Source organism: Peromyscus maniculatus, chromosome 13 (assembly GCF_049852395.1).
Source record: "Peromyscus maniculatus bairdii isolate BWxNUB_F1_BW_parent chromosome 13, HU_Pman_BW_mat_3.1, whole genome shotgun sequence".
Classification (NCBI taxonomy): Eukaryota; Metazoa; Chordata; class Mammalia; order Rodentia; family Cricetidae; genus Peromyscus; species Peromyscus maniculatus.
The window spans coordinates 22,657,915-23,234,630 of NC_134864.1; the positions used below are offsets into that span (position 1 = coordinate 22,657,915).

General features: G+C 41.4%; 4 protein-coding genes, 1 long non-coding RNA gene, 1 other non-coding gene and 4 pseudogenes across 9 annotated transcripts in view; 2 read left to right on the top strand and 8 right to left on the bottom strand.

Moving 5' to 3' along the window:
• The window catches only part of LOC107403049 (uncharacterized), a 12,810-nt gene extending 7,331 nt beyond the window's left edge, over positions 1-5,479 (bottom strand). Inside the window, exon 1 of the long non-coding RNA XR_013044207.1 lies at positions 5,359-5,479. This is a non-coding gene — a long non-coding RNA (uncharacterized LOC107403049). The remainder of the gene's footprint in view (positions 1-5,358) is intronic.
• A 24,959-nt stretch (positions 5,480-30,438) lies between these two features.
• Positions 30,439-45,122, top strand: LOC121822132 (alpha-enolase-like; annotated as a pseudogene).
• Positions 45,123-49,046: 3,924 nt separating this feature from the next.
• Tmem232 (transmembrane protein 232) lies at positions 49,047-329,222 on the bottom strand. 2 transcript variants are annotated; one of them, XM_016010076.3, is made up of 14 exons: positions 329,056-329,222; positions 297,517-297,652; positions 274,211-274,322; positions 273,551-273,656; positions 272,124-272,281; positions 267,493-267,592; positions 265,233-265,390; positions 257,022-257,176; positions 245,326-245,449; positions 241,065-241,317; positions 207,118-207,296; positions 170,250-170,497; positions 63,182-63,275; positions 49,047-49,634 (listed from the first exon to the last, which is right to left on the bottom strand). In XM_016010076.3, the coding sequence occupies exons 2-14, from the start codon at positions 297,633-297,635 to the stop codon at positions 49,386-49,388; spliced, it is 2,055 nt and encodes a 684-aa protein (XP_015865562.1). In that variant the 5' UTR covers positions 297,636-297,652; positions 329,056-329,222; the 3' UTR covers positions 49,047-49,385. The 2 variants fall into 2 exon arrangements, with proteins under 2 accessions (XP_015865562.1, XP_042115640.1); XM_042259706.2 differs by having other exon boundaries at positions 328,855-329,080.
• LOC102928550 (ribosome biogenesis protein WDR12 pseudogene) lies at positions 152,723-154,093 on the bottom strand (annotated as a pseudogene).
• On the bottom strand, positions 197,916-206,968 carry LOC102928264 (hypoxanthine-guanine phosphoribosyltransferase pseudogene; annotated as a pseudogene).
• Trnak-cuu (transfer RNA lysine (anticodon CUU)) lies at positions 204,079-204,151 on the top strand. The gene has a single exon. It is a non-coding gene; the product is annotated as a tRNA-Lys (tRNA).
• Positions 207,747-207,924, bottom strand: LOC121822155 (U1 spliceosomal RNA; annotated as a pseudogene).
• Positions 329,223-376,357: 47,135 nt separating the features above from the next.
• Vapa (VAMP associated protein A) lies at positions 376,358-411,336 on the bottom strand. Of its 3 annotated transcripts, none has more exons than XM_076549762.1 (7): positions 410,973-411,336; positions 392,111-392,263; positions 390,472-390,575; positions 389,763-389,843; positions 382,281-382,394; positions 378,319-378,492; positions 376,358-377,120 (listed from the first exon to the last, which is right to left on the bottom strand). In XM_076549762.1, exons 1-7 carry the CDS (start codon positions 411,049-411,051, stop codon positions 376,962-376,964), a joined length of 864 nt encoding a protein of 287 aa, XP_076405877.1. In that variant the 5' UTR covers positions 411,052-411,336; the 3' UTR covers positions 376,358-376,961. The 3 variants fall into 3 exon arrangements, with proteins under 3 accessions (XP_076405877.1, XP_076405876.1, XP_076405878.1); XM_076549761.1 differs by having other exon boundaries at positions 382,272-382,394; positions 410,973-411,324; XM_076549763.1 differs by lacking the exon at positions 382,281-382,394 and having other exon boundaries at positions 410,973-411,333.
• Positions 411,337-437,299: 25,963 nt separating this feature from the next.
• Txndc2 (thioredoxin domain containing 2) lies at positions 437,300-439,696 on the bottom strand. Its single transcript, XM_042260449.2, is given in 3 exon segments — positions 437,300-439,127; positions 439,412-439,526; positions 439,529-439,696. Coding segments are annotated over 3 exon segments (1,989 nt in total). The 5' UTR covers positions 439,652-439,696; the 3' UTR covers positions 437,300-437,376.
• Positions 439,697-461,474: 21,778 nt separating this feature from the next.
• Positions 461,475-576,716, bottom strand: part of Rab31 (RAB31, member RAS oncogene family) — a 131,239-nt gene continuing 15,997 nt past the window's right edge. Inside the window, exons 2-7 of the mRNA XM_006991847.4 lie at positions 544,445-544,524; positions 537,997-538,078; positions 508,755-508,826; positions 507,195-507,301; positions 478,761-478,870; positions 461,475-464,281 (exon numbers count right to left, since the gene is read on the bottom strand). Coding sequence (XP_006991909.1) covers positions 464,184-464,281; positions 478,761-478,870; positions 507,195-507,301; positions 508,755-508,826; positions 537,997-538,078; positions 544,445-544,524 — 549 coding nt within the window. The 3' untranslated portion in view covers positions 461,475-464,183. The remainder of the gene's footprint in view (positions 464,282-478,760; positions 478,871-507,194; positions 507,302-508,754; positions 508,827-537,996; positions 538,079-544,444; positions 544,525-576,716) is intronic.

Below are 576,716 nucleotides of genomic sequence, written 5' to 3' on the forward strand. Positions count from 1 at the left end.
TAAGGCAGGAAGAGACAGGAGCTCAGTCCCTTTCTGGCTGAGGATTCTATAAAAGTAAGAAGTGTCTCTAATGGCTGGCTGCTTTGCTTCTCTGATCTTCCAGCATTTACCCTGATATCTGGCTCTGGGTTTTTATTATTAAGACCAAATAGGATTTGTGCTACATCTGGCACCCAATTTTAAGGCATGAATTCACAAAAAAAAAAAAAAAAAAAAAAAAAAAAAAAAAAAAAAAAAAAAAAAAGTGCCTGCCTGTGGCTTTGCAGCCACCAGCGCAGGCTGGAGCTGTGCAAGGTTGGAGTCACAACCATGCTGGCTAAGTTTCTGTTGCAGCCTATCTGCAGCAAACTCCATAGGCCTTTAGGCTCCAAAAAATGCAGGAGTTAACTGCTTTTACATGTTCCCCTGTGCATACAGCTGGCTCTTTGTCTTCTTCTCTCCTGGTGGGTTGTAGGCTCTCCCTGGATACCCTCCTTGGGCTGCTACCATACTAGGTAGTTGCCTTGAAACCTGCTTGGGCTTCTACTGTTCTTCACAGAAGTAGTCAGCCTCACATCTGAATCATCAGCAGCAGCAGATTTGGTGAAACAATTGGGAATTCTGGGAGGAAGTAGTTAAATGAGATAGTTTTTCCCACATTAAAAAATGGGAAACACTATTATAATGGAGAGTTAGGTGTCTGTATGATTACACAATACATGGTTTGACAATGGAACAATTAGATGAGAGGATAATTAACTTAGAGGGGATTTACATAATGTAAATTATAAGTATTATCTGCTTTATAATTTTTGTTTTATCATTAAAAAATTGGTTAATATGAGTGCCAAGATAAAAGTTTTAGAAAAACTTACTAAAATAGATCATAGAGATATCCAGACCCAAGCCGAGGAATTTGAAGGAGAACCAACCTCAGCGTTGTGTTACAAGGTTAGAGAGGAACTGCCTAAGGTTTTCAAACAGCCAACCTTAATTTATCCAGTACCTTACAGGAACTGCCAAATGATAGATATCCCTGAGGCTGTGTAAGAGCTAAATGGAGTTCTGTGGAAAAACATAGATTTGAGGAGATTCAAGGAAGCCATAGTGTATATGGCATGCATTCACCTTTTGTGAAGCAGATGCTAAAATTGTGATCAATTTGTAATAGAATTATCTCTCAAAACTGGAGAGACTTGGTTACAGCAGTCTTGGAGCCTGGTCCTTAGTTACAGTAGAGGACCTGGTGGAAAGATGAGGCTAAGACCATTGAAAAATAAAGTAGGGCTACAGGTATGGAAATCTTCCAAGATCAACTTCTTGGAGAGGAAGATTATGCTAATGCAGAAAGGCAATCTCTATATGATGTCCGCACTCTGGTTTTATGCTGCTCAGCAGCCTTGAATGCTTGGAACAGAATTGAAGAAGTAGGAAAGAAAAGTGAGTCATTTACTAAAGTTTTACAGGGCCCAAAAGAAACCTTCACTGATTTCTTACAAAGATTGACCTCAGCAGTAAAGAGAATGGTACCAAATATTTAGAAGCTAGACAAATAATAATTGTATCTTTGGCTTTTGAAAATGCTAATTCACAATGCAAAAGGGTAATTAGGCCTTTAAAGGCAAGAACAGCACCCATAGAAGAATGGATCCAAGATAGTCAATATTGAATCTCATAACCATGATGATGCTTGGATAGGAGAGGTGATTTCCAGAGATTTGGAGAAAAATCAAAATGTCACATGTTTCAATCGTGGTAAACAAGTTCACCTAAAAAGGGGTTGTAAATAGGGTGTTCCTAGAAACAATGTTTTTTCTAAGAACAATCCCAATAGAATTCCTGTCTCTTCTGGATTATGTGGAAGATGTGGCAAAGGCAGGCATTGGACTAATAAATGTAGATCAACAAGAGACAGATAAGGTAACCCTTTCCTGTCAGGAAATGCCTTGGAGGGCCTTTCACAACTGCACATGTCAAATACAGTTCAGTTGTTTCCTGTCATCATGGACAAAACACCTTCCCAGAGCAATTAAAGAATCTAATGCCTATTGTAAAAAAAAAAAAAAAAAAAAAAAAAAAAAAAAAAAAAAAAAAAAAAAAAAACATATTGCTCTGGATGATAAAACAGCTTTAGAAAATAAAACAAAAATTTTAGGAAAAACCATAAATCAAAATTGATAAAGATTAAATTTGAACATGAGAGAGCTCTTAATTAGAAGAGATGATAGTTCATCAAACAGATGGTCCTTCAATCTAAACTAACTTTAAGACTAACAAATGCTTTTTTTTTTTTTTGGTTTTTTCGAGACAGGGTTTCTCTATGTAGCTTTGCGCCTCTCCTGGAACTGACTTGGTAGCCCAGGCTGGCCTCGAACTCACAGAGATCTGCCTGGCTCTGCCTCCCGAGTGCTGGGATTAAAGGCGTGTGCCACCACCGCCCGGCACAAATGCTTTTCTTTTGATCAGATGTAACTTGCCAAAAAGGAACCTCCCCAAAATTAGGGTTGGGGAAGAGTTTTATTTTGTTTTTTCAGGAGAATGAAGGCATACAGCTAAGGAATCTGAGGACCGCTGGACAAATGAGATATGAAGTAAAAGTACAAATCATCTAGAAAAAAATGTCCCAAGAAAAAGAGTAAATTAGCCTACTGGTATATCACAGCTTCAACAGGATAAAATTTCATAAATCATCCCAAATATTTGTTTCTGCTGTTCTCTGCAGAAACATAATGCAAGTGGTCTCTTTGTAGTCCCAGTCCAATTAAAAATTAAAGCTGGCTTTGGAGTTAGAGTGTGACTCTTTCCTTCTCTAAACCCAAGCATGCTTGTTAAAGTAAAATCCAAAATCTTTGTCTCATGTCAGAAGAGCCACTTGATATAGGAAAGAAGAAAAACAAAGATTAAGGGACTATTTTATTGCCACTAATTTCATAATCATTTGGTTTTATTTTAACTCTTTAGAGTTTTTCTTAAAGTATAAATATTATTCCAAAACTTATAAGATTAATATATATGTATATATTTTAAACTTTTTGTCATGATATTAATGGTCATATGGAGTACTAATTCTAGAAAAAGGCTTTTTCTAGCTTCTTGTACATGATTTCAAGTTTTAGTCTCTATCAGGAAACTAGGAATTAAGTTTTTGTATTCTGGATGTACATAAAAATATTGATCCTTTAACCCCTTTGAGATCTGTTGCATATGACATTTAAAATGTTTAAGTTTTCTGCAATGAACCATGACCACATCTAACAACGACCTTTGAAGTCTCCAAAAGGATGATAAGGCCCCACAATGATGCTTCCAAATGGACTATCATAATGCCACTAATCTGACAAATACAACCTAAAGATCAGCTTTGGACTACAAACTGCTCAGGACAATATTGAGGTGACTAGCTGAGATGATTCAGCCTCACAGACTGTTCTAGCCAGTACTTGAGACAAGCCCTCCACTTCCCCATTACACAGAGACTGGACAACAAATGATAGAGCTTCCTCTCCCAGGACTTAATAACTAACCCAAAATTTTCTTTTCAGGACCCCCTAAGGATGCCATCACCCCCAAACAGCAGGAAGTGAATTTAAGAACAGGATGCCCACATTCCCAAGAGATAGGTGGTTCTTGGTCTTTCATTGGGTTTTAGATATTTGTCATTGTTTAGGGGTGTTGGTTGCAAGTTGTTATTGGTAATGGTCAGGAAAAATCTGAATAAAGGAGATGAGATTCAGGGTTCTTGTTTTAAAAAGAAAAAAGGAAGATATAGAAATGATAGGATAAAGGGTAGATTATTGAATCTACTCTGAAAAGAAAAAAGGGGGATATAGATATAGCATAAAAGGGTAGTTAATTGAATCTACTTTTAAGAAGCAACTACTTGTTTTAAATATTTTATATTGATATGGATTTTTGTATGTTGATTAAAGGTTGAGATTATTTTTTGTAACAAAGTATTATCATGACAGATCTGATCATGTTTTTTTCTTTTTATCTTTATTTTTGTAAGATTGTGGGAAGCATTTGGAACTTTGGGCTGGGAAATCCATTGAGTGTTCAGAGCTTAATGAGTTGTTGTAGGAACTTGGAAAATCATGCTGAGAACAGTGCAGAGGATAGAAGTCTGGCTTGTGAAGTTTCAGAGGGAAATCAAAGACTATGTCAGGGCTATTCATGTGATAGTGTGAGTTAAAAATCTGCCATTTTGGGCAACTGGGGCAAGTACTACCCACAGTTGGCTGTGTCCTTTTATATCACTTATCAATCAAGACAGTTCTTCCAGATATGCCCACCGGCCCATATAATCTAAGCAATCCCTCCGTTGAGTTCCTTCTCAGATGATTCTAGGCTATGTCAATTTGACAATTAAAAATAATAGGACAGTACCCCCATTCATATGTAGAAAGTGTGAAAACCTGTGATTCCCTAATCCAAGAGGTAGGCCTTTCCCAGTCATCTAGCTCCTCAATCTTGGGCTCCTCAGCTCCCACAATAAATTTCTGTTGTTAATAAGCCACCTGGTTTATGATATTTTGTTACAGATATGCATATGGTGAAAGAGAGTTTAACCTTTTGTTTACCAAGAAGAAATTTCCTTGACTCCAAGAAAAAAGAGGAAAGTGTCAGAAACATTTTCACTAGACTATGAGGACCAAAGTCAGTCTTTACATACTAATATAGACTATCATCTTTAATTATGACTTGGAGAAGCTGAATTCTGCTGTCTTCGTTCTTTTAAAATGCGCACTTATGATCAAAGGGCTACCTTCCTTAAATAATTTAAATTGATATTCATTTTAAATAATGTAGATATTCAATATTAGGCATGAAAATGGCTTTTCGCTTTCATCTTTAGGGTTGCTGGTTGCTACTTAAATAAAAGGGTTTCTAAACAGAAATAACATCTGGCATGGTCCTTCTTTGGGAATGAGGATCAAGCATACGCTCAACTGGGAGCCTCCTGTGATCTCCATACTTCCCTGGAATGGAGCAGGTGGGAGGCACAGGGCTCTGCAGCTGCCTGGAGGGTCACTCTGCAAATCCTTCCAGCTGCTGGAGGACAAAGCAATCTGTTTCTGCTCTCCTGGAAAAGGGCAAGTGCCCTCCCTGACCCACCACAAGAATGGTTTGTAATGCAGCAAAACATTTAATGAATCATTAGACAAATACTCAAGAGTTCCTTTTAAAATATCTGCAGAAAAGATAAAGGATTCAACCTCTTTAAAGAGATGGGTGGGTCCACATGTCCTATTATAAGTAGCAAGCTTGCCTGCCTTGACTTTTAAAATTGGGTAAAAGGCTCAGAATACAAGCTTGACAAAGAAGTAGTAGGCTGCAAGGGTTCAGTTAACTACCCAAATTCTAGTTGTTTTCTCTTACTGTCCATATCTTTGTAGCACTCCTCTCTCCTCCAGCTATCCAATTCTTCTTCTTCTTCTTCTTCTTCTTCTTCTTCTTCTTCTTCTTCTTCTTCTTCTTCTTCTTCTTCTTCTTCTTCTTCTTCTTCTTCTTCTCCTCCTCCTCCTCCTCCTCCTCCTCCTCCTCCTCCTCCTCCTCCTCCTCCTCCTCCTCCTCCTTCTTCCTCCTGTCCAGGGGAATAGAATACAGCAGCTGTCATCAGAAAATCAACACACAATCACATGCAAAGGAAAATTAAAATAAAAAAATAAAGAATTGTCAACAGGAGCCTAGATAGTCTAGATAAAATTTCATTTGGGGGATGCTTTTTCATTGCCGTATGCCTATAGGCTTCATCTTAGAATTCGGGGGGGGGGGCGGGAGACATCTTTATTTTCTTACTCATTTGCTTTCAAAATATGTTTATAGATTATTCTTAAACCTGCCAGTCCATGTTTATTTTAGTTCTCTGACATTCCATTTGAGTGCAAAGAACAGACTACTACTGCCACTCAATTTAGAGATGGATTTCATTAATTGGTTAACATTATCCATAGATAATTTGCACTCCTAGCAACAGTGCTCGGGGGTCCCATTCCTACATCCCTGTCAGCATTTGTTGGCTGAATCTTAGTCATTCCAACTGAGCTAAGATAAGCTATCAAAGTAATTTTAATTTGCATTTCTCTGATGATTAAGTATTGTGAACAGACTCTTTTGTGGCTCCCCACTGACCTACATAACCTCTCTCCACCAGGAGTCCATGGCCATCATACTTGGCTGGGTCTCAGGTAACCTCTTTCCTTCCTCCAGTCTGGTCTCTCCAGGCAGCTCTTAGAACTTCAGTTGCCTGCCTACCCCAGCCCCTTCTCTAAGTCCACCACCATCCCCTTGAGACTTGGCCTTGGAGTGTAGACCCAAGGTACCCCTAACTCTTCCCTGCTGCCCCTTTCAACCATTCTCTCTAGCTCACCTCAATTCCTTTGTGATTGCCCCTGTGAGCGCCACTTATTGCCCTTTTGTGGATATCTTGTCATTCTGGTCATTGTCGTGACTCATAGACATTTCAGCTGGGTAGAAATGTTTAATTGCTTCCCTATCTTTGCAACTTGCATAATATTTTCTGCTGCCATGGGGACTAGACCACAGGAAAGTGGCTTTCAGGTCAGATCCAGCTCAAGTCCTCTGAGTCTTTTGTCCTGCATATGCAGTGTCTCCATAGTAGGGGCAGACCCAAGGTCTCCACTGGTAGTCTCTATTATCTTAGCGATCACTTGGACTACCTTGATCAACCATTGGAAAGAAGGTTTCCTGTGCCTAGTACTAAGGGTTTTGTTAGTCTATGGCTTTGTGGGGAGCATGTCAGCCTAAGTGGCCTAAAGTGTTTGTTCAGTAGATGGTAGAGGCAGATCTGGGTGAAATTGAAAGGAGGAGTTGGGGGTGAATATTATGAAAATACATTGTACAAAATTAATTCTCACAGACTTAATAAAATTGTTTTTAAAATATCCACTGATAAGCATAACATGAATCCATAAAAATCCCCTTCTTGATATCTGTAAAACCTCGGCTGCACATTGTGCCTGCCCCCCATCTTGTGTAAATGCTCAGTGAGTTACCATAGCTGAATTAGATTTTCTCCTTAAACCTTGTATGACCACTGGCTGCCCAACATCGTGGCTTTAGGTATCCAGCTCTTTTTCTATGATTAATATTTAAGTATCCATCACCAACTCAACTCTTAGAAACTTCTCTGAGGAAGGTCTTTAGTAGCTATTCCCTCATTTCATACACTATAGGGAGAGATGAGCCAGTGTATCCTTTAATCAGTTTCCAAATCCAAGCAATATTCTTTGCTTCCTATGTGGCCTTTTCTTCACTAATGGAGGTTCCCATACCAAGAAGGTTGAGGCTGTGCAAGTGACAGTTTTGTGAAAAGAAAATGTATAAGTACTAAGGCTCTGAGTTGAGGCAGTGCATGGAGAGAATGGATGGAAACAGCAGAGATCTTGATTTGGTACAGATCAATATGCTATCTTGACATCAACAATGATTTATGGTGTTAATGTCACATTAAGTGAGTCAGATAGGTGTGAGTCTAATCATCATGGAGCAGAGGAGAAAGATGATAGGAGCTACCACAAGTAGAAGACAGTGCTCACTGTTAGAAAGATCCAGAAGTTTGTCTCAAGGGGTGGGTGCAGTTCTAGACAGATAGATTTGTACTTATATGTACTTTTTCCTGACACTGGAAAAAAACAAATCTGTGTGTGGCTATCCATTGCCAACCGCTCTTTAGCTACAGATGGGACTCTGTGATCATATCTCCTCCCCATGCTGGTGTTTTGTCTGGCTTGAGCCTGCACAGGTCTTGTGCAATGTTGTCTCAACTGCCATGAATTCATATGTGAAACTGAGGAAGAAGTCAAACTATCCCTATTTGCAGGTAGTGTGATTCTATACACAGAAGACCTAAATCTTCCCTTAGTAATCTCCTACATTGAAAAAGACTCTCAGCAGAGTAGCAGGATATAAATTAACATGAACATTAGTAGACTCCCTACACACAAATGACAAGAATACTGAGAATGAAATTGATGAAAATTCAATTCACAATAACCTCAAAAAAAATCTTAGGGTAAATCTAACCAAGGAAGTAGAAGATGTGCACAATGAAAACCTTAACAACCAAAAAAGGAAATCTGAGAAGATACTAAAAGATGGAAAGACATTAATCCTGATCATGGATTGGCAGTATTAACATTGTGAAAATGCCCATCCTACAAAAGCAAGTCACAGATTCAACACATCCCTCACCAAAATCCCAGCACAATTCCTCACATAAATTGAAAAAAAACTTAAATTTCATGTTGAAACACAGAAGACCCAGGATACAAAAGGACACAGAGGTATCACCATCCCTAATTTTAAGTTATGCCTCAGAGATATAATAATAAAAACAGCATAGCACTGGAATTAAAAAAAAACAGGCACATTGATCAATGCATTAGAATTGAGGACTATATGTAAATCCACACTTGTAGTTGATTTTTGGCAAAAAGGCCAACAATACACATTAGAGAAAAGATAGCATCTTCAACAACTGATGGAGGTCAAGTGGATAGCTGCACATAGAAAAATGAAACTAGATCCACATCTCTCACCCTGCACAAACTTCAACTGGAAATGGATACAAGACCTTAATATAAGACTTGAAACCTCAAATTGGATCAAAGAGAAAAATGGGAATATGCTCAAGTTCATTTGCATAGAAAATAACTTTTTGAATAGGACTCTGATAGGGTAAGCTTTAAGACCAACAATTCATCAATGGGACCTATTCATCAATGGAAGCTAAAAAGCTTCTGTACAGCAAAGGATACCACCACTCAAGTGAAGAGGTAGCCTACAGAATGGCAAAAAATATTTACTAGCCATATGTCTGACAGGTTATTATCTATAACATACAAAGAACTCAAAAAACCTACACATCAATAAAACAATCAAATTTAAAAGTGAGGCATGTGACTAAATAGTGAGTTCTCAAAGAATGAAATACAAATGGCTGAGAAACATTTAAAAAAACATCCCAGGCCTAGGCATGAGAAACTTTCTTCAGCATCATTAGTCAGGGAAGTTCAGAGACTCCCAAATCAATATCAGCTATGGCTACAGTCCTTAGTTGCCTTTTAGAAGATGAAGGTACGTCCCTATTTATAAGCACATCATGTGCTTTGGACATAAGACTCAGAAGAATTAAGATGGACCTGTCATCAAAGCTGCCTCCCTGAGGAGAGATTTCATACCAATCAATCAAAAGAGAAATACAATGAATACTTCTGCCCAGCTGTATAATAATTCTACTACAGTAATGACCAGTACAGCAAGATATCCCTAAAGGTACAATAGCAACTCTAAAATCTTTTCAACCTGTGGGTTGTAACCCCTTTAGGAGTGTAGTGACCCTTTCTCCGGGGTCGCCTAAGACCATCAGGAAATACTGATATTTACATTATAATTCCTAACAAATTACATTACAATTCCTAGCAAAATTTCAGTTATGAAGTGGCAACAAAAAATAATTTTATGGTTGGAGGTCACCACAATATGAAGAACTGTATTAAAGGGTCAAAGCATTAGGAAGATTTAAAATCACTGTACTGGCTGGACTTAATGTCTGCTAAACAGGAGGGAAATCAATCATGCCTAGTACTGGAAAACTAGCTAACTACCAGGGGCTAGTAAAGTCATGTAACTTACAGGGGAAATCACTACTGCCACTTTATTAGACCAACATAATTCCTAACTGTATTCTCAATACTTATCCTATACCCACAGGTAAGTGTGGCTCCCACCCTTCACCAAAGAAATTTTTCTTTGCAGCCTACTGAGACCATTACAGAAAACTACAACTGGCCAAAATATAAAGAACAACTGTCATGGAGTTGTGGGAAACAGTGGATACACATACAACTTCTATTCAACTTCTGCGCTTTTCGGGGAACTTTGAAGGAAAGGTGGAAAGATTGTAAGAGCCAGAAGACCAGGAATCCTGTTATGAGGTTTGTCTCAGAAATCACAAGGAAGCATCACCCATGAAACCACAACAACATGGCTGCCTACCCATGACTTAAAAAAGTGACACCAATACACATGCTAGTATGGAATGGGGAAATATCAAGAGGCCTCACCCCTAGACAAAGAACAAGGCAAGTAATGGCTGCTGAGAGAGGGAGAATTAGTCTTCTCAGGGGATGAGAACCCTAATTGGTTACCCAATACCAAGTAATCAGCTCTTAAATCATATACATACAAACAAGCACTACAAAGACTCAGGAGGTGGTGTGTGTGTGTGTGTGTGTGTGTGTGTGTGTGTGTGTGTGTGTATGTATGTGTGTAAATGTTACATGTATTGTTCATATATACCAACAATAGTCAAATTAAAAAGGTCATAAATTTGAAAAGTAGTGGGAGACATAAGGTTTGGAAAGAGGAAAGGGGGAAATGATGCAATTATGTTTTATTTTTTAAAATATCAGTGAAATGCAAATTAAAACTATTTTTGAGGTTTCATCTTACCCTAATTAGAATGGCTAAGAAAACATATGACAAAAAAAAATGTTGGCAAGGATGTGGAGAAAGAGGAACACTTATATGCTACTGGTTGGGAGTTCAAAAAAGTATGTTTCCCTTAAAATAATATTTTATTCATTCTTCAAATGTCTCATATATGTATACAATGCATTATGATCACATATATCCCTGCTTCCATCATTCCAATTTGCTTCAGCTCTCCTCCAAACACCCAACACATCTCCTTCTCAATTCCACTTTTTATTTGTTTATTTGTTTATTATGTATTGCTATAACCCACTGATTTCAGTCAATGCTGCCCATGGGACCATAGATGTGGGACTATCCACAGTCAAAAGTAAAGCTTTATAAAGAAGCCTTATGAAAAGTCACTCATTTATATTATATATATATATACATATATACACAAATATATATATACATATATACACAAATATATATATGATCATAAATATCTACATGTTTGAGCAAAGTTGCTCCGAGAATACATGGGTTATTAAATGAAAATTTCCATGCTAGTCAAGGGGGACTCAGAGAAGCACCCAAACAACCCAGGCTATTGCCAACACTCTTTATTATCCACTGTAACTAGATCCTATAGCTGAAAACATTACACACTTTTGCTATGAGACATAAAGAAATAATCTTGAACTGACTAGAAATCTCTCTCTCTCTCTCTCTCTCTCTCTCTCTCTCTCTCTCTCTCTCTCTCTCTCTCCCTCTCTCTCTCTCTCTCTCTCTTTCCCTTTCCCTCTCTCTCTCTCTCTCCTGGCTATCTTTCCTGTGTGGGAGATGCTACACAAGCTGTGGGGGCTGGGGCTGGGGTGATACATATATCAATGGTCTTCAGTTCCAGACCTTTCCTGCTAAAAGCACATTATTTTAAATATTATATTTTAGTAATAATTGCTCTGTGATGATACTAGCATGGATAGAGGAAAAAGCCGTGTCCACAATTAAAACAAATCATTTCTATACTGGGAATGTACATCTTCAATAGATTCATCTACTATTTTCATGTTGAAAATTCCAAATCCTAGTGATTATTTCTTCCCAATAACATCACAACACACACCCTCCAGACACCGATTGCCTCTGACAGGAGTGAGGACCAGTAGTTAATTCAAGGGACTACTGTCATGATGATGTCATAGTTCAGATCTTTGATTTGTGCGTTGCCCTGTGTACGCGCAGCACAAGATATTCACTTTTCTTTATTCTCCCTGTCTTGAACTGACACAGCAGGGATGGCCTTTTGCTGTATTGCTTATAAGTTTGCCCTGCAGCTAGTAAGCATGGCGTATCTGATGAGCACAAGGAGATAATTGTGTCAAATCTCATCTTGCTTGAGAAATGCTGGTACAGATCAATTAGTTACAAATTCTAAAGGTCTTCTAAGAATATGTGTGCATGTGTGTGCGAGCACATGAATGTGTGTGTGTGGGGGGGGTGTGGGCACATGAATGTTATGTGAGCAGGAGTGTGTATGAGCACATGAGTGTGTGTGTGAACACATGAATATGTGTGTGCATGAGCACATGAGTGTATATGTGTGCAAATGAGCACATGAGTGTGTGTGAGCACATGAGTGTATTTATGAGCACGAGTGTGTGTGTGATCAGCACATGAGTGTATGTGTGAGTACATGAGTGTGTGTGTAAGAACAAGAATGTGTGTGTAAGAACAAGAATGTGTGTGTGTGTGTGTGTGTGTGTGTGTGTGTGTGTGTGTGTAAGAGAGGGGGGCTAACCATTGGTTTATTCATTCACTCATTGAGCAAACACTTAAGCTAATAGCACAGGTGCTGAGGATAAAATGAGCAAAATAAATATTCAGAAGAAAGGTGTTTTTTTCAAATAATCAGAAAACAAGAAATCATGCAGTGTTGATTGGACAGGAAAATAGAAACAGTGTTCTGGAATATGCTCAGGTTTTAGGCTAAATAATAAGAATTAAATGAACTTAGTCAAAGGTTGGGGAGAGAAATGTTATAATTACGTGCTCTAGAGTACTTAGGAACATTGTACCTATTATATGTTCTTGCTAAAATTATGTCTATTGATCCAATAAAATTAAATTTAATTGCTCTTGTCAGAGGAATAACATGTCTTGATCATCCAGATATTTAGAGACTAAATCAAGATAAAAGTGTACAAACAGCACTGCACTTGTACCCACACGAGAAGGAAAATTACTGAGGTGAGCTATACAGACGTTTGGGCAGGACAGGGTAATAAATCAAATGCTGAAAGGGTTGGTTTGTGGAGGAAAGGAACACGCAGAGCTTGCTTGCCTAATGATCTATTGAGCTTGGTGCCCACCATTGTGTCTCCTGCCGATGTATCATATGCGCCATTAGTGGACCCAGGGAAGTAGAAACAAGCTCATATTGCCCTCACTAGTCCATCAGTTATTTCTGTTTTTCTAGAATCGTGTGTGTGTGTGTGTGTGTGTGTGTGTGTGTGTGTGTGTGTGTGTGTGTGTTACATCTGTGTGTGCAGGTGAGTGTGGAGGTCAGTGGACAATCCTTAGGTGCCATTTAACGTTCTCTTATTTATTTACTTACCTATTTGTTTGTTTATTTTCCACTCACAGCCTTTCAGTGGACTAGAAGTGGCCAAGCAGGTTAAGCTGGCTGGCCAGTGAGCTCTGGGGATACATCTGTCTTTCTTCCCCAGTGATGGGATTACAAGTGCACACCATCACATCTGGCTTTATTTATTTCCTAGAGTTTGGGGTTTGAACTTGGTCTTCATGCTTGCGAGGCAAACATTTTACCCACTGAGCATATAGATTAGGAAGGAGAGATCTTGATAAAGGGAAATGTTAAGCAGAATGAGAGAACAACTTTAGCAAGTCCTCTAACAGGATAAACAAATATATGTGGTTTAATGAACTGAAAGTGGGGGGGTAGAAGTTGTAGCTCCATCCAGTTTAGTAATATGCATGGCTTCATTGGTATGAGGTTGCCTCATACCACATCATCATATTGGAGAGGTAAGGTTTCCACATATGAATTGGAGAGGCCACAAACATTCTACCAATACAGACTGAATTAAATATTCATTCCAATGGTCTAACATGGAGTCACTCTCTTAGCCATTAATTTTTATAACTAATATTTAATTTTATTTATTTGTGTGTGCATGTGTGTGTGTTCTTGCCATAGTGTGCATGTGTGAAGGTCAAAGAATAACTTGTGGGATTTCATTCTCTCCTTTCACCATGCAGGCTTGGGGCTTCAAACACCAAACTTAGGTTGGCAGACTTGCCAAGTATCTGAACTCATGGAGACATCTTGCTGGCCCCTGTTAGCCATTGTTAGGGGGATGACTGAATTTAGAAGTGACTGCTTTTTGTGTAATATTTCATTTTTGCTTTATTAGAAATAACATATTACCTTGTATTTAAAAGAAGCTGTTTGCTTTTCACACTTAGTGATTTTAATTTTTTTCCTTTTTTTTTTTTTTTGACTGAGCATAAGTGTTCTAGTTTCATGAAATCCCATGGTGCCAGTTGGTCTCTCTAGCAGATTCTATTTTAATTGTAATTGTCTATGGACATAATTTCAATTACTTAAATGTGTTGGTGTTTGATTTACTGTACATTGTATAGTTTATGTGGGGTGATGTTTCTTACACACTTGGAATGTATATAAGCTCTGTTACCATTTGGTGGATGTACAAGAAATACCAGCTAAGTTTGTAGGACACAATTTTATGAAAATATCTCTAGCATTCAAAGAGACTAGACTGGACCTCACAGTCATGTTAACAATACACCTTCAGATCTTTTAAGACTATATAATCATTCTGCTATTCTACTCTGTACTTAAGTTTAACCTGCCTTAAAAAAAAACAATTTAATGCCTTAATTTCTCATGTAATCAACTTTTACATCATAAGCTAAGTGTATAGCTTTACTCTTGTTATATGCCATGGTCCCTGACCCAGGGAAATGTATGTATGCTTGTGTGAATGCTGTAGTAATCATTTGCTGATAAAAACCTGACAGGTCAAAATCAATATTAAAACAAATACCTACCATAAATGTTGGAAGCAACATGGGTATAGCTTGATAACATGCTGGCAGTTGCTTTTCCAAGAGCTATGGGGCCAATAAAAGTTCTTCCCTTGTAAAACTTGGCTAACAATTTCAATGAAGAGTTTTGTGTTCCTTTCCCATGCTGTGCTGTCTGTTCTGTCCAATAAATGAAGAGCACAGCCCAGTGTTAGAGATAGATGGAAGAAAAAGAGTGAGAAGTGAAGAGTTCAAGCTTGGGTTCACTCTTGGTCAATCAATCTGAATTAGCCTGAGATTTCATTACTTAATGCGACACCAACACATTTTGGTGCCTTCTGAGGTATCATTGATGTGTTTAACTGACACAAAGGTAAAATTATTTGAGAGAATTGTTCAAGTGTTTTGTATCTTTATTCTAGATATTATATTAAATATTCTAGAATCATTTATTCCTTTCATATTTTATCAGATTTGCTCACATATTTTGTAGCTTTGTTACTTAGGTGCATTGATGTTCAATTCTACTTGAAGAATTTGTCACTTTATCATCCTATAAAATACTTAGGTATCCTGGTTGATGTTTTTCCATGGTGATATGAGCATAGCTGCTTTAACTATCTTTCAGTTAACATTTACACGGTGTGCTGGCTGATTTTATGTCAACTTCACACAAACTAGAGTCATTGGAGAGGAGGGAGCCTCAATTAAGATAATGACTCCAGGGGAAAGAGTGTAAGAGCCAGAGGGGATAAAGAACACCAAGAAAACAAGGCCCTCTAAATCAACAGGATCAGAGCAGAGATGAATTCACAGAGACTGAGGCGGCATGCACAGGTCTGCAAGGGTCTGCACCAGATGGGTCCAAGAGCTGAAAAGAGAGGTGGACACAAGCCCCCATCCCTAACCTAAAAGCAATCTCCAATTGATAACCACTTCTAAATGAAAATTTGGTTTCCTCCAAGGGAGTCTCACTGGGGAAACAAACTATTCTTAAAGGTAGGCTTCATGTCCAGCAGTAGATGGCCAACAGAAAATGAACTTAACAGCATCTTTGGAGGTTCCTGGTCTCGGTTCCTGTTTCTTGAGCCTTCTCTTAGGCTCTTTCTTCTCCTTTGTCCTATTCTGATGTGTTAGTTATTGTTTTATCATATTATATATTATATGAATTATATTTACTATGTTATATTAATATCCCTTAGAAGTCTGTTTTTAATGAGAGTCAGAAAGGGGGTAGATCTAGATGAGAGGGAAGGGGAGGAGGAACTGGGAGGAGTTGAGGGAGGGGAAACCATAATCAGGATATACTGTGTGAGAAAAAAATCTATTTTCAATAGAAGGACCAAAAATTAAAAAAGAAAGAAAGAAAGAAAGAAAGAAAGAAAGAAAGAAAGAAAGAAAGAAAGAAAGAAAGAAAGAAAGAAAGAAAGAAAGAAAGGAAAGAAAGAAAGAAAGGAAAATGATTTCATAAGATCATGCTGTAGGCAAGCCTATTAGGCATTTTCTTAATTAATGATTGATGGGTGAGGGCCCAGCCCAGTGTGGGTGGGGCCATCCCGGGTGGTGGTCCTGGGTTCTATAAGAAAGCAGGCTGAGCAAGCCATGAAGAGTAAGTCAGTGAGCAGCACCCCTCCATGGCCTCTGCACTAGCTCCTGCCTCCAGGATCTGGCCTGGTTTGAGTTCCTGCCTTGACTTCCCTCAATGAACTGTGACTTGGAATATGCAAACCAAATCAAATCAACCCTTTCCTCCTCAAGTTGTTTTGGTCACAGTGTTTCATTACAGCAATAGTCACCCTGACTAGGACACATGGTATAGTTTTTACTAGTCCTTTAGTTTTAGTTTATCGAGATTTTTAAAACTCAAATTTATTCTATGTAAATAGCATAATATTAAAACTCATTTTTAAATTAAATTTAATCCTCTGTCTTATAAAAAGTATTTTGGATTATTTATATATAATATAATTATCAATATGTTTAGATTTCTATCTCTTTCTTCAGCTAATTTCTATTTAATGTCATCTATTTCTACCTTCACATTATTATTTTCATTATTCCATTAAACTTATTGCTTATAGCACTTAAATATTTTAGTCATAGCTTAAGTATTTAAAATAGGTATCAAATAACAAGTTACCACTTCACAGTAGTCTAAGGACCTTACAATAATATATTCCTAATTTCTCCCTCCCATTTTCTATTCTAATATTATCATATACATCATATATGTTATTTCACATATCTAAAAATGCAGAACATATTCCTATAGTTTTGCTCAGTCATTTGTGTATCAAAATCAATTTTGAAAATAATAAATGTGAATTTTAGACTTAGCTGTATTTAATATGCTTCCCATGCTTTCTTTTATTTGTGTGTATTCAAGTTTTTCTAGCTACAGTATTGTTTTGGTCTGAAGACCTTCTTTAACATTTCTTTTATAGTTCATCTTGCCATGAATTTTCTTGTGTATTTTGGTTTGTGCCAAAGATCCTTTATTTCTCCTTTGCTTTGGAAAGATATTTAAACTAGTTATAAAATATTGAGTCGAAAGATTTTTTTCCCTCTTACTACTTTATATAACTTCTTGTCTTATAGTTTGTTTGGTTTTTTTTTTTTTTGAGTCTATAATACTTAATAATTTTCCTAAACTCTTAATAATGATCATTTCCCAAGGTATTTTTCTGTACCTTGGTTTGTAGATGAAATTCTAAACAGTCTTATTAAATAAGAAACACAAAGCCAAATAAGGAGTTAAAAGCCCAAGAGATCTGAGCACTAGTGAAGAGCCAAGATCACCTTGTCTTACCACTCACTGTCATCCTTCCCCTGAGAGAGAGACCTTCTTTCTGTGTGTCTTGAGTTTTATTGCTTTACTATTCTGCCTTCTCATTGGCTCTAAGCCCAGTCACATGACTTCCTCGTCACTGCCTGTCTATACAGACCTCCTGGTCTCTATGGCTGATACTGGGATTAAAAGACTCAAGGGTCACCACACTTGGCTGTGTCCTTGACCACACAGACACTCTGCCTGCCATGTGATTGGATTAAGGGTGTGGGCTACCATCACCTGACTTCTATTCCTGGCCCTCTGCTAATGACCTCTGATCTCCAGGCAAACTTTATTTATTAACATACAAATAAAATCACATTTCAGCACAATTAAAATATCACCACATTGGTATCTATCCATTTGAATACACCATGATTGTGTGTTTGCCTTTTTTGCTTTCTTGCTCACCTTGGATCTTCTAGTGGCTGTGCCTCCAAAGGGTCTACCCAGCACTCTTGCTCCTCTTTCAGGAAGCAGACCACTGTCGAGTCAAGTGTTGACTATTGCTCATCACTTCTTGGTTTGGTTTGGAGACAGAGTCACTTGTGTAGCCTAGGCTGCTTCTGAAATCATTATGTAGCTGAGGATGACTTTGAATTTCACATCTTTCTGCCTGTATTTCCCAAACTGCAGGGCTTCTCAGGCAGGAACGCTGACAACTAAGTTACATTCCACAGCAAATGTTACTCAATGCTTAGTGTGTTGGGAAAAGAACGGGGCGTTGGGGTACCCTCTGTTGTTTCCAGTCTAAGTCACCAGTGAGCATTGATTCCTTGAGTCCCAGCAAAACTTTCTCATTGATCATGTCTCAATTCCAGTTTAGGATGAGTCCATCAGGATACTTTAATCCTTTGTCAGTAATCAAAGACTTTGTTGTTGGTGTTTTCTTGTTATTTATTGTTTTGCCCAGTATCAATAAGTTTTAATCAATGTCCTAATAACACCATGTCTTGTTGCTCTTTCTCCAATATAGCACTTTTGAGTCACAGAAAAGAAGGGGAAAGATGATTCAGGCTTTCCGCAGATGCCTGTATTCCAGGCCTGCCTTGCCGGGAACATGCTAAAAGGGCTCTTGCTGATATTTCCTGTGATCATTTGATTCTTAGCAAAAACAAAAACTGATATTGCTGAAATTCTCCCTCCAGAGATTGCCATAAAACCTATACTGGGACTTTATCAATGAATTTAAGCATTAAGCCAATAATTATTTCTTCCCTCTAACAGAACCTATTTCAGGTGATCAGATGTTCACATATCAGTTCTGTCTTCTATGGTGTCTGTCCATGTCTTTCCTTACATTTCAGATCAGTTAGTAGTCATAAGCTTTGTGCTAAGTTCAAGAACAGCCACAGAATTTCAGAGGGTTTGGGGTTGCTGCTGTGGTGGTTGTTGCTATAACAACAGGAATGATGATGCTCTTTATAGCATTCTGCATTCTGAGCAAAAACTGGAAGTCCTAGCATATACAATATTTAACTGGGAATATAGCCAGCTGGAATCAAAACTCCATTTCCCGGTCCCTCGTGACTACATCTTCAATTATATGTGCACGGAAGTTGTGCAACTTCCAACAGATGTCCTTAAAAGGAACATGGGTGCTTTTCCTTTCCTTTTTTTTTTTTTCCTTCCCTTGCCCTGCTGACTCAGCAGCCGATGAGCGATTTGAAGCTCATGTCAGCACTTTACAATGGGAAGTGGATCTAAGAACAGAGCGCATGCCCGGAAGTAGGGAACTAGGAGAAACGCCCCCAGCCGCTGTGCTACCTGAGAGTGAAACCATTCACTTGGCTAGTTTGTGTCATTTGGGATATTCTCTTTTCTGTCAATTAAATCTTCATTGATAAACTTATAACATGTTGTGTTGAGCCTTTGGCATTGAGATGAGAACACTTGGAGGCACCAGGCTGCTAGTTAGCCTTTCCACTATCGTAAGCTTTCTTCTCCTGCACCTAGCTTCAGCACCCAGCCCCTGGCCCAGAGCTCGCGATCAGCGGCGTTCCACAAATATTCAATATTCTAATGTCTACACTTAGCACACAACTAAGACTTTTTCAGACTATAAACTTAAACTGCTACTTTATTTTATTATATTATTTTATATACTGTTTTCTATATCAGGACCTCGTGATACAGAAAAGGTACCTTTAAGCTGCCCTTTTGTCAGAAACAATTAAGATGAATTATTTTTCTCTTCTGTTGATACTTTCCACTCTTTTGAGATGTAAAGAGAGTTGCAAAAAGAAAAGCATACTTCCAGAACAGAGACAGACAGACAGAGACACAGAGAGTAGAGAAGTCAAGGTCTGAAAACTGGTAACTAAAAATGATACCCTCTCCAAACTGAGCGCCAGCTCCAGGCCATCACTGCAGACAACTCTTTCCCCTCTTTGGTTTCTGACTGAAAGTCGGGTCATGGTAGTATTCTTGGAAGAACTATTTCATTTTCTTTCCCAGGAAGACAGCATCTTCCAGTTATTTGTGTCACATGCTGGAGAGGATAACACTGAGAGTGTGGTCTCCAATCTGTCACTGGGCCACAGAGAAAATGTTAACACTGAAGCCAAGAACGCCTGGGCCACCTCAGTTAAACTGTCTATTCTTCACGATTAGAGTCTCTGCCATCCATTTCAGTTCCAAATGTCATGCTGCGAAAAATATAATATGTAAGATGTTTTTCACACCTACAACAGCTGTTACTACAAAAACATCAAAAGCCAGTAACTTGAAGGATTTAATTGGAGATAAAGGAGGCTTTATAAAAAAATATCCTTTCCCTGTGTAAAAGGCTAAACAAATGCATGCATCTATTCTCTCCGTGTTCTAAGGCTTATCTGACTCCCTTAGCACATCAGCCCTTGAAGGATAATTGCCTTGCGTCATATGCTAGCCACAGAGAAGGTAAGATTAATAAAGAACATTTGTTATAACTTTGCAACCAATTTATGTAATGGATTCATAATAAATAACCACACTTAACACAAGCATTCATCAAAACCAATTTGCACATCAATTTCTTCCCCGTGTGTTAAACCAGCCATTTGTACGAATAAGTTGGTTTCTTTCTATGTCTTCTATTCTCGCTGTTAAAGTAGAAATTATTGTTAGATATGGTAATTTTTTGGCTTTCATAGTGGCAGTATTGATAGTGATGTATGTTGACTTCTCAGCTGCTGCTACATGATGTATAATTTTGCACAGCATGTTGCTTCAATCTGAAGTAAAAGGAAATTATTGTTTCAAAAATATGAAACTGTTATTGATAGTCTGTTCTTCACTCAGTAACTTGTCACCCCAGGTATATACAGTTCACCCCAGGGGAGGCTGTGGGTTTCTATAGACACTCTACTCTTAATTTTTCATAGGGAAATGGACATGTGTAGCACAGTAAATGAAATTCACACATCACAAGTATTTTATTTAAGCCATTTCTGTTTGGGTGTGGTGGTGCATGTCCACAACCCCAGTACTCTGGAGACTGACACTGGATTGAGAGTTCAGAGGCAAAGTGAGCAACAGAGTGAGAACCTATTTCCAAGGCAAAACAAGGCAAACAAACCCAAATATACACAGAAATTATTTATTACCATATTCCAAAGATTTCACCAGTATTATCCTTCAACTATTATAGGAGTAAGACAGATTTTCTTAGTATGTCCTAGGATAGCCTGATAAATGTTCATGTATATGTATAAGTAAAATGGATTCACAGTATTCTGCTGACACAGAAAAAAATCTGAAGTCAGCATTATTGTTTATGCTTGCAGAGAATAAACTCTTCTGCAGAGGACCTACATTTCTGATGTTTGGGGAGCCGTGTAGTGTCTACATTATGCTCATCCTTTAAAAGATCCATACCTAATTTCAGAAACCTATGAATATGTTACCCAGTATGGCAAATGTTCTAGACTATTGTCTTATAATTATTGGTCCTGACATAGGAAGAATGTTCTCATTTACCCAGAAAGTACTAAGGCAGTCCTATTATCCTCATAAGAATATCCTCATAAGAAGGAGACAGGCAGGTCAGCGTTAGAAAGATGAGTATAGCCAGAGAGGTGAGTTGCTGCCCTAGGAACAGAGGCAGCCTCCAGGAGGCAGAACATACCTAGTGTTGCTGTAACATGATGCTATAGCTTGGCTAATTTGTGAATGACAGAAATTTAGTTTTTACTGTTCTTGACACTGAGGAATCTAAGATCAAGATGTCTATACTTATATCTCATGCTGTCTCTCTGCAACAGACACAGTGTAGAATTGTGTCATTGTGTCCCCACAGAGTAAAAAGTAGAAAAAGCAAGATAACACTCCCTTCAATGCCAGTCCTTTCATGTGGGAGCTACTCCAACTCATTAGGGGACCACCTTTGCCTTTATCAGCCCCTAAAGGCCACAACTCTTCATAATTTCTATTGGAATTAGTGTTGGTGTGAATGTTTGGGTAGAAACCATCATTCTAACCAGGAAGCAGGCTTCCCTAAGGCATACTTCCTGCCACCCATTTGATTAAAGAATTCTGGCATCTCTCTTCTGATAGTCTCGATGATCTATGAGCTCCCTTCCTTGTGCCCTTTGATTCTTAGTTTTAGAAAGTATTTCTTCCACGGTGCCCAGGCCTAAATGTTCAACCACTCATTTCTCAATGAATCTGCTTTGGAAAATGCTATCCTACGTGACTGTGTTAGTCATTTTTAAAGTGAATACAGCTCATTTTATTCTAACTTGCCATCTGAATCTTACATATTATTTCAGTATATTTTGCTTGGCTGACATCACTCTAGCTCAGATAGAATGATCTTCGGTTTATTCGGTGTATCCTTTGCCAATTGTCTTATGCATGTTATTTTTATTTCCCTAAGAAGGAAAAAAGATCCTTAATTTTATGAGCCATGTCTATTTGAGACCTTCAAAAACTACAAGCAGTTAATGATAGACAATATTTATTTGTATGGATGGTGTCTCTGTGTGTACATGTTCATGTATGTGGGTGCACATGTGTATGTAGGTACCCAGGCATGTAATGCACATGTCTGTGGAGTTCAGACGTTAAATATCATAGACCTTCCTTAGTCATTCTCCAACTTTATTTCCAGGACAAGGTCTCTCTTTGAATCTAGAGCTCACCAATTACATGTCACTCGCTGGCCAGGGAGCCCCAGGGGGCCGCCAGTCTCTCCTTCCCCTGGGCTGGGATTAGAAGCATATGCAGCTCTGCCCAGCATTTCTCATGGGTACAAAGGATCCAAATTCAAGTCCTCCTGCTTATCCAACCAGCACTCTCCTGACTGAGTCATCCTCCACCCCCAGGGCTTAGACACCAGCCTTCTCAATCAACCTTCATCCTGATATTTATATTAAGTATCTGGCATGAATGACATCGTTGGGATTGTATTTCACATAGGTTCTTTTTATTTTGGATTTATGCTAATTACTTTTTTCCTTTTATACCTCAAGATAATGACTCCATTCTATTGAATGATTCCTAATTCTCCCATTACCTCCTACGCACTTTTGAAATGAATGGGCATGCACTGTTAATATGTTCAAGCCTCTCACTGCTGCTGTGCACAGAAATGGTGTGTTGATTTCTAGGCCCCTCTTCTAGACAACGGGTCCTGAGTCAGATTCCAAGTCCATGAATGGGTGCCTTCAGATTGTGCAGACGTGGGAAAGAGCCTGAGAGGGAGATGTGGCTGTGGGCACAGCCATGCGTTCCCTGCTTCTCCTCCAGGCAGAAGGCACAGGCCTTATAATCCATGAGGCTTGGTACTGCACACTATTTACTCTGATTTAGTGCAGTCATTGGCTGTGTGTTCATGAAGGTTGTATAGGAGATGAGAGGATCCTAAACACACAGATGGTGCTGAAAAGATCCAACCTGTCCCGACTCCAGCTGCTTAATCAAAGTGATGGAGAATGATTCCTCAGTCTTCCTCGGCTCTCAGACATCGTTCACATCGCAGACATTCTTCATGGAACAGTAGCAATGATTACTGGGGTCATGATGGGAGGTGACAGCAAAAACTGTCACTGCCTAGTTTGCTAACTAAAAGTAAATAAGAAGGTGATGAAAATAACAGCAAAGGAATTCCTCTGGACAGCTCTGGAGCTGACATCCTATGTGTCACAAGCGGCAGGACCCCGGTGACCTGTTTGTTACCCATGGGGACAGTGTTGCTGAAGTTCAGACTACCTCTTCCCACACCATCGGAGGATGGATATCACGCACTCTTTGATCCCTTTACTCTTTTGCTTTCGGGTTCCGTGGGCCGCCACAAAGAACTCCAAAAGAATATTCATCCCATCTAACCTAGGCGAGGGAACAGCTTACATGGCACAAAAAAAAGGGGGGGGGCAGACAGCTCAGGAAGAAAACTGTTTTGACATTCGGCTTTCTTCTGAGCACAGCCATTAATCCTGCTGTCAGGAGGACTAAAGACACTTCCAGAAGAAGGTGTGAAGAACCGAGCTGGGTACCCAGCCACAACTGCATATAAATGCCAGTAAGCCTTCCGAGCCTCCCGCCCCTGCTTCCTCGCGCTCCGCAACAGACCCGTGTCAAATCTTTGGTAAAATAAACCCTTTTTCTTTAGACCCAGAAATAAGATGCTTAATCTCCTTGGGAGACAACGAGTCTGCAGGAAAGCTGAGATATTTTTATTTATTGATTTCTGTTTTCATGTTTGAAGGGAATGAGGATTATATAAAGATGAGGGGAGAAGAGAGAGGGGGAGGGGGAACTGAATCGAATTAATCTTTAAACACCTAATCTAGCTAACCATTACTACAAAGAAAAGCCGTACCGCAAGGTCATTTCTATAGTTGAGTCTTACCCGTTTCTGACAGGCTCACACATTGCTGAACACTCCGGTTATCTCTGCTCAGGGTACCCAGGCACTGGTAACCGCAATGACCCTTGTGGGATGGGCCACTCAGGGCAGTCCCCAAGTGGCTTATTTACCATTGCTCAGCAGCATGGTCTGTTGCTGTTGCTCTTCTACTCCAGCCCAGAAAGAGTCCAGCTGTGTGTTTGGGCCTTGTTAAGCCCTGTCTTTCCCTCACGTGATTTCCTTATTCATTGACAGTCTGTAGTCTTTCCTCATCCTCCAAAAGCCCCTCCCGGCTCCCATTCCTCTCTGAGACATGCTGACTCCTCTCTATTGATGTCCGAGGCCACATTAAAACAAGGTGGTCCCTCTAGGTGGCAAAAAATGCAGAGGCTATGATAAAGTTTAAAGTTCTGACTGCTCCACCTGCAAAACACAGGACATTACGCCAATTTAAAATAATATTTGCATCTCAGTTTTCTGTAAAACAAAAAAATAAATAACCAGTATCCACAATTTAGCTAGTATTTTGATGTGATTAAAATTGAAGCTATATAAGGGTCATAATTTCTTTATTATCATTATGTACTCAAATAAATAACTTATATAAGTTCAACATTGATAAGCCAGATTTATTTTAATAGAAACAGTATATTTTTCCCCAACAGTAGAAGCCTGAACACACAAGAACAACCTAGATTAACACACATGTCAGACTTCATATGCATATTATACCACTTGAGTCTGTCTATGAAAGGTAAAAATCAAATAATCATATTCTTTCACTTCCAGCTTGTGTATTTCCAGAATCCAGATTATTTTGTTTGTATTTAAAGTTTATTTTTAACTGATAACACAAAACCATAATGTTTGCCTCTGTTTGTGGGGTACTGGGTATTATTTTAATACACAAATCTATTATATACCATTTGAACAAATTGATACACATCTAGAGCCTCAAATACTTTTCATTTACTTACAGTAAAGACACTGAAGTCCATTCCTCTAGTGTGAGACACAGTGCAGGCTATTGTCATCCACAGGCTCTCTACTGCCAGATCACACCCTAACTTTTCCTATCCAGTTCTAACAGTGCCCATGGGTCAGCCCCTTCCCACCCTTTCCTTCCTCCTGCTTAGGTTCATTAGAGAATTCATGAATAGCATGCTCATGTTTATTGAAACAGTGATTTCCGTGAACAAGCGGACAGACGTTTCTGCTTTCACAGACACACTTGGACCTCTCCATCCTGTGTTTTGAGACTGTCATTGTTGTAACCCTTGGTAATTTTGTGCTGTAGTCTCTCGTTTCCATGATTATTTTAATCTTGTTCCTAAGGCGATTGAGTTCTTTCTTCTGTATAAGCATTAGGAAATAGAGGTTCACTCTGGTTTCCCTATTTCTAGTCCTTACTAAAAGCAATGTGTGTCAGAAATCACCTGCTGCCTGTATTTGGGACTCTTGTGTCACAGAGAAAAACAATGCCACTTTTTAATATAGATAGACAGATGGATGGATGGATGGATGGATGGATGGATGGATGGATAGATAGATAGATAGATAGATAGATAGATAGATAGATAGATAGATAGATAGATAGATAGATAGATTTACCATATATATTTGCTATATATTTCTACAATGTGTGTGTGTGTGTGTGTGTGTGTGTGTGTGTGTGTGTGTGTGTGGTGTAAATGAGGCTGACGTATTTTGGAAACTGCCTGTCTGAAACCACTATAGTTTGCCTAATGCATCCAGACAGTGGTGCCAATCTTATTCTCCTCTAAGCTTGAAGCCCCTCCATGACAAGACAGTGGGTTGCTTTCCTCAGGAATTCAGCAGTGAACCATAGTAGCCCCAAAGTAAAGTGACATGGGCACATCATTCATTGCTAAGCTCTGAGGATTTGAGACCTGAAAAGAGCAAGCTTCATAAACTTGTATCAACAACGAATGTCCCTGAATCTGTCCCTACACGTCACAGAGTGACTGAATACACAATCGCACAGAGTGATTCACCTTTCCAACCAAGTAAGGTACACCAGGCTCCTAAGATACCAGCAACAGAAGAGTTTTCACACTGTCCCCATGTGTCCTCCAGCACAGTTAGGCCCTCAAGGACCTTGAGTGGTATCTGGTGGTATGCATTCACAACTCAGGTATCCTTTTAGGGTTTACAAGTATGATGTGTTAAAAACAAATTGAAATACTATGCTCCCAAGAGTTTTAAATGCCTCAAATTTGTATCAAATATAATTGCTTTGTTTCTCTGTAGCCTAAGAGCAAAAGGTGTGTTGGTTTCCTTGGAATGATGACTGAATTTATTTCTTAAATCAATTTTAATATATAATAAAGATATTATACATTTAATAAAAACATCATTTTTTCTAATGACTTTTGATGATATCAGAAGATAGAGCAATATTGAATAAATCTTCCTGCCAGAAGTAGCTGGTTAGAACTGAGGGATGCTGCCTCATTTAAAGGGGGTTGTTCCGTTTGAATACCTGTGACTCCCGTGGCTTCCCTGAGAACAGGGCTGAGTTTCAGCCACCTTCGTCCTTACACGGGCATTGTTATTTTCCTGGGAGTGAACAATCTTTTTCTAAACATTTCTTTCCCCCAGCAGAGGAAGCCAAGAGGAGAAGCGGAAGAGGAAAGCCAGGCCAGAGTATAACTCCTCCCGGAAGTAGAAAGCACTGGCTATGACTCACCCCTCTACATCACGTGCTCCCCACAGAGGCTTCTCTGTGCAGTTCAGTTCTAAACCTTGTTGGCCCCGGGGACAGCTGAACCACTGTCCTGTTGCTCTGCTAAACAAAGATGAAGGTTCTTGCCATTAAGACTGTGTTCTGACTAAAACGGTTACAACTTCCCTCAGAGCTCCGACTTACGCTTCAATAGCTCCTTCAGAATTCTGCTCTAAATATTAAAATAAATATTTGTGTGGCAAAGAATCAAAATTAGAGGTAGATTATAGAGTAAGTAATTACTGTTAGGATTGCCTATAATCTAGACAATTTTATGAGTCATATTTCTATATAAATAATACAAGAAAGTCCTGGGCAATTTAACAAAAAAAATCATTAGGATTTAGGAAGGTTCCACAACCGGTGATGGCCCTGGAGAGGGTGCTGCTCAGTGAGGTGGGAACAGCTCAGCTCAGGGAAGCTGAGTGACAGTTTTCTTAACATGTTTCTGATGACAGGCAACATTGCCAAAGAGGCTTAGTTTGGTTTTTTGTTTTGTTTTTGTTTGCTTGGTTTTTTTTTTGTTTGTTTTCTTTCTTAGTCTTCCATCTATTAACTTCAGACTCAAAGCCCACACATCTAGAATCCCCAGAGGAAATGACATTTTCCCCAAAAAGAAGTCAGTGTGCCTTGACTGACAACCTCACCAAGAGAAAGAGAAATAATTTTCAAAAGAAAAAAAATCAGATATTTAGGACCAGATCAGAAGTGGAAGGATGCTAAACCAGAGCCAATGCCATTTTCCTTTGTTGGTTAGAGTCTAGCGGGAGATTTCAAATGTCTTTACATTCTGCAAAGATGTGATGGAATGAACATGGGATGCCTTACTCTGCACTCTGCTACAGTTTGCCTCCCATGGATGGAGGGTGATGTGTTGACAGCCTGAACCCCCTGTAAAATAAATACCCAAGGTCCCCACATAATTGGAAGTGTCTCCATCTCAGCATTTCAACTCTAGAGGAAAATTTAAATAATAAAACCCTCAGAGAGCAGAACTAGAAAAAGTATAACTGCACTTAAGCTGTACTTAAGACAGAAGAATAGATCTAAGTGCTAAACACGATTTGCGTTTTCTCTAACAAGAATAGCCCTCATTAACCACCATTCTCAGCTAGATAAAGTTAATCCATGGTGCCTCAGGGTAGAACTCAACTTTCCCTCCAGATTTGTTAGAAAAACAAAGGATACCCTATTCTTATTTTGGTCTCCTCAGCTTTGTTTATCCATAGATTTTTCAGGTTGAGACAAAGGCATGGTTGAGACAAAGGCTGAGAGTTACCAAGGAGAAGTCAGAGCTCAGGAGATTTAGCCAGAATATCACAAAATATGTAGAGCTTGTGACACTGTAGACATGCTGCAAAGATTCATGGGAAGAAGAGGGATTATTAATGCCAGAGGGAAGAATCACAATGGGAACATGTGGGGATCTGAGTTGATGAATTCAGAACTGAGGTGGATTTAGTCTTTGTTTGTTAATCTAATCCAACAGCCTTTGAAATCCAGCAGGCTGAAAATGGTCAGTAGGCAGTGTGGACCTGTCAGCAAGCTCTCTGAAATTACTTCAGTTAACTTCAGTTAACAACGGGGAAAGACGTGGAGTGTGGATGAGGAAGTGTGGAAGGAAGGCACTATTTGAGCAAGAGCTGGATGTAATGTTTGCAAGTCTTCTAAGTGGGGGAATAGAACAGGCAAAGAAGAATTAGTTAAAAGGTCCAACAGCGAGTTGTGTTAAGGGTTAGGACTATTTTGTAGCTTATTTGTATTTTTTTTAACCATTAGGAAAAAGCAAATTAAAACTACTTGGAAGCTTTAGCATAACCTAGTCAAGATGGTTAAGATCAAAAAGAAGAAAAAATTACAGTAAATGCTGGCACGGAAGTGGCAGAAGAGAAACACTTACTCACTGCTGGTGGGAGTACAAAGTGGTGTAGTCACTATGGAAACCAGTGTGGAGGCTCTCTCCTAGAAGTCGATCTACCACATGATCCAGCTCTACCGCCCAAATGTCTCTATAGCCTAATATATAAATACGCGATCATCTCTACTCTATTTATGATAGCCAGGAAGTGGAAACAGCCCAGATGTCCATCAGCTGATAAATGGGTGATGTAAATGTGTATAACTATCTACTCAATGAAGATAGAATGCAGTAGCATAAAGGCTTAATAGGGGATAATGGAACAGAAAGGGTTAAACTGAGGTAGGGAATGGAGGGAGGGTAGAGGAGGTAACATGAGGAGAGATTACTAATGCCAGAGGGTAAGACTGTAGAGGTTTCTTTCTCATCTCACCTCCTTAGCACAGCCTTACATTAATCAATACTAACCAACTCACTGAGATGGGGTACCTATACCCTTCTCCAACAGTCCTACTTTGGTATATTAAAAATAGTACAGAAAAGCCATATATGAACATAATTTTGCCATCTACCCTCTCTCATCTCAAATGCAGGCAATCTGGAAAGTCCGTGGTGATTCAGGCAATCGGAGTAGGGCTAATCACATGGTGCTCAGTGCTGTGACACAGCAAAGCTGAACTTCATTATGAGCACTCCAAACCATGCTATGATCGTCATACAGCCAAAGAAGGGCTTAGAATTCTGTTCCTGGACAAAAGAGCAGAATTCATGAAAAATTTTATATCATAATTTATACACAATATCTAAAATATGACAGGACATCTGAAGAAGTGAAAAAAAAAACAGAAAAAATATTTTCCATTACCAAGAGGAAAATGGGCCAATGTAAGTGGAAGTACAAATGACTGGATATTGTATTTAACAGATCCAAACTTAACTATGCCTGTATAGATGTTATTGATAGTAAAAGATAGTTTAAAACAAATAAAGGATGAACTATGTGGATAGTAACAACAGTCATAATATGAAAAATCATCAATCATAATTCTAATGATACTAAAACTTGACAAATAGGATTGTGTAACATTTAAAAGCTGCAGTACAGTACAGAATAATGAAACATATTTGCCTGCTATTCTTGTGACAGTAGATTAATATCTAGAATATAAAATAAACTAGAAGAGTAAAACACACACACACACACACACACACACACACACACACACACACACACGATCCAAAGCATCTAATAAACAAATTGAGAGGTTAATTGAATTGACAGATAGCGAAAGGAGAAACATAAATGTCAATAACGATGTGGGGGAGGTATGAATAGCCTTAGTCATCAGGGAAGTGCAAACCAAGTCTGCCGTTAGATTCTCACTCACCCTGGCATATTGGCTATCATCAAGACAAGAAAGAATGAAAGCTGGTCAGGATGCAGGGAACAAGGGTCTCTCATACATTGCTGGGAGACATGTCACCAGCGCAGTCACTATACACATTAGTATAGAGGTGTCTCACAAAATAAAAGAGAACTACCGTGTTTGTGCTGGGCACTTCTGGGTCTATACCTGAATGAATCTATATCAGTATACTACAAACACAACTGTACATGCATGTTTATTTACTTAAGTTTCTTTTCCTTTTCACATTTTTTTTGAGATGGGGCACAAGGACATGACATGTGGAAGCCAGAGGCCAATTCGAAGGCGTCAGTTCTCTCCTTCAACGTTGTAGATTCTGGTGGTGTCAAACTCAGTTCGTTAAGCATGGCAGCAAGTGCCTTTCCTCACCGAGCCGTCTTCCTCACCCTACAGTACATTTATTATGACACTATTCACAACAGCCAAACCGTAAAACCAGCCTATATGTCTATCAACACAGGAATCGATAAAGAAACTACAGTGTGTGTACACAGCAAACTTTTATTTCAAGCATAAAGAAGAACAAAATCCTATTATTTGTGGAAAAAAAATGGATGGAACTAGAGATCATCATGTTAAGTGAAATTAGCCAAACCAAGAAAACAAATGTTGCATCTTTTCTCTCAGATGCAGAATAAAATTTTAAGTATATATTTAATTAAATATAAATATATAATGTGTGTATTTATAATGAAAGTATAAGGGAGAGCACTTAGAAGAAGAAAAATGCGTGAGATGGCTGAAGGGGATGAGAAGACAATGAAAGTGTCAGGATGAACAAAATACATGCCATAATGTGTGGAAATGCTGCGATAACACCCACTATTCTATACACTAAAAACAATTAAAACCCTAATAAGGAGGAGACATAGAAGCATGTCTGTAGCCCCAGTTACTTTGGGGGCTGAGACCAAAAAAAAAAAAAATCACTTATGGCTAGAGAGACAGCCTGGGCAATGTAGCAATGCCTGCTTTTCAACCGCCCCCCCCCCAAAAAAAAATTCCTACTGCTGAAAATTATAGGCCAGAGAAATAGTTCAATGCATAAAGGTCCTTGCTGTCACCAAGCCTGACAACTTAAATTCAACCCTCAGGACTCATCTCACATGGAAGAAAGAGAGTGACTTCCATAAGCTTTCCCTAGACCTCCACATGGGCACCTCTCTGCAAGTCAGAGCAAGCCCTGATTAAATGTCTATAAAAATGGGAAACCAGTTGGTGATATTGTAGAGTGAGTAGAACCCTCATACGTTTATGGGGTACTGTAACATAATACACAAATTACAGGAAATACTTTAATTTTGCTTATATAGTTTGGCTTTCATACACCTACAACTTAGATGCTGTGTTTTCCTTATCTATCTGGAAAAAATGAAACTATTTTTTACAAAACATATCACGTCAGAATTTTTATTGCCAAAACTGGAAGCAGCAATCAACAGGAGAATGCACAAAGTCCTCAGTGAGCTCATGCCACAGAATAAACTTTAAGAAATCAAAGAATAAAGCTGCACTAACACTGTGAAAGAACCTTAAAAGCTCCACTGGGCTAAAGTTCCCAAGCGAAAGAACACGTACAACATGAATCCCTTTACATGAATTTCTGTGGGTCAGGTGTGCTGGCACACACATGTTTGTGATCCAGCAGTCAGCAGGCTGAAGCAGAAGGGTCAAGAGTTCAAGGCCAGCCTGGGCTACATAACAATACTATGTATCAACATGCACAAACACACAGGAACAAACATATACATGAGGGGGAAGAAGGAGAGAATAAAATGAAGAACATAGGAAAAAGAAAAGTTGTGCAATAGGCAAAAGCAATCAATGATTATAGAAGTGACAATTATCTTTTCCTCTTTGGAAGGGGATTGATGGTCGGCTCAGAAATGGAGACACCAGAGCTTTAAGAGTACTGCAAATGTTTTATACAATCTATACCTTGATTTCACTCTGTATACTTTAATACACATCTAACAGTACCCACCAAAATAAAACTTCTATTCAGTACAGAAATTATTCTTCAATTAAATCAAGACCTACAAGGAAGGTAAAAGAACACAATGGGGAATTTTATGACAAATTCTTGAAAATTAGACAAAATGATGAAATTTTTAATCAAATACTAACTTCCAAATGAGCGTAAGAACCTGAATGCTATGGCAACTATAAAAATCACTTGACTTACAGTTCAGGTAACATTGCAAAAGAGAGAACAGAAAGATGTCAGACCCAGAGGATCAGGGAGATTGCTGTGAGACTGTGTCTCCTAGGCATGTCAGAAGCTGCACCTACAAAGTCTCACCAACATGACCGCCTAAACATGAGATGAACAAGAACATCAATAGACATGCCAAATGGATGGAGAAAGACCATGTGGCCTCAACCCTATAAAATGAACTATAGGCAGCTGAGGAATGCTGAGAGGAGCCAAATGGTCTTCCCAGGGAAGAGCACATCAATTAATTATTAGATTTCAAATGGTCATCCCCGAAAATATACATACAAGTAACATTATACAGACTGAGCACGTTGTATTTAGGAATATTTATGTACGCAACATGCATGCATGAAACAATGATTAATTAAAAAAGAAGCCATGAACTGGAAAAAGAGTAATGAGGAGTATGAGAGAGGGCTTGGAGGGAGGAAAGAAAAGGGGAAAGTGATGTAATTATAATCTCAAAAATAAGGAAGTAGTAAAAGAAAAACATTTGAAACTATGACAAAAGAGTATCTCCAATACTTGTCTGCCTATCTCCTCTCCACCTCTGCCTTATCCTGGGTTAGAATCCTAAGTTTTGCTCTTGGACCTGAATCTACTGCTGATGGTCCTCAAAAGAATAGCAGAGAAGAGACACAGCAATGAGAAAAGAAGAGCATGTAAAGATGGAGACAGAGATGGGACATTTGTAGTCACAGGCTAGAAGCTGCCTAGAAGATGACCTAGGTGAGGTACAGCCCTCTGCTGGAGCCTTTGATGGAGAGCAGCCTTCCCACACCTTTGTTTCTTACTTTTGACCCCAGAACTGGGAGAATGCACTTTTCTTATTTGGGCTACAAATCTATGATCTTGTTTGTGACTGCTTCAAGATATGAATCCAGAGCTTTCTGGGAAGGAATAAAATAGTTATTTACAGAATGTATAGTTTCCATGGGTATCTGGAAAAGGGTGATATGTATCCATACTCACAGAGAAGAAACTTTACTCACATGGTGCTCATATACACAAAATGAAAATAGACCTATAATACTTTATATCTTTATTCAGTAACAACCATGTTACTCAGTAAATGAAAGAACAAATTAATAATCAGCATTTGGAAGTTGAGAAAAGAGGATTAAAAGCTCAAGGCTGGGACACCTACTGAGATCCTATGTCAAAAGATAAAAAGAAAACCTCTTACATTCAACAATTGCAGCATCGCTGTTCATTTATAGCTTGTTTCTTTTGAGTGGCTTCACATAAATATTCAGCTCTTTAGCTTTCTAATTCCTCTGTTAATAATCAAGACCATGGCTGAATAAATAGAGAAAGACTTGTGGTAGAAATAAAAAGATGAGTCTGAATTGTCAGGATGTTCTTCATCTTTAACAAATGTCTGTATTTAGACAGCTTGTTTGGGTTGTACTGGATATAATAGCTTGTGGCCAGATATTTGGCCACTGTCCTTACAACTTCACTTGCGCAAATAAAAAAAAAATACCCCTTCTACACTTTCCATAAACCATGATGAACTTCTGGACTCTTTCTACTGTTTCTGGGCATGGTGAGTCAGGGTATTTGTCTTAGAATTCTCTTGCCTAGGTATACCCCTTTACTTATGCCAAGTATCTGAGAATTTCATACATAAACACGGTGTATTAAGATCATATCAAGTACCATCTCCTCCCTTTAATTGCTTCCAGATCTCCCAATATGTGTACCTGAGTGCATGCCTTCTTTTTTTCATTCATTCTTTTTGTATTCAATCATAAAAAAGAGAAAAACATGCTCCTCTAGCCTGTGGGCCCTAGGAGGTGTCTAGGAACCATGTTAATGGAGACCTGAGAAGTCAAGCCACCTAGATACTGTTTGCCTTGACCAGATGCTTTCATGATTGTAGACCAATTGCTTTAAACCTAGGAATTTATGAGTGGGGTTATGCAATGTTATTGTATCAATAGATAATCAATAAACTAAGCAAGAAAGTATCTAAGACTTCACCTCTTTATGGGCACCCATATTTTAAATTTCATTGGTTGCTACTTTGAAGGCAAATATAAAGTTGCAATATTCTAACAATAAGCATTTATTTCTCTAACATTCAATTTCTGCCTACTGTTTCTGTCTTCTTGCACAGCACTAACTTGCTTCACTGCCAATTCACAACATAATCCTTTTGGAGACATTTTAAGTAGACATTTGACAATTCGGGAAGAGCCAACAAGGCACACAGCCCTTGTGACATCAGGTTAGCTGTAAACAGCTGTGATCAAATTCATGCATGTGTGGGCACTAACAGCCTTGTCACGGCTGCCACTTGTGTGACAGCCGTTGTAAAGTATCATCAATTAGAAAGCCATCCTCTCTCAAAAGGTTGAAATGTAAGATAAGTGTGCTCCTTGGAATCAGTCTAAAAAAAAGGAATTCCTTGGACACTGCGTTCACAGCTTGAATTGTTATTGTTGAAATTTGGATTCTCTCTATGGAGGAATTTTAGGTTAAACTCCATGACCTTTCATTGCCAATGCCAGCATCCTTTGACCTGATGAAAGGAAGAATAGAGCCACAAGCTTGCCTTCTAAAGTCACCAGGTTCCAACATGGAACATCATGTTAACTCTAAAATCTAGTCTAGCCTTCATGAAAGCATGGTTTTCAAAGTAAAAGGATAGATTGATTCAACAGTTTATCAGCTTGATGTCTATCTTTTAAATATCTATGCATTTGGTAACTGAGCTCTGCTAATCTCTAGACCCAGATGTCACTCATGTTAGGTACAAGCAAACAGCTTAGGAATTTGGGAGGATCCTAGAAAATGGGATGAGAAATTTGCTTCCATGCATTTGTACAAAAAAAAATGGTTATAGAATAATTGCTCTGTTTTTCCTGTTCTATATTCAATGTAGTAGGAGAAGGCTTAGGCTTCTCATTTGAAGTTGACCATTATTTTCTACAAGCAATATTGGGAAATTCATGTTTGCTAATTCTCATAGTTCTTTTCAATGATAATAAAAAATAATGGCACATTTTGAGGATTGAGCGCCAAGTACTGAAGTAGGATTTTTCATGGGCAAAATAAAGTCATTTCATCCATGAGCTACAAAATGAGATTTTTCTATTTCATATTAGTATCTCTTTATTTTCTTTCACCCGATTGAGATGGGAATTGTGCCGAGTATAGACTCTTAGACTGAGCTACCCCCGCCCCCATCCTAGACAAGTTTTATTATGGGCACATTTAAAAAGTAAACTTCAGGAATGGGTAATGAGTCAGTTTGCTCAGTGTTACAAGCCTTGAAGTTGAAGGAGTCAGGAATGAATCTCAGACAGATGAGCCTTGGAGATCACAATGTTTTCAATGCTGCTGTCCTGCTTCTCCCAGATGGTGACTCCTCTTTCCCCTAGACCCTGGCAACTGCCACTCTGCTTTCTGTTTCCAAGCATTCGACCACTTTAGATATCTCATGTAAGTAGAATCATGCAATATTTGCCCTCTTGTCTTACTTTCCACAGAATGAGATCCTTGGGCTTTGCCCATGCTACTCCATGCATTTAAATGTATTTAATTTTTAAAGCTGAACACATGGTATATGTATGTTCCATTCTGTCTACCCATTCACCTGTCAATGGACACATGTGTTGCTCCCCCTTTCAAGTTACTGTGAATCATGCTACTGTGTGCTCCCCCTTTTCTTTGAGAAATACAGTTGTTTTATTTTTGAGGCAGAGACTCACTCTGTAGCCCTTTCAGGCTTTGAATTCGCTGTATGGATAACAGTGGCCTCAAACTGGTAACAATGACACTGGCCTCAAACTGGTAACAATCCTCCTGCCTCAGCCTCTCATATCTGGAATTACAGGCATGAGCCACTGCATCTGGCTGGATAAGGTGACATTTAATGATGTTGGGAGACTATAATTTATGGGAAGAGGAATAAAATGTGTAATGTATTAATTAAATGTTTTCACAGTATAATTTCTGCTATATCCTGCATTATGTTTCTTTAGACTTTTGATCTCAGAGACACAGAAACAAGCAGCCAAACAAATACACTCATTCACTTCTCTAGAACAGCACCTGCTCTGTCTTCCTCCAAAGGGAATATGATTTTCACATTAGAAATAAGTCAATATAAAAGCTAATTGCATTGGATACTGAAGACGTTGTTTTATCTTGCTTCTTACAGCAGGAAATAATTGGGAATTCAACCTTGAACAAGCCCGTCTTTCACAAATTCTGTTAGTGGAAAGCAACTGCCAAATGCAATCAAATCTATTTTCCTTTCATTGATATGACAGGTACCCAGTGAATGAGAACACAGGAACACCTGCATGTCCTCACCGAGAGCATCAGCCTGTCTTCCCTTCAATCGCTACCTCTCTGGCTCACATTGAAACAATCATGACCATTGATTTATCAAGTACGTGGTGTTTCTGAGGGAAAAAATTAAAGAGATCGCATCAAAGGAGCTCCATCTCCTTTTCCAACAACAACAATGCCAGGAAGAATAAACCCACACAGCATCAAGGTGTGTATCTATTTACTTGTGACGTACCTTTTCCCAACAAAACTCAAGACATCTGACAAAAATTCAGTGTTCAGACTTGTGTGTCTTTATCTTTAGCAAGTTAGTATTTAGTGTTTCAAAAATTTCAAGATGTTTCAAGAAGAAAGATATTTAGATTCTCCCTTGTTTTGCCTGATAACTTATACCAAAAAAAATGGAAGTTGAAACTTTAAGTTGGAAATTTAAGTTCAAATCTGTCATTTAAAATTTTTAAAGTTAATTTGTTCAATTTTTAGAAAAATATATGAAGAGGTAGGCATGTTAGATACTCATTTCAGGGAATAAGGATGTGGCTCATGGGTAGTGTGTTTATCTGGTATGCCCAGGGTCCTGGATTTGGATCCCAGCATATCAAAAGAAAAAAAATACAAATTTCAAATTAAAAAAAAATCATCACACTTTTCAACATAAAATTCAAAGCATTGCAGATTAGGCAAACATTATTTACCTGGTGGACTAGCTTCATGGTCCCCAAATAGAATTTCCCAGCACTCAGAAAACAATCCCTATGAGAAAGCCCAGCCTTTATGGTTATGTAATATGCACCAAATGCACTTCTTGGGTTTGACATCATTCCAATTGTCTGGGGCCAGCTCTGCAGTATTCTTTGCTTTTCTTTAAGCATACTAAATTCAAAGAAACCTCATCATGCTAGGCGGAGCTGTTCTATAGTAATATAACTCCTAAAAAAAAAAGAAGAAGAAGAAAAGAAAAGAAAGAAAGAAGAAATCTCAGGCTCTTAGAGTAGAAGACTTTGTCTTTTCAAGTCTGTCATTTTTTATTAAGGGAGCTAAGAGAAAGGATCATTATTTTGAAAATTATTAGTCTGGACAGGGGTGAAAAGTTTGTAAATTCTCAATCCAACATGTAAGTGCCTTAGCTCAAAGTGACACTTACCACTTCCATTCACAAACATCAGAATGAGTCACATGACCCACTACAACACAATAGAGACACAAAAATAAAATACTATTGTGTTTATCAAAGTAAGAAGAATGACAATATTTCATAAGAAGCAGAGATTGTAATCCTACATCCTCCCCTTTTTGTGTGTAGTCTCTATGTGTGTTCATGTGGAGGGTTATATGAAAGTTGGGCGTCATCAAGTGTCTTTCTCGACCACTCTCCTTGTTTTCTGAGACAGAGCCTCCTGTCATTGAATCTAGAGCACAAATGACTCATTGAGGCTGGCTACGCCCCGAACTCTTCAGTGCCTTTTGCTTCTGTCTCCACGTTGCTGGAATTACAGGCTTGCACTGTCCTGCCTGGCTTACTATGCAACTTCTGGAGTCCTGAACTCAGCCGCTCCACCTTGCCCAACAAGTACTCTACACCAACTGAGTCATCTTCCCAGTGCTATTTTAGGGTGTTTTAATTCTTTATCTTCCTTTTTCAAATGCTGGGCTTTAGACGACTCACATTGCCACAATGTTCTGAGCTTTGTCCAAATCCTTAATAGGGGTCACTCCCGCTGGCCCTATCCAAAACAAACCTGCCTGTCCTTTTCACTCATTACCCGGCTTCATCTGCTCCTCACCCACGATGATGTGAAATACTATTTTACTTGTTACTTGTTTGACACACACATTAAATTTAAATACATAGAATGCTGTGTTTTCTGCAATATACATTAATCACTGGTATATCTCCATTGACTAACAGAGTATCTAGAATTCAGCAATTAACGTTTTTTGAATTAGAATTAACACTTTCTGAATAAACAAATGAATGCAACAAATCAATGTTAAGATGTTTAGAGACAGACCTCTATCTATTCATGTATGTATGTGTCAAAATGTCAATTTCATTGCAAGTAAACAAATTTAATTTCATATTTCATTTTAAGTATCAAAAGAAAACCTGTAGTCTTTGAAGTGTTATGAGAACACTCTGATTTTCCTCCCGAGGTTCCCTTTGCTGGTGGTATTCCTGGAACAGGGCAAAAATTAGGCTCAGGAGCTCAAATTAACCAAACCTAGGAAATGAAGAGACTCTTTAAATAGTAATTTGTTTTCTTTGGAAAATTGATTTACCCCTTCATCCCTTTCCCATTATTATCTTTTCCAAGATCATGTTTGAATGCATAGGGTGGGACAGAGTCTGGGTCCCGAAATGTTCCCTGTGTTCTCTGGCTCCTCCCTGATCTTCACCACACAGTGAATAAACTGAGAGCTTTCTTTACTGACGTGCCCTGAGGTGAACTAATTCTCTCTGGCTATTTGTATTTCATGTGCTGAAAGACAAAGTGCTGTTTGCTGTCATTTGCTACTCACTTCCCCTTAAAAGTTGTATCCTAGGAAATGGCTGTGTTCAATATCTGTCCTGGTGACTCACCGGTCGTCAGCAGTGCAGGGGTTGATGATTTCAACCTGCTAGTCCTTGACTGACTGGATGCTTCTAAACAGTGTCTCCCTCACATCCTGCCTGCTTCCCTTAGGTAAAGGAAGTGGTAGCCAGGACCCTTAAATCTACCTTTACTTGACATTCTACAAGTTCTCATCTCATAATGAGTCGGAAGAAACTTTGCTTTCTTTTTCTTATTCATTATTTTGAGTATGAAACTTTTTATTTGGAAGACAAGAGAAAGTAAGTTCTAGAGACAAACAGATTGCCTTCACCAAATTTTCTTTATTTATTTTTTCATGATTTGTAACATTGTTGAAAACATTACTGTGTCATGGGCATCTGGATATTAAAATTACACTGAATCCTGAGATGCACGACCTTTATCTTAGTTCATAAAAGAGGATTTCTTTTCCCCAGTGGACTCAGTTTGGGACATTAGGTTGAAAACCTGATTGCCAGAATGTCCACCACCAAGGAACCACCTTAGGATACATTTCTTTGTGTTCATTTTCAGCTTCCCAATGAAGCAGTTCAAAGAAACAAGGCATTAAGTAGCATGGAAATACGTCCCTTAGCTAAAATGACTGTAGGAGAGAATGAGCTTGGATAACATTAGAGCCTAATTACCCTTGAAATCTGCGTCACCATGAAAAATTCATGTAGCCCAGAAGCAACCAAATCATCAACAGAACTTTCAAAACTGCACAAACCTATGAATTTTATTTTATACAAGATAATAATTTAAAATGCATTTTGCCCTGGTTGCATACACATTCTGTGCCAGAGGAAATAGATAGACTTAGTACAAGAAAACACAAAAGCCCAGGCCTCCAGAAGTCAACCTGAAGGCTGAGCAGGTCAGTTTGCTTACTGTTGGGCAGTGGCACCACACTGTTATGATTCCTGTCTTCCTTTGCATTTAGCTCACAGAGGTGTTATAAAGGGCACTTATTAATTAAATATAAAACAACAACAAATCGGTGGAGTGTTTAAAATATAGAATCAGACTCCACCAGAAAATCCCAGAGCTAACAATGAACACTTTCAGCAAAGTAGCAGGAAACTTAATTAACATTCAAAAAGCGATGCCCTTCCTATATACCATTGGTAGACTGAGAAACAAATAAACAGCCCCATTCACAACAGCCTTAAGAAAAATTAAAACCTCACAACAAATCAAAACAAGGAAATGAAAGAGCTCTAGAATTAAGATAGTTAAAACCCTGAAGAAAAAAAATGAGTAGGACACTGGTAAAAGACATCCTATACTCATGGATAGGAAGAATATGAACATGTCCATCCGACCAAAAGCAATTTACAGACTCAATCCAATCTCAATCAAAATGACAACTCAATTCTTCATAAAATTAGATTCATATGGGAATGCAAAGGACCTTGGATACCCAGAGCAATCCTGAACAACAACAACAACAACAAAACTGTTGGAGATATTGGTATATCTGATGGCAAATTATATGATGGGGTCACAGTAATACACAGCACAATGGAGGAACTGCAGAAGTTGGGCAGCCGCATCTCTCTCCTGAATGTTCTCCTCACATCTGCAAGACTCTCTGCTGCCTGCTCAGCAAGAGCCATCAGAAACAGCTCGTGTCTTTTCTCAAAATCTACACTAGAGAGATCTTTGACAGTTGCGGAAATCCCACTATTGTGATTGACCTCTGAAACTCAAAAGGTCTATTCCAGGCTGCCATACCCAGTCACACATCATCTGGAATCTATGAGGCCCTGGATCTTTGAGACAGTGGTAAAATCTGCTACATAGGAAAGGTTTCCCCAGTGGCTGTTAAGTATATATATACTCATGTAGGCAACAATTTGGCCATACAAGAATGTATGATACTTCTTGTAGGTACATTTAAGCATTCAGCTTCTAGAAAGCCATGAACATTGGAGAGGAAGTCTACCACAACCTGAAGAATGTCATCAAGGAGAGATTCATGGAAGAGGCCACCAACAGTGTTCAGGGAGTAGGTTTGCACTTAACAACCTAGGGAACTGCTGAAGAGACTGCTGAAGAACACAATTGGGAAGACCTGCTATACTGACCAGGTCATCACTGGCATGGAATGGCTGCCTCTGAGTTCTTCAGGTATGGAAAATACCACCTTGGCTTCAATTCTTCTGATGGTACCAGGAGGTACATCATACCTGACCAGCTGGATGACCTGCATATTGTTTAGGTGGAAGCCCTAACGGAGACATATACCCAATGAGATTAGGTAGGTAGAAGCCTCACCTTGGCTCCACCTCTCTCTCCCCAGATCCCACTCCAGAGAAAGCCCACCAAGCAGCAGCTCTACCCCCAAGGGTATTTAAAGTCCAGCTCACAGACTTCCCCCTCATGGTTCCCCTCATGGCTTCTTCTCTCTCCTGGGACCACCCAGGAATGTTTTGTTCAGATTAAACCTGGATTTACTAATTTGGCCTGATCCGATTCACTGCATCAGCAGAGAGGCTCACTACTGAGGTACAAAAACTTTTCACATATGACCTTTATCCTAGATTATCCAGTGATGTCCATTGGAGACTCCTTTGACCAGGACGACTGGGAAGCATGTCAGCTATTCACAGCTAGTTACAGGCATCCAGGTGGATAGGGGTGATCCCACATTGACCAACCCTAAGAGGATAGCCAAGGCTGTTGGGGATAAGTCCTGCAACTGCCTCCTGCTCAAAGTGAAGCACACTGACTCTGACAAAGTCTTTGTAAGTGTGCAAGTTTCCCAGATCAATGACATGTCATGTTGATCTGAGTGACTAGCCAAGTACAATTAGATCCTCAGAATCAAGGAGGAACTGGACCCAAGGCCTAGATCCTTCAAAAACCCTTGGCAAAGTAAACTGGGGGTTGACAACTTGGAGTCAGCTGTCACCACAAGCTGCTTAGACGCCTATCCCTGATGTCATCCAGCAGCCCTGGGCTGGCCCAGTGTTTGACTGGCCTCTGTAGTTAACACCCTCTCCTGTCACTGGCCCACAGCTTTGCCTGACCACCTAGAGCTAGACATCCCAGCTCTGTAATCATATGATTAGTTCAAATTATTGTTTCTGTCATTTCACTTCCCACCTAGCATCTGGAGCCTTCTTCATACCTCCAGTGTTACCTCCAGTGTGTCCACAGGCCTAATTCCTTGTAGTTCTATTAGCAAAATAAAAACCACAGAACCCACCCTCATAAAAGCCAGCATGGTTCTGACACAAAACCAGACATGTACATCAATACAACAGAGCAGAGGACACAGAGATCAGCCCATGCAATGACAGCCACCTGATTTTTTTTTTTTCTCAAGAAGGACAAAAATACAGTGGAGGAAAAATATAACATTTTAAACAAATTGTGTGTAAATAACCTATAGATAGATGATAGATAGATAGATAGATAGATAGATAGATAGATAGATAGATAGATAGATAGATAGATAGATGATAGATAGATAGATGATAGATATAGATAGATAGATAAAACTTGATCCTTGTCTCTCATCCTGCATATAAATCAAATTACAGATGGATTAAAGACCTCAACATAAGATCTGAAACTCTAAGATTGCTAGAGGAATAATTACGGAGTACTCTACACAATATACTCTATACAATATAGGCACAGATAAAAACATTCTCAATGGGCCTTTGGTTGTTTGGAAACTAAAGCCAATAATTTGTCAAATGGGACCTCATGGGATTCAAAGGTCTCTGTACAGTAAAGGAAACTATAAAGTTAGTGAAGACACAGAAAGTCTATGTTAGCTATACACATCTGACATAAGATTAGTGGATGGATTACACAAAGAACTAAGCATAAAAAAACTAAAATCCACTCAACCAAAAACAAGAAAATATCTATGGAACTGAATGGAGAATTATCAAAGAAATACAAATGACTAATAAATACTTTTAAAGGTATTCAAAGTTATCATCCTTTGGGAATGCAAGTTAAAGCTACTTTGAGATTCTATCTCACTCCAGTCAGAACAGCCATCATCAATAATATAAATGTCAACAAATGCTGGCAAAGATGTGACCAAAGGGAATTGAATTGGTGGGAATACAAACTGGTGGCTGCTACTATAGAAATTAGTCTGGATATGTCTCAAAAACATAAGAATAGAACTTCCATATGATTCAGATACACCACTCCTGGGAATACACCCAATATACTCTATATCCTACAACAGAGATACCTGCTCATCCATATTCATTGCTGCTCTCTCTAATGACTAGATTTAGGAAATGGAATCAGACTAGACATCCTTCAGCTGAAGAATGGATAATGAAAATGTGGTATGTATATACAATGGGATTTTATTCAGCACTTAAGAAAAATGAAACTATGAAATTTGCAAGAAAATGGATTGGACTGGAAAATATCAAGCTCAGGAAAGTAGCCCAGGCCCAGAAAGAAAAACGCCATCTGCTCTCTCTTTTTATGAAGATCCTAGCTTTGAATTTTTATATTTTTATTGTCAAGCTTGTGTGAATGTCTATAGTGGCCAGGAAGCAAAAAGTGATTTGGGGGTGAGCTTCAGCTGGGGGAGGGGGGCAGTAAAGCTCATGTGACATGAAAGAAGGGAAGACACTAGATCTGAAAAGGTTTGTGTGAGAACAGGATAGGGAAAAGCGTGCGGGGAGAGGGCTAGCCAGAATAAAGGTGCACGGCAAGTCCACATAGAAACCTACTACTAAATAATACAATTAAATAATAATGTAACTTTTAAAAGAGTCTGAACTGAGGTTCTCAGTTTTTAAATAAAATCCCAATGCCAAGTACAGGAGACCTCCCTATGAGTTTTTCTCCAGGGAAGGCTGGGAGGTTCCCAAACAATACAGGCTATTGCCATTGCTCAGTTGCCCATCAAAACTAGATTATAATACCTTATTGCCAAAGATACATCTTGGATATGGTATGCAAAGAAGTCAAGCTGGGACCTATCTGGAAGCTCTTGCCCTACTGACTAGTGTTCATAGTGTTGTAAGGAGCTGTTTTGGCTGCTGGAGGGGTAAAGACAATATTTTAACCAGCTGTGGTCCCTTCTCACTACAATTCCAACCTACCAGCCAAGTAACCCCCATTGGAGCAGTAGCATGCCTGGGGGTGGGGAGTGGCTAACTTCTTTCTGATTAGATTTGAGACTCATTCCACAGGAAAATAAAATAGATGTATTATAAACCTGGTCAAAGCCAAATGCCCTAGGGTGTGCCTTATTACTGTTCTTCTGATAACTGGACATGTTGTCAAAGTGTCTTCTAAAATATTTATGTTTATACACACAGCCTGGTGCTCGGCCTGCAGCAGGTGAAAAGTAAGGCAGACTCAGAACTGGTCAAACTCCTGAGAGTGACTGTTTAGTACTTAGTTCTAAGTGGGACCTCTATACAACCCCTGTCGAGATTCAGGCGACATCACAGAAGGCATCCAGAAAGGTTGTAAGAACCTGGAGTTGGGGAGGAATGCTATGAAACACTGTCTTCTCAATTCGGCATCATTATTACAATAATGGTTATTAAACAACAGCTATGGATACCTGCATAAAATCTGCATAAGACTTAGTCCTTCAGCTTTTCATCATGGAAGGGGGCGGGGCTCATGAGGCCCCAGCCCTTCCTATGGAGTCATTGGGGCAGTACCTGTGCCTGGGGCAGGTTGCTATTTTTTTGTAGGAGTACAGCCACTGCCCATACTTCAGTAACTTTCTATCCATGCTCATAGAAGCAATCCTAGCTAAACTCAGCGTGTCCAAGGAAAAAGAAGAAAAGGACACGAGGCGGGAGGGACTAGCTGGCAAGAAGAAGCCAGCGGCATAGGAAGGGGATAAAAGAACATAATTGGAGGTGAGTAAAACCACAAGACATTGTATATGTGTGTGCAATAGTTAAAACGTTAAAGAAAGCTGCCTTTTCGAAGCTCGGATATTATCATTCATGTTCCTACTTCAGCAAAGGGAGAGATGAGGAGGTATTCATGAGATCCAATCTGGTCTTTCTCTCCCAGGAGCAGATGGATAATTTCCAAAGGACCTTTGATTGTCACAGCTGGAAACAGGGTGTTTGAGAGGGCAGGGTGGGGCGTGACTGGCCTCTACTGCAAGGAAATAAAAAGTGCAGTTCAGCAGCTCAGAGACACAGAAAATCCCCCAGATTGAATAATTGCCCATCCATAACAGCAGGTAAAAATCTCCCATAACACTATGAATGTGAACATAATAATTTAATTATGGTGGCACGCTGGAGGACAGGAATCTGCCCACTTCTTTATGAGTCCTAAGCAATATGGTCTAAGAATTTATGGATGACATATCAAAACTTCCTTTAAATTTGTTGATAATGATAAAGTTAAAAGTATGAGAAAGAGCACTCACCCTTACCTAACTAGAAAATAGTTAGAGTGTTACTGGTAGAGAGAGAATCAGTTATTAGCGACCATATATTCCCATGGAGTTTCTAGATTACTGATGTCAATTAGCAGATTACCTCTAACACCACTCTTCCATAAGTAACTGCTTAGCCAAGACTGGGATGATGTATTTTCGGTGGTCATTTCTTCTTTAAACTTATCTCTTGAGTTCTTCCAAGCCTTCGCAGGTCAACTGTACTTTTATCATTAGAACAGGAGAAATACTCATTTTATGCTGTGATTTAGAATAAACTATTGTTTCCTCTTTCTCTTTCCTCAACAATGCGCGCTGTTTAGTTAGTCCTCCAGGGAAACTAACCCAGAGTCTTGAGTGTATCTCGTTCTCAACCACATGAAAGGCTATGAGTTAGTTTGTGTGAAGACTATATTCTTGTATTTTGATGATTACTAGGGGAAATCTACAGAAAATCCATAACCAGTGAATTCCAGAAAGTCTTGACTCATCTTTCAAACTAGAAGCAAGCATAGAAGGTAAATTACACTAGAAATACATTTTAGCAAAATAAAAGAAGGGACAGTTCCTTACACTGTATAGTCTAGAACATTCTAGGCATTGTGCTATACATTTTTCCTAGTCATTTAGTAATGTCAGTTCTCGCTCCTTTTTTGTGATGCTGGGAAACAACAATTGGAGGATAATTGAGAGGAAGAAAAGATCTGAATGTTTCTGGATTTTGCTTTTCCCAGCAGCATGGTCAGCTCGTTCTTCTTTTGATGATTTCTTTGTCTGTGCTCCCTAAATTGTACTGTGTCCCTCAGAGGCACCAGCAGCAGAAGGGTGGTCTCCTCAACAAATGTCCTAGTCTTCCCATGTGGTGTCTCCTTTCATCTCTAGACTGCCCTAGGGTTTTGAGTCCATGGATCTAAAGGGTGAGCATTCTCCTGCAATTCTGAGTTATTTCTGTATTCCCCCATCATTAATTTCAGTTCTAAAACATCTTTTTAAAACAATTTCTTGGGGCTGGAGAGATGACTCATCAGTTAAGAGCACTTACTGCTCTTGGAAAGAACCTGACTTCAATTCCCAGGATTCATTCCATGGCTCACACCTGCTTATAACTCTAATTCCAAAAGATCCAAGAACACCTGCATGAATATGGTGCCGATGAGTTTGTTCAGGGACACACCCTCACTCATACACACATAAAAATTTTAAAATCAATTCTTTATATTGAATTCCCTCTGTTAAAATTATTGACAACCTTGTTTTTCTAATTAGATTTGTCTATGACAACCTTTACCTGATTATGTCAACCTTAGAAGTAATGAATTTATGTACAAGGGGTTTATTAACTTGTCTACTATTTCAGGGCAACCACAAATCAAAACTAGAATATGGCTCCAGATCTCTAAGCATAAAGTTGCTAATATTTCAGGAGGAACCAGAAACAGAGAAAGACAACTATAAGATATGTGTGTTTTCCTATTTTAAAATGTAATTTAAGAAGAAAGGTATAAGAATTATAATCATCTCCCTCTCTTCTCATATTTCCCTGTATCATTGTTGACCTATTAATAGATGGATCCTATTTCTGCTTCCTTGCAAGTCATGGCTACAATACCAAAAGGGTTATAAAAACAAAGATACAAATGTGCAATGATAAGAGACAATAGCACATCGGAAATATTGAGAAAATTACAGAACTGTGGGGGAAGTTGAATAAGATGAATCAAGGCCAGGTTGTGGTGGCACATGCCTTTAATCTCAGCACTAGGGAGGCAGAGCCAGGTGGATCTCTGTGAGTTTGAGGCCATCCTGGTCTACAGAGTGAGCTCCAGGACAGGCTCCAAAGCTACATGGAGAAACCCTGTCTTGAAAAACAAACAAACAAAAGATGGATCAAGATTAACTATAACTGCCGGGCGGGCGTTGGTGGCACACGCCTTTAATCCCAGCACTCAGGAGGCAGAGGCAGGTGGATCTCTGTGAGTTCGAGGCCAGCCTGGGCTACCAAGTGAGCTCCAGGAAAGGCACAAAGCTACACAGAGAAACCCTGTCTCGAAAAACAAAACAAAACAAAACAAAAAAAAAAGATTAACTATAACTGAGAAAGATAAACAAAAGTCTCCAAGGGGGACCAGAACAGACCTCAGATGGCAGAAAGATTAAGAAATGGAGGGACCAATTTCTTTCTACAAGGTGATATAGAAACAAAGGGATTAATTGGAGTTCTTATACACAGCAGTTAAACTATATCCCTTTCCTACATTTTATAGTTCAGTGGTGACATTTCCCAGTAAACCAGTAAATGACATTAAAGGACAGCCAGAATTTGGTAAAGTTCACCTCAACGGCGGCCTTAATGAGTCTGTGGTGTGAGTAGAGGGATGGGAGGGAATCTGGACTTGCAGGGGTAGAGTGTGGGGAAGAGTCTTAGGATGTGCTCAGTAGCTCCTAAGCCATAGAATTAACTGGTCTTCTGGGATAGTGCGTCATCCTGCATGTGAATACAAAGCAAAGATGATGTAGATCCATGGGGAGGATGCATTGTGCAATTTTCTATAGGAGAGAGGGGGCTGAGCAAAGAGTTGGAAGAAGAAACGTGACTGTGAACCAGCTAAATGAGGGATGAGAACCGAAACCTGCCCACAACATTTTTCTACCCTTGGTTACTCTTATCCTGAACAATAACAATACCAAAAAAAAATGATAGCTCAAAATCACATTATACAGACCACAAAGTGTGGCCCATTGTCAAACTGCCAGCTCTGTGAAGCAATAGCTTGCATTTAAAGAAAGAAACCTTATTGGAAGCCTTCTTGAAAGACTAAAAGAACCACAGTGAGATCCTTGCACTGTGGCAAAGCGGTGCACACTTCTCTAGATGGAGTGGATATTCCCTAGCCCCCTTGCTTATTTGGGTACCACCTGATCTGTGTCAGGATTTGACATCCCTAGTAAAGTACTTGCCTCTTGAGTACCACCAAACCACATGTGTGAAATTGAAAAATATGTTATCTATCTTTTCAAAGAGAGAACTATTAGGCACCACAGGAACCCCATCCTGTTACTCTTGCCCATAGGCTGAGTCTCAGATGAAGTGAAATACCATTTATAAAATAATTCCTAATTGGATGAATGCTTCCAGTAGTTGGTACCAAACTTTCTGGGCTCCTTCAAATCCATTCTCATAAACTCAGGCAGCAAATTAAAACCACTGTCACTCAGGGGTCTCTTTGGCCATCCATTAACTATCAAACTGATCTTGGGAGAGCGCCCTTTCCAGACTTGCTTCCGCTCAGTAATTTATCAAATTCTAGTCGCTAGCATGGGGTTTCATTCTTTAAAAATTGATGAAATGCACATCCTAGAGTCATTGTAACATTTTTTATTGGAATAAAAGCGATTAAAGGGGTTCAAGCCTATGTTCACTCACGCTTTCAAGAATAATTCTCATCCCGCCGCCCTTATACCCTGCCTCATTGGTCACTCTTCAGTTCACGTTCTTCTCACAGGACAGTGGGTATCAACACAGTGTAACAAAGAGCTACACAAGAACAAGGGGACACACAGGGACAGCTGGAGAAACCACCTCCCTGGAGTGTGATGAAGAGTCGACTATTAACCTAAGACTACACCATGACTACTAACTGCTACCAAGATAACAAGTCCTTTTTCAAAACGGCCTCAAGTTAACTTTAGGAATGCTTTCCTACCACTTCACACACTTTGCTAGGTTTGCTGGTGCTGTTTCCAGCCCACGGAGCCCGCTCTCCTTTCGTGGGTCATCTTTTTTTTGTAATGAAATGACTTCATAGGGTTTGGTTTTCTTGTTCAGTTTCTTTTCTCTTTGCTTCATAATTTCTTGAAAGCGAATTCTCTCCTTTTCCTCCTTATCCTTCTGTTTTTGGGCCTCACATGCTTCTTCTTCTTGCCTTCGGGTATCCATGTCTCTTTGCCACTGTGACAGAAATAATAATTCATTTACATATTGTTTACCATGAAAATCCACACGTCAAAATAGCTTTTCAAATCTGGTCATTATATGCCATTTTTCGTTCACCATTTTGCAGAGGCATGCCTCGGGTTTCTTATACTCAAGTAATTTTGAAAACTGCACAAACATGTACATGCCCCATGGAAATAGAATTTCCTCCTAAAAGTAGGATTTGTTTCTACATCCCAGAGTATTTTGCTGTCTTATTCAATACTATTATTTCTATGACAGCATGCATTATACAATGAAAGATACAGCTGAAGCAAAATAAACAAACACAAAAGGATAGAAAATATATATTAAAGAGAACAATCTTATATTATTCCTAATAGGCTGAAAGTGAAATTAATAGTCATGAAACTTCTTCACCGTGGCGGACCATGGCAGAGTTAAGAGGGTGTAAGCAGTGTTGGAACTAATGAAGAACAAACACCTTGAGGAACTGATTCTCTTCTAACACAGGTGCCAGAGGAAATGGTTAAAGGGAGGAGGAAGTCCTCTTCAGCCCGAGTGAGCAGAGTGGAGTCACTCCTGGCAGGATATGCTAGAAACCCCTAAGAATCCTGCCTACCCCCTCAGCTCAACCCACAGCGTGCTATTCAGCCCTACTGGCAATAATACAGTCTTGCAAAATGTTATAATACTCATATGAGTAAACTTTAAATCTAAAGCATAATACTTATATATTTATAGTGTATAAATGTTTAAATTTTAGTGATACAAGGAATAAGTTACAATATGTTTCTTGAGGTGTTATCTTCACAACATTATTACATATTTAGTTTCTTCCAAAATAATTTTTTTGATGAAATACACAGAAAATTGTGGCAAAAACATCCATAATATTCAAGCACAGCCTGAAATTTATTTAGTTTAAAAATCTGTGATATTCAATAGCAACAGATACTTTTTCTCATATGCAAAATCTCATACTTTCTATTTGGCCTTTTAAATTTTTTATTGTTTGCCTGTCTCATAAAATTATACCATTCATTGTTACATGCATCCCATTCCTGTCTCATCCCTTTGCTTCTCCAGAGGGAACCCTTCTTATCACCAAGTCTCTAGTGTCTACTTTTTTGTGTGTGACCCACTGAGTTTGGACAGTTTCCTGCCCAAATGTGGGTCGGAGCTTATTTACTAGAGCAAGGGCAATTTATTAGAGGCTGTCCCACTGGATAAAAAGACAGCCCAGCCTCAGTGACTGTCAATGGCCAATAGTCCCTCAAAGATATGTGAGGACTCATATATAATGAAATGTGGAGGTGCCCAGTCTTGTGTAAATCTTGTGCAAGTAACCATGGTGACATGAGTTCAATGGCTACGATGTGACCAGAAGACCTCTTTCTGCTGTGCAGCTCTTGAGCCTCTAGGACACACACACACACACACACACACACACACACACACACACACACACACAAGTTTAGTTCTTATATTATTTTAAGTAAAGAGAATTACATCACTTGCCCCCTCCAGCCCGAACCAGCCACCCTCCCTCAAATCCCTCCCATGTCTCCATCCCACTCTCAAGTTGATAGCCTCTTTTTCTTTGATTACTGTATACATACATGTTTGTGTACGTGTATGCAAAAACATATAATGACAAGATGCTGAGCTCATTTTCGTTGTTTGTAAATATATGGTTTCAAGCTGAACCACTTTGCCTTGGTGGCAAATGGATGAGGCTGACTCCCCTTCCTAGCAGTTGCCTGTAGTTATTTATCTAAGGGTGGAGAAACCCACATTTTTTTTGCCTTTCATGTTAAGATTTCCATTGATATTGCCATTGTTCTGGTGCTGTTTATGCCGCCATTTTTAGGAGAGACTGTTTGACAGACATCCTGGCATTCTGGCTCATACAGTCTCTCTGCCTTCTCTTCTGCAACCTTCTCTGAGCCAAAGATATGGGAGCTGTGATATAGATGTATCTCTTGGGGCTGAGCTCCTCAAATCTGCGTCGTGTCCAATTTCTTCTACAGTGTTTCTTGAACCTTGAAGGGGTGATATAGTTGTTCCATTTGTGGTTGAACACTCTACTACCTATTCTTGGCAATTTGGCCAGTTATGGATTACTGTATTGTGGGAGCTCACAAAGGTTTTCTAGTGAGATCTGAGCTTGCTTTACCCAGCAAGGCTGCATTATGGGATAGCTTGACCATGTGCATGGTTACCAGGTGACTGAGTCTTCACTTGGCTGTGCTAGGAGGAGCTCTTTTGCCCCATCCCTTGGCTTTCAGCTGGAGGATTATCCATTGACAGAGAGTACCTCTATTCAGTCTCAGTCTCTCTCTCTCTCTCTCTCTCTCTCTCTCTCTCTCTCTCTCTCTCTCTCTCTCTCTCTCTCTCTCTCTCTCTCGGATTATCTGCTTTAAGAAGCATTATATAGTATATTTCCATATTGGTTTTTCATATATCTCTCCCCTCTCCCCTGTATTCCTCCTCTCCTTGCTAAGACCTTTTTATTCCCAGTATTGCCCCTTTCTACTTTCATATTCAATGTGTTCTACTGTTTCCTCCTCCCTTGAGGCCTCCTCCTACCTTCCTTCAAATGGCACCTCTCTTTCTGGGCCTTGTGGACACTAAAACTTAAGCACACACTCTAAAAATCCATAGCTAGGATCTGCACCTAAGGGAGAATATGAGGTATGTCTTTTTATGGCCTGTATCACCTTATTCAGTCTAACATTTTCTAGATCTACTAATTTTCCTGAAAATTTCATAAGTCTATTCTTCTTTACCACTGAACAAAATTCTTGTTCATATATGCCAGTGTGGAAGTGCAGGGATGTCTGTTGTAGGGTTTGGAGTCCTTTAGGCATATGTCTAAGAGTGATAGAGCTGAGCTATACAGCAGCATTAATTTGAGTTTTCTGAGGAACATGAACTGTGATCATCATAGGGGCTGCACCAGTTTACACTGCCCAGCAACAGTGACAAAAGGGTCTCATTTTTGTTCATCCTCACAATTCATAGTCACTTATTTCTTTAATAATAGTCATTCTGACTGGCGTATGCTAAAATATCAAACTACTTTAAATTTGCAATTTTCTGGTGGCTAAGGATGGTGAACATTTGTAAAAAGTATTGATTATCTTTTTTGTTTCTTTGGTGAACTCCACCTTCAGTTCCTTGGACTAGTTTTAAATGGATTATTTGTTGTCTTGATATTCAGACTTTAAGCTCTTCCTATATTCTAGAGTCTAACTTTCTGTCATGTGTAGCTTCTCCCAATCTGTAGGCTTCCTTTGCAGTGCAGACACTTTCTAATCACGAGTTTCCACTTGTTGTTTGGAAGCCTTATTTGACAGCTGGAGTCATATTTGAAAGGCCTGCCTATGTCTTTAAGACTTGCATACATTATCCTCTAGTAATTTCAGAATTTCAGGTCTAATGTTGAGGTCTTTGGTCCTTTTAGAGATGATTGATCCAAGTACTATATTGAACAAGCATGAAAAAAAAAAATGAGCACCTTTGCCTTCTCTCTGGTATTAGTGAGGAGGCTTCAAGTTTTTCTCCATTTAAGCATGATATTGGCTACAGATGTGCCAAATGTAGCCATTGCATAGTTGACATGTGCCCCTCCCGCAGCCCTAGTCCCTCCAGAGCTTTTATGATGAATGAATTTTTGTCAAAGACCTTTTCTATGTCTATTAAGATGATTGTGTGATTTCTGTCTTTGATACTGTGTGATGAATTAAATTGATTTATTTTCATAAGCTGAAACATACCTGCATGTCTGAAGTGAAGTCAACTTGACCAAGGTAAAAGACTTTTTTTTTCATGTTCTTGAATTTAGTTTGCGGGTATTTTATTAAGAATTTCTGGGTCTGTGGTCATCAGAGAGATTTGGTCTGTAATTTTTTTTTCTGAGTATGTCTTTGTCTAGTTTTAGGGTTAGGATGATACTGATTCTGTAAAAAGAGTTTGGAAGTGTTTTTTCATTTTCTATTTTACAGAATAAGCTGAGAAATAGTGCTCCTAGTTCTTCTTTGAATATTTTATTGAACTAAAGCTATTCAGACCTCATTGTGTTTTAAAGTTGGGATATTTTTAATGACTGCTTCCATTTTTTGTATTTGTTGAAGATCTGTTTGTATTATTTATTTCACCTTGGTTTAACTTTGAAAAGTCATATGTATCTATAAATTCATATATATTTTTCCAGTTCAGTGGAATATAAAATTTTAAGGTATTTCTTCATGATTTTTTGACATTGGTATCTCTCATAATGTTTTGCTTTCATCTCTAATTTTTCTAGTCTGGGTCCTTTCTCTCTTTATTTTGGTTGATTTAGCTGAGTTTTTCCAACTTACTTATCTTCTCAAAGAACACAACATTCTGTTTTAGTGATTCTTTGGGTTTTTTTTTTATTTGGATTGGTTTGGTTTTCACTTCTATTTCACTATGATATTAGTTATTTCTCCCCATACAGTGATTTGGATTTGATTTGCTCCTGTTTTTCCAGCCTTATGTTACAACATTAGGTCACTGATTTGTGAACTAACTCTCCCCCCTGAGCTCTAGGTGAGTCTTGCTTAGCACTGAATTCATATGTATTATTATTATTACATCCTCATTTTTATAAAATTCCAGAATTTTTACACTTTACTTTTCATTTCTTCATAATTCAGTGGTGTAGTTAATCTCCATGAATCTGTGTATATTCCAAGGTTTCTCTAGCTGATTTATACACTTATTACACTGTGATCACATGGAATATAAGGAATTATTTCAATTTTCCTGGGGTTTTTTTGAGATTTGTTTTGTGTCCTAATACACAACATATTTTAAGTTCCTTGTGTGTGCTACTGAGGAGAATGTGTATTTTGTAGAGTTTTAGTATAAGGTTCTGTAGATGTCTGCTAGGTCCTTTTGATCTATAGTGTCATTTAATTTCAGTCTGCCTCTGCTGAACTGTCTAGTAGTGAGAGTAGAGTATTAAAGTCCCTGAATATTACTATGTTGTGATTAATGCCTCTTAGGTCTACTTGATCTATAGTTTCATTTAATGCCAGTGTTTGTCTGTTGAACTTCCTAATGGAGAGGTAGGGGGAGCAAAATCACTGACCACCTGTTTTATGATTAATATTTGAGTGTAGATCTAGTTGCATTGTTTTATAAAATTAGTTGAGCCTGTCTTTAGTGTGTATATATTTAGAACTGTAATTTCCTCTTAATTGATTTGCCCACAGTTATCAGCGACTACCTCGTCTGACTAGACTTGGGTTGAAGTCTATTTTCTCAAATACTAGAATAGTGATGTCTATTTTCTTCTTGGTTCCTGTTGCCTGGAAAATCTTTGTTCATCTTTTCACCCTAAGGCAGTGTCCATCTTTGATGACAAAGTATACTTCATGAAAGCAGCGAGAGAAAGTAACCTGTTTCTTATCCGGTCTACTAGGCTATGTTATTTGATAGGAGAATTAATACTATTCTGAGTTTTAAATAATATGTGTGTGTTGATCTTGTCACTTTGTGGTCTTTGTAGTTTTTGTTGTTTTATTTTTTTTAAATAAAGATGAGGCTTTAAAAAGCATTCAGTGAGTTTCCTCTCAGAATCAAATTACAGAAGTACCTAGGCTTTCAGCAATAGGTAAAGGTTTGACAACGTCAATGCATTTCATTGGATTTCTAAGGTGGAATGAGGCATAAATCCAACACAATGGTAACCATTTAAATGCTTTCTCTGTAATATTAATTTTCTAATATACAACAAGTTTGGAAGAATGGTTTCAGCACATTATATGACAGACGTTTCCGGGGGAGAGGTAACATGCACATATATCTACTCACACTAAAAAGGAAACTGACAGCGGACCAAAGTATAGATGCCAATGAAGTCCAACTTGGTAAACCAATGAGCTGTTTGACGGCCACTTACAGGAATATGGGTAAGGCGTGGCATACAGGAGCAGACTCAAAGACAGCTGCATCATAATAGCCCACCCCAGCATGGGACTCAGCTCATGAATGCCTGAAACCTGGAGCACACTGCCCATCTGCAGGCATCACAAGAGACTGGAGAGTGGCCTTTATCGGTGACTGTTGGTGTCAGCCTTGGTCTGAGTGGCCTCTAGGGAATTAGTCTGGTTGCTTCTTTCTGGCAGCTGTACTTGTCTGAGAGTGACTCTCCACATTTTCTGTTGGTATACTCTTCAGGAAGGAAGGGCCTGCTGAATTTGTTCAGGTTCAGGGACCTCCTGGAGCTTTTTTTAAGGTGCTTATTTGCTATCAGCTTCCCCTCATGATGGAATATTTCAGTCTCCAGGAAATTGCTACATAACAGAATGTTCTTCAGGCTTCCATTTTGTCTTCAAAATGAATTTTTTGAGGTTGAAAAGTAAAATGTTTTAATGCAAGATTTTTCTCACATTTTCAGGGTTTTTTTTTCCAGTATAAACTCTTGATGTTTTCTAAGATTTAAAATTTTCTGAAAGCCTTCCACAGGTTTCTCATGTTCACAATGAGTCTCCAGTGTGTAGCCCACAGTAGTCTGTAAGAAAAGAACTCTGGATAAATCATATGCCACATCATTTACTATGGAAACTTTTCTCTCCAATGTGTTTTTCTGATATTTCTTAAGACTGGGTGTTGTGTCACATTCACTGCAAGGGTAAGGTTTTGCTCCTGTATGAGTTCTCTGGTGTGCACTGTTTTGAGGCTATTGTACAGCATTTGTCACAATCATAACATTTGTAAAGTTCTTCTCCTGGGTGAATCCTCTGATGTACATCGAGATCTGAGGACCTGGTCAAGCATTCATCACATTCACTACATTTGTAAGATCTGTCTACAGTCCGGGCTCTGTAACAGTCTTCAACTCCAGACAACTGAGAGAAGCCCTTGCTGCCTTCTTTGCCTTTGTAGGGTTTCTCTCCTGTAGGACTTCTCTGCTCCACTGGTAAATGATAGGTCCCATTCACCTCATCTGTAAGGTCTCTCGTCAGTATGGGTTCTCTAAGCAATGGTTCTTAAGGTCTGACAAATAATGAAATGACTTATCCCATTCTTTACATGTACAATGTTTCTCTACAGTATCCATTTCCTAATGTAAAGCATTTGTCACATTCCTGGCATTCCTAAGATTTTCTTCCAGTGTGGATTCTGAAATGGACTTTAAAGTATGACAATGTACCATAGATGTTGCCACGTTCTTTGCATTTCCAGGTTTTTTCTACACTATGAGTTATCTGATGTTTGCATGTAAAGTCAATTTTTTTGTCATGTTCTTTACATTTATTTCCAGGGTAGATTCTCAGACTTTGACTAATGCTGGAATACAAATGTTTCCACAGTCTTCACATTTTGCAAAGTTCTTCTCTGGTGTGCCCACTTTTCTGCCTGTTTTGGTTTGATGATACAACAGAGGCATCACTGTGGTTACTAAATGTACAGCTGTTGCCCTTTTCTGTAATATCACCTGTGTTATAAGGTGCATGTGGGAAGGATCCATGAATCATTTTGCTGAGCTCATTACATGGATGACTTCTCTTAGATAGTCATTGGCTAATGGACAATTTGTTTTGAGCCTAGATCTAAGACCTTATGTTTACCACACATTGTATAATGGTTCTCTGGTAGTCATCCTCTGGAGAAGCAGCCATTCTCCCTGTTTCTCTTCTCTGGGATTCTGTCTCAGGAACAATTACTGAACCTCTGCAATATAAATGTGAGGGCAGTGTTCTCATGAGCAGCAACAAAGAAACTGATCACATTCCAGTCCTGTTCCTGGTGCCTGTTTATCAGGCACACTGTTCCTCTTACCTGGGAGATTCCATAGCCACTGAGGGGCAGGTCTGACACTGTAGTTTCTTTCCCAAATCCCACCACCACCACCACATGGTTCCTGGAGGTACCTCAGAAAAATGGCCTTTTGTTAATTTCTTAGTTGTTTTTTTCTTTAATGACTGTCTTAGTATTTGTTGTAGCATTCCTTGGATATGTTTATCTTCCTCTTTATTCTTAAATACTCCTATTATTCTTTATAGAACTTTCATGGTGATCATAAATTCCTTTACTCTCTCCTGGCCATCAAAAGTTTTTGTTTCTCCTTCAATTTTAATGGTTTTGTCTTGTATATTAGGTTGAGTTGACAGTTGTAATTTTACAGGATTTGAAATGCATCTTCCAGTACATTTTGACTGTTAAGGCTTCTAGTGAATAGCCAGCAGTTAATCTAATGGACTTCCCTTTAAGCATTACTTCGTATTTCTCTTGAGAGGCTTTCAAAATACATTTGTTCTGTATATTTAGTGCTATGACTATGATATGACATGGGGAGTTCTTTTTCTGTTTCTATCCATTTAGTGTTCTGTGAGCCTTTTGTCTCTGGATGGGCATCTTCTAGATTTGAGATATTTTCTTCTATGATTTTGTTCAAAGTATTTTCTATTCTTTTTGTATGAAGTTATTCTCCTTTTATGATGATAATACATAGATTTTGCCTTTTTATGGTAGCCCAAATATCTTGTAAGTCACATTTACACACTTTAAAATACTTATCATTGATGTTGACAGAGTGATCTGATCTCTCTGGCTTGTGTTTGAGCACTGAAATTCTGTCCTCCACAAGATTCATTCTGTCACTGAGACTTCCCAGTAATTGTTTTAATTTACTTATTCATTTCCATCATTATTTTCATTTGGCTCATCTTCAGTGGTCGTATCTCTTTACTGAGTTGTATTTTTCTCTATTGAATTGACTTATTTAATCCAGCTGTTTGTGATCTCTTGAAATACTTTTGCATCCTCTTCAAGTTGTTTTTAAAAAGATATTTATAACTGTTATTTCTTAAGTGTTTGGAATTTTATCTGGGTTGTCTTCATGCAGGGCCATTACTATGGGATTGGTATGTGTTGAAGATAAGTTGTCCTGCTCTCTCTCTCTCTCTCTCTCTCTCTCTCTCTCTCTCTCTCTCTCTTTTGCTGGGACCTACCCATCTGGAGTTAGATCAGTGGGTAACATTTTCATTTAAAGTACACAATAAGAGAGAGGTAAAGTTATGTACTCAGTGTAGAATAGTCTATTTCTCAGAAGATTGGATCAAAGATGTTGTAAACTAGGTAAGCCTGTGTTCTTTGGGTGATATAAAAGAATGATAGATCTAGAGGAAAACAAAGGTATGAAGAATAAGGGACACAGGTGACCTGCAGAGGCTGACCTTGGGCAATAATGAAGAGCCTAGAAGGGAGTAAGAGCTGAGTGGAGACTTGGTATGGGGTTTGATTCTCAACTGACTTCCTGACACACTAGGCAGACCTTGGGGTTGGAGTGGATATATAGGCAGGCTCCCTAATCATAAATGGCAAACCAAAGTTGAGGCCAAAGTAAAGGCAGGTTTTGTAACTTCAAAACTGGTAATTACCTCATCTTTTTTATTTATTTCATTTAAAACAATTTATTAAAAGTCTGCTTTTTATTATAATATAAAGGACAGCATTTCTTCTTTCCCCTTTCTCCCTCTAAACATGTACCCCTCCCTGCTTTCCTGCAAACTAATGGCCTCTTTTTTACTAATTTTTATCATATACAAGTTATGTACGTACATATTTGTATATATATTCCTAAATATAACCTGCTCAGTTCATATGATGTAACTTGTATGTATATGTTCAAGGCTGACCATTTGGCAAACAATCAGTGCATCTCTCTCACTCCTAGCTTTCCACAGTTGCCTGAAGCTCTTTGCGTACGATGGAGACCTCATGAGTTTTTCTCCATTCGGTCTGCCATGTGCATTAGTGTCATCCTTGTTCAGCTCACATTTAGACAGTCATATTGATGAGGCTTTATGGACATAGCTTCTGACGTGACCAGAAGACATGATCTCACAGAGAAATCCCTGGTTCTCTGGCTCTTACAACCCTTCTGCCCCTGCTTTCAAACTACTCCATGAGCCAAAGGAGCACAAGTATTTATCCAATAGATTTATCAGTTGGGACAGGGCTCCACAATTCTGCATTTTGATTGGCTGGGGTTTTCTATTGTGGTCTCTGTCTGTTGCAAAAAGAAGTTTCCTTGAGGAGGGGTGAAGACTACCCTTCTCTGTGGGTGTAAGGACAAATGTTTATAGACTGTTGTTAGGGATTATGCTGGGTTAGTAAAGTAGAAGTTGTAGATTCTTCTCCCATAACCATGACTTCACTGGCATTGAGTAGTTAGGTGGTTTTCTAGGACCAAACATGGTCTCCCTCTTCTTAAGCAGGTCTTAAGTCCATTAGAGAGCTGTTGGCTACTACCAAAGTATGCATGCCACTACTGCATCCTTAACATTATTTTATCATGCTGGTTGTTCTCATAGCTGTGTAGGAATGTTGGTGGCCTCCCTCTGGAAGCTTGTATAATATTTTCTGATATCATGAAAGCTAGTCTTGGAAGAGGGGGAGTTCAGGTCAGTTCCAGGCCAGAATATCTCTGGGCTCTATTTCTGAAGCACATCGTGTCTTCAGCAACAGGGCCTGACCGTCCAGCTCTTGTGTGTGGTGGTGGTGGTGGTGGGGGGAACAAAGAGGACAGCAACAGACTGTGTGTTTGAGGAGTCTCTGTGACAGTCTTAGCTAACTCAAAAGAAAGCTAGCTGTTCATGGGTTTTTTGTTAGATGGTCTTTGGCACTTGGAGGGAGCATTGTCAACCCATATAAGAAAAGTTTATTAAAATTCTGTATGTATAATTATGCACAGAATTACATGTATTGTAGGGTTTTAAATGTAATTAGTTAATAGCATGATTCCTTGTGGCCTTTTCAGACATCCTTATTATTATTTGACAACCTCTTTCCTTCTCCCATATTTACCTCCCTCCCCTTCCCTAAAGAGTCCCCCTTTTTGCATTTCCTCTGTGTGATGAGTAAATCTTAAGATTTGCTAGTAAAATAAGACTTTTTAAAATCCCTCAAATAGCATGTATAAATATATCAACATGTTTGAAAACAGTAAATAGGTTTTATCATATCTTTATTGTCCAGAAGATAGATTTTCTTCTTTTTCACATTCTTCAAACTTGACATGGTCACAATCCAGAATACCAATTCCTTCTTTTTATTGGCCTCCATAAATACAATGCCAGTTTGTTCTAGCTACCCATGATTATTTCAATTTAGATGACATGGTGTAATGTTTTGACTCTTACCTGCCATTATTATTTTCACTGTGCTACCTTGAAGTTGATGGGAAATGGAAACACCACTTACAACTTAATTCACTGCATGCACTCAACAATGTAGTCATCATGCTATGGATTACTGCAATATACAAAGTAACTCAATTTGTTTTGAGTAATAACTAACTCCCCTCTTCCTTGCATGTTATGGCCATTCAACAAAATAAGTTGATTTGGAAAGAAAATGGTGCCTGTAAGCTACAAGTATATATTTTTGTTTCTTCTCAGCATTACAAGTCCTACAATCTGACAATTCTTCTTAGTGACTATAATCCAAGCACTAAAATCAGCTGCATGAGCAAGAGATCTGGAAATTTCATTTTGTGCACACACTCAATGATTTACTTACTTTAAAACTTAGGGAGAGTACTTGAATTCAATCCATACTCCATTGTTGCTGTTGGTAAATGTTTAACAGGGCTGCTGTAATGACTGAATTTACTAATGTCAGAGCGGGTTTCAGAGTGTGAAGGATAAGGATGGACAAACAGCTATTGTCTTGTTCATTTCAAAGAAAATTTTATATGAAAAGAAAGCTTTAATGATATAATATCCCAAAGCACATCCAAAACCATTCCCAAATTAAAAACTACAAACATTAGTAGTTTTATTAGGCAATATATCAAGCAATTTGGATTTAATAATTTCTCTAACTTTTTTTCAGAGAGGATTGTTTCATACTTATTCCACTACAACACAAGCAGGCCCACAGCAGTGCTTCTTAGACGATGCTTATAGCTTTGGAAAAAGCAAAGGATGGTGGCTCATGGATGCTGTCTCACTTCTTTTCTCTGTCATTCAGACTATTATCTTCCACCTTGTTAGCCTTAAGGATCCCAAATCCACTTGAATACACACACATATGTGTGTGTGTGTTATATAACAAAATGGTATGTGTGTGTGTATATGTGTGTGTGTACATTATGTATAATGTTGGCAAGTTATCTAATGTAATGTATCTCAGATCATTTTGATGAAATGATTAAGAAAATACAAATTTTGAAATTTGTGGATCGTTAGGTTTTAAGAAGACTGACATATAATTTAGTGATTGGCCAACAAAATCTTTGTTAGTCTATAACAGAATAGAAGCATACGTCTGATTTTGTGATGCAAAGACTATCAATCAGTCCCTGAAACCCAATGCTTATAGCTATTAGAAGAGTTGCTTAAATAGTATGTGATAACTGACCATTCAATGTGATCAGTAATTGAAATAATGCCTTATATACTTTTAAGAAATCACTGATTTAGTAGAATGAAATGTAATCTAGAATATAACCAAATCTGATATATCATATTGAACTACTAGCAATAAAGTGATGAAAATAATTTAAACATATACTATATGCTATGGCTTTCATGTAGTATTTGATAAGAAAATAGAAAATAATATCTTTCCTACTTCAGCTCCATTGCTTTAAAAATGTAGGCATAAAATGATGCTTGTAAGGTAAGAGAGCATCAGCAAAATGGATTAAAGTGTTTTTTGTGAATCTCCTTATATTGCCATTGCTTGTTTAGGTCTACTATGTACAAAGCAATTATAGATCCTTCTTATGTGTTAAGGGTAAGGTCATAGAATAAAACATTTTTTGTTCTATTTTAGAACCAGTTACTGCAGAAGTAACTGGTATCCACTACCTAATAACAGATTTTTGTTGTGAGATATCAGAACTAATTCAGGAAACAGGATTAAGTTAGTATCTCACGAAGTACCATGCCTCAGTTAAGACATTAAGGTATGACATCCCACTATGTAAGCACCATGGTGCTTCACAGTGAAGCTTGGCAATGGACAATCATGAATCAGCTCTTAAACATCACCCATGAATGCCTTAGTATCAGAAATATATTACATAAGTCAGTTTGTTTTTGAAGAATAAGAGTTTTTATGCTAGTTTAAGGAAGACATGTCCTAGAAATGTCAGAGAAGCTATGCCCATGAAGTCTCACCAGCAAGGCTGCCTGAACAAGACCTGAACATGGATGTCACCACTACACATGCCAACATGAAAGGGGGAAATGTCATAGGGCTTCAACACTAGACAAGACAAAAACCCTACAGGTAATTAAAAAATGCTAAGATTGGGAGAGATAGACTTCCCCAGGGACGAGGCCCCAAATTGTTAACCCAATACCAAGTGTTTAGCCCTGAGATCATGTATATACACTTAATATTATACAGACAGAGCAAGTTGTATTTAGGAATATAAATATATATGAACAATTAAACACATACAAGCTATGGATTCAAAGGAGAGTATGGGAAGGGTTGAATGGAAGTAAGGAAGGGTCAAAATAATGTAATTCTATTTAATTTTTTAACAAAAAAAAAGTCAGTCTTACATGATGGTCGATGATTTCTGCCAATTTCTTATCTGCCTTGGTGAAGAAATCTGGATACGGAAACATGGAAATATCTAATACAGAAGTATGATCCCTTAAAAAGAACACAAAAAAGACATGTCTAGCATTAGGTTTAGGTACAATACTTTATGTTTAAGTTTTAAATTAAGTTTAAATTACATTTAAGTTGCAGTTTACTATTAAGCATCTTAATGCCACTTTATTAAACTAAAGTGCTTACTCTAACTAGATTTCTGGTATGTTAGTTTTTAGTTTGTCAAAGTCATTTTGGATTACCAAAACTAACATTTTGGGGATAAGATATGACATATAGAGTGAAAAACTAAAAAATAATAATTTTTTTAAAAAGATAATTCTCTTGTGCCAGATGCAAACTCAACTGCTGGCTGATACATAGCAAATGAGATGTAAGGGCACAAAGGGTAGAGTTAGGATATTGGAATATCATTCTACTCAGTGGGGAGGTGAACATGCCCATCTTTTTCTGATGCAACCCTGCCACCTTGAAAGCTCTAAGTGAGGCCTAAGCCTCCAAGTTTGACCTAAGAAATGATGAAAACATGATGTGATTCTCATATTTCTTTAAGTTAGTCATATTGCTTTGATACTTTAGCAAGAGCTTGTAAATTTGCTGTTATCATAAAGCTGGTCCCCCAACTAAGGCAGATTTAGAGCCAAATTGTCCACATAATAATTCTACTACAGATACTATGAAAAAATAGTGCATAGTGAAATATATGTAAAGAAATGAAATGGTGGGAAAGTGGGGAGGGTTGAGAGAGAAAACAGAGTTTTAAAAAGAAAGGCTTAGGGAAGAAGATGTGAGAAAACAAGTAATATCATGAAGCCACATGGCAAACACAGATTAATAGGAATGGGTTGAGTTAAGTTGTAAGAGCTAGCTAGCAAGAAGCCTGAGCCATAGGCCATACAGTTTGTAGTTAACATAAGCCTCTGTGTGTTTACTTGAGACCGAGTGGCTGTGGGACCAGGCAGGACACAGAGAAACTTCTGTCTACAGTAACCAACCAATGTCTGATTTGACTATAAGGCCCATTCCACAAAATGGAACCCATAGCTGATACTGCTTGGGCGACCAAGAAACAGAGACTAGATAGCCCAGAGACCAAGGATAAAAACAAATACCACTGGTCTTAAAAAACAAAAGTAGCAATAAAAAGGCTTGAACTGATATTCCCTTATGCTCATGGATCAGTGCCTTGTTCAAACATTATTATGTATGAATTCAAGTTTTATTCAGACTATTCAGATCACTACTGTCAGAGAATCTTCCTCCTGCAGATGGAAATAAACATGGAGACACTCAGTCAAATATTACACACAGAGAGGAAGACCTTGAAACACACAGCTCTAAAAGAGATGTCTCCATGAAATCCCTCCTCTCAGAGCTCAGAGAACCCTAGGAAGAGGAGGAAGAAAGAGTCAGGAGGGATGGAGGATACCAGGAGTATGAGGCCCTATAAATCAACTGAGTAAAGCTCATATGAACTCACAAAGACTAAAGCAGCAAGCACGGGCCTGCACACATCTGCACAAGGTCCTCTGTAATATATTATAGCTTTCAGTTTAGTATTTTTGTGGGACTCCTGGGTGTATGAATGATGGGCCTCTGATTCTTGAGTCTGTTCTTGGGGCTCTTTTCCTTCTGTTAGTGTTTGCCTTGTCCAACTTCAATGGGATGGATTTTGTTTTATTTTATTAATTTGTTATGTCTTGTTATATTCTTTTCTGATGAAACAGAAAGGGGATAAATCTGGATGGGAGGGGAGGGGAGCATGAACTTGGGTGAGTAGAGGGAGAGGAAACTGTAATCAGGATATATTGTATGAGAAAAGAATCTGTTTTCGGTAAAAGAGGAAAAATATGCAAGCTCTCGGGTAATGGTGGCTATGGACTTGCCCTCTGAAGCTGTAAGACACAATGAACTCTTTCCTCTATAGGTTTCCTTGGTCATGGTGTCTCATCACAACAGTAGAAAAGTAACTACGACAGGAGTTGATACCAGAGACTGAGATAGTGCTGTGATGGGCCTGATCATACTACTTTTTTGGGAAAAAATGTGGAAGACATTGGGACTTTGGACTAGAAAAACAGCTGAAGACTATAAACAGGGCTTAATGAACCATCCTAGCAGGAACTTGGAAAACAGCTAAGGGCAATATAATCTATGGAGGCCCAGCTCGAGAGGTTTCAGAGGGTAACAAAATTAGCCACTGGCTAGAGTCATTTTTGTGATATTTTAGCAAATCGTGTGACTCTTTTTGACCTTGTCCTAGGAATATATCTAAAGCTAAAGTGAAAAGTTTTGGACTAATTTTGTTGGCAGAAGAGATTTCAAGACAGCCTGATATTGACTCTGTTGCTTTGTTATTAGTGATTACTCTTACACAGATCTATAATGAAAAAGAGCAAGCAAAGCAAAAAAAAATGTACAGTTTGAAGAGAAAAAGAGCAAGAAGAAATTTAATGCTAGAGCCAAGTCCGATGCTCAAAAGGATGAGAAGTTTAAAGAAAGGCCTGATGGTGAATGGAACAAAGGGAGTGGTATCCTCAGAGCAAGATCCCATCCAGATAAACTTCCAACTTGTAAGAAGGAAATGGGAAAAAAAAAAAAAAAAACTTCTCTTCCTAAATAGAGGCAAGCTTGTTCAGTAAAAGAAAGCAACAGATCAAAGCTTATGCAAATGTAATTCAAGGGGAAAGACCAGATTCCATCCCAAGCAGGCAGGAGAAGTAGGCAGCATTAACCACATTAACCATGTGGTTCTGGCTTTAGAGTCATGCAGGACACAGCAGTAAAGGGGTTGTGGAATCTTCCTCCATGGTTAAGGAAAGCTGCTGAGGGCAGGTGTGTGGAGGGGAGTTCCCTATGTGGAGGCTCTGAGAGGACATTGTGTGAAGCTGTGAAGGTGAAGCCTGTATTGTGTTGGAGAACTCAAAATGTTGGAGACGTCAGAGCCATGAGATACCTGGCAGAAGACCTGAAGATAGGGAATGGAACCAGCCCAAGAAAGAGAAATGTGTTGCACTTAGAAAAGCTGGAAGAGAAGAGCTACCTCAGCCCTTTGATACCTGACATAGAAGTACAGGATTTGGAGTTTTCCCTGCTGGGTTTCAGCCTTGGTCCAGGATGTGGTCACAGTTCTCCCATTCTTCCTTTTGGAATGGCAATATATATTCTGTGACATTATGTTGGAAGTATGTAGTTTGCTTTTTTTTGTTTGTTTGTTTTTTGTTTGTTTGTTTGAGAAGGTTACAATTAAGAAGTTGTCTTGATTTGGACTTTCTACCTGTTAACTATCTCCCCATAACTACCATTACGGAATCCTGACATATATTACGTATTTGTGAAAGTAGTTTCCTAATATGATTCCCAGTTGTCTTATTTCTCTACCTCATAAGTTCACTTGCAGTCGCTTCATCATCCTTGCCCCCCTCACTGTTGTTAGTTCGCATATGTTCTCAATTGTTTTCCTAGTCTCTTCTCCTCTTCTTCTTCCATGCTGATTAGGTTAATACTTTAGACTCAAGCCCAGTGTCATAGTATTTGATCCTTCAGGGACCTTTTCTTGGTTACACTTATCTCAGCTGTAACTTTACATTTATCATGAGCCTGTGTGAATTTAATGTTTTCCCAAGTAGCTGCCTGACCAAGAAGGTTTTTATAATTTTTTTTTTTTTTTTTTTTTTTTTTTTTTTTTTTTTTTTTTTGGTTTTTCGAGACAGGGTTTCTCTGTGTAGCTTTGCGCCTTTCCTGGAGCTCACTTGGTAGCCCAGGCTGGCCTCGAACTCACAGAGATCCGCCTGGCTCTGCCTCCCGAGTGCTGGGATTAAAGGCGTGCGCCACCAACGCCCGGCAGTTGTTTTTTTTTTTTTTTTTTTTTTTTTTTTTTTTTTTTGGTTTTATAAGTTTTCTTATCAGTCTCTAGTGCCCAAGATGGTGTCAGTAAACACCCCATGATGTTTTCGTGTTTCCTGGATGAACAAGTGAAAATTTTAATGTGCTTTAACCCTCTATATTTTCTAAGCCAGTACTAGAAGCCCAGCCCATAAATACTCAGAGGAGTGGTACCCAATGATGCAAGAGGATCACAATCAGGAGACAGGCTTCAGAGTGAAGCAGATACTTGGTTCAAAGGAAGCAACATGCCACCAGGGAATATGGAGTGCCCCCTCCAACCCCGTAATATTGAGAAGCAGTGTGGGCAGAAGAGCATTGCACTCTCCTCTCACTGCTCTGTTAAAACATTAAAGAGAAAGGTGTCTCAGCTGGGAGTTGGAGGACAGGCAGGGGCCAACACTTGGGTTAACTATATTCAGCCCACAAAAGCTAGGCATTTCCAATTCAAAGAATTATGCTAAGTACTGTGAGGAGTAAGATAGAATCTTAAAAATTATTTAAAGGTTAAAAGCATTGAAGTAAGTTGTCTCAAATTCCTTCTTAAATAATAAATAAATTTTAAGTGCAAATTATATAATGCTAAAAGGAAATTTTAAAAGGAAAACTTAAATGAATCTGCTTATATATTTGTGGTTTCTAGTTATACCTGTTGATTCATTCACACCAAAAAAATGCATGTATAACAATGACTATAAGACAATATAAGAGTGAAGGAAGCATTCAGTGAAATAATGAAAATCATGTTAAGCATATGATTTTGCTTCCATTGTATAGCTTTACTGTATTTTTAATTTGGAAAAATAATACTTCTCACCTCAAGGAGGTAAAGTATGCATCAAACACTGTACAAGTACCAGCTGTAACATTATCAACATAATGTAAAGGAGGCTTTTAGCTCATACTATCAATTATAGCACAAGGAAATGAATAAAAGAAAGCAATTTTGATGAGTCTTGAATGAGATGAGGTATTTTGGTGTTTTATAGTGAGAAGTAGAGAAACAGTTTTCCTGCAATTCATTGTTTCATAGTTCTGGAATGTTAGTAGTTAGTTCCTCCAGCAGTTCCAATGGGTGTGTGATGTTGGGGGAGAGGGGGGGGGCATGCTTCTGGCTTCTCTCTTAGCTTCTGGGGGGATTGGCTATCCTCGCCATCCCCTAGCTGGGGAAATACATTATCCTCATGTATCTCTCTTCCCAAGGGCACTTTCTTCTATGCCTCCATGTGTCTTCTTTTCTGGTTTACAATGGCAGCTTTTTTGAGAGTTTAGGGATACTGTCATCAGATTTAAGATCCACATGACCAAAATAGCTCTAATGTTGTCCCAGTCTAACTAAGCTGTAGGTGGGTATCTTTTAGGCTACAGGCTCCTAGCATCTCCCTAGTTTTATAACCCAGGATATTTTTTTCATGGACCTAGAGCCATTTCTTTAACTATAACCATCAATGAAGTTAACCACCATTCATCAGTTTCTGTGGGAAGGCTGGGAGCCTTGGATAAGTTACAATTAACTAACACATACAGTGAATCACTTTCTTCTCTGCACTTTCCCACCAGCTTACAAACCCTCCTGTTTTTGCTTCAGGTAAGCTGAAGTTCCTGTTCTTCCTCCTGATGAGCGTTCTCGAGTAAAACCCTATCTGCCTGCTTACTGTACCCAGTACAATATTTCCTTGGTGCACCTAACCAAGCATGATCTTATCTTCAGATCCTCATATCCATTACATTTGGAAAGACTTCTTTTGTTTCCCAGTAAAGACACATCCAAAGGCACTGAGAGTTGGGGGCTGGGTGGCATCTTTGGGAGAACTCAGGTTGACGCACTACAGACTATACAATATAAGTGACAGAAGAGTGGGAGGTACTACAGAAGGTTGACATGGGGAGAAGTGTGAAGACCAGGTGTGGCTGGGGCCCAAAATGCAGTGAGGATGAAGTGCCTCCCTCCCTCCCTTAGTCACTAACCCAGCACTCATTGCAAAGAGGATGTTGTCCTAAGCATTGACAAAATGGCAAGAGAAAGAAAAGTGTTAGATACTGCCATCCAAAGCTTCTGTGTTCTCATAAAAACACATGCAGACATCTACAGGACCCTGGAAAACTGTTGCAAAATGGTGGAATACAGTTTTTGAGTTACAAAGTGGTAAAATATCTTCCTGAATGAATTCTGTGTGGCTGTTACAATATAACTGTTGAGCTAGACGAAAAGTCACACTTGTGACCTCCTCAGTTTCTTTCCTATATCGAGGATGAGGAATACACATGGATTCTTTCCAAAAGGTGTGACTGATGATAGGATTCTTTATGCAGTGTTGTTCCTGAGTGAGAGTTCTGTCAGGCAGGACATGGGGGGCAGGTGGCATACACAGATCAAGGCCTCTATGACCCAGGAAACGGAAGACACTGTATCAATGAAGCAGACCACAGGAACTCGTTCTTATTTTAACAAATGAATGGGCAGGCTTTGAATTCACATAAAGCACAGTTTTACACACCTTGACATAGATTCAAAAACCATTGTGATGTTTGTCTGTCACTCTGGAACTGGGGCTTAAAGCAGACCAATGCCTGTATAGACAAAAGTCAGAGATCATTTAATGAAATTGCTTTAAAAGCATTAATGACCCACAGAAGCAGTCAGAATAAGAATTGCCAAAACCTCAGAGAAATGAATCATTGAACATAAGTCATGCACCTCCATAGGGGCTTTACACGGTTGTTTCATGAAGGAAAAGGGGGAAAAAACTTAAGGAAAGGAGTTTTGAGTAGAAAGAAGTTAACAGAGATTTTGGAAACCTCACAGGATTGGTGGCACAAAATTAGATGCAAAGCAATCAACAATCCAAAACTGAGGAAAAGAGCATTAAAAAAGTAAGCGCCACATCACAGCAAAGTTTACCCTCACTGGAGTTGCTTAGCACTTGGAGAAAGTTGAAAGGCCTACCAAGAGTCACTGACTAGTATGTGTTTTCAGAACTTTCAAAGGAGCACAGAATACAAACTTGGAAGTCCTGAATCTGCAAATTAGGAGAGACTTTTCATAAATGTCTCAGTCTCTTGTTTGGGTCTCATGAAAATCTATAATTTTGGATTATATATGAATCATATATAGATTTAAACTAATAGTTAGATTCCCCTTGAGTCAGATCAGCCATCGGTTAGACAAACACCCTCCCAATAATCAAGTTACAAAACAGATGAAGGTAATTGTTTTTGGATGCACTAAGTATCCACCAGATTTATATATTCTTTAAAAAAAATCTATCTTTATTTAATATGTATGGGTGTTTTGCCTGTATGTATGTGTGAGCAGTGCTGAGGCCAGACAAGGGCTTTGGATTCTCTAGAATTGGAATTTCAGACAATGGCCAGCAATGTAGGTCCTGAGAATTGAACCTGGGTCCTCTGTAAGAACAACACATACTCTAAAATGCTGATCCATCTTTCCAACCCCACTGATTTCTAATTTTTCATAAACATATCTCACCATTCATTAAAAATCGACAAAACAGAAAAAAATTGAAAACTCATATGGAAATTGTAAACATGGGCTTCTAAATAACTATGACGGCCAGGCTGAGGGTGGCCACAGCAGAAGAGCCGTTTGTCTGGTGGGCGTAAGGTGCCAGGTTCGTTCGCCCTCCACCATTCCAAAAGGAAAAGAAAAGAAAATGGTAAGAACATTCAAATAAAATTGTGAAAAACGGAGAATTTTTATATCAGAATGATATAACCACAGGCAGAAAAGAAGATTGGCAAGTGAGAAGATGTTTTTAAAAAGTAGGAATGAAAAAATAAATAAAAGTAGAAATGTCTGTGCTCAAGTAAGGACAAAAGAGCAAGGGAAGAGAAGAGATGGCCATGTGAATGTTCAACATCACATTCTTACCATAATGGAAAGCTGGAAATAGCCCAGGTTTTACCCGAAAGTACGTGGTGGTTTTTTTTTTTTTTTAATTTTAAGTATAACAAATGAATGAACCACATAAAAAAGATTAAACAAAAGATATAAGAAAATATATAGCATAATTTTACTTATAAATATTAAAACCAAATAAAAATAAATATTAACAGTTTTAAGAATGCACAGAGTTGAAGAAAATAATTTTTAAAAAAAACAGAATGACATAAAATTTATAATAGTTCTACTTTTTCTAATGAAGAGGAAGAAAATCAGCTGAAGAGAGCTATACAGAGAGTTTCCCTCACCACAGTTTGCAGAAAATAGGACCAGAAATCAGAATTCAAACTGATCCCAACTTTCTCAAGGCCCTGAAAGTCCCTGTGTATGCCTACAAGGCCTTCCCTACAATCCAGTCCTGAAGGTCAGCTAGCCTTAAGAAAAGAAGATCTGAATATTTCTCTTCATTTTTCTTAAGAATCATGCTTAGAAACTAAATATTTCAAATCTTTTGGGGCATATTCAACTATAATTTTCAAACTTAATAGCCCACCTGTCAGATTTAATTTTTCATACATTTCTCAAAAAGGAGGTTTAAAATTAGGTGATTTTCTGAGCGCTTGAGGCAAAGATCTTGATCCCAGTTAATTTTTTTTTTATTTTCTATTTGGGATGGCTGAGTGATGCAAATTGTAAATCATGTCTAATCATACTTTGAATATTACTTTTATTTTCTTTGCCTTAATTGACTCACCCAAGCACAGTCTTAAGTTTATATGCCGCTGCTTAGAAAGGATAAGATTTAAGGTACTCTACAGGAAACAGCGTTTAAAGAAAATACAGAAACACTACCATCAAAGACAAACTAACACCAAGCCAGTTTTCTTGGCTACTTCTAAAAGGTAGATGTGTAAGTAAAGGTTTATTCTCAACTGGCTATGGTTTATACCACCACCTGTGCCCACACTTATAATCTCTAGTAACAATTGAACAGAGACTTTGTGCTGTTCTCTAGATTTTTTAAGCTGTAGGTAGGGCCGGTCTACCCAACAAGAGCAACCATGCTCTGCTCTCTCTCCCCTCCAACTGTGGTAGACTGAACAAAGTTCTCATAACTACTTAATGTAGAAAACAGTCAGAGGGAGACTCTGGGGTCACTGGACCTCTGACATTCCCAATAAAGCTGTCTCAGGAGCTCTGTCTAAGTCACTGGCGTCTACAATTTCAGTCCCAATATTCCCTGCCAGCCAGACTTGATCTAATGGTTTCCATATAAATTTCTGCGGGAGAGATTCAAGCACCTTTACCATGTTGAATAGAGCCTACATAAGCAACAAAGTAACACATAATAAACGATTTTTAACATTTTTTTCAACTGATGGTCAAAATACCCTGTATACATGCTCTGTAGAAGCAATTCTTTCTATAATTCTAGACATAAAATGCTCCAGTTTGGAGCCAAGCAAAATCTGCTGATACCCTTACATTGCCCACTCACTAAATGCCTTCCTGCAGTTTGTCGACAATCTCCTAAATCAATTTATAGATCAGAGTCTGGGGCCTTTTCATTACTTGAAGTGTAGACACTAATCTATGTGATTTTCACAACAGGGTTGGAATGTGCTTGATGTAAAAAGAATTTTTTTTTAATGTCAGAAGATCCAGTCAGGTGGACATATGCAAAGTGGTTTCACAGAGCGGGTGACGTGCTCCTTCAAGAAGTGTGGCTGCAACAGCACCTCTGAAGCAAATCAGGAGAATGAGGAGTTAGTAGAGAGGTTGCTGTGGGATGGCCTGTATGCTGTGAATATATGTTGCTATAACTGATTGATAAATAAAATGCTGATTGACCAGTAGCCAGAAGGAAGGGTAGTGTAGGCGGGACAAGCAGAGAGGAGAATGCTGGGTAAAAGAAGGTTGAGTCAGGGAGATGCTGCCAGCTGCCACGGGGAGAAGCATGATGTAAGATAATGAACCACGTGGCAAGGTATATAGATTTATAGAAACAAGTTAATTTAAGATATAAGAACAGATAGCAAGCAGCCTGCCATAGCCATACAGTTTATAAGTGATATAAGTCTCTGTGTGTTTACTTGGGGGATGCGAGTGGGAGAGATTTGTCCTGGCTGTGGGCCAAGCTGGACCAGGAAAACTAACTAACCAAATATTACCAGCCAAATATATCCTGGGACAGTTACAGTTCTAGATTTGGTATAATTAGTTTTCAATACCCTGAAGTAATTGTTTCACTGTCTCCTTGCTTCTAGTGCATGATAGCATCATCATCATTTCAAGAAAATGATGTTAACCAAGACACTGCCTCCATTTTCTTCATGGACCCCTTGTCAAGTCTTTGTGTTTATGAACAAAATAATACAAAGACAGTTGGAAGCTCTGGTTGGGTTGCTGGGTGAAAAATGATTCTTGTTATGGAGTGATTGCATAGTGATTATAATAGTTATATAATGCTACATAACAAATTACCCCCAAATTAGCAGGCTAAAACAACAGACATTTATCTTCTCCATTTTCCTGGGTCAGGAATTTGGGCAGTGCCCAACGTAGAAAGGCACTGTCACCAAGTACCTCAGACATTCAAAGCTCAGTCAAGTGAGCAGCCACTTATGACTTTACTCACGTGACTTTGGCAGGCCTCATGACCTTATCATGAGGCCTGCCAAAGACTCATCAATATCTTGCTACTTCAGTCTGTCCTGAGAGCAGCTCAAAATGTGGCAATTGATTTTCTTCAGGCCAAGTGCCTCCAAGACAAAAGTCACATTTTGCTACCTAACCTTGGAAGTGGCTTCTCATCACAAATGGCCCACTCTATTCCTTAGAAGTTAAGAATTAAGTTCATACCACATCCAGTGAAACCTATTAGACATCGACATGTATACTTGGGAGTCAAGGATTACGGGGGATCATTGTGGAGCTGCCCTCTCTGGAGTCAAACCCTTTTCTTAGAAAAATCCCAGGAAGCCAGCATGTGTGGGCCTTTTCTCCTGCACTCAGAAAAGGGCATCAGATAGCGTGTGCCTGGGTGTGTCATTCCGAGTCATAAGGTGAGGAGGAAAGGGAGTTACAGACAAAGCAAGGGCTACAAATCCAACCACAATTTTAGATGACGTCTTTATCTTTATTTGGGACTACAGCCTTGTAGTCTTTGAGCTTCTAAGCAGGAAAACTGTATGATCAGAATTCTGATTCAAAATCACTGCTCTGACGATTGTGCAGATTGAACAAGAAATACTTGGCGATGTGGGACCATTTCTGAACCAATTGAAGTAGAATGGCGGCAGTAATTATGAAAGATTGGAAGGGTGATCTTAGCAGAAGAGCAATTGATTGCCATAGCAACTATACAGATTTGGAGGAAGAAATAGAAGGATGGAAAGGGTATGCGTTCCCCTCTCTTTCCTGCCTCTGAGTGACTTCCTTGCTGCTGAATAACATACTTAACAGTATGCAACTTTCAGTTTCAGACTCAACTACGAGGGATGCCAAACTTGAGTGTCCCATGACTGTTTTATTCTAGAAGCTTTCAATTATGATGTATTGGTTTATGGGAGCATGTTCCTATAATTATGAGATACACTGACATTATTAGTAATAGTAACTAGCACCAAGTCTGGCAATTATCCCTTCTTATTTTCAGGGTTGTAGGTTGACACCAGGGCTTCATGCACGCCATGCAAACACTCTTCCACTGAGTGACATCCATGGTTCCAAATTATTATTTTTAAGTAGAATATCCTGGGCTTGGCTTCTCCCTCTCATTCATTGCAGTATGGCTCTTGAATAGAATCTGATTAGTGGAGCCAGCATGCTGAAAACTGAGCACAACCTGGAAGCTATATTTTCTACAAGGCAATACAATGATCGAGGAGTCATTGGAGCTATGCTTAAAATGAGAACTATTTCAATGGAAGTGGAGAAAGTGCTTTTCAGATTCCCGAATCTAAAAGCAGACACAACCATTTGGTTTTAAGACAGCACAGGTCCAAGCATCATAAGGTGTCTGACACTGTAGCACCAAGGAGACACTTTCACCCTCCCCACATCTCATCACTTATACTTATAATTAGACTCTATAAAAGTAATTTAAAAGAAAATAGAAGAAAACTGAGGGGTAGAGATTGTAGTATATTCTACAAAAAAGACATCATGAATAAAAGTCTTCTGAGGAGGAAAAGAAGAAAGCTGGGGTGGGGTGGGAGGACTAGAAAGGCCTGAGTTTTCAGATAGAGTAAGAGTTATCATCACTGGAATATCTGAGATCCAGGAAGGACAGATAGGGGAATGTCACATCCAATTCTCATGAGCTATTCCTTCTGTTTTACATGACAGTGGCCATCTTGAATCAGAGCTGCTGAGCTGTGGTGACCACCCTCAGGGGACATTCATGAGGTCAGGCCTACTAACTCTTCCTGGGGATACAGGTGGATGCTCATGAGAATCTTGGACCCAAAGGGATTCTAGGGCTCATGGGGCTCATGAGGATCCCAAGGTTCAAGAACACTTATGAGCCTCCACACTTCCCTGAAACTATGTAAAGGTGAAATAATTCACTTTGGTGGAATAGGTGCCCATACTAGCCAGGAGGCTCTTCAATGCACAGATTTTCACAAGCCATTTACATGGTGGATGAGTGGAACTCTTCTGGTACATACTAGTAACCAAGGATACTTCCTGTGCTGTAGATGCCTTTCAGTCATACATGTTCCTGTAAGCAACCCCAATAAAATTGATGATTCACCCAGCTGGACTTGGATGAAATTTGATCTACAAGTTTCCTCTCTATATGGGCCAATGGGTGTTTTATTTTGTTTACATCTCTGAAAAATCTATATGACACCAACACAGTTAGAGTGCATATATGCCTTCTAGAGCTCAGGAACAGGCTCGGCATTTTGATTATCACCATGCCACATAGATGTAGATCTAAATGGTCTCTCATTGTCATATAAATATGAAGGCAGGGACACAAAGACAAATTATAAATATGCCTACTGGCAAATGTCAGTCCTGTGTAGAGTTCACTTTCACACATAGCAAGTAGAAGAACATTGTCAAAAGTCTCAGAATCATTGCAAGGAAAGAGTATTGATTCGTCATTTCATAGATGAAGAAGAATATATAATTCTAAAAATGATTTTCTATAAGAACAGGGGGAAGGGAACGAAACTGGTACTTGATGCCTTTGGCAAAATGTAAGATGTAATATCTATAAAATAGGAGACACTTAGAAAAATGGAACAAAGAAAAACACTGTGGAAGGAAAAAGGATGGCGTGGAAACAAAACGTGTCCCAGTGAAGATTAACACAGCGACAGTCATCGGCAAAACAGAAAAGCTACTGTGACAATAAATCTATGGTATGGGGCAGCCACTTGAGACGTCTAAGTCCAGAGGAAAATATGAACTAAAAATAGAGAAGATAAACTAGATATAGCAGCCCATGGCTGTAACCTCTGCATCAGGTATTTGAGGAAGAAGGATTATGGAAATGAGACCAGCCTTTATTACATAGTGTGTCTGAGGTCCTATCCTTTTTGGAATTTTTTTTTTAAACCTTGGAAATTTTCTTATTCTCTGCAAATATCTACAGTTTTTACTCACCTCTTAAACTGTTACAAGTTCTGTCTTGTAAAGATAGCCCTCACTCTATGATGCCATCCACAAAAGCAGGTCAAGCAAGAAATTTAGTCTCGGTGCTTGACAATTAAATGACATGAGCACCGGCTGATCAGAATGGGTGACATAAAGGTTCTGACAAACTGATATTAGATGCCAACAACCAAATGCTGCTGTTCTGGTGCCCTGTGTCATTCTTTGAATATAGGCACTCCGGTCCACAGACGTGACCTTCAGGAAACAACTGCAATGCGTACATCAGAACCTTTAGTGAGCTTGTCTCATGCATTCAGCTGGACCACATTTACAGCTCTACCGGTTCCAGCAATAGCGTATAACTCCAGCCTTCCTGCCTGCGTCAGTTAAAAACACATGCCTCTCTGGGTTATCCTTATCCATGGAAATGGCATGGTGGACCCAGGGAAGAATGGAGCCATAAAATCAAAGAGTCTGTTACTGCATGGCCACAGGTTAGACTAACAGACAAGGCATGCCACACTTGACTGTAATAGGATAAAAATACATGTTTACTGTACTGAACCATTGTTAATTTAGGATCTGTTTCTGGAGCTAGCTTTGTTTAGGTAGGTTGTTGGCCCTTCAATTTTTTAGACCCTGTTCTCTTAGGGGAGAAATAAGTTTATGGTTCACATACTTTTGTTTGAACATTTATCTTTAAGCTGAAAATGCCCAGACAATAATTTTATTTCCAGAAGTGTGTGTGTGTGTGTGTGTGTGTGTGTGTGTGTGTGTGTACACTTCCTGAAACACACTTTTTAGATAATCACATTTACAAATGAGAACTGTGTTTTCTGCTATATTTCAACAGCTCTGGGTCTTTGCTGGCCCCGCACCATCTTCAGAGGAAAGCCCAAAGTCTCATGGGGCTTGCAAGGGTCACTGTTCTGCTCTTCAGGCACAGCCTGGAGTGTTTTCCCTCACCATTCACTTCTTCTTCATTTAGTCATTTAATCCTCTTGCTACTATTTTCAATAAACTCTCATAATCCTTTGACTTAATGGTTTTTTTTTTTTTAATATTGTTCCCTCCACCTAGGATAGCTCTCCTCCTTCCATGCCCTAAGTTGCTTCTCCTTCAAGGCTTAGCTCACTCAATTGCCTACCAACTCAACATTTCCTCATCTCTTTCACTGCGTTTCCTTTCAGGAACCCTCCTAACCCATCATCTTCCTCGTGATTTTTATTATTTATAATTAGAATAGCTATTTACAAAAATATTAAATATGTAATAGGTATTTTTAAATCTCAGTGAATATAGTATATTTCCAGGTATAACATCCTTTTTGTAAGTACAGTAAGTAATATAATTTTATTTTTTATAGTTCAGCAGTTTATTTAAAGACAAATTTACTGCCGGGCGGTGGTGGTGCACGCCTTTAATCCCAGCACTTGGGAGGCAGAGGCAGGCGGATCTCTGTGAATTCGAGGCCAGCCTGGGCTACCAAGTGAGTTCCAGGAAAGGTGCAAAGCTACACAGAGAAACCCTGTCTCGAAAAAAAAAAGACAAATTTATTCATAAAGAAATGCTAAAATGCTCAAAGATGCCTCAGTTACTGTTTCTGTTCACTGGTTAAATGAGCCATGGTCATTTTGGGTCACTTCTTTACAAGTCCCTTCTAAGGAAAGGTGGCTACAGTATCTTGGCTAGAAGAAGTAACCCTATGACTATAGTAAAATAAAAATGTTTCTGTGCCAAAAATTTGATACATATGCTCAAAGAAATACAATAGAAGACAGTATTAATTAATTATATAGAATTCATTTCAGTTACTAAATAAAATGTTAGTAACATATTAAGTAGGAAAATGTGCTGGTCAAATATTGCCTAGCTGCTTGGTTAGTATCTTACAGCATTTTAGTTTTTTATTTAGACTCTCCTCTCAATTTTGAACAAAGCAACAGAGTGCACTTGTATCTGAAGAACTCATCCAGATCGTTTTAATTTCCTTGGGATTGATTTTGCAACCTCTGAGGTACAGGAAGTGTTTTGTTTTGTGTGCATACGGACAAACCCTGAGTGATTTCAAACGAGCCAGGTCAGTGCAGATCAATTTAGGCCATGGTGACCCACAAGGAGATGCAAATTAGGATTCTGCAACTGGCACCAAAAATAGACTGCGTCAAACATTCTCTGTGCAGACTCTGTAAATCATGTTAGGAAGGAGAGCCATGAAAACCCCCAATTATACTACGACAGTATGAGCAAGAGACAATGAAAAACCAAACAAATGAGAGATATCCGAACAAAAGAATGTGCCAGGATGCAGTCTCTGTTTTCATACTGCCTTTACCAGTTTAGGAGCAAAGGCCCATAGCAGGGACAACTGAATGAAAACCCACTAAAGACTCCACACGAATTGTGTGTGCCACCGACCATTTCTCTTTACTAGCCGGGAACAGACAGTCGTCTATCCCCAGTGCCGCATGCAGACACTGCACACGTAGGCACACAAACACTCTTCAGCGTGTGAGTTGCTTAACAGGTGACGCACCATGAAAACAAAAAGATATGAACTATTCAGTGAAGTATCTGCACCTGAAAGGAAAACATGCTTTATCAGAATCACATTATTGAATGAAGATCGCTTCTGTGTCTGCTCAATGGTTCATTTATTAATTTCCTGTAAGTGACCTTATAGCTTCTTTTGTTCCAGTTCTCCAGAGCACAGTGAGGCCTTCCTCGGATCTGTTAGCGGAGTTGTGGACTCCTTGTGCTGAGAGCCTCTGGTAACAGCCGCTGATTTCAATGTCTACCATACACCCTAGCCCTAAGCTTTAGAACTCAGTAACAAGTACTCGGAAAAAAAAAAAAAATCTATAAACACCTCTCACATCTGGCAGGACTCCAGATCACACGGTGTGAGGACTTTAGCTCTGCCTCTGTCGCTAGCTAGCTGGGTACCTCACCTTGTAGAGTTCTAACTCATCCTCTGAACATCTCCTCTGAGCCGTTATCTCCCTGTCCGCACTCTCTGGGCCTTGGTTGCTGTTTTTGTCTTTGTTTTTTGAGTTTTCCATCTCGGCTGCTCTGTTTGCTTCTTCTACTATTTACTTTTTAATCAGCAAAGGCTCAGTTTTCAGTTTCATGTGAAAGAAATAAAAATTCAGTGGTCACCACTATAAATCGTAATCACTTTAGTCGGCATCATTTGGATAAGGAATATTGCCAGACTAGAAACAATATTACAAAATGATGAGAAAAACACCAACTAAGAGTAAAGAACAATCCTAAATGTATCTGAGTCTAAAATCCGTGTCTAAGGATATAAAAAGTGAGAATAATGGAATTAAAACCAGACAAGTCCATAATTATACTTGAGTATTTCAGCAATTCTCTCTCAATAATTAATATAGACTGTAGAAAGTAAATCAATAAAGATATAGGAGACTGAAATAACCATGATAAATGACTTTATGTATTAATTAACATTAATAGAACAGAACTAACAGCAGAATATAAAGGATTTTTAAGTGCACAAGAAACACTCACAAAATTAGATAATATTCAGGATCATAAATCAAATCACAACCAATACAAGAGAATAAAAAGTCATCTGAACAGGGGGCCATAGGAACTATACATGATGGAATCAGAGGGCCATGCAGAGCCAGCCCCACCCCCACCCTTCCCTGGCACAGGCCCTCCCTGGACACTGTAGCAAGAGAGCTAGTATTGACCCTTCTGGGCGAACTCTCCCCACCCTACTCCCAATGCTCAGAGAGATGGCCCACCCATCATCATGGAGAGAGTTGACCATGATGGCATGGGCGTAAGGGAGCTGGTCTCACCCTTCACCAGAGGTGGGCAGCCCAGATGGCCTGGACTGACGAGCTCAACTACTACCCAGGCCCACAGCTGGGCCTGGGGTTGGTCCACCATAACATCTACCCCATCTAGGACCTGCTGGAGCTCAGGAAGGAACTGGTCCTTTGAAACGATACCCACAGGAGCTCCATGACTCAGGGTGGCCAAAGGATATTCTAGAGGAGTTCTGGTGAGGACCCAGTGATGATGGTGTATCAGAAACCAGAGGTCTTGAACCAAACCAATGACTCATGGCAATGAACATTTGCAAGGCAGGCTAATTGGGCAAAATGGTACACTGTGTGACAAACTGAGGCTCCCAATTTGACCAGGACAAATGAAGAAGTTTTGGAGAAGCAGGAAAGATGGAGGAGCAAAGAGGGGTGCTTCAGGGGGAGGATTTTTTTGGTTATTTTTTTTGTTGTTTGTTTTGTTTTTTATTTCTTTTTGGTTTTGTTTCGTTGGTTGGTTGCCTGTTTTGATTTGGATTGACTTGATTTTTTTTTTAATTTTCTTTTTTGGGGGCACTGCAGAGGAGAGGGGAGGCTATGGAAAAGAATCTAGGGCATCTCCAAGTACTCAGAATCACACTGTGTATTTCTAGATGTTCCATGACTCAAAGACAAAGTCACATAAAGATTATGAAGTGTTTTACTAAAAGGGATACATGGATCACCCTGGGAAGGAGAAATAGATGAGATATCCTGGGTAAACTGGGGGTGGGGGTGTGGAGGGGTGAGGATGGGGGATGGGAACATGAGGGATCGGGAGTTGGGGCAGGAAGGGGCAGAGATGGAGAGCAATGAAAGAGATATGTTGCTAGAGTTTTCCTGCCTTGCCCACAGTCAGGACAAATCTTTGTCACCCGCCAGTCCCACAGCCGCTCAGACCCAACCAAGTAAACACAGAGACTTATATTGTATACAAACTGTATGGCCGTGGCAGGCTTCTTGCTAACTGTTCTTACAGTTTAAATTAATCCATTTCCATAAATCTATACCTTGCCACGTGGCTGGTGGCTTACCGGCATCTTCACATGCTGCTGGTCATGGCGGCGGCTGCAGTGTCTCTCTGCCTCCGCCTTCCGCTTCCCAGAATTCTCCTCTCTCCTTGTCCCACCTACTTCCTGCCTGGCCACTGGCCATTCAGTGTTTTATTTATTGACCAATCAGAGCAATTTGACATACAGACCATTCCACAGCAGAGATATCTTGAAAGAGGGGGCCATTATGGGGTTAGGGAGAAACCTGATCCCAGGTAAACTCCCAGGAATCCACAAGGATGACCCCAGCTAAGACTCCTAGCAATAGTGGAGAGGGTGTCTGAACTGGCCTCCTGTAATCAGATTGGTAACTATCCTAATTATTATAGAACCTTCATCCAGTAACTGGTGAAAACAGATGCAGAGATCCACAGCCAAGCACTGGGCTGAGCTCCGTGAGTCCAGTGGAAGAGAAGGAGGAGGGATTATTTAAGCAAGGCTGGGGACGAGATCATGATGGGGAAACCCACAGAGACAGCTGACCAGAGCTCGTGCGAGCTCACAGACTCAAGACCAACAGCTAGGGAACCTGCATGGGACTGATCTAGGCCCTCTGCATGTGGGTGACAGTTGTGTAGCTTGGTCTGTTGTGGGGCCCTGTCAGTGGGACCAACATCTGTCCCTGGTACAGAACTGGTTTTTTGGAACCTATTCCCTATGGTGGGATGCATCACTCAGCCTTGATGCAGGGAGGAGGAGCTTGGTCCTGCCTCAACTTGATATGCCATGCTTTGTTGACCTCCCGTGGGAGGTCTTACCCTTTCTGAGGAGTGGATGGGGGGAGGGGGCAGGAGGAGGGATAGAAAGAAGGTGGAGGAAGGAAATGGGAGGAGAGGAGGTAGGGGAAACAGTGGTTGGTATGTAAAATAAATAAATAAACAAGTAAATAAATAAACAGAAGTGTTTTAAACAGAAAGAAGCTGAAAACTACAACATGCTGAATGCAGCTGAAACAGTCCTTAGAAGGAAATGCATACCAGAAGACACAGGATGCTCATCATGTTAGGAAATGTTACAAACTCTTAAAGCCATGATCTTTAAATAATAAAGGAAAAAATTATACCCTCAGAAATAAAGGGAAGCATTGCAAATACAGTAAGATTAACAAATGAAACTGAATGTGGAAAGCAAGCAAGTCAATCTCTGCTCCCTGTAAATATGAATTTTATAAAGGGAGACTACAAAAAAATGGTCAAAATTAGAGTAGGAGTAGAAATCTCATTTTAAAAACTCAGACAGTTAAAAAATATAATACTACAAACACATTAATTCTCATCATTTCAACAAGAGGGACCCAGGGGGCAAATGTCCTCCAAGGCATGAACTAGAGAAGATATTTGTTCTAGAAGAAGTGAATGTAACATGACTATGCAGTACATTAAGAAGCTGAGCTCAGAGTTAAAATGCTTCCATGAGAAAGAACACTATGCTGTGTCCATTGACCATCATGAAGCTTTCAGGAAAAAACAATGTCAACTCAGGGGACATTAAAGCCCCAATTCAATTAAAACCACAATTCCCACGACATTTCTTAAGGCCAGTGCTATCCTGACCCTAAAACCATAAAAAGATGCTACCAACAAATACTAGTGATAATATTTCCAATGAACACAGGTATAGACACTTAAGTAATCAAACAGAATGGGAACAAAAACTCAAGTGATACCTAAAAAGAGGTAACAAGAGATACACACAGAGGAGTTACCTCAGGAATGAAAGACTGTTTTACCATTGAAAAACCAAACAGTGTAATTACCTATAATCATTAGACTCGAAATGGAAAATCTTCAAAAGTTTACCTCCACAAATAACATAAAACCTTGTAGCCAAATTCAATATAATGTTATTCACTCCTTGAAAACCTTAAGAATACAAAGGAACTCCTCCAATCTGATAAAGAATGTGACAGCCTGTGCCCTTTTCCACCTGATGATGACAGCTGAATGCTGTATTGCCCAAGTCAGAAGCAAAGTAAGACATTTTCTCATATGGCTTCTCTTCAACAGTGAGCTGCTGTCCAAACTAGCTTTAACTGTCAACTTGACACAGTCTAGAGCCACCTGAGAAAGGAATTTCAGCTGAGGAATTGCCCAGGTCAGATTGGCCTATGGGCATGCCTACAGAGATCATCTTGATTGTTAATTGATGTAAGAAGGCCCAGGCCACCATGGGCATCATCATCCCACAGGACCTGAGCAAAATAGGAACACTCGATAAGCATAGTCCCGCAGGCCAGCCAGCAAGCACTCCATCTCTATGGTTTCTGCTTCATACTCTAGCTTGATTTCCTGTCCTCAAAGACAGACTGTGACTTGGAAGTATAAGACAAATAATTTCTTTCCTACTGTAAGGTACCTTTGGTCAAAGTGTTTTATTCTAGTTACCTAGTATAGGGTGGTAACTAGAAATTTTAATGTTTTTAAAGAAATAAGAAACGAGTCATTAAATTTATAACTGAGTTTAATAAAGTTATATGACGAGATTAATAGACATAAAAACACTGATTTTTACATATAGAAGACTAATTAGAACTTACAGTAAAAAAAAAATCTGTAATGGCATCAAAAATGAAATAGCTGGATATAAATTTGAAAAAATATGTGTAGGATCCATGTACTACAAATTTTAGAACACCGGTTAAAACAACACCCAAATTTACGTAGATGAAACCAAATAGTACTGTTCTGGCAAAGGAACATAGCAATCAAGTGACTGCTAGTGACGTTCTCATACTCGTACATTTATCTGCTGTGGGATGGTCTGTATGTCAAATCTGTTGCTCTGATTGGTCAATAAATAAAACACTGATTGGCCAGTGGCCAGGCAGGAGGAAGTATAGGCGGGACAAGGAGGAGAAGAATTCTGGGAAGTGGAAGGTTGAGTGAGAGTCACTGCCAGCTGCCACCATGACAAGCACTATGTGAAGACTCCGGTAAGCCACAAGCCACATGGCAAGGTATAGATTTATAGAAATGGATTAATTTAAGCTATAAGAACAGTTAGCAAGAAGCCTGCCACGGCCATACAGTTTGTAAGCAATATAAGTCTCTGTGTTTACTTGGTTGGGTCTGAGAGGCTGTGTGACTGGTGGATGACAAAAATTTGTCCTGACTGTGGGCAAGGCAGGAAAACTCTAGCTACATTTATCTTTCTCGGCCATCACCAGAGAAGCTTCCTCCTGCACTAGGTGGAAACAAACACAGAGACCCACAGCTGAAAAATGTGCAGGGAGTGAGAGACCTTGGAAGACTCAGTCCTAAATGAGAATGTCTCCGTGAAATCCCTTCCTTCGGGACTCAGGGAACTCAGCAGAGGGGGAGGCAGTGAGATTAGAAGAGCCAGAGGGGATGGAGGACACCCAGACAAAAAGACCTTCCAAACACAGCAGAAGGGATGCACATGTGAACTCAGAGACTGGCAGCATGCACAGAGTCAGCACAGCCTGCTGGGGTCCCAGCACTAAGGTAGAAGTGGCCACAAGTCCACATTCCTAACTGGAAGCTCTCTCCAATTGATAACCACACCCAAATGAGCAATCAGTTTTCCTCTCACTGGGAAGCAAACTGCCCTAACAGGGGGCCTCCATGCCCAGCAGTAGTTGCCAAACCAAAACAAGCTCAATCCCATTTTTGGAGGTTCTTTTCCTCCTGGTGCTTTGTCAAGACTCCTTTTTTTTTTTTTTTTTTTTTTTCTTACAGGTTCTTTGTGTATTATGATTTCCAGTTTTCTGTTTTTCCGGGGTTTCTTTGTGTGAGAGCGTGTGTGTCTCCATGTCTATAGCGGTTCTTGGGCTTTCTCTTCGGCTCCTTTTCTTCTGTTTGTTTGTTCTTTGTTTGGTCCTATTCTGGCCTGTTTGTTTGTTTTTAATCTTGTTTTATTGTTTTGTAAATGCCTATTTGTACTCTAATGAGAAAGAAAAAGGAAAGATACAGGTTAGTTGGGAGTAGTGGGGAGGAGCTGGGAGAAGCTGGGGTGGGGAAGCCATAGTCAGAATATATTGTATGAAAAAGCTACTTTCGATAAAGTAAAATGAACTGTTTTCCACTGGATTGGGGGAGAGGGAGGGAGGGAGGGAGGGAGGGAGGGAGGGAGGGAGGGAGGGAGGGAGGGAGGGAGGGAAATACACAGTGTTTGCAAGCTAGGGTAGCAGACACTGAAGTGACTCCATTTTACAATTGACCTAGAAGTAGAATATAATCTCACTGAAAATTCTTGAAAGATTTTAAGCAGCCATAGACAGACTTCAGAACTTACATGAAATGGCAAATTTTAAAACCCTGAAATAATGAAAATGGTACTGAAAAATGAGAATGCCACCTGGTTTCAAGACCTAAAGAGCTGCACATGAATGAGAAGGTATGGCTTTGATATTAAAATTGATAAATGTATTTTTGCAATAAAAATATTTAAGAAGTATATTCCTATACTCACAGCCGACTGTTTTTTTTATGAAGGAGAAACTGCAATTGCAATAGGGAAAGCGATCTGGGAAGCAAAGGGTGCTGGGTAAGTTGGACTCCCACGTGTGATAAAAGTAATATTTACTTGTATCGTCCATGATACAAAAGTGGAATCAAAGTAGACCATAAACTTAATATAAGTAACAAATAAGAAACTGTTACAATAAAAAAAGATAAATGAGAAAGCTTTTATAAATTAGATGAGACTTCTTGGTTTCTGTTCCAAAACTATGACCAACTAAAACTTAAAGATTTCATCACAATTTTTAAGTATTTCCCTCTTATGTAGAACACCAAGAATTAAAAATAAGCAACAGACAAGGACAAAATCTTTGCTAAATAACTGTGTGACAAAACATCTACACTATGGAAAAACACTGGTAAATTTCATTAACTGGTAACAATGAAAGTGGACAAATGGTTTTACGAAAGATGATACAGGATAAAGGGTGGGGTACGGATGCCTAACTGGGACCCAAAATTCACTGTACATAATGAATCATTCAGCAAAGGCAGGTTGAAGCCACAGCAGGCCCATGAGAACAACTACGAGCAATAAACAGACAACCGAGGCACTAATAACAAGTGCTGCCAACGGGAACTCCCATAAATTCCTGATGAGAAGACAGAGTGGAAACTGTGTCTCTAGACACCACCATGTCTGTCTTATCAAAGTGCTAGGCAAGCATTTACCGCACAACTCAGAACTCCACCTGCAGAGATTTAAACAGGTTAAAGAACATAAAAATATATTGATTTAAACGGTGGGATATTTATGGTCACCAAAAAAATTCTGGGACCCGAATCCCTTGAAATGGTACAGAAATCAACACTCGGCACAGATACACAATTAAATGCTCGGCAGGGCATCAGAGCAGCTACTCCTACACACAGCACAAAGGCATGGGAAGATCACAAAGGCATCACGGTAGAAGTCATTTAGGAGAGATTGTAGGTAATTTGGGTTAAAGTAGTAAGAATGCCTCGCGGAAATAACGGTACATATTAGAAAAACGACTCTAAACTGCCAATGTTAGAAAAATGACTCCAATAAAATGTAACTGAAAATTGGATAATTATAAAAGATATGTATTAGAATTCTAATAAAATTATAAGGTAACAAAATACTTATATATCTATATGAGTAAATACATAATGTTTTATTATGTTTAAGGATTAGAAATTTTGTCTCCTCTCAATGTTTAATCTTATAAATCAGGCGTTTTCCCATCAACTACATCGTCCGTGTCTTAGACATGTTTATTACAAACCTTTAAAAATGATTTTCTGTTATTTCAACTTGAATGAAAGCACGTTTCAAATCTCGATTGGTTTGCTTTATTCACTTTTGTTATGCAATGGTGAGAATTTGGGCTACAGGTTCTGGTTTTGCTTTTAAGTACTAACAGCACTTAATGGAGATGGAGATGTTAGGGGTGTCGGGTTGCAAGGCATCTGTGACCCGCACTCCCTAGCCTCTCATTCTCCCTTAACTGATTTCTCCATGTATTAAATGTCCGTAACATCTACACCGCAGGTTGATGATCAGCGGAGAGATTCAAAATGCTTGTCACTGTTCCAAAATTGCTGGGCATTTGAATCAGTTTTTATAAAGTTCATCTTTTGCAGGCTTTGTTGTTGTTGTTTTTCTCTTTGACAGTTTTTTTTTTTTTTTGTGTGTGTGTGTGTGTGTGTGTGTGTGTGTGTGTGTAGTGATTTTTAGTCATTTTCACCTCAATTATGCTCTCTCCTGCCTACTCCTCACACTGAATCTCCTCTTCTCTCCAACCCATCTCTGCCCTGTATTCCTGTCTGTTGTGTGTGTAACACACTGAGTGTAGTCAAGGTTGCTTTCATGAGCACAGATGGGAGTTCAGTATTTAGGATGAACAGCTTATCAGTGGATACATCACAGATAAGAAATGACCCCCTTTTCTCCAGCTACAATCAACTGTTAATAGTCCCTCTGAGAATCACGGGGCCTAATTAACTCTTCCCGCTTCCTTGGTGAAATGTTGATAGGCCTAAACTAATGTAGATGTGTACTGCTAACCCCACTGCTATAAGTTTACGTGTGTGCAATGGCCAAGTCACATCCAGAAGATGTCTTTGTTCAACGAACTTCCCTAACCGCCAGCTCTTCTGTTCTTTCTGTTCCTTCTTCTGCAAGGCTACAGGTTATTTTTAAACATTTTGTCTTCTCTCTCATTTCCTCCACCTTTCACTTGCTATTTTCCTCTTCATCTCTTTCCCCATGTCTTAGTTTTATAATTTTATCATTTCCCCCTACAAGGTGGCTCATTGTTTTGGGGGGAAAAAAAACTAAAACTAAAACAAAGGTGATGCATGGGCTTTATAGAGCTCCTGACTTTGAGCAACAGAAAGATGATGCAGGTCACTGAGCCATCTAGAGACTAAGCTCAGTCCCCTCTTCAGGAGTTGTATCTCTTAATTTCCAGGGTCATAGCCTATGTAAGGCCCAAGAAAGGCAGCAGGACATATATTCAATACCCTTCCCAGGAGAGATGGAGCCAACTGAACTCAGCAATGAGCCTGACTACCACCTTCCTCTCTCTGTGGGGCACACCATTCCCAAGCCCATGCCTAGCACATGAATTCGTGAGTTCATGCCCACTATCTTCAGCTCCTTTTTTACTTTTTTTAATGATTAGTTTTCCTTTTTTTCTTCTAGTTCTGTGGATGTTCTATTTAAAGAAGATTTTTATATCCCCTTGTGTGTTTGGAGCAGTCACAGGAGATGGGATATTGGAGAGTTAAACATGAGTCTGTCATAAGCTTGGTTAGAGGCTCCGGTGTAGAAAATACTCCAAATAAATATTGGCTAAATGAACTTGTTTAAAATGACATCTAAGGTAAAACAATATACCTATATTCTACTAAATTCCTTTTTTGGGTTGTTACTTTCAATCTACTAGAGCACATGAAATTAAAATGAATGCTTCCGTGGTAACAAAAATTAGCCCCTTAGGATGTGTGATCTTGGGCATCTTTGAGGAGACAAGGGTATTCCTAAATATATTTACCAGCCTTTTCCACATTCATTTTGTTTATATCCTTCCTGCACAAACATATATATCAAAGGTTACATTTTATGCTACTGCATTAGAAACACCAAATTTCTGCTATTTTCATCCATCCTGGCAGCCATCCCTGACCCCTGATGATAGGTAGGCATGATAGAAATATCTCTAGACCATGTGGACCAACTCTTCTTTTTATTGAAGGTTTTATTCTTTGATGTACCAGCAGGTTGGTGTCTCTCAGTGTCAAAAGGCTCACAAAGCTTCAAAGACACAGAACACAAAGACTGATCTTGAAAATACAAAATCAAAGGTTCATTTTTTTAATCATATGAGTAAGCCTGACCTTTTTACTTTACACTAGTGAATTCAAAACTTTACCAAAGCATTTATACTCCCCATTGAAATTCAAAAATAGAAATAGTTGATTGCAAAGGTCATTAATTAAAAATTGAAAAGCTATTCCAGGAAAATGCTAACTCATAACTACAGTTAAAATTACAATTATGGAAGAAAAAAGTCATATTTTTTCAACTTTATAGCAATCCAACAAATGTTAGCCAAAAAACATGACTATTAAAATCTAGTGGGTAAAAACATAATAATGAACAGGATATTTAATAATAACAAAATGTTTCCCTACAAATTTGTTAATTAGAAAAGGAATGGAAAGTAGCTTTTCAGTGCAAGAATCTATTGGACACCCCTTAACCAAGTAACAAAATTGAAAGTAACCAATAAAAGAACCAGCTATTATACCCTAGATACAATGCACCCACAAGGACATGTTATTTCTCTACTATTCATGCTGAAGATGGATAACCTGAAACCAGCCATGAAAAATAGTCAGGTAAGCTTCAGTCCAAAAGGCAATCTCCTGTGGTCCCTAGAAATTTAAGATCAAGAAACACAAAGAAGTTTGGAGAATGCTTCAAATAAAGAGAGAACGGAAAAGCAGCAACTGAACACAATGTGCAGTCTTGCACCAGAGGCTGGCCCTGGAGGAACAAGAACTACAGGAGACCGTAAGAGGGGTGGAAATAACAGGTCATGACCGATTTCATGATAGCATTGGATTAGTTTCTATTTCCTGGTTTTGATCATTGCTGTGTGTTTATATAAGAGAATGGTCTTCTTTTTCTATGTTTGATACTATCAGGAAAAGGGGGTGATGGGTACAAAAATGCTTACAGCAGAATGCCAAATATTTACTTAATACAAAACATTGCAAGACATTTGTCACATTTCCTGAATCAGTTGGTGGAGCATTTTTTAAAAATTATCTTTCAGGAAATCATGCTACTTCATACACACACACACACACACACACACACACACACACACACACACACACATCATACTGTGTATATCATTTGGGTATTTACTAGCTATGATTAAGCTTTACATGATCCAACCATTAAATCTACTAATTGCATTCATTCAGTCTTGCCTTTCCCCTGCCTGTGTAAGCCATTCTTCATTATATTTTTATAATATTCTCTCTGCTGCAGAGTTCAAACATATGGAAGTTATTCCTGTGCTTTTTGCCAACCTTTTCCATGGCTCAAGTTATTACATTCATAAGTTTTGTTAGTCCTACATTCTTTCAAACCACTCTTTAACTCCATTACTCCTTCCCTAGTCCAAGTCCACTAGTGTGTCTTACCAATACCACACTAGCATTCCTGCCTGGTCACATGTGTTCTTCAGTCACACCAGCCTTTCCGCTGCCCCCTAGTAAGCTACACTGAGCGATTCCCACCTTGGGGCCTTCGTGATTGCTCTCTGAAATCCTGATACTCCAGGGTTTCCGGGTTGTCTCGTTTGTAACATGTAGACCTTAGCTCCATTGTCACCTGCTCAGGGAAGCCTGTCCTATCGACATTTTATAAAGGAGCCACGCTCAAATTCTCCATGCCATTACTTGAACATTTTTTGTGGCAATTTGCACACACTAACCTGTTGTGGAATATTATTTTAATTGGGCAAAGATAGGTTACATTTGTTTATGCTGTGGAATATTACTTTAACTGTGTAAAGGTGTGTTAAGTTGTTTATGCAGCATTTGTTGAATTATGTAAAGGTGTGTGGCATTTGTTCCACCTTGCCTGCCTAAAGCACCTGATTGGTCTAATAAAGAGCTAAATGGTTAACAGCTAGTCAGAGAAAGGACAGGCAAGGCTGGCAGGCAGAGAGAATAAATAGGAAAAATCTAGGCTCAGGAGAGAAGAATGAGAGAAGAAAAAGGAGAAGAGAATGAGGGAGAAAAAGAGGGACATGCTCAGGGCCAGAAACCAGGCATCCACCAGCCAGCCAGACACAGAGGAAGCAGGTAACTAGGACATATAGAATGAAAGAAAGGTAAAAAGCCCGAGTCAGAATGTAGATAAAGAGAAACAGGTTATTAAGTTAAAAGAGCTAGCCAGAAACAAGCCTAAGCTAAGCCAAGCATTCATAACTAATAATAGTCTCCATGTCATGATTTGGGAGCTGGTTCTGGCCCAAAAGAAAAAGCCTGGTACCCTGATCTTAATATTCTAGTTATTTGTCTTCTCCATTAGAAGGGCCTTAAGAGAAAAGAGCTTGCCTTCCCTATTAATCCCTATTGGCTGAAGAAATTGTATATGATTAATAAATTGCTATCAGTGAGTCAAAATGAACAAATTATTCATCAAATGAATGGAAACTAAGTACCTTGTAATATTTCTACGAAACAACATCTCACTGTGCATTGTTCTAGTCAGCAATTTGAGACCATGTTGGCTTTGTGTAAACAGTGAAGTTGCTGAGAAAAGGAAAGCAACAACATCTCTCTTCAAGTCTAGACAAGTCATTCTTGGAGACAAATTAAGCCTTGAATCTAGACCTATGGATGCTGAAAGTTTGAAAGAATACCATTAATTGCTAAGTGTTTGCAACTGGAAGACTGCCATAAATATAAATGGAAACCTGGGATCTCTGCCTTGCTACATATGGTGTGCCCTTTGAGTTCAAATTTATTCAGACAACTCTCATATTTTAAAAGCATCATCTTTTTGTAATAAGAAAAATTTGACACATACTAAGCAGAAAAATTATTCTGTATTTTAAAACATACAGGAACAACTGACCATTTTTAACAAAAGAGAGTAGGGATAATATTAATATAGCACTTGGAAAGAACTATATACACAAAGAATCTTTTACCTGTTATGTATCATCTATCTATCTATCTATCTATCTATCTATCTATCTATCCATCTGTCTGTCTGTCTGTCTATCATTTACCTATCCATTTGTTCTATATCTACCATCAACCTCGATCATATTTATGTATTATATATACCATTTTTCATGAAGCAATTGCAAAATTCTATGCTTCTAACCACTAAGTTGCATGCATTTCAAAGGACCTGAATACAGCAACTCAGAAGAGAAGCATATGAATGTTTCCACTGCTAAATTCCCAGGGGAAGCCCACAAGAGCCTACAACTGGTTTCCTGGAGTTAGTACATCCTTATGAATTGACAGTGTCTTCCTAAAATAATAGAAGCAATCAGAAACCACACCGAGGAAGCACCATTGGAAGCTCAACACTGTGGAGAGAGAGGAGGAAACTGTCTTCACGTGTTGCTACTGCATTAGCACACTGTCAAACGAATATGCTGATAAATGACGACAGGAAGAATTGGGTCAAGGGGATCAGTCTTCTTGGAAAGCTGTCTCGGCAACATGCTATCAGTGAGACATCAAACTGGAAGTTTCTTAGAGCTATGGTCATGTCCAACGTTCTATTTGTCACTGAGACCTTTACCTGACATAAATGTCACACCAAACTCCTGAAGCCACTCCATCACTGTCATCTGTGACTGATGGCTAGCATCCTATGACAAGGCAGGATCCATGGAAGGGTAGCCACCATTCAGCCACTTTACTGGCCTTAAGTTAAATACTTTAACCTTTTAACTAGATCAAGACTCAGAATGACAGTCTGAATGCAACAAAATACTACTTTATTTTTATCTTCAGTGTCCAATTTATTTAATGAAGATTTTCATTTTCTATTTAGATGACCATGCCATCTCATTGTCATATATAAATAAAGATATTAAATGTGTGCTTTAACAACTTGATAATTCAAAAAATTATGCACATATGACTCCAGATTATTATTTGGGACTCATCACTAGTAAAACTGTAAAGGGACACATCTCTTAATGACAGAGGTGCATTCTGAAAAATGTGCCATTACATCATACAACTATCATGGACAATACCTACATTAACTTAGATGCAACTACACCAACTTGCTGCACATCTAGTCTATATGACATAAATGCTGGTAGACAAAGGCATGACATATATAATATAGAATAAAACATGTTTATTATGTTTGACAAATATATATATATATTACAAATTTTATATATATCCCATTCTTTGTTTCTAGGGCCATGATGAAGAAAACAGTATGAGATGAAATCAAGTACAAGAGAAAATGGCCCAATTCTGATATGGTAAAACTATATGAGGCTGATGATAGAATCACATAGTATGCTACTTGTAATAAACTTTCTTCTATATGAAAGTTTACACTAATAGTTATATATGATAGTATAGTAAATCTGTAAGCCAGTAACATAGTTATGTGTTATCATTAACTAGTGATATGTGACTGACAGTGTGGCATTGTTTACACCAACATTGCCATAAGCCAGCAGTAAACACATGACAAGACTGGTTAATACAATGTCACAGGAAATGGGAATGTTTTAGCTGCATCATAGTCCTGTGAGATCACCATTGTAGACAAGGATCATTGTTGACTGAAACATCATCATTATTCACATGACTTAATAAAATGTATGCACAGGTGTGTCTACAAGGCCACCATATCTGTATTACTCTTCTTCATAGTGGGGCTTGAACCAGAGAATTTTTGCATGCTAGGTAAGTTCATGTTCTACCACTGAACTACATTCACAGCATGTCTTTCCTTTTTATTTTGAAGTCAAATTTTCCCAAGTGGCCCAGGCTCCCCTTGAACTCTCCCTGTAGCTCACACAGGTCTTGAACAGAAGAATCTCCTGCCTCAGCTTCTTGAGTACCACCAAGTCTAGCAGCATTGTGGATGAAAATAACCAGTTTGAACATTTACTAAATTATGAGTGATACCAGAATTGACTGAAGTAGTCCCAGCACTTGCATGCAACATGGTACTAAGAACTCCTAATTTGTTAGAAAAAAATAGCAGTGTATTAATTCGTCCCTCGGTTATTTACTACCTAATCTACATTGGCTCCCTTCTGCTGTAGTAATGAGACAGGGCAATGCTCCTGCAAGAGAGATCCTGCTCTTGTGACATTCATTCTAAAGACATGTAATGAACTGGGAAACTATGTGCCTCATCCAGGCAACTAAAAACAGGAGATTTTAAAAAGATAAGTCTCAGAGATGTAAAACACATGAAATATATTCATGTATTCACCATGTGAGTGCTACTGTTGGAACAGACAAAAAAAGAGATGTGTGGAGAGATTGGATGTCACCAAAGAAAAGCCAGTCGCTACATTAACAGACTCCTCATATCCCATGACAGTGTAGAGCAGAGACAGCAACAGTCTATATCAACACAGAGAAATGGGAACAAACAACCTCCCAAAAAGATCTTTGAACAAAATTAGAAGGAAAAAAAGACACAGAATGTCAAGGTCATAATTCACAAAGAAAGCTTCTTCAGTGACATAATTTGGCCCCATAGGCTATTCCACATGACAAATCAACTATAAACAAACAATTTGCATGTTGAGAAAAAGACAGGAGAAAAAAATTTTGTTTTTTTCAATGTTTGGTTTTGTTGTCTCCTATAATCAAACATTCTCTCTTTAAGTAAGTATGATTCAATAAGTAACTTGAATGAATGGTGACTTTCATTCAAATGATAGATAGATAGATAGATAGATAGATAGATAGATAGATAGATAGATAGACAGATACATTGAGGAGAGATAGATGATAGGTAGATAGATAGAGATAAAAGAGATAGATGATAGATAGGTAGATGATAGATAGATAGATAGATAGATAGATAGATAGATAGATAGATAGATAGATAGATAGATAGATAAGTAGATAGACAGACAGACATTGTTTTCTCCCTTTTCCACTAAGGTAAATTCATTTCTAAATTTTAAAGATCATAGAACAATAAACCTATGCTTTTAAAATTATGAAAAAATCAAAACCAAAAGCACAGAAATGAGAATGGGAAATACAATGCACCAAGGCTCTCCAGAGGAGTAACTTTTTTTATAGTAACTAGGGCTTGATTTATTGGCTGTGCACAGGAGAGGAGAGGGTGGATTCCTAAGGCATACTACTTACAAATCCATCTCTTGGAATTCTAGTTTGAATTATGAATGCACACTTACACATTGAATGAAATAATGGGTTCATATTTATGCTTATCTGAAAAACACTATTTTAAAGGAAAATATATTTATCTCAGGCATGTTGCCCAGACTTACCTTGAGGTCATGATCCCCCTGCCTCAGCCCCACCCATACAGGTATTACAGGTGTAAGTCTTCCAAATTAGCTTTTTTCAAACCTTCTGAAACCTACAAAGCTAGAAATCATATACATTTAAATTATTAAATCAAACATCAAGAACAAAGAGAAAGATATTAAAAGTGACCAGAGGGAAAATATATGTGTGCACAAAAACAAAGATAAAGGGAATAGCAGATTTTTATGTGTATAGCTGGTACAAGATAGAAAATAACACAAGAAAGAAATGGTCAAACTATGTTTAAAGAAACAACACTCTCAACACAGAATTCATTCCCCATAAAATAGTCTCCCTCAGATACTAAGGTACAATAAGCAATTTTCAGATGGACTTAAAGAATCCATCTCCAGTGGGCTCATATGTTTTGTGCCATAAAAATATGTTTACAAAAGTCCTTCAGGCAAAAGGAAGATAGCATCCAGTAACTCTGGATTCTGCAAAGGAATGGTGACTAACAGAAGCAGTAACTATGTGAACACAGAGCGAGTTCCAGGCAGGGCTACATGGTGAGACCCTGTCTCGATAAAGAAGAAAATTTGTATATGCACAGATACGCAGTGGTATATTATTAAATCACAAAGAGGAAAAAATTCCTGTGATTTGGACAAAAAATGAGTGGAACCAGAGGACATCTGATTTACCTAAGAAATGTAAAGACCGAAGTATCATGTGTTTTATCTTATACACTGAAACAAAATGATAAATTTTTTAAATGAACTCTAAAAAGAAGGAGTGCTGGGGACTAGAAAGAGGCAGGAGTAAGACAGGAGACTGGTGTGATGAACATAGGGAACAGAATCAAAGCATGATAAGCTCATGGATGCATCAGCAAAACCATTGATCTGTACAATATGTGTTAATATTTCTAATAAAAAGTATTTTGTGTCTATAAAAATGCCCATTTGTAGGGAAAAGCCACAGAAAGGCTGCCAATGGTATATCACAATGCTCATGAGTGATCCTAAAGTCTAGGCAAAGACTTGTGTAAGGCCAGATAAATGGCAGATTCAATGCCATCATTAATCCTCTTCTGTTCATTATCCTGCTTCTGTGGCTGGAGCTATAGTGAGAAGCAAAGATGTAGCTGAGAACTGGGAACTGTGTTCACATCTGCTGTCCTGTGGAATGCTGGGGGACATGTTTATGCGGGGCCCCACCACTTGATTAAACAAGGAACTGGGCAGAAGCACCAAAGGCCCCTGTCTTCACAGCCATATATAGTCTGGAAGCACCTACTCCGGTTTCTGTGAGACACTCATGAAATGTAAGAGCATCCAGACCTTTCAGAAGTCCAGAACCTGCCCAGGAGGAAGTCTGCTGCAAGCTATTGCACTACTTAGAGCAAGGAGATAGGTTATTTTCATAGCTTTTATTATAAGTCATTTTGTGCCATTGATTGTTAGAATGACCTGGCTAGCAGGTCAAAGAATGCAAGAAAATAAGTTCTTCAACTCAAAGAAAAATGTGTTTGAATTAGAAACTATGCTTCAGAAACCCAACCTTCTATTATGTCGTTAAAGAAAAAATAAGATACTGCAATTACTAAAATGTCTCTTGAAATTATTTCTCCCCGCTCTGGAGATGGCGTTGAGTGTGTAAATAGTCACATGGGCACTGTTTACTCCTTGGACTGAGCCCACAAGGCAGACGCTGCTATTCCCCCTTCCACATAAGAAACAAGCTCCGAGGACTGACTGAACTATAACAAAGAACTGAAGTCTTCAGACAGCCCATACAGCCCGTACCATGTTCCCTCAGATATTTTTGGCTGATGAATTAAATCTAAACAACCAGCCCAGATGAAAATTATATCTAAAGGCATACTCTTCTTTGTTTGGAGGAGAATGAATGAAAAAAAATTCCACTTTGTTTAATATTGATTTTGATGTCAGAGCTGAGGTCTATATTTAGCTACCAAATTGACTGTTTTATTTTTCCTGACAAATTAACCTAATTGAGTTGCTTTGGTGTCATCCATTCCACTCAATCAAAAACCCTGGGTGAGTATTCCTCACTTTTGTAAAAAATAACAAGATTCACTGTTTCAAACACATTTGCTTTACCATGATAGGTTCCCTACTCTGAAAGTAGCACATTTCTTCAAATTATAATTACTTTTATCCTTAAAAGAGTCATTTAACTTAGTATTCCATTTCATCCTTTCCTGTTAATCAAATCGAATGTAGACTATCTGAGACACAATCAGAGATGAAAACAGAAACAAAAGACATCATCCTCTTACAGCATAGTCCAAGCATGTTAAGAGAATGATGGAGACTTGGATCCCCAGAAGTCTTCATGAACACTAAAGATAACCACTATGGCGGTCATTAGTGAGGAGAGGTGGTAAGGATCCCAGACCCTTTTTAACAGACTGATTCTTTGCATCCTCTTAGTGAACTGGAGTCCCGTCAGCAGCCCCTCGATTCCTCTACAAACAAAAGCTACACTCCCAAGTAAGACCTCACTGGGTGCAGTAAGGGGAAGTATTGGTCCAGTGGTAGAAAACATGAGGCTGAAGAGACTCAAAACACAAAGTAGAGACAACTCTTCCAGCTACTGTAGTTGTCAAGGTGAAAAATGAAGGCAGCTTGGCCTGGAGGAGCACAGTGCAGAGGGGGAGAGGGGACCCAAATGGGTTTTGTGGGGCGAGCTCAGTTGTAACTGAATCCAGGACAGTACTCAGGAGCCCTGGAGAGGAAAAGGGCGCGTTGAAATCTCATTTGAGAAACGCGAGCTTCACCACAAGGCTGACAGCAAAAGCCCACCTGTGTTTGTCTCCTTGCCTTTGTCTTTTCTCGCTTCCTAACTGAAGAGGAAAATGCTCCATTACCATTCACAATCCATACAGCCATGTTTAAAATTTCTTGTAACTAAGGAAGCCACAGAGAAAACAGTCGGGATTTTAACTTTTCTTTTTAAGTTATGGAGAGTAAAAAAGGGAAAAAAATTATCTACCCAATAACAACGATCAACAACAGCAGTTGAAAATAATCGAGTTGGGAGTATGGAGATGGCTCCGTGGGTCAGATGTGTACTCTGTGAGAGTGAGAACTGGAGCCTCATATTCAGTAGCCACGTAAGAAGCTGGGCGTGGTGGCTCACGTCTTTAACCCCATTGCTGGAGTGAGATCAGAGATAACAGGAGGAACCAAGGTTTGCTGGCCAGCCAGCCTAGTCAAAATGGCAACCATGGGTTCAGCCAGAAACCTTGTCTCAATAATTAAGGTGGAGAGCAAAGTTGATCTCTGGTCTCCACACACACATTCACAGGCAAGCACATCTGCATCATACACATACACACCCACATATACATACATGGGCAAGCACATCACACATGCATGGTATACACAAGCACACAACATACACACAATAAAACAAATTCATTAAGGAGTGCGAATAATATGGTTTTTAAAGATAATCAGGAGAAAAGGTTCACATTTTATTTTTCTAAAAAGGACATACAGGAGATTGTGAAAATAGAAAATAAAATATCCAAACAAGCTGCTTTTTGTGCATATTAAAATACTACAAAATATTGAGAAGTTGCTAAAGTGTAACAAAAAATGAAAATGCATGATATAGGACAGCACTGGCAGAACTAATAAAGATGAGTTCATATAAAAAGCCACTTCTTACTTTCTCTTCTAGCAGGTTCAGAGTAGCTGGATTTATGTTGAGGACCATGATCCACTTGGACTTAAGTTTTATGCATGGTGACAGATATGGATCTATTTGCAGCCTTCTACATGTTGATATCCAGTTATGCCAGCACCATTTGTTGAAGATGCTTTCTTTTTTCCATTGTACACTTTTGGCTTCTTTGTCAAAAATTATATGTTCATAGGTGTGTGGGTTAATGTCGGGGTCTTCAATTTGATTCCATTGGTCCACATGTCAGTTTTTATGCCAATACCAAGCTGTTTTTATTACTGTAGCTCTATAGTAGAGCTTGAAGTCAGGGATTGTGATGCCTCCAGATGTTGTTTTATTGTACAGGATTCTTTTGGCTATCCGGGTTTTTTGTTTTTCCATATGAAGTTGAGTATTATTCTTTCCAGGTCTGTGAAGAATTGTGTTGGTATTTTGATAGGGATTGCATTGAATCTGTAGATTGCTTTTGGTAAAATTGCCATTTTTACTATGTTGGTCCTGCCTATCCATGAGCATGGGAGATCTTTCCATTTTCTGACATCTTCTTCAATTTCTTTTTTCAGGGACTTAAAGTTCTTGTCATATAGGTCCTTCACTTGCTTGGTTAGTGTTACCCCAAGGTATTTTATGTCATTGAACGCATTGGCATAGGAGATCACTTCCTAAATATAACACCAGTAGCACAGGCACTGAGAGAAACAATCAATCAATGGGACCTCTTGAAACTGAGAAGCTTTTGTAGAGCAAAGGATACAGTCAACAAGGCAAAGCGACAGCCTACAGAATGGGAAAAGATCTTCATCAACCCCACATCTGACAGAGGACTGATATCCAGAATATATAAGGAACTCAAGAAATTAGACATCATAAAGACCAACAGTCCAATTAAGAAATGGGCTATAGAACTAAACAGAGAATTCTCAACAGAGGAAACTCAAATGGCTGAAAGACATTTAAGGAATTGCTCAACATCCCTAATCATCAGGGAAATGCAAATCAAAACAACTCTGAGATACCACCTTATGCCTGTCAGAATGGCTAAGATCAAAAACACTGAAGACACTTTATGCTGGAGAGGATGTGGAACTCGGGGAACTCTCCTCCACTGCTGGTGGGAATGCAAGCTTGTACAACCACTTTGGAAATCAATATGGTACTTTCTTAGAAAATTGGGAATCAATCTCCCCCAAGATCCAGCTATACCACTCTTAGGCATATACCCAAGAAATGCTCATTCATACCACAAGAACACTTGCTCAGCTATGTTTATATCAGCATTGTTTGTAATAGCCAAAACCTGGAAACAACCTAGATGCCCTTCAACTGAAGAATGGATAAATAAATTGTGGCACATATACACAATGGAATACTACTCAGCAGAGAAAAACAATGACATCATGAGGTTTGCAGGCAAATGGATGGATCTAGAAAAAATCATCCTCAGTGAGGTAACCCAGACTCAGAAAGACAAATATGGTATGTACTCAGTCATAGGAGGATACTAGATGTGGAACAAGGATGACTGGACTGCTACTCACATCACCAGTGAGGCTACCTGTAAAACAGGACCCCAAGGAAGACACGGGGATCACGCAATGACGGAGAAATGGATGAGATCTACATGAACAGCCTGGACATGAGTGGGAGCAATGAAGGGCGAGGGTCGAGGGAAAGAGAGCGGGAGATCCCACCTGGATCAAGAACAGAGAAGGAGAACAAGGAATAGGAGACCATGGTAAATGAAGACCACATGAGAAAAGGAAGAAACAAAGAGCTAAAGAGGCCCACAGAAATCCACAAAGATACCCCCACAAAAGACTGCTGGCAATGGCCGAGAGACAGCCGGGACTGACCTACTCTGGTGATGGGATGGCCAAACACCCTAATAATTGTGCCAGAAACCCCATCCAAGGACTGAGCAATCTGGATGCAGAGAACCACAGCTAGGCCCCCAGGTGGAGCACTGGGAGTCTAATTAGTGAGAAAGAGGAGGGTTTATATGAGCGAGAATTGTTGAAACCAAGGTTGGATAAAGCATAGGGACAAATAGCCAAACGAATGGAAACACATGAACTATGAACCAAAGGCTGAGGGGCCCCCAACTGGATCAGGCCCTCTGAATAGGTGAGACAGTTGATTGGCTTGATCTGTTTGGGAGGCATCTAGGCAGTGGTACCAGGTCCTGGGCTCACTGTATGAGATAGCTGTTTGAAACCTGGGACTTATGCAGGGACGCTTGGCTCAGTCTGGGAGGAGGGGACTGGACCTGCCTGGACTGAGTCTATCAGGTCGATCTCAGTCCTCGGGGGTGGCCTTGATCTGGAGGTGGTGGGAATGGGGGGTGGGCTGTGGGGAAGGGGAGGGGAGCAGGAAGGGGGAGAACAAGGGAATCTGTGGCTGTTATGTAGAACTGAATAGTATTGTAAAATAAAAGAAAAAAAATAAGAGAGGAGAAAAAAAGCCACTTCTTAAACAAAACATTAAATTGACAATGATAGAATTTTATGCCAACAAAATGTAAATTCCACAAAAAGACCTAAAGACCATCAGTGCTGCTTTCATATACATTTCAGAAACTTGCAAATGTAGAACATATTCCAGTATTTTAAGGAAAAATAAATCATTACCTAATACTGTGTTTAATAGTTGGGTAAAAATACTTCAATGTTTAAATATTATGAACATGATGTATCACAGCAACTAGTTAGAGGGGGGGAAATGTACTAAACAAGTGATAAGAACTGCTAAGACGCCAGCCGGTGGTGGCACAAGCCTTTAATCCCAGCACTTGGGAGGCAGATGCAGGAGGTTCTCTGTGAGTTCGAGGCCAGCCTGGTCTACAGAACAAGTTCCAGGACAGCCAGAGCTACGCAGAGAAACTCTATCTAGAAAACAAACAAACAAATAAAAAAGACCTGCTAAGTCCTGACAAGCACATGTTAAACTCCTAACCAGCCATGCCCAGGAAAACCTTCAATAGCAAGGAATCTGCCTTTCACAGGGTGACTCAAAGGTATTTACTAGCCAGCATATGTTTACAAGATTGCCTGGATACCCTAGTCTAGAAAAATTAAAGAAAGAAAATATGCTTATTACTATAGGTGGGAGGATATACAACATAGATAGACGGTTGAACATGAAAACTTCAAGACAAATGAGGGCATTCAAAGGTTTCGTTAAATATAATGACCATAAATCAATAGTCACAATATTGAGGAACCACTTTGAATTATATGGAGCAATGTAGATAATCTCATTTATAGATGAAACATCTAAGTGAAATGGAATTATTATTTCCCAATAATTCAAATTAAAATTCAAGTAAATTATTAAGTTTGATCTTTAAATCTACAGAGAAGTAAAGGATGATAGATATATAAGATCAAGTTACTCATGAGAACTGAAGAAGAGGATTGGCTCTGACATAAAGACTCATGGTAGAGCCATAATGGCTGAAGCTGCAAAGACTCTTAGCAATAGTGGAGAGGGTGCTGAACTGTCCGTCTAAGGTAACCAGATTGCTGACTACCCTAACTGTCATCATAGAACCTCCATCCAGGAACTGATGGAGGCAGATGCAGAAATCCACAGCCAAGCACTGGGCCGAGCTCTGGGAGTCCTGTTGAAGAGAGGGAGGAGGGATCATATGCACAAAGGAGGTCAAGATCATGACCGGGAAACCCACAGAGACAGCTGACCTGAGCTCGTGGGACCTCACAGACTCTGGACCAACTAGGGAGCCTGCATGGGACTGACCTAGACCCTCTGCATATGGGTGACAGTTGTGTAGCTTGGTCTGTTTGTAGGGCCCCTGGCACCCCTGGTGCATGAGCTGGCTTGGTCCTACCTCAACTTGATATGCCAGGCTTCACTAACTCCCCATGGGAGGCCTTACCCTTTCTGGAGAGTAGATGGGGGTTGGGGAGAGAGGTGAGAGGGAATAGGAGGCAGGGAGGGGGGTACTGTGGTTGGTATGCAAAATGAATAAAAAATTTAAAACAAGAAAAGAAAATATGAGGAAGTAAAACAAACAAACAAACAAACAAAAAGACAGGAGGCAGAGCCAGGTGGATCTCTAGGAGTTCGAGCCCAGCCTGGTCTACAAATCGAGATCCAGGACAGGCACCAAAACTACACAGAGAAACCCTGTCTCAGGAAAAAAAAAAAAAAAACACTGCAGTATTAGCACATAAACAGGCAGAACACAGGACTCAGAAGACACTGGGTGTGTATGGTATATGACAAGTGTAGCTGTACAAACCTTTTGCAAAAGAATTACATACATGGAATGCAAGGTAAATTGTACTGCATATGGGAAAACAATAAAATCAAATCACTACAAAGTGCTGCACACTACATATTTTAATATTATAAAATATTTCAGGCAGGTTAAACCCTTTAAGTGTGAGATCGAAACTGTGGTGGTCTGTTAAAAACCTGTCACCATATATTTAGGTAAGAAGAAAGGAAATATTTTTAAACAAGATACAAGCACTTAGAACACTTAGAGAATATAAGTAATTAAAAACAAAAACAAGAAAATAAATCCTAAGTAAAATGCACAGAAAATATGAACTTTGAGGGAATATGGTGTGAGGATTTTAATTTAACTTAAATTTGTGATCAAAAGAGTCAAACAAAGAATAGAAAACTTAGCACAAGAAATATGAATCAGAAATCCACTGAGGAATAGCCATTCAGCCTCTTGAAATATTACAGCCATGAGAGGAATAACAGGATGCAAATCAAAATATGTCACCAAGTGGTAAAAAAAAAAAAACCAAGGCTCTAAAATAAATTAGTGTCAAAATTCAGAATAAGAGGAATCCCCGTACACATTACCGTACAGATTTCACAGCCGCTGTGCAGAGAAGCCTCACCCCAGCCAGCAAGCTGCACATGCACTTGGACTTCCTGGACTCAGAACTTCTTCCAGGCCTGTCTCCCTAAATGCCTCACTTGTGTTCCCCAGGAAACATGAGCTAAAATACACACACAACATTGGTTGGCGTTTTGAGATCATATCATTTCTCCTTCCTTTCCCTCCCTCCAAACCCTCCCACATACCCTTCCTTGCTCTTTCAAATTCATGGCCTCTTCGTTCACTGATGGTTGTTACATGCATATATGTATATGTATATACATATATATTTCTAAATATGACCTACTCAATCTGTGTAACGTTGCTTATATATATGTTATCAGGGTTTACCATTTGTTATTGAATAACCAACTGATATGCTCTCTTGGAGAAGGCTATTCCTCCCAATCCCAGCTTACCTTCACTGCCTGTAGTTTTTGCAGGACTGAGGCCTTATGGGCTTTTTCTGGTCCACTTTGGCATGTCTACTGGCATCCTCCTTGTTTAGCTTATGTTTAGGCAGTCATGTTAAAATACCAGAACAAAGTAGATGGCTTATGGATACACTATTATCTAAAATAAGTATAGATCATTGTGTATGGATGAACTAATACCATCAGATTTCAGAGTAGTATTAATTTCCCAATTTGAGAGAGCAAAGGATAGTAATGTAAGAAAAAATGTGTGTGTGTGTGTGTGTGTGTGTGTGTGTGTGTGTGTGTGTGTGTTTTCAAATAATAGGAGAGGAATGAATCTGTGCAAGCTGAAATTCAAAACACCTTCACATCTTATGTGAGGTATATGAGTATGAATGTCCCTCATCCCTAGAGTCCATACTTTGTCTGTGAGAAGCATTTGGGCATTCTTTCAGCCTGACAACATTTCATTTAAGTGCATTTTCAAATGAGATGCTGCTCACTCCAACATCAAAGTCCAGGAAGGTGTGAGTAATAAATACCTGTCTTGTTTGCCTGGATGTGAGGGTGACTCCACTCTGAGAAGCAGGCACACCACACTGCAACATCCACCTCCAAAGCAATTTTTTCCCTTGAAGTCCCCCCCAAAATTAAAAGAACCTTTATGTGCAATGCATCTTTGTGCATGTTTGTTGGTTCCTGGTAACTAAACATCGTCTTTAGATGAGCTGTGAGATGTTTTGCATGGAGAAACTAATAGTATACGTTAGCATGTGCAAACCCTGGTACACGATAGTGTTGTATGTTCTTTGGAACTTCAGCTAAACCTGAGAGAGAAATAGCCTGATAACCACATCCATGTGGATTCAACAAGCACACACACTTAAGTGCACATATCTTTCGGGAATTTATTTAACAGATGCCAACAGTATTCATTTATGAGAAGTAGGTCGTGACATGCTCTTTTTTCTCTTCCATGTCTACATTGTCTATTTTTCCTCACAATATTCTTGTTTTACTCATATATTCTAAAGTTTTCTTGTTAAACTTAAAATGCAGAGGCCCTCTGAAAAGACTGAGGTCCAATTTGTACTCAAAGACAATGGAATACAAAGTCACTCACACAAATACAAATCCTAGCCTATCAGCTCAAGCTACCAAGGACTCAGTCTAGTTAAAAGTCTGTGTCAATTGTTCAATGGCATCTCTCTTGCATATGAAGTCCAGACAAGACATGTTTTATAATACTTTTAATTATGATACAATTACACCATTTCCCCCTTCCCTTTCCTCAATCCAACTCCCCATATGTATGCCCCTTGCACTCTCTCAAATGCATAGCCTCCTTTGTCTTTAATTGTTGTTATGTGCACGCATACACACATACACACACATTCCTAGATACACAAATACAACCTGCTCAATCTCCATAATATTACCTGTATGTACATATCTCAGGTGAGCATCGTTGCAGAAAACCATACCCAATCAAAATGCAGAGAACAAGAGAATGTATGGTGCCCAGTCCTAACTAATATATCTACAATATAATCCCTGCACCTGAGGCTCAAGAATCATTGACAAAGACATGGCAGAAAGATGAGCCAGAGGAACAGAAAGTTTGCTGTCTGATTGTGTCTCCTAGAGATGTCAGAGAAGCTATACCCACGAAGTCTTATGGCTGCCTAAAGACAACCTGAACAAGGACAACACCAGTGGACATGCTCACTTGGAATGAGGATAGCTAATGGGGTCTCAACCATAGACAAAGACTACAGCAACTAGAGAATTTGGGGAGTGGGAGAAATGACCATCCCCAAGGAAGCGCTCCCAGTTGGTATGCAATACAAAGAGATATGCATACAGGTAACAAGATGCAGACGATATTTAATGATATAACGAGGAAATATGTAGAAAATCCATCTGGATTCCAAGGGAGTATAATTTTATTTCCTTTCTAATTTTTGTTAAATGATTTGAGGTTGTAGCCATGTAACAAAGTCTTTCTTAAATCTGTTTCATGGTAATATATTTTAAAGTACATTTTTGTGTCCACTAAAGAATGGTGTTTTATGTCCTAACTGAGCTCAGATGAAATGTATCTAAATTGTAGTTATTTTGTTCACTTACGCAATCATCCATTAATTTTCAAAATGCATGTTTAGTACCCAAGATCTGTGCTATGTACAATATGAAAACATAGTCTCTTTTCTCAAGAAACTCATTTTTTATAGGAAAGAGATACCATACATGGAATCCCTTCTTCTCCTCAGGTCAGATGGAACCTAGTACACACAGACATGGTTTAACAGTGGGAGATGACATCACAGCTATCGTTTGAATTATGGTGAATAGTTGGTTAGAAAAAGAAAAGCAATGAAGGTCCTGTTAACAAAGATGCCATTTTTTAAATAGGTAATATATAATTCTGGCTTTGTTATTATTTTGTAGGTAATATTGGTCAACTTCTATATTCTCATCACCTTTTATAGGCAGATTACATTTCCACAGAAATCTTGCTTTCATCTATTATAGGATGAATTTTGTTGCCCACAAATTCATATGCTGAAGTTCTAAATCATAGCACCTTGGAATGTGACTCTATTTGGAAAAGGAGCCTTCAAAGGATGGTAACAGTAAAATGAGGTCATGCGCACGGGCCTACATACAACTTGTCTTGAGTTCTTATCCCAAAGGAAGCTTTAACACAAGGGCACATAACCAGGATTTGTGTACACAGACAAAAACAAAAGTAGGTGGAGGACACAACAAGAAGACAGACATCTTGCATAACAATGACAAAAGCTTTAAAAGAAGCCAAACTGCCCAATACTTTGATTTTGCATCTTGTGTATCAGAACCATGAGAAAATGAATTTCTGCTGCTGGCAAGGCAGGACATTCTATTTTGTCGTGGCATTCATAGAATGCTGATAAGGTACATCCATGCTCATTGAAAATGAGAACAGGTAATAAAATTTCTTTGAAATTAATATCAAAAGGCATTGTGAAGGTTCTAGATCTCAAGCTGAGCCAGAGCCAGCCCAGTGGCCAGCAGTATCTTAGGACTGTAAGCATTTCCCACATGGCATTCTTGCGCACTTTTGACAGTTTATTTCCCCTACATGCACAATGTGCTCGATGACCTGAATTTTTAAGAGAAAAAAAAAGGCTTTTTCAGTTACCTAGTTCTCTGGGTTTTTAAGTAAAGAGTTTAACTTTCAGGTTTGTTGGCAATGCACACAGGATAAAACATTTTTTTAAATAGATGGACTTTGGAATTATGAGAATCACTTATGTAAGGTCACCAACAAATATGATATAAGTATGTGGATTGGTTACTTTTCTATCACTGTGATAAAGCACTGTGACCAAGGTAATTTATGGAAGGAAGCAATTATCTGAGCTTACAGTTCTTGAGGGTGGAGAGGAGGCAGAGAGTTCACATCTTGAACCACAAGCAGGAAACAGAAAGCCAAGTTGGAATGGCTTCAGGCTTTGGACCTCAAAGCCCACCCAGAAAGGCCACACCTCCTGACCCTAACCTAAAGGGGCTCTGCAAACTGGGGGCCAAGTATGCCTACATCTGAGCCTAAGGCTCCCATTGAAACCACCATAGTATGTGAAATCAAACCTGCCTTTGAGAAGAAGAAATTAACTTTTCTAGTAGTTCCATTTTAAAAATATTAGGAGTTTCTTAAAACAAACCCAACACCCATTTAGGTGTTAACGAGTATTTCTAAATAGAAAATATTCTAACACATTGACTGAAAGCCCAATATTTTTGGCATTAATGTCATTTCCACGGGAGGAAAAGAGCGGCGACTTCTGTTTCATTGAAGCAAATCTTGCTTTGGATTAGACTGCTGAGCTTCCACAAGAATCCCTAAGACATCTTTCACAATGGACCCTTGCTGTATTATGCTAGTACTAGAAGTGGAAAATAATGTTCTTGGCTGATGATACCAACCATTATTCAGCAGTTGTTATTCAAAAGAACAAAGATAGTTTTGTAAATGTCTTAGTAAATCATTCTGAGAAGGAATCCAACTTTGTGTCATTGTGCACTTTGCTCAAGTAATTATATTTAATTATTATGTTTTGCCTGTCAGAAAGTTGAAAGGCAGAACTATAATATTAACAAGAACATTATATAAAGCATTCTGTGTGTGTCAATCACATGGGTCCTTGATTGTTATATTAACTATTGCTCTCTTAGACAAAACCAACCTACAACTATTCAGAAAACACCGTTCCCCAAGACCATCAACTACAGTTTTCTGAAATATCTATATTTCTTTTGATAAGCTGCCTATGAAAAGACAACAGTTTGAAATGATGATAAACTATTGTCAATTCACTATATCAGTATCCATCTGATGAACTAATTAAATCTACATGCTCATTTTGTGTAATGGAAATGCAATCGCTGCCATACAGCACTGTCGTGGGATCAACATCGTCTACTCTGGAAATGAAAGTCTTGCCTTTGGCTTAGCATTTTCTGAAGCAGCAGGAGACCATTATCTTGTGACAACATTTTATTTCATTGACATCTCAAATATATTCTTAATATCCTTTATATTTATGTTCGGCTTAGAATGAGAGGATTAGAATAGGTGTTATTAGAGTAGAAAGGCATTTATTATCCCATTCAGAGCAGCATTAGCATGTGACATGGCTCAGCCATAAGAATCTCATGGTTCACATTGCATTTTTTACTTTTGTGCAGTCCCAGCAAAGCTGGCTCGTCTACTAATTTTCCTTGTGTTAATCATCCACACTCACCCAATCTCACTGCTATATGCTTTCTACTTTATAAACTGTGAAAATCAATCTGCTCCCCAAAATGTTAGTAAGCTATTTTTTAGTTTTCTAACTTTAAGCCAAAATAATAATCGTCAATTTAAACTTTTACTTCAAAATAGATAATTTCTCCTTTCATTTGAAATCACTGTCCTCTTCATTGTTCCGCGCTCCAAGTGCTGAAGTTTGTGTATGTGTGTAAAATGGAGATGTGCAATAATTGTCTTTATAATTCAAACTGAAAGAAACAGAACTTTGTCTGAAATATCACTATAACTCGGGCCATTTGAGGGTGGGTTGAGATTACCCAGAAAAGAGCTCCAATTCTCCATCACATTTTTCATGTGTATATATAGAAACAGACATTGTAAATTGTTCAAAATAAAATTCAGGGTGCAAAACTTGAAATGGATGATAGAATAAAGAAACTATGAAAATTCTTCTGTAATCATAGATGTTAAAAGTCTGTATACAAGGCAAAAGGCACAATTTTCAAGCTGTTTCCATCATAAGGCAATGTTTTGAGTTTCCAGGGTTTTTAATGTACTAAGATTTGTGCTAGACCAGCGATGTAATTGCCTTTCGGCTGGCTGATGGAATCCTAGGCCCTGTTTGGTCTATTAGATGTTACAAAAGAAGTGTGTTGAATAGGAGCACATGGAGATATTGGGGCTTGGGGAGGGGAATCTCTCTTGGTGGATTAAGAGTAAGTCAGCCCTAAATCATATGCATGTGAGTGACACTAAATGGAGTCAGGAGGTTGTATTTATAGATTTATACCTATATATGTATAGGTATAATATAATATAGATATACCTATATATAATAATTTTAATGGAAGAAAAGAGGCCATGAATTTGAGGAGTGGGTGGAGGAGAGTATAGGAAGAGTTTGAGAGAGGGGTGGGATGGGGAGAAATGCAGATAAAGTATTCATATATGAAAAAACATTATCTCATTTAACTACCACACATGAATAAGGTAGCAAAAACTTCATGGATGGGTCCTTGGTTAGGACATACAATATTTAAACTGTCATTGTGTCTATGGGTTGATCAACATGTCCCTGGCAGACTTTGAAGTTCCTCAGAAAGCAGGTAGTTGGTTCCAACACTTCATAGTCAGTCTACAAGGTTTTATGACAATCATTTTCCCTGAAATACTCAAATAGAAATCACGAACAATGTCTCTCAGACCTCAGATATTAACTGGCTGCTTTTGCCTTTTTCTGGTTAATAGATGATGCAGTTTGCACACAGGTAAAGAAAAATTTTAAATCTTTTTACCCTTAGCTTTCTGTTTATAGACACAGCTGAGATACAGCATGAATATATAGATTTTAGTGCACAAGTATACAATTTGAATTACCACCAAGTCAGTGGATTTTGTTAAATAAAACCCAGGTCAAGAAATAAAAATAAATTACCCGAATAACCTAATGTCCTTCATGCTCCATCTCCAGTCATTAGCCATTCTCCAAATATGGCCTCTATGCAGCCTTAAAGCTCAAAGATTGTTTGTGATTTTTCAACCTGATAAAAATGGCATCATAAAGCACATATTTTATATCTTGTTTCTTGAGGTCATTATTAATTACATGAAAAAACAGCCTGTCTGTTCTCCTTTTATAATAGTTAATTAGCTTACCATAACTCATATCCTACCTTCAATGCACATTTTGCATTCTTGAAGTTATATATTTGATAGTCTGGTTTTTACTTTTTTGTGGCAGTTGTTAACTAAATGTATCATTTTCCAAGTAGAACTGTGCTAACATTTAGTAAGGCATTCACTCTTGAATGCAAATGATCTCCTCCAGTAGTCAGTTCTGTTCCCAAGTCCAGGAAGCCCATGGTAGACTCTTTAAAGAATTCACTTGAGTTCACATTCACATGTACAAGGCATATATTTACAGTTATCAAAAGTCATTATAAATTTTAATGCAATACTTTTTTCTGCTGAGAGAAAAATATATAATATTTTAAGTTATTCCCATCAATCATATCACTTAATAATATTTATATTAATTGATTTATATTAATTGCCTTTCATATGTCACTTCTTTCCTTTGGCTATTCATTTCTGCTTTAATGCCTTCAAATTTTAATAATATTTAAATCTTATTTCATATCTTACAAAAAAAGACAGAAGTTGGTGCTGAGTGGTCTCAGTGTCCCTTAGAAATGGCAGAGTAGAAAATCAACCCTGTGTTTTCTCTAGGAAACAAATGATTTGCACAAGTCAAGACCTGCCACTGAAGATTCTATTTCATTTCTCACTGGACTAGTAGTCTATGAGTGTGTTGGCTTTATAGCATTATTTGATATGCAAATGCAAGTCTTTAAGAAGCCACCATGCCCAGATAGAGAATTTCAAATGTTCTCCCAAGAAGCTGGAGAGAACATTAAAATGATGACAATTAGTGAGTTGAATTATTGGCCACTTCTAATTTTTTTTTTCATCTGGTTGTTTTTAAGATAACATGTGGGAAAATTGCTGCCAGCTTCATTCTCCACCCCATAGGGCCCATCACAAGTCTCTTGTGACCAAATTTCTTACTAACTTCTTTGATATTGATGGGGAACTGTTGCTGAACTGGCTCTGGGGAGTGTGGTGTGGAATAGAAAAACGGCAAAGACACACATACTATACAAAATAATGGGCTTCATTACGGCATTTCAATATACGCCTCTCATGTCTCCATTACATTTACTCAGTCTTCTACTGCTCCCCCCTCCCTTTCCCTTAGGTCTCCTCTTCCCAAATATTCTCCATTATAGTTTTTATAGCTTTAAAAATAAACACAACTGTAGGTTCTGCTTTTGAGCAAGAAATATTGTATTTTTATTTGAGTCTAATTTTGCAGAACACAGTGATCTTCTGTTCTTTCCATTTCCTGCAAACTATGTGACTGGTGTGTGTGTGCATGTGTGTGTGTGTGTGTGTGTGTGTGTGTCTGTGTCTGTGTATGTGACTCTGTGTGTCTATGTGTGTGTGACTCTGTGTGTGTGCATGTGTGTGTGACTCTGTTTGTGTGCATGTGTGTGTGACTCTGTATGTGTCTGTATGTGTGCATATGTATGTGTGTGACTCTGTGTGTGTGACTGTGTGTCTATGTGTGTATGAGACTCTGTGTGTGTCTGTGTGTGCATGTGTATGTGTGTGACTTTGCGTGTGACTCTGTGTGTCTATATGTGTGTGATTCTGTGTGTGTCTGTGTGAGTGTGCATGTGTATGTGTGTCTATGAGTCTGTGTCTTTGTGTATGTTGGCATCTATGTGTGTGTGACTCTGTATTGTGACTGTGTGTATCTGTCTGTGTGTGTGCATGTATGTGTCTGTGTCTTTGTGTCTATATGAGTGTCTATGTGTGTGTAACTTTGGGTGTGTGACTCTGTTCATGTCTGTCTATGTGTGTGTCTGTGTGTCAATGTGTTTGTAACTATGTGTGTATGTGTGTGTGTGTGTGATATTTTCTTTATCTATTCATCTGCTGATGGGTACTTAGGTGATGCTGATTCTGTAATTTTGCTGTTATGAAGAGGACCACTGAGCATATCACAGAAACACTTCCATACCCATGCTTATTGTGGCACTATTCACAGTAACCAAGGAGTTTCTATTCTATGCCATAGAATAGATATGGAGGAGGGAAAAAAGTCAGAAGCTCAGTTCATCATCCAATAAGGTAACACCAAGATAAATACTTCATAATTGTTTTGTGTAATAAAAAGCAATTCATTATTTTATAGGAGTATACGCACTAAAAAATATTTTTCCGCCAAACTGAAGACTAGCCAGTGTTTCTCATGTGAATGAAAAGAATGTTTTAGAACAAAATAATCATTACATTACTTTTTAGTTGCTTAATACATTCAATTAGAAGATTGGTGTACTTAATTTAACCTCATGTACCTAATCAATATGCATTTGCTATTTATTTATTAATCATCAATATTTGTAATTATTTGCTGAAGACATCTTTAACATGTACATGATAACTAAATGAATGCCATAATTCCATGCACTAATATTATATCCTCCATCATGTTACTTCATGGGCTGCTTTTTCTGTTATGCTATTTATTATCTCTTCCTGAAAATTTTTATTCATAAGATTTCAATGCTAAATTATGCAGTTATGTAGGTGGGTTACGAAATTACTTCTAAGACTGTAATTTTGTTTGAAAAGTTAAGTATAGGGAAGGAGAGATGGTTCAGTAGCTAATAGTATTTGCTGTTCCTTCAGGACCCCTGGGTTCTGTTCCCAGCACCAACCTGATGGCTCACAACCTCCAAGTCAAGTCACAGCCTCTAGTGGCCACCACAGGTACACACAACATATATATGGAGGCAAAACACACACATTAAAAAAATCAATAAATCTTTTATGAAAAGTAAGTGTGACCAGAAGACAGAAACAAAACTCAGGAAATCAAATGTTTATCACAGAACTGTTGATGAAGAGATGAAAAGTATACATGCAAAAACTTGTTTTGAGCTCTATTTTACACTTGAATTAGAGACAGTGACCAACATACTTTAGATTGAACAAACCCCCTCCTTTTTTCAGCTATACAACATCCTCCCTATGCTTCAACAGCAACAGAAACCCAATAAGGGAGCTGAAAGAGGCAGTTAAAAAGTGAGAAGACAAGGTCTTGACACATGCTAACTGGTAATATTTCCCCTTCTATCCCGAAAATAAGAAGAAGCAAGACAACTACATAGACCCAGCTTTACTGATAGGTTAAAAAGAACTTTTAAATGGAAAATCAAGCCTTTCAAAGCAAGAATCATTAACTATTTAAGTAAAAAGACCCCCCCATACCACAACAAATCACCATCACAGGGATTATAATTAGCAGAATAGAACACTGGAAGAGGGCACCCCATCTATAGAAGAGATACGGGCATTTATAACCAAGTTCCAGCCAGAGACTACCGCCACATAAGGAAAATTTGTTAGAACAGTTAAAATAGTCTTTTAATTAATGATGAGCGCAAATGATAGAAAGCAGGAGGCAGCAAATGGATTTAGCACAGTTAAGAAGGCTTTCATAATTAAATCCATAAATTTAAATGAGTAAAAGTAAATGAAACAAACATGTTGCTCTGTCATTTGTAAAGGAGTAGTGAAAGAAGTGGAAGCTGGTGCAGGATGCATTTCAAGTGCCGAAGCCAAATGGCACCAAACAAAAATTCTATGTACAGGAAAAAAATACTTTCCCTCAAGTATTGAGAATCTTCCCATAGACCACTGCCCAGAAGGAGATGTTAAAGCAATTTCTTACGATGGAAATGTGAGCCACACTGAACTAACTCAGATCTATATAAGAAACATAGTACACTGGTAAAAAGTAGTATCATAGGTAAATATCAAAGAAAGAATAAAAATATTTTTGCTTATGATTGAAGCCTCTTGTCTTCCATATTTTAAAATTACTTCAGAAAGCAGTAATTATAAATCTGTTAGTGGTACAATCTGTAAAGATAAATTTGTGCAACAATAAGTGGACAGAAAGAATAATATTCTTGAAGACCAGAATTCTATGTATTGTTGAAATTGAGTTGACACCAATGTGAACCAAGATTTAAATAGTAATGATCTTAATTCCAAATTGCAGGGGAAATATGAAAGAAATAACTTTTTAAAACAACAAAATAAAACTGAGCTAAAATATTTCATCAGAAGACAACTTTGTACAAGAGAAGATAGAAACGGAGAGAAAGTAATAAAAAGGTGTGACTTACGTAGAATGTTAAATAATGTCTGATATAACTCATGAGTAACTATATCAAGCATAAATGGGCCAAATACTTCAATGTAAGGTAGAAATTGGAAGGATGAGTTAAAACATAGTGCATACATATGCTACTAGTGAGAAATATACTTTTCCTTCAAAGACATAGGTGAGCTGACAGTTAAAAGACTTCAGAGATTTCTAATGCAATGCTAAAGGTAGAGTAGGACTGTCAATGCTTACATTAAACAAAGGGCTTAAAGACTAAAATTATAACAGAATAAAGGAGCTCAAATAATAACCAAAGATCAGCCTATCAAGAAGATCCATCTATTATAAAGGTAAATGACTGAATAAAAGCCTTAAAGTACATGAAGTAGGAACAGTGTGCAATGAAGGACTGATAGACAGTATAGCAACAGCGTGGAGTCTTCACTAGCTCACTGTCTATAAGACACAGTTAAAAAACACGGAGGAGCCAGACAACTTGAACAATGTTAAAAACTAAACAGGCAACAACACAAACATCCCACTAACAACTGAATAAACTTCTTTCACAAATGAAGCGGCCGTGTTGACTGTGACCACACAGTCAACATGTGGGCCCACAAACAGATCTCAATACATTTAAAAAAATTTAAATCATCTCATTGCGCAACAGGATAAAGTGAGAACTAAAACATGAAGTTTAATTATTTATACACATAAAATTAAACTATATTCCTAAATATTAATCAATTGAACTAACAAAATTGATAAAAAAAAAGAGGTTGGAAAATACTTTGAAATGGAATAAAACTAAAACACAACATATCAAAAAAAATTGAAAAAGAGGGACTCAAATAATTAACCTAACTTTCTACCTTCTATGAAACTAGAAAAAGCAGAGCAAACTCAAGCCAGAACTAAGAGTTGGAAAAAATAAGATTACAGTCCTAATACATGAAACATGACAGAAACACACTTGAGAAAATGAGAACCAGGCACTTTTCTTTGAAAGATCAACAGAAATGATAAGTTTTAGTTAGTGTGATCAAAGAGAGTGGGAGACTGATGGAAGACAGAGAAATACAGAAAGAGAACTTAAATTTCTAAAATCAGAGTGAAAGATGAGCTATTGTTATAAGTGTCTCAGAAATCAAATGGTTTTTCTTAAAAAATATTGTTCATATTACAATAGAATAGAAAACCTGAGCTGGGGTGATGGTTCAGCAGGAAAGCACTTGTGATACAGGCCTGGCAACCTTCATCCGAAAAAATTGATCTACCACAAAGTCCAGCAACACCACTCTTGGGCATATACCCAATGGCACTCTATGTCCTACTACAGATGTACTCGCTCATCATGTTCATTGCTGGTCTATTAAAATAGCAAGAAATTGGAAACAGCCTAGAAGTCCAACAGCTGATGACTAGATAAAATCTGCTACATTTACACAGTGGAATATTATCCCGCTGTTAAGAAAAATGAAATTCTGAAGTTTGCAGGCCAATGGATAGAGCTATAAACAATCATCACTATCACCCGGCTACAAACTCTGCAACCTAAACAGTGAACTGCCTGCAAGATATACTGGTTCAGTAGTAGCACAAACATTATCGGAGTAAATAATCAATTTCTTAGTTGATTTAAGGTCCCTTCCATGAGATGGAATTCATACCAGGCCAAGTGGCCAAGAACCTGAGACAAAACAGGTCATGGACCCTAAGAGAAATTCTACTACCATCGTTCTGTTAAAAGAACATGACAGTTAAATGACTCCTAACAACACAGTGCAACACCCATGGTTCTCCCCTCATCAGAGAAGCTTTTCCTTGCAGTAGATGGCAATCAACACAGAGACCCACAACTGGACAACATGCAGAGAATGAGAGACTTGGAACACTTAGTCATAAATGGGATGTCTTCATCAAATCCCTCCACTCAAGGTTCAGGGATCTTCGAAGAAGAGGAGGGAGAAAGATGGCAAGGGCCAGAGGCAGAGGATGGTTTCAAGGAAACAGCATCTGCCAGAACCGTAGGCATGATACACATATGAACTCACAGAGACTGTGACAACACACAAGACCTGCACAGATTCAAACCAAACTAACAAAATCCCAGCACTGAGCCCGTGAAGAGAACACAAAGTCCTACTCCTAACCAAGATGTTGTGGGTAATCAGTGCCTTCTGGGAGAAGGAAAACGAGAGGGTCACAGAGCACTTCAGAGCAGCTCTCAGCCCAGAAGGAGGTGGACAACACAAAATGGACTCCAGGTGTTTTTTGTGTGCTTTTTGTTTTGTTTTGTTTTTTTTGTTTTGTCTTAGTTGTTTTGATCTTCATTGGGGGTTGGGGTGAGTTGTTCTTTCCTTTCTGAGAAAGAGAGGAAGCAAAAGAGAGAGATAAGGGCCGGGCGGTGGTGGCGCACGCCTTTAATCCCAGCACTCGGGAGGCAGAGCCAGGTGGATCTCTGTGAGTTCGAGGCCAGCCTGGACTACCAAGTGAGTCCCAGGAAAGGCGCAAAGCTACACAGAGAAACCCTGTCTCGAAAAACCAAAAAAAAAAAAAAAAAAAAAAAAAAAAAAAAAAAAAAAAAAAAAAAAAAAAAAAAAGAGAGAGAGATAAGGTAGGGAGGATCTTGGAGGTGTCAGGGGAGGGGAAAAATAAGATCAAATTACATTGTATAAAAAATTTTAAAAACATATCTTTTAAAAAATAACTCCTCAAAATAAGGAAAAGAAGAATCTCCATAAAAACCAGATGCAATTGGGGGAGTCTGTAATCCTATCATGCTTTTACCAGAAGGTGGGAAGCAGAGACCAAGTATTGCTGGAAGCTCCTGGGCGAGCTAGCCAAGTTTATGCAGTGCAAAGAGACTGTATCTCAAACAAGGTAGAAAGGTAAACCCCATACTTAAAGGTTGTTCTCTGTCAGCTACACCATGTGAAGTCATGGCTGTACACACACACACACACACACACACTTAACATGATAAACTAGTTGAAATGAAAAAATACCAATAAACCAAACACAATTGAAAAAGATGTCACGCCGGGCAGTGGTGGCGCACGCCTTTAGTCCCAGCACTCGGGAGGCAGAGCCAGGCGGATCTCTGTGAGTTCGAGGCCAGCCTGGTCTACCAAGTGAGTTCCAGGAAAGGCGCAAAACTGCACAGAGAAACCCTGTCTCGAAAAACCAAAAAAAAAAAAAGAAAAAGATGTCACAAAAACAAATGTAAAACACCATTATACTTGTAACAAGTTAAGGGAATTAGATAGTAACATGAAAAATGTATCAAACAAGACTCCCACCCAAAAGTCAGCATTGGTAAATTCTATTCTATTTATAGACTTAACTGGTATGTCACATCTTCTCCACTGAAAGTCCATAACTTTCACCTCATTCTATGAAAACAGGTAAATAACAAAGGAAATCAATTAATAGCCTCTAACAACAAAAAAAGCACAAATCCTAGAAAACTAAATCTAGTAACATGTGAAAAAATTACACTCTGAAATTGGAGTGCTCATCGATATGAATATTTTTCTCCGAAGGAGAAAAAGTTATTTGAACATCTGGAAAGGTGCTGATGTGCTACCTAATTATCAACTTAATAATGAATAAAAATTACACAATCATCTCACCAGACACACACACACACACACACAAATATCTCACTAAAATGAAATGACACCAAATGGGTCACACTTCATATCAAACACAGTGAAGCGGGACCACGGTGCTCTTCAATCAGATGAAAGGCTGCCGTGTTGAGCCCGCAGATGAATCATGCTTGTGTTGGGGATGTGAAGAGATGTCCATTGTTGTCACACCTGTTCAGTACTGTACTGGATGTTCTAACATGGCCAAATATGTAAGGAAAGTAACAACACTCAGGTTGTGAGGAGAAAACAAAAGTTGTTGGCAAATGAGCTAATCTTGGGTGTTAAATACTATGAATACACAACACATACATGAACAAAAACAAAAATATAGTCACTAACAAATGAATTCGCTAAGGTTTAAAGAAATAAGGTCATTATCCCAAACTCAACTATTTTCCTACACACTAACAATGAAAATTCTGAAAAATCAGAAATTGAAAATAGTTTTCCAAAGCACCATAATCAATGCAAAACTGGGGTGATGTTAATAAGGGAGGGGATTTCTACATACTTCTGTATGTTTGAAGTTAAAAGCTATAAAACATGGGCCTAAAGAGGTGTTGTCCTGGTGGATAAGACTCCTGGCTGCTCTTCCAGGGAACCCTGGTCAATTCCCAGCACCCATATGGCAGTTCACAACTGTCTGTAACTGCAGTGCAAGGATGCTCACTCCTGACCATCGCAGGCAAAACACCCATACCATGTAAAATAAAATAAATACTTCTAAAGGGAGATTTAGTGCCAGATTATCTACATAATCATTCTACTATTACAGATACTATGAAAGAATAGATCATAGTAAGAAACAGGTAAGTCAGTAAGATAGTGGAAGTGGATGGCAAGGGAAAAAAAAGCAGTTGTAAAGATAAAGGCTTAGGGGAAGGAGCCAAAGAAAGAAAACTCTCGAGAAGTTCAAGCATCCAAAAATGAAGTCTGATCAATGTATTAATTTGGAGTGCTTCACATTAATTTTTTCATACTTGTTGCCTATGTCACTCTAACAAGCTCTACATTCTTGATTTCCACTGTCCTCTTATAGAACCACGTGTACTGTTCTATCCCTCAGTAAAGGTTTTTCAGATCTCCGTCTACCTCCACCACAATGCTCACTTTCCTAAAAACCATCTTTATCTCTCCTCTTAAGCCTCTTTGGAAGTTGTTACTCAGTATGCTGGTTTAAATGAGAATGGCTCCATAGGCTTATCTGGTTGAATGTTTGGTCCTCAGTTGGTAAAACTGTTCAATAAAGATTAGGAGGTATGCCCTTGTTGAGGAGTTATGTCACTGGAGGCGGGCTTTAAGTTTCCAAACACCCATGCCATTCCCAGTGAGTTCTTTCTCTGCATAGTGGTTGTGTCCCAAGCTTAAATAAATGATAGCCAAGCTACAATCAGTAGACCCAGAGAAGTTAGGTATAGAGGAAGGGACTGGGGGTGGGGGAAACACATGGATCTCTTTGGGAGGGGAAAATAGAATAGATTTTATGGATGGACTGGGGGGCAGGGGATAATGGAAGAGGAGGATCAGGTGGCGTGGTGGAGATGGGGTTGAGGAAGGCAATGCAAAGAGAAAACAGCTAGAATTGAGGGGCATTGGAGGGGTTGTATGGAGACCTAATACAGTGGAAAGTTCCTAAAATACATGAAGGCAGTCTTAATAAAGACTCCAAATAATGAGGGAGATTGTAGTTGGAAGTTTTTCTGTGTCCTGGCTGACTGGCAGTCAGGACAAATCTTTCCCACTCATGTCCCCCAAGTAAACACACAGAGGCTTATATTAATTATAACTGCTTGGCCATTAGCTCTTACACTTGAATTAACCCATAATTCTTATCTATGCTTAGCCATTGTGGCTTGGTACTGTTTCTCAGTTCTGCTTTGTCATCTTGCTTCCTCTGTGTCTGGCTGGTGACTCGTGACTCAGCTCTTCCTCTTCCCAGAATTCTCCTTGTCTGCTTGCCCTGCCTATACTTCCTGCCTGGCTACTGGCCAATCAGCATTTTATTAAACAAGTGTACAAAAGCATTATCCCACAGCATTTCCCCTTTTCTGTCTAAACAAAAAGGAAGGTTTTAATTTTAACATAGTAAAATTACATACAATAAAATAGTTATCAAGTAAGAATTACAGTTATAATATCTAGTCTATTTGTATTTGGCAAAATTTAAAAAATATTCTATCTATCCTATATTTGTGAGTTTAAAGTTTCATATCTAATTTACCTTTTATCATAACCAAGGAAAATTATAATTATAACTATTTAGTTTTCAACTACATCAAAGACCTCAGAAGGATATATTATCTAGGTAAACAGGAAGAGCATTGTAAGCAACTTTCAAAAATCTAGAATAATATAGCTGGGTCTTTAGGTAGATTGATTCCCAGTTTTCTGAGAAACCACCATACTGATTTCCAAAGTGGCTATACCAGTTTGCACTCCCACCAACAGTAAGGAGCATTCTCCTTGCTCCACATCCTCTCCAACATAAGCTGTCTGCGGGTGCTTTTGATTTTAACCATTCTGACAGGAATAAGATGGTATCTCAGAGTAGTTTTGATTTGCATCTCCCTGATAATTAAGGAGGCTGAGTAATTCCTTAAATGTCTTTTGGCCATTTGAAATTACTCCTTTGAGAATTCTCTGTTTAGCTCTATAGCCCATTTTTTAATTGGATTGTTTGTTATTTTGATGTTCAGTTTCTTGAATTCTTTATATATTTTGGAGATCAGCCCTCTGTCAGATGTGGCGTTGGTGAAAATCTTTTCCCATTTTGTAGGCTGTCATTTTGTCTTATTTATTGTGTCCTTTGTCTTACAGGAGTTTCTAAGTTTCAGGAGGTCCCATTTATTCATTGTTGTTCTCAGTGTCTTGTGCTACTGGTGTTATATTTAGAAAGTGGTCTCCTATGCCAATGCATTCAAGATTATTTCCTACTTTCTCTTCTATCAGGTTCAGTGTAACTGGCTTTATGTTGAGGTCTTTGATCCACTTTGACTTGAGTTTTGTGCGTGGTGATAGATATGGATCTATTTGCAATCTTCTGCATGTTGACATCCAGTTATGCCAGCACCATTTGTTGAAGATGCTTTCTTTTTTCCATTGTACAGTTTTGGCTTCTTTGTCACAAATCAGGTGTTCATAGGTGTGTGGGTTAATGTCGGGGTTTTCGTTTCTATTCCATTGGTCCACATGTCAGTTTTATGCCAGTATCAAGCTGTTTTTATTACTATAGCTCTATAATAGTGCTTGATGTCAGGGATGGTGATGCCTCCAGAGGTGGTTTTGTTGTACAGGATTCTTTTAGCTATCCTGGTTTTGTTTTTGTTTTTGTTTTTGTTTTTGTTTTTGCTTTTCCAAATGAAGTTGAGTATTGTTCTTTCCAGGTCTGTGAAGAATTGTGTTGGGATTTTGATTGGAATTTCATTGAATCTGTAGATTGCTTTTGGTAAGATTGCCATTTTTACTATGTTAATGTTTCTTATCCATGAGTATGGGAGATCTTTCCATTTTCTGAGATCTTCTTCAATTTCTCTTTTCAAAGACTTAAAGTTCTCATCATACAGGTCTTTCACTTGCTTAGTTAGAGTTACCCCCAAGGTATTTTATATTATTTGTGGCTATTGTAAATGGTGATGTTTCTAGCTTGATCTGCTTGGGAGGCCCCCTGGCAGCAGGATCAGAATCCATCTCTGGTGCATGAGTGAGCTTTGTGGAGCCCACTAACTATGATGGGACACTTCATACAGCCTGAGGCAGGGGAAGGGCTTGGACTTGCCTCTACTGAATGTGCCTCCACATGGGAGGCCTTGCCTTCTTGTGGGAGGGAATGGGGGATGCATTGGGAGGGGAGGCTGGGGAAGGGCAAGAGATAGGAAGAGGGGGATCTTTGATTGGTGTGTAAAATGAATGAAAAAATTCTTAATAATAAAAAAAAGAAAAAAATCTAGAATGACAGAGACATCTGGCTACCTGGACAGTTACCCACAGTTCCTCTGCAACGTTGGGGCATCCTTCTTTAGCCTATAGGCCTGGAGTCTCTCAGTTGCTTCTCTCTGTATCCTATAGAATGTTTGGAAGTCTACTCTAGAAAGCAGGAACCTGAAGAACCATTTCGCCTTACAAAGTTCAGTGGTCACCTTCCTATGGGTCCTGCTTGTCCAGTTTATACAACATATTATCAGCAGTCCAGGCAAAAGCAGTTTCTTGTCCAAATGGCTATTTTTGCCAAGAAGAAGATAAACTCCATATGGAGTGGCTTTGACACCCATCCTCCTCTTTAAAGTAATTGGTGAGGCTAGGAGTAGACATGTCTCATTGTCCAGAAAAGTCTAAGATCTTAAAACATTTTAATTGTCATATTCTGTAGGTCTTTGAACTATTTGAAGATTGCTTACCTAATTGAAATATATTTATGTATACCTAACAAACTTAACTAACATGACTATAAGTTTGATTTTCATTGATGACTAATTATATTAATTATATTAGATTAATTATTAATATAAATATTAATATAGATTAATTATACTAATCTATATTTCTCAACTATACACTACAATTTTAAAGGAGTTGCACAAACAAAATACTTTAAACAAGAGTAGAAATATACATATCATATAAGAAAACTTATTTTTGTATCAATAAACTAAAATCCACAGCAATGTAAAACAAGTTGTTCTTTAAAATTAGATTCAATAATCTAACCTTTTATTCTATCATATCTATATCCTATATTTCTATATCATATCCCCCTTTCTTCTTTTAGAAAGAGAATTGACTATGACCAATAATAATTTGTAACCAACAACCTAAACAAAGACAAACATTCATAATCTCTTTTTGGGGGGAATGTGGGCGTGGTGTTCTAGGTTACTTCCTGCTGATTGAGGGCACTGTATTCTTATGGGGATCTTAAGAAAATTATGAATTATGGTCAAGTCCTGACTGGAATAGTCTGTGATGCTGTATTCTCTGAGCCAGTTGCCTTGAAGCTGTTCTGGATATTGGATCATTTGAAGACCTCTCAGGGGGTCATATTAGCCTGGAAGCAATCCAGGGGTTCACATCTTCTGTGGAAACAAAAGAGAACCTCTTTTCTAAAGCAATATATCCTTAGACATAAATTTTGAAATCAAGATATCTTTAAAATATACATATTGGTATAACTCAGCAGCATTTATAACTAAATGTTTTTCTGCAGTTAGAAATCCCAAAGACAATATAATCCAGACTCTCTGTATAATTTCCATCTTTACATGGCTTATTTTTTATATTACTTTTATTTTCTCTTTGAAGACTGGTATATTACATATAAAATCTTATAAGTCTTCCTAAATGTTTGTTTCAGCTCTTCCCTACAGACACTTAACACAAATGGTCTTTATGTAGTCCTAGTTCAATTACAAATTAAAGCTGGCTTTGGAGTTAGAGAATGGCTTTCTCCTTCTCTAAACCCAAGCCCGTTTGTTAAAAGGAAAAGGCAAAATCTCTGTATCATGCCTGAAGAGCCATCTTGTATGAGACAGAAGAAAATCAAAATTAAGGGACTATTCTATTGCCACTAATTTCAATTCTTTGGATCTATTTTTGAGTCTTTAAACTTTTCTTAGATATAAATTTTATAGCAAAATTTATAAGATTTATATATATATATATATATATATATATATATTTTAAACTTTTTGTTATGATATTAATGGTCACATAGAGTACTAATTCTAGAAAAAAGACTTCATTTAGCTTCCTATACATGTTTTTGTGTTGGAGTCTCTATCAGTTTTCTGCAAGGAATCATGGCCATGCCTAACAGCAAATCTGGTCTCCAAAAGGATGATGGGGCCCCACAATGATGATTCTACATGGACAATAATAATATAACTAAGCTGAAAAACATCACCCAAAGATCAGCTTTGGACTACAAACTGCTCATGACAATTTTGAGATGGTAGCTGACACAGACTATTCAAGTGAGGACTTGAGATAAGCCCTGCACTTTGCATTATTCAGAGACTGGACAACAAATGATACAGCTAACTCTCCCAGGACTTGACAATTAACTCAAAATTTTTCTTTTTAAGATCCCCTAAAGATGCCTTCACCCCCAAACAGCAGGAAGCAATTTTAAGAACATGATGCCCACATTCTCAAGAGGTAGGGTGGGTGGTTTTTGGTCTTTCAATGGGTTTGGGGTTTGGGATAATTGTCATTGGTTAAGACAGTTGGTTACAAGTAGTTATTGTTAATGTTCAGGAAAAAAACTAAACAAAGGAGATTAGATTTAAGGTTCTTGTTTAAATAAAAGAAAAAGAAAAAAGAGGATATAGCTAAGAGGTAGATTATTGAATCTACTGTGAAAAAAATATAGAAATGATAGAATAAAGGGTAGATTATTGAATCTATTCTAAAAAGAAAAAAGAGAGGATATAGATATGATATAGATAAAAAGGTAGATTAGTGAATCTACTTTTTAAAGGCAACTACTAGCTTTAAATATTTTACATTGAATTGGATTTTTGTATATTGTATACAAATTATGGATATTGCTACAAATTTGAGATTGATTTATATAAATATGATAAGATAAAAAGGTAGATTATTGAATCTGCTTTTAGAAAGCAACTACTAGTTTTAAATACTTTACATTAGATTGGATTTTTATATATTGTATACAAATTACATATATTGAGATTGATATTGTTAGAAAATGCTGTATGTATATTTCTAATCTTGTTCAGGATGTTGTACCTCTACAGTTCATTTAACAATGTAATGCAATTTGTTAATCCTTGAATGTTATTATTACCAACTATTATGATATAAAGAAATGAAAGCTAGTAGTTATACATTACAATCGAACTTGTAGTCATATTAGGTATGTTTTCAAGGTCAAGGATATATTTTAGATAGACAGGTCATCTTAAAACCCTTCAGAGATATACAGAATATAGCATTTAAGATGTTTTAATAACATAGAATTTTTTTCTTTTTTTTAATGACTATGAGACATGTGTGCTCCTGGCAGCACCAATCTACTTCAGAGAAGATACGAGCATTGAAGAAACTGCATATTGAGTTAACTTTCACTGTGGCATAAGTTAGCCACTGGGCAAAAAGTGCCCTTGCATTGACTGCTGACAGTATGCTATGCAAAATGTACAAACAGGACATAAAACAAAGGACTACCAATCCTTGCCGAGACAAGTGTGGTTGCGGCTTTGGCAACAGGTGTCCTCTGAGGCCAGGGCAATATGGCACCATAGCTGAAGTGGCTTTGCAATCCTGAAAAGGTACAGTGCCCCTTCCTTCAAAGGCAGCTGAGCAGGCAGTGGCTTCTGGTGTGCAGTGGAACAGTACCTGAAACACTTGTTCCTGGAGGAGTAACTAGACTGACGGAGTCTAGCCTCTCAATGGTAGACTGGCATTTAATAAAGGAGATGAAGCCACCCACAAGCTGAGGAGAATAGGAATCCAACTTCCAAAAACACCAGCAATTTCCAGAATTTTAAATCCTGAATCATAACATGACACTGGTGGAATTCAAATTTATCTAGTTCATGGACTACTCACACTAAATGTGGAGTCAAGCTGTAGGCTTTGTGTACATCCTGTCTCACAAATGAGTCTGGCAGATATGGTAAGTCTGTAAGCCAAAGATGATGCCCCAATGTTGCAGAGAAACCTCGGGTGAGTGTCCAGGCTGTCATGATTCATTGTTTGGAAGTCTCTTGTTTGCACTTCCTGTTTTACTAGGTAATATTATTTCCTTCTTGGGTCTGAGGGAGTTGAAGATTAGATAGTTATAGTTTTCCATGTTAAGAAATTCAGAAAAGAAACTCACTGAGAGGTGCTAAGTGTGTAAGTTTGAAAGATATTTTGAGATAGTTTTCTGTTGGTAATACAAGTTAGGATAGAAAGTGAAGTAGGTACATTTTGGACTCACCAAAATAGGATAGATAATGGAATATTTTCTCTGAATTTGTCAAATGCAAATGGACTAGACATTGTTGATGTATTTATTGTATATAGTGTATATAGTTGTACTTATTGTATATAGTTTTTCTTATATTAGTTATAACTTTTTTATTTTTTTTATTAGACAAAAAGGGGGAATGTGGTGATATTTTATATGTGCTGAAATGTGTTGATATTTTATTTGTGCTTTAATAAATAAAGCTTGCCTGGAGATCAGAGGAAAAAGCCAGCCATTATAAGTAAACACAAAAGTCATGCAATGTTAGCACATGCCTTTAATCCTACCACTTGGGAGGCAGGGATCTGTCTGGATCTATGTGAGTTCAAGGCCACACTGGGAACAGAGCCAGGCATGGTGGCACATGCCTTAAATTCCAACACTAGTTAACCATGGAGGTCTGGAGGTCTGTACAGACAGACAGGAAATGACAGAGCTGGGCAGGAAGAGGAAGTAATGTAGCTGGACAGAGAAAGCAAATCAGATGACAGAACAGCAAAGCATATAGACATGGGTAGACAGGAAGTATCTCTCTTTTGGAAGCTACAGAGTTGGTGAGGTGAGGTTGACTGGTGGCTCTTCCTATTCCTCTGATCTCTCTCAGGCTTTAACCCCAATTTCTGGCTCCATGTTTTTTATTTAATAAGACCTTTTAAAAATTTGTCTACAGGAGAAGGTGTCCCACCTAGCCATCACTTGTCACTAAAATTTCCAGTGCCAGGACTGGGTTTCATCCAATTGATAAAAGGGGTTGGCCAAAGGGGTCCCATAGAAATCCCCAAACAACCCAGGCTATTGCTAAGACAATAAGTTGTTCTCCACAAAATGACAGCAAGGCCCCATTGCTGAAGACAACACCCATACAACTCACTGAACGTGGAGAGGTTGAGCTGGTGCCTACACAGAACTTTCACCACTACATTCTCCTCTCTTTCTATGGGAAGGTACTCTGCAGGCTGCCAAAAGAGAAATGTAAACACCAACCCAGCCACAAAACTGTTAATCTACAATGCTGTCCAGCTTGCCAAAAGGTAAATGGTAGCACGCAATTTGTGAGAGTAACCACCCAGTGTCTGCTTTATTTAAGGCCTACTCCACAAGATGGAATTTATACCTGCTACTTCTTGGGTGACCAAGAACCAGAGATGAGATAGCCCAGAGACCTAGGGGGGAAACAAATACTACTGTTAAGAAAAGGAAAGGAAAGGAAAGGAAAGGAAAGGAAAGGAAAGGAAAGGAAAGGAAAGGAAAGGAAAAAGGAAAAAGGAAAAAGGAAAAAGGAAAAAGGAAAAAGGAAGAAGGAAAAAGAAGGAAAAAGAAGGAAAAAGAAGGAAAAAGAAGGAAAAAGAAGGAAAAAGAAGGAAAAAGAAGGAAAAAGAAGGAAAAAGAAGGAAAAAGGAAAAAGAAGGAAAAAGAAGGAAAAAGAAGGAAAAAGAAGGAAAAAGGAAAAAGGAAAGGAAAAAGGAAAGGAAAGGCATGGTAAAATGACCCCTACAGATATTCTGCTCTACTCATAAGTCGGTGCCTTACCCAGTCATCATCAGAGAGGCTTCCTCTGGCAGCAGATGGGAGCAGAGACCCATAGCCAGACATTATGCAGAGATAGAGTCTAAATGGGAGGTTTCCATCAAATCCCTCAGAGCTCAGGAAATCGTGCATGAGAGGAGGCAGGAAGATTTAAAAGCCCGGGGTGAGGGGGTGGGGTGGGGGAAATGGGGATGGATGACACCAGGAGAGCAAGGCCCTCTAAATCAACTAAGCACGGCTCATATGAGCTCACAGAGGTTGAAGCAACAAGCATGAGGACTACAGGGGACTGCAACAGGTCCTCTGCATATTTATTACAGCTATTAGCTTAGTGTTTTTATGGGACTCCTGACCATGAGAATGAGTGGGACTCTGATTCTTGTACCTGCTCTTAGGACACTTTCCCTCCTGTTGGTTTGCCCTGTCCAACTTTGATATGAAAGGTTTTGCTTCATTTTATTATATTTTAATTTGTCATGTCTGGTTGTTATCTTTAGAAGCCAGTTCCTTTCTAATGAGAAACAATAAGGAAGTCAATCCAGAGAGGAGGGGAGGAACTATAATCCAGACAGAGGGAAAACTATAATCAGGATATATTATATGAGAAAAGGATCTATTTTCAATAAAAATAAAACTTGAAAGCCTCATTGAGAGGAATTACGTATAGAAATTAAACCAGTAACATCTGCAAAGCCACCCCATTTTCATGGATTGGACCATTCCAGTATTATTAAAATGTTAATAATTTTCTTTATATATATATATATATATATATATATATATATATATATATATATATATAAAATATCATAGTATTTAAAACCCAATTTTTTTTGCCAAAATTAACAACTCAATTCTAATATATGGAAATGTAGTGGAACAAAAACATCAAAACAACCTCATAAAATGATTGAAAATCTGGAAGCGTTCATGATTCCCTCATTTCCAACTGTAATACTGGTGGTGTGAGAATAAACACAGCATCAATAGAGCCAACTTGGAAGTCCACAAAATTGATTCGCAATGACTGTCCAGATAGTTCAAAGCAGCAAACAGTCTTTGGTGTAAATACTGTGGGGACAATGTGTTATCCACACACTGCAGAGTGAACTCAGACGTCTCCCAAGCCATATAAAGGAATTAGCTAAACTAGGTTGGAAGCTTTAACATAAGAGATAAATAGGTGGAACAAAACCGCTAGAAGAAAAATGTACAACTCCCTTACTGTGAACTCAATGATAGTGTCTTAGCTATGGCATCATACTCTAAAGCAGTAGACCCAGAAGGGGGAAACTGAACATCATAAAATATAATTAATGTAATATATTATGATTAATATTAAACTTTCCCAAAAGTAAAAACATATACAATGGGAAAAGGAATTTTTAAATCATAGATCTGACAAGAGATAAATTTTTAGAGTACATTGCACAATAACAAACAAGTAACAAGATCAAGAGGTGGGCAAGTGACTTATTCAAAGAATCCTTAAACACTAAAGACAGAGGCTGTCTAATAATGGGCACAGGTTTCATTTTAGATTGATTCAATTATTCTAGAATTAGATGTGTTAGTGATTACACGCTTACTAATATGAGAAAGTATTGAATTTGACAAGCCTAAAAGGTTCATTTTCTAGAATAGGAATTACATTTCAATTTAAGATAAAACTCCCCATTAGTCTAAATTAGATGGGTGCAGTAAACGTGAGAAGAATAATTTGGGAAATTTTTAAAAGGTAAGTATTATTTGGGTGATATTTCCAAAGTAAATAAACTTTGAAATATAAGAAATGCAAGCAGCATTAAAAAAAGAACAAAGTAACATTAAAATTATAGGGAAATATTATTTTGGTGATGACCTAGCAAAGTATTTTAAAATGTAAACAAAACAGACAAATTTTAAAACTTCAACAAGTCTAAAATATTATTTTAAATAAAATTAACCCAATACAATTTTAAAGATAATATAACATTCAACAAACTCGCAGAGCATTGTCATGTAAATCACGTGCTCAATCCACCAGAGGATAAATGACAGACTGTTGGATACTGAAGCAGATAACGTGACTAATGGAATATTCGATGCGGCAGTGAGGTAAGGGAAGAACGTGCCATGACCTTCCCAGACTTGAAGGATTATCAGTTACAAATTTCACTGAGAAAAAAGTGCAAAGACAATCATTAATGGGAGATTATTTTTTTTAAGCTGGACTGTATACAAATGTACTTTGATACTTTGGGAGGTGTAATGTTATTTGGAAAAAAAGTTGAGACCATAATTCATTACTTATAAAAAAAAAATTAGGTGATACCAGTGATGACCAGAAATAACCTGAATTTGATGAGCGGGTGGGTGTTAAGATAAGTAGAGCAAGGTCCACATGGTGTTAACTGCTGAAAGTGGGGTTTGTATAAAAGGGGGTAAATATAAAGGATCCTTTCTGCTTTTTTACATGCTTTAGAGTTTTCCTATAAAAAGGAACATTCATAAAAGCAAAACACTAAACAAAAGGCCACAATAAAATAAAAATAAGCTGAATTTTATATAAAAACTAGAGGTTTTGTGAAATCCAGAATTAATTGATAAGTTATGCCATGGTCATAAGGATTGTAAGAGTACCACTAAAAACTTAGCCCCCAAACTTATGGATATAAAATGACATAATCAAGCCGGGCGTTGGTGGCGCACGCCTTTAATCCCAGCACTCGGGAGGCAGAGCCAGGCGGATCTCTGTGAGTTCGAGGCCAGCCTGGGCTACCAAGTGAGCTCCAGGAAAAGGCGCAAAGCTACACAGAGAAATCCTGTCTCGAAAAACCAAAAAAAAAAAAAAAAAAAAAAAATGACATAATCATTCTAGTTCTCTTATTTCAATTAAATTTAATTTTACTGCTACATCCCAACATAAAACTTGAATACATTTGTGCAGTGACATGTGATTCTTTGAGACACATCAAGTTGTGCAGTGATTAAACTGGGTTCACCATTTTATCTCCCCAAATATTGGCCATTTCATTTTAGTACAAACCCTAAATCCTTCCCTCTATCTCTTTGAAGGCTATAAGTATGGCTGAGTCCTAAATAACTTAGTACCTGTTCATCAAATCCACCTTACCTTTTCTCGCCTTGATTTCCCACACTCCAGTAACTATAATTCTATTTTCAAGTGGTATGAAGTCAACTGCTTTAGAATGTGCATGTCACAGTGATTACACAGTCTATTACTGACTTATTTCACATAACAAATTATCATCAGTTCTCTTATAATTAGCATATGGTAGGATTCTTCTTATGACTGCATAGTATATCACTTTCTTATCTATTCATTATCAGATGAAAATCTAGATAATTTCTGTTTGTTGCTATTGTGACCAATGCTGTAACATGCACATGCAAGTACACACACACACACACACACACACACACACACACACACACACACACACACAGTAAGGCCAGTATTCCTTTAGCATGCTGATTCCACTTCCCTTGGCTATGTGCCCAGGACTTAGGTCATCAGGTCACATAGCAGTTGTAACTGCTATTTGGAGTCTACTCAACATTATTTTCTATTTTGGCTTTGCAAATATTATATAGTCCCAACAATGAGCAAATGTTCCCTTTTCACTTCTTTGTCAGTACATGTCATCTTTTGTCCTTGATTGTCTTTTGTCTGATAGAGTTTCTCACTTTGCAGGCTAGGATATCCTCAAACTCATGATCCTACTTCAGCACCTAGAATGCTGGGTTTGGAGAGGTGTGCCATGTCCTAGCTGCTTTTCCCCATTTTGATCATACTTATATCTCTCTCTCCTATGTTAATTAGATTCTTTTTTTAAATGTTGTTGATGAGATTTTTGAGATTTTTATATATTCTGCCAATCCCTTATGAAATTAACAGAACTACTTATTTTCAGTGTTTATAGTATTTCTTGTTATACTGTTTATTTGCTAGGGAAAAAAACTTTGTTATAGTCATATTTGTGTATTTTTTATTTTATTTCCTGTGCTTTGGGATGTCTTCCAGAAAATTGTGCCAAGCTAACATCAGGAAATATGTCTCCTATGTTTTGATTTAGTCTGCTGTCAGAAACACTAAATCAGTTGAAGGGAAGGACACTCTCAAGAGAAAGCTGGTAGCCCAAGTGTCAAGACCAACTCTGTGCTAACAAGGAGACAGCAAAATTACTTCCTCTGATCTCTACGTACATGCACTAAAATATCACAGAGAAATCTGTACACATACATATCATTAAACATTAATTGTTTAATTTTTCATGGAAATATGAATGTTCACTCTACTGGTTTAATTATTAAACATTATACACAGCTATAAAATTGTCACATAGTACCCTATAAATTTGTACAGTTAAAATAATAATTTATTATGAGTACTATAGGTACATGCTAGAGCAGCTATTCTTAACCTTTGGGTCATGACCCCTTTGGCAAACCTCTACTCCAAAAACATTTACATTACAATTCATAGCAGCAGCAAAAAAATCACATTTAGGAAGTAGAAATGAAAATAATCTTATGGTTGGAGGTCACCATAACACGAGGAGCTGTCTTAAAGGATCACAGCCTAGGAAGGCTGAGAACCACTGGAGGAGAATCTCAGCTAGGAGTCTAATACAGAAAAGCTTGGTCCCAGCAGTTTGAAGCCAACCAGGACAATAATATGAGACTCCCACCTCAGTAATAGTAATTATTATTATCTTAAATTTTTTGGCCTGCCTTTATCCTACCATTTCAGCATTCTCCTTCCATTTATTCCATTTTGTTCCAAACTTGGCTACACAATGGGTTTTCTAAACAATAACAATGTCTAGGTTCCATTTCCAGAAGATCTGATTTAATTTCACTATGCCTTGACTTCGGGATTCATAAAAATCCTATCAGGTGATTCTAATGTGCACCAAAGTACAATAACAACAGATCTATTCTAAAACAATAATCATGTTTCAGAGATCACCTCTTATAATGAACAGAACGAAAAGAAAATGTACTTGCTGATTAAATAAAACAAATGCTTACAGTGTCTGTCTTTACACTAAAGGTGTGCTGGCATGAAAACATAAGGCTTTCGAGATAGAAAATTTAAGATGTCATAACCCAAAGATGTAATGAGTCAAGAATACATACTAAGAACCCCGTGGTGGTAATCAGTATAAAATAAATTGGATACAATATTTTACTTCCTGACCCATTAGAAAAATGATAATATATATGCCATTAAGTTAGTACCACATTTATATCCTTTATCTTTACTGGAACCCAAATGACAGACAGCTTGTCTATTTTGACTCTATGACCAAATATTAATGGAAGGAAATAAATATTATGTAATGAAAAGAACAAATGCAGGCTTCCCTTATGTAGAAAAAGAAATAGCGTATCTTCAAATACCATTCTAGCCCAGTGATTATCTTTTTTCACTTATTTTTCAAGTACAATATAGTGATAGGAAATTCAACACCATGATTTCTTAGGAAACTTGCTATCAAATAACAGAATTACCAAGACTTCAATTCTCAATAATCAGGGGAAACCTAGAAATTTCGCTAAGAATTTAAAACTTATTTTGATAGTTTTATTATGTAGTATTTTTTTTCAGGAATCTTTTTCATATTTATGTGTTAAAACTAGTTACACTGAATTCACTTATACAATATCTAGGCTCTTTAATAATTTAAAATGATCATGAATGCAATTTTATTTCATAAAGTTGATGGTGAAGTTTTCATATTGGGCTCTGAGCAAAGAAGCTACAAACAACTTAGATGAGCTAAGATCCTGAGCAATATCACTCACTCAGACTTTCTAGGGTAGGAGCACATAATTTTTTTTTATCTGTAAAGACTTCTAGTTTTGTCTCAATATGGCATCTATAGAAATTTACCTAAGATGCCATCCTGTGGTGTAATCATGTTCCAAAGGTAAACACATGCCAGCAGAGAGTCTATCTCTACTATAGCAAGGCTGCAGTTTGGTTAATAAAATTCAGTTCTGCTAGAGACGTTAAGAGGTGGGACCAGGTTCTGATGAGTGAGCACATGCAGTCTGTCCTTCCACAACTGTAATTCCTTCCAGCCTGCAAGGATCAGAAGGGGAATTAGGTGTGTAAAATCAAACGCTGGAAAAACTGAGTTAGGCTGACTCACAACCTCTCCAATGTCAAATTAAAGTGAATGGACAAAGTATCAGACACTCCAAATTTTAAGAGTAAAATATTTTATCTATGACTTTGGCTGTAAAGAATCCAATCCCAGCAGCTGGAGAGATGGCTCAGAGGTTAAAAGCACTGGCTGCTCTTTCAGAGGACTGGAGTTCTATTCCACATGGTGGCACATAACCTGGCATATATCTGATGGGAATGGCAGAAGTCATAAAGCCAGCACAGCTGCTTGACAAAGATCCAGCAAAGCTGAGCCACATGATGGCTGCTGTGCCACCTTTGGTTTTCATCTCCACCTGTTGCAGACTTGGAGGACTTTAATGTGTGTACATTGGGGGTATTGGATTGATGGGAAACTCTTTTATGAATCTTTTATGCCTTCTCCCAGGAATACTGCTTCTAAGCACCCCCAGGAAAGTCCTGAACATATACCCCTCCCACTTTTAGAAAGATATCTTCATCTACTTGAAGGTCTTCCTTACACCTTGGAGGTTGTGGCACATAAAGAAGCCACAGATCTTATTATGAGGCTATGAGACATTTTTGAAACATCTGTCCCTGTACTTACACAGGAATAAGATATTCAAAACAAAGTAAACTCAAAAAGGTCAACAAGTTGGGTGGTGGTGGTACACACCTTTAATCCCAGCACTCGGGAGGCAGAAGCAGGTGGATCTCTGTGATTTTATGGCCAGCATGGGCTACAGAGTGAGTTCCAGGAAAGGCTCCAAGCTACACAGAGAAACCCTGTCTCAAAAAACAAACCCCCCCAAAAAAGGTCAACAAGATTCAGTGGGCTAGAGGAGTTGGCCACAGATCAGATTGCAAGCCTCCTCCCTTACATTACATGGCATATACAGCAACAAAGTCAGATTAACTGAAGTTACCTCAGCCCTACACAGAGACTTATATTGATGAGCAAAGAATGGAGTAAAAAGATGCTTTAAAAAATGAGATATCAGGACCTTTCTTTCTTAGAAAAGTTAGCATATACAGAGCCACTGTGATAACATATGACCAAGAAACAACAGAATGCCAAGATTAGGCATATAGACAAATTCTATAAAGATATAAAATATAAACACTATGTTAGGCCAGAATTTGAATAATAATGGTGGCAGTTTTAGCCTGAGGATTTTTCTTGGCACTCTGACCACTAAGAGTTAATAATACACTGCTTGAGACATGACAATATGACCAGACTGGCTTGAAGATTTTGTTTTGGTGTAATGTCCTTGTAGTCACAAAAGCTACTAGCCTGAGAACAGGCTGTCATATGCCTCTAGATTCTTAAAAATTGGGTTAAAGGGTTAATGAGTAAAAATGATAACTCTGTTCATCAATGATGTCAAAACTTGGAAATGATAACTCTGTTCTGTCATAGTTTATTAATGATGACTAAAAGATGAGCAAGAGGATGTGAAATACATGTCCAAAAACAAAAATGATATGGTCTATGTTTTGGAACAACATAAATGTATCTCTGCTTACTAAATTCTGTATAAAAAAGCACTCTGGCTGCTAGTCAGTCAGGCTGCAAGATTCTCCCCACCACCATGGCCTGGCTCACCTCTGTCCCCCACCAACACCTTTCATCCTCTGCTGGGACTAGTCCACCACTGGGAATGGCTCCCAGCAGTCGGGTTTGATCCCAACAACACATACATACACACACATACACACACACACACACACACACACACACACACACACTCACTCACTCACACTGCTCTTGGATTGTGTAACAGTATTTTGCTAAGGTTTTTGTTTCTTTATCTATGTTCAGCAAAGATGTTAGCTTGGTTTTGTTGTTACTGTTGTTTTAGTGTCTATGATTAGCATCTTTGATTTTGGTATTGGGGTAATGATGTTCTTATAGAATGAGTTGTAAAATATAAGTTCAGTTTTATTGGAAACTTGAGAATTGACATTGACTATTTAAAACACTTGTTGGAAATCAGTGATGAAACAGCAAGGACACAGGTTTTTGTTTGATGGAAACATTGGTAATATTCCCATCTCTTCACATTTATTATTCATTATTTTATTTGTGAGTATGTGAATGTGTGTGTGTGTGTGTGTGTGCATGCATGTGCATACAGAAGCCAGCACTTTTTACATGAGTCCTCAGAATCTGAACTTGGTCCACATACTTCTGAAGCAAGTCCTTTACCCACAGAGCCATCTTCCCACACCCCTCTCATTAATAATCTGTTCAGTTTTACTGTTTATTCATAAATCAGTCTTCATATATTGAATTGTCTAAGAATTTATTCACTCATCCAGATTTTCCTAGTTTAACACATAACTGTTGATAATAACATCTTATGCTGCTCTGCATTTCTGCTGTGTCATGTAACATCTCTGCTTTGCATTTCTGAATTCACATAATTTTTTTGCTCAGTCTATTTAACATTTTTAGGGAGTTTCATTTTCATTCCAAAAGCACAATTCTCTCTTTCTGCAATCCTTTGTAATGTTTTTCTCTATTTTATCTATTGCCGGTCTTATTTTTATTTAGTTTTTTCTAATTTGCTGTGAAATTAGGGGCAGGTGTTGAGACATGAGTCTCTTGCTCTTTGTCATGGATTTTAAGGCAGAAGAGAAATACAGGTTATCACAGAAGAAGCCAGGCTGGAGAAGATCACTGAAGCTGTTGCAAGACCCACGAGGCACTCACAGAACCAATGGCTCCCAGTATGAATTTCTAATCTGTTCCTTATGTTGGGGCATGAGCATCACCCTCCGGGGCCCACCCTCACTCTCGTCATCCTCCAGGGGCTCACCTTCAGGAACATCACCCTCTGCAGGCTCACACTCACTCACATCACCCTCACTCACGTCACACACACACACACACACACACACACACACACACACACACACACACACACACACGGCTCACCCCCGAGCATCAGCACCACTCTACTATGTTTCCAATCTTTGCTGTCTGAGACCCTCAAGCTGCAACACAAGGTCCTTTATTGGGTTCTTTCTCCTTCGTCTTTGATGGAGCACTCACTGCCATAAAGTGTCTCCTTGCAGCTGCCCTGACTGCGTACCAGTGGCTTTGGCGTGCTGCATTTTCATTGTCCTTTATCTCAAGAAAAATTTTAATTTCCTTTTCTTTCTTGACATAATAAATTAAAGTAAAACACTGGATTTTGTCATTTTCCAAATGACTAAGGGTCAGTGAGCTAACTTGGCTGATGAAAACCCTTGCTGTGCATGCCTGACGGCCTGACTGTATACCCCTAGAACCTCCCTTAGAAGGAGAAAACCAACTCCAGAAAGTTGTCCTTGGACTTGCCCAGGTGCATCAAGGCATGTACACAAACACACACAAAGATAAAATAAGACATGTTGAAAACATATTGAGTAAAGGGACAACAAAAGAGTTAGTAATTTCAATATCTCATACTTTAAATACATCCATTTCATGAATCGTAAGTTAAACACTCATGAAATATGCATGAGAAATTATGTAAAGTACATGTAAAATATGGCATCCTCAAATCTGGAAGTCTTTATACACACTAATATTATGACACAAACTTCAAATTAAAGCATGAAGAAAACATGTCTGCTTTATTGAAACTTTCTCATCGCAATATCATTTAATTCAACGTAAGAATAACAACCCTGGGAGCTCAGTGATGACTCAACAGTTAAGAATATGTACTGATCTTGCAGAAGACCCAATTCAGCTCACAGTATCCATGTCAGAGGGCTGGCATCCACCTGCAGATCTAGCTCCAGGAGCTCCTAAACCTCTTTCTGGCCCATGTAGGTGCCCACACACATCACACGTGATATGTGTGCATAAACAAGTAGTAAAATAATTAAAAAATAAGCTGATAATAAAATGGCTAAAAGATAAAAAGAAGATAACTACCTCCATAAAAGTGGCTGTGTGTCTCCCACAGAACTTGCTACGCCCTGCCTGGCTCTGGATCTTCCAGATAATTTTTTATAAGGGAGTCTTAACATTAAAAACTGAATGTGCCTCTATTTATTGTTCTTAGGATGACAGGTCAGCTTAGTTTGCACTAACTACCCTCTCTGGAACGTAAGTTCTAGATAAAACATGAAAACCAATTCTATAAAGCGCTAGAGAACAACCAAGGGTACATAGAAGTCGAAGGGAACTGAGGACGCACTGGGCGATGCAATCCTAAGTGAGACCTTCCGTAAAGAAACATACCAGTTTCCTATAAGCAGAATGGCTCAGAACACCAGCAAAAAGCTTCAGGTTCATCCCTTTAAGAGTCAGGAAAACTGGAGCCTTTTGGAATTGCTGGAAATACAGAGAATTCCATGCAGGATGAGTTCAGAGCATCTGATGTAAACCTCCTTAAAATGTTGCGTGATCTATGACCTTAGACATTGAGCCGAACACGCAACAGTTTTTTTTTTTTTCTGGATCTCACTCTGTAGACCAGGCTAGCCTCGAACTCACAGAGATCCTCCTGGCTCTGCCTCCCGAGTGCTGGGATTAAAGGTGTGTGCCACCACTGCCGGGCCCACAAAACAGTTTAAAATATGCTTATTGATAGATCCAAGGAGCTGAGAAAAAAATTGTTAGCTCACCATTAAAATTCAAAGAACCAGGCCTTAAAAGTAAAGAGTATTTTCTCAGACTAATGATTTCCCCCAAAACTAAAGACTAAACTAAACCACACTTTTATAATGAATGAAGAAGAAATTTCCACAAGTTCAAGTTTATCAACCAAGAATTAAATTGCTGGCTAATTAAAAAAAAACTCTTCATGGAAACTTATCAGAATCCAGAGGCCCTGCAATATGATTTTTATATTATATAAAGTGGTTTAGTAAGGATGATGATACTGTGATATGTTGTTAAAGGAACCCAGATATATGAAATAAAATAGATACAGTTTTTTAAGGCCAAAGATGCATGAAACAGAATAGTAAATGCTAATTGATGTGAAATGAGGAAGGAGGAGCAGCAGAAACACATGGAAAACAAGTGCGTAGTTTTGATTTTTACATTAATAAAAAAGTAACTATAGGAAAGAATAAAGAACTTTTTTCAATTAGAGAAATAAACATCAAGCTTAACTTTACAAACCTAATCAGGAGGTAGGCTGTATTCCCTTTCCCTCCTACCCTCCAGTCCTGACCCCCCAGTTTTACCCCCTGCCTTGCAGCACCTGCTGGGGCCCCCTCTCCCTCTGCCTCCATTCCCTGAGGACTCTGCAGATCTTCCTGGCAGACACAGCTTTTTTCTGTCCTGGGGGCTTTCTTTGCATGTGCCCCTCTACTAAGCCATCCCCATTCCTTCATGTCACCTCCCAATACCTAGAACAAGTTCTACCCAGGAACTCCACTAGCCACACCTGGCAGATATTCAGAAGCACTCCCTACCAGGCAACCCACAGCCACTGCATTCTTTTAAGATCCATGGAGGGCGACAGAAACCAAGAGACAGAACACCCACCCAACAAAGACAAGACAAGATATTAACACGTACAATCACAACCATCCCAAGCCCAGATGCCTAGATGTCTGGTTAAAAATACGTTAAAAACACAGTAATAGTCAGGCAATGTGTCTCCACAAGAACCCAGAGACCCTATGTCAGCAGGCCCTGAGAGATAGCTGTAATTTAGCTGTGATACAGCCGAAGCACAAACAAGGACTTCAAAATAGCTATCATGAATATGTCCAAGGACCTTAAAGAGGATGTAAATAAGCCCATTAATGAAGCCTATGAAAACACAAACAGTGGAATGAAATGAGTCAAAGAGTTCAAGATATGACCGTAAAAAAAGAATCCACTAAAGAAAACACAACTGAAATAAAACTGAAAACAAAACTGTAGAAAGTCCACCAAAACCTCAGAGGTAACCCTGACAACAGAATATGAAAAATGGAAGAAAGGGTCTCAGGGATTGAAGACAGACTGAAGGCATGGGTGGCTCAGTCACAGAAAATGCTAAGTCTAAAAAATCCCAGGCACAAAACATCCAGAAAATCGGGACACTATGAAAAGACCCAAAATAACATTAGTAAGAATACAGAAAAAAGAAACCCAAGTCAAAGGCACAGAATATATTTTCAACAAAATCATAAAGAAAATTCCCTAAGTTAAAGAAGAAGACACCTTTCAACATACAAGAATCATACACAACACCAAAGAGACTACCAGAAAATAAATTCTTTTTTGTTTTGTCTTGTTTATTTTTATCTAACTAATATGTTTGTTTTTTTTAAAGAACTTTGGGTTTATTTGGTTTGTGTGTATGTGTGTGTCGTCTTCTTCTTCTTCTTCTTCTTCTTCTTCTTCTTCTTCTTCTTCTTCTTCTTCTTCTTCTCCTTCTTCTCCTTCTCCTTCTCCTTCTCCTTCTCCTTCTCCTTCTCCTTCTCCTTCTCCTTCTTCTCCTTCTCCTTCTTCTTCTTCATCCTCTTCTTCTTTCTTCTTCTTCTTTTTGGTGTAGCCTTGGTTGTCCTGAAACTCACTCTGTAAGACCAGGCTGGCCTCAAACTCACAGAGTTCCACCTGCCTCTGCCTTCCAAGTGCTGGCATTAAAGGTATGCACCACCATCACCCAAAAAGAAATTCTTTATGACACATAATAATCAAAAAATAAAGTATACAGACTAAAGAAAGGATATTAAAAAGCTGCAGAGAAAAAAAGACCAACTAACATAAAAAGGCAGATCCACTAGAATATTACCTGACTTCTCAATGGAGACTCTAAAAGCCAGAAGGGCCTGGATGGATGTTCTACAGACTCTAAAAGGCCACAGATACCAGCCCACACTACTGTACTCAAAACGTTCAATAATAATGGATGCAGAGAGAAAAGCACTCCCCAATAAATCAAATGTAAGAAGTATCTAACTACAAATCCAACTCTACAGAAGGAAAACTTCAACCTAAAGAGGTTAATGACACCCAAGAAAACACAAATAATAAATAATCTCAGATCAGCCAATCAAAAGATAGGGAAAAAAGCCACACCACAATAACAAAATAGCAGGAGTCAACAAACACTGTTCATTAATAACTCTCAATGCCAATGATGTCAATTTGCCAATAAAAAGACACTAATAGGATGGATGCAAAAACAGGATCCATCCTTCTGCTGCCTCCAAGAAACACACTTAACACCAAGGCTAGACATCACCTCAGTATAAGAGGATTGAAAAAGATATTCCAAGCAAATGGGTCCAGGAAACAAGGTGGTGTTATATGACAAAATAGGCGTCAAACTAAACATACCAAAAAATAGGAAAGACACTACATACTCATCAAAGGAAAAATCCACCAAAAGGACTACCTTAGCTAGGGTTTCTATTGCTGTGAAGAGACACTATAACAACAACTCTTATAAAGGAAGACATTTAGTTGGGGCTGGCTTACAGTTTCAATGGTTTAGTCCAGTATCTTCATGACAAGAAGCATGGAGACATTCAGGCAGACATGGTGCTGGAGAAGGAGCTGAGAGTTCTTGATCCGGAGGCAGCAGAAGGAAAAACTGTGTGGCACACTGGGCATAGCTTGAGCATCTACTATCTCAAAGCCCGCCCCCACCGTGAATACTCTTCCTCCAGCAAGGCCACACCTACCTACATATGCATCTATGTAATATATTTAAGACATGTATATGTAAGGAAAAGATAAGCATTAAAAGTTGGTGCAGAGGTACTCATATGGAAGTGAAATTTCATGTAAGAGAGCTTTCCAGAAACAAAGAAGAATGCTTAACATTACAAGGATGGGTTCTTCAAAAATATTAATCTAATAAATGTACATATACTTAATAAGAGAGACTCCATAAGCAAGGAGCATACTCAGATGGAAGATGTAAATCTATATCTGTAGTTGGAGATTTTTATACCTTTTCCCCACTAATAAACGGAATCCAAGAGATTAGTAACTGAGAACTCACCAATTATATTCACCGGCTCTTTGCACTAGAGCACCACCCAGTGGTAGTGCATGGGTAGTTCCTGTGTCTAGAGCACAGCAAATAGTGGATCATAAAAATGCCCATTACACTTGTTAAACTTGATTCTGTTTTATATTTACTCTAATCAGAATGAAGCTAAATTTGATAAGAATATTATGACAATCATAAATTTTCTCAATATTTGACATTAATAATTCTAAATAACCATGGGCCAGATATATAATCACAAGGATATTAGGAAACTATTTTCACACTCAGTTCTTCTTAAAATACCAGATCTCAAATCCTCTGCTTGGAAGGGAATGTTTAGTTGAAAGAAATATTTGAGGAAATAATAAGAGTTTTTAAACTAAGGATCTAAGTTTCAGCTTTAAAATGCTAAAATTAAAGAACTAGACAATGTTTGCCCAAAGTACAAGGAAATAGGAAAATAAAGAATAGAAAATATTTTTAAAACACTACAAATAGGGGCTAATGAGACTAAATAATCGGTAATAATAATTCTGAGGTCCATGGGTTAGGCTAGTGTGTACTCTTCCTAAAGGTGAGGGCACCAAACTCATTAAAGCATCATGGAGCTAGAATGGCCAATTAGAAAGAAGAAATAACCAGATAATTGTAATAATTACAATCAATATAATAACTGAATTATGACATTGCAAGTTTCCATCTGGCCCTAGAAATAGTTCTTTCCTTGTACAAAGAACTTCCCACCACTTTCCTAAAATCCTCATGAACTGGTAAAAACGTAAGTCATAAGATGCTGTGCCTGTTTTTGCAAAGCACTCTACATTTTTTTAGGAGTGTTTATTTTACTTCGAAATGCATTTATCTAGGGTAGCTTGCTAAATTGCTTCCAATAGAGAAAGTGACATCCTTTCCATTCTTTTCAGGCTCTCGCAAAAACTAGTGATGTGAAAACACCTTCTCCATGCCCACACTGGAACAGAAATGGGAAATACCTGCTCTTTGTTGTCCTAATGGAAACACTGAAGGAGCACTCTAAGCGTGTAGCATAACCTAATGTACTGAGTCCCTTGAATACACAATATTGGCATCCCATCTACTAATTAGCTTCTCCTTCTAAAGGAACCATAAGAGTAAAGTAGAATATAAATGCTAACTAGTCTGATCATAATCGATCAGCATAGTTTGTCCTCAGAACCATGTCGTATAACCCTTCAGAGGGAGTTAAAATGACATTTTAAATATAATCAGGGATTAAAACTTTTTGAGTGCCCATATTCAAATGTGACAGTATAACTTTTCATGAGACAAATTTATTTCACAGAGGTATAGCTCAAGATTTCCATCTTAAGCAGTGTAGGTCATCTTTTTAAAGGTGCTTCTGTGAGTTATGATTTAGGGAAATGAGAAATGACTTAATTCCAAATAGCCCTAAATGAAGACTTTCCCCATTAAAAATCCATTCCATAGGTCAGTAGATAATGGACTACCAAGATCCTCTTTAAAAATTTAAGTAACTGCAAAAGAAAAATGTCAGGAAGATATTGTAAGTGGATGCTTCCAAACCATCAGTTGAATGTGGCAAAGTATGAGTGGACTTGTGGAAAACTATCACCCTTGGAGGAGAAACAGAAGAGCCAATGTCACGACTTTGCTTGAGTATATGGAGTCTGACAATACAGAGGGAAGAGGCGCCAGCTCAGTTCTATTGAGTTTTAACACAGTTCTATTGAATTATTCCACAAGTAGTAGAACCTGGGATACTCAAGTATAAGAAGTACATACAAATTAAAATACATTTGAGAGCCAAATCACTGTCAAAATAAACACTTTTCTAGTTTATCATTGGAAATTTTGTGATAAGAAAATACATAACTGCCACAGAAATAGATGAACTTATTATTGTTATTAAGATAGCAAATATAGCCGGGCGGTGGTGGCGCATGCCTTTAATCCCAGCACTCGGGAGGCAGAGGCAGGCGGATCTCTGTGAGTTCGAGGCCAGCCTGGGCTACCAAGTGAGTCCCAGGAAAGGCACAAAGCTACACAGAGAAACCCTGTCTCGAAAAACCAAAAAAAAAAAAAATAGCAAATATAATTACACAGACACTGATAATTATTAAGATGTAAAATATTTTGAGATTATTAATTGCTTTTGTGTACTTTGTTTCCACTATAAACTCTATTAACATGTACAGTGTAGTTTTTAAACAAAACAAATTAAGTGATACGAACACTCTTAGTAAATAAACTACCCAAAATTAAAGGCCACATTCAAAAGTCTGACCTTTTAGGATTATTATAAACTAAGAATAGTAATACTTTTTAAGTATTCACTATATTTCTCATTATTCCAATGACTTGGTCAAATGTTGCCCTCATCAGGCCAGAAGTGGTTTACCAGTGAATTTCAGCTGGCATGGGCTGAACTCATCACTCACTGGAAGTATAAGCTCTGGCAGAGAAAATTCTGTAGATAATTAGTATAAACCCAGGTCAACTCAAAGACTAGTTTTAATTTTGAAAGGGCAATGGAGTAAGAGAAATATTGGTTCAGCTCAGCTATCACCTTTAGGCCATAATTCTTGCTTTTACAGGTAAATTAGTGTTGTCAACCCCTGGTTAAAATCACTTCCCTCTGTCCTCTAAGTATAACTGAAGTGCTAGTTCAGATTTATGAACCCTGCCTAGCCTCAGCCAATGGCAGCATCACATACCTCTCTCTTTCATTGCTGGGCAGGCATACCAACCACCACATTCATGACTGCACACATGGCGATCTTTCTCCTTCTGGACCTTGCATGGGCCAATGCTTAGTCAACAGTCCCTCACACAGTCTACAAGGCAGGGCTGTTCTTCAGCAGGTCCCCACCTAATTGTCACCTCCTCAAAGAGATCTCTCCTGGATATCTGAAGTGGAATTTTGCATTTTCCATGTCATTGTCCTGTTAATTCCACTTTACGGGACTTAAAACAATCTCTACCTCCTTTGCTTACCGAGTTCTCTCTTGTGCATCTTAGATTATCATCGAGGTGAACCTGGGCAGTTAGTGCTAAACTCTGAAATTGCTGGCCACCCCTCTCTGGCACACAGCCCCATGCATGGTGCAGGTGGACTTCAATTCTCTTTTGTTTTCTCTTATTTTTACTGAGAGCCAAAGGATTACCAAGCATCATCTCGACTGCTGGTTTGTCTTAGCTGGCACGTCAGTTTATTTTCCTTATGAATCAGGTGGAAATGGACGGGAAAGTGACTGCATTTCAGAAACATCTGGAAACAAAGCCGGGGGAGCATCCTATAGACTGAGGATGGGATATAAACGAAATAGTGAAAGATCATTTCCAAACCCGTGGAATCGGAAACATGAGTTTCCTGACTGTTGAAAAAACAATGGGGATGAGTGGATGTGAGGGAGATGGAGGCATTTTCAGTTTTGTGTATACTAAATGTGAAGTATTGATATATTCATTTAATTGATGACAAAATGTTGGTGGTTTTGTAGCTGAGTATAAAGCTGGAGGCAAAACCAGGCCAGGGGACCACTGGGGTGTGAATTAAAATCACCGTTATTGTAAACCTTCCCCAAGGGTGACCTGAGTGATGTACTCCTCCTTTCATCTATTCCAGACACATACGCTTTCTGAGTTCAGATGCCAGTCCACTCGAGTGTGTGTAGAAATCCTATGCAATTCATTTGCTCAACATTTCTATTTCTCCTTCATTGTTTACCTTGGTTTTCATGTATCCACTATCCTAGCTCTGTAATAGAGAACAAACAGGCCCTAAATTTCACTCCTGAATTCACAGCAGCTATTTCTCCTTCACCTTACTTTTTAACTTTAAAGACATTAACCTATGTGTTTGCCAAATGACTGAGTGTTCAATGGAGCTGTGCAACTTCCTTAAAGTAAAGTGATGCCTTTGGCTTTTCTGTACCTATGGAGGAAACCCTTACGATCGCATTATGTCAGAAGATAATTGATGTTCTGCATGTTCCATTCTTGTTATCTTCCTCCTATTAGATGTTTGCAAGCCAAAGAACATGTTCCTTTTAGATATCTTAGCAATTTATTATCCTGAACCAATCAGGTCATTTGCAAACACAGCACAGCATGTCGGTGTTCAGCTATAAATGAAAAAAGTTGTCTAATTATAGACATAGCAGTTGTATTAGTACGATTTTAATTCATTACTGTGATTTCTGCACAATTTTCATCTCCCATGTGGTAGGAATTATGCAATCCTCTATTAAAACTATCTTTTAAGAGGTAGAGTTATAGAATACCAATTATAAAAAAAAAATATGGAGAAAACATTTTAACATAGTTACCTGAGCAGAGCAAAGGGGGTTCCTTGTAAATCTTGTTGAGCTTTCAAAGGGGGAAACTAATGCTGGGGCAGAAATGGGCCGAGCTGAAGCATTTACAACATTAACAAATCTAACTGTATCAGTCAGGGTTCTGCCCGGAGGGAGAAGAAAGCAAGGCTCTTGAGACGGTTAGGGAGGCTCACAAGACATGCAGTAAGCAAGAGGGAAATGCAGGGGAGATGCCGAATCTCTTGTTCTAATCCAAAGGACTAAGACCTACCATTTAAATCCCAGTCTGTAACTGTGAGGGGGGCTGTCAAAGTTCCAAGATAGGTGTATATTTCAAGTTCAGTTTGAATCAAGAAGCCTGACGGAACTGCTGTCCAAGTTCAAACAGTTGGGAAGCAGGATGTTCCTACTACACCAAGGCCAGTCTTTGTCCTAGGCAAGCCTTGAAATCACTGGGTTTGGACCTCGCACACAAGGAAGGCAATCCCTTCACCTCAGCTTCTCAATTAGAACTTTTACATCACCCAACAGCATTGCCACAGACACTTGAATAAAGAGAGTTTGATGAAATAGCCAGACATCAGTGGCTCAAACGAGACGATACATCAAACCAGCCATCTCATTGCCACATAATTATGATTACTTATTTATTTTTATTCAGATATGCCAAAGACTTTACTCAAAAGATTAACAAACATCATGTTAGTTCTTTTTCATGTATCCCATTGCTTTCTCTGAACACTCACTTCAAGCCTTAGAATGTTACTATAATTCTATAAAATTAAGAGAGTTTTCCCCAAATGAGACTGAGAAAAATCTTAGGTTCTGATTCCATGTCTACTTTCCTGCTTCTTATCTTAGCAAATTCAGTTAATGTTACAAAATTCTACTCCCCTTGAATACAAGAGGAACACTGGCCCAGCAACTCCTGGCGATGGCCTCTGAAACTGGAGACAGTTTTCTACGGCCCTGGCTGTTTGGATTCCTCATAAGTAGAGATGAGCTACCAGCTCTCAGTACAAGAGGAAGTCTTTTGTGGTGAATGTGGTGGTTAGCATGGCAGAAGAACCAGGCAAGTGTGACCAACCTAAACTGTTTAGTGGCCCAATGGAAAAGAAGAGTAGGTTTGTAATATCCATGATGTCCTCCAATAGGCACAGTCACATTCACATTTATGCAGAACTGTATCAATTCTGTCTTGTTTGGTTAGTTGATTGGTTTGGGGTTTTTTTTTTTTGTACCAATTCTTTTTAATCTAGTTTGGGCTTAGGGGAGGAAATATGAGAGGTGAAGGGAACTGAATAATTTAACAGTTCTTCCTGCCAGGATATCTAAACCAGACATAAGCATCTAATTCCTTCCAATTCTTTATGATTAATACATAGAAGGTTTATTGTTTTGAGCTAGTTTCACTATCACTGAATCCTTAATGCTTGCTGCTTTCAAGGCTATAATAGTTACAGCACCCCTCTGTGGTCCCAGTCACACAAGACCACTTCCTATCACATACTACAGATAAAAGCAAATATTAAATTGAATAATTTTCCTACCAACCTTGTATTATAGTTGCTAACTTTTAATACTTGTATGCGTATGCATTTGTATATATTTTATAATAAGTTACCCCAGGTTATTTTTTGCTTTTCTTTTTTTTTGTATGTGTGTAAACATGTATATGGTATACCTGCTTATATACATTTTGATGAAGGCATGCATGCACATAAAGATGCATGCATGTGAAAACCTGAGGTCGTTGCCAAGAATCTTCCTCAATGATTTTTTTCTATATAACTGTCTCTCAATCAAACCCAGCGCTCCTGAATATGGCTAGTAACACTACCCAGCTTGTTCTGGGGAAGCAACTGTCTCTGTCTTCCAAGACTGGAATTACAGACGGCCACCAATGCTCACCTAACATTTAAGCTTCTACATACAATGGCTAAGTCAACTTCTCAGCAATGCCATTTTATTGTTAAGTATAAAAATTTTTAAATAAAATTATATTTGAGTTTAGGGAGATAGTTCATAGTAGAAATGCACTAATACATTTAAGGTTAATTTTATCACTTATCAGCTAATTTCCTAATAAAATATAAATGTGTGTCCACTGCATAAGCAGTGTTACAGGTAGTTGTCACACTTTCATTTGAAAATATGACAATTATCCCACTGTAGCTATTAATGAAGATAGCCAGATAAGATCACTCAAGTCAGGAATCCGAATCTACGTTGATTAAATTAGCTGCCCCTCTTTTCCAATTCTCGTTCATCAGGTAATAACATGCAGCCACAATTAAAGGTGAGGGTTGTTGTATTTCACTGACAGTGAATCTGCTCAGCCACTGAACATGGGGACACTGAGCAAATTCCATTTCTGGTGATTGGAAGCCCTCTTGAGTCAGGTGAACTACAAGAATCTTAAACTATGGGAATGAAAAAGAATAAAATGCCTTGATCACTCTGTGTTCTTCCATTTATATAACTATATTCTTTCCTAAAATATAATGTTCTGTCTTTACATTCTTTTCAAAAAGTAATTGTACTTTTTCTATCATATCTTCCAGCCAAATGACCATCATCTTGGGCTTATTGATTTATCATCCTTCTGAACATATCATTCCAAGTAGTAAAACTGAACAGAGCCATTGTTACTGATTTCTGGGAGAGGACTGGATAAATTTATAGTAAGTCTATCTTGGCTTAGGTGTAATATTAACAGATTCCTAGTAAGCAGAACTTAAGAGGTTTTCACTGTTTTTACATTGGGCTGATCAATAGACAGTCCATAAAACTGAACAAGAGAAGTAAAAGGAAGCTTCAGAATTCATTCATGTGACTTTTTTTTTCCTGCATGTACTTGTAATCACCACCACCCTTCAGAGTCTTGGCTGAATTTGTGTTGACTGCTTGGCCAGCTGTGTTTAGAGTTCTGCATGACTGCAAGTGTGCTATGAAGACTGGAAACAGCAAAGATGGAGATTTTGGAAGTACTTCTAAAAGCAAATGGAGGGCTTTGCTAATAGATTTGGGAAACCCAGTTATTCAGCTGTTTCTGCTGCTTCTGCCCTTTCCAAGCCAAAACAAGGAAGGTCTTAAGCCTATGTAAAACAACTCACACTCAGCCAGAGTGTCTCAGGAGGCCACCTCACAGAATGCCAGTACAAAAAGTACGGAAGTAGGGTCTTGAGTTCTCAGAGAGAGGTCAGTTGTCCCACCAAGATCAATGGAGCATGTGACTTCACAGACTCAGCAATCTTGGTTCTCCAAGCCAAACAGAACTCTATTGTGGAAGTTGAGTGCAACTTGGGCCCCATCGTTTCAGTTCCTTTCCTCCTGGATTTTATAGAAGGTGAAGGTAGAAGGTGAACATTAATAGAATGAGACCAAAAGGCATTCTGTGAGGGAATAGCAGATCTATTTCCTAAATGCATGGCCTTTAGTAAGAAGTTCTTAACAGGTCCCCGCTGGCTGCATCCCAAGCTATTTCTAGGCCAGAAAGAAAAGACGCTAGAATAATCACCATGCGGCTGTTCCCTTGTGGTTCACTTAGCACTATCTCTCCATCCTAATGACGGTACGATAGTAGGTGGGTGATTTGTCACCCAGTTATGCTTTGAATGCTTACAATTGTGTCTGGCAACACTGGATTGCTTACATCAATAGTTTAAGAAAATTTCAATGCTTGAGGTAAGCTTTTTTTTCCTTTGAATACTTTTACATTAAAAAAAAAACAGAAAGAAAAACACTTGACATTAATTCTGACTCAACAAGACTCAGGTTAGCGAACTACTGTGGGTTGCCAAGAACTTCGTGACATATCACTTCAGAAATGATGGATGCTCAGCAATTACTGATCTCATACTGCACTGACAGTTCTGGCACTGAGAGTGGAAGCTGTTCAGAATGATAAATGGATCTGACAATTTATTAAAGATCAAAGGCACGATTAGCATTGGGTACAGATGCAACCATTTAGAAAGGATGTAGGAGAAGGAAAACAAAAACAAAGACAATTTAAAATGTAGAAATGTAAACTTAGAAATAAAAGGCATATCTGTAGTACCCATTAAATTTTTAAATGCAGAAATTGTAAAAAATTTAGCAGCAGTGTACCTTGGAGGTAAGGAAGGCATGTGTGAAACACAATTCTAATACCTTCATGACTTCATCTACCCATCTGACCAAGTCTCTCCTTTCTTCTCTTCTGGTCATTGGCATATGCTACCATGTAATAAGGCCTCTGGTTTGACTACAGTCCTTGCCATGATCTGGTTAATTTCAGTGCCCAGTTTCCCTCTCTCAAATGAAAATGGAAGACATGAATTACTAGAACTAAAAAAGCTATGGGACAGAGGCAATTCCCCCAACTATATGGCTCTGTGGCATTTCTGCTAAAATAATTAGAAGAGACACACTGATATTCTTAATGGCACATATAATTAACAAATGTTACATGCATACACTATGGAATACTATTAAACTGAAAAGAAAAATGAAGTCATGCCAGGGGTGGTGGAACATGCCTTTAATCCCAGCACTCAAGAGGCAGAGGTAGGTGGATCTCTATGAGTTCATGAACATCCTGGTCTACAAAGTTAGTTTAAGCACAGCCAGGGTTACATAGTGAGATATTGTATCAAATAAAAAGAAAGAAAGGAAAGAAGGAAGGGAGGGAGGGAGGGAGGGAGGGAGGGAGGGAGGGAGGGAGGGAGGGAGGGAGAGAGAAAGGGAGAGAGAGACCAAGGGAGGAAGGAAGGAAGGAAGGAAGGAAGGAAGGAAGGAAGGAAGGAAGGAAGGAAGGAAGGAAGGAAGGAAGGAAGGAAGAAAGAAAGAAAGAAAGAAAGAAAGAAAGAAAGAAAGAAAGAAAGAAAGAAAGAAAGGAAAGAAAGAAAGGAGCCTTGCAGATAAATGGATGGAACTAGAAAAGATCATATTGAATGAAGTAACCCCCACCCAGAAAGACAAATGTCACAATTCTGTCTCATCTGAGAGTCCTAGCTCCAAGCTTTGTATGTGAGAACACAGTCTGTACTAACTACAGAAACCAGCAAAGAGAAAGGGATCATCGAGGGCGGGAGAACAAGAGAGACAGGAATAACAGCACACAAGAGAGCCGAAGGGGGAAATGAGGAAAACGGGGGCTCTGGTTAGGAAATAAATACAGACTAAGAAGAGAGGAGGGTAAAATATCAGTAAAGATATCTGAAAAGGTCAAGAGAAATCATACTATTAACTATCTGCCTGAAAATGCCAAAAAATATGCATAGGTTTGTGTATAAATACACATATATACATTAAATGAAAAGTTCCCTTCTGGGCTGACTATGCTCTCCCCAAGACCCAAGGACAATCTAACAAGTCCCAACACTAGGTATGAAATCCCTCTTCTGAGTTGTAAGTCAGGGCTGTACAAGAGACTCCCAATATATTATAGGATGCTGCTGCTGCCCTTGGATGCCCCCAGAGTGGAAAGTCCCTGTTGCTGAAGACATCATGATGCACTTCAGACACAAGCCCCAGAGGCTCCTATGGTGGTTGGAACAGGGATGGCCCCCATGGGTTCGTATATTTGAATACTCGGTCATTGGGTCTACTTGAGAGGGATTAGGAGGTGTGACCTTGTTGGAGTGAGTATGACCTTGTTGGTGGAGGTATGTCACTAGGGGGTGGGCTTTGGGGTCGAGCCAGACCCAGTGTGGTAGTTTGAACGTAACTGGGCTCCCCTATAAGCTCATAGAAGTGGCACTATTGGGAGGTGTGGCCTTGTTGAAGGAAGTGTGTCACTGTGAGGGCAGGCTTTGAGGTCTCTTTTGCTTAAGCTTCACTCAGTGTCACAGTCCATTTATTGTTGCCTTCTGATCAAGATGCAGCCAGCACCATGTCTGCCTGTGTGCTGCCATGCTCCCCACCATGATAATAGACTAAATCGCTGAAACTGTACGCCATCCCCTCAATTAAATGTTTTCCTTTGTAAGAGCTGCCATGGTCAAGGTGTCTCTTCACAACAATAGAAACCCTAAGACACCCAGTCTCTCTCTCTCTCTCTCTCTCTCTCTCTCTCTCTCTCTCTCTCTCTCTCTCTCTCTCTCTCTCTCTCTCTCTCTCTCTCTCCTGCTCCCTACCAATCTGGATGTAGAACTGCCAGCTCCTTCTCCAGCACCATGTCTACCTGTCAGCCACCATGCTTTCTGCCATACTGATAATGGATGGACTAAATCCCCGAAACTGTAAGCCAACCCTAATTAAATGTTTTCCTTTATAAAGGTTTCCATGGTCATGATGTCCTCTTCACAACCCTACAACTTCTTGTATCCCACAGCTTGACAATGTTATCTAAAGAGCCTGAAATCAGCTGCTTTTTGTGGGTAGGAGACCCCTTCACTGATGTGACCCAGCCTGCGTATGAGGTGAGGGATAACGACCCAAAGAACGTTCTTTAACTCAGGGATCCCACAGTCTGATACGCCTATCTGTGCTTCCAGGTACCAAACTTTACAAAGGGAGTACAATTAAACACTTTATTTCCTATCAAAGTTGACTTAAGACCACCAGACTCAACATCCCACACTCTGTATGACCACAAGGTGCACTGCAGATTTCTTCAGCTTCTGACCAAAGTGCTGAGAGGGTCACCAAGGGAGTCCTTGTTAGCCCCAACTGCTCTGTCCTCTGTTTCTTTCTTGGTCCATTTGTGGACTCTTCCTTTTCATCTTCTTCATCTGTAGTGAGTGTGGACCAGACCTTTGGCATCTTATCCCAAGAGCCATTGCAAAACTTAGCTCCTGAGCTAGGGATGGCTGTAGAATCAACACTCCCAGCATGACTTCTACAGCAGTGTGGGGCTTGCCCTTTGTTCCTCACTACATCCCATTCTACAAGAGAACAGCCTGATCCACTGAGGCACTCAGTAGTAAGCAGGACAGCCCGTTTCCACCCAAGTCACATCTTCCACAACATTCATATGTCCTACAATTGTCATTATTGACTTTCCTTCCAAGGACCAGACCTGAAAGGTCTTGTCGTAAGAACCAAACAGGGTCTATTCTTCTGCCCCTTGAGTTGAGCTGATCCAGGCATCATGGAACATGAATTGCTCTGGCTGGAGTGCAATCCATTTTTCCATGGATTCCAGTTCAACAACCTCTTTTGATGAGATGCTTTCCAATTCCATGTGTTTGACCAAGGGCATTTGAAGAAACTGGCCCTTGATAAGGAAATTGAAGCTGAGATGTGTATGGAGCTCAAGTTTGGTCTCCAGCAATTTACTGATGACGTTATTAAGGTCAGCAACTTCAGAGAAGGTAGGGATTGAGAAAGGAACATCACCTACTGTGTATTTCTTGTTCCAGTGTAGAAACATGCCTGGAGTTGTGCCATGGTGGAAAGTACTCAAGAGTCTTCCCCATAAAAACGTATGAGTTGACACTCAAGTAGCTCTAGATTAGACAAGCATGAGGCTAGTGCAATGGAAGCTGGGCTTCTGCTCTCTTCCTCAGACCACACCACGAGGTTCCTTTCCACAGGTGCCAAGCCCACGCACATCAACTACCTCTGACTGCAAAGCAGAAATACAGAGCTTAGATTTGGTTTTTATCATGGAATGTCTTATTGTCTAGAAAGTTTTGCTGGTTATAGTAATCTGGGCTGGCATCTGTGGTCTCGCAGAGTTTATAGAGCATCTGTCCAGGACCTTCTGGCTTTTATAGTCTCCATTGAGAAATCAGGTGCTATTCTAATAGGTCTGCCCTTATATGTTGTGTGTATATGTGTGTATATATATGTATATACATATGTATTATTTCTTTGTTCTATGCATTTTGTGTTTTTATTATTATGTGTTGAGGAGACTTTCTTTAATGACCCAGTCTCTTTGGTATGCTGAATGCTTCTTGTACCTTGATAGGCATCTCCTTCTTTGAGTTAGGGAAATTTTCTTCTATGATTTTGTTTGAAAGTCTTTTCTGTACCTTTGAACTGGGTTTTTTCTCCATCCCATTTTCCTATTATTCTTAGATTTGGTCTTTTCATGCTGTCTGAGATTTTACAAATTTTTTATGCCTGGAGTTTTTTAGATTTAACATTTTCTATGACTGAGGTATCCATTTTTTCTATCATGTCTTCAATGCCTGAATTCCCTTTTCTATCTCTTGTATTCTGTTAGTGAGGCTGGCCCTCTGTGATTCCTGTTCGAGTTCCTAAATTTTTCACTTCCAATTTCCCCCAGCTCAGGTTTTCTTCACTGATTCTATTTTTACCTTCAGATCTTGAACTGTTTCATTCATCTCCTACTATTGTTCCTTGTGTTTTCATTTATTTCTTTGAGAGATTTATTGATTTCCTCTTTAAGGACCTCTATCATATTCACAAAGTCTATTTTAAGGTCCTTTTCTTGCACTTCAGCAGCATTGCAATACTCAGGGCCTACTCACCCCTTGTGGTTGCAGTACTCACCCTTTGTGGTGGGGTTGCTGGGCTCTGGTGGAATACTATCCTAGTTGTATTTTATGCTTGTTGTCTAGGCACCTGGGTTTGGGAAAATTGTAATTCTAGTCCTATCTTTGTTGGGTGGATGTTTTATTTTGTTCCTTGGTTTCTGTCGTCCTTTCTGGTTCTTAGGGCAGTTCTTGTGTCAGCTGTGTGGTGCCTGGTAGGAGATTCTTCTGGGATCATGATAGGTGTGGCCATTGGAAATTGCAGGTAAAATGTGTTTCTAGGTATTGGGAGCTGATAAGCAGGAGTGAGTTTGGTCTAGGGTATGGGTTGAGGGTGTCACAGGAGGGAGGAAAGCAGGGTGTGCCACCAGGATCTGCTTAGTCCCCTGGGAATGGGAGCAGAGAGTAAACAGAGGCCACAGTAGGTGGTCTGCTACAGAGCTGGGGATGAGACTGGGGGATTGGATTTAGAGATATGGATAAAGAGGTCAAGATCTGTATTTAGCCTACCTACTTCCCAGGCCAGAGTGGCATGTGGGTCCCAGGGAGTGCCTCTGGGGTTGCGAGCTGGGATGAGCTATGTGAGAGGAGAGGGAAGTTTGGAAAGGAAGATCTGTGTGGTCTACTGGACATGGGGGTGGGGGAGAAAGGTGGCCTCAGCAGGTGGCCTGATGCAAAGTTGCAGATGAGACTGGGAGATGGATTTGGAGGAGCTTAGGGAGTGGTGAAGATCTGCAATTAGTCTACCTGCTTCCCTCTGAATGTTTTCATTGTGTAAACCTTTTCATTAAGGAGACATGTGGCTTCATACGTACTTGCTATTTGAATGACTCCATGATGTCCCCTGCACTCACTGAGCCGAATGTGCTGCCCAGAGGTATTGAAAGTGGAGGATTCTGTCACTGCCTGCCTGGGCAGTCGCAGACAGTTTTTTTTTTTTTTTAAATCAGTACTATGGTTTAAGGTTATCAAGGGTTTCTATGCTTTTTTCCTCCAGATTTTTATGAATTTCCATAGATTTCTCTCCCAGTCCCTTAACATCTTTCTAAGCTGTGGTTTACCATTTTATATCACCCTCCTTCTTCCAGATGCTGAAAGGTGGCATTCCTCAAAATTCCACCCTAGCCCTGCTGTCCATCCTACTCAGTGCTCTTCGCCAAGGCAGCATTCCTTCCGCCCATGCCTTCCGTCACCACCTTCGTTCCAAGCCCACACTTCTTCCTGAGCTGCAGAACTGGGAAACTCACTGCCCACTTGACACATCTACTGAGAGAATGTAAAAAACGCCACCTTCACCTTCAGCATGTTCCAAAGCAAACTTTGGTCTTCTCCCTCCGCCCCAATCACACCTCGCTGTCTCTTTGACTGGAGCCCCTTTGGACTGGTTGATTCATTCTCTCTCTCTCTCTCCCTCTCTCTCTCTCTCTCTCTCTCTCTCTCTCACACACACACACACACACACACACACACACACACACACACACACACACCTGCTACTGAATCCTACTGCTTTTTCTTTAAATATAAAAATCTTTCTGCCTTCTTCCTCTGTTGTGACCAGTGTGATGTCTACACATTGTTTACAGATTAGATTACACTAGGATATACTCGCTAATAGAATAGTTTTGTACTTACACAATCCCAGATGTTAACATAATCACTTTTCTGTTATTAACATTTTCAATTTATCCATTGAACTGTATATATTACTGGGTCTCTCTGTGACATTTAAGTATACATGTATCCATATATAAATCATGTAAACAAATACATGTCTCCTAAAACAATTACCATTTTTAGTTAAAAATTTTCAAAACTCTCCTAGCTTTTTAAAAGCATATACATATATAGTATATTAGTGTTGTGTAGAGTTACTGAATTGTTCAATAACACATCCAAACTTTCTTCTCTTCACTGTAACTTGATACTCATTAATCAAACCTTTCTTACATTTATTTCCCTTCCCTCTACTCTTCCAGGCTCTGGTAACTGCAAATCTATCTTCAATGTCTTTGTGCAGAATTCATATGTTAGTGAAGTTGTGCGTTATTTGTCTTTCCGTACCTGGCTTGTTTCATTTAGTATAACTGTCTATGGTCTCAGTTGCATTGCCATGTGTGACAAGGTTGCATCCCTTTTATTACCAAATACTATTCTGCTTCCATGTTTCACATTTTCTTTATCCATCCTTCAGCTGATAGACACTTAGGTCCTTCTCATTTTATATCTAATTGCGATAATTCTACCATAAACATGGGATACAAAGCTCCCTTCTACAAAGTAATTTCATATTAAACATACACATATACATGTATATAACCTCATAAATGTATATATCCAGTATTGTAGAATAAGCACTTTTAATTAGTTACTTCATAATTTCTCAAGAGTCCTCAAAAATAAAAATATTATCATTGCCTTATTTAAGACATGTTTATGTTTAGAAAAGTTAACTTACCCAGTATCAGCTAACTACAATACTTATTACCTCACTCCATGTCAGAAACACACTCTCCCCTCTCTCTCTCCCTCTCCTTCTCTCTCTTTCACACACACACACACACACACACACACACACACACACACACACACACACACACACAAACCCATCACTCCTCACTCAGCCACATAAAACGCATCAAGTGCTTGTGTGTCCTAAGATGAAACTGGAAATCTGGAGCATGTCTTGAAGCCCTTTACCCTGTGATGCATGAACCAACATCATCATTCTTTTATTTATTGGTTTTATTATCCTTTTCACCATTGGGACTTTCCTATTCTTTTCCTCTGCTTGACATAGTCACTGCATCCTGAGACTCCTCCTCACCGATCCACTGAATGCTTTCATATGCCTTCATAAACATACCCCTTCCCTCTGGAACATATGGTGGTACCATGAACTCTTTTTCATCACACTCATTATTACAGATACTGAACATATATGTTTGGTTTTACCTGTCTGGTGTTACTCAATATCTATCTTATAAACTTGATTTTAAGTTCCCTTCAGAAAGAAATATAGATATGTTATTACATATTTTATCTGGGCCATCCAGGAAATGACAATTGAAGAAGCATGTGAAAAGAAAGCTATGTGAATGAATTCTACTGGGAAGATATGCTAGAAACACAAATGTTGATCTAAATGAGAAGCTGGCAGACATACCCCCTGGCTATCTCTTATTTTTTCTTTACTCTGCAGTACCTTACCTTCCTTTATTGTGTGGTACCTCACACAATGCCTTCATACAGAGGTATTCAATTAGTGCTTTGTGGAGGAATACGACTTCTCATGGGAGTTCTGTTTTCTGCCCACCACTTAAATCTATAGGAAGTGTCTTCTGTGGTAAATCTAGGCTAGCCAGGAGCCTCATTTATCCTGAGAGGTGACAGGTGCTTACTCAGTTCCTGCTCACATCAAATATCTGACTCTATCAACTATTTAAAAGAAGAAAAGATCAAGTTGTATAAATTGTTGGCTTCATGTTTTCTGGGAGCTCAGAAGGTACAACAATTGTAAAATTTTGATTAATGTCATATCCAAGCTTTCATTCTAACCAAGCAGGTAATAAATGCTTGTCAACCACTGTAAAAACATTTTACAATGAGCTGAACACTGCCCTTTTCTTTGACAGACCAAAGAGCATATGAAAAATGAAACACAAAACAAAACATGTAGATTTTGTTTTCTGTCTCATAATTTTGTTGTCCCACAGGCTGTCTCTTGTTAATCTGTATTTGAAATGTAAAATTTTTTCTATCTCATTGATATCATTTTAATAGCTGTGTCATATTGAAAATTCTACAACATGTCATGCCACCTTTAATGATGAGTTCAAGGGGTGATGGTTGTTTTGAAGGCAAACATCTATGGTGAAAAGTGAGAACTAAAGCTATAGCATGGTCCCATTGATGCAAAACAAGAGTTCCTGCCGAGATCAAGGCTCTACTCCAGCAACTGAAACAGGGAAGAACAGTGTCTGTAACAAAGACAGGGAGGGTCACCTTCAAGACAAGACTGTGAGTAATGTTGAGGGAGACCTGTGATAGAAATTGATAAAGGTAGCATGTTTTAATCACTGGATTTCACCTCATAGTTCTTAAATATCAACAGGATAAAATAAAGAAGTAGGACTACATCAATCTGCAAAACTACACAGCAAACAAAAAATAAAAATGAAAAGTCAACCCATGTGGTGGGAGAAAGCTGTACATATAATAAAGGATTAATACCTTACACAAAGGACTATAGAAAATAGAGGAAAGCTGGGGGCAGTAGATGTATCCTCCCCAGGGAAGAACAGACCACATTGTTTGTCCAGTGCCAAAAGGTCAGCCTTAAAAACAGGTAAATACAGGTAACATTATATGGACTCAACAGGTTATATTTAGGAAAATAAATATACATACATACAAATACATATGCATGCAGTAACAATTAATAAAAAAGAGGCCATGAATTTGAAGGAGAGTGGGAAGGGAGTTATGGGAGGCTTGGAGGAGGAAAAGGAAGAGATAAATGTTGTAACCAAATTATAACCTCAAAAATGAACAAAAAAAATAAAGGGTTAACATCCAAAATATGTAAGGAACTCATACAATCAAACAACAAAAGACTTTTTGCAAACTAAAAGTAAAATCCACAGATAACTTGATTATTGGCAAAGACGATCTAAAGACGTTTTTCTAAGAAGTCATTCCAATGGCCACCATGTGTATGGGAAGATCTTCAATATCACTAATCAAATCAATCAACTAATCAATCAACCACAATGGCCTATCACTTCAGACCTGGGAAGGTGGCTGTAAGCAATAAGTCAGAAGATAAGTGTGTGAGGTGTAGCTAAAGGAGAGCATTCATAGCCTAGAGAGATGGCTCAATGGTTAAGAACACATGCTGCTCTTACCGATACCCCAAGGTTCAGTTTTCAGCACTTTTGTTGAGTGGCTGGCTCACATGCACCTGGAGCTCCAGCTCCAGAGGATTTGGTGCCCTCTACTGGCCTCCCCCCTCAAAATAATGTGAAAAGATGAAAATAGAACTATGACCCGATTCAAGATCCCAATTACTGGAACGTTTCCAAGAAGGGGTAAATAAAACAGTATGTTGAAGAATTATTTATACTCCAAATCTCCAGGAGTTTTAGCACTTTGCATGACTAATGTAAAATAATAATTGGTTTCTTATTACTCAAATTTTTCATAGGAGATAAAGAAGTAAAAGTCCATTCTCTGAAGAACCACGCTATGCTCTTTATTTCTTTCCAGATAACAACTGTGGTCAGCAATGGTGATTGCCAAAGCCTCTACTTTCCCATAATAAATCAGCATAACCACTGCGGTTAATATTGATTGTTAATTTGGTAGGAACTGGGATTAACTAAGAGAATGCTCCTGGATGGGTCTGTAGACATTTCCAGAAAGGATTCCCTGAGAGTGGAAGAGCCTATGTCAGAGTGTATGCACCTTTCAGTGCATGACCCAGATACACAGCCATGCTTGTCTGCATTGGCTTTTGTGAGGGCATCTCTCTATCCCTTGCTGCTGCTGCTGCTTCTGCTGCTGCCGCCGCTGCTGCCGCTGCTGCCGCCGCCGCCATTCCCACCACCCCCGCTGCTCCCTCCATCCTCTGATGGCCCCAGTTACTCGTTAGAGTTTTCTGCCTCTCCAGTGTACAGATGCCCATTGTTGGACTACCCAGCCCTTACCACGTAAGCCATGCTACCAAGTCTCCTTTTATAATATATATGTAGTCTATTGGTCCTGTTCCTATAGAGAATCCTACACAATGCAGCTGTGAAGCATACACACACATGAACATATGATGTGATCAAAACTAGACAGACACTGCTTTTTAACTATACAGAAGCAGGAGGAAAATAATATCTAAAAACAAAAACCATCATCGAACTGTGTTCTCTGGACATTCCTAGCAGGTTGTATCTTTAAAAAAATAACAAAGGCAAAACCATAAGATGCTTTTTATCTAATCTTTATTACAGTCTTAGTAGTATAATTTTACTTTGTGAAAAAAATAAATATTTAAGAAAATCTACTCATGACTGGATAAGACGGGAAGGAGCTAACATGTCTGGCACTCTACCTGTATGCTTCTCTTCAGAACAAGCCCGACTGGATCATGTAGCTCTTTTATAGTTAAACTCCTAAGGCAGAGAGAAGGTGGTAGCTAACTGACTAAAATCAATCAGAAAGAAGCTGTCAGAAATACAATGTGGGAGCAAATGGTTTCAAAGTTCTATGTAATTATTGCTTTTTAAATATTCATGTCATTTTCTGTGTATGAGTGTTTGGTCTACATATACTTACGGGCAGCAGGCATATGCCTGGTACCCACAAAGGTCAGAAGAGGGCATCAGATCATGCCACAGCTGGAGTTAGGGATGATTGTAAACCACTATGTGGGTTCTGGGATCCAAACCCAGGTTCTCTACAAAAACTACAAGTAATCTTAACAAACCCAGATCCTCTACAGAAACTACAAGTGATCTTAAAACCGAGTCAGTCATCTCTCCAGCTTCTTAAGTGATTATAATAACAGTATATCATTATAATTGTTTTATTATTGTTTTAATAGCTTACCATGGTGCCTGACTCATAAATTAATTTATATGAGTATACGCTGGTTAGTTTTTGTCAGTTTAACAGAAACTAGAATTATCTAGAAAGAGAACATCTCAATTGAGGAATTGCCTTCATCGGGCTGGCTGTGAGCATATTTATGGGACCTTTTCTTGATTGATTGATAAGGGCAGGCCTAGGCCATTGTGGGTGTTACTAGCCCTAGGCAAGTGGTCCTAGGTTATATAAGCTGAGAACGCCAGTGAGCAGCATTGCTTCAGTTTCTTCCTTTAGGTTCCTGCCTTGACTTCCATCAATGATGAAGTATGATCTGTAAACCACATAAGCCCCTTCTTCTCCAAAGTTGCTTTAGTTGGTTTTTTATCATAGCAACAGAGAGCAAATTAAAACATATATATACATATATGTATAGATACACACACATATGTAATACAGATGTGCTATGCTATCCAACACTTCACAAATACCTAGCTCTGGGACTGGAGAAAGATTCATTGGTGGTGAGCACCTTCTACTCTTGCAGAAGACATGGATTTAATTCCCAGCACCCATATCACATGATTGGCAACTGCCTGTAACTCCAGTTCCAGCGATTCAATGCCTTCTTCTGTCTTCTTTGGGGTCTTACACACATATGGTACACACACATACAGTCAGAAACATACACATAAAATAGTAATGAATAAATTATTTTTAAAATGAATACCTGTTCTATGTTTTGGTTTTGATCAATTTTTAAATTTAATTTTAGTTTTACTAAATTCATCATTTTAACCAAAGACTATATAGTATTAGTATAAAAGGAGATACACAGAGTAACTGGAGAAAATACAGAGCCTAGAGATAAACTCAGGAGTCTATACACAACTGCTTGATGACAAAGATGCCCAAACACATAGTGGAGGAAAGACAGACTCTTGCTGGGAAGACTGCATGCCCATATGAAGAGGACTGAAGTCTGAACCTCTGCTCAAAAATAAATAAGAGAATGAAAGAAATATTGCCCAAACTCTGAAAGCAGTATAACAAAACCAGAAAAGCACTGTGAGACAAATGGTGTTGGCAATGGTCTTCTAGATTTAACCCCCAAAACACAGGCAACAAAATAGAAATCAGGTGCATTGGAGTTCATCAAGCTGAGGAGCTTTCCCACATCAAGAGAAGCGATCAGAGGTCAGAAGCAGGGAATATCTGCAGACTATTCACCTGATAAAGGATTAATGTTCAGAACTACATAAAGAACTCAAAAAATTTTTTCACAAAGAAGTAAGCAATCTAATTAAACTGTACAGGCGATCTGAATAGACACTCTGCAGGAGAAGAGACACAAATTGACAACAGGTTTCCAAACATACACGGTGTCATTAGCCATTGGAGAAACTGAAGCAAATCCAGATAAGATGGCATCTTACTCCACTAGATGAGTAAGACATGAAGACAGAGAACACCAAGTGCTGGCAAGGGTGTAGAGAAAAGCAAACTTTTCCACTGTTTGGAGAAATGTGGATAGTACAGCCATGGTGGACCGTGTGGAAGTACTTCAAAACCCTGAAAACAAATACACTGCCAGTTCCAACTCGATCACTTCTAGATGTGAGTCCTAAATATGAAGTCAGCATACCAATGATGTATCCTCATGGATATATTTGTTGTACTATTCACATTAGCAAAGATATAGAATCAACTCAAGTGCCCATATATGAATGAATGGGGGGCAGGGAATGTGGTCTCTATAGAGTAGAAGATTATTTACCATGAAGAATAAGCTCATTCGCAGGGAAATGGATGAATGGGGAGGATATACTACGTTGAACTGACTTTATTTTATCTAAATGTAGGATGGTGGTAAAGGTAAGGAACCAGAGAGAAAGGGCAAAGGAAAGATGCACAATGGACACCCACGCACACTCAGATAGAAGGAACATGCTTTGGTGTTCCTTGGCATAATGGGATGACTACAGTTCATAATCACCTGTGCTATTTTTATGAACATTTAAAAGAGAAGTGCCTCATAACTCCAAACATGAAGGTGTGGCGAGAGAAATGCTGCCTTGGCCTGGCCATCACACTCAGTATGTACAAATACTACAAGTCAATCAAAAGTAAACTAAAATGTGTCTCTTGCCATGTTCCCCATATGAAATAGAAATAAACAACTTTTTATTTGCAGGATTTTGTTTAGGAACCCAAGAAGTAGAGTCAAGCCCAGAAAATATTAAATAGCATACCAATTCAATCCTTACAACTCTCTTCTTAAACTCTCTATAGATATATCAGGTTTCCCATTGGCTTTGGCAAAAATTGCAGTAATTAGAAAATGCTACTTGCTTGGCATAAATTCCCTTTTAAGGGACCAGAGAGGTTCAGAGCCTACTAAAGATATGCATCCTAATCAACATCATGTTTTCAAAACCAAAAGGCAGAAACTGAAGAGAAACAGAAAGATGGGTTTCATTTATTACAGGTTGAAGACAAGCTTTCTAATAACTGCTCAAGTCTTTGAAGTCAAATGACATTCACTGGAAGGAGAAGACCAAGAGCACAGTGGCCAGGAGTCAAAACATCTGTATTTTACATCCAAACCCCAGAGTGAAAGACTGTGAACCCTTAAACAAATAACATTTCCCCCAACATATTATTTTTTATTGATTATTTGTAATTTTCATATAAAGCACCCCAATCATACTTGCTTCCCACTCTTCCCAGGTCCATCCTCCCACCCTTGTATCCCCCCACAAAAAAAAAAACCACCAAGTCTAATTGGTGTTGCACATATATTTACTAGGGCTGGATCAAACTTCCAGTGGTCAGTCTCTTAAAGAAAACTGAGTCCTTCCACCCATCCCCACCAGAAGCCATTAACTGTGAAGAGCTATACTTTAGCATCTTTGTCACAATTTGTGTGTGTGTGTATTTAACATTTGCTCATTTTTGTTTTTTCCTATTTTTTTATTCATTTTACATACCAACCACAGATTCCCCTCTCATTCCTCCTCCCACTCCCACTCCTGCCTTTTCTCCCCACCCCTTATCCCCTCCTCCGGCAGAGTAAGTTCTCCCATAGGGAGACAGCTAAGCCTGATACATTTAGTTGAGGCAGGACCAAGGCCTTCTCTGCTTTGTCAGAGATGAGCAAGGTGTCCGACCATTGGTAATGGGATCCAGAAAGCCAGCTCATGCACCAGGGATAGATGTTGATCCCACTGCCAGGGGCCGCTCAAAACAGACTCAGCTACATAACTGTCTCCTGTATGCAGAGGGTCTAGTCAGGTCCCATGCAGGTTCCACAGCTGTCAGTCTAAAGTTCGTGAGTTCCTTTGAGCTTGGATCAGTTATCGTTGTAGATTTCCCCATCATGACCTTGACCTCCCCTTGCTCTTCCCTCTCTTCAACTGGACTCTCAGAGCTCAGCCTGGTGCATGGTTGTGAATCTCTGCATCTGCTTCCATCAGTTACTGGATGAAGGCTCTATGATGACAGTTAGGGTAGTCACCAATCTGATTACCAGGGTAGGCCACACAATTTTTAAGGACTCTCTTCAATGGCTTCCTATCTGGATTGTTTCCTTTTGAGGGGAGAGGGAGTTCACAGAAGCCTTCAATGTCTTTCATTCTCAGTTATGAGTCTGCAGTCATCGATACTACCACAAAAAGAAGATTCCTTGTCCATAGCAGCCTGAGACAGCATGGATCATGAACTTCACATGCTTTCCAGCTGTACAGACCACGAACATCAGCCTGGTCTCTGGACAAATCAGATTTCTAAGCCTCACTGTCCTTGTTGGAAGAAAACACAACCAAGGGAATGCTTAACATGGTGATTTTCTAGTGGAAGCCTCTAGTGTCCAGTGGGAAACAGAATTCATCTTTGATCATCTGGCAGCTGGCTGTCAAGGACTAAAGAAGACTTAAGGATCTCTTCCTTGGTGAAGGTTCCTCTAACCTTTTCCCAAAAGTGTCCATGGCCACCTTTTACCATGGAAAAGGGCATGTCTCAATGGCTCCAGATTCTGAGTTTCTGGCATTTCCAACATCCCTTATGCAGCTGATTCCAAACTTCAGATGGCTTGCAGCTAGCTGGGTAACACATCTGTAATCTCACCACCAGAAAGTGGAAGGGAGAGGATGACGTTAGCTTAAGGCAGTTGAGACCAGCCTTGACCATACAGTGATTGAGAAACTAAGAAAATTATTTATTTATGCACCCAGAAAAAGGTTTTCATGTTTACCAGAAACTGGAAAAGCAATGAGGCCATGTTTCTTCCTGAAATCCAAGTCCAGATTCAGCCAACTGCTCTTGCAGAACTCCACAACCTTATCTTTTTTTTTTCTCTCTCTCTTTTATAGTGAATTGTCTCCAGTATGGATGAAATGTAGAATTTACCCTTCTACCTTCTCACTATTGGTTAAATGACACTTTGGAGCAGGATGCCTTTATGAAGGAGACTTCAAAGGAGAAATTAGGTTTGCCTTTGATCATTCATCCATTCAAGAAGGTGTGCAACATCTTCATAAATGACCACAGAAGCTGGCAAGCTGGCAATCTGCATTCACTGGAGTAGGCTGGTCTTCTTGTGAGGGCTAAAGCTGTATTTTAAGTTTCAATTACTGTATTTAAGAGATCTATAAAATAAAAATGCCTCTAACCTGTCAGCCCCACTTGCCCAAGGATGGATAATTTCCTAGAATGCTGGGGCAATTGTTCATGTAAGAAAATAAGCTGCATGTTTTCACTTCAGTAAACAAGGTTGGTTGCCCCAACTGCGCAGAGCGTGCTTGATCACAAGCAGGCATGAGGTGCCTGGGTGGGAGGTACGTAGGCAGGAAGTATGTATGTCATGATGTATGCTTGCTTCTGATTGGACAAAGGTGGGAAGTGTGTAGACTTATGGGTTTTGCCTTTATAAGCACCTTGACTAACCTAATACAGTGCCATTCTCTGGGAAACCTGGGTATGAACCTGACCAGTGTCCATTGTCCCAGCCAGTATTAAATAAAATTTGTTTTAGTTAGACAATTGTAGATTTGGTCTTTCTGCTTGCTGATAAATGCAGTCTTCAAACAAAGCTTTGAGCAACTAAGCATTATTAATGATAAAGTTTTAAGTTATTATTCCGATACTCTTTTATTTATATGGAAGTTATCATGAATTTTCAGATTCAAGGTGTAAGTAAGCACAGAAAATGTGCATTTTAGAAACTCGGATTCAAACAAGTTAAGAAATGAAAGTTTATTTTTTTAACTTAGTTTTTGGAGTTATAAATGTTCAGCCTTAAGGTAAACTTAAGATCCTTTTATTGACAAGGAGAGAAAAGGGAAAAAATCTGTGCTTTGAAGTAGAAGGGTTATATACCTTGGTTACTGCCTGCAGTTTTTATGAAACAGCACAGAGCCATAATGATATTTTTCCATTTAAAAAAAACGCTAAGGGGCAAACAGAGCAAGAAATACAAACAATGACATGTTCCACTAACTCAGAAGTACCACCACCCCCAGTTTAACGCATAGAACCAAAATGACCAATTTCCTTTGGAGAAACTGCATGAGAAAGAAGTTCTATAAACCATTGAAATAAAAAAAGATATGTGCTTACAAATGTATAAAAGACAAAGATTTTTGAATAATTTATGAGCCAAAACCACAATTCTGTCTTCAATTTTTGTACTAAAACTAAGAGGGAAAATATCCATTAAGACATTATCCACAGCAAATGATTCTTCATCGTGGAAGCTCCCAGTTTTTCCTTGCAAGTATGTTTCCAGATTTTCACACTGAAATCAGGGTGCTCTGCTGTGCTAAAGCAAGAGAGAAACGTACCATCCTCTTTATTGTCTGGTCCCAAAGAAACTGAAGACAAATGGCTGAGGTGCCTACTAGCATACCAAAGCGCATGCTGGCCCGAGGCCAGGCTCACTCAGTCCCCATGACTCCTCTCTGCTCTTGACACCCCACCCCTTCTCCTCAACCTCTCCAGCCCTGAGGCTTCACTCCTCTTCCCCCAGCTCTATTCATAACTTGTAATATGTTGTATTTTAGTTTTGTTTCCATCTAAGTGCTAATCTCCATTTTATTTATATTTTGACCCAGCTGTTGCTCAAAAGTGTGTCAATTCCCAAACTTTTAGAAAATTTCAGATACTTGTACTTTGTCTTCTAGATTCACTATGTTGGTGGTGTGGGGGGGGGGACTTGGTATTTTTTTAATCATCTTTTATTTTTTAAAAGATTATTTGTGACCTAACATGATTAACTCAGAAAAGTTTCGATGAGACTTGAAAAGAAATTAAATTATACTATTGTTGGGTGTGGTGTTATTTATGTATCAGTTGGATATATTTGATCTAGTATTATTCAAACCCAATTTTTTTATATTGACCTATCAGATTCTTCTATTACTGAATGCTGGATATTGAAATATCTATTATTGTTGTGTTTCTGTCTTTTTCTGTCTTCAGGTTCATCAATATTTGCTTCATATATTTAGAAGTTCTCATATTGAGTGCATATGCATTTATAATGGCTAGACTTTTCTCATGGGTTGGTCCTTTTAGTATTATGCATTTTCTTTGTGTGACAGTTTGCTACTTAATAAAATACTTAATATTCTGCTAGATACATAGACATAGACAGATAGATAGATGATTGATACATAGATAGATAGATAGATAGATAGATAGATAGATAGATAGATAGATAGATAGATAGATAGATAGATAGATAGATAGATAGATAGACAGATAGATGGGTAGACAGATAGATGGGTAGACAGGTAGATGGGTAGACAGGTAGGTAGGCAGACAGACAGACAGATGGATACCTTTGTTTATTCTTATGGCTTGCACAGCAGTCCTTTTCTATCCCATCAACACTACTCAAATAAACAGGCCAAACAGATTTTTACAAATACAACTTATTGGTGTGAAAAAACACAGTCTTAAAGCCAGCATCACAAGTAACATTAAAACAAAGAACAATTGTGAGCAGAAATATGGAGAAAGAAAGGTCCACACCCAGGATGCTAATCTATTTTCAGAGAGATGCTGAAACAATAACCAGGTAAGAGAAAGGAAAGAAGGTAAAAGCACAAAAACTAAGAAAGAAAAATCAGCCTTTGGTACTTGGTAAAACTGTGTAGCTAGAAAAATCAATCTCTCCAGGAATTTACTAAGAGTCTCTGCCAATTAATCTGCACATCACAGCCTGACACACACATGAGGGACAACTATAGAGGCTAAATATTGAGAAAAGATTATATTAAAATCAAGATAGATGAAGCATTTATCAATGAACTTATCAAGAGAAATATATATAAGTTCAAATATTACTGAAGAGCACAAAAGAAAGCAATTTTCAATCCATAATACTATGTGTATTCAGATACTTCCTATTTGTAGAGGCCAGGCAGTATTTTTTAAATAATCAGTAGACATTTAAAAATCAGCAATATTTTAGTCAAGTAATAAATAAAGATAAATACTTAAGAAAAGTCATTTGCAGTAATGGGAATAAAATGCATAATTAAATTGAAATTTATAGATACATTATCAGCAGCAATTTAGAGCAGCTAAATTTATTCCCTGTGTTCAGAATAGGCTAGAAATAAAAGATTCAGAGCATACAGGAAAATGACCCAAAATAAAGCCCACCAAGAATGATTTCTAAAATATGGAAATGGAATGGTAGATATAATATTAAAATAATCAGGTGTGTAAGGTATCAAAGTTTAAAATGCAATCTCACAATTATCAGTCTTCTACAAATATTCTGCTCAACTGAAAACTAAAACATGAAAAAAATAATTGTTAAAAAAATTAGCACATATGAGTTCTCTGTGATATTGTCAAAATAAATAGCAAAAATATATAATATGATGTACTCTTTAAATGACCTGGGTTGGAGAATAACTATAATCTTCCTGTCTCAAATAAAGCTTTCCAGGAATTTTAACAATGTAAATCATAGTCCATCGTATAAAGCCACAATGGGATTCTTTGTGTTTTTTAATATATCAGAAGAGTAGAAGCAGGAAAAATGTCTAAGTGCATTTATAATAAATAGTTTAAGACCCTGAGGATACCTATCACTGAAGATATGGCAAGTACATATTGAAAATTATTTACCTAAATCAACATATCCCAATTCTACACTTTCCTAAGACATTAGAAATTCAAAGACATTTGCAAGTGTTTAAAGCATAAACCATAGTAATTATCCTTATACTTGCAACTTATCAAATGATTACTATTTAAGACTCTAAGGCTACATGTATTTAATACACATTAATTACATATATTTATATATTATATATACATTCAAATATGTCTAAAAATGAAGCCTTAAAACTTTTAAACATGGGCTATGTTTTTTTTTTTTTACTTATATTCTTCCTACACGAGAATTACATTATGTGCCGATATCTGTTCTAAACGTGAAGAGATCAGCCTTCCTGAGAAGGCTGCAACTTTCTTAAGAGCCTTCTCAGGATAAAACACTTAGGAGGTGGCTGTGCCAAGAACTGAAAAGGAGAGACTGAGTTAAGTAATATGCCACCTGATTATAATTTCTATACCTGTGAACTGTCATGAGTTGGAATAATAAAACACTGTTCACTTACTTTACAACAAAACGTAGAACTCTCTTTTTTGCAGGCTGTTGTGTTTTGACTCTGCGCTTTTTTTGCAGATGGATGTCTCCTGGCTCCTTTGAAGGGTGGTCACAGGCATCAAGAGAGGGGAAGAAGAGCTTGGAGAGGGTATTGGCAACTCTCCACCCAATGTACTTAGAGAAAACTTCTTCTCCTAGGTTCGGTGCGACTTTTGTGCTGTACCTTGTAAAAGGGTCAATAGGGTCATTTAATTCAGCCTGTTGAAAGGAAAAAGGAGGAGTTTGAATATGATTGAATGAGAGAAAAATCTAAGTCATTTAATAAAAGATAAAGAGTACGATCATTTTCTTTGACTAACAGTGCCTTCCCTCTATTAAATAAGAGTAACCATAGGGCCGGTGAAAGGACTCAGTGGGTAAAGGTCCTTGACTCCAACCCTGATGACCTGAGTTTGACCCACAGGACCCACATAGTGGAAGGAGAGAACGGACTTCTACAAGCTGTCCTCTGACCTTCACAAACACACCTTTGCACACACACAGTGTGTGCAACACACCCACACAAAATAAATAAATGTAATTAAATTAAAATTTTGTAAAAATATTACAAAAAAAACTTTCCAATGAAAAGGTTTCCACCAATTTTTTAAAAAAGGAACAAAGCAATATAAAGTAAAAAGAACAATTGTATATTAGTTCACAGGTAATTTTTTAATGTAATGATAAAATTAACATTTTTAAATATGATACAGTTGACATACAAGAATTCCATAAACACAAGCACTTGAAGTTTTTAATGAAATTTTCTTTACTCTGCTTGTACCTTAAAATCCCATTGAAATGAATAAAACATTTCTATAGAATGGATTTTTAAATCAAAAGAAATGTAGAAACAATAGCTTTGCATTTAGCTACAGTTGAAAATGTTTTAGGATTTTTATTGATCATTTTTTATTTTACTTCACAGATGCACAAAACATGAAAATTATTGTGCTGGCTACATTTATGTCAACTTGACACAAGCTGTCGTCATCTGAGAGCAGGGAACCTCAACTAAAAAATTCCTTCATAACATATGGCTGTAGGCAAGCCTGTAGAGCATTTTCTTAAGGCCATCCCTAGGCTGGTGGTCCTGGGTTCTATAAGAAAGCAGGCTGAGCAAGTCATGAGGAACAAGTCAGTAAGCAGCACCCCTCCGTGGCCTCTGTATCAGCTTCTGCCTCCAGGTTCCTGCCCTGTTTGAGTTCCTGTCCTGACTTCCTTCAGAGATGAACAGTGATACAGATGTACAATCAGAATAAACCCTTTCCTCCCCAACTTGCATTTTGGTCCCAGTGTTTCATTGAAGCAATAGAAACCCCAACTAAGACAACTATTCATATTAATCAGGTATCATGTTATATTTCAAAGAATATAGATTTTAATCAGTGCTGTATGCCAAAACCATGACACAGTGGGAAAATTCTGAAACATTTCAGGAATTCTATTCAAAAGGAGATATTGTTTGAAATCACCAATATATATTCAATACTAAGACTAACTCTAAATACTTTTGAAATATTCAGAGGCTTATTTTCTTTGGCTTGACTCAGTAATAGCAAATAGAGATTTAGTAAAATCTCACATGTTTTATATTTTACAGGTGTGTTCATATTATAAGCTGGGTGCTGTTTATTTTTATGTAGTTTAAATTTTTATTTAATAGTGCTGGTCTTCACGGAGCTCTTTACCAATTTAGATGCCTGAAGTGCCTGTTATAACATTTATAGGGGTGGTTGAGCTGAGCAGACACTTTTGTCAAGAGATTGCCTCCCTAGCAAGCATGAGGACTGAGTTTTAACCCCCAGGACCCACGTAAAAAATAATAATAATAATAATAATAATAATCTTTCCTTTGTAATGAACTGCAGTGAATACAGGGACTCCTGGATATTCAAATGTTGAGAATTCCTGACAGTTGAGAGCTCAGCCCTAAAAAGGCCATTTGGATCATCTTCTTGACGGGTCAGGGAACATTGTGAAAGAGAGGGCAGAAAGAATGTAAGAGTTAAAAGCTAAGGAAAGGATCCACAAACTACTAGGTACTGAGCATGACACAGGCATCACATTAATGGTCTTATAGTTTTGGTTGCCTGCATAGACCTGCACAAGACTGGGTGTGTCATTAGTCAGTGATGGATGGGGAGATGTCAGGAATAGGAGGGAAATAGAAGAGCATATGGTTGAGAATAGCCTGAATGTGTTATGTACATATATGAAATTGCCAAAGGAAAAAATCTACAAAAATATTTTTGAAGTTTAAATTTAAAAACTCCCACAAGTCTACTGTACAAATGAACTATTATGAACATATTGAACTGCTGATCTAAGATTTTATTTCATATATATGTGAGCACAAATAAATATGCTTTGTGTGTTTAAAAAAAGAACAGGAAATTTTGGTTGGAAAGGCAGAGTAACCTCAAAAGATCTATTTATGGCATGGTAAATACAGTTGATAATTGTGTCATATTTTGTTAAAAAATGCTGAGAGGAGATTTTAAGTGGTCTGCAACAAAAATGTTAACCACGTGAGGCATGTTAGTTAGCTTGATTTAGTTATTCCACAGTATATATAAATTTCAATGAACTGTATTTTACTTAAAAGTATATTCAATTTTACCAACTAAAAAATGAAATTAAGCCAGGCAGTGGTGGCGTGCGTCTTTAATCCCAGCACTCAGGAGGCAGAGCCAGGCAGATCTCTGTGAGTTCAATGCCAGCCTGGTCTACAAAGTGAGATCCAGGACAGGTACCAAAAACTACACAGAGAAACCCTGTCTTGAAAAAAGCCAAAAAAAAAAAAAATGAAATGAAATGTTAATAAGTGACATCATCAAAGCAGGGAATTTTATTGTGCTGTTTCAGAAAAAATAACTTTATCAGTAGTTCTCGTTAAAATATATCAACTCTTAAAGCATTTAAGTCCAATTATGTCTAGATACTGTATCAGTATACAGTTATATTCATACTATTTACAGCTGAGCTGAATCTGCTGCCTACTAATGAGAAATCCTGGACAGAGTATGCAGTCTGAGACAGGAAGTCAAACTGTGTCTGACACACAGTAGCTGTTGTGATGTGAAACACAAGATTCCACAGGGCTGTTGCATCTAGCTTGAATTCCAAAGTGCTAGCACCTAAGCTTTGAACTACATTTTGTTTAGTCGGTGATTCTTATCTGAGTTCTTCCCAAAGGATTCCAGAGCCTTTGCAAAACTTAGTCATGAGAGGACCTGGTAAACCAGGGGGTCTCTTGACTGAGAACTGCTTAGGCAATTGGTTCCTTCAAACAACTCCAGATAAGAGGTTTTGGCATACGGAAATTGGTTTGCTAAAGGTGGCTTTTTTTGTTTGTTTGTTTGTTTGTTTGTTTGTTTGTTTGTTTGTTTTGGTGTGTGTGTGTGTGTGTGTGTGTGTGTGTGTGTGTGTGTGTGTGTGTGTGTAAAACAATAAAAAAGAGTGTTTTCCAAAGCCATAAGCATTCTGTCCATCCAAGGCTGGACCTCCCTGCTGCAAAGAACCTAAAATTCATCTTTGAGAGACCCTTTTTTCTTCAACAGACCCATGCAAAACAGAATACCAACAGTGATGTTCAGGTCATTATTTAACACTTCAGAGTCTAAGACTTCCTCTGTAAGATGTCAATCACACCTGGACTGTGTCTTCAACTTACCACCTGTCTTAATTCTCATTAGAAAAGACACTTTAAAGTATATAGTAACATGCACTATAGCACACACGTAAGACTTTACTATGAGCATACGAACTACTAAGACAGAATAAATGAATAAAGGAATGAATGAATATCCAGACCAGCAAAAAGAATGTCTTCTCATAACATCATGTATGGAAAAACACATTGTTATAGAAGGCTGCATTACTCTAAACCTACATTTTTTAGGCTGTTTTCATCATGTCTCATTTGACTGTTCCTCACTTTCTTCTATTCAAGGTAGGACTACATATAGGTTAAGATGTCAGTGGCTTTATCAAGATGAAGGCATTCCTTCATCTTTCCTCTGGTACCCTTGTCAGAAGCTCAGGAAAATCCCACCTTTCATTGATGACCAAGGACTCCTCATATCTCAATCAAACAAATATTTTTCCTTATTTATAAAACCCCTCCACCCAAATAAGCTTCCTACCTTCTTCTCTAGGGTCTAGTCTGGTGACTGTCTTTGACCTCGTCATTCATGCCTTCTCTCCAACCTGCCACATCTAACTCAGGTACCATATAAAGTGCCTCTGTATAGTCTCACCATGCCTACGTGCACTGCAGCCACCATCTATGCTTCTGCCAGGATTCATCCCTTGGACCCTACCTGCCACTACCCACAGGTTTCTCCTGCTGTTTCCAACCTTTCTACCCAGTCAGACGTGGCACCTCTTCTCCAGTGACTAGTCCACCGAGTCTCCATGACCATGCAAAAATGCTGAGACCAAGCAGGCAAAGAGCAACACCTTCTTTTTTCCATCTCCTTTATATAAACCAACACTGGAAGGCATGGCCCAGATTTAAGGTGGGTCCTCTCACCTCAAATGATCCAATAAAGAAATATCCCTCCCAGGTATGCCCAGTTGCTTGGGTTTTAACTAATTCCAAATGTGGTCAAGTTGACAACCAAGAACAGCCATCAAAATGCCTATCTGCAGATAACATGATTTATACATTAGAGATCCCAAAAATTCTTATCAGAAAACTTGTAGAAATGATGAATAAATACAAAATTAACTTGTGTAAATCAAGAGCTTTTCTATATACCAACAAATGTACAGAGGAGAAGATCATGGACATACTCCCAGTCACAATGGCCTCAAAGAAAATAAAATATATAAAAATAAATCTAACCAAGAAAATAAAGAACCTCTACAATGAAAACTTTAAACCTCTGAAGAAAAAGACAGAAAAAAAAAAAAACACTAGACATTGGAATGAGAGCCCATGTTCATGGATTGATGGAATTAATATTGTTTGAAATAACCATTTTACCAAAGTTATTTACAGATTCAATGCAATCCCAATTGAAATCCCCATCTCACGAATCACATAAATCAAAAAAAAAATCCTAAAATTCATGTGGAATTACAAAAGACCCCATAGAACCGAAGCAAACCAGAGCAATGATTACCATCCAAAATTTTAAGATATACCATAAAGACATAGTAATGAAAACAAGGTGTTCCACGTTGATCAAAGACCTAAGACTAAAACTGCTGGAAGAAAACATAGGCAAGACCCTCCAAGATACAGTTGTAGGAAAGGACTTTCTGAATTAGACTCCATTTGTCCCCGAATTAAGGCCAACATTTGACGAGTAGGACTTCATAAAAACTAAAAAGCTTTTGCACAACTAAAGAAACAATAAAATCAGTGAGAGGAAGGCCACAGAATGGGTGAGAATCTTTGCCAGCTCTACACCTGAGAGAGGATTGATCTCCAGCCACTAAGGAAATCAGTGTGGAGAATTAACAAAATGCTTAAAATAAATCTCCCCTATGAACCTACTATACCACTCTTTGCCATATGTCAAAGGACTCAACATCATATTCCACAGGTCCTTGTTCATTCATGTTCATTGCTGCTCTATTCACAATAGCCAAGAAATGGAAACAATATAAATGTCCTACAACCAATGAATGGATAATGAAAATGTGGTACATACACACTGTGGATACTATGCAGCTGTAAGAAAAGATGAGGCACTCTCTACTTGAGAACCTGCTGGCCACACCAGCCTGAGATTCTCCTTCCTGTCCTCCATTGCCATTCCCCACTATCATCCCCAGCCCTGGAGCAGGCCATCTGCAGGGGCCTTTCCGACTCCAGTCCCTAGGAAATCCACAGATCCTTCTGAGACCCAACTTTCTTCCTTTCTATTCAACCTTCTCAGCACACCTCCACTTTCTAGCTCATCCCCCATTCCGTTGTGTCAGTTGCTAATACCGAGAAATAGGTCCTACCAGGGACCCCCCTAGTAGCCACACCTGGCAGGGACTCAGAAGCACTTCCTGTCAGGCAATCACACCCACCACACTCTCCTAAGATCCAGAGAGGGCAACACAAATCAAAGCACAGAACACCCACCCAAAAAAGACAAGACCAGATATCAACACCTACAATTATATCATCTCAAACTCAGATGCCTAGATGCCAGGTTAAAAGTACAATCAGTAACAGCCAGAACAATATGACTCCACCAGAACCCAGCAACCCTACTACAGTAGGCCCTGAAACTACAACATAGATAAAGCATAAGGCAAGTACTTGAAAATAACTATTATGAATGTGCTCAAGGAACTTGAAGAGGATGTGAATAAATCCACTAATGACGTCTAGGGAGGCACAAACAGTGGAAGGAAATGAATAAAATAGTTCAAGACTCGGGACAGGCCCTGCGGCAGAGATAAGCAGACGGAGGTGGACAGGCCCAGCGGTGGCGGCCGACAGAGACATTCAGGCGGCAGCCCACAGAGGTGGACGGGCCACGCGGAGGAGACAGGCGGACGCAGGTCGGCGACCTGTGGAGGTGGACGGGCCCGGTGGCAGCAGCCGACAGGGACATACAGGCCCAGCGGCAACCGGCAGAGACATACAGGCCCGGTGGCGGCCCGCAGAGGTGGATGGGCCCCCGGCAGCAGTGACAAGCAGAGGTAGGTAGGCCCGCGGTGGCAGCCGGCAGGGACATACAGGCTGGTTGGCGGCCCGCAGAGGCAGACAGACCCAGCAGCAGCTGACAGGGACATACAGGCCCGGCGGTTGAGACAAGTGGACACAGGTGGGCCTGTGGCGGCGGGCTGCAGGAGTGGACAGGCCGGGGGACGGAGAGGGGCAGACGCAGCTTGGAGCGGGGACGCCCCTGGCCCCAACACCTGGGGAAGAGGCTATCTCCGAGGGTCGGAACCAGGGCCAGTCTGGGCACTCTGTCTGGGGACAACCCAGGGCCCAACTGCTGATCCTGTGAAACCCAACAACTTGGAGGTGTTGGTGAGACTACCCTGCTCAGCTGAAACCCATCTGGGAGAGGATTCAGATGCCTACAGTTGGAAGTCTGAAGAAACAAGATCAGCTGAGGAGTTGACATATGAACAAAACGTGACCTGGGAACACAGAAGAAGGCACTACCCAGCCACTAAACCAGATCACCAGAATCATAAGTATATAATTCACCGACTGAAATCAGCTGTCCCTGAAGAAACAGCCCAATAGCACCAATTTAACCAAGAACCCCTACTAAACCAAGACTAAAAATTAGAACAAGAGAGGCACTCTCAGACACAGACACCACCTGCACCGCACAGAGGAAAAGATGAGTAGACGCCAGCGCAAAAATACAGGCAGTAACATAAAGACCTATATGGCAACATCAGAACCTAGTGATTCTACACCTGCAAGACCTAAACATACCATGACAGAAGAAACAGAAGAAATCAACCCTAAAAATGACTTTAAGAAGATGATAGAGGCCCTTAAAGAAGAAATAAAACATTCCCTCAATGAGGAAATAAAAACTTTCCTTAAAGAGGAAATGAAAAACTACCTTAAAGAGGAAATAAAAACTTTCCTTAAAGAGGAAATGAAAAACTCTCTTAAAGAGGAAATAAAAACTTCCCTTAAAGAGGAAATGAAAAACTCCATTAAAGAAATGGAAGAAAAAATGAACAAAAAAATGGGAAGAAATCAAATCAAGCCAAGAAAAAGCAATTAAACAGATGAAAGAAACATTCCAAGATCTGAATAATGAATTTGAGACAATAAAGAAAACACATGCTGAGGGAATGCTGGAAATAGAAATTTTGACAAAACGAACAGGAACTACAGAAACAAGCATAACCAACCGATTGCAAGAGATGGAACAGAAAATCTCTGATACTGAAGACACGATAGAGAAAATAGATTTGTCAGTTAAAGAAAACACTAAAGACAAAAAAGTCCTAACACAAAATGTCCAGGAAATTTGGGACACCATGGAAAGACCAAACCTAAGAATAATAGGGATAGAAGAAGGAGAAGAATACCAACTCAAAGGCACAGAAAATATATTCAACAAAATCATAGAAGAAAACTTTCCTAACCTAAAGAAAGAAATACCTATGAAGATACAAGAAGCTTACAGAACACCGAATAGGCTGGATCCAAAAAAAAAGTCCCCTTGCCACATAATAATTAAAACACTAAACACACAGAACAAAGAAAAAATATTAAGAGCCGCAAAGGAAAAAGACCAAGTAACATATAAAGGCAAACCCATCAGAATAACACCAGACTACTCAATAGAGACTATGAAAGCTAGAAGATCATGGACAAATCTCATGCAGACACTAAGAAACCACGGATGCCAACCCAGACTATTATACCCAGCAAAACTCTTAATCACCATAGGCGGAGTAAACAAAATATTCCAGGATAAAACCAGATTTAATCAATACCTGTCTACAAACCCAGCCCTACAGAAAGCACTAGAAGGGAAAATTCAACCCAAAGAAGCTAAACACATCCATGAAAAATCAAGCAATAGATAATCCCACACCAACATACACCACAGAAGGACAACACAACACAACCACAAAAAATAACAGGAATTAACAATCACTGGTCATTAATATCCATCAATATCATTAGTCTCAACTCACCTATAAAAAGACATAGGCTAACAGAATGGATAAGAAAACAGAACCCATCCATCTGCTGCATACAAGAAACACACCTTAACTTCAAAGATAGACACTACCTCCGAGTAAAGGGCTGGGAAAAGGCTTTCCAAGCAAATGGACCTAAGAAACAAGCTGGTGTAGCTATCCTAATATCTAGAGAAAAAGGATGTTTCAAAAGAGAAGAAGTCTTGTGGCAATGCCTCAGTGGTCCAGGTAACTACCAGAACTCGGAAATCTGCGACGGAGACTAAGGCAGCAGAGATCTAGAGTGGAGTGCTGAGTTCTGGCAAACAGCTGCATCTTTCTTCCAGTAAGTACCTGAACAGGGCTGATGTGAATTATGTACAGTCCAGATTTTAAGAATCATACTCTCTCAGGGATCTCCACAAACTAGTGGGTGTCCTCCCTCACTGCCCCTGTGAGACAGTCTCTGTATGGGAGAGGCCTCACGTGACTTTGTCTCTGGTGTTCCTCTGGGGACATCTGTGTGAGAAACTGTATGCTCCAGAACCAGCTCTCGTGTCCTTTGGCCAATACCGGAGTGTGAAATAGTCCAACGTGGGAAACAAAAGATGATCCCAATCGGGAATCGTGACTTTTTTTTTTTTTGGATGATGGTTATGCTCTGTTTTGAAATAACCTCTGTGTATTTCATTTATTTTCTTTTACCTGGCGATCTCTGAGCAGGCTTCAGATTTTGACAGTTGATGAAAGATACGACAAGCATTAATGTGTGGGTGAAAAGCTTGGTGAAATTCTGAGTGAAGTTTTAGTTAAAGTTGGTTGAACTTGGGATTGACTGGGAGGCCAAAGATTTAAAAAGCAGAAGATTCTCTCAAGACACAAGTTGTGTGATAATAGTGTGTTTTGTGTGTGTGAATGAGAATTTGTAAATGTTGAATTCTAGGCTTCGACAATCATTGTCAGTGCAGATCAAGCTGCAAGTATTTTTTCAAATATCTTAAGTTATATTTTCTTTTTCAAAAAAAATAGTTCAAGACTCACAAGTGGAAATAGAATTAATAAAAAAAAAAAAACAGAACTAAATCATCGAAAAGCTGGAAATGAAAATTCAGGGGCTTGAGCAGGAACCTCAGAGGCAAGCCTCACAAACAGAATACAAGAGATGGAAGAGCGACTCTCAGTCATTGAATACAAGATGGAGAAATGGATACCTCAATCAAAGAAAATGTTAAATGTAAAAAAATCATGGCACAAACATTCAGGAAATCTGGGACAGTAAGAAAAGACAAAATCTAAGAATAACAGAAATAGCGGAAGGAGAAGCAGCCCAGGGCAAAGGCAGAGAAAATGCTTTCAGCAGAATAGTGTCTATCAAGGTGCAAGAAGCACACAGAACACCAAATAGATGAGACCAGAAGAGAAATCCTCCACAGTACATGATAACAAAACTTACAGAACAAAGGAAGATTACTAAAATCTGCTAGTAAAAAAGACAAAGCAACATATATAGGCAGACAAATCAGAATAACACCTGACTTTTCAATGGACCTGTAAAAGATGGAAGGGCCTGGACGGATGTTCCACAAACTCTAAGAGACCACAGATGACAGTTCAGACTTCTATGCCCAGCAAAACTTTAATCACAATACATGGAAAAAGAAAATCATTCCATGATTTAAAAAAAAAAATTAAGTAGTAGCTATCTACCAATCCAACTCTATAAAAGTGTTAGAAGAAAAACTCCAACCTAAAGAGTTAATCACACCCAGGAAAACACAAGGAATAAATAACCCTAGACCAACAAATCAAAAGATGGGCCATGGCACCACACTATAACAACAAAATAACAAAAATCAACAAACACTGTACATTGATATCTCTCAACATCGATCATCTCAGTTCGACCAGTAAAAAGACACAGACTAACATTGACTACAAAAACAAGATCCATTCTTCTGTTACATCCAAGAAAGACACCTTACCATTAAGAATAAACATCACCTCAGGGGAAGGATGGAAAAAGATGTTCCAAGCAAATGGACCCAAGAAGCAAGCCAGTGTAGCCATTTTAAGGTCTGACAAAAGAGACTTCAAACCAAAGTTAATCTGAAGAGATAGCGAAGGTCACTACATACTCATCAAAGGAAAAAATTCATTGAGAGGATATTGCAATTCTAAACAGTTATACACTTAACACAAGTGCAGCCACATTCATAAAAGAAACACAACTGCCATTTAAATCACATATTGACTCTCACATTGTGACAGTGGGTGACCTCAATACACTTCTCTCACCAATAAACAGGTCATCCAGACAAAAACTAAACAGAGAAATGCTGAAGTTAAATAATGTCATAAATCAAAAGGATCTAGCAGATATTTACAGAACATTTCACTCAAGCACAAATGAACATACCTTCTTCTCAGCATCTCATGGAACTTTCTCCAAAATTGACCACATACTCAGACACAAAACAAGTCTCAAAAGATAGAAGAAAACTGAAATAACACACTGCATCCTCTCTGTCCACCATGGATTTAAAGCTGGATCTCAATAACAACAGAGACAATGGAAAATTTGGTACTACAATCCTAGCCAACTACTCAATGGTAGTGAAGTCATGGATCTTTCAGGAGAACCTACAACACCTCTTTAGTGGTCTCTATGTACTCTCTAAACATTTGTCCTTATAAATGCAAATAAGCATAGTCTTCACCACCACCCCCCATCAAAGAAATTTCTTTTTGAAACACATGGTATCCTCTGTAAGAAACCCAACCAATCCAAACACAGGGTTGTGGAGCCCAGTCCCAGTAGACACATCTACAAAACACTCCCACAGATAAGGCTCAGGGAACATTGCAGAAGATGGGTCAGAATGATTGTAAGAGCCAGAGGACCAGGAAGTTTGCTGTGACATTTGTGTCTCCCAGTAATATCAGAAGCTATATCCATAAACATAAGCTGAACAAGGACAACAGCAATAGACATGTCAAAGTGGATGAGGAAAAGCCCATGAGGCCTCCACCCTACACAAAGAACTATAGGCATCCAAGGAATGCTGGGATTGGTAGAAATAGTATCCCCCAGGGAAAGCACACCAATTGGCTATTCAATACCCAATGGTCAGCCCTGAAACCATACATATGAGTGACATTATCCAGACTGAGCAGGTTGTATTGAGGAATACAATATTGAGTGAAGAGGAGCATATGGGAGAAAAGGGCATGGAGAAATGTTGTAATTAAATTAAGATCTCAAAACCAAACAAAAAAACTGAAATTAAAATTTTTAAAGTTGTATTTCAGTATCATTCTTTCTGGAAATTACTAGGAAAGAACACAGGCTCTACAGTTTGAAATAACTGAAATCAGGTTTTGCTTTTCCATATCACCTGAACTCAGGGCATGTAACTCTCCAGGCCTGTTTAGTGTTGAGCATTGTTCTGACTTCCAGTTTGCAAGGGTTAAGTGTAAGCATGTAGATGATTGTTCCGGGAGACAGCGTAAAACTTAACAGATCTCATCTCCTTTCATGGATGCCTAGAATCTGCTCCTACACCAAACCAGAAACACTTGGCCCAGCCTATGGCTTCTCAAGGCCAATTTGGTCCCTAAGTGACTTTTGTATTAGCAAGTTTATCAAATGAGTTCATACTTATATTCTATAGTCAGTCTATATTCAGCTTCCTTCTAATATGCTATAATTCAGACATTTAAATGCCACATATGCACAAATTTAAGTCTTTAGTTCTTGTCCATATATCTAACAAAATATTAATAATTACCCCTTAAATTAGATTCCTAATTCCTGCTATTAGCTTCCTTTTGAGCCATATCACAATCCCCAACTTTGACCATTCTGTAAGTATTTACATTTTCGCTGACTGTCCCTGCTTTTCAGTGATGTCTATGTAGGCTTTAATAAGTCAGGGTTGTATTTATTATTGGACTATTAACAGTTGACATTTAGTTTTGTTTGGGAAAATGATAATTTTTAGTGTCTATGTAACTTAGAATTAAAACTGTAAGAGTAGAATTCCTGATGATGAGTTCTCCTACATATATATTCTAACCACAGGCAAGAACAGATGTTTGCCCTTCGGTTTTGTAGTGGGGAAAAAAGATGGGGAAGCCAGCATTAATGCAGGTTGGTAGGGAGATGATAAATCAGCAAAGCAGAAATTCTCCCAGGGAAATAGGATATACTAGCAATCCAAAAGGAAACAAAAAGGAAAAAGCTCCCCAGAGCCCCAAATTTTCAATGTAGAAACACAACAAAATCTGAGCTAACTCACATTGCTAGTGATGGGAGATGTCTCTGCATTTTCTTAAAGTAGTATTAGAACTGGTTATTTACTTGTTTTGATTAACATTTTTTAAGTTTAAGTGCCTAATTCTTACTTTCTATAAGAATTCTAATTGCACAAAGGAGAGCAGCATGTGTAATTCTTTGTCATTAAAATTCTGGCCATGAGGGCATCATTTCTCATTACCTTGGACAGTTTTATAAATGCAGGATCTCAATCTCTACCCCTGTAAGGATGTTCAAGTTTAAGACAAAATTACAATCAGGATTAAGGTAAGGACTGAATGAGAATATTGTGTTTCCCACTCACAAGCTTTGTGGTTTTCACTAAGTCATTCAATCTCTGTACGTTTTTCCCTAGTGCTGAGTTGAAGACATAACAACTTGTCCAAGGGTTCTTCTAAATGTTGAGCATGAAAGTTGACCTTATTTCCCAGCTCTTTCTGACCCCAAATCTCTTCAGTGCCAACGCCTCCTTTACATTTACTTTCAGAAAGGGCATAATGTAACGGGCCTTTGAGTAATGTTTGCTGACAGGGCATGAACCACCCACCACTTAGTTCACCCTGAGCCACATTGACAACAATGGCAGGAGCGCTGTGGTCTTAAGTGAGTGAGGCGGACGAGGACACTTAGTGCTTTGCCTCGCCTGTGTACTACAAGGCTCTCTGAGCAGCTCTGTTGTCTTAAAGATGGTTCTGTGCCTTCAGCATTTTGTTGCCGTGACACATTTCTCCAAAAGGAAAGTCAGACATGAAGGAGGAGAAAGGTAGGCACACACAGAGAGACTAATGGAGACCTACCATCACCTTGACTGTTCAATGGACCACACCGAAAATATGGAAACATTACTAAGTATCAAAAACCATTTTATTTTAACAATCTTGCCATGAAAGTATAACCACAAAAGGTTTCACCTGATAAGTCAAAGACACTCTGAATAAAGTTACACATTCATATGAGCTGTGCATATTTCTTTTCGATATTCCAGGTCATGTACCAGATGGCAGAAAACCTTTATACATGATGGCTTCTTCTCCATGTGTCAACATATGGTACTAAAGCACCAGCACAGAGAAGCCTTGCTCAATACAAGTCTTTCTGGAAACATTTCAAACAAAACACGCTAATTAACATTCGTTGGTTATGCCACTCTGCATATATGACAGGTTTTTTTCTTTATATTGGGTTTATATTCACTTAGCTGCACAAAGGACTTGTGTTTGGGGATCTATTTAGAATTGATTTTCATTTCAAATATTCTAGTTAGATTTTTTTCACCTCTCCCCAAACCTCCCAAAGCATCAAATATTATGAACAGATATAACAAGATTACTGATAGCAGAATGTTATTACGGATTAAAAAGGATACAATGTATGGTAGTACATAATGTAGTCAGTGGTGAATTTATCAGTGTTGAAGATGAAGTTTTAAATTAAAAAATTACTCATTAAATTTAAAAGTCTATTATGTAAAATGTGTATTTGATTTCAATACATGAGAAGATTTCTGTTTAACTCTGTAAACATTCCAGTACATATCTTCCCCATATGACACACGGTAGATTATAATACAAGCCACACGTCACTCTCTCTAAGTTACAGTATTATCTGACATGAATAGTGGTTTGGGAAGCAAGGACTTAGGACAGGAAAGAGCAAAGCTTGTGTTACAGACATAGTTACTGGCCATACAAAAAATAAGAGTGTAATAATACATTTTTAACTTGGGCCAGATTCCTTAAGGCACAAGCCTTCGCTGTACAGGTGTTGTTTTTAATGTTCCCTACTCACATGGAGTATGAAGGGAGCAGCTAAAAATAGGCACGCTCTAGTCACTTGTGAAGGGCGTCTTCTCGATAGTTTATATCACAGAATCTTCAAAAGAGGCATCAGAGAAGACGTGTAAGAGGGTCCTGTGGGACTTGTGAATAAGCAAGTTACTAAAGAAGCATGAGGACACGTAGGGATAAAGAACTAAACCTGGTGGAGTTTTTTATTGCAAATGAGTGCTATCAACAGAGTGCCCAGAGGAAGAAATAAAAGCAAGAGGTTTGTTCTGTGGTGCTCATGTTTTACAGTAAAGGTCACTTGTTTAGAAAATAGTCCCATTCTTTCTGATTTAAAAACACAGTGTTAATGGAGCTGAGGCATTCATCCCTGTAACCTGGGGGTCAAATGTGCTCATTTTCAAGACCCTGGTTTTGGTCTGCCTTCCTTATCTGATGCGACGTTTGGCGAGCCATCTTGCTATGATGGTATTAACTATCTTAAGAAGGAGAGGTATAAAAATATAAATGGATGTGTGTGTCCTTAACTGAGAAAGAGGCACAGAAGGACAAAAATGTTGGCTTTGGAATTCAAGAAATCCAAATTCCATGTAGCAAAACCAGGAACGCAGGGAGGCTAAGGCTGAGGCTGACCGTGGTATTGGGCAAGCTACTGTGGTTGGTTGAAAAATAAAGTTTGGAAATTTTTAAGGATTTAGTTTAGAGATTATTTCTCCTAAAGCCTATACCTCCTATACCATCAAATAATAAACTTAGAAAAACTTTTATGACCAAAGACATAAGAATGAGGCAAGAGAAAACACTGAAATAATAATAAAGAATTGAGTGGACATCTTATCTGTGCCACCGTAAAAAAATAATAGTAATTCTTAGCTTATAAAACTATCTGTGGTGGTTAGCTTTAACATCAGTTTTACATAGCCTAGAATCATCTGGAAAGACATGGTGACCGATTGTCTAGATTTCATTGGCCTGTGAGGAATTGTCTTGATTGTGTTAATCAATGTTAAAGACCCAGTCTGAAAATGGGTAGTACCATTCTCTGGATTTGGGTTCTGAACTATTTACAAAAGGAGACAAATCTAAATACGAGTATGCATGCATTAATTCATTCCTCTCTGCTTTCGGGTGCCATGTGGCCAGTTCTCTCAAGCCCCTGTCATTTGGTCTTTCCTGCGGGGATGGACTGTAACCAGGAAACATGAGATGAAATAAACCCTTTCTCCCTTGTTTTCATCAATGTATTTTTATCACAAAAACAGTCAAGGAAACTAAGACACCAGTGAAAAATTAAATTGAAAAATTAAACCAGAAATAAATGGAAACTCACAAAATTCACTATCCCCTGAATCATACCACATCCAGATGTGCATCACCCAAACACATCCTGATATACACACATGCAACTCAAATCTTAACCTATAGCAAAGATAGAGCAGCCAGAACTTTTGTATAGTTTGGGGGGGGGGGCGCTTTTTGGATTATCAACTAAAGCCTTTCTTATGACCCAAACATTTCATTTCTCAATACCCAGTTCTAGTCAATCCGTATAAAATTTCAGTTTCTGCATAACAAAAACTATTTAAATACCTGCATTTCTATAAAGGAAAGTCAGATTTATGAAATTTCTGGGGAAATAGATGAGTCTAGGAAGTATAATGTTAAATGAAGTGACCCAAATTCAGAAAGACAAAAACCACAGCTTCCCTCTCCACGGACCCGAGCTTGTAATGTATAGGTGTATGTATAGAGATGGGTGTAAATGTGTGTGTGTGGACACTAAACTAGAAAGGAGACCAAAAGGAGATAAAACTAGAATCGCCAAGGGAGAGGCGGGGACACAAAAGCAGAACGGAGGCGGAAGGGGAAGTGACAGGGGAGGGTCAAAGGGGAAGGGGTGGAGACACAAGGGAGCGGAAGCATCGACTGAAACAAACTTTGAAAGCATCATAATGATGCATAATGCCTTCTCTTTTTTAAATAAAAGTTAAATAATTACCAGCGATTTTATTATGAGACAATGAGAAAATTTGCACCAAAATGTACAAGACTGCTTAGGGTAGAACAGTCTGATGGAAAATGTCATGCACCTCTCTATCAATAGGAAATATGATAGATAAATTATATATTAATATGGTAACGGGCTGGAGAGATGGCTAAGTGGTTAAGCACACTAGCTGCTATCCCAGAGGACCCAGGTTCAATTCCCAGCATCCACATGGCAGCTCCATTTCCAGGGGATCTCACACCTTCACACAGACATACATGAAGGAAAAACACCAGTGCACATAAAATAAAATAAAATCATTTTAAAAATATATATATGGGGTGGCGGCCCCTAGAGGCAGACAGACCCAGCAGCAGCTGACAGGGACATACAGGCCCGGCGGCGGCAGACCACAGAGGTAGACAGGCCCAGGGACGGAGACAAGCAGACGCAGCTTGGAACAGGGACGCCCCTAACCCCAACATCTGGGGAAGAACCTATCTCCGTGGGTCAGAACCAGAACGAATCTGAACACTCCTTCTGAGGACAACCCAGGGCCCAGCTGCTGATCCTGTGAAACCCAACAACTTGGAGGTGTTGGTGAGACTACCCTGCTCAGCTGAAACCCATCTGGGAGAGGATTCAGATGCCTACAGTTTAAAGTCTGAAGAAACAAGATCAGCTGAGGAGTTGACAAATGAACAAAACGTGACCTGGGAACACAGAAGAAGGCGCTACCCAGACACCAAACCAGATCACCAGAATCATAAGTATATAATTCACCGATCGAAATCAGCTGCCCCTGAAGAAATAGCCCAATAGCACCAATTTAACCAAGAACCACTACTAAACCAAGACTAAAAATTAGAACAAGAGAGGCACTCTCAGACACAGACACCACCTGCACCGCACAGAGGAAGAGATGAGTAGACGCCAGTGCAAAAATACAGGCAACAACATAAAGACCTATATGGCAACATCAGAACCTAGTGATTCTACACCTGCAAGACCTAAACATACCATGACAGAAGAAACAGAAGAAATCAACCCTAAAAATGACTTTAAGAAGATGATAGAGGCCCTTAAAGAAGAAATAAAACATTCCCTCAATGAGGAAATAAAAACTTTCCTTAAAGAGGAAATGAAAAACTACCTTAAAGAGGAAATAAAAACTTTCCTTAAAGAGGAAATAAAAAACTCCCTTAAAGAGGAAATAAAAACTTCCCTTAAAGAGGAAATGAAAAACTCCATTAAAGAGGAAATAAAAAACTTCCTTAAAGAAATGGAAGAAAAAACGAACAAAAAATGGGAAGAAATCAAATCAAGCCAAGAAAAAGCAATTAAACAGATGAAAGAAACATTCCAAGATCTGAAAAATGAATTTGAGACAATAAAGAAAACACATGCTGAGGGAATGCTGGAAATAGAAATCCTGACTAAACGAACAGGAACTACAGAAACAAGCATAACCAACCGATTGCAAGAGATGGAACAGAGAATCTCTGATACTGAAGACACGATAGAGAAAATAGATTCGTCAGTCAAAGAAAACAATAAAGACAAAAAAGTCCTAACACAAAACGTCCAGGAAATTTGGGACACCATGAAAAGACCAAACCTAAGAATAATAGGGATAGAAGAAGGAGAAGAATACCAACTCAGAGGCACAGAAAATATATTCAACAAAATCATAGAAGAAAACTTTCCTAACCTAATAAAAGAAATACCTATGAAGATACAAGAAGCTTACAGAACACCGAATAGGCTGGATCCAAAAAAAAAGTCCCCTCGCCACATAATAATCAAAACACTAAACACACAGAATAAAGAAAAAATATTAAGAGCTGCAAAGGAAAAGGACCAAGTAACATATAAAGGCAAACTCATCAGAATAACACCAGACTACTCAATAGAGACTATGAAAGCTAGAAGATCATGGACAAACCACATGCAGACACTAAGAGACCACGGATGCCAACCCAGACTATTATACCCAGCAAAACTCTCAATCACCATAGGCGGAGTAAACAAAATATTCCAGGATAAAACCAGATTTAATCAATACCTGTCCACAAACCCAGCCCTACAGAAAGCACTAGAAGGGAAAATTCAACCCAAAGAAGTTAAACACATCCATGAAAAATCAAGCAATAGATAATCCTACACCAACATACACCACAGAAGGACAACACAACACAACCAAAAAAATAACAGGAATTAACAATCACTGGTCATTAATATCCATCAATATCAATGGTCTCAACTCACCTATAAAAAGACACAGGCTAACAGAATGGATTAGAAAACAGGACCCATCCATATGCTGCATACAAGAAACACACCTTAACTCCAAAGACAGACACTACCTCTGAGTAAAGGGCTGGGAAAAGGTTTTCCAAGCAAATGGACCTAAGAAACAAGCTGGTGTAGCTGTCCTAATATCTAATAAAATAGACTTCAAACTAAAATCAATCAAAAGAGACCAGGATGGACATTACATATTCATCATGGGAAAATCCACCAAGATGAAGTCTCAATTCTAAACATTTATGCTCCAAATACAAAAGCACCCACATTCATAAAAGAAACACTACTAAAGTTTAAAACGCACATCAAACCCCACACATTAGTAGTGGGAGATTTTAACACACCACTCTCACCAAAAGATAGATCTACCAGACTGAAACTTAACAAAGAAATAAAGGACCTAACAGATGTTATGACTCAAATGGACCTAATAGATATCTACAGAATATTCCATCCTAACACAAAAGAATATACCTTCTTCTCAGCACCCCATGGAACCTTCTCAAAAATTGACCACATGCTTGGACACAAAACAAATCTCAACAGATACAAAAAAATTGGAATAACCTCCTGTATCTTATCAGACCACCATGCCTTAAAGTTAGAACTCAATAACAACAAAAATTATAGAAAACCCACAAACTCATGGAAACTGAATAATGCCCACCTGAAACATCAATGGGTCAAGGAAGAAATAAAAACAGAAATTAAAGAGTTCCTAGAATTCAATGAAAATGAAAGTACAACATACCCAAACTTATGGGACACTATGAAAGCAGTGCTAAGAGGAAAATTCATAGCTCTAAATGCACACATAAAGAAGATGGAGCAATCCCATACCAATGAATTAACAGCACAACTGAAAGCTCTAGAACAAAAAGGAACAAACTCACCCAGGAGAAATAGACGCCAGGAAATAATCAAATTGAGGGCTGAAATCAACGAAATAGAAAACAAGAGAACAATACAAAAAATCAATGAAACAAAGAGTTGGTTCTTTGAAAAAATCAACAAGATAGACAAACCACTAGCCAAATTAACCAAAAGGCAAAGAGAGAGCACCCAAATTCACAAAATCAGAAATGAAAAGGGAGACATAACAACAGACAATGAGGAAATCCAGAGAATCATCAGATCATACTTCAAAAACCTGTACTCCACAAAAATGGAAAACCAGGAAGAAATGGACAATTTTCTGGATAAATACCACATACCAAAATTAAATCAAGACCAGATAAACCATTTAAATAGACCAATAACCCCTAAAGAAATAGAAACAGTCATCAAAAGTCTCCCAACCAAAAAAAGCCCAGGACCAGATGGTTTCAGTGCAGAATTCTACCAGACTTTCAAAGAAGAACTAATACCAATCCTCTTCAAAGTGTTCCACACAATAGAAACAGAAGGAACACTACCAAGCTCTTTTTATGAGGCTACAATTACCCTGATACCCAAACCACACAAAGATGCAACAAAGAAAGAGAACTACAGACCAATCTCCCTCATGAACATTGATGCAAAAATACTCAACAAAATATTGGCAAACCGAATCCAAGAATACATCAAAACAATCATCCATCACGACCAAGTAGGATTCATCCCAGGGATGCAAGGATGGTTCAACATACGGAAATCAGTCAATGTAATACACCATATAAACAAACTGAAAGAAAAAAAACACATGATCATCTCCTTAGATGCTGAAAAAGCCTTTGACAAAATCCAACACCCCTTCATGATAAAGGTCTTAGAAAGATTAGGAATACAAGGAACATTTCTAAACATAATAAAAGCAATTTATAGCAAGCCAACAGCAAACATCAAATTAAATGGAGAGAAACTCAAAGCGATACCACTAAATTCAGGAACAAGACAAGGCTGTCCACTCTCCCCATATTTGTTCAATATAGTACTAGAAGTTCTAGCTAGAGCAATAAGACAACAAAAGGAGATCAAAGGGATACAAATTGGCAAGGAAGAAGTCAAACTTTCACTATTTGCAGATGATATGATAGTATACATAAGTGACCCCAAAAACTCTACCAGGGAACTTCTACAGCTGATAAACTCCTTCAGTAAAGTGGCAGGATACAAGATCAACTCAAAAAAATCAGTAACCCTCCTATACACAAATGATAAAAGGGCTGAGAAAGAACTCAGAGAAACATCACCCTTTACAATAGCCACAAATAATATAAAATACCTTGGGATAACACTAACTAAACAAGTGAAAGACCTTTTTGATAAGAACTTTAAATCTCTAAAGAAAGAAATTGAAGAAGATATCAGAAAATGGAAGGATCTCCCATGCTCATGGATAGGTAGGATTAACATAGTAAAAATGGCAATCTTACCAAAAGCAATCTACAGATTCAATGCAATCCCCATCAAAATCCCAGCACAATTCTTCACAGACTTGGAAAGAAAAATACTCAACTTTATATGGAAAAACAAAAGACCCAGGATAGCTAAAAGAATCCTATACGATAAAGCAACTCTTGGAGGCATCACCATCCCGGACCTCAAACTCTACTATAGAGCTATAGTAATAAAAACAGCTTGGTACTGGTATAAAAACCGACATACGGACCAATGGAATCGAATTGAAGACCCTGACATTAATCCATGCACATATGAACACCTGGTTTTTGACAAAGGAGCCAAAACTATACAATGGAACAAAGAAAGTATCTTCAACAAATGGTGCTGGCATAACTGGATGTCAATATGTAAAAGATTACAAATAGATCCATATCTGTCACCATGCACAAAACTCAAGTCCAAGTGGATCAAAGACCTAAACATAAATCCAGTTACACTAAACTTAATAGAAAAGAAAATAGGAAGCACTCTTGAACGCATTGGCACCGGAGACCATTTCCTAAATAAAACACCGACAGCACAGACCCTGAGCACAACCATTAATAAATGGGACCTCTCGAAACTGAGAAGCTTTTGCAGGGCAAAAGACACAGTCAATAAGACAAAAAGACAGCCAACAGATTGGGAAAAGATCTTCACCAACCCCACATCTGACAGAGGATTGATCTCCACAATATATAAAGAACTCATGAAACTAGACATCAAAGCACTGAACAGTCCAATTAAAAAATGGGCTAAAGAGCTAAACAGAGAATTCACAAAACAAGAACTACAAATGGCTGAAAGACATTTAAAGAAATGCTCAACATCCTTAATCATCAGAGAAATGCAAATCAAAACGACTCTGAGATACCACCTTACACCTGTTAGAATGGCTACGATCAAAAACACCAATGACAACCAATGTTGGAGAGGATGTGGAGCAAAGGGAACACTCCTCCACTGTTGGTGGGAATGTAAACTTGTACAACCACTGTGGAAATCAGTATGGCGATTTCTCAGAAAATTAGGAATCGAACTACCTCAAGACCCAGCCATCCCACTCTTGGGCATCTACCCAAGGAATGCTGATTTATACCATAAAGATACATGCTCAGCTATGTTCATAGCAGCACTATTTGTAATAGCCAGAACCTGGAAACAACCTAGATGCCCATCAACGGAAGAATGGATGAAAAAAATGTGGTACATATACACAATGGAGTACTACTCAGCAGAGAAAAACAATGAAAGCATGAAATTTGCAGGCAAATGGATGGAACTAGAAAAAATCATCCTGAGTGAGGTAACCCAAACCCAGAAAGACAGTTATGGTATGTACTCACTCATTGGTGGATTCTAGATATAAAATAAAGAACAATCAGACCACAACCCATAGAACCATAGAGGCTATATATATATAGCATGGAGGTCCCTAGGACAACTGTGGCATATAATAAATTCCAGTTTTACTCAATTATTGAAAAAAAAAAAAAGAAGCCAGCCTGGTCTACAAGGTGAGTTCCAGGATAGCCAGAGCTACACAGAGAAACCCTGTCATTAAATAAAAAGATCTTAAATAATAAATATATATATGTATATATATATATATATATATATATATATATATATATGGTAAAATGATAAGCCCCAATTAAAACTGTTACACGGAATATTGATGAATCTTGTAAATAGGTTAGCTGGCACAGCAAATCCTAATTATGTAATGTATGAATTACACAAACAAAACCTAGAGATCAGGATAAATGCCTTATCATAGGGAGAACACAGTGATTGGAAAGGATAAATGATGAAGTCTTAGTCTTTTAAATATTTTCATTAGGTGTTCAGCTTTGACATCTCAGAGCTAAACATTTTTTATCTAGGTATCTTCACTTTGTTTCTATTTCAATAAAAATGAAGATGAGACACAAGTCTATAGGGCATCAGAAAGCACAATGAATGAAAAATTGAGCCATACACTGCAACATTGTTCAATCCCAGAAAGTAAGAAAGTGCTAACAAGAAGAGGAGCAGAAGGAGTGAAAATGAAATTGAAAACCACAATGACTGGAGGTGTGTGGAAACCACAGAGGAATACATTGAAATAGATCCCAAGAGCCACAGCAGGAATTACGTGAACAAGAACAAATAGTGTTGGATAGCCATTCAGAAAGAAGTTATAGCTCGAGTTTATAAAGATGGCTGAACAATACATAGATAGTTTGAGACAAAATACTTCCGGATTGCCACTTCACCACAGGAGATCCAAATGGTGCAGAGGTCAAAAAAATAACATTATTTGCATTAAAAACAAACATTTATACCACAGATCATCCCTACATACCAATGTTATCCCACCATCCAGGCAGAGAACCAGCTATACCACCACCCACCCAGAGGACCAGCTATCCCTCCATCCACACATAGGACCAGATTTTCCATGGTCTTAGCGTTACTATTTCTATGATGAAACAACATGACCATAAGAACCTTTGGAAGAAAGGGTTTGCTTTGCTTATACTTCCATGTCACTATTCATCACCAAAGGAAATCAGGCAAGAACTCAAACAGGACAAGAACCTGGAGGCAGGAACTGATACAGAAGCCACGGAGGAGTGCTATTAACAGGCTTGCTCCCCATGACTTGCTCAGCCTACTTTCTTACAGCATCCAAGACCACCAGCCCAGATGTGACACAAGCCACAGAGAGCTAGGCCCTCTCTCATCAATCACCAATCAAGAAAATGCACCGCAGCTTTATCTCATGACAATCTAATTGGGGCCTTTTTTACAGTTGAGATTCCCTTTTCCAAAATGACTCTAGCTTGTATAGAGTTGACATAAAACTCTACTCAGAATAATTGACCCCTTGTTAACTTGACAAACTAATACAACACTATTTAACAATAACTTTTCCTATTTTGTTTATCTCCAAGATCTCACACTAATAAATACCACAATATAAACTATATTACAAAGTTAAAAATCCTACAATCTTCGCTAATTCCAACACTTTGAAATTCAATCCTTCTTAAAGAATCCAGAGTCTCTTTTAAAATCCAAAATCTTTCTCAAAGTCCAAAGTCTGTCCACTGTAGACTCATGTAAAACCAAAATAAGTTAAGTACTTTCTTATTCCAAAAGGGGGGAAAAAACAGGGCACAGTCACAAGCTAAACAAAATAAAACCAGCTCCAGCAATACAAAGCTCAGTGTTAGACTTGTGGGATTCACTCACCATAGCCTGGGCTCCTCCCAAGGGCTTCCCACAGCACACAACAACAGCGTGTCTCAGAGGCTCAGGCCGACCCAGCTCTATGACTGCTGCTGTGCTGGTTGTCCCAAGGCACTGGCATCTCCAAAATGCTGGGGTTTCTTGTTACAACTAGGCTGCACTTTGACCTAGCCTCTCCTGGGCTCTCTTCATGATACCAAGCCTCAACTCTCTGCATGACCTCTTCAGTCCTGAGGCTTCATTTGCTACTGAAGCTGTGTCTTCACCAATGGCCTCTCCTGGCCTCTCACAGTGCCAAACCTCAGCTGCTCTCCACGATTCCTTCATGCTTTCAAAACCACCACCACCTGAGTGACTCTTCTACATGACCAAGTGCATCTGCTAGCATAAGGTCGAACCTTGACCATCTCTGGAATATAGATAGCTTCTGTGTGTTGAAACTGAGGAAACACTTCCCAGAAGACTTCACCTCAATGATGCTGGTCTCCTCTTAATCCCCAATAATTTCTCAGCTCCAGCTGACCAGCACCAATTGTCCCAGTAAAGCAAACGTTTCCCTTAGATGGTTCTGGCCTCTCGTTAATCACTGCTGATATCTCAGCTCCAGCTGGTCAGAACCAGAGATGATTAATTTAAAATTGCAGATGGCTCCAATAGAATCTTTAAGGGACTCTCAAACTTCCCTCTAAAACTCCACAATTCAGGCCTCCACCGTCTGCATTACTCTCAACATTTTTATCTTCTGCAGAACAGTCCACTGAGCTCTCAATACTCAAGGGCTTTTTGAGCTCTCCACACTCAATGGCTTCTCCAGCCCAAAATTCCAAAGTCCTTCCATAATCTTTCCAAAAGCAACATGGTCAGGTCTGTCACAGCAATATCCCATGATCTTCTGTCAACTTCTCTCTTAGTTAGGGTTACTATTTCTGTGATGAAACACTATAACAAAAAACATCTTGGAAAGGAAAGGGTTTATTTGGCTTACACGTCCACATCACTGTTCATCATCTAAGGAAATCAGGACAGGAACTCAAACAGGGCAGGAACCTGGAGGAAGGAGCTGGTGCGGAGGCCATGGAGGGAAGCTGTTTTTAGACTTGCTCTTCATGGCTTACTCAGCATACACATGCCATATGCACACACAAACACGCACAAACAACACACTCAAGATTTTTTTAAAGGAATTCAGTAGAGGAAGGGGAGCCAGAATATAATATGGGTTTGATTTCAAGCAGTTTGGGTAACTGTGTATCTAAAAGAGAGAAAATATGAGTCTTCATTTAAATTTTCAATTTCCATGTCTGTAATAAAGGTAAAAACAACATATATCATAATTTTATGATAGTCCAATAACTAAATACAAGACACAGTAAATGTTTTACCAATTTTAATAATCCTATTACTGTCTTTTTTAAGTGGTAAGAGTGAAACAGAAGGATGGTACATGCATATAATTTTGTTTCTTGGGAAGTGGAGGCAGTCAGGAATTCAAGGCTGGCCTCTAATACATAAGTTTGAGGCCAGTCTGAGCATAATAAATCCTGGTCTCAAACACTCAAGCAAAACAAAAATAATAAATACAGTGTAGTGGGATAAAATTCCATTTATATAGCTCTCAAACCCCAAACTCACTGTCTAGATGTATCACTCCTAAACTCAGAATCTTAACAACACAGCCATTTACTTAATTCACAGTGTCAAGGTCAGTGCTGGGCTGGGAACAGCAGAAAGATGGTCATGATTTTATTGGACTCATTTCTGTGCTGTTGGGTCCACTGGAGACTGACCAGTCTTGGGGAGGGAAGAGCATGAGCTAGGAAGGGTCTGCTTGGCACCATGTTTTATCTAAGCTTCTATTAGATGACTTTGGGACACGATAGTGGAGAGGTTCCAGGAAAAGACACAAAAGACTTCCCTTAGTAAGCAGCTTTCAAACTTTGGCTTATGTAAAATTTGCCATTATCCAAATCAAGTCAAGACTTGGAATAGAGAAAGTTATGCAAAATGTCAGAAAAAGAACCTCAAATAAATGTGAGCAATTACTATATACTACAATTTCCAAAGCAGTAATTCATTATTTTGAATATATATGTAGTGTACGAATTTTACACTACAAAATTACCAAACGACTAAAATTCAGTGAAGATAGTTTTCTCTCCAAACAAATTGCTCTATTTAGATTCTTTATATTTATGAAACGAAGCAAATATCTACACTTAGATATTCTAAATGTACTTTTCAAATTAATGCCTACTACTGCACAATCCAAACTATTTTCCAAACTAGACAAGTCAGCCGAAGACTTCCTCATAGTATCTCATCATCTAAGAAATGTTCTCTTACCTTGCCACCTTCCATCACTAATTAAAGTCATAATTTATGTTTGCAGCTCAAATACTACTTGAATTTAGCAATGGTTTATTTCTCAGTACTATAACATAGTATCATGTGAATGTCTAGAATGTGCAATGTATTTCGATAGGGCTACCCATATATTTAATCTCTCGTTTCAATTATTGATATACTTTTGGAGAATGTCTACTGGGTAACATACTAAAATTTATATGCCAAGATTATTGTTTCAGACTTCTTTGAATTTCTATATTAAGTAAAAATAGACTTCATAGGGCTCAATTAGTACATTTTCATACTTTTACTTTTTTAATTTTTAGAATTTATTTATTTATGAACTGTTGGATATAATTCCCTGAAATAATCCAAGTGGCAAAGTACAGCCAATACACTGATGAAACTTAGGTTTATTCAACTGAGCAAAAACCTCTTAGAAGCTGTTAATGATATGAAACTGACTGCTTCAGACTGTTCTAATGCACGCCGGTATAATTAACAATATTCAATCACATCTGGTCTTTCCTGAATATATCAAAATTAAAATACCAATTAAAAAGCTAATACTTCTTCCCCTTAAATGTTTCTTACTGGTACAATCTCAGTATTATTATTTAATAGAGGCAATTAAGAGATGTGTTTTACTCACAAGTTAGCAACAATCTACAAGAAGGAACAGATAGTCTGCCTACAGGCTCATAGTGCAAATCAAAAGTGCGGGAATGTAGCAACTGACATTTCTAAAAATATCAAACATAAAATTCATACAATGTTCATGCAGAAAGCATTACTAAGGAGGCAGCCACAGAACTAGAACACTTGATAACTTTAGAGGCAATGTCAACGGGATGCCTCAGGTTTACAGACTCAACTTGAACTCTCATCAGAGACTCTGGAATTTGACTTTTCCAGCTCCACTAATGACACAAACGGGATTCAAAGTCCTGAAATTCTAATTATAGTCAAGGGCACAGTCAACAACAAAGCTGTCTGAAATTTCAAATCCAACAAAGTCTTGCCTATATCCAACACTTGGAGAGGTCATTTTCACCAACAAGCTTGTGACACTGAACATTTGGGAGGTGTGCTGCTTGACCAAGGAATAAAGGTTTGCATTGTGTTACCGGCATCATCCGTATTTTCATCAAGACATTCTTTCCAACTAAAACTGAGAAATTATCTCCAATAACTTTTATGTCCCCTGTTGACTGGTCACTACAGTAGCTCTTCAGTCTCATAATATCTACAGTCATCGGAAGGGAACTATAATCACTTCTATTCAGTGAGTAATGTGATCCAGCAGATCAGCAAACAAGCCGCTCCCCTTGAACACACAGAGAGCCACAATATGATGGCCTCCCATCTCTCTCATGACATCTTTATCAAGTCTTTCAGTCCTGTCCAGAATCAGCCAACAGGGAATAAACACCTTTTCCAAGCCCTCAGCATAATAATTAGGCATACAAAATAAATCTAGAGTGTAGCCTGGTTCATCATCACTAATCACGACAATAAGGCTCTGGGTCACCAAGGCAGAGCCAGTCAGTATTGATGGGGAACAGCAGCCTGAGGAGGAAGCTGGGGGAGCATTTTTTGCTATCTTGAAAATTGTACTAGCCTATAGGAAATTTATAATTTTTCCTCCATTTGTACTATCTTAGCAGTAAGCAAATGCAAAATAAATACTTCCAAGTCATAGTAGATCCTTAGGGTTTGTGTCTAGAAATTATATTTTTGCTGTTCAATAATTCAATTGGCTCTAACTCTAAATAACCCTGATAGAAGGTGGGCCTAGACTGATTGTCTTCTGGTCTTCCTCATATGCATATACTTATGTCATATTACATAATATTAATTTAGTACTAACTTAATTTATACTAAATTGATATAGCTGCTTTCTGAAAGTTCTAATTTAGAGTTTTCTCTGAAGATAACTTGCCTCCCAATCATTTCCTAGTTCAAGTAACTGATAGCCCTCGAAACTCTTCTAAGCATTGAAAAGAAACCATCATGTGTAGTGATTGAGCTCTTATCTAGCAGTCCATTAACTGCCTGAGTACTGTGGCTTTGTTAGCATCATCTAGTAGCTAATATATTTGCTATGTCTGATTGACTTATGAATTTCAAATGTAATTATCTATAGATATTTACTAAAACTCTGAAAACAGAAGAACATCCTATATCAAATGATTGGCCCAGAAAGCAGGTGTATAAACAGAATTCTAATTATAGAAAACACAAATAAGGGCTGGCTTATTGAGTTGCAGTATCATCCGTTTGAGATTTGAGGTGGCATGGAAAATAGATAAAAGATCAGAGAACAGCAGACATGATTAAAAGAATGACAGAAACAAACAGAAAAGAATAAAGATTTGTGAGAGAAATGCACCTCCTACTCTGTAACAAAGTTGTCCAGAACTCTGACTGCCATTCCCATTATCCTTCCAAAGAGTCTGTAGTGAGGGGTGAGGGTCACAGAGAATATTAGACTGTGGAGAATTTCAGTCCCAAGTCCCAGTAGAGGGATTAATGAGTGATATGCTGGTGGTCACTACAATTGATTTGATATTTTCTTTTTATTGTTGTTTCATTCTGAGTTCTCAACCAAAAAATAAAGATAAAACTTAAGGGGAGCATAATGGCAAACATTTTAGTTCCAGTGGGCAGCCAATTGTCTGTTTTCTTCCAAGGGAAAACAAAAGCCTCCTGCTCTTCCATAGTTCATCACTCACAGCATATTGAGGATTAAAAAGCTGACATGTTCAGGATTCATTTTGTACTAAGAATATGGATTACAGACTCTGAATCATCAACAGGGCCAATTCACATGCTTTGACAATGCACTGTATACAGTGGAGTCAATCAACTGACCTTCTACCTATTAATGTTTATTGAATCCAAAATAACAAATTACATAATTGAATAATTAATCATTAATTTAAACCCAAGAAAGAACAAGAAACTCAGACAACAGAAAAAAGTATACTTGAAGATGATGGAACTGACTGAAAATAAGACATAAAGAAATAACAGCATTTTGTAAACACCCATTGTATCCACATTACTGCAACGTCATATCTGCAATTCAGGAGAGAGACTCACTAAGTTCAAAATGGCTTTCTTGGAAAGAAATGTACATGGTCGTCCAGTGAGAACCACCTAAAAGCCTAGAAAATGGAAAAGGTAATTTTAATTTAAGGAAAAGGACTTGAGTGCCAATGAGTCCAGAGAAAAGGAAACTTTATGATAGATATCTCAGTTACTTATTCACTGCTATAAGCAAGCTGTAAAACACCCATGAGACAGGAGCCAGTTTGTTGTTTAGTCAGCATACTTAGAAATGCCTCTAAAGGAAACAAATCTACAACAGAACAGTTTGCCCCGCACAGTGAACTTTTTCAAGCAGTTTATTAAGCGGTGTCTTGGGCCTGACAGGCCAGTCAGCATGGCTGCTTACCCTCACCACCAGAAGACAGAAACCTGAGGGACCACAAGGACACTTGCTAACGTACAGAATTTCATTCACAGTTATATCCAAAGTTAAGAGTAACTCATGCCCATGAGAGCCGCATCGATTCCAGCTCAGCTTCCCCACTCCAGATGTTTGGAACCTTTAAGTAACAACAGTAGTCATACTCCTGAAATCAGTGGGACTCCATCAACTCTGGGAGGTTTTTCTAGCCTTTGGACCACAGTTTCATGACTTGAAGACACAAAGAAACTACTACAGAAGAAAAAATTAATTGCTCTCCTTTGTATGGTAACTATCTTCTATGCCCTCAAAATGTTTTTCAATTTTTTAATTTTTCATGTGAAGCTTATCAACCTTTGATGTTAAGTTTTTATATTGAATGCAAATGTTCCCTTCCCCATAGTTCCATTATAGAAGTACTAAGAAGATGAAGCTTCGAAACATGACTTTTATCTTTTTATTTATTTGTTTAGCAAAAATTTTATTTGCCTTACAATATTAACTCAATAATCACCGGAAGCCTATGCATTGAAGGATATTGGCCTCACTTTCTGAGAAGAACTGAGGTAGAAATACACTCAAGGTCACTCAAGTACAGCATTTCTGTACTGGGCTCCCATTTGCACTAGGACCTCCTCACTGGAGTTCTCAAGCTCTGTCATGGGGCCTTCCCTCTCCTCTGTGTGTCCAATAGCAGCTCTGCCTATGAGCAGGTAAGTTTTCCTGAGCACACAGCTTTGGAACGTAAGAAAACTGAGGCTGTGGGGTGTAGTTTGTCCCAAGTCCAGGCGATTGAATGAAGTTGGAATTTAAACTCTATTGTTTCATTTCTGTTCATGGATGTTCCAGTACTGAAGTCTGATAAACTTCTTCACATTTTTCATGTATTATCTGACATGTTTCCAATGGCAAATAGGCACACATAAGTGTACAGGTTGTCATGACTTAGTGCCATGTTAAATAATGTGACAATGAATACGTTCATCTTGGTTGCCTTCATACACTAAATAAATTCTATCTTTTTTTATTTTTTCAGAAAATCACTCATTCTCACTGTACTAGTCGGGGTTTTCTAGACAAACATAACCTATAGGATGAACATATATTAAAAGAATTTACTAGTGTCAGTTTATGTTTTTTAAAAAATATATATATAATTGTTTCACACTTGAGAAGCTGAGAACTATCAGCAGTCGGTGGCAGGGGCTGGGTGCCTCCACAGTAGGAGTAGACCCACTGTGGATATCTCACATTGGAGAAGCCCAGGAGTTGCTCATGCTGTGTGTCTTATCAGTCACAATCTGGTATCAAAAACCTGGAAGTTTCCTGGAAAGCTGGAGGATAGAAGCCTAGAGACTTTGGTTCTGACAGCAGCAAAGGGGTCAGCATCAGCATCAGCAGCATCAATATTAGCAGCAGCAGCAGCAGCAGCAGCAACAGCATCAATATTATCAGCAGCAGCAGCAGCAGCAGCAGCAACAGCATCAATATTATCATCATCATCATCATCAGCAGCAGCAGCAGCAGCAGCATCAATATTATCAGCAGCAGCAGCAGCAGCATTATCATCATCAGCAGCAGCAGCAGCATGACTCAACTCAGAGCAATGGGAAGGCTGAGCCAACAAAAGGGGAGGGATCTTTCTTCTGCCACTGCCTTTGGATCTAGGCTCCTATCCTAAGGTGACTCTCACACTTTCCCACATCAATTACAGCAACCAGGGCTTTCTCTCTCTCTTTTTTTAATTATGTATTTAACTTTAAACATTAACAACTACTGCTCAGGTAAATCTAAACCATCATATTTTTATATACAGTAAATCGATTATTTCTGGAATGGTCTAAGAACTCAGAAGTATATTTGTAGCTTTGGAGGATGGATTTTTTTAATATTACTAAAATATAATCAAATCATTCCCTCTTGCTCCCTTTGCTACCTCCAACTCCTGTGTCTTTTTCTCCTTGCTCCCTATCAAATTTCTGACTTCTTTCCCTAATTTGCATATGTATGAATTTTATATATATGGGTTATATCTGTGTGAGTTATAGATGCATGCATGAATATATAAACACAACCTGTTAAATCTATTTGGTGGTGGTGGTGGTGGTGGTGGTGGTGGTGTGTGTGTGTGTGTGTGTGTGAGATTGTTGCTGGAGAGCTTCTCTCCAGGTTCCCCAAGCCCCGCAGTCCCACAATCCACTTATAAAATAATCACTCAGACGCTTATATCACTTATAAACTGTATGGCCGTGGCAGGCTTCTTGTTAACTGTTCTTATATCTTAAATTAACCCATTTTTATAAATCTATAGCTTGCCACGTGGCTGGTGGCTTACCGGCTTCTTTACATGCCCTTCTCCTGGCGGTGGCTGCAGTGTCTCTCTCTTCAGCCTTCCACTTCCCAGAATTCTCTCTCCTTGTCCCACCTACTTCCTGCCTGGCAACCTACTTCCTGCCTGGTCACTGGCCATCAGTGTTTTATTTATATAGAACAATATCCACAGCATTTCCCCTTTTCTTCTTTTTTTAAAAAGTAAGGTTTTAACTTTAACATGGTAAAATTACATATAACAAAACAATTATCGAGCAAGAATTACAGTTACAATATTAAAGAAGATGTCCTATCTAATATTTGTGAATTTAAGGTTTTATATCTAACTTATCTTTTATCATAACTGAGGAAATTGCAACTATTTAGTTTTCAACCACATCAAAGACCTGAGAAGGAACATAATGGTACCTGAGAAATGGTAGATGGATGCAAGCAACTTTTGGGAATCTTGCAAAAGTAGACCAAGACAGCTGGCAGCCTGGACAGTCACCTAATGTTTCTCAGCATTGTTGGTGCATTTAAATTGGCTACAGGCCTAGAGTATCTGACAGACCATTTTTAGAAGCAGGAATTCTGAGAGACCATCTTACCCTGTCTTGGCAGAGTACAGTGGTCGCTTTCCTTGTGTCCCACTTGTCCAGAAAGGACAGCATTATATTTGTACTGTCAGTCATCAAGGCAAGGGCAGTTCTTTGCCCAGTAGGCCATTTTATGCCAAAAAGACAAACTTCCAAATGGAAATGTCTTAGAAGCCCAACATTCTCTCGGGATCAATTGGTGCAGCCAGGAGCAATTGTGTCTCACGTCAACAGAATTTTAAGTTATTTAAATGCCATATTCTCTAGGTCTATGAAGTGTTTGAAGATTACCTATCTATCTGAAATATATCTATGTATACCTAGAAGACTTAACTAACATGGCTACAGATATGATTATCATAGATGACTAATTATTAATCTATTTTTTTAATTATCCATTACAATTTTAAATGAGTTACATAAACACAATACCTCAAACAAGAATAGAAATATATATAAAGCCCGGCTAGCTCAGTCGGTAGAGCATGAGACTCTTAATCTCAGGGTCGTGGGTTCGAGCCCCACGTTGGGCGCCATTTGTTGCTGGAGAGCTTCTCTCCAGGTTCCCCAAGCCCCGCAGTCCCACAATCCACTTATAAAATAATCACTCAGACGCTTATATCACTTATAAACTGTATGGCCGTGGCAGGCTTCTTGTTAACTGTTCTTATATCTTAAATTAACCCATTTTTATAAATCTATAGCTTGCCACGTGGCTGGTGGCTTACCGGCTTCTTTACATGCCCTTCTCCTGGCGGTGGCTGCAGTGTCTCTCTCTTCAGCCTTCCACTTCCCAGAATTCTCTCTCCTTGTCCCACCTACTTCCTGCCTGGCAACCTACTTCCTGCCTGGTCACTGGCCATCAGTGTTTTATTTATATAGAACAATATCCACAGCAGAGATTTCAGAGCTGACCACTGGCATTGGCTAGCCAGGAGATTTCCCCTTTACATGTTAGCATGTCTATCAGTGTCACTGTCTAGGTCTTATTTAGATAGCCCTATTTTTGAGGCATCATCCAGTAAAACTTCCCTGTCAGTTCTAAGAGAAGCAATCTTACAGCAGACTTCCTGATCCTCTGGCTCTTATAATTTTTCTTCCCCTCATCTTTGATGCCCCCTGCACCCTGGGAATTGTGATGTAGAGGTGTCCAGTGGGCCTTGCCACCATGCCACCACTTCTTCTCTGTATTTTGACCAGCTATGGTTTTTCTCTGATGATCTCTACTACTTTGGTGGGAGTTGAGAGCTATACTGACGACAGGGTAAGTATGTAGAATACAGTTAGGATGTGTGCTGGTGTAGTAAATTGATGGTAGTCTGCTCTCTTCTAGGTCCGTGATTTCACTAGCCTCAAGTAGTTGTCTATGTTTCCAGTACCAGGAAGGATTTTGCTCCTGTCAAGCAAGCCTTAAGTCCAATTAGAGAGCTGTTGGGTAGCACCAGGATACGAATGCCACCATTGTACCTTTAGGGAAACCTTGCCTTGCTGGCCATAGTTGTGGTCCTAAGGCTTCACAGCTGTGTAGGACTGTTGGTTCTCCCCCTTGACAGGTTGCATAGCACCTTCTAGGACTACAAAAGTCACCCCCAGGAGAAGACTTTCAAATCAGGTCCTCAGAGTCCTGTGTCCAATTCATGGTGTCTTCTGCAATAGGGACTTACCTTCGATCTCTGGGAGACGACCAAGGACAACAGCAATAGCCAACCAGGACAATACTTCAGGTTTAGCTCCCTACTCAGGTGATCATAATTGGTGCCAAGTTAACATTAAAACCAACCTTAACAGTCTGCGTTTTCAAATGTGTTAGCATAAACTTGTAAAAAGACCTTCTAACCATTGTTTTACAGTTATTTTCTTAGAGCTTTATTCCATTTACCCCTTCAGTTTTAGTGATGAACATTTCTCTAATTTTCCAATTGTTACCTATTTTGCAAATTGTCTATTTTACTTTACTCCAAAGAACAATTTCTGTATGAATCAACTTTATATATTTTATTGCATAGTCTATTACTCCATTTTTCTTAATATCTTCTTTATTTTTTGCAAACAGATTAAAATTTTTCCCAAATTTTACTTCTTCATACTCTCATGGTCCATCTGAAAGCCACTTGTGTGTATGTGCATGGTGTATGGGATTGTGTGGATGTGTGGATGTGTGCATGTGTTCAAGACATGAAAGTAAAAATAAAATTACTAAAGAAAACCCAAACTGAGATAAAACTGGAAAAGAAAAACTTAGGAAGTCATACAAAAACTTAGAGGTAAGCCTCACCAAAAGAATATAAGACATAGAAAAAGTGTCACAGACACTGAAAACAAGATAGAAGAAATGGGGGGGGGGCTAAAGAGATGCCTCAGTGGTTAAGAGCACTGACTGTTCTTCCAGAGGACTCAGGTTCAATTCCCAGCACCCACATGGCAGCTAACAACTGTCTATAACTCTGACACCCTCACACAGACGTACGTGCAGGCAAAATGCCAATGTACATAAAATAAAAAAATAAATTATTTTTAAAAAGATAGAAAAATGGATACTACATCAAAGAAAATGTTAAATCTGAACAAATCCAAGAACAAAATATCTAGAAAATCTTGGACACTATGAAAGACCAAATCCACAAATCATAGGAATAGAAGAACACGAAACTGTGGCAAATGTACAGAAATTATTTTCAACAACATCATAGAAGAAAATTTCCCTAACCTAAAGAAGAAGATGCCTTTCAAGGTACAAGAAGCATAAAGAACACCAAATAGACAGAACCAAAAAAAAATTATCCAAGACACATACCAATCAAAACACTAAATATATACAATATATAAAAAGCTGCAAGGGAAAAAGACCAAGTAACACACAGATCCATTAGCTAACACCTGACTTCTCAATGAAGACTCTAAAAGCCAGAAGGACCTACAGAGTTCTACAAACTCTAAGAAATCACAGGGGATAGCTGACCTCTGTACAGCTCCTTATGAAAAATAGTACCTTCATTCATCTACTCTATCTCCCTTCCCAGAAAGAACCCTGAAGTCAGAAGTACATGTAATGATCCTCAAGCATCTAGTACTTACCAAGCTTCTCCACCATTTTTGTTTGTTTGTTTGTTTTCTGAAAAGAGGGGGGGAAACTATGACTTTGTAACTTCAGTGGTATGCACCTACTACACATCTGTCAGAACTTTTCACCATATCCAAATTCAATGGTTGCATTAATTTTGCTTGGGCTTTTTCATTTGTTTGTTTGTTCGTTTGTTTATGGCCTGGGTTTCTTACATTTTTTTAATTCTGCTTACCCTAAAAGTTTCAAGGCTCTCATTTTCTGCTATCCTCGAGAGCTCACCTCTCATCCTTAAACAAAAATAGTCAAGAACAGAACTCTAAAATCCATGCTCTCAATGACGAATCACTACTGCTCACTGAACGTGGAAATTTCACTTTTCATAGAAACCTGACAAACATCACTCCTGCTAATAGAAAGACATGTTTGTGGACTCACGTGGGCTATAGTTAGTGCGCTTTGAATTCGTGGATCTTGCTCAGAATCCTTTATCTTTTGGAGTGTTTGCCATATCAAGTTTCTAAGTCCATCCTGTTCCTCATCACCCTGAAGTTCCCATGACATCTTCACCAGGTTATATACTATGCCATAGTATCCAATCCAGACCACCTTAGCACCTGCAAAAATGTTGATAATAATGAGGATGATGAGGATGATAATTCTTTGAGAATATGCTTCTAGTTGCATGAAGAAAAAGACAAATTCTATTTTATTCACATTGATAATAGTTAATGCTAGTTAATATAGGGAAACAGAAATTTAGAACATTCCCTAACCTAAAGGCCACAAAATAGTTAGGAATTGAACTATATCAAGTTCTACTCTCAAAATTATCCTTAGTAAGAGTGAAATAATTCATTTATTCTTAAATTACTCTTTTTTACCTTGCTATGCTATCTTTCTATGTGTGATGCTTAACATGGATAATTCTAACTTAGGAAGAAACAGGAAAAATAGATGTGAATAATAAAAAGATAATACAGTGCTCAAGGGAAGATAAACTAAATGCAGTAAAAGAACATTTTGAAAATACTGAGCCTATGTAAAGAACTTAAATTCTCAAAAGAAAAAGAAAAAGCTTTCACACAAATGATAGAAGTTGTTTTTTTTTCTTTTCTATTATGCAGTCGAGTTTCCCGCATTTGAGGAAATCGCAGAGGTCAGCACATCCAGAGTGCAATGGATAAGCCTCGCCCAGGGAAAATCACCTTCGTCATCATGGTATCTCCCCTGCCAGGTAAGTATGATAAATAGAAGATTTTTTTAAACCTCAAAATTTCAATAAGAATAATGATTATTTTAAAAAGTCAGACATAATGGCACACACCTTTAATCCCACCACTCAAGAGGCAGAAGCACGTGGATCTCTGTGAGTTCGAGGCCAGCCTAGTCTATAGAGTGAGTTCCAGGACGACCAGGGCTACATAGTAAAATCCTGTCTCAAAATTTAAAAAAAAAAAAAGAGAGAGAGTATAATTATTATTTTAATTGGCATAAACTGGCATGCCAACTATGTCTGGATTCTAATCTGCACTATAATTCTGTTATATAGGCCTTACTATATTTAGCACATAAAAGGAAACATGTGACATCAACTTGTTTAGAAGGTCCCCTACTGTCACACAGCTGATGAGCAACAAAATAGGTGAGGGGCTATGCAGTTTGTGCCATGCAGTACATTCCCCATTTCAATCAAGAATGTTTCTTTCCACTCTACACATTTCATTCACAGGGAAAGAAAAGACAATGAGGTACAAAAACTGAGGGAAAAAACAGAAATTAGAAAGAGAAAGTGTGTCCCCATTTCAGAAATTTGAGATGGAAGTTGAAGAACGGAACCTTTCTCACCTCACCCTGAAGGTCCGTCCTTCACCCTCTAGCTCACTGGTGTGGAGGTGAGAAGGGAAACAGATGTGCAAACAGGAGGCTGCAGTCAATGAGGCATTTACAGAGTTCCTTGTCCCTTTGTCAGCTAAAGTATGTGAGATTAAGGGACTGTGGGGCTTAAAATTCTATAACTGGGGGGGGAAATGAGTTCATTAATGAATAGTAATGTTTCTCACTACAAAAAAACAGAATATAATCAAGAAACACAAATTTAATTATATGTTTTCTTTCTTGGGAGATAAACACCCAGTGGCTTCGGGCAGTGGACCAGATCTGGGGAACTACAGTGACTTAATGTGAAGATTCAGAGAACAATAAATCCTTGAAAAGATGATAGATTGGGATTGCCAGAGCAAGACTCTCAGTGAGGGCTGGCAGGGTAAGGAAGAGAGTTGGAGAAGGCAAGACCTTACTTACACAACCTGGTCAAGTAGGGTAATTTGGAGAAAGGATAGAGAAGGATGTTAGAGCATGGCTACATGTAAGAAGATACCTGATTTTTAAAAAGTCAGCACTGCAAATAAATGTTATACCAGATTCCCACTTGCCTTTGTATTCACATTTACTTCAGATTAAATTGCTATTACTAATCCATGGCATATCATTTGTCTCTGTGTAAATCCCAAACTGGAGAGCCAGGCAACAATAGCTCTGTCGTGTTAGCACATCTTTTTAAAAGACATCCATCGCCCCTCATTCATTCCCATCCCACTTGCAAATCACACCACAAAAAGAAAAGTCACACAAATACTGGGGTTCTTGAGTAAATACTTAACTCTATCTTCTATGGTTAATGTAAATCATTCCTTTCATTTAACGATAATTCCATCCATCCAACGTACATCTACACTTCAGCTGCTTCCTATCCATTCATCTGCTCATGGTCTGTTAAGAAACTCTGATTCCTCATGGTTAGTTTCTGCCTCGCCCTCACAAAATTATGTTTATATCACATTGGAATTGTGCGTGTCATCCATCGTTCTAGGAAGCTGGGAATTATTTGATTCACTCTGACATGCCTAGCACTTAGCGTCATAACAACACAGTATACAAGAAGAGGTATGGTGAAAACTGTCTCCATTTGTCTAGGATTAAGGTGCTGCTTAAAAGACAGTGCTTTTGAGGACAAAATCAGAATTGTGCTGAAGAGAATTAGGCTAGTTGACCCAGTAAAAGACTCCTACGGAGACATAGTTATAAGGAGAGAGAAGAGTGAAGATGCCTGAGAGGATTTCACACAGGGCTAAAGAAGAGAGTTCATATCCACACAGGTGCTTTAAGTAGCTAACACTAAATGGTATCCTATGTAATGGTCGGTGTTTCAGCAAAGGAATAATTAATTCTATGTTTGTTCCATGCAATGTTATATCTCTTCCATCAGTGAGCTGGGTACCCTTGACAGGAGTTGTAATGAGATAATCTAGGTCCTTACTGTGGTAGGCAGCAGGAGATTGGAGAGGAAAACACAGACACTGGATACCAGGGAGGGCACCCTAATGAAGTATTCGCTTTGAGTAGAAAGCGCAAAGGTAAGAGGAGAGGCACATTTTGTTTTGGTTTGGTTTTTTTGTTTGTTTGTTTGTTTTGTTTTGTTTTTCCAGACAGGGTTTCCCTGTATAGCTTTGGTGCCTGTCCTGGATCTCACTTTATAGACCAGGCTGGCCTCGAACTCACAGAGATCCACCTGGCTCTGCCTCCCGAGTGCTGGGATTAAAGGTGTGTGCCACCACTGCCCAGCCAAGAGGCACATCTTTAAACTTAGGAGACAGAAACAATAGTGAAATCACTTGCAAAAAATGATGCTGTTATTTGAAGGAGTCAGTTTGGGAGATCAGGTAAAGAGTGTCAGGAAAAGGTGGAAAGACGAAGAAGGAGTATGGTTTCCGGGTGGCACCCAGCTCTTAAAACATAGCTGGAAGAAATATAGGAAGAGATACCCAGAGAGGCCGCCCCTAGGTCCCATCCCTGGGCACCAGCCATTCCGGGAAGACCTGCCCAACTTGGCCCCAGTTTCTGGCCATTGGGCAGGCCCCGCAGGAAGGTACCCCTTTTCCGAGACCCCATACAGACCCTGCAATCTCCATGCCCTACTCCTACACCCATCCACCCGATGCCAGCCACTTCCTGAGACTTAGAGAACCCCCCCCCCTTCCGGCCAAGAGAGCTTCCATCTAGACCAGAGAAAGGCTTCCTGAATCTGTCAGCTCTGTCTGGACCAAGAGCGCTGCTAAGACCAAGAACAAATCCACACGGAGATGGGCAGACGTCAAGGCAGAAGTACATACAACAAAATGAAGAGCAATACAGCATCACCAGAACCTAGCCCTCCTCCAACAGCTAGACCTGAACATCATAAAATGGAAGAAGCAGAAGAAAGCAACCTTATGAATAACATCATGAAGATGCTACAGGCTTATAAAGAAGAAATCAAAAATGAAATGGAGGAAAAACAAAAAATGAAAAGAACGCTAAAAAAAAAAAAAAAAAAAAAAAAACCTAGAGGGAAGGACAAAAAAAGCAGAAGAAAACAATAAATCCCTGAAAGAAAATCATGAAAAAGCAATGAAACAGATGAGGGAAACAGTCCAAGACCTGAAAAGGGAAATAGAAAAAATGAAGAAGACACAAACAGAGGGAATGCTGGAAATAGAAAATCTGAGTAAATGAACAGGAACTTCAGATGCAAGTATAACCAACAGAATGCAAGATATGGAAGAGGGGATCTCTGGCATTGAAGATACAGTAGAAGAAATAGATTCATCAGTCAAAGAAAACACTAAGGCCAACAAAGTCATGACCCAAAATGTCCAAGAAATTTGGGGCACCATGAAAAGACCAAACCTATAAATAATAGGGATAGAGGAAGGAGAAGAATACCAACTCAAAGGCACAGAAAATATATTCAACAATATCATAGAAGAAAATTTTCCCAACTTAAAGAAGGAAATGCCTATGAAGATACAAGAAGCCTATAGAACACCAAACAGACTAGAACCCCAAAAAAGTCCCCTTGCCACATAATAATTAAACAACTAAACATACAGAATAAAGAAAGAATATTAAAAGCAGCAAAGGAAAAAGTCCAAGTGACTTATAAAGGCAAACCCATCAGAATAACACCCAATTTCTTAACGGAAACTTAGAAAGCCAGAAGGACCTGGACAGATGTAATGCAGACACTAAGAGACCATGGATTCTAGCCTAGACTAACATACCCAACAAAACTTTCAATCATCATAGATGAAGTGAACAAGATATTCCAAGACAAAGCCAGATTTAAACAATACTTATCCACAAACCCAGCCCTACAGAAAGCACTAGAAGGAAAATTCCAACGGAAGGAAGTCAGATACACCCTCGAAAACACAGGCAATAGATAACACCACAGCAGTAAACCCCAAAGAAGAGAAGTACACACACACTACCACCAAAAAAATAACAGGGATGAACAATCACTGGTCATTAATATTCCTTAATATCAATGGACTTAATTCACCTATAAAAAGACACAGGCTAACAGAATGGATATGAAAGCAGGACCCATATTTCTGCTGCATATAAGAAACACACCTCAAATTCAAAGATAGACACTACCTAAAAATAAAAGGCTGGGAAAAGACTTTCCAATCAAATGGTCTTAAGAAACAAGCAGGTGTAGCCATCCTGATATCCAGCAAAATAGACTTCAAACTAAAATCAATCAAAAAAAGAGATCAAGAAGGGCATTACATACTCATCACAGGAAAGATCCACCAAGATGAAGTTTCAATTCTGAACATTTATGCCCTAAACACAAGGGCACCCACATATGTAAAAGAAACATTACTAAAGCTTAAATCACATATAAAACCCCACACATTAATAGTGGGAGTTCTCAACACCCCACTTTCACCACTGGACAGATCTCTCAAATCGAAACTTAACAGAGAAATAAAGGACTTAACTGATGTCATGACTCACATGGACATAATCGATATCTACAGAACATTCCATCCTAACAAAAAAGAATATACCTTCTTCTCAGCACCCCATGGAACCTTCTCTAAAATCAACCACATATTTGGCCACAAAGCAAATCTCAACAGATACAAAACAATTGGAATAACCTCCTGCATTCTATCAGACCACCATGGTTTACAGTTAGATTTCAACAACAACAAAAACTACAGAAAGCCTACAGTCTCATGGAAACTAAATAATGCTCAACTGAATCACCAATGGGTTAAGGAAGAAATAAAGAAAGAAATTAAAGACTTCCTAGAGATCAATGAAAATGAATACACCACATACCCAAACTTATGGGACACTATGAAAGCAGCGCTAAGAGGAAAATTCATAGCACTAAATGCCCACATAAAGAAGTTGGAAAAATCTCACACTAGTGACTTAACAGCATACCTGAAAGCTCTAGAACAAGAAGAAGCAAAGTCTCCTAGGAAGAATAAATGCCAGGAAATTATCAAATTGAGAGCTGAAATCAATAAAATAGAAACAAAGAGAACAACACAAAAAAATTAATGAAATGAAGAGTTGATTCTTTGAGAAAATCAACAAGATAGACAAGCCCTTATCCAAACTAACCAAAAGACAGAGAGAGAGCATCCAAATTAACAAAATCAGAAATGAAAAGGGGGACATAACAACAGACAATGAGGAAAGCCAGAGAATCATCAGGTCATACTCCAAAAACCTCTACTCCACAAAACTGGAAAATCTAAAAGAAATGGATAATTTTCTGGATAGGTGCCACATACCTAAGTTAAATCAAGACCAGATGAACTATTTAAATAGTCCAATAACCCCTAAGGAAATAGAATCAGTCATTAAAAATCTCCCAACCAAAAAAAGCCCAGGACCAGATGGTTTCAGCACAGAATTCTACCAGATCTTCAAAGAAGAGTTAATACCAATACTCTTTAAATTGTTCCACACAATAGAAGCAGAAGGAACATTACCAAACTTCTTCTATGAGGCTACAATTACCCTGATTCCTCAACCAAACAAAGAAAGAGAACTACAGACCAATCTCCCTCATGAACATTGATGTAAAAATACTCAATAAAATACTGGCAAACAGACTCCAAGAACACATGAAAACAATTATCCACCATGATCAAGTAGGCTTCATCCCAGGGATGCAAGGGTGGTTCAACATACGAAAGTCCGTCAATGTAATACCATATAAACAAACTCAAAGAAAAAAACCACATGATCATCTCACTAGATGGAGAAAAGGCATTTGACAAAATCAACACCACTTCATGATAAAGGTCTTGGAGTGATCAGGAATACAGGGAACATACCTAAACATAATAAAGGCAATTTACAGCAAGCCAACAGCCAACAACTTTAGTCCAAAGGATTCTTTCAGCATCTTCTGTAAAACTGGCTTAGTATTTATAGATCCCTTGTTTGTTTTCACTATGAAATCTTTTGGTGATCCTTCAGTTATGACAGCTTTGCTGGATATTTTAGTCTGGAATGGTAAGTGTTGTCTTTCAGAGACTGAAATACAATATTTTTAAATGGCTTATAGAGTCCCTGTTAAGATATCTGCTGCTATTCGGATAGGCTTCCCTTTGTGATCTGGTATTTCTCTTGCAACTGTCAATATTCTTTTTTGTAGTATATATTTAGTGCTTTAACTATAACCTGCCATGGACAGGTTCTACTCTCTTCTTATCTGTTTTGGAGTCTAAATGTCAGTTGTACCTCAGTGTATATCTCCTAGACTTGAAGAATTTTCTCTTGTGGCTTTTTAAAAAATATTTTCTATGTCTTTTACATGAAATTCTTTTCCTATTTCTGTGTCCACAATTTGTAGACTTGGTTTGATCATAGTGTCCTACAAATCTCATACGTTCTGTGTGTACTTTCTTATTAATCTAACTTTGACATTATCTGAATACTCTCATTCATCTCCCTCGTCTTCAAGTCCTGTATTCTGTCTCCCTTTGATCCATTTTGCTGCAGAGTCTTTCTGCAGAGCTTTTTATTCAATATCCTGTACTTCTTACTTCCAGTCATTCATATTGATTTTTTTCAATATTTCTATGTCACTATTGAATTCCACTTTCATATCTGTTTCTTCTTTCCTTTATGTTGTTTATGTTCTCTTGGAATTCATTCAAGGGTGTATTTGTGGCTTCTTAGATTTATTTGAACAAACTTAAAATTATTGTTTTACATTCTTGTCAGGGACATCAACTAATTTACTCTCATTAGAGGGCACCCCTGTGAGTCATGGAAGAGTCACATTGCTTCAGTTTTTCATGTTGCTCATATTTGTACATTGGTATTTTCACATATGGAGTCAGATTACTGGTTGGACATGTCTTTTAATCACCCTCATTCACTCACTGGAAGTGTCTGCAATTTTCAAATTGCTTAGGGGAAGGCGGGGCTTGGTGAGAGTAGAATGAGGTTTTCATTTTTCATTGCTAAACTGGGGATCTAATTCACTAGTTAGAGCATCAGCACCAGGATCAATATCCAATATTCTCAGGAGAAAAGATTAGTCTCTGTAAGAACAACTATCAAAGGACAGTGCCACTATGAAAATGCAGTGACTATCAAATAAAAAATAAATGATCGCCTCTTCAGCTCAAATCATTTCGGGAAGTAGAGGAACGCTTACAGTACTATGTACACTGAGGTATTAATTACTGTGTGAGAGTGATGGGAAACAGAATAAAACTAGTGGCTGGTACTGGAACGGTAGAGAAACAGAGAAAGGAGAAAAATGTGTGGAAGTGGAAACAGGGCTGAGAAATAGAAGGGGAGAGGGATGACTGTAGGTGCAGAGTCCGAATGTGGTCTCTTGCCTGCTCGGAGTCCAGATTCTCAGTGTTCTTCCTGGACTGCCAGATGCCAGTCACGCCTGTGGGAGGTCAGATCCCAGATGCTGACTGGGCCCATCAGTGAGAGGTTCTCTACAGGGTGGGCTCGGAATACTGATCCCTCCTGCAGGAGATTCTCAGTGTCTCTCATATGAAATTGGAGACTGCATCTCAATCCTCCTGCAGACTCTGGCTCTAACCAGGCTTCCACCCCACTGAATACTGCACAGTTCTCATGATCTTTCCCCTCTACAACTCAGAAGCATTCTGTTGTCATGTTTCACCATCTGCCTTTGCTCTGGGTTTGCCTGGCTGCAATCCACAGAGAGTCTAGGATAGCCGAGCTGCCTCCTGAAGCAGGGCCTTGTTTTGAAATGACTTCTCATCATTGCTTCAGTAGAGTGCCTAGAAAGGAGGTTCTTCTTGGTGTGCCAGGGCCTCTCCTTCCTCGGCCAGTGCAGGGGACAACTTGTGTCTCCTTCTTCTTCCTCCTCTGGTCTCTAAAATGTCTGTTAAGGAATGTGTAGGGCACAGTTTCTGAAGTCCTCTGTCATGGCTGCTGCCCTCTGGTGTCACACTCCTGACTCCCTAGGAGGGAAGAGCTTTCAAACACACCAGCCCCTCAGGGATGGACACTAGATTTTCTCCTGATTTATAGTTTCCCATTTTATTTTGCTATTTAAGCCACTGATGTTTAGCTAGCACCCATCTCTTCTGATAGATGTTATCCAACATTCCACAGTTTATTACCTGGTGATTCTAATCGATCATGTCTGTGTGTGGTTCTTAGGCTTCTATTCTCTTGACTTCAATCTTTGGATCTTCCTCCTTCCTGCCTTAGTCTCCCAAAGAGCTGACTTTACAGTGGTGTGCAACCATGCCCATCTCCAAACCTTTTCACCTTATAAAAGAATGATTAAAATATATACAGACCACTTTTCTTCATAAATTTAAATTCTTAAATGAAGAATACTATTTTATAAGATTACAATAGTTCACATCATATTGAATATGATATGGTTTTATAGTCCTCAAGCTCAATAACAAATCTATAAAATATATTCTGATAGCTGTGTTCTCAAACTCAAAATTCTTTTGAAAATTCCTTGTAATTTTTTTTTAAGTAAGCTGCTTAAACTCCCCTGGAGCATTGCTGATAGATAATATCAATAAGGAGCATCTATTACATCTAGTGTACTGACAGCTAATGATGGAAGAGACCTTTTGGAGACAGATGTACTGCAGCTGTCACAGAAAGCCTTCTCATCTACACATCTAGACACTTCCTGTGAAGCATGCCTGATACAAAACTCCTAGTCCAGGGACCAAGCCACGGCATAAGGCAGACTTCCGTCCTGCTATCGGAGACTCTATGGCGGGTATCAAATGTGTCACTTTAAGTACAGAGAGAAGCAGAGTCTGTGTGTGCAGCTAAGCAGGTAGTGTCCCAGGAGAAGGGAGAAAAAGGAGCCAAACTGTAAGTTCTCAGAATTTATTGAGAATTCATGGCATTTGGCAGCCAGGACTAGGAGCTTTCTTTTATAGTAATGTTTTGTTTTAGTGACTGGACTCACTGTAGCCTTTAATTGACATTCTGGATATATAGACTCTAAACAGTCAGCAAACACAGAATATAAATGTTTCTGTGTATGAGTATGAGTACAGCCTCTGCGATTTTGACAAATATAATTCTACATTGTGAAATCAAAGCGTGACTGAAAAGTAGCTCAAATGTATGATGCAATCCAAAGTACCACCTTTATTAAATGTTATGAAGAGTGAGACCAGTGTGAGGAAACTAAGGCATGGATAAGACTCCCAGCAAGCCATGCATTGACAAATGCAGAGCCGAGGCTTTCTGCCACCACTGTTCTCTACACCAGTGAAAATTACATCAGTGCCTTTGGAACACATCATTCTAGTGGGAACCATGGATATGAAGAAAGTAAACAAAACAGCATCAGTTCATAGTGGTGCCACAAGAGTCACCAATGATAGCATGACAATGTCTGGAAGAGAGAGGAAGGCTCAAAGAGGTGATGATGCTCAGCTAACTGTCCAAAGAACTCCAGAAAAGTGTGCCCAATAGGAGATGGAGGATGCAAAGGCTTTGGTCCTGGGAAGTTCACACATTTAGAAAAACAGAAGAAAGAATTGTCTAGTTTGAAAAAAACAAAAACCTTCTTATTTGGAAGGGCCATTGAGATGGCTCAGTGGGCAAAAGAACTCGCTGCCAAGTCACATGTGGTGACTTTGAGTCCGGCAACTCATATGATGGAAGGAGAGAGCCAACTTCCTCAAGTTGCTCTCCGATATCCACTAGCACACCCTGATATACTTATGCACACACATCCAAGAGCACGCACATACACAAACAGACAAGCCATTTTTTAAATGGCTCTGTTTACTTGGGATAGGTAATCTGTGATTTGAAAATATGATTTTGCATGGGGGACTGAGCCACATAAAAATCAGTTCAACCTCCAGAAATGCCAGAGACGGGGCCAAGACATTCAGCAAGCTATCTGTCTAAGAGGTACAATAAAACTGTGAATAAGAAGGCATGGGAAACCTCCTCCAGCTGAGTGTACTCTTAGTGCCTCATCCCTCATTGTTACTGGAGGAAAATGTACCCATACAACCCCACTGTCAGAGGGCAGTAGAAATGTAAGTGCTTCAATGCTCCCTAGCTCTGCTTCATGCTAACTAGGGGTGGTTGGGAGGGGGTACTACTTTTAATTTGTATCCTTCCATAATGAAGGATAAGTAGTTTCAGTTCTTTAACAAAATACTATAGTTGGACCTTTTCATCAGGACTGCCAGCTCCCTAATAATGATATGGAGACTTATTATTTACAAAAGATCAGCCAACAGCTTGGGCTTGTTACTAACTAGCTCTTACAACTTAAATTAACCCATTTTTTTGTTTGTTTTTCAAGACAGGGTTTCTCTGTGTAGCTTTGTGCCTCTCCTGGAACTCACTTGGTAGCCCAGGCTAGCCTCAAACTCACAGAGATCCACCTGGCTCTGCCTCCTGAGTGCTGGGATTAAAGGCGTGCGCCACCACCGCCCGGCCATCCCATTTTTATCAATCTACTTTTTGTATTGTGGCTTTATTACCTGTACTATGTACTGTCCATATTGCTTCCTCTCTGTCTGGATGGTGACTCTCCCCTTCTTCTTCCTAAAAATTCTGTCTAGCTACTGGCCATTGCACTTTTTATTAAACTAATCACAATGACACATCTTCACAGTTTACAAAAAGATTATTCCAAACAAAATACCAAATACAAGAGTTGCCTCAGGGATCCCCAGAATCCCAGTAAGTGTCAAAAAAAATCTGGGACCCCTCAAGCTTGCATCTGCTGTCAAGAGTTGAGGTTTTCTTGAGGACTCCCAAACTTCAGAGTAGGTAACAACAGGGACAGACATGAACATGAACATGAAGGTTGCAGTTCTGGCTGCATGATATAGTCACTTTTCAGAATGTTGTTAAGCTATAAAAATGATACTGTACATACATAATATATTTACATACAGTAGTATTAAAAGTTATTTTTCATATATAACCACATTTGATTACTACTATACATATTAAGCAAGTATGCAATGGAATAAACTAAAGAAAACCATCCTTTACAATATGCTCATCATTTTTGCAGGTAATACTGGATGCCAAAGACTAAAAGTCAGCAGATTCTTTTATTAGAATGTGATAGTTGACTGGAATAGGATGCCAAGTAGGGAGCCAAAATGTTCATGAATAATTAAGGAAGTGAGTAGAACTTGCCTTACTTAAATTTCATAATCTTTTCCAACTGTAAATTATGGAAATCTGTTAATTAAAAATAATTATTTTCTGGAGTTGTCATTGAGAAGGGTAAGAGAAGCTCATTTTTTATCAGGACCAACTGTGATTCTTACAAACAAATGTAAAAATGCCAGACTCCTAATTCCTTGACTTTTTTTAATTTCACTAAACTAAATTTATACTACCATGAGATATGCATTATCTCAGCAGAGGTAGGTAATTTTCACAAGCTTTTATATTCCAAAGCAAAAAGAGGAAGAAGAAAAAAATTTTGAAAGACAACCTTGGGAGGTAAAGCAAAGTAATAAAAATGTTGTATGTTACATAAAACAACAGCAGAAATGTCTTTCACAGACTGGGAGATGGCTCAGTTGATAATGTACTTGCTGTCCAAATATGAAGATCTGAGTTCAGGTCCCTTGAGCCCAACGAAAGAAGCTGGGTGTGGCAGCACAGCCTGTCACACCAGCACTGGGGGTAGCAGAGACAGGTGGAGTCACTGGCCAGACAGTCCAGCTAATGTACAAACTCCAGGTTCAGTGAGAAACATTGTCCCAAAAACTAAGTGGGGAGTGATTGGTGAAAGACACCCCGTGTCAACTTTTGGCCCTACATACATGTCCACACTAGCAATTCACACAAGTTCCTCCCTCTCTCCTCCTCCTCTTCCTCCTCCTCCTCCTCCTCCTCCTTCTTCTTCTTTCTCTCTCTCTCTCTCTCTCTCTCTCTCTCTCTCTCTCTCTCTCTCTCTCTCTCTCAAAATCTATACTTCTGAGTAGCCTGAGAATCTGAAAGATAAGTTTTCTAAAATTCAGAACTCGAAAACAGAGCTATGCTCATCTTGAGTTTCAGGCATGCAAAATTTCTAACACCAAGCCATGCCCAATGAACTGTTTTGCTTTGTTTTTTTTTTTTGTTTTTTTTTTTACATCCATCTTTGCTATATGCATCTCTCTCCCATTTTTACATAAATCTCTCAATTGTCTTATTTATCATTCTTTCTGATCAGCAGGTACTTTGGGATATGGTTTTAAAAAATGGTGACATCAGAACACAGGCACAATAGGAAAGCCTAGATCCTCCTTCTGCCACAGAGATATACCAGTTTATGCTGGGAGAAACGCAGAAACTAAGAGAAGGGCTTCTCCATGCTGGGAAGTGGGAATTTAACCACACCAACACTAGTAGGAAGACTAGAACCATCCACACTGTAACCGCTCCCACAAGCACAGCATTGTGAAACTGGAATGAAGCAGTCAGCCAAAGCTCCCCCAGCCTGGAAAAGGACATAGACATCTAAATTCAGGAAGCCTACAGGATTCAAAACTTTGTACAAATAATTCCACACCGTGGCACACTACATTTAAATGTCCAAGCTAGCAAATTCTGAAGGCAACAAGAGAAGAATCCCTTGTCATTTATAAGGTGGGTACCAGGAGACAATGAGTGAGTACCATTAGACTAGTGAGTGAGTACCATTAGACTAATGAGTAAGCACCATTAGACTAGTGAGTGAGTACAATTAGACTAATGAGTAAGCACCATTAGACTAGTGAGTGAGTACAATTAGACTAATGAGTAAGCACCATTAGACTAGTGAGTGAGTACCATTAGACTAATGAGTGAGTACCATTAGACTAGTGAGTGAGTACCAGGAGACTAGTGAGTAAGTACCAGGAGACTAGTGAGTGAGTACCAGGAGACTAGTACGTGCCAGGGGACTAGTCAGTGAGTACCAAGAGACTAATGAGTGAGTACCAGGGGACTAGTGAGTACCAGGAGACCAGAAGTGGCATTTTCAGATACTTTCCTGAGGAGAAAGTGTGATGATATTTAGTTTGTGCTCTAACAAATAAAACTTGCCTCAAGTTCAGAGGGCAAAGCCAGCCACTAGTTAGCCATAGAGGCCAGGCATGGTGGCACACACCCTTAATCCCAGCACTTGGGATCTCATGCCTTTGCTCCCAGTACTTGGGAGGCACACACCCCTTTAATCCCAGCACTAGGGAGGTTGAGACAGGAAGTGATATGGCTGGGTAGAGAAGAGAATATAAGGTGAGAAGAGATAGGAACAGTCTTTCCAGCTGAGGAGATGGTAAGGTGAGAAGTGGCTGTGGCTTGTTCCTCTGCTTCTCTGATCTTTCAGCTTTCACCCTGATATCTGACTCCAGGTTTTTGAGACCAATTAGGATTCGAGCTACATCTGGCATCCAACTTGTGGGGCACAAATTCATGAAAAAGCTGCTTGCCTGTGGATTTGCAACCACTGGCTCATGCTGGAGCTACACAAGGCCAGAGTCACTACCCCACTGGCTAGATTCTTCCTTTGCTTCCCCAAGCCCTCTGAGGGAGTCTGGGATCTTTTTCTGTTGTAGCCTCTCTGCAGCAGACTTCACAGGCTTTGGGGCTTCAGAAGCCAGAGGAGTTAGCTGCTTTCACATGTTGCCCCATGCAGATGCCTGGCTCTCTGGCTTCTCTCTCCCAATGGGTTGTGGCTTTCCCTGGACCCCCTCCTCGGGCTGCTGCCACACTAGGTAGCTGCCTCACTTCACCGTCATCTGAGTCATTATAACTAGCCTATTTGGTGGGTCACTTGGGATTTCTTAAAAGGGGAAATTAGTTTTTTAAAAAAAGACACAAAGTTTTTTCCCACATTAAAAAATGGGAAACATTTTTATAATGGAGGGAGTTAGGTCTCTGTTTGATAATACACTAGATGGTTTGAAAATGGAACAATTAGATGAGAGGATAATTAATGCAGATAGGATTTATGTGATGTCATTTATAAATATTATCTGTTTGATCATTATTTTATCATTAAAAAAGTTGGTTAATATGAGTGCCAAGATAAAAGTTTTAGAAAAACTTGTTAAAACAGATCGCAGAGATATTCAGACCCAGAAAGAGGAATTTAAAGGAGAACCAATCTCAACATTTTATTATAAGGTTACAGAGAAACAGCCTAAGGTTTTCAAACAGTCAACCTTAATTTATCCAGTAACCTTACAGGAACTGCCAAATGATAGATCCTTAAGGCTGTGTAAGAGCTGAATGGACTCCTGTGGAAATGTTAGATTTGAGAAGATTCAGGGGAGCAATAGTCTCATATGGCATGCATTCACCTTTTGTGAAACAGATGTTAAACTTGGGGTCAACTTATAATAGAATTATCCCTCAAGACTAGAGAGACTTGGTTACAGCAGGCTTGGAGCCTGGTCCTCAGTTACAGTGGAGGAACTAGTAGAAAGATGAGTCTAAGATCATTGAACAATGAAGTAGGGCTAGTGGTCTTGAAATATCCCAAGATCAACTTCTTAGAGAGGGAGAATATGCTAATGTAGAAAGGCAATCTTTGTATGGTGACCACACCCTGGATTTATGCTGTGTGGCATCCATGAATGCTTAGGACAAAACTGAAGAAGTAGAAAAGAAAATTGAGTTATTTACTAAAGTTAGTTATCCAGGGTTCAAAAGGGGCCTTCACTGATTTCTTACAAAGATTGACTTCAGCAGTAAATAGAATTATACCAAATTCAGAAGCTAGACAAATAAATAATTGAGTCTGGCTTTTGAAAATGCTAATACACAATGTAAAAGGTAATTAAGTCATTAAAGGTAAGATCAGCACCCTTGGGGGAACGGATCTGATATAAAATCAATATTGAATCTCATAACCATGATGATGCTTGGATAGGAGAGGTGATTTCGAGAAGTTTGAAGAAAAACAGAAAAGTCAAATGTTTCAATTGCTGTAAACAAGGCCACCTAAAAAGGGACTGTAAACAGAGCATTCAAAAACAATGTTTTTTCTAAGAATAATCCCAACGGATTGTGCAGAAGGTATGACAAAGGCAGGCATTGGACTAACAAATGTAGATCAACAAGGGACAGACAGGGTAACCCTTTGCCATCAGGAAATGCCTTGGGGGCCCTCTCGAAGAACCCCATGTCAAATTCAGTTCAGTTATTCCCTGTCATTGTGGAGGAAACTCCTTCCCAGAGCAATTAAAGAACCTGATACCCATTGTAAGAAACCATACAGCTATGGATGATAGAACAGCTATAGAAGAGAGGGGGGGAAAACTCATTGAAGTCTCCAAAAGGATGATGGGCCCCACAACAATGATTCCACAAGGACTATTGTAGCTAGAGTTTTCCTGCCTTGCCCACAGTCAGGACAAATCTTTGTCACCCGCCAGTCCCACAGCCACTCAGACCCAACCAAGTAAACACAGAGACTTATATTGCTTACAAACTGTATGGCCGTGGCAGGCTTCTTGCTAACTGTTCTTATAGCTTAAATTAATCCATTTCCATAAATCTATACCTTGCCACGTGGCTCGTGGCTTACCGGTGTCTTCACATGCTGCTTGTCCTGGCGGCGGCTGGAAGTGACTCCCTCCACCTGCCTGTTCTTTCTTTTCTCCTCTCTGTTAGTCCCATCTATACTTCCTGCCTAGCCACTGGCCAATCAGTGTTTTATTTATTGACCAATCAGAGCAATTTGACATACAGACCATCCCACAGCAGACTATGGTAACACCACTAAGCTGACAAACACAACCTAAAGATTGGCTTTAGACTACAAACGGCTCAGGACAATTTCCAAGTGGCCTAGCTGAGATGATCCAAACTCATAGATAATTCTAGCCAGGACTTGAGACAAGCCAGGCACTTTCCCATTATGCAGACTGGGCAACAATGTAGCTACCTCTCCCAGGAATTGACAATTAACCCAAATTTTTCTTTTCAGGATCCCTTAAAGATGTTGTCACCCCCAGACAGCAGGAACTAAATTTAAGAACATGACTCCCACAATCCCAAGAGGTGGGGTAGGTGGGTTTTGGTCTTTCAATGGGCTGTGGATATTTGTCATTGCCTAAGGTGGTTGGTTTCAAGTTGTTATTGGTAATGGTCAGGGAAAAGGCTGAACAAAGGAAATGAGATTCAGTGTTCTTGTTTGAAAAAGAAAAAAAATGGGGCTACAGATAAAATAGGATAAAAGAGTAGATTATTGAATCTATTCCAAAAGAAAAAGATACAGATATGATAGGATAAAAGTGTAGTTTATTGAATCTATTCTGGAAAAAATATAGAAATGATAGGATAAAGAGTAGATTATTGAATCTACTCTGAAAAGAAAAAAAGGAGGATATAGATATATTATAGATATGATGAGATAGTTATGATATAGATATGATAAGATAAAAGGCAGAATCTGCTTTTAAAAAGCAACTACTAGTTTTAAATATTTTACTTCAATTTTTGTATATTGTATACAAATTTTGTATATTGATACAAACTTGGGATTATTTTTTGTTAGAACATATTGTACATACTTGTTCAAGGTATTGCACCTATACATCTCGTTTAACAATGTGATGCAAATTGCTAATCCTTCCTTGAAAGTTATTACTATAAACTATTTAGGATAATAAAGAAATGCAGGTTAGTAGTTAATCACCTACTACAATGGAACTTGTAGTCATGTTAGGTATGTTTTTGAGGCCAAACAGACATATATTTTAGATAAACAGGTCATCTTTAAACACTTCAGAGATCTACAGAATATGGCATTTAAGATGTTTTAATAGCATAGATTTTTTTTTCTTTTTTTTTATGACTATGAGACATGTCTGCTCCTGGCAGCGCCAACCTACTTCAGAGAAGATGATGGGCACTGAAGAAATTCCACATGGAGTTTACTTTCTTTGTGGCAAAATTAGCCACTGGGCAAGAAAATGCCCTTACATTTTCTTGACCGCTGACAGTATGCTGTCCAACTGGACAAGCAAGACATAAAAGAAAGGATTGCCAAACTTTGCCAAGGCAAGGTAGGACAGCCCTTCATAATAGGCTTGTAGGTCAAAGACAGATGCCCCAATGTTACAGAGGAACCTTGGGTGACTGTCCAGGTAGCCAGCTGTTTCTGTCATTTCTCACATTTTTTGAAAGTCACTTGCTTGCACTTCCTGCTACTCAGTTAATATTATTTCCTTCTCGGGTCTCTGATGGAGTTGAAGACTTGATAGTTATGGTTACAGTTTTCCTTGTTAACAGATTCAAAAAAGAAATTCAGAAAAGAAGTGTAAAGTGCATAAGGTTGAAAGACATCAAAAGATAGTTTGAGGTTGGTAATACAAGTTAGGATAGAGAGTGAATTAGTACAACATTTTGGACACTCCAAGATAGGAGGAATGAGTATTTTCTATGAATTCATCAATTGTTAATGGACTAGATGTTGTTGATGTATTTATTGTCTGTATATATTGTATACAGTTATTGTACTTACTGTATATAGTTTTTCTTATATTAGTTATAACTTTTTTATTTTAGACAAAAAAGGGGAAATGTGGTGATATTTTGTTTGCAATCTATTTTTTTAATATTTTTTTAAAAATGTGTTTTAATTACATACATACATGTGTGTGGGTATGTGCATGTGATATTGATGTGAACACAGGTGCCCACAGAAGCCAGAGGATCCCTGGAGCTGGAGTCATAGGCAGTTCTGAACATCTGACATGGGTTCTAGGGACTGAACTGGTGTCCTCTGCAAGAGCAAGAGTCAATCTCCCAGCTACCTCTTCATCTTCCACTGCTTTCATTATTAGAAATAATGGTTCAAAATCAGACCGCAATAAGAATGAAGAGACTAACCTAATAGTGGAGACTAAATAGGCCTAACAGACGTGGACAGAATGCTGAAGGTATAAATTAAGTACAATCTTGGAAAAAACTGGGTCATATAAGGCATCAAAAGAAAGACTGGGAAATAGCCTAAGACAAGCAAAAACACAGCATATTGAAACTTCAGAATGGTGCCACAGCAGTACAAAGAGGGACGTTTATTGTGATAAATAGTCTCAAATTATTTTACAACCAATGAGACAGAAAGAGACAAACTAAACCCAAAGTGAGCAGAAAGCAACAAAGAAAGAATTTGAATGGAAATAAAGGAATAGAGGATAGAAAAATTAAAAGCAAAGAGTTTTTTGAATAATGGACAAAACTAACTAATATTAATTTAATACACCAATAAGAAACAGAAAAAAATAAAAATGAGAGCAATAGCGCAACTGATGTAAAACATAAAAAGGACAATGAAACTACTACTAAAAACGTAAGATTCTGTAGTTATACAACCCAGTATAAATAAATGTTTCCAGAAGTGTATACTCTAGCAAGGATTAATTAGAAAGAGAATGTGAGTCCACCTGCAAGTAGAAAGCTGGTTAAATCAGTAACCAAAAACTTCACACCTAGGACAAGCCCAGAGCCAGATGATTTCAACAGCAAACCCTATCATGAATTCAAAAAAAAAATGGTCATGGGAGTGACCAGCCCCAATTTATGTATCTACAACACAAGTCCTGCACAGGCTCGGGGAACATCACAGAAGAGGAGGCAGAAAGATTGTAAGAGCTAGAGGAGCAGGAAGTCTGCTGGGAGACAATGTCAGGGGAGCTATACCTGTAATGCCACAATGTATGGCTGCCTAGCCAAGTCCAGAACAATGACATCACTAATAGACATATTAATGGAGTTGGGGGCAAATCTCACTGGGCCAGACTTCTAGACAAAGAACTACAGGAAACCAAGGGATACTCAGAGTGGAAGAACTAGTCTTCCCCAGGGGTGAGCCCTCAAATTTCATGTATATACTATATATACAAGCAAAATTAAACCTGCTGAGTCTTCAGCAGGTTCTGCTTATACAGGGAGGGGTGTGTGTGTGTGTGTGTGTGTGTGTGTGTGTGTGTGTGTGTGTGTGTGTGTGTGTGTGTGTTATAATAACAATAAAAAAGAGGTCATGAATTTAAAGAGGAATTTAAGGAAGAACTAAGAATTTAAGAAATAGGAATTAAGGAAGGGGGATACGGGAGAGGCTGGAAAAGGAGAACATGGAAGAGACTGGAGGAAGAGAAGTGAATTGGGGAGGGGGTAAAATATTAAAGTGAAAATTAATAAAGAAGACAATGTTATCATTTCTCAAGCTTTTCTAAATGAAAAACTGTAGGGGGCAGAGCACTTCCAAACTCATTTCATGAAACAAAATATGATACCACAAGAAAAGATCAACATCCAGGTGGTAGTGGCACACGCCTTTAATCCCAGCACTCCGGAGGCAGAGCCAGGCGGATCTCTGTGAGTTCAAGGCCAGGCTGATCTACAGAGCGGGATCCAGGACAAGCACCAAAACTACACAGAGAAACCCTGTCTTGAAAAACCAAAAAAAAAAAAGAAAAGAAAAGAAAAGAAAAAAGAAAAGATCAACTTATGATACCACAAGATTAAAAATATGATACCACAAGAAAAGATACATATCAATATCCTGGTAGGCTCAGATGCAAAACTCCTCAACGAAGATACTAGTGTGTGAGACAGCTTCTCCCTACAGTGCCACATACCTGAGTCAAACAACTCAAGGGGGGAATTATTTACAATATTTTGGCTCATGGCTTCAGAGACTTCATTTATGGTGTCAGGATCCTGGGGCAGAGGAGGTTTTTCATCCTGTGTCTCCCAGGAAACAAAACAAGTAGATGGCTGTGACCCAGGGCAGTCTTCAAAGGCGCCCACACCCCCTCCAGATGTGCCTCACCTCCCAGTGATACCACCAGGCACCCCAATCATGGCCCTGTGGGGACATTTCATACTCAAACCATAACAATGCACTAAAAGGATCACACACTGTAAGCAAAAATTGATCCCTGGGATAACAAACACAGTTCCATAGGGCATATCACTTAATATTATGTACCCACTAAACAATGAAGGACAAACTCCCACATGATAGTAGTAATTCGAATTGATGTCTGGTTGTTCTCGATCAAAAAGAAGCAGACAGGGTATTAAAAAAATAAGCAAAATATTGTAAAGGTCCCTTTATACTTGTTGAGAGATCATGTATGTACCTGGATCTCTGTGACCCTGAAGAGTGAGCAAGAACAGTAGAAACCAAACCACATTTAAGATGTTGCTAAAGAAAATGATGGGAAAATAAACTTGCACACCATGTGTTTGCTAGTGATTAATCTCCAAAGTATATAAGGAAGTTATAAATTCAGTGAATTTAAAAAAAAAACCAAAAACCAAAAAACAAGGGGACTGGCAAGATAGCCCAGAGGGTCAAGGCATCCTGTGCACAAGCCTGGTGACTAAGGTCACCTGAGGGTGAGAAAAAACAACCCACAAAGTTGTCCTATGACCCTCACACTCACAATGTGATGTGTACCCCCACACCATACACGCACACAATGATAAGAAATAAAAGTTAAAAATAATTGCAGCCTCATAACTTGAAATAGAGAAAGTATACAGGAGGATTTGGAGGGAGGAAAGGGAAGAGAGAAATATAATATTTCAAGAATTAAAAACATATACTGTGAAGAGAGATGCTGGGTTATTGATCTTGAACAGGCAGATGTTTGACTACATTTTGTCCTAACATTTTCTAGCTTTTCTCTATGTGTCCCTTCTGAGGAAATCTCAGTGAATCTCCATAGTCACATAGGCTGACTGCATAGCCAAATCTCTCTCCACAGCCAAGATGAACATCCACAGGGTAGCCTGGAGGGTGGCATACACCCACAATCCCAGCACTCAGGAGGATGCAGCTTTGGAGTGAGTTCCAGGCAAGGAGTGGCCACATGACAAGACCCCACCTCAAAGAGACAACAAAATCAAAATGGAAATTTACCCAGAATTCCTCAAAAAAATGAAACAGCAGCTACCTCGCTCCCACTTGAAAATACTTGAAAAGGTGTTTCCCTAAAGAAGATAGACAAATGGCTAAAGGGATATGGATGCCGCTGAAAGTGACCAGACCGATGGAATCAAAACTGTGAAGAACCTGGGATCCTTTTACACTTTTGTGGAGAATGCTAATACAGTGCAGCCACTCTGGAAAGCTGTAAGCAACTTTTCTGAAAGCTTCAAAGGCAAACTGCCACATGACCCACCTGTTCTACTTTGGGGGATTTATCCAAAAGAATTAAAATGGGGATCTCAAAGCATTTGAGCATCCCTGTGTTCATGAGACCTGTTACTTGCAGCAGCATGTATGAACCTTAATGACATTGTGGCAACTGAATCAAGCCAGTCACAGAAGGGAAAGTACTTCAATGATGCATATGGCCAGTAATAAAGATGGTTAAGGTCAGGTCCCAGCTTTGGACACATCCAAACTGGCCTGATGCACAGATGGTCAGCATGACTCTGGACAAGGGTGACATAAAAATTTTTGAAGCAGTCATGTCATACATGCATCATAGACATGTAAAGGAAACATGGATATATGTGTGGGCACATGTACAGATATAATTTCATATATATTACATATAATTTATGTATAATTTGGACAGGAAGCCTAAACCTCTCCTCTCTTTTCATTACTGATATACTGTTATGAAGTGACAGGTTAGAATCTACTTTGGCACTCTGAATGTTTGAAAAACTGTTTTATTTCCGGCTCATTGCTCTTTTCACATATTTTTTATATTTCACATAAATTTATATAATTCATAGATGTTTATATATTTCATATATATGAAAGAAAAAAGAGAACAGTTTGAAGGGAAGGAGAGGACAGTGGTAGGGAGAGAGGACAGAGATGGGTAATGGAATGAATAGTATGAAAGTACAGTGACATTTTCAGATGAAAACGTCATAATGAATCATTTTGTCTGTGAATTTTAAAAAGGAAATGAATGGCAAGGAAAAAATAGTTAAACTCAAAATGGAAGAGTAGGATGGTGAGTCCAAGTGCTGATGTGTTGTATTGACTTAAAGTCCTGAGATCTGTACAGGAATGTGACCACAGATAAATACTATGCTGCATGCTTAAAATCTGTTTAAAAAGTAGTTCTCCCTTGGCATTTGTAAAATATTCCTTGATTTATAAAGATTACAATGAATACTAGGACAAATATCCCTAATGTGGTGATGTAGGATTATATATGTATGTATGTGTGTAAGTGGGCATGCACATGCATGTGTGTATGTGTGCCTCTACACACATATATAACATAATTTTAAAATTTAATGTTGATCACATCAAAACACTGAAAAAACTATCCACTCTAGACCTCAACAAGCATCAGACCAAATAATGTACAGGACTGAGTTAGTGATTTCTCCATCTGACGACAGTTACCAGGTCACTCTCTGCTCTTTGTTGTTTTGTTTGGGGTTTTTTGTTGTTTTGGTTGTTTGTTTGGTTTTGGTTTTGGTTTGTTTGGTTTTCTGAGACGGGGTTTCTCTGTGTAGCCTTGGCTATCCTGGAACTCACTCTATAGAGCAGGCTGGCCTTGAACTCAGCGATCTGCCTGCCTCTGCCTCTCAAAGAGTGTTGAGATTAAGGGCTGCACCACCACCTCCCAGAAACTGGCTTGCTTTTGATAGATGGAAGGGCTGGAAAGAAAAATATTAACTTCCAGGCCAGATGAAATATGAGAATAAATCATTCTGAAACACGCCAGTGACCTTAATTCTGACACAGGTAACAAAGAATTTACAAGTGCATAATGAGTTACTTTTTATTAATGCATATATATCAACTCCTTAATTAATTTGGACAGGAAGTCTAAATCTCTCTCCTGTCATTGCTGATACACTGTTATGAAATGACAGGTTAGAATGTATCTAATGCTTTAGAAATAGCTGCTATTTTTAGGTCATTGCTCTTTTCCCTCTGTGTTCAGCTGTAGATGGATTTTAGACAACTGAACCAAATGAAATACTTTGTATCATCTGTGTTTCAAAATGTTAATTCATAAGATTGTAGGCAAAGTGCTTGAAAAATTCAGTTTGTTATTTCACAGTGGTTCTCTGCTGTGGGATGAGCCTTCTGTATGCTATGAATATGTATTACTCTCATTGGTTAATAAAGAAGCTGTTTTGTCAATAGCCAGGCAGGATAAGGTTAGGCAGAAAAACCAAACTAAGGAGGAGAGAAGAAGGGCGGAGAGAGGGGAAGACATAAGCTAGCAGTCCAAGAAGCAAGATGCCAGAGGACCAGTAAAGCCATGGCCATGTGACAATACATAGATTAATAGAAATGGGTTAATTTAGGCCGGGCGGTGGTGGCACACGCCTTTAATCCCAGCACTCGGGAGGCAGAGCCAGGCGGATCTCTGTGAGTTCGAGGCCAGCCTGGGCTACCAAGTGAGTTCCAGGAAAGGCACAAAGCTACACAGAGAAACCCTGTCTCGAAAAACCAAAAAAAAAAAAAAAAAGAAAAGAAATGGGTTAATTTATATGTAAGAGCTAGTCAGTAATAAGCCTGAGCTAATGGCCGAGCATTTATAATTAATATAAACATTTGGATGTTTATTTGACATGGGGAGGTCGGGACAGAAAGCTCTGCCTCCCATTTACAGTTCTCAACCTTCCCAATGCTTTGACCCTTTAATATAGTTCCTTATGATGTGGTGATCCCCCCATCATAAAATTATTTTCATTGCTACATCCTAACTATAATTCTGTTACTGTTATGGATCATAATGTAAATATCTGTGTTTTCCAATGGTCTAAGGTGACCCCCATGAAAGGGTCATTCAACCCCCAAAGAGATCGTGACTCATAAGTTGAAAACCCCAGCCCTATAGTAAATGCACCACAGATAAGCAGAACAAAACAGTAGGGGCCTTTTAATTGAAACATAAACAGAGATGGATAGAAATGATGACAAAACTTCCTGAGAAAAATGGCAAGATTTTTGAACTCTAAAATATCCCAGTAACACTTTACCTAGTTAGTTGGGATTTTATGAAAATCTTAAAATAAATGTAGGAGGTCAGTTTAAGCTTTTAAATCTATAATTATTTTCTACAGATGCCACACATTACATTTCACTGAAGCAGTGTTGACAGGAGGGGTAGGGGGGGAGGTGCCTGCTCTCATGTTTGCTGAGCATGTCACAGTCATAGGCCACAGAATGTAGCTGTTAACTTCACTTTGGAAATGGAAGCACAAACGAGCTATGGAGTCTTTTCTTCTTTACACTTACTATTTCTAGTTATTGTCGCCCATTCTGAACTGAAAACACTCCCTCTACCTCTCCTGCACTCTCCCGAACTCTGCCCAGCTCAAGGCTGCAATACGAGGGAGATGAAAGAGAACCCATAACAGGTCCTACCAAGCTGCTTCAGTGTTCCAGGGGCCCAGGCCCAAGGCCATTTTCCCTGCAGTGAGGTTGGTCCAGATCCCCATAGCCCTACCTTGAAGTGTCAGAAATACAGAAAGCATCCTGGAGAGCTGATGTATTCATCTCACGCTGGATGCTGTAGATACTCTCTCAAGAAATTTACAAGGAGGGGGAATGTGTTTCATATTCCAAAACCTGGCTTGCAGATCAGAGTACAACACACAGCTTCGTCTCAGGGAAGGGGGCAGTTGAAAAAAAGAGATACACACAAGTTAGGAATTGTTCTTGGTCCAGTCATAGCCACCACCAAGCTTAGAAATGACACAGGGCGTGAGGACGGCAACAGCAATGACAGAATCCCTTTTATCATCCTCTCTACGTCATAACGTGCACACATTCTCCAACCTTCATTTGCATGTTAATGTTAACCAATTTTTATGCACAGATTTTGTAAAATTTTGTGGCGAATTGTCTAATCATGTCTTTTAAAATTGTGGTTTCTCTGTTTTATGGATTCTTTCCTTCACAGACATGAAGACACTATATTATATTTTCTTTTAGTCATTTAGTAGACTATTCTATGAGGAACTCTGAGCTTACAGGGTAGAGTTACAATGTGTGATCATTAAAATTTTAAATATCAAATGGATAATTAATTATACAAATTTAACTTATTAATAATTCTTTCCTGTCCCTGATTGAGTGCTACATATATCAAATGCTACAATGGATGGCATGTAAACAAATATTTGTGGCCCACATTTATGCATGTAATTCTGAGTACATGCTTGTGTATGTGTGTGAAGATGTATAGGGAAGCATACTGCTTGAAGTCAAACTATCTCCCAGCTCCCAGATATTCTTAGTATGAGTGATACACAGAGAGCCAACCAAGGCCAAGCTGTTTAGTAATGCTTGTCTCACAGATGGATCACAGCACACAAGAACAAAGCAGTTACTTTCCAGGGTAGACTCTTCACAAAATATTAAACCACATAGACAGGCCAGGGTCAAGTTTAGGTCACTCCTCAAAGACTATTAGATTAGACCAAGGCTCAGATGTATTCAGTCAAGTTACATGTAACTGTCAAGTTATACGTAATATTCTCATAGGGGCGCCATGTTTGAGCTACTGAGTATTTCTCTTTTAAAAAACAAGAAAGCTGGAAATAAATAGAATGGCAACACAAACTAAGTGAGAAAACTCAAATATTATAAAGTTTTAAAAAATTAAAAGGTGGTATTTGACAAATGTACCAAAAAAAATCAGTATCTAAACAATGATACATTTTAAATAAGAACAGAAGTTGTCAACATAAAAAGACTTTGTCATTATTAAACTATATACACACATATAGATTAAATGTGAATAAGATTAAAAAAAAAAAAGCATTGTGATGGTGTGAATGAGAATGGCCCCAGAAGCTCATATGTTTGAATGCTTAGTCACCAGGGAGTGGAACTGTTATGATTAGAAGGATTAGGAGGTGTGGCCTTGTTGAAGGAAGTGAGTCACTGGGGGCGGGCTTTGAAGTTTCAAAAGCCCATTCAAGGACCAGTCTCTCTCCCTGCTGCCTGTGGGTCAGGATGTAGAGCTCTCAACTACTTCTCTAGCACCATGTCTACTGTCCATGACGCTAATGGACTAAAGCTTTGTAAAGAAGTCCCCAATTGAGTGCTCTCTTTTATTAAAATTGACTCGGTTATGGTGTCTTGTCACAGCAATAGGACAAGGACTGAGACAAGCATGACATTCATCAGGTATCTGTGAAAATAAAATAACATGCCTGTTCTACTTTTGTTCTGCTGCTGTGATAAAAGACTCTGGCTCATTCATTAGCTTTCTTATACAACCCAGGACCACCTGCCTAGGGATGGTAGTGCCCACAGTGGACTGGTCCCTCCATATCAATTAATAATCAAGACCATTCCCGACAGACACGTCCACAGTCCAATCTGATCTAGGTAATTCCTCAAGAGAGGCTTCCCTCTCAGATGACTGCAGGCTGTGTCAAGGTGACAGCCAAAGCTAAGCAGGACAGCACCTTAAAGCTAGCTGTTTAATGTTATGAAATAAAGTAGTGTTAGATCTTCACATATCAAGCATATACAAAGCCCTCTGACATTTAATGTTTCTAAAAAGATAATAAACTCTAAAATATATAAATTTCTTGACTATTTGCATTTCTAATGCTTTGACTATTAGAATGTAATAAATAATAAAAAATAATAAAATGTGGGACTAAGTTATTTAGTATTCTGTACTGAAGACACAATCCTGAAATCTTTTCAACCAAAGCGAAGCCATTACAACAGCCCTCCATGTGCCCACTAACATTACTTTCCACATAAAATTTGCGTGCCCTGAGAACTATGAGTTCTCCTGACTCATGACTCTCTTTCTCTATCTTCCTTACTGCTAATGGTTACCTGCATCACCAATTTCTCCAATTTTACAAAAAAGACAGTCTTCTGCATTGTTCCTGGAGATTTTTTTTGTGTTCAGTCATACAACAAGATCAAACACAGACATGAAAATCCAGAATCATTGGAAGTGGAAAACTATAAAGGAAAAGACTAGCCTAGTGAAAAAAAAATGGACGAATGAGAAAGAAACAGAATTATAACCGAAGTGTTAAACACTGAAATAGTAGAGAATCTTGGCATTATATAAAAGAAACAATTAGGAAGAGAATTAGTTACCCATAAAACTAACCAGAAAAAAATTGCCACATTACACGTCAGACAATAAATCTTTTGAAGGAGGGGTAAGAAGAAGAGATATTACCTCCAAACTTTGAAGTACGTATGACATATTGAAAGATACCTAAAACATACCTGAATTTAGAGAGTGTTAAATGTTATAGTGGAATAAGACAACAGGAATGGGAACATTTGAAAATGGGATTTAAAATGTCCTTAATGCTAATTAGCAGAGCGCACTAGGTGGAGGCTCTGACGCCCTAAGCGGGAGAACAGAGCATGTCAGCTGGGAAGCAATTGTGCAAATGGGAGTTTTCAAGCTGTGGAATCATAGTGTGCCTGATTTTCCTGATCCTGCAGCAGTTGTAGGTAAAAAGCAAAGCCATGATAAGTACTTCTTTTCATTTGTGACTGCTAAATCACCATAATATCTATTGAAATGTTTCATTTTTTATTTTAATGCATTTAATTATAATTGAATTGCATCACTTTTCCATTTTCCTCCCTCCAGCCCCTCCAAGATACCTCCTCCAACTCCTCCCACACCCCCACTCTCGAATGTATAGCTTCTTTGTCTTTATCACTTTATCATACATATATGTGTATGTATGTATATATACAAATATATCAAAATAATCTGCTGTATTAGTTTTTGTTCTTTGTATTTATATGATTTCAGGGTTGACTGCTTTGAATTGCATAATTGTCCTAGTCAGGGTTTCTATTGCTTCGATGAAACACCATAACCAAAGCAAGCTGGGGAGGAAAGGGTTTATTCAGCTTACACTGTCACATCACTGTTCATCATCTAAGGAAGTCAGGACAGGAACTCAAGCAGGGCAGGAACCTGGAGGCAGGAGCTGATGCAGAGGCCATGAGGGGTGCTGCTTACTGGCTTGTTCTCGTGGCTTTGTTCAGCCTGCTTTCTTATAGAACTCAGGACCACCAGCCCAGAGGTGGGCTTTCCCCCATCAATCTCTAATTAGGAAAATGCCTTACAGGCTTGCATATGGCCAGATCTTATGAAGGCATTGTCTCAACTGAGGCTCCTTCCTCTCAGAGGGCTTTATCCAAGCCATCATTAATTGCCTGTAGTTCATTGTTTAGGGGTGGGACAGAACAGAAAATGTCAAGGGGTGAAAACCTCCTTTCATATGGTTAATAGTCCAAGTGACTCTAACAAGGTAGACTCCAGCTATTGCCCTTGTTGCCTCTCAGGGGCTGAAGGAAAGCACCTCACTGCTAAAGACACAGCATGCTTCAGACACAGGACTCGGATTATTTGAGCTGGATCTAACCTGATAGTTACCTTCCTCCAGTCTACTTTCCATGGTACCAGAAAATATTATGCAATTTGCTAACAGAGGAAAGCAACTGATAGTCCTACCAAGCTGCTGTGGTGATATTTTATTTGTACTGAAATGTGATTTTATTTGTATGTTAATAGATAAAGTTGCCTGGGGGTCAGAGCTAATAGCAAGCCATAGCAGAAGTCTGGCAGTGGTAGCACACGTCCTTAATCCCGATCACATGACAGGCAGATCTCTGTGTGTTCAAGGACACCACCAGCATGGAGACACATGCCTTTAATCTCAATACCAACCGTAGAAGACCTGGAGGTCTGTATAGACAGGCAGTGATGAGGAGGTCATGTGGTTTGGGTTTACAACCAATGAGAAGGCAGAACAGGAAGTCAATAAAAGGACAGACACACAGGAAGTAGGCCTCTTGCTGAGAGGAAGGACAGCAGCGGCTGTAGGGTAAGAAAGGGTTTTTAGCTCTTAGCTATTGCTCTGACCTCTTGGGCTTTTAACTCTGCAATTGTCTCTGTATTTCTTATTTAATAAGACAGTTACATCTACAAGCTGCAGTTCCTATGGTCCCAACAATGACCAGCATAGCAAGATATCCGTAAAGGTGCAGCAGCGGCATTCACATGGTGGTGGTAACCAACAGCTGTCTAATTGTACTTAAGGCCCTGTCAACAGGAGGGAAACCATGCCTCATTCTGGAAACCAAGCCATCTTCCCAAGGCTAGTGAGGTCCTGGGCCTTAGAAAAGAATCTACTATCACCACTTTGCTAGATCAGCATGATTCTTTTGTATATCCTAAGTCTTATCCCTATATCCACATATAAGCATAGCTACCACCCTTCAGCAAACAAGTTTCTCTGTACATCAAATGGTAACCATGACAGAAAACCACAACTAGAAGCAATGATGTGATCAGCTTACCATGGTGAGCCCAGCTACATCACAACTCCTCTATCTGTAACTTAGAGAACATCACAGAAGGGGCAGAAATACCAGAGCAGACTACCAGGGAATCTGTTGTGAAATAGTCACTTCATTGAAACATTTTTATTAGCAATATTCCCATAAGAATGTTCTTTGTGTTGCTTGGATAGAGCAGGATACTAGGATTCCATTAACAGGTCATCTATCTGCTCTGTACCTTGCAAGGTTTGTTTTGTTAGTTTTTAGTGTTTGCCAAACTGTACAGCCATTATTTAATCTTTAATGTACTTCATACTTTGCAGTAGAATGCGATTGTGTACCGTCTGTAATTCCCTACTGAGCATATTCTAATTATAAATATAAAAGGTTGGGTTTGAATATTCAAAGATACTTTGAAATTATTTTACGTGTATGTCTGCATAATGAAAAGTACTTGAAATTTCCAAAATTACATAAATAGAACTGAACATCTATCTTATACATAATATTCAAACTATAGAAAAAGTAACTATGCGTGTACAGATGCAGATACACACGTGGTTTTATTTTTGTTTGTGAAAATATGTGGTTCATTCTTGCACTAATATTTGTGCACAGGATTACAGTAGGTTTATGTTTACAAAACTTTGTAAGTTTCCTTGAATACTGTGCTTTACATAGCTCATAAAATTAACTTGAATATTTATTTTGAAAATAAATATTGATAAGTGAGCAATTCACTTATCAAGCAATAGAATTTCATGATAGCTACTGACACAGGAAGCCATACACTCCATAGAAACATGAGAACTGGGGGCCAACATCCTGTGTTCAGAGTAAAGCATCCTCTTGTTTTGATAGGGAGAAGTAAAACTGTAAAACACAGCCTTGATGTGTATTTAGCCAAATGTCATTAAGTAACCAAATTAACTCAATTATTTCATAAAGAAACTACAAAGATTATTCATCACTGACTGTTCTAAAATATGCAGAATATTAAATGACATATCATTTATTGCATATAAATGTTTTATTGTAGAACATATGCTGATATTTTTACAGAGTGCTTTTGATATATCTATATTCTTCCTCTAGAACCAAGTCTTTATAAAGGCGTCCACTGCTGACAATATCTTCTTGTCCATTGTGCAAAGGGCACTGAAAAGAATTCTGCTTAAGTATTTCATTGCAAAATTCAAGAGTGATCATGGTGTCAATGAGGAAAAAGTTATCCATTGTCTCCACATCACGTGTGAACATATCAAGAGCATCTTCTAGAACACAATCTGTTAGGGACTACTGCTGCCTGGCCTCTACCATGATTCATTTAAGGAATAAAACAGTGATGCATAGTCATCTGCAGCCCTGTCTCTTCAATCCACAGCATTGCCTGGTGGCTGGGGCAATGGGATTCAGACGTCCCCAGAGGACTTATCCAATGGCAAACAGCCATGGAGGGGCACCAACATTAATAAAACTATTGCTTCTTTTACAAGTATCTATGTTTGAGAAAACTGACACAAAAAAAAAATCAGAATTTGGAATTTGGGGGATATCATACTTTTCCTTTGATATTAAATCCACACCAAACAGAAACAAGTGTGCGTAGCTGGGTCTATAAGAATGTAAAAAAGCCGGGCGGTGGTGGCGCACGTCTTTAATCCCAGCACTCGGGAGGCAGAGCCAGGCGGATCTCTGTCAGTTCAAGGCCAGCCTGGGCTACCAAGTGAGCTCCAGGAAAGGCACAAAGCTATACAGAGAAACCCTGTCTCGAAAAACCAAAAAAAAAAAAAAAGAAAGAAAGAAAAAAAGGTAAAGAAAATGGTACAGGCAGCTGTGCTTGGCAAAGATGCGTTCACAGAACTGTCTTCAGGAGTGGCATTGATACGGGGGTAAAGAAATGCACACAGGTGTTGAGAAGGTGCTCGGTAGGTCTGCTAATGCGCTGCTGTGGGGGAAAGGGACAGTCTTGGGGGGATGTTTGCCTGAGAACGAACAGCACATGGCAGATGGTAGCAGAGACACAATGCCTCCTCCAAGGACTCAACCAGATTCTGCATCAACAGAAATTTCCTAGAAAACTGAGAGCATCTAAAATGTAAGAAACTGTTAACAAGGAGCAAATTACCTCGATGAATTAGCAAATATCTGGGAAAACTTAGGCTGCAGAGGAGGAGGAAATGATCAATTTTAAGGAGGTCCCATGCATAGGGTGGCTAAGAGGCATCTGTGAGGACAGGTCGTCCCCTTGAAGACACTATGTCTGGACTCACTACCAAGGAGATCAGACATACCAAGTTACACAAGACAAGAATCAAAACCTACAATCTGTTGGATCCTTTGCTCCTGGAAGATTAAAATACACATAATGAGCTGCTACAGGAGAAGACTAATTAGAGATGTGAAGGCCAAGATGCATGGCTAGACCTCTAAACTTCATCACTATTACAAACACTGGAGAAATATAATTGTGTACTAAAGAATAAAGACCTGTTTGAAACTAACACTTGTAACAAAAATAATGCCTGAATAGTAACCTCTAAACTTCATCAATATTACAAACACTGAAGAAATATAATTGTGTACTAAAGAATAAAGACCTGTTTTAAACAGACACTTGTAACAAAAATAATTTTGAAAAAAAATGAAAAAAAGTGGAGCATATTGACGCAGAAATGATAGAATCCAATTTGTTAGTTAATGCAAGGTATACTGAAAATGAGTTTAAAACAGGAGGCAACATGGGGAGGATCATGGAGGAACTGGGGAACAGAAACCATAATCAGAATATATTATATGAAAAAATCTATTTTCAATAATATAAAAAAATATCAGCTAGGTTTTAAGAGGGAAATCTTAAAATCTGCCACTGAAATATCACTATCCCAAATTACATTAAACATAGCTCATGCTGCACCAGTAAATTATGGTTTTGAGGAAAGATATGTAACTGAGAGGTGGTTCTCCAGCCTCAGACATAGAGGAAAGTGTCACACCAACAATAGACTAAAACAATGACCTGCAACAACTCTCAGTATACCTGTGAGGTTCAATCGGCCTGAAAGGTCTTCTCAAATTAGGGTCCCTCTTCTAAAAATACTATCAGTGATTCTGCTAGTCTCAAGAATCATAGTACTAGGATTAGTTTTAGATTCGGCATTCAAGGCAGGTACAGAGTCAGAGATGAAAAATGACCCACAATGAGAAGTACAATGAGTAAAAGTGAGTAGAAGTTGAGTGTGTGGGCACAAGCCTGAACCCCAGCAGTGAGAGGATGAGGAAGGAAGATGGTTAATTTCTGGCCAACTGAAACCCCATAGCAAAATATAATAGTGATAGTAATTGATGATGATGATGATGATGATGGTGACGATGATGATACAGTAATTGAAGAGAAGTTTCTTGATAGAAAAAGAGCAGGAGAGAAAGAGAGAAAAAGGAGCTACTCACAGGAACAAAGAAAACTCCTCAGGGAGGAGCAGAGTGGAAAGGAACCCGCAGTGCAGACACATCCCACAGTCACCTCAGCCCATCTCAACTTTGCAATTCACATCATCGAAACCAGAAACCTACTGAGCTTATTTTACGTATCATCTGTCTTATAATTATTGATTTATAAAAATCCATTTTATAAAATACTGTCCCTAGGAAGTCTTGCTGAATTGAAAGCTATTTTTCATATTTAGATGTAAGCATTTTGTGAAAAGTTGTTATTATACATAGAACACGGGGACATTGAGAAAGTATTATTCACTAAAATGAAAAGCAGGTTACTTACAATTGACAGAGATCTTGGAAGAGAAATATTTCAAGAGACTTAAAATGCTTGTTCCCTCTAATTTTGGGGGTTCTTCCGACTTGTCCATGAGCACAACCTCCTTCTGTAGACTTGTACAGTCACAGAACCCAATCAAAGCTGTTTTCCTCAGAGAAGAGGTAGCTGCGTATAAGCACACTTCGGAAATAATTGTTGTGTATGTGAAGATAACCTCTGAGGCCCAGGAAAGGTCACGGGCATTATAATTTTCTTCCTGAAACAAAAAATTCAAAGGTATGCATTAGATAATCAGAGTATATTCTATTAGAAACCATATGTGTAATATGGTTTTAACAAAAAAAAAATGTATTCAAATGTCATGCAATTGTTATAAAACAAAATAAAAATTTCAAAATGTACTCATTAAAACTTAGTTTGGGATGGGTATGTTTTATAAAAAAAAAATTAGTTCAGAAATTTAAGTGACTAATATATATGTTAAGCAACAAGCATTCAATTTCTTTAGTAATCACTGCCTGGTAGGTTGCCCAAGTGGTTGTCCTTATACCCATCCATATACTGGCAGCATTAAGTGTTCTCAGCAGGCTAAAAAAAGGAAAGACTATATGAAGTTGGGAGGGAACAGCAGAAGAAAGTGGTACGGGAGAAGGAGAAGGATTTGATCAAAGTAGACTATTTACGTGCATGAAGTTCTCAAATAATAAATTAAAAGAAATATTACTCTCCATATTATGTTGGAAAATAATCTTCTCTAGTTGTGTAACTTTCATATTCATAGAAATACAAAAATATTACAACTTTTGGGACAGAATTTAAGAATGTGTCCCAAGAACCTGTTCATAGGAACAGGCTCACAGGGAAGTTCACAGAAAAAGAAATGAGGCAGCTAGAGGAGAGGTAACTCAGTGCATAAATGCTTGCTGTGAGAACCTGGGGACCTGAGTTCAGATCCCTAGCACCCACATAAAACACCCACAGGTAGCAACACATGCCTCGAATCTTAGTATTGTGACAGGGAAACAACATCCCAGGGGCTCACTAGTCAGTCAGTTTACCCATTCTGTGAGCACCAGGTTGAATAAGAGACCATCTCAAAACATAAGACAGAGAGTGATAGACAAACACACTTAACATTGACCTCTGGTCTACAGACACACATACACAAGCACAGACACCCACAAACACTACACACACAGGGGAGGTAGGGGGCAGAAAGAGAGAGAGATCATAGTATTTCACTAACTAATTTATTTCAAAGAAACAGTGAAAAATACAGTTAAAATTTCATTTCTAAGAATGATAGCTCCAGATTCAAAAAAATCCTACTGTTGAGGATACCACGCACTTTGGTTATAGGGTACAGGGAAATCAAGCCAGAGTGGAAGGAACTAGAGGCTCCATGAAGGCTAGTGTTCCTGGTTCCAGAATGTTCTATGCAGACTGCTGGGAGACAAAACTCAACAGTATCCCCCAGCTGTAGACGCTGAAAGCTACAATCCCAATCTCTGAGGAAGACAAGCCCACTGGTACAATAGCAGCAGGACTCTTTGATGGGTAACCTGACACTCCGTGATTTCACTTGAGGTCTAGTCCACAGAACCAGATACATGCCCGACACTGTAAATATGGTCTAAAGTCCATGGCTGTGGTGATCACAGACCTTAAGTGGAAATACACTTGTGATTTTTATTAAATGAGCATGGAGAAAGGGGCCTTCTAAATTTTCATGTTTAAACTCATAGACTAGTACTATGTTGCTCTTAACCTTGGACAGTGTGGGGGTTTGAGTAAGAATGGCCACTGTAGGCTCATATATTTGAATGCTTAGCCATCGGGGAGTGAGTAGCACTACTTAAAAGGATTAGGAGGTGTGGCCTCCTTGGTGTAGGTGTGGCCTTGTTGGAGGAAGTATGTCTCTGGGTGTGGGCTTTGAGGCTTCAGAAGCTCAAACCAGGCCCAGTGGCTCTTCCTGCTGCCTATGGATCCACATGTAGGACTCTTAGCTACCTCTCCAGCACCATGCCTGCCTGCTCACCACCATGCTCCTTGCCGTGATGACAATGGACTACCCCTCTCAACTGTAAGCCAGCCCTCGTGAAATGCTTTCCTGTGTGAGAGTTGCTGTGGTCACAGAACAGAACACTGACTGAGGCAGGCAGAGAGGTTTGTTTTAACTCTGGACATTTGTTCATACGGAGTTTCATACCTGGTCAAATGGTGAGAGGTGAGAGTTGAGTGCTGAGCCCTAAACAGGATATGCATCTCTTTTACCCTCTTGAAGGCCCAGCAAACATTGTGGAAAAGTGTTCGGAAGGAATGTAAGAGCCAGAGAATGGGAAAGAATGCTGTGAAAGCACTGTGTTCTGGGTAAGACACAGCTGTTGCCATCACGAAAGCACAGATGCTATAGATACTTACTTCATGCCAGCAATCTTGGGACCACATTCCATCACTCCTGGTGGAGGGACCCAGGAGGCCCTACCCCCACCAGAGAATCTATTGGCAGCTAATGATTTTCTTTAGCTGCATAGCCACTGGTAAGCGACTCAAATCTAGTAAACAGTTCCCTACTCATACTCTTACAAGCAGCTCTAACTAAACCCAGAGTGTCAAAAAGAAAAAGAAAAAAAAAAAAGACAGATTACTCCCTCAATGTTTGTGCTACTTTTGCATGAGAATCTCTTGCAGACAGGTTAGCTTGGTAGATCACAAGGTGTGTAACTTTGTGGGTGGCTATCTTTCTCCTCTGGTAGCATGCAGAGTACCTTCTAATAACATGAACACTAGTCATGAGGGGTAAAGGCTTTAGTTAGGCACCAACTGGACTTCTCCACATTCAATGAGCTATGTAAGTGTTGTCTTCAGCAACAGGGCCTTATGCTCAGTTTATGGGGAGCAACGAACAGCCTTGACAATAGCCTGAGAGGTTTGAGGGGGTTCAATGGGACCCCTTCGGCCAACAACTCAATCAGATGTAACCCATTCCTGGCAATGAAGGTTTCACTCCATGGAAAAAGATGTCTAGCTGGGGCATTGCCTCTCCATTATTTGGTGGTTTCATTTATATTTTTTCAGATATATATATATATATAATTTCAAAAAAGCTTCTACATGATTTGCTTATGTATTATGGTTTCCAGTTTTGTGTTTTTATGAGTTTTAGTGTGTGTGTGTGTGTGTGTGTGTGTGTGTGTGTGTGTGTGTGTGTGTGGTGTTGTTGTTGTTTACTTTCTTTGGTTTGTTTCTTTGGTTGGTTGGTTAGTTTTGGTTTTAGTTTATTTGCTTTCTAAAGAAAGAGAAAGGGTGTGGAATTGGGGAAGTGGGAAGGATGTGGGAGAAGTTGAGGAAGGGGAAACCATAATCAGAATATATTCTATAAAAAAATCAATTAAAACCAAAAAAAGGAAAATCAAAAACAAAGAAGAGGGGGGAAATGGCATAAAATAGTAGGAGATCAGCAGAATTGGGGGTGGGGGGCAAGAGAGGAAAATTAGGATGAATATGATTACAATATATTGTATTTATATATGAAGTTGTCAAATAATACAAAAATAAATGAAAAGACTTCTAGTTCAATATTGTTTCTTAACTGTTAAAATTGAAAACAAACTTAATATTCAACAACAAAAAAAGAAATGATCCCCTTTCCATTAAAATGTAAAATTTTCAAAAACTTTCATAAACATTATTATAAAAAATTTTCAAATAAGAAAAACCACACACCAGAATTAACCAGACCCAAACTCTATATCTCTTAGTGAACTTCTATATGGATAGAACAGCCATTTAGCATTTCACACTGGATTATACACTTTCTCCCTCATATGTAGAATCTAATCAATAATATATGTTTTTGTATAAACAAATGTACACGTGGTTACAATATAACAGGCAGAAAAGAGAGCAAGAAAGGCTATCAGGAGATAAGTAGGACTGAATGCAGGTGATGGACATAGTTATAACAGAGCATATAAAGCTCACTGTTCTAATTCTAACTCTGTCATGGAGTGTATGTTTTCTAGTGATACAAATAGATTTGATAATGAATGTGTAAAATACAAAATGTAATAGACAGGATAATAAAGTATTTATGATTAATCATAAAGTTATGATAAGTGAATATTCACTTTTATATTTAATTATTGAATATTATAGATTTATACACATCATGTGCTCAAATATGAGATGCAATTTACATAATGATAAGGATAAAGCATGTTTCCAGTCGGGTCTTTTTCACATCTAAACTGCAAGGTGTTACCTGGTTCTGAATAAAAAAGCTGCTAGAGAGGAAATCGTTCATTAGATCCATCAGCGTTTTCAAGCAGGCCATGTTCAACTTAGCAGCTTCCCCCAGGACCAGCAAAGCCAGTGTTGAATCCAACCTGGATCGTGAACAAATAAGAAGGACCTTAATAAAAAGTAATCGTAACCAATTTTAATGAGAAAGCATTGAAGCCAAAGGGAATGAAGGTTTGGATTATCAGATATGTTTCTTTTCTATATTAAAAGATTTTGATTGGTGTGAATCATAATAAAAGCCTACAAACAACAGTGACATTGGAAGGATGTATGAATTTAAGATGCTGGGCTGACAAGGCTGGCTTAATAAGCACTGTGCATCCTTCCCATCTGTTCACAGGTCCTGCGGGATGCAGCATTCAAAGGCTGCAGTTCTCCAGAGAGCCCTCAGGTCCTTACAAGAGTTTCTGACTTCTCTTTCTTGCGACTGGGTCAATGGAAGAATGTTTTCTTTCCAAACTTATAGAACAAAGGACAAACTTATCTAGGTAAATGTTCCAAAATCTCAGCATTACTTTATTTTTTGAAAAGTGGCCTATCTCGAAAGAAAATGTGTATTTCACAAAAATGAATAAGATCATAGGTTAGGTTTTTTTAATGCTATATAAGTGGGAATTTATAATGAAAGTCATTATCCATTAATGTTCATATGGAATGAGGTTTTCAAGAAATTTTACACCTCGTGCCCTTGTATTCAGTTCACCCAACTGAAATAGAAGTAGGTTGAAAGAGAATTAAGAGATAGCAACTGTACAACTGATGGCCTATAGAGCTACTTACAGCCTTGGCCTAAGGTGGTTGTAAATTTAACATCCAGGGTATTTAACAAGTATGTTTGAATTTCACTACTGTGCTATTCCAGTCATTAAGGCTAGGTCTCTTCTTTATCCTTTCCCTATGAAAACACTCAACATGTTAAGTGAATTAAGCAGGGCTCAAAAAAAAACAAATATCCATATTTTCCTCTTATTTAGAATCTAGATTCCCAAAAAAGACACAAAGGTAGAAAGGCATAGAGCGGGTCCTCTATGGGAAGGGATGGGAGCCTGCAAAGGGTTGAGGGAGAGAGTGGGATGGTAGATATGATCAAAGTACATTCTGTGCTTGTAAGAAAACCCCATAATGGAACCCGCTATTTTCTACAATTAAAATATGCTAATAAAGTAGGTTCTAAAAATACAAAAAGGGATGCCTTTTATGAGACAAAGACAATTCTAAGTACGTGGATAGAGTCTTCCAGATCTCAAAGGCACTTTCACACCAATTATCCTACTTGATTTAAATTTGACAACTTCAGGCCCATTTGAGACTTTTCAGATCTCTTTCTTTTTAACCTTACGGACTGTAGACACAGCTAAGCCTGAGAGACATGCGTACATCCCTTTAATGCATACTTAACTGTAACTACCATCTTCTCAGGTATATCGCTTTGTTTTGCGAGTCTTCCTTTTCTAAATCATTTCTTAAGTGTTTCAACAGTAAACCTCACTGTGGCGGGGCCAACTGTTGCCTGCTTAAAAGAGCAGGAGTTCCACTCAAGAGAGCAACATGCTTGGCACAGATTGTCCCCTCAACATGGAATGTTGTGTGTCTTGGATGGAATATATGAGTAGATTTGTCAAAAATGACAGATCTATATCAAAATGTACTGAGCTATAACTTAAAGATAATATATCTCAGAACATTTGACTTCAAATTAACTCTTTATGTCCTTGAACATTGAAAGCACCATGTGATGCTGATTTGGCCAATGAGATAGAAACAAAATTACATCGCCAGATTGCTGATACACACCTGTAATCCCATCCACGGGACAGGCTGAGGCAGGAGGAATATAAGGTCGGAGCCAGTCCAGGCTATATGATGAGATTGTTTCAAAACAAAACACAAAAGCTAAATTATTATTTAAAAAGGTAAAAGGTAAGTTATTATTCTCCTGGTTAATTTTTAAAAATGGCATATTTAAGGGGAAAAAGATCCATCTCCTTCATCCATTCTCTCCCTCCTGCCTGGAACACATACTACTACCAGAATGTGAACTTCCACTTTATAGTAACAGCAGAGGTCACATGCTAGGGATGGCGGCACAAGAATCAGGAGGACCTATGCACCTGCATCACAACACATTTTTGTCCTGTGCAGTAACGGAAGCCCTATCTGTCACCCAAGCGTAGCTGGATTTCCCTAACACAGGCAAGACCAAATCCCAACCGATACACCTAACACAGTACGAGCGTGCACTTCGGAGCCAGGAAGAATGCACAAAACTCTAGCTCTGCTACTTAAGTTGTGTGCTGATGAATAAATGGTGCATCCTCTTTCAATCACTCCCCCCAGCTTGGTCTTAATTTAGTTATCTATGTAAATAAAGAAATAGCAAAATCTGGTAGTCATGGGTCATCACCAGTTTGAAAGGACTGGATTAGAGTGTTGAGCTGAATTGAATTACAATTTCTCCAGTGCTAAAAGGTAAAAAGATTGTTAACTTTCTCTGTAAAGTCTTGGAGTCGCTGAAAGAAGTCTAGTGATCTCCAAGTCATGCCTCACACTCACCACACATGCTCCACAGGAGGGTCAAGGTCCACAGAAGGCAGAGTTCAAAAGCTTCCGCCACCCCACCCTGCCCCTGAGGACAGCCTGCCTCCATGGCCTTTCTCTCTTCTGTCCTCTTTTACATCTGGAAAGCTGTATCTAAACTAGCGCACGCTCACTGAACTATGGATTGAAAACTATCTCCGTGCCAGCCACTTGAGGCAGAAAGAAGTCCTGCCTCCCGAGAAATACACTATTTCCAATCAATGCTGCAGGGTGCAACACCTTCTATAAGCAAAACTGCTTCTGCCAAAGATAGAATAGATGCATCAATACATGTGAGCTGAAATTTGTTAAAAGTCAAAATTGAAAATCGATGCACACACAGGGAAGAGCTTGAGCTGGAAGGGGCTGAACATTCGAAGGGACCACTGCCTCCTTCTCAAGCTCACTGAAATGCAGAAAAAGGTCAGCTATCAGCAACTTGATTCACAAAGCTGTGAAACTGAACAGGCACCAAGCAAGGTACAGTAGGTATTGTGCATTTCCCTTAATTGCATAAACAAAAAAGACTGATCCAGGCTTCCCAATCATTTACACCCACACATATCTGTAAGGAAGTGAGAGCATCAGCATTTGGAAGAGTTCTGGGCTCTCTTTATTCCTCTAAACTGCATTCTCAATGAGCGGGTTGCCATTCTGGAAAAATGAAACTAAACTGTCTCCAATTATTAGCATTCATAGCGGTTATTCCAACCTTGCCATAAATATTTCAGAAAACGCTGCCTATATCAAAATCTATACAACCTTGAAAACTGATAACAGGCAAAGGTCACACACAGCAACTTACAGGGACAGCGCAAGCCATAAAATTGGTGGACCTGGATTGAGAGAAGCACTAAGGAATGCCCAGTGTCAACACTGGGGAACTCAGCAGCCTGTGTCCCAAAGAAAACATTGCAGAGAAGACTAATTACAATCATCTTCAGTTTGTCCTGTGAGTCACAGAACCAGGGAAAAATACAGATAATCTTTACCTTAGGATACTGGATTTAAAAAAAAAATAAAATAAAATGTATCCAGAATCTTCATTCTGTACTTCATTTTACCTTTATCTCTTCATCTTTCTTCAGAGTTAGCAAGATTCAGAGGGGAAAAGATCCTGAGAGGTACGTGGGGAGGCCACAAGAAGAAGAGATGCCATTGGGGTGCAGGGATGGGCTTTACTGAGACTGAGGACACATGGAGGTCCTTGATGATCACAGTGGCAGGGTCACAGTCTTCAACTACTTAAAAACACTGTGCTAAAAAGGGGGGCAGGAAGGGGGAGAACAAGGAAATCTGTGGCTGTTATGTAGAACTGAATAGTATTGTAAAATAAAATAAATAAATAAAAGAAAGAAAAGAAAAAAGAGAAAGAAAAAAAAAGAATGTCAATGTCTGTGAACACCACTACCTTAGCTTAAAATGCTTAATTTCATGGGTCTCTTCTCATTCTGGAATAAGTAAAGAAAACTGGACAAGCAGACTCCCTTAGAATCAGTGAAAATGTATACTATGACAAGGGCTTTATAAAAAAAAAAAAAAGTACCAGCCTGATTCCTCAGAGAAGACCATAACTCTTAAAAATACTTCTTACAGGGGCCCAAGGACCTGGCTTAGTGGAAAAGTACTGCACACACAAGGGTGAGTACCTGAGTTCTAATCCCCCAAATCCACGTAAAGCTGGATGCAATACAAAATACACTTGTAATCCCAGGGCTCCCCTGACAAGATGGGAGACAGTGACAGGAGGATTCCCCAAAAGCATGCATAATTACGTGCAAACACATCACTAATTCCTTTAGTAGAAAGTAGCCTCTTTTAAATAATTAGTTGAATATCATAAAGAAACACAGGAATATATTAACAGATAAAGTAGAGTAGGGTTAGAAATCTTAGTCTAGTCTTCATTGTGTATGGGGTATTGCTAATGTCACCCTTGTGGACACACAGTTAAAAGAATTCCTTTCTCTTGCACTGCTTGATTTTTTTTTTTCTGTATGTTTGAAAGAGATGGCTACATGAAAATTCTGATCTTGATCCTGTCTGCTGAAACGGTTCTTCCACTGTGTTACAGGAGTTTGCTCATTCTTGTGTCAGCAGGGAAGCCACTGGGGACGACCAAAGCCGTTACCAGGGAGCAATGCCTGTTTCTCAGGCACACCACCACTGATCCCTCCTCGCCTGTCAGTCCCCACAGCCACTTCTGGCCAGCTGTGTGGCTAACGGCAGTGAATCCAGCCAACAGCATCTTCCATTTCTGCTCTGCTCGCTTTCCAATACCATGGAAGTTGTACAGCATTGGCTGTGGCTCCTGTGTCATGGAGAGCCATTCCTTAGTAAATACTGCCAAGCCGAAGAGGGATGCCGTCACATTTACGTTGTAATCCTGGCAGCATATCGCATGTGACACATCATTGAGGGCAAGATTTATATCCAAGAGACCAGTTAGGAAATGACAGTGGCAATAGATGCTAAACTTTACAACAAGGCTGTGAAAGGGAGGACAGAGAGCGAGGGAGCAAGTGTGGATTGCAATAGATGTATTTGCAGCCCATTTGGACACTAGGTTAGGAAAGGTGGGGTAGAGGCAGAGGTGGGCAGATTTCTATGAGTTTGAGGCCAGCTTGGTCTACATAGTAAACTCCAAGCTAGACAAGGCTATATAGTGAGACACTGTCTCAAAATTTTAAAAAAAAGGCGGGGGAGGGGAGGGGAGGAGAGGAAAGGAGGAGAAACCGATTTGATTAACTTATAAGTAACATCATACAGACTGAGCAGGATGTATTTATGTCTAATATATCACATATATGTATATATATATATTATGTTTTATGTGTATACACACACATATGTAACAACAAATAAAGAGGTCCTGATTTGAAAGAGAGAAGAGGTTTACATGGGCAGATTTAGAGGGAGGAAAAGGAAGGGAGAAAAGATGGAAAAAGGAATGATGTTTTTCCTCTAAATGTTCAGCGAACTGGTCCATTAGTGCTAAGGGACTCATTGAGAATGGGACAGGGATTAAAGGCGTGCGCAGCACTCGGGAGGCAGAGGCAGGCAGATCTCTGTGAGTTCAAGGCCAGCCTGGTCTACAAAGCAAGTTCCAGGAAAGGTGCAAAGCTACACAGAGAAACCCTGTCTCAAAAAACCAAAAAGAAAAAAAAGAGAGAATGGGACAGGCAGAAAGAGGTTTGAAATGGAGGTCTCCTGACTCAAGGGTGGATGGTGTCTTCACTTAATGATGATGTGGTGATACATAAATTTGTATGTGTTCCACTAGTGGACTAAATGATTACAAACAGGGTGGAGGATCTATAGATCTTTTAAGAATGGGATATGAATCAAGAAACTAGAAACCTGAATACTCACACAGCCACCTCAACTTGTGGAGACTGAAGGGAGAGTGTACCATGAGTGTACTTTTGTTTAAATGCTTCCTGTGAGACTTCCCCATGAACACTGGGGTTACCAAGGGTCTGGATACAGATAGACAAGGGATGGCAGTGATCTATCTGAAACATGCAGGGTCTACTGTCTCCAAGAACCTGATTCTTTGTTTTGATACAAACACAAATACTCTAAAGTCTGCTAAACATATGCCACATTGATACAGTTTTAAATCATCAAGCTTGCTTTTTTTTTTTTTTTTTTTGATACATGCGAGGGACACACTGAACTGGCTAGTTTGCTTTGGGTGATGAGGTTTTATGATGGTGTTCTCTTGAAATGTTCTACCACTTTTCTCAGCAATCTTCATTGGCCAACAACTCAATCAGAAATACAGTATTTTTTTTCCATGTTGTATTTGAAAGCCTTTGGAGCTGGTTTGAGCTCTCTCTCCAAAGCAAACAGGTCACTTTGTGAAAAATCAAACTACAAGGTAGAGCGCTGAGAATATGAGATAGAATATAAAATTCAGTCATTAAGAAGAGGCCTGCATTCCAACAAATTGCTTACCTCAAGCTCTGGGTAGGTAAAGTAGACTGTGTGGCAGCTGGGGACTCCTGCAGTCTCCAGGCCTCTGACTCTCCTTTGTGTTTTATTCTGTGCTGGTGTTGGAACACCCTTTCCTCTTCTCTCTTGGGACACCATGGTCTCCAGCAAGGCTATTCTAATTCTATGATAGATTGTGTGTGTGTGTGTGTGTGTGTGTGTGTGTGTGTGTGTGTGTGTCCTCTCATGAATCCTGTCTATTCCCAGACTTAAAAACTCCTGATTGTTTTTGTTTCCTTTTGTATCATAAAAAGTGTAAAATTGGGGTTTAAATATAAAGAGGTAAAGTCATGGAAAACGTGGTGACACATAGATTAACAGAAATGGGCTGAGTTTAAGTGTAAGAGCTAGTCAGTAGTAAGCCTGAGCTAATGGCCAAGCCATTTTAATTAATAAAAGCCTCTGTGTATTTACTTGGGTCTGAGCTGCTGTGAACTGGGCAGGACACAGGAAAACTTTCAGCTACACAGTATTAAAAATAATTTGGCACTATTCAAACAACTGTTGTGTGTAACACAAATCTTAAAAGGTCTTATGAATAAAAACAAACCCGGAGCCAGGTATTGGGGTGAATGCTGAAAGATCAGAGAAGCAGAACAAGCCACATCCAACCTCACATTGCCAATTCCTCAGCTGATCTTGTTTCCTCAGACTGAAAGCCTTGGAGTTCTCATCCAAATGGATCTCAACTGTACTGCTGCTAAAAGCCTAAAAGCTTAAAAGACTCTAGTTCCTGGTCCTCATGCCTTATATACCTTTCTGCTTCCTGCCATCACTTCCTAGGATTAAAGGTGTGTGTCAACATGCCTGCCTGTTTCCAGTGTGACTTTGAACTCACAGAGATCCAGATGGATCTCTGCCTCCAGAATGCTAGGATTAAAGGTGCATGTGCCACCATTCTCTGGCCTCTATTTCTATCTAGTGGCTGTCCTGTTCTCTGACCCCAGATAAGTTACTAGGGTGCACAATATATTGGAGGACACAATATCACCACAGCTGTGTCCATTCTATTATTTGCATTCACTGATGATCACTTGATCAGTTTACCTCAGTTTACTCCTCTATTCTTCAACACCATGCATTACTTGTCCCTGCTTTTGTGATCATTCTCACATCCACCCAGAAAAAAGAAATAAAGATTCAGATGACCCAGGCAGTGGACAGTGTACTGATGCCCTGGGAAACGTCCTCTACTAGGACACTTAGAATCTTGCTCTAGACTCTGATTTCAGTTTCATTCTAAAAATAACAACAGTTTATACTATCTCTAACCCCAAACCTATGAAGTAGTAGTCTAAAATAGCTGGTTCCTGAAGGCCTGTTGACAACTTTAACCACAAATAGTCAGCAAACTAACTAAATATGTGTTGATAGAATAACATTTAAAATGGTTAAATAATTAATACAAGGCCGAGGCAGAACAGAGAACCACAGATTCAAGGCCAGCCTAGACTGCACAATACGTTCAAACCTAAACTGAGCTACATGAAGCTCTGTCAAAGAAAGACAGAAGAAAAAAGAGAGGAAGACTGCTGCTGGTTGTGTTTGATCTTTTGGGGGGCCCACCACCCAGCTCCCAAACAAATCACACATGGAGGCTTATTATTAATTATAAATGATCAGCTTTAGCTTGGCTTGTTTTTTGTCAGCTTTTCTTAACTTTAAATTATCCCATCTACTTTTTGCCTCTGGGCTTTATTCTTTTCTTACTTCTGTATATCTTACTTTCACTTTTACTCCATGGCTGGCTGTGTGGCTGGTGGCTGCATCCTCCTCTCCTTCTTCTCTTGCTCTTTCTTCTTTCCTCCCAGATTTCTCCTATTTATTCTCTCCACCTGCCAGCCCCACCTATCCTTTCTCCTGCCTCAATATTGGCCATTCAGCTCTTTATTAGACTAATCAGGTGTTTTACATAGGCACAATAAACACAACTTCACAGAGTTAAACAAATGCAACATAAAAAAATGCAACACATCTTTGCATCATTTAAACAAATGTTTCACAGCATAAACAAGTGTACCACATCTGAAAATAATAGTCTACAACCGAAGAGGGAGAGGGGGAGAAGGAGGGAAAGAAGTGAGAGAGAACTCATATGTGGAGAAACAATACATCTGCTAAGTTAATGTCTAAAATAAAGAATGCAAATAATTAATTCAAGGTCAAGCAAACAAATAACCCAATTTAAAAGACAAAGGCCCTGATTTGAAATTTCTTCTTTAGTTTTTCTGGGAGTTTTGTTTTTTGTTTTTTTGTTTGTTTGTTTTTTGTTTTTTGTTTTTTGCTGGGGGGAGGGGCGGGGTCTGTGTTGGTTTGGTTTGGTTTGGTTTTTGGTTTTTCAAGATAGGGTTTTCCCTTTATTATGTTTAGGTATGTTCCCTGTATTCCTGATCGCTCCAAGACCTTTATCATGAAGGGGTGTTGGATTTTGTCAAATGCCTTTTCTGCATCTAGTGAGATGATCATGTGTTTTTTTTCTTTGAGTTTGTTTATATGATGTATTACATTGACGAACTTTCGTATGTTGAACCACCCTTGCATCCCTGGGATGAAGCCTACTTGATCATGGTGGATAATTGTTCTGATGTGTTCTTGGAGTCTGTTTGCCAATATTTTATTGAGTATTTTTGCATCAATGTTCATGAGGGAGATCGGTCTGAGTTCAGTTTATTTGTTGTATCCTTGTTTGGTTTAGGAATCAGGGTAATTGTAGCCTCATAGAAGAAGTTTGGTAATGTTCCTTCTGTTTCTATTATGTGGAACAATTTAGAGAGAATTGGTATTAACTCTTCTTTGAAGATCTGGTAGAATTCTGCGCTGAAACCATCTGGTCCTGGGATTTTTTTTTTGGTTGGGAGACTTTTAATGACTGTTTCTATTTCCTTAAGGGTTATTAGACTATTTAAATAGTTTATCTGGTCTTGATTTAACTTAGGTATGTGGAACCTATCCAGAAAATTGTCCATTTCTTTTAGGTTTTCCAGTTTTGTGGAGTAGAGATTTTTGAAATATGACCTGATAATTCTCTGGATTTCCTCAATGTCTGTTGTTATGTCCCCCAAGATCCAGCTATACCACTCTTGGGCATATACCCAAAAAATGCTCAATCATACCACAAGAGCACTTGCTCAGCTATGTTCATATCATCATTGTTTGTAATAGCCAAAACCTAGAAACAACCTAGATGCCCTTCAACTGAAGAATGGATAAATAAATTGTGGCACATATACACAATGGAATACTACTCAGCAGAGAAAAACAATGACATCATGAGGTTTGCAAGCAAATGGATGGATCTAGAAAAAAATCATCCTGAGTGAGGTAACCCAGTCTCAGAAAGACAAATATGGTATGTACTCACTCATAGGAGGATACTAGATGTGGAACAAAGATGACTGGACTGCTACTCACATCACCAGTGAGGCTACCTGGAAAACAGGACCCCAAGAAAGACATGAGGATCGCCCAATGATGGAGAAATGTCTGAGATCTACATGAACAACCTGGACATGAGTGGGAGCAATGAAGGGCAAGGGTTGAGGGAAAGAGAGCGGGAGATCCCACCTGGATCAAGAACAGAGAGGGAAAACAAGAAATAGGAGACCATGGTAAATGAAGACCACATGAGAAAAGGAAGAAACAAAGTGCTAAAGAGGCCCACAGAAATCCACAAAGATACCCCCACAAAAGACTGCTGGCAATGGTCGAGAGACAGCCGGGACTGACCTACTCTGGTGATGGGATGGCCAAACACCCTAATAGTTGTGCCATAAACCCCATCCAAGGACTGAGGAATGTGGATGCAGACATCCACGGCTAGGCCCCGGGTGGAGCGCCAGGAGTCTAATTAGCGAGAAAGAGGAGGGTTTATATGAGCGAGAATTGTTGAAACCAAGGTTGGATAAAGCACAGGGACAGATAGCCAAACAAATGGAAACACATGAACTATGAACCAAAAGCTGAGGGGCCTCTAACTGGATCAGGCCCTCTGAATAGGTGAGACAGTTGATTGGCTTGATCTGTTTGGGAGGCATCTAGGCAGTGGTACCAGGTCCTGGACTCATTGCATGAGTTAGCTGTTTGAAACCTGGGACTTATGCAGGGACACTTGGCTCAATCTGGGAGGAGGGGACTGTACCTGCCTGGACTGAGTCTACCAAGTTGATCTCAGTCCTGGGGGGGGAGGCTTTGCCCTGGAGGAGGTGGAAATGGGGGGTGGGGTGGGTGGAAGGTGAGGGGGGCAGGAAGGGGGAGAACAAGGGAATCTGTGGCTGTTATGTAGAACTGAATGGCATTGTAAAATAAAATTTAAAAAAAGATAGGGTTTTCCCTATGTAGCCCTGGCTATCCTGGGCCTCACTCTGTAGACCAGGCTGGCCTCGAACTCAGAGATCTGCCTCCCTCTACCTCCCGAGTGCTGGGATTAAAGGTGTGCCACCACTGCCCAGCTAACTCAACAGTTCTTAAAGGAAGCCACACAGCTTCACAATGTTCCACTTCACTAATAGTCAAAGTAATGAAATTGAAGCCACAGTGAAATCTCACCTTACACTCACACACGAACAGCACATTGAACTCCACAAACATAGATAAGTATTACTGGTCAACCTATGAAAACTAGTCTTCCTTTCACTGCACCCAATCTGCTTTTGTAGGCTGTCCATGACCCTTCTTATATTAACACATGGACTAGAAGCTAACCCTTACTGGGAGTCCATTTTCTTGTCTATCTCTTTGAGAAGCACAGAGAAATAGGATCAGTACATCCCTTTCCAATATGTAATAGATAACTTCATTGCTCGGATCTAAGAACATGAGAAGTAAGAAAATGTTTTAAACACAAGAATGAATTTCCCACCAGTAACACATTTCATTTCATAGAGACAAACTACACAGAGCATCCAGCAAAACAAGACAACAGAGATGGCAACAATTCACTGATACAACCGATATAAAATCTGCACAGCGCCTTTGTCTTCGGGGCTGAGGCCATAAAGTGTATTCATAGTCAACAGAGCCGTGATTAACATTTCAGCACAAAGGTCTCTCTGAGTCACTCTGGATTTATAGAATTGCCCTTACCAGCATTTCGTCTGAAGCTGCGATTTGTGGAGGAGGAGATGTTCAAGCACTTTATTCAGCCGAGGACTATTGTTCTGAACACAAGTCCAGGCAACCACGCAGTGCCAAAGCAGGTGGTTGACTTCATAGCCCCCGTTGTTCAACTCAAAAGGGTTCTGAAATTACAACATGGAGAGCGATCTGCCCAAAAGTTCTTTTAATTTGCACAAACTTTTAAATACATTTTAAATATAAACTTCAGAATGAATATTCACTTATATTTCATGTTTTACTAAGTGAAGTAATTTATAAGTATTTTTATTGGGGATGTATAGTTGATAGAAGCTTTATTTTTTATAATCAATATATGTATTTATCAGTGAATTAGTCTACAATAAAACACACTTCCCAGACCCTATGTAGGACCACTATTAGATGCACAGTTCCCAGACTCTCTGCAGGACCACCATTGGACACATGGTTCCCAGACCTTATACAGGACCACTATTGGACACATGATTCCCAGACTCTCTGCAGGACCACCATTGGACACATGGTTCCCAGACCTCCTGCAGGACCACCATTGGACACATGATTCCCAGACTCTCTGCAGGACCACCATTGGACACATGATTCCCAGACTCTCTGCAGGACCACCATTGAACACATGGTTCCCTGACCTTCTGCAGGACCACCATTGGACACATGATTCCCAGACTCTCTGCAGGACCACCATTGGACACATGGTTCCCAGACCTCCTGCAGGACCACCATTGGACACATGATTCCCAGACTCTCTGCAGGACCACCATTGGACACATGGTTCCCAGACCTTCTGCAGGACCACCATTGGACACATGGTTCCCAGACCTTCTGCAGGACCACCATTGGAAACATGGTTCCCAGACCTTCTGCAGGACCACCATTGGACAGATGGTTCCCTGACCTTCTGCAGGACCACCATTGGACACATGATTCCCAGACTCTCTGCAGGACCACCATTGGAAACATGGTTCCCAGACCTTCTGCAGGACCACCATTGAACACATGGTTCCCAGACCTTCTGCAGGACCACCATTGGAAACATGGTTCCCAGACCTTCTGCAGGACCACCATTGGACACATGGTTCCCAGACCTTCTGCAGGACCACCATTGGAAACATGGTTCCCAGACCCTATACAGGACCAACACTGGACACATGGTTCCCAGACCTTCTGCAGGACCACTGTTGGACTCACTGTTCTCAGACCCTCTGTGTCTCCCTTCTTCACAACAGCTGACAGAAGGCAACAGGGAACATTTAAACAAAGATCGGGCTGGAGAGATGGCTCAGCCGTTAAAGGCTAGGCTCACAACCAAAAATAAACAAAGATCTGTGACAAACCGGGCTCTGAAATGCAGATTTCTCTACGTCAACAACCAAATACATGTCTTAAGGAACATGGCCAATGCCTGTTAAGCAACTATTTTTAAGACTCCAAATTCAGCTGCAAGGAAGCTTTTGTTTGTTTTCTCCAAGTGTTCTCTGCCAGCTTCATTAAATAATTGGTCTGCTACAGTGATCCGCATTCCATGACAACACAGTACTCTCATTGTTTTCTGTTTGTCTGTTTGTTTGTTTGTTTGTTTGTTTGTTTAGCCAAAGATACACACCCTGTTCTACATACTCAGATCACTGGCAGTTCATATTCCATACTAATAAGAAACACTTTAAATCTAAAGGGCTTCATTGTCTTCAGTTATTATATAAACTATCATCACTAAATTTAAAGGTAGTTTTTATGTTGAGTCATCTTAAAAAGCTGGAGGTTCATATAAATTTTCAAATTAAAACCTCTCAAGTTTCTAGTAAAATGTAATGTTCTTTGGAAGTGTGTTGATTCTTTTCCTTTTGGGGATAGTTAGATACTGGAGAAAACGGCTAGAGGCAAGGTCTGCAGAAGCTTGCTGGGCCTGGGAGCAGTAATTCGGAAAAGAAGCCCTAACCAAAGCCATGTTTGAAGTGCTACAATATTCCACAGGGAAGCTGTCTTCCGAGATAATGTAAGGCATTGGACTGAGACAGGCTGACTTTGGTAAATGCACATATAACTCAATTTTCTGCTTTGTGGTGGAGCACATTCAAAAAGTAAAAGCCATATAAATGAAATTGTCTCAGTAGCCCCAGGTGTCTCAGCCTGCATGTCTGACAGTTCTTAGGTTTCAGACTTCATCCACATAAACAGAGATATAGATCTGTTTTGAAACTTTGAGATGGCCTGATCAATTAAATTAAAACAATATTTTCCTAGATCATAGATACTAGGTGGCTACAAAGACTATTAAGTTAGGCTGTGTGTGTGTGTGTGTGTGTGTGTGTGTGTGTGTGTGTGTGTGTGTATTTGTGTTAACACATGATAAAGAAAACATTAGGAGGTAGGTTGTGTAACCAAAGCCTGTGAAAAACACAGGCTGAGACAGGAGGATGGCAAACTTGAGGCTACCTTTGGGAAATTTAGGGAGATACTGTCTCAAAAAAATGTAATAAAAAGGTAACATTTGGGATTATGAGCAAGACCTGTGTTTCATTTCAGTTTTATATGATGTCATTTTTCACACATCATGGAGAATGAGAAAAGGAAGCCTCATGGATGTCACTTACAACCGTCTGGTCTGGCACAGTCGGGTCATTTTGTTCTGCTGGACATTAGCACAAACTACATGCCCCGGACAATACTTCAAGACCACGATCCTTAAAAAGTCGAGTAACAATTTCTATTCTTAAACACAGATAAAAACAAAGCCACTGTGTCACCCACGAAACACACAGTCATAGACTCGCCCCTCCTTTTCAATAAGGGAATCTATAGGAGCTTCTTTGGGCTCCCCTCGATCTTTCAGGCCTAAATGCTGTAAAAAATGTATCCCGCACTCCCCTGCTGAAATAACTCCACAGCTCCTCCTGGAAGTTCAGGCTCCTTCCCTCTCCCCCTCCACCAAGGAATAACCCCATTGTCTCTGACAAATTGGTGCTCCTCCTCTTGACCTTTGGCTTAATGGCCTTGGCATTATCAAAAGAAAAGACTTAATGTAATAATGAGAATCCCATGATTCAAACCAGTACAGACCAGGAAAGAGCAGCCCTGACAATTATTATATGCCACAAAGTCTGTTGTCTTTACAGTCAGTCAGTCTACTATGGTTGGGAGATAAATGCTGCTTACAAACCGTCCACAAGAGCACAGAGACTCATGAGAGTTTCAAAGCATTGCAACGCTCTAGCAGAATGAGTATATACATGCTCAATCAAATAAAAATTAAGACATACTTTATTTTTGTCTGTAATTCCTTATTATTTCACTTTGCAAATTGTCAAGCTGTGATGGCTTTGAAACAGAAAAGGGGTGGAGCTGGGAGGCTGTTTGAAGGGTTCACAACACTCCCCCATGGTCGCATATACCAGGCAGACACTTCCACCTAGCCAGTTCCAGGTCAAGATAGCCATTTCCGGGTCAAGGCGTCTCATGTAACCGGGATCCATGACATTACATGGCCATGTAAGCGCACAACATGACCATGTGATCTACGCACACGCGTGGAGTAGTGACGTGACCTGGCCACACCCCCAGCTGGTTTTAAAGCGGAGTGCCATGTTTCGGTTCTCTCTCCTCTCTCCTCTTCCTCTTCTCCACCCACATGTCTCTCCCACAGGCCTGCACACTCTCTATCCCTTTATCTCTAATAAAACTCTTATAAGCGGATTCTGTCGTGTTTCGTGACACTTCCTTGCAGGGTAAGAACACAACGCAGTAAATAACTAACATTTTATAACTAACACTGTTCAGCTGGTGAAATGTCTGCTATACAGGAGTGAGGACCTGAATTCGGATCCTCAGCCATCAACAAAGCTGGGCATAATGGTGCTCATCGGTCATCTCAGTAACGGGAGGTAGACAGAGACCAGAAGATAGCAGATGCTGATCCCTGGCTTCCACAAACACGGACACACACTTGCATACTTGTGAACATGTATACAAACACATACCCCAAAAAAGGAAAAAAATTAAGAGTGACTTTACTGCATGATAATTTGATAAGCCCAGAATTCAATGACTTTAGAGAATATTTTTCCATCCCTTTCTGCTTGCCTGCCTACCTTCCTTCTTTCTTCTTTTTCTTTTACTACTTCCTGTGATTTCTCCATCTCCCTCGATTGCTGCCCAGCTCCAGACTGTCATCTGCAACTTGTACAGTGCCTGCTATGAGAAGCCCACCTACCAAAGTCCCATTGGTTGACTGGGAATGCAGACAACTCCAACACCTTGGCATTTATGAGACTGTAAGAGTATGACCTTACCAGGCAGTGGTGGCACACGCCTTTAATCCCTGCACTCGGGAGGCAGAGCCAGGCGGATCTCTGTCAGTTTGAGGCCAGCCTAGTATATAGAGCGAGATCCAGGACAGGCACCAAAACTACACGGAGAAACCCTGTCTCAAAAAACGGGAAGAAAAAAAAAGACCTTTGAGAGACTGGTCAGGGTCTTTACAACTGAGATGAGCTTGGAGGTGTGAGCTCTGTTGTGGCTGCTCAAATGAAATGTTTTTACTTTCATCTGTTTTCAGTCATTTTAGGGGTCAGCGACATTGCCATAAAAAGACCTCATAATGCAAATGTGTCAGCCAAATAATAACATGAGTCACTGGAGAATGCTCCTAATTTTAAAACGTGTGTGTCTCGTTACAAAGCTGCTCTTGGTATCATTCACACTCACGGTACAGCAGAGGGGCCCCAGATTTTGATCATGCCTTTTCGCTTACTGAGCATGTGTCATGTGAGAGAGTAAGACTGCTCATCACATGGAACATAAAGATGGTAGATCTGCTACTTTTCCAGGAACTATGTGTGCTTTAGATGATACTATTTAATAAAGTATCTACTCCATTTTAGCTCTGCTTCAAGTTCAAAGAACCATGTTGTTGTTATGATGCGACAACTGTGCTTAGAAAATCCAGTTCTGGGGTTGGGGATTTAGCTCAGTGGTAGAGTGCTTGCCTAGCACGCACAAGGCCCTGGGTTCGGTTCTCAGCTCTAGGGAAAAAAAAAAATCCAGTTCTGCCACTGAGCAGAACATGAAACTTTGATCCGGCAACAGGGCTCTGCAACTGCAGAGCTAATAGAAGTGTACTGCTTGTCCAAGTCGGCAGGAAGTATGGGTCTGGATAGCTTAACAGGACACAAAAAGAAGAAACTAAAGCCAAAATCCATACTGCATATCTTACAATATGTAAATTCCATCGGATTTTTAAAGCAATCCGAGTATTGGTGGTGCAACACACCCAGCAATTGCTTTTACTCCATCTCTACGAGCATTAAACATAAAATATTTCACAACGGCCAGCACAGGCTGTGGATGGACCTTTTAGTATAATCGGGAGATAAGGGATGATGGATAGATCAATAAATCCTGGATTGTAATATAGCATCAATAAGGACAGGAGGAAAAATGGCCACTACAGTAGCTATTACATTCTATTGCCTCTTCTTTTTCCTCTTTCATTCCCCAATGTAAGGAATGAAATGGGTATTGAATGGGCAGATGCTCAACTGAACTGGAGAGGCTGGCTTAGAAACGCCGCACTGGAGAAATTGGGTGGAAACTAGGGAACTTTAGGGCTTGCAATCACACCATGAATCAGAGCTGATTAGACGGGCGGTGATTTAGGCGCGCTGTGGCTCCACTATCCTTTACAGTCTTTAGATTATGAAGTAATTGGAGAAGAAAAAGAAAGGCAATAAACCTGACAGCCCCAAATGTGTTATAGTCCCCTCGGAGAATCACCATGGATAGAGCTGAAATAGTATTTAGGTCCTTTGTTCTACAAAGTGGAAATGGTACGGGAAGACCCGGTGACTGTGCATGCCACTCTCAGCCGATGTATTCATTCCGTGAGCTGTGGGCTTGGCCCCGTCTAGCAGCACACTTCCTTTGCTTCCAAGGGTAGAAATAGATTGATTCTTCAGGAGCACCAGCACGGAAACTAACAGCGGCCTCACCTGAGCCAGAGCATCTGTGCAGCATGTAGATCGCACAGCACCAGCACCGTATTTAGAGATACAACACTACATTCCTTCGCTGCCTCTGCTGAAAGCCACTGTGAACCGCCTAGGCTAAAGTGAATACTTAGATAGATTTTCAGTTATGGATGCCTGTATTTTTAGGTCTTTTCATTCACAAAGCACAATTTTATTTACGCAGTTAAGGCAGCTCTGGTGGCGATGATCAGGATGACCGTGGATCATGAAAAGGAGCGGAGCTTATTTTCACAAGGGAGCAAATGGTGGTCTAGTAAAGCTGAGCAGACCTCCTCGACATCCCACAGGCAGAGGCCAAGTAGGTCATTACTCTTTAGGATCAATGCTCTTTCTGCAGCTTAATATCTTGTTTTAAGTATGTTCATCAAAACACATTTTAAACTTTGAAACAGGTGCCTCTTTTTGCATGACAATTTGTGTCCACTACGAATTATGGCCAAACAGTTCAAATTACTTAGCAAACATCACTCTTTAGCGCCGGGCGGTGGTGGCGCACGCCTTTAATCCCAGCACTCGGGAGGCAGAGCCAGGAGGATCTCTGAGTTCAAGGCCAGCCTGGACTACCAAGTGAGTCCCAGGAAAGGTGCAAAGCTACACAGAGAAACCCTGTCTCGAAAAAAAAAAAAATCACTCTTTATATAGATGGTTTATCACAAATGGGCCAAGAGACAAATATTTAAGGCTTAAAAATTACAAACGTGCATGATAACACGTATTTCCTCATCTGTTAAATTTGGTTAATGTTTGAAAGGCACTAAGGGGAGTGTGGGAAGACTATGGGGTCACACATAAATAAAGTGTTTTTTTTTTTTAAGGAATTTTCACAAATGTCCTTATCATTAGAACTTACATTAGGTTAAAAGTGTTTTTCCAGGCTGGGGAGAGGGCTCGGGGATGAAGTGCTTGCTTCACAAGTGTGAGAGCCAGAGTGTGAATACACCACACACACATTAAAATCTGGGCTGCTCGGGCATCCCACCTGTAACCCCAGCTTTCTAGAATCGGAGACAGGATCTCAGAGCAAGCTGGCTAGCTAGTCTAGCCAGGTGGAATGGACCATCTCCAGGTTCAGAAAAAGACTGCATAGGTCAAGAGAGTCCAGAGCAATCTAAGAAGGTTCCAGCATCCACCTCTGCCCTCCCCATCCACATAAACACACATGCATGCACATTGCACATACGCATTCACACACACGTGCAAATATGAATAAACACAGAGCATGCACACCACACACACAAGCAAAAGACATGAATTTTGTTTCCTGAGAAATTAAAAAGAATAAATTTTCCATTTATAAGCTATAAAAATTAAAATAATGAAAAAAATCCCTGTTTCACAGTTCTCATTATTTTTCAGAAAATATTTGAGTGAAGGAAATAAAAAGATTATTACCAAAGAGACTGAAATTCGTCCTTTGAAAAACATCTGTCTTATACACAATTACATGGCTCATTGAACTTGTGTTTGCATAATTATTGCTTATTGCATAAATTGATTACTAATAACGTAAGTGAGAAAAAATTAACTTGGTGTACTAGAATTCTTTTAATCTCTCAATTTGAACTTTTTGGAGGGGGTAGGGTCTCACTGTGCAGCTCTGGCTGGCTTTAAACTCACTAGACCAGGCTGACCTTGAACTCACAGAGATCTGTCTGCTTCTGCCTCCTTTGTGCTGAGATTAAAGGCCTGCACTACCATGTCTAGACAGTTTGAGCTTTGGGAAAGTTTTGGTTGACCTCAATGGCATATTCAGCATTATTTCACCTGAAACACTGAGACCATGACATATCACATTTGTTTCATGGCCAGTTTATACTTTACATCCTTACCCTTAATGAAATAGAATATGAATCTAAGCTATGCTATTATTTGTTGCTAAGTGGCTGAGATGGATCCTGTGCTTCCAGAAGAGGTGTTATGCCCATGTGTCTTTAAAGAAGTAACAGATCATGTTGATGGCCCATTCCTCATCTAGCAATCTGTGGTCCAAGATTTGTGCATGAGCAAGAGTGTGTGCTGGTCACCCTCCCCATTTCTCCTCCCCCAGCCGAGCTCAGCTTCAACATTGCCTCCTGGATTGATAAGAATGAGCATATAATCATAGTCATTTATATTATAGCTATGCGACAGGGCACAGCCACCATATCTGGTAACCTACCAAATCAGAATATAAGGTCTCCGGTCCATCTATACATCCCCATTCTGTTTCAGAATGGAGTTCTCTTTTACAGATAATTTCCGATGTTTTCAGAATGAACTGCACATTTGAGAAAATGTTTGGATACTTGTGGTAGGATGCTTCAGAGAAATAAAGTGCTGTGGGAAGAAAAAAAATCATTCGTGAGAAATACTTTATTACTATTTTGCATTGTGTTCTACTTTTCTTTTAGTTATTAAAGTACAATTAAATTCAGTACTTCTGAGCTCCTACTCATTGCTCTAACTAGTTAAAATTTACAATGTTATGTGTGTCCTCTAGTGGTGAGGAAGAAAACTACACCTTAAACAAATCACATTCGAGTTTTTATAATGCAGAGCAGCTTTGTGTGATGGTTGAATGTACAATTAAATAATATTTTCTCCCTCTCTCAGCAGCCATTAATTACAGGTATCTCCTCACTTAGGAGTAGAACTTTGTGAGATTTTTCCAGTGGTCAGCCTGAAACACATACACTCATGAGCAACACTAAATGGATTCAGCATGTTCTGTTGATAGATACATATGTACATAGATGCAATTAAAGAAGAGACCATGAATTTGAAAAGAAGTCTGGAGAATTTGAGGGGGAGATAAGGGATAAAAATGATGTACATATAGTATTCATCTATGAAATTCCTTAAAATTTTTAATTAAAACATGTATATGGTTTAACATATTATGTATATTATATATTATAATATATAATTGTGGTGGTAATCTAATTGTACTGAAATATTATTTTGATTGTATGTTAATAAATAAAGTTGTCTGGGGGTCAGAGCTATTAGAGCCATAGCAAGAGTGTGGCGGTGGTGGCACACGCCTTTAATCCCATAAGATCTCTGTGTGTTCAGGGATACAGTCAGCATTGGAGACATATGCCTTTAAGACCTAGGGGGCTGTACATTCAGACAGTGACGAGGCAGTCATGTGTTTGGGTTTACAACCAATGAGAAGGCAGAACAACATACTATAAAAAAACGAACCGACAGGAAGTAGCTCTCTTTTCGCGAAGCTGGGACAGCAGGAGGAAGGGTGAGATTTTAGCTCTGAGCTCTGACTTCTCGGCTCTCTCTTTTACATTGTTTCTGTGTTTCTTATTTAATAAGACGGTTGGTTACATCAACATATAATTATTTGTTATATGTGATATTATGTTAATACATACATATGGTTACTATTCAGCTTTCTCCAGGGATGAGCTCCCTGATAGACTATCCAATCTCAAGTGCTTGGCCTTAAACACATTTACATATGAGCAACAGTAAATGGATTCCATGAGTTTTTATGTGGGTTTTGACATCCCAGCATGCACTAAGGTGTTCTTAGCTTTATTAGTCACCTATAGCCTACTCTTCACTTATTTTTGTGACAAGTCACATTTTTCCAAATCTTATTAGTCGATATAAAAGCATCAATTTCCTCCTGATTCCTCACTTTCCTACACATGCAACCTAGAACCAATTAACTACTTTGCCATCTGACATCCCATTGCAATCATTCACATTTTCAATACCCATCCCTCCATGATTCCTTCTTCCCAGTGTCTAAGTAGATGCATATCGTAGTGTGTGGAATCGCAGTGCCAATGACATTTCTTCCCCCATCGGAACAATTTAAAACACACTGCTCTGCTTTATGTAGTGCTAAAATATTCTGCTGTACAACCACACTGAGATGGTCCAGAGCCCTCCTCTCTCCCTATTCCAGCCCAGCATCTACAGTGCCAGCAGACCTACTTTAGAATATGAACTTCATTGCTCTATAGTTTGGTTTGGCAGCTATCATTACGAGTGAGAAAACTGAGACTTAGTCATTACATGCCCTTAGGTAGAAAATGAAGAGCTGATTGCAGAAGGCTGGAGGAGGGTGAGGAGAAGAATAGGGACAGTGAGAAGATGGTCAAGGAATATGAGGTTTCGGTCAAGATTAGATCCTGGACATCTACGGCACAGGTGGTGACTATTGTTCATAGGAATGCAGAGTTCATTCAGATCGCAAGGAGACTGGACTTCGAAATCTTCTTGCCACAAGAAATTCTAGGTTTCTGAGGGAAAACATGTACCAAAGAAATGCTGCCTGGCCCAGGGGCCATCTCTGGAAGCATTACTTTTCATGAAACATAAAACAGCTTATGCTCTTTAATAGTGACAGTCAGAGAATCTTACAATGTAGCATAAAACATTCATAAGCACAAAAATAAAAAAAAATATTCTACCGTATAAATATGGCTGCAGCCTAAGTAAATGTTGTTTAAAACTTTCCAAGTGACCATGCAGGAAAAATACAAAAAGTCGTAAGAAGATCAAGTAGCCAATCTGTCAAGAGAGAAAAGAGAAAAGCAGTTTTGTATCACACCAATAAATGCTTAAGAACCATAGAGAAAGATAAACCATTTTATTATTACATTTACTTTTTGATAAAACAATTTCAAAGTCGGTTGATATTATGTGTTTTTGAAATAACTTTAAAATGTTTATGTCAAGATTGAAATGCTGCTACAGCCAAAAGAAGAGCTTGAATAAATCATCCCCACCCTTTTCCAAATGGCCCACACTAGATTCTGTTCCACTCTGTATCTTCAGAGCAACATTGTTTTCCCAAATCATAGATCATAACCCTTAAATAACTCATGAAATGAATTGATGGGGCTTTTATATAAAAATAAAGCACATGAGAAGAGAAAATACCATGATGGATTTCACAGTTCCCTTTATTTCAGTATATTGGAGTCTGTATATTATGTATTTGTAGATCACAGTGTGGTATTTATTTCTTCGTATGGCTGTTAACCAAAACAACTTGAGACACAGACTTGGGGGATGCTGGAAAATATTCTGATCTTCATAGCATGCTGCACTGAGCCCCCATCCCCTCATATAAAAAAAAAGTCATCATATCACACAGTAAACACTGCAAACTCTTATTTCTGTAACCAAAAAATACATCTATAGCTAAACATGGGCAGTTTTACACAAGCTACAGAAAGTGGATTATCTGCAAAACCATGGAATACATGATATTTCATATAATAATGTGAAAAAAAACATAAATTTTAAAGCAAATAGACTGCATTCTGTGTAAGTTACTAAATCGCGGAGCCCTGTGAAATAGCAGAAACAATTACCACCAAGTCTGCATGTGAAAGACATCAAACACTTGAACAGTGGTGCAAAATATGAACTGAGGTACATGTTAAAATACAACAGTATGCCTCACCCAGCACTACTAAGGAAATAAGAAAAACCAACGCTCTTACAGGGATGTGGGGCTAGGATGCTCTTTCCCCAAATCTGCTCACTTTCAGGTAATCACTGAATCTCGACCAGCTTTTTTATTTTTACCTTTCTTATTAAAATTAATTTGATGAAGAGGAATTGGTATTTAGAAATCTTTCTAAAACATAGGAACACCGACTTTTAGACTTATCCATGACAATAAAGTGTTTGCAGCTCGTGCAGAGGGGTCTCTGCATGCAGTTGACTCCAAGAACGGGAAGTTCAAGGACAGGAAATGAAAATCTACAGGCCAAGCAACATACAGCAGTAGGTCCAACAACGCTCTTACAGGCACAAGCTCCCGTAATTAAAGATGAAGACTAAACAGCTAGTCACGGGGGAAAACTGCTTGGGATTTTAAAAAGGATTGGTGATTATACTGAGAGGAATAATAAAGCATCTAATTTCATAGTCAATGTCACCTGATCCATAGGGTGTCCTTAGTTACACTACGTCTGAGGGAAACAGTTTAAGATTTCATTTCTAAAGCTCTAAAGGCCATTTTTTATTGAAGATCGCCCTTTCCCTGTCTCTCGGGATTCTGGGGACTCCTCTCTATACACTACGTTTTCTCTCTGCAGTCTGACAACTCAGGCTTTGTCTCCCACATGGATCTCTGTGTCTAAAGTGTCTTTCTCTCTCCCGCCCTCTCTTCCTTAACCTTTACTTCTTCCTCATTGTTCTTTCTACCTGTTCTCTCATTTCCCTGACACCGCTCTCTGACTGGGACATAAATGCAACACAAGAATTATCTTGTTTTGTGTTTTCGTATTTATAGAGAAGCACAAGTGTCAAACTGTGCTTTATTTATTTATTTATAGCTCACATGTGTCAAGCTGGTGGGGTTTTTTTATATATATTATTCACTATACTTTCAGAAGAATGCTTCAAAAATTAAGATTCCACATTTAGAAAATCGATAAAAGGAAAGACTGTGCACAAAATCTGGAGCTGGGATGATGTTCGGGAATCATGTATTACTTATTTAATCAGGCCTTAATTGTTTCATTAAATGAGGAACAAAATGGCAACGACAGAGATCGGGATGCTTAGGCAATGCTGCTGCAGTAGCATTGAAGGCCAATTTAGGGAAAACTGCTGCTTTCCAACCAAAAGAATCTACCTCTGAGTGGTGACATGCCATTGCCTTGTCCCTTAACAGGATGGCCAATCATCTGGTCAAGGAAAGGACAACCCCTCAGGAAGGCAAGTTCACCATAAGCCATGCTGAAGGAATTGGAGGAATAGTTAACCCTGTGGAATAATGTGTACATCTGTTAATCCCAAAGATTCAAGGTCAGCACTGGAGGTGGGAAGGACAAGGTTTTTATAGCTCAAAGGTAGAGGGTTTCCAAATGGGGGGGGGAAAGGTTGGCTTGCAAAATAGGTGGAGTTATAGGTGCAGAACATAAGCATAACAATTTAGTCATAATGACCTCCTAAAACGAAGACATGATTGCAAGGTAGTCTTAACAAGGTATTCCTAACAACAGGTAGTCATAGAAATCTTTTGAAACAAAAGTAGGGTTGTAAGATGGTTATAAACAACTTTTGAAACAAAAACCTGGTTGCTATTTCCTGGAACAGACAGTACAGAACCATTTATAGTTAAGGTTACATGCGGGGCATAGCCCAGTCCTTGAGAAACAAAGGTTTAATCATAAACAGGGATGAGCCTAGTTGGTCTTTACTATAAGATGGCTTTTAAGCCTAAGTTGGGGGCAGGCTGGTCATCAAGATACAGGTGGGAGACATGGAAACCACATGCAGGCATGCTTGCCATGAAAAAGGTGGAATCAAGTGGACACAGACACTGTGGAAGCACCGAGCAAGACCACTGTCTCTGAGCTTCTCCAGCGACCTCACTCCATGTCTCGACTTGGATTTCGGTTGGAGAAAAAGTAATTACATAATTCAGCTTCATCTCTGGATGTATTGCTTCCACATTAGATTAAATGCCAAATCATTTAATTTTTTAAAAAAACACTCCTATAGCTTCTCATCTTCAGGTTGAGTAATTTGTATGGACAGATTCTTGTAGCAGCTTTGAATGATCAGCATGTGACTACATAGTTTGCACGATGATAAATGCTTCAGTGTATGAGACATGTTGACTTATTTGTGTCTCACAGTGTATGGGCTATAGTAGCCTCCATCTTGAAAACAGGTGAAAAAAATTATATAACAGTTTAAATAACTTAGCATTTCAGCAGGAAAGGTTTTGAAAACCTGGAGAGACATTATTTGTCTAAAGTCCAGTGGACTTTCAATCCACTTAGTTTTCAGATCATTCATTTAAGAGCTAACTCTTTATTGTTTGAGCCAATACAAACTAGCCAGTGGAGAAGAATGGCCTGTGTGCCTCAGCCCCATTCTGGGGTTTGTAGAATGCTCCTTGTGAAACTAAAAGACCGTTGGAAGCCTCCCTTCTGCTATTTTTTTTTTTGACAGAAAAATTTTATTGAAAGGTACTGTTGCTGGTGTATGCAAGAACACAGTAGAGAAGCCACCAAGATGGCTGCTCCATGACTAGTAAGAAGGCTTCAATGAGGATAAGGGAGAGAGAACAACCAAAGGCATCTGAAGGAGTCCAGACCAGAGAGAGAACTTTCAGAAAGCTCCAAGACTGGGGTCATGAGGATAAAATATAACTATCTCCCCAAAACTCCATAATGGTGGGTAGATTCAGGAATATTCCCTTATAACAAAAGCTGTAAAATACATAGTTTGCTCAATCAATTTCACTTGTTTTACGGACATGCTACATGCACTGCAATCTTAAGGAAATCTTTCTAATCTTTCTTTCCTTTTTGGTAATAATAAAACCATTATTTAAGCCTAATTTATTTGCAATAAAACCACTAGGTATTTGTAAAATTATTTTTATAATAAATTTTCCATGTAAACTATGGCTATTATGAATCCTAGAAGCATTTGACGAGGGACTTTCCAAAGCGTAGCCCATATGATGATGGCTCCTCGCTGGGTCTCTCTAGAATGACAGACTGGGGATGGGACCACTCACCTCAATTGAAAGATTAACGTTATTTCTCAGAAGTTTTAAATAAAGGACATAGCATTAAAATTCCCTAAAAGAAGGGGCTAGAGAGAGAGTTCAGTGGTTAAGAGCATGTGTTGCTCATGCAGAGGATTTGGGTTCCGTTCCCATCGCCTACATGGAAGCTCACAACTAGCACACACACACACACACACACACACACACACACACACACACACACACACACAAGCATGTGCACAAGCAAAAGACCCATATATATAAAATAAAAGTAAATAATTTTTTTTCTTTTTAACTTTTAAAAGTAAATCTATGCACACTTGGAAGAACAGTATAATGATTTTTAAATACATTCTTGCAGTTTGTGAAATTCTGTTTTCTCAAACTATTTCAGCTTGGCTATCAAGCAGCAATCTACTAGTCACACTCAAAGATTGTGAAACTATCCTAGTAAATGCTAATGCCCTGTCTGATCCTGAAGCAGATGACACCACTGTAGTTTCCTATCATTTCCATCTATAACAATTAAAACACTTTCTAAAATTTAAAACATACCTTAAGCAGTTTTATTTCAACTGAATATAAAAAGCCCTTCATGAATGCATCACAACACAATCGGTATAAAACTGATTCCGCGAGAAAAAAGAGGGCAGGAAGCTGATCACAATCAAAGGAAACGTGGTCCAGGGAGGCATGGAGCATATTTAAAGCTTCTGAAACGTCAACAACATGAGATTGCGTCACTGAAAAATTAATCTTGCCTTTTTGCATATTATACTTCCACCTTGCAGTTCACTATTTGTCCTTCAGATTCTGGGGTTCTGCTGTACCCATAAATGCTTTCTACCCTTCCTAGTGAGAGGCAACCCAAACCTCAGCCGGCCTAGCAACTGCTTCAATCAATAGAACCCGGAAGAAATGACAGTGGGTGATTTCCAAGGCCAAATCCCGGAAAGAAACACAGCCTCTACCTAAACCCCCGCCCCACGCCCCTCTCCTCCCTCTCTTTTTCCCTTCCTCTCTCTCCTTTTTCCCTTCTCCCAGACAGCAAGGAGGCTGCTGGCTGGTGGTAGACCACAAGACCTCCCTCCCACAAAATCTGTTTAACATCCAATAGAGGTGGGAGTGCCCGGATGTGGAGCCATAAAAACAAGTTAAGTGAGCTGTCAGCCAGCATTACAAATCCCAATTCACAGGGGAAATATCCTCTGGCCCTGGCAGTTAACATCCCCAAACTCATTTTATAAGGCGTACACATAACATTTAGTTTAACGAGAGAAGGAATGTTATCCCCTTAAAAATAATGTTATTTAATTTCCTTTTTAGATTGGATAGAGGTTGCTTGAAAGAAGTCATGTAAGTGAGAAGTAATAAATGAAAAAAAGGTCGTGAGCAACGCTTCTTGTTTTAAAGCAGAAAGAAAAAAGCCAAGGCAATGGCCATTTGATTAATGTTTTATAAGTAAGAATATAAAGCACAAAAACACCTTTATCTAGGTATCTGCCGTAACTAGACTTATTCAAAAACAGTATACAGTGACTTTTAAATTAATTACCTATTTTGCAGAAAGATATAATGACTATACTGAGAAAAAGCTTTTAAAAAACTCTTTTGTAATTAAAAAGTTTAATAGTCAGCCGGGCGGTGGTAGCACATGCCTTTAATCCCAGCACTTGGGGGACAGAGCCAGTTGGATCTCTGTGAGTTCAAGGCTAGCCTGGCCTACAGAGTGAGATCCAGGACAGGCACCAAAACTACACAGAGAAATCCTGTCTCAAAAAAAAAAAAAAAATTTAATAGTCAAAGTCCTAAGCTCAAAATTACAGAGGAAACTTTCATAATTGAAACATCATGAGGTATTCTGATGGAGAATGGAGAATTTACAAACTTACTTTAAGTTTACTAAAACTTTAAATTCTCAAATCATCTCTTTGCAAATCTACAAACACTTGGGGTTCACCTGCAATTGGATCCACACATACCATCTTGAATCTCCCCTTTGCACTGAGCCAGATAGATGACCTCTGCCCACGCAGTCGGAAGATGCACATGCTTCCCAGAGCCCAGCATCTTGAGACCCAGCTTCCTCTGTGATGGAGAAGCAAATCATGAAAACAGCAAATGGAAATGTGCATCCCTTCGTTTGTTTGTTCTCTGGCTTTATTACTTCTTATTTATAGTCTGAAAACCATTCTTCCATGCCAATGTTTTTTGATCAGAGTTAGAGAAAACTTTACATTTTTCTCTTATGTAAAAACTTCTCACCAAAATTATTAGGTTATAAACTTAAATTTAATGAACATTAATATTTTAGCTCCATCTACTTACAAAGGTAGTTGTATGTACCCACATCTTTTTTTTTTCCTTTTCTTTTTTTTTTTTTTTTTTTTTTTGGTGTTGTTGTTGTTTTTCAAAAAAGGGTTTCTTTGTGTAGCTTTGGAGCCTGTCCTGGAACTTGCTCTGTAGCCCAGGTTGGCCTCGAACTCACAGAGATCCGCCTGGCTCTGCCTCCCAAGTACTCGGATTAAAGGTGTGCACCTCCACCGCCTGGCTATTTTTTCTTTCAATAATATATAGCAAGTAAGCATTTACTAACTACAAATGAAGTTTGCATATGGAGCAACCAGGGAACTGACCCTTACCTTGCACCTAATGAGTAGTCTTCTAGCTTGTTCCAACAATTCTTCCTTTTCTGCTGGACTCTGTGGGTGGTTAAATCTCAATATGAACTCTTTGGTGATTGAAAATGATGGCCTGTATAGAAAAACAATAATTACCACCTTCAAATTTTAATTAATCATCTTCTAGTAGGTAAGCATAATCATGCTCTAGGAAAAGTACTTTACTTTTTTAATTATAATGTTTTACATATAAACAAGAGCAGCAGCATCAGAGGAACCTGAGCAGATCGCCCAGACCTACTGAGAAACAAATTCTTATTTTCAAAGGTGTTTGTCTTGTGAAAAACTTCCCTGAAATGGTTGCCAGCAGTCTTTTGGATATTTTCTTCATAGGTAAAAATTGAGTACAGCTTCAAGTATGCTAAAGGCTGATATATCTCCTCACGTAAATCAGTGTTGTTCCCATGTAAGCTAAATCTACATTCCCTCCGTGCGAATCCATTACAACTGTGGCCAGAGGGAAGTGTCCAGGGAGAAAAGATACATGGAGCAAAGTCAGCTAGAGGGGGCACAGGGATGCAGCGTGAGGGAGATGCCATCAGGGCTTCCACAAGCAGAGTGGCAGGGCTTCGGGCCCCTCACAAGACTCTCCTCAGGATCTGCTCAGAGCTGGAGTGGAGGAAGTGGAGCCCATTCTACAGGGACAGCCACATATGTGGTCAGACAGGAGATAACGGTGGTCCGGACCAGGACAGCACTGAGGCAGGTAAAGAGAATAGATTGAATAATGTGTATGTACGCTTTGCCTTAGACTGACCAAGGAGTTATCGATTAGGCTTAAAGAAGGGAGTCGTGATTCAACTGACTCACTGAAAGGACAGGATGGCTCCTTCCTGAAGTGATGAAAACTACTAGAGGTACATATTCGATGTAAGGGTAGAGAATAAGTTCCGTGTTGGACAGGTTTTGAGATGAAAACCGTCAGGTGAATGGAGATGGGAGAGTAAGCATGTGGGTATGGAAACTTCAGTGACAGGAGGAAGACTCAAATTAGATACATCTGCTTTGGCATCATCAATATATAACAATGTTATGGGATATTTGTTTACACTGGGTGAAGATGTATCTATGTTTTGCCTCACCTGCCTAAGGTACCTGATTGGCTTAACAAAGAGCTGAATGGCCAATAGCCAAGCAGGAGAGACTAGGCGGGACTTCCAGGCAGAAAGAGGAACTGAGGGTTAGAATCTGGTGCAGCAGGATATTACCAGTGAGACACAGGATGTACAGAATGGAGGAGAGGTAAAGAAGCATGTGATATAATGTAGATTAACATAAATAGGTTAAGTTATAAGAGCTAGTTGGGAACAAGCCTAAGCTAAAGGCCAAGCTTTCATAATTAATAATAAGTCTCCATGTCATTATTTGGGGGGATGGTGGTCCCCAAGAGCAAGTCTGACAAGAAAGTCCTCCCACATATCAATACTCAGCCTTATAAAGGAGAAGGGCCTCATGCAGAAAGGTAAGAATTATTTTAAAGAGAAGTAGGAAGAAAGAGTTGAGGTCTTATAAAGACAATGAGTACAGCATTGATGAACTCCAGGGGACTGAAGGAGGCTGTGGACTCAGCTGCTATCAAAACAACAGTGAGGTTAAGTCAGGCATGTTAGCATTTGTGAGTTAGAGGCCAGAATAGGCTACAAAGCAAGTTCCAAGCCAGGGAGAGCTGCATGCTGAGATTTCCTCCCACCAATCTCAAAAAAAAAAAAAAAAAAAAAATCACGAAACTATTATGAAGTTGGTAAATTCAATGAATTATATCTTTTGCAGTCAAATAATTGTTGGGATTGTGTTTCTAAGAAAGACCTGGAAAAATAGAAAGATGCTTATTTATAGTTTACTGTATTCAGAATTTACTAAATTAATTGTTCTGCAGTGTATAGAGAAAATGAATAAAAATCTAACTTTCCACTGAATAAATTATAATCTGTCTAGCAGGAAGATATGCCAAAAAATAATGGCAATGTCACACAGTCTCAGAGTGAGCAGAGATAATGATAAGACACTCTGCAAACTGGAACTGCACACAAATCACTTGGAAAAGAGTTAACAAATTAACCAGTTTCTAAGCATCCCCTGTACCAGGCACTAAAATGTGCATCAAGGATACAGAGGTGGTCATAACTGGATGTCAATATGTAAAAGATTACAAATAGATCCATATCTGTCACCATGCACAAAACTCAAGTCCAAGTGGATCAAAGACCTGAACATAAATCCAGTTACACTAAACTTAATAGAAAAGAAAGTAGGAAGCACTCTTGAACACATTGGCACCGGAGACCATTTCCTAAATAAAACACCAACAGCACAGACCCTGAGCACAACAATTAATAAATGGGACCTCTCGAAATTGAGAAGCTTTTGCAGGGCAAAAGACACAGCCAATAAGACAAAAAGACAGCCAACAGATTGGGAAAAGATCTTCACCAACCCCACATCTGACAGAGGATTGATCTCTACAGTATATAAAGAACTCAAGAAGCTAGACATCAAAATACTGAACAGTCCAATTAAAAAAATGGGCTAAAGAGATAAACAGAGAATTCACAAAACAAGAACTACAAATGGCTGAAAGACATTTAAAGAAATGCTCAACATCCTTAATCATCAGAGAAATGCAAATCAAAATGACTCTGAGATACCACCTTACACCTGTCAGAATGGCTACAATCAAAAACACCAATGACAGCCAATGTTGGAGAGGATGTGGAGCAAAGGGAACACTCCTCCACTGTTGGTGGGAATGTAAATTTGTACAACCACTGTGGAAATCAGTATGACGGTTTCTCAGAAAAATAGGAATCAAACTACCTCAAGACCCAGCTATCCCACTCTTGGGCATATACCCAAGGAATGCTGATTAATACCATAAAGATGCATGCTCAGCTATGTTCATAGCAGCACTATTTGTAATAGCCAGAACCTGGAAACAACCTAGATGCCCATCAATGGAAGAATGAATGGAAAAAAATGTGGTACATATACACAATGGAGTACTACTCAGCAGAGAAAAACAATGAAAGCATGAAATTTGCAGGCAAATGAATGGAACTAGAAAAAAATCATCCTGAGTGAAGCAACCCAAACCCAGAAAGACAGTCATGGTATGTACTCACTCATAAGTGGATTCTAGATATAAAATAAAGAACAATCAGACCACAAAAAAAAAAAAGAACATGTTCTGCTTAAGTTTGGGTTTCAGTCAAGTTTGGGGGAAGATATGGGGTCTCATTTGAAGGTTCATCTGGAGAAAGATCCTCCTCTGGGCTCATGTAGCAATTGGAAGCATTCCATTCTGTAGAACCACTCCTGTGGACACTGGAACATAATGTAAATATTCTTGCTGGCTATTGGCTGAAGTTCAAATATTATTTTTAACCCATATTGACCTCTCTGACATGCAAGCATTCTTCATGAAATTCTGGAAGTTGAAAATATAATACTGAGAATATACCAGCCTGACAGGAAAAAAAAAAAAAAAAAAAAAAAAAAGGATACAGAGGTGGGAAGGAAGGACGTACATCCTTGACCCCATGAAGTGCTCAGAACAATATGGGAAGAACTGAAGGGTTTGGACTCACGTAGTCCACCAGAGTTGTCATTGTGAATGAGTAACTCCATGTTTGACTTTCTTTTTCCCATTCCACTTTTTATTTATGAAAGAGCTGTTAATTAGACATGGTGAGGACAGGCTTGAAGCTCTCTTCTCATTACCACCTGGGATGGCACAGGGGTTTTTTCTGGGATTTTGTGTGTGTGTGTGTGTGTGTGTGTGTGTGTGTGTTTATTTGTTTGTTTGTTGTTGTTTTTCTTGGGTTTTTTGTTTTGTTTTGGTGTGTTATGTTTGTTGTTTTAAATCTACTGGGAGCATCTACAGAAGAACCCTAAATTGATTTAACTTTCCAACTTATACAAAATACTGTGGGAGTCAACGGAGGTAAAGGTAGGCCCTTTGCTGATTTTATGTTCTCACTAAAAGTTGGTTTTTAAAGTATGAACGTAAGTGTGTTGTTGACGGCAAACCAAACATGTACCGGTCCACCAGCACCCAACACAGCCATCAGGAGCAGCCAAGGCCAGTGGTTAGTGCACATCTCCACATTCCTTTCCTATGTTGACAGCATAAACTCATCTATGCATAGTTTCCCACAACCTCGGAATCCTTCACCTATAACTAAAAGGAAGTTTACAGATATAAATACCTACATAGGAAATAACAAAGACCCAGCCAAGCGTGATGGTACATGCTCTTAATCCCACAACTTGGAAGCAGAGGCAGGTAATAGCAGGTTCCAATCCAGCCAAGAAAAAGAAGAAGGAGGCACAAATTAATTAATTTTACATCTAAAGGAAAAGAAGAAGTATGACTGCACACTTAGCAGAAAAAGAAAATAATAAAGATTGGAATGGCAATAAGTCAGAGAAATAAACACAAAAGTCAGAAAAAAATGAGTTATTTTGAAAAACTAAACACAATTAACAAACTCTTAGATTAGCCAAGAAAGAAGAGAACTCAAATAAATAGAATAGTATATAAAGGAGGTATTAAAATATTTCTGAAATACAAATGCCAGAGATTATGATAATGGAATATCAATAAATTAGCTATTAAAAATGCGTGAATTCCTTAGAAACATACAAAAACTGCCAAAACTGAGGAAATAGAATCAAGAAGTAGAAGGGCTGAACAGAACAATAACAAATAAGGAGAGCAGATTATTGATTAAAATGTTCCCAAGGAAAGAAATCAGGATCAAATATCCCCATAAATAATCCAGTCAAACATTCCAAGACTGATAGACCTCTCTTTAACACATTAAAAATATAGTAAAATGAGTACTTTCTAACTCTTGATATCCAAACCATGCAAATACTAAAAGAAATTAAACGTGCAGGGCATTCCCTGGTTTGCATAAATTAAAAATACCTTTAGAAATTATGAGTACACTCCCTACCCAGACTTCTCACGCCCTCACTACCCATTCTGTGCCTCCTCCACCTCTGGCAAGTACTTCAGTACTCTTGGTTCTTTTCCTGGAGGAGAGACCCAGACCTTCATTCCTGATTGCTCTGTGCCCTCTGTCATCCTGCCTCAATTAGGGTGTCACATTGACGTTAATCACAGGACATGGCAACACGAAGGGACATCCTGAAGAATATCTTGCCCTCTGGACATAATCTTTCTTTTCTCCATTATAGAAAATAATCCAATTTTCCCATGGTAATCTGGATCAATCACTCCTCCTAACACTATTATTCCCTTCTTAGCCTGCTGGCTTAAAGGCATCAGAAGTCCAAATTGACCAGGGGGATGTCTGACCTCCAGTTCAACAGAATATTTATTGTGGCAGGGTCTCTCACCATTCTGGAACTAAAACTTCTGGGCCAGCAGAACTGAAGTTGCAGAAACAGTAAGTGAATGTTTTCCTAGCGGGTTACTAGGGGTGATAGTGAGGTGGAACGATTCCCTTCTCTACCCTGAACTCATGAATCCAGCTAGGGGAGAAACCATACCATACATTGGATGTTGATTTAAAGAACATGTTGCCTTCTGGAGAACCCTGTTCCAGCCTCCAGGCTACTGTCACTGGCACTATGTCTTCAAAAGTCTACCTCATCATTCTATCAGGGAGCTGCTTCAGGATGGTAGGGAACATACAAGACTGATGGAGTCCATGATTGGGGGCCCTCAGTCGTACTTCATGGCTATGAAGTAAATTCCTTGGTCAGAAGCAATACTGTGTGGGATACCATGATGGCAGATAAGACATTCTGTAAGTCCCTGGATGGTGGTTTGGGTAGAAGTATTAATACAGTGAAAATGGCCATCCTACCAAAAGCAATCTACAGACTCAATACAATTCCAACACAATTTTTCACCGATATTGAAAAGAAAAAAAAACTATCTTCAACTTCATATAGAAAAAAAAAAGCAGGATAGCTAAAACAATCTTGAATAATAAAAGAATTGCTGGAGATATCACCATCCCCAATCTCAAATTGTACTACAGAAGATTTCACTCCATCTTCAAAAAAAATGATGTTGGACAAATAGAACAACTGGACATAGAAGAATGTAAATAGATTCATACGTAGCACCTTGCACAAAACTCAACCTCAAATGGATTTTGGACTTCATCCTAATACTAGATACCCTGAACCTGATAGAAGAGAAAGTGGGGTGTAGCCTTGAACTCATTGGCACAGGAAAAGACTTTCTGAACAGACCACCAACAGCACAAGTATTAAAACCAACAGTTAATAAACAGGACCTCATGAAGCCGAACGGCTTCTGCATGGAAAAGGACGCTATGATTCAGGCAAAGCAGCAGGCCACAGAGTGAGAAAAGATCCTGACTAATGGCACCTTCAATAGACAGTATCTAAAATATACAAAGAGCTAAAAAGTGGATATCAGTTAAACATTTTAAAAGGCGGTGCAGAACTACGAGAGCTCTCAAAAGATGGAATACAAACGGCTGACAAAGAAATGTTCAACAGCCTTAGCCTTCAAGGAGATGTAAATTAAAACTACGTTGAGACTTCATCTTACTCCAGGCAGAATGGCCAAAGTTAAAAATAGACAGTCTTTTAAAAATGAGAGCTTAAAATGAGGGTGATGATGTGGGAAAAGTGAACCGCTTTTCATCGCTGGTGGAGTGCAAACTGTACTACCACTGTGGAAGTCAGTGTGGCAGTTCAATGGATCTACCTCACGGTCCAGCTATACCACTCTCCAGCATATACCCAAAGGATTGTACATCCAACTACAGAGATACTTCCTTATCCATGTTCACTAATGCTCTTTTCATAATAGCCAAGGACTGGAAGCAGCCTAGATGTGAGGAGGAGGGCTATCCTTCGCTGCTGGTGGGTAGATTTTCTATGGATAGATCCAGGGCAAGGAAGAGTCACTGTTTGCAGTTGTGTGTTGACTCTTGACTCCGCCAAGCTCCGGGGGATAATTCCAATCCAATAGTCAGATAAATGGCCCCATTAAAGGAAATGGGTCACACAACAAAACCAAAAATCGTGAATCTGGAAAAAGAACAGGTTGGAGGTCGTAGGGATGAGAGGGAGATAAGAGAAAGCTTTTCAGGGAGAGAGTAACCAGAGTGTATTGTACACATGTAAGAAATTGTCAAGAACTCATTTTTTTTTTTTTTTTTTTTTTTTTTTTTTTTTGGTTTTTCGAGACAGGGTTTCTCTGTGTAGCTTTGCGCCTTTCCTGGAGCTCACTTGGTAGCCCAGGCTGGCCTCGAACTCACAGAGATCCGCCTGGCTCTGCCTCCCGAGTGCTGGGATTAAAGGCATGCGCCACCACCGCCCGGCTTCAAGAACTCATTTAATAATCAAAAAGAAGGAAAGAAAAATAAAATGTCTGTTGAGCACTGTTACTGAAAACACCTTATATTTGAGTCATAGAACATGGAGAAATCAAGCTGGTGCTCACCCTGAAAGCTTTAACCCTATTGGCTAGCTTTCACAGTGCCGGTAGGTGCAGGGCAGGCTACCAGAGAAGACAGGTAAACATGAATCTTACCCGGCTGTCAATCCTTCAAGCTATAATAATGATAGCCTAGTAAGACATGCCCACTGGTGTGTAGTGGGTAGCCATTCCAGCTTTGATCTGGAAGTTCCAACCCCCATTGAGGCTTCGGTAACTGTCACGCCTACAAGGCAGGGCCAAGAGAGGCCCCTGAAGACCCAAGATCCAGATGCAATGGCTCTCTTGGTTCCTGGACCCTGGACACTGGAGGTAGACCGAGTCCAGAGAACACCGCCGGACTGCGCTACACCTTTCCCAGACCCTGTTACCTCTCCCTTCACTTGTAAGTTACCCCACAAAATAAACCTCCCTTTTAACTACATGGAGTGGCCTTAATAATTTCACCAATACTGGTGCAATAGTAGCATGAATATCATGGAAGAAACCAATCACTTCCTGATTGTATTTGATCACTATTCCATAAGATGAAAATCAGATTTTATGCTGTTGTTGGGCCAAGGACAGGCCTTAGGACCTAGGGGTGATGCTACTACCCTTAGTCTGCTAAATAGTCATCATATTAAGCCAACTCCTGATGATCTATTGCTATATCTATAAGATAATGCATTTCCCAACCCTCATTGGAAAAGCTTCTTTTAGCAGTAGATAGTGATAATACAAAGACCCACAACCCACCAACGTGCAGAAAATAAATGACTGCAGAATGCTCAGCCCTAAATGGGACATTTATATCATACCCCCATTGTGTAAGAGGGGGTGAAGAGATTGTAAGAGTCAGGAGCTGGTGAATGGCTTTAGGGAAACAATGTTTTCTGGACACAGCAAGACAGTTAAACAGATGAGCTCACAATGGTAGCCACGACACACACACAAAACCTGTGCACACTCGAGCCAGACAAACTCCCAGCTCAGAGAAGAGAAGAGGGCATGGAGTCCCAGATCTAGTGAGGAGTTATTAGGAAGTGGTAGCTGCTGAAGACCGTGAGTTGGTTCTCTCTGAGAGTGTAGCCTCTAATAGACTGACCATCCTCCGGTGGAAGACCACACATCCAAGAATATATGGGCAGCCCAAATTGGATCTGATGAGTTTGAAAAAAGAGAGAGAACACAAAGTTGGGTGGGGAGTGAAAAGGAGTGGTCCTGGGGGCAGTTAGAGGAAGGGGTGAATGTGATCAAAACACACTGTATGAAATTCTCAAAGAAGTAATAAAAATGAGAATAAAATACAGGTGCTCTAATAATTAATTTTTTGTTTTTGTTTTTTTTGAGACAGGATTTCTCTGTGTAATCCTGGCTGTCCAGGAACTCACTCTGTAGACCAGGCTGGCCTCCAACTCACAGAGATCCGTCTGCCTCTGCTTCCCGAGTGCTGGGATTAAAGGCATGCGCCATCACGCCCGGCTTCAATCCTTCATTTTAAAAAGGGGGGAGGAACATACAAACTGAATAGCTGATTAATAATTATTAGTTTAATTATCATTAAATATTTGCATACTTTGCATGTTTGTATGTTTGTCTTAATTTAACATTTTTTCATTGCTATGCTGAGTGTGGGCACACATTAAATTTTCCTACGTACACCTCATTATATTTTCCCTTTATAGTTTAGGAACTTTCTCTTAGAGGGAAGGTAGCCTGGGACCAGATCTTGGGAGGTATTTCGATTGTGAGGTAGTGTTGGAATTTTATTTGTGACGTGACTGGAAGGCAGTGCAGAGTTTAAGTTAGAGCAGGAAAAGATGATATTTACAGACTGAAAAAGAAATCTGAGACAGCTGTTCAGAGAAGAAGTGGGTGAGCGTAGAAACGGGGGCCAGTGGGAGGCTGGGCACCATGACAGGAAATAGACAAGGGTGAGGGGAAGGGACAAGTGGTGACAGCAGCAGAGAGGAAGAGGCTGTGCTTGGAAATGTGTAACTACAAAGCACCAAGGACTCGCCTAACATCTAGCTGTCTGACCACAGAAATACGCTCTATGATTTAATATTGATGCAGCTACCTAATAGTCATTGTTGTGGTTTCGGTTTCTCTATACTGTTATGCGTGTCTATATATGTATGTGTTATTAACATATTACTAATATATATTAACTAAATATATATTAAATTAATATACATAAATTTGCTTAGTGAACATCCGGTGCTTAGATATGCTGATTGAAATGTACAGAATGTACATTGTATTATGAAAAGGGAAAGAAAGCTTAAATAGCACACTAAAGTGCATATCTTTAAAAGTTAAAAACATAACATATATTTAAAACAAGCCGACACTCAGGCAGGCAGTGGTGGTACACGCCTTTAATCCCAGTACTTGGGATGCAGAGGCAGGTGGATCTCTGTGAGTTCAAGGTCAGCCTGGTCTACAGAGTGAATTCCAGGACAGCCAGGGCTACACAAGTGAAACTTCATCTTGAAAAACCAAAAAATTAATTAATCAACTAATTAATTAATTAAAATAAATAAACTGCAACTCAAGATCTTGGAGCTTTTTGGAGTATCAGTCAGAATCATCTGTAGGAGCTTACAACATGTGTGTCTTCATAGTAAAACAATATTAATGAACTTTAAACAGATTTCCCCTGATACCAAATGTGGGCACCCCCAGGTATACCTATATACATACTATCCAGGGTTTTGAATATAAATTTAAAATTTATTTTCTGAAATTAAATATTTTACCTCAACAGCCTCATAAACTCAGAGATGCATTTATTGGTAAAGCAAAAGAAAGCCTTGGAATGAAAATAGTATCTAATTCAAATTCATGTGCTTAGAACATCTTATAAATAATTTCATTTTTGTCAATTATTTTCCAACATAGGTTGTGGTCTGTAATGCTCCATTGGGAATATGCAAAGTTAATAATTTCCTACTTTCAGTACAGATATTGAATGCCTTAATTGGTCTCCCACAGATCATGTTAATAAATATTAAACATGAAATAAAAACAGCTATTTTTTAACAATTTCTTTCCCATTCAAAATAGAACAAATTAACCCTTCCGTTAGTAATATATACTATAAACATACAATAAATGATAAGCCACAGAAGGAATGATAAAAAAAATAGTATAGGTATTTGAAAAATAAAATATAATTTAGCTTCCTACATTCCAATTTCTTCAAAATATCAAAGGATTTCACAAAGATAAACCCAATCTATTCCAGGAGTAAAAAGTACAATCTTGTTAAACAGGCAACCCACAAAGACCATCCTTTTAATTTTACATAGAAAGCAAAGCATACTAAAGTCGCATGGTTGCATGGATACCTAATCCAAACTGACTATTTATATCAACTGCAATTCAGTTCATTCATAAAAACGTAATGAAAATACTCCGCTAGCTCCCAGGAAAGCTAGGTGAGGAATGAGAAACAGCCTCAGGAAGCTCACAGTCTGGGGAAGGAATGTGGTGCTTTGTGTCCTAGTCATTGTTCTGTTACTGTGACCAGACACCATGACCGTGGCAACTCTTATAAAAGAGAGCATTTAACTGGGGGCTTGTGTCAGTGGGCTGGAGACCATGACCATCATGGCAGGGAATGTGGCAGCAGGCAGCCAGGCATGGTGCACTAGCTAAGAACTTGCATCCTGATCCACAGGCACAAGACAGAAAGCTATGGGAGGACAGTGGGCTTTTGAAATCTAAAGCACATCCCCAGTGACACACCTCCTCCAACAAGCCTACATCTAACCCTTCCCAAAACAGTTCTACCAACTAGGGATCAAGCATTCAAATATATGCACATACTATGTGGGCCATTCTCATTCAAACCACCACACTTTACAAAACATTTCACATAAAGGAGACCTACTAAGAGAGGGCAGTAAAATGCCATGAGAATTCAATACTCTTCAGTGACTCAGTATAGGTGAGCTGTAATTTCCCATCTATTCAAATAGAGACAGTATGTCACGGGAGTTTAAAAAGCAGTAACCCAGAACACACAGCCTGGCATAAACTCGGTGCTGGCTATCAGTTAGTTATAAACATAACTATCTTCCTTCGACAATTCAGGAAACGCTTGGTGCTTGAACTGACAGGACCTAGAGAACAGCACGACAGTGACTGTCCATTCACAGTCCTTTCTCTGTTACTGTGATTTATAGTTCCACAGGGCAGAGGAATTGGGCAGAAGCCAGTGAAAGCCATGCTAAATCAAGCTAACATCTAAAAAGCTAAACCAAAAGGCTTTATGACTAGTTTGGGAAAAGAGGTTGTGTGTAGCATGAATTCTAATTGGTCTTAATAAAAACCCAGAGTCAGATATAGGGGTAAATACTAAAAGAACAGAGACACAAAGAAGCCAGCCACAGCTACTTCTTACATCTACCAAATCCTCAGATCAAAAGAGCTAGCTCCTGTCTCCACCCAGCCTTATCACTTCCTCTCCCCACCCAGCTGTATCACCTCCTGTTTCCTCCTCCCAAGTGCTGGGATTAAAAATGTGTGCCTCCCAAGTGCTGGAATCAAAGGCATGAGATCCCAAGTGCTGGGATTAAAGGTGTGTGCCACCACTGCCTGGCCTCTAGTGGCTAGCTCTGCACTCTGATCCCCAGGCAAGCTTTGTTTGCTAAAGCTCAAACAAAATCTCACCACAGTTGTGAGCTAGGCATGCAGATGGGCTCAGGGTTTTTAGCCTACGTGAGAATAAAACATCATGAGAATCAGACAGGAAAAATTTAGGCAGATTATATTACTCAATGTTAGCAGTTAGGCATCTGTACTGGCCTGCCCTTAAGGTCCTGACAGGATATAATCTCAGCTGCAGCCACTAAGAGCAACCTCTGTGTGCATTCACTACGTTTCCTTATAAAAGATGGGCCTTGTACACGTCCTCTCTCTCTCTCTCTCTGTGTCTCTCTCTCTGTCTCTCTCTGTCTCTCTGTCTCTCTCTGTGTGTCTCTCTCTGTCTCTCTGTCTCTCTCTCTGTGTCTCTCTCTTTCTCACTGTCTCTCTCTCCCTCCTTTCTCTTTTTCTTCCTCATCCCCAGGGACTGGTCTCTGGCCCCTTCTCTGCCCCTTTCTCTCTCCTCTCTTCAACAAACCTCCTATGTGGACCCTGTTATATGGTGTGACTCCTTCCCGCTGTTTTTAAAATACAACACTCAAGACGTACTTGGTTTGTTTTTTCCTATGGGACAGCCATACACTATATTCATGAGGCAGGCATTAAAACAGAGGTAAGACCTGCAAGCAAAAATCTAATTTCTCCTCTGTGTCAGAGAGAGTTTAAACCAACACTTTTCAAGTAGAAAATTCCTAAGAGGGAAAAAAAAGCCTAGAGGAGATGTGTGGATAAATCCAGGAGAGAGAGAAACAAAGTAAAAATAACAGAAAGCTATCTAGGAGACGAACAAGTGAGATAGGGGGATTCAAAGTATATGTGAATTCACATGGAAAACTGTCCATTACTCAAAACGCCCGCTGGACTGGTGTACTGAGGCCCCATCTTTGACCCATATGTCTCTGCATCCTCTGTCCACTGTTGAATGGGCCTGATTTCGAGCTAGCTCAGACCAATCCTTTCTCCAAGAATTTCAAATGATTGGCTAAACATAGATTTAGGTTACCCCAAATCCCATGTTCCAATGTGGAAGCAGTTTCATGAAGTTTTATAGTTTTATAGAGCAAAGAAAGCCATTCATCAAGACAAATTTAAAATACACTGGTGAGGCATTGACAGACACAAAGAGATGGGGGCAAGGGAACTTTTCTGTAGGCTCAAGGTGCTCTCTGAGCTCTGGGTTGGTGGAAGCTAGTGGTCTGCTAAGTTATTAGATTCCATCTTTCTATCTATTAGTCACAGGATGTTAGTTCTGAGCGAAGAGCACCTGTCCTGATGCTAGAACTAGACTAAGGTAAGGTAAACAGCTTTTGAACCTGCAACATTCCAACCTCTCCACAGAACTAGAATTCTAATCAGTCCGTCATATGTAAAGGTATAGCTTCTTTCAGGAGTTTTGTTCACAACTATTTAGGAAGGACTAGGGGATTGTTGGAGAAGGTGTGTCACGGGTGGGAAGGATTTGAGGTTTTAAAATTTCATACCAGGCTCTGCCTCCCCTCACCCATCTCTCTGTCTTCTGTTTGTGGATCAGATGTGAGCTGTGAGCTCCTCCATACCTGCCTGCCTGCCATCATGCTCCCTACCATGATGGTCATGAACTCATCCTCTGAACTATAAGCAAGCCTCCAGTTAAATGCTTTCTTTTATAAGTTTCCTAGCTCTGAGTCATGGTGTCTCTTCACAGAAATAGAAAAGTAGCTAAGAAGACAGTAATATTCAGATTGTATCTGTCAACTTAATCATGAAACCTTCAGTATGTGCTAAGAACACACAGTATTCAATTAATAAACAGGTCTGGCTACATCTTTTGGTATGGAGTTCTATAAGGTAGCCTTATTATATCATCATCTTCATCATCATTAATTATCAGAGTTTGAAAATGAATCTATTTCATGAAAAAAGTTCATAGTCACAAATAAAAAAAAATTAAAGAAGAAAACAATTCCCAAACTGTACATCTCTGCAGATATATCAATACTGAAGACCAAAAGACATTACAATTCATATGTAAAGAGTTGGTCAAATCATTATGAGAGTAATTTCATTATAGAAATTTTTAAAAATATTGACTCCTCTTTTTTGTATATAAATTTGGTACAGTAGGTTAAAAACAGATAGCATCTTAGTTAGGGTTTCTGTTGCTGTGCAGAGACACTATAACCACAGCAACTCTTATAAAGGAAAACATTTAGCTGGGCAGCTTACAGTTCAGCCCATTATCATCACAGTGCAACATGGTGGTATGCAAGCAGACATGGTGCTGGAGAAGGAGCTGAGAGTTTTACATCTTTGATCCACAGGCAACAGGAAGTGGTCTGAGACACCGGTCATGGCTTGAGTATATATGGGACCACAAAGCCTGCCTTCACAGTGCCACACTTCCTCTAACAAGGCCATACCTACTTCAACAAGCCACACTTCATAATAGTGTTACTCCCAATGAGCTTATGGGGGCAATTACATTCAAACTACCACATTCTACTTTTGGTCTCCATAAGCCTGTAACCATACAATAACACAAAATACATTTAGTCCAACTTCAAAAGTCTTCCACAGTCTCAACAATGTTTTAAAGTCCAAAGTTCAAAGTCTCTTGAGATTCATGCAGTCTCTTAACTGTAATCCCCTATAAAATCAAAATCAAAAAACAGATTACATGCTTCCAACATACAATGGCACAAGATATACATTACCATTCCAAAATATAGTGAAGGGAGAATAGTGAGGAAATACTGGACCAAAGAAAAACTGAAAACCATCTGGACAAACTCCAAACTCTACATCTCATCTCCATGTCTGATGTCAAAATGTTCTTCAGATCTCCAACTCCTTTCATCTTTGTTGACTGTAACATACTTCTCTCTCTTGTGCTGGTTCCACTCCAAACTTTGCATCTCTATGTCTGATGTCAAAATGCTCTTCAGATCTCCAACTCCTTTCAGCTTTGTTGACTGTAACACACTTCTCTCTCTTGGGCTGGTTCACTCCTTGTTAGCAGCTCTTCTTCTCAGGTATCCTATGGTTCTGCCATCTCCAACATCTTGGGGTCTCCAAGGCAATATAGGCTTTACCTTCACAGCTTCACACAATGGCCTCTCTAGACCTCTATTCAGGGACACCCCTGACACATGCTTGCCCTCATCAGCTTTCCTTAGTCATGGAGGAATATTCCATAACTCCTTTTTTCTTTCCTTGACTCTAAAGTCAGAACCATGTCACAGAAGCTGCCAAGTTCTGCTGCTTGCTGAGGATGGAGCACAGCCTCCTCATTCAATTGCATTTTCACCAACTTTCTATCTTCGATGGTTTCCTTCACTGCCTCAGCCTGGCTATTCTGGAACTTGCTCTGTAAACCAGGCTAGCCTCAGACTCAGAGATCCATCAGCCTCTGTTTTCCAGGTGCTAATATTAAAAGTGTACACCACCACACCTGGCTCTAAACTTTTCTTAATTCCTTTTCACAAGTTGGAAACTTAGCTGGGAGGGATCTTGCCCTGAGGTCACCACTCCTTTTATTCCATTTCTTAATCTGTGTATCTCCTTGAACACATTCTACTTCCTGCTGCTCCTTTTCTCCTCAAATTGTACATTTTGTGTTTTTCCTTTCTCAGCTTGCTCTTTTTCATTATAAATCTTCATTAGAGTTAATACTAATAACCACATGACAGAGTTGTAATAGGCTGTTTTGAGAGATCTTTTTGCCAATGGAAGTAATCCAAAACTCTTCACTTTAGCCTCAGGCAGACTTTTCAGATAAGGGCAAAAAGTAGCTGCATTCTTCACCAAAATATCACAAGACTGGTCTCTAGGCCACATATTAGCGTTCATCTCCTCTGAAACCTCTTGATCCAGACACCCACAGTTCAAATCACACTTACTCAGCACTACTGTCCTCTATGTTCCTACCAGGATGGCCCATTAAGCAGCACTTAAAATGTTCAACTGCTTTTCTTGGGGATCGCCCAATGATGGAGAAATGGATGAGATCTACATGAACAGCCTGGACATGAGTGGGGGTAATAAAGGGCGAGGGTCAAGGGAAAGAGAGCCTGTGAGAGCGAGAGATCCCAGCTGAATCAAGAACAGAGAGGGAGAACAAGGAGTAGGAGACCATGGTAAATGAAGACCACATGAGAATAGAAAGAAGCAAAGTGCTAGAGAGGCCCACAGAAATCCACAAAGATACCCCCACAATAGACTGCTGGCAATGGTCGAGAGACAGCCTGAAATGACCTACTCTGGTGATGGGATGGCCAAACGCCCTAATTGTCATGCCAGAAACCCCATCCAATGACTGAGGGATCTAGATGCAAAGATCCACAGCTAGGCCCCGGGTGGAGCTCCAGGAGTCCAATTAGCGAGAAAGAGGAGGGTTTATATGAGCGAGAATTGTTGAGACCAAGGTTGGATAAAGCACAGGGACAAATAGCCAAACAAATGGAAACACATGAACTATGAACCAATGGCTGAGGGGCCCCCAACTAGATCAGGCCCTCTGAATGGGTCAGACAGTTGATTGGATTGATCTGTTTGGGAGGCATCCAGGCAGTGGGACCCAGTCCTGTGCTCAGTGCATGAGTTGGCTGTTTGAAACCTAGGGCTTATGCAGAGTCCCTTGGCTCGGCCTGGGAGGAGTGGACTGGACCTGCCTGGACTGAGTCTACCAGGTTGATCTCAGTCCTCGGGGGAGGCTTTGCCCTGGAGGAGGTGGGAATGGGGTGTGGGCTGGGGGGAAGGGGAGGAGGCAGGAGGGGGGAGAACAAGGGAATCCGTGGCTGATATGTAGAACTGAATTGTATTGTAAAATAAAATAAAATAAAAAAATTGTAGGTGTACAATAGTAATGGTGCTTCAGACTGACAGTAAGATTGTTGTCAGATTGGTAAATAATTATAAAAGAAGGGATGAAAATTTGTAACATCAGAGTTTTTTACTAATAAAGGTATCTATATAAATTTTGTATAAATTAAGCTAGTGCTTTATTATTGAAATTATATTAATGTGCAGTTTCAGAATCACTGTTCTGGTTTGGAAAATATTGAGAATATGTATAATCTATTAACTGCTCTATGGTGACATTAAAATGAAAATGAAGAAAAAAAATGTTCAACTACTTTTCTAATTCACAGTTCCAAGGTCCATATTCTTTCAAACAAAAGCATGGTCACTCTTATCACAGCAATACCGCAGTCCCTGGTACCAAGTTCTGTCTTAGTTAGGGTTTCTATTGCTGTGAAGAAACACCACAACTTTTATAAAGAGAAACATTTAATTGGGGTGGCTAGCTTATATATAGTTCAGAGATTCAGTCCATTATCATGGACTGAATGTGAAGACAGACATGGCAATGTAAAGACAGACATGGTGCTGGAGAGGGAGCTGAGAGGCCTACATCCTGACTTGCAGGCAACAGGAAGTGGTTGGTCTGAGACACTGAGCATGGCTTGAGCATATATGAGACCTCAAAGCCCATCCCTACAGCAACAAATTTTTTCCAACAATGCCACACCTACTCCAACAAGCCACATCTCCTAATAGTGCCATTTCCAAAGGGCTTATGGGGTCATTACATTCAAACTACCACAGATAGCAATTTCAAATTATAATTAATATCCCTCCTCCTAAAAATCAGAAGTGCCCACAGGATGAATGAGGTCTACCCCTTACTGCAGCCATGATGCATGGAGATGCAGCAGCAACTCTGGGACAGATTCATTACCCTGAAGAGAATAAATAAGGAATCGAGTCAGTGATATGGGAGTGCACAGCAGCATGAACACAGAACTCCCCTGAATTGGTCATGCTTGACTCGATGATCTTGCCTGGACTTCTAAAGTCAGACACTGGAAATATCTTCTGTCATCCTTGATTTATGTGAATGACTGCAACATCTTCACACTGTGCATGTCCAGTAGGCTTTATGGTCCAAAACTGGAAGAAGAAGGACTGGCCTCTGAGATCATTTGTAATCTGACATGGTCTCTAATTCCATTTTGATATTCTTTAGATTTTAAATTCACGGTGCAGTCATAGTAAATGTTTCAGAAGTGCAGGTCCTCCAACTTAATAGCTACTAGTAAATAGAATTCTAAGCAGACATTGGAAGAAAAGGTTGGGAATACATACTAAATTTTGAGCAAAAGCCATTTAGAAGAAAATTCAGAATACTTTCCTTTCTAAATGTTTGCTCTTGAATTTATAAACTTTCTCTTCTGAGTTTGGTAACAGTCCAGGGGTTCTCAAGGTTATCCCTAGGAAGCACACTTGAAAACAGCCAGACTTCTGGTGTTTAATGTCATCTATCCTCAAATGTTATTATTGATCTCAAAGAGATTCAGTTAGTTACATGGATAACAGTATTTGAATTCATGTATTTAAATAACAAAGACAAACTTTGCTTGAAATGCTTTGCTTAAGAAAGGACCTTCAGGGAAAAGTAGAGGAAGTGGGGGTAGGCAAGGAATTGAAGTGGGGGGGGGAGAATGGGGGTTAGGTTAGATCTAAATACATTATATACATGTATAAATAATATAATATAATATTTAATTCAAATAGAAAAGACACCCACGTATTTCATCCTTTTCATTCCCCCCATTATTCCCTGAAAGTGAAATGACGTGACTGATAGATTCATATGCTCATGATTTTACAAAAATCCTGACGCACACATCCACAGGACAGAAAACCCAGAAATATACTCATGTGCTTACAGCCAAAAGATTTTTCACAAAGATGCCAAGAACATATATTGAAGGAAGGACGGATTCTTCTGTAAATGGTACTGGGAAAACTGGATACCCATATGCCAAAGATAAAAGTAGACCCCAAACACAAAACTAAAATCAAAATAGATCAAAAAACTAAATGCAGTACTTTAAACTATGAGATGCTAGGAGGAAATCTGGAGGAAGCACTAGTGTGGACAAAGACTTTTTGGACAACATTCCCAAAACACAGACAACAAAAGCAATAGAGATGAAAGGATCACAACTTGGCCCAACGAAGAAAAGAATTAGAAGCTGAAAAGAGAGCTGGGAGACAGGGATGAGACATTTGCCAAAGATTCACTTGACCAGGACTGACATATACAATGTGTAAGGAACACAAACAGCTCAACAGCAGTAAGACTAGGCAACATAACAAACAGAGAGATGATCTAGATAGACACTCATTTTTTAAGAAAGGGAGAAACATAAATAGCCAACAAATTTGAAGGAAGAAGTCTCAGCACCACTAATACAATCAGGGAAATAGAAATCCCAACCATGATATTATACCACTTTACCCTGGCCAAATGGCTTTGTTTGGGGGGTAAAAAAATCAGTGAAATATGAAGAAAAGTATACTCTTTTCACTGTGGGTGAGACTAGAAACTAAATAGCAATCATTGAAAATGGTATCATATTCTTAAAAACAAAGAAACAAAAAAGAACCAAACTAAAAATGGAACTATCGGATGACCCATTAGTTCCAGGAGCCGAAGGAAGACCCACTGTAGAATAAATGGATAAAGAAAATGTGGTATAAGTGTTATAATTCCTAGCTATATGACCGTGCATGCGCTGTCCAGCAGTCAGGCAAAATGCTTAGTCACCCCAGGGCCTTCCATCCTACGTAATTGGTGCACCAAGTGGTCACATAGTCTGTGCTCTGTGATCACATAATCTATGTGCATGCATGGTATAGCTACTTAAGCCCATATGTGCATGCGCAAGTTGACCTATAAAAACAGATTCCAACCGTTCACCACCCCCCAGCTCTCTCTCTGCACCATTTGTTTCTGGTAGGCGGATTCACATTCCCTATACTTTCCCTTCCCTGATAAAACTCTTATAGTGGATTCCATTGTACCTCATGTTTTCTCTCACCCAGTAAATAGCACCGCAAATAAATAACAATAAGCACACAGTAGAATGTTATTCTGCCATAAAAAGAATAAAATCCTGTTTCCAGCAACACGATATAGCTAGGGACATTATGCTGATTGGAGTAATCCAGGCACAGTAACATATTCTCAGTTATATGTAGAAGCTAACATAGTTTGTCTCCTCAAATTTGAGAGTAGAATAGTGATCATAAAGTCTATGATGGGGGAAAAGGGAGGAGATAGAGAAAGAGATCAGGTACCAATCAAAACACAGGGATAAATTCTAGTGCATTATAGAATAGTAAGGTGAGTTTTAGCTTTAACAATTATGTACCTCAAAAGGACCTTGAAGGGATCAAGGATTCCCTGCACAAAGAAATGATGAGCATTCAGGTTTGAACATTACATGCTCTCCACAAGTATAGAATTATCACAATATGTAATATGTATAACAAGTCAATTAAAGCAAAATTTAAATAGTAAATACACATGACTTTTCCATTGAGCATGAGATTACCTTGTGATGCCACAAGGAACTGTCTGACGAAATCAGGAGCATCCCTTCTTGGGAATAAACTCACATATGTGGAATGGAAATGGTATCCAAGGAGAAAATGCAGTAAGACAAGGGATGCTTAATTTTCTTTCCATCAGAAGGTGTTATGCCAGAGAACACTAAAATTTAGACAGTTCAAGTGGGGGTAAGTCACAGTGTACTATTGGTCCATAATGTGCATGAACATCTCTCTCCTATATACTTGAATGTGTAAGAACCCATAAAAATGGCTGTAAGAGGTAAATATTCTTTACTAACCCAACTAGTTCAAAGTCCAAAAGTGAATGTCTTATTCAGTTGCAATCAATGAGTCCTCTGGAAAGAGAATAAAGACAAACTGGGGCTACAGAGCATCGCTAGTAGCTTTGTTGCAGAGAAATTATGCCACGAACTACCTAGAAACACATTGCAAACTACTATAAAATGGCAAAATTATTGTTATCAAGACAGACACTTCTTTTTCAGACAGAAGACCCAAGATATGCGGTCCAGGATGGTGTATCTGCAGAGGAGGTCCACACTTGGTTTTCTTGCCCCTTTTTTGTCCTCAACATACATCTTCCATCTTGTGGCTCAAAGCCTCTGCTCTAGGGGCTGCAGCCACCTCCCCATTCCCACTAAGAGCAGCAACAAAGAACAGGAAAACATACTGCTCCTTGTTAATGAGCACAAAATTAAAGTGTAACATTTCTGCTAACCGTGGCACTCAAAGGGATCATACCCACAGTCCCATTGACAGCAAGGAGATCTGAGAAAGGCAGGCTTTAATGCTTCACTGTGGATCCTACTAAAAATCCTATCAGTGTGAGCAAACGAGAAAAGGGATCTAGGTAAGGAGCAATTAGCAGTCTTTGCCACAGTGACTATACCACAAGTTGAGCAGGAGATCACACCGGTTGTCACTAGCATGATCAATTCTCAGATTATCATTTTTGCTACTACATAAGGCTGATTTCCGATTGTATCCCTGTTAAGGTAAATGTTAGACTATGGAGGAAAAGCACGTACACCAAATACCTTATCATGCTTCTGTGATCTTGACAATGTCAATTTGATGAGAGTAAAAGGGGAAAGCTAGGACACAGTGTGCCTGCTTCTACAACTGAGAAGTCTAATGATTTTCTGAAGTGTTGGGGACAGAGTGTGAGCCGTGGATTTGTGATCAGATCAGACTACAAGAGAGTATCTCAGATCGGGAGAAAAGTTAAAGAATAGCTGTTTCAAATTGTATCAGATAAGTAGAATTGGTATTGAATACTTATCTGAGACCTTAAGTTACCCAAAGTTAACTCATGTCACCAATAAACTAGACATGTACGAGTTACATAATAACAAGTTAGTGAGATACATATAAACAAGTTAGTGAGATACACATTAACAAGTTAGAAATATCCAGTTCCTTGTGAAACTTCTTTAAATATGATAAAAAATATTTTTTCTTACAAATATTTCCAATATAGCCTACTGTTACAAGCACTTCGTTCATTTGGCCATTCCTATACTAAGCACTTGAAAACTTGCAATTTTAAATGTAATCAGTCCTGCTATGAACATCTTCATACAAACAATTTTTCCTCTGCTGCCTAGGTTTCCAAGAGTAAAAGAATTACTAAGTCAATATCACTCGGGCCTACTGTTTCTGTTTCCAATGTCTTTGACTGTTTAGATGCACTGATCATTTTTACTTGCTTATCTGATGTACTGGTACAACAATGAATACATCACTATGGGGTTATTGATAGATAATAACTATTCCTGCCTCCCCTCATTCTCATACAGATTAGTATAATCTTAGAATAAAACCAGAACTGCAACAACTAAAAAAATTAAATAAACACAGGAAAAATACACTTCTTGTGATTGTAAAGTCTTAGCAACAGCTCCCCTAAGTGGCACTTGCATTCATTTCAGAAACTTTATCCCAATCATTTTAAAATGGGAAAACATCCTATTATGTCTAAATTTAAAAGCAAAAAACTAAAAGTAACTAAAATAGCCATTATTAAAAGTTTTTGCTCATGCATTTCATGAATCCAATAGCAATTTAAATTATATGAAAATATAGAAAAATGTTTATTTCAAATAAAATGTATAATTTACAACTTTTACAATATACACTAATATAATACATGAAACTAATTGAAAATATTAATCTTTCACATCTTTATCTCCAGATACAAAGCTGTGATTTTTTTGTATAATTTCACAATTTTTTATTTATTCTTTTCTCATGTGTTACATTCTGACTGAAGCTTTCCCCCCCCTCCTCTCCCCGCCCCAGTCCCTCCCCAGTATTTCTTCCCCCCCACCCCACCCCCATCTACTCCTCCTCCATTTCCCTACAGAAAAGGGCAGGCCTCCCAGGGATAGCAACCAAACACAGCATTTCAAGTTGCAATAATAATAATAATAATAAGCACCTCCCCTCATATTAAGGCTAGATAAAGCAGTGTAGTAGGAGGAAAAGGTCCTAAAAGCAGGCAAAAGAGAGACAGCCCTGTTCCCACTATTAGGAGTCTCACAAGAAGACCACGCTACACAACCCTAAATATCGCCCCTGACACTGCCTGGGGTGTCATAAAGCAGAAAGTGGATGGCCCAGAGACCTAGGATAGAACCAAGCAAGACCAGAAAGGGGAAAAAAGAAGGAGGAGGAGGAGGAAGAGAAGCGAAGAAAATTTCACAATTTTTTAAACTTTCAAAATTACCTGTAATGAATTAGAACTCCGACATAAAATGGCATAAAATCTCAAACTTACTTTGGTTTATGACTCTTCTTTCTAGTTGCACTTTGAGAAGTAGATTTCAAGAGTTCTTCATGGTAACTGGAAGATATTATTCCAAACTTATTGATCACAGGTGACTTGCTAACGGGCATAGTTACAGATCAGAAACCTAGAGAAAAATTGTAAATTCTCATTAGAATACGACACACTACAACCAGTCACGTACAAACTTATAAAATGTATCAAGAAGAAAACCAGGCACACCGGGGAATCATTTAAACGGGCTTGTAAGAATCAAACCCATGTGTTTCCTAGTATGTCACTCTGCAAGTTTATTCATTCACAGAATTTGTAGTCTTTGTATAATTTAAGTCTTATTTGTGAGACAACCGCAAGACAAGCACAGCTGGCCAGGAGAATGGGCCGCACCACAGGGCCAGTGGTTTGCGTGACTGCCCTGGGCCAGATTCTCCACTGGAAGAGGGAGAACAACTCCATCCTGTGCCTGAGAAGGGAGTAACACGGAATATGTCAGTTTTTCAGAACAGGGACTGGGATGTAGAGCGGGCTTTCCACTAAATGCTGGTGGCTGTTGGTAGAGCATCATGCTGACCGGGGTTTTCTGAGACAATGTGTTAATATCTTTTTACATTCCCTGTCTTTTGATCATTTGGGTTATGCTTTCTCATCTATCCCCACTGCCCATCTTCTGTTTCCTCTTGAAAAATAACCTGAGCATATTTTTATGGATGTATAAATAAGACCAGGGCACGCTCTTCATGTTTAGTGTAATATTTAATGCAAAAATTAAAGAAATAGGTTGATCAAATGTATACTGAATGATTTTTCATTTCTAAGATAACTAAATTCTAAAGCTAATCCTTTTTCTCATTTAATAGTTTGACAGGAAACAAAGTGCACGGAAATGGAGTGAGTGAAAGAATTCTTTCTAAAACCATGGACAGTTAAAAAACAAGAGGGTGTTCTGAGGGTCTAACAAGAACAGGGAAGACAGCTGCCTCCGTCCGGACCAGACTGGAAGAGAGTCACACAACGAGGGACTGGAGGAGAGTGGAATTTAATTAAAAATGTGTCCTTTGGCTGAGGAATGCAACCAGCTTGAGGCTGCCCTCCAAGAAGCCGGGAGACTAGACTCCACTTGCCTTCCAGCCCCGGTCCCGACATCTGCTTGTGCTTCTGGTTAGCTAAGCCGAATCAGAACAGAAGGCGCGGCGCAGAACCGAGACGAAAGGGAAGTGGCACTGACGGGTGATGGGGCAATGTCTGGCACAAAATGACTCACAAATGTAAAACTGTGGTCTTCTATCGCTGTCGCTCTATGGCGAGGCTTGCTTCCCACCATCCACACCTTTTAGAACGCTGAAGCAAAATCCTAAGTCAGCAGCAGCCTTGCGGAACAATTTTGGATGATGTCATTCAGCAGAGTTTCACTTTAGTGTAGATTACAAGCTACACCAAGCAGAATGACTATGTTAAGGGTATGTTTTATTTAACAGCAACCAATGTTAAAACTGGGCATTTCTGCCTTAAAAGACACCCAGAAAGAAAAACTTCAAATTCGTATCAATAAGAATATGATTTTCGCAGACAGCCCAGAAGCAGAAATAAGCAGCTGAGTTCATCTGATAAATCTAATAAATACTGCAAAGTTGACAAGGTATTAACAGGATATAAAATTATTGATATGATATGTTCAAGCAAGCTATGTAACTATTATCTTCCAAAGAAGACAGCCCCCACCCCACCCCCAGAAAGCTGAAAGAGTTAGCCCATCGGTAGAATGGCACAGATACCTGAAACACAGCTGAGATGCCCAAGTTAGAATCTGATGTATTCAGGTTAATTAGTTTAAAGGAATGCCAAATGGATGGACAGGAAAAGGTACAGGGAGGATACTGAGAGCCTCTGGTAGCGAAAATCCATGAGAGTACACAGCAGTGCCAACTAGAGTTCAGAAGGTCAACCCATCAGAACTAAGGGTTCTGTTAGAGGAAACCATCATACAAGGAGTTATGAAATTACTGCCTTTTGAATGAACTGGCTGTCTCTTGTTGTAAACTTCTTGTGCAATAACAGCTATGAGTCTCCCCATTTATTACAGTGCATCTCCATGTTATGTGTCCATGTACTCTCACAATTGCATCTCAATCTTGGGCACAACTTTCCCTATATACTTGGGGTAATTGGACAACTGTCCCCAGCTGTGTTTATTTTTCATTAACATATATCTGGCCAGGGCCATTCTCCGGACAAACCTGTTTCAGCAAAGATACTTTTTTCCAAGGACAAAACTGCATATAGATAAACATTAGCTCATCTCACTTACAGATAAGAGAAAATAACCACTAGCAATTAAATCCTCAACTCCTTATCTTCACCCTGGGTTATTTACACAAGACCCTAACTTAAGAGATTTACTGCTCCTGTTCCTGGGATGATGTTTTAGCCACTTGCTAGTTACTGAGTTAAGGCAGTTACTTCCCACTGACCCAAGGAAATTGCCTACAAGGCCAGGCAGGTGACAGGTGCCAAGCTTCTTTCTTGTGCAGATTAAGTTTTAACTCCTCCTCAGCCAGGTGCTGTTCCTAGATTCCCTAATTGATGTTAGCCTTTCATTGACCCTAGCAGAGAACTCCCCTCTTTAGTCACTTCCCTGTTGGGTTTTATTGGAAGCTGACATTTATTGCTTTATGTGTGGATGCTTATCACCCCTCTCTGCGACCCTGAAAACTTCAAGCTTCACATTGCTTTGCAAAGAATTACCGCATGTGTATTTACTGGTTCTCGGAGAACACTGGGGAGAACTGATGGAGAAGAACAAAGATGAGGACGGAGATGAAAAGAACTAGGTAGAGATGAGAGAACAGCAGAAGGGACTGAGAGCAGGAGGGACTGAGAGGAGCTAAGTATGAGAACAGAAAAGAAACTGTGTAGGTAGAACTGACTTAGAAGAATAAAGTGAATGGACTAAAGAACTCAGTGTGCTTAGATTCGTTGACTATCACTCAGATTAGATTCCCAGCTGGTTGTTAGACTCTTCCACGGACCCTGGGAGCAAACAATATAGGCTGGACCTATTATTGTTTGCGTTGGGAGGAAAAGTGTTTGAAGGTCTTTGGGGCTGCATTTTAGGCTTATTGACTCAGCGTCTCGCACTGCGTTCATTGTGATTAAGCTCTTAGGAAGCTAGCGCCTCAGTTGGTTTACAGCGTGGAAACGATTGCTCTAAGATGTTCACAGCTGCTGGTCATCGTGCCCGATGCCTCCAGCTTCTGTTCAGTACAAGAGTAAACACTTGTGCTCGGGTAGAGGAAAAACATCACATTTTTGTTTAAAATGTGCAAATGCTGACTCTCCATTTCTGATGGACCCTCGGTAAGGCTGGAAACTGGATACATCTGGCACCAGTTTATAAACGAAGCAGTTTTCTTAAGGGTTTCTTATCAAATTCTCAGTACAGCTACAAATGTGAAGGCATCGGTAGAGGAATTACTAGTTTCTGTTCTTATTGTGTTTTCAACAGGACACTGTTGCATTGTGAGGAATTTTGAGATTAGTTTTCCTTTTTAAGTTTTTTTTTCCAATGAAATACATTTTAATACTTTCAATTTTTTTTAACTTACATAAAGTCTTGTTCTCATTTTAGTATAACTAGCAAAGCAAAATTTAAATATAATCTTGATAAATTTGTTCTAATTTACTCATGACAAGCCTCACTGGACTATTTTTGTCAAGAAAATACAAAGCGTTTGTGACCATGGCAACAGCCATGAATCAAATAATGTCAGCGTGTTTTAAAAGTTATGACACCGAAAGAATTTTTTTCCTTTTCAAACATTAGTTTTTACTAGGGTAGAGCCTTTTGTACCCCAAACTGGACTTTAATTCATGATGTAGTTGAGGATGACCTTGAACTTCTGATCCTGCTTTCTCTTCCTCCCAAGTGCTGGGATTACAGCAATGTGTCACCAGCCTGGCTCCTGTGGCACTGGGGGTGAGTGAACCCCATGCTTTGTGCACACTAGGCGACACACTACTGAAAGAGAAAAATCAGTAGCCATCTTGAGAGACGCCCCCCTTCCCGACACCCCACCACCACCACCCTGTCCGTCCCCCCCCGCCCCCCACCCCAAAGGTATTTGCTGACCAACAGTTTTAGAACTGACCAGAAGTTGAACTCATGGGAAGATGAGGCTAGAATAATAAATCTGAATGAATATCCTAGGTTCAGCAAAAGCAGGACATAGGGAATAAAAAGTTTATGTCTCTGTAGATACCCTGAATCCCGTTAGCCATCAGTAGCCTCATGCTTATAGTTCAGCCAGTAACTTCAGAGAACTACCTCATCCCTAGCCCCCTCATCCAATCCCAAGCTGCATGTAAACCTTTCCTATATAAACCCCTTAAAATGAGTGCTCGGGGCAGTCCTCCTCCACCCGCTGTGTCAGATGTTGGGCATGAGGACCAAGGCCTGGGCTTGTTTTGTTATTGAAAAAACCTCTGTGGACTTGCATCAGATATTGGCACTGTGGTGGTCTTGCTTGGGGGTCTTGCGACCTGGGCACAACACTACCAACTTCTTTTTTTTTTTTTTTTTTTTTTTTTTTTTTTTTTTGATATATATTTTTTATTTTACAATACCATTCAGTTCTACATATCAGCCATGGGTTCCCCTATTCTCCCCCCTCCCACGCCCTCCCCTTACCCCCAGCCCACCCTCCATTCCCATCTCCTCCAGGACAAGTCCTCCCCCGAGGACTGTGATCGACTTGGTAGACTCAGTCCAGGGAGGTCCAGTCCCTTCCTCCCAGACTGAGCCAAGTGTCCCTGCATAAGTTCCTGGTTTCAAACAGCCAACTCATGGAATGAGCACAGGACTTGGTCCCACTGCCTAAATGCCTCCCAAACTGATCAAGCCAATCAACTGTCTCACCTATTCAGAGGGCCTGATCCAGCTGGGAGCCCCTCAGTCTTTGGTTCATAGTTCATGTGTTTCCATTCATTTGGCTATTTTTTTTTAATAATTGAGTAAAACTGAAATTTATTATATGCCACAGTCGTCCTACGGACCTCCATGCTATATATATATATATATATAGCCTCTATGGTTCTATGGGTTGTGGTCTGATTGTTCATTTTATATCTAGAATCCACCAATGAGTGAGTACATACCATAACTGTCTTTCTGGGTTTGGGTTACCTCACTCACGATGATATTTTCTAGTTCCATCCATTTGCCTGCAAATTTCATGCTTTCATTGTTTTTCTCTGCTGAGTAGTACTCCATTGTGTATATGTACCACATTTTTTTCATCCATTCTTCCGTTGATGGGCATCTAGGTTGTTTCCAGGTTCTGGCTATTACAAATAGTGCTGCTATGAACATAGCTGAGCATGTATCTTTATGGTATGTATCAGCATTCTTTGGGTATATGCCCAAGAGTGGGATGGCTGGGTCTTGAGGTAGTTTGATTCCTAATTTTCTGAGAAACCGCCATACTGATTTCCATAGTGGTTGTACAAGTTTACATTCCCACCAACAGTGGAGGAGTGTTCCCTTTGCTCCACATCCTCTCCAACATTGGTTGTCATTGGTGTTTTTGATCTTAGCCATTCTAACAGGTGTAAGGTGGTATCTCAGAGTCGTTTTGATTTGCATTTCTCTGATGATTAAGGATGTTGAGCATTTCTTTAAATGTCTTTCAGCCATTTGTAGTTCTTGTTTTGTGAATTCTCTGTTTAGCTCTTTAGCCCATTTTTTAATTGGACTGTTCAGTGCTTTGATGTCTAGTTTCTTGAGTTCTTTATATATTGTGGAGATCAATCCTCTGTCAGATGTGGGGTTGGTGAAGATCTTTTCCCAATCTGTTGGTTGTCTTTTTGTCTTATTGACTGTGTCTTTTGCCCTGCAAAAGCTTCTCAGTTTTGAGAGGTCCCATTTATTAATGGTTGTGCTCAGGGTCTGTGCTGTCGGTGTTTTATTTAGGAAATGGTCCCCAGTGCCAATGCGTTCAAGAGTGCTTCCTATCTTATTTTCTATAAAGTTTAGTGTAACTGGATTTATGTTTAGGTCTTTGATCCACTTGGACTTGAGTTTTGTGCATGGTGACAGATATGGATCTATTTGTAATCTTTTACATATTGACATCCAGTTATGCCAGCACCATTTGTTGAAGATACTTTCTTTGTTCCATTGTATAGTTTTGGCTCCTTTGTCAAAAACCAGGTGTTCATATGTGCATGGATTAATGTCAGGGTCTTCAATTCGATTCCATTGGTCCGTATGTCGGTTTTTATACCAGTACCAAGCTGTTTTTATTACTATAGCTCTATAGTAGAGTTTGAGGTCCGGGATGGTGATGCCTCCAAGGGTTGCTTTATCATATAGGATTCTTTTAGCTATCCTGGGTCTTTTGTTTTTCCATATAAAGTTGAGTATTTTTCTTTCCAAGTCTGTGAAGAATTGTGTTGGGATTTTGATGGGGATTGCATTGAATCTGTAGATTGCTTTTGGTAAGATTGCCATTTTTACTATGTTAATCCTACCTATCCATGAGCATGGGAGATCCTTCCATTTTCTGATATCTTCTTCAATTTCTTTCTTTAGAGATTTAAAGTTCTTATCAAAAAGGTCTTTCACTTGTTTAGTTAACACTACCAACTTCTATCTAGTACGGGTATATCATACTGAGTTTGATATTTTTAAACTATTGAGACAAAAGTATGTTCTCTCTGAATACATACTATGTAGGGAAGAAACAGATATTACCCCTTAAATGCCATCTAAATTTTAAAAAACAAAAGTTCAACGCTAAAAGAATTTTGAAAGTAAGCATTAAGTTTAAAAGCCAGCAGGAACCTTAAATCTTTGCGGCATCTCTTAATGTGCCGCTCTGTTACTCAGCCTTTAAAATGCGTTCAGTTTGGAGAGCAACAGTTAAGAACTACATCAAAGCTGTTTTCTTGTAAGAGGTTGATTCTGCAGCACAGACATCCGCTCACAAAATGCTTCCCAACAACACCATATTTCAATGTATTTAGCATTCGTTTACAATACAAGAGCATAGCCATCGAACAAATAAATGCAGTAAACGTCTTCATTGCAACCTGAAAAATGCACACATTGCTAACACTAGCAATTGCTATACTATATTGTGATTTTAACATAATAACTAGTTAAAGGTAGAATTTGGGGGGGCCAGTGAGATTGCTCAGAGGGTAGAGGTACTTGCTGCAAAGCCTGAAGATCGGAGTTGGATCCTCAAGTCCTATGTGGTAGAAAGAGAGAATCAATTCTTAGAAGTTTTCCTCGGACCTCCACATGCATGCAATGGCTGGCATGCAATGCGCGCGAGCACACACACACACACACACACACACACACAGAGAGAGAGAGAGAGAGAGAGAGAGAGAGAGAGAGAGAGAGAGAGAGAGAGAGAGAGAGTCATCATTCTAGAGGTGGCGAAACCTGCAAGAACGGAGCTGATAAATGAGGCAGACTAAAGTCTCATGTAATAGCAAACTATATTCAGAGCATCAGACTATACTGTGAAGATTAAGAAGACTCACATCTAAAACAATAGTATCTATGCTCCCATCACCAACATCCACATGGCTAACTATGTCCTTTCTTGTTACCCAGGATTCTAGACAACACTCATCAACCAAAAAACATTTCCCCAAATGGAAAGAGGCATGGTTTTTTTTTCCAATATAACCTTCTGTACCAAAAAAAAAAAAAAAAGAAGAGTCACATGAGTAAAGTGTACAATCTCAAGGACAAGCCACACACAGCAGACAAGCCGCACATGGCAAAAACATGTTTTTTCCATGGCAGCATATAAACAATTAATAATAGCCAGCTGCAATGAATAATCTGAAGTAAACTCACTCTTACCCCTACATGGGTAAGAGTGAGTTACCTGGGAGGGGTATGGAAGTATCCAGAACACTTCTTTGTTTTTGAAGAAACTTGGGTCACAAGACTCTGGTCTTGTTTTCTTGGAGTTTTTCCTCACAAGCACTCAGAATTCTCCTTGCACAACTTCGTCCTTAGACCATGTTCCAACAACACACACATAAATAAATCTGTTAAAAAATAGCAAAAAGAACTCTTGTATACAAGTAGAATTAGCACCAAACTACCTAAAACTGAGAAAGACTGCATTTCTTTTTAGAGAAATTGTTCAAATTAATTTGTATAAGATACCGGCAATGACAAATTGTCATCTTGGAGTGAAATTCTGTCAGGGATGAGAAATAATTCAGACAAGCAAAGAATTGAACAAACATTTTTTTTAATGAAGCCAGGTGACCTTAGTCCTACAATTTGACTTATGACCTTGGCCAACCATGTGGTTGGCTTTGAATTGCATTCCTTAACAAACGCACCATCCAGGTGAGGTTGGGGCTCATCTGCCATTTTCTCTCCCAGCTTTAATGATGTATAATTGACAAACCTCTATGTATATATGGAATAGATTGAGATGCTTTGAATATGTAAATGTTGTGAAAAGATGACCATAGTTAACAAAAATACGTCTCCTCTCACATACAGATTGTATCTGTGTGGTGAGTGTGTTTAAGACTTACCTTAGAGCCTGGCTGCGGTGGCACACGCCTTTAATCCCAGAGCCAGGCGGATCTCTGTGAGTTCAACGCCAGCCTGGTCTACAGAGCGAGATCAAGGACAAGCACCAAAACTACAGAGAAACTCTGTCTCGAAAAGAAAAAAGAAAAAGAAAAAGACTTACCTTAGCAATTTTCATGTATACGTTGTTAACTATGGTGTCCAGGTTGTACAACAAATCTGCAGAACTCGCCCTCCTGTCTAGCTGAGACTGTGCCTTTGGTTAAAGGTTCCATGTCTACCGTCCGCCACAGCCTCAGTGAACATCATTCTACTCTCTGCCTCTGGAGCTTGATATTTTGAGTCTACGCATGAGTGAGATCGTGCAATATTTGTCTTTTTGTGTCTGGCTTATTTCACTTAGCAAAACATCTTTCAGGTCCATCCATTTTGTCAGAAATAAGGCCATTTTCTTTCTCAGGCCAATTTAGTATTCACACATACATGCCATGTTTTCTTTCTCCGCTGATTCATCTACAGACATTTGTGCTGACTCCGTATCTCGGCTATTAGGCTGCAATGAACACCCTCTGACGCCATTTCCATCTCCTTCGACCGCCTCAGACGAGGGCCCTTTCTCCCTTCCCCAGCAACCTCCTGTCATTTTACACTTGCTACTAATTTTTGGAGCACTGGACAAAAAATATTCCCAAGCTCACTGACACTCATGATATGCCGAACTGTGATATACTAAACGGACGTTGTCCTGTACCTCTGATTTGTGGTCATTTGGTTTTGTGGTGATAGAAAACTAAAACAAAAATGTATTGTCTATCAAATGGCATTCAAGCATAGATGTTTGTAAACACAGAATCAATGTATTTCTTAGACATTAATTTTAGTTTTGATAAAATTTAGTAGGAGAATTTATAGGAACTAACTACTATTTGAACATTGAAAATATGGTATTTATGTTAGATAAAAGTTAAAATTAATGTTTGAAATGGATTTTAAAATTTTAAATTTCTGCTATAACCTGTCAAGGTTTCCTATTTGAGATCCACTTTTTTACAATTATTGCTATTAAAACAAAATGTGTAAATAATAGCAATATAGTCATTTAGTCCGTGCAAAGAATAGTAAGAAATTCAGAGTTTTTTAGTATTCTAATAAAATATAAGTGTGTTATGTTCATGACTTGTTGTTCTGTATTCGCTACTTCTCTCACTAATGTGACAAAATACCTTACAAAATTCTGTAAGGAACAAAAGATTTCCTTTGGCTCACAGTTTGAAGGTACACGGCTAGCATGGTGTGGCTGGCATGGGTAGCGTGGCTAGCATGGGTAGCGTGGCTAGCATGGGTAGCGTGGCATGGCTGCAGTAGTATGAGGCAGCTGGTTATACTGCATTGACACATAGGGAACAGGAAAGATGACCACTGCTGCTCCGGTCCCCTTTGCCTTCTGTGACTGTCTGGCACTTCAGCCCATGAAACAGAGCTGCCTACATTTAGGATCGAGCTCCCCACTTCAAGTACCCTCCCTAGAAAATCCACACAGACAAGCCCAGGGCTTAGTAATTACATGATGCTTCTATGTATCCTTAAGTTGGCAATCACGATTCAAGCATGAAGGTCATCTGTCACATGAAGAAGGTGGATGTTTTAAATTCACAGTGTCTGTTCCATGTGGACATTCGGGGTTCTTGTTAAAAATAGCTTCATATTTTGACAGCAGTTTTAAGTTCACAAGAAAAGTGAGAAGAAAATACAGAATCTGATACACATCCTTCCCCCTCACTTGCACAGCCCATCCCATCCTCCATGGCCCCCCCAACAAGAGAAGTGTATTAGCTACAGCTGGTGGGTTTACATTGATGCATCATAATCATTCCTTCCATTGATCACACTCAAGTCACACATGTACATTTTACAAGTCTGAACAAATTTACGACAATTTCCACCTGCTTCAGTACCACACGTCAAAGTCTCCACTCTGTTAAAAATCCTCCTGGTCATCCATTCTTCTCTCTCACTCTTCCACCTCCACAACTAAGATGTTTACTCGCTCTGAAATTTTGCCGTGTCCCACTGGAATCACACAGAAAAGCCTGTTCAGATTTGCCCCTCCCAGTTATTACTATTCAGTCAAGGTTCTTCCTCATCTTCTCATGGCATACCATAGCACTTCTCTTCTTTAGCGATGGATAATCTTCCCTTATACGGATGTACAAGTTGCTCTGTTTATGTCCTGAAGGGCATCTTCATGGCTTCCAATATTTTGTAATTATAAGTAAGGTTGTTCCGGCACATGCGTGCAGGCTCTTCCATGGACTTATATTTGGACACACATAGGTAAATACCAAAGGGTATTTGCTGCTGGATAGGTGTATTTTGTTTTATAAGGAACTTCTACGTTGTCTTCCAGTGTAACTGTACCATTTTTATTTCAATGGATGAGTCCTTGTTGTTCATAGTTGAAAGATAATAATAATCTTTCAACTGGTGGTGGCGCTGGTTACCAGTGGAAAAGTCACGAGCCATGGCCATGGCCATGACTATCAGAGTTACAGAGAGCTTTATTAGCAGGGGAAGGGGCGGGGGGTCCAGACCTGGGGGGAGGAAGCAGAGCAGAGCAGAGAACACAGAGAGAGAGGATGGGGTCTGCATCTGGCTTTTTTTAAGGGCAGATTGCACAACCACACCTTATGTACATAGTCGCCCGAGCCCGCGGATGACATAAGACACAAGACCCCAAGGAGTGAGAGCAGGATCCTAACAATAGTTCCATCAGTTTTTACATTGTCAGGGTCTTAGCTCTGGCCGTTCTGATAAGTGTGCAGTATATTCATTGTTTTAATTCACATTTCCATGATTGCATGTCACTGGTCTGTCTTTCTGCTTTATCTATCCTATGCATACCCTCTTTAGTGAGGTGTCTGTGAAGGATTTTGTCCCCTTTCATAATTAGCTGTGCATTCTCTTAATAACTGGTCAAGGACTTCTTTGTATATGTCTCATAGCATTCCTTACTGAATGTAACTTTTAGAAATATTTTCTACTACTCCATGCTTAACTCCTCATACAGAGTAGTATCTAAAAGTCATCGCCATACTCAGGGTCATCATATATGTTTTCTTCTGCATATAAACTAAGTGATGAAACTTATGTCACTAATCGCTTTTCTACAGTTCATGATTTAAACAATAATTTAATCAAACACATTTATGTTCAAACGAGCACACTGATATTATCATAGTTCCCATCCGCAGGGCCTCCAAAGGCCACAGGACTTTAAGAAAAGTTGAAAGAGAGAAAACAGATATTTACCTGGGGAGTTTTCAAAATCAACTCCGCTGCTCTGCTTTTCCTTGAAGATTGGAGGGGAAGAGACTAACCTTGAAAGGAGGCTGGGGAGAAGAGAGGGAAGGAAGGCAGGAAGGGAAGGGGGTGGAGAGCAGGGTAGCTTCAGACTCGGCGGCTCCTCCTAGCCTCTGCTGAATGTGGGAGAGAAGCTGGGAAGGGTGTGCAGCAGCTTCTCAGGGTAGGGATGACAGAAACTGTCCCTCCTTGACTGAAAAAGGCTTTTGGCCTGGCAATTTCTCAGGCATGGGAAGTTATTCTAACGAATGGGTCCGACCCATAGGTAGGACCCCCAGTGGTCCCTGTAAGGGCTGCAGACCCAAAAGGAGTGTCAAGGACCTGTGCTGTCCTCAGTAGGAGGATCAGGAAAACAGTCAGGCGCCAAGGAACCTGGGGACCTGGTTTCTGTCCCTCTTTCCAACCATCATTCAAGTTTCAGTTTACTTGTAAAATGGATGGTAATATCTAGTGAGAGTTGTGTGTAGATTCAATAAGGTGAAATACTTGAAATGTATATGTATGTATGTGTATGCATGTGTGTTTGTATTTATGTGTATGTATGTGTGTTTGTAATGTATGTATACATACATGTGTACATGTATGTATATATGTATGTGTATATGAGTGCCTGTGTGTATATTTGTATGTATGTATATATAAAGTATCCCAGGATGGCAGCCATTAAATAGATGATGCATGATTGATAGATGCTAAATATATACATACATAGAATATACATATTTTTTTATCCAGAAGAAATTGTGTTTTTGAGTCCAAATTTAGAAGTAGAATGGATGTTTGGAAAAACACCTACTAAAAGAGGGTAGCAAAAATAAGTTTATAGTTGTAAATTCAAGGTATATTGGGTAGCAAACTAATCAATAATGTAAGTAAATCATTCAAACTCTACCTTCATTGTTGTTCAATGACTATGAAGAAACACCATGATCAAGGCAACTTATAAAATAAAGCATTTAATTAGAGACTTGTATATGGTTTCAGAGATTGAGTTGCTCGGATCATCAATCATGGCAGAGAGCATGGTGGCAGGCAGGCAGGCATGGTGCTGGAACAGTAACTGAGAGGTCATACCACATCCAGAGGCAGGAGGCAGAGAGGCTGAGTTTGGTGTAGGCTTTTGAAACTTCAAAGCCTATCCCCAGTGCCACACCTCCTCCAACAGGGACACACCCCCTCCAACAGGGACACACCCCCTCCAACAGGGACACACCCCCTCCAACAGGGACACACCCCCTCCAACAGGGACACACCCCCTCCAACAGGGACACACCTCCTCCAACAGGGACACACCTCCTCCAACAGGGACACACCTCCTCCAACAGGGACACACCTCCTCCAACAGGGACACACTCCCTCCAACAGGGACACACCCCCTCCAACAGGGACACACCTCCTCCAACAGGGACACACCTCCTCCAACAGGGACACACCTCCTCCAACAGGGACACACCCCCTCCAACAGGGACACACCTCCTCCAACAGGACACACCCCCTCCAACAGGGACACACCTCCTCCAACAGGGACACACCTCCTCCAACAGGGACACACCTCCTCCAACCGGGACACACCCCCTCCAACAGGGACACACCCCCTCCAACAGGGACACACCTCCTCCAACAGGACACACCCCCTCCAACAGGGACACACCTCCTCCAACAGGGACACACCTCCTCCAAAAAGAACACACCTCCTCCAACAGGACACACCTCCTCCAACAGGGACACACCTCCTCCAACAGGACACACCTCCTCCAACAAGGACACACCTCCTCCAACAGGGACACACCTCCTCCAACAGGGACACACCTCTTCCAATAAAGACACACCTCCTCCAACAGGACACACCTCCTCCAACAAGGACACACCGCCTAATCCTTCCCAAACAGTTCACCAACTGGGAACCAAACATTCAGATATATGAACCTATGGGGGCCATTCTCATTCAAACCACCACAACCTCGGATACATTATTTGGCTAAAAATAGAACCTAGAAACCTGGCAATAAGGCTTCCCGTGGTATAAATTGGTACCGTTTTAGTCTTCCTAAGGATAGGAAGAAGCAGAGAGTAACTAAATCAGAAAGCTTGAAGAAGAAAAAAAATAGAAAAAATAAACTTGAACACAGCCCCAGGGAAATGCACACCTGCTTTGTCCTTTTGAATATGTAGTCAAAGAAAGGGGGCTAGCTTTGTGACTCCAAAAAAGTAAGTAAGAAGTGTCCTGATTACATCCTGGTTACCACTGAAAGGTACAGCAGGCAACAAGAAAGGGTGAGAGGAATCCATCAGCATAGGCATAGACAACACTTTGAATAATGTGGTATACTTGAAATGGGACTATATAGAATACATTTAACCACTAGGGAGTGAATATTCTCCCTAAGAACAGTTTCTAAAACATTGATCATATTTTATTCCACATCGAAGGCTTTAACAGCCACAAGAGGGAATCTGCAGAGTCCATTAGTTTCCCTGACATCAAAATACAACTAAATTAGAAATAGTCCAAAAAATTAATAAATTAGCCCTCCATGTCTGGGGAAATAAAAATTGTAAATCATATGTAGATCAAAAATAAGATACCAGCAAGGCTTCTAGAATACTTAGAACTAAATGACATAAACATCACATGTAAAAAATTGATGTGTAGCAAATGGCACTCCAGGAGAGGTATCAGGAAAGCCAGCTGAGATTAGGCAATATAATAAAGGGTGAAAAAATAGTCAAGTGTAGTCCAGAAAAGTAGAGATTACGAGGATTTTTAACAACAAACATAAATGATACATGGAAAACACCTGAAAGATATTTTTTAAAAGTCAATGCACTCAAAATAATATTCTTTAGGAAAATTAAGACTAAAATTATAGAGGAACTCTGTTTCTAACTACAACACCTGACATGTTGTGAGGTGCAGAACAACAGAACTCTCCTACAGCACCCATGGGAGTGGAAATACACTTTAAACACTTAGGAAACAGACTCGTGCTTCTGAAAGTTAATCACACAGCTAAACTGTGATCCAGAACAAAAGAAATGAAAACCTTGTCACAAAAGCATTGGACAGCAGTGTATAATCATTCATCGGGAGAATAAAGAAACGCCTAGTGGAATGTCTAGATAACAGTTCTCCCTGGCCATGGGCAGTGAAGCATGGATCTCACCAACGCCGCACTGACAGACCCCCAACGCGACAGTCTACACTGCTCCTGTTCCATTTCCATCGCTATAACAAAAACACCCATATAAAAAGCAACTTAGGGGCAAAAACTTTATGTTAGCTCACAAGTCCGGGTGACAGTCCATCTCTGTTGTAAGAAACAAGCCCCTCACTCTGTAATAGCAGATTCAAGAAACTAGGAAAAACCAGAAGTTTTGATTTGACCATTCTGGAGAAGTGGACATCAGTCGGGAGAAAAGGCAAAACTGGCTGACATGGCCATTCGGTGTGAAATGGTGGTTATTCGTTGTGCTTCCTGAAAAAAAAAATAATTGCTCCATTTTTCCCAGAAGCTGGCACTCAAGAGAGTTATAATCGTCCACTCATCTAGCATAGACCCCCGTTCCCAAATTCCCCATCCTCCTGGCACTCGAGATCCCCTCCCTTTTCTGATATGAAGGTTCAGACTGCCACATGGTGTGGCCATGAGCCAATAATGCAGAAAGCCTCTTCGATAAAAGTTGGGGACTTGAAGTATGCATCATTGACATAAAGAAAGTACAAAACAATATGTACTGGACATGTAAGTCCACCAACTGTGATTTATAACTAACAAAAGCATTTTAATTTTATAAAATGAGCAATTGAGCAATTTTCCAGAAATATTAAGTATCAGCACAATATAAAACAGCCATATTCATATTATTGAAATGAATGCTTTAAATAAAGATGATTTAGGAAGCCTTGAATGATATAGATTTAAAAAATGATTAAAATTTAAACAGCAACTTCTTGCATTCATGTCCCATCAATCACTTATTTACTCATTCAGGCAAATTGATATGAAAAGATAGCATGATGATAAAACCTTGCTCTGACACACTTAGTTAACATCTTAAATTGCTTTTACTCACCATAGGAAGGCATTTAGTTTTGACGAAGCTGCTCATGTAATAAATGGCTTATGAATGAATTGCAGAAATGAATGTAATTGTCCGTGAATTCTTATATAGGGCGTATGTCGTATGACAGTATATTTCGCTTATTTTCAACCATCAGTACACAATATTAAATAAAAAAGTATGCATACATAAACCCAAAATAAAATTACTTTTAATAACATTGTGTTCAGCACTACCAAAGAGTGTCCATACTGGTCACTTTAAGTGGTTGTCATTAAGAAAGTCATTTTGTTAGACAGAGTGAAATGGTTAACAGTGTTTGAGATTCCTGCATTTGAGAGAAACAAACATGATTAAAATATGGTTCCTTCCCATAGCAAATTATAACCTAGTGAAAAGGATAGGCCCATATAGCAGTGTGGTTACACTTGACAATGCTGACTCCATGATCATCCTGCAGGTAGTTTTAAGGGGAAAACTGACCCCCCAAAATAAGAAAGCCACCACCACATTCTGCAAGAGCACACCAACAACTAGAGAGTAGTCCATTTTAAATTTAGATTGATGCCTTCCTCTTACAGTAGTTGTCTATCTTGGTACTGAATTCTATAAAGGTAAATGTCATTATTTAATGAACAAAGTGTCTAGAATGCGGGGGGGGGGGGGGAATCCTGTCTGAAACTACCTAGTGCAACATGGACGCCTCTCAGTCATTCCCACCTTTGTCGTTTGACCGTGGCCTAAACAGAGGTCTGAAAGCCATTCCTTAAAAGGCAGAGGAGCCACTAGAGAAAAGAGACTCATCAAAGAAATAATGGCGAAAGAGTCCCTTAAACGGAAGACACACCAAGTTTTGGTTTGAAAAGATCAAGACAAAAGGCAAACTACGAAGACTGAACGTAAATGACCAGTGAATAACTGGAAGGAGACAACTGTCTCAATAGAGAAACGGCTGGATTGTGGCTCTCGTGATATGAAGCCATGACTATTAGGACACTGGTTATAGAAATGTAAGAAGCGGCACGTGGTAGAATATCTGAATATCTTTGTGGGAAAAAAAAAAAAGCCTGGGTGACAAGGACATGGATGAGTCCATAGGGTGACGAACAGCTTCACCCTGTTTCTGTGCTCTAGAACATTAGCCACAACTGAAGGAAGGAAGCTCTCAAGTGGTATGGACATCGAACACTAGTTGTTGAGTCTGGAGCTACAATGGTGCAGGATACGTGTGACGGTGGTTAGAAGAGGATTCCGTGTGCACAGAGGAGACAGTGTATCTGTAGATCAACAACAAAGAAGTGTAAATTACCACAGACTCCCTTCCTTACTAGCAATGACCTCTTCATAGTGAGTTGAGATCATGTAGACAGTCTGGGAAAGAAGAAAACTATAGACTTTATTCTCTGCAGACAACCTCTCCTAGACGCCTTGTAAAAAGCAATGCTATCGTTAATTTGCTTCCTCAGCCCATGTGACCGCTAATCTTGGTTGTCAATTTGGCTAGAGTTAGAGCCACTTAGTAAACACTTCCGGGAGTGAAGTCCTTTCCACCGTAGTGTAGCTGCAGAGGGAAGCCCCACCCTGCATGTGAGTGTAACTAGATCATAGGCCGGATGCCCTAGACTGAATGAAAGAGGAGGAAAGAGTAACAGCATCATCTCTCCCTGCTCCCTGACTGTGAACTCCAAGTCATCAACCACATCATGCCCCTGGTGCCATGCCTTCCCTGCCATGATGAGCTGACTGTATCCTCTCTAACCGTGAGCCAAAATAAGTACTTCCTTCTTTAAGGTACTTTCAGCATCTATTTCATCACAACAACAAGGTCAGTAACTAACAGATATCACATATGCAAACTCAATGTAACATCCATGACCATGACATAGGACAATGAAATTTGATGGTAAATCAAAGTATACATGTTCCCTTATCTGTGAATTAGCCGCAGTTAAGAGAGGCTCAAGAATCCAAGAATGGGGCCGGTGAGACAGCTCGGTCAGTAAAATGGTTGCTTGTATAAGAACCGGGATGTTGATTTGATGCCCCACCCTCAAATTCATGTCAAAAAGTTGAGCATGATGAACATGCTTGTTATTCCTTCCAGTGCTGGGTACGTGGAGACAGGGAAACCTTCAGGGCTCATTGACCAGCCACACAGCCTTCTTGGAGAGTTCTGGGCTAGTGGTAGACCTGTTCTCAAGAGCCCAGTCCCAGTGGATATATTTACAAAACACTGCTGCCCCTGAGGCTCTAGGAACACTCCAGTAGAGAAGGCAGAGAGAAGGTAAGATCAGGAAGTTTGCTGTAAGATTGTTTCTTAGTAACGTCAGAAGCTACACCCATAGAGTCTCACAAACGTGACTGCCCAAACATTAGCCAGAAAGGACAACGGACATGCAAAGTGCATGGGGAAACTCAGAAGGCCTCAACCCTACACAAAGAACTACAGGCCACTAAGGAAGGCTGAAAGTTGGAGAAGTAGTCTTCTCCAGGGAAGAGCACACCAAACAGTTAACCAATACCAAATGGTCAGCTCTGAAAACACATTCAAATAACATTATACAGACTGAGCAGGTTATATTTAGAATATATATATATATATATATATATATATATATATATGTATATGTATAAACAAAAATTAATGAAAAAAGAGGATATGAATTTGAAAGAAGGCAAGAAGGGGTATGTGAGAGATTTGGAGGAAAGATAAGGAAGGGGAAAATGATGTAACCATATTATAGCCCCAAAAGTAAAAGAAAAATAAATATATAAACAAATAATAAGATACAGAGCCTAAGGAACGACACCTGAGGTTGACCTCTGGCCTATGTGCACACACACACACACACACACACACACACACGCACGCACGCACGCACGCACGCACGCACGCACGCACATGCACGCACACTCGCACTCATGCACACAGAACTGAAAACAGCATAAGGAGGTCTCTGAAACTGTACAGATTTACCAGGCCCCTCCTCCCACAAGAGTAACAGCAGAGACTGTTGAGGATCGCTCTCAGACAAGCCAAGCAGGCAGGAAGAAGCAAGAACCAGCCCAAGCTGCCTGGAAGAGGTTTAGACCAACTGAGGCTCCTGGAAAGGATACTCTGTCACCTGTTGAGCTGCTGTTGTGGGACCATGCAGTGTGCTGCAGGTCCCCAGCTTTGTGAGCTGTCTGTCACCCATGCTGGGGTGGGCTTTGGTGAGGCAGCTGTCTTGGAGTCATTTCTGCTCCTGTAAGTGACCCCTCACCCATATTTCTGTAGGTGACCCCTCACCCACATTTCTGTAAGTGACCCTTCACCCATATTTCTTGATGAACCAATAAAACTCATTGGTTCATCAAGTTGGACTTTGGTGACATCTGTACTTAGGTCTATCCTGGGTTCCCTGTCTGGAGTGAATAGATGTGTGTTGCATATTCCCATAAAAAGTCTCATCACACAAGTATATCCTCATGAACATATACACATAGACAGACACACACACACACACACACACACACACACACACACGAGTCGAAATAATAAATGGTTTTGTCTTAATCCATTTATCCAGTTGCTAAATGTAGATCCATTTGATTAGTTAATATTCATAATTTTTCCATCATTTTCTATATTTCCACTCATTCCAATATTTTGTCTCCAATATTATTTTCTATGAATAACAGGTAAAGTATTTTGGTGTATTTTGTCCTGTTATAGACATTAAATCTCTGTATTCAAGCCAAAGTTTATTGGCCAGAAATCCAACCAAACAGAACTTCCCTAGACATCAAAACATTCTCCCCTCCGCACAATTGCTTGGCTTGCTTTGTTTCTTTTGAGTGATGTAGAGTGGATCAGAGATGCCAGGAAACACAGTGATGATGATCATGAACATGAGCATGTAGACAAAAATTCACAGTGTGTAGGAAACTGACAAAACACAAACCTTAAAGTACAAGTTTTCAGTGAGCAAGAGAGCCATCTATTGAGTTTAAAAGCTTCCTAGAAAATGGATAATGGAACACGAAACAAATGTAAGTCCTTCTGAAGGCTACTGTCAGATGCTGGCTCATTACATAGTAATTTCATTGCTATCCCCTTGGAATTTGCTCAATTCCTACCCTAGAAGGATGGAAAACTGATATATCCTCTTAGACAGCTACCTGAAACAACCTAGGTAATTGCTAAACAGTCTTATTAATAAAAAACCCAGATCCAGGTACTGGGGTGAAAGCTGAAAGATCAGAGAAACAAAACAAGCCACAGCCAACCTCACCTCATCAATGCCTCAGCCGATCCTGTTTCCATGAATCCTCAGACTGAAAGCCTCTGAGTCCTCACCCATGAGGGTCTCAGTTGAACTGCTGCTAAAAAGCTTCTAGTTCCTGGTCCTCATGCCTTGTGTATCTTTCTGCCATCACACCCTGGGATTAAAGGCATGTGTCCTTCCCAAGCAAAGACATGAGATCTCAGTGCTGGGATTAAAGGTGTGTGCTACCACTGCCTGACCTCTGTGTTTATTATAGTGGCTGGCTTTTTCTTCTGATCCCCAGATAAGCTTTATTGGGGTGCACAAATAAAGTATTCACCACAGGTATGATTAAAAATTCATTGTGCTTACTTGAACTCAAATCCCCAGAAATCAAAAAGACAACTTACCTGTGTTAAAGATTCTGCAAGGGCAAATAACTAAACTCCCTGGTTATGGAGTAAGTGGTTATAGACCAGGACTGAGTTCCCTAGGCTATTTTAAGTCTCTCTGAAAGCATTTACTGCCCACCCCATGTCTGACCTAACGTCCTTGTAACTATCAAAACCATTAAAATGTACTCTTAGCAACCATCAGCTTTCACCCATCCACAGGCTAAGAATGTAACCAGATAGCATGTAAACATTGTAACAAAGCTGTCCCCATTCTGCTATAACCAATACCTGTGATTCTCCAACAAAGTGTTTGGTAAATGCCTTGATTTATGACTGTCTTTGTTCTGTAACTAGAAAGATTTCATATAACCACTTCTCTAATGGAACATGATATTTGGGGTAACTGAATCCCTGCTCCTAGACCATGGTCACCCACATTTGGATTAAGAATAAACCATTTTTTATTCTCTTAGAGGCAAGAGCTGTTTTGGAGTTACCATTTATATGCACAGATCTTTAGCTTAGTTTGAATCTGTGTCTGTTTGAAGCTTTATAAATTGTTTTTCTTAGAACTAAGAAGCACCTGAATATTTCTGTCTGTAATGATCTCATTATTTCATCTCCCAGGTCATTTCTATTTAAATCAGCTGAAATAACATAATTGTATATTGCTACAACTCAGTGTAAATCTGCATATATTTTCTCAAAAATGTATTTATACATTTGATTTTAGAGTGCTGTCCCATACAGACTCCCTGAGGGATATTCTGTAAATACTTTTTAAGAATTAGAAGAATTTGGGATTTTAAATATCTAATGATATTTTTTGTTTGTTTGTTTTGGTTTTTTTGCGGCGCTTTTGCCCCCAAGAAAAGTCACAACACATGACAGAATCCACTAACAAGAATTTTATCAAGACAAAGAGAAAGGGATAGATGTGACCAGGCTTGTGGAAGGACACATGTGAGAAAGAGGACGGGGGAACATGGTGGTGCCTTATAAAGGCCAGATCACACCTGCATACACAGGCCCACGTGGCTATTCCACGCATGCACATGGATCACGTGGTCATGTCCGAGCGTGGCTACATGACCACACTAACAACGGGCCATGGGTCACACAGGACATATGACCCAGAAATGATTAGGCAGAGATGACTAAGTGCCCCGCTGGGCATGCACACATGGGGGTGTGGTTGTAATTCCTATCATCTAAGGCCCCGATTTTGTTTTGTTTTGTTTTGGTTTGGTTTGGTTTCCAAGACAGGGTTTCTCTGTGTAGCTTTGCGCCTTTCCTGGATCTTGCTCTGTAGACCAGGCTGGCCTCGAACTCACAAAGATCCACCTAGCTCTGCCTCCCGAGTGCTGGGATTAAAGGCGTGCGCCACCAGATGGCTCAGCTGTTAAAGGCTAGTCTCACAAGCAAAAATATAAGCCCCAAATTTTTTTTTTTTTTGGTTTTTCGAGACAGGGTTTCTCTGTGTAGCTTTGCGCCTTTCCTGGAACTCGCTTTAGAGACCAGGCTGGCCTCGAACTCACAGAGATCCGCCTGGCTCTGCCTCCCGAGTGCTGGGATTAAAGGCGTGCGCCACCACCGCCCGGCCCCCAAATTTTTAAATAAACAACTAAGAACTGTGTCTACACTTGCATTTTGTTTTAAAATGGCCTTTTCCTTCAAGCATGACACAGCGATTCTCCCACTGTCGCCCTGGAGTACAAACAATCCTGACACAGTGGCCATGAAATAAGCACGATGATACAAGTGATGGCCAGCTCTGTAGTGATGGGTGATTGACAGTTCCCAATGGAAGCAGAGGAAAAGGAGGATCACAGCCATTATCTCCTCCTGACCCCAGCAACTGTAAAGGATCCTGGGAGATCCTACAGTGCAGGAAATGGACAGTTAAGAAAGCAGATCTTCACGAGGCAGCTTTCCTGAGGTGGCTTCGGTAATGCAGTGGGACTTTGCAGAATGCTGCTATTTTGTGTCACCCATGTTCCTGTTAGTATGTCTTGCCCATGCACACTCCTGTAAGTAATCTCAATAAAACCATTGCTTCACCAGTTGGGCTTAGGTGAAAATCATCTATTATTGGCACCCTCACTGGAGTGATCAACACTGTTCCCACAGTGTTACACAACAGATTTGTACAAAGATTTTGAAACACAATGCATTTTGAGAAGAAATATACAGGCTGTGGTCCAGCCAGCTAATTCCACAATGGCTGGCTATGAACGGAAGGTCCAAGAATCCAGTAGCTGCTCGGTCCATGAGTCTGGATGTCTCAGCTGGTCTTCAGTAGAATCCTGAAGAAGCAGCTCTAACGCCAGTGAAGGACTGGAGCAAGCAGGCAAAAAGCAAGAGCTTCCTTCCTCCATGTCCTTATAGAGGCTTCCAACAGAAGGTGTGGCCCTGATTAGATCCAGATTAAACCCTGGATTAAAGGCATGTTTTCCCACTCAAATTAAGCAGAAATCCCTCACAGGGGTGCCCTCTACTTTGAGGTTTTAGTTCATTCCAGATGTAGTCAAGTTGACAGCCGAGACGAGCCATCACACTGTTCGAGTCTGTTCCAGTCTGTTGTGTGTGAGCACCATGTCCTCCTGCTCCTTCACAGACCATTGTCTCGGTAGTTCCTCTCAGCATGCTTATCCTGGTGTGTCTCCGTGTCAGCTCCATGGCACCCATCCAGCAGAACTCACTGATACTTTGGAGCAAGTTTGGGATGTTTTCATCTCTGGATACGGGGGAGGGAGTTGTTTTGTTTTCGTTCTCCTCCCTGGTATTCTCATTAGATAAGTGTAAATATGCTGAAGGGAACCCACTTTTCAATGCAGGTCAGATTCATGTTCCTCTTGTTTTTCTTTGAGGGGGGGCGGGGCTGCACACTCACTGTCAGTCTGCAACTACCCTGATTCTGACAGTCTCAACTTACTGATAACTTTTCTAATAAAGTTTTTGTTGTTGTTGTTTTGGTTTTTAGACTTTCAAGTCCAATTTTTTTTCATGTATTTCATATGTTTTGTGTGTGTGTGTGTGTGTGTGTGTGTGTGTGTAAATTCCTGGCTTTATTGGTATTCCACATTTTACTAAATGTTTGCTTGAGTTCTTCCATGGTTTCTCTAAATACGGTATCCATTAGATCTCTGAAAATACATAATGGGCTCTTAACAGAGTGGAGCTGCTAAGTTTGACATCTTGTCCCTTTTAAGGAAATTTTACTCACTTTTTCCCCTCCTGTATGTAAGTTGTGTTTTCCTGATTCCTTGTGTGGTTTTAAAAATACATTTAAAAAAAAAAAACTAACCATTTGAGGCAATACATTACAGCAACTACTGTCACAGATTCTCTTTTTCCACACCTAGAGGTTTTTCTTCTTTGCCTGTGTGTGTGTATGTGCCTGTGTGTGTGTGTGTGTGTGTGTGTATGTGTGTGTGCCTGTGTGTGTGGGCGTGTGTGCCTGTGTGCCTGTGTGCCTTGGCTAGGCTGTTTTAGTAAACTCTTTTCCCTCTCAGTGTGAAGCCTCTGGCGCCACTCTGCAGAAAGCACAGCCATGGCCATGCACACAGCATCCCAGGGTAACAGTGGTTTTGGCGAGGTCTCATTAACTGTCTTTCCTTTCTCTATGAAACTGTATGCCTCACTCAGTATTAGAGCCAACCCATCAGTCTCCAGTAATTATCAGATGATCATTTTATGACTTGAAAAAATGTTCTACAGAGCAAATTGCTCAGCAAAATGATGGCTGTAGTTTGATTTCTGCCACTGTGATAAAAACACTGGCCAAAAGCAAATTAGGGGAGGCAAGAGCTTATTTCCAGTTACAGGACACAGTGCATTGTTGAGAACAGTCAAAGTAGAAACTCCATTAGGAACGTGGAACAGAAAACATGAAGGAACGCTGCTTGCTGGCTGGCTCACAGGCTCATCGTGCTTAGCAAGCTTTCTTACACAGCCCAAGGCCACCTGCCTAGGGACGGTGCCACCCGCAGAGGGTTGGTTCCTCCCACATCAATTAATAATCAAAGCGGTCCTCAACAATCTGACTGGGAAGATCTCTCGGTTGAGATTCCCTTCTCACATGAGTTCAGGCTGTGCCAAGTTGACAGTTGATGCTAATTATTACACTGATCGCATTAAATTTGGGTGGAGGTTGTTTTAAGGCCGGTTTTTGAGACTTTCTCTGATATCCATTTCCTAGCTATTATGAGTAGAGCAGCAATGAACATACATGACCAGGAATCATCAGGCGATGGTAGCGCACGCCTTTAGTCCCAGCACTTGGAAGGCAGCAGCAGGCAGATCTCCATGAGTTCCATGACAGCCAGAGCTACACAGAGAAATCCTGTTTCGGAAAAAAAAAAAAAAAAAAAAAAAGTAAAAAGAACAAAAAGAAATGACCAGGTATCTCTGAAGCAGGGTGCAGAGTCCTTTCTGTATATGCCCAAGAGTGATGTCTTAGTTGTGGTTTATGTCGCTGTGATCAAACACCATGACCCAAAAGCCAGTTGAGGAGGAAAGGGTTTATTAGGCTTACATTTCAGCATTGCTGATCATCACTGAAGGAAGTCAGGACAGGAACTCAAACAAGACAGGAACCTGGAGGCAGGAGCTGATGCAGAGGCCATGGAGGGATGCTGCTTACTGGCTTGCTCCTCATGGCTTGCTCAGCCTGCTTTCTAATAGAACCCAGAACCACCAGCCTGGGAGTAGCCCCACCCACAATGGGTTGGGCATTCCCCCCATCAATCACTGGTTAAGAAAATGCCTGATGGCCAGATCTAATGGAAGCATTTTTCTCCACTGAAGTCCCCTCCTTTCAGATGACTCTGGTTTGTACGTCAAGTTGACACAGACAAGCACAAGTGGTATAGCGGGACCATATGATAATCTATTTCTAGCTCTTTGAGGAACCTTCACACTGATCTCCGTAGTAGCGACACCAGTTTTCACGCCCGCCAACAGTGACTAAATGTCCCCCTCTCCCTACATGCATGCAAGCATTTGCCATCTCCTTCTAGATCATTTTGACTGGGGTAAGAAATGAAGTTAGTTCCTTTAACGGAAGTATCCCATATCTTCACATACCTCCATGCTTTCTCCCGGGGTAATGTCCCCAAGGCATTACTGTAACAACTGAGGTACAAAGTAGCTTCTTCTAGCCATTTTGACTCCCCTCTCACATTGAACTTCAGTGATGAACTGGAGTGAGGGATTTGGGGGCAGGGGTGTTCTCTACTGGATGAATACTGAGTCTCCTTTCTGTGGGCGGATGGTTGAAAACAATAGTCCCAACCTCTCAGCCACATCATCAGAAATGTGACATCCAACTCAGACTGGAGAATTAGAAATACTAGCAAACTGCCCTTGGTGGCCAGATACACCAGTTTTCATCAGGAAGGAACTCCAGGATAAGGGATCCCCAGTTTCTTGGTCATGCTGACATATAGTGATGCTCACTCAAGTTCAGCTTAGGGGAAGATGAATAATGGCTCATGTACATCTTTCTATGAAAGTCCAGTATTTGTGTTGGTGCCTGCCCTTATGATTAGTATGTTTTGTTTTGGTTTATTATTATTATTATTATTATTATTATTATTATTATTATTATTTGCCAAACTAACATTTTGGCCAGCTCTCTTTCAATTACATTCATTTCTTCCAAATTGCATCAAGTTTCGGGACTACAACACCAGCTCACTGCTTCTGCTAACAACCCAACACTGTGTGCATGTGTGCTCAAATGCCTTGTCATTTATAAAAGTTTTCAAGATGAGTTCCAAAACCAAATAGATGCAGGGCTAAATCAATTTTTAAGTAGGTAAGAGAGTAAAACAGAATAAGGAAATAAGGTAAAGATGGAGGTGGATAAGTTGGTGCCATAAAATCATATTTATTCATTTTGCCAGGGGTATACAACAAGTCTATCTTAAAAATAAAGCTCAAAGCCACAATTTACCGTGTTTAGAAGCTTCAAACCTAATGGCTTGTGGGAGAAAAAGTTATTCCTGTAAAGTTACAAGGCATTTTCCCCAAGGCCACCGTAAAGAAGACAGACTCTAATGGAATGAGTGCCCTCCTCAAGGTAAGAATACTAAACAGCTTCATGGGGCGGTCTCCTGTGCTCAATATAAGTAAGCGGTATTCCAACAAGCAATAACCAACCCACTGCCTAGCTGCTGTAGAAACAATGCCTCCGTGCTGTAAGGATAGCGCCAGCCACCAGGGGTCGCACCACCCACTAGGCAGCGTCTGCAAGTGCACGGAGGTACCTCTGTCTGTCACGGCTAAGGTTGCGCAGAAGGGCATTAGTGTCCAGAGCTGATAAACATATTCCCAGATTCAGAGAATGTTTCATGAGCAAGACTGATGCTCTCAAGGTGACAACAGCATCCTACCCAGATGGCCCACCATGAAAACACTCAATTTAAATTTCAAACAACGCTGCAGAGCAGGTTTCCATTTTGTAAGTTTCTGTAACATGTATTTGTATGTGTAAGTGCATGCACATGGGGGGAGGGGATAAGGGGGTGGAGGGATGGGTGTTGGTGTGTGTCTGTATGTGTGTGCATGGGGATATTGTTGAGTGTGTTGATGTGTATCTGTGTGTATGTGTTTGTGTATGTGTGTTTGGATTGTGTGTGTGTGTGTGTGTGTGTTTGTGTGGTATGGGGAGTGTGAGTGTTGAGGTGTGTATATCTGGCGTGGGGAGTGTGAGTGTTGAGCTATACGTTGGGATGTGTCTGTGTGTATGTGTGGGTATATATGTGAGTGCTGGTGTATGTGTGCTGGTATGTGAGTGTGTGTGTATGTGTGTGAGTGTGCGTGTGGGTGTATGTGGATGGATGTGCATGTGGGTGCTGGTGTATGCATCTGTGTGTTAATATCTGGAACAAAAGGAGAATGGAATTTGCTGTTCAAACAACATGGCTTCATTTTAACTTGTTTGATGTATTGGAGCTCCAAATAAGAAGAAATACTTAAAAGAAAGTAAAATCACTTTATTCATCAGAATTCCAAGGTGTCTTCGAAGAGCAGCTCTGGGAGAAGCAACTACCAGAGACAGTAGCCCGTTCATGGGGAGGGGTGGTTTCAATGGACCTTGGTGGGGTGGGGTGGAAATGAAAACCAGAATGAAGAAGGGGTGAGGCAGAAATGCAAGGCCTGTGAAATGAAGTATTTGTCCGAACACTCCTAAGTCCTTTAGAAAAAAAAAAGTTAACCCACAGAAAGACTTTTTTGTCTTTATTTATTTAATCTGTGTAACAAATTATTCCAAAATGCAGGGTGCTGAAACAATAATGGTCATGTGATCCTCACATGGCTGCCCTGGGCTAGGAAAGTCTTAGCAGCTTGAAGAGGCAGAACTGGCTTGGGTTTCTCCAGAAGCTGGAGGATTTTGGTGGGGGATTTCAGACTTCACAGATTTGAGTAGGTCCACTATCAAAACGGTCCATTCGAAAGTAGAACGGACAGGCTCCGTTCCTAAATGGGAATCTCCTCTGTGGGATTTGGGTGCCTTCACCTTGCGGGGGCTGGCTGCCCACCATGCAGAGAACCCACGAAGGCAATGGAAGTTTCCATACACAGCCGTGAGGGTCTGTGTCATTAACCAATGGCCATCATCATTTATCAGTGGCTATAATTCAGTGTGAGCTGTGACCACAAAGCAATGGGAATAAAAAGGGGCAAAGACCACTGGGACCCATCCTGAAGGCTGTTTACCACAGTCCCATGGGTTTTGTTTGTTTGTTTGTTTGTTTTTTGCATTTCTTGCTTTCAGCTTTGGTTTTTGGTTTCTGGTGTTTGGTTTGGTTTGGTTTGTTGTTGGTTTGAGGTTTTTTGTTTTGTTTTGTTTTTGTGTGTGCATACGTAAGCTAACAAATGTAGATGTATCAGACCCTAAATTAATTCCATTTGTAACATTGTTGAATTCATTTTGATCAAATTTTATTTAGGATTTTTAGAACTACGTCCAAGAGATTTTGGTCAAGAGTTTTCTGTCTCATAATCCACATTTTAGCCACAAGTAAACTATTACCTCTGTTTGCCTAGTTCTCACCATGTACATATTTTCTCCACGGCTGTGGCAGGCACCACGGCCTTGCTCTGGACTCATTCTCCTCTGTTACTGCAGGCCCTCGCTGTACTTCCAGAGGCAATGACCTTGGCTCGGTGCTCTTGGCAAGACTTTTACATCTTCATTTGTGATGGGAAGCTCTATCTAAATCTTTTTGTAAATTACATCTTTAGCTTTTGGAGATTATTTTATGATTGTATCACTTTCCCTTCCTTTTCCTCTCTCCACACCCTCCCATCTTCCACACTCACTTTCAAATTCCTGGCCTCCTTGTTTTTTAATTGTCACTACCTACATAGATGACATTTCTAAATCTGAACCGGAAATTTTGGAATAGTCTGCCTTTCTGATAAATCCCCGGAACCATCTTTCTTCCTATTCCGTCTGACTTCCTGGATGACAGAGAAGGGTGGCAGAGAAGTTGTCTGCTGCCTGGAGATGACCATGAAGACGAAAATGATCAGCAGGAAGGCAGAAGTGTAGGACACGGATGGTGATGCTCTCAGATACCTACCTCTGTGTTGTTATTAAAAGGACAAACCCGTGTTTGGAAAAGCTACCGTAGTTAAGGGGGGAGGGTTGCATTTCATCAAACACAACCGCACGATGTTCCTTATACTCCTGAAAACCCAATTCAATCTATTTCTTCAGGGCATCTTCTAGAATTAATAATCATAACTTCTACGTGGTACTTCATAGCGTATAAAATGCTTTCACGTACATTGAACTTACATTTTCACATCAACCTTGTGGCCAGAGTACAGTTTTCTCCACCCTCTTACCTCTCCAGAGTTGACACAATCTAGTCTTATGCTGTCAAGTGCACCTCAGACCAATGACCCCCAGGCCTCAGTCTGACTTCTCCTGAGATCTAGGCTTGTTCTTCAGATTAATTCTGGACTCCCAACTTGGAAACAAATCTTTAGAAAATTATATGTATTACCTTCCTACTCTCAGACCCCAAACACCGCTCTTAGCCTGGTATTTCTATTTAAAATTCACAAACTGAGAATTTGAGTTATTCTCACATCCCTGTTCCCTGAACTGCCTAAAGCAATCAGTCCTCAACTCCTACCTATTCAACACACACACAAAAAAAAAAAATCTCACTGCCTCATGGCCACGGCTTGCATTTAAGAGCTGCTATTAAAAACATCTAACTGGTCTTCTATAGGCAGGCATTATAAAGGGAAAATCAACAATTATTTTTAGTTATTCAAATAGTTATAGAACTGCTACAAGGTACTAAATGCCATGGATTTAGAATCACGGTTTCATCAAAAGGTCTGTCATGTTACAAAGGGAAGCCAACAGTCCTGAACAGTAAACACTGATGTAGTAAGTGGCTTACGTCACTGCTAAAATGCAATACAAAGTAGCGAAGGTAAAATGATTCATTAACATGCTACAGTGGCTTTGAAAAGATTTTTTTGGGGGGGGGGGCTTTGTACTGTGTCAACAAGAAACAATTAAAGAAATGAACCCAGTTGTTATAGAAGGAAAAAAAAAACAAATTACAGTGTGATTAGTTTAAAATAACAATTCCAGAAAGCACAGTGTGGAATATAACCTCTTACACTAAAATCCATTCCAAATGCTGTGTGATTAAATAAATTTGTGGAACACTGGACTGAACAAATTGAAATAGATTGTCATGCTGTTAAGATTTGGGGGGTTTATTAGTGTGTGTGCATGTGCAATGAATCTCCTTGAATGATGCACAATGTGATGTGCAATCTCCAAATTTATTGGCAAGGAGAACTTTTTAGAACACAACTTCCTGGAATTATATGAATGACACATTTTGGAAAATGTTCAATAGTTAAAAGCAAAATGAAAATCCAGTGCTCACCTTGACGCTGAAGAGTTACGTAGGAAATTGAAACATTTCTAGACATTGCTCATATGGAAATAGCTCCAGCAAAATGACCATTTGCTTGGCAGTTTACCTGCAACCTGACATAGATGTGCATCTTTGTTTTCAAAAGGTTAATTTGTTACTAATCTCTGGACTATCTTTTAAAGCTTCAATTAAAACAAGCTTTGGAATATATGGTTTCAAAGGCAACTTCTGAGAACTAGGTCCTACAAAAATTAGACCAAGCCTTTGGAAAGGTTTCTTGCATTAAAGAATACCAGATTTAAACTATAGCCCTAAAGAGCAAAGGGTAATTTGACCAAAGACCACGGTAAGGACAGTGTCGGTCAGATGGACTTCTGACATAAGCTTGAATAATAAAAGACTTCTGCCACACTCTTACCCCCTAGGAATGCTCCCTGATTGGTAACTTTGACACTTTTCAAGGTCACTTGTTTTTGTTTATTGTTGTTGTTGTTGTTTATGTAGTCTCTGCCTCTTACACACACTAATCTTCATGTTTGAATTTTCTCTCTGAAAATCGGAAAGTGTGCATGTACAAGAGAAAGGAGGATGAGGAGGTGGGGAGGAGAGGGAGAAGGAAGGATTTGACTAACCGCTGGAGAACATGAAGACTGACCAGCAAGACAGCCCATGATGCCCTAGAACCAATGTCCACACACACACACCCGCCCCGCTCCGTCCGGGTCCCCCACTTCCTTTACTCTCCCCAAAACACTGCAGGGCGCAGACTCTACCTCTAAGCCTGATGCTGTAAGCGTGGTAGGTGGTAGACCTGGAGTCCCCAAAGGCTAGAAGTCTCTTCGAATAGCCAGGGCCTTGGAATCCTGAGAGGTGACGTTCAGCGCACGCATACGGGTCATTTGTGGTCCCGACTACCAAAGAGCTGGACAGTAACCTAAGTTCCCAAGTCACCAGCCATACTAGCAATTACTCACCCTGCGCTCAGGACTCCCGGAACCCTGTTGGTTGCTAAGGACTCTGTGCACGTCGCCCTTGGAGACTGCGGGTTGAACTTTCACGGTCTCCTGAGAAGGATTTAGCCAATCACAAGCTGTAAGTCAGATTCCACCAGCCTTTCCTCACCCCACCCCCCACCTCGTGTGTGTTCTGTTTCTAGACATCAAATGCAAACAACCAAACGCCTTCGTTGGCTTTGGACAACGGTAAAGCACACAGCAATGACTCCACGTGGCTCCCTCGCGTACAGCCGGCCAGCAGCCGCACAAGTGGATTGGCAGCAGTTAGCGCTTCCTCCACGTCTAAGGCCCTCAGAGCGAAGGGCGCCCACACAAAGGAACCATCACGGATCTTTGAAAGAAGACGCTGTTGGCAAATTTCTTTCTGTAGAAAATCTGGAGCCAGTCAGAGCTACAGTTACCAAGAGTCAGGGTGTTTTGATACTTAATAACCACAAGGGGGCGAGTTTAAATTCAATGCCTTAAAAACATCCTGTAAGAGTACAAAAGTCCGATGCCGACTAATGGAAGAGACATTGTGTTATTACAAAGGATCACAACTGGAAGAATTAGGGGGAAAACATTTCTAGTTACTTGGAAAGCCAATGCATATACATCTTCCTAGGACACAAATTCCCTAAAAAAATTGGGCACTTCAAGAAAGAGAACCAAACTGATGGAAACCGTAAATACATCAACCTGAGCTAAGGTGTCAAATAGGTCTTTTGTATTTTCTTTTTCTTTTTCTTTTTTTCTTTTTTTTTTTTTTTTTGAGTTTTGGGGGGTGGGAGTGAGTTCACAGTTTTTTAATTGAAAAACATTATTTTATACAATATATTCTTATCATGTTTCCCCACTCAAAATCCTCCCAGATCCTTCCCAACTCCCTACCCACCCAACTGTATGTTCTTTTTACACTCTCCCTTTCTCTGTAAAACAAAGAAAACAGAAAAAAAAGAAGAAACACACAAACAAAACACCCACAAAAACAGAACCAAAATAAACAAGCAAAGAACCATTAAACACAAAATGCCCAAACAAAGCAATATGATATAAAAGGGCTACAAAACACTGCTGACTTTGTGTTGGCCAACTGCTTTTGAGCACGTGGCCTGCCCTGAATTGGAGTTAAAATACCCAGACAGATCCATTGAAGAAAAATGATATCTCCTTGCCAGTGGGTATCAATTGTAGATAGCTTCTCGGTTAAGGATGGGAGCCTGTGTCCACTACCTCCTCTCAGTCCTAGGACGTCACCTGGCTTAAACCTAGGCAGTCTGGCTTGAGAGTGCTGCCCCTGGCTCTGTGAGCTCACCTGGGCATGAGTTCTGTTGTGTCTGGAAGACAGTTTCCTTGAAGTCACCCACCACCTCTGGCTCTTACAGTGTTTCTACGTAGTAGTCTTTCACGTGGTTCCCTGAGCCTTGAGGTGAGGGCTTTGATGAAGATAGATCCTTTAGGACTGAGTGCTCCAAAGTCTCTCATTTTCTGAACATTGTCCAGAAATGGGCCTCTGTATTAGTTATCACCTACTTCGAGAAGACAGGTCTATGATGATGACTGAGTGCGGCACTGATCGATGGGGATAGCCAATCGCCACTAGGAGTAACTTTATTGCTATGTTGTTACTTTAGGAGAATAATAGTATTAGGTTCCCCAAGGCCCATGACCCCTGTCCTCAGTCCCCAGTTCTCAGCCATTTTAGCAGGGTCAGGCATGGGTTCCATCTCATAAAGCGGGCCTTCAATCCAATCAGAGGGTCACTGGTTAGTCTCACTATAACCTTTGTGCTGCTATTGAACCAGTATATCCTGTAGGTAAGTCACTGTTGTATGTTGCAGGGCTGGTAGCTGGGAGATATTGATTTGTCCTCCGGAAGTATGCAGAATACCTTCCAGCACTGTGAACACTAGTCAGTCAGTAGGGGTGAAAATTCTAGTTAGGCACCAACTCGACTTTTGCATGTTTCTATGTGTTGTCTTCAGCAATGGGGCCTTACCATCAGGTTTTGGAGGGCAACCAACAGCCTTGGCAATCACTTGGGAAGTCTGGGCGTTTCTACGGAGTACATTTGGCTGATAACTCAACAAGATGTAGCCCACACCTGGCTTCCTGGCACTGGAAGTTCGATTTGATGGCATATGATAGTTAGTAAGGGCGTTGTCTCCCCTGTCAATTTGGTGACCCCATTTAGGTTCCTTTCACGCATGTATGTATTTTAGAAAACTTCTACAGTAGTGGGTTTGCATACGACCCCAATGCCCCCTCCGATGACCCCTTAGAGTTAGTTGTCCCTCCACGTCCTCTACCTTTCTCCTCTCTTCCATCTCCTTCCCTATTTCATTCTCCTTTCCCAGTTTCCTCTCTCTCTCCAAAACAATGTGTTTGAGTTCCCCTCCCTTGGGAAATCCTCTCCTCCCACCTAGACCCTTACTAGATCCTAACTGTTAGGGTTAAAATAAGTGTAGCACACATGTTGAAGGCTTAAAATCTAACAACCACATATAAGAGAAAACATATGGTATTTGTTTTCTGGGTCTGAGCTATCTCATTCAAGTTGATTTTTTCCTAGCTCCAACCATTAACCTATAAATACCATAGTTTCATTCTTTTTAACAGCTTCTTTTATATTCCAACATGTAAATATACCACTTTTTCATTGTCCATTCATCCGTTGGTGGACATCTAGGCTATTTCCAATTTCTGGCTATCATGAGTAGAACTGTAATGAACATGGATGAGCAAGTGTCTCCACAGTAGGATGTAGAGTCCTTTGGGTATATGTCCAAGAGTGGTATGGCTGGATCTTGAGGAAGATCTATTCCCAGGTTCCTGAGGAACACCACATTGATTTCCACAGTGACTGTCCGAGTTTGTGCTCCCACCAGCAATGAACAAGCATACTCCTTTCCCTACATCCTCACCAGTATGTACTGTCATTTGGTTTATTGATATTGAACAGTCTGACCAGTGGAAAACAAAAATCTTAATTCCATATCCTACTACTTTACTGAAAGTGTTGATAGCTGTAGAAGTTTCCTAGTGGAGTTTTTAGGGCCTTTTATATATAAAATAATACCATCTGCAAATAAAGATACTTTGACTTTTTCCTTTTCTATTTATATCCCCTTGATCTCCTTCAATCGACTTTCTGTTCTAAGACTCCAAGTACTATACTGAATAAGTATAGAGAGTAAACATCCTTGTTTAGTTCCTGATTTTAGAAGAAATACTTTACGTTTCTCTCCATTTGGGATGATGTTGCCTGTGGACTTGCTGTGAACTGCCTTTACGATAATGAGGGGTGTCCCTTGTATTCCTAGTCTCTCTAAGACATTTAACATGAAGAGAGGTTGGATATTGTCAAAGGCCTCATATGGATTTTGTCTTTCAGTCTGTTTACATGATAGATTATGTTTATTGGCTAATTATGTTGAACCATTCTTGCATCACTGGGATGACACCTACTTGATCATGGTGGATAATCTTTTTTCTGTATCCTTGGATTCAATTTGCAAGTATTTTAATGAGAATTTTTGTATCTATGTTCATAAGGGATATTGGTCTAAATTTTTCTCCATATTTTTTTTGGGGGGGAGGTTGGGGCTTTGTATGGTTTTAGTAACAGAGTAGTGGTGAACTCATAAAAACAATTAGGAAATGTTCCTTCTGTTATGTTTTATAGAATAACTTGAGGAGTATTGGCATTAATTCTTCTTTGAAGATATGGTAGAATTCTGCACTGAATCTACCTGGCCCTGGGCTTTTTTGCTTGGGAGACTTTTAATTACTGCTGCTCATGGTTATGGGCCTGTGTAAATTGCTTATCAAATCTTGATTTAACTTTGGTAAGTCATGTATATTTAGAAATTTACCCATTTCTTTTAGTTTTTCCAGTTTGGTGGAGTACAGGCTTTTAAAGTGTGTCCTCATAATTCACTTGATTTCCTCAGTGTCTGTTGTGATCTCTAATTTTATTAATTTGGATCTTCTCTCTCCATCTTTTAGTTAATTTAGCCAAGGGTTTGTCAATCTTGATTTTCTCAAAGAACTAACTCTTCATTTCACTGATTCTTCATAAATTTTTTGTTTCTATTTCATTGCTTTCAGCTCTGAGTTTGACTGTTTCTTGATGTGTACTGTTCAGGAGAATTATTTCTTCTTGTTTTTATATTGCTGGCAGATGATCACAAAGTTACTAATATAAGATCTCTCCGGGATTTGATATAGGCACATAATGCCATGAACTTGCCTCTTAGAATTGCCTTCATTATATCCCATAGGTTTGGGGGTATATATTGTCTTTTCATTTTAATTCAATTCTAAAAAAGGTTTACTCTACTTCTCAATTTTTGTCTTGACTCAGTTTCCATTCAATAGTGAGTTGTTCAGTTTCCATGAATATATATATTTTCTGTTGTTTCTTCTGTTGCTGTTGATATACAGCCTTAATCCATGGTGGTTAAATAGGATGCAGTGTGTTGTTTCAATTTTCTTATAACTGTTGAGACTTTCTTTGTGTACAATATTTGGTCAATTTGCAGGAAGTTTCATGACCTGCTGAGAAGTATATTCTCTTCTGTTTGAGTGAAATGTTGCGTAGATGTCTGCTAAGTCCATTTGATTTATGTCATTAACTCCAGAATTTCTGTTTATTTTGTCTGGATAGCCTGTCTACTGGCAAGAGTGGGGTGTTGAAGAGCCCACTATCACCATGTGAGGGTCCACATGGTATTTTAGCTGTAGTCGTGTTTCTTTTATGAACTTGGGTGCCCTTGTGTTTGATGCATAACTGTTTAAAATTGTAGTGTTCTCTGGTGGGTTTTTCCTTTGATGGGTATGTAGTGTCCTTCTCGATCTCTTCTTATCAGTTTTGGTTTAAAGTCTATTTTGCCAAATATTAAAATGGCTGCACCTCCTTGCTTTTTGGGTCCATTTGCTTGAAATACTTTATCCCTCCTTGTACCCTGGGGTGATGTCCATCCTCAATGGTAAAGTATGTTTCTTGGATACGGCACAAAGATTAGTCCTATTTTCTAATCCAGTCTGTTAGTCTGTGTATTTTATTGTGGAATTGAGACCATTAATATTGAGAATTATCAATGAGCAGCATTTATTGATTCCTGTTAGTATGGTGTGGGCTTTTCCACCTTTTTTTATTTGCTGATCTGGGATTACTTATTCCTTGTGTCTTCTTGGGTGTGGCTAACCTCTTCTGAATGAATTTTTCCTTCTCATGTCCTCTAGAGCTAAATTTTTATATTGAATTACTTAAATTTGTTTTTATTGAGGAATGTTTTTATTTTTCCCTCCATTGTGACAGTTTTGCTGGATATCACCTGTGCTGATGTCTGTGTTCTCTCAGAGTCTGTAGAAAATCCATCCAGGCCCTTCTGGCTTTCAGAGTTTCCATTGAGAAATCAGGTGTGTCTGCCTTTATACGATACTAGGTCCTTTTCCCTTTCAGCTTTGAAATATATTTTCTTTGTTCTGTATATTTAGTGTTTTTGTATGCCATGGGAAATTTATTTATAGTCCTGTCTATTCAGTGTTCTGTATACCTCTTGTACCTAGATAGGCACTTTCTATCTTTGGTTGTGAAGTTTTTCTTCAATGGTTTTGATAAAAATATTTTCTGGGCCTTTAACTTGAGTTTCCTCTATATCTTCTATCTCTATTCTTTGTAGATTTGTCTTTTCACAGTGCCTCATATTTCCTGGATTTTTTTGTTCCTGGATATGTTTAGATTTGTTATACTTTGTCTTCAAATCCTGAGATTCTCTCTTCCATGTCTCGTGATCTGTTGGTGAGGCTTACCTCTGTAGTTTTTGTTTGATATCCTAACTTTTTCATCTTCAGTTTTATTTCAGTTTGTGGTTTTTTTCTTTAGTGATTTTATTTCTATTTTCAAGACTTAAACTGTTTTTATTATTTCATTCAACTGTTTGTATTTTCATGGTCTTCATTACGTGATTTATTCATATCCTCTTAAAGGTCTTAAATATTCATAATTGCCATCTTGAAGTCCTTGTCTTTTGGTTCAGGTATATTTCATTTGTCAAGGCCTACTGTAATAGGGTTACTGGTTCTGATGAAGACGTATTGCCTTGGCTGTTCATGTTTGTGTTTTGCACTGGGATCCGGGCCTCTGGAGTTATAACATTTGAGGTGTTTCTTGGTGTGGTTATCCGCTCTTGTCTTTGTTGGATGGGTGTTCCTTTTTGGGTTGCTGCTGGCATCTTTGGGTCCTAGGCAAGTGTGGTGGTTGTGGGGTCCCCAGTAGAGAGTGCTTCTGTGGGTCAGCAGGTAAGAGAAAGGAATGGAGATGGGCTAAGAGGAAAGGCTGAGGGAGGCCAGGGGAGAGAGAGAGCTAAGGGGAACTAGGGTTGGCTCCAAGAGACAAAGTCCTCAGGGGATGGAGGTGGTATGGCAGGAGGGGCTCCTTCAGGCAGGCTGCTACAGGACGAACAGAATTTAAAGAAAGTACAGTGAAGGACAGAAAGGAGAGTGAGAATTGCTCCATACAAGTGAGAGACTTTGTCTCAAAGGAAGTGAAAACCATTCATGGGATGACACACTGGTGTGCAGATTCACATATCTGAGCACACACATATGTTTAATAATCATATTTAGGGACCTATATTAATGAGGTTAGGGGAATAAAAATGGGGAAATGTTTTCTCCTTTGTCCTCCAAGATCAACTAGGTCCCAGGGAACTGTGGAGCAGCCCTTAAAATGTTCAGTAACCATAGGGTGCCAGGAGTTCGGGTAGCTGGAAATATTCCCAGAGAGAGCCCCCCTGGGTGGTCCCAGCTTGGGTGGATAGCCAATGTACACAAATCTTAAGGGGTCTTATTAATGAAAAACCTAGAACCAGATATTGGGGTGAAGGCTAAAAGATCAGAGAGACAGAGCAAGCCACAACCAACCTCATCTCCCCAACTCCTCAGAGAATCCTGATTCCAGGAATCCTCAGACTGAAAGCCTCTGAGTCCTCAGCCCTGAGAATCTCAGTTGAACTGCTGCTCAGTTCCTGTCTCCTCATGTCTTATATACTGTTCTCCACCCAGCCATGTCACTTCCTGGGATTAAAGGCGTGTGTGCTTTCCAAGCGAAGGCATGAGATCTCAAGTGCTAGGATTAAAGGCATGTGCCACCACTGACTCTATTTCCAGTGTGGCCTTGAACTCACAGACGGTTTCTGCCTCCCAAGTGATAGGATTAAGGGTGTGTGCCACCACTGTCTGGCCTCTATGTCTAATCTAGTGGCTGAATCTGTCCTCTGATCCCAAGATAAGTTTACTGGGATACACAATATTTTGGGGTACACAATATATCATAAGCCAAGGTACCTACTGCTCTCAGAATCCCTAGCAGAAGGTCCCTGGAGTCCAGATAGGAGAGGACCATACCATGAACAGAGAAGAACTAGCCTGGAAATTCCAACTCTACCATCAAAGTCATCTTCCTGCAGGGCTACTCAGCCCTGGGTCCTGACATCCTCTTTAGTCCACAGCAAGTGGGTAGCCCAGAGAGCCAACTCTCTCAGCAAATATGTGTTTGTGACTACAAGAAGAGAGGGAGACCGACTTTGGAACTGCTCAGGCAGAGCAAGAACAACCGAAACCAGATACCATGCTTAAGGGAGTCATTGTTTTCACCAGAGACATGGAAAGAAGGATGAAAGGGGGCACAAAGAAGGAGGAAGGGAAGAGAATGGGAGAGAAATCATGGCAAGCCAGAGTGTACCAAGGAGCAAAGAGTAGAAACAGCCTGAATCCTTCTTAGGCTACCCTCCTCAGTCCTTGATACAGCATGAGATCCCAGAGAAATTGCTAATCCACTCAGAAAGGAAAGCAGGTCTGGGACAATTTTAAAATGACATGAGCAAACCCATCACTGCTCATTTGAGGCACTGGATCCCGCCCCCCTAAGTCTCCCTGCCTGTCTTTTGTGTAAAGAGCCATCTAATGCCTTTAAGTTGGGCACCAGAGCCTACAACACACAGCTACATGGAGCATCTCTTTCCTCCTCCCATTCGGCAAATATCTACTGCCTGACTAAAGCGATGTCATCCTGTGGGGTCAAGTGCATGCTCAGATGCTGTGGAATAATAGTCTCGTACACGGTAAAGAAAGATTTGCCACTCAAATTAGTTTCCTAAAATGCCGATTGGCCAGTAGCCAGGCAGGAAGTATAGGCGGGGTGACCAAACTAAGGATGCTGAGAAGAAGAGCTGAGTCAGAAGTCACCAGCCAGACACAGAGGAAGCAAGATGAGAATTCCATACTGAGAAAGGTACCAAGCCACGTGGCTAAACATAGATAAGAATTATAGGTTAATTTAAGTGTAAGAGCTAGTCAGTAATAAGCCTGAGCTAATGGCCAAGCATTGATAATTAAGATAAGCCTCTGTGTGATAATTTGGGAAATGGCTGATGGGTATTTGGGAGTTGCTGGCAGGACAGAAACGGCTGCCTTCACTCAGAGAGGAAAATTATTCCACCAGGAACTGTCTTCACTTGGACAGGTAAGGATTGCTCACTGTTGTCCAGACAGGAGGAATTCAGGCATTTTTCCAGCTATGAGACCTTGAGGTGTTTTTGAGGCTAAAGTGGCAGAAACATGCCAAGACTGCTTGGTGATCAATTCTGTGCCAGCGGCATAGATAGCAAAGTATCTACCCTTCCTTGGACAGTTTGCCAGCAGGCTGGAGCGACAGGCTTTCAGCCAAACTGACTAGTGTATAATACCCAAAGAACATCAATAAGGAACTGAAAGGTAATCCCAGCACTTAGAGAGTGTGATACATAAGCATAATGGGATTTTATTCAGCCAAAACTCATATCATAAAATTTGCACAGTATTGACTGGATAAATAAAATATATGTGAGATAATCCAGGCTCAGAAAGACAAATACAACACATTCTCTATCATATGCCTAGCTGCTACCCTTTGTATGTGTACATCATAGTAGTACAGTGTAGTTTCTAGGTTATGAAACTAGAAAAAGAGCATTGGGGTGCTTTAAGGAAAAGAAGAGGGCAGTAGAACATGTGTGACATGTAAGTGGGGAGGGGACCACCAAGAGCAGAAGGGAGCAGTGGGAAGAATGGCAAGATTGGGGGATGAGGGGCGGGAGATCAACCTACATGACACAGGTTTGAAAATGCCACAGGGGCCTGGAGAGCGGGCTCAGCTCTTGCGGCAGACACATGTTCAGATCCAGCGCCCTCTTCTGACCTCTGAGGGTACATGCTGCACATACATACACTCAGGCACACACATGCACATAAATAAAACAGGTTTTTAATTTTTAAATTAAAAAAAAAATTTTTTTTGAGACAGCGCCTCACTGTGTGTCACTGGCTGTCCAGGAACTCACAATGTAGGCCACGCTGGCTTCCAATGCACAGAGATCCACCTGACTCTGCCTCTCAAGTTCTGTGATTAAAGGCATGAGTCACATGTACAGCATCTATTTTTTGAAAGAAAGAAAGAAAATGACACAAGGAAAGCTCTTACTTTCTATATTGATTTATTTATTAAAGTTTTCAAGCAAAAGAATATTAGTAAAAGAATATTTTTAAAAAGAACAAACTGCTTCAGGAATTTTTTAAAAAAAGTATTTGTTGGCTTCCATGTATATATGTGTGCATACATATGCATGCAAACACACGATGCATACAGACATGTGTGTGCATACATATTCTTATGTACTTATTTTTTAACTTTTCTATTTTCATCTCTCCACTTTTCTGTTTTTGTTTAACTTAGTTTTCAGTGCTTGGGATGAAACCTTGGATGTCACAAATACCTATCTACACTGGTCCACAGCATTATATCCCCCTTTGACTCTATGCCTTAATCTGATACCTTCTTTTTTCTTTACAAATGTTTTAATTTATTTTATTGTTTTATGTGTATGTGCATGTATGTCTGTGCACCTGGTGACCTTGGTGGTCACCAAAGGACATCAGATCCCCTGGAACTAGAGTTAGAGATGGTTGTGAGCTGCCATGTGTGCGCTGGGAACCAAACCCCAGGACTCTGAGAGAGCAACAAGTGCTCTTAACCAGTGAGCCAATTCTCCAGCCCTCTTTATCAGTTTTGATTTTTCCATACCTCCCTGTTTTTTCTTATTCCTTAAAAATTTAATTTCATTATTGTAGCACTTCTAAACTCTCTATTACCCTTCTACCTTTTTGCTATTAGTGATAGTGGTGTCATATTTGCTACTAGTTTTACATAGTTCCTAAAATTTGTATCTGCTAGTCTGCACATGGACATGGTGTGTGTGTGTGTGTGTGTGTGTGTGTGTGTGTGTGTGTGTGTGTGTGTCTGCTTATATATGTGTGTGTGTGCTTGTGGATTGTGTGCGTACTTTGTGTATTGCTTGTGTGTGTGCTTGTGTATACATGCTTTTGTGTGTGTGTGTGCACACTATTTTGTGTTTTTCCCAATTACTCATCCACCTACCTACATGATCCAAAAGCAACCTCATTTCCAGCAGGACACACAATTTGAGGCAGAATGGTAGAAGGCCAGAACTTTTAAGTTCATCTTCTTGTTGATGGGGCACACAGAGACAATACTTGCTTTTCCTCCTGTGGCATCAAACGATGCCCACATAGTAAAGAGTCTGCCCCAGGAGCAATGAAACTGAGCTCCCTACCAGGGCAGGGCAGGGATGCTGCTCTTCCTTGGTCACAGTTCTTTTATTGGTGGTGGTGATTATGGGGTCAGTGTGTGTGTGTGTGTGTGTGTGTGTGTGTGTGTGTGTATGCGTGTGTATGCGTGTGTATGCGTGTGTATGCGTGTGTGTACATGTGTGTACATGTTGATTGCAGGTGCCTGAGGAGGATGGAGACTTCAGATCCCCCTAGAGCTAGAATTACAGGGTATTATGAGCCACCTGACATGGGTACTAAGAACCAAACTAGAGTTCTCTGCCAGAGAATAAGTGCCTTTAACTTCTACGCCATCTCTCTAGTCCCCCACAAGTCTCCCTTTTTGTTTGTTTTGTTGTTGTTGTTGTTTTCTTTTTGAGACAGGGTCTTTCTACATAACCCTGGTTGTCCTAGAACTTGCTCTGTAGACCAGGCTGGCCTCAAACTTCCACAGATCCACCTGCCTCTGCCTCCCAAGTGTTGGCATTAAAGGTGTGTGCCAGCATACTGGGCACTCCAGGCCTCCTTTTTAAATGGTTCCTAAAGGAATAGGATTGGCAGGCTGTATCTTGGAGAGGGTGCTGTGGGATGAAAGGGAGAATTGTGTTTGGAATCTGCTGGTTGGCTGGAGTCCAAGAGTTCTGGTATCTTGTAAAGTGTTGGAATGAGAAGTGCTTTGTGTCCAGGGAGAATGAGCCTCCACACCCAGCCAGTGTCGCTTTTGGAAGCAAATGGAAATGTTGTTGGAGCTTGCCGCACAAAGCTGTCAGCCACAGCCCCGGACCCTGTCACCTTTGAAATCCTTATCAGAATGAGTATCAAATGTAACAATCACTAAAAAAGAATGGATTCTTCTTTCTGGAAATGTCTTTAAATTCATTGAAGTATACTTGAAATTACAGGTTGGATTTAATTAGGAGACAGAAATTCCTTTTTTGTTTTTTTGGGTTTTTTTTTTTTGCCCCTTGTTTTGTGTGTGTACAAGAGTGTTCATGTGTGAGTGGGTACTTCTGTGTGCCCATACATGTTGAGGACAAAGGTCAACCTCTGATGCTACTATTCAGGTGCCCTCTACCCTGTTTTATAAGCCAAGAACCTGTCATTGGCCTGGGAGTTGAAAATTAGTTTAGCTTGGTCTACCCACTTCAATGATCTGCCTGTCTCCATATTTCCAGAGCTGTGATTACAAGGGCATGCCATCATGCTATTGTTCATGGCTTCTGAGATTCTTAGATCCTGATGTGCTGAACACAGTCCAAGAATTCAGTCCTGTGAGAGAAGAATTCTGAGTGCTTGTGAGAAAATGCAAAGAAACCAAGACAAGAATCTTTTGATCTCAGTTTCTTCAAAAACATAGAATTGTTCTCCGAAGACTAGAGCGATGTGGTGGAGGCAGGCATGATCTGTGAGTGAAACCTCTACCATGAGTCTCCTCAATAAACCCAAGATTGACATGTAATCATGAGATTACATGTACACATAACATGGAAATGCACAGTAAATGGGGAGAATCATAGCTGTTATTGCACAAGAAGTTTACAACAAGAAACAGTAAAATCATTCAAAAGGCAGTAATTCCATAATGCCTTGCATGATGGTTTCCTCTAACAGAACCCTTAGTTCTGACAGGTTGACCTTCTGAACTCTAGCTGTCACTGCTGTATGCTCTCATGGACTTTCGCTACCAGTGGCTCTCAATATTGTTCTTGGACTGTTTTTGTGCCCTGCTGGGTGTAGCAGCTTGGCGTGATTGTTTTTGCCACGTGCAGCTTGTCTTTGTGATTGTATAGTTTACTCATGTGACTCCTCTTAACCTTCAGAGAACAAATAGTCTGATGCTCTGAATAGAGTTGGCTATTTCATGATATAGCTGAAGTTTTTTTCAGTCCTGCCCAGCCCCACACTGGGGGCCATTTGTAGCTGAAAGTTTTTCTGTGTCCGCCCCCCCCCCCCGGGGCCCCCCAGTGCCACAGCCGTTCAAACCCAAGTAAACACACAGAGGCTTACATTAATTAAAACTGCTCAGCAATTAGCTCAGGCCTACCACCGACTAGCTCTTACACTTAAACTCAGCCCATTTCTGTTAATATATATGTGGCCACGTGTTCCGTGGCTTTACCTGTGTGCCATTACATGCTGTGCCCTGGACAGAAGACTGGCATCTCCTGACTCAGCCTTTCCCTTCCCAGAATTCTCCTTGTCTGTTTATTCTGTCTATACTTCCTGCCTGGCTCCCATTTTATTTATCAACCAATCAGAGCAACACATTCACAGCATACAGAATGATATCCACAGCAGCATGAGAATTTAGTCTGCCTCCTGTATCAGCTCCACTCTCTCAGGTCCTGGGTCCTCTAGTGCAGTTAACAGTGGTACTCATATACAAGCCATATATCAACTGGCCTACCTCCACAGCTCTGACTTCCATCTTTTTAAAGACTGAATATTTAAGATATACAATTCGATGGTTCGATATACGTGTACATTGTTGTCAGTTTTTGTTTTTGTTTTTGTTGTTTTTGTTTTTGTCTCTGTGTCAAAATACCTGACATATTAAGAGAGCAAAAGTTTACTTGGGGAGCTGAGAGATGGCTCAGCGGTAGAGAACACTGGCCACACATCCAGAGGTCCTGAGTTCAATTCCCAGAACCCACATGGTAGCTCACAACCATCTATAGTGGAATCTGATGCCCTCTTCTGAGGGCATCATAAAGTGTACATGCAGATAGAGCACTCATATTCATAAAATAAATAAGTCTTTTTAAAAACAAGAGCTCAGTTGGGTTCATAGTTTTGGAAGGTCTAGTCCATCAGGGTGTGCAGGGCAGAGTAGGCCAGAACACAGCAGTTCATGCTGAGGCAGAGAGGGTCAGAAAGGGAGACAGGAAACATCCAGGGAGGGCGGACCCCGAAAGGACACTCCCCAGCAACATAATCCCCATTGTCTGGTTTTCTTTTCTCCCCAAGCAATATGAAATCCATTTTAAATTATAGACCAATTCCCATATTTACAAGGCTCTGTTTTTTTTAATTATCCATATAGATTAGTTTTGATGAATATGCAAATATTATTAAACTAAAGCAACTTGATATTATTTAAGCTAATATTTGCTGTGACCTCTGCCATGCCCACATTTGGGGGGGAGTGTTGTTTTGTTTTTCAAGACAGTGTTTCTCTGCATTGCCCTGCTGTCCTGGGACTTCTTAAGACATAGGATTTACAGGAAAGTGCAACAGTTGGGTATTTTAGGACCCCATATTTACTAGGAAATGAAACAGCAGGATGTTCCAGGCAGGGTGAAACACTCCATCTTGCAGGGAAGCTCCATCAACACAGGAAATAATTCAAAATCACTTCAGCAAGCCCCTGACACTGACCAGGTTCACTCGGCCCCTCCCTCTCTGTCTTAGGGTTTCTATTGCTGTAAAGAGACACTATGACCACAGCAACATTTAACTGTTAAATTAAAGGAAAACATTTAACTGAGGGGGCTCATTTACAGTTTCAGAGGTTCAGTCCATTATCATCATGGCGAGGAGCATGGCGGCATGCAGGCAGACATGGTGCTGGAGGAGTAGCTGAGAGTCCTACATCCTGCAGACAACAGGGAATCAACTGAGACTCTGGGCGGTATCCTGAGCAGTGGAAACCTCAAAGCCTGCCCCCAGAATGACACACTTCCTCCAACAAAACCACACCTCCTAATAGTGCCATTCCCTATGAGATTATGGGGGCCATTTTCATTCAAACTACCACACTCCACAAGAGTATATAAGTGGTAAAGACTGTTGCCAGTCACTGCCTGACAAGTCAAACTGTGAAGAAGGCTGAGACAGGCCCAGATGCCTAGAGGAGGCTCAGACCAACCGAGCCATCCGGAAAGGCCATTCTTCAGTCTGACGAGCTGCCTGCAGGCTATGCTCCAGGTGCTCCAGGTCCCCAGCCCTTCGTGAGCTTTGTCACCCATGCTGGGGTGGGCTTTGGTGATACAGCTGTCTGAGTCATTTCTGCTCCTGTAAGTGACCCCTCTGTCTTACTTAGGGTTTCTATGGCTGCGATGAAACACCATGACCACGAAGCAAGTTGGGGAGAAAAGAGTTTATTCAGCTTACACTTCAGCATTGCTGTTCATCACTGAAGGAAGTCAGAATAAGAACTCAAACAGGGCAGGATCCTAGAGGCAGGAGCTGATGCAGAGGCCATGGAGGATTGCTGCTTACTGGCTTGCTTCCCATGGCTTGCTCAGCCTGCTTTCTTATAGAACCCAGGACCACCAGCCCTGGAATGGCACCACCCACTAAGGGGTAGGCCCTCCCCATTGATCACTAAATGAGAAAATGTCTTACAGCTGAATCTTCTAGAGGCATTTCCTCAACTGATGCTCCTTCCTCTCTGATGACTCTAGCTTGTGTCAAGTTGACACACAAAACCAGCCAATACACCCCTCACCCATATTCCTGTAACCCCTGCCCAGCAAAAAAGAAACCTCATTGGTTCAAGTTGGACTTCGGTGGCATCTGTACTTTGGTCTGCCATGAGTTCCCTTTCTGAGGTGAGTAGACATGGGTATGTAGTGTCTCCCCAGGAAAAGTCTGTCACAACAGGAAGTAATTCCTACAGTGCCTCTTTTCTTTTCTGAAAGTTCAAAATTTAAAAATTCAACATGTTAATACATTTACAGATTTAAATTTCTCTTGTTGGTAAACGTTGTTGAGAACATATTTAAAATGTTTCTGCTTTTCAAATTACTTTACAAAGAACTTGCATGGGTACTGTCTTAGTCAAGTGAAGAGACACCATGCCCATGGCAACTACTATAAAAGAAAGCATTGGGGCCTGCTTTCAGTTACAGAGGTTTAGTCCATTGTCATCATGGCGGGGAGCATGGAAGCACACGGACAGACATGGTACTGGAGTAGTAGCTGAGAGTTCTACATCCCCAGGCAGCAGAAGAGAGAGACACTGGGCTGGGCTTGTGCTTCTGAAAAACCTCAAAGCCCAACCCTAATGACACACTTCCTCCAACAAAGTCACACCTCCTAATCCTTTTAAATAGCACCACTCTCTGGTGACCAAGCATTCAACTCTATGAACCTATGGGGCCATTCTCATTCACCCACCACAGGCACATCTGTTAAATCTATCTTGTCAGCTGTCCATGACCAAGCGACCCGCTGTCTTCTGGTCCATTCAGGGAAGAGCCCAGTGTGGAAGGCGAAGGCTGGACATCAGTGACACTGGAGTCTGGGTTTCATGGTTTCCCGCTGTGAACCTTTCTGCTTTGGAGAGCTGACTGCAACACCGTCATTGTTCCCACCTGCTTGACCAGAGCTACTCTCCGGCCAGGCTGCTCATCCAGCCACCCAGAGGGGAGAGAAAAAAACAGTTCCTCTCTTTACTGGGGCTAAGCCCACATCTTAGAAAACATCAGTAATTCTGGGAACCAAAATGAGGTCAAAAGCCTCCTTCTCTTCCTTTCCTGGGTATCCTAGACTAGCAGGTGCTAAAGACAGTGATGGAGTTGCAGCCGATTATCCAAAACCAGAAGAGAGTAATTCCTGGAGGGCACCAACAGTGATGTTAACCAGTGAGAGCAGGCAATCTTACTTGTTCCTGTTTTTACTTGAAATCTTATGGATTTCATTATTCAGAATATTTGTAACAAAGCATGAGAAAACCAAAGTGTTAGTCAAGACCAAAGACCAGCAAACTATGGCATGAGCCAAACTTGCTGCTGGTTTTTGTTGATAAAAAGTGTTACTGGAACACAAGTGTTTCTATTTACTTACCCATTACTGGTGACTGCTTTTTGCTTCAGTGGAAAGAGTGAGTCACTGAGACAGAAAGAAAAAAGTAATGTCTCCACCACCTTGTTCGTTATTTCCCAGCGATCCCTTGTCATGAGAGACCACACTGTGGTAGGAAACAATCCCCCAAAGCTCAGTGGTTTTAATATATTTCTCACTCCCACAAAGCCAGCTGTCATTCTGGACAAACCTCCAGGTTTACTGTTCATCTTGAAATGGCACAAAGTTGGCTGGTTTCGTTGGGTGGTTGGCTCTTCCGTGGGACAACCCAGAGCATCTGCGCGGCAGAGGGAGAGAATATGAGAAGTCCTCACACCCACTCTTCCACGCCACGGAGCAGGGCATCCACTCGGGCCCATTAACAATTCATATAACCCCACCTTCAGAACCGCAAGAGATGAGGAATGACCAGCAGCTGGATTCCTGAGAGCAGAGAGAAATCATGATGCCATGATTGACATTGATTGTCAACTTGACAGGACCTAGAATCATCAAAGACAAGCTGCTGGGCAAGCTTGACTGTAAGGGATTATCTGGAGTGGGCTAACTAAAGTAGGAAGACCTGCCCTAATTGGGAGAGAACACTCTTGGGGCTGGGGGTCTTGGACTGAATGAAAAGAAATCTAACTGAGCAGCAGCCATCATATGGACAGTCACTTCAAGGTCCTGCCACCTCCCTCCTCAAAGGGCTGTACCCTGGAACTTCAAGCCAAAATAAACCCTCCCTTCCTTAAGTTGCTTGAAGTATTTTATCACAGTGACAGGAAACGTAAATAAAACAGATGGTGGTGGTGTTGCGGAAATTTCTAGGAAACCAAGTCACTGAGCCATAGCCATTGGGGGAGGGAAAGTTGATTATCCTGGCTCCCGGACCACACTATCATGGTGTTAGCCCTGGGCCTTGGGTTCAGTACCCTTTTGTTGGTTGGGAGTACAGAAGCAAGCCAACAGGAAGTATAAGTACAGAAACATGGGGGTGGCTGAGGAGTGTTAAAATTCAGTCACCCCACCTCCTCAGCGTCCTGTGTTCCTGGAGATACCACCGCAAGTCAGGAGGGGTCAGTTCGATGGAACTGTCTCGCCCTGGGAATTTTCACCGCTTTAACGTGACAGTTTTGAAGGATTTCCACCACATTCTCTCCTCTCTTTGTCAGAGTCCCTTTTGACTCTTCTAAAGGACTCCTCTGATGCTGACAGAGGACCTGGAGTCTAACTGCTGCTCTCCTGTTTCTGGTGATGTGAGGTGGAAGATTTATAAGGCATGGACCAAACAGTAGTCAGGAGAATCATAACCAAAGCCCTGATTTGGGGGTGTAGGACAGGATCAGCCATGGGCTCCAGGAGGCCCAGGTCTCACCCCAGTAAGATCCTTTGGTCTTGTCTCTGGCCTTGATTCCTTCTAACAGTTGTCTAGCATTTTCTCTACTATCCCTGAGTGATTTGCATAGAGACAACATTCTTCTCCTTTTTCAGCTGAGAGTAGGTCTACTTACCTCTATGATTTTAAGACTATGTCTGCTGGGGGCAGGGGATGGTCTGTCTGTTTCTGCAGGGTGACTATACTGTGTTGGGCTAGCCTAGGGTCCTCTTCAATTTGGTTGGACAGCTGGCTATGTCAGATCTGTTGGATCCTGAGTTCAGTTGCCCCTGTGGCAGTAGTGCCATTGAGGGCCATCTCTAATAACATTGAGAGTAAGATGGGATTTCTCTTTTCCTTGTGGTAAGGGTCCAAGTCTACCTCTGGTCCAGGAAAAATATCTAGGTCTAGAGTCAGGAATACCATCCTGCAAGCCCCTACTGGTATAACAGATATATATCAGTACATGCCATTTGGAGCCTTGATTCAAGTCACCAAGAGGGGCAGCCTTCCCTCTGCCCGTATGCATTCTTCTCCCAATACCTGGACAGGTGACCTGTCGGGCAGGAGTCGTCAGGGCTGTCCAGGGCTGTCAGATTTCCTAGAGTCAGGCTAGGGATCCCAACACAGTTGTAAGTTACCTTGCTAGCCTTTACACAGATCTAGCAACCTTTTTCCAGCACCAAGTCTACCATGGACAGTGTCTTGGTTAGGGTTTCTATTGCTGTGAAGAGACACCGTGACCACAGCAACTCTTATAAAGGAAAACATTTAATTGAGCCTGGCTTACAGTTTCAGAGGTCTGGTCCATTGTCATCATAGCAGGAAACATGGCAGTATGCAGGCAGACATGGTGCTGGAGAAGGAGCTGAGAGTTCTACATCTGGATTCACAGGTAGCAGAAGGAGACTAGGTGCTACACTGGGAGTATCTTGAATAGATGAGACTTCAAAGCCCACCCACACAGTGACACATTTCCTCCAAGGCCACACCTACCCCAACAAGACCACACCTCCTAATAGTGCTACTCTCTATGGCCAAGCATTCAAATACATGGGTCTATGGGGGCCATTCCTCTTCAAACCACCACAAACGGACAGCGTTTGCAAGTTGGAGCATTTTCACTAGATGGGCATCAGGGTCAAATTTGGACAAGCCTTTTCTCAAGATGAGGCAGAGACCCATGGGAGCAAATTGACCCTGCTCGAAGGTAAAGAGTCATTGGTGGGAACTTTAGCCAGTTGAGAGACCATTGGTCCGTTTTCTCCCCTGCCAATGGAACGTCACTCATCCCACCCCAAAGTTGCAGGACTTCCACTGTTGAAGCTTTGTTATCTTTAGTTCGCAGAGTAGCTCTTGTCCCTCTGCCCATTAGTCCCTGACACAGAGACCTCTTGTCCTTCCATGGATGCACTGTCCCATGCCCCTGACCAAGCCAAGTCCACAAAGTCCCCACTTCTTAAGAAGGGCCAATATTCTCCTCTACAGTCATGTTCACTCTAGTGGACTCATCCATATGCTATGTATGTTAGTCGTCTCCAGTTCCTGCAAATTTATTGGGCCGGGGCTCAGTGCCGCCGTGGCTGGAAGGACTACCGGTAACTGGCTTTATCGTAGTCTGGGCACCATCTGAAGGAAAGAAAATAAGGTCCCAAAGGGGACCGTTAGTTTTATTGAGTGGCCTCCCACAGAACAGTCCCATGGCCCACAGAACCAGTATTTCTTAATGGCCTGGTGGCTGCAACAATGGTCAATGTGTCATTGGTGTGCTTCCCTTGTGGGAGAGGTTACCATGGAGATGGCTGCTCCTGTGTGCCCCAAACACATCTCTTTATGACTGTGGCTCCTTGTGGCTCCTGTGGCCAATCCTGATGGAGCCCAGTGGCTCTCAGTCTGAATCTGCCTCCCAGACAGCAGCCTCAGCCCCCTCCAAACCCCCCATGGGGACTTAGGTTTCATTGCAGCTACTGTAGGGGTCTAATGTTTTCCTTTTATGATTTATCTCCTTCGGTCACCCGTGTCCTCTTCCTTGGGGACTCACTCTTCCAGTGCCCATTTTCCTTGCAGTGGGCACATTGGTCCCTATCCAGTGGTCTCCTGCAATCCTGCCTTCTTTTGGGTTTCTGGGTGTCTGAATGTTTCCCTGTGTGCAATTCGAACACCATCATTTTTGCTTTTTCCCTCTAAGTATTCTCCCTTGTCTTCCTTTGCAACCTCTTCCAGGTTAGCAACCATCGAAATTTCCTCAGGGGCCTGCCCTGAGGAGATTTCTCCCAGAGTCCTGGGGAAGACTCTACAAAAGGCGGGGTAATCTGAGGGAATGAATCTAAGTACACGAGCTCTTTCATCTGTCTACTTTATTCCTCTGAGGTTAAATTCCATCTACACAGCTTCAATTCTGTTCTTATATTTATCTCCTCTCTGCCCCTTCTCCTCCTGTCCTCTCCTAACTCTAACTCTTTTCCCTCCCATCCTCATTCTTCTCCATCATGGTTCCTTCCCCTTCCTCCTCAGGAACCAGTCCCCCTCTTAGCAGCAGCCTGATTCTTCCAATCCCATACAAAGCTTCCAAGGTCCCCACTTCGTTTGCAACCCAACAGGGGAGTGAATAGAGGAAGCGGGGTCAGATAAGGCCTAGAATAAGTCAGAAAGGGAATTTATATGCTCAACATATGTTCTTATAAGTGGTTAGGTGAAATGTTACGAGTCTATGATAAATGTGCTCAAACTACAATCTTAGAGGTGGTTAGGTAAAAGAGTCTATAAGTCACTAAAATAAAACTGCCTCTATTTTCCTAGGTCGACATATACTGGCAGGGTGGGGTATCTCTGCTTGGAGCTAGGAAGTCTGCCTCATAGCTACATTGCACCTGGAATGAAAAAAATAAAATAAAATAAAACCCTTTTGTTCTAAGTCAATGGCTCTGGCTCTGGAATACCATTTGGGATGTGAGAGAAAGGGGGGCCTAAGATTCATTTGCACGAGAAATAAAGCTATGCACCTAGCTGTCCCCTAAGTGGTGTCTCTGGAAGGATGTTTTCCTTAAGTCAGGAGACTGTTTGCCGTTTTGGCCTAGGATGCTTGAGAAGTATTTCAGACAAATACACTGTTAGGAGTTCTTCAAAGCATACAGAACATACAAGAAAATCATTGCAGGAACCAGCTAATATATATATACAAAAGCTAAATATCACCAAAACCCCTTAAGCCATGGCTTGACCTTTGGAAAAGTCCTTGACCTTTCCAAGTAATAGCTTTTGCTATAGTGGCTGGATTCCGTTCTATTTTCCTGTGGCTTGCAGCAAGCAACCACTTGGATGGCAATGTCTATGAACTGATCAATACCCATCCCTGTGAGCCCCTCTAACTTTTGGAGCTTCTGGCAAACATCTGGTACCTATCGTTGAACCAAAGTTGTGTTGATCGTTGTCTGGTGCTTACAGAACTCTGGGTCTAAAGGAGTATGGATTGACTTCTCCAGTACTGGCCAGTTTGTGACTCCACAAAATTCATGCTGAACTCCCTCGGGAATGGCTTGCCTCAGTCTGGGAAAACTCTATAGGCCCTCTGGCCCACTGGGATCCCATTTGGGAAGCTCATCAAAGTGGAAATCAGTACATTGCTCATTGCTCTAGGTTATTAGTGGGCGCTTGAATGATTAACCAGGCACATGCTGCCTGGCAGATCCTACGCCATTCATCTGGCTGGGGGGGGGGGAATAAGGAGCTGTTGACAGTTGTCCCAAGTAGGCTAGTAGACATGCAGACGGTCAATCGTAGCTTGTGCTTGCTCCAAGTATGGCAGAATACAATGCTACCATTTCAGACGTGGCGAAGAGCTGATAAACATATTGAACCAGGCCTGGTCTGAGAGTTCCCTCCTCCTGGAGGGTGGTTGGCTCCAGAATTTGACACAATGGACACAAAGGCACTGGACCAGGCTCTGGGCAGCCTTCAAGGGACCTGGATCCTTAGCAGCCTGAGGTGGGTGATCCCCCCCCCCAGTGGTCTGCAGGCAAAGGGGCTGATGGTGTTAGTGGCATGGGCAAGCTCTGATGGCGAGGAAGGATTTAAGGCAGACAATAGAGCTCAAGGTTCTTGCCTCTGAGGGCAGGGGTAGGAGGGTGGGTACATGCAGGAGGAGGGGGACACAGAAGCGGTTCCAGATCTTGGTCCTCCACCTGGAGGGTGTGTGGCTTTTTCAGGTTGAGACCATCTGAGAGATCAGGGCTGCAGTGGACTCCAAGGGATGTGAAATGAAAGCCACTCAGGGGACTGGAGCGCCCGGAATTCGCGTAAGGAAACTCGTGAGCATGGGCTGGGTCTCCAGTGCAGGTGTCCCGCACTCTGCAGATGGTGGCCAAGTCCAGGGTTCCTTGTGAAGGTGAGCCATGTTGAAGGAGAGCCACGGACTTCGCAGAAGGCCCTCAGTCTAAAAGGCCTCATCCTCACATTGTAGTCTCCAGAGAACCCTGCCTTGAAATTTACCAACATCCTCCGAAGCGCCTGCCATAGGGCACTTCAACTGAGAAGAGCCCACGACTTGATTTTATATGTGCCTGGGGTGTATATAGCATGTGCACACAGAGGGGTGAGAGCCCAGAGGACCCCCTTCTGTCTGATGCCTACTTGGCCTGCCACCTAGTGGCAACTTACTAACCCAGGCCCACACCCTTCACCTACCCCATGGCTGCCACCTGATTCAGATGACTTATCAGGTACAATTCAGACACTCAAGAATCACAGTTCTGGTCAAAATTGACTGTCCTCCACTGTTGTAGAATATTATTTTAAGGTGTGATGCTTTTGTTTATGTTGCATTTGTTTAACTCTGCAAAGCTGTGTTCCTGTGCCTGTCTAAAACACCCATGGTCTAATAAAAGAACTGAACAGCCAATGGCAAGGCAGGAGACAGGATAGGCAGGGCTGGCAGGCAGAGAAAATATATAGAAGGAGAAATCTGGGAGGAGAGAAAGGAAGTAACCAGAGAAGGAGGAGGACTCCAGGGGTCAGCCACCCAGCTACACAGCAAGCCACGGAGTAAGAGTAAGATTTACAAAAGTAAGAGAATGGGAAAAGCCCAGAGGCAGAAGGTAGAAAGGATAATTTAAGAAAAGATGGCAAGAAATGAGCCAAGATAAGGCCAGGTGTTTATAATTAAGAATAAACCTCTGTGATTTATTTGGGAGATGGGTGGCAGGCCCCTCCAAAGAGCAAAAACAAATAACATTATGGTGTACCAATGCGGTGCTCAATTTTCTATAGTGCCTGAGAAAGCATTTTTAAAAAAAAAAAAAATGGCTCCTTTAAGAGTTTCTGACGGATAGTTTCTGCCAGTCAATGAGCCCTTGAGCAGCTAGTATGTTAAATAGGAACAAAAAACTAAGTAAAAACGCCTGCCACAGCGCAAGCATTGGCATTCTAGAACACTAGGAAGGTTGATTGTAGTTCCTCAACAGACAAACCTCCGATCGGCCCAGAGTTTCACATTTGGCTTTCCTGACCCAAGAAGCAAGTGAAGCCGGCTAACAACCATGTCTGGAGGATCCAGGTGTAGGTTAGCAGTTTTAAGGTTTGCTCATATGGTCAAAAAGGGCTGAAGATAGGCAATAAAAGAGGTCCAGACGGGAAAAACCTCTGAACCGGTTACAGTGTGCTGGGGGTACTGAGACCGGACCTGGTGCCTCCCTTTCTTTGGGAATGGAAATGTGGAGGTGCTTCCCTGGTTATGCGGGACTTGGCAGGCAGGTGCCAGTGCCGGCGAGCCAGGAAATAGGAAGAAAGGGAAGGGAAGGAATAGTACCGGGAGGTTATGGGCTGAATGGGTAAGTGTTTGGTCCCCAGGAGGGGCAGGAATTTTTAAAAAGACAGGGAAGTGTGGTAAGTTTGGAAAGCATGTCACAGCTACAGAGGAGGCTGAGGGTGGAAGCCACCCAGGCCTCTGGAGTTTGCCTCACGTGAGTGCCAGATCAAGACGTGGGGCAAGAGTTTCCACCTAAAACCTTTGAAAGCTTTAAAAAAGGGTTCTAAAATGGAGCCAAGAGCAGCTTCCTAGTTGTCTCTCTTAGGCCAGCTGCAGCTTGTGTGCTTGAGCTACTGTATGGCGGGTTCGTGGTGTGTAGGCTTGACCTGCAGTATGGCGGGATTGAGGCATCTCCAAGCTGCACATTACATTGTGCGGTGGATTTAGTCTTTGCTAATACAAAAGAGAGAGAGAGAGAGAAGAAAGAAAGAAAGAAAGAAAGAAAGAAAGAAAGAAAGAAAGAAAGAAAGAAAGGAAGGAAGGAAGGAAGGAAGGAAGGAAGGAAGGAAGGAAGGAAGGAAGAAGAAAGGAAGGAAGGAAGGAAGGAAGGAAGAAGGAAGGAAGGAAGAAAAGAAAGAAGGGAAGGAAGGGGAGGGGAGGAAGAGGAGGGGAAGAGAGGAGAGGAGAGAGGAGAAGAGAGGAGAGGGGAGGGGAGGGGAGGGGAGGGGAGGGGAGGGGAGGGGAGAGGAGAGGAGAGGAGAGGAGAGGAGAGGAGAGGAGAGGAGAGGAGAGGAGAGGAGAGGAGAGGAGAGGAGAGGAGAGGAGAGGAGAGGAGAGGAGAGGAGAGGAGAGGAAGGGAAAAAAGGTTTTGGGGCTGCATGCCACTGAACGGAATCATAGACCCACTGCATCCCAGAGTCAGCAGACAGCCTGGTTCCCAGAGCTGGCGATAAATGTACTTCTTCCTTGTTGGGAAACTGAGGTGGGCAGAGCCAGCAGTCTTAGTAATGTTGCAGTTTAAAGCAATAGATTCACAATAAGGCAGATTTAGATGGAACAAGAGTTTAAATAGTTTACAGTGTATGTAAATTTGTACATAGGCTTGGAAGAGAGAAGAAAATGAATATAGACGGTTATATAAAGAAATAGTTTTAAAAAATAAAGTCTTTAAAGAAACAGGAAAGGTAGTATAAAAATAGGCCACATAAAGATGGATATCACACAGGGAATCTGGATTGCATTGTCTTTGATATTTTTAACTGCAGAAAGACATTTGATTGTAAAGGCTGCTAAATTAAGCCAATATATATATTTTAAAGATATCTTGTCTTCAAAATTTAGATCTAAGGATATGTTGCTTTGGAAAGGAGGCTCTGCTTTTGTTTCCACAGGAAGCAAGAAGCTCTGGATTTGTTCCAGATTAAGATACATCAGGTTTGACCAGCTAAGACCACTTGAAGGGTCTCCAATGACACCATGGCCCAGATGATCCAACATCCAAAAACAGTTTCAAGGCAACTGGCTCAGAGAATACAGTGTCACCGACTACTCCAGTCAGGACTTGAACACAATTCTTTTTTTGTTTGTTTGTTTGTTTTTTGGTTTTTCGAGACAGGGTTTCTCTGCATAGTTTTGTGCCTTTCCTGGAGCTCACTTGGTAGCCCAGGCTGGCCTCGAACTCACAGAGATCCGCCTGGCTCTGCCTCCCGAGTGCTGGGATTAAAGGAGTGTGCCACCACCGCCCGGCAACACAATTCTTAATTTTCTCAGGATCCCCATTAGATTGCCAGTGCCCTTATCCAGCAGGAAGTAATATGAGAAGCTATGCCCAAATTCCCAAAATATTGTTTATGAATGCTTATTTTTATTTAAAGCAGGTTGATTAAAAATGCAATCTCTTTCTAAAGAAGAAAAGAGGATATAGATATGATAGGATAAATAGTAACAACTTGTTTAAAAATGTGTTCACATTGCTATGTATTTTAGTTTATTGATACAAATTTAGAGTTGATTTTGTTATACTATATATATATATATATATATATATATATATATATATATATATATATATACTCTTGTTTAAGGTGTTATGTTTATGTAACTCATTTAGATTGTAATGGTAATTAAGAAATACAAATTAATAATGTCTTCTATGATAGTCAAACTTATAGTCATGTTAAGTTTTCTAGGTACACATAGATATAATTCAGTTAGTTAGATAATCTTCAAACACTTCAAAGACCTACAGAATATGGCATTTAAAATGTTTTAAAAACTTAGACTTTCTGGACAGTGAGACATGTTTGCTCCTGGCAGCACCGATTTACTTCAAAGAGAAAGATGGGGGGTTGGGGATTTAGCTCAGTGGTAGAGCACTTGCTTAGCAAGCGCAAGGCCCTGGGTTCAGTCCTCAGCTCTGAAAAAAAAATAAAAATAAAAATAAAAACAAAAACAAAAACATATTCTTTGGCCGGGTGGTGGTGGCGCATACCTTTAATCCCAGCACTTGGGAGGCAAAGCCAGGCGGATCTCTGTGAGTTCGAGGCCAGCCTGGTCTACAAAGTGAGTTCCAAGAAAGGCACAAAACTACACTGAGAAACCCTGTCTCGAAAAACCAAAAGAAAAAAAAAGAAAAGAGAAAGATGGGTGTTGAAGACACTCCATAAGGAGTTTATCTTCTTCTTCTTCTTGGCAAAAATAGCCATTTGGGCAAGGAACTGTTCTTGCCTGAACTGCTTGACAAAATGCTGTGTTGACTGGACATGCAGGACCCATGGGAAGGTGAACACTGAACTTTGCAAGTCAAGATGGTCCTTCAGGTTCCTGCTTCACAGAGGAAACTGCCAGACATTCTACAGGATACAGAGAGAAGCAACTGAGAGACTCTAGGCCTGTGGGCTGAAAAATAGATGCCCCAACACTGCAGAACAACTTTGGATGACTGTCCAGGCAACCATCTCTCTCTGTCATTCTAGATTTTTGGAAGTTGCTTACAATGCTCTTCCTGTTTACTTAGGTAATGTTATATCCTTCAGAAGTGTTTGATGTAGGTGAAGACTAGATAGCTATAATGTTTTTCCTTAGTTATAATAAAAAGATAAATTAGATATGATATTTTAGACTCACAAATATAGGACAGATAAAATATTTTAACTTTACAAACTACAAATAGACTAGATATTATAATTGTAATTATTGCTTGAGATATATAATTTTTACTAGGTTAAAGTTAAAATCTTCCTTTTGCTTAGAAAGAAGAGAGGAAGTGGTGGGGGAATGTCTTTTTATATGCTGTGAAAATACGTTGCTCTGATTGGTTGGTAAATAAAGCTGTTTGGCCAATGGCAAGGCAAAATAGGGCTAGGTGGGACATTCAGCTAGAGAGGTGGAAGGAGAAAGGCAGAATGGTGGATACACTGCCAGCCGCCACCATGAGAAGCAAGATGTAAAGGTACTAATAAGCCACGAGCCACGTGGCAAAGTATAGATTTATAGAAGAAATGGGTTAATTTAAGATGTAAGATCTAGCTAGCAAGAAGCCTGAGCCAATAGGCCATACAGTTCGTAATGTTCTCTGTGTGTTCATTCGGGTCTAAGTGGCTGCCAGACCACGAGGATGCTGGAGCCAGGTGGGCACAGGAAAACTTTCAGTTACAAGAAAGGATAGGAAGGGCTGGCAGGCAGAGAGAATATATAGAAGGTGAAATCTGGAAGAAGAGAAAGGAAGTAGCCAGAGAAGGAGGAGGACTTCAGGGGCCAGCTACCTTGCTACACAGCAAGCCATGGAGTAAGAGTAAGATTTACAAAAGTAAGAGAACAAGAAAAGCCCAGAGGCAAAAGGTAAACAGGATAATTTAAGAAAAGCTGGCAAAAAACAAGCCAAAATAAGACCCAGCATTTATAATTAAGAATAAGCCTCTGAAAAAAAAAAAAGAATAAGCCCCTGTGTGTGACTTATTTGGGAGCTGGGTGGTGCCCCCCCCCAAAGAGAAAGAGAGCAAAAAGAAGCAACACTCATCTGTCCTGTAGTTGGTATTTGTAGGATGTACCAACAGTGTACAGAAAGAAGCGCTTCCCCAGATGAACACCAGCCCAGAGGAGCCTGCCTGTCCGCTGCAGAGCAGGCAAAGCTAAATTGTGTTTCCAAATTCATAGTTAATGAGGCTACTCTCATCGGTGTTCCAGACAGAATATTCAAAGACAATTACACAGAACATTTTATCAATAAAACTTGTAGGGGCTTTCCTTCTTAAATTATTAATTATCTGCATTTATTTTCCACCCCCATTCAAGCCTTGCTCTCCCTTGGCCAGAGATTCCATTTGGCAACTAGTGGACACGACAATATGGCCACATTAACCTGGGGTGGAGAATAAATGTAGATTCGGAATTTAACCAGTTATTGAACATCTGGGAGAAGGACCAAGTGAAGATGAACACATAATGCCCGGTATAATTATAAAGCATTATGAAAAATTAATGCTCATAACAAAATGAATTACATAGCTGAGTCAGTAATTATATTAATGATATTCTACTGTGTCTTTTCATCACAAGAGTTTACCCACAGTATCACTGTAATTAGCCCAATTTTGTTAGAAAAACAAACTTTATTTTGACTAGCTAATAAATTCTAAAGTAGGGTGGGGTGGGGTGGACGTTTTCCATCCTTAGAATCAAGAGGAAAGTTTCCTTCAGCCTCATTACACTTTGAATTGGAAAAAAAAAAAGGAAAACATTTGATGATGTTTCAGGTGTGGGTTGTTTTTAAAAGAATTTTCACATTGGCATTGCTTCGTAAACAGTGGGTCACAGCTCCACACGAGAGCATACAACCGAAGGCAGGTGTGGTGAATCTGCTGACGGGGAAGGGTTCCTGAACACACAACGACACTCATTAGTTCAAAATCAAGCTTGAGATGAATCTGAGGGGTCCTGGCAGCGTTGGCCCACACTGCACCTCATAACTTCACTGCACCATCGCCTTCAAACAAACGTCACTCACACCTGGCAGGATGCACGCCATCACAGCTGTGGACCACAGTGCAGCCAGAAACACCTGGGTTCAGATTCAAGACGCCTGGATGGTACGAGCGGCAGTGTCTTTACTGCGCATACAGTTTTCTGCTCTTATGAAAACGTAATAGTGCAATCACAAAACTGTATTTTATTACCATCATTCCTTATCGTGAAAGTACCAAATTAGTACTGCTTTTGACTATGATAGTAGAATGTTTGATTTCTAAGTTTGAGGGCTGGCAAGATGGCTCCGCAAGTGAAAAAAAAAAAGCAATTGCCATGAAACCAAACATCATGAACCTGCTGCATAGGGGGATGAGAATAGACTTCCACACTGCCTTCCAGTATCACTGTGGTACTGCTCATGCACATACGCGCGCGCGCACACACACACACACACACACACACACACACACACACACACACACGTAAGATGTTGAGTTCCTGCATTGTTTCATATTTAGAAAGTTGTCTAATGAATTTAAGCCTGTGATTGAGAAGAAATTTACAATCCTTAAACATAATCATAATTCTCCCATTTTTACACTACACATTTATGCAAAATGACACCTCAAGGTGGATTATAAAGTCAACACACTGATCAACTCTGAAAAATGTGACAATGCTTTACATTGCGCAGTATCAAATAGTCACCCAAGACTTGAGAATGTTGTAAAAAGAAACAAGCACATACCCCTCACCAATGTGCAAATTTGCTTTCATCTGTAATAAATGGTAAGATTGTGTATGTCGAAGAATTAGTGAGAATTTCTTATGAATTATCAGGAAATATTTGATATTCTGGAGGTCATGTAAAGATTTCTCAGGCAAAAAGGGATCACAAGTGCAAAAATTTAAGCAGCCCTGGAAGTAACGGTTTTGGCGTTCAGAAATAGGACCATACTGCCATCTAGTGGCAGGTTTTACACTAAATGGTTTAGCTGGCTTTTCCTTAAAAAAATGAAAACCTGTGTTCACATCGTTTAATGGGGGGGGGGGGGGGGCGGTAATGAAAGGCCCTGGAGGGCAGGGCTTTGGCATTGCTTTGAGCACCAAACCTTTGAATGTCCTCACAAAAAAATTCCACAAACCTGATTCTGACCTAAAACATAAACAGGAGCCACTGGATGGGGGTACACAACTACTTTCGGTGGATACTTTCAATTTCGCAGTGCCATGTACCTAAAATTAAATTAGGAAGACTGGACGGGGGGGGGGGGGCAGAAACCCAAATATAGTTACAGTAATCCCCTCTCATAGGTAGCTACCTAAAGCATCGGTCCAGCCAATGACATCTGAGAATGCTCAATAGAAATTTCCGGAAATAAATAATTCGTGTTTTAAACGTTCGCTGCTATTTTTTAAATCTGTATCCAAGCTTTTTTCTTCCCTTGGCCATCAATTACACTTGACAACTGATTGGTAACACAAGCCATGTACACAATAATCTGTATGGAGGTGGGCGGGTGGGGTGTATGTGCCCCGTTCTAAGTAGTAGGATGGAATCTGGTGAGGCCCCCACCATCCACTGTCCACTGTCGGAACATGGCCTAAGAATGGACTTATGCGAGGAGAAGTCTAAGTACTTGGAAGACGACAAGAGTCTTGTGACCTCAGTTTCTTCAAAGACACGGACTTGTTCTAGGAATATGCTTTTGGGCCCCTCTCAGGTGTGGTAGATAGGAGTGTTTTTAGATTATTCATTACACCTAAACTATAGTTATTAGTCTATATGCCTCTATGGAAAAAGTTCTTGCCACATGTGGCTTGTCCTTGTGATTGTACACTTTCCTCACGTGACTCCTCTTAAACCCCAGAGTATAAATTGTCTGGTGTTCTGAGTAAAGTTAGCTACTGATGAGACTTCAGTCCACCTCATTTATTGGCTCCATCTCCCAGGCCCCATGGCCTCTAGGGCAGCAACCACCACCCAAGACATGAGCCATCCTTTTGTCCAAAATGTATATCCACAGAGCATATGCTACCAGGGATCCACTATGCTCTGTGGATACACATTTTGGACACAAGTCACTTAGTCACTGATAAGCTGTTTCAGTTTTCTAATCTCCTGTCTCAGTATCCCAGTGTCTATGTTCAAGTAATCTTTATTTTACTTTCTAATGGCCCCAAAGCTCAAATACTGATGCTGACAATTTAGATGTTCTTTTAAAGGCCATAAAGTAACTCAGTGAAAATGTAAAAGAACAAGATGTTCCGAGGGAGAGGTGCCACATTCACACAATTTTTATTATAGTACATCATTATAACTTCTAATTTACTTTTAGTTAATCTCTTACTGTGCCTAATTTACAAATTAACAGCTATCATAAAAAATATTACATTTGATAGTATCTGAGGTTATAGGCATCCCCTGGGGGTCATGGAATGGGTCCTCTCAAATAAAGGGAACAGCTGTACTTACCTAGATTTACAAAGTCTAACAAGAAGCCTCAAACATAAATAATACTAGAATCTAACAGTACTTGTGGTCCCCAAATAGGTAAAATATTGTGGTTCAATCAACAATAATTTTATAAGGAAAATTGACTTAGCAAAAAGAGGAGTGAGTGGTCAGACGCAACTCCGTGTGCTGACTGAACCAGCAAAGGCATGCGCTTCAGCAGTGCCCCTCGGGTGCCCACTAAATTCAAAGGACTGTGTCCCCAGCTTCGATTCCCGATTGCCCCAGTGTGCTGGATGTCTGAGGGAACGGAGCTCCTATGGATGATCATGAACCCCTCTGAGAAAGGGGAGGACCCCGAGGGGAAGACAGGCAAATGAGGTCACAGTGGTTGTTCCTAGAGCTAAGAGGAAAGGCGACAGAAAGGGTGTACAAAGCAAAGGTGCAGTGTGTGCTGTCCAAAGCGTGGCCAGCCGCTCTCTGCAGCATGGACAGGAGAAAATGCCGGGAGATGGAAGAACAGCCTGCTGAGGAAGTCAGAGGAAGAGCCTGATGATGAGTAGATGAGCAGCCTCCACCCAGTCCCTGATTGATGGGATGGGGGCCGTTTCCCCTCACCTAGCCAGGGTCATGCCAGGCAGACCACCTATGACTGGACCCAGGGCCTGGGGGAGCTATAGTCCAGAAAGTAACACTTGACACTTCCTCCATATGTTTGTGGTCAAATGTTCCAGATGCTAAGATGTGAAATGCTGTCTGCCATCCCAGAATGCACCTTGCTAATGGTGAAGTTGAGATATCCTGAGTGCCTGATGCTTATTTACTGATTTGTCACTCACAAATTACATGCACGCACGTGCATGTGCATGCGCGCGGAGGGGAGGTGCGGGGGAGGGGGCGCGCGCGCGCGCGCGCACGCGCACACACACACAAGAGTTACAAAAAGAACTGTGAAGTTTAATAAACTTGCTGGCCTGGGTCAGCAGCCCTCTTGATCCCAACTTTTGACTCTTTCTTTACATTATCTTATTTCTTTTTCGTCCCCTGGTCCTCTGCCCCTAGTCCTGTCCAGAACCCTGCTACAGCTGGTCTGTGTCAGAACAGAAAACAGTAGAAATGGGAATTAGACAGCCAGAACTGGCGCCAGCAAGGAGCAGGAGTCATCCCCAGTATAGGGGAAGCTGCCATGAAGAGTAGATAGAAAATGAAGGAGGAAGCAGCCTCTTCTCCCAGCTCCTCGGGGTCTTCTTTGCCCAGACTCTGCCGCGTAGCTGGGCTGGTTGGGTGGCCATAAGAGGCAGCCAGGTGACAAGCTCAGCTGAGAGGAGGGTTGTGGACCACACACTGTGAACTCTGAAATTCGGAAGACATTAGGAAAGGTCTGAGGGACAGGACCAAATTGGTACAAAGCTTCAGATTATTCAAACTGCAAGGCAGAGATCGACTTGGCATTGTTAGTTACACTCTTGGGTGTCTGTAATTATGCACCCCACCACCTGAGGCTTAGTGAGCATCCCCTGTGCCAGTCTGCTCTAGCCAATGGAGATGCAGCTATGAACACACACACACACACACACACACACACACACACACACACACACACACACACAGTCCCTGAGCACTGTAATCTCTGTGCTGACAGAGCAGGGTCTGCACACATAGGCGGCAGGTGACCCCGTGTTTTGTGGCAACAAGACTTGAAGAGACCCAGATTCTCCGAGGGTGATGAGTCCCGAAGCCCTGGGCAGGGGAGGCCTGGCTGGTGCACATCAGGGCAGTGGCTCAGCACACAGCAGCCCGAGGGCAGAACTAGGCCAGCACCCCACGAGAACCCAGGAAGTAGGAAGGGGGGGAGGGGCCAGGCAAGGGGACTTCACAAGCCATTGTGAGGGCTCCCTGTGGCCAAAAATGAAACTGGAAGGCTCAGGTGTACTCTGCACACAGTAAAGACACCGTCACTGTCTATAATCTGTCCTAAGACAGACGTGAGGGGTGCTGAGAACGAGGGGAACAAAATACTCAGTGAGGGGAAAGCTTAAACATGGCATCATGGGATACCCTGGGACCCCCTCCAGTCAAATTCAATCTGAACCTGTGTGAGGATCTTCTTTCACACAAAAGAGTTGGGGAGCCCCAGGTGACATGTACATGGTACCCTGAGAAGAACATAGTGGCACGTTTTTAGTCTCCCGAGTAAGAACCAAGTCGCGAATCCACTCATGAGGAAAGACCAGAGAGACTCGGCCTCAATGAATGAGGTGGACAGTGATTAAGACTCTCAACATAACCTCAGGCCTCCACACACACACAGGACAAACATGCACTCCCACACAGGTGAGCACATATATACATATACACAAGAGAAAAAAATCCATAAAAAAATTAAGCTCAAATAAGAAACACCCTACACGAGAAGATGGGGGTGACTGTTTCCAAAACCACCAACGGATACGGCTGGGTGTGTGGCTGTGGTACATACCTGAAAAGCTGACAAGGAGCTGAGGCAGGAGAATCTCAAGTTTGAGGCTGGTCTCGGCTACCTGAGGAGACCCTTTCTCAAGAAAATATTTTCAAAAACAAGTATAAAGAACTATTTCAAACGGAGACACGTGACAATCGCACAGAAAACGTGACCCCCACCCTGGCTCCTCCTACGCCGGAAAAGAACGCTGTCAATGGCATTATCTGCTCCTTCTGTTAAATCAGACATTGTAAAGGTTAACCTAGGCCATCAAGTTGATTGGACCTGGAACCAGCTAGGAGACACATCTCTGGGTGGTGCTGTGAGGGGGCTGAAGGGTGGGAGGACAGGACAGACCCTCCCCAGAGTGGGCAGCATCTTCTGGTGACAGGCCAGATCTAGAGGTAAGAAGGAAAAACTGCTCTTTTGCCTGCCTGCCTCGAGTCCTTGCCTGGCGGGTACATCTACCCTGCGGCTGCCATCCTCCACTGATGATGGAGCCCAGCTTCTTCAGCCCTCCAGCCAGACTCAAGGTCAGTGGTTCTCTAGGCCTGCGGGGCCAGCTGGGACTGACGAGGCAGCCATCACCTGACACAAGGTGTTCTTGTGTGGCCATTACCAATCTAGATAAATCTCCATGTAACAAGCTTCTATTGCTTCTGCTCCTCTAGAGAGCTCTACTACAGATGTGCAGACTGGGAGGGAGGGTGCCGGGTCAGCCTTAGCGGGTCACATTGATGGTTACATTGTGCTTATACTAGGAAACTTATACTATACTTATGCTAGCTTCATTCTTGAGATGCAGTGAAGTAGACAGAGCTAACATATCTGCAATATTAATACTAGCTGGTTCCAAGAAAGTAAATGTAGGCATGCATGTACAGGCATAAATGCATCTGTGTGAATGTGTACACCTGTGTGAATGTGCATTGTGATATGCATGTATGTATGTAGTGGTATTTGCTCCACCCATCACCTTGATCTATAAGGCCCCAAAGAGGTGATGCTTCTTGCCTTTGTACGTGACCTCTTGAAAGGGAAGAGGGGTCACATTTCCCTCTTCCTGGCGTGATCAGACGGCCAGGTGCATTCAGTCCTGGACAGAACAGAGGACAACTTGAGCTGTTTAATCAGTTCTGTATTTGTGAGTGTATTTCCTCAATTTATATCTTAATAAATCCCTATGACCATTAAATAGACTCACGTGGTTTGATCTTAACAAGTGGCACCCACATGACAAAAGACCCCACACTCCCCGTGGCTCCTGCCCCCAGCCTCCCAGCAGCTGCAGGAGGTTTGCTTAGAGGCCTCGCTAGCACCTGAGAGCCGCTGGGTTCCAGCTCGAGTCTTAGGGCATCCATATGTGGCTAATGCAGCAGTGACTCTAAGGGCTGTGATCTGTTACAGCAATGGTACACAGATTAGTATTCCTCCAGTCTCAGCAGCGGACCATAAACCAATGCATGCTTCTGGGAACTGTAAGACACCATAAAAAACTGCCAACCATGCAGGCTGTCCATAAACAGAGCACAACAGCTGTCTGGGGGGAAGGAGAGCAAAACAGCTTGACCACACAACCGCCATGACAGGCTGAGCCCCAGACACAGCTTCTGTGACAGGCTTACTGGCAGGTAACACCTAGATCCAGAAAAAGCCATGAGCTGACCCCACTCAGGGAGGGCCTGCATCTAAGGGGAAGTACCTGACATTCCAAACATTCCCTATACCCTAGACAAATGTCAGCCAATCAGGGTCCTGAACCCTGGAAATCCTCTCACCCCAACCTCTGCTATGATAAAAAGAAAAAAAAAACAAAACTCTGCCCCACGTGAGCTCAGGGCTCTCTGCTCTGTATCAAACAGACAGAGGGCCCAAGCTCCAGAGCTTGAAATAAAGGCTGTTTTTACATGCGGGATTTAGTCTCTGTGGTGGTTTTTTGGGGGGTCCCCATGACCTGGGCATAACACTCTGAGCTTGAAAATAAATGCTCTTTTCTTTTACATACGGGATTTGGTCTCTGTGGTGGTCTTTTGTGGATCCCTGCAATTTGGACATAACAGTTGAACTCTTAGAGGTACCAATGGCCCTTACTAACTGACAAACCTGCCTGGCTTGGGAAATGGCCTATGACAAAAGAGAAGCTACAAGCCTTAAAAGAAAAGGGAGAGGAGTCATGTGTTCCCTTTCTTCCTGGTGTGATTGGACGGCCAGGTGCATTCACTCCCAGGCTAACAGAGGATGACTTCAGCTGTTTACTTGGTCTGTATTCCTGAGTGTATTTTCTCAATTTATATCTTTTTTTTTTTTTTTTAAGATTTACTTTATATACAGTGTTTTGCCTGAATATATGCTTGCAGGCCAGAAGAGGGCACCAGATCTCATTATAGATGTTTGTGAGCCACCACGTGGTTGCTGGGATTGAACTCAGGACCTTATGGAAGAGCAGCCAGTGCTCTTAACCACTGAGTCATCTCTCCAGCCCCTCAAATTATTTCTTAATAAATCCCTACTACTCATTAAATAGACTCAGGTGGATTGATCTTAACACATGTATCCATGCAAATATTTATGTTTAAGGTGAATAAGGCAATAAGGCAAAATGTTACTCAGTGAAAATATTTCAGTGTTCAGTATATATGTATATATTTTATATACATATAAAACATTTTTATTATTTCAAGTTTTATTTCAAACTAAAAATGAATTCTTTTAAACATAAGTTAGCTTGTTTATATAATCAAACATGTTGGGTTTTTGTTGTTTTGATTTTTGAGACAGGGTCTCTCCATGTAGCTTTAGCCTCAAGCTCACAGAGATCCACCTGCCTCTGCCTTCTGAGTGCTAGGATTTAGAAAGGCATATACCATGACACCCAGCAAAACATGTTGATTTTTATACTATTAATAGTCATACTAACGGAGAACTGGAGAAATGGCTCAGCAGTTAAGAGCATTAGCTGCTCTTGCAGAGAACCAAGTTCCCAGCACATGGCAGTTCACAACCATCTGTAACTCCAGCTCACAGGAATTGGATGCTCTCTTCTGGCCTCTGACTGACTTGCACTCACATAGGTACATGCATACACATAAATAATATTTTTAAAAGTTACACTGATGTACTTGTGTATACACACATGCACGCACACACACACACACACATTTATGGTAGGCACCTAGGTTTTTAAAGGTTGTCATTATCTTTGGGGAGGAGGCTATTAGAATGTGTTCTGGGGGGGGGTGTGCACACCTTTAATCCCAGCACTTGGGAGGCAGAGGGAGGCAGACTTCTGTGAGTTCGAGACCAGCCTGGGCTACAGTGAGTTCCAGGACAGGCTCCAAAGCTACACAGTGAAACTCTGTCTTGAAAAACCAAAGTGTGTGTGTGTGTGTGTGTGTGTGTGTGTGTGTGTTTCTTACTACATACTTTAATTTCCAAACTTGCCTATAGAATATATCCTTATCCATGGGGGACACCCCAGGACCCGAACAGATGCCTGAAACCAAAGGCAGCACTGGACTCTGCATATGCAGATGCTCACCACCTTGTAACAGTTATATCCTGACAAATCCATCAAGGTTGAAATGTGAACTGAAAATATATTTTGTTAGGATGGAGAGATGGCTCAGTGGTTAAGAGCACTGGCAGCTCTTCCCGAGGTCCTAGGTTCAATTCCCAGCACCCACATGGTAGCTCAAAACTTCCTGTAACTCCAGTTCCAGGGGTTCCCACATCCTCACATAGACATATATTCAGGCAAAATACCAATGCACATAAAATAAAAATTAAGAAATTATTTTTTACAAAGAAATATATTTCGTCAACCTATTGGGGGAAGACCATAGCTTAGCCTTCATTAAACACGCTCAGGACTCCAGCACTTGTCTACAGTTGGGCAAAATCAACTCATACCGCACCATCAGGAAGGTGGCAGTAAGGCAAGCTGGCCTGAACCCAGGACTGCAGCTCCCGGGGGATGCCCAGCGGCCCTGCTCTTCCCGTCTAAGCCTTGCAGCCCCCTTTGTGCCGCTCTTGTTCTTTGGGGCCATTTTGGCTAAATAAGCACTTGTGGGCGTTGTGCCCAGATTGCAGGGACCAAATCCATAGGCAAAAGCAAAGTCTTTATTTCAAGCTCGAGCTTGGATTCTCCATCTGTCTGACACAGCGGTAAGAGCGGAGTGCTGAACCTCGGTAGGGTAGGGTTTTTATCAAAGCAGTGGTTGGGGTGAGGAGATTTCCAGGGTTCAGGACCCTGATTGGCTGACATTTGTCTAGGGCTATCTTGGTGAAAGAGGAATAGGTATGTGCTGGACTCAGGACATCTAATCTTACCTAACAGTTGGAATGTTTGGGATGTCAGGTACTTCCTCTTAGATGCTGGCCCATCCCTGGGTGGTGTCAGCTTGTGGCTTTTTCCTGGAACTACAGAATGCTATCAGCCAGTAAACTGAAACTCAGGCCTACTTTTTAGCTGGTTTTTATTAAGTCTGTCATGGCAGCTGTGTGGCTAAGCTGTCTTGGGTCCCACAGTCTTATAGCTGAGGCCCACTAACTGCCTCTAATGGGCATATAGTGTGTACAACACAGACACGCTAGACAAAGGGTGACTCGCATCCCAGTGTGGGCAGAATGGATGGCATAAGGTTTCATCATGCTACATAAACCTTCACAGAGCTTTTAAACTTAGTTTATTCTAGAATGTTCTATGGTGGTATTTTATTTGTACTAAAATGTGATTTTAATTGTATGTTAATAAATAAAGTTGCCCTGGGGTCAGAGCTATTAGAGTCATAGCAAGAGCGTGGTAGTTAGAAGAGCTAGGTAGATTTCTGTGTGTTCAGGGATACAGCCAGCATTGGAGACATACGCCTTTAAGACCTGGGGGGGCGGTACTTACAGGCAGTGACGAGGCAGTCATGTGTTTGGGTTTACAACCAATGAGAAGGCAGAACAGAAAGACTATTTAAAGACAGACACACAGGAAGTAGCTCTCTCTCGGGGAAGCTAGGAGCACTACAGGAGGTAAGATTTTAGCTCTGAGCTCTGACCTCTCAGCTTTCTCTTTTACATTGGTTCTGTGTTTCTTATTTTAATAAGACGGTTGGTGACATCTACAATGTTCCATTTCATATTCCTGGAGAACTGGCTAATAGAAGTGAGAAACAAAACCTCCTAACAGTGGACTAGTGTGATCTAACGCTACCTTCGTGTTCAGGAATCACTAATCAAATGCACACATGCGCTTGCTGACCTTGACCTTGATATCCTCCCTATGCTAATTCCCTGCCGGGTTCCACCCTCCTGAATGCTTAAGGGAAGTTCCTTGTCTGTGTATCCTGCATAATGGGCATTAACAGTTTCAATGCAAGATTGTAAAACATCCGGGAACTTCTGTCCTCCAGGGTTCTCCCATTGTGCTGTAAGCCTGTATTTAAGACCTCTTCCCTCCTTCAATAAACAGCATTCGGCAGTCCAAAAAAAAAAAAAGAAGGGTGCACATTTGTAACAGGCAATACTACATTCCCAAAAGAATGCCTCTCAAAGTATTTTACATTTTCTAGATTAATGTCACTCTTCACCGCTAAGTTATAGGTTTTTAATTCTGGTAACACCCTGCCTATACAATTGAAAAAGTAAAAATATAATTTTAAAACTATTAAGTCTTTGCAACCACACAGATTAGCAGAAAAGTGTAAAACTCAGAAGTGTTGGCCAGCACAATGACAGTGGGTAAAAGTGCTGGCCACACAATCCCTAGCCTCACGGTAGAACTGCTCCCAAATGTGGTCCTCTGGCCTGTACACATGGGCCCTGGCACATGAACATCCTCATTCTCACACATATATAACAGAATAAAATAAAAAGAATGTACTCTTTAAAATGAAAAAGCTTGCACCTTGGAATGGCTTCATAAGCTACTCAAGAGCTCATGACGAGTCAAGGGAATGGTTGAAATCCAAATTAAGACTTGTTGATGCTCAAAATCTAGGACGGTTATCCCTGCTGCCTCTCTGCAGGTGCTCACTGGCATTTACTTTTAACTTAAATAGCCACACAACTCCCCACTTCTTTTGTCCACCTATCAATGCTGACAGTTAGTTCGCCTCTATTCTAAGCTCTGCCTTTTCTGAAAGGCTGAATCCAGGCTTCTTGAATGTTGAGCACACACTACCACTGGGCTACATGCCCAGCTCAGAGGTGTACTTCTTTGCAGCTGAGATGGAGCGAAATAAACTACCCAAAGCCAAAGCTAGTAAAACAAGAAAGTCAGAGCTGCAACTTATTTTCCTTCCAACCTTAGGTCAGAGCAGAAGACTTCCTTCCCAACATAATCACTCAGACTTAGTATTTGAAGTTCTATGCTAACTATCATTGGTATAATACTATTCACACTAACTGGGTGGCAAGCAAACTATACAGCCTGAATTTCAATAACCCAAATTCTGAAATCACACTGTGACCAATCTCAAGCTTTCAACCACAAGCCCTGCTACGTAATAAACATACTTTAGGTACATTATTCCTTGATTTGAGATTTTCAAAACCCAATCATTTTAACTCTATACTCCTTAGTGAATGAGACCAAAGGAAGTCCTCAACTCACTCTTGCTGAACTGAACATCAAGCCAAGTCCTCCATGCCACTCCAACCTCCCTTTTGTCAAAAGTAGAATTGTAAAGCAATTTTGGAACCAAGAATCTAGTCTACCACAGTAAGCTTATACAAATCAGCTGCTCCATGTTCTCAGCTGTGCTCCAACTTTAAATACAAACATGGCATCCAAGACTCTAGGATAGAGCGCCTCTCCGGCTCTCCCACCTGACACCTGTTCTGTTACATGAGTTGGACATCCTGGGCTCTGATGACTAGGCACTTCCTGGCAATTGGATCCCTGTCTCAGCCAGTGTTCCTATTGCTGTGATGAAACACTGTTATCCAAGGAAGATGGGGAGGAGAGGAGTTTATCCAACTTACAGATCTACTGAGGCAAACCAAGGCAGCAACTAAAATCTGGCAGGAACCTGGAGCAGGAGTTGATGCAGAGGCCAAGGAGGGGTGCTGCTTACTGGCTTGCTCAGCCTGCTTTCTTATAGAACCCAGGACCACCAGCCCAGGGATAACATCATCCACCATGGGCTAGGCCATCCAACACTAATAACTAAGAAAATGCCCTACAGGCTTGCCTACAGACAGATCTTATGGAGGCATGTTCTCAATTGAGGATCCCTCCTCTCAGATGACTCTTAGCTTTTGTCAATTTGACATGAAACTGCCCAGAACAATTCCCCTACACCGACTTATTTCAGTAGGGAATAATCTTACCATATCCCTAACACCACCCTTACTGAGCATAGGGAGAACCCAGTAACAATGCAGTAATATCTAAACTAATATGAATGAATACCAGATGATAATACACAACAGCATGAACTTAGGGCCACTGTAGGCAAAATCATGTCTCAAACCTTGAATTTTCTAATAATTTGATTTTCATGCCATTTCATTTTGTAAAACCTAAGACACCCACACACCACCCACCTGTAGACACACACAGAGGCCTAATGGAGTCACATTAAAAAAAAAAAATCACATCCATGCTTGTGCCCTCTCCTTTTTGTAATTGTTTTTCTTCTAAACAACACATACCTATAATATAGACATTATCAGGTCCAAAGGAAACTCCACTCTCCCCAGTTCAGGTGGGTTTAGACAAAAACCGGCAGTCCTTAGGAACTACCAAATTTCTTTTTTTTGTTTTTGTTTTTGTTTTTTCGAGACAGAGTTTCTCTGTGTAGCTTTGCGCCTTTCCTGGGACTCACTTGGTAGCCCAGGCTGGCCTCAAACTCACAGAGATCCGCCTGGCTCTGCCTCCTGAGTACTGGGATTAAAGGCGTGCGCCACCACCGCCCGGCAGGAACTACCAAATTTCTTATCACTGGCCAAAGGGGAGAATGGCTGTCTGTGGTGACTACTAATATACCAAAGCACACACTTGGCCCCCTCAGTAACGTAAGGAGCTGTTACACATTTCAGAGCCCATAGGGCATCCCGGTTCTTCTCATCCCACCCCTTCCTTACTCCATCATGGGCTTCCCAACCCCCAGGTTCTCATTCTAACCCTGGTATTTCAGTCCTGCACTCCAAGGCCTCTCGTCTTCCTCCGTTTAGCCTCTCTTGGTCCTCTTCTGTCTTCTTCCCTCCCTCTCCCCTCTCCTCTCCTGGCCAGGCCGAATCTGCTGGCCACGTTCAGTCTACTACTTTCTCTGCTCTGGAGTCTTCCAGATGCCTCTGCCTGTTCTCTCCATCTTATCTACAGTAACAAACCTCCACTTACCCATACCTTGGAGTGGCCATGTCCTCGGTTGATACAGACATGTATTAGCACTTTGGGGGGTGGGGTTGATCAACTGTCCTGACCAGCCTTCCTAGAGATATTCAGTAGAAAGCTAAGCTGTCTACAGTGGGATCAACATCTGTGCCGAAAGTGTGGCAAAGCCCCACATCCAACAGACCTTGTGTCCACATCAGGCACTGGCTGAATCAACAGGTTTCAGGATGTGGCAGGGACTACATACTGGAACCACTTCAGTTCTAACCTTGGCAGCAAGGGAAAACACGCCCAACACTTCAAGGGCATTGTTTGGGCTGAAAATAAACTGGACAAGTAAGGGACACACTTACGTGACAACTCAAAACCTGACTACCACACTGTCCTAATGGCAATGACACACAGAAACCCTGACATAATGAATTCATACACCTCAGGCTAACAGTCTGAAGGAAACAACAGGGAAGAGCATAAAGGCTTTCATAATACTGGCCCCTAAAAGCTCTAAAGCAAATATGAAAAATGGTAAAAGCTGAGGAAAACTTTAAAAGGAAAAAAGTAAATTAAAGCAAATGAGGAAGGAAACAGAATTCTGAAGCCATCAGTTCACATTCTTCTCATAGCACTGGAATGGAAAATGCACATTCTTCTCATACCACTGGAATGGAAAATGCACAGTGCAAATGTATTAACTTCACTCTCTACTGCCATCTAGTGTACTTTTTAGGAGTAAGAAATCAAAGTATTGGATGGAAAGAATTGTCTATTTAAATAACTTAAGCATTATCTGTTGGAGACCTATGAGTACCTCCCCTATTCACCTTAAGATGCAGATATTATTAACACAAGCTTTGGCATTTCATCAACCTATGTTTAAGAGAACCTTTAAGCATACTCATCAATGAGGACAAGTTTCTTACCAACCTACTTACCTCCTGGAATTCCCACTCCGCCACCTTCCATAAAAGGAGCCATTTCACCCAATTCAAAATTGCAATTTTTTAACTCTGAACTATTAGTGGGGAAGGGTTGCACATGTGCAGAAGGGCAGGACAACTTCTGAGGAGCTGGTTCCCCTCCCATCTCGTGTGGATTCTGGATATAAAGCTCAGATCATCAGGTGTGCTTGGCAAGCACTGTACCTACCCAGCCACTTCACCAGTCTCCAGACTGAGACTTCTACTGAGGCATCCCTTCATCAGCAAACAGATTTTTGTTAAGAAACTGACTTCCTAAAACATACAAGCCTCCCCCATCAATGATTTTCTAGAGACCCAAATGGATTCCTTTTTTTTCCTTCAGAAGGATCATAATTCACTTATTTGGTAAACATGCTCACTAAATTTTAAGTTTCATAAACTCTGCCTTATGACAAAAGTACCTCAAACCCCAAATACTTGGCAAAAATGGCGGAGGAAGGGGAGGTCAAACACCCTTTCAACTCCCAAGAGTTAATCCATTTATCTTTGACATTATAAAAATCAGCAATATACTTGGAATTACAATAGCAGACAAAATAAGTTAATCACAACTATATTCAAACCTTTTCTGAGCCTAACTTCTACCTAGTTAGGAAACCTGACTGCTCCAACGTGAAACAGATCTCTCAAGTAGTAAGTACACTTCGCTTGCCTTCAGAGCTCATTTCATGTAGTTTCAAGTAACTTTTAGGCAGCATCCTTAATGGCCTGTACGACTTTGATAGAGACTAATTTATCCTATCAAGAATGTTGACTACAAACTCATTAAAGCCATCACTTGGTTTAAAAGCAGCATAGGGGTTCCTGCATGCTGAGCACACCTGGAACACTCACCTCCTCTGGCCTCTTATTTTGGGAAGAGGTTCTCATTGAACCATCAGTGGAGACACAAAATCACTACAACTTACTTTAAGCTCATAAAAGTTCTGGGTTTTGTTTTATTTTGCACTGATAGTTTACATTTGCAAATTAAAAACCTCTACTAACAACCTGCACTTTAGAACTATGGCATATGTACGAAATAATATTTAAAGTAACTTCCAGCTTCCTTTTTGAAAAGAAAAGTAACTTCATAGTTTCTTACACGTAGGAACTGGAAACCAAGAAACAGTTAAAAGAAATATAACTGAAAGGTATAATTTGATCTACAGGACAATACAGTGTGCCACCATGAAATGTTCACATCCTTAAGCAAAATAATGTCCTCAAGTTTTTCCAGGAAAGCAGAAAAATAGTTGTATATAACTTCTGGCTTTCTTAGTATGAGCAACATGATAAAGTTAAGTCAAATGTGTAGAATTAATGGTGGGCTGCATACTTCATTTTTATATTTTGAGTGCTTAAAAATATACACATTTCTGCAATCAGAAATGTATGAGGATTATTTACAAGTAATTTCTCTAGGAATCAATGTTTAAACTTCCCACCAGCACCAACCCCTAGATGACTAGGCATTCATTCCCAAGATGCCACGGTTGATGCCAGGTGTGGCTTCTCCTCACATACTATCAAATACAGGCTGAAAACTCAGCTGCTCGCATAGCCTACTAAAAACTAGTAAGCATGAGACTGTTCAAGTATGTTTTTAATGTGAAAAGGAAAATGACATTTCACTACAACTGTCCATACATTTTAACTTCTTGAGGCTAAAAAAAATAAAGACCATTTATTCAGGTTCGACTGTATTTTTAAAAAAAAGTCAGCAGGCATTGGTGGCGCACACCTTTAATCCCAGCACTCGGGAAGCAGAGGCAGGAGGATCTCTGTGAGTTCAAGACTAGTCTGGTCTACAGTGCAAAATCCAGGACAGGCACCAAAGCTACACAGAAAAACCCTGTCTCAAACAACCAAAAAAAAAAAAAAAAAAAAAAAAAAAAAGAAGTAGTATTTTTCCCTAACAAAGATCAGATTTAAAAATCCATGAACACACCAGAGTCACTCAACAAGATCTTGCAGAGCTCCTGGGAAACTTGTGTGATATTTCTAAAGAGGCCAATCACAATTGGAGAGTGCTTTTTGATCTTGCTAAAAGGTCAAATTTTTGTTTGCTTTTGACTTGCTAAAACCTGCCCACGTGGAGTATTTTCACAAGTAACAGACAAAAGTCACGCCAACACCACCACCATCAAGAAAATCCCAAGACACCTGAAGAAAAATTCTAAGTATTGTTGGACTAGAATTTGTGAGCTTACATTTTTCTCCAAGTGTCTTTGTTAAGGTAGCACAGCATATACTCAGAACACAATTCCTTCTTGCAAATACAAGAATGAGCAAAATGAAGGTACACTGGTTAAAGAAAAACAGAGGGACTGTAGTGCATTTGGTGTCATGTGTAAGGCCTTTCTAGACTGCAATTTCAGTGTTAGCTCTAATATTTTCCTTGTTTACATACATAAACCAAAAACTCTAACATGTATTATCTGTCAATAGAGCTGGACTTCTTTCCAAGTAGAACTTGGTAAGAAAATAATCTGATCACATTTCTCAGAGCAATTAAAAAAAACAAAAAGTCAGGTGTCCTATAGAATCAGAGCCATCTCCTAAGAAAGGCAGTTAAGAGGCCCGTGTTTATTTTCAAAAGATGCTACATGGACTATAATCTACCTCAAAACCAAGCACTAGATAATGTACTTTGTAAAGCATACAATGTACTTTACACCCATCACCATCAATGGGATAGACACTGCAGCCTCAACACTAAAACATACACATCAGATTCAACAGCAGCCCGTACTCTCATGGTATAAAGTCTCTATTACTAACACTGTTCAAATTCAAATGCTTTACTTTTTTACACCTACAATCAGGAAAGCAGACTTCTGGTTTTACCTGTCTCTAAGAGCCTGTGAGACACCGGTGAAGTTCTCCTCAGCCCTTTCTAAGGCTTCAGACTCCTCAACTACAAAACGGAGGGACTAAGAAACAGAACTAAATTACAGGGAACATTTCCATAAAACAGGATTTTTTTTTTCCTTTAAAAAGTAATTTAAGCAATACCAAGCTTGAACTTATCACCAATGGTCATTTTAAACCAAGGAGGTGCTGATTCTGTACTTATGGGATGAAAATATAAGATTTTTATCATGCTTTTCCAGTTGCGGGGAGGGAGCGTACTGTGGCAGTACTGCATACAGCAACAAGGACATTACTTGCAGAAGCAAGCTAGTAACAGCTAAGCATTACCTTCTGGTTTGCTTTTTGTTGTTTTTACAGTTAACTCGTACATAAGCAGGGCGTTTTATTAAAAGTTATCATACAATATAACAATACATCATATATAACCCAAGAAATCAAGACAACCTAAATACTTGAGAACACTTCACTTTCATAAAATGCGCACTGACTTGTAACATACTTCACTGCACATTAAGCCCCACCACCTAATTTCTTTTCCAAGAGAATACAACTTTTACAAAACCAACACCTAGTTTTGAGAATACAGATTCACCTGTAATAAAATACATTCAGTTGAAAACAGGATATACTTTCTGATTCTAAAATTGCTTATTTCAATATGAATAATGTAAATTAAGACCCAAGACTAAGGTTCAGGGAAGCATTAGTCTATATACAATGACCTTTCAAATTCCACTGTGTTTCACATGGCTAACAGACTAATCTGCAAAAAAATAAAAATAAAAAAGTTTTGATTTTCAAAATATTAATCCCCAAAGTTTGCTGAGTAATACTAATTTCTATAACAGAAAAACAACAATTGTTTTTAGTATTATTAAGAAATATAGCCGGGCGGTGGTGGCGCACGCCTTTAATCCCAGCACTCGGGAGGCAGAGCCAGGCGGATCTCTGTGAGTTCGAGGCCAGCCTGGTCTCCATAGCGAGTTCCAGGAAAGGCGCAAAGCTACACAGAGAAACCCTGTCTCGAAAAACCAAAAAAAAAAAAAAGAAATACATTGCCAGGTGGTAGCAGCACACACCTTTAATCCCAGCAAAGGTAAGGCGGAGTTCAAGGCCAGCCTGATCTACAAAGCAAGTTCCAGGACAGCCAGGACTGTTATACAGAGAAATCCTGTCTCAAAAAAACAAAAACTAAATACATACATACATTATAAAGCAGAAGTATGTAAAGTACTTAAAATTCAGAAGAATTAAGTCCTCTTTTAGAATACAGCTTTAAAAAAAAAAATGAAACCCTGGAAAAAAATGGAGTAAACTGAACAATGATATATAGTCCACTGGCATACATGAAAGTCACTAAAATTATAGCAATTTTGTATTTCTTAAAATCAATTTGGTCTTCCAAAATACCTGCATTAGCTTGAAATTCTATTCATTAATAAAAACAGACTGAAGACTTTTAAGTTACAAATAATGAAGTACTGGGAAGTTTCACACAAGAAAAAAGTGTGCATTATAAAGTCCCATTTCTGCACAGTAGACTTTCCGGCCGCCCCAGCCCGCCCCAGCCCACCCCAGCCCACCCCAGCCCACCCCAGCCCACCCCAGCCCACCCCAGCCCGCCCCAGCCCCAATGACATGGCAGACACAAACAGGCTATCCGAGCAAGAATCTGTTAACAGTTTTATTTTTTTTATGTTAAATACCATGGGACAGGATTGTAAGGATGAAAAACTCAGTCAACAAACTGCCTCACAAGGGATAAGAAAAATTCTGCCATGATATTAGCAAAGGTAAAGGAGAAAATTTACACAGTAAGAGGCACCATTTCCCCACAGAAAACCTCTTGGCATTTCCTGAATGAGTGAGATTAGCAATCTAAATAAATCATATTTCAAGAGGTAACAGCAACAGATAAAATTTAAAGGGATTATTAAAATAACATTTACAAGACTGAACAATTCTTGAACTCTTATTAAAACCACAAAGAAAGAACAATTCTTTATTTATGAATTTCATAAAGGACTGAATGTGCAACTGACATCTGCTAGTGATGATCTGATAATATACAGTTTGTCCAGGAGCCGAACAGTTTGTTTTTATTGTGTTTTCTAACCGTAAGAGATCATTAAAGGCAAAGCCTATATGACGCTGTACACACAAAAAATGGTCACCGCGGGCCATACTACCAATGAAATGGTAGGTAAACAAATCTTTTTCTGGTCGAGAGAAAAAAAAGAAACAGCACTCTGCATGCTTCACTCTACAAGATGAATTTCCCTAGAAAGAATCCGATGAAAATGGCTGCAATTACAACCAGAAGAGAAGGAAGAGGACTGGTGACGTTATCTCTGAAGGATACAGCTGAGGTGGGTCCTGGTTTATCCGAATGTGCTACCTTTCGAAGCCTTAGGCCTTCATCCTGCAGGAAAATACACATAAGAGATTTTTAAACAGGTGAGTGCTGGAGTTAAAAGTTCCTACAAACTGTAGGAGGTCAGTAGATGCGTATGGCTAGGAATAGAACAGAATTAACTGCTGTCTACCTTGAACCTGTGGACTTGGGACAAATTCTACAACTGGATAGAAGTGATAGCTGAGTAATTCTATAACTCCGCCTGAACAGTCATCACAATCAGTGCGTTCATGTGATGTAAATTACACCTCAATAACACTGACTTTTAAAACAGAAGCTGAGGCGTGTACTCCTATGAAACCATGTAAGCTTACCTCCAATACGCCCATGGTATTTGACATCAGCCAGAGACTAGCAATAGCACACTACTTGGCAGGTTCACTGACTCAATACAACTTGAAAACTCACATGGCAGACACACACTGCTTCTTCGTGTTAAAGTGCCTCACTTACTCCATGTAAAAGAAGAAGCTGCTCCCTTCTTACTCAATGGTTTCACGTAGCCCTAAGTTTAAGTTTCTGATAGTCCTACATTTTTAGATGTTTCTTAGGAGAAACTCCTAAGAAAGCAAGTTTCTCAAAGCAGGTGGTTGTTATGACAGTATGTGTCATGTGGTCTGGGGTAATTACAGACACCATTCCTCAACCACACTTACACAGCATCTCCAACTTCACTACAGTTCAATTTACTATTCTGATATTAGGGTAGCGTGAAAAGTGATACACATCATTGCCAGCTGTACTCAATTCCACTCCAGACATGTGCTGTATCCTCTGAGCATCACACTATTGCTCCTAGCCAGCCACAGGATCCCAGTGCTAGCATGGTGCGGAGTTAAGCTATGCTAGAACGTTTAAAAGGTTATATGCATTAGGTGCATTTTCAACTTGGGATGTCTTCGCCTTCCAATGGGTTTATCAGGAATATAATCCTATCAAAAGTCAAAATATATCTGACCACTAACTAAAATATACCTATTTCACTTCCATTACTGGATTTTCAGAAACTTCGTTTCTTTAGTCTTAAGCTAATTATCTTCAGGTAGTAAGAGCAATCAAATGAGTTAAATAAAAAATAATTAGCAACAAGATTAAATATAAACATACAGAGACTGCTAAAAGATACTAACACATTCTTTGTACCTTCATTCCATGAACTCATTTTCAACCAAGAAAACTTACTCTCAGGTCCAAGAAAACTTACTCTCAGGTGTCGGTTTTCTTCTGACAGCTTCATCATTTCTCCCTGAAGTCTCTTACATTCTTCCATCAGTTTCCTTGTTTCCGTATCATTGAGCGAAACACTATGTGGTTTTGGCAGGGGTCCATCTTGTTTGGATGCATTCAGTGGAACAGCTTTGCTAGGTTCCATATCATTCTGTATTTCAAAGATAATGGGAATCTTTAACTAAAAACATTTATGGATTTTAACTAATAAAAATCTAAACTCTACATCTTTCTAAAATGTCCTAAAAAGGTGACAAGTTTCAACTAATTATTAAGACTCTACTAGTACCAAATATGGTCATATGTAGACATTTTCAATGGAATATGTCAATAAATACCAGCAGTTATTACATAAATAAAATAAGCAGCCTATTTCCTCTACTCCTGTACCCTTGGTACTTACCTTAACATAGCACTTAAAATGTCATAATAATTTATCTTTTACATTATTTCCTCCAGAATTTCAAAAGCTGGGAGAACAGCCATTTCTCTTTATTATTTACCCCTAAACACGTGCTTTGACCAACACTAGTCAGTCCAGGAAAATACGCTGAATGACTAACTCCAGGTAATTTTCAATGGTCTGATTCTACAATCAAACGAGGTTTTAGAAATTGGAAGTTATAGGACAGCCTCATAATCATTCCAACAAAATTTGCAGCTGCCTAAGAACATAGAGCCAAAAACAATCTAATGTCTACTAATGGAATAAAGTAACTAAAAAATACAAATATTGAAAGGGAAACAGCAAACAAAGAGATCACTGCAATGAATGGAGGAAGCTATCTGTGGTCTTCAAATTGTTAAGATTATCCAATTAGTGTGATTCATTGTGGTATACTCTTTAAGAAGTAACGTAAGACAACTTTCAAAACTGCAAGGTCCAAATTCATCCTTGTGACTAAGCCTGTGATCCAAACCGTTTCCTTCATCCCAACGTCATTTATGCCACCACATACTGTAATAGCATCAATATAAAGTCATTTTCATTTTTGATTTTTAACTTAAAATTTTTTAGAAGGTTTAGAAGGTTAAGTCAGTAATAGAGCATTTGCTAACAAGTTTTATCCAGATATAAACTGCTAATCAAGGCATTTATAAAATTAAATTTCATGACACTGCATAGTAGTCATTTGTACCAAGATCTGGGCGGTGCATAACCATTCTGGCTGCCAGTGGGGCTGCAATGGTTAACAGTGTCAACTAGACAGATCTAGGGTAAACTGTAAACAAACCTCTGTGAGAACCTGTAAACTTTCTATACTGGGTTAAGTGAGGTGGACTACAGACCCTGAATGTGAGTAGCACCATTGCAGGGGCTAGGTCCTGAACAGAACAAAAAGAAAGAACTGAGCACCAGCACTAACGGCTGTTTCCTGCCTACAGATGCAACATATCAGCTACCACTGCCAGACCAGACTGTTCCTCAAACTATAAGCAAAAATCAAATTTTCTTCCTAAAGATGCCCATGCCAGTACTTTGTGAAAACAAGGGGTTCTAATGCACAACACTGACCTGCCAGCAGACTGTCTTTTCAAGTTTGACATTTGAGAAGGGGAGCTGACTTCAAAGATGAAGAGATGCTTACCTCAATTTGCTCTGAGCTTCTCTTGCTGACACTATTCTTTCCCATAATCTCTCCAAAGCCCAACCAAGCTCACCTCTAATATAAAAAATCTGGACCTGATATATTTTACTAAAATATTTATTCTATTTTTTTCTTGACAATAAAATTTACTTCAAACTGAGTTTTCAAACCCCATCCTGCATAATTCAACTTGACTTTCAAAAAGGAAGACACATGCCTCCCTCAGTAAAGCAGGCAATATTCACCAACAGGCAAATACAAAGTCCTCAAGTGTTGCTTAAGAACTAAGAAAGGGCTGAGCAAAGCATTTGCCTCACACACATAAGATCATAGGCCCAATTCCCAGTACTGGGGCAAAAATAATTGAGAGAAAAATCATACTGTTAGCCCAGTGTTAACTACAGAATGATATAGAGGAAGCTAATAGTGTGTGTGTGGGGGGGGGGGATTCTAATGACTTCAATAAAAAATTTCAATTCTCAAAAAATTTTTATGTGGGGTGCAGTGCACACCTTTAATCCCAGCAGATGGAGGACAGGACCATGAAATACGCAAAATAGAAAGATTCAACATGCTATGACTCTTACCAACCAATAGTAACATTTCCTTAACACCTCAATGTGTGTCAAGACAACATACCAGTTTATGTTATACACTGTCCACTAGTTTACATTCCTTTGCCTGTCTGCAGTGGCCCCATCAGGATTTCCACTTTAATAACTGTGTGGGGGCAATTAGAAAGGAGGTAGGCACTAGACACAGAAAGCAAAGGTGAACTCTACGGCAGAGCAAGTATTTGCAATGAAGCTCTGAGAAGAGAGGAACTAAAGAACATTCTTCTATCACTATTTTGAGTGAAGGGTGTCAATACATAAAGATGGTATACAGCTAAACTATGACTATACTGTCAGAATTAAAGTTTTAATTTGTAAGTTGAAATATCTGAAAAACAATGTTCTCTGGAATTTTTTCTTCCTACTCCAACAGCAAATGTATGGTTTCTCTAGGCCCATGATCACCAAAAATAAATAATTCCAAATTATAAAGCCAAACAGAATTAGAAATTTAGAGAATTGGTTGGTTGGTTGGTTTCTTTGTTTGTAACAGGCCTCACCACTAGCTATGTAGACCAGGCTGGCCCTGAACTCACCAAGAGCTCTGCCTTCCTCTGCCTCCATAGTGCTGGGATTAAAGGTGTGCACCACTGCACCAATACACTCAGCTAATAAAAGGTATTTTTAAAGCCTTCTTAGGGGGCTAGAGATGGTACAGTGGTTAAAAAACACTGGCTGATCTTCCAGAAGACCTGGGTGTGACTTCTAGCACCAACATGGTGGCTCACAACTAACTATCTGTAACTGGTTCCAGGGGATCTGATATCCTCTTCTGACCTCTATTGGCCCAAGGCACACGTGGTGTATAAACACACAACATGTAGACTAAACACCCACACACATAAACTTAAATTTTAAAGCCTTATTATATGCATATCCTCTTCTATGCCAAATCAAAGTATAAGAACGTATAGCATTTAACTATTAATCTTAATAATATTTCTGAACTTTCCAGTAAGTAATAAATGCTAACAAGAATTACACAGAACCCATTCAACCAGCAAACTCAGTTACCCTAACCTTATTAGCATTCAAGCACATACATGCAGAGTTAAATTATGGCCTCATTTTTAGCCATGATTTTAAAAAAGTCCCAGCACTGCAGGTAAACAATGACAGTTATAAAGGTTACTATTCTTGTATTTTTTCTTTCCTACAAACACAAATGCTTGTTGAAAAGCATTGCTTCCTAGCTCCTACCTACTATATATCTGCTATGCTAATTCAAACAAGCTACAAATTCAATGTTCAGCTTATGCTCCCCAAAGCTCATTCACGGGAAAAATTACACCAATTTGATATTGTTCACTTACTTATATCCACTCAACGCCTGTGACTCTACTGATGATTGTTTCAGAACTTGTCAATTCTACTGTCATTTTAAACACAGTCTAAAATGTAAGTTCTGGGGATGGAGAAGCTCGGCCAGTACACTGAGCCCGCAGGAAGCCCTGGGCTCTACCCCCAGCACAGAACCAGGTGCAGTAGCTCACACCTGCAATCTAAGGACTTCTCGTAGAGGCAGGAGGATAAGAAGTTGAAGGTCATCCTTGGCTACACAGTGAGTGAGCTGAGAAGCCAATCTAGGTAACATGAGATCGAGTCTGGGGAAAAAAAATTAATCCTAACTATTTATTATCACACTCAATAGTACTCATCTGCTTAGGTATCTACATTAACTTACTAACACTAGTAGACTCCTACTTCTGTTAGCTCCTATGACAAACCTGCTTCACCTCTTTTAGTTCCCTGGGGTCACTCTTCGTGTGATAACTGGCAGGTGTTGCAACTGTATTGCTGACGCTGCTCATTGAAGTGACAGTTGAAGCAATCCCTGGTGGAGTTTTACCCTGAGGTAGCATGGGAAAAATATTCTCAGATTCATACCAAACTCATTTCTCCTGTATGATATTGGGAACGACTAACAAATAGCGTTAGCCTGTAAAACACTGACATCTTATTCCATAAAAATAATGCATCAGAAACAGAACATCAAATCAAAACAACATTTCTGAACTAGCTTTTCATATCTCTCACACAAACTTAGGTATGGCCTTTTGCACACCTTCACTTAGAAACTATGTATATATTTAAAAAAAAAAAACTCACACTTGTCATTATCTAAAAAATATTCAGTTTCGTGTTCTCTTACCTTTGATAACACTTAACGGGAAAAATTTTCCCCTTAAAGCTAAAAAATGCTAATGATTTGTAATCGTCTCTTATACTCAGGGACCCTGTTACCTCCCAAATACACACCAGCCAATAAAAAACCCAGAGATTCATGTAACACTCTGGTTAGCCTACCAAAACTCCACAGTTCCCTACTTACCTTTCAAATTCTCTTACTATAGTTAAAAAACAGTAACTCAAAAATTTTGGCACAAAATAATACTTAATAGACATCCAACTTATTCTGTCTCAACAAAAAGAGCATGTATTTTGAAATACAGAATGCCTTTGTAAAAAGGCTCCTGAACTCCTGCTCCATTCAGTCCCCTTGTCGTCATTAAAGTTTTTGTAGAAAATAGTTTACTATCAGATGTTACATAGAGGGCAATACACTAAGTACATACACTTAACTAATCTGGAAAATATCAAGTAGAGTTAAGGCTTTAAATGGTTTTTAAAATTCAAATTCAGTCTGAATAGGTTATAAAAGATCAAAAACAATGTAGCCTCCTTCCATCCTGTTAGTAGTAACAGGAACTAAGTCAGGTGTGGTGGCTATTAAGGAGACTGATTCTGGCTCACAATGTACATATACAGACACAGACTTCTCCAGTGTCATACACGAAATGAGGACAATGCAAACTCCACAGGCCACAATACAGTCACATACTGAACTGCAGTCGTTACCAGCAACTTAATTAAAAAACTGCATCATATTTTGCTTAAGTTAATTCATTAAATAAACCAGAACCAGGGTGTATCTTTGTGGTAGAGTGCCTACGTAGGATGCTGCAGGACCAGAGTTCCATTTCCAACCCCACTGAATAAATATAAATAAGTCAATTTACTGTGTCACAAGACTACAAACTGAAACTATTTGGTTCTATACTATATATTCTAATAAATATACACTACCAGCATACTTCTTTGTAACATTTTTGTTGATGTTGCACATTTGGAAATGTATTGAGTGTTCATCTTTACTTAGTTCGTGCAAGATGATTAACAAAACCATACCTGAAGTAAACTGACAAAACCCCATCTAGGCATCAGATTATTTTGACTTCCAAAAACACAAATCTTATACTAAACCTAAGACAGACACACAGAAAGGGGTAGGTAATTTTAGTAAAAACCTAAAAAGAAATTAATATCAAGACACTGACATTTAGAACCTTCATCAACTTCATTTATACATAATACTGAACAGGGCATTATCAACAAAGTCTTATTTCCAAAGAGTAATATGGACAAGGTGTTTTGTGTGTATACTTCTAGGGAGTTAAAAAAGCGTTTAAGCACCAAAAAACTTTCATTTTATTTCAGGTCACGTGATAAAGGATGAGATGCACCATTAAACTAAACCCCTGACAGGACATACATGTGACCAAATGGACTGTATCCTCATAGATGACACTAATTAACATTTCTTTACAATCTGCAGGTGAATAGCAACAGCAGAATGAGCTTAAGAGAGAACTGTATTTCCAAAAATATTCTTCAAACACTTGCAGAAGTTAACTGTTCTCCAGCCGAGTTCCCGTGGTGATGGGATCTAACACAGGACTACTGGTATGATAAACCTGCCTGCCACCTACCCACTAAGTTACATCCTCATCACATCTCATCTTGTATGTGAATCTTGAAATGGAAATTCTAACATGTGAAAATACCCACCAACTATCAGAAGGGCTCACTCCTAAACTACAAGCACTCAAGATGCCAAGACAAGAGGACTACCACAAGCGTGAGGACAGCCTGCCTGCTCACACAGCGAGTTCCGTACCATCCTGGGACAGAGACCCTGCCTTCTAAAACAAAACAAAAATTTAATAGCAGGCTAAGGACCATCAGAGTAACAATTTCAATACTGATGTCAAAACAATACTTCAGGAGGTCTATGTAAGGATCTGCTACACAGTAATTAATGCCCTGTCTTAAAGTCATTGTCTATCTAGCGCCCAGACTGTCAACCTGACTGAAAGGATCCAAAGTTTTGTTTGGTTTAGTTTTGTAGACAAGGTACCTTGTAGCATAGGCTGACCCAGAACTCATAGCAATCCTCCTGCTTCCACTTTCAAAGTACTGGGATTATAGAGATGAGCAGCCAGTGCCACACTTCCAAAGTTTAAGGAATGATCCTAAGTCTGGGCCTTTTGCTTGGTCATGTTATATATCAAAAAAGTTCCTGAAAGGGTAGAGAGATTGCTAAGGGTGGTTAAGAATACCAGCTGCTCTTCCGAAGGACCAGGGTTAGATTCCCAGTAGCCCATGGTAGCTCCCAACCACCTGTAATTCTAGTTCCAGGAGACTGAATGCCCTCTTGTGGCCTCTGTGGATACCAAGTACACAGGTAGTGCATGAAGGCAATCATGCATACAGTTAAAATAGTTTGTTTTTTAGAAGAAAGTTCCTAAGTCAGTTGTGACTGATGTAATAACTGGTCAAAATACTGAGAACATGTGACTGTCAAATGCTAACCCACACAGGACATAGAGAGCATCCTCTCCACAGCTCTAGGAAAAACACACGGGGGAAAAAATGTTAATGCTGGAAGAAGGGGAGCGCAGTGTGAAGCTCTGACTTCCCAGCAGGACACACACGTGACATTCTTCAATTCACAGCAGCTGTGACTACCTACACAAGAGATCCACAGGACTGAGCCTGCCAAAATCCATCACAGAAAGCTGCAGAGCTCATGGAGCCCCACACCATCCCGAGGATTTACACTCAGTTAACTGTTGCTGAGGAAGGAGAGACACTTTTCTTGGTTGATCATTATGAAGGTGAACATAGCCCTGTAAACAAAATGGCACCCATCCTCCTATCATCACCTTAATGAAAAAGGCATGAAAGCACAAGTAGGACCAGTTGGATAAAGAACAGGAACTAATGAGTGGGCAGAGGAAAAAAGAGGTAATGGAGATGAGTATGATCAAAACATATAATGTACATGTATGAACATAAACAATGAAACCTATTATGTACAACTCAGATACGTAATTAAAAATGAAGGTTACTAGTGGTTACTTGAGTCACAATGGCTCAAGAACCATCCTGAAGAGCCTTCTATCTACCAATCTAATAATGTAGTTATGGCAGCTCACAACTGACTCAGTTTCCCAGTTTGAATCTGAAGTCTATTCTGAGTCAACAGAGTTCAAGCTTGTTTGCTCAAGGACTGTGAGAATGTTCTGATTAGTCCACAGAGTCTCCTTGAAGGGCTGTGAGAAAGTCCTGATTAGCCCACAAGAAGGAACACACTATCTAGCTAGACACAGGCTGCTGGTGCCAGCCGGAGGTACATCGAGATACAAAATGAAACTGCCTGCTCCTTGACGCAGGCAGGATAGATAATTGTTGAATGCCTGTGCTGTGCATTGTTCTACCTCTGTCCTTCAAGACTTTATAAGCTGGCTGTGAAATAAACTTGGGGCTGTCCGGCATTGACCAGCAGACCTCTCGACTCTTGTCTGTCTTCTTCATTGTCTCTACAACCCACATGCCTTTACCCAGCTACCCAGCTGACTGTCGGCAGGCTCTGACATGTAGTAATTGTATGACATCAGAGCACAAATGCTTATTTGAATGTGTGTGCATGAGAGAGAGACAGAGGTGTATTCACAGGTTCATATATGTGCATGTGACATGCACATGGAAACCCAAGGCTGAGGTTGAGTGTCTTCCTCAATCTCTTTCCACCCTATTTTTCAAGAGGCCTCTCCCTGAACCTGGGCTTCACCAATTCAGCAAGGATGGAGTCAGTGAGCTCCAGGAATCTGTCTCCTCTCTAGTGGGAGTCAGTAGAGACAACTCCAGTGCTGAAGTTACAGACACACACAGCACCTGTTGTGCTTTTTATATGAGTGCTAGGGATTCAAACTCAGGTCTCAGTACCTGAAAGCACTATACCAACTTAGCCATCTCCCCAGCTTCTAAAGGCATGAATTATACTTTGTATGTATACTAATCCATTATATATAATTATATTGCAAGTAAAGGAGGGGAGGGGAGACAGAAAATGGAAGTAAAGCTTATATATCACCAGAGCAGAGATATGCTTGTAAATAGGAGGAAAACCATAAAGTTGAAAAGGTGACACACAGGGAGATCCAAGAGGAAAAGGGGGTAAATATGATCAAAATACAATGGATACGTGTATGAAATTTTCAATATATATTTTTTACAATAACTGTTAACTAAGCCAGGCATGGTAACAGACAATCACAGCAGACCGGTCTCTGTGAGTTACAGGCCAGCCTGGTCTACATAGTGAGTTCCAGGACAGTCAGGGCTATGTAGAGACCCTGTCTTTAAATAAAAACAAACAAACAAAAAAAAGTAATGATAAAACAGTTTATAACCTGCCTTTGTAAACTGTTATTAGATGAAAATCACTCACCTAAATGCTGTAGCTGAACTTTAATGCTATGCACTTCACCAAAAACATCTACAACCACCACCAAAAACAAATCTAAATTTGATCAAGCTTCTAGGATCCAACTTCCAATAAGAAATAGTAGACAAAGAAACTATGTAACACGAGAATGCTATCATACAAACCTATCATGTGGAGGACTAGAGAGATGTCTCTGGTTAAGAAGAGTTGCTGCTCTTCCCCAGGACCAAGTGGTTCACAACTGTCTGTAACTCTAGCTCCAGGGGATCCAACACCCTATTCTGACTTCTGCAGGTACTCACAAGCACATGGCAAACACATACACAAATAAATAAATATCTTAAAAAACAAGCCTAGCATGCAGCAAAGTCTATAGGCAAACCTAGTTCATGTATTACTTTTAGAAGAGCAAAGCAAAAAGGAAGCCACTAAATTAAAGAAATAAATCATCTGCATTGTTTGGATTTCCTTTTCATTTCAATTCAAACAGACTACAAAAAAGGACATTTTAATGACATCTGAAGGACAAATCTGAATGCTGCTTGGACAGCTTAATGAATGTGAGTGAACATATTAAAATTTAAATGTATAATATGAAAACATCAGAACTCTTCAGCTGATCTTTAAGTCCTTAGAATTACACATGTTAATGAATAAAATCAAATGTCTAGGATGTGTCTTAAAATTATACATAAAGCCAAGCATGGTGGCAGCTTTTGATGCCAGCATTGGGAAGCTGAGGCTCCAGGAAAAATAACCAATTCTCTGGGCTACAAAGATGACAAGTAAAATCCAAGGGTTTATGACCTAGCAATTATAAAAGCTGGTCATGGACTCATAGTGAGTGTATACCCCTCTTTCTAATGTATATCATTTTCTGTCTAATGCCTAGTTTAAAACAAAAACAAGAAGCTTTATAGCAGATGCTCCAATTTAATATACAACAAATATAAGTAGTCCAAATAACAGGAAGACATTCTGCTAACTTATGGAGGTTCAGGATCTGACAGTGTCGAGGAATACTCTGATGTTACTAACCAGCCTATGGGTGATAAGTACCTATTCTAGAAAGAATCCAGCCACAAACTACTGTTCTACTTCACAGCAGAGAAACTGAGAGGATTCACTTAGTATCTGATCAAGGGGTAAAATGGGTCCCCAGTGCTTTCTTCCATAGCTGTGGGCTGGCTTCTCTGGTATGTCCATATGCCTGTTCCTCCTCATGGTCTGGAAAACAAGCTCAACTGCCTATCAATTTCTTGCTGGCTTGCAAAGCAGTAAGAACCTCTCTGAATCACATTAATACCTAGGCTCTAACTTCCTCAGACTTAATTTTTCAGTCTTGTCCAATATCCAGAGTATAATGGATAACACCCAATGAAAGATAAACAGATCTGTGTTTAATAAACTATTATAAGATAATAGTAAAAACAAAACCCTCAAGTGAAATAACCTCCAAATGTAATTTTAAAGTAATGTCAATCCATATAAATTTATTACTTTGTTATTAAATATAAAAAGCAATGGAGACTATTAAACATTTTTGAACCAACAAAAAGAAAAAGGAAACGAATATGGAAAAGTACAAACACCACACTTTTTACTCTTGGCTATTATAACTCAGATTCACTTAAAAGGATGTATTGAAAATTCAGTGAGTTATTTGCTCAATACCTAATTAACATTCAAGAGCATCTTCATTTCAGCTTTCTTAAATATAGTTTACTTTTGAACAGAGCAAATATGTTACTAGATCAAAGCAAGAATCATGTGAGACTATAAACCATATTATATCAATTATATTTACCCACATTATTTTATATATTTCAACACACATAAAAACAATCCCTCCTACAAACCATAAGAAAAACTTCAAATCCACAAGGCTGAAGAGATAGCTCGTCAAGTGATTAAGAGCACAGGACCTTGGTTCCATCTCCAGCACACACCCACATAACAGCTCACAGCCACCTCTAACACCTGTTCCAGGGGAATCCTCACCCACTTCTAACTGAGGGCACCAGCACACAAGTGGTGCACAGACACACATGAAAGCAAAGTAACCACATGCATACAATAAAATTCTTAAATCAGAAAGAAGACAGGAATAAAGTAACCACACCCACCCAACAGACCACAGGCCACTGGTCTGCTTTTACTAAACACATCTATCCCTCAAGCCACAAAAGCGTAACTGTTTAATACTAATCAATAAACAAAACAAACCATTTACTAAAAAATAAAACTGAATTTAATCAAAAAACAAAAAGTCAAAATATTTTACAAAGGCTAAACTGTTAAAAAAAAAAAAAAAAAAAAAAACACCACTTATTCCTGTAATTATATTTTATCCCAAGAATGTTGTTACTGTTACTCAAAAAGAGGTTCTAATACAATCTTTCCTAATTATATTTATGTATGTTTATCTTGTTCTAAAAAGTAAGATTTGAGAGTATTCCTAGAATTTCTTCCCACCCTGAAATTTGGACCTACCAATTAATATGTATTTCTTCATAGTCAAACAAAGCATTGTAAAACGCAAACAGCATTATCAAGCTTTTTTAAACTTAAGTCTCATTAGATGGACTTGCCACCCCAAGTCCAAAATCAGACACTGATAATCAACTATCTGATGATTCTTACTTACCAGTTTATCATTTTCATTCGGCATTTCAAATACACATCTCAATTTAGAATCCATTAATTCGTCAGGTTTTGCCTCTTTCCACTTTAAAAAAAAAATACATAAGATAAGAGATTGTGGCAAACAGGTTTATCTAAAAAAATAACTGAAGCTGAACGTGGTTGCTCAGAAAACTGCTAAGGGTATAGCTCATCTAGGGTACAAGGCTGGAGTGCTTGCTAATTGCCGCAATCACCTGCCCATGTCCCTGGACCTTTAGAAGTTGCAGACCTACTATCGCCATCAATTAAAATCACAGTGGCATTGGGGCCTGGGCCCAAGAGACGGCTCAGAAGGAAAGGTACCTGCTGCCACCACTGCTGACCTGAGTTCAATCCTAGGAATCCATAAGGCAAATGAGAGAACCAACTGTGCCAACCTGCCCTCTGATTCCCCACATTTCCCATAGAATACCCAATCAAACAAATAAAAATGTAATGAAAAGAATGACAATGACATTAGCAATACACATGACTTTTTTCTTCATGTTAGCATTTCTAAATGGTTTCTAAGAAAACAGTATTTCAAGTATTTCCATTCTTCAATTTTGTTCTGGACAGACTTACAGATATTTAATTTTGGCAAGGAAATCAAGATTTTTGAGAGCGAAACAAAACCCAAAGTTTAAACTATTATCTCCAAAAATAATTTCTGTACTTCTACACTTACTTACCACAGCTTCCATATCTGAAATATTTGGTGGAGCAAAAATTGTCTGTACCATGAACTTATGTTTACTCTTTTCATTTGGATCATAATCAAAGGGCTGTAGCATTACTAAATAAAAAGAAAAGACACATTATCTTTGACATTTTATCTCCTATTACCGCAGCAACAAATTTAAAGAAAATCAAGATGGGTTCAAAACTCAAATATTATTATTCATTCTCAACTTTATAACTTTCAATTATTAAATTCATTTCTGTGATGATTTTAATTTAGGCAATTGAGACATTGTTCTAATATAACTAGTTTTTCTAAACTGGATTTTAAACAATTACTCAGAGTGTATTCATTTGTTTAGATCTGATTTTAAGAAAACAAAGGAAATCATAACTTCTTGATTCTAGAATCCCAATAGCATCCACGTTTTATGTCTTTAGATCTGAGTAGGCTGCAAGTTTTAAGGCTCCATGAGTTCAATCAGCATGCTAAATCTATGTGACACAAATATAAGATAGGAGAATAATAAACAAATTAGTAATTAAGATGTATATAGCATCTTTGTAGTTCTTCAAAATATTCCCAATGAGTCTTTTATAATTTGCTATTTTAATATTCCATGTGCTTAAATATAAAAGCTGTAGCCAGGCGGTGGTGGCGCACGCCTTTAATCCCAGCACTTGGGAGGCAGAGCCAGGCGGATCTCTGTGAGTTTGAGGCTAGCCTGGTCTATAAAGCGAGTTCCAGGAAAGGCACAAAGCTACACACAGAGAAACCCTGTCTTGAACTCCGCCCCCCCAAAAAAACTAATTAATTAAATAAGAAAGAGCTGTAGAATTTGTTAAAATTTTCGGAACATTATCATGAGTCATTGGGGTTTTAATTCAAGTACTATGCCATGCTACCCCAACTGATCCCCATGATCTAACATAACAAACAGGAAATCCATATGTTTTCCTGCTCCCTTTGTAATTTACAAAAAGAAAAAAAAGAACTACTGTTTTACAAAGAAAGTCTCTGTGTGAGGCCAGAGGCTCTCTCACAAGTAAGCTACATGGAGCCACACACAGCCTCCTCAGCCTTGCTGCCTATTTCTCAACGATGGCGGATGCTGTTCCGCAGTACTGTCTCTTTAGAAGGGCTGCCTGGGGAAGGACAGTTTACAGAAGACATTTCAATAGCACCAGCAGACTCCACAGCAGGAATAAATGGTGCAGATAAGGAACTGTAAGCAATACACAAAGGAGGAAGAGCAGTGCAGTCTTCAAGGCAAGACCCCGTTGGCATTTACAATGAACATCATAAAGACTCATTGATTTTATAAGTGGGCCCAAAACAGGTACATTTTTAAGCAAAAGACTCAAAACATTTCTTCTGTAGTTGCACAAAACATGCTATAACAACAAAACCGTACTGTGTTCAAAGATAAACTAGTGAAAACACAGAATATGGTTGATGAGCTATAGAAATGAAGAATAGATGTGAAGTTTCAAGTTGACATTAATCAATCATACACCCACACACAAAATGAGAGTGAAAAAGTTTCAGTCAACTTTTTTTATAGCAAGATACCCCAAGAACACCTTTAAACACAAACTGTAGCCAAATAATAAACAGATGAAAACACTATTAAAGGCATGAACTGCTACCTGAAACAGTCACAATTGACCCGGGGTCAATAATTCCACTGTTGGGCCTCACACAGTACCGGCGGGGTGCTGTAGTCTTCACTTTGAAACACACCTTTCTATCCGATGGATTTCGCAATTTAAGATTTGTAGTGACTACATCTGTGAAGGGGCCTGTAAGGTTTAAAAACAAGAGAATTAAAACTGGATTCATAACAAAAGTAGAATTCAAGATTAAATTAATATAATCTCAATCTCATTTTCTACAAAAAAAAAAAAACAAGAACTATATTTTTCTATCTTTTGATAATTCCAACCACAAAATTACTCTATGATTTTAGTTCTCTCATTCTGATTACGTTTATTCATGTTTGTGTGTTCTGCCTATGAGCAAGTGCATGCCACAGTGCCTGTGTGGAGACCAAAAGATGTTTTGGGATTGGTGCTCTCCTCCCGTTCCATGGGTACCAGAAACCGAACTCAGGCCCTCGGGCATGGCAACAAGCATCTCCACCAAAAGCCACCTTTCTATTTCTATTCTTACAGAGTGTTCATGTCACATGACTGACAGAACTTCCCAGTGGTCTTCACCAGTGCTCCTCTTCACATTCACAAGGCCAACTGTAAAATTTCTGATCTGAAAACTCCAAAAGCTGATAGTATTCACACTTCTCTTCAATCATCCACTCACATACTTATGAATAATGTGTCATATCCACTATCTAGATACAAAGTTTTTGTCTTAAAGCTTTGGTTTTGTACTCAAAAAAATGAGAAGGACATAGAAATCAAAAAGCTGATCCAGCTTTACTTAACCAGTATATCCTCACTTTTTTAAAATGGGCTATGAGATGTGAAGATAAACTTATATGCTTTTGGCTGAAAAGCCAAGACAGATTATACAGTCCAGTTTACACAGCAAGAATTTCTTAATTAAAGGCAGAAGATAAACCTAAAAACATGTCAAATAGAAAATGGTAAGCCTATACCATTAACTACTCCAAAAATCATTTTAAATGGTCTTTTGAAAAACAATTTTAAGCTTGTTTTTTATTTGTCAAAGACAACTATTATAAAAGCCTACCTGCTTTTACTTAAATCTTTTTTCATTCACATATTTGTGTTTCGAGTGTATGTTTACATGGATTGAACATCAGCCTTCAAGCTTGGGAGCAAGCTCCCTTAATCACTGAGTCACCTTCTAACCCTGTTCGTTTAAATCTTAAACAAAAATCACGTTCTTTTATAAAACTTTATTTAGAATGTCATACTTTGAAATCCAGATTGAGAAAATTCTCCAACCAACTATGTTCAATAAATAGTTTGACTGAATGTTGGGAAATTGTCTAAGACAAAGACTTCCAGAAAAGCAAAAGAGGCATTCATTATAGATTGCAGAAAATAGAAACAAACAGCTCTGCCTAATGCTTAACACGAGAAAACAAACTACCTCACAAAAGTGGGGTGACTTAAAAAGTGCTTAGTTCAAACCTTGAGAAGTAGTTTATTCTGAAGTGCTTGTTTCAGTATAAGCTATTCGTTCATTCTATAAACTACCTTACACCCTTTGATGCTCCCAAACTGCTTGTCTCTTTGAAAAGCAGATCTCTACAATACAATGAACCAAGATTAAAGGGGGGGGGGGGACCTCCAACCTGTCCACTTTACTAGAAATAAATACATCTGAAAGGGGTAAAGCAAGGCATTCCCTCCTCACTAGTCTCAATGCCCATAAATCACAACAGTAACTGGGAGCATGCAATGTGGTAGGCCTGTATAGTTGACCCTTCTGATCAGCTTGCACATAATTTTAAAAATAACTATATATTTTCAATCAACAAACTCCTAAGAATTGTATGTGTTCTGAAAAAAGTACTTAATGTATTACCCAATAGGGAATATATATTCCTAACATAAAAATGCAAAGATGAAATAATACAACCAAAGGACAAAGAATCTCTCCAGAACAAAATGCTTCGACATGTTAACCTTATGAAAACAATGTCATGAATCCTATTAGAAGACACCCAGAGAGTCACTAGAGATTCTTTACTCCAATGTGTCCTGGGCAAGCCTCAGTCTGAGCCCACTGTTTCTTCTCAGAATGGAAAATTAAAGAGTACTAATAACCATAAGCAAAATAGCCAAACGTTATGGCTAACAGAGACTCTGCTGCTTGGTTCAAAGTAACATCTAGTCCACATTTTTAAGCCATAGAATTCTTTGAGAATCTGATGAAAGCTATAACCTACCATAAAGGCATGCATAGGCATATATCCACAAAAACTTAACACTGAATTCATAAAAGCTAAGACTGTTATAGGAGCTGTTATCATCCTACTACCAGAAACACACACTCTCTCTCAATCACACACACACACACACACACACACACACACACACACACACACACACACATACACACACACCTTTACAGATCTCAGAAAAAGGGAGGTTATATAAAGTGAAGGTGCTATAAGGCACAAACACAATCTTTTACCTAAAGATAAAGTATTTTCCCTTGGCATAATAGCTGAGTGGTTCGAAAGGGGGAGTGGGTATATAGAATGGTAAACATTCTGCAATGCCAGGCAATACCACAGAATAATTTACATTTTATCCTACTGAACTTTCAAATGTTCATCCTGCTATGATTTTGGTTTTGAATGTCCCCCAAAGGCCTACTCTCCAGAGTGACAAAACTGGGAGATGATAGACTCTTTCACTGGCTGAGGAGATATATCTATCCTTTTGGAGGATCATTAAGACCCAACTCTTCCAGGCTATTCTACTTTCTGGACATTTTATGAGGGGTTTTACTCTGCCACAAACTCCAACCACAATATGTTACCTGGTCACATTGTTCTCTAGTCTATGTCTTAAACTTGATAGTGTATTATTATTTCAAAACAAAACACAATATAGGAAAAATCTCTTTTTGAGGACGACTTTGTTAAAACAGGAAACTTTTTCAACCCTGTAAAAGTGAAGGTCACCATTACAAAACTTACTCTATCAACAATGCCATGCTTAAGTTACCAATGCAATTCATGTGTATTAGTTCACAAACATTCACCAATGATTCACTTGACCTGACCCCACCATAAGTATATTACATTTTGTTCTTTTATAATGGTAAAATCATTAATCCTGTCTTATTTCTCTTAAATCCAAACTTATTCAAGTAGGTATAAGCATATATCTATTGCTGTGAAGAGCTACCATGACCATGGTAATCTTCTAAAGGAAAACATTTAATTGGGGCTGGCTTACATTTCAGACAGAAGTTTAGTCCATTATCATGATAGCATATTTCACTAGAAAAATACCTTTTACTTCATTTTGTTATAATGAGAGCATTATATTAAATTTGTGTATGTGAGTAGATAATTTTATTTTGAGATAATAACGAGCACATAATAAAAACTTTTGCTTTAAATGAAGGGAGAGATGGTCTTCAAGTTCAGTTCCCAGCACCCATGTTGGGTAGCTCACACCCACCTGCAACCCCAGTTCCAGGAGATTCGACACTCTCTTCAGGACCCTGCAAGCACCTTCCACTCATGCACATTGTCCTACACAGACAGACAAGACCTCTTTCTCACCCTGAACGGTGACTGCATTGATATATTTTCTTTTTAAAAATCATTTGAAGGCCAGACAGTGGTGGCGCACACCTTTAATCCAAGTACTCAGAAGGCAGAGCCAGGCGGATCTCTGTGATTTCGAGGCCAGCTTGGTCTACAGAGCGAGATCCAGGACAGGCACCAAAACTACACAGAGAAACCCTGTCTCGAAGGAAAAAGAAAAAAGAAAAAAAGAAAGAAAAGAAAAATAAAACACAGTGAAAACACAGATTTTGCAGAGAATGTAAGCTTTTGAGCAATTTATGTTAAGAAATGAATGTTTATATTCAGAGTTTCTAAAACTTAGCCCCCCATATAGAAGTCTATCATTTATCCCAAATGAATAGCTTAAAATGTAGGAAACAACTACTGAAATGGCCCATCTTAAGGTCACCTAATGATTTAAGAATACTCAGTACCAATCACAGTGCCATTGTGTGACATGCATTTCCTTTCTGAGTGAAAAACCAGTTCACAGTGAAAAGCATTGTTTTAAAAAAAAATGGTATGTACATTAAACATACACGGCTTTCATAGTTTTGTATTTTTATTATAGGAGGAAAAAAAACCTTTACCTTTAAACTATATAAGGTGTTCTTTAAGCAGCTGTCAAATTTCCTAACTTCCTCAAGTGTCAGTGGCATTAAGCCAAAATGGATCTAAGTCCAGGAATAAGTTGGAAAAGCTTTGAGACTGAGATTGCAATTGTTTTTATTTACTTTTAAGTAATCTAAGAAATCCTACCAGGACTGGAGAGATGGCTCTACAGTTTACTTGTTATAAACCAGATATACATTCTAGCACATGGGAGGCAGAGGCAGTTTGAGGCCAGCCTGGTCTACAGAGTGAGTTCCAGGGCTGCTAGAGCTGTAAAGAAATCCTGCCTCAAAAAACAAACAAGTTCTTGTAGGGGACCCGGGGTTCAGTTCCTAGTACCCACATGGTGAAGACCCAGTGAATGCCCTCTTCTGACTCCTGTAAACACCAGGCACACATGTGATGCACAAGCATACACTAGCGAAGCACTTATACACAGAAAATAAAATCTTTCAAAAAAAAATTTTAAGGAATTCTGACTATGGTTCTAAAAATAAGCTAAAAATAGAACCATTCTAAGTTTTAAAATTTTCATCCATCCCCAATGATGTGGATTACTGATAATAATTTTTTTTCAACTGTCAAGCTAAGCTCAGCTACAAAGAGAATCAACCAGAGATAGGAAGCACTTTGCTTCCTCCTTTATTGCGACAATCTTCATAAAGAACATGAAATCAGTGTACGTGAACACTCAGATGCATTCACAGATTGGATTCCATCAATACTGTGCTGTGTTTCAGACAGTTTCTACGCAAGCCTTTGGGCACACAATGCTTTAAGAGTCTCTAGCATTTCTGCATGTACTCCTATCCTTTCAAGAAGGATAATGCCTCCTTCCTGAGGATCAGATGGTATGCTTACTGCCCCAGATAGTCTCCAACTAAGGTCAGGTAAATTTCCATGCCGCACACCATGAAAGATTTAAGGTTCTCTAGCTCAGTGTTTCTGAGCTCTATGTAAAGCCACTCTCTGGATAGCTCCAATTGGAAGCCACTAAGGAAAAACACCAATTACAGAAGCTCTTGCAGTGCCATGAATAACAAAGTAGTCCTTTTACTCCAATTCAGCTGTTTTCAAGTCTTCTAACATCCATGAAATTGTAGCAAGCTAACTTTTCAGTCTTTTCACAGTTGCTGACTTTCTCAGTTCTTCACTATGGGACAGACTATGTTAGTGGCTTCTACATAGCAGCACAAAGTTCAATACCAAAGAACAGATCATGCTGACTATACAATTCATATGAAATATAATCCATACATATTTCATGGTATTTCACATTTTTCCTAGTATGTGTATGACCGCTGCCATTCATTCTATTACACCATAACCTCCTAAAGGAACATTTAATTCATTGCTGACTAAATTAACTAAGTTAACAAGCTTTGAGTCTTTTTGCTACTCACTACATATCTGATGAATTACCATGCCAGAAATATGGCTAACAGCCATTTTTAAACAAGAAATCATAAAAAAGCAAAAGTATACATGTTTTACTTCAAATGTATAACTCTTGGTCTTCATAAATCATTCTAGCTTTACACTTTTATTTTTGACTGTACTATACCTTTACTGTGCTTTTACCAGAATACAAAAGGTAAAAATCCTAATGAAGAGGACTGGATTATTTTCCATGTAAAATACATAAATAAAAGTGAGAACTTCCCAGTATCTTTTCACAGGCTTTGTCCAGCTAAGCTGTAAGTAACACTGGCTAAACAGTTTCCTAAGTCAGGCATGGTGATTCACACCTTAATCTCAGCACTCAGGAGGAAGGAGGATCTGAGTTCAGGACCAGCCTGAACACAGTGAGTTTCAGGACAACCAGGGCTATGTAATAGGGCCTATCTCCAAAAAAAGTAGAAGTCAAACCAGGTCTGATTCCAGAATCTCAACTATACTTATTTCCATAAACATATCATGTAGATTTCTGGAGCATTAGAGCAGTCAAATTAGCATTATATAATATATTTATTTCCTTTGGCCCCACAGTTCAATGTTAAACACTTCCTGAAATAAATATTTAAGTATTTTACATCCAAGAAAACACTATATTGCTAATTTCTTTTCATCTTAACTTTATTTTATGTGCTATTTTGACTGCATGTATGCCTGTGTTTGTCTGGTTCCTGTGAAGGCAAGAAGAGGGTGTCAGATCCCCTGGAAATGCAGTTAGATTGTTATAAACTGCCATGTGCTGCTGGAAATAGAATCCAGGTCTTTTGGAAGAACAACAGGTGCTTTTAACTGCTGAACCTTGTCTCCAGCCCCTACAAATTTCATAAGCAAGGAAGTTGCCTTAATTTATTTACCTGTTCCATACCGTACTGAAATATGAAGACTATTTCTGTTTCATTGACTGCTGTATCTCCAGCAGTTACAACAAATGCCTGACATCACAGTTACTAGTAAGCATTACTGTACAAATACTGTTGAACAAATAAACTGTCCCATTTTCTAGAAAAACAAATTGAGTGTGTATATGGATATCTTGTCTCATGTACATCTATCTGCACACCAAAAAAGGGCATGGGATCCTTCAGGACTAGTTGTGAGCTGCCATTTGTGTACTGGGAATTGAACTCAGGACCCCTGGAAGAGCAGCCAGTGCTCTTATCCACTAAGCCACCACTCCAGCCCCATAATGTGTTCTATTCAGAAAAGGTTTAGTTAAAACACTAAAAAAATAGTCCTTTATAAAATTCCACTAAAGTATGAATCTTGAGATTAGTGCTAAACCAAGACTTCATAATTTGACTGAAGTCTCTAAAATTTAAAAGCTTTAATTATTTTAACTGCTTGCTACATTTATTTATCCATACTGCATTATAAAAGTTTCCAAAAATCTTATGACAAACTCACCAAAATGCACTTAATACAGAGGCAGTCAGTGTGTGGTCATTTGAGAGAGGGAGGGGGGAGGGAGGGAGGGAGGGAGGGAGGGAGGGAGGGAACAACAGGTCTACCTACACAATAGGTTAAATTCACCATTAAAAGTTAGCAATGAGCAGGAACCATGTCTTTTTTTTAAAAAAAAAAACACTTTCCAATACCAGTGTTATTATGGGCATGTAAATCCAATACCCACTTGTCACCTTCACAAAAGAAAGCAATTTTAATGAAAAGCTAAAATAATTATTCTTTTCATTGTTCTCAAAAACTCTTGGGGAGGGGTAAGACTGGTTTCTATTATTGGTGTATTATAGCTTTTTAAAAACAACACAATGTAGAATACTGAATTAATGGTTTAAAATCTAAAGTCATTAATTAACTAGGTGACTGATCCCCCAAAACAATCTAACCTCTTTCATTAATAGAGGCCATCTCTATTAATGAAATGGTCTCTTAAGGTTCCTCTCATCTCTAAAATTAAGTGACACTACGATCAACTTATTATCTTAACGGTGTCTTCTCAATAGTAAATAAAGATGGCAGATGGTAATTCCATTCTGAAACATTCTGTATTTAACTTGTATTTAACTGTCTCTTCTCAACTAACCGCCTTCTGCATGCACTGGCCCAAATCTATCACTTGTCTGTAAGTACCTTCAAGAGTAGAGGCTATCTACATTCACCTGTGTCTAAAGTCAAGGCATAAACATTTTAACTTGTCAGTCATCAGAATATAAAAAAGCTAGCCCTTCCAGTGGCCAACTATATATTTTCCCTTTGCCATTTAAATCGCTTATTTAGGCCTCCCATAACTCACAGACACCAAAATCTGTGGGTGCTCACTCAGATCTATTATATAAAATTCTAAATATATTTCATACACATAACCTATGTATGGCCCACCACTATTCTTTAAAGAGTATATAGATTACAATACCAAATACAAAGTTAATACTATGGCAATTGTTGATATATGTTAGCAATAATTTAAAAAAAAAGTCTAGACATGCTCAATACCTTTCCTTTTGAGTGGTTGCTTGAATCTCAAGGTGTGGAATCTGTGGACAGTGTCAACTGTTGTTTTTTCAGGTGTAATTCTTACTCGTAGTTTGTCTGGCATTTGGGGGGGGGGGTTGTTTTTGTTTGTTTGTTTGTCCGGACAGGATCTCTTCTGTGTATCCCTGGCTGTCATGGAACTTGCTCTGTAAAGCAGGCTGGCACTGAACTCACAGAGATCCACCTGCCTCTGCCTCAGTAGGGCTGGAATTAAAAGCGTGCACCACCACCACCCAGCTAGTAATTCTTTTTTTTAATCCTAAAATAGTGGTCCATTGAACCAATCCACACTATTTGAGGAGGGACCTTAAACTTACTTGTTTAATCCTATGTGCAGGAGCAATTCTCAGAGAAATAAGTATCACCAAATACATCTAATAAAATTCTCACAAAAAGCCAGCAACTGATGGCAATATACCACATTTGTATGCAGTTTGATTTATTGTTTCCAAAGTTGGGAGCTGGAGAGATGGCTCAGAGGTTAAGAGCACTGGCTGCTCTTCCAGAGGTCCTGAATTCAATTCCCAGCATCCGCATGGTGGCTCACAACCATTTATAAAGAGATCTGATGCCCTCTTATGGCATGCAGGCATACATACAGGCAGAACACTGTGTATATAATAAATCTTTTTAAAAAATGTTTCCAAAGTTGTTACAGATTAGGTTTTATTATTTTTTTATTTTTAATTTTTATTTTGTGTGTGATGAGTACATGTGTACTGGTGCCACAATGCAAATGTGGGGGTCAGAAAACAATTTGAGAAAGTATGTTCTTTCCTTCCTCTCTGTGGGTCATGGGGACAAGCGTCTTTACCCACTGAGCCATCCTACCACCCAGATTAGACTAAGTACAATTTAAATTGTAAATCAGCACATGTCAACCTAAACCAAAAAGATTCTCCCAACATCAAACAACTTTTGTGGAAACAGCATTGTAATGGGAACACTTCTAACATAAACAGTGTGTATATTCAATTAGTCTGAGTAAAGGGAAGTTTTAAAAACATAGGTTACTACATCATTTTGAAGCAATAATCCTAGGCAAGAAGTATCAATAATACAAGTGGTAATAGTCCAAAGTGTCTATGGCAGCTAGATATTGAATAAACACCCTTACAGAAAGAAGTACTTTCTGTGGAAGGTTACAGTGGCCTTTGTGTAAGGTTGTGGATCTGGCAATCTTTGGTGATAGCTCATTAAGCATGAAGTCAATTCCTTTGTATTTCATTGTTTTGTTTTCATTATCAAAGTTTGATAAAAGTCATTCTCTTTCAAGTTTAACTTTCACAGATGTTACACCACAATCTTTATACACATTTCCTATTAAACTGTAGAAATAATAATTCTCATTATAACCACTAAATATTCACTGTAGCAATCTCAAAAACCAAAGTAAAAATATAAAAAACAAGACACACTAATCCCAATAGAATGAACAGAGAGCAATCTTCCCGCCTTTTTTCTATATATTTATGTATATGTCTATATATTTATGTACCTTTTCAATGTATACTGTCACCAATCAGTTTATCACTATAAGCAGAACAGATGTGACACAAAATACTGCTGGCCACAAATACTGAAATCCAAGACTAATCAAGCTCCTTTAATCGAATTCAAAACTTACAGAAAATACATTAAGACATCTGGATAGGAGACATTCTGTCAGGCAAAACAGTCTTTTCAACAAATCAATGGCAGATTTAAAGGGACAGAAAAGGACGGTGAGAAATATCACTTAAGATTAAGACAAATGCATAGCACACAGCAACCTAATGTAATGCACATATTTAAAGAAACAACTAAAAGCAGAAGTATAATTGGGAAACTTTCAGATTGACTATTAAACACTTTTGAAGATTCACTGTTGAGCTTTAAATAAGAACATCATGACATGCAAAGAAAATGTTCCCTTTTTATTGTTAGAAATACAATCTCAGGTAACAAGAAATGAAATGTAGGTTATAGAGTATTTGTTTTAAAAGTACTTAGGCAAGTACTAATGCTATATCTCAGTGGCAGAATGCTTGCCTAGTATGCATGAAGTCTGGGACTTGATTCCAGTACACACCCCCAAAAAAGCAAACAAAAATATGCAAATATGTAAATCAAGATTAATAATATGCTTAAATTATTAAGTCACATTTTTTAAAAATGCATACAATGTAGTAATACTTGGAAACTTCCCTAAGTTTAAAATTTTGAATGATCCGAGTCATATTCCAGTAAATCTAGTAAGTAAACAGGCTTTTGCAAGTAATACTTCTTTTAGGTTTAATTTTCTTCCAAAAACAACTTTTTGTAATTCTAAGGAAAGCCAAATCCTCCATCTCAGAAGAGCAAATAAGCCTTCACAGGACAGTCCCTCAAAAGACACAAAGTCAACAAGGAAAGGAGATCAGGAGGTGTCCAATAAAGTTAAAAGGATGCCTGGTCAGCAGGATTCCTTCAGTGACCATTTCTGCATGGTTAAGAACTTCTTTTAAGCCAGGTATAGTGGTGCACACCTTTGATCCCAACACTGAGAAAGCAGAGGCATGCACATCTCTTGAGTTCTAAGCCACCCAGGGCTACATAAAAAGATAACGTGAAAAGATAAGGGAGGGATGATGGAGAGAAAGAGGTCAAAGGATACAAAGTAGCAGACTGCATGCAGGAAGAACAAGTCTAGAGACCTAATAATGCACAAGACATTCATTCAACTGTGCTGTGTCTGGATTCCTGACACATGACAAACTTTAACTAATTGGGGGAGGGGTAAAGAGGGCAAGAATGGAGGGGTAGAAGAACAATTTGCTTCAGTCCTGCAGCCATTTATTACCTAGAAATATCCCCTAACGTCATGTTAGATACCTGTGATGGACCATACTGCCAACTTGACAGGATCTAGAATCACCAGAGATAAGCCTCTGTGCATACCAGTAAGGGGTGACCTAGGTTAGGTTCACTGAGGTAGGAAAACCCACGTGAACTATGAGTGGCACCATTCCACAAGTTCAAGTCCTAGACTAAATAAAAAAGAGAAACACAGGTAAGCACTCATCGTCACTCTGCTTCCTGACTGGGGAGTCAATGTAAAACCTCAAGCTCCTGTCACCAATTTCCTACTACGATGGATTGTACCTCCTCAAACTGTTAAGCTGAATGAACTAAGCCTTTCTTCCTAGGCTGCCTGCCCCATGTATTTTCACAGCAATGATAAAAACTATGATCTTGTATGCACTGACAAAACTTTGGGGGAAAAGAATCTGAAACAATAAAGCAATATTACCAATTACCACTGCTAACAATTTAGAAAATACCAAATTCTAAAGAACTTACATCAAATTTTCCCAATTTTTTTATACACACTTCCCCTTCTTATCCATGAGGATTATGTCCCGAACTGCCCCCAATGGATGCCTAAAATCAAAACCAATTATCAAGTTATATAATTTAATGCCTTTTCCTTCTTAACTAAGCCTGTATCACACACCATGGCCACACACTTTCACCATTTGAGGCACAACAGCAAAACAGCACAATTCCTTCCCTTCTTCACTACTTTACGGAGAGAGGCCTTTCTTATTGTAGATCTTTGCAACATCAGCATAGAATTTCGTTCTTTCCCTGGTAAGCTAAGAACTTTGCACTTCAGGGAAACACTGTTGGCTTCTCTTGGGCATATCCAGGCATACTGAAATTGCCAGCACTACTGCTGATTTTTTTAAGGCCACTTTTAAGTAAAAATAAAGTAAGGTAAGGGTAACTTGAAAACAAATATTGTGATACCAACAATCTGGTAAGAAAATGTCTGAGTAACTGGCTGGTGGGCAGATTTGCAGTATGGAAATAACTGGTCCAACAGATAGTCAGGTCCTTGGCAAGAAGGAACAGGACAAAGCTAGGTTTTATCCTCCAACTCAGAAGGACACAAATTTTAACTTGTGAATGTTTATGTCTGGAATTTTCCCCCTTCTATTTTGGGACCACAGTTGATCACAAACTACAGATAGCAAAACTTACAAACGGGAGTGTGTGTGGGGGGATGACTACTGCATATTTTCCCACTTGATTAAAATGACTTTTTAGGTGACTTTAGGTATTTGTAATTGTGTGTGTACAGGTACACATGTGCAAGCATGTGCAGGCAAAAGAATAAACTTAGGTGTGTCATCAGGAGGAACACCATCATCCACTTCCTCTGAGACAGTCTCTCCCTGACCTGGACCTTACCAACTAGGCTGGACTGACTGGCCAGCAAGCCCCCAAGGATCCTGTCTGTCTCTGCAGTGCTAGGCTTAGAAGCACCCATACCTCCCTTCCACCTGGGTGCTGGGAATCCAAGCTCCGGTTCTCATGCTTGCAAGGCAGGCACTTTACTGACATCTTCCTAGCCTCTCACCTCCATTTTAAGAGACAGTTTCATGTAGTCCAGGCTAGCTCCAACTCCAGATTCTCTTCTTCCTTCTACCTTCCAAGTACTAGGATTGTAAGCTTGTATCATCAATGTCAACAAGTCAAGCTAAATGACTTCCTGATACTTACATGCAGTCACAAATCTTCAAAAGCCACGCCCTCCAAAAAACCCTCTTATCACTGACTCTACAAAAAGTACAAAAACCAAACCATCTTAGTCAACTCTTTACAAAATACCCTGGCTCTCATTATTTAGAACTATGAAAGTTCAAAACACAAGTATGTGCAATAGTCAAGTAAAAAACCCAACTGCAAAGAGACCCAAGATTTTTTTTTAAAGAAAATTCCAATTACAAGTAAAATTATCCCCCAAAAGTTCAATTAATCCACATCTCTGTACACTTAAAGAACCAAATGCCTACTTGGCACCTCCTCTACATGTCACACCAGCAGAAGCATGGTCTTCTTCCTTCTACCCTTCTCCCATACCCTAAAGAATGTTGCCAGTCCTCATCCAGACATCCAGTGTTTCTCAGCTCAGTGAACAGTACCACCATCCTTCCATTTTTATGCACTCCATCTATGAAACCACACCTTCTCTCTCAGTGCACACATCTATTTTGACCTTTAATATTTCCAACACCAATGACCATCTCACTTCTAATACCAATTTGCATGGCTACCATTGTTTCTTTTCTTTTCTTTTTTTAAGTTTTTTTTGAGACAGGGTTTCTCTGTGTAGTTTTGGTGCCTCTCCTGGATCTCATTCTGTAGACCAGGCTGGCCTCGAACTCAGAGCCCCACCTGGCTCTGCCTCTCGAGTGCTGGGATTAAAGGAATGCACCATCACCACCCGGCCTACCATTGTTTCTTAATGAAACACAAAATACCCTAGCCCTCCTTTAGAGCTGTGTGCCCCCCCAACCAAAAAAAATTAAAATACACACACTTAAATAAAACCCCTCAGTGGCAAAATAAAACTTTTAACTGACCTACCAAACCAGAACTACACACACCTTGGTCATTTCTACTACTGCCATCTGGAACCCTTTTCAGCTGAACATCATGTGCTCTCTCCTACCACAGGACACTGTACCTACATTTCTTTCTTCCTCTAGGTTAGTGGTTCTCAACCTTCCTAAATGCTATGACCCTTTAATGCAGTTCCTCATGTTGTCGAAACCCACAACCATACAATTATTTTGACTGCTACTTCGTGGCTAATTTTGCTGTTATGAATTGTAATATAATTTTTTTTTTTTTTTTGGAGACAGAGGTTTGCCAAAGGATTAACGACTGCTTTAGGTAACTTCTACTTACAACTGGAATCTCAGTTCCCAACTGTCAAACGCTTTCCCTACATTTCATTCATCTGAAAACTGGGATCTTGCTCTTCCTTTAGAATTGCCCCCACAAAAAACAAGGACTGTTTACAATTGTAGTTCCAACACTTACTCCTGACAAATTCATGATTCAATTAATTCCAAAAATAACAAGTTTACAAGCAGAGATGTATTAAAGAAATCAGATCAACAGAGGTAAAACTATGCAGGTCACTTGGGAAGAAAAGCTATCAATAGAATTAATTACCCAACATTGGACCCTGCATGCTGCAACGACAACCTGACAAGCAAGATATGCCCACTGGTCCAATAGTGGCATGACTAATATGGAGGTAACCACTCGGTTTCTAATTGTATTTGAAACCTATCCACAGGAAAGGCTGATCCTGTAAACCTAGTCTAAAGCCCACTGATGGGGAGATCCTAGGTAGAACCTACTACTGTTGACTTACTAAATGCTCTTGTTGTTGACCTGCCCTTGGAAACATTCATGCTTATATCCACATAGATAACTGCTGCTCTCAATCTTTATCTGAGAAGCTTCGTTTTGTAATGAGCAATAATTGTTTTGTAATGAGCAATAATTAACTCAGGACTCAGACCCTGCCAAAGTGCTAAGATTAGTGACAGGGAGTGCTCAACCCTAAATGGGCTACATTCCCCTCAAGGACTAGAGAATATCAAAGAGGAAGTGAAAAGAAATGTAAGAGCAGAGGACAGAAAAGAGTGCAATGAGATGCTGTTTTCTGGGGACATGACAAGGCCATTGCCCTTCTAAACTCACAGCAGCTGTGGTTAACTACGTAAGACCTGCACATGGTCAAGTCAGTGACCATTACTGAGAAAGGGAGTCAGGTTTTTTTTAGGGGAAAGGAGATGGCAGCTAGTAGGCTGCTCATGCTCCCATGGACACCCTCACACCAACACACATGGGGATAGCACTAAATGGATTCACTAGACTACTTTTTAAGGTAGTGGGAGCCTGGAGAGATGGCTGAGCAATTAAGAGCACTTGCTGCTCTTTCAAAGGACCTGAGTTCAGTTCTCAGCACCCACATCAGGCAGTTCAACCACACCATCTGAAACTCCAGCTTCAGGGAATCCTACACCTCTAGCCTCCAAGGGCACCTGCATTCATGTGTACACAGCCACATGAAGGCACACACCTACCAATACCAAAAATAAAAAATAAATCCTTTTTTAAAGAGGGCAGGAAGGTGGGAGGGGAACATCTGGGGGGGGGCAGGTAGAGTAGAACACAGAACAATCAAGATACATTGTGTGTGTGTGTGTGTGTATGTGTGTAACTGTCAAAGAATAAAAGTAGTTTGGTTTTTTGTTGTTGTTGTTTTTCATTTTAAAAAATGGTTGGAGAGATGGCTCAATGGTTGAGAACACTTTCTGCTTTTCCTGAGGATCCAGGAAAATTCCCAGAACCCACATGGCAACTAATGATCATTTGTAACTCCAGCTCCAAAGGATGACACCCTCTTCTGGCCTTTGCAGGCATCCAGCACCTGAGTAGTGAGTACACATACATACATGCAGGGAAAAACTTAGACAAAGAAATAAAAATAAATCTTTTAAAGAGATTTGAAATCTTTTTTAAAAAATTCCAGATCCTCTTGGTTGTACTGGGAGTCCAAAGCTGGTCTGGGCTAGATACAAGAAACCCTGTCTCAGACAGGAAATTGGTAGTTGAAAGTGATACCACAGGTCTCTCTATTCATCAAAGACTACCATGAGCTACCTTCAACACAATGATTTCATTCTATTTTTCCTTTTTCCCCTGACCATTAGGAAGAAGAATACACTTGGAGTTATTTAACATTTGCAAAACTTTCTTCTTCAAACTTCCCTCTGTTATCAGCTAGGAAAAATAAAATGCTACATAAAACAATATACAAATTTTGCAATACATTAAATTTTAAGGGCAAAAAAGCTTTTTCCATGAAACATCTAATTTCAAATCTAAATTACTGGTAAAATTACTGGTAGGGTTAAAAAATTTAAGTATCGCCGGGCGGTGGTGGCGCACGCCTTTAATCCCAGCACTCGGGAGGCAGAGCCAGGCGGATCTCTGTGAGTTCGAGGCCAGCCTGGGCTACCAAGTGAGCTCCAGGAAAGGCGCAAAGCTACACAGAGAAACCCTGTCTCGAAAAACCAAAAAAAAAAAAAAAATTTAAGTATCTTTTTATGCACAAAAGCATTTAAAGGGTATGCTTTAGAATTCATTCTACCACCATAAAAGATTTTCTACATATTACTAGTTAAAATTTGACTAAAAGATGGAGATACACAAAACTATACTTTTCTAAAACTGTGCAAAGTAATAATTCTTATCAAGTCATTATTCATGTTAAAGGAAAACCATCAATCTCAGAATGGTTGAGTAAGTCACTCCTGAAGGAACTACCAACACAAATGCTGGATCCAAATAATTCAAGTAAACCAAGCATATAAAGAATTTTTTTTTTTTTTTTTGGTTTTTCGAGACAGGGTTTCTCTGTGTAGCTTTGCGCCTTTCCTGGAGCTCACTTGGTAGCCCAGGCTGGCCTCGAACTCACAGAGATCCGCCTGGCTCTGCCTCCCAAGTGCTGGGATTAAAGGCGTGCGCCACCAACGCCCGGCCCAAGAATTTTACAAAGGAAAAAAGTGTAAACAACCTATCCTTAAATGAAAAGGTAGAAATTAAATAATTTTTGATATAGTCAACCAAAAGATCACACACACTGCAGATTCCATATCACCCTATTTAGTGTAAAGCTGCGCATTTAAAGACCGAGGTTTCCATTGTACAAATTATCTGTGACTAACAAAGTAACATGAAGAAGGAAAGCATCAAACCCCAAATGTCAAACTCCTACTTCAATCCTCTCCTGTTCTCCCCATCATCTCCGATTCGCCCACCTTTACAGAAGTCTTTCAACAACTGGGCATTTAAACACAGGCATCACTGAGCTGAGTCTTCTCACCTCAGTATTTACCACTCCCTTTGCATAACTTTCCCCAGCTGCTCCAAAAGCGTCCTACAGAGAAAAAGCTCCTTTTCTCAGACATGCTATTGCCCCTATGATACACCTCTTTGGTCCTCCTCACTAGCCCTGGGATTATTTTGATAACACAAGTAGAGCCTGTTATATAAACACAGCTGTAATTATTTAACTTCAAAAATAAACGATATGCGTGGATACAGCACAACGCAGTATTTCTTCTGGTTTTTAAAACCTGCCTCATAAAATGCTTTTCACACAGGCTACGCAGTAGAGAATATCTCTTGAACTGTCAAAAGAGAAAAGGGAACTACACTGAGTATCGTAAAGATTTACATTCAATCGCTTCAACTAATGATGACTACTTTATTACAAATACTTGAAGGACTTCTCTGCACACCCCTGCCCAACCCCCTCCAAAAATCAGGCAATACAGAAATTTGCTGCAGCAAAATATCTAGGTTCTGAGACACCGTCTAGTGTCTCCCCATGTAGCCCAGGCTTGTTTCAAACTTTCCATGGTTCCCGGCTTGGCCTCCGAGCTGGGAATCTAAGTATGGTTCACCACCCCTAGTTTCAAAGATACTAGAGCTGCCTTAAAATCAAGTTCTTGTCTAATAAGGAGTCCTATACGTTTCCATTCAGAGAAACTTGTAAATGTACTGAAAAACTTACAGAGTAGTACTACTAACAAAATACCAAAATGTTCTTAAGTCCTAAAACTATTTAAAATATAATTTTTAAAAATTGTTCCCACAGGGACAATCCAGCTATTTTTCATTCGGACTCAATCTTACACAATCATGGGTTTACTTTTCCTTTTAATGCTGGGATTGCTATGCAACCTTAGGAAAATCGTTCTCATCACAGTTCCTAAAATTAAAACCCAACGTATTAACTTCCAAAGGGGGGACTCGCTTTACATTTAAAAAGAGGAAAGAGGTCTTCTTTTTAGCTCCACATTCTATCAGTATTCCTTAAAAATTAATAGGTTGCTCGGTTTAAACTTTTCTTCCCCAGCGTACCCTATACACACTGAGGCGCAAAGGGCCCTCGATCTGAACAACAAGGATCGCCAAGTCAGTGATCCTCTATCACAGTCAATGCTCCAAAGTCAACAGTTCTGGAGCTGTGTGGCACCTTATCAGCTTTCTCAAGGTATGCTGGGAAACGGCAAACGTTAGAGTCACAAACACGGAGCATTCCTCAGCAAAAAGACAGCGTGATCCCCGGGGCTGGGAGCAGACACCAGGTCCTCCGTACCCGGGGACCCCACCACCACTCACCTACAACCATCCATCCCCCAGCTGACGCACCGCTTTCTGCCGCGCTCTTGGGGCCCTGCCAACACCCGGGGTCACTCCCAGCCAAGACACCGCTGGGCCTCCCGGCTCTCCGGAGCCCCGCACCTGACAGGGGGAGACGCCGGGCGAGGCCCTCGACCGCCCCACCCGGTCCTGCGCGCCTCGCCCGCGGGGGCCGCGCCTGCCCGCGGCCACCGACAGCCGCCCGCTGACGCCCGCAGACCCCGCCGCGCCGCGCCGTGCCGTGCCGCGCGGCCCGAAGCTCCAGCCCCCGGCCACCTCCCGCAGGGCCCTGAGCGCGCTGCGGCCGCCCCGGGGGCAAGGACACCGTGCGGGCCCGGCCGGCGGGGCAAGCGGGCGAGCGGGCGGGCGGGCGAGCCAGGCGCGGGCGGACTCCCGCGGCGCCCCCGCGGGCCGCAAGATGGCGGCGGCGGCGCCGGGCTGAGCCCTCCGTGGCGGCCGCCGGGCTGGCTGGCTCCTTCCCCTCCCCTCCGCAGCCCCGGGCGGGCAGCGGCGGGCAGCGAGGCGCGGGGCCGAGGGACGCAGCGGGGCCGCGGTTCCGACGCTCGGCGTGGGGGAGGGGAGCGCGGACCGTCCGGCCTTGCCGCCGCCGCCGCCCCGCCACCCGCCCGCCCGCCAGCCCCGGTCCCCGCTCGGGCGCGTCCTAGCCGGCTTACCTTTGAATTTGAGGTCGGAGGGTGGGTCGAGGACCAGGATCTGCTCGTGCTTCGCCATGGCCCCGGAGGCGGACGCCATCGGAGACAGCGCAGAGCGGGGGCGCGCCCGCGGCGACGGCGGCGGCGGCGGTTCGCTGGCGGGGGCGGAGGACGGTGGCGGCGCCGGCTCGGCGGAGCTCTAGGACGGGGCCAGGCTCACGACGACGACTCCCGAGGCTCCGCGCCTGCTGCCGGGCCGCGGGGTTCCGAGGGCCGTCTGTCGGGTCAGCAGCAGCTCCGGGTGTCACAACTGACTCAACCCCAACACCAGCCGCCGCGGCCGCGCGCACTGCGATCCTTCGCCTCCCCACGTGACGGGCTCGACGTGCCTACGTGCGCGCCCCCGCGGCCCGGCGCCCTCGTGCTGGCCCCGCCCTCCGGGCCTAACCCGGCTCAACGCTGGGCTAGTGCGCCTGCGCACACCCCACTCCCTCACCCCCGCCCGGGCTGCGGCTCCCGGCGCCGTTCTCCTGTCTATGGCTGCGGAGCGAGCGAGCGAGGGGCGGAGCGGGGGGGGGGGGGGGCTCTCTGCTGGAGACGCGGTGCGCGGCGCCGGGCGAGAGGCGTCGTTCTTGGCCCCTAAGAGCTGCGAGTGCGGAGCTGGGGCGCCTACGCCGATGGGGCCTCACGGCGTTCCAAGTGGAATTCCGAACGGAAGAGCGTCAAGAAGCGCCCGGGCACCTCGGCTCCCGGCATGCTCCGTGCGGGCGGGGCCTCCGCGGGGGCTGCTGGGAGCCGGGAAGGAGCCCGCGGTCCGTTGGAGGCGAGTGGGTGGGTGGGGCCGCTGACACGGCTTTTTGGCCGGCCCAGGGCGTCTCGTCTGCCTTGGAAAAAGAGAAGGGTGTTGCAGGCTACCTTGGAGGCCCGTGTCCCAGAAATAGAGGCCGCCCGGTGGGGAAGCAGCAGGGCGTGTCCGTCTGGCCTGCCCGGGATTCCTTCCGCCCTCTGCGGAGGCGCGCTCTGTCCTCCCTGGTGTTCCAAGGCTGCTGCTGCCTCCTCCCTCACCTCCCTCCAACCGAGCCAAACCGGAGGAAGAAACGCACCCCTCGCTCAAAAGCAAACGGGTTCCAGGAGAAATCTGTGCCAGTCACATGTTAAATCAGTCTAGAAACGAATGCCCTGGGACCTGCAGCGTGGAATTCACGTGCGGGATCTACGATTCATATCAAGCCCAAGCCAAATCTGTTTGCCACGGTCTCGTGCTAGGGACGAATTTTAGCTGCATCGCTTAGGAGAGCTTGTACCAGATGAGAAAAATGCCAGGCAGCAAAGTTGCTGACATCTTCAGCCCATTACCAGGGTATCCAGGGACTGGAAAAACAAACAAAACTAATGGATGTGCTGTAAAAAGTAAACCTTGATTGTGTCCTATGGTGCTGCTTGAATTTAAATCTCTAGGAAGCTCCAGGCAAACAAAGGACGTATTGTTAATGCTGTTGCCACGAAGAAGCACCCTAGACTGCCCAGGAAGCAAGTGTTGGAATGGGGCAGTCTATACCACAGCTACTTAAACTTTTTCAACTCGCCGCCCCTTTTCACCTGAGAAATGTTTATGCCACTCTGGGTACATAGGATGTAAAATAGTGGTACAAAGCAAACACTGATAATAGGTCATAAAGAAGTTTGTTTTCTTTCCTGGGACTCACTTGGTAGCCCAGGCTGGCCTCGAACTCACAGAGATCCGCCTGCCTCTGCCTCCCGAGTGCTGGGATTAAAGGCGTGCGCCACCACCGCCCGGCAGAAATTTGTTTTCATAACGAAACTCCTACAACATTTTTTTAAAAGCAGACCAAAAAGTTTATCCATTTAAGACAAAAGCAAGTTTGTATACAAGTGAGATAGCTTTGGTTGTTCGTTTTTACCTAAAAATTATTCTTGGCTGAATATTTGACACTTCTCAACTTTTTTTTTTCTTTTGGAGTTGACTGCTATTTTGATTTATAATTACTAATGCTAAGAATCACTTCATATAACTACCTAGTGCAAAATGGCAAAGATAGGTCTGGGAACATTTCAGAAATAGTTGGAAATTCTATCCTAATCCCCAGCCAAATTTATTTAGGGACTTTTTTTTTTTCCCAGTGAAATTCAAGTCAGTAACCCAAACTGCGATTTTTAAAACCAAATATTCTAACACAATACAATCTAAAGATGTATAAATTTGACAGGTGCTAAGAAACAATAGTAGGGAAACATTAAGTATTTTTCCCTTAATTAAGCATGTCTTTATAAGAGTAGAAGGCTGGCGGCAGAAGAGATGGCTGAGCAGTTAAAAGCACATCACTGCTCTTGCAGAAGACTTGAGTTTGGTTCCCAGCATCAATAGCAGGCTGCAAACAGTTGCCTGTAACTCCCAACTTCAGAGGCAGCCAATGCCTCTGACCTCTGAGGGTACTTGTACTCAGGCACAGACCCATACAAGTATACATAATTAAAAACAATCTCTTAATCCTAGCACTCTGGGGACAGAGGCAGGGGGATCTCCGTGAGTTCAAGACCAGCCTGGTCTACAAAGTGAATTCCAGGACAGTCAGGAATGTTACACAGAGAAACCCTGTCTTGAAAAAAGACAATAATAATAATAGTAATAATAATAATAATAATAATAATAATAATAATAATCTCTTTTTTCTTAAAGATTAGAAAACTACTGCATACTGTAGTTCATACACAATAATCTCAAATCTGAGCCTTGGTGTTTCAGGCAGCAATCATTAGACATGTGTAGCCAGAAGGCATGCACAGAACAAAGTGCACATTGTTCAGAACCAAGGCTACAGTGATAACCCACAATGCAACACGGGTGAGCACCTCCACAAATACTTGGGATTCACCACTCTTGATTGTTGTACATTCAGAAACCTTTGCTGTTGTAAGACTTTTCCCAACCCCCACAGTCAGTTACATGACCCCACAGAGGCACACAAACCACAGTTTAAGAAGTTGAGGGACTAGACAGAGTCCATGCCCCACCCCTACCCCAGAAGACAATGCCAAACCTAAGGCACAGATCTTCAGTCATGAAGAGCCTGGTAAAATGGAGATGCTTAAATTGTTTGAAAAGCAATTTGATTTTCCTTTGAATTCTTTTTATACACAAAATCATTTTGAAATACCAGTTTTTATTAAACATACACACACATACACATAATTTGAAAGAACTTGTGGGTTTAGTTTAGTTTAAAAACAAAAACAAAAACCTGTGGTTGATACCCAGTCCATAAGATAGTCTTGCACATCTATTTCATTCTGAATTAAAGACCTAAAAGTCCTGAGAAACTCCAGCATTATGTTTGCCTAAGAACTTGTATGGACATGCCACCCTTGTCTAAATGACCACTTCACTACTGGTTAGACACCTCTAATTAAACAGCATAGAAATCCTCAACGTGCCAACAGCAGGATCACGTGCAGAGGAAGTTGCTCTGCTACAGGACTGTGATGGTCCACTGGAATCAAACGCTTCCTGGAGTTGCTTAAAAAATAAACAAGTCTTGTACATAGATACTCTTAAGAACTATGAGAAGCCAGGCATGGTGGTGCCTGCCTTTAATCCAGCCCTTAGAAAGGAGAGGCATGTGGGCCTTTATGAGTTCTCAGCCTGCCTAGTCTACACAATGAGCTCCAGGCCATCCTCCTCTGCATAGTGAGGCCTTGTCTCAAAGACAAGAGGAGGATGAGGAGCTACTATAAGAATTTAAATAGTTAATAATCTAGGAACACATGCAACATGCTAAGATTAGTCTATTACTATTTGGACATGAATGCTACTGCTGAATCATCTACCCCTCATAAACTAGCACCCTGTTTAAGTGATCTGAGCTTTGATATTTATTGGTGTCTTTCTTGTACAAAGAACTCTAAAAACATCACACACTATTCAATTTCATAACCATTGGCAAGTGTCACTTTATTGATAGGGAAATGGCAACAGGAGAGAACATTCATGTCAGTGTTAAAGCTAACCCAGAAAGGAGAACGTTGCCCAATTTTACACTGTGTATTTTTAAATGATTTGTTTTTAATGTGTATGTGTGAGTGTCTGCATGTATGTATGTATGTGCACCACGTGCATGCCTGATACCTGTGGAGGCCAGAAGAGGAGGTTTAATTCTTTTCATTGGAGTTAGAGGCAGTTGTGGGCTGCCCAGTGTGTGTGTGTGTGTGTGTGTGTGTGTGTGTGTGTGTGTGTGTGTGTGTGTACTCTCAACTGCTGAGTCATCTCTCCGGCCACAGAGTCTGTGTATTTTTACTGTCCTCACAGCCACCAGAAATGACCCCCCACAGTAGTCCAGGCAACAATTTAAAATTAATCACCTTCTATTGCTTGACAGAAGGGTAAACATGGGACCTAATGCTTATTCTCTTCTTAGATTGACTCAAGCAACACAGAAAGGTCTTTTTAGTATCCTTCAATGGATGTCTATAAACATATACATATTCTTAAACACAGTTTTCTAAATTTTTATGAGCCCCAGAGATATGAAAACTTTGTTATTTCAACTGATTTATATTAGTAATAGTATTCACCTTTAGACCAACTATCTCTATGGACTTGACAATATTTTTTCAAGGTTGCCTGTACACTTTCTTATCTGGGTATGTTGGTGCACATGTGTAAGTGTCAGGAATTGAGAAGGCTAAGGCAGAGAACTGCAAGTTTGAGGCTAACCTGGACTACACTGCAAGATCCCGTCTCAGGCTATCCATCAAAAGTATTCCTTCTCAACAGGCAACCTTAACCTTCCGTATAGAAGTGCTCTATAACAATGAATCTGTTTATGAGTAATTCCCCAAATAACTTGAACCAGTGGGCATTTTGAAGGCCATGCTGTTAATAAACATTAAGACTAATAAAATACAACCAGTAAAAGTATAAACATCAAATCTGAGATGTTTGGATCAAGTCCTGGTTTCCACTATGAGATCTTAGCAACTGGCTAAGTCTTTCTTTACCTATTTGACATCTGCAAAGTAAGTCAATAACGCTTACATTCAAGATTTGTCATAATAATTAAGAGGGTTACTATGCAAGAGCTTGGAACAGTGCCCAGGACTATTACGTTATTAGTGTTAAATTTTAAAATATTACTGTGTGCCTAGTATTGTGGTAGATGCTGTAGACTCATGCTGAGACATGGTTTCTACCCTGCAGGCTTACACTCAACCCATAAAGACAAGGGTGGAATAATTAAGTATTTTATTCAAATTTCGGTAAACAGAAGAAATGAGAAGTCTAGAGTTGTATGAGAGTGGCCAGTGATAACTGATTTGAGGATCTGAAGGAAAAAATCTCTTGTAATGGTGATAAGAGGTACGTTCTGAGGGCCAACAGGTAACACATGTGAAGACTAGACTGGATGACTTAAGCCAGGCTCGTTCTAAATCAATAAAGGAAGACTGATATTATCACGGTGGGTAAATCTGGAAGTACATCACAGGAGAGGAAGCTGAGAGGCCAAATGTGTCCTGTACTTTTCTGTCACTGTGATAAAACACCTGACAAAAGCCACTGAAGGAAGACGGAGTGTGTTCTGGGTCAATGAGGACAGTCAACCATGGCGGGCAAGTTGGAATGCCAAGAGTGACTGACTTCAGGTGTGCCTCCCAGCTGGTTCTAAATCCAGTCACATTGAGAATATTGTACTAGGTCATGTAGATTCTTTTAAAAACATGCTAATGATTTGCTCTTTATCATATGAAAATAAGAAACTATCAAAGGGTTTAAAAATGGGTTCTTTTTCAAAACTGTGTGTGTACACATATGTGAGTAAAATCACCCAGGGAAGCCAAAAGATGGTATCAGATCCCCTGGAGCTATAGTTAAGAGCCCCGTGGACCAAACTCCGGTCCTCCGCAAGAGTGGTACACAGTGTTAAATGCTGAGCCATCTCTCCCACCCAACAGTGGACTCTTAGGAGCAATCTTGAAGGTTCTTTTGTTGCAGTGTGGAGAATGGGTTAAAGTGGGTAGGAGTGGAGAGCCAGCTGAGGACCTGCTGCAGGTCAGATGACAGTGGATGCTGTTATAGGGGATGGCAGCGTGAACCAGGGTGGGAATCATGGAGATGCAGAAAAACATGGTCTCTTCATGTAGGATCAATAACCAATCTATACTGGTTATGGTGATAATCAGTAAGGTGGGAAGGGGAACTGAGGCAGTGGAGGCTAACTTGGCACCTCTGACTTACACAGGTGAGTGATGCCATTCATGGAAAGAGATTTGAGGGCTGGGATATGGGGATGAAAGGATCAGGAGGCTAGACTGTGGCAGAACTGCTTTTGAGACAGTCATGGGAAATGTTGAGTGAATAATGGGAGATCAGCACTGGAGATCTGCACTGGAGATCTGCACTGGAGATCAGCACTGGAGATCTGCACTGGAGATCAGCACTGGAGATCTGCACTGGAGATCTGCACTGGAGATCAGCACTGGTGATCAGCACTGGAAACCAAATCTCAGTCAGAAGCATGCATGGTGATTGTGATGATGGGCGTGGATGAAATCACCTAATACATAGGGAAATGGAGACCATCATACAGGTTCTCAGGAAACTGTATGTTTTATGTATCTCATTAGATAGAATGTGTTGTCAGTAGGGAAGTGTGGCCAGAGAGGAGAAGAACTAGGAAGACACGTCCAACTGGTGGCCCAGTTTTGCCATTCTCAAACCCTTTGGCCATTCTTTCCTGAGCACCAGGGGCCAACTTCATGCAGCTAAGGTCCTGATGATCAAATGTGCTTGTGTTGGTTGCTTTTCTGTTGCTGTGATTAAACCGTCATGACCAAGGCAGCGTATAAAAGAAAGTTTATTCGAGCTTATGGTTCCAGGGGAATAAGAGTCCATGATGGCAGAGATGTCTAGAGCCAGACGCTAAGAGCGTCCAACTTGAACTACAAGAAGGAAGCAGAGAGAGCAAACTCAAACTGGCACTGGTGCTTACAGTGACATCCTAAGCCTCCCCAAACAGTAACCACCAGCTAGGGACCAAGCATTCAAATGCCCAAGACTATGGGGGACAGCCCGTTCAAACCATCACAGTGTTCAACCAATGAGATATATTCAGAGATCATTACTCTGTCTCTCCCAGATATTTTCCTGCTGGAGCAAGAACACACAGACTTAAAAGACATTGGCTATTTTCCTGGATATCAAGAGGCAGTTAACTGTTGTAAGGTCAGCAAGAGCCATGACCACAAGAAGTAAAGAGTGTTACTTCCTGGTCTCTAGATCAAAGGTGCGTCTTAACACAGATGCCCAATAAGGTTAGCTTAGTCGTGTCCCAGAGAGTCTAGTTCAGATCCTGCTTCTCCAACTCTCCCCAAAAAGACTTCATGAACACTCAATTCTCTCATTTACGTTACCTCCTGGTTATAATACTTGAATGATGCAGAGAATAAGTCATGATGGACAGGACTGGGAAACATTCATTTGCAGAGTGTCCATAGTGTGAGGGTAAACATGAGAAGGCACATTTGTTAAATAGATGGATATGGGAATGATAACTGCCTGTAACAAGGTCAGAAAGATCACAGGAACACACAACTGTGTGATGGTAGATTTCCACGTAGGTACTTATTGTAGTCTGTTTGTAAGACTTCTGTGAGAAACACAGATTCCCAGAAAAGGAAACTGAAGCATCACCGTGAAATAGTCAGGGCTGGATAAGTCAAGCCGGGGAAAAAACACCCTGAAGACTTTTCCTTGTGTGACCAGAAGAAGTAGCTAAAACTAGATTAATAATCTTTATGTGTAAAAAACAAATTTGAAGAGTATGTATTTTATTTATCTCTCCTACTTTAGAAGCAGTGTATGCCTATGCAATAAATTACATAACTGAATGGCATATAAGTAAGAATTTACCTCACATCTCCCACTATGCCAGGGTAGCCAAGACCACCTCCCAGGTTGTGTGTCCTTCCCCAGTTTCTTACAAATATTTAGCTTGTTGTGATCATTGGTAGCGTTTATAAGAATTCTGGAGCTGGAAAGATGGATCAGTGGTTAAGAGCACTGACTGCTCTTGTAGACGACCTGGATTTGGTTCCCAGCACCCACCTGGCAACTCACAACTATCTTTAATCCCAGTTCCCAGGATATCCAGCATTGTCTTCTGGCCTCAGCAGGCACCAGGTACCGGGCACAGACATACTTGAAGACAAAATACACATTCACATAAAATAATTTTTAAAAAAGGAGTCTAACACATTGCTACATAATTGTTTACTGAGCTAGCAGTAGCTTAGCATTAGCCTCATGGTCCGTTGGCGTGAGTCCTTATCGTTTACCAGCTGAATGCATAGAGTAGATTGCTGTGCCTGATTGATGGGTATGTAAATTAGCATGGCTCTTTCTCTGAAACCGCAAATAGCATTTCAGGGAAGAACCTTAAGCACACATCTGTAGCACAGGCTACTTTAATTTCCACAGGAAGGCATACAGTGGTAGGAGGACCACTCGATCAAGAAATCCATCAATATAGAAGACACTCTGGTTATCCAAAAGGTCACACAATGCATGCATCTGGCAAGAATAGACATGGGACTGTCTCTTCTTTCCTCACAAAGTCCAGTGGCCTACACAAGCCACCTTGAATAGTTTGTCTGCTCCCTAAAAACTTAGGGTTTACTAAATTTCTGCTGAATCTATCTTTAGTCCTTGCTGCCTCTTTGTCCTTTTGCTTATCCCATCGCTCTCCAAAAGGCTGAAAAGGCAGCAACCCCTGTCATTCTCTGGGCTGGTAATATTCCCACCACAACTGTAGCTGCTCTTGAAGGAAATTCAACAAGAAAAGACAAAGTGTCAACGAACACTGAAGCCTTTCTTGACACCCTGCCTGGCTCCTCACAGCCTTCTCGTGCAGGAAGTATCTAGCTAGGCTCCCATTACTTTCTGCAGCCCTGTGATTATACAATTAAACGCTATGGCTTCATTTATAAAGTAGCAACAATCCAACTCCTATTTATTATCTATGAGAACTAAGTGAGATAATTTGTTAGACACTTAATTCTATTTAACCAAACATTAGCCAAAATGAGTTGGCATTACGTATGTCCTTTGAGACGTAGTTTTTATATCTACAACCAAATGCCATATCTTAGTTGAACTGCCTGTTAAACAGAAGTTCTAGATTTTTCTGAAGATTATGAAGACTTTTTTTTTTACTACTTAGTCAAAATGAGGCTGATGATATATTTAGGGTCGCAGTTTCAGTCTGGAAGATGTAAAAAGTCTAAATGAACTTGCATAAGGATTACCTAATGTGTGAGCCACTGGAAGAGAAGGACATGAAAAGCGGTACCAAGGAAAGGAAACTGAAATTCAGGCTATTTGAGAAAACCTTTGAAAGTGTCTGACCATTTTGAGACCATGGCATTTTTTTAATGTCAAAGTATATAATGAAACACACACAGTAGCATACTTTTTAAAGATTTTTTTCTACTAGAGCAAGTAAGTTCTTTTTCCAAGGGAGGGGGTTGTTAATAAGATCATTTATGTTCATAACAGGATTGTTCACAATATCCAAAGTATGGAAACAAGCCAAGTGCTCACCTTCAAATGAATAAGTAACAAAACTAGGTATATGGCACCGTGATGGCTAATCTTTATTATGAACTTGATTGACTTTAGAATCACCTAGGAGACACATTGCTGGGTATTCCCAGAAAAGTTTAACTGAGGAAGAAAGACCCACACCGAATGTGGGCGGCACCATCCCTTAGACTAGGGACAAGGGCAGGCTGAAGTTCTTAAAGGGAAAAAGGAGAAAGCAAGCTGTGAACCCACAACCATCTCTCCCTACGTGACTGCAGACACGGTGTGCCCAGCTTCCTCGGCTCCCTCTGCAAAGCCTTCCCCAGCCATGATGGACCGAATCACCTCAAACATAAGCCTGAACAAACCCTTCCGTCCTCAAGCTGAGTTTGTCAGCTGTTTGGTCACGGTGACAGGAAAAGTAACCGATATTTGCCTGCAGTCAAATATGATTAAGCCTGAAAAAGAAAGGGGGCTGGCCCTGGAGAGGAGGCTCAGAGTTCCTCACACCAGGGGGCTCACAACTGCCTGCAATTCTATCTCCAGGGAAATCTGATGGCCCTAACCACCCGCGCACCTGCACACCAAAGCACAGAGACAAACAAGGGCACACACATACACAGCTACACATAATACAAATATTAAAAAAAGAAGGGGAACTAGAGAGATGGCTCCACAGTTAAGAGACCTTGCTGCTCTTTCAGAGGAATGGAGTTCACTTCCCAATCCCCACGTCAGTAGGCTCACAAATATGTGACTCCAGCTCCAGAGGGTCTGAGTTACACAGTAAGTTCTAGATCAGCCTGGGATACACAGTGTGACCTTGTCTGAAAAAAAGCAATGGGTGGAGCATGGTGGTGCACACCTTTAATACCAGCACTCAGTCAGAGACAGGTGGGTCCCTGCAAATTCAAGGCCAGCCTGGGCTACACAGAGCATTCTGGGCTAGCCAGAGCTATACATAGTGAGACCTTGTCTTAAAAATAAAAAGGAAATTCTAACGCATGTTACAACAGAAATGAACCTTGCGCAGACACTGTGGGAAACGAAATAAGACTAAAAGACAAATGTGATTCCACCCACATGAGGGACCGAAAGTGGCTATGATCAGGGTGTGCTTCCCAGGGACCGTGGGAAAGGAGGAATGTAAAGTGTAGGTCCAACAGAATGTCAAGAGTTCTAGAGATTGATTGTACAATGGTGTGAATATTCTTATTGTGACTGGACTGTGCTAATAGTGGTTAAGACATATGTCACCACAGTAAAAGAATAAAAATGTTTGCTACTGTCATTCAGCACAAATGGTTAATCATTTAGTACGGTAGTGGTGTCTTTGATATCTCCTGTCTTCAGTGGCTCTTCTTACCTTATGTGCAATGGTCTTAAGCAATAGCCTATGGATCAAGAGTCCAGGGCTAAGTTCAACTCTGTCATTAAGACAGGGACAATAAGGGACTGGAGATGTGACTCAGCAGCTGCTGGCCTCCTGAGGCACTAGACAGGCACAATGCACAGACATACAGGCAAAACACTTATACACATAAAATAAGTTTGGTTTTTGAGACAGGGTCTCTCTATTATATACCTCTGGATGTCCTGGAATTCACTCCATAGACCAGACTGCCCTCAAACTCACAGGGATCCACCTGCCTCTGCCATCCCAGGTGCTAGGATTAAGGTGTGTGTCACCATGACCAGCCAAATAAAAATATTTTAAATGAAGCCAATAAAACTCTTGCCCCCACCAAGTTGTGAATAATCAAACAAGATATTTCTAAATACCCGATCATAACACTTGCCATTTGTAAGTACTCGATAGCTGTTAGTTTTATTTATTTTGGAATTGTTAGTTCATATGCATCCACGTCATTTTGTTTGTTTGTTTTTTAAGTTCCATCTTCTGTTGCTATAGCAGAATATCTGAGACTGGGTAACTTATAAAGAAAAAGAGTTTGCTTTGGAAGAACAAATTTGGCAAGGCTCTGGGGTTCGGGCCAGGTATGTGGAAAGAGGAAGAGGTGGGTGTGCAGAAGACAGTGGGCAGGGCTGACCTTCCACCACAGATGATCTGGTCTCCAGAGCCAGAGATGAACTCATCACTGGTGCTCTGCCCCTACCACTAAACACATCCATGAGGCCCCACCCGCCAATCCTGCCATGTTGAGGAACTACAGTTTATAGCAGATGACTGGGAGGGAGACTCTCTGTCAGGAGGTTTAGACACACTGATAACTCTCTGAGGAAAACTACACACTAAAAAATAGATCATCACCACTGAGGACTCAGTGGCACAGCCTGTCAAGGAGTTACTCCCAAGGGAATTTGCTGCTGCAGTGCTATTGTTTAGGTCTAGACTATAATTTCATCGGCGTACTAAAAAATTATTTTTCTTTTTTTTTCTTTTCCAAGACAAGTTCTTATAGTGTAGCCCCAGTTGGCCTGGAACTTGCTGTGTAGACGACCCTTCAGATTTACAGAGATCCCTCTGTTTCTGTCTGAGCACTGAGATTAAGGTATGTGTCACCACGCCTGGATGAGTTCTTAATCTTTACATCAAAAGTAGGAATGTGAGCCCATGTGGGCATTATGTTTATTGTACTGAAAAGTAAACACTCACAATCCTATACCCATCCTTTAAGTCTACAAGCCAAAAAGATGATGTCACTCTATAGTTAAAAAGATACCTTCCACAGATATCCAATGAATTGCAACCATCATCCGTTAGGAATTTGAAAGTTCACTTAAGGCATGAAAAAACCTGGAATTCCAAGGAGAGATGGGTTGTGGCATTGTCTTAGTTACTTTTCTTTTCTTTTTTTTTTTTAAGATTTATTTACTCATGTATTTTATCTATACACCAGAATAAGGAATCTGGTCCCATTACAGATGGTTGTGAGCCACCATGTGGTTGCTGGGAATTGATCTCGGGACCTCTGGAAGACCAGTCAATGCTCTTAACCACTAAGCCATCTCTCCAGCCACCTTAGTTACTTTTCAATTGCTATGGCAAAACACCATGACTAAGGCAACTTACAATGAAAGCATTTAATTTGGGGATCACAATTCCAGAGGGTTAGAGTCCGTGATCATCACGGCAGAGAGCATGGCAGCAGGCAGGAAGGCATGATGCTGGAGCAGTAGCTGAGTTCGCACCTTGATTCACAGGCACTGGACTGTAAATGGAGGCTTTTCTCTGTCCTGCCCATCCCGAAGCCTTTTCCAAATAATCACTCAGAGGCTTATATTAATTGTAAATGTTTGGCCGATAGCTCAGGCTTATTACTAGTTAACTTTTACACTTAAATTAACCCATATTTCTTATCTATGACTGGCCACGTGGTTTGCCTCATTTTTTATCTGTCATGTTTCACTCAGCAGCTGGCTGGCATCTGCCCCAACTTTGCCCTTCCTCATCTCCAGTTTGATTGTTCTGCCTAACCTTATTCTGCCTGGCTATTGGCCAAAACAGCTTTATCAACCAATGAGAGCAAAACACATTCACAGCGTACAGAAGGACATCCCACAGCACTAGACAGAGAGAGTTCACTGGGAAATCAGCAGGTTTTTGAAACCTCAAAGCTGCTCCCAGGAACCCACCTCTTCCTACAAGGCCATGCCTCCTAATCCGTCTCAAGCAGTTCCACCAAGTTAAGCATGCTATATGCCTATATATATCCTTAGGAGATTGAGTCAGGAGGATCCTGAATTTAGGCCAGCCTGGGCTGTATAGCAAGACCTAGGGAGAGAGGGAAAGGGGAACAGGAGGAGAAAAGAAGAGACAAGAACAAAGAGAAAAGGAGGGGAGAGAGTGGGGAGGGAGAAGGATCTTTCTCACACAGTGATTTCAGTCTGGCCGGAAGACCCAGGGCATTAAGGAGAGGAACACAGGAAGCAGCCCTCACACCCGCTGGAGTTGAATTTCTACCCAAAGAGACCATATGAATTCCTGTTTTTCAGCTCTTCTAACGGCAAGGCCACACCGCACAGTCCGACCACTGTTACCTGGCATGACTTAAGAGAAGTAAAAAGACACCATCCTACGGGAAAGATCCCAGCTCCATCTGCACCTTCTAAACCAAGAACCATTAGCTGGCCAGTGGCTTCCTCCTCTGTCTGAGGTCAGTGGGAGATATCGATCGAGGAGTCATTAGCCTCACATTTAGCTTGGCTTTTCAGACACCACAGTGCTGTGGGCTTCCAGAGGCAAGGGCGGTGAGGTGTGTGTGTGTGTGTGTGTGTGTGTGTGTGTGTGTGTAGCACGTTTTCCACTCTTTCTTGAGACATGAAGTTGTGAGAAAGGAGGCTGGGCAGAGGCAGACACAGGAGAGTGGCCCTGCTCTTCCTGTGTTCTCAATGCCACGGGTCACTTTGACTTACAATTACTTTTAACTTAAAGGACACCCTCAGTGTGTGTGTTAAAAACAATATGCATGTCTAGCCAATGAGTAACAGAAGAAGTGTATTGCTTTCTGTTAGCTTTTATAATTAAGTTTCTCTTTTTCCGTCCCTGACTGCCGTGACCAAATATTATGTCTTTGTGTTTACCATTTTCTAAGATCAGAGTTTGGATTTTTGAGTAAGTCATCTTTTTCTCCATTCTGGAAATTTGGAAATCCCAATTTTATTGCATTTTTAAGTACAGTTTCATTACTGACTCCATGCTACCTGGACCCAACATTTATCATTGTTTCTCTCTCTCTCTCTCTCTCTCTCTCTCTCTCTCTCTCTCTCTCTCTCTCTCTCTCTCTCTCTCTCTCTCTCTCTCTCTCTCTCTCTCTCTCTCTCTCTCTCTCTCTCTCTCTCTCGTGTGTGTGTGTGTGTGTGTGTGTGTGTGTGTGTGTGTGTGTGTCTCCTTTCCATGTTAACGTGTCCATTGTTCCAGTCTCTTATTTATGCAGCCGTTTCTAGGAGAGACGGTTTCAACGCAGACTTCCTGGTATTCTGGCTCATACAGTCTTTTTTGCCGCTCTTCCAAAATGTCCCTGAGCAATGTACATAGGAGTATTCACTGGGACTGGACTTCCCATGGTCTGATCTTTGCACTGTATCCAGTTGAGGCTTTCTGCACTGGTCTCCATTTGCTGTAGAGAGGCTTCTTTGATGAGGGGGTGGTAGCTACACTTATTCCCAGGAAGGTGGTTTGTGTCCCTGTATGAGTGTTTTGCCTTCTTCTCTGTATGTCCCATCTTTGAATCCCTTTAGCTGCTTTTCAAAGGAAGGTTTTGTGGGGGGGGGGGGGGGTGAGGGTGTCTGGGGGGAGGGGTATACTCGTATATGTATGCATGTGGGGGTCAAAGGAAAACTTGCAGGAATAGGTTCCTTCCACCTGCCAGGTGGGACCTGGAGACCAAATGAAGGTTGTCAGTCTTGGCAGCAAGCACCTTTACCTACCAGGCCATCTTGCCACCTCTTAGTTACTGTATATAACCACAGAATGGAGTCTTTCATGCTTCCCTTACAAAGTCTGGGAAACATGAAATTATCTGCTAAAAATAACAATAAAATTCTAAGCAACAATGTACCATAATTTCCAAGTCTGGGCTGCATAAAAATTTATTTGAAATAACCGTTTCTACCTCAGAAAGACTGGTGTTAACAGTGAAAGAGAACAAAACCCCGCCGTTAAATCGTTCAGATGGGGAGTGTACATTTCAAAAGCATCGCGTAGATGAGCAGACCCCAAACTGTCTTGGCCATTCACGTCTTTTGTATTCTTCTGGTCATCTTTTCCAGATCAGTGTTTGCCGTGGTTTAAATACGGTTTAAGCGGGTGTGTTCAAACCTGGTCTCCAGTGTGGTGACTGAGATGGTAAACGTTTTATGACATGGGACTCATGGGAGATGAGGTCGGGTCATAGATGTGTCATATTTGGAAGCGATTAATGCTGGTTTCATGGAGTCAGTTCTCATGAGAGCAGGATGTTACAAGACCACCCCACACATGGTCCCTTCTGTGACACGGTTTCCTTTTCTGCTTCTTTGCCTTGTTGTGAGGCACCAGGGGCTGATCAGATGAGATCCTTCTTTTCCTTATTTAGTGTCCAGTGCCAGATATTACACTATAGCAACATAAAACAGACTAATGTAATGTTTCATGTTCTTTTGATTCATATGCATTGTACCAATTTTAGTGGAAGTGACTTAATATCATAATTTATCATTTGAATAAGACACATACTGTTTAGTTTTAAGGCTATATAGTTATATAAGGAAGTCAGAGTGAATCAAAGTGAGATGAGGAGGTATGCTTAAGAGGAATTTGACAGATAAACAGCCCTTAATGGGCTTGGCTTTTCATAGGGATTTGTAAGTGGGGATAAGGATGACTCTGGTATATTCTTAGTGTCTAATGCAGTAGTGTTCAAATGCCATTTCCTGAGATCAATATGCTAGCATTCATAACAGTTCTTCCTTCCTCCCACTTCCGGAGCACTTCCCAAAGTAGTCCCCCATCCACGTCTCCGGCTTAGTGGGATTGACCATATTCTGGGCATGTACAAGTGCCTAACCCTGACAAATCAGAGTGTCTCGAGTCCTCCACATATACACTAGTTCAGGGACTGGCACTTGAGCCAGCCATGTGCTCAACAGAGTATTGGGACTTCTGTCGAGGTAATTAGCAAACAAGGCTCAATTTGTGTCTGTGATTTTGAACCACGAAGCAACCAATGATAAAAACAAGATGGACAGCAGACCTGAGAATGGAAAACACCCCTGTCCTGATGGTGGTATTTCATTGTCTGCATCTATCTGAAACATTTGGTTCCCTTGGAATCTACAGTTTGGGGATCAGGGAGATGGCTGAGTGGATCTTTCCTGTCAAGACTGATGAACAGTCTAAGTTTGATCCCTGGAACCCAAATGATGGAAGGAGAAAACCGACTCTTACATTGTCCTCTGTTCTCCACACATTCCCCACGGCAGACACATCCTCATACGCACATTCGTGCACTCAAAAGACAAAATAGAATGAAACATTTTAAAAAGAATTTCCAATTTTAGGATTTAATAAACTCTCTAAATTCGCTGGACCAGTTTTAAGGTGGTTTTGCGTTAAGGTTTGAATCTGAAATTGTCCCCCCCCACACACACACACTCACTCTCACACACATTCACACACTCTCACATACTTACACACTCTGTTATACACACTCACTCTCCTCTCGTACACAGACACTCTCTCATACACCACATACACTCACACACACACTTCTCTCACACATCATACTTCTTTCTCACATACTAACACACATACACGCATACAAACTGTCTGTCTGTCTCTCTCTCTTTCTCTCTCTCTCTCTCTCTCACACACACACACACACACACTGTCTCTCATACACACACACATACACACACTCTGTCTGTCTGTCTCTGTCTCTCTCTCACACACACATACACTGTCTCTCTTACACACATACACACTGTCTCTCTCACACGCACACTGTCTATCTGTCTGTCTGTCTCTCTGTCTGTCTCTCTCTCTGTCACACACACACACACACACACACACACACACACACACACACACACACACATGCTCAGCTGTCAGTGCTGTTGGAGATTGTGGATGGGAAGGAGGTAGCGCCTAGCTAGAGGAAGTGGGGCACTAGGAGAGGATCTTGGGATTTCATACCCACTCTGGTTCCACCCTGTGGCTGTCTGCTTCTGGTCAGCTACCTCCGTGTGACCAGCTGGTTCTCACCCCTGCTGGTACGGGCTGACCTCCTGCCACCATGCCTTTCCCACCATTATGGGCTGTGTCCCCTGACACCGTGAGACAAAAATACATCTTTCTTTCACTGATGTGTTTCTGTCAGGCATTTTTTTTTTCAGAGCAGCCAGAAAAGTTAGTGAATACAGTTTCTGTCACCAGCAACCAAAGCACTGAGTACACCCCCTAGCTCACCCAACCCACGAGCACTCACATAGTTCATCTCCAAACAGAACATCTACTGACTCCATCTCTGTTCTTACATCATAGTCACAGACCCTCTGGCTAAAGTCAGCTGGAACACCCTTGACCTTGGGCCGAGGGGACTCACTTGTAGCGCAAATTCTAATTGGTTTCAATAATGAAAACCTGGAGTCAGATATTGAAGGTGAAAGCTGAAAGATCAGAGAAGCAGAGCAGCAGCCACTAGAAAGACTTCTTACCTCTAGGAATCCTCAGACTGAAAGGGGCTGAGCTCCTGTCTCCTCCTGCCTTATCACTTCCTCTCCCTGCCAAGCCATATCACTTCCTGTTTCCTCCTCCCAAGTGCTGGGATTAAAGGTGTGTGCCACCACTGCCTGGCCTCTAGTGGCTAGCTCTGCACTCTGATCTCCAGGCAAGCTTTGATTGTTAGAGCACAAACAAAATATCACTTCATTCACTCTTCTTTGTTTCAATCCCCACCAGTTTAATTTCTAAAGTTGTTTGTAGCCCTTAAATGAATCTAAACAGCAACTGGTAGAGGCCTCCAAAGTACTCCTTTTTGCTTATTATATATAATTCCCTTATTATTTGAGTAAGCAGAAGAAAAATACCTATCCCAAGAGACAGCTTGTATCACAGTATGCCTTCTGTTTATCACTAATAAAATAGGGACTCATTTCATTTGGATCATTTTGACCTGTTTTTATTCTTTTTTGGGGGGACAGGATTTCATTACACATTCCAGGTTGATCTGGAACTCAGTATGTATCCTTCTAATCCAGGCTTAGAGCTAAAGATCTTGCCTCAGCCACCCCGGTGCTGGAACTACAGTCTGTGCCGACGTATCCGCAGCCTTATCTCAGTGAATGTGAGGGGTGCAAACTGCCTCTCTTCCACAAGTCACGCCACCCACAGAGGAAGGATCCTGTTTAAATGAGCTTCAGAACTCTGGCCAGATCCAAGTGGTCGATAACCAGGCCTGCTCTGCAAAGTACTGCCTGCTAGGATCCTGGGTAAAACGTGACTGAGCAAGGAGCCCAACATTACCCCGACAATTTTATCCCGATGACCCGCTGGGATGAAGAGAGAATGCTACTTATTGGAAATCAAGGAGCCCCTGCCTGACAGGCCACAACCTCCTGCTGACATGCGTAAGCTTCTGTCTCCTGAAGTCAAAGCCCTCTCTCCCAGACCCAGAGCCTTTCCCCAGAGCATCACCATCAAAGGGAACAAGAAAAGAATTACCATCAAAAGCACGCAACTGCAGTCTAGAAGAGTCCATGGGGACAATGTCTGCACTCTGATCATCGCCAGCCCACAGCAGTCGGCAAGGTCCCACTGACACTGAGCTCTTATCTGTTTCCCTCTTTCTCCTGAGCCCCTCCTCCGTCTCCTTCTAAAATACCTAATCAAAATGAGCTCTTTCACCTGCTGCAAAGCATTTTGAAGCCACGTCTTGATTTTGAACCACTGCACAACATGTTTTACAGGACAGGGACTCCCATGAGGCATCGTAAAATCATAACTACCCAAGCAAAGGTAGAGTGGGCTCAGGATCAGCAGAACTCAGGTCAGAGTTCAGGTCAGGAAGCTACAGCGACAAGGCTGGCCGTCAGGAGCAGTTTGCGCTGCTGGAGCGGCACAGGCTTCCGCTGGCTTCCGCACCAGGTGGCCTCAAGCCTGAGACAAGAACAGTCTGGGCTCCATAGCAAGCTTGATGCTCGTATGTAGTGAGACCGTGCCTAAAAATTAAAAACCAGAAGACATGAAACTGTATCGAATCAAACCCCAAGACATGAGACCCATCAATTTCTGAAAGTCAAACGAAAATAGAAACACCCTAGCCTACCAAGGAGATGTGAGGATGCTTCTTTTCTTCTTAATGGCAGATTTTAAATAAATAAATAAATAAATATGGGCATGAGTGTGTGTGTGTGTGTGTGTGTGTGTGTGCCATAGTTCACATGTTGGTCAACTTTTAGAATTCAAAGGTTCTCAGCTTCCACTGTGGATTCCAGGGATCAAACTCAGGTAGTCAGGTCTGTACCACACACACCCTTACCCACCGAGCCATCTTGCTAGCCCAATGGACCTTTAGTAAATCTCTCCTCTTGCAGAAGTCAGGGCCCTAACTGTGGCTTCTGTGCATGAGGAGTTGCACTCCTTGCTTGGCATCCTGACTTTATGGGAACATCAGCTGTCATCACAGACTGAAGAAGCTCCTGAGGGAGAGAGCTCGGCATGGGTTGGGCAGCCCTGCCACTGGGAAGTGACTCTGTTGCTCCAGCCACCAAGGTCTAGCTCATACTAGTGAAGAACTGTGATAGACACGGGACCCAGCCAAGCCCTGGCCTTTCTTATGGAACCTGGGCTACAGAGCCTCTCTGTACTATGCATCTGAACTCCCTGGTGGGGAAATTCTAAACCAAGGAGCTGAAGAAGAAAATGCCCCTGAGAGAGCGACCAGTTCCAGGTGTGTTTTCTCACAACTTCAGTTGTGAGGAAAAACACCTGAAACAATCGACTTACAGAGGGAAGGTTGGGAGCTGGAGAGATGGCTTGAGGCCAAGAACCCTGCTGCTCTTGCAGAGGCCCCAGGCTTGGTTTCAGCACCCATGTGAGCTTGAAATTATTCCTAACTCAAGTTCTGGGAGATATGACACCCACTTCTGAACTCCATGTGCTGGGGGATGTCTTTCCGTATGCTGTGAATATGCGTTGTTCCCATTGGTTAATAAATAAGCTGCTTTGGCCTATGGCAAGGCAGCTTAGAGGCAGGCAGGAAATCCAAGGAGAGAGACAGGAAAGAGAAAGGCGGGGACTAGAGAGACGCCAGCCTGCTGCTCAAGGAGCAAGGCGGCAGCAGACTGGTTAGGCCATGGAGCACGTGGTAAAACATAGATTAATAAAAATGGGTTAATTTAAGACATAAGAGCTAGGTAGTAAGTGTAGCTGGAGAGTTTTCTCTCTGGGTCTGCCAAGCCCTGGCAGTCTGACAGCCCACTTATAAAACAAACACACAGACACTTATATTATTTAAACTGTTAGGTCTAATGGCTCAAGCTTCTAGCTATCTAGTTTTTACATCTTAAATTAACCCGTTTCTATAAATCTGTACCTTGCCACGTGGCTCATGGCTTACCGGCATCTTCACATGCTGCTTGTCATGGCGGCTCCTCCTTCCTGATCTCTCAATTCCCCTCTCTGTTAGTCCCGCCTATACTTCCTGCCTGGCCACTGGCCAATCAGTGTTTTATTTATTGACCAATCAGAGTACATACAGACCATCCCACAGCAAGTAAGAGGCCTGCCATAGGCCATACAGTTTGTAAATAATACTAAGCCTCTGAGTGGTTATTTTATAAGCATCTGCAGGGCCTCAGGGCTGGGCGGGACCAGAGAAACCTTCCGTCTCCATCCATGGGCCTGCAGCCAAAACACTCATAAAATAAATCTTAAAAAATAAAAGGAAGGTTTATTTTGGCTCACAAATTCAGAAGATTTGGTCCATAGGTCCCTTGTCCCACTGCTCTTGGGATTGTGGTGACACAGGAAGTTATGGCAGAGTCTTCTGCTCCATTCATGGCCACCAGGAAGCAAAAAGAGGAAGATGACAAAGCAAGGTCCCTCCACTCCCTTCAGGGCCCTGAATTCCTCCCACAAGTCCCCACACCCTAAAGGTTCCACCTCCTCCTGACGGCAGGAAGCTGGGGGCCGACTCTTCACCAGATGGGCTTTTGGGGGGCACTCCAAATCCAAAATGCAGCACTCGGTAGGATTATGAGTTTCTGGAAAGTGAGGGAGGGTGGATAAAAGTGATGCTGTCCCAGAGACCAGTTCCCCTAAGGGCCAGAAGCGTGGGTAGGAATCTCAGGGTACACAGGAAAGGGGCCTTGCAGAGGGCTCCTTTGTAAGGTGATTTTCCTCTAGACAATGGGAAAAGATTTTTTTGTTTCTTTGAGACAGGGTCTCTCTGTGTAGCCCTGGCTGTCCTGGAACTCACTCTGTAGACCAGGCTGGTCTCAAACTCGGAGATCTGCCTGCCTCCCAAGTGCTGGGACTAAAAGTGTGTGCTACCAACACCTGGCTAGAAAGAGATTCTTTGCCCAGTCCACAACTGCTGAATCGGACTTTTTTCAGTCCAGAGACCAACCACAAATTTTTAGAACCACACATTTGTGAGTCCTGATTGAATGTAATTCCTTTTTTTTTTTTTTTGGTTTTTCGAGACAGGGTTTCTCTGTGTAGCTTTGCACCTTTCCTGGAGCTCACTTGGTAGCCCAGGCTGGCCTCGAACTCACAGAGATCCGCCTGGCTCTGCCTCCCGAGTGCTGGGATTAAAGGCGTGTGCCACCACCGCCCGGCTTGAATGTAATTCCTAAGCCACCTTTTGCATGTCCATCTTCCCCTTCATGGGAAGGGCAGGAAAGAGTTCAACAGATCTGCATGTCTACCAAGCAAACTGGAAAAGATGCTGTGTGCTCTAGGATACTAAGCCTAGTGGTTAATCCAGGAACTCCCATACTTCTTTTGAATGGAAGAAATCAACGGTGAAATGTTCCTATCAATCTGGCACCATCTAAGGTTTTGAGCATCCAGCCTATGTTTCAAAACCTTGGGAAGCTAGAGACCTCTCTACTACAACCTTCTCCCTGGCTTTTGAACCAGCTCCATGTTTACTTGTGGAGTTGATTCCATGGTGGCCTGATGTGAGGTTCTTCCCACTCTGCATCAAAACACCATCATTATGAGCTGTGGAGTTGAAATGGAGGGGCAGAGAGGAGCAGAGAGATGGGCACTCCATACCTTTACCTTTCTAAGTGGTGTATCCCAGAAGAAGCTTTAGCCCCAACCTGAGCCTCATCTAATGCAGTTATGGGTTGAATCGGGTTTTCCCCAAATTCATCTGTTGAAATCTCAACTTCCTATAAGTCAAAATATGGCTTTCTTGGCACCAAATCTTTAAACAGTGATTAAGATAAAATGAAGCTGTTAGGGTGGATCCTCATCTGAGTGGTGTTGTTACAGGAAGTGCAGACGCCTAAAGAGACCAGCAATGCATGGGTGCAAAGGAACCAACCACGTGACAAGAAGGCAAAGGGAGGAGGTTACTTCAGAAATGGAGTCTTTGGACACTTTGTGGAATTGTGAGGAATAAATATCTGATAGTCAAGGTCACCCACTTGTCTAGGCAGACAAATGAACTCAAATTTGCACATTTATTTGTACTTCACCACACCCATGATCGGAAGGCTTGTTGCAATCTCATCTCCAGCAGCCCATGAGTTGGCTGCTTCCCTACAAGCTTCTTTCAAAATCTTGCTCATAGATCCCTATGCATTCCCTGCTAATGGAAAATCCTCACATGGGTTACAAACTTGTCCTTGCGTCAGTGGACACTGACTGAGTAGCTTTTGCCTACTTTTGGATGAGACTGTTCGATCTTGTGTGTTAGTTTGTAGGAGTAGTGCTACTGTTTTGCTCATTTGGCAAATGTTCAGGTAATTTTGTTTTATTTAATCATGGAGCATTTACGTTTGTATATGTTCGAACTCCATTTCTTTTATGGCATTTGTGATTAAAAAGTCACTTGTCCCACCACCAGTCAGATGGTTCACAGGGGTTTTCCCCTGTTTTTATAATTCCATAATTTAGTTGTATTCTTAATCTGACCTGTGTTTATTTTGATGGTATGCTAGTGGGATGTAGCCTGGTTTTTCAAATAGCGAACTTTCATTACACACTATTCTGAGAGGAAATCCACTCAACAGTCCATTCAGTGAAAACACTCCATTTTCTAGGTTATTGCATGCCAGGATCTGACTATTGGTTGTTTCATTTCATTGTTTATTTTTCTTCGTCATTGTCTCGTAATTGCTATAACAATTATATATTACGCTACTTAACAGGGCAGATTTCCTTTCCATCCTTTGCATTTAAGACTCTCCCTATGTCTATTCCACTCAGTGAATCTTAGTAATTTGTTATATTCTCCCAAATATACCATTGAGATATCAGTTAAAATTATGTTGTCTATCATATCTTTCTAATGAGAAAAACAGTCACTTTATTCAAACCTCTTTATTATATACCTCTCAAGGACTATTGCTAGGCATTTTAAAGCGTTACTTTTGACAGTGATGCCCATTTTCCATACTGATTTTTTTTTCCAAGACAGGGTTTCTCTGTGTAGCTTTGGTACCTTTCCTGGAACATCACTCTGTAGCCCAGGCTGGCCTCAAACTCACAGAGATCCACCTGCCTCTGCCTCCCAAGTGCTGGGATTAAAGGCGAGCACCACCACTGCCCCCCCCCCGATTTTTAATTATTGAATCACATGAAAGCTATTGATTCTGGAATATTATTCTAAGTATTGTCACTTGGTGGATTTTCTTATTGATCCTAACAGGATCTCCTAGCCCTTCCTTCTTTCCTTGCATTTTATTGCATTTTTGAGTCACAGTCTCACTACATAGCCCTGGGTGGCCTGGGACTCACTATGTAGACCAGGATGGCCTCAAATTCACAGATCCACCTGCCTCTTCCTCTGAGTGCTGAGATTAAAGCATGTGCTACCATGACTAGCCTTCCATTATTTTGTAAGGCTATAGTTAGATTATCATCGTGTATAGTCAATATGATTATGTAGAATCCTTATTGTAAGTGCTTCCATGAGAGATTAAGAACTATTTCTTCACTTACTTTGTTTAAGTTCATGCTGTTTCCCAGCAACACAGATGTCCAGCTTTCTGTAAGAGAACGTAACTTGATAGGCTGCTCTCCCATTGCCATGAATGGCATTAAAAGTGGGAAATCTGACAGGCCTAAGTCAATAGCAGAGCTTTCATCTGTGGTTCAAGCCAGGCCATCACTGTGAGAGAGCCATGCCACTGCTTTGCATTGTCTTGGCCCTAAAGAATTTGCCTTCTTGCCTTGGCTTCCATTAAGACATTCTTAAACCATGGTCTATATCTATGGTCTTGAATCTACAGTCACACCTGTTAAGGGTCTTTTCAGGGTATTGCCTATGACAGCACAGTAACTTTGTTAGACTTTTTTATTGCCATTACCACATTCCAAAGCCTGTTTATTTCAGGCGATGGCATCTGGGGATTGAGTTTCCCTTTTCTCTCCCATTGCTGAAGAAACTCAGAACAAAAGTTGCTGCTCTCGCAGAGCGATGATTTATGCCCTCAGAGCTGACACAGTATTCCTTGCGTGGTTCTAATTCCTCTTCCCTGCTTTCTGTCTCATCATTAATGCTTTTGTAGGTCATTCATTCTGAGTCACTTTTGGAAAGAAGGCCAAGCGTATAGGGTATTTTCTTTGCTGCTGTCACGTGATTGATGTCACTGTTGCAAAGGAGCATGTGGCAGGTGTCTCTAAGGAGGGTCAGTGGTGCCCAGTGGAAGGTGGTAAGGGCCTGTCCTACTCTGACTTACCAAGGAGATTGTCACACAAGGATCTGGAGCAAGGGCTAGAGGGTGCGCATCCTTCCCCAATGAGGAAACCTACAATCAGCCCCTGAAACTAGCTTCGCTTCTTGAATCCATGTAAACTTTGGATTGCCACATTTTAAAAAAGGAAAGCTGATTTTTTTAAAAATGTTTACTAATACTTCATATTTTAAAAATACTTTGAATCACCGGGTGGTGGTGACGCATGCCTTTAATCCCAGCTCTTGAGAGGCAGAGGCAGGTAGATCTCTGTGAGTTCAAGGACAGCCTGGTCTACAGAGCGAGTTCCAGGACAGCCAAGGCTACACTGAGAAACCCTGTCTCAAAAAACAAACAAACAAACAAAAATACTTTGAATCAATAGAAAAGAGGATGGGGGTTGCCAGAGTGGTACAACAGGAAATGAGAATTGGTCAATGGTGCAAAGACTCGTTTATTTGGGGTAAATTCGAGAATTCTGCTATACAATCTAGTGCCTCAAGCTAATGTTATGGCATTGGCCACTTCAAATTTATTGAGGGTAGGCCTCCTGTCAAATGTTCTTGTTGCAACAATAACATCAGCAACAACAAGAATCATTAGAGCAAAGGGACACAAAGTAACTTCTGGAAGGTTACAGGCACCACAACCATCTAGTTGTCTTGTAAGGTAGGGCCAGATCTGGATATCAACTAAACCTCCACAGGCTGCTTAAAAGATAGCAAGACCTCTGAACCCAGTTACCACCCAGTCCAGACCTGGGTCTTTGGTCTTTGGTCTCTGAGACACCTGAGAATAGAAATCGAGAACCCAGTTAGCAAGAGACCATTTAAGTCCTTTTCCGCCAAAGCAGTGATGTCATAATGGCAACAATGATTACCCAGACTTAAGCCTCTGAGAAGCCTGGTTTAGAATTCTGTCTTAGATTTTGTGAGCACAGATTAGTAAAACGATCCCTACAAACCGGAAATAGCCTTGGTGTGTGAATCTCTGTAGCATTTCTAGTACAAAAGAATAGCAAAGACATGTGACTCAGTTCAACACTTTGTTTCCAGAAGTTTCTTATCAAAACCCCTAAAAAGACATGTGAGCAGCAGAAAATACATGGGACAAGGACTTTCTACTGCCCTTCAGGTGTGTACTTCTACAGAATGATCACCTGATTTCCAGTGTTGCTGTAAATAATCAAAGATCAAAACTTTCAAATGTGAATTTAAAAAAAAAAAAGATTGAAAAATAAGATAGCAGGACTTTCTATCTGATTCTACCCAAGGAATTTTTTTTTCTTTTTTTTTTTTTTGCCAAGAAAAAACACGGCCATTCTTTGCTTTGATTCTTTCAGATAAAAGGTGGGCTTCCATGTTTCTGATAAACAAACAGAGCCATTTGGGAGAACACATTTGTTTAATCTTTTTTTTTTTTGCAAATTAAAGAGAAATCAGCTATTAACTCATTTATGATGTTCAGAATATATGATTACTTTAATTCTTCGATGCTTGCTTCCAGTTTTTCCACAAGGGCACCAGAAAATTCACCCACCTTCTCTTCTTTTTTATAAAACTGGAAAGTTGGGAGGCAAAAGACATCACGGTCCTGCACCAGCTGTTCACAGTCATCAGCGTCCACTTCCAGGAACACCACGTCCTCATGTTTCACAGACAGAGAATGGAAATATGGCCGCATGGTTCTGCAAGGCCCACACCACGAGGCGGAGAAGTCCACAGCCACCAGTTTCTCCCCAGCCTCTTTAAGCGCCTCTTCAAATTCCTCCTTGTCTATGACCATTCTCACAAAGTCTTCCTCTAGAGACGCTGTTTCTTCTTCCAAATGTGAGATTTTGCTTTCCTTGGGTAGCTTTTCATCTTCTGAGGACTTGATAATATCACCTTCCTGGGACTGGACGGTGTCTTCTGGGGACTTAGTGATTTCTCCCTCCTTGGACTGGACTTTTAAGGGTTTGTGGATTTTAACATCTTCAGACACGATGGTGTCTTGTGAGGACTTGGGGATGTCACTCTCCTTGGAATGGATGGTGTATTTTAAGGGTTTGTGGATTTTAATATCTTTGGACAGGATGGTGTCCTGTGAGGACTTGGGGATGTCACTCTCCTTGGTATGGATGGTGTATTTTAAGGGTTTGTGGATTTTAATATCTTTGGACAGGATGGTGTCCTGTGAGGACTTGGGGATGTCACTCTCCTTGGAATGGATGGTGTATTTTAAGGGTTTGTGAATTTTAATATCTTTGGACAAGATGGTGTCCTGTGAGGACTTGGGGGTGTCACTCTCCTTGGTATGAATGGTATATTTTAAGGGTTTGTGGATTTTAACATCTTTGGACAAGATGGTGTCCTGTGAGGACTTGGGGATGTCACTCTCATTGGATTGGATGGTGTCTTTTAAGGGCTTATGGATTTTAATATCTTTGGACAGGATGGTGTCCTGTGAGGACTTGGGGATGTCATTCTCCTTGGACCAGATGCTGTCTTTCAAGGGCTGGTGGATTTTAGCATCTTTGGACGGGATGGTGTCCTGTGAGGACTTGGGGATGTCATTCTCCTTGGACTGGATGGTGTCTTTTAAGGGCCTGTGGATTTTACTATCCCTGGATTGGATGGTATCCTGTGAGAACTTGGGGATGTGACTCTCCTTGGACCAGATACTGTCTTTTAAGGGCTGGTGGATTTTAGCATCTTTGGATAGGATGGTGTCCTGTGAGGATTTGGGGATGTCACTCTCCTTGGACAGGATGGTGTCTTCAAAGGACTTGCGGGTATCATCTTCCTTGGATTGGATAGTGTCCTCTGATGACTTGGGGTAGATGCTATTTGCTACAGGATTGTGGGTGGTCTCTTGTTTGGGATGGGTGGTTTTTGACAAGGATTTGGGCACGTTGCTATGCTTTGTCTGCATGGAGTGGCCCGACGTCTTAGAAATGTTTTTCTGTTTTGGATTATCAGCTTTGACTGAGGGCTTCGAGGTATTGCCCTGTTTCAGCTGTGTGGTTTTTGCTGAAGACTTGGAACTATTTCCATGTTTAGGATGGACAGTATTTTCTGAGAACTCGGGGGTATCACTAACCTGTTGTGAGATCTCAGACTCCTCTGTGGACATATGGAGTGTGTTGCTGACCATGGGAACAATGGCCTTCTCTTTGGCCCACTCTGTGTCCAAGAACCCTGGGACCAGAAGAGCCTCATTTTTGGATAGACCCTGTAATGGATTTTCTGAACAACAAAAAATAAATAAATAAAATAGAAATGCAAAAGAAGAAATAAAAGACTGAATATCTAAACGAAGGAAGACTTAACCCTTAAAGAGATCATGAATGAATCTTATGAATAATGTACAAATGTGAGTAACTTCATTCATCAGAGAGCCAGGCACCAGTGATGCTTACATGGGTCTCAAATGTATTTCTTGCTTTAACAACAACTTTCCTTTCTCGATTTAACCCAGCCACCTGCTCCCCATATTTGTGGACCCCTAAGGTAACCCTCTTCCTTCTTACCATTGGTGTCAACTTCCTTTGCTAGCCCTTGATGGTTTACTTTCATGGCTGGCTCTTCAGGGGCTCCTGCTTGAACACTGTTCATGTCCAAACCCTTGTCTTGGCTCATTTTTTTTTGGAGGGGGGGTCCTTCTTAGATTTTTCTTCTAGAGCCAAACTAAGAACAAAGGGTGCTAACAACTTAATGCTCAGGCGGCACTTCACAGCTGATGTTCCCAGCCAGGACTCCGACAGTAGCATGTGAAAGCTTCATGGCAGCCTCGGGCCTGGTTGTCATGCTGTGGGAGGCTGTGGATACATAAACAGGCATTATTTCCTCAAGTACAACCAACCACTGAGGTAAGATCCATTGTGATCAACACCTTACAGATGGGAAAACTGAGCCTCAGAGAAGTTATATGGCTAAGATAGGTCAGGGTACAAAACCTATGCTCAAATATTATTCTGGACACTACTCTTTGCCAAATAGTCTGTCTATACCAGGAGAATAAACCAACTTTTTTATCATTTTCCTCCAGGATTTTCTAGCACCAGATTTCTCTTTATGACTCATTAATTGTGTTAGTTTCTTTTTCTAATACCGTAACCAAACAACTGAAGCTATGTACTTTGCAAAAACATGAGGTTTATTTAGCTCATCGTTCTGGAGGTTTAAGGGAATAGCACCAGCATTTGGCTTTTATGAAGGACTGGCTGATGGATCCGAGAGCCCCACAACAAAGAACGCGCAAACAAGAAAGTCCCATGTCGGCACCGGAAGCCAGAGCGTGGAGAAGAGCTATGCTTACTCTCTTAGTCAGGGTCCCCATTGCTGTAATCAAAAACAACAGAGCCAAAAGCAACTTGGGGAGAAAAGGGCTTATTTGGCTTACATATCCTGAATCAAAGTCCACTAAGGGAAACCGAGGCAGGGACTCAAACCGGGCAGGAGTCCGGAGCTGATGCGGAGGCCATAGAGGGGTGCTGCTTCCTGGCCTTGCTTATCTTGGCTTGCTCCACCTGCTTTCTTATAGAACCCAGAACCACTAGCCCTACCACGGGCTGGGCCTCCCACATCAATCACTAGTTAAGAAAATGCCCTACGTACTTGTCCACAGCCCAATCTCACAGAGGCGATTTCTCAATTGGGGATTGCTGTGGGATAATGTTCTTGTATACTGTAAAGATTTGTCCCTCTAATTGGTTTAATAAAACGTTGATTGGTCAGTAGCCAGGCAGGATGTATAGGTGGGGCAACCAGACTAGGAGAATTCTGGGAAGAGGAAGGGCAGAGTAGGAGTCACCAGCCAGATGCAGGGGAAGCTAGATGAGAATGCTGCACTGAGAAAAGGTACTGAACCACATGGCTAAACATAGATAAGAATTATGGGTTAATTTAAATGTAAGAGCTAGCTAGTAATAAGCCTGAGCTACCAGCTGAGCATTTATAAGTAATATTAAGCCTCTGAGTCAATTATTTGGGAAGCAGCTGCTGGGTATTTGGGAACAGGTAGGCAGAAGAGAAACTTCACCTAGCAGGGATCCCCACTCTGAGATGACTCCAGCTTGTGTCTAGTTGACATAAAACTAGCTAGCATGCTCTCCTCACAAGAACTAACTCAGGATCATGAGAACTACCTTGATCCCTCCGGAAGGAAGAATCTACAAAGACCTATAGACCACCTCTCAACATTCCTATACTAGAACCAAGCTTCCAACTCAGGAACAAACTACAGTACTCACTGCAACTATCTCCTATGCGCCGGGCGGTGGTGGCGCACACCTTTAATCCCAGCACTCGGGAGGCAGAGGCAGGCGGATCTCTGTGAGTTCGAGGCCAGCCTGGGCTACCAAGTGAGTTCCAGGAAAAGGCGCAAAGCTACACAGAGAAACCCTGTCTCGGAAAAAAAAAAAAAAAAACTATCTCCTATGCATCTCCTCTGAGGAACACCACAGGACAGCCAATATGCATGACTTGCCAGACACCCTCTTCCGGTCCCCATGAGCCCTACTTAATTCTACCATCCTCCTACCTTTCACCTGAAGAGCAGCTCCTTGGTGGCTAGTCCCAGTTGAATCAGCCAAGGGTACCTCACTATGCATAACTGTACTCAAATTACCTTTCCATAAGGCTCAGGATGGAGCGCAGCAGTAAAGTTTTCCTAGAATGCATGGACTGAGTTCCATCTTTAGCAACACACACACACACACACACACACACACACACACACACACACACACACACCTTTGCAGATAGAATTCTGTTATTTTGAGGTCACTTGCTTGTTTTCCACATTTACTCAGCATAGCACATCTAGTCCCAGAAATGTGTGTGAAAAAGAAAGTTTAGCATTTAAGAAAACATTTTCAATTTAATTTTATGTATATGGCTGTTTTGCCTGCTTGTATGTCCGGGCACCACTTGCATGCCTGGTGCCCACAGAGGCCAGAAGAGGGCATCGGGTTCCCTGGAACTGAAGTCACAGACAGTTGTGAGCTGCCATCTGGGTGCTGGGAATTGAACCTGGGTCCTCTGGAAGAGCATCCAGTGCTCTTCACCACTGAGCCAACTCTCCAGCTCAGGTTTTGCATTCTTGACATACACCTTTTTTTTTTTTATTACAAATTTTCATGTTTCTTTCACTACACTATAAGAAGTCAAAATTACGAAGGTTGTCTAAACAGTGCCATGCCCATGTTGTCTGTAGAAGCTTTGAAGCATCTACTAGTAGTGACTTCATTATCATTGGGCTTTGACATCAAACATTCTGTCTATTAAGGAGGAAAATAATGCTGGCATCGGTAAATTCATTTTTTTTTTTTTTTTTGGTTTTTCGAGACAGGGTTTCTCTGTGTAGCTTTGCGCCTTTCCTGGAGCTCACTTGGTAGCCCAGGCTGGCCTCGAACTCACAGAGATCCGCCTGCCTCCGCCTCCCGAGTGCTGGGATTAAAGGCGTGCGCCACCAACGCCCGGCGCGGTAAATTCATTTTTTAATCGAATAGATTTTATCTGTTCTTTGACCATTTCAAACAACGTGCCTTGATCACCTCTACCCCCGCCAGCTCCCTTCCCCACCTCCCCAGGCATTCTCCACACATTTCTTCCCTCGCTTCATGTCTCCTCTCTGGCAGCCTGCCGAGTCCGATTAGCACTGCCTGTTGGAAGCTTGACTGACCTTGTTGACTCGGTCTTGTGTAGGTAGCCACTGACTGCTGCTGTGAGTTCCCAACAGCCCTGTCACTTCCAGAAGACGGCATTTCACAGCGCCCCTCCCCATTCCCTGCCTCTTTCATTCTCTCTGCTCTCTCTTCTGTGATGATCCATGAGCTCTGTGTGGAGCGGAGGGCTGAGGCCCAATAGGTCACTTATTCTTGGTGCTCAGAGGGTTGTTGCTGTCACAAAAGGGATATCCTTGAGTGTGGTGATATTGTGTCCCCCCAATATATTGTGCATCCTAATAAACTTATCTGGGGTCAGAGGACAGAACAGCCACTAGATAGACATAGAGGCCAGAAAGTGGTAACATACACACCTTTAATCCTAGCATTCTGGAAGCAGAGATCCATCCGGATCTCTGTGAGTTCAAAGACACACTGGAAACAGCCAGGCATGGTGACTCACGCCTTTAATCCCAGGAAGTGATGGCAGAAAGGTATTTAAGGCATGAGGACCAGGAACTAGAGCCTGATTAAGCTTTTAGGCTTTTGAGCAGCAGTTCAGCTGAGATCCATTCTGGATGAGGACTCAGAGGCTTCCAGTCTGAGGAAACAGGATCAGCTGAGGAATTGCCAAAGTGAGGTGGCTGTGGCTTGTTCTGCTTCTCTGATCTTCCAGCGTTCCCCGCCCCAATACCTGGCTTCAGGTTTGATTTTATTAATAAGAACTTTTAAGATTCGTGCCACACTTGAGCCTTGTTCATTGTGGTGTAAACTCGTTCCTGGATGTGGGCTTTACAAGGCCACAGGAAGTGAATGGGCTATGACATTATGATGTAGATGAGACTTCCTAGCTGAGAGGAAGAATGAGAGCATCTCCTCTTCCATGCCCTAAGTGGGGAAGCCAGAAGATAGACACATATCTCCGCCTCTCCCTTCCAGCTTGAAGCATCAGCATAGATGTTGAGCTCACAGGAAAGCTGAAAACAATGGTCTCATGTTCTTGAGGGGGAGGGGGACAGGTCCAGGGCAGGAAGAGCCACATCCAGATGGATTCCACAGCCTCCCCAGTACTTGTCCCATCGCAACATGGGCCACCAACCGAGGGTGAGTTCATGCCTAAGACAGTGGGGCAAGCCCTGGCCCTTCCAGCACACAGGGGTGATGCCAAGGATCTAGCAGTCCTGCACATACCTGAGTGGGGACGGAAACACTTAGACCAGTGGACCATGGAAGCCTAGAGAGAGCAAAGAGGCCATACTGCTGGGAAAGGGGTTGTGATCAGAGGCAAGAATCACTCCGTACCAGAAAGAGTGCAATGTCTCCTGCTACGGTGAGGGATTGATTGTGCTTCCCAGCCCAGGGCGAAGCAAAGCCAGGCCACTTCACATGAGACACCAGCAAGAAGTCAGGGTGCCGGGCACAGTGGCCCCACATAGCTCTGTGCACCCACCTGCATGGAAAGGAGAGAAACCTGAATCACAGGGCTGATGCTACAGTGAAGAGAGCCCTGGGTGCTGCTGAAATTCTATGCATGAGCACGTTTAATTTGACAAGCCTGCTCTTCCCAAGCTCCCACTTAATCCCATTGAGGAAAGGCCCAGAGGGAAAATTTAGATCCATTTTAGAAAACACTTGAAGCTGCATTACACCTTCCTATCTTAGCGAAAGAGAGGAAGTCTGCACCCGCCTGCTGCTGTCTTGGAGATCTTGGTCGTGTGTGAGGCTTGGCAAAGCTGTGTTGTTTGTTTCTCTCTGGCTTATGCAGTTCGTGGATTTCAAGACACTTGAAATATTGATAGTGCTGAAGAATTTCCATTCCACTTGTCATAACGGATGCTTTCCTTCAACACAGGCACGTCTCCCAGTTGTCAGGAACCCTTATGTGAGTCAGGGTGTGTCTTAGAAAGCAAACAACCAGCTCTTTTCAGCATGAGATGGTTTAGGCAGTTATGAAATGCCCTGCCAGGATCTCATTTGGTCTCCAAACAGTGCACAGTACTACAGGACAGACCTGCCCATGGGGCTGCAGCCTCCCAGACTCCAGGAAAGCAAGGGAGGTAGGAGGCCACCACTCCCACCACCCAGGCTGGCTTCAAGAACTTTCTACTAGAGATGCAATCCCAGAGACGGCCTCTGGATTTTCTCTCAGCTCAAAGCTAGAGGTAAACATGGGCTTTCGCGCCTACATTCCTTTCTACGGGGCTCCCATGGGAACAAGCAGAGCCAGGTGTGAATAGGAGCAGAGCCAGGTGTGAATAGGAGCAGAGCCAGGTGTGAACAGGAGCAGAGCCGGGTGTGAACAGGAGCAGAGCTGGGTGTGAATAGGGGCAAAGCCAGGTGTGAATAGGGGCAGAGCCCGGTGTGAACTGTGGCCTCCTTCTCAAGCAGGTTCATCATGTAAGAGAATCTCAGATGCACCTAGAACCCAGCTGCAAAGGGCCACAACTACAGCACTGAGCAGCCTGCCAAAAGGAAGCTGGGATTCGCACTGAGAATTCACTCCTGCCTCTCCATGAAGAGTACTGTGGACTGCCCCCCCCATCCGCTAAGCTGGCATAAACTGTGTTTGATTTACATTACAGTACAGATTCTTGACAGAAGAACGAGAAAGCTGATACGTGGAACGAAAATAAAACCGACCCATTTTGTCTGCGTCTGTTACGTTTCCTGCCACGTAGACAAAATATCCGTTAGAAGCGGGTCAAGGTGTATGTTGACCCACAGTTTCAGAGAGTGTTCAGTCACTATGGCAGGGAAGACATGGCCCAGCAGTTTAGTGGCAGTGGGACTCCACAGAAGAGGCTTGTTCACATGAGCAGAGAACAGGACTGGAAACAGGTACGGGCCGTAACCATCAAACCCCGCCGTGGCAGCCTGACCACACCTCCCAGAGTTTCATAATTTGCCAAATTCTGCCATCAGCTGGGGACCAGATTTTTAAACATGAGCCTGTAGGGACTGTTAGCCAGAGGCTTTTCTGTGTTCCACCTGGCTTTGTAGCCACTTATAAAATAATCATTCCGAGGCTTGATATTAATTACAAACCATTTGGCTTATGGCTCAGGCTTATTATTAACTAGCTCTTACAACTTAAATTAACCCATTTCTATTCCTGTGTATTGCCATGTGGCCATACCATTACTGATCTGCTGGCATTTTGCTCCTTGGGCAGCTGGATGGCATCTACCTGACTTCTCCTTTCTTCTCCCTGTATCTCTGCTTGGATTTCCCACCTGGCTCTTATCCTGCCTTACCATAGGCCAAAGCAGCTTTATTTATTAACCAATGGGAGCAACACATATTCACAGCACACAGAAAGACATCTCACATCAGGAAACCATTTCAGACAAAACCTACTCAATACCCATCTTCAGAACTTATTGCTATTAGTATTGTGACTCATACAGTCTTTTTCTATTTGCTTATGCTTATAGATATTTTCTTTTTTTCCTTTCTTTCTTTCTTTCTTTTTTTTGTTTTTTGTTTTTTTTTTTGTTTTTTGTTTTTTGTTTTTTTGAGACAGGGTTTCTCTGTGTAGCTTTGCACCTTTCGTGGATCTCACTTTGGAGGCCAGGCTGGACTCAAACTCACAAAGATCCGCCTGTCTCTGCCTCCCGAGTGCTGGGATTAAAGGCGTGTGCCACCGCCGCCCGGCGATATTTTCTTTCTTTTAAAAATAATTTATTATTACATATGTGTTGTGGATACATCTGTGCCAAAGCCTATATGTGGAAGTCAGAGAACAACTTTCAGGAACCAGTTCTCTCCTTCCATTATGTGGTTCTCAAGGATCAAACCCAGGTATCGGTAGCCAGGGGGCCAGCCTCCAGCTTCCACCAGGGTAACAAAAAAATCCAGGAAGGTGGCAAGGGCTTAAGAAAAATTCTTATCGATCTGAGGGCTAGACTTTTTTTTTTTTTTTTTTTTTTTTTTTTTTTTTTTTTTGGTTTTTCGAGACAGGGTTTCTCTGTGTAGCTTTGCGCCTTTCCTGGGACTCACTTGGTAGCCCAGGCTGGCCTCGAACTCCCAGAGATCCGCCTGGCTCTGCCTCCCGAGTGCTGGGAGGCGTGCGCCACCACCACCCGGCTATAGACTTTTTTTTTTTTAATCTGAGGATACTTAGAAATAAGTTTCTATCTATCTGAGGGGCAAAATAAGGAAACACTCATGATCTCTGATGGCAACTTTCTCTCTTACTACATCTTTTTTTTAAAAAAATCTCTTGTTTCACATTCCACATTGTTACATTCTCCATAACTTCTTCACATAGCCACGTACCTCTTTTGCACAGTTACATCTACACATTTCTTCTCTCTACTGTTACATTCCTTCACATATTACATGTTTTATTCACTCTTTACTCAGTTCCTCATTCATTCACTCTCTCACCCTCCTCTCGTGCTTCTTCTTATCTCTCAGACTTTTTTCTCTCTGTCCATACAGCTACATCCCTCACTCAGCACACACACACACACACACACACACCTCCCTCACTCACCCACTTCTCCTTACCCAGTCCCTTCACATGCCTTCCTCAGCACACACACACACACACACACACACACACACACACACACACCTCCCTCACTCACCCACTACTCCTTACCCAGTCCCTTCACATGCCTTCCTCAGCATACACACACACACACACACACACACACACACCTTCCTCACTCACCCACTACTACTTACCCAGTCCCTTCACATCCCTTCCTCAGCACATACATACTCTCTCTCTCTCTCTCTCTCTCTCTCTCTCTCTCTCTCTCTCTCTCTCACACACACACACACACACACACACACACACACACACACACACACACTTCTGCCCAGCTCTTTCCACAGTTGCTTCACATTCTCTCTCTACACCGTGGCTGCTCCTCTCACAGCCAAACTCTGGACAATTATAAGTTACATTTTCAGGGCCTTACCCATTCTCATAACACAAGATAAATCACATAGTTTCTCTTAGGCTAGTAATGTCACAGTGACCCGTCCACGTAGCTCTAAGTTGGTGAGGGATCCCAGACAGTAAATAATTGGCTGAACCTTGAGCATTCAGGCTACGTGCAGAAAGGGAGCTACTGCAGGGAGCTATATCTCAATGTAAACAGTCTGGGCTTGATTTAGCAAACAATACTATTAGTCTGGGAATTAGTCTTTGTGCATTTTCTGCAGGGGCAGCTTAGTCTATTTTGAATTTGTTCTGAGGTTTAAAATTAGCTGTCTTAGTGACTGAGAATAATTTTACTTTTCTGTGTTAGTAAAGAAGAATATTCTGGTATTATTTCTATACATCAGATTTATACGACTTAAACAGAAATCATCTTCCTGACCATCCACAACTCTAAGTGTGCCCAGAGATATAAAACACACTCCCAATGGGCTGTGGAGGTATAATGGTGGCACAGTAGAAAGTTACAGACAGAAAACAACCAGTTTCTACAGCCAGTGACCCCCACGGCTTTGCCAGGTGGGGCTCCTCATCAGGGAATCATACATCTTGAGGGTCGACTTGTCAAACACTAGTTGTCACCTGCTGTATACTCCCACGGCCCTCGGTACCTATGTTGTCAGGCTTGGTAGCAAGTGCCTTCACTCCCTGAGCCATTTTGCTGGCCTGATTATAGATAGAATCCAGTGAGAACTTCCTTTCTGTTTTAAGGGTGATATTATTTTTAGTTATGTGTTAGTGGGTGTGCATGTGTCAGTGGGGGTGCCCACCAAGTCCAGAAGGGGACACCTGATCCCCTGGAGTTGGGGTGATAGGTGCTTATGAGCTTCATGATGTGGGCAGCCAGGAACATAACTCAGGGCCTCAGTGAGCTTTTAAACACCGAGCTCCTCTAAAATTTTCCAAAAGAGTGTTTTATAGTCCTTTTTGCTTAAGAAGTGTCTCAGTGTTCTTTCACAGCAGGAGGCCCAGGAACCAACCTCTGCCTCTTGGCCTCTTTCTCTCAATTGACCATTTCCTGCCCTTCGAGTCTTCCTGGTGGGTGCTTGAACAGAGAACTGAGTATTTGTTATATTATGGCTTTTTTTACTTCCAATCTCCTTAAGACTTAACTAATTGGCTTGAAAAGTATTAGCAAGTTTCCTTTCGGTTAGAGTTTGTCTGATATGTTCCCAATGTTCAGACTAGAGTCTTAGGGAGGAAGACCAGAGGTAAAGTGCTATCTTCATCCTTATAAATTAAATATGTGTAGAGATCGCCAATGCCTTTGAACTTGAGCACCTGGCTGAGGGGTTATTGTTCCGTTTCTCTGTTGAATGGCTGCTTCCTTCCCCTTCCTTCCCTTATTGCACAGGAAAGAAGGGAAGGAGAGAAAGGACTGAGGGAGGGAGGGAGGGAGGGAGGGAGGGAGGGAGGGAGGGAGGGAGGTCACTATTCATAGCCATGCTCAAGAGGAATATCCTATATAAATCACTTAGAATTCTTCTGTTTGGGGGTTTGTTTTCCATTTTTTCATGAGTCATTTGTTCATATCAGAAGTTGATTCATGGATGTTCAATGTATACTTTGTTTTGTAATCTGGTACTGGGTTATTTATTTCATTGTGCAGCTTGTCCCAGCTTTGGCATTGGAGAGCTCCTGTTTTCAAATGGCTCCTGCTTCCCTTTGACATGAGCTTACCTTTGCAAACATCTGTGCTTCCTGCTTACAAGATGTTTACGATCATCAGTACTGACGGTCAGCACAGCAGTGTGCAGAATTGTCTATACAAGATGTTCACGATCATCAGTACTGACAGCCAGCACAGCAGTGTGCAGAATCGTCTAGGAGACAAGATTGTGGGCACGTGTGTGAGGGCTTATCTAGATCAGCTTCATTCAGGTCAGAAGTGTTTGGGGGGGATCAACCAGTGAAGACTACTCAGACATGGGTTTAAGTAAATAGAAAGTCTTAGTGAGCTGGCCTGGCTGGTGACTACACTGGCTATTCAGGATCCCAGTGGAGGCCCATGTCTTTTTACAGGGTGAACTTTTAAGCACAAAAACCATATCCTGGGTTGACATGCCTCCATAAACAAGAACAGTTAGATGGAAGCGGATCCATAGAAGCTAAAAGGCAAGGTTAGTACATTTAGAGACTGTCCCAGAACTATGGGCTTCGAAGGATTAGGTCTTTGTTCTCATTTGGACAGATAATGCTGTCTACATTTGAGTTTTATAGCCCAAATAGTACTTCATCATGGAGTTAGTTGTGCTAAGGTCTGTTCCAGGAAGGATTACCTTCCTATAGGCTGGGCTCCTGGACTGAATAAAAAGGAGAAAACAAGCTAACACCAGCATTCAACAATCTCTACTTCCCAAATACAGATGTAACATGACCAGTGTCTTCAAGATCCTGCCACCATGACTATACCCTTGAACTTGAGCCAAAACAAACCCTTCCCTCCTTCTATCCTTCAGTTTCTTTTGTCAGGCATTTAATTACAGGATCAAGAAATCAAGACATTTTTGCAAGGTTCATCTAGTACAACAGTTCTCAACCTGTGGGTCACGACCATCAGAGAACACATTTCTGATGGTCTTAGGAACAGACACTGCTCAGTAGCAAAATTATATTTATGAAGTAGCAATGAAAATAATTTTATGGTTGGAGTCACCACAACATGAGGAACTGTATTAAAGTGTCACAGCATTAGGAAGGTTGAGAACCACAGGTCTAGTCTATTCACTGTCCTGGCTCTAGAATCCTGCTTTTCTAGGTTCCTTTGATCAGAGAATGACACTTAGCAACAGATTAAAGATGTGTGCCACCACACCAAGCTATATAATACATTTTAATTAGCTATGAAAAGCAAATGTTAAGAATTTGAGAGCAAATAGTTTATTCGGGAGATTCCCCCGAAACACGTGTCTGGCAGTAATCCAGACACCTGCCTTTGCGAGCACCTGTGGCCTACATCAAGCCAAACTGACACAGACCAGTCTCAACTCCTTGGTCTCCACTTGACCAATTTTCCCAGGAGCATTTAGTCTGCCACATTCACAGCCTACAGCCACCCTGAGAGAGTTACGGGTGCATGTAGTGACAGTCTGAGATGAGAAGTGGGTATAAACAGCTAAGGCATGTCTGTTACGGCAGATGGTACGTGCTAGGCACAGGCAAGCTTTAGCTCCTAGGGCCTCCTCTTGGAAGAGTCTGAAAACTTGACTCATTCTGCTGGGCACTCCATCAGGACAAAGTTAGGAGCCGAGGTCCTGTTTTGACTTCTCGTATGATGTTCAAAGCTCTCTTGTATGAATATTTACTGGGAAATCTGTCTGAAGCGGTTTTGGGAAGATCCAAATTATTTCTAAGTTTGTTGATGTTTTCATACAAACATGTTGTTTAGAAGATAATAAAAGCACGTGCCTTCTGGTCATAGTTCCACCACCTTCTGCATCTACCTACCAGTGCTCACCCTTAAAGGGATCCAGCCATGGGAAATAGCAGACTTTTTCCTATAGACTGTCCACTTTCAGAAACAATGGACCTGCCAAAGAGTAGAGCAAGTGAACAAGCCCCATTAACCATCTCTTAGAGCAGTAATTTGATGTTGAGAGTCACCATGCTGGGCTTCCTGGGGAGGAACCCCATCTCAAGCATGGCACCCAGTGGACATTAGTGACAACAAATAGAAACACAGGTGGATTTCACAAGTTTAATGAGAAACAAAGAAGACTCTGGTTCCATCTTCTAAACCTAGCTGTAGGAAAAGTTTAATATCCACCAGCCACCGGCTTCACCTTGACCTCTGTGATAGCTAATCACGATTGTCAACTTGACTACCTCTGGAGTAGACTAAAACCCAAGCGGCTGGGCACAGCTATGAGGGATTTTCTGACTTGATCGTTTGAGGTGGGAAGACCAGCCCTAAATCTGGGCCACACTTTCTGGTGGCAGCCCACATAAAAGGACACTGAGGAAAGCTTTTTGCCTTCTGTCTGTTTGCCCTTACTCTTGATGGCAACTTCACCTGACCTGTGCAGAGACATTCCTTCACTGGTATTAGAACCTGCTCCTTTGGGACTCCAACTTAGACTGAAGACCAGCTGAGACATCTAGCTTCATGGATTAAACAACTACAGAATCCTTAGCTTTTCCCTCAGGAGACAGCCACTGTTGGACTGGCCAGACCATAGCCTGGAAGCCATCCTAACAAACTCCCTTTTAATAAATATATAGATTTAATCATTTAATCATTAAATCACAATTTAATACATATTCATTCTATAATTCTATTCATTCTATAATTCTATTCCTAGAAAATCCTGGCTAATACAAACTCTGAATGAAGGAAAGGAGAGAGATGAAGGGAACTGTTCCCATAAGACTTTTACAAACCGTTCACAGAAGATGCAGAAAAAGAACACTGGAAAGCAAATGTTTGAGTCAAAAAAGTTTAAAATGCCACCAACCAGGACACGGTCCCAGTCCCTCAGCCCTCCCATCTCACCACACTTGATGAAATGGGAGTCATGTGACCCTAAGTCATTCCTCTCCTGCCAGAACATAAGCTGCTTGGGGATAGAGACAAGCCTTGGTGGCTCTTAGCCTCTAGCACCGTGTGCCTCGTCACAGATGCTCAGTGATAACTGTACAATAGGACCGAAATGCCTGTGTCCGGCCAGCTCCTCTTCTTCTTTCTTTCTTTCTTTCTTTCTTTCTTTCTTTCTTTCTTTCTTTCTTTCTTTCTTTCTTTCTTTCTCTCTCTCTCTCTCTCTCTCTCTCTCTCTCTCTCTCTCTCTTCTCTCTCTCTCTCTCTCTCTCTCTCTCTCTCTCTCTCTCTCTCTCTCTTTCTTCCTTTCTTTTTTGTTTGTTTTTTGAGACAGGCCTTGTTTGTGTAGTTTTGGTGCCCATCCTGGATCTTGCTCTGTAGACCAGGCTGACCTCGAACTCACAGAGATCCGCCTGGCTCCGCCTCCCAAGTGCTGGGATTAAAGGTGTGCACCACCACCGCCTGGCTCTTTTTTCTTTTGACTTTCCAAGGTGCTACTTGATTAACTTCAGAAGAGGGGAGAGAATCAAACCATCATTTCAGGGCTAGACTCATCGTGTTAAGTATACGATATCACTATCTTTGATAGTGTGCCATTGGAACTTAATGCTAACCTACTGTCCCCAGATCTATAAGGATTAGAAGGGTGAGGAGAAGCTGAGAAAAGAGAAGCAGATATAGGGATCGCCGGGGTCCATGGGAGAGGAGCTGCAGACAGCAGTGGAGCTCACAGAACACAGCCCAGAGGATAACAAAGCTCCTCTGGGTGCATCCTGGAGAGGCAAAGCCCTGGGGGGATTGCGTCTCCAGAACACCCTCGGCTTCTGCAGTGAGTCCTCCTGCTTGCCGCTGCCATGTTCCTGCTGTAGCTGGCACGGTGTGATTACTATATGAAGGGATCCCACTGTATCTAATATAGTGTGATTGTTGCTTGGGAAAATCCCACTCCTCACCGGGCAATTGACTTGCAGATCATAATGAAGATGATTTTTATAAGAGCAATGATGATTCGTTAGATCTATGATTTAATCGAACTTTCTGAGTCAGCCTAAAAGATACATGTAGCTAAGACAGTAAGATGATTAGGGAAATGGTTTAGGTTATTCTGTCAATTGCTTCAAAAGGAGACACAAAAAAGGTAAATATAGGCTAAAAATCACCTTCCCCTTTGTTAGATGTGAGATTTGCAAAGGATGGAAAAGAAGAATAAGGAAGCTTCATGTGTTGTAGAACCATGAATTCTGCCTGTGGAAAAACAGGCGGATGATCTAAGAAAACAATTATGTCCCTGTACCCCAGGTTAGGCCTGAGTTCCTTGGTCATGTAGCTTACAGAATTGATCCCAGGCCCCAGTGCGCACCTTGAGAAAGCAAAGTTGTGAAAGAGAATCATATGACCCTATTGTGTGTAAAGATAACCATCTCTAACAGATGGTTAGCTGACCACTCGTTTAAAGTTCCTCTAGAGTAGTATTAAAACCAGAAATCTATCACACTGAAACCTCAAACAGCTGTCTGCCCGTACAAAGAAACTGACTGAAATACACTAAGCTTGCTTAAAATTTTGTTAATCAGTAATAAAAGAATCATTGCTTTGGGGGTGAAGATGCTATGGTGGGAAAAATAATTTAAAAAAATGTTAACACTTGTGATTTTTTTTCCAAGACAGGGCTTCTTTTTGTAATGGCTCTGGCCATCCTGAAACTCGCTTTGTAGACCAGGCTGGTCTCGAACTCAGAGATCCGCCTGCCTTTGCCTCCTGAGTGCTGGGATTAAAGGTGTGCACCACTGCTGCCTGGCCATAACTTGTGACCTTCATAGGATTTCTTCTTGTATAAATAATTTGTTTTTGGAAAATATGTAATGAGATTATGACTAGTCTTTTCTTGCATAGAAATCTTTGTGTTAGGTGGTATAAAGGGTTAAGGGAGAAATGTAAGACAGAAAAAGAATATCCAGCACAGAGAAAAATAAAATGAAGAATTAAGCTTTGGCCCTCGGAAAAAAAGTCTCCTGTGTGTGTGTGTGTGTGTGTGTGTGTGTGTGTGTGTGTGTGTATCCCTGTGCAGCTCTGCCAATGCCACACCTCCTTTCCAGTTTCTGAGCTGCTGAAAGTTGTTCAAGATGAGCTTTACAATCAAGAGATGCACTTTACAACAGAGAGGAAAGCAAGCCAGTGTGGAGGGAGCAGGACCAGGGGTCACAGCCAGAGATAAAGGCTGGGCTAGACATGGCTTGTAGAGTTAGAGCTTCATTTGACTTGCAGTGTGTGTGCGGGGGTGGGGGGGGGGTGGGGAGTGGGGGGTGGGGGGTGGGGGGTGTTATCTGAATGGGCAATGTCTCTCCACAGGCCCAGATTTTTGAACACTGGTTTAGTTGGTGACACTCTGGGGGTTTGTGGAACCACAGAAAGGCCTGAGGGTCAAAAGTAAATGTCAGAGAAATCTGTTCACAATAGCTGAAATATTAAGAACCTATGAAGCTGGAGCTGCTGAGAGAATGTTGTACATGAACTCACTAACAGAATAGCCTGGGGTTTGTGCACCTGAGAAGGGCCCCTGGAGCAGGACACCCATGGGGCACCCCTATCAAGAGGGTGGGAAGCAAGGTCTCAGCTCTGGAATGAAGTTAGGTCAGACCACAATTTGGAAGCCAAACACCTAAAAATAATCCTTGAAACTCTAAAGTTGAATAATAGCATCAGGAAAGTGGTCTATTGGGCAATATCAGGAACATGTGTCTATGTGTGTGTGAGAGAGAGTGTGAGAGAATGTGTAAGTGGGAGTGAGAGTGTATATGTGTGAATGTGTGTGTGAAATGTGTGAGAGAGTGTGAGTGAGAGAATAAGAGTGTGTGTGAGAGTGTATGAGTGTGTGTGAGTGTGTGTGTGAGAGAGTGCCTGTGTGTGAGAGTGTATGTGATAGAGTGTATATGAGAGAGATTATGTATGTATGAGAGAGTATGAGAGAGAGATTGTGTGTGAGAGTGTGAGAAGAGTATGAGAGAAGTGTGTGAGAGTGAGAGAAGTGTGTGTGAGAGTGTGTGGGAAGGAGTGTGTGTGAAAGAGTGTGTATGTGAGTGTGAGAATGAGAATGTGTGCAGATGAGAGTGTATGAGTGTAAGAGAGTGTGTGCAAGAGAGTTTGCAGGTGAGAGCATTTGTGGGAGTGTTCCCGTGAGTGTGAGAGAGGTGTGTGAGAAGAGTGTGAAAAGTGTGAGAGAGAAGTGTGTGAAAGAGTGTGTATGTGTGAGTGTGTATATGAGTATGGGGATGAGAGTGTGTGCAGGTGAAAGTGTGTGTGTGAGAGAGTTTGCAGGTGAGAGCATGCACATGTGGAAGCATTCTTGTGAGTGTGTGAGAGCATGTGAAAATGTGTGTTCATGAGAGTGTGTGTTCATAAGCAAGATTGTGAGAGTGTGTGTGAGAGAAAGAGAGAGAGGAGAGAGACCTTCCCTTGCTCTGATGAAATACCTGCAGACCAAGTTAAGGGGGAAAGACATCTCTAGACCCACAATTTCAATGTTTCGACCTCTCAGAGGCAGAAGAGTGACCAGCAGAGCTGCTCAGCCTAAGGCAGTGGGGACAAAAGCCGAGAAGGACTACAGATCCCTGGTACAGTCCCGGATTTCAGCACCAGATGAATGAAAAATGAAATAAGAAAGGACATGACTGCTCCTAGGTATGGTGGAGGAGAGAATTCATTGCAGATATGAGAGAGAACATAGCCAGAGGCAGAGACATCTGGGTGAGTCCAGAATGAACATTACCCTGAGCTGGGCCTTGTGAGGAGAGGGGAAAGGGAGAAAGAGCCAGGAGACCAAGAGGCCAAAAGAGAAAGGGGGGGGGGGGGAAAGACCACATAGCCAAAATGGCTGGGTTATTATAGGGAAGAGCTGCTGGGGGAGGGGCAGCCCAGCCCAGTCCCTGGGCTGGAGAGGGTTAGGGTAGGGGGTGGGGCCATACCTGTATCTTAGTTAGGGTTTCTGTTGCTGCAATGAAACACCATGACCAAAAAGCAATTTAGGGAGGAAAGGATTTATTCAGCTTATGCTTCCATATCACAGTTCATCATCAAAGGGAGTCAAGGCAGGAAGTCAAGCAGGGCAGGATCCTGGAGGCAGGAGCTGATGCAGAGGCCATGGAGCGCCTTGCTTCCATGGCTTGCTTCCCATGACTTGCTCAGTCTGCTTTCTTGTAGAACCCAGCTGAGCCCTCCCTCATCAGTCACTAATTAAGAAAATGCCCTCCATCCTGATCTTGTGGAGGCATTTCTTCATTGAAGGTTCCCTCCTTTCAGATAACTCTAGTTTGTGTCAAGTTGATATAAGACTAGCCAGCACACCCTGTAACAAGTAGGGACTGAGGGATGCTGGGAGAACCTGGGGCCAGGTCCACTTTGATACATTAAATAGGCATCCTCAGATAGCCATTTGTCCCTGGTTTGAGCCCTATTAGATTTGTGAAACTGTGACCTGGTTTCTCTAAGCAGACTGGACCTTCCAGTTTCCACCAAAGCATATTCAAATTTTGAATCCATCGGTGGGTCAAATGTCTGATTAGATGAGAGACTAAATGCCCACAAAGACAGCCAGAGGTGTGCCTTGCTAGTCTCCAAGATATCTCTCAATTCAATCAAGTTGACTCAAGAGTAACCATCACGAGAAGTTTGCAGAAGATATCTGTATTTAAGCAGGAAGATTGCCTACCCCAGCAAAAGACAAGGGAAGGTGGGCAGTGGAATAGAGGAACCATGGAGCCCAAGACACAGAGAGCAGAAAAGGGAGCATCCAGGAGAGAAGTGGAGAGAGGGAGGCTGGAAAAGCCAGCATTCGGTACGTGTCTAATAGTCTTTGACAGTACAAAATGAGGAGACCATGTTAACAGAGGACCAAGATTTACTTTCTTTAATTATGTGAATGCAAGAGAAAGAGGGAGCGGAGGAGATGTTGGGCAGCTGATCAAAATTAGTAAAGATGTAAGAGTGCACATAGGTAACAGGAGCCAGGAGTACTGTGAACAAGTGTAAAATGGAAGGACCAACCCTCTGGGCCTTAGAAACAAGTTAGCGGTTCTTTTTCAAACAAATAGAAAGACTGGGTATTTCTAAATCCAGGGAGAATGTGAGTTGAAGCAGAGAAAGGTCAACCAGGTTCATGGGCAGAGACCAATCTGGGCCCTGGGTTTTCAGCAGCTCAGGACCTCGGACCCTACAAAGCCTAGATTGCTGACCCCAGGTGCGTGAGTTATTTCCAGGGCATTTCAAAATTTGACAGAGGGCTGAGCAATGGTTGCCACAGCAAAATCAAGGACAAGGGAAACACAGCAACCTTCTGGAAGAGTCAGACCAGCAGTTTGCGATTAGCTATGGGTGAGTCAAACCAGCAAGCACCTTTTAATAGGGCAATTCTGCTCTTCCGGCCAGAGCTGATTAACCCTTAGCTCCCCGGGCAAAACGTGTTCTCCTGAGATGTGAGAACACATTTCAAAATAGGATAGGTCTCAGCGTGGATACAGCTCGCCCTACTTTCTCGCTGCGTAGAATTGAGAATGTCGTTCAAGTTCTCCAGGATCCTTTCTTACAAATGAGATCAACTAAGGATGTTGCTGAGTGGGGAACTTCTCAGTATGTGCAAGGTCCTAGGTTCAATCCCCAGCATTGCCAGAGAGGGGGAAAATGCCTTACACATTAGAACTGTGCATTTTTCTTGGATTTTTTTTGTGGACAAACTAAGATATAATGTGAAAGCTCCTGGGAACTTGTCAATCAGAATGGATTTCATTTTATGCAGCCTCCCTTTCCCTCTAGAATAATGAGAGTAAAGAAAGGAAGAAATAATGGCAGCTAACATTTGACCTCCAGTCCATTTTTCTGCTCTATGATCTTGGGCAATTTTTCTTTGCGTCTCGGTTCCCTCTTCTGTAGAATGGAGATAGTAACAGCACCAATCTCATGAACGCTGGGGAACAGCAGCCTCTCTATCCATATGAAGATTATTGTTTTTGAATTCTTGCCTGCTTCCATGGCCACCAGAACTTCTTTCAGTGCTGCAAAACCCTGTGGTTCCAGACAGCTGGAGTGTTGCTTTCCATGGGAGAAAGCAGCCTTTGGGTTTTCCTGGAGACCCTATGTGTGGCCTCAACTCAGACGTTTGTCCCCTTAGTCTCCGAGGTACAGTCGTGAGGTGCGGTCCGCAGCTGAGAGCACATTATGTCTCGAGGGTTGATGCTTCTAGGATCTAGAGTTTTGTTTGAATTTCATAAAAGTAATATGAGGGTGAGTCCCGTAATCAAACACAACAGTATTTTTGCAGATAAATGGTGAAACATTGTGGAGAAACAATGATTACAAACTGTCACATCAGTCTAGGTCTAGTTTTGGGGCTAAGTGGGCCTATCGAAAGCTTGGGGAAAGTCTTTCCATTGTAACATGATCTGGGTCCCAGAAGTAAGGTGTGGGTGCCTGTGAACGATACATGCCCTTCACCCGACAGGGAACTTGGGGAGCTCAATCTGCTAAGGCTTCCACCACCCACAAGTCACAGAGCTGGAAGCTGCATTCAGAGGGTTGACTTGAAGTTTCTCAATCTCTACATGACATTGTCTTCCGAGACAGGGGATGATAACAAAAAGAACGTGGGAACTGAGAAGTCAGGAGGAGAGCCATGCTCGGCACCAGCCAAAGACCAAAGCTTTCGTTTGCTGTCCTAGCTCATATTTACTCCACTTCACTTGGCATTAGCTCTGGCTTGCTGTATTGTCCCCATTTTACAGGCGAAACTGAGGCCCGGGGAAGCTAAGTGCCTTGCTCATCTGAGGATTAGGAACGGAGTAGATCCCTAGGAACAAAGAAGTTCCTGCTCAGCAGTGAGAGTGTCTCTAAGTCAAGTTGTCTTGTCTGCAGCTGGGATGTCTGTTCCGTCCTGACGTTCTTGGTTTGCTTGTCTTTAGCGTCCTGTTTCTTCTCTATAAGTTTGGTGACTGGATGGATGGGAGGGGGCATGGAGGGCTGGTTCAGCATTTGATTCAAAAGAGCCCTCAATAAATCCTTACTGGAAAAGTGAGTGGATGGACAGACAGACAGATAGGTTGCGGTAGGTAAAGAGATGCATGGGTGTCAAGGTAGATGGTTGTATGTGTGAATGGCTGGGTAGGTAGACAGGTGAGTGGGGAGGTGGGTGGATGAGTAAGTATTGGGTAGATAGTTAGGGTTGTGGGTGGGTGGATGGTTGAGTGTTGAGTGGGTGGTTAGAGCCAGGGCGGATGGATGAGTATGTAGATTTGTGGATGGTTAGAGATAGATGGGTGGATAGTCATGTGACTTTTATAAAGAAGGTCCTTATCCACTAACTCTTGAGTGTTTGGATTCCTTCTCCAACGTAACATCTTCTCCTACTAGACCAAAGTGATCAAACATCTCAGTTTGTTGCTACTAACACAATACCACAGACTGGGGTAACTTAAGAAAGGTTTGGGGTCACAGTTTGGTCTAGGGACATCAACCCACATCTGGGGTTGGCCTACTTGCTGGCAGGGTCCTGAGGTAGAACAAGATATCACATGCTGAAAAACGAAGGTTATATACAGACATGTGATCTGGTCTCTGTTGCATCCCATAAAATCATCAGAATTCAATCATGCAGGCTCCACCCTGAACTCTTTTAATTTTGTTTGTGGCGTGTGTGTGTGTGTGTGTGTGTGTGTGTGTGTGTGTGTGTGTACATACATGTGTGTGCCCATCCCTGCACACATATATAGAGAACACAGGAAGATATCAGGCATCCTGCTCTATCATGCCCCACCTTCTTTTCAGTCTCTCACTGAGCCTGAAACTCAAGTTTCTGCTGGGCTGGCTGGCCGCTGCCTATCTCCGTACCCCATTGCAGGAACATGGGGCCAATGCCTGGATTTCTGTGGGTGTTGGGGCTCCAAACTCAGGTCTTCATGCTTACCCAACAAGCGTTCTGAACCTATGTGCCATTTCCCCGGCCATGGTAGACTGTTTTCTAGTCTTGTTTAATTATGTACAGCCTGGGCAGCTTCCCAGCATGCCCTCAGCACCTCTCACATGTAAAGAGCATAAGGTACCACTTCACACAGGCCTTCCATCTACTCAGCACAAGCTCTCTGTGGAAAACAGAAGCTCTGCCAGTGTGCTCCATCAGGCTGGCAATGATAGAGATCTTTCTAGCACACTAAAGTTAGCTTAATCCTTGCTTCTTACCTCCATCTCTCTCCATTTCTGAAAAAGACTGACCCCAGAGAAATATAGAGACTAGTAAAGCACATGCCTTGAATTTATCAAATACTATCATTTCATCATATTTGCTTCAGGCTTATTTACGTATTTGCCTATTTATTGAGTGATGGAGACAGGATTTCATTATGTAGCCCTGGCTGGCCTGGAACTCGCTATGTAGATGAGGCTGGAAATGAACTCCCAGAGATCTACTTGCCTTTGTTTTCCCTGGTGCTGGGATTAAAGGAGTGTGTGTGATACCATGCTGGGTATTGGCTTCAGATTTTCAGACCATGAAATAAATGAAAAATGGCTGGCAGTTAAAAGCCTTTTGTTCATCTCTGACCTGATTTGGTGTCCTCTGCGTCACAGGTTGATGCTTTTCCTTCTTATGCTTCTACTTCCCTCCACACATCAATAAATGATCACTATTATTCCCCTGTGGCGGTTTGAATAGGTACGGCCCATAGACTCATGTGTTTGAATGCTTGGCCTATAGAGTGGCACTAGTACGGGGTGTGACCTCGTTGGAATAGATGTGGCCTTGTTGGAGGAAGTGTCACTGTGGGGGAACATTTTGAGGTCTCCTCTGCTCAATCTATGCCCAGTGTAACACACAGTCTCTTCCTGCTGCCTGTGGATCGGGATGTAGAAATCTCAGCTACCTCTCCAGCACCATGTCTGTCTGTCTGCTGCCTTGCTTTCTGTTATGATGATAATGGACTAAACCTCTGAACTGTAAGCCAGCACCAATTAAATGTTTTCCTTTATAAGAGTTGTTGTGGTCATGGTGTCACTTTGCAGCGATAGAAACCCTAAGACAACCCCAGTTGTCTTGATTCATGCATCCAGGGTCACGGTTCCATTCCCCATGCTATGCAGTGGACAGCTACTGAAGACTACTCCACAGACTCCCGTGAGTGGCTCCCTCAGGGCAGTGAAGCCTTGCACTCTACACTCTGCTTAGAGATGCACGGTGGTACATTATAGACAATGCATTCATCCTAGCCCATAGCTTTCATCACGTGACCATGCTTTATTTATCTGTTTCCCTAGTGGATGACAATCTGCTATTGTCAACAGTGCTTCAGTGAATATTCTCCTCCAGGTCTTCACGTGTACAAATTTACATGTTTTTTTTTTTTTAATTCTGTGTTGACTTTTAGTCCCTTTACTGATTGTAATAAGAAAAAGACACTCAGTAAAACTTAAAATATTTATTAGTATGAATCATACCAATGGGTTAAAATCAAAAGCAACTGATACAAATGAGCACAAGGGAAATGCTTTACCATAGAACAGAGTACAAGATGCGAAGGTCCCGGGTGTCTGGGGAGGTATCGTCTAGGTACAAAACCTGGGTCCAGCCCAAGTGGAAACCCTTTACAAAACCACCAGAAAGGGTGACAGTCTGTGTGACGGCATGACTGCTGGGTCACTGGGTGTCACAACAACGATGAAACGCATGATCAGGTCTGAACACAGCCAGAGCTCTTGGCTGATGGCTGGCTTCTTACTCCCTGTCCGGAACACTGCCCAGTGGCAAGGAGGGAAGTCTATACAGGCCATAGTCCTTAATGGCAGAGGAAATGTTTCAAGCCTCCAAACCTCCCTCGGGAACGAGTGGGATCCCCACTGGGGCACAGCCCTTACTACTGGCTAGAATGCAGGTTAGTCTGCAAGGTAACATCATATTCAGTACCCTAATGTACCATTTTTTACTAAAAAAAAAAAATGGCAAGTCAATTCTGTACCTATTGTAAAACATTTGCACAGCTCTACCACTGTCCTTGGGGATTCCTGATGAGAAAGAATCCCTCTGATATTGTGCCTCACTTACAGACACAAACAAGGTCGTGAGCCAAACCAGCCACTCTAAAATGGATTACATGGAGGTGTAGCCAACATCAATCATATTTACACATATACACAAACCTGCCTCATGTGAGGGAGAGAAAATAGGGGTTGGGAAGGGAATTCTGGGAACGATGATAAGGATACCATATCCTGTGTCAGAACAATTGTAATTTCTAGGTCTTTACAGACGTTTCTATGATTAAAAGTCAATTGTTAAAACAACCCAAAAGGAATCCCAGGCACCAAAGGCCACAGCATCTACCTGCAGAGAAGGCCCAAGAGGGTATGAATATTTGTGTGCCCAAGTGCCACACACTCTCTGTTTGACACACATGCGTACTTACCCTCTGCCTAGCTTTGACATCAATGGCAATGCAGCCTAGAAAAAGCAAGGTTTCACTCCCCCGTGTGCTTTTCTAAAACACCCAGGGGGGCTCACTGTCAGGGGGAAGCCCAGCCAGTTCATGTAAAATTCAACCTCTGCAAACCCAATCCAAAGCCATGACATTCTCTTCTGGGAACAGTACCATCTCGGCTTGGAAATCTAGACAGCCTAGCTATACCAATGCAAGTTCCCAGGACAAGTTTCCCTAACACAGGGGAAGGTTCAAACATAAGCTTGATGCTACCTGGAGAGAGGCCTTTTCAGTTTCAACTCTAGGTTTTTTTTTTGTTTTTTTTTTCTGTTTTACCTGCGGTGAGTGGATTCATGTCTTTTGTCGGCACACAGAATCCTGTCAGCCAGTGACACTGGCAGCATGGGACAGGCGCTGACTGTCCTTGAGAAGGCCCTGTTACAACATACAGACACCATCTGCTAACAGTGTTGCAGATGTCTGTTATGGGACACTGGGGGACACTCTTGAATCAAGACAAGGATTTTCCATCCTTCGTATTCTAAGAGTCAGTGAACTCCCAAGTTGAGGAAGAACGTACGTGGGCGAACACATCCTGGACTTGACAACCACCGTCTATGACCGGAACCTCGCTCTGTTTGCTTGGTGGCTGTTCTCTCCAAAAGAAAAGCTTTTTGGAAAAGCTTAAAGTATGGTCTTCTGAATTTTATACTTTGGGGGTCCAGAATTTTAAGGTGGTAACATTTTTCTGGCTGGTTTGCTACAATCCATGATTAGCTGCTATTAATAGAAGTTTGCCCTACAATTTAGACTCAACATCCTCTGGTTAGTTTTTTTCCCTTAGACACTATGGCATAGTCTCCTAGTAAAACAATGCTCTGTGAACTAATCATCTCCAAGAGTAGAAAGTTACTGCAACGGAGAGGATGTATGCTGGGTGGTGCCCTGAATGCTATTTATAATCCTCCACCTACCATGGCTTACATACCAACCACTTAACTCTTTTAAACCGGGCCTCCCATCCCCAGAATTATGTGTAACGTTCTAGTCTGGTTTGGTTGGTTGATGTATGACTGTATCTTAGAAAAATGTTCACCAGTTACATGAAAAGGGGACACAGATGGCAGTTTCTAACACAACTTTTGTCTCTTTTGCAGAAAGTCAGCTCTCAGTTTGAATGATGGTCCAGTTATACTTCTCTGATTTCCCTCAGAAAAACTAATATAATAGAGGTTTGCTCCCCAAGCCAGCTAAAAGCTAACCTTCTATATTGCTGCTGCCTTTTGGTGAACTGGCCAGAGAAAAAGACCCTGGCCCTGGAGAAGTTACTGGAATCTGACTAGATAACATCCGAGGTCAGGGAAGAACAGCACGGCAAGGTTTGTGAACAAATCTAAAAAATTTTCTAATATTTCTTTAACAAAAAAGGGCAACTATACCTACTACCTAATAAGTGCAACCCCTGCCGTGTGCATTTTATAAACCGAAGGCCATGTTGTGGAGGTACAGTGAGTTTTCCGGAGTTTTCGATAATCTCTTCGCAGGGACCCTCCCTGCTCAGCATCCTGCAGGTCTCCCAGCATGCAATGCTGCTCACTCTCCGGCAGGCAGGCAGTCCCGAGGGTAGGGTCCTTCTGTGGGCCCCAGGCACTGGAGAGGGCTCTGGCTTCCTGCTTCGTGCTCCATGCGGCCCTTGGGTCAGCAGCATCGCCGGCTGGTTTGCAAGCTCTGGTTCCCAAGCTTGATCCCGCCACTGTTTCCATTTTCATGGGGGTCCAAGGGTGGGATCTGGCGGCCTGCGTGGTGGAGGGGGAGGGGAGAAGGGAGAGGGAAAAAAAAAAGAGGCCAAAATTGAAGTTCTCTTATTTTAAAACGTTGGCCTGTTTGGGTGCAGAAAATAGCAGTACCTGGGGGAGGGGCTAGCTCCTCCCTCCTTTCTTTCAGTCTCCTCTCTTTTTTGCTCCCTCCCTCCAGCCTTCCTTCCCCCTTCCCGCCCCCTTTCTTCTCCCCTTCTTTTCTTCCCATGCTTCCACATGAAGTCAAATTCATGCTTAAAAGGCTGAGGGAAATTACCAGCAGTTTCCCGGCCATGCAAACCTCCCAGGGACAGGGGAAGGCACCCATTCACCCCGCGGATGATGGACCTGCTTGCTCCATCATCACTCAGCGCCCTAGCCTTGCCAGGGAGTCACCCTGCTTTGTAGGACTCCAACAGGAACAGCGAGCATTTATCTGTCTTTTCTGCCTCCCACAATGAGAGCTGGGCTGGGAACTGCTGGGATCTTCGGAGACCTGCCATGGGCTGGCATGCAACGCACCAGCCTTACTGGGCTCATTAGCCACAAGGACCTCGAGACATATTTCCCAGGAGGCAGTACTCTAATGTCATGTACAAGCAACCTTATTTTGACTTCACCGAATTTTAACTTTTGTGAGGAAACGCAAAGTAACAATTGAGAAGACAAAGGAAAAAGAAGGGATAACGACACCTAAAGGTCTGGGTTCTTTTCCATGGACTGTGCGGACCGCCCCGGGTCTCTGTGGTTGTACTAAAAACCACCGGGTTGTGTACGAGACACCGGAGGTCTCCGAGGCATGCGAACTTCATCTCAAGAGAGACGCTCCTTTAAAGCACAGGGAAATCTAGAAACAGCATGCTTAGGCAGCCAACACCAAAGATTCATCTTTGGTCCTTCATGGCCAGTCTTAAAATGTCCGCTGTCACCACCATTTTCTGTGACTTTGCTGAAGGACATGCCAAAACCAAATAGTGGTTCTTACTATAATGCACATGGATTATAATTATAATCCCACTGGATCCTCAACCCTTGTTCTATCCACAGTCTCTTTTGGTTTTTCTTTCTCTCTCTCTTCTATTTTTCTATTCATCCTGAAAAAAAACACATGGAACACTAGCTCTAAAATGGAAGCTTAAAACACACACACACACACACACACACACACACACACACACACACACGTGAATAAAGGGAAAATTGTTTCCAAAGACTAAAGATTTTTGCTTTTGCTTTTGTTTTTATGGCAAACATATGCTCCCTGTTTGGACCAAGTACAGAATCGAAAGACTCAGAGGCTGAAGGCCTTTGGCATAAGATGCGATTTCTGGGGGTTTAGTGTGCTGTGCAGATGGAGTGATGTAGATACTGGGCAAAGTGCAAGCAGAGACATACGCTCTCTGGCCTTGGACTCAAGGTTAACAGTGGAAATGAGCGTCTGACACAGAGCGAGGACGAATTCCCAACACTCTCTACAACCACATCGTCTGACATCTTGCACAGCCAACAAGTTATACAAAACTTCTGCAGGCCGTTCTTTAAAAAAAAAAAAGTTCAGCAGAAACAATAGGATTGTACTTCCCTCTTTGAGACATGTCCCCACTTGTCATCACAACTGAAAGGAAGTTAAAAATAAAAAATGCCCTTTTTATTTACTACTGTGTCAACCTGAAGTAGTAAATAAAAAAGAAAGTCCTGGTATCCTTCCCAGTCACATCCTGCCAATAAAGTACGGCCTGTTCCTCAGGCCAGTCATGTGTTCAGAAGCCCAACAGTGTCACACTACATAGTTATTTAAATAGACAGTTAGCTTTTGCGTCTGAGTTTTTTGGATAAGACTATAATTCTAACTAATACAATATGGTTGACTTAAAAGATAGGAGCTAGCCAGGCGGTAGAGGTGCACACCTTTAATCCCAGCACTCGGGAGGCAGAGCCAGGCGGATCTCTGTTGAGTTCGAGGCCCTGGTCTACAGAGAGAGTGAGTTCCAGAATAGCCAAGGCTACACAGAGAAACTCTGCCTTGAAAAACCAACAACAACAACATCAAATTAGCACTTGTAACAATGACACAACCCACGTCCCATAGACACTTTCATGCTGTCTCATGTGAACGCCAACACTAGCTAAACTGCACTCACCCTCCAGGCCTCCTTCACGTGCCTTTCATAATTCTCTCTATGTAAAGAAATGCAGATAAAGCACACAAATGTGATGTTTATTAAAGTGATACAGAAGAGTGGCAACCTAGAAACAACGTGCACCGGAAGCACCGGGTGTCCGTCCGTCCGTCCGTCCGTCCGTCCGTCCACACTCCCATCCTTCCTCCACCTGTCCTGCTCTCTCTCACCTTTTCCCAAGTAGGCAACAGGCTTTGACATCCTATGTGCAAACAGCCTCCCTGTCTGTGCTTTAAACCCCTGGCAAGGTCTTCAAACCAGTTCAAACCAGTTGCCAAACGTGGCTTCTTAGGGCTGTCAGATTCATTTGCCATTCATAGTTATCTAGAGCCTCGCGAGAATTAGATACAATGGTCCTCCTGTTACAGCATAGAACTGAGTCCTCAAGGCACCCACCGGAGTTCCTGGGTTCTTATGTCCAAGGACAAAGGATTGCACTGGGGCATACAGTCAGTAAGGGAGGCAGAGAGTTTATTAAGAAAGAGAGCCGGGTGGTGGTGGCGGCGGCGGCGGCGGCGGCGGCGGCGGCGGCGGCGGCGGCTCACGCCTTTAATCCCAGCACTGGGGAGGCAGAGGCAGGCGGATCTCTGTGAGTTTGAGGCCAGCCTGGGCTACCAAGTGAGTTCCAGGACAGCCAGGACTGTTTCACAGAGAAACTTTGCCTCAAAAAAACAAAAACAAAAAAGGAAGGAAGGAGGGCGGGAGGGAGGGAGGGAGGGAGGGAGGGAGGGAGGGAGGGAGGGAGGGAGGGAGGGAGGGAGGGAGGGAGGGAAAGAGAGAAGGAAAGAAGGAAAGAAGGAAAGAAAGGGAGGGAGGGAGGGAGAGAGAGAGAGAGAGAGAGAGAGAGAGAGAGAGAGAGAGAGAGAGAAAGAAAGAAAGAAAGAAAGAAAGAAAGAAAGAAAGAAAGAAAGAAAGAAAGAAAGAAAGAAAGAAAGAAAGAAAGAAAAAAAGAAAGAAAGAAAAAGTTATAGGAATGGAAGTGGGCTAGCAGGCTGGGAGAAAGTGTGGGCTGAAAGGCACTGGGCCAGTAGGCTCTGAACCCTTTAGAGGTCATTTCCACAGGCATGGGCTTTTCACACATGCCCCTTGTGGTCTGGGTGGGGAAGGGTTCTCAGCCTTTGTAAAGTTTTTTTTGTTGACTAGATTCTCTCCTCATGTCACTTTTACCACACCCCCTTAATCCTCAGAAGTTATGCTTCAAGACCAATCCCCAGTGGACAACTGAAACCATGAAGAGTACCAAACACATTGGCCACCTTCCTTTCCTATACAAATATACCTATAATAAGGTTTCACCTGTGAATTAGATAGATTAGGAGATTTATAAAGTCACGAGTCACACATTAGAACAATTATAACAGCAGGTTGTATTAAAAGTTAAAACATGATTTTTTTTTTTTAATTTCCGGGATTTTCATTTAGTACTTTCAGGCTATGGTTGGTACCATGGATAAGGGAAAGGTGCTGTATTTCTCAGAGGCAAAAATCAATGTAGTTTCTTCAGACTTCCTCTTTATCTTTGGGTAGAAAGCATGTTGAGATTTGAGAATCAGTTACCCAGTGAAATGAGCCTGGGTCAGGGACTTACCCTGAGCAATCCTTCCCTCCACTATAAAACGCAGGAGAGACAGTAAACTCGACAGCTCCTACACACTGTATCGGGCCGTTACTAAAATGCTAGGGACTCAGGACAATGATGGGGATCCCCTGCAGCAGCAGGCTCCGGCCAGGACTCAGTGGCCTGTGCGTGGGAAGAAATGCCCAGTGCTCGTGACCAGGAGACGTGGTTGAGTACCAAGGTTCAGTTAGAAGGGAATCCTGTTTGTTTGGAGACCACTCTGCCTGGGAACATCACATAGTTCCAACTTCAAACAGTGTGAGGAAATATAGTGCACCCACTTTACAGCGAGACAGAGAACTGAGTCCCAACGGTGAGCCAAGCACCCTTCAAGAGCTAAGCAAACACCACTGTGGAAATAAGCGCCGGCTCCCGTGCTGTACTCCGAGGCCTTCAGAGCTGGCTGGGTAAACGTTCTCAAACAAAGAACGGTTCTGGAAAGTGGCCACAGCATTCTGCACCAAGGAGACTCCCTGAACACAGCTCACAGGATTTCATTTACCTGGACGCAGAGTTGAGCTAACACACACAGACGACATCCGCACAGGCCCAGATTGGTCTCTGGATGTTTCTACTCCTCCAGAGTGTCCTCCAAGCGTGCAGCCTCCACAACAAGCTGTTGTTGAACACGAATCCTAGGCCAGTGTGTTTATTTTAACACAGTTTGGATTGTGTAAGATGCTCTTGGGGAGAAGTTAAAAAGACTTTTTTTTTTCCTTTCAGGTTTCCTGAAAGTTGACAGTCCAGGAGAAAAGCATGCTTTACTTTACGAACACTTCCTCAGGAATGCAAAACGTGGAAATAAATTCCAAACCTATGAGTTTAGGCCAGCTTAGCTGGGGCAGCCGCCCGAACACACACCAAGAATAAAGCAGTGTGTTCCCTGCAGCTGCTCTCTGGGATATGCTCCACCTCTGCATGCTCCGACTTCTCTGCAACAGCTCTGTTGTCTGTCTCGTCTTTAACTCCATTCTCTGATGGCTTGACTGTCTTTCCTTCAGTGTCCAGTGCGTCTTGAAGTTGCTGTGTGACTGCTGAAGATCTTAATTCTCGGAATCGTCCAGGTTGGGGGCTTGATCAAGTTTGCTAGGGATTGGCAGGACTTATCTCTTGATAACCACCTGGAAGCTTCTGCTTTAGAAGAGGCAGTCTTTGTGGAACACTGCCGTGGCTCATACATGACCAGGGATCACAAAGATGGCACTATAAAACTTTTGTTTTGTTTTTTTGAGACAGGGTCTCTCTTTGTAGCCCTGACTGTCGTGGAACTCACTATGTAGAACAGTCTAGCCACAAACTCACAGAGATCCACCTGCCTCTTCAGGAGTGCTGAGATCAAAGGCATACACCACTCACATCCTACCCAACTTGATATGCCATGTTTTGTGCATATCCATGGGAGACCTGCCCTTTCCTGAATAGAAAGGAGGAGTGGATGGGGCAGGGGGCAGAGGAGAGATGAGAGGGGAGGGACTGGGAAGAGAGGAGGGAGGGGGAAATGTAGTTGGGATGTTAAAATAAATACATAATAAAAGGAAAACTTTCACTATTAGGATAAAGAGTCTGATGTGAGGAGTGAGCTCGGATTCTACAGAGGACCAGAATGGACCGAGAGGCAGATGCTACACTTGGTGAGGAAACTCACAGAAAGCTCAGGTCCAAGATGATGAGAGCCATAGTAAGTGCAATGAGAGAAGCAGGAAGGAAAGAGGCAAAGAGCCATGAGGAAATCCCAGGCAAGACCTGACAGATGAATAGAAATGAGAATATGAAAGTTGTAGTCATAAGTTTTCTCAGGTCCCGCCCAGGCCTGAGGTCCTGCCCAGGCCCATGGTCCCACAGCCGCTTATAAAATAATCATTCAGAGGCTTAATATTATTTACAAACTGTATGGCCTCTGACAGGCGTCTTGCTAGCTAGCTCTTATAGTTTAACTCAACCCATAACTATTAATCTATGTATCGCCACGTATTTACCTGCATCCCATTACATGTTGTTCCTAGGATGGAAGTCTGACGTCTCCCTGACTCTGCCTTTCTCTTTCCTGTCTCCCTCCTTGGATCTCCCGCCTGCCTCTAAGCTACCTTGCCATAGGTCAAAGCAGCTTCTTTACTAACCAATGGGAACAACATATATTCACAGTGTAGAGAAAGACATCCCCCAGCAGAAAGTAGAGACCCCCAAATTCGGAAGTTAAAAAGTCTAGGGAGCCAGATAAAGATGTAGCCCAAGGTTAGAGTGCTTGCCTAGTTTGGCTTCATCCCCAGAACTACAAAATAAAGACATAAACATTAACCACAAAAACACATTTGGTTCAAATATGTCATAACAATTCTAACACATATTCTGGTTTTAAAAAAAATTTAAAAAATGTCTAGGGAGTCAAAGTCATGGCTATGCTACAAAGTGGAGGGGGGGAGAAGGGGCTGTTCCCATTGGCTACCTACCTAAGGACTTCAACAGCCATTGTTGTCGGGTTTTGATGGAGTGACTTCAATGGGAAGACTTTTGCTATGAAAAAAATGAAAATCCCCCTTCCCCTTTCATTCTTGAAACTGATACTTTTTCTAAAAAATCATCTTTTGGTTTACAGAGAAAATTGTGCAATTAAGCTCTCACATGTCCCTGTCTTTATCTCGCAGCTCCTGCTGTTAATGCCTGGCATTAGTATAAGACGCCAGTTCCAACTGACGAGCTAATATTAACCACTACGGCTAACTGCAGCCCCAGTGTTTGCACAGGGCTCTCTTTGTTATACATCCTGTGGATTTTGGTAAATGTTCAATGACATGTCTCCATCATTACAGCATCAAATAGAATCATTTCACTGCCCTAAAAATTCCCCCACGCCTTATTCCCTCCCTGTCCTGGTTTTTGTCAACTTGACACAAGCTAAAGCCATCTAGGAAGAGGGTTCTCGATTGAGAAGATGCCTCCATGAGACTGGCCTGTAGACAAGCCTGTGGGCATTTTCTTGACTGAGGTGGAATATTCCTACTGTGGATATTGCTATCCCTAAGCAGGTGGTCCTGGGGTGTACAAGAAAGAAAGCTGCGCAAGCCAGGAGGAGCAAGCCAGGAGGCAGCATTCCTCCATGACTCTGAGTCAGTTCCTGCCTCCAGGCTTCTCCCTTGAGCTCCTGTCCTGACTTCCTTCACAATGAATTGTATAGGCTGTAAGATGAAATAAACCCTTTCCTCCTCAACTTGCTTTTGGTCATGGTGTTTATCACAGTGATAGATACCTAACTAGGACACCCCCCCCCCTCAACCTGACAACTACTGAATTGACCTATTTACCTAACAATAAAAATTAAATTCAAAATAGTTACTGATGAGAGTAATGTTTGGAACTCCCTTTAAAGCTGTATAGGGTGGGGAGAATAGAGATGGCATATGCTTCTGTGCTCATGATGATTCAGTTCACTTATATACTGTAAGTTTGACATTTTCTATAATAAAGTCATTTTCCAAAGTTGCCCGGAATGCACCCTTACAAAGGAGCCATGGATGGAAATTTAACGGGCAACCTTGTAAGAAAGAAAGTCTTGGGAGAATGCATTATTTAGTGTTATATGATATATGGTTTGACTATATGAAATCAGGATTTTACATAAACTATTCTCTAGCTTTTTTTCCCACAAACAATTTGTCTTTTTAGGTCAGTAACAAGAGTCACATCATCATTTTAAAACACTGGTTTATATTAGTGTACTATGATTTGGAAAAAAAAAATTTCTCAACTTCAATGCAGTTTAGTCATTTCCTGTTTTCTACTGGTGTAGATAATATTACCAGAAAACTGCTGTACAAAGTCAGGAGCCAGGGGCAGCCCAGACTTAAAGCTGAGAGCATGTGACTTCATGTACTGGCCTCTTACTTACTAGCTATGAGACACAGCAAGTCACAAGATGGTGTCCTCATAGTACAATAAGGATGACAGAGGGTAAGTGGACATTCACAGCCTACAGAAGGACGTCCCACTGCAACAGAGTGCCTACTTCATAGTGAATGGGACACCAATGAGCTAACACACATTTTAGCCGATCCAACAACAGCAAGGAATAAGAACTCCACACACTCGAAGCACCACTACACTTGGTCCCTGGATCTGCCTGTTTCTCAGGCTTTGATTCATGGTTGTTTGCATTGTCCATCAAAACCACACAGTTAGGCCTATGATGGCTGTGTCTGTATTGAACATACACAGACTCATTCTTGTCATTATGCCCTAAATAATACAGTAGGACAACTCTTCATAGAGCATTGACTATGCTCGGGTATAAGTAATCCAGAGATGAGGGGCCGTATCAGGGGAATGTGTGCTTACATACAAATGCTACAGTATTTTAGATAGGGGCTTGGGCATCTGTAGATGTGGTATCTTGGAGGGTCCTACATCTAAATCCCATAGACACAGGGGCAACGACCCTGTGCTTTGTACAACTGAGGATCCCTGAGAACTGCTTGGGGTGAGAACTCCCATATCAGCGTCTTCTCTGCTGGCATTTGCTGAATTAACTGTTTGGGTGATAAAGAAGGGACTGTCCTTGCCTTTATCTTCAATGACAGCTTGCTGTACTGTTACAAAATTTTCAAAGGTTTTTGTTTTGCTTCCAAATGTCTTTAACACACTCGAAACCAAGTAACTACCACAGAATTACAAAATGCAGCGGCCGTACAACAGCCAGCACGCTGTGTAACGATGATTGCAGAACAAGACATGTTACCATCTTTCCTATCTTCTAACCCTTCCGAGCCAGTGCCGCTTCCATCTCTAGCTGTTTGTGCTTTCAAAACAATCTAACCAGCACACGGGGAGCTGGTTAGATACTCGCAGGCTTGAAAGGGCACTGAGGATGGACCCCAACCTTGAAGTCCGCAGATCAGAAAGCCAGGAACTGAAACTACAAGACTCTGTTTGCTGGTCAACGGGATAGGATCTGAGTCATAAGCATGTGGCCCTGGGTGGGGACATGCCCTTCTGAATGCCTCTAAGATCAACAGATAGCTGGAGGTTTCTGGTAATGAACAAGGACGCACCAGGTCCTCTCTCCTAAGAGTTCATTCAAATGGGTCTGTCAGTCACTTAGATTGACGGGAAAATGCCCCTCAGGATAATCTAGAGGATTAGAAATGGTAAAAGCCTGTCTAAAATATAGACCGACACAATAGTCTCTTTGGCCATTCTTGTTGGTTAAAAATGCCGCATGTCACCATTTAATAGATGCTGCCTATCTCGTACACTATGCTTCGTGTATCTTACCTGAATTCTTTCAACTGAGCTCACAAGGACCAGAGAGCCAAAGGGAGGTCAGAGAGAGAGAGTCTGCTGGACACAAACAAAACCAAAGCATTTCTCACTTGTTCTTACACTAGCAAGAAATGCCCCCAAAACAAAGAAGCCACAGCGCACTGCTCACAAAGTCTCCAGGGTATTTTTCAGGAGAAACATTATAGCCCCTTGACAAAAAGCATCCAATGGAAGAAGGGGTGGATTTGGGTTCGTGGTCCACAGTGGTGGGGGAGGGGGAGGCAGCAGGTGGCTGGAGCAAGAAGCCAAGAGATCACATCCCCAGCCACAAACACAAAGCACAGAGAGGGAAAAATGAAGTGGGGTGAAGTTATAAATTCTTAAAGCCCTCCTTCAGCAAGGCTCTACCCCCCAAAGGTGACGTAACCTCCAAACAGTACCGCTAACTGAGGGCCAAGTGTCCATTCAAACCACCACACTGACCCCTTCTAAAATTACCTTCCGAAGTCTAAATGAAGCTCACGGCTTCACCTAAGTGGAGGTCTCTGAGGAAGGACCTCCACTGAGCTCCCGCCTCCTCTATTCCAAATTCACTGATCATGCCAACCGACTGAACACTGCCTAGGTGTTCCTTCTCCTAAGGAGGAATGCTTTTGTAAATGTTAACTTGCTTAACACCTAAGTGGGACTTTCCATTGCGTTCGGAATATGACATCCTTTCTTCGTCGCCAGGCTCCGTCTCCGGCTTCCACCTCCCGCTGCTACCCCCCAGCTGATGCTACACATCAGTTTCCAGTTCTGGGACTTCACTACAGTTTTCCCAGGTTAATCTTGTTAGGAGCATCCATCGATCGATCGATCGAGTCAAGTTTCAGCTTCAGATTAACCATTTCCTTGGGGAGGCAACCCGAGGTCCCCACCTGTCACTCTCGCTTTTAGTCCCCGCCCTGTGGTTTCCTGGCACTCCTGCCACTGCCTTTTGTTCACCATGAGGTCTAGCATGACTTCAAGCTCGTAAAAGCAAACGCTATGTATTTTCCGAATAAATGAAACGAGAGTCTAGGCTTGTCCAATTTGTTGGCATTATTCAAACTTCAGTCACCACAGAGAAGTAATTACATTTCTTTTGCTCTAGTGAGCTCATCAAAAATGTTACTTCCTAGAACATTCTGAGATCAGGATGAGACCTAAATCCAAACCGCAAGAGGAGAAGGAAGAGCATCCACTGTGGTTCAGGGTCACAACTGAAACAAGGAAGAAATGAGAAGCAGAGCTGAATTTCCAGTGCCCTAACCCTGGGTTTCCTCCCTCATCTAGAACGGAGCATTGTTCAGCACCCCCAGAAAGCAGCCATATAGTTTATTCTGGGTTTTTAACACTGCAACAGCTGAGCAACAACAGAATAGTCTTTGTGCTTTCTTATACCAATTAAAAAAAAAGAAATTAGCCAGGTGGTGGTGGCTCACACCTTTAATTCTAGCACTTGGGAGGCAGAGCCCGGAGGATCTCTGTGAGTTTGAGGCCAGCCTGGTCTACAGAGCGAGAGCCAGGACAGGCACTAAAACTACACAGAGAAACCCTGCTTCAAAAAACAAACAAACAAACAAATAAATAAATAAATAAATAAATAAATAAATAAATAAATAAATAAATAAAGTTTACAATTATTTTCTTAACCAAGAAAGAAATATGAACAACCTCTGGGTAAAAATGTACAGAAGAGAATGAGCCCCACACAGCAGGGTTCAGTAGGTCTGAAGATGGGCCCTAGAAGGGGGGCACCTGGAAGAACAGACACCAGGGGATGTGGCATCAGAAAACAGACGGCCTGGACCAACCAGGACAGAGCAGCAGCAGGAAGGTCCGAACTTTCCCAGGCAGCTGTAGTCTTCAAAAGACAGACCGTTTTGGATGAACAGTTTGCAGTTAGAAAATGTATTGGCTTATGCTTGGAAAACACAGTTGTCTCATTTCTGGTTTATGAACACCCTGGGAATACAGAAGAAGTGCATTTATATCTGCATCGAAGTCGGTGTGAAGCTGTTTTGTGCTAGCACACCTTTTCAAGGGGCTGTTATTCTCACTGCTGTTCCTTGGGTTTTAATTGTATGTTTCCTCCCGGGCATGCTTGTCTCCACAACATTGCTTTGAGAGCAGAGGTGTCAGCAGTCTCTAGCGCTATTTTAAGCTTGGGTAGGAGCACACGTAACCCAAGTAGGAACCGTGAAAAGGAAATTCAAGGAATGTCTGCGGCCGTATGCTTGGGTGTCCTTGGAATCCTGTTCTAAATTAACCCACACTTTGGCTACAAAACCCCGTTTTGAAGCAATTCACCTGAAAGAGTAGCAAAAGAGCTCACAGTAGCATCAGAGCTCACAGATATGGGTTGGGAAGGGTAGAAGCAGGTGGGTAGAGATAATAGACAGACAGACAGACAAATGGATCGATAGAGATAGATATACTAGAATGGGGTGGACAGAGATGGATAGCTAGAAATAGTGGAAAGAGATAGAAAATGATAGATAGGTGGATAGGGATAGCTAGAAGTATAGATGGATGGACACTGATAGAGACACTGATAGACACACATAGAGCTACAGACAGTAGAGGTAAGTGGAACAGGCACAGAGCGGAGAGATGAGGGACAGATAGATAATGTATGTAGAGACATGACTAGAAGGTCTCCCATGTATCTACATGCTTTACTCACTAAGTATTTATTACTAAAGTATAATACACAGAATTAAACATTTGTTTACTTGACGTGGAAGAAGGGGAGACATGGGCTTATGTAGGAATTGCTTTGAAGCTGAAATTACTCCCTGCTTAAGCAAAAGACTGTTTCTAAACAACGCAGACCATTAGAATATGATGAACTAATTATTCAAAGCCTACATCGCTGTGAACCACGGAGACCCCTGACATGGAAAGGGATTTAGATTGGTTGAGTTACACAAAGGGATCTTTCTGAGGTGTTAATACTCAATATCTAGGCTTTGGGGTTCAGGATTATTCTCTTTGAGGTCTTTATCTGACTTTTGTAATAATGACTTTCATCAAGCTCAGAGAGCACCTCCATGGAGAAATCGTGAGGTGAATTTGATGCACGTGAAAAACAGAGCTTCCTGTCTGATCCCTGCCTAGCCTGGATTAACGGAGCCCACTAAACAAAACACAAGAGCTGTAAATCAGAGGCATTGGGGTAACAGGTGAGGAAGCTCATTGCAACTGCCTGCAGCGGGTTGTGCTGGCTCTTGATTGTAACCCCAGCGCTTAGGGGGCTGAGAGAAAAGCACGGCTACAAGTTCAAGACCAACCTGGGCTACAGAGTGAAACCCTATCTCAAAAACAACAACAAAAATAAATACAAAACAATGTCTAGGGGGTGAGCATACCAGAAAAGCCTAACACCACTGGAAAAGAATCAGTTCACTTGAGGGCAATAAAGGGCCCAATGTAGGAAGTTCAAATCAAACCTCACGGCCTCTCAAATGGACCCAGGTACAGAGCGCATGTGCTCCTACAGCCTGTCACAAAAAGAAGCTGAGCTGTGAGAACATGAAGTGCCCGACACCAAATCACAGCTCCAGCAGGCTAGAGATTAACCATTCAGCCCAATGAGCTGCATGTTTCTCGGCTGTGTGTGTAAACAGCAGCAGGAAAAATCCTCATGGAGGCAGACGGGAGGAAAGACAGCAGGCACACCATAGTGACCGGGCCCAGGGCTGCTGGGGGAGGCCTAGATCACCCTTTTGCACACTTCTTTTGCACACTTTGACACAGTGGAAGCAATCCTGCTCAGAGCTCTCCATTGCCTATGAGTCCTTTAAGCCAACACGAACCAACCAAAGGTTCTCTGCTTGCTGTTCTCAGAATCCAAAATAATGGACCGGAACCAGTAGAATGGAGATCAGCTCTATCCTGAGAGCTATTGGCCTTGAATTCAACAAAAGTGATCTCAGGTGAAGAAGAAAGCTAGTGAGTGGCCCTACCTCCCTTTGGGAACTGCCCAGAGCTGGGACATCTGAGGACAGCTGATAACTGATAAGGGTTCTGATCCTCCCACAGAGCACTTGCAATGGCAACACCTCACTGATAGGGAGACTTCTCCCAGCCTCTTATAACACACTGATGAACTTCTGGAGCTCCGAGCAGTTCCTGGGCCTGTGGTCAGCAGGCCTTGCTCTGGTGGAAGCCTGCACCCGTATCATGGCCAGAGGTTATGAAGGTGAAATCTGTTGTGCCTGAAACTTCACAGCTGCAGACAAATGTGTCGGTGGAGTTAGCCACAGCAAACAGCTGAGGTTATAGTCACTCATGGGAAAACACCATAATGAAAGGGAGGTACAACATGACCCAGAGCTGGGAACTGACCTGGAGCTGTCCCTTGTCATGAGCAAGAGTAACAGAAAGTAACATGATCTTCACAAAGGAACCCTCTGCCCAGTTCTCGACTTCAGGTCACATGAGAGGCAAACATTTTTTGTGAATAATTATTTGTCAAACTAAATCCCTAAAAGGTTCCCTTCCTTCGTTTGCGTAAAGTCATTTGATTTGATGGATGGATTTCTACCATACCACCGTCTACTTCATCTCTGCCATCAAGATACTAAATAAAATGCTACAGAAGACATCTTTTTTTTTTTTTCAGATGTGGTATCATTCTTGTTTTGGTTTTATTGAGTTATTTCTGAAGTTTACACATTGACTTCTAACTAGGAGCACTCCCTAACCCCACCCCTCAACCCACCCCGTCAGAAGACATAATTTTTAGTTAAGTGTAATTACAGATGTAATCTAAGTATATATTCTCATCTTGCAATGAGTGTGTCGTTTTCATTCACAAAACAAAAGGAACAGAGCAAGTTACAGAACCAGAGATGTTTAGGAAGTCTCAGGTGAAGCAGTTTCTCCTAAAAAATGGCTCTATGAACAAGACCGGAACAAGAGCTGTATCAACAGAAAGGGGAAATACCCCTAAACAAGGAACTACGACTAATGGCCACTGGCAGAGGGAGAATTAGCCTCCCCCAGGGATGAGTCCAATGAAGAGTGGTCAGCCTTCAGCCTTCAGACCATACACACACAAGCAACAAAAACGGACTCAGCCGGTTGTATTTATATACTTGAGCATCCATCCATACATATATGTATGTGTGGAGCAAAAATAATCAAAGAAAAAGAGGCTGTCCACTTGAGAATGGTGGGGAACATGGCGGGGGGTGGAAGGAGAGTACCTTGAAGAAGAAAAGACACGAAAGAGGCGAGTGTAAATACACTCATAGCTGTAGGGGCGCGCAGGGCGAGTTCAAATCAACCTTTGCAGGGTTTGTTGACAGCACCAGATAAATTCAAAGGCTCATTTTTGACTCCCCTAAGCATAGCCGGGCAAGCTAAGTCAGGCTGGGAATACAAACGTGACACTCACTGATTCCTTGGAAGAGCTCCTCGATGTTAATGGCGTTCTTCGCACTTGTCTCAACCACAATGGCACCTATGGATTCAGCGTATTCCTTAGCATCCTTCAAGGGCACCTCCCTGAAAAAGAGGTCAGACCCATCAAGAAATGAATGCTTGCTTGTAAAACCTGAGTACTCCAGAGACCAAACAAACAGCGCTCGTGGAAATGACACCTTTGCTTTCCTATAGAATAACAACTGAATATTCATAGAGGATTGAAGACCTGCAAGGAATGCACCTTAGAAACGGGTCTCTACCAGGTATGGTGGTCCATGCCTTTAATCCCAGTTCATGCATGCCAGCCTGGTCTACATAGTGAGTTCCAGGACAGCCAGGAATACAGAGAGAGACCCTGGAAGAAAGAAGGAGGAAGAGAAGGAAGAGAAGACAGAGGAGAAGGAGAAGGAAGAGAAGGAGGAGCAGAAGGAGAAGAAGAAGTTGTAGTTATAGTAAGTAGTAGTAGTTGGTCTCTGGCAACCATGGACAAGACACACATTTATAAAACAGTGCTCTCTCCACAGGAGTGAATTCCTAGACTGGAGAGAAAATGGTTGCAAGTACTGGCTATGGATATTCCAGAAGTTTGAATGTCTGTTCCCTTGAAACTGACATTGACATTTAATTGCCATTATGAAAGTATTGAGGGGTGAGACCTATAAGAGGACTAAGCTAGAGGGTTGGAATTAATGCATTTATGAGAGAGAGTTCAACCCCACTCTGCATCTTTGCCCTTCCGCCTGTGAAGATCAGGGTTCTCCTTTCCACAGACCAACATGGTCCAAACACCATCTTGGAATCAAAATCACCAAACTTGCTGGTGCCTTGAGACTGAATATCCAGGCTCCAGATTTGTGAGTCTGTATATTTTGCTTAAATGATCCAGTCAGTGGTATTCTGTCACAAACTAAAACAGACTACGGCAGGTTAGTTTCAACCTTTCTTCTGTCACATGACTCAACATTATAACAATAATACACTGTGTGTGCACTAGTGAACAGCTTTTGACATATTTCACATATGACAGTTTTGCCACATCTGGAGGTTCAACATCCATGTACTCAACTGATTGCAGATTAAAAAAAAAAATACACCGGACCACTTCCTAAATGATGCTGTACAACATGCTCTTTACATCATGAGAATGAATGAGGATGGCTCCTAGAAGCTCAAGGGTTTGAATGCTTGGTCCCCAGTTAGTGGGACTATTTGGGAAGGATTAGGGGGCGTGGCCTTGTTGGAGGAGGTGTGTGACTGGGGCAGGCTTTGAGGTTTCCAAAGACGCCATTCTCTGTGTATACTCTTGCTTTCTGCTTGCAGACCAAGATGTGATCTCTCAGCTGCTCCTGCACTATCGTGGACTCTAACCCTCTGGAACGGCAAGCCCAACTAAACGCTGCCTTTTATAAGCTGCCTTTGGTCATGGTGCTTTATCACAGTAACAGGAAAGTAATGAATGCCTACAGCATTTACATCATACTAATATAAATAATCTGGAGATGATATAGAGTGCATGGGGGGTGGCTTCTGACAGATACTAAGCACCCGTGGACTCCGGCAGCCCCGATGGACGTCAAGAGACATCACTGTCACTTTTCACAAACATAAAATCTGTGACATGATTTGATGGTTGGCAATGAAAATCTTGTGACCGTGATGCAATACGGCATGCCTGAACCTTAACCTTTCAAAGGTGTTTCTTACCAGGGCTTTAGGGCGTAACAATCTAAAAAGGAATCAACATATCTGTTTTCATTGTGAAGATACCTCTAGAATCATGGGAAACATAACTCAGAAAATGGGGTAGGGACTAGAGGGAAAGAAGAATCTAGAAGCTCTTCTGATGCTGGAGGTGAGAGATGACATATTTGAGTAAAATGACAATGGAAAAGAAGAGAGGACGTACAAAGCTGACTCCTGGAACGAAGCTGAGGAGACAGAATTCATTTCCTTCCCTTTTCTCCCCTCCCTTCACTCAACTGGTGTGAGAAGTTGTCAGGGAAAGTGTGCATTGGGACTCATGCTCCTTATGACGCCCGTCTAAGCTTACTTCTATTGGTGTGATGAAACACCATGGAACTTGGTGGAGGGAGGAGAAGGCTTGTTTGGCTTCCACGTTCCAGTCACAGTCTACCGTTGAGGGAAGTCAGGCCAAGAGCTGGAGCAGAGGCCACGGAGGAGTGCTGTTTCCTAGCCTGCTCGCCATGGCTGTCTTATACCACTCAGTGTGCTGGGCCCTCCCACATCAATCATTGATCAAGAAAATCCCCTAAAGACTTGCCTACAGGCCAGTCAGATACAGGCATTTTCTCCGGTTGAACTTCCTCTTCCCAAGTGGCCCGAGCTTTTGTCAAGTTGACAAAAACAAACAAAAAAAAACCCACCAATAACAACACCAGGACTGAGCCCAAATGAAGACAGGAAACTTCCCAGGTCCCAACTGAAGAAGGGTCCAACTAGAACCTGCCACACTAAAAGCAGTTGTCCCAAGACTAAGTCAGATGGAAGACGCCTCCTGAGCCTATCCTTGGGAGGTCTCACTTCCTGAGTCTTCCTTACTAGAGCAGCTGTTGGGAGACTCTGCTGTCCCTACCCGACCAGTCTCTGGCCTTCGGCAGTGATTACTATTGAGTTTTTTTGTGGCAATTTCTTCACATGTGGAAGATTCCTGAAGGCTTTACCCTGTTTGGTTTAGGATGTTAGCCTATTTCTAAATATCATCTTGAAGTCTTTATTAAACCATATTTAGAGCAGGACTCCCCTCTCTCTGAACGAGAGGCAGTCAACTCTGCTACCTGCTCCTATATGTGTGTGGAGTTGGGGAACTTGGTAATCACACAAGCCTCAGAGAACCCACTAGAGAGATCACATACAATAGCAAGGCCTCTTCAACTTTGCTTTGGAATTGCCCAACTGTGGCACAAGGCAGTACAGGCTCTGCCAGGATTAAGGTAAGAACAGGTTAGTCACTGTGTGTTGACATTATCTGAAATAGAACGATGGTAAGCTGAGTGTAGCTACTTCTTCTGGGCCTTGAAATGGAGAGAAAGGAAAGGCATATTTCAGACTCCTTCCATGGTTAGAATGGGTCTCATTAAATAAACAACTGGCCCAGAATGTCACTACTAATGAGAAATGCAAGGAGAACGTCACCCTTGTCCCTCACATTAGCCACTTTGTTCCTGCAAGACCCCTAACAATGCAACCACACACCATCCAACCTGCATGTTGTTCTTGCCATCATCACAGGTAAAAAAATAAGTGGTGCGCTCCAGCTATCTCAAACTACCAACTGCAGGAGTCAGGATGGTATGGGGGAGGGGTACAAGCCATGCTTATGTATACCTCACAGCTGTCTTCATATGTTCATACATCTTCAGTTTGTCCATAAACACCGAATTGCAGCCTAGTTTGCCTTGTAAACAACCTGGAGCCTAGCTTTATAAAAAGTGTCGGAGTCTCAGCCAATCACAACTGCTTGAGCCATGTTGAACTAAGACAGACAGGCGCAGTAACCAATCAGCGGTCACTCTACCCCATTTTCTTTTTCTTTTCTTTTCTTTTTTTTTCTTTTATATCTCAGTTCCTTTTCTCTGGCTCTAAGTATAATCTGATTGGCTGGACCTTTTGAGAATGGGATTGCTGCCTGGTCCTAGAACTAAGAAAAAAAAATCAAATTATGATCTGTAAAACTAGATTTGCTGGTGTGTGTAGGCATGTGTGGGTCCACATTGCTGGGGACAAAAGCCAGGGTCTCATAAATGTTAGGCTTTACCACTGAGCTACACTCCCAGCATGTATTTTATTTTATTTATGTATGGATGATGTGTGAGTGTGTGGCCCCATGTGGAAGTGAGAACAACTTTTGGGAGTTGCTTTTTCCTTCCACAATGCAAGTGATTATTTGTAGACTCTCAAAAGCTAGAGAAAGTCCTGCCAGTATAAACAAAGAAGGGGGAGGTGGTGGCACTTGCCTTTAATCCCAGCACTCGGGAGGCAGAGCCAGGCAGATCTCTGTGAGTTCGAGGCCAGCCTGGACTACAGAGTGAGATCCAGGACAGGCACCAAAACTACAGGGAGAAACCCTGTCTCAAAAAACCAAAAAAAAAAAAAAAAAAAAAAAAAAAAAAAAAAAAAAGTGCATGGGCTGACAGGATGGATAACTGAGAGAAAGATGCTTGCCACGAAGCCCAAATTCAGTCCCCCGAACCTACATAGTAGAAGGGGAGAATCAAACCTCTCTACACACACATTATGATATGTGTATGAGCACAGACACACAAATAAGTAACTTTTAATATAAAAAAAAATAAAAGTACGTTTGTGTTCTTTGCCTGGAGTTCCTGACACAACGATCCACAAATTGGCAAGTGTCGGAGTGGTAAGATTGTCTCTTATTTATGAAGCTCTCCAGTTGACCACACAGGAGTTGATGGTGTGGGACCTACAGACAGCCACACAATTGGGCTAGTTATCCAAGAAGCCCTCTATGAGGTTAGAGACAGACTTCTCACCCCACCCCAACCTGGGCTGCAGATTTAAGCAATCACGACTCAATAATGACATTGACAAAACCAACCTCTTCAACAGGAGGCCTGGAGAGCCTCATGTTGGTGACCACACAGCTACTACCAGAGCGGTACACCCAAAGAAGGCTGCAAATTCCTCCTTGACCCTCAGACCACAACCTACAATCTCTTCCATTTGGCTGCTCTGAGCTTGCAGCCTTTACAGCTGAACTATAATTCTAAGGAAGTGCTTTCCCGTGTTCATTCCAGCAAGCAACATGAGGGAGGTCGTGGGAGCCCTGTAATTGGCAGTCTGCTGGGTAAAACTGTGGGTAATTGGGGGATACGAGAGATTCACAGCTGGAGTCTGAACTAAGAAGGCATAACATGGTACTGAGTGAGCCTCTCAGCAGGTGGACTTTTCACCAACTCTGGTCTCTGTCAGAACGAATAGAATTGCTCTTGGAATGGTGTGAAGACAGCCTGGGAGAAGACCCTTGGCAGAGTGAGAATGCTTTTAGTCGTTTGCAGTGGCAAACATCCGGGGACTCCCCAGCCCTGATGCAGGAGGAACCACGGCACAGGTTAAAAGGCTGCTGCCAGTCTGTAATTATGACTATGAAGGGCTATCATATCCAGTGTGTGTTCATTTATTTAATTTGTGTGTATGTGGGGGTGGGTGTTCTGCCTGCATGTGTGTCTGTGCTCCTTACACACGTCTGGTGCCCAAAGGGCCAGAAGAGGGCTATGGATTCCCTAGAGTACTGGAATGAACCTGCGTCCTCTAGAAGAGCCGAGCCGCAAGTGCTCCTAACCACTGACCATCCAGCCCTGACGTCCAGTGTTTTGATCGATCTTCAACGCATCCTGAGTATCTGCTATAGATTGGGCATTGTGACAGGCATTGAAACAGTTACATTGAAACTACCTAGACGCGGGTGGTCAAGATACAAACATGAATGAGGCCATCAACTTTGATGACGAAACTACCTTTGGAGTGTCTAGTCCATGCTACATACAGAATCACCAAGAAGTGACAAGCTGGAAAGGATCCACAGGATCCCCTCCCTCGTCCTCTGTCCACGTGACCATACTCTGCGTGTGCCCTCGATGTCAGCCTTCCTCGGGGGTTCTGGTGAGACTAGTTAAGCCACACCTTTCAAATCAGCTGGGGCGAGCCAGCCAGAGGCTGAGCGGTCAGGACAGAGGTTGGAATTCAGAGCTAGGACCAGGTTCCAGGCTTCATGGACCGGTGGGAGACAGACAGGGCTGGAGAAGTAGAAAAGGCAGAGGCTATAGAGGCAGTGGAGGCTGTGGAGGCTGTGGAGGCTGTGGAGGCTGTGGAGGCTGTGGATCCAGTACGCCACATCTGGAATGGCTGACTTCTGCCATTCCTTACTCCTCTCCTCTGTATTTGTTTATTAACTGCCTAGCTATCGGACCTGAATTCCGGGACCAACTCTCTCATCACTTGTCCTCAGAATATACCAGGAGCTTGACCCATCCACGGTGGAGCACAGTGGACTCCTGAGCTGGAGAGAACATGGGGCCCACCTGCACTCAGCTCTAACTTCTTCCCCAACAGTGGGGAAGGGGGCAGCAGGATCCAGCCCACTTCCGACAGCAAAGGCTCTGACTTAACTCTTTCTTGTTCCCGAGTGACTAGACCTGGAGAAGAGGGTACTTACTCACAGGAGCTGCAATCATTCTCCCTGGACTTCTTTAAACGGGAGCCTGAAATGCTTCAACTCGAAAGGCTAGTGACGCTGTCATTTTCCCCCTTTCAGTTTTTGAGATAAAGCTCTAGACATGTTGCCCAGGCTGGCCTGGAACTGACTATGTAGGCCAGACTAGGCTGGCTTTTAATTAGTGTCAATCTTTCTGCTTGACACCCCAATCTGACATTATCAGCGTGTACCATCATGCCTGGAGAAAAGATTTCAAATCCAAACAAAGCCAGAAAGTTTGAATTTGAGTGGAAGGGTCCAGCCTCAACTAAGTAAGCCAGTGCCAGTCTCAAACAACAACAAAAGACACAAAACACATAAACATGCCTAGGGAAGGAAGAAATCAGAGATCTAGGAAAATGAAATTGCTTTGTGTTTTAACAAATTCTCAGGTGACTCTGGCTGTAGTGGCGCCAAGACCAGGTAGAACCATGGCTTTGTTCTTGTGCAGGTGTCCTTCAACTGTACCTGATACCTCAGAGGTGGTCAGTGAACACCTTGTAATGCTAGATGGCAAATCCCCTCAGTTACCATTCACAGTAAGAGGAGGAAGTCAGGAGGGGCCCTGTGGACCTAACAGGAAGTGCTGAGGCCAACTGGAAACTCAGGAGGTACAAGTTGGACCACCCTCCCAAGTGGGCCCGGAAGAGGTTTCTGGGGTGAAGGTAACACCAAGGGGAGGCTCCTCGTGGGCTCAGCTCTGGACTTATCAGGCCCCGGGGCGGGTCTTATCAAGCTCTGGACGGCAGCCAGTTCTGTGTCCCTTGGACTCAGGCAGAAAGCCCTGAGCTGGTCACTTGCACTTGGAGACTTCTCAGCAGGGGACAGAGATCAGGAACACAGTGTTCTCGACACTCTAGAGCCTGTGCTGCCCAATAGGGGGTCTTTGTTTTGTTGTGCGAGGCCGTTACCAGGCAACCTGGCAGCTGACTCACTGTAATTTCAGGGCTAGTCAAGTACCTGTGGGCCTCCTCCCCCAACACCAGGGAGCCCAGAAGCCCCACCTGTGAGGAGGGGTCCCTTCAGGGGGTCTCAGGCAGAACAATGCATTGTCCTCCTGAGGGGTCTGTGGAGGTTTAGTTCCCAGGACCCTTCCTCCACTCACTGGTCCACTCTACCTCCAAGAAGGGCAGCACTCCAACCACAGGTCTTAGGCCAGAAGCGCTTGCTGGCAGCCTAGCTAAAGTACTCAGATGAACAGGTAAACAGGTGAACAGGCTCAGGCACCAAACCAAGCCTTGCTCAAGGAGCTAGGGTAACTAACTGCCCTGCAGTATTTACTTCCCTGCTATCTTAGTATTCATTCAACCATACTTTCCAGTGTCAAATGTAGCACCCCGGTGCTACAAAATGCTCGCACAGTTAGATCAGTGTCTCTTTTGTGCACAATGCTGTCTCAGCAACAAGGACAACACGGTGCCACATTCTTACAGAATTATCAGAGGACAGAATTCAAACTCCAGGGAGGGCTCCTAGTCCTGACCAGTATCCCACAGGCAAGGAGGGGGCACACCAGTGTGTTAGCCATCCATGAAGAACATTCATTTCAGTAAATGGCCCCAAGAATAAAACGGTCATATTCTGTATAGTTTTCTTGAATTTAGGAAACCTTACATTAATTCTGAGTAATTTCTTATTCACGGATGGCAAGTAACTTTCCATAAGCCACGGGTATTTTTCTGTAATATTCTTCTGCATTCTTCCCATCCTAGTTTGTTATTGGTATTGTCTTTTTCCTTTTATTGATCGGTAAGTGTTCTTTACATATTAGGGAACTTGGCCTTCAGTCAAATACTTTCCATGTTTTTTCAATATGTTACTTGTATTAAGATCTTGTTTGTGGCATTTTTTTTCTGACAAGTTTTTTTGCACGGTCAGTCTTTTAAAAATAATCATTTATGTATATGTGTGTGCCTGAGTATATTGTGTGCACTACATGAGTACAGTGCCTGTGGAGGCAAGAGGAAGAGGAATCAGGTTCCCTTGGAACAGGAGGCCGTGAGCTGCCATGTGGATGCTGAGAACTGAACCCAGGTCCTCTGCAAGAGCAGCCAGTGCTCAAAACTGCTAAGCTCGCCCACCACCTGCCCAGTCAGTCCTACTAATCATTTTCCTTGCTGACATCTGCACGCTTAAATAGCTCACTTCAGGTCCAAGGTTTTGTTTGTTTGTTTGTTTGTTTGTTTGTTTGGTTGGTTGGTTGGTTGGTTGGTTTTTGAGACAGGGTTTCTCTGTGTAGCCCTGACTGGCCTGGAACTCGCTCTGTGGACCAGGCTGGCCCCACACTCAGACAGCCTGCTTCTCTCTGCCTCCTGAGTGCTGGGATTAAAGGTATCTGCCACTACTGCCTGGCCCAAGATTTTTTAAATTCTGTTTTCTCTCTTTTTTTAAGAGAGAGAGAGAGAGAGAGAGAGAGAGAGAGAGAGAGAGAGAGAGAAGAGAGAGAGCCTGTGCATCACATGCATGCAGTGACTGTGAAAGCCAGAAAGGGGCACTGAATCCCTGGACTGAAGTTGCAGTCACTGTGAGCCACCAGGTGGGTGCTGGGAATTGAACCTGGGTCTTGTGGAAGAGCAGCCAGTGTTCTTAACTGATGAGCCATTTCTCCAGCCCCATTTTCTTTCAACTTTTATGGTTTGTTATTTTATATTGAGATATTTGTTCTATTTTTCTTTCATCTCCCATGATTGGTTAGTTATGTACAGTATTTATTGAATGACCCCCTTTTTTACATCATTTTTCAATATCAGCTTTACAATTAAATTAGATTTCTTTGCATATTTCCCTCATTCCCTGACTCTCTGGTGGTTGCTAGTCTTTTCTGTCTTTTTTTTTTTTTTTGTTGTTGTTGTTGTTGTTTTGTTTGTTGTTGGGTTTTTTTTTTTTTTTTGTTGGTTTTTTTTTTTTTTTTTGTCTGTCTGTTGTTTCTAGATGAGTTTGGGGACCATCATCCAAAGTGGCTCTTATGTAGGTAACTGGTCTGATACTTTAGTGGATTCATGGGTTAACTTCCAGCAAACTGACATTTTTTTTTTTCTTTTTCTTTCTTTCTTTTTTTTTTGGGTTTTTCGAGACAGGGTTTCTCTGTGTAGCTTTGCGCCTTTCCTGGAACTCACTTGGTAGCCCAGGCTGGCCTCGAACTCACAGAGATCTGCCTCCCGAGTGCTGGCATTAAAGGCGTGCGCCACCACCGCCTGGCTGCAAACTGACATCTTTACAATACTGAGTCACCTTACTGTGGTGACATTTTGTTTGTACTCTAACAAATAAAGCTTGCCTGAAGATCAGAGGGTGGAGCTAGCCATGGCATGAAAGAGTCCACAGAGATGTGTGTCCTCTGAAGCATGTCCGGGCACTTTGGAGCAGACATAGAAAAGCCTCCATTTGCTCAGAGAAGTAAACACCTAAGTTACAAAGCAAAGCATCTTCATGCTAGAAACAAGGACATGGAAAGAGAAGCCAGGACCCTCTCCAGATAGCCATGAGCCCTTCGGGTACATTACCCACCCACAGCATTAGGCATTTTGAATTCATTAGACACCAAGAGCCCCAGAATTCAGCACAAAAGCATGCTTCCCAGCAATGTCTTATGTATTTGAAAGCTGGAGAGTAATCCTGGGAGGGGCTGAGCTCTAAAGCACCAGTTGGATATGTTTTAGACTCTGTTTACAACATGACACTATGAAACCAAGAGTTTGGAAATTGGTATGGAGATGACCATGGGAAAGCCATGATGAAGGAGGCACTCACTACCTGTGATGAAATAGCTACTACTCAGACACCATTCTGTGGGAGCAAAGAAGACAGGAAACAGCAGATAGGAACGTTTCCTCACACCCATCTAGAGATTGCTAGCGCACACATTAGGCTTCTTAAACTACACATTAGCAAGAACTATAGGTGTTTTACACTCTGCTACACTCCTGAAATATAGTCTTTAGCATCTCATTTAAACACCATGCGCCGTATTTTTATTTTCTCAACCAACTGTTCCCATATCAAGCTTAAAGGACCAACCAAGGACCCACAGATGGCTCAGCAGACTATGCTGCCTGCCACCAAGCTGGCCACCTTGAGTTCAATACCTGAGACCTACATGATGGAAGGAGAAAACAAGTCCCCTTGGGTGTTCCCCTAATTTCTGTGGTGTTGACACACGTGTGGGTGCATGTATATTCACATACACACACGATAAATAAATGTAAAAGAAAAAGAAAAGCCAGGTTGCCCCCGATAACACAGTGAACAGAAGACGGCTGTTAAATGCCTAGTGGGGCTATTTTCATCCAAACCGTCCCACGTTTAAGGGACTCCAGCCAAAAGCAACAGGAACCATTCACAACATTCCATCAAATCAAGCGGAGGAAGGCTGTGAGGGGGGGATTTGCAGAGGCTACGTTTGCCATGAAACGGATTCTCACACCTCCCCATTCCCTCAAGCACCACTGAGACAAATAATCAGAGTCCATTATACTCTCATTGGTATGTATGTTTTCCAAATACCAAAACGTCTGTGTGACACACAGTCAAAGCCAGTTTTTTTGACAGTGCTGGAAGCAGTGAAGTCCTCAGCTCATATGGACACTCAGATCAATTTACTTGAGAGAGAACTAAAACCAAATCAACTTCTTCTGAGAAAGGAAGAATAATTGCCACCTTTGGAGTAAACATCTAATGGGACAATGGCCTGCGACAGTGATCCACGTAAGCCCTTCCCATTATGGCACTTGACATGGGTACCCTGGGAAGAACGTCTGTTCCCAAGAGGTCTGGCCTGCTTAATCATGTTGACAGGAACAGCTATTCACCTGGGGCCAAATCCCTGGTGTCAAATTCAAGCAGGCCGTGTCGGGTTCTTAGCCACAGACTTAGAGGGTTTGTTTCTCGTGAAGAATATTAGAATTTGGAGTAGAAGTAAGACTGCGCAGAAAACATGGGTCCTCTTAAGGGACTTGGTCATTTCCTTTTCCTCTAAAGACCCCTCCTCAAACAAATTCTGGCTGGTCCTGAAGGGGCTGGAGAACCACCAGGAAGAACTGTGAGTTGAGAATCCTGAATTTGTCAAACCAATGCTCCCTCTCGGTGCCTTGGATGGCATTCCTCACCCTGGATCTGGTTTGTCATTTCACTTTTTAGGATGTGTGGTGTCACGAAGGTCAGGGGCACAGGCTCTGGGACAGGTGACAGGTTCAAAGCCACATCATCTATTCCGTATGCCAGCTGAGGGCCTGGGACGAGCTCCTTCTCTGGGCTGTGTTTCATCTCATCACATGGAGCCCCTTGCGGATGCAGGGTTATGAAGATTAGCACGTCCACTGATAATCCTGTCCATCGCACAGCAAGCATCCAAAGTGAGTTGGAGAGGAGGACTGGGAAGACAGCTCTGTGGATATAGTGCTTGTGCTTGGTGTGTAAGTGGGAGCACTTGGGTTCATCTCCCCATTGCTTATATAAAAGCACAGTGGGGTTGAACCTGAAAATCCAACTCTAGAGTGAGGACACGAAGACACAGGCAGGTTACTAGAGCTTGTTAGCCAGCCAATATGGCTGAAATGATGAGTTCTGGGTTCAGTGAGAGACCTATATGGGCAGGAAGAAGGAAATATCTGCGCGCGCACACACACACACACACACACACACACACAGAGTAATAATTTGTTTTTAGCCAACTGACCAGATGAACAGTAGACAGAGCAAAAAAAAAAAAAATACAAGTAAAAAAAAAAATATATGCCACCAAGGATTTATCACAGAGGGGCTGAAGAGATGGCTCAGTGGCTAAGAGCACTTACTGTTCTTGGAAAAGTACCTGGGTTCAGTTCCCAGTGATTGGCTCACAATCATCATTAACTTCAGTTCCAGGGGATCCTATGCCCTCTTCTGACCTCCATGGGCATAAGGCACACATGCCGTGCACATACATACATGCAGGGAAAACCCCACACACATAAAACAAATAAATCTTTTTTTGTTTAAAGGAACTTACCACTGAGGAAATTTTAGCTCCTAAAAAAGTTGCATGATAAACTCTGAAACTCAAGGGCAGAGAAAGGATAACAAACGAAGTAACTTTGTATTCTTAGAAAATCTCTAAGAACAAAAGATACAACAGCTTTGAAACATTCTTTCCACGGATCTCCAAGGCTAGAATGAAGCCTGCTGTTCTAAATCAGGGTCAGGGGCATCAACATCACCACTTTATCTTGGAGGTGAGACACTTCAGTTAGCACATAATGATGTATCTCCTAGCTCCATTCATTGAAAGCGTTGAAAACCAAGGGTACCCCACAGCACTGAGCACACCTGACACCCAGACTGAGGGTTTTAATATCATTTTCTATGAAAGAAACCAAGGCTTCTCAGAGAAAAATACATACAAGACAAGCCTACTTGCCTTACTGTGCAACCAGTAAGGCATGAGGGACACAAGAGCCAACAGGGAAGGACTCCTGATGCCAGAAACCGGTATAGTTTGAGCAAAACAAACAAACACACAAACAAAAAACACAAATTACTGCTTTCTAACAAGAGTGTAAAAAGAAACCTAGTCCACCAGGCCATTACGCATCCTTATCCATACTGTTACAGCGAGCGTCTCTGGGGCCAAAAATTACAGGTTAAATATCACCGAGCACATCACAAGTCCATATGAGTTCCCAAGACGAAAACTGCATGAATTAGGACAGGTGGTGCTGGCGTAAGGATGGACAAGTGTGCTGCAGAACGGAAGAGCGACCTAGAAACAGATCTAAATATACACCACCCGTGGTATCAGCCCGAAACGGGGCTGGTTGCCCGTCAGTGGGGAAAGAATGGGCTGTCAAACCAATCACGGTGAGACACCAGGCCAGCTACAAGAGGGGAGAAAGCACACGGTATAAACAACAGAGCAGCAGTGTGTGATCTAAAGACAGATCATTACAAGCTTGTAAGTCTGTGAAGGGTAGTTGACATAGACGGCCGATCACCAAGCTCAGGGTCACGGGGAGATTTCCCATAAGAAACCTCCAAAGAACAGACTATAATGGGAAAACATTGACAAATCACCTTCCATACATTGTAAGGGAGATGAGGTACAAAGAGAGGACCTAGACCTGAAGGAGACTCTGTGTGTGTGTGTGTGTGTGTGTGTGTGTGTGCGCGTGCGCACACAGACATGTGCCCGTGTGCATGTGAAAGTGGCCAGCAGATATGTGCAAAGTTGCCCACTCTCCTGGTGACAGAGGAAATGGTTGCTGAAGTTACTATCAGATTCCTTTACACACCTCAAAGCCTCACAAGACTAGACCAGGGTGAGAGGACAAGCAGTTTCACACACTGCTGGTGCCCACCCTGGAAAACACTAGCACACCTTGTAAAACTGAGCACACACACACACACACACACACACACACACACACACACACACACCTAACGAGCCAGCAAAGACTACTACATCCTACAGTCTAGAGACATGCTTAAGCATGGCACTGTGAGATATGGATGAGGCTGCCCAACCAATGTTCAAAACACACGTCAGGAATGACCCAAACGCCCATCAGCAGTTAGACGGGTAGACACGTAAACCAGACCCACATTCAGACACCGGACGACACTGGGCATTCGCTGGGCGACTCTCCAAGCTGGTTTCAAGCAGGAAGCAAATCATCACACGATAAAACATTAATTATTCCATTCAAATAAAACTCAAAATCGGGCAAGTCTAAACAATCAATTTGCTGAGAAATACAAGCGCGGATGTTGAGAGCATAAGGAAAACAAAGCATGATTCCAAAGTTAGGACTGTGGGTGCCTCTAATTGAAGAAAGGTATTCCAGATGTGTCCTTTGGGCTCCTGGGAGCTCCAAAGCTACTTCCCCCCTGGCTGGGTAACAGCATCAGGAGGGGCTGGTCCACGGCATCTGGTGTACAGAACACACTCTGCAACAGAAGAAGCTCCCATGCCTTGTCACCTCACATAAACAGAGAGCTGCCGGCAGGAAGGCTTTCCACCTCCCTGGACCTTTTGGTGTTTGTTGTTGCGCTGTTTTGGGCTTTGTGCTTTTGGCATTTAGAATATATGGGATTTTTGTTATCTAGGATTTCAATTTCTGTTATCTGGTTTGCTTATTTAAAAAAAAAAAAAAAAAACTTCTGTACATATTTTTTGACCTATTCAAGACTAGGGTAGGTTTTAGGGTTGTAGGTAAGAAATCAAACACTTTAAGTTTTAGGAAAATATTGAATTTCAAATGTAAATATGTGTATATAAAATTTTATTTTAGAAAAATGTTTACTTAGTGTGGTGGTTGAAAGAAAATGGCCCTCAAGGGGAGGTGTGACACTGTTGGGGTAGGAATGGCCTTGTTGGAGGAAGAGTGTCACTGTGGGGGTGGGCCTTGAGGTCTCCTTTGCTCAGGCTATCCCGAGTGTTTAGTCTACTGCCTGTTGCCTGCAGATCAAACGTAGCAGCTCCTTCTCCAGCACCATGTCTGCCTGCACACCGCCATGTCCCACCATGACAATAATGGACTCAACCTCTGAACTATGAGCCACTCAAACTAGTGTTTCCTTTGTAAGAGCAGCCGTGGTCATGGTGTCTCTTCACAGCAACAGCAACCCTAACTAAGATACCCGGCTTGGCCACTCAGCACACTGTCCAGACACCTTCTGTCTTTCCCAGCCTCCCCACATGGTGCCATGCTCACGTGGATGGTCTTCATGTCCCCTCTCCTATCACTCAAGCTCTGCTCATCCCGCTCGCCCCGACCTCTGGCTCTGGTAGGGAACTTTCTGCTCCCAGAATTTCCTCTTACCCAGATCATCCTTTCTCACCTGCCTCTGACAGGAGTCACCCATCGGAGCCCTACTGAGGTACACCATCCCACAGCCCTGTCTGTGGCACATCATCCCGGCCTTTCCTAGTCAGGCTAGAGGATGTGGATGTCCCCTTTCTGAAATTCCTGTCTGCTCTGGACTATGCCCTTGTACTGCTGTGAGGGAAAGGGTAAGGCGGGGGTAAATGCTCCCCAAACAGCTCTCCGAGGCACATCTGTCCTTTCTTGTAGTTCCCACAGTACTTTGCTGCACACAAAACCTATTTGGTAACTGGATTTCTGAGAACTGAGCACACCAAGTCTTTCTCCCTACCTATAGCTCCTATTTTTACTCTACTCCCAGATGCCTCTTCTTGGTGAACAACCTCCTCTCCAGGAACAGACTCCTGACTCACTGCAGCCGCTCCTGCAGCCTCTCTCTGTGCTCCCGTCTCAGTGCTCCCCTCAGAGACCAGCGCACCACTGCAAAGCTTAGAGACAGTCACGCCACGGAGACGCAGGGTGCCTGTCGTCTTCGTCCCTAGAGCTCTGCTGGTTCCACGGTGGGCAGATGAAAGGAATCCTGGCCACAGGAGGTCAGTGACAACAAGGTCCCTCAAACTCACGGTCTGAGGAGAAGGGCCTGTTTCTTTCCGGAGTCGCCATTCTTCATGTCACTGCTCTTGGGTAACTCCACTGATAGCCCTCAGAAGATGAAATAAACCTTGTCTGATGGCCTTGTACCAGTTCTTCTGCTGGCTCTCCTCCGCACCCCCACCAGCCCGAACGATGCCAGAAAGGGGAAACCCAAGGAGGTGGGACACCAACAGGCGACCTTGGAGCTTGGGAAGCAGCTCACACTACACAGAACCCATGAGACAGAGCTAGCATCCCAGAGACCGAGAAAGGAAGACTTTTCCCACCTGGAAGCAACCAAAGGGATTTGTACAGGCAAAAGTTCAAAACCAGGAAAACAAGGTCAAACAAGGAATCCGCTGAGAGGGGGAGGGGAAAGCGGAGTAAATTCTCCCAAGCTGCAGGTCAAGGCTGGCTAGTGAAGGAAACATGAGGGAGCAAACCTGGCTTACAGACCAAGGCAGGAGCAGGCCACACAGGTCTCTACCCGAGACACTGAGGATACTGGTCCCATTGCCCTCTGAAGCAGATGGTTCCTGAAATACCTGCAGCCTGTCTCAAGCACGTACGGCTGCCAGGGCACCTCATTCCTGTGCAGTCCAAGGCAACCAAATACAGGGTGGGTGTAAGGGAGCTCTCATTCCAGGAGGAGGCTCCATCTTAGCCAGATGTGGACAAACCCATCCAATCTCACATTTTCTCCTAACAGTCATCAATATGAGATTCCTAAGAGGAGGGGCAGAGGGCGGCTGTGTGGGAGGCCCTCATGGTGGGAATGATAAATGGGCTCTCAAAAAGTGTGTGCTTCTGTTCTCCACATGACCTGGATGGCCCGCAGTCCGAGACCAGGATAGACCGAGACTGGCTCCAGGCCTCCCCCATTCTCTTCTAATGGTAAGCTCTGGGCACTCAGGGCAGTGTTTTCCCAGGGACCCTTGGGAACACTTGGAGAAGTCTCCATATCTCTATCTCTTTGTGTGTGTGTGTGTGTGTGTGTGTGTGTGTGTGTGTGTGTGTGTGTGTATGTGTGTGTATGTGTGTGTTGGGGGGACTCTTTATGTGTATATATGCATGCAAGAGTGTGCGGAGGCCACAGATGGAAATGGGTGTCTTCCTTCTATGACTTGACACCGGATCGTTTGAGGCAGGGCATCTTCACACACAAGCACCACAACCACCAACACCACCACCACCACCGCCGCCACCACCTACTGCTGCCGCTGCTGCCGCCACCACTAGAGTAAGAGATGTATGCGGCTACGCCTTTACCATTACCACCACTGCTACCAGCACCACCACCGCCACCGCCACCACCAGAGTAACAGGCGCAGGCAGCCATGCCTGGCTTTTAGGAGGGCGCTGGGGATCGGAACGAGGGTCCCCATGTTCGTGTAGCAAGAACTCTATTCACTGATCTGTCTCCCTAGCCCCTCGTTAGTGTGTGTGTGTGTGTGTGTAAAACACGATTCTTAAAGGTCTAATAATAATAATAATAATAATAATAATAATAATAATAATACAGAGCCAGATACTGAGGTGAAAGCTGAAAGATCAGAGAAGCAGGACAGCCAGCCACTAGCTTACCTCTACAGAATCCTCAGCCTCAAGAGATCGAGTTCCTGTTTCCTCACACATTATATACCTTTCTGTGTCCTGCCATATTACTTCCTGGGATTAAAGGTGCGTGTCACCACTGCCTGGTTCTGTTTCTCTCATGTAGCCCAGTGTGGCCTCGAACTCACAGAGATCCAGACGTGTCTCTGCCTCCCAAGTGATAGGATTCAAGGTGTGTGCCACCACTGCCTGACCTCTATGTCTAATTTAGTGGCTGGCTGTGTCCTCTGATCCCCAGGTAAGCTTTACTGGGATTCACAATATATCATTGTGTGTGTGTGTGTGTGTGTGTGTGTGTGTGTGTGTGTGTAGGTCACAAGACAACCTCAGCTGTCATCCTCAGGAAGGCCAACCATCTCATTTGAGATAGGATCTCTTCCAGTCCAGAAGGCCCCCAATTAGGCTAGAACGCCCGTGATCTCCAGAGATCTGTCTGTATCTACCTCTCCAGCCCTGAGACTGCAAGTGCATGCCACCACACCTGGCATTTCTGCATGGGTCCTGGGAATGGAATCCAGGTCTTCATGTTTTCGAGGCAGGTGCTTTACTGCCTCGGCCATCCCTCCCAACCCCCTATCTTCCTCTTCCTACAGACACAGAATCTCTGGGACCAGCTCTCAGACTCACAGTTTCTAAAAGATCCCTTACGGATGCTTTTGTTCATGAAATTTCTAAGCCACTGAGGAAAGGTTATCTAGCTCTCTTTGTATCTTTCCGACATTCAATTGTCTCTCTTCTTCACCAAACCTAGGGGGCCACGTAGTATCCTTCTGGCCTCCCTACACTCAGTGAAAGAAAGATTCCTTTTCTCTCTAGAACCCGAGCCCCACCACCCTGCCTGGGGCCAGGGATGCCTACAATGAGGCCAGGCCAAATGCTGCTCGCTCTGCACACGTGTCAGCCTCTCCTGCCATCTTGACCAGTTTTCTTCCATGTTTTATGTTGTTATGGCTCCCCATCTGCCACCCCACCCCATCATCACATGTCCGGGGCACTTAAGGTTCTTATTTTCTTTCCATATTGGCATGTCCTTTAAATGTCCCCAATTTTGCAATCTTTTGCATCAGCAGATGCTTGGGTGGGGGGGGGAGGAAGCAGTCAGGCTTCTGGGAGCTGGGCCAGAGCTCTTATCCAAGGTCAGTGCTGGCAGTCAGGGCAGGAGCGGGAAGGAAGGGAAGTGATGCCCAATGTGAGACCCCGGGCGCATCTTCCCACAGCCACTCCGTCTGCGTGCCTCAGGCTGAGAGACGCTGCCCGTTCTTCTAGCTTCGTCATCGGCATCACCATCATCTCAGCAGAGAGTTTTTAAAATTGTTCTTTGGCAATTTCACACACATATAGAATAAATTCTGATCACATGCATCGCTCCACCCCGTCTTGTCTTCCCACACCCCTGACAAGCACCCCCCTCCTCCTACCCAGTTCCTCTCCTACTTCAACATCATCTTGTTGTTTTTCTTTGTGATTCACTGGGTTTGCATAGGCTCACTTGTATGGCAATGGGTGCAAGGCTAGCCAATGGATCGTGAACAAGCTCACCAGAGGCTGCTTCACAGAAGATAATACTTCCTCTCCCCTAGCAGCCCTCCACTGCCATTACCTCCCCTGCCCCACTGGGGGACAGGCAGGGACCCATGTGTCCCTCCTCCAGCTCTGAGTGAATGTTTACCGGCTCAGTTTTCTGCCAGCAACTGCAGCCGCCATGAGTTCGTGAGTGCCACCACTATGCCAGAGCCGTAACACGGATGTTTCACTGTGGTTCTGGTCCTCTTACGATCTTTCCACACCTCCACAGAGGGAAGTTTTTGTTTAGGGTTTTTCCAGGCAAATTGGGAAAATCTATCAGTAAGATCAGGAGTGAGGCTAGAAATCCTGAATTACTCAGGGTCTTTCACCTCGAGGAGTAGGGCAGACCTTCAGGACAAGCTGAGCAACCTTAACCAAACATTCCAAAACCCAACAAGTCAGAGGCTTTTTTGGAACACCAACATGATAAGTAGAAAATTCAATACTACAAAACTTTAGGGGCTGGAGAGATGGCTCAGAGGTTAAGTGCACTGGCTGCTCTTCCAAAGGTTCTGAGTTCAATTCCCACCAACCATATGGTGGCTCCCAACCATCTATAGTGAGATCTGGTGTCCTCTTCTGGCATGCAGGTATATATGCAGGCAGAGAACACTACGTAATAAATAAATAGATCTTAAACACACACACACACACACACACACACACACACACACACAACAAAAAACAAAAAACAGAAAGAACATGTATAATACTGTATAAAATTACTCTCTGGCTGTGTTTGTTTGGGTTCCATCCCCAAAACAGCTGTTTATGTCTATGAACATAACTGTGAAATCTGAACTCCAAAGTGCCCGGTCCTAGGCATTCTGGATGAGGGCTAGCTAACCTCCACAGCATTCTGAGCCCCGCATGCGCATGAAACACGCTGACTGAGGAATGGGTGTCTCTCCTGCCCTCTGTTCTCACCACCTCGCTTAGGCTCTGCCCGATTCAGAAGGCCAATCCCCTGCCATCCATCCCAGCACACTCTCCAAACATGCTGTGCACAGCTCTTCTTAAGGGCTAGCAAGCTCATGCCACCAATGTCTGTTAGGTGAGCTCATTAGATCATTTATACACACATGCAGAGAGAGACAGACGCCGAGAGAGAAACTCTATGCACTGTCCTTCTGTAACCCCCAATGAAATAACCAGTTTTCTGGGAATTATGGAAGAGCAAAGCACTTTGGGATTAGAGTAAAATGAGGTCAGGCTTGGAATAAGGTCTGAGACCTGGAGATTTGGCTCACTCCCTACAAGAGTCATGCCAGCAGGCAGAATCTGGAGCAGCCAGATTGGCTGACCAACTGCTTCATTCTCCTGCCACAGAGAGCTCCCCACAGGCAGATGCCCACTAGGTTCGGAGGCTCTATCACTTGCCAGACTATTTCTGTCTCAGGGAGACACATGTACTCTGGACAAAGACCAATACAGCAGGCTTCCCCTTTTTGTTTTTCTTGGTAGTGGTGGTGCATACATGCTTGTGTGCCTGCGTGTGTGTGTGTGTGTGTGTGTGTGTGTGTGTGTGTGTGTGTATCCGAGAATCAAACTCTGGGCCCCAAATAATCTAGGAAAATGCTCTACCAATCAGCAAGGCCAGCCTCTAAGTGCCAGCTTTTAATAGCATTAGCCTGTATTTCTGTGTGTGTTGGGATGGTCAAATTAGTCATTTCACTCACTCTGCGGGCAAAATGTCAGTCAGAAAACTCTCCGCAGAAGTTTTGCTGTATATATAAATGATGTGTGCATAATACGCACATGCATACATTTACCAGTACTCTGCGCTTTTTTTCCCATCTAAATCAAAATTCCATTTACTGAATTTTTTATTGACATCATTATAGATTCACATGCAGTTAGAAGAAATTACACCCTGAGGGAGTTAGAGACGGCCCAGTCAGTAAAGAATTCGCTGCACAGGCATGAGGGCCTGAGTTTGGATCCCCACACCTACGTTTCAAAAAAACATGGGTGCAGCAGTGTGTGCCTCTAAGTCCAGCCCTGGGAAGGCAGAGAGAGGAAGGTCCGAATCCAGCCAAACTGGTGAGAGGTCTTGTGTCAAAAATTAAGTTAGGGAGCAACTGAAGAAGACACTTACTCCTGATGTCTGGCCTCCACATACACCAGCACCATCAACACCTGAAGAAGGCATCATGGTGGAAATCATCTGTATTCCTAGCAGTCAGTAGACTGAGGCAGAAGGATCACAAGTTCAAGGCCATCCTGAGTTCCATAGTGAAATCTGTCGAGGGGAGAGGGTGGGCAGCAAGATGGCTCAGTGGGTAAGGTGCTGGCTGCCGAACCTGATGATCTGACCATTGTCTCCAGAGCTTGCAGGGTGAAAGGAAAAACCATCTCCCTCAAATTGCCCTCTGACCTCCGCTCATGCATTGTTACCTCCCACCCTACAAAGTAAAGAAAGTGAAGGGGGAAAAAACAAGCAAAGGAAATAATAACTTAGAGTCAAATGTGGTGGTGCACATCTATAATGTCAGTATTCAGAAGACAGAGGCAGAAAGTTGCGTTCCAAGTCACCCTCATCTACATAGTGACTTTAAGGCCATCCTAGGCTACACAAGACCCTGTCTCAAAAAAGCAACACCCCAAGATAATTGGTCACATTTTGCAAACTATCTCATAATATTGCAAACAAGATTTAACACTGACATGTTCTCAGTTGGATTTCCTAGGTCTATTTATAGTCTCCTGTTTGTATAGTACCTACATTTCCTCCAAATTGAAACATTTCACCTTGAAAGGAGGCTCCTTTAAGGCTTACAAAGTAAACAACTCGCAAGTCTCAGAAAGTCCCTGAAACTAACCAAATGCACAAGGCCTGGCCTTCCAGGAGGTTATATAATCAGTGAGGACTTCTGAGGAGACACAGAGCAGCCAAGCTGCCTGGACTGTACAATTTGACCTATGTCTCCTGAAGGTGACACAGTATGCTCCTGGGTTCCAGCTTTCATGAGTCATCATCCACGCTCGTGTGGGCTTTCAGTGATGAAACTGCCTTTGAGTCATCCCTGCTCCTGTAAGAAACCCCTCATTACTGATATTGGAGGTGGTGGCAGCTCTCACAGTGAGGCCTCATGAGAGACTGTAGGTCATTACTCACACACCTTTGAAAAACATTATGAAACTTGGGTCTGTTTCATTCCCAACCATGAGGTGAATGTGTTGTTTTGCCACACACTCCCACTATAAAGTACCAGCATAGGCTCTAAGCAAAGGGGCCAACCAATCACAGACTGAAATCCCCACAGTCGGGAGTTAAAATAAACCTTTTCTCCCTGTAAACTGACTTATGTCAGGTATCTGTTACAGTAAAGAAAAGCTCTCTCGCAGAGCTTTATTCACGCAGCGCAGTGCCCCCAAAGACTCATCCAACTTCCAGTCTGTTGTCTTTGGTAACTGAGCAGTAGTCCATGGAGTGGGTGCATCACAATCTGTTTAGCCAGTCACTTGCTCAAGGACATCTAGGCTCATTATGGTTTGGAGATGTTACCATAAAAGTCTATGAATGTTCATGAGTATGTTTCATGTGAACCTAAGTTTCCGCTCTCCATGACAGATACCCAAGAGTGAGGTTCCCTGGTTAGATGGAAATTGCAGGTCTGGTTTTGCAAGAGACTGTTGAACTGCTTCACCGACAGGCTCTGCTCATTAGCGGTGCTTCCCACACACACCAGGTCTGCATCAACGACCGGACTTGCTATGTTCTAACATTTTATTCATTACTGTTATTATTTGTGTGTGTAGGATGGCACCTGAGTACAGGTATACAATGGCATATGGAGTGCTTGTGGAAGTGGGAGGACATCTTTCTTGAGAGTTGGTTACCTCCTTCCACCATGGGTTCCTGGGACGGAACGTAGGTAGTTAGGCCTGCACAGCCGGTGTTTTTACTTGCTGAGCCGTCTCGCCGGCCCCCTCACCCACACCAGGTATTGGCGCTGTTTTCCACTTGGCCCTTTTGACAGATCAATGATGATGTTGCACATCTCTTCATAGCTTCGTCTCCCAGCTTCATATTCTTTCACCCATTTTTTCAGTTTGGAGCTCTGTCTACACATGTTAAGTTCTGAGCGTTCTCTACAGTCCACGTACTGATCCTTTATGTTAGTTTCAGGTTGCTGTGACTCTTACCTGAGGAACAACTTAAGTCAGGGAAGACTCGCCTTTGCTCACAGTTTCGGTCTCAGTGTATCACAGAGAACAGGCATCACGGCAAGTGGGAGGGGAGGAAGGAAGGAGGGAGGCAGAGAGCAAGACAAAGGAAGAGGGGGGAGGGAAAGAAGGAGGGAGAGAGACAGAGGGAGAGGAAAACGTTGAGAGTATGCCTCCTTCCCCTTGTGTTCTAGGCCTGCTGGACGGTTCCGCCCACAGACAGAGCATGTCTTCCCTGTTTAGTCGGTTCCCTGAAAACACTCACAGACACAGTCAGAAGTGTGCATTTACAGCCACCTAGGCGCCCCTCAGCCCAGCACCTTCAGAAGTGTGCATTCACATCTGCCTAGGCGCTCCTCAGCCCAACACATTCAGAAGTGTGCATTTACATCCGCCTAGGCGCTCCTCAGTCCAACACATTCAGAAGTGTGCATTCACATCTGCCTAGGCGCTCCTCAGCCCAACACATTCAGAAGTGTGCATTTACATCTGCCTAGGCACTCCTCAGCCCAGCACCTTCAGAAGTGTGCATTCACATCTGCCTAGGCGCTCCTCAGCCCAACACCTTCATAAGTGTGCCTCACATCTGCCTAGGCGCTCCTCAGCCCAGCACCTTCATAAGTGTGCATTCACATCTGCCTAGGCGCTCCTCAGCCCAACACCTTCAGAAGTGTGCATTCACATCTGCCTAGGCGCTCCTCAGCCCAACACATTCAGAAGTGTGCATTCACATCTGCCTAGGCGCTCCTCAGCCCAACACCTTCAGAAGTGTGCATTCACATCTGCCTAGGCACTCCTCACCCAACACCTTCATAAGTGTGCCTCACATCTGCCTAGGCGCTCCTCAGCCCAACACCTTCAGAAGTGTGCATTTACAGCTGCCTAGGCACTCCTCAGCCCAACAATGCTGACGATCAAGACTTCCCATTACTCCAGCACTGCAGTCTCAGGGGCAAGTGGCCCCCCGCAGCTTTTTCTAGGGGGCTGGGGACCCACATTCAGGCCCTCACGCTTGTACAAGAAGCACTCTTACCCTTGGAGCTATCTTGCTAGCCCCAGAATTTGCTTGCTTACCAAAAACCTTGCTAAGATATTAACAGGAAGTTCATTTAAACTCAGAGATCACTTGGGAGAATACAGATACCTTTAATACGCCGAAACTACCAATGGATGAACATAGTTACGTCTCCATTTTTTTTCCCAAGCCTTATTTGATTTTTCATGAGCATTTTGTATTTTTCAGCACACAGATCGTGTACATTGCTAATATTTCATTTTTTTTTTCGGAGCAATTGTAAAAGATACTGTATTTTTAATTCCAGTTTCTGCATACTCACTATTAATAAACAGGAATGTAATTGAGTTTTCTGTGCCTTGTACTTGACAACCTCGCTGAATCTATTTACTAGACTTAAGAACTTTCCAGAGCACTCCGTAAAATTTTCCCTGTAGATAAGGATGTCATAAACATAAGCCAACATTAAAAATTTTTCTAGAAATTTTATAGCATGATCATAAATGGAACACCAGTATCAGCTATCACAAAAGGATACAATTCTAAAAGTTAAAACAATTTTAATAATTTTAATTCTGGCTAAAGCAGTGTTATTTTCAGAAGGCTGGTGTTCTCTCTCTCTCTCTGTCCCCTCCCTTCTCCTCCCGCTCTCCTTCTTCAAAGGGAAAAGTCAAATACACAAACAGGCACACAGGCCAGTTCTGACGGTACGGGCCTACAGGCTCAGCTACGCAGGAGGGTGAGGCAGGGGAGTAACAGTGAGAGGCCGGCCTGAACTAGAGTGGAGGCAAAGCTGGCATGCTCACCTTCGTGGGGCCCGTGGTTTGTTTAGCTATTCGGTGGTAGGGCACTAGCCTGGCATGCGCACGCACGCTCTAAATTCAATTTCTACTTCCACTGAAAACAAAATAAAAATAACAGGTGTTTTCAAAAACTTGATGGGAGGACTGGAGATGGCTGGGTGGGGAAGCGCTCGCCATGCACATGTGGAGAATTAAATATGGATGCCTAGCCTACATAGAAACGTCATGGCATGGAGCCCACCCATGGAGATGAATCTCCAGGGCAAGCTGTCCAGCTATAGTGGCTGAGCTGGTGCGCTGGATTCGGCAGACACCCTGCTTCAAGGTAAAGGGTCAAAGAAGACACCTGACATCAACTTCTGACCTCCATATGCAGTTGCACACATGTAAGCACGCATACACATGTATATGCACACCACAGACACAAATGAGGCGGCCTGAGGCTTTCATGGAACATTCTCTAGGCTACAGCATGGCTAAGCCATAAAACAAACCTCAAGAAACTCATCCAGAGCTGGTGGGGGCAGCTCAGTGAGTAAAGATGCTCTCTGCCAAGCCCGATGTCCCGAGTTCAATCCCCAGGACTCATGTGATAGAAGAACCAACCCTCATAAGTTGTCTCTGACCTCTACAAGCATGCCATGGCATGCACACACATAAATAAGTAGAGAGATGATAGATGATAGATAGATAGACGGATGGATGGATGGATGGATGGATGGATGAATGGATGGATGGACGGATGCATGGATGGACGGATGGACAGATAGATAGATGGGTGGGTGGGTGAGTGGATGGATGGATAAACAGACAGACAGACTGATGGATGACAGATGGACGGACGGACAGACAGACAGATAGATAGATGATATTAATTTATCAATTTTTGAAAATAAAAATAAAGTAGTCTTTCTCACTGACCTATTCAGAAGTTTGAATAAGAACTACAAAACCAGGCCATTTCCTTTGATGCATAATCAAAACAAGCGCCCTATCGAATGACTGTGTACAACAAAAGACATATTCCACGCTTTGAACACCTGTGGGATCTTAATGAGCTTGATTCAGGCCTCACTGAGGCCAAACAACACAAAAGAAGTTGAACAGAAAGGTTGGCAGGGTGCCAGGGATGGCAGCCCTGATGTTATCACTGGAGGCAGTAGCTGGATGATGCTGGATCATCATCCTTTGGGGATAGAAGGGTTGCAAGTGAATTTATAGTCGGGAGTGAAATGGGTGGGTTGTTAAACAGGTCATCTTAGCTGGGTGTGTACCATGTGGTGCACACAGCAGGAGGTCTACGGAGAATACCTAGGAATGAGAGGCCGTGAGCCTGTTTTATCTGGAGACCATGCTGATCTGAGGCTGTCCCTCATCGAGAGCCCGACCCTCCCCATCATGTACTGGACAGGTCTCTTCAGTGGACCATAAGGTCCCTGTCAGCTGTGAGGAATTGAAATACAGAGAATGCCAGGCCAGTGTCTCTCCATAGCTCAAGTGGAACATACCAAATCCCAGAGATGAAGGAAGGCCTGTTTTGATCATATGGGTATCAACACTTTCTCAACTCTCTGTTTCCTAAAATTTACATGTTAATTTTAATGTCAGCTCTGTGTAGCACACAATCCCATCCCATTCAACTAGAAATCAATTTTTTCTTAAATTTTAGTCCAGTAGCACATATGCGCGCACGCACGCTCATACACACACATTTGTATCTCCCACCCCAGAGAGAAAGAGGGGAAGTTTTTTCTATCAAAGTTGCCCTTGACCACAATGAGGTGTCAAATGAAGCCCCCTATTTCACCAAGGCTGACTGCCCACCAACCACCCAATGCCGGAAACACAAGCCAAAGAGCCGCTTCAGGATTACAATAAAGAAGAAGTATATCTGAACCAAGTCTGGGGAGTTCAAAGACTTGTCCAACCCCCAGAAAAATAAGCGACTGAGTGGCGTTCTCGGGTATTAGAAACCTACCTGATGCAATATGATACGGCATGCTTGCAAACACAAAGAAATGGAGTAATTTGCCACATGCCACTGTAAGGACTCTTGCAAGATCCATTTTCAATGCTTATTCAATTTTGGTTTAATCATATTTAGATATCAAAACTAGAAGCATGGTGTAAAGCATGGTTCTCATAAAGACGTGTAGCTGTCTTTATGAGAATGGACAATGGGAATCCCTGAGAACTCAGAGCCGAGGGAACAGAAGCAAAACAAATTTGATAAAGTATATCCCCCATCAGTGTTTTTGCTCTCCAGGGTTTCAGTTACCCACAACCAATCGAGTCCAAATATATCACATGGAAAGTTCCAGAAATAAATAATTCATTACATTTTAAGCAGCTTTTACTATATTATATTATTACAAACTGTTCTATTTTATTAATTGCTATTCTAAATCATTCAATTACGTGCCTGACGTATAAAATAAATTCAATCACAGATTTGTATATGTAGAAACAAATCATAACATACATGGGGCATGGTGTAATCCATGGTTTCAGATATCCACTTAAGTCTTGGAATAGACCTGTCATGAGAAAGGACAGCTAACACATAACCTTCTGAAGTAGCATTCACTTCATAAACAGCTAGCTTAACAGGCTAGATAAAGTCATCACGTCTCTAATACATGCTCTACAGTCGGATTATGCAGTTTGAGTGTGTTCCTGAAGGCTCATGAGCTAGAAGCATGGTGGAAGAACGGACGGGAATTAGGCCATGGTGGGGACAACCATCAGTGTAGTTCTCACGAGACTCTACTTGGGACGGATTGTTGTAAAAGAGAAAAATTAGTCCTTGGATCTCTTTGGGCTCCTGCTCCACCAAGTGATCAATTCTGCATATGGCCTCCATTCCCTTCCTGTTTTTCTACCATGTTGTACATAATACAGTCACCAGTGTTCCTTTATTGAAACTCTAGGCAAAGCACAATTAACTTGTTTTCTCTATAAAAACACAGCCTTGAGTATTTTGATCTAACAATCAGAAAAAGGACTAAGACATAAGGTCAAGAAGTTCCATAAGCCATTGCCTCTTGGGGTGCTACCATAAAATGTATCACATTCAGATATTAAGTCAAAATAGTAGCATTATATAGAGTGGACTACATCCTTAGGTTAAAATCTAAAACAAACATGTTGTGGAAAATATCAAGCTTTCTTGTGGCCATTTGTATATGAAAATGTTACTAAAATTATATTAGTTGTAATGCTAATAAGAAGAAAAAGGCAATAAAACAACCTAGTCTGGCAGTATACAGAGTTATTAATACAACTGTGCGATGCATAGGCCATTTGATTTAACATTCACTATTATAGGTGGGGTCAGATTTATGTCATTCTCCTATAATTCCTCTCTGGTTAAATAATATCACATTAACTACCACAAGTGAGGGGCCATCAGCTAAATCATTACACAGAGAGCATAAACATAAGCAAAGACATAATTCCATTTTAGTCAGAGACATTGGGGGCGGGAGATGTGAAACAAACACACACACACACACACACACACACACACACACACACACACGCACAGAGAGATATTTGAAATGTGTCTTACCTAATATCTGAGAGGTCACATTTGTTCCCAGCAATTGCCATCACAATGTTTTCTGGGCCATGCTCTTTCAGCTCCTTAACCCATTTTTTCAAGGTATGAAATGAATCCTAACCAAAAACAAGATGAGTCACTGAAAAGACCTGTCAATACATTTCAAACAAGTAGACATATGAACCCTGTGTAATTCCATGGGGGAAAAAATGTTTGTAAGGAACACTTAGTTACCATCAGCTAACTTATACTCACCCTATAACAGATACCTCTTTCAAAGTTAAAACTTGAAGAAGTTAAAATTTTTCATTATTAAGTTTTTTCAGTAAGCGCCATTGATTAGAAACAACAGCCTTGACACTGCGGGAACCAGGATATCAAGTGACTACTGATGTTTGCTTCAAGGGAGGAATGCATTTGTTTGGGTCCGGCTCCCGGGCAGAGGCCAAAGTAGACGGTACATGTAGGTGGCAGTGGTCAGAACTCATGGGATACAACAGCAATGAATCAGCTAACCGTCAGCATTCCAGAAGGACTGGGGTCAGGAGGAGCGCCACCAAATCAAAGCATTTGTTTGCTAACGAATGTAACTCAAAATACACTGCAGGAGATACATTCCAGGGTCCTCAGTGGATGCCTCAAACTGTGGCTTGGAACCCAACCCTGGAAACAATGTGTCTCTGTCCCATGAGCGCCTATGGTACATTTTAAGTAAACAATTAGGCAGAGTAAGATACTAACAGTAACAAACTAAAATAGTCAGTAATATAACACATTATTTAAAATGTATGACTTGTTTCTGGAATTTTCCACTTAATGGTTTTAGATGGCCCTTGGCCTTGGATAACTAAGACTACAGAAAATCAAAACACAGATAAATGGGGAACCACTGCCTACAAGCACACACATATTGGCTTTTATATATATAAATACCATCTCTGATCTTTGAATGATGCAACTGAACCAGTGACAGAAAATAACCTAAAATGATAAAATATGCAGAACTTAAAGTTCTCTGGGAAGCGTTAACAGACACGACCTTGCCTCTATGAAAGCTCAGTTTTAGGGAGTGGAGAGATGGTTCAGCAGTTAAAAGCATTTTTTGCTCTTCCAGAGGACCGGAGTTTGGTTCCCAGCATCCACATGATGACTCACAACCATCTGTAACTCCAGTTCCAAAGGATCCAATGCCTCTTCTGACCTCTGTGGGAACCAGGCATACACGTAGTGGCATATATATATATATATATATATATATATATATATATATATATATATATATGCAGGCAAAATAGTCACACATAAAATAAATAGATCTTTACAAAGAAAAAGGTCAGTTTTAAAATGAACGTTTACTGTTTTCGTAATTGGGAAGAGAAATCAAAGCTGCTTGGTCGGGGAAGCAGGCTGGACACATAGCTTTCACTGTCCCTGTCCCTGCCCCCCCCCGCCCCCCCACACACTGTCAAGGCTCCCAAGGTGCTGGCAAGACTCACAAAGTGCCAGTCTGCCTCCGTGTCTCTGGGACAGTCCCCACAGATGGCATCTGAAGTCGGAAGACACTCTTACCTGTTTAGTGATGTCATAGACTATCACCGCTGCGGCCGATCCTCGATAGTACATGGGAGCCAGGGAGTGAAACTGTCCAAAAGCAGTCAACAGTTTTAGGTCACAGCGAGCAAACAGATTTTTAAACATTCCCAAACCACACATTAAAATTTTATGCTGCATCATCCCTGTAGGAGCTCCAAATTCCCCCTAGGACTTCTCTGGAAAGTATATTAAATAATAAATTTTGCTCCCCGACTATACACACACTTGTGGTTTATGGACCATGAAATCTCCTCTTGGCCAGAAGCCAGACACAGAAATTATTTTCAATGTTGACATCCTCTGAATTTTCTTTTCTCTACTGACCTAGGACAATCCTCATTAGAATTATAAAGTGGTAAGGAAAAGATAATACTCCAAGGGGAGGGAAAAATGAAAGGAAAGAAGGCTAGACCCTAGCAGAGCCACTGAGGAGGTGCAGGCCACATGCCCTCAGACTGCCAGCTCTGTCAGGCAAAGCTTTATTGCCTACCAACGTCAGCTAATGGTGTCACATTAGATGGGCTTCATCCCCAAAACCAGAAACCTAAGTATCACTGCTGCTGGACTCTTGCATCCTCAAATAAGATGGATAATTATACTCCAAATGCATACTTCATATGCATAGTTTGAAGGAGGACCTAGTCTTCGTTTGTATCTTTTGATTTGAAAACAGTCTTGGAAAGGGCCAGTAAGTGAAAGAAAGCTCAACATAGAAAAGGAGAAATGATTACATAAGTAACAACTACAAGTTACCAATAAATACTTAAATGTGTTCAATTTACAAAAAGAATGAACTAAAAATGATGAGGTACTTATTAATTCAATAAACATTAAAAAGCCTTAGATTCAGTGTTGGAGTGGACCTGGGGAGGGAGACACCCTCATCTACTATATGGGGATAGTATTTAGCCCCAGGAAGCCACTAGGAACGAAATACCAGAAGCTGAGATGTGCTCGCCCTTCGACCCAGCAGTCTACTTACAGGAAATACAGTCTAGAGTGACCACCGGGCACAGAAAAGACATTTCCCTAGGTTGTGACGGAGGGAAAAATCAAAGGAGAACGTGAAGGTTCATCACTACACTGTGTAACATCCTAGACTAAATTGTCTGTGTGACCCACACAACTCAATTGATGGCAGCCTTGTCGATGTGATGGCCTTTGGGAAGGAAGGTCATCGAAGGCCAGGTGGGAAGTCACTGGGGTCAGATGAGGTCATGAAGGTGGAGTCCCATGATGGGTTTAGAGCCCTCCACACACAGAATGTGAGGAAACAGAAAGAAGGAGGTTGTCTGTGTGCCAGGAAAGGAGCCTCCCTTCACAAGCCAGGGCCTTGATTTACCTCCAGAACCATGATAAGGACAGGTCTGTTCTAAGCCATCCATATGGAATGTTTCACAACCGCTGAAATGAAGAGACCTTGTATTTAAAGGAAAAAGTTCTTTTGACATAGTATTAAGCGAGAAATGTCTGAAGGCAGCAAAGATGATATAATTTAATGTGAGAATGTGGACAGTAATGAATGTACAAATGCTAGAATCACATGACCATCCTCAAAATGTTAGCAGTAGAATTTCCGGTAACATGTACATTTAAAGGGCTGTATAATATAAATCTCACAATAATTTTAAATAAGTTGGTTTTAGGTTAAAATAAATCAGGGCCAGCAGGATGGTTCAGTGGCTAAGGGCACTTGCCACCAAGCCTGAAGACCTGAGTTCAGTCCCAGGAACCTACATAGTAGGTGAGAACTGAATCCTACAAGTTGTCCCCTGGTTTCTATTTATGTGGTGTGGCATGGCCACATGTCCCCTCACCCCAACCCCACACAAAATAATAAAATATTTTAAAAAATTAATTAAAAATCTGCTATTTTTATTGAGGCATGAAGGAGAGAGAGGAAGAAATGGGAAGATGAATCCTGTAATTTTCCTGGCAAACAACAAAACTGGACTCGTTCGGTCTATTTCCCTCTTAGTACTTCTCACTGGAATGCTCAGAAGATCCAGAAGAGGGGCCAGGATGCTGCCTCCCAGTGACTACAAACACGTCTCTCCTTTGAAGGGAGACCACCCTGGAGTTGGGTGGCTTTTAGGAAGGGGGATGAAGGGGGATGGGGTTCAGGGAGAGCCAGGTTTACAGCTGAACTGAGGCGGAGAACCTGCCACTCTCCTCTACCCACAAACACCACTCCAGGTCTCACAGTACAAGATGCCACACATGCCTTTCCACATTCACAGACCTCCCCTGTGTCTGTCTGTCCTAACTGCTAAGCTCCAAGGATTCACGTTCAGCCCACCCTTGGCAATGCAATCCTGGTGTCTCAAAACCAGTCGATATTTCTGTTCATGGGAGGAAAAAGCAATGTCTGTAAACACCGGGCTTTGCTAAGGAAGAGGGTGCATAAAATGTGGCCTTTCAGCTAATCATGCATAATGCCCACCCCTTGCAACCCCGAAACCCCCACAACCCCTCCCCTCTTGTTTTCAAAACAGCCTATGCTAAAGAGTCAGTACAAGCCTGGCTTCCCAGAAGGCAGACACATGACACAGATTTCCCTTTGGGCTCTGACGCCAAAAGCTGCCTCTCAAACAGCCAATAGCATGCGGGTCTCATGAATTATTGAAAGCCCTCAGTACGCAATGCATTATTCCTTTCCCACAAAGGAATCACTCTGAAATAAATCTGTTGGTGAAACCACTTAAAGGGCTTTATTGCTGGAGACTTAGGGGTTTTAATAAATTCAAAGTTAGTGTCTCCTCCCGAAACTCAATAATGCACTGACCAAAGGGTACTATTTGTGAAGGGCAAAGGGATAAATCATTTCAGGCCTACAATATATTTCTTTTATCCTATACAAGCAGAACACAAGCACGTGCACGCATACACACACACACACACACACACACACACACATACACATACACGGTAGCCACTGGCTGCTGTGGTATAATTTACTTTCCAAGAGGTCAGAATTAATATCGATGAGATGACACAAAAGATTCTTCCAGAAATAAAGGTAATTGCAGATGGTTAGTAAAAGCTTTCTTATTAAAACCTCACCGTGAAAGGCTATTTGAAAATCAACACAACAGATGCCAATTCCAACCCTTCACAAGCTCCCCAACAAAATATAGACTTCACATTTCAGTATTCAGGTAACTCCCAGGTACCATTTAATCACTAAGGAGCAGCACTGAAAATTCTGGAAAGCCAGTTTGCCTCTTCAAAGAGATGGTTATCTGTGTTCTTTGGGCATGTGACCTGTTTTTATTTTTATTTTTATTACTTATCTGTGTGTGTATGCACACAAGTATATGCCAATTGGATCCCCCTGGAGCTGGAGTTACAGAGGTGGTGGTGAGCTGCCCAATGCGGGTGCTGGGAGCCAAATTCAGGTCCTCTGAAAGAGCAGTATCCATTTCTAACTGTCAAGCTATCTCAACAGCCCTGACGTTTTGTGGTTGTCTACCTTATAAGAGAGAAAGAAGGGAATGATCTTCAAGCATTTTGAACTTTGTGGACTTTTCAGCTTCTGTGGATGAATGAGGCATTTATTAGCTTTCTATCACTCTAACAAAGTGTCTGAGATAACTTAGAGAAGAGGGTTACTTTGCCTCAGAATCTGAGGGTCCCAGTTCATCATCAATTGGCCCTTTGCTTCAGCTTGTAGTAAGGAGGTATATCACAGAAGGAGCAAGACCACTCACTTCATGAGGGGCCACAGAACCATGGAAGTTACCAGGATTCCACAAACTCCCTTCAAGGGCATGACCCCAATGCCATAAAGACCTCTCACAAGGCCCTGCCTCCTACAGGTCCCCCACCTTCCAATAGCACCACACTGAGGATCGAACATTTAACACACGGACCTTTGAGAGTCGAGCTACAGGGAGGTATGATCTTTCTGGAAAGCAACTAGACACTGTGTCCCTCAAGTCTTACAACTGTCCAGACTCTTTGATATGATCTCACCTATTAAGGTAACAATAACGATCATCACAAAACTGCCAGAATTTAGTCTCAAAGTCTACTCACGAGGGGACGGAAACCTAGATTTTGGTTTAGTCCTAACTGAGATTCTGGACTATAACTAAACTCAAAGTTTTGAAAAACAGCAAGTGGTACAAGAAGTGCGTGGGTGTGTTCTGAAGGTCTTGTGAAGAACAAATAGCCCCATGATGCCGTTTGGAGAAAAAAGGTTTCCTGATAAAATTAGTTGGAGCAACACTACACATACTGTTTGCTCAGAGGATAACACAGGATTATCAGTACACCAACAGTTGGAAATATTTCTAGAGGTAGGAAATAGGTATATTTTGGTTTCAACTCAACAATTTCTATTCTTTTTTAACCTCTTTCTACATAATATTTGCTAACTTAGAGGAACCTAGCCTTATCACAGAGGACCTCAGAACAATGTGAAGAGAACGAGACTCAGAAAGGCCTGAGGCCTGGCCTGCTTGGATCTTGGTTTTTATATTTTATAAAATGGGGATGGGAAAAAGGTCTTGGAAATGGCAGCTGGAAGTTTCTCTAACTCTGAAACTCACAACAGACTCTGGACATCATCTCTGATTATCCTTGTAAGAAGTAGAATTGTTGACTCAAAGTACACGGACATTTTTGGGGTCTCTGTATAGACTACACACACACACTCCTCTCTCTCTCCTCTCTCCCTCCCCTCCCCCTTCCCAACCTCTACAATACAGTACATGTATTATCCCAGGAAATTCTTCAGGAAAATTCTTTAATCATATGTGGCGACATCATCAATTTCACAGTAGCAAAACTGCATGTCTGGAGGGTGCACTATACTGAAAGACACAAAGTCTCCAGACAGACATGCTCCCCAGATGAGAATTACCCACGCCAGACACCCTGGCTTCAGGTCCTGGGTCATGCAGGATGGATTCTGCGGCACGATTTTCAGAAAACGATCTGTCCCTGGAGAGTCAGGGGCAGCCGGGGACAATGCCAGTCTGTGGCCAGGCTGCAGATCGGCCTCAGGTGCCAGCTCCCAATTAGAAGCTCCAGCCCTCCCCAGGAATGCGAGGCAGCCACAGTCAAGGCCAGGGCGAGTCCAAGGGCAGAAGCCAAAAGGCGCCCAAGGCCCAGGAGGATTGGAACAAAGGCGAGTGAGAAGAAAATTCCTGCGGCTCCCAGAATTCTCAGCTGGCGGACGTTGAATGGAAAACCAGCCATGAAGGATCTCTCTGTCCCACTTTCACACAGACATCTCTTCACTGGAAAGTGGAGAGCCTACTTATCATGCCTGAAACCTGACAAAATGGAGGAGTGAACAGAAAGCAGGCCGGGAGGCAATGGACAGCATTGTTAACAATGGTTAGTGCTAAATAATGGCACCACAACGCCAAGGACTTGTTTTAAGATTTCTGAGTTAATAAAAAGCTGTTTGGTTTTTTTTTTAACATGATACATGATTTATGCAACAACAAGAAATGTCTTTCTTATTTTTTTTTCCTTTCTAATAAATATGTCATTAAAGCCAAAAGTGCTTCCTCATGCCGGGAGTGAGAGCACACGTCTTTAAGTCCAGCACTTTGGAGGCCGAAGCAGGACGAGCTCTGTGAGGCCAAGACCAGCCTGGACTGCATAGCCTGTCTCAAAAAAACAAAACAAAACAAACCATAAAGCAAGAAAGAAAGAGAAAAAAAGCAAAAGCTTCCCCTGCCTCCAAGGTTCCTTTGCTAGAACCAATGAGGCCTCCTTTCTGACAGGTACAACATAAAAATCCCCTTCAGCAGAAAATGATTCAATATGGATCAAGGTATCTTCCCACTAAATGGGCACAGACTAATGTTCTGGAGTCTCATGCGTAACTCTGGCTGACCTGGAACTCACTATGCCTCCTGGGATTAAAGGCGTACAGCGCCAGGATGGGCAAGATGTGTGTTCTTGTTGTCAATCTTGCTGTTTTTAGATTACTTTATTTTACATGTATGAATGTTTTGCCGGCATGCACGTGTGCCAACAGTGTGCCTGGTCCTTGCAGAACTCAGAAGAGGGTATCAGATCCCCTGGAACTAGAGTTATAAATAATTGTGAGCCATCATATGGGTGCTGGGAACTAAATCGTAGCCAGTGCTCTTATATCCTGAGCCATCTCTCCAGCTCCAAGACTAGTGTTTCTATGAGACAGAATAGGTGCTAGAGCTCAGTGGTGGAGTACTTGCTCTTAGCTGCATCAGGCTCCAGGTTCAATTCTCAGAACTAAATAATAATAATAATAATAATAATAATAATAATAATAACAAATAAATAAAAATATGGTACAAAAAACTAGAATCTTACAAGCACTGGAATAATCATACGTGTTTAAAATTTTGCTCTGATGTAGAAATGCACTTTTCCCCCACTGCTTCAAGGTCATGAGCCTCAATTCAGATTCCAGGGTGTTGGTAAGCACTGGAATTTCCTAAAAGTCCAAAATAATACCTAGTGATAACAGTCACCTAAAACCTGTTTTTGCTAAAAGGGAAAAAACTGACTCCACACTAGACCCACCAGGAAACTAAAAGCAGGGTGGAAGCCAGGCACTCTACCTGCCTCCGTCATTCTGTATTCGTCTCCTCCTGTGTCTGTCTCCTCCATCCTGTGTCTGTCTCCTCCATCCTGTGTCTGTCTCCTCCATCCTGTGTCTGTCTCCTCCATCCTGTGTCTGTCTCCTCCATCCTATGTCTGTCTCCTCCATCCTGTGTCTGTCTCCTCCATCCTGTGTCTGTCTCCTCCATCCTGTGCCTGTCTCCTCCATCCTGTGTCTGTCTCCTCCTGTGTCTGTCTCCTTTACTTTGATTCAAACTCCTGTTTGACTCTGAGTAGGGTCCATGCAAAAACCATGGCTCTCATCTTAAAGGGAATAAGCATTTATACTCTGGAACCATTTGGCAGGGACCATGGCCTGGAGAACACAGATTTAGGTTACTCCGAATTCCATGTTCCAATGTGGAAGCAGTTTTGCTTAGTTTTTATAGTTTTACAGAACAAAGAAAGTCATAAATGAAGGTAAGTTTAAAACACGTTGGTGGGTGAGTCAGAGAGTGAGGTAGGAGATTAGAGCTTTATCTAAAGCTCAAGATATTATCTGAGCTTTGGGGTAGGTGCAAGGTAGCGGTCTGCTAAGTTAATAAATTCCTAAAGATTTTTTTTAATCTATTGGTCACAGGATGTTAATTCAGACATAGAGATGGGCAAGGAATGGCTGTTCCAGAGGACTAGAACTAGCCCAAGATAAGGGAAGCAGCCTCTGGACCCAAAACATTCCAACCTCTCACAGAACTGGAATTCTAAGCAGTCTGTCTCTGCAAACACAGCTCCTTCTCAGGAGTTCTTGTTCACAGGAGGCATCAGGCATCCTAAAGGCGTGTCTTGACTGCCTGCCTGTCATACTACATCCATCTTCAAGGCTGAGGGCACAGACCCACTATTTTAACCTTGCAGTAGCCTTGAGGCCAGATCAGCCCCAGGGCAGGGCAATTACCCGTGGCCTACACTTCATTCTAGCCCAAGTAGTCACCTTGAAGAAACAGGAGTGGAAGACTCCTGAGCATCTTGCAGCTCTGGAGCTGAGTCAAGGATTAGCGGGGCCACACCTTGACCAGGGCTGCTTCAGTACCTTTGCGTCCTGCCCCAATTCCTCCAGCTCCAAGCTCTTCACTCCTCTATCTGTTCTTCACAATGTGGCTGCACTGACTCAGTCTTCACGCTCTGCCTTTCCCTCACTGCTCCTTCGCTCCCTCTCCCCTTCTCTTCAGTGGTTGGTTTACTGGGACAAGTCCTCACTGTGTAGCCCAGGCTAGCCTCAAACCTGTGGCAATCCTGCCTCAGTCTCCTGAGTGCTAGGATTACAGCTGTGTACCACCGTGCCCACCGTTTCTCTGCTTTTCACTGTCTGGTTTTCTTGAGGCCATATCAAGATAGGGAGCCTAGCCGGTGAGGGTTGCCCTAGAATTCTGGTTCCCCATCACCCTGCACTAACCTGTGTCATCAGATGGTTCCCATCACCCTGCACTACCCCCCTGTGTCATCAGATGGTTCCTATCACCCTGCACTAACCTGTGTCATCAGATGGTTCCCATCACCCTGCACTACCCCCCTGTGTCATCAGATGGTCCCCATCACCCTGCACTACCCTCCTGTGTCATCAGATGAAGATGACACTCAGTGCATTCAGAGAGTGCTCAATGTGGGCAACTAGTGTCACAGAAAGTGGGTTGTGCCTTTCCCTTCTGTTCTCTTTCTGCTCTTTCTGCCCTGAGTATGGAATCCAAATTCAGGAAGTAATCTTGTAGAGAGGAACAGCCATCCAACATGATCCAGAATTGCCATGGTAAAGAGGAGGTAGAGGTCTTCAAAGAGCTTCCAGTCACACAGATGCACACACAGGTGTCACAGAGGCACACACAGGTGTCACAGATGCACACACAGGTGTCACAGAGGCACACACGGTGTCACAGAGGCACACACGGGTGTCACAGAGGCACACACGGGTGTCACAGAGGCACACACGGGTGTCACAGATGCACACACGGGTGTCACAGAGACACACACAGGTGTCACAGATGCACACACGGGTGTCACAGATGCACACACGGGTGTCACAGAGGCACACACGGGTGTCACAGATGCACACACGGGTGTCACAGAGGCACACACGGGTGTCACAGAGGCACACACGGGTGTCACAGACGCACACACAGATGTCACAGACGCACACACAGGTGTCACAAAGGCACACACGGGTGTCACAGATGCACACACGGGTGTCACAGAGGCACACACGGGTGTCACAGATGCACACACGGGTGTCACAGATGCACACACAGGTGTCACAGAGGCACACACAGGTGTCACAGATGCACACACGGGTGTCACAGATGCACACACGGGTGTCACAGATGCACACACGGGTGTCACAGAGGCACACACGGGTGTCACAGAGGCACACACGGGTGTCACAGAGGCACACACGGGTGTCACAGATGCACACACGGGTGTCACAGATGCACACACGGGTGTCACAGAGGCACACACGGGTGTCAGATGCACACACGGGTGTCACAAAGGCACACACAGATGTCACAGATGCACACACAGATGTCACAGATGCACACACGGGTGTCACAGGTGCACACACAGGTGTCACAAAGGCACACACAGATGTCACAGATGCACACACGGGTGTCACAGATGTACACACGGGTGTCACAGATGCACACAGGTGTCACAGATGCACACACGGGTGTCACAGATGCACACACGGTGTCACAGATGCACACAGGTGTCACAGATGCACACACGGGTATCACAGATGTACACACAGGTGTCACAGATGCACACATAGGTGTCACAGAGGCACACACGGGAGTCACAGATGTACACACGGGTGTCACAGATGTACACACAGGTGTCACAGAGGCACACACGGGTGTCACAGATGCACACACGGGTGTCACAGATGCACACACACGGGTGTCACAGAGGCACACACGGGTGTCACAGATGCACACACGGGTGTCACAGATGCACACACGGGTGTCACAGAGGCACACACGGGTGTCACAGAGGCACACACGGGTGTCACAGATGCATACACGGGTGTCACAGATGCACACACGGGTGTCACAGAGGCACACACGGGTGTCACAGATGCACACACGGGTGTCACAGATGTACACACGGGTGTCACAGATGCACACACGGTGTCACAGAGGCACACACGGGTGTCACAGATGCATACACGGGTGTCACAGAGGCACACACAGATGTCACAGATGCACACACGGTGTCACAGAGGCACACACGGGTGTCACAGATGCACACACGGTGTCACAGAGGCACACACGGGTGTCACAGATGCACACACAGATGTCACAGATGCACACACGGTGTCACAGATGCACACACGGTGTCACAGAGGCACACACGGGTGTCACAGAGGCACACACGGTGTCACAGATGCACACACGGTGTCACAGAGGCACACACGGTGTCACAGAGGCATACACAGGTGTCACAACCTACTCCTCACCTCCACTCTCCTATCAAAGCCTTCTTTTTCTTTTTTGTTTGTTTGTTTGTTTTTCAAGACAGGGCCCTCCTGTGTACCCCTGGCCATCCCAGAACTCACTCTGTAAACCAGGCTGGCCTTGAACTCAGAGATTTGCCTGCCTCTGCCAAGTGCTGGGATGAAAGGCGTGCGCTACTACACATGGCTTTACCAAAGCCTTTGAAACACATGTCTACTAGCACTGTCTTACGTTTCTGGAGTATGTAAGAAAGGAGCCTGTTCAACCCTTTAACCAGACAAGCTATGCTTCTTGTGAGTCTCGAGTCCAGTCGAGACTCTGGGAAGACAGTAACTCCTGGACGACAGGGCAGCATTTGAGAGGAGGTCTGTGGGACTTAGTTTTTACTGTCAACTGGACACAACCTAGAGTCACCCAGGAAACAGAGAGCGAGCCAGCGTGGTTTCACTTCAGTTCCTGCTAGAGATTCTGCCCTGACTCTACAATTACCAACTGTGACTGTGACACGGAACTGTAAGGCACATTAACCCTGTCCTCCCCCTAAGTCACAGCGAAAGCAAACCAGGACGTGGACTGTTTTTGTCCCTTTGTGCCCATGCGGGTTGTAGCCTGAGCTGTGTGGACGAAACCTATTGTTTCAGACTAAGGTAACCCCAAAGCCCGAAAAGAATAGAGCCACCACAGGGTAGGGAGACTGACAACCCTCCACAGCGCCTGGTTAGAAGATGGCCATGGAAGGTCATTGTGGAGAGGAAGGCCGGATGCAGAAATCTTGAGCAGTGAAGGGCACTGTGGTCAGCAACCCTGGCCTGGGTTGCTGGGCAGACTCTTTGACTTCAGGCTAAGTGCAGAGAGTGACAGCCCTAAGCCTGCAGCCAGCAGCGGTGGGCCAACCTCTGGAGACGCCTGTCTTGAGGCTCGCATCCGGTGGCCCTAAGAACTCTTCAGTTCCCACAGAGTGCTTGACTGGCACAGCCTCATCCTTTCCCCGGGGTGAGGAGAGCTGCAGCTGAGACTGACCCTAAAGCACAGACCTCAGAGGCTCTGTTTGCTTTCTCAACCCCACAGCACACACGGGAAACACCCCTTGGGCTGAACCATTAGCCAGCCGAGGAGTACCAACTGGAAGTGTGTGAAGTGTGAGAGGACCTGCCTCACCCACAGGCTGCAAGGCTAGGTATGGCCGGCAGAGGCTCCTAGTACACAGAGCAAGAGAAGTCCCTAACAAGGAGGCAGCTCGGACAGACATCTGACCCGTAAGCATGAATACATGATCTACGCTGCGTATGCCATCTCTCACACTGTGGTTGTTACTAGTACTCAGCTTTGACAGACCTCATTCCCAGTTCTAGGCCATCTTTGTTGTGGGGCAGCGGCTTGTCTCCCTCTTCACAGTACTAGAATCTCGTTCTCAGGAAGATGATCCCCCTAAGGTGATCCCCAAATAAAAATGAAAGAAATATCCATGCCCACAGCTATACAAATTGCAACATGAAACCACAAAAATCATAACAAACAAAAAAATCAAGTTAAGACAATGACCCCAAAGATCCTAATAATTCCATACCATATATAAAAATCCTGAAATGGATGAAACATCAAAGAGTTAAAAACTCAACGTGTAAAAATGATCAACAACTTCAACAAGGGTACAAAGAGACCAATGAATTAGAGAATCAGTTCAAGATCTGGATAAAAATTCATGAGCACAGGTAAGAAGCTCGGTAGCCCAGATGAGAAATTCAAAAACCAAAACTTGAGATCTTAGGAGGGAAAAAAACCAAACCTTACACCCAGAAATGTTAGAAATGAGAAAATCAATCAGTGGAAAACTTCCCGTACATCTGTGGTGATATTTTAATTGTGCTGATTTTATTTAAAATGCGATTTTATTTGTATGTTAATAAATGAAGTTTGCCTGGAGATCAGAGGTCATTAGCAGAGGGCCAGGAATAGAAGTCAGGTGGTGGTAGCCCATGCCCTTAATCCAATCACATGGCAGGCAGAGTCTTTGTGTGGTCAAGGACACAGCCAAGCTGGTGACCCTTGAGTCTTTAATCCCAGTATCAACCATAGAGACCAGGAGGTCTGTATAGACAGGCAGTGAGGAGGAAGTCATGTGGCTGGGCTTAGAAAAGGCAGAACAGGAAAGCAATAAAACTCAAGACACACAGGAAGAAGGTCTCTCTCTCAGGGGAAGGACGACATCGAGTGGTAAGCTGAAGGGAGTCTTGGCTCTTGCTCTGATCTCTGAGGCTGTACCTCTGTGTTTGGCTCTGTGTTTCTTATTTAATAGGACCATTTAGAATTTCGTCTACATCAGTACACCAGATCAGACACAAGAGGGAGTATCATGGAACACAAGTATGAGAAAAGACTCAGACGTCAAAGCAGGGACAGGGGAGACCCGCATCCAATCCTAGACATGTATTACATACTGACTTTCTCTTGCATGTTTCTCTGTCCCCTCTTAGCACCATATTTAAAGTCTATAATAAAAATCTTCCCTACATTTGCTTCAAAAAGAGAGTACAGTTTAGTAATATAATAAAAAGTAAAAGTATATGACACAATCATGTTGTCATAGCAGAATTACTAAAATCTGGGGATTTAAAGAATCTTATTCAAGAACAAGAAGTATTCAGAACTTCAAACAGATGGGACCAGAGAAGAACCTTCTATGGCTCTTTATAGTTAAAAGGCAGGAAAAAGAAACAATATTAAAAGCTGCAAGATCAAAAAAAAAAATTTCCAAGTCACACACAAAAGCTGGTCCATCAGAACTATGACCTCTCAGTAGCGATGCTAAAAGCCCAAAAGGCAGAATAGTAAACAACAGCCAGCCGTGAGTACTCTACCCTCCAAAGTTACCTTTGAAAATCATTGACAAAGGAGACATTTCAAGGCGAACACAAACTAAAGCAGCTGATGACCCACAAGTCAGCAATGCTGCAGAAGTGAGTTCCATGGAGAAGTACATGAACAAAGGTGAGCCAAGAAAGACTCAGTCGGGCTGACTCAGAAAACCCGCAAACTTCTCAAATACATTAGGCAGAAAGAAAGTAACAAATGATACTTAAACCAACGGAGAAATATTAAAAGCATCAGCAAACCGGTGGCTATTCCTGGTTGTCAACTCGATGACATCTGGAATTAACAAAAGCCCAAGTATCTGGGTGCACCTGTGAGGGGCTTTCTTTCTTAATTAAATCATTTGAAGTGGGAAGACCCACCTTTAATCCAGATCTTTTGAGATGGGAAGATCCACTTTTAGCTGGGCCACACCTCCTGGTGGCAGCCTATGGAAGGACATGGAAGGAAGCTCTTTCTTTACCATCTTGCCCTTGTTCTCACTGACAAGCTCATTCTTTTATGGCATTAGAGTCTACTTCTTTAGGATTCTGGCATATACGGAAGACCGGTGAGACATCCAGCCTTGCAGATTTAACTACCAGATTCTGGGACCTTCCATTGGTAGACAGCCATTGTTGGATTAGCTGGAGGACAACCTGTAAACCATTCTAATAAAACCTGTGTGTGTGTGTGTGTGTGTGTGTGTGTGTGTGTGTGTGTGTGTGTGTGTGCATTGTATTCTCTAGAGTCACAGAACTTATAGAATGAATCTATATGTGTGTGAATATATATATATATATATGTATGAATATATATGGGATTTATTGGAATGACTTACAGGCTGAGTCCAACATTGGCTAGCTATGAATAGAAAGTCCAAGAATCCAGTAGTTGCTCAGTCCCACAAGGCTGGGTATCTCAGCTGGTCTTCTCTATGTGCTGGAATCCCAAAGAAGTGGGTTCCAATGCCAGTGAAGGAATGGATGTCTAACAAGGTAAGGGCAAACAGGCGAAGAACGAACTCTTCCTTCTCCCATTGTCCTTATACAGGCTTCCGGTAGAAGGTATGGCCCAGATTAAAGGTAAAGGTGAACCCTCCCACCTCAAGAACTGGATTAAAGGTGTATGTCACCCAGCTTCAAGATCTGGATCAAAGGCATGTTGTCTTCCTGCCTCAAGATCTAGAACACAAGTGTGCCCTCTACTTCTGGATTATAGGTCATTCCAGATATAGTCAAGTCGACAACCAAGAACAGCTGTCACAATTATATGTTCATTATATTTATATATATATATATATATGTGATATACATATACACTCAATGTATATATATAAATATATATAATTTTATCAGTTATATTCCTCTAGAGAAGCCTGACTAATATACCCCCTCTATAACAATCCTAAATGTAAGAACTCACCAAGTAAAAGATACAGGCTAACTAACTGGAATTTTTTAACACAACTGTTTGCTGTCTACAAGAAACATAGTTCACTATCAAAGATGCATTCAGGGTAAAAATAAAAGGATAGAAGTCAATATACCAAGCAGGTGGGGGCTGATAACAAGCAAGAGTACATATGTTTATGTCTGACCAAATAAATTCCAGGCCAAAATTATTAAGAAAAGATAAATAAGGTCACTCTATATTAAAATGGAACAATCCATCAAGAAAATACAAGGATTGTAAATGTATATGAAGTAAATGTTGGGGTATACAGTTTCAGATTGCATCTGTCTCTGGACAAGACTTAACCTAGGTCTCTGCCTCTCAAAATAATCAATTCAAAATGGATCAAAGACCTGACTGAAAGACCAAATACTTTGAGGGCCAGGATCGGCGGTGCACACCTTCAATCCAGCACTCAGGAGACAGAGGCAGGTGGATCTCCGAGTTCCAGGGTGTCCCTGTGTACATAGTAAGTTCCAGTTCAGCCAGAACTACATAGTGAGACCCTGTCTCAATAAAAATGAAAAAATTAAATATCAAATACATTAAACCTGCCAGAGGAAAACATTTCAACAAATAGGCATAAAGAAGGACTTTTGTCGCCGGGCGGTGGTGGCGCACGCCTTTAATCCCAGCACTCGGGAGGCAGAGCCAGGCGGATCTCTGTGAGTTCGAGGCCAGCCTGGGCTACCAAGTGAGCTCCAGGAAAGGCGCAAAGCTACGCAGAGAAACCCTGTCTCGAAAAACCGAAAAAAAAAAAAAAAAGAAGGACTTTTGTCAAAAGATTCCAGTGTCCCAGGAAATACCTGACAAATGGCTGCTGGGCATGGTGGCACACCCGTAATCTCAGCACTCGGGAATATTGGGCAGGAGAAATGCAGTAAATCCAAGGTCAGTGAGGCCTACCCGGTGAGGCGCGAATAAACTGACAAAGTCTTTGACATAGCAAAAGAAATAATTGCCAGATATGATAAAAAAAATCATATAAATGATAAGATGGACAAACTGGGACAATGAGATGACCCAGCCTGTAACAGTGCTTGTCGGGCAAGCCTGATGGCCTGAGTTCGATCCCTGGAAACACACACACACACACACACACACACACACACACACACACACACACACACACACACGGAAGGAGAACCAACCACAGAGTTATTTTCTGACCTCTACATATGAAGTGTGGCATGCACACATTCACATACACATCATGCCCACATACGATACTAATAACAATAAATAATAAAATTTAAATGGGCCAATAAATTGAACAGACATTTCTAAAAAAAGAAATAAACGGTCAAGAAATAAATATTTAGCCATCTGAGAACTACAAGCCCAAAACTACACGGGGATTCCATCTCCCTGCAATCAGAAAGACGATACAGAACAAAGGCTGGTGAAGATGTGGGAATCCTTACGCACTGGTGGTGGGAAAGAAAGGTGCTGTAGCCACGACTGAGGTCACTATGGATGATCTTCAAAAAACAGAGACTACAGCTGCCATGTGATCTGGTCACATGGCATTCCTGGGTACACACCCAAAGAAACGTAAGTTGGCATGACCAGGAATCCTGACACATACCTGGCTTCTGGAACACTATTCACAACAGCCAAGACATCGAACCAGCCGAGATGTCTACCAACAGATGAATGTATAGAAACTGTGATATACACACACTGTGACCTACACACACACTCACACACATACTCACACACACACAACAGAGTCTCACTCAGCCCTAAAGAAGAATGAAATGACATCATTTTCAAGAAAATAAGTGAAATAATCCACACTCAGACAAATATTATATTTCTCTCATATGTAAAATTTTTTAAATTAATTTATATGTGTGTGCGTGTATGTTGCGTGTGTGTGTGTGTGTGTGTGTGTGTGTGTGTGTGTGTGTGTGTGTGTGTAGGTAGGCAGGTAGGTAGAGACAGATAATAGATAATAGGCAGATGATAACTAGATAGATAGATGATAGATAGGTAGGTAGATAGATAGATAGATGATAGATAGATAGATATATACATACATACATACATACATACATACATACATACATACATATAGATAGAGATGAAAGTAGAAGGGACGACATGAAGGAGAGGAAAAATCCTCTAAAGAGGAGAGAAATGGAGAGGGGGATCAAGAGAGGATAATGGGGGAGACAGACAAATAGTCAATGTTTTCTTCCATATACAGACTCTATATACAATTTTATATGTGTGTGAAATGAAAACAGAGGGGGACAAGTTTGGGGGAGGATGCCAGCAGGACACAAATGGAGGGCAGGTCAAAAGAGGTAACGGTTGGATGAACATGAGCAAATCACAAAGATAGACATACATGAAATCCATTATTTTAGACACTAAAAGAGAAAAATTAATGGTCCAGCAAGATGGTTCAGTGGGTAGAGCCAGGTCTACAGAGAGAGATCCAGGACAGGCACCAAAACTACACCGAGAAACCCTGTCTCAAACAAAACAAAACAAACAAACAAACAAAAAGATAGTTTAGTGGGTAAAACTGCCTGCCTGAGGTACACACATACACACATATAAGAACACAAGATAAATAAAATGCAGTTTTAAAAATTAAGTTTAAAAAATCTGACTGGCTTCTCTGTGAAAGCCGATTCTCTGAAGGCTGATTTTCAGTGGAAATGTGTGTCTAAACAGATGAGGTGAGTCTAAACAAGCTCAGAAAAGAAGAAAATCAGAGAGCTCACACTTCTTTTCAAATCCTAGAACAAAGATGGTCCTGAGAGTGGCGTGGTACTGGTGTAGGGTGAGCGTCTAGGTCAAGGGAAGTAAACTCAAGGCCAGAACGAAAGCCTCACATTGACGCTCAGCAGCTTTTCAATGAAGGTGCCAGGTAGTCAGCTGGGCAAAGAGTAGCATTTCCAATAAGTCCCAGTGGGACAACTGACTAGCCTGACGTATCAAGTAAGGTTGGATCCCTTCCACACAAGATGCACAAAAGTCAACTCCAAGTGGAGCGCAGAAGCATAAATAAGTACCAAAATTATAAGGATCTTGGAAGAAAACATAAGTGTGCATTTTGGTGACACTGGCCGGTGACAATGTGGAGCAGCTACGACCTTGAGCATTACTGGTGGGAATCTAAAATGGCACAGCCACTCTGGTAACCACAGGCTCTTCTGAATGGTAACCATAGCTACCACATAACCCACTGAGTCGACTCTTAGACATTTTACCCACGATGCTCAAGTAGCACACACCCACACAGAAACATAAATGTTCACAGCACCATTACCCATAATAGCCCAAAGTGGAAATATCCCAAATGCCTATCAGCCAATGAACAAATAAACAGTCCACAGTATAGTCTCTGAAAATTCAAAATGTTCCAATATTTGAAGACGGAATGCCACAAGGTGCCAGTAACAATAAAACACTACGCAGCTTTACTTTCAGGCTGTATATAAAAGATAGATATGAAGCACACATAGATTTTATGCTTAAACATGGGTTCTGCACTACATTACTCACAGTTATATGACATCTGACAATTCACACACAGTTTGTGAGCAGACTCCACCATGGGGGAAGAAAGAATAGTAACAGGAACGGAGACAGCTCACCACACAGACAGAAGGAAAAAGTGATGAATGCTGGTGTTTGGCTCCCTAAGTAGCCTAGGCTAGCCTGGAACTTGCTGTGCAGACTAGACTGGCCTTGAATCACAGGGATCTGCCTGCCTTTGCCTACTGAGTGCTGGCGGTCCTGGGTTCTATAAGAAGGCGGGCTAAGGCCGGGCAGCGGTGGCACATAACTTTAATCCCAGCACTCGGGAGGCAGAGCCAGGCGGATCTCTGTGAGTTCGAGGCCAGCCTGGTCTACAGAGTGAGATCCAGGACAGGCACCAAAACTACACAGAGAAACCTGTCTCAGGAAAAAAAAAAAAAAAGGTTGGCTAAGGAAGCTGTGGGAAGCAAGCCAGTAAGCAGCACTCCTCCATGGCCTCTGCATCAGCTCCTGCCTCCAGGATCCTGCCCTGTTTGAGTTCCTGTCCTGACTTCCTTCAGTGATGAACAGTGATGTGGAAGTGAAAACCAAATAAACCCTTTCCTCTCTAACTGGCTTTTTGGTCATGGTGTTTTGCTGCAGCAATGGAAACACTAACTAAGACAAATGTGTCCCTAGCTTCTTTCCATAAAGATGAAAATGTTCTAAAACAACAACAAAAAAAAAAAAAAAATGACTGCAGTAACAGTTGCACAATTCTGAATATTGCAGACCCCACCGACCTCCACACTGTAAACATGAAGTGTATGGGAACTGGATCTAGATGAAACTGAGCTTTGGAAAAAGAAAGATGAGTAATACTCCAGGTACCAACAAGTGACGAAGAAGCAAATGCAGACACAAGCATGCTCTGTAACTATGGCTTCTAACCACCGAAGCCACCAGGGTGGCTTGCCCAGATCGTACGAAAGCTGGGTTCCACGGCTCCCGAGGCAACTGGAGCCTGAGACAAGAAGGACAAGGCCACAGTTTGAGTGAGTCGAGAAGGAGTCAAGAGGGGGCTGCGAGAGAGGAAGAGCAAGGAGACTTCCACAGCCGCGGCTCCCTTCACCGGCTCTTTCTCTACACTGTTCCCGGTAGGAAGCAGGAAAAGCCTGAGTGAGGTCCCGAGTGAATGTGGGGGGCTGACATGGCCGTGTCAAGGACTCCACAGCCTTCGACCATTGGAGGAATGCCAAAACTTCCTCCCCAGGGTAAGGCTCAGAGAGAAAAGTCAAAGCTTTCCCTTCTGTTCCCTGTGTGAATGTTAGCAGTCTGCAGAAAACGTCCACCATCACTTATTCCGATGTCTGAATCAAGCCTGTGAAGTTGCCCCTCCAACAAACTGGTTGAGACTCCAACAGAGAACCCAACAGAGGCCCATAGAAGATTAAACTATCAGCCGTGACTCTTCATGGCTGCCTTTGCTGGACTCCATGCTGTACTTACAGCTCCTCTTACTGAAGATTACCAAACACCTACTCCCTCACCACACACAAGATTGCCTCTGGTCATCACATACCTTGGTGAGTGCAGTACGGGCTGAAACAACCTTCTCCTAGCTTGGCCTTTGCTAGCTCCACTACACCTCTGAATCGCCTAAGAACCTGGGCTTTCTTAGCTAGCTGTGGCCACCCCAACCTAGTGAATTGCTGGGTTACTTTTGCAGTTTTTCTGTAAGTATACAGTTTGGGCTTATTTTTAAAGATTTTAAAATTGCATTTTATGTGTCTGGGTTTATGTCCGTGTGTGGGTGCTGTGCATGTGAGTGCAGGTGTGACAGGAAGACAGGACAGAGGCTCCTCCATCTTGTATTCTTGCTGTGGTCATTTTAGGTTCGACTAGAATTTGATCTCCTTGATGATAAACCCCGTGGAAAATTGCCCAACTCTATTCTAGGAAACCACGGTCAAGATGCCCCAGCTGCCAGGTGGTGGTGGTGCATCTCAGCACTCGGGAGGCAGAGGCAGGTGGATCTCTGAGTTCAAGACCAGCCACAGCGAGTTCCAGGACAGCCAGGGCTGTTATACAGAGGAACCCTGTCAGGGGGTGGGTTGGGGAAGATGTCCCAGCTTGAATTTATCTTGGCTCCTGTGTAAAACCTGCCCCAACCCCAGCAGCTGCTGAGCAAGATACCAGGATGTGGCTTTTGCTTTTAAAAACCCCTTCCTTGCTCTAGAGCAGTGGTCCTCAACCTTCCTAATGCTTGACCCTTTAATACAGTTCCTCATGTTGTGGAACCATAAAATTATTTTCTTTCTTTTTTTTTTTTCTTTTTTTTTTTTCTTCGAGACAGGGTTTCTCTGTGTAGCTTTGCGCCTTTCCTGGAACTCACTTGGTAGTCCAGGCTGGCTTCGAACTCACAGAGATCCGCCTGCCTCTGCCTCCCAAGTGCTGGGATTAAAGGCGTGCGCCACCACCGCCCGGCAAAATTATTTTCATTGCTACTTCATAACTGTAATTTTGCTACTGTTATGAATCATAATGTAAATATCTGATATTTTCAACGGTCTTAAAGGGGTCATGACCCACAAGTTGAGAATTATTGCTTGTTAAACGCTCAGGGCTATACTTGGATCCCAAATATCTGAGTGTAGCCCAGCTGGCTGGAATAAAGACTTTTGATAGGCTATAAACTACCTGAGTGGTCTTCTCTAGTAGGCTCCCCACAACACAGGTTCCCAAAAGGCCAAAGGAGGGAGCGTAAACAAATGTTTCCTGTCCTGACCACACAGTCCTAAATAACCGACTCAGAGGCTGAATATGAATTATAAATGTTTGGCCAATAGCTCAGGCTTGTTACTAGCTAATTCTTATAATTAAATTAACCCATATTTCTATATATGCTTTGCCACATGGCTCATGGCTTGTTACCTCATCTTTTACATGTCCTGCTTGGTCAGCAGCTGGCTGTCTTCTTTCTCAGCTCCCCTGACTCTACCCTCCTTCTTCCCATCATTCTCAGTTTGGCTTTCCCACCTAACTTCCTGCCCAGCTGCCAGCCTGTCAGCTTTTTATTAACCAATGAGAGTAATACATATTCATAATGTAGAAAAGGATCGTTCCACAGTGAGGGAGTAAGATCCCTTGGAGCTGTAGTTATAGATGGTTGTGCGCTGTCTAATGTGGGTGCTGGGAACTGAACCCAGGTCCTCTGTAAGAGCAGCAAGTGTTCTTAACTGCTGAGCTCTCTCTCCAGCCCCAGCCTCCCCAACCTTTTTTACTTTGTTTTGAGACACAGTCTCACTCTGTAGCCCAGTCTGGCTTCAAACTCATGGTGATCCCTCTGCCTCAGCTGCTCTCAAACGCTAGGTCTGCAGACACAAGATGCCCCCCTAGCCTCACCTTTTATTTTTGAAAACGGGCCTTCTTAAATCACCCAGTAGTCCTTGAACTCACCCTAACCCCATAAAGCCTTGAAGTTTTTTATCTGTCTGTTTGGTTTTTCAAGACAGGGTTTCTCTGTGTAGCCCTGGCTGGCCTAGAACTCACTCTGTAGACCAGGCTGGCCTCAAACTCACAGAGATCTGCCTGCCTCTGCCTCCCGAGTTTTGGGACTAAAGGTGTGGGCCACTAGGCGTGACTGAAATTTAACCTCTCGCCTCAGCCTCCTGAGAAACTGGGGTTACAAACCTGTGACACCCAGCTCTGGCTTCCTTATAGTGTTACTATTGTTTTTTCTTACAGTTTCTTTCATTTTTAATGTTTTGTTTATATATATACATATACATATACATATACATATACATACACACACACACACACACACACACACATATATATATATATATATATATAAAACAAGGGGCTAGAGGGGTGGCTCAGTGGCTAAGAACACTTGCTGCTCTTGCAGATTTCAGGTTGCATGAAGAAAGCAAGATGCAGGTTGCCTATCAAGGCCCAACACACCTTTCAACCGGGAAGGAATGGACGTCTGTGCTCACGGAGAAAATAACTTGCAGACTACCACAATTTGTGCCACAAATACAAGAGAACTGGTGTTGGACGGCAAGCAGGGCATTCGCTAGCACACTGTGTGTGCCAGGCAGAAGCTGGCACACTCCCCTCCCAGGTGAACAAACAGTGACTCACTAACAGAGTGCTCGCCCTCTGCCAACACTGAAACCTGTGTCATTATATTGCTACAATGTTGCCCCAAAGACATTGCTTGTTTAAAATTCTGAGAGGAGGATGGTGGCAGATTTCTACAAAGACGTGTGTGTGTGTGTGTGTGTGTGTGTGTGTGTGTGTGTGTGTGTGTAATAAAACCCACCGGACTCCAATGATTAATGAAACAGAACAAATAGCAATAGGCACAGGCAGTGGCCAAGAATTTATTTTTAGCTCCTCCATAAGGCAATGTCATTACAACCACAATTAAAGCTGGCAACAAGCTGCAGAAACAATTGAGAAGCTGGACAGACTGGAGACTCCATCGAAGGACAGCACGCCAGGCCAGCCCGAGAATAACCAGGTCAGGCCACTGAGGGGAAGCAAGACCGACCGACGGCTGTAGGCCCTGCAGCTGGCACCCACACACACCCTCCTCTATTCTGAAAACATACACCTGAAATCGTTAGCCAAACCGGAAACCTCCTTCCCAGCAGCACAAAGATGGATATCACTGCCACACAGTGCTCCTAGGAATTATGAATGTAGGGCTGGAGGTGGCTCCATTCCATATTCAGAACCATAATAATATACATATGCATACACACACACACACACACACACACACACACACACACACACACACACGTTAATATAATCAGCAGTGCCCACAACCCACAGCAGCCAAATGTTAGGAAAACAGACTAAGACAATTAGAAATTGAGGTTATGGCCAGGCAGTGGTGGCGGGCGCCTTTAATCCCAGCACTCGGGAGGCAGAGGCAGGTGGATCTCTGTGAGTTTGAGGCCAGACTGGTCTAGAAAAACCAACAGAAAAAAGAAAAAAAAAAAAAAAGAAATTAAGATTATTAGAAATATCAACAAATTTTCCTGGTGTTATTTCCCTTTGACATAGAAACTGGGCAGAGTTTCCACAGTCAGTGGGATGGAGTACCGAATTCACTGAACGCAATCAGCTCACTAGAGCAGGTCAGTAAACAGCAGTGCTCTGTGGAGACCACTCAGACGTCTCTCCTAGGTGGCACAGTACAATCCAAAGGAAATAGCTGATCTCAGAGCCATGACCTCCCCGAGAAAGCTATCAATGCACAGAAAAGAGGAGAAGAGTGACAGACAGGCTGTGCCAACACTAGAAATAACTGGGTGGGTGATTTCGTTTTCAACTGTATGGTTTCTATTAAAAATAAATAAAAAGGAAAGCCTGGACCCAGATTGCTCAGTCAGATTTCAGCTTTATGCCTCATTCGCCATGTGCCTGTGAGTAGCAGCATCCTCGACCTCTCTGTGATGTATGACCTCGCTTGTCAATGAGGGTAGGCCCAGGGACACCACAGTGCAGGGGAGAGAGGATATCACATCCAGGGCATTCTGGCAACGTCTGAACACACAAGTCACAAGGAACATCAGTGGACAGTAGAGGCAGTACTGTTGCTTGCTCCTGCCAAGCGGGTTTCCTGTGAAACTGACCGAGCATCCTTCTTAAAAGCACCTGTTTCATGGCCAAGGCAACCAGGCAAAACTCTTGAGTTTCTATGACAACCCAGAGGCCAAACAAATAAGTGAGTAAAAAACAGCCAATCAGCTGCAAAGAAACCCAGGTGAGTAGACATGAGCCACCCTCTAGACACACATTTCTCTGTGAATATGTTACCTGGATTTGGGGATCAGCAGGCACAGCTGACTGGCAGCTTAGAGAAGGTCCCCAGGCCTGCACTTTATAAAAGTCTGTGCCCTCACCAGGTGGTGGTGGCTCACGCCTTTAATCCCAGCACTTGGGAGGCAGAGGCAGGCAGATCTCTGTGAGTTCAAGACCAACCTGGTCTACAGAGAGTTCTAGGATAGCCAGGGCTACACAGTGAAACTCTGCAACTGTGTGTCACATCACAGGTGTGTGGGTTCATGAGGGTTCATTGAATGAAGACTCAGAGGCATCTTAAGAATGAATCTAGCCTTTCATGGCTGCAGGGGGTGTCTAGCCTCGAGGGAATGAAGCACTTTCCCTTCGCCTAGGGCATTTTTTATTTACTCTCTATTACAGTTTAGCCAGTTAATTTCCGTACCTTCAAAGCAACCCAAAAGTGCAAATTACTTGATTTACCAGGTACCACAGTTTTCCAGGTTTCCTGGACCAAGTTTTGCATAGGCCTTTGATCCTTGGGGGACTCTTGGATCCTTGACTCTCAGACAAGATTCACATAGGGTGATAAGAGAAACAAAAGGTAAGAGAAACAAAAGGTGTGGCTAAACAGAGGAAGGACTAGAGCTGGGGGCGGAGGGGGGGGGGTACCTCCAGAGCCAGGCCAGGTGCAGCTCAGCAGGAACGCAGCCACAAAACCCTCTCTTGAAAAACCAGAAGAAAGAAAAAAAAGTCTTTGCTCTCAAGTTAGCAGCTGAAGAAGAACAGACATTTTAATGAGATTAGCATTTGTAGGCCAGGAAATTATCCAATTCTTAAAATACTCTTTAAAATGCTTTACCCTAAAATTACTGGAACTTCAGTTTATTTGTTTGTTTGTTTTTCCAGACAGGGTTTCTCTGTGTAGCTCTGGCTGTCCTGGAATTCACTCTGTATGTAGACCAGGCTAGCCTTAAACTCCCAGAGATCTTCCTTCCTCTCGGCCTCTCAAGGTCTGGGGTGTATGCCACCACTGACGGCTTAGAACTTCAGTTTTAGCCAGGCAGTGGTGGCGCACGCCTTTAATCCTAGCACTCGGGAGGCAGAGGCAGGCGGATTTCTGTGAGTTCGAGGCCAGCCTGGTCTACAGAGCGAGATCCAGGAAAGGACCCAGCAAAGCTACACAGAGAAACCCTGTATCGGAAAAACAAAAGAACAAAAAAACAAACAAACAAAAAAAGAACTTCAGTTTTAAAGGGAGGACTTCTATAAGATGAATATTACCTGAGCACTGTATAAGAATCAGATAATGAAAATTAAGGATTATTCTTCCATTGAGAGAAAGACAAGAAACAGACGGCTTTTAGAGACAGACAAAGTCATTAAGCGAATTAACGTAGAAGCTGGTCAATGTAAAATAGTTTCTGGTCAACATGCTAGAGTCATTTGGGAAAAGGGAACCCCAAGTGGGGAAATGCCCCCACCAAGTTGGGCTGAGGGGCATTTTCTTGATTAATGATTGATGTGGGAGGGCCCAGCCCACTGTGGGGGGTGCTGCCCCTACGCAGGTGGTTCTAGGCTGTAGGAGGAAGCAGGCTGAAGATCCAAACTTTCCACCCAGCCATATCGTGTACACCTTCTCCAGGGTCTAGTGAAGTGAGTCTGCCTGACCCCTCGGAACCCTCCAGATCCAGCCCAGGGCCCAGATCCAGTGTCCTAGCTTAGTCTGGCCACACTTGCTTGTACTACAACCAATCTCTAGACCAGGCACCTCCCATACCACATCCCACTTCTCCGCCCGGACAGATCTACCCTGACACTCCAGGTTTGGACCAAGGGGCATATCCTCCACACCAGCCTGGGCCCCTCTGGCCACCTGGTTTAATTCCACCTCAGTCATTTCCAGCCTCCAAGCCCAACCAACCAGCTCACACATCCTCTGTCCCAACCTGTTCTGTCCACATCAGACAGAGAACCCACAAAAGAAGTCCACATGCCCAGATCCCATCAAAAAAGCTACAAATAACACGAAAGATCGAGCCAGGATCTCCCCCATGACCTACCAGTCCTGTAGAGATATTCGCCAACGGGAATTACTTAGATGAGACCCAGAACACAGGATTAGAAAGAACAATCCTAAACTCCATCAAAGAATTCAAGGAGTTTAAAGATGGCATGGAGACAGCTCAGTGAAATTAGAACTTAGAATAAATGCCTGTGTGATGCCCAGGGAAACTCAAGCAAGGCTGATAGAAATGAAGACAACCCAGGACTTGAGAACAGAATCCAATAAGGACACAGAAACACTGAAGAAGACTCAAGCTGGAACGAAGATGGAACTGAAAAACCTAATCACTCAACTAGAAAACCCAAAGGGAAGCCCTACAAGCAGAAGAGAAGTAGAAGATCTGAACCAAATTAGCGAGGAATATGAGAAAAATTAAAAACACAGGAAAAGGGCATACAGGAGCCATAGGGCATCATGTACAAGCCAACCCTCCAAATCATAGGCATCAGTGAGGAGGAAGAATCCCAAGTCAATGGCATAGACCAGGTCATCAACAAGATCATAGAAGACAACGTCCCCAACCAAAGGAAAGATATATTCATACAGATATAGAACACCAAATAGACAAGACCAGACAGAAAATTCTCATGGTATAAGTAGACAGAATAAAGGAAGGGTCCAGAAAACCACAAGAGAAAAAACACAAGTTGCATATAAGGAAATTCTATCAGAATAATAGCTGGTTTCTCAGTGGAAACTCTGAGAGGCAGAAGAGCCTGGAGCAGTGTATTCCAGTCCAGCCAACCTAGTCTAACACACTCAGAAAAACTATGCACCATAGTTTAAGGAGAAAGAAAACTTGCCATGATATAAATAGCCTAGGGGAAAAAAAGGTATATCCAACAAACCAAACCTAAAACATATATAGGAAGCAGTATTTCAGGTTGAAGAAAGAAATGAGCAAATCCAAGAGACTGTGGAAAGAAATACAAAGCAGTAATCACTACCACTGAGAACACAAACAACGCCACCCAAAATCAACAACACAATCACTGCAATTAACACACACATTTCAATAGAAACTTTAAATATGAATGGCCTCAATTCTCCAATCAAAAGAAATAGGTTGTCTTAGTTACTTTTCTATTGTGTGAAAAGACTTGATGACCAAGGCAACTCATAATGGGAGCATTTGCTGACATTTCCAGAGGGTTAGTCCATGACCATCATAACAGGAAGCATGGACGCAGGAAGGTAAGCAGGGCACTTAAGAAAAAGCTGAGGGATTACATCCTGATCTGCAGGCAGAAGACAGAAAGAGAGCAAGACTGGGCCCAGCATGGGCATTGGAAACCTCAAAGCCCACCCCCAGTGACACACCTCCTCCAACGAGGCCACACCTCCTAATCCTTCCTACACAGTTCCACCAACTGGGAACCCAACATTCAAATATATGGGCTGATAGTGGCCATTCTCATTCAGAACACCACACAGACAGAATGGACCAAGAAACAAAATCTGTTGTCTACAAGCAATGTATGACTGGATCAAGGAAGGAATCAAGAAAGAAATAAAAAAAAATTTCTGGAATGAAATTTAAATGAAAACACCACCCAACAAAACCTCCGGGACACAATGAAAACAATCGGTTGCCAGAGTGGGGATTGGAGTGGGGGAGCAATGGAGAGGGGAACAGCAGGGTACAGTGATCTGATAGCGTAAATGGGAATGATGGGCGGGGTCTAACTAGAGAGGGGTGAGGAAGGCAGGCATAAAATACCAGTAAATATGTATGAAAAAGTTATAACAGAATCATATTTTTACTTACCTAAAAATACCTATAAAACATTTAAATTGGTGTCTAAATATATAGAATAGTCTAAATGAAATGTTTCCATCTGAGCTGACAAGAACCATCTACCAAAACCAGGCATGAGAAGCCCTCAGAGGAGTTGGTGGTCAGGGTTGTTTATGAGACTTCCAACATATTACAGGCTATCGCTCTTGCCTTTGGTTGCGCCCCCAGAGGTGAAAACGAAGTCCCATCGCTGAAGACATCATGCACTTCAGAAACAGGACCCAGAGGCCCCTGAGTCGAAACTGATCTAAAAGCCTCCTCCCGGAGGACCAGCTTTCATGATACCAAAAGGTGCCATGTAAGTTTCCAAGGAAGGGAAGCAGCCAGCAGGCCCACCTAACTAAAATGCCTAGGAACCACAACAAGAGCCAGCATGGCATGCTAACTCTGTGGGTACAGTAGTAATGCACTGTGGAGCCCACAAAAGCTTCCTAGTGAGATCTGAGCTTGCTTTTCCCAGCAGGGCTGCATTAGGGGACGGCTTGACCACATGCATGGTCACCAGGTACCTGGAATGGTCTGCACTAGGCTGTGCTGGGGAGAGATCTTTTGTTCCACTCCTTGGTGTTCCTTTAATAGCCCTTTAGTAGACACAGGAGAGGCCCTCCTGAGCTATATGTTTCTTTTTTTTTTTTTTTTTTTCCGAGACAGGGTTTCTCTGTGTAGTTTTGGTGCCTGTCCTGGATCTCACTCTGTAGACCAGGCTGGCCTCGAACCCACAGAGATCTGCCTGCCTCTGCCTCCCGCAGAGGATCAAAGGTGTGTGCCATCACCACCCATGTTTTGTCTCTCTCCTCTATATTTCTATCTACATACTTCTCACTTCTCTCTCCTCAAGAGTACCCTGGGGGATAAAGAGGGAGCTGGTCTCCCTAGGGGCACATCCTTTGTCAATACCCAACAGCTGTCTAATTGGACTTAAGACCCACTCAAGTCTTGTCCCGGAAACCCAGCCACCTATCCAGGGCTAGAGAAGTAACGGATCTTGGAGGAGAAACTACTGTTGAGGGCTGGGTTGAATCAAGGCTTTCCCTGAGACCCTGATGTTCGAGAAAGAACACAGCTCCTCCTCTAAAACCAGAAATACGCTTGGCAGAGCCGATAATGGCCTGAGGCCAAGGCCTTGAGGGGGCTTCGGCTTCAGATCCTGAGAACCCAGCTCTTCCCACAGTGTGGGGCTGTGGGTATCAGTCTCCAAGGCCTCTGTGTGCTCGGACTGCAATGCTTTTGAGATACCCTGTGTGCCCTTGTGCGACATCGCCTGATAAGCTTCCTGTTGACTTCATCCCACTGTACGGCAGCTTCTGCGGACTTTGTCCCATTTCTTACCCCTGAAAATAGTATATAAGATGCTGGACTCCTTAACAAGCTTGCTTGGCATAAGACACAGCTTATGCAAGACCTCCTGATGCCAAACTTTCCTACATTCTTCTTTATCTTCTCATCTCCTGGCCACCTCCCACTTAGGACCCTGTCACTGAAGAAGAACCTACTGGCCCAGGTCAACTTACAACTACCACGGTTATAAACCAGCATAATTCCTAACAACAATCTTAACATTTGTGTTTACACCCACAGATAAGTGTAGTCCTCACCCCTCACCAAGGAAACTTCTCTTTATAACAGATGGAGATCAATACAGAAGACCACAACTTATCAAAATACAGAGGCTAGCTCCATTTTGTCTCTAGAAAGCCAGAAGCAGCGTGTACTTACCCGCTCCTGGCCAGCGGTGTCCCAGATGAGGAATTTGTGAAGTTCATTTCCACAAGGCACAGTTTTGGTCATAAAAGATGCCCTGAGAAGAAAGTCAAAACCCTGCATTATCAAACCTTCACAGAAACTCATGGACTCAAGTTAAATGTTAAGCCTCAAGAAGACCCCAAGAATTCTTGCCCCCTTGGAAGCAGAAATGAGGGCTGTGCTGCTATAAATAAAATAGTCTACATTTTATGTAATCCAGCTGGAGTTACAAAACAAAAAAGAATGTGTGGGCTGGAGGGATGGCTTAGTGGTTAAGAGCATTGGCTGCTCTTGCAGACGACCTAAGTTTGGTTCCCAGAACTTACATGGCAGCTCACAGCCCTCTCTAACTCCAGTTCTAGGAATTCCAATACTTTCTTCTGGCTTCCTCAGATTACCACATGCACGTGGTGTGTACACACACATGCAGACAAAAATACAGATAGCCATTAAATAAACATAAAACCTTTCAATGAAAATGCATTTAGAAACAGAGTCAACTGTCCTAGAATAATAGTCTCTAGATATGAGAGAAATGTTAAATATCTAATCTTAGATATTAAAGCCATATTCTTATAACAAGTGAGAGAAAAAATGTCTTATTTTATGACTTTAAGACTTTGACATCAACAGCATAAATAGAAAGCTGTCTTAACATATTCCCTGTACTGACATGAATTCAATACTAGTAGCAAGTACAGAAAAATATATACAAATCTCAACCAGTCTGCATAGATTTAGGGATCGACTTAGTTAAGTTTTCTACTCCTGCAAGGAAACACCATGACCAAAAAGCCAGTTGGAAAGGAAAGGGTTTATTTGGCTTACACTTCCACATCACTGTTCATCATTGAAGGAAGTCAGGACAGGAACTCAAACAGGGTAGGAACCTGGAGGCAGGAGCTGATGCAGAGGCCATGGAGGGGTGCTGCTTACTGGCTTGTTCTCATGGCTTGTTCAATCTGCTTTCTTACAGAACCCAGGACCACCAGCCCAGGGATGGCACCACCCACCATGGGCTGCGCCGCCCCCCCCACATCAATTATTAATTTTTTTTTTAAATGCCCTATGGTCTTATCTACAGCCCAGTCTTGTGGAGGCATTTTCTCAATTGAGATTCCCTTCTCTCAAATGGCTTTAGCCTGGGTCACGTTGACATAAAACTATCCAGCACAGGGATAAACAACAAAACGCTTTCATGCTTCTATTAAAAGGGAAGCACTTTAAGGTATCAATAAATCATAAAACACTTGCTACTCTTTTTTACCTCTTTTCTCTGGACAAGCATTTTCTTTGGGCTCATGAGAGGTGTAAAAATCAAATACACAGAATATTTAATGTCCTTTCTTCTGTGCACTAAAGTTTCCCATTCATTAAGTAAGCATTGCCAGCACCCTGTCAACATTATGAGAAGCTCCTGAGCTGGCTAAGAAACATCCACATCCACCTGTGTGGATTCTGCCAAAGATGCTATAGTAATTTGAATATTATTGGCCCCCATAAGTTCATAGGAAGTGGCACTATTGGGAGGTGTGGCCTTGTTAGAGGAGGTGTGGCCTTGTTAGAGGAGGCGTGTCACTGTGGAAGTGGGCTTTGAGGTCTCCTATGCTGAAGTTCAGCGTGCAGTTCACTTTCTGTTGCCTTTGGATCAAGATATAGAATTCTCAGGTCTTTCTCCAGCACCATATCTGCCTGCACACCACCATGTCCCACCCTGGTGATAATGGACTGAACCTCTGAAACTGTAAGCCACCTTATTACATGTTTCCCTTTATAAGAGTAGCCGTGGTCATGGTGTCTCTTCACAGCAATAGAAACCTCAAGACAGAAGTTTAGTCTGGATGTTATCATAAGGTAGCAAGCAGATAAGTGTAGGATGAGAGTCATTCCATAAGTCAACTGATGTGGGTGCTTCAAATATCATGAAAAACAAAATAAAGGGCCAAGAGATGTTTCTAGAATCTAAATTAAAAGAAAAGAGAAAACAGCTGAATCAGAGCCTTGGCTTTATTCTGGAGCTGGGGGAAGAGTTTTAAAGATGGTTTTAAGAACATTTAGAGTAGCTGGGATTGTGGCGTATGGTATGTAATATTCATCATGAATATTCACTGGCATGAATGAAGAAGTCCTGTGCTCAATTCTCAGTACTGCAAAAATGAAAATCAAAATTAACGACAATTAGACACATCAGGAACTAGACTACGTGTGAGGTACCATCATTGAATCAAGGTAACTTTTGAGATGTCATAACAAAGTTCTTCTTCTTAAATGACACAGTCTACAGTTTGGGAGGGCGAGGCTCAGGGAGTCTTGCCCATACTCTCTATGACCCAGCATGGTGCAGCACAGAGCTCAACAGTGCCCTCGGGGCTCATCACAGCACTATTTTTTCCGCCTCTGGTTCTCCTAAGAATAAGAAGCTAATTGCAGAAACCTCAAGTGAGTCCCTATAATTCCACACCCACCACCAACATATACGCTCACACCAAAGGTTAACATCTGACACTTAGTGATCAACTCATTTCCTTCTTAAAAGACTTAAACAAGATCTTCCAAACTACTGATAAAAGCAAATAGATTTAAAAAGGACCCTTATTCTTTTCCATTAAGCAATGTGTATACCTCACACACACACATACACACACACAAAAAGAAAATTCAAGAAATAAAAATTAAGAAGGAGCTGGAGAGATGGCTCAGGGGTTAGGAGCACCGGCTGTTCTGCCAGAGGTCCTGAGTTCTATTCCCAGCATGGTAGCTCACAACCATCTGTAATGGGATCTGATGCCCTCTCCTGGCACAAAGTCTATAGAGCATACATATACATGAAAGAAAGAAAGAAAGAAAGAAAGAAAGAAAGAAAGAAAGAAAGAAAGAAAGGAAGGAAGGAAGGAAGGAAGGAAGGAAGGAAGGAAGGAAGGAAGGAAGGAAGGAAGGAAGGAAGGAAGGAAGGAAGGAAGGAAGGAGGAAGGAAGAAGGAAGGAAATAAAAATCAACCCCCAGTTCAGCACCTAGCCATGGCTACTGCTAAAAAGTCCTTCCTCAACGGTTTTTATACCAACTCTTAGCTGGAAAATGGATTGTGCTCTATATAATGTTAGGTTTCCCCCTTTCTATTCCATGAGCCTTTCCTTTTCCATGAACACTGATCAATCTCACTGTCTAAAAGGACTTGATGTTGCACACCATGTCATGAGTCTATTCAGGGTTCTGTAGCAGATGCTGTGGCCTTATATGACTGTTTCCACAGACTTTTCTGTCTTCTCTTTCACTTATTTATTTACTTGTGGGGTGATTGCTGGGGTTGAGCACAGAGTTTCAACTATAATCACTAACTACCTGCTCTACCACTAGGCTGTACCTTCTTACCCCCTTGTCTTTTTTAAAAAAAAAAAAAATTTTTTTTGAGACAGGGTTTCTCTGTGTAGCTTTGCGCCTGTCCTGGAACTCACTCTGTAGCCCAGGCTAGCCTTGAACTTACAGAGATCTGCCTGCCTCAGCCTCCCAAGTGCTGGGATTAAAGGTGGGTGTCACCATCACCCGGCTTAATTTTAATTTTTATTTATTTATTTTTGTTTGAGACAGAGTCTTACTATATAACCCAGAACAGCTTTGAACTATCTATGCGGCCAAGGCTGGCCTTAAATTCATAATCCTCCTGCCTTAACCTCTTGAATGCTAGGATCATGGGTAGATGCCACCATATGCAGCTTTAGACTTAATTATTAAAAATCAAGCTCCACGTTTGATACACATGCCAAATTCAGGCTATACCAACCTATACACATATAACTATGAGATGGTCTTCTCCACAACCGTTTTACACCTTCCAAATGTTCCGTTACAATAGGTAGAAAATGACATCTCATCTTTATTCTCACTACACTCTGCTGTTCAGATAGTTCACCCAATTTCAAACATCCCTCCTGGAGGGAGGGGGGGGGCTCATAAGACTCAGAAAGGAAGTGAAAACCGGAAGTCTCAAGAAGTAAAGAAAACTCAGAAGACCCAGCATGCTCCTAAAACTTACAAGATTCACAGAGCAGGCTGGGAAGACAGCTCAGGCAGAGTACAGGTGTGTGCCACCGAGCCTGAACACCTGAGTTTGACCCCCAGGACTCCCAGGGTGGAAGGAAAAAATCCACTCCCTCAGGTTGTCCTCTGACCTCCACGTGTACACTGTGGCATGCATGCAAACATCACCCTCCGCCAGTAAGTACTCTTTTATAATGTAATAAAACAAGGTTCACAAGGCAACAGCTGCTGTGGAAAACAGACTCCTACTCACAGAGCTGCCGCATGCATGATCATGTGTGCAGGCTGTGCAGCAAGCTCCAGGGATGCAGCTTTCATGCCTGGACAGGGCCCTTGAATCACCTATGTTTCACAATGGGCGTGACTACTAGTATGAGTCGCTGAGGTGATGTGGGTTAATGCTTCTGAATCATCATTTCTGATGATGATGATGATGTCCTTTTCCAAATGTGATTTCAGTAGGAAGAACAGGGTAGGCTTTGAGAACAAAGTCCCTTGGTTTGTCATCCATCTGTCTGGTTGGTTTTGGTGGTGCTGGGATCAAGCCATGCTACACAAGTGCTATCATACGGAAGCCCCAGCCCCAGTTCTGCCTGGCTCAGCCCGAGTCGAGTCTGCAGCTCTGTGACCACCTATGTGCTCCGACCTGTGGAAACCATCACAACTAACTCTTGGGTCAGGGATATGAACTGAAACGTCCACAAGATCAGGCAGGTAACATAATCTAGCAAGGCCGATAAGGCGAGAAAATTATACTGACAAAAATAACAGTAATAGTAAGTCATAGGAAATCCTGAAGCTTGAGAATCTATCGCCCCGTAGCATGTGCCTGGCTCTGGCTGGCCAAGCAGGTGGCCAAAGCCCACCACTCTGCATCCATGGGTCTCTTAAGAAAACCCAGAAGCACAAAGTCTCTCAGTTCTTCAAAATTGGCTGTGGTGAAGAAATACCTAAGGGAGCAGTGGAACGCACCTGGGTGTGTCTGTGAGAGCATTTCCAGAAACCACTAGATCCCGAGGACTCTGACTTGATGAGCAGATTAATCCTTTGAAGGGCTAATCATAGGGTAACATTAATGAAAAGGAGGAAGAGCCGGGCAGTGGTGGCGCGCGCCTTTAATCCCAGCACTCAGGAGGCAGAGGCAGAGGCAGGCGGATCTCTGTGAGTTTGAGGCCAGCCTGGGCTACAAAGTGATTTCCAGGAAAGGCGCAAAACTACACAGAGAAACCCTGTCTAGAAAAGACCAAAAAGAAAAGAAAAGAAAAAAGGAAAAGAAAAGTAGGAAGAGAGGTCTAGGTAGAGGAAGCTGGTCACTAAGGGCACGTTCTCAGATGCTATATCTTGTCCTAGCCTCTTCCTGGATTTTCTCTTCCCCTGTTTCTTGGCCACTACAAAGTGAACAGCAGCTCACCTCCACTCTGTGCTTCTGCTACCATGGTGTTCTGTGCAATGTACAAAGCCAGGCAGCCATGGACTGAACCCTCTGCGAGCGTAAGCCATGCTCCCCTCCCCTCCCCCACGGCTATTCGGCACTGCAGAAGGAATGTAACTGATACACTGGCTGAAAATTTTGAAAGTGCCAGGACTGGAGAGATGGCTCAGCAGTTAAGAGCACTAACTGCTCTTCCAGAGGTCCTGAGTTCAATTTCCAGCACCCACATAGCAGCTCCCAACTGTCTGTAACTCCAGTTCCAGGGGATCTGATACCTTCATAAAATAAAGTTAAATAAATTTTTAAAAAATTTTTGAAAGTGCCATAAAAGCTAAACAAAACGAGTCCTCGGGCCAGAATTCTGGCTCAGTGAGTTAACACGCTTTGGGGTAGGTAATCTATCAAGCTTTTGGAAATTAAGAATTCCATTTCCGTCATCCTCCAATAAGTCTATGTTTCACTTAGGAAGTATTCCTGATAGCCTTATTTTTTCCTGAACCTGGAGCTTAGAAACATTTTCTCAAAATTCCAAAAGAGAAAATTTGAGTGCAAGTGAACTGTGTCAGGAAAAGCCTTAGCTACCCTTAAGTACACGGGAGAGCTGAGTCTGCCTGACACCGGAAGACAGTGAGTAGCAAAGGAGGCAGGAAGCAGAGCAGCTCCCAAAAGTCAAGTTTTCTGGGGATGAAAACCAGGCAGTCTAGCCACCCATCAGGAGCCGACAATGCACAGCATTTCCCATCTGGAGATAACGGCAACCTGCTTTTCAGATCCACGGTCTCGATAGTCAAGAAAATGGTCTTGTCCTTCAGGAGGAAGAAGGTTGGCAAGAAAAAAAATTAACAAGAATAGCCCTAAATTTCTGGTGTTGAGATCAGTTCTCATTGGTGGAGTTAGAAACGTCTGCCCTAAAAAGACACAATGTCAAAAGAGACACACACGTCTGTCACTTACCCGATGGTGGGACTGATGTTGTGGTCAAAGTGGTCCTGGACAAACCGGCATACGATGCTTGATTTCCCAACCCCCGTGTCCTAGAAGAGAATGAAAGCATTAGCCATGAAAATCCGCCACCTGTGACCTGAAATGAACGTGTGACAAGGGGGCACAGTGACGGAACTTCAGGTGCAGAGGAGGACGTCTGCCATCTCCTACTAGAACATTCTATAACGTAAATGCATTTCTTTCCTAAAAAGAAAACGAGCCGGTGAAAGCACATTTAGAAACACATCTCACATACATGCAGCAATTAGCATGTTCACAATTCACATGATTCCAGGGTTGGAGTTCAGAGGAAGGGTCTAGAGAAGACGCTTGGCATCCTGCCATGTTGTTGGAAAGAGAGCTGAGGTTTTTTTTTTTTTTCAAAGTCACATTGTCAGGTTAATCTGCCTCTCTAGGGAACACCATGGAAGACTTCTAAATTCCAGTTTCTATATTTCCAACATCTTAGAGTTTGATGACTGGATATAAACCTCCGGTTTTGCTGAATCCTATAAAGGTCTCATCTCAGCCTTTTCTTGACTAAACAAGTCTTTAAAGCTGGTCAAGACAGGGATCCCTTACACAGTGAAAATCCAGCACAGACATGTGTCTCTACTTCCTGTCCAAACCCTTGTGAATCGGTTTAGGGAACAACAGACACAAACTCACAAGGGCGAAGCCCAGACAGCTGATACTAACAGTGTCTGGAGAGACGACTCACGCCTGAGAAACGCAGGAGGCAGTAAATCACTTCCTGCCTGCCACAGAAAACAGCAGGCAGTGGAGGGCAAGCCTGAAAAAGGTGTCACGGGAAGGCACTCTAGAAAGCAAGAGAGGGCTACTTTTTAGGAAGCCAGGACTTAAGACATCAGGCATGTGTAGGAAGGAAGAGGCTACATAAGCTGAGGCAGAAGCCCCCTTTGGGTAGAGGGGGAAGCCCCACATACACAGACACCAGGATCTCCCCATGAAAGGGCATTGTGTACTCCAGCTAACAACCTCCAGGGCTTTTAAGGCACTATGGACTGAACCTCTGAAGCTGGGAGACAAAATACAGCTTCCCTGCTTTGAGTTGCCTGTCACAAGTGTTTTTCCCTAGAAATAAAAAGCTGACTAACCCAGATACCTTAGAGATATATAAGGGATATATTTGGTTCTCATGTGGTAGAGATGTGACCTTGTTTCTTCATTTCCTTGTTTATTCATTCATTTATTTGTTATGAGACAGTGTCTCTAGCCCGAGCTAGTCTCATGCTCCCTGTGCAGATAAAGATGACCTTGAACTGAAATTCCCATCTCCACCTCTCCAAGTGCTAGGAATGCAGGGCTGATGTACCCCCAAGCCTTGCTTTTACCTCCCTAGAGATCAAACCCAAGGCTCTGAGCACTTCTCACGCTCTGCTCTGACCAACGGAGTCACATCCCCTACTCCTAAAGGAGTCATTTTGGGTTTGGTTTGGTTTGGTTTTTTGAGACAGGGTTTCTCTGTGTAGCTTTTGTTGTCCTGGAACTCACTCTGTAGACCAAACTGGCCTCACAAGGCATGTGCCACCACCTCCTGGCTTAAAGGTGTGATTTTAAAAGCCCAAAGCTGGAGGCTGGTGAGATGGCTCGGTCATTAATAGCACTTGCTGCTCTTGCAGAGGACCCACGCAAGGTTCAGTTCCAAGCACCAACACAACAGCTCACAACCACCTGTAATTCCAGTGCCAGGGGATTCAACACCCTCTTCTGGCCTCCACAGGCATTGCGCACACTCATGGTGCACATAAAATACATGTGGGCAAAACACTCATACTTTTTTTTTAAGTATTCTGATCAAGGGGCCGATGAGATGGCTCAGACAGGGTGCACGCATCAAGCCTGAGGAACCCAGTTTAATTCCCAGGACACACATGGAAGAAGAGAACTCCCTCAAGTCGTTCTCTGACATACAGGTGGGCTTGCTACCCTAGCTCACCAGAAAAGCTGGCATTTCACCTGGGCCATCTCTACAAGGCAAGGAGTGGACTTGACACTTGTAAGATGGTTAGCAGTTCCACCGGGAAGGGTATTTTGAGGGCTGGCCTTCAGGCAGGCTCTGCTGCGCTGATTTGTGGACTTGGGGCATGCAGTCAGAGCAGAGCTCCTGGGACTCTAAATGTGTGCTCCCCGGGTGAGCATCACACCTGTGAGGATGCCGTATCTGTCATGGCTGGTGCATTGCAGCGGCGGAGACACCACAACATCCCGAGAGCCAGACCAGAGAGTACCAACAAAGGAAGACCTCGGGCCAGGAGAACTATGGGCATTTCCAGGAGGTAGTTTTAGGGTAGAGAGTGGGGTGAGCTTGGGTGTGATCTGAAAACATGGGGGGGGGGCACGGAAATACACAAGCCAGAGAGAAAGAGAGACTATGAACTGATTTTAAAAAAGAACGTTAAGACTTTAACCAATGCCTGTTGCCTTTGGCCTACACTCTCCCATGGACTCTGGCCCAGGTTCCTCACCAGCCTCCCAGTGACAGCTCATTTGTCTCTTCAGCTGTTTTAAGCCCTTCCTACAGATGAACTCCTTCATCCATGCCTCCCCCAGAGAAACGGAAACTAAACAGCTGCAATACCCTGCCCTGCCCTGCCCTGCCCAGGAAGGCACAGAAAACATCCATGCTGCAAGCATTCCTCCAGGAAGCAACTGCGTCCCGGAAGCTGCCCCACAGGCAGAGTGGGGACCTCACCCTGTCTGTACCCATACCCCCATACCCCTTCCTTTTTTTTTTTCATCATGGTTTATGCTTTAAGAATTCTTTCTCAGGGATCTTCCATCAATGTACTCATTCTTCACTCATCCAATATGCATTCCCCAAGTCCTGCCTGCCTTCTCTGTGCCAACAGAGAGGATAAGAGATATCAGTACCTCCCTGGTTTGCAGACTCCATTGGTGGGAGATGGTAGGATACCTTCCTTGTCTGCAGGGGTCCCAGAGAAATTCTGGGTGCACAGCAGAGAGTGTCTGCTCACTCAGAGGTGCCCACCCATGTCCACCCCAGCACCTAGGGCCCTGGGACAGACTCTCCACCTGGCAGCGACAGATACGGCATCCTCTCGGTTGTGATGCTCACCTGGGGAGCACACATTCAGAGTCCCAGGGCCTCTGCTCTGACTCCATGCCCCAAGTCCACAAATCAGCGCAGCAGAGCCTACCTGAAGGCCAGCCCTCAAAATACCCTTCCCGGTGGAACTGCTAACCATCTTACAAGTGTCAAGTCCACTCCTTGCCTTGTAGAGATGGCCCAGGTGAAACGCCCGCTTCTCTGGTGAGCTAGGGTAGCAAGCCCACTCAAATGTAACTGGATACCTGTCAAATGTACATGTTGCCTTGTCTTACTTTCACGGTTTGATTCAATATCTACCGCCTATACATTTCACAGGCAAGATACAACAAAATACGTTGATTTGGCTAGAAAACAGGACATTTTGTAAAGAATAGGGCCAAGAAATGTCTCTGAGTGGTGACGGGTGGAGAAGCAGCTGAGCCTCTGGGACCTGTGGACTGTCTTCAGGAAGCTGTTGTTCCACCGATGACCACAAGGAGACGACAGGTTCACCTGCTGGCTGAAGAGCCCCGAATGCCCTCTAGGACTTCCCTTTCCTGCCAGCACCTGACTGGGATGGACCTACAGGAACAACTGGACTGTGACCCGCATTCACGGAGGAAAAGACGAGTGAGTCATGACTGCTACACATGGAAACAGAAGCAGAAAGCAAGAAAAACAAAGCCTACTGATTTAAAAAGGAGGGGGCAGAGATCCATTAAAAAAGACAGAGAAATCTCAGCACTCCCGAGACAGAGTCAGGCAGATCTCTGAGTTCAAGACTAGCCTGGTCTACAGAGCGAGTTCCAGGACAGCCGGAGCTACACAGAGAGACTCTGTCTCAAAAAAAAAAAAAAAAAAAAAGTAAAGGAGAGAGAGAGAGAGAGAGAGAGAGAGAGAGAGAGAGAGAGAGAAGAGAAGAGGAGAGGAGAGGAGAAGAGAAGAGAAGAAAAAAAAAGAAAAGAAAAGAAAAGAAAAGAAAAGAAAAGAAAAGAAAAGAAAAGAAAAGAAAAGAAAAGAAAGGAAAAAGCCTGGCTGCCCCCCAGTTTAAAGGCCACTGTTCTTTTAGTGAGCTTATGGTAATGGAAACTTGTCTACGGAGAGTTTTTCCATTCTATATTTTGAGACTATCACAGCCCGTCTTGTCTAATCCTCTGATTTTGCAAAAGCGGAAGCTCGTGTGACCTCCTTAAGGTCACACAGCAAGGCGTTGGGAGAGTCAGAAGCACATGCCCCGTGCTCCGAGTCCCTGTCAAACCTTCCTGACGGCTCCTCTCAGGTTAAAGCAATCCCCCAGCCAAGCGCAAATTTCTTCAAAAGGAAAACTGAAAGCTCAGTCGTCAGACGCCTCCTTTGCGGTCTCACGTTGCACAGCTCAGGTTACTCGGCATGTTATGAAGACGGGGCTACTGTTTGACCCGGATGAGTGGAGACACGGTTGCTACTGCTGGAGAGACAACAGAAGGAAACCGAATCTGACTCCACAAGCCAGGGGGAGAGCTGAGTAAAATCTACCCTGGGGTCGACAGAATGCAATTCACCCACAACATCCATGTGCCTTGTTTACACTGGGGCCATGTCTTGATGAAACTATCATTGCTCAAAAAATTCTCCAGTGAAAAATTCTTGAGTACATTAATAATCAATATGTAATCTTTAATTATTATCAATTGCATAAACCTAACTTAGTGAAGAGCGCAGCTTAGTGACATTACCCTAAATATGCTCCGAGCACTTACATTAGCTGGCCGTGGGCAAAATCTCCTAACACAAGCTATTTTATAATAAAATACTGTCTCCTGTAGAGCGGAAAACAGAAAGGCTGTGTGGTTATACTTTTACGTTGAGGTAAAACTCTAAGTCAAACCATCACGAGTTGGGAGCCGTCTGTACACTAGAGAAGTGATTCAGGTCACCATGTCCCCTTTGGGAGTACCTGGGAATTCAAGTAGCCCTCTGGTCTCAGAATCACACAGCGAGGAATTCTGCATTAATTACTCTATTCCCTGAGACAATATGTGGACTCCAGCCTTTCATACTTGTAGGAAGTCTTAGTCACAGGGGACACAGGCACCCGGCCCGCAGACTGCATTTCACTACAGCCCCTGGCAGTCCTTGGTGAAGAGAAGGAAGATGGTATTGTCTGCGATCCCCACATCAGGAAACCGCTCTGAGACTCAGCATGGACTCTGAACAATTCTCTCGCTAGCAAAGCAAGTCCAGACTCAGACGTGGTGTCATTTCAGCCAGTGCTCTGTCACCACAAACTTATTCATCCATCTATGCAGGGATACACTATGCGGGCAGCAGTGTACCAGGGCAGGGGGTGGAGAAATTACATCCTGGTTCCCATGGTGAGGACATCCAACACATCAGACTTAAAGGGGACCGAGCAACCAAGGCAGGGATGGGATACTGATCGGCTGGAGGGACCGTGGCTGGCTTCCCATGGAGCCTTTGTGAGCTAATCACTTGAAACTAGGCTGCAAATTATTATTATTTCCCACTTTGCCATTGGACCACAGCACCCTACAGGGGAACTGGATCCACTTGCAACATTAGCCCCATAGGCAAACTGACTCTAATTTCAAAGACAGCTTCAACCAAACTAGACCTGACCTTCCAAGTCTTTAGAAGGAGCTGAATTTCCCAGGACTGGAAGATCTTCATGAAACAAAGGCCTAGTCAATTTGGACTCTAGGATCATACTGCCAATATCATATAGGAGCAGGGATCAGTAGAATAAATAGACTGACAAGGAAGGAAAAAGTGTATTTGCTGACCACATATAAAATCCTAGGCACCAAGCTAAACAGTTTATATGAAAAAGGATCAGCTAGCATCTCTTAAGCATGGTGTGTGTATTTGTGAGCCAGTGTGTGCATGATTCTACCATATGTGTACACGTGTATACATGTGTGGTGCTTGAGATGGAAGCCAGGACCCCAAGCACTACCCATTGAGATATACCCTTGGACCCTAAATATTACTTCTACCTTATAAAAGACTTTCTATTCTGGGGCTCAAGGTATTTCTATTAAGGAGAGGGGGAGAGAGAGAGAGAGAGAGAGAGAGAGAGAGAGAGAGAGAGAGAGAGAGAGAGAGAGAGAGAGACTCATTGCACATATCTAGCTCTTTATTCACTTTTCTGATTTTCATTTTGAGTCCCTTTGACTCACCTTCTCGTTCGTCCTATGGATACACCTGACTTGATGAGGAGCCCACATATAATTTCCAAATATCAATTTTTTTCATTGTATATTTTTACTTTGATCCATTTTTATGGACTCCAGGGGCTTGGTTTGCTTTTATCTTTGAGACAGGGTCTCACTAGGTAGCCCAGGATGGCTCTAGTCACGATTCTTCTGCCTCAGCCTCACAAAGTACAGGGATATGAGTTGTGTGCCTCCCTGCCCAGGATCCCACTCTCTCTCTCTCACTCCTCAGATAACTGAAGGAAAGAACGCAGGCAATCTTGAATGAGGGAGAAGAGGAAGTTTAATTCCTTCACTTCCTGTTTTTCTTAGAATGGCCTCCACAGCATCCGGTCATTTTCAGAGAGCAGTTTGTCACAATGTGCAAACTCTGTGTAGCTAAACAGAAACTTCAGCTAATCCAGTGACTCTCTCAAAGTATTTCGTGTTAAAAATAAATAAATAAAATAACACAGATTTTCCTTTGGGGGCTGTATGCCAAAGGAACCAAACATTCCTCTGTGAATTTTCCTTTCTTCACAAGCTCTTGGTTGAGCAAGACAAGTTACCCAGCAAACGGCCAAAAAATAAAGAAAAAAGAAAAAAAAGCCTCAAGCCTCCATCCCCAGAGGGAATCCTTGATCATACAGACACCAAGGTCTAAACTACAGGCTTCTACTGTTACATAGTTTGGTGGTGGGGTTTTGTTGGCCTTACTGTTTTTCAAAATAGCTTTTATTTCTCCTGAGTTGCAGAGACAGCAAAAGGGTGAGCACAGTTGTGGTGGGCAGCTTGCAAAATGACTCCCAGTGGTCCCCAGTGCTGGGACTCCCAGCCCGTAGCTTGACTAACGACTCACTCCTCAGAATACAGCAACCGTGTTGCCTGTCACTTCTGAGGATGGTGACGGCCTCTTCCCCATGCTCCCCTTTACCCTCTCACTGGCACTTGCCCATCCTAATGGAGCAAGCTGCCACCCAAGGACCAAGAGATAGGGAACTGAGAGAGGCCCCCAGCACAGACCTGCTGTAAGCTACAGGGGACCCCATTCTGTCAGCCACCTCAGGTGGAACGTAGAAGCAGAGCCTGCCCACGTCCATCCTGGCTTGACAGTGGTCCCAGCGGACATTGGATTGCAACTTTGTGAGAGATTCTGAACAGGAAGGCCCATAATTCATGCGCAGGTTCCTGACCCACAATAACTGTGAGGAAACAAGAATATGTCTTGCACCATTGCTTGTTACACAGCAATGTGTAATTAATGCAGCTACAAGAGAGGACCTCTATGAAGTACCAACTCCGTCCACCAGGCTGCATGTTTAACTCATGCAACCACCTCGGGGAAGGACGGTCAGACCCATTTTCCTAATTAGGGGACTGAAGGTTAGCGAGTTGGCAGTGTGAGAGAGACTGGCATACAACGGAGGAGGAGGGCACCACCACAGAGGACTTAGGAGATGCTGCTCTGAGAACATTTATTTTGAATCCTCCACAGGAGTCTGCTCTTTGGACCATGAGAAAGGAAAACTATGGCATTGCTTATCTAACAAAATCTCCTCAGGATGATTTCACTCTAGTGGTACACCTAAAGTCAACAAATGAAGTGAGTGTGCATGACGAGCCACCCCATAAACAGTAATTCAGTGGAAGAGTAAGTCTTGAGAGGAGATCCCAGAGCCATAGATGGAAAGCAGAGAAACTGACCTCAGAACCTGCTTTCAAGATTTCAATTCAGAGCTGTTTTGAGTAGGCATTAACACAGTTAGTTCCCTGAGAACCGCTACACTGTTTTATTAAGTGCCTTTTTACGTCGGCAGAAAACCCTTCTTCATTGGATATCATTCCCATACATTGTGACTCAGAAGGGCATCCAACTCCAAGCCTCCAGGCCTCTCCTCCCTCCACAAGCCCTTGGTCGGGACCTTGAGGACCATGACACATTTGGGAGGAAACAGGCATGTCCTTCCACCCAGTAGACGAGCCACGAGCAGGATTGCTGGTGTGTGACTGAGGAGATGGTGCTCCTTCCTCATCCCGGGGCTTCGGGTCACTCTAGTAACACCCCGTAGAAGATGCTTTCCCCCTAGATCCGGAAGGGCTTTGGGGAAAGCACTGAACAGTGGAGTCTTGGACAAAGAGGTAGACAAGCAGTGTGTAAGGATGTGATATTAGGATCCAGCCTCTCTTCTCACACACACTGACAGGCAAGCTACTGTTGGAGCCAGCAGGCTGGCTGATGGCCCGACACAGTATGTGGGGGTGCCACACCTTGCTCCCCACTTCTTTCCCTGCCTGCTGCCTGAGAATCAGAGGGACTGGCCGAACACTCTTGCTGTGAACCACCACCCCCCACTCCCAAGAGACTCCCTCCCCGGCCACACAGGCTCTGCTTCTCTTCAGAGATGCCACCATGCTGCCTGTCTCTGGTGCTGCGATCTAAACTCTCCTTGGAGCCCCTGCCATGATGCTGCCCCTCTGTCTGTCGTCTGTCTGCCTGCCTGTCTATGGCATTAACAATTTTTCTGGTAAACTCCTTCATCCATAGAAATATGTCTCAGTGTCCTCTTGAACCACCTGCCCTGTCCAAAACCTAATACAATAACCTACACATGTTCCTACCTGGTTCTTCCTGGGGCTGCGCCCAGAGCAACTACCCTGGCTTGCGACTGCCCTTTCTCACCATGCCTTCCGCACTGCTTCCTTTCCTTGTTACAGGTCTTGTTGACCAAATTTGTCACCCAAGGGAGGAAAAGTTTATTTGGCTCACAGTTTAAAGGTCCTCTGTCATGGCCGGAAAGGCAAGGCAGCAGGAGCAGGTGCGTCTAGGAGGGCAATGAATCCTGCTCGCTTCTAGCTCTACTGAACAGGGAAGCAGAGAGTAGACGGAAGTGAGCATGGGCTATAAAACGTCAAGGCCCACCCCCCCCAGCAGGTCCCACCTCCTAAGGGCTCACAATTTCTCCCAGTGTACCGGCTAGAGACTAAACATCCAAACACAGGATCCGGTGGAAGACACTTCACATTCCAAGATTAACACTTCCCCTCTCTTCCTTCTGAAGTAGACACAGCCTGTCAACTCACTCATGATTACACCAGAGTCTCAGTACCCCAAGATCCTTTCATGGTGCTTTTCCCATTAGGAAAAATGGACGGCGTTGCCGCTATTTACACCACTACGATAAAGAGGCAAAATTAAACCCCATTCACACCCAGAGCACAGCTGCATATGGAGAGAGCTGGCATCCTCCCCCTTTTCCCGTCTCTACCTCAAGCAAACATGTGCCTCCTTAGTGCTTGGTCATGACATCCCTGGGATGTTAGACATGGACCTTAGGGTGTCTAATATCTACCACATCACACACATGAAAACCTCTATGGGTGGGTGATTTTTTTTTTCCTGGCAAGATGATCCCTCATCTGACTGTTAACATAATCTATGCCCTAAAAGTCACTTCCCCTACCTAGAGAAAAGTTGACATGTGAAGCCTGGCAAAGGTCGCTACAGTCTGGTGTCAAGGCTTTGCCAACTTCAGTCATCCGCTTCTGCCAAAAGCATCAGACATGATCACATGACCACGCTTCATGCTGGGGTGTTCATCTTGCACTGGGAGCCAAGGTCGTGGTTTTGGAGGCACTCCTTCATCTGCATTTAATTTAATCTTCAGAATTTAAGTTATACAGTTATGTGCACCATTCATCTGCCAGAAAATATTCCTGTCTACATTCAGTTTTATAAAAATATGACTGGTATTATGAGAGAAAACGAAAGATAATTGGATGGGCTCAGAAAGACAGTGACCTGATCCAGGAGTGACATCTACATTTAGTTTTAGAGTGAAGGCTTTTGTCAATGCATCCTGTCCCCTCCCAGTTCTCTCCCAGTCAGGAAGATTGCAGTTAGATTGAGGCAACCGAGCCAGTTTACAGACAATGATTTGGTCAGATGTACCAAAGGAAGTCTGTTTCTTCACTCAGTGGTTTGGACAACTTCAGGGGCCAAGAAGGCTATTAGGGACTTGCCCGAACTCAGCACATGTCTCTGCTCTGTCCCATTCTGATTGCCCCACCTGAACAGCAAATTTGGGAAGTTGGCCTCCTTATCCATGAATCTGTCACCCACAAACACATGCTGAGGAATCTGTGCCCAGCGTCCTCCCTCTGTGTATCCAGAACATGGATCAGTACCCCAGGAGGAGTTCTCAGAGTCCCAGCGAACGCCAAGCATTCTGGGTCCTTCCCTATGAACACGCCTTCCCACTAAGTGGATCTAAATCGGAAACCATGTGGCTGTGAACGCCAGGGTCAGCCAGGGTGCACCCTGCCATTCTGCTGAGCACAGGAAGAAAGTGTGGAGCCTGAGGTTTTAAATTGCATTTCTTCTTCATGCTAGATCCCAAGCAGGGAAATTATGTTCCCTCCTCACCCACAGCTGGAATGCAGAGGCTGTGTGCATCCAGCTGCGTTCTGTTTTGGTCCTTCACAAAACCAGAGCACCCTTGGCCAGCAAATCTCTCTCTCTCCCTCTCTCTCTCTCTCTCTCTCTCTCTCTCTCTCTCTCTCTCTCTCTCTCTCTCTCTCTCACACACACACACACACACACACACACACACACACACTCACATCTCCCCAAACTCCCCGAATCTACCCCTCCCGACCTGCTCAGGTGAGGCTTGTTTGTCAGCTGGAGCTACAGTAATTCTACACCAGAGAGCTCAGTTTCCAGAGAGACAATAACACAGTGTGAAGAGAAGATGGAGGCTGAGCCAGGACCACACCTGCAATCCCCTAATACAGAGGCACACACACTCACTCACACACACACTCACACATGTACACTCACACACACATACACACACTCACACACTCTCACACACTCACACACACACACACACACACACACACTCACACACACACACTCACACACTCACACTCACACATGGGGGGGGTGCCGCGCGGCGCGGGTGAGACAGAGGCACTAGTCAGAGGGGATGGGACAGGCTCCTTTGCCCCAACCCCCACAGCATCCCACAGAAAGAAACCTGGCTTGTCTCAGCACAGCACAGAATGGTCAACTGTGAACGGTGCAGTAATGAATACCGGAATTACAGCCACTCTATTTCAGCTGGAAGGATCCAGATCTGGAGCTACTCTTGGGAAGGATTTTGTTACCCGTTTAATAGAAGCCACACAGAGAGAGCTGCCATCAGGCTGAGATTCGGGGTATCCAGAGACACACCTTTCAGGAAAAGACTGATAAAATTGGTATAGAAAACAAAAAGAAATTTTAAACACACACACACATACACACACACACACACACACACACACACACACACACACTGTTCAAAGGTGCAGAATTCTGTGTAGTTAGAGCCTGGGCTCGGGGAGCAGACACCCAAGATTTAGATCTCTTCTCTGTACTTGGGTGCTCTGGTCTGTATAAACAGGCCAGAGTAATCCTCGTCCCATGGAGTGTGTGGAGGGTAAACAGAACATGTTGGCCAAGTCTCAGTAACTGCTTGTCATGAGAGGGTGACCTCAGCCATTGAGAGGGACAAAGCTAATCTCCAGGTGCTCACTGGTAGGTAAAGGCAAGAGCTCCAGCATGTGTGAAGGGAAATCTGCCCTGGGCAACGCTGCAGGCCAGGTTTGTCTTAAAAATGACGCTGCATATGAGGACAAGCACACAAGCAAGAAACAGTTCCTCCAAAGACCCCCACAGACCACCTCCCAAAGTTGCCTTCACTGTCTATCCTCTGCTGCATCCGAGTACTATTAGAACTCTGTGATCCTGTTCAGTGCATTCCTCCTGGTTTTTTTGTTTCGAAATGTTACCAGACACATCTAGATGGAAGAATGAGAGCAAATTCTGTAGCCTTCTCTCAGTTTCTGTATGTATGTGTACATCTTGACACTACCATGTTTCTGGTCCCCGGACTTCAACTTACTGCAATTTAACATGACCATCACTTCTTAGACAACGACGACACATGTCCCTAGGTACTGAGTCATAGATAAGTGCAGGAAGCTCCAGGGTGCCAGTACACAGCTGGAGAGAGCATGTACTGTGCATTTCAACAACTAGAGGAAAGTATTTTGAAAGCATTCACCACAAAGAATTGACAAATGTCCCTGGAGATGATTACGTTTAACTCCATCTAAACATTACGCAACGTACAAATGTATCAAACACTATTATGTTGCCCCCATTGATGCACATGTAACTTCTAATTTGTATCAGTTACAATCTCATTTCTGTTTTTATTTTTCACTGCTATCATTGTATGTACGATGTTGCAGATACCACCTGTACATACGCCACTGTGTACCTGAATAGACATGCTGCTGTGCACCTGTTCCGATCGAAGGACAACTTTGTTGAGATGGTCCTCTCTGTCCACCTCTGTATGGGTTCTGGATCCAGCTAAGACGGTCAGGCTTGTGTGGCAAGCCCTTTCAACCCGTGAGCCAACTCAAAAACCAACACTTAAAATTTCAAAAAATAAAATAGCCATCACTTAAATTACAATTTCTCAAGCCAGGCAGTGGTGGCACACCCCTTTAGCCCCAGCACGGGGAGGCAGAGGCAGGCAGAACTCCGAGTTCAATATCAGTTTGGTCTACAAAGCGAGTTCCAGGACAGCCAGGGCTACCCGGAGAAACCCTGTCTCGAAAAGACCAAAAAAAAAAAAACCAAAAAACAAAAAACTACAGCTTCTCACTTCTGTGAGGTATGTAACCATTTACCTACCAAAGCTGGGGCTCTGTAATTCAAGAAACCCACTGGAGACCTCCTGGGACAGTGCTTCCTGTGGGATGGCATTTGGTACATTCACTTGGTTGTCCACTGATGAAGCTCCCAAACAGTCCTATCCAGTGTACCCCTTAAGCATCAAACTCTCCATTCTTTGTGCCCCACAGCCCCTAGCAATCACATATGTTTATCCCCATGCATCTACTTAAACTTCCTTGAAATAGAACTACACAAAAGGTCATCTTTTCTGTCTGGTTTCTTTCATTTAATATGGGGTTTTCAAGGTGCACCCTCCTCGGAGTACATTATCGATATTTCATTCCTTGGTGCTGGGGCACCTGGGCAAACATCCTACCATTGAGCCCCAGCCCCAGCCCCAGCCTGCTTCATTCCTTTGGATGCTGAATATTTCACTGTATGTGTATTGCCACAATTGGTTTACTCATTCATGGTTAACAGACTTCCAGGTTGCTTCTGCCATTCGGCTACTATGAACAAGGCTGCTAGGAACATTCATGTACAAGTATTTCTCTTGCTGATCCCTTCTTCAGGTATTTGCAATTTATGACCAGGAGTGGAATTCCAAGTCCTGAAATTCTGATTAGCTTGAGTAACCACACAAGTATTGCTTTCCACAGAGGCTACACTGTTTTACATGTCCCCGCTAGCTATAAATGAGAATTCCAGTGTCTCGATCTCCTCACGGTGTTTATTAGCTTTCTCTTTTCATCCCAAATCACAGCCATCTTCACGGATGAAGAAGAATGCCACAGCGCTTTTCATAAGCATTGCCTGATGTAATGGGCATCTTTTTATGTACTTGGTCATCTCTTTTATAACTCTAGAAAAATGGCTACTAAATTCCTTTGTGACTTTTTTTTTCCCTCACGAGACAGGGTTGGGTTTTTTTTTTGTTTGTTTGTTTTATTTTGGTTTTGGTTTTGGTTTTGGTTTTTGGTGTGTGTGTGTGTGTGTGTGTGTGTGTGTGTGTGTGTGTGTGTGTGTGTGTGTGTAACTCTGGCTGTCCTTGAACTCATTCTGTAGACCAGGCTGGCCTCAAACTCAGAGATTTGCCTGCTTCTGCCTCCCAAGTGCTGGGACTAAAGGTGTGCACCAGCCACCACCACCCAGCTCTTTGTGACTTTTGATTTGGCCACATCTTTGCTGGCAGCCTATGTAAAGGACATGGAAGAAGGATGCTTGCTCGGGCAAGATCATTTATTCACTGGCACTGGGGCCACTTCTTAGGGATTCCAGCACATACTGAAGACCAGCTGAGACATTCCAGCCTCGTGCACTGAACAATACTGGTTATTAGACTTCCCATTAGTAAACAGCCGTTGTTGGACTAGCTGGACCACAGCCTATAAACCATTCTAATAAATCCCCTTTCTCTCTATATATAGATTCACTCTGTATTTTCTGTTCTTCTAGAGACCCCTGACTAATATAATGTCCAATTAAATACATGAATAATCATTTTCCCAGCACCATTGTTACAGAGACTATTTTTCCCCATTAAATGATTATAGTACCCTTGCCAAAAAAAAATCAGTCAACCACAGAAGTCAGGGTTTATTTCTGAAATCTCAATTCTATTCCACTGGTCAATGACTTATCTTTACATCAACCCCATTTTGTTGTGATTAGTGCAGGTTTGCAATAAGCTTTAAAATTGGGAAATGTGAGACCTCCAATCTTCTTCTTCATGTTCTATATATTATTTGACTGTACAGAGCCCCTTGTTTAAAAGTGTAAATTCTGCTCCTGCAGAAAGGGGGTGACATTTTGACTTTGGGTAGTAACAGTACTGCCTCTGTGGACCACTCTAGGTGGTATCATCGTCTGAACTCATTAAGTCTTCTAATTCATGAACAAGGATATAGCCCATTTACTTAAATGCTCTTAGGTCTTTCAGGGATGTTTTGTTTGTTTTGTTGATTTTTAATTTTCAGTATACCTTTAACTTCTTTAGCTAAATGCCACTTGGCCATAGTGTATAATTCTTGTCATATCTGTAGGGTTTCGTTTGCTAAGGATTTTTATATACATAATACAAACACACACACACACACACACACACACACACACGCACGCACACGCACACGCACAAGCACACACACACACACAGGATGCTGGTCTGCAGCCTTCTTGCATCCTTGTCTCTGGTTGTAGTATTAGGGTAACACTGACTTCATAAGGTGAGTTAGGATGTGTTTCTTCTTGCTCTGTTCTTCTGGAAGAATCTAAGAAAGCCTGCTGATATTCTTCTCTAAACGCTTGAACTGACAAGCAGACCATCTGCCCTGACCTGTTCTCTGGGAGGTTTCTCATCACCGATTCAGTCTCTTCAGTGTTAGAGGTTTGATGATGCAATTTCTTTCTTTTCTCCCGCCCCCACATCCCCCAGTTTTTCCAAGAGACAGGGTTTCTCTGTGTAGCCCTGGCTGTCCTGGAACTCGCTGTGTAGACAGGCTAGCCTTGAACTCAGAGATCCATCAGCCTCTGCCTCTGAGTGCTGGGATTAAAGGTATATGCCACCTAGCCTGGCTAGAAACATTTTTTTTTAATCTAAAAAAAAAAAAAAAAAGAATTATCAAAGGTAAATCAACTCCTTTATACTGTAGATAGATCACATATATAAAATGTGTTTAAAATTTTATTGATCTCATTATTAGTGAAAAATTAGGATGTTACAATCCATTAAAACAGGTGTTCATACTGGGTGTGGTGTCTCATGCCATTAATCCCAACTCTTGGGAGGCAGAAGCAGGTGGAGCTCTGTGAGTTCAGGACAACCTGGTCTACAAAGTGAGATCCAGGACATCCAGGAATGTTACACAGAGAAACCTTGTCTTGAAAATACGAAACAAAACTTTAATATTTTAATTATATATATAAAAAAATGGTCAAAGCATATTTATAAAGAAATGGACATAAAATAAAATTGCAAACACAAAATTGGTTTTCTCTAGCGTTGAGAAGTTCATTTTCTTTTGAACTGACTTTTCTTTCTTTCTTTCTTTCTTTTTTTTTTTTTTTTTGGTTTTTTTCAAGACAGAGTTTCTCTGTATAGCTTTGGAGCCTATCCTGGAACTCACTCTGTAGCCCAGGCTGGCCTTAAACTCACAGATATCCACCTGGCTCTGCCTCCTGAGTGCTGGGATTAAAGGTGTGGGCCACCATCCCCATCAACTTTTTTTTTCTTTTTTTTTTTCTTTTCTTTTCTTTTTTTTTTTTTGGTTATTTATTTTGTACTGTTACAAATTATACTGTTCTGCCTGCATGTATGCCAGCCACCAGAAGAGGGCACCAGATCTCATTATAGATGTTTGTGATCCACCATGTGGTTGTTGGGAATTGAACTCAGGTCCTCTGGAAGAACAACCAGTGCTCTTAACCTCTGAGCCATCTCTCCAGCCTCCTTTTTTTATTATTATTATTAAATAGATATAATAATGACTGTGTTGCTAACAACTTACGTGGATGTTAAGTTGATCTAAGGCTAGAGTAGAAGCAGACACTGTGAACAGTGTATCGGCACACTGGAGAGATTAAACAAAACCTCTGCTTGTTGTAAATTTCCTATCAAAGGCTACCAAGACGGCTCAGCTGGTAAAGGTGCTTATGGCCACGCCTGAAAACCTGAGTTGGATTCCTGGGACCCACATAGAGGAAGACGAGAACCAACCCCCTCAAGATGTCCTCTGACCGCCACACACACACCACGGCACGAATGTACACAGCCCATACAAGCACAGACAAACAAACGGAAGGCGGGATTAAATTTCCTGTCAGTTTGACATGAAAGCAAAGGAGAAAGCCGAAGGTGTGCACAAGGAAGGGAATTTGCAGAGACAATTATTTCACTAATAAAACTGAGAAGCGGACTGATTGAAAAGCAATGGGTCATGCGCCGCAGTGGTGGCAGAGCCTAAGACCACAGGAAAGAAGGATGCTGATCAGGCCACCAGTGGGCTGTCAGGCTGCAGCCAAGGTCCCTTTGACTCACAGTGTGTCCCGGATGAGCAACACAACCGGTTTTGCAAGGAGCTGAGCAGACACCCTGGAGCAGCTGGAGCAAGCAGGATGCACATCCGGGCACTGGAGGCTCACAATCTGTCCACATCTGTGTCAGCAGAGAGCTGTGATAAAGAGTTACACCAGAGGCCCCTTCCTTGGGAACTAGCCATCCTGGCTGAGAAATCCAAGGACTAACCCTCACAAGGAAGGCTTGGAGTGTAGTTCCATGGTACCAGAAGGAAAACAACCCGACTGCATATTCCTTAGGTCTTAAACATTCAATTATTTGACTTAACATCTGCTGTTCATTTTCTCCAGCAAAGGTTGCTTATAGTTCTTGTGTAAATTAAAAGGTATCTGTATGTATCTAGACATCATTCCTCTTCTCCAGGCTGGCAACGTTCAAAAAGGAAATGTTACCAGATGTAAGCATAAGAAGTAAAAACCACAAAATTCTCAGAAAATAAACTATCTCAAGCAAAGTCACTTCAGGGAAAAGTAGGCCTGGGGACTGAATTCTGAACACCTTATCCCTCTGGGGAAAATTCCATTCCAGAGCATGGTTCGCCTTACTTTGTGTTTGTTTTTTGTTTGTGCTCCCGGGAATTGAACACTGGGTCTCATGATTGGTAAACAAGTGCTCTACCAGCTGAGCTGTATCCTGGCCCTTCTCATTTTTGAGACAAGATCTCATTAAGTGGCCCAGGCTGGCCTTGATTTCATCATAGCCCAGGCAAGCTTTGATTTCACCATAGCCCAGGCTAGCCTTGAATTTGGGACCCTACTACCTGCAGCCTCTCCAGCAACTGAAATTGCAAGTCTGTGGCACCAAGCCTGACCAGATGACTTCCTTCTTTTTTTTTTTTAAGACAGGGTCTCCCTATATAGTCATGGCTGTCCGGGAGCTCACCATGAAGAACCAGGCTGGCCTGAAACTCACAGAGATCCCTCAACTTCTGCCTCCTGAGTGCTGGGATTAAAGGCGTGCGCCACCACATCAGTATCAGATTGCTTCTTAAACGAGGATTATTCATATCTACAGCATTTATAAATAAACATGTATTAGAAGGCAAAAAGAAAAAACCATGGAAAAAATGCATAGCATGTCCTTAAGGGCCCTAGGAACTTCCTCCCAGTCTGCCTCAGGGTCACTGTTCATCCTCCCAGTAGTGTGTCAGTGCCCAAGACTGTCTGCTCCGGCAGGACGGAAGGCCGGTAACGGATGGAAACCCATAGAAGCCAGAACTTCTGCCACGCAGAGCATCACCAGCTGGCCCCGCTGTTCCCAGAAGACACTTACCCAGCCCTATCAAAGACCTTGTTTGAAAAAAATAATCTCACATCGAACCCCATCATGTTCAGGGAAGTCTAGCCTGGACTGTGGGGATGTTAACGCTGTCTTCTAATAGGCAATGCAGGTTACGGGTGGGGCTGAACAATGCAAAGGGAAACAGCCCCAGCCCCAGAGTTCCCCTGAACGTGGGGCTGGTACTCCCTCGGGAAATGTGCTAACTTAATCCCTTGCTCCTTTCTCTCTAGGTCTCCAGGCACCCTGCCATACAAGACCCCTGTGGACAGTGACTGTGGGATGTGTTCTACCCATGAAAGATACAAAAGAGCCCCATGGGAAAAATGAAGTCAGTCCTCATCATCCACAGCAAGCTGGTCATGTGGTCCATGAGGAGACTGCTGGGGCTGCAGGAGATGCTAGGGCAGCTGGGATTGACAGCAACCTTCTGTGACTCCGAAAGCCAGCAATACACACAGTCTCTGTGTGCGCATATGCACGCGGATGCTCAGGGTGAAGTGTGACTTCCCTGGAGAATGTGCATCCTCCTCCACCAGGGCCCTTTGCACATGGGCAGGCTGTCCCTGGACAGGAGGACTGTAGCTGGGAGGAAAGCCTCATCAGCTCTGATCCATGCCTCCTGTCCTTGTGATTCATCCACAACGGTTTTATCTTGGGTGCCCAGTTCCGGCACCCTATTCTGAACTTCATTGCATCCCAGGAGTGCCCAGCGTCCGCCCTCTCACACTCACTGAGAATGATTTCCCAGTGGAACTGGTACCTGCCAGGGGCTTGACCAGGATCGACATCCTAGACAGCAGAGACTGGGCTTATGAACTCAGGAGCCACATGCTACCAGTCAGAAGACCTTTTGTACCACAGTGCCCACTGGAGACCACGGCTACCGTTGAAGACCCCTGTGGGGCAGCTGCCCATATCACTTCCCAAGAAAACCTACTTAGTTCACCCACCCCTTCAATGTGGTATGGGTAGGGTGAGCCTGGTGAAAGGTGTGAGATGTGAGTCACCGCTAATTACCCATCATCCGTAAATGCAAGTTTTGACTTTGCATTTCAAGAAGCTATCTTTACTGTAATGTGGCGTGTTCCTGGCAATAATGCAAAGTAAATCAAGTTTCTGAGCAAAACTTGCTTTTCTAGAAGTGTCGGGAAGACAGATGACATCTATCACTCGGGTTAGAGAGGCAGGAACAGACTAGTGTGTGCTGAGAAGTTACCACATGAGGGGCATTACCCTAGATGTCCTCCGGGCCCTGAGTTCTTTAGCTGATACAGCAACTCTGAGGTCCCTTGTCAGAGCCCTTTGAAGGGACAGGTAGAGTTAGGATCTGTGGGTTCAAGGCTAGTCTAACCAGAAAGGCAAGGCTTTTCACAACACTTGCTTCTCACTCTTAGAGCCCGGGAGTCTGCAGTAACAATCCATTCTAAATCTGCATCACAAAGCTGATCGAGATCCCTCTTGGAACCTAAAGATCCTGAGGTCTGCGATCCCACAATGCTTCATCTATAAGGGAAAGAATCTTGAGTTTTAAAAAAAATACTTGGTCACCCAAATAATAGCTACCTCCCCCCCTCTCTCCCTTCCAGGGACCCCTCCCCTGTGAAGGTCTCACAAACAAGAGGGCAGTGTGGGCAATATGCTGACCCCATAGCCACAGCCAGGCCTGAAACAGCTACCCAAATGACAGAGGAGAAAGACAGTTCTTTAGGGATGAGAGAAAGACAGTTCTTTAGGGGTGCTGTATGTGAGACCCGCCTTCCTGTGGTTTCATCAGCAGACTGTGCCTAGGCCGGTGAGCCTTAGCGTCCCTGCAGCCTGACAGGCCAAGACACAAGGGTCCTTTGAGCCCAGGAATTTGAGGCCAGCCTGGGCAACATGGCAAGGCCTCATATCAAAGAGGAAAAAGAAAAGAAGAAAGGGTTAGCAGGGAGTCTAAGGAACCTATGGGCTGGGTTTTCCTCTGCCTGAGACTGTTTGGCCTATTTTTGCTCGGTACACTATTCCGTTAGGAAGGACAAATTCACCCCAGACTCTGTGTTTGAATCCTCACAGACTTTGTTTTGTTTTTGTTGTTTGTTTTGTTTCTGTGGGGGTGGTTGTTGTTTTAGGAATGTCTAACTCAGCAGCCCAAGCTGGCCTCAAACTCACAGCAATCCTCCTGCGTTAGCCTCTCAAGTGCTATAAGCTACCAAGCCTGACTCTCATAAATTCTTACAGCAGTGAAATGCATATTTATAAGATTTGTTTATATAGCATGTCAATACCAGGCATTATAGTCCTTTTTTTAAAAGCCAATATTCCTCCTCATGTCCTTATTTGGAAAATACCGCCGGGCGGTGGTGGCGCACGCCTTTAATGCCAGCACTCGGGAGGCAGAGCCAGGCGGATCTCTGTGAGTTCGAGGCCAGCCTGGGGTATAGAGTGAGTTCTAGGAAAGGCGCAAAGCTACACAGAGAAACCCTGTCTCAAGAAACAAACAAACAAAAAAAGAAAAGAAAAGAAAATGCCACCTCAGTAGATTAGAAAAGTTTCTTTTTCTTTCTTAATTTTCCTACTATATAAATATTGCCATGACATAGACCATTTTTGTGGCCACACATGTGTGATCCTCCTCCCGAGACACCAAGCACTCTACAGGATTGTTTCTAATAGTTCCTCAAGACACCAGGTAACGACTAGTTGGTTTCCAGTAATTCAGGTCTGTTCTGATGCCATCTACCTAGAGACCATGCGACACCCTCAGGCTGAGGACCCGGTCCAGAGAGTGCCCCTCTGTTTAAGATGTACTTCTGACCAACTAGCTACAAATCTATGGGGTTCCCATGACCCCCTCCTCAAATTTGATTCAGCTGCCAGCAAAATTTAAATATGTTTTCCAGTCCACTACAATAGCCATTATTACAAAGATAAAGGGAAAAAGACAGAGAAGCTGAGGGGATGGGAACAGGGCTCAGTACCACCGTTCCCTCTCTGAGTGCCCCACCCCCAGGAATCTCCACAAGTTCGTCTGTCTGTCTTCAAGCACTTCAATCCTGCCCTTTTGAGCCTTCCCCGAGACTTCACTGCACGGTGCTCAGACATACCTGATTAAACCATTAGCCACTGGTAACCAAATCAACCTTCAGGCCCTCTCCCCAGAGGCTGTGGGTGGGGCTGAGAAATCTCCTCATCATGCCTTGGTCTTTGCTGCGAAAGGTGACTAGCAACTAGCTGGTCATCTCACGGGTGGAGAACATTCTGGAGACTACAGGAGTTTTAAGAGCCCTAAACTCCGGTTGCGTCAGGACACAAAGATTAAGACCAAATATCCATTTCCGGATTCCATATCATCTACCCACAGTTGGCTGCCCAGTAGACTGTCCTCACATGACTGGACCAGGGAAGTGTTCCTGGCTACCACATTCCAGGTTACACTTGTACCTCCCTAGGCAGCTGCGCCTCCTTTTATGAAAGCCACACACACACACACACACACACACACACACACACACACACACAGGTTGTCACAACAGCACTCATCATTTAAATACTAGCAGGCTGGGTGCCTGCCAGGACCATGCTCTTGGTAATCCTGTCCTGTCCGTTAGACAAAACTCTTTTTAGGACCATTCAGGAACAAGAGCTTTTTATTAAAGGAAGCAGGAGGGGCAGGGCATCTCTTAGAACCCTCTGACCCACTTAGAGACCATGTTCCTGCATTGCAGAGTGTTTCTGGCCCTCCGAACATCACCAGCCATAATTACTAGAGACTGTATAATCAGCATAGGACAATTTGTTTTCGCCTGCAATTTTCTGCCTTTGTGACAACCTATTACCAACCCATGAACGATTGTCTGTAACACCTGGTGCTAAACCATGACCAGAATAACAAATACATGTGCTTCCCCTTGGAGCCACATTTCTGCAGAGGAGCTATAATGGATAGGACAGTAATGTGCTTATTAGTAGTAACAGGTAAGTATTGGCATTATTTACCTGCCCCAAACCAAGTGCCTAATGGAAACAAATATATTTCACAAACAAAAACATTGTACATTGAATTACGGACACCTTACTTCGTTCACTCAACCTAAGTAAACGGATTTATGGCTTTATATTACATATTATCATATGCCACATATTGCGTTCTATGTATGTGTATACCACCCACTTCAGAGACGTGACTGGTGCTGCTAGTCTTAAGATAAAACAGATAGAGTGCCCCACTGACAGAAAGGATTGCTACAGAATTGAATTGACATATGGAACTGGGCTTTTTATGGCATTTGATTTGAATTTTTATGTGCTTGACCTCGTCATGGTAGCAGGACACCTTATCTCCACAGAGTCACAAAGCCGAGAAAGTCACCTTGGTACCCAATTCCAAAACTGATTAACCCATTCTCTGCTGGACATGCAAATCTGTGGATGTGGTCTTAAAATCAGGACCTAAACCATCTACAGGTAATTATGTAATAAATTCAAATAGCTATTATAAAGAAGAAACTAGAGATAGTACATATTTTGAAACAAAAATAATGAGTCCTGTGTCTTTTTTTTTACCCATTTGGCACTAAAACATTTTCAAGCATTAGTAGATAAAAGCTGTAAATTTACCACAGGAGTACCATACTTCAGTAAATCATGACTGCTGTAGTCTGAAGGCTTGGCAGCTCAGTTAAAACCCCACTGGCCTTTGGTCAATCGCATTAGTAACAAGCATTCACTGAGTTAGCTTTGGACACAGGCTGTAGCAACACAACTGAGAAATATTTACCCCAACCCCCAAGATGTCTGTCTTGGTTAGGATTTTGGCAACTTAACATACACAAGGGCCATGGGTAAGGAGGGAGTTCCAGTTGAGGAAAATGCCTCCATTATACTGGCAAGTCTGTGGGACATTTTCTTGGTTCATGATTGATTTGGGAAGGCCCAGCCCACTATGGGCTAGTACCACCCCTGGGCAGGCAGTCCTGGGTTGTATAAGAAAGGTAGGCTGAGCAAACCATCAGGTAGCAAGCCAGTAAGCAGTGCTCCTCCATGGCCTCTGCACCAGTTCCTGCCTTACGGTCCTGCTTGGCTTCCCCACTTGGCTTTCTTCGATGGACCCTACCCTGGGACATGTAAGCCAAATAAACTGTTTCATCTCCAAGTCACTTTGGGTCACGGTCTTTATCACAGCAGTAGAAACCTAACCAGGACAATGCCATGATTTCGATGTGCTGAGTACCCTAGGATTTATAACCCAACAAAATCAAATTCACTCACTGACCAGTTTTAGTTCCACCCATCAGGAAGGGAACAGAAGGGACGCGGTAAGGTAAGGATTCCCTCCTGGTCATCAGAGAGGGGTCAGGGCTGCAGCACCAGGTGGCAGAAGTGTCACTCAGAGGGAGGCCTGGGCCATCTCTGGTCTGAATGGCCTAAACAGGGAGAAAGGCATGGGCATCCTCGGGCAGTGAGCTTCTGGAGATACAGTTCTAGCCTTAGGAACCAGGTGCTACGATCAGAAGAAGACATTTTCAAGTTGGCAAAGAACATGCTGTGTCCTTATAGCAAGACGGTAAAGTGTGCGGAAAGTTTGCCTTTTTAAAAGAAACAGGCTTAGAGAGAATAAAGACATGCACAGTATATCCGGATACAAGCCTCCGATCAATGAGAGACCTGCTCAAAGGGCAGCTCGAAGGCACAGCAGCACAGCTTCTAGAAGCAGGCTGCACAGAAGCCTCTACCATGGTGGCCTGGGACCATGTAACTTCACTGCTGCCAGCAGGCTAGCTGGGGAGACATGGGGAGCCAAGGCCACATCGTGACACGATGCAGCTAGACTTTTAGAAATGCTTCCATCGGGAGGTGACTCTGGGCGCTCTTTCACTCACAATGTTGGTGGCCCCTCCCGAAGAGCCTTCTGCAAAGAAGAAAGGTAACCGCAGGGTGAGTGTGGTACTAACTGTCAATCTGGAATCACCTGGGGGAGGAGCCTCGTAGGCAGGCCTGTGGGGGGGGGGGAGACACCTTGACTGCATAACCAAGATGGAAAGACCCACCCACTGTGAGTGAGGCCAGTTCTTTTTTCTTTTTCTTTTTTTTTTTTTCCAAAACGGGGTTTCCCTGTGTCATTTTGGTGCCTTTCCTGGATCTCGCTCTGTAGACCAGGCTGGCCTCGAACTCTCAGAGATCCACCTGGCTCTGCCTCCTGAGTGCTGGGATTAAAGGTGTGTGCCACCACCACCCGGCCCTGAGTGTGGCCAGTTCTTTGAGATAAAACTCAGTCAAAAAGTGAGTTGGGCACAAGGAAGCGTACATTCATCTAGTGCTCTCTGCTCTTGATGGTGGATGTCATGTGACCAGTTGCTTCACGTTTCTCCTGCACTGACCTCGCTGCAGTGAAAGGACTGTAAACTGGAACCGGGAGCCAAACATTTCAACCTCTCTCCCTTAAGCTGCCTTTGTTGGGGTATGTGATCACAGCGACCCAAGACAAAACTAAGACTCGCTAAGTGAGTGAGAAGAGATGGCTCTGGAATGTGGCTCAATGTAGAGAAGCTGTCTGGCAGATGTAAGGCTCTGGGCTCCATCCCAGCGCCTCGGAAGCAAAAGAGAGAGATTCTCATAATATATCCAGGGAACTGGAGCATTGGGATGCCTGCATGAACCATGGTTATAGCCAAAAAACCACACGACATTATCAGGCTGTCAAGGGAGGTCTGCCCAACACAGGCTATCTGGCCCCACTGGGGTCACTGCCTATCCCGTACAAATGCACCCCCTCCGTCTCAGCTCCTCAGGACCTGTTCCCAAGGAACATCCAGAGCCTCTGGTCATCTGCCCAAATCGCAGATGCAAAAGAAAGGTTTGGTCTTTTGGCTTCTGGTCAGCAGGGGCCTGAAGGAAGCAAGACCCGCTTCCCTCTGAAGTGAGTATCACAGGAAATCAAAGGCAAACACGTTCACACTTGTCACACCAATTTGATGGTCTGTGGATCGCAGATGCCGTGCTGCACCAGCTCGGTCTCTCTGGACAAGATGGGGTTAGCCGGCTGGAAGAAGTGCCCTCTCCCAGGACACTTCTGAGGCACTCTGTGAACAGCTCTCTGTGTGGATCGGGAAACCAGCCAGGAAGCCTTCCCTTCACGATTGTTCAGGATTAGAGACGACAACCAGTGCTTCCTTTCCAGCTAAAGTAAGTTTCCTCCACTGAGAGAGCAATGAGCCCTCTTCATGCCCGCTTCATTGGCTCATGGTAAAACGGTGCAGGGACGTCCACGCGATGCCTGCACGCAAAGAGCGGGTTTCTTACGACTGTCTGAGGGTCCCAGTGGGCTGCTCGGTAACCCGGCAACACACCAATCTGCTCCCACCTAACAGCACATCTCTTCCTGCTCCACGTTTTCAGATAATTCCCTTTTCAGTTATAATGACAGTCCAGCGATGGTGGCGCACGCCTTTAGTCCCAGCACTCAGGAGTCAGAGGCAGGTGGATCTCTGTGAGTTTGAGGCCAGCCTACAAAGTGAGTTCCAGGACAGGCAGGGCTGTAATACAGAGAAACCCTGTCTCAAAAAAAAAAAAAAAGAATTAGGCCCAAGCCAGCAAAATTAACTTTGTCAACAGGAGTATTAAAATTTTATTGAATTTTTTGTGGTTGTTGTTGTTTTTATAACGATGAGGCTCAAACATGGGGCCTTGAACATATTGTTACATCCTGAACCTGAGCAGAAATTTGCTTTTATTGACATGTTTATCTAATTTTTAATAACAGCTTCACTTTATTAACCCCCACTCCTCCAAACTGGGTTTTGCCTCTTTTCTAGCTTATTCTTTCAAATAATCATTGCTTCAAACTTTAGTGGCCTTATCTCCCTAGAGGAACTCTGGAAATACGCCTGAAGGCCCTCTGTCCGTAGAGAAGGATGGGCCTAAGCCTGAGGACAAACTGACAGAGAGGCAAGCTGCAGAAGGACGGGAGACGGTGCCCGAGGGTGCAGGAAGCAGCCAACAGAGCAGAGAAACAAGACAGAGTGGACAGCAGCTGGTGATCCCAGGAGTGTTGTCCACACCCACTTTTGGGACACAGGACAGTGGAGCGGGACTTGAGATTTCAGTTGACACTCCGTGAAGAGAGTAAGAATCGGAACTCTAGCTGGAGAGATGGCTCAGCTGCTTTTCCAGAGGACCTGGGTTCGATTCCCAGCACCCACATGGCAGCTCTCTGTTACTCTGGTTCCAAGGGATCCAACACCCTCACACAGACAGGGGAGACACCAATACACATAAAATGAATATAAGTCTTAATAAAGAATCGGAATTCTAGGCTGAGCAATGAATCGAGAGGGCCTGGGCTTCTGGAATTCCTGTTAATGCTGACGAGTGGCACAGGCTGTCCTCCTGGAAGCCCATGGGGGTCTGAGTGGCAACCCGGCACCACAGTCATCCACCACGCGTTTAAGGTTCTGTCCTGGGGTCAGCAGTGACTCCCCTCTGCCTAGCATTCTAGGAAAACAACTGACTTAGGACCTAGGGTCCTCTGAAATGGAATGTTCTGTCAGGAAGGCCAGTTGGTTCCCAACTTTAGACTCAGCCCTTCTGACTTACAAGTTCTGAACTCGCTGCGTGGGAGGGGCGTCCAAATCACACTGACAGACGTCTGGCATGGGAAGCACTGCAGCTTGCCACTCAGCAGGCTTTCCCATCACTGACCAATGACCAGCACATCTCAGAACCAGGAACCACCCCAGCCAGCACTCAGTGTTAACCCCTCCAGCGCTGCGCCCGTTACAGGCTTGGATGCGAAGCCCGGCTCCATCCACCAAGCACCAACTGCCAGCACCTGACCTTGCTCACAAGACTGATGCGGGACCAGATATCATTACTGAGCATGCTCAGTGGGGGAGCCTGCCAGCTGGTCACTACTGTCATTCCAGGGCTGGACTAGGCCATCTGTTTACAGCGACAGTCCTGTCCTACCGGCACACAGATATCGGGTCTCTACCCCAGAGGAAGCACTCTGGACAGAGGACAGACTTAGGGTTAGTGACATTTCAGCCCCCAGCTGGCCAAACCTTCCAGGTGGTGGTTACTCCTTCCGGCTGCCTGCCTCCAGCACAGCTTCTCATCTCCTGAAACACAGTACCAACCTGCACAGGCCAGAACCCGAGTCAGGTGAGCTGGGAGAGCTCGGAAGAAACCAGGCAAGCTAGTTCTCCACGAGACCGGAGCTAAAGGAAACGAGAGACAAGGACTGAGGCTATCAGTGCGATTGTGGATGGTAAGGGATAAGGACTGAGGCATCGGTGCAGTTGTGGATGGTAAGGGATAAGGACTGTGGCTATCGGTGCAGTTGTGGATGGTAAGGGATAAGGACTGTGGCTATCGGTGCGATTACGGATCTTCAGCATCCTGTACTCTAGGCACTAAAGACAGGTGGGCCTGGCTTCTGGTTTTTCATATTATGATGATTTCAGAGCAGTATGTGGAGGATGGGGAAATGGCTCGGCCAGGAGAGTGCCTGATGCACAAGTGAGAGGACCTGAGTTTGGATCCTTAGCAGTCACACACAAAAAAAAAATAGCTGCCAGGCACAGTGATGGGCACAGTAGTGACCCCAGCACTTGGGAGGCAGAGACAGGAGAATCCCTGGAGTTCGATGGCCAAGTAGTCTAGCCACATCTGTGCACTCCAGGTTCAGTGAGAGAGCCTGACTAGGAAAATAAGAGAGAGAGGTGGAGGAAGACACCAACAGTGACCACAGGCTTCCCACAGCATACACACCTGCACACACACACACACACACACACACACACACACACACACACACACACACCACATCCATTCAGCAGCAGAAACTTGGGGCTTTGAATTTGAATCTTTCTCTGACCTGGCAATACCCCATCTAATCCCCTCTCACAAGTCAGGGCAGAGGCAGCCCTGGAAATGCAAGGATGCTACCCACTCATCCAGGATGTTCAGTAGGTTAGACAGAGTGAATGAATTCCCTTTTATTTTATTAAATGAAGCAATGTTAGAGCTCATTAAGAAACCATTTCAGCCAGGCGGTGGTGCCACACGCCTTTAATCCCAGCACTCAGGAGGTAAAACCAGGGGGATCTCTGTGAGTTCGAGGCCAGCGAGATCCAGGACAAGCACCAAAACCACACAGAGAAATCCCGTCTCAGAAAAGAAAAGAAAAGAAGAGACGAGAAGAGAAGAGAAAAGAAGAGAAGAGAAAAGAACAGGAAAGAAAAGAAAAGGAAAGAAAAGAAAAGAAAAGAAAAGAAAAGAAAAGAAAAGAAAAGAAAAGAAAAGAAAAGAAAAGAAAAGAAAAGAAACCATTTTAGGGATTGGTACAGATGTAACTCAGTGGTAGAATGCTTGGCTAACACACACAAAGCCCTGGGTTCAGTCCCCAGGACCATATAAGCCAGGCATGATGGCACTCACTGCCTTTTACCCAGCATTCAGGGGGTAATGATAACAGGATCAGAAGTTCAAAGTCATCCTCAGCTACATGGCAAGTTCGGGACCAGCCGGAGCTACATGAAACCCTGTCTCAAAACAAACAAACAAACGAACATGGGCATTTAGGGAAGAGAAGGCCTGGAGAAAAGGACCATATTGCTATACCCTAGAACGTAGCCTTCTAGGTGAGTGGTGCCTACATTTTTGACAACGATATGTTCAGCCTATGATGATGGGCTTATTAAGGAGGCATTCTCATCATAGGCCGAGGAGCATCTATAGAAGAGGGAATTCTTTATGAAGGTGCCTATTTTAAAACGTGTTTGATTTAAAATCACATCATGCTTAGGGGAGGAGCTCGTCATTACATATTGAAATACAAACTCTGCTGGGGGTGGTGACACACACATGTAATTCCAGCCACTCAGGTCCCACCAACGTAGGAGAGTACCAAGTCTGAGGCTAACCTGAGTCATACGATGAAACCATATTGCAGATTAAAGACACACATTTATACATACACATAAACATGGCTGGGGTAGATGGGAAATGGGATGCTTGCCTGGTGTGGGCAAACCCCTGGGCTCAATCCCTAATGCTGAAAATTAAAACATAAAAAGGGAAAAAAACCTCCCAGAAAGGACCTCATCTTTACATGGCTCCACAGAGGCCACTTCATGAGAAACTTTAGAAAGGGCAGATTGCTGAGACAGTCGGTCACCAGCCACGCTAGCCACTAGCAAGCCCGGCACAGACAAATAAAAAGCAAAGAACTGCTCTATCACCTTGCAGTAGTTAAAGTAAGGAATTTTCCTTCTTCTGGTGTTTCAGTAAAGGGGATAAATTATTCTTTGTCAAAAGAATTTCTCAAATGGAAGAAAAATCAGAGAAAGACAGTGTTTGGGATCACCTGACAATGCTGAGTGGTGAATCTGCCCAGAGAGAAAAAGAGTCATGCCAGCTGGGAGCTACCACTGCGGGAACCAGCAGATATCAACACAAAGGCAACAGATTCCGGACTGGCAGGCGTCCACCCTCCCTGTGGTTCTGATCTCATTTCCGGTGAGGTCAAGTGGCGCTCTCAGATTCTGGTGCTGTTATCTCGGGGCTCACAGACTCAGCCCACAGATACGAAGGATGGAGACTTCTTCCTTCTCTCCAACAAGACTCAGTGACTGAGCGACAATACCCTCTCCCTGGGCATCTTAGACACAAGACGCGCTGACCCTGAACCTTTGGACATCACCTGTGTGTCACTTCATCCGCTCTTCCCCTGGAGAATGTTGGTTATCAGGAAACGGGAGTCACATTTCCAGTTTCCAAAATTCTGTAACCATGTTGTCTACAACAGAATGAAGTTCAAAGCACTGTGCAATGCTGTGTCTCTAAAAATACTACTTTAAGAAACTAGCCGGGCGGTGGTAGTGGTGGTGGCCCACACCTTTAATCCCAGCACTCGAGAAGCAGAGCCAGGCAGATCTCTGTGAGTGTGAGGCCAGCCTGGTCTACAGAGTGAGTTCCAGGACAGCTGGGGAGGTTACAAAGAGCAGCCCTGTCTCAAAAAGCCAAAGTGGGGAGAGAGAGAGAGAGAGAGAGAGAGAGAGAGAGAGAGAGAGAGAGAGAGAGAGAGAGAGAGAGAGAGAGAGAGAGAGAGAGAGAACAGAAGGAAAGAAGGAAGGAAGAAACAAAGTCTCAGATTTGCCCATTCAGTTTGGGGCTGGCTGAGGAACTAAGCAAAACACTATTTTCATGAAGCATTCACAAGTTCTGTTTTCCAACCTACACCCATCCACTGGCTGCGTGCACACAGGTGACATGGAGGGACAGACCTGGTCTATGTGTCTGCATTGCTCAGAGGGATACCTGCTGGGGTCTTTTCTCCTGCCGTTCATGAAAAGCTGGAGGATCTACTACACAACTGTTACACAGTTACTTCCTTTTGTACAACATAAGGAAATAGGAGGCTTATGTGAAGAAAAATACAACCAGACTAATGACTCTGCATTTTTTTTGTTTTTAGTTTTTTTCAAGACAGGGTTTCTCTGTGTGGTTTTGATGCCTGGATCTCACTCTGTAGACCAGGCCTCGAACTCACAGAGATCCTCCTGGCTCTGCCTCCCGAGTGCTGGGATTAAAGGTGTGCACCACCACTGCCAGGCCCATGACTCTGCATTTTTTAAAATTCAGAAATAAGTAAATTTTGCATAATTCAGTGTAAAACCCAGAAATAGATCCACATACACAAGAGAACGTACTTAGGAGAAAGGCCCCCATCAGATCGGGACATGAGGTTCAATTAATCAATATCTGCTACTAAAGCTAGCTAGATATTTGGACTGGGGGGGGGGGGCGGGGTGGAGACCAAAAAGCTAATTCCCTTTCTATTTTCTGGTTCTTTACCTCACACTTTACAAGATCAAATAATTTTTAACTCATTTCCGCCTACTGTGGCCTCTCAACACACTTAAGATATTAGGTTGTGGGGTTTCCTCCCACCCAAGGCAGCCGAGCACTGCAGTGGGCATTGGCTGTTCATTCTCAGATCTCACAGGGATCCCATAAGTTGAAGGTCAGGCTCCAAGACTGTCCCCAGCACACACACCTCAGGTGCCAGCCAAGAGTCCCAGGTTGGGTCGATGTTGTTTGTTTTTAACCTATATTTCTGATTGGAGGGCTATGGAGCAAGGTCCCCCAGGCTCTTGCTCAGCTTTGATGAATTTACTTGAATAGTTCATAGGACGTGGGGAAATGTGCTTATTGGCTTATCATAAGGTTCACATGAGATGTCCAGGGTGAGGAGTGAGAAAAGCGTATGGCAGTTCCAAGCCTTCCCTGAAGGCCTCTCCAGACACGGAACCCTGAGCTGCTTTTGATTTTGGAAGTAGCTTCATCATGAGGGCATAACTAACTCAATCATTGGTGGTCAGCCTAATACTTCAGTTCTCCTCTCAGGGGAGGCTGAGGTGGAGCCGAGGGGAACAATTTAAGGTGCTCGCCCGGCCTTCTGGATGATCAGCCCCTATCCTGAAGCCATCTAGAAGCTGCCAGCCACCACTCACCTCCTGTACAAGGCGTTTGTCACTCTGAAAATCCCAAGGAACTGGCTTCTGGGAGCCAGGAAGAAAAGGCCAAATATATATTGCAGAATATATATAGAGGAAAAAAATATAGCTCAATAAATACATGAAAAAATACATATTATATTTTTTAACGTTTATTATAAACAGTTTTAAAGTCTGGTAATACGCTATATTGGTTAAAGTACAGAAAAGCATGCCCTTGGACACTTATGGGAAGTGTCAATTGGCATAATATTTAATGGTTACTTTTGCAGTATCTTTTAAAGATAATTTTGATGTGATGTTGTATTTCTAGAAATCGTGCTGCAAATACAGTTCATACATGTCCCTTAGGATCCAGGCATAACAAGCCCAGCGGTGGTGGCGCACGCCTTT

Coding starts and splice junctions, on each gene's coding strand:
- Vapa (XM_076549761.1), bottom strand. CDS start 411,051: ATGGCGTCCGCCTCCGGGGCCATGGCGAAGCACGAGCAGATCCTGGTC. Junction 382,395..389,762: donor CGAATGAAAATGATAAACTG/GTAAGTAAGAAT, acceptor ATGCTACCTCAG/GGTAAAACTCCACCAGGGAT. Junction 377,121..378,318: donor AAGAAAACCGACACCTGAGA/GTAAGTTTTCTT, acceptor ATTTTCCTGCAG/GATGAAGGCCTAAGGCTTCG.
- Tmem232 (XM_016010076.3), bottom strand. CDS start 297,635: ATGCCCGTTAGCAAGTCACCTGTGATCAATAAGTTTGGAATAATATCT. Junction 257,177..265,232: donor AGACCTTATATTCTGATTTG/GTAGGTTACCAG, acceptor TTGTAATTTCAG/AACCCTTTTGAGTTGAACAA. Junction 170,498..207,117: donor GCGCACTAACTATAGCCCAC/GTGAGTCCACAA, acceptor TCCTTTCAACAG/GCTGAATTAAATGACCCTAT.